Genomic DNA, 576,716 nt, shown 5'->3' with positions numbered 1-576,716 from the left:
ACTTCCTTATTGATGAGAAAAAAATTTGCAAATACGGAACTCTGGAAACTCCTAATAAATTTAAAAAAATCTTTTATTTTGTACCAGCCATTAAAAGTAGGTCGTTTGGCCTTATGTTTAGTAGATAAACAAGTCTTGTTTACCGGTAGATAAAGGAGTCTTTTATCTACAATTTATTTTGTTATTTGTTAAGATTACAAATTGAAACCAAAGTCAAACCAAGACAACACATGTATTAGCCAACACGTTTGCATTCGCCGATGCGCGACGCAGCGTATTAAAAATATTACGTACAGCACATTCGAACAGTTTTAAAGTTTTAGTTAAAATCTGGTAGAAAATAAAATAAAATATTACACTCGATGATAAAGAATGTTTATGTACTCGTGAAAAATAGTCCACTAGTGAATGATCACTTTTCTCTTGTAGATAATAAATAACATTTTTTTTTTCAAAAAAAGACTAAATGAATGGAATAATGTGGATAACTACTAGAACAATATCTTCCTAATTTTATTGGAGTGAACTAATATAAATACACGTTTTATTTCCATAAGATGTGTGATTACGATCAGGGTCATAAATTCAAAAAATTGGTCTAAAGAGTTTAGACAGTACTTCCCTCGCTCTTAGAACCGTGTCTCTATGTCTGTCATAGTTTCTTCTCATTAGAGTTCTGTGACGGGCCATTTTAATAAAATCGCTTTCAGTCTGAAAGTCGCGGCTCGTTCTTAATTTGATCAAAAAAAAATAAATTGACTAATTCATAAATTTTTTTGAGTCACCCTGTATAAGCGAATTTAAAAAATATGAATCCAACCATAAATTACAAGTATAGTCTGATCATATTTTGCATATTTTCGAAAGGATTTATTTGGCAAAATTTTGACATGACGTAATCAATTTTTTGGGGTTGATAAACAATTGATCAAAAATTTACCATGCTTAGGATAACTTTAAAACATGTCCAAGATTTCAAAGCATTCGGTTCTGTAATTCCTGATTAAATCAATAAAATAAATTCACGCATTCATTAATTTTTTTGAGTCACCCTGTATATGCAAATCCAAAAAATATGAACGGAATGATAAATCACAAGTACAGACTCATTATATTTTTAGATAAAATGTATTCACCAAATTTGGGGTGACGTCATCAATTTTTTTAGGGGGGATGAGCAAATACATTTTGATAAAAAATTTGCCATGCTTATAATAACTTTAAAACATCTCCAAGATTTCAAAGCATTCGGTTCTGTAATTCCTGATTAAATCAATAAAATAAATTCACGCATTCATTAATTTTTTTGAGTCATATTTATAAAAATGTTTTTCTTACAATTCAGGAAATTTGGCACCTTCGTTATTTATGTAGTTTTTATAGTAAAAACATTTATTTATAACACATTTTGTATTTTTTTTTTAATTTTTTGTCTACTTTGAAACAAAATTATTATTTTATTTAGATGGAATCGCAGCATTAGAAAAAAGCGAAATCTTCCTGTGTGCCAAACTTCCCTCCTGTCAAGAGATGTTCGCGTAAATGCGCAAGTTCGGGAACCTTCTGAAAATATCAAAACATAATGTATTTTCAAAAAATTAAAAGGAATATGATTAGAGTCACTGATGTATAGGTTGTGCTTTAAGACTTTTTTTTATTTTTCTAATAAAGTTAATATAAATAGTCTGGAGCCGTATATTTTTGTAACCTCATCTCAAATACATATTGTGTAAAATTGTTTTTTTTTTTTTTATTATAAATACATTTAGCATCATGTTTGCAAGATTTCGTCAGTTAGTAGAAGTTTAATGCAACTGAATAATTTAGTGTGTGCCAAATTTCTTGATTGGTAAAAAAAATTTCTATAAAGAGGCAACATTGGCAACTCCCTAATAATGAAAAATTAAAATTGAATGAAGTGGATGATTACTAGGCTTTTTTACTTTCCGAACGTAAGTGAAGGAATCCATCGGGCGGCTTACCAGTTTCATGTTTTCTTTACGTTTCATGACCCCCCAGAGTACAAAAAAAATAGTCTACCGTTTCTGTCTGTCCGTCTGTATCGATTTTGATTAGACAGATAATCTCCTAAACTACTGGATCGATTGTTGTCAAATTTTGTTTGTATATTACGAATATCATGTAAATGGTAAAACGCGAACCAAAATTTGGTTAACCATCCCCACCAACAATTTGATGATGTCTGCTCATTATGCTGCATAGTCAACATTACCAGAATTGTATGAAATGATATACTCTTGTATTTGTGGTTTACAAATCTTGAATTTGTGTATGATTAAACTTTGACTTTTTTTTTTAATTTTAATGAAGTATACTGTTATAAATAGCTTTTAGATGTTTTTGTCAATAAGTATGTAATTTCTATTAAAGTTGATATAAATAAATTTTACGAGTATATTTTTGGAACCTCAAATGGTGTGTAAAATTTCTTTTGGTTTTTTATTATGCATTTATTCTAAATAATTACATTAAGTTATTTTTTTAACATTTCGTCAATTAGCAGAAGTCTCATGGGCTTGAAAACCTTATGCGTGCCAAACTTCCTTATTGATGAGAAAAAAATTTGCAAATACGGAACTCTGGAAACTCCTAATAAATTTAAAAAAATCTTTTATTTTGTACCAGCCATTAAAAGTAGGTCGTTTGGCCTTATGTTTAGTAGATAAACAAGTCTTGTTTACCGGTAGATAAAGGAGTCTTTTATCTACAATTTATTTTGTTATTTGTTAAGATTACAAATTGAAACCAAAGTCAAACCAAGACAACACATGTATTAGCCAACACGTTTGCATTCGCCGATGCGCGACGCAGCGTATTAAAAATATTACGTACAGCACATTCGAACAGTTTTAAAGTTTTAGTTAAAATCTGGTAGAAAATAAAATAAAATATTACACTCGATGATAAAGAATGTTTATGTACTCGTGAAAAATAGTCCACTAGTGAATGATCACTTTTCTCTTGTAGATAATAAATAACATTTTTTTTTTCAAAAAAAGACTAAATGAATGGAATAATGTGGATAACTACTAGAACAATATCTTCCTAATTTTATTGGAGTGAACTAATATAAATACACGTTTTATTTCCATAAGATGTGTGATTACGATCAGGGTCATAAATTCAAAAAATTGGTCTAAAGAGTTTAGACAGTACTTCCCTCGCTCTTAGAACCGTGTCTCTATGTCTGTCATAGTTTCTTCTCATTAGAGTTCTGTGACGGGCCATTTTAATAAAATCGCTTTCAGTCTGAAAGTCGCGGCTCGTTCTTAATTTGATCAAAAAAAAATAAATTGACTAATTCATAAATTTTTTTGAGTCACCCTGTATAAGCGAATTTAAAAAATATGAATCCAACCATAAATTACAAGTATAGTCTGATCATATTTTGCATATTTTCGAAAGGATTTATTTGGCAAAATTTTGACATGACGTAATCAATTTTTTGGGGTTGATAAACAATTGATCAAAAATTTACCATGCTTAGGATAACTTTAAAACATGTCCAAGATTTCAAAGCATTCGGTTCTGTAATTCCTGATTAAATCAATAAAATAAATTCACGCATTCATTAATTTTTTTGAGTCACCCTGTATATGCAAATCCAAAAAATATGAACGGAATGATAAATCACAAGTACAGACTCATTATATTTTTAGATAAAATGTATTCACCAAATTTGGGGTGACGTCATCAATTTTTTTAGGGGGGATGAGCAAATACATTTTGATAAAAAATTTGCCATGCTTATAATAACTTTAAAACATCTCCAAGATTTCAAAGCATTCGGTTCTGTAATTCCTGATTAAATCAATAAAATAAATTCACGCATTCATTAATTTTTTTGAGTCATATTTATAAAAATGTTTTTCTTACAATTCAGGAAATTTGGCACCTTCGTTATTTATGTAGTTTTTATAGTAAAAACATTTATTTATAACACATTTTGTATTTTTTTTTTAATTTTTTGTCTACTTTGAAACAAAATTATTATTTTATTTAGATGGAATCGCAGCATTAGAAAAAAGCGAAATCTTCCTGTGTGCCAAACTTCCCTCCTGTCAAGAGATGTTCGCGTAAATGCGCAAGTTCGGGAACCTTCTGAAAATATCAAAACATAATGTATTTTCAAAAAATTAAAAGGAATATGATTAGAGTCACTGATGTATAGGTTGTGCTTTAAGACTTTTTTTTATTTTTCTAATAAAGTTAATATAAATAGTCTGGAGCCGTATATTTTTGTAACCTCATCTCAAATACATATTGTGTAAAATTGTTTTTTTTTTTTTTATTATAAATACATTTAGCATCATGTTTGCAAGATTTCGTCAGTTAGTAGAAGTTTAATGCAACTGAATAATTTAGTGTGTGCCAAATTTCTTGATTGGTAAAAAAAATTTCTATAAAGAGGCAACATTGGCAACTCCCTAATAATGAAAAATTAAAATTGAATGAAGTGGATGATTACTAGGCTTTTTTACTTTCCGAACGTAAGTGAAGGAATCCATCGGGCGGCTTACCAGTTTCATGTTTTCTTTACGTTTCATGACCCCCCAGAGTACAAAAAAAATAGTCTACCGTTTCTGTCTGTCCGTCTGTATCGATTTTGATTAGACAGATAATCTCCTAAACTACTGGATCGATTGTTGTCAAATTTTGTTTGTATATTACGAATATCATGTAAATGGTAAAACGCGAACCAAAATTTGGTTAACCATCCCCACCAACAATTTGATGATGTCTGCTCATTATGCTGCATAGTCAACATTACCAGAATTGTATGAAATGATATACTCTTGTATTTGTGGTTTACAAATCTTGAATTTGTGTATGATTAAACTTTGACTTTTTTTTTTAATTTTAATGAAGTATACTGTTATAAATAGCTTTTAGATGTTTTTGTCAATAAGTATGTAATTTCTATTAAAGTTGATATAAATAAATTTTACGAGTATATTTTTGGAACCTCAAATGGTGTGTAAAATTTCTTTTGGTTTTTTATTATGCATTTATTCTAAATAATTACATTAAGTTATTTTTTTAACATTTCGTCAATTAGCAGAAGTCTCATGGGCTTGAAAACCTTATGCGTGCCAAACTTCCTTATTGATGAGAAAAAAATTTGCAAATACGGAACTCTGGAAACTCCTAATAAATTTAAAAAAATCTTTTATTTTGTACCAGCCATTAAAAGTAGGTCGTTTGGCCTTATGTTTAGTAGATAAACAAGTCTTGTTTACCGGTAGATAAAGGAGTCTTTTATCTACAATTTATTTTGTTATTTGTTAAGATTACAAATTGAAACCAAAGTCAAACCAAGACAACACATGTATTAGCCAACACGTTTGCATTCGCCGATGCGCGACGCAGCGTATTAAAAATATTACGTACAGCACATTCGAACAGTTTTAAAGTTTTAGTTAAAATCTGGTAGAAAATAAAATAAAATATTACACTCGATGATAAAGAATGTTTATGTACTCGTGAAAAATAGTCCACTAGTGAATGATCACTTTTCTCTTGTAGATAATAAATAACCTTTTTTTTTTCAAAAAAAGACTAAATAAATGGAATAATGTGGATAACTACTAGAACAATATCTTCCTAATTTTATTGGAGTGAACTAATATAAATACACGTTTTATTTCCATAAGATGTGTGATTACGATCAGGGTCATAAATTCAAAAAATTGGTCTAAAGAGTTTAGACAGTACTTCCCTCGCTCTTAGAACCGTGTCTCTATGTCTGTCATAGTTTCTTCTCATTAGAGTTCTGTGACGGGCCATTTTAATAAAATCGCTTTCAGTCTGAAAGTCGCGGCTCGTTCTTAATTTGATCAAAAAAAAATAAATTGACTAATTCATAAATTTTTTTGAGTCACCCTGTATAAGCGAATTTAAAAAATATGAATCCAACCATAAATTACAAGTATAGTCTGATCATATTTTGCATATTTTCGAAAGGATTTATTTGGCAAAATTTTGACATGACGTAATCAATTTTTTGGGGTTGATAAACAATTGATCAAAAATTTACCATGCTTAGGATAACTTTAAAACATGTCCAAGATTTCAAAGCATTCGGTTCTGTAATTCCTGATTAAATCAATAAAATAAATTCACGCATTCATTAATTTTTTTGAGTCACCCTGTATATGCAAATCCAAAAAATATGAACGGAATGATAAATCACAAGTACAGACTCATTATATTTTGTACATTTTAGATAAAATGTATTCACCAAATTTGGGGTGACGTCATCAATTTTTTTAGGGGGGATGAGCAAATACATTTTGATAAAAAATTTGCCATGCTTATAATAACTTTAAAACATCTCCAAGATTTCAAAGCATTCGGTTCTGTAATTCCTGATTAAATCAATAAAATAAATTCACGCATTCATTAATTTTTTTGAGTCACCCTGTATATGCAAATCCAAAAAAATATGACTGGAATGATAAATCACAAGTACAGACTCATCATATTTTCTACATTTTAGATAGGATTTATTCAACAAAATTTAGAGCTGACGTCAACAATTTTTTGGAGGGAATAAGTAAATATATTTTGATTAAAAATTTTTCATGCTTATCATAACTGTAAACCATCTGCAAGATTTCAGAGCATTCGGTTTTGCAGATTCCAAATTAAATTGCAAAATGTTGTTTCAAAATTTTGTTTTTTTTTTTTTTTCAAAAATCTGGACGTTTCGGGTAAAAACTCAAGTCGGAGTCATAAACTACATGTGTAGGACTATGTTGTTTTGTACAATTTAAAACCTATTTACTATGTACAGTTTTGAAGTGACGTCATCACATTATTGGTGGGGATGATTAGACAAATTTTGGTTAGCCTTTTACCATCTACATGATATTCCTAATATAAATACAAAATTTCACAACATCGGTCCAGTACTTTCGGAGATTATTTGTCTAATAAAAATCGGAGACGGCAGACGGACAGACGGACAGACAGACGGACAGACAGACGGAAATGGGAGACCTATTTTTTCGTCCTCTAGGGGTCATGAAAGGTCGAGAAAACGTAAAAGTAGAGAGTCAGCCAACGGACTCGATTACAATACTTCCTTTGCTTACGCTCGGGAAGTAAAAAAATGAATAAATAAAGATCAAATTTTACATATTTTCCTAAGTGGACGTTATTCGTATGCTTGTGTACTAGTTTAAAGCGAATCTCAAATAATGTGTACAAAACAATTGTTTTGGCTCAGTATTATGTCTTCTAATTACTTATTTTGCGTTTATGAATTTTGTCAAATATTAGAAATATTTTTGGTCTATATGTGGTGTGAGTGCCAAACTTTCTCATTCGTAAAATACTTGTTTGTAAACGCAGAATTTCGCTAACTCCTGAATACATAAATATATAATTGTTATTCAAGAATGTCAAAAAGATTCACCACATGAGTTTATCATCAATGTACTATATTTCGGGACTAATGTTTCTGTTCTAAGAAAATTGATTTTATTGGTATACCCACCTCTCACTGTAAAAGGAGTTCTAAATGAAATTTAAAATTTAATTTTTAGTGTTTTATATTTCTCACTCTAATAGACCACAATAATTTGTGTTTATAAAAATCATTTGTCACGAAAAAATTTTCAGTATTTGAAAAAATCGAAAATCTTGGGTGTGCCAAACTTCTTCGCTGTTAGGAGAGATTCCCATAAATACGGAAGTTCGGCAACACCTCAAAACGTGATGTATGTATTTAAAAAAAATGAGAGAATGTGTACACTGGGGTAACTACTGCATAGATAATGCTTTTAGGCTTTTTTTTATAACTTCTATTAAAGCTGATATAAACAGACTTTCGTCGTATATTTTTGTAAATTCATCTCAAGTGGTATCTAAAAATATTATTTCTTTATTATTTATTCTCAAAACTTAAAATAATGTTTTTATAACATGTCGTCAATTAGCAGAAGTCTCATGCGCGTCAATAATAAATTCTAGTGGCTGCCAAACTTCCTCATGGATGAGAAAAAAATCTATAAATACAGAATTCTGGCAACTGCCTAAAACATAAGATTTTTTTCTCAAAAATTTTGGAATTTTCATTTGTTACAATTACAGTTGTAATAAAAAAAATCTACGATAACTGACGTTTATTTATTCACTCTTTTTTGTCAAATATCCTCCGTTATCCTTCTATACACCAAAATTGTTAACAAGCAACAACGGTAACTGACAAACTGCTGATCTGTTTTCCATAAGTTCTGTTCTGCTTCTGCGACGCCCTGAAGCCCAGCGAATGCACTGCACACATCACCTTTGACGCGCTTTGTAAAAATGATAGTTTCAGTAGATCAACCGATTCTAAATAACAATAACAATAACACGTGCAGCGCGCACGGGAGCCAAAACATCCGCACGGGAACAAAGAGTGGTTTCAGAGAATCAGTTGGGCTATTTTTATGTTTTCGACTATTTTCATAAAAATTGATAATTTTTGAAAACAAGTTATATATCAATATGGTAACTATTCATTTTTTTGTGTTGTTTAACTTCCGTTTTTATGAGAACATATAATATAATTGGGAAATTTAGCTGTCGCAATATTTTTGTAAATTTAAATAGTAGTAAAAGTTTTTTCTAAATGGTGATGTTTTGAAACTGTTCTCGGTATTTACATGTAGTACATATTAAATTACAATAATCCCCATACTAGTTGACAATGAGTTTAGTATACTAAAATAGATACATTCTGTTTTTTGTAAAATTACTGGTGAAAATAATCACCCGCTTCATTCCATTCATTCTGACAGTTTTTTAGATGAAATTATGTTTTTCATATTTTTAGAGTTTTTAGATTTCCAGATTTACAGAATTTTTTCTCATCAATAAGGATGTTTGGCACCATTAGATTTGTCAAGTGAATAAAACTTCTGCTAATCGACGAAATGTTGCAAATATAAATTATTGTACTATTTAGTATACTTATACAATTAAGATAAGTTTACAAAACTATAAGGGTAGAGCCTGTTTTTATCAACTTCATTGAAAATTACTTAAAAAAATTGGTCGTCACTAAGTACAGTCGAACAAGTACAGCTTCCAAAAATGATCAAATTTGACTTCGAGAACTTTGTTATCATCACTCCTATGGGCTAAAATTAATATAAGCATGCGTGGGTTGTTAAGGTATAGGTAAAGAAGAATAGTGTGTATATGTCTCTTATGAGTTTTTCTATATAAAATTTTTTTGATGACGTCAGCAACATTTTAGCAAAGACACGTATGTCAGTTTGAATAGGTGCAGTATAACACTATTTTAGTAACAGTACTGTTACCCTCAGATTTTCAAGGAAATGGGATGTGAATAAAACATGACACTTCACTGATTAATTATTTTGGGGTCACTTGATCACTTGATATTTCGACAGAACTTTCCTGGCTCCTAAAGTACAACATATCCAGCTTCTTTGAAAGATTGTAAAATTTGATTCTGCAAATTTTAGTTTTTTTACGAGAAGCCTTGTAAGTTGAAATAAACATATGTATTATGTGGTGTTACAGTAAATGTAAAGAAGCGTGCTACGCCTATGTTTTGAAATGAGTTTTTTGCAATTTCAAAGTTAAATTGCAAAATGTTGTTACGCAGTCTTGATTTTTTTCAAAAATTTGCATGTTTAAGATCACAATAACACAAGATGAATTTAAATAACATTTATTCAGCAAAGTTGTAAAATGATGTCATCAGTTTTTAGGGGGATCGTAAACCCATAAATTTTTATTAACGATTTACCTACGTGTTTCCGATAACCTTAAAACCTTTGCAGAGTTTCATATCATTCGGTTTTGAAACTTCAAAATTAAACTGTAACATGTCGTTAAACAAATTTGATTTTTACATAAGCGTAAGCTGAGGAAGTATAGTGGTCAAGTCCATCGGGCGACTTGCGACTTTCGTGTTTTTTCGACGTTTTATGGCCCCTAAAGTACGAAAAAAGTGGTCTTCCGTTTCCGTCTGTCTGTTCGTCTATCTGTCTGTCCGCCTGTCTGTCTGTGTCGATTTTTAATCTTAGACACATAATCTCTGAAACTACCGGACCGATTGTTGACAAATTTTGTACATATATATTAGGATTAGGACAATCATGTAGATGATAAAACGCTAACCAAAATTTCGTTAATAAGCCCCACCACAAATGGGGTGACGTCATCTCCAAAATTTACAATGGTAAATTTGTTTTTAATTTTATAAAATAAGATACGTCTGCACTTGTGCTGTATGAATCCGTGTTGAGTTTTCACCTTCGACATCCACATTTTTGGAAAGAAATCAAAATTGTATAGCAACAAAGTATTTAATCTTGAAACTGAAAAGCCGAATATCTTGTAAAAAGTTGATATATATATAAAATGTGCACACTACTACTAAAAGTAGGTACTTGTGGTTTATCGACGCATTCATGTTTTTTTGAATTTCTTATACAAAGTTATTAAAAAAATTAATGGATGGGACATGTTTTATTAGTTGTTAATAGTAATACACTGCATTTACTAAAATTGATGATATACATGTCTTTGCTAAGATGTTGATGACGTCATCAAAAAAAATTCGAAGTTAAATTTGATAATTTTTCGAAGCTGGATTTGTTCGACTGTACTTTAGGGCTGAAGGAAATCCTGTCGAAATATACTTTGATCAATTTACAAAGTGTATTTATATATATCAGTTTACTTCATTAAACATCGAAAAATATTGTTTTTCTTCAAACGTCAAAAAAACATGACTTTATGTACCTCAACAAATGAACTTAAAGTATGACATTTCAGCCGCTCCTCACCACCGACAGATAAAAATTTTTGCTGCCGCTACAGGCGGCATACAAATCATTCCAAAGCACACTGAAAAACCATAGTAACAGTTAACTTAATTCATTCGTTTTAAAGAATTGATATGTAATTCCATTTTTTTTAATTACTTCTATAATTGAATTGCAGACGTTTGAAGAAAAAATAGCATGTTTTATTCGGAGAAAAATGACTTTTCGTGGCTCATCTGTAATTGCCGGCCTCGCGCGCTCGGCCGTCAAACCTACAGATTCGCCACGAAAAGTCTCATTTTAGCTCCTAATAAAACAATATACTATTTAGTAATTATCCACATCATTCTATTAATTTTGTTTTTTTTGAAAAAAGAAAGTATTTTTTATATTTTAGGGAGTTTTCAGAATACCGTGTTTACAATTTTTTTTTCTCAACAACAAGGAAGTTTGGCACACATCAGATTTTCGAGTACATGAAACTTCTGCTATTGACGCAATATTATAAAAATAAATTACTGCATGTATTTAGAATAAATTCTAAAAAAAAAAAAACAAATGTACACACCATATAATCAACTTTATTAGAAATAATTAAAAATAACATCTGAAAGCTATTTAAAACAGTTTAATTTATTTAAAAAAATGGTCGAAAATTATTTCGACAGAATTTTCCTCTCTCTTGAAGGACAGTGCGAGAAATCCTGCTTCTTTAAAAAAATATAAAATTTAATATTGCGATTTTCATTTTGTGTTAACCTCTGTAAAGTAAACATCTTTGGCGTAAATAACTCCCCTGTGGCCCCTACGCCGCGAAGCCGTAATTCAAGAGGGTACACAAGTGTGGACAATATGAAATATATTTAAATAAGCAGATAACCAACTGTAAAAAATGATTGAAATTCTCAATTTCTCAATACATGCTTAACATCAACTGTTTATGTTTTTACTTCGTGTCTCCACAACACAGAGGAGAGAAGTGATTAATCAGTTTCTTTTCCCGAAAACAGTTACAAATTAGAAGATTTCATCAAAATTGTAAAATGACGGACAAATTTTGATTAACGATTTGTCATGCCTGGTGCAACCTTCAAACATTTGCAAGATTTCAGAGCCCTGCGTTTTGCAGTTTCAAATTAAAATTGTAAAATACAATTTTGAACTACATATTTCCCAAAAATTTGGATGTCTAGGGTAAAAACTCAACACGGATACCTTTTAAGATTTCATAACATTCGGTTTTGTAGTTTCAAAATTAAATTATAAAAGGTTGTTACAAAACTTTGCTTTATTATTTTTCAAAAATCTGGATGTCCATGGTAAAAGCTCAACACGGATTCATAAACCACATAAACCAATTGTGCAGGAGTATCCTATTTTATAAAATTTAAATAATAATTACTAATGTAAATTTTGGAGATGACGTCATCATATTATTGATGGGGATGATTAGCCAAATTATGGTTAGCGTTTTACCATCTACACAATATTCATTATACACATTAAAAATTTGACAGCAACCGGGACCGCAGTTTCGAAGATTATCTGTCTAATAAAAAAAACGGCCAAACGGCAGATAGACAGACAGACAGACGGAAATGGACGACCAGTGTTTTCGTACTCTAGGATTTATGAAACCTCCAGAAAACAAAGAAGTAGGCAGTCGCTCGTTGTACTCGATTGCAATACTTCCTTAACTTATACAAGCGAAGTAAAAAAGTAATCATCCACCTTATTCATTTTTATTCTTGTATTATTATTATTAGGAGTTGCCAGTGTTGCGTATTTATAAGATTTTTTTTTATCATTCAAGAAGTATGGCACCCATAAATTTTTTAGTTGCATTAAACTTGCACTAATTGATAAAACCTTCTGAACATAAATTATTGAGCATATTTACAATAAATAAAAAAAAACAATTTCACACAATAAGTATTTGAGATAAGGATAAAAAAATATCCATGTAAAGTCTATGTATCATCTTTATTACAAATTACAAGAAAAAATGTCTAAAAGCATAATCTATTCATCAGTGACTCTAATCTATACATTCTTTTTCTTTTTACTTCCCGAGCGTAAGCAAAGGAAGTATTGTAATCGAGTCCGTTGGTCGACTCTCTACTTTTACGTTTTCTCGACCTGTCATGATCCCTAGAGGACAAAGAAGTAGGTCTCCCGTTTCCGTCTGTCTGTCCGTCTGTCCGTCTGTCTGTCCGTCTGTCCGTCTGTCTGTCCGTCTGTCTGCCGTCTCCACTTTTTATTAGACAGATAATCTCCGAAAGTACTGGACCGATTGTTGTGAAATTTTGGATTTATATCAAGAATATCATGTAGATGGTAAAACGCTAACCAAAATTTGTCTAATCATCCCCACCAATAATGTGATGACGTCACGTCAAAATTGTACATAGTAAATAGATTTTAAATTGTATGAAATAACATAGTCCTAAACATGTAGTTTATGACTTCGAATTGAGTTTTTACCCGAAACGTCCAGATTTTTGAAACAACATTTTGCAGTTTAATTTGGAATCTGCAAAACCGACTACTCTGAAATCTTGCAGATGGTTTACAGTTACGATAAGCATGATAAATTTTTGAACAAAATATATTTACTTATCCCCTCCAAAAAATTGATGACGTCAGCTCAAAATTTTGCTAAATAAATCCTATCTAAAATGTCCAAAATATGATGAGTCTGTACTTGTGATTTATCATTCCATTCATATTTTTTGGATTTATATATACAGGGTGACTCAAAAAAATTAATGAATGCGTGTATTTATGTTATTGATTTAATCAGGAATTATAGAACCGAATGCTTTGAAATCTTGCAGATGGTTTACAGTTATGATAAGCATGATAAATTTTTTATCAAAATATATTTACTTATCCCCTCCAAAAAATTGATGACGTCAGCTCAAAATTTTGCTAAATAAATCCTATCTAAAATGTACAAAATATGATGAGTCTGTACTTGTGATTTATCATTCCATTCATATTTTTTGGATTTATATATACAGGGTGACTCAAAAAAATTAATGAATGCGTGTATTTATTTTATTGATTGAATCAGAAATTATAGAAGCGAATGCTTTGAAATCTTGCAGATGGTTTACAGTTATGATAAGCATGATAAATGTTTAATCAAAATATATTTACTTATCCCCTCCAAAAAATTGATGACGCCAGCTCAAAATTTTGCCAAATAAATCCTATCTAGAATGTACAAAATATGATGAGTCTGTACTTGTGATTTATCATTCCATTCATATTTTTTGGATTTATATATACAGGGTGACTCAAAAAAATTAATGAATGCGTGTATTTATTTTATTGATTTAATCAGGAATTATAGAACCGAATGCTTTGAAATCTTGCAGATGGTTTACAGTTATGATAAGCATGATAAATTTTTAATCAAAATATATTTACTTATCCCCTCCAAAAAATTGATGACGTCAGCTCAAAATTTTGCCAAATAAATCCTATCTAAAATGTACAAAATATGATGAGTCTGTACTTGTGATTTATCATTCCGTTCATATTTTTTGGATTTGCATATACAGGGTGACTCAAAAAAATTAATGAATGGCTGAATTTATTTTATTGATTTAATCAGAAATTACAGAACCGAATGCTTTGAAATCTTGGAGATGTTTTAAAGTTATCATAAGCATGGTAAATTTTTTATCAAAATGTATTTGCTCATCCCCCCTACAAAATTGACGATGTCACCTCAAAATTTTGTTGAATAAATCCTATCTTAAATGTGCAAAGTATGATGAGTCAGTACTTGTGATTTATCACTGCGTTAATATTTTTTAGATTTGCTTATACGGGGTGCCTTAAAAAATTAATGACCGAGTTAATTTATTTTATTAATTAAATCAAGAATTACAAAACTGAATACTTTTAAATCTTGTAGACGGTTTAAAGTTATTGTAAGCATGGTAACTTTTTAATCAAAATGTATTTGTTTATCAACCCCAAAAAATTGATTACGTCATCTCAAAATTTTGCCGAATAAATCCTTTTGAAAGTGTGCAAAATATGATCAGACTATACATGTAATTTATCCTTGCATTCATATTTTTTAGATTTGCTTTTACAGGGTGGGTCAAAAAAATTAATGAATCAGTCAATTTATTTTTGATCAAATAAAGAACGAGCCGTGACTTTCAGACTGAAAGCAATTTCATTAAAATGTCCCGTCACAGAACTCTAATGAGAAGAAACTATGATTGACATAGAGACACGGTTCTGAGAGCGAGGGAAGTACTGTCTAAACTCTTTAGACCAATTTTTTTGAAAATACACTAAGTTTTCGGACGGTTGCCAAACTTGCGCATTTACGAGGACATCTCTTAACAGTAAGGAAGTTTGGCACACAGGAGAACTTCGTCTTTTTCAACTGCTGCAAATTCATCTAATTTTTTTTCGAAGTGGCCAACATAATTATAAAAAGAACTTTAACAAATGTGTTATAAATTAATATTTTTACTAAAAAAACTGTATTAATAACGAGGGTGCCAAATTTCCTGAATAGTAAGAAACATTTTGAACAACACATTTAAAATGTGAACAGTTTACATAGAAAAAAGGACAGAAAATGTGTTTGTGTAGTTCTCAACAAAATTTCTATATTAACACAAATTTAAAGATGTTTTTTCAACCAATTTTTGCAAATAATTTTCACACTTTTATTTGTCACTCCACCAATTGAGAAAACTTAACGAACACTGTATAGTTTCACTGCCTCACAGAGAAGGTTGAAGACATCTCAAAAAATTTTATTTCTAGTTCACAGTTTTTGATAAAATCACCATTTACTCCAGCAGCTGACCAATACTCCTCTGGCGAATAGTCGACAGAATTTAAAGGACAAGGAATTTTTTAAAATCAAAAACTAGTGAAAAATTGAAACGTCTTCACTGCCCATTTTTCACTCAAGAGTTCTAAAGTCTTCACACAATTTCAGTTGTTGAGAGTATTCATAGTCTCAGTGGTTGATTGGCACTCCTCTGGTGAATTTTCTGCTGAAGTTGATGGATACAAAATTTTCTCCACTAATTAGAAAGTTTAATTTTAAACAAGTGAACATCAATACAGTTGTTCAACAATATCGTGTCTGAAAAACTTGTACTGGACTGGATACCAAACAATATCATTTTTGATATTGTTTCAGTCTTTACTCTCAACTCCGAAAACTCACTTAAATTTGATTATTGTAAATAAGTATTTATACGTGATTATGGCTCGATCGAGTAATATTATGGCAAAAATAATAGTTTGACTAACCACAACTTTTAAAACATGCAAATGCAATGCCTGCCATGTGAATGTGCGAAAGTTCCTTTTAATGAGTAACATGTTTCCCATGGAGGCAGCACATTGCAGATTATCGACAAGCAAGCCAGGTTCTCATATGAAATAAGAAAACGTGTGCAACGATGTCAAATTTCACGTTTATTTATGCCAAAATTCCGCTTTGATGAAAGTGGCAATTTGGCACAGGTGCGAAAGTAACCACGAAGTTACCGAATTGCCTACAATATGCATGTTTTCGATGCCAAATTGCCGCCTAGATATATATATGTATATATATATATGTAATGGGTTTCTCGAAAACGGCTCTAACGATTTCGATGAAATTTACAGGTTAGGGGTTTTTTGGGTCAAAAAATCGATTGATCATAGTTTTAACTTCTGAAAATTACAGCTTCATGCATTTTTAGCAATTTTCAGGCAGTGAATTATATTTGTTGCTAGGCAACATCAGATGACACTACACGAACACGAGATTGTTTTATATGAGAAGTTTGGGTGACAGTCTGACAGTACGTTTGACGTACCTTTTTATCTTCAATTGTACGTACCGAAACATACTCCACTGTATAGAGGACGTTGAAATTCACCTCCTGAGGTGAGAAAATTTACCAAAAACTAAACAGTGAGCGGATAAAAGGCACACGAAAGTGTGTTGAATTGAGATTATTTTGTCAAGCATTCATTTCAGAGGTTCCACGGTCAGTGTCAACATGTGATCGTTTTTGGGGATGGGACCGTGTTATTTGAGTTTTTGGGCTCAACGTTTCGCACACTTTCGTAAATGGCATCTTCGGGAGCAGGGTTGAGATTGAGAAATTAGGAATAACACAAAAGAGCACGGTAACTCAGTATGTTAACCACACCAGAGGCGAAACTCTTCTGGCAGTAAGAATGTGGTTGTGACCTTTTTCTAGAGTCGAGAGAGAGAACTAGGAAAAAAAAAACGACAGAGAGAAAACTTGGGTAACAAATGAGATGTCAAACAATAATTCCAGTTTTCTGTTCTTTAATCTCTACATGTCACTTATCAGTGTTTAAAACAAAGACTGCTTATGGAATTTCTTTTTTAATGTGTATTTTTAAGTAGCGCGTGTACTTCAAAATGCATACTATACGCATATTTATCTGTCCTAATCTGATCTAATACTACCAAACGAGCCGAGTGAAACTCGGTCAACCAGATATTCAAGACTTATATGCCAAAAACAACGGATATGCAAATTTCATAAAATCCGCTCTCTAAATGATGAGCATAAATATGTCATAGTTAAACCGACAACCGTTTTCCTAAAAACATGAAGTTATTAAAAACAATTCAATGTGTTTAAACATTGTTAAATTAATTGATCACTTCGTAATTTTACTCCTCAATATAAAATGTTATTCTTCTTAAATACTTCTTGTTTCTAGTTTGTAAAAAATCAGGTTTGTTATTTTAAGGGAGTCTCTCTATCTGTTGATGTACATATGATCAGGCACCAAATAGATCCGCTTTTTCACACCAGTAGAATTGAGATAGATGAATATGTACTATTGACGTCGAACACGAACAAAATTACGCATAATTTCACAGTAATTATCAAATTTGGTCCTTTTATCGCATAAACAAATCAATACTGATTTGTCCGACATTTTTTTAGTTTACCACAAATTTGGCCGTATGCGAATGATTGATTTATAGGTTACTTTATTTAACACCAAACCCGGCAGCAACTCGAATCCAACATGAAACAGAATAAATATTTTCGCGCGAAATTATGTAGAATTGTATGACGAACGAAGATTCCGAATCCTGTTTTCCGGGCGCATTCGCAAATTTCACGTCAATCGCTTTGCCAAGTACATGTTTGTGTTTATCTCGAATATTTTATCTAGAACGTCATGCACTAATAATTCGTAATCTGACTAGGGATGCATATGCAATAGGTCTTTTCACGATTATATAATTCATGATTCTTTAATCCAATCAGATTCTTTAATTTCGTTAGATACCAACGTATTAATAATCGATCATACCCTTGACGAGGTTATACAATCGTTTTGGTGTTTCGCTAGGTCTTTCTAGACAAAAATCTAGTATTCAACTTACCTTTTTCCACAGTAACGTAGAGAGTAAATAAACAGCAAATTTGTCATTAAATTAAATTTGTTGAATTTAAATGAAATGAATCGTTTTGGTAAAAATTCTTCGGCAGATATTGACGAAGCAATTGACAACTTAAAGCCATTGAATACAACAAAAACTGAAAATTACATTTGGAAACAATTTCAAGAGTTTTGCAAGCAACGGAACTATGGGTTAACGGCCTGGACGTCTAATGATGAATTGGGAAATATCTTGAAGGACTGGGCGTTTAATATGAAACGGAAAGATGGGTCAGACTACAAAGAAGGAGTTGTGAAGAATATATGGAACGTGAGTGCCAAGCTTCTACAAGAGGAAAACTTCAAAAACCACAATCGAAAAATCGATCCTTTCAAAGATTTGGCATTTGAAAGGGCCCGTAAAGCTCGGTCAACGAAAAGAAAGCAACTTCAGTTAATACCGGAAAAAATGAAAGCTAGTTCTGCGGCTTTAACAAGAGACGAGATTCTAAAAATCATCCAGAATTTTGACGAAAATACGCCCGACGGCTTACAGAAAAAAATTTATCAGATTGCATCTGTAGAGCTGGTCTGGAGTGGAAATGAAGCAGCATCATGTGTGGTTAATTTTTTTAAAAAGGAATTCAATAATTACGGCTTACCAACGGGTCGCTTGGAGTACAACACAATTTTTGGAAAAACAGCTCAAGGAGGCGACAAAAATCTCGTCGACAACAAGTGGCTGACACCGAACAAAGAAAATGAACATTTTTGTGTCCACTGAGGTTGTATGAAAAAATGATGTTCAAGTGCACCCCGAACATCAAGACGAACCGGTTATTTTTAACACCAAATAATAATTGGAAGGCAACAAATGTTTGGTACAAGAACTGCCCTGTTGACGTAAATTACATAAATAAATGGACACGTTTAGGTGCAGAGAATGTTGGAATAGACACAAAAAAGGCAAGAATCACCAACCATTCTAACCGTTCATCCGCAGTGAGTGTATTAGCAAATGCTGGTGCAAATTTGCAAGAGATTATCAAAGTAACTGGTCATTCTACACCAAACTCGTTGAAACCATACTTAAAACTCAACGAACAGCATCATACCAAAATCATCAATCAAATTCGGAACAATCAAAATGTTTCGTCTTCATCAGTGCCATCAACGTCCTCCCATCAACAGCAGGAACCTATTAATAAGCGATTCTTTATCAATCACAATTGTCATCGTCCGATTCTCTCAATTTCTAATTCGCACAGCCTTTGGATTAAAAGTCATGTCGTTGATAGCGCCAATTTTCGGTAAGGACTGTCCGTTCTACAGTTACCAAAAACATATGTATTTGTTGCAACAATTCGTAATAAATTCATTCCTATTGTTCCTTCCGTCATTTTATAATGTTTATTGAAGTAGTGTGTGTATTAAACATACTAGTTCGAGTTAAATAATAGCGGACAAAGTGGCAGCTGTCATACTTTACCGACTATCCGACGTAGTAATATTAGTATATAGTATTATACAGGGTGTCTCAGAAATAAGTACATTAATTTTAACCAGTAACAGAACTCGTGAAACAGAACAACTTTTTTATCTAGCATTTTTTCGAAAACTCAAGTTGAATTTCGAATTTTCCCACCCATATATTCACGAGTCGTCTATGTTCACCTTAAATAATAACTTAAATAATAACAACACTACAACAATGAAGAAGGTACCCTAGCAACCGTTTTGACACTGACAATCATTTTTATGTCAATGTTTTTACTAAACGTTGTCTCTTTAAAGTTTGTTTGGCACAGATTTCTAATTTATAGACGAAATCTGTTGAAATGACTTTCTTTTCAAATTTGGAATGTACCGATACCGTTTTAACGTACGGTGAAGCTCGGGGAAACGGCACTCGCGCCCAACGAATTTTTTCAGAAAACTTCCCAAATCGTCGTCTGCCAAATGTGCGCAGTTTTAAGAACGTTGCAGCATTTTCGAGAGTACGGTTCTTTTAAACCTGCACCTCAGGATCGAGGTAAGTTACGTAGTAATAGAATTGCTAATATTGAAGAGGCTGTTTTGAAGAGTGTCGAAGCTCGACCAGGCACTAGCACGTATCACTGTCGAGTGTGATGTATCGGAGAGTAGTATTTGGAGGATACTCAGAGAACAAGTGTACCCCTTTCAGGACCAGAAAGTTCAGTTTTTGAAACTAACAGACTTACCACGTACGCAAAACTTTTGTGAGTGGGTTAATAGAAAAATAAACGAACAAGCAAATTTTGGAGATACGTTTTCTTCCATAAAAATTGAACTTGTCCATTGTAACGTGTGATAAAAATTTGTAGTGTAACTAAAAATGTCCTTTGGCATATATCATTATCCGATAAAAGTTAATTTTTGTATGAACCTTTTGCTTATTCCGTTAAGTGAAACTAAAAAACATATTTTCAATTATTTTTAATAAACCATACAAACATTGTAGCTATTAAGATAACAAGTGTTTTATAGAGAGTTTAAAATCGAGGCCGATCATGTTAAAATTCGAGCGAACCGAGAATTTTTGATCCATCGAGATTTTAAATTCTTTATAAAACACGAGTTGGCTTCAAGATTTTTTCAAACACTAACACGTTAATAAGTTTTTTTATCAATATTTTGGCAAAATTTATTTGTGGCGTCGCAGTAAGTGAAGGTTGCCGCGAGTTGTAACTATAGTAATAATATAAATAAATTGAGACAAAGGTTTTTGGAGACAAAAAAGACCAGGATGTTATGAGCTGAATATTAATCTAGCCCAGATACCAGCAGAAATACTGGTGAAAATTTTCAGTTTATTAATTGTGTTTTTAACTTGTAATACTCGTAATTGTAGAAATAATAAATAAAAACTAGAATTATGCGCAGTCGTACTTTATAAAGCTTTAAGATACGTTGCTATTAACGACGTATTTTATAACCAATTTAAGAATCGAATTCAAATGCACCATAGAAACAGCATAAAGTGTTAGTGTTTGAAAAATATTACAATAGACACGTATAAAATAAAATGATATATAATAAAAGCCTGCATGTCGATATTACAAGTAAACAGATTTATGCATTCTATAATATTCGAGAATTTATTCAAGATAAATTTGTCAGTGAAGACTAATGTACTTGTAAATAATATATTATATGCCAAGAGACTAAAGCGCACGATCTAATCCCGAAAGTGGATAACCACTTGAGGGATTACATCGCACTTTAGTCTTGTGGTCTATAGATACTAAATTTTAAATTGGAAGAAAATATTCGAAATAACCTATCAACAATCGCGATAGTAAGCCTTGTCGGGTAAGCAAGAAAAATTTATACTAATTATTATATTATATACAGGGTTAGTCACGAGAGAATTACTTCTGAAAATTATTTTTACGCAACCCAAAATACGAATACCATGTACCATTTGATACTAACTGAATTTAAAATAAAATGCTTAATCCATGATTGCTTTGAGTTTGGCAATCTCATTTTGACAATTGTGGAAAAAGAGGTTACGCGAGTGTCCATGGTGGTACCGCAGCCAGTCGGAAATCTCCTCCGGCGCCGCTAATAAATTTGTCAGTGTGCCTCTTGATCTTTTGCAACCGATTAATCACGAGAAAATTATTTCTAAAAATTCCTTTTACGGAATTTTATTCAAAGGTTACTACACAAACTCAAACAAGTAAGTAAATAATTTAACTACTAATCTGTTGAAAATGTTGGACATTTTGGGGGGATGCTACGGCTTTTTTGTAAATGGATGGCCGAAGAAGTCCAGAGGTTGCAGATTTGCACTTCGAAGAGGCTCTAGGTGACGCAGAGATGGCGAATTAACACATGCACATTAGCGGCGAACAACATTGGTAGAGCACTTACGGCTTCAGTATAGCCCAGATTGATCTGACTGTATGTCGTCGATCGAATGGGGCTCTAGAGGCGAGTCAACGATGAAAAAAAAATGTTAAAAATTAATTAACGTCAAAGTGACACTGCCAAAGTCAAAGCAATCATGGATTAAGCATTTCATTTTAAATTCAGATAATATCAAGTGGTACAGGGTATTAGTATTTTGGGTTGCGTAAAAATAATTTTCAGAAGTAATTCTCTCGTGACTAACCCTGTATATTAATTTATATATTACTGAAACATTATTTTCGTAATCCCATAGTGTTATTTTAATTTTATGGGACTTATATGACAAATAAAAAGTCATCCATTGCGGCCGCCAGCCGTTAAGGGGTACAACGGCCGTTGGCTGTTACCCTTTTATAATAATAAGCAATTTTGAATAGAGTTCTTATAAAACTATATTTTGTTTATAAACTGATCCATGGTAACGAAGCCCAAAACAGGGGATGCTATTTTTTAGAATTAGAATGTTTTTTTCGGAACCCAAATAAAAATTTAATTTACATGGGATACATAGGGGATTACGAAAAGTATTGAGCGACACACTCGGTTGATTATAAACCTCGGCTTCGTCTCGGTTTACAAACTTCAACCGCGTCCGTTATTTGCTCGTTTTCGGCCTTGTATCGTTATGCCGGGTGTCTCTTTTATTTGATACAACCCCTGTAACTTTTTTATTTTTAAAGATAAATCTGTAGTTCTTTGAGCAAATCGTTTAACGTTTGCACAAAATACAAAAAAAAGAAAACTTCAGGACCCATATATAAAATTATAATACGTAAGCCCTATGAATTTTATGGTGATCTACGGCTTTGAGCACATGAGAAAATGAAACAATAGAATGAATTTTATTTTTTACTGTTTCCGTGAAATCTTCCAAACATTTTATAAAACTTATCGCTGCTTAGTTCTTTCATAAGGCTTTATTTAAAACAATGAATGACTTAATCATTTCAAAAATTACACTAAAAAAATCATTTTTAAACCACCGGCTATACAAAAGCTTTATTTCACTTGATGCAATTTCATCTGGCTCAGATCAGGTAAGTAAAATCGATAATATTACACGATCGAATGACGCCAATAAAATACAAATTGAGATAACAAATGAATAACTTTCACTGTCTTTTTAATATTAAAAATGGAACTGACGAATGGCGAATCCCAAAATCAGAACAATTAATACGGAAAATATAATCGAAAGTGTAGCTAGTAAATAAAAAGTACAATTTTCAATTCTCATTTTTTATATGATAAAAAAGTTAGAAAAATAAATGCAGTTCACTAAAAGTTTTGCCAATGTAGAATTCAGTGAAGCGGGGGAAAATAAAATTCATTGTACCGGAGAAGTCCCCTGTACTTAAAACCGTGGGTCATCAGTACACGTTTCGATAAAAGCATGCCACTGGCGTAAACATTTAGAGTCGGTCCCTGTTCAATGTCTCATACAACTGTCACTGATGTGTGCGTTTACCAAAAAGGACTTTATAAAAAGGTACATTTACATTGCAAGTTGCAAGTACAGTTCATGCGCCCTCCTAACATCCTTCCTCCAAGAATTAACACAATGCTGTCAAAGTAATGATTCATAGGTTGCTGATAATAATTAATAGTTGTTGTAAAACCAAAGGTTAGTCATATTAAGTCTGTACTGTCGCTTTTTCCATGGGGTTGTTATAAGTAACGACAGGGTTCTTGTAGATCGGATTTTCTTCTGAATGTTTTGATTGCTCACGAGCTCTCAGAAATTCTTGATACTCTCGCTTGTCCCGAATCCAGTTTCTTCCTTTCCACACAACGATAATGATAAATGCAAGTAATAGAAAAGCCCCTATTATTAATCCAACAAGTGTTCCTGCAGCCAGAGGTGCATTACAAATTGGTTCTGTTGCTTTTACAAGAACTGAATTATCTTTCCAGATTGTATTATATGTATAAAAAATATCGCACTTTTTGCCATCCTGTTCATATCGATGGACACAGGATCGTTTTTCTTCTGGTAGATCTTCAACTATTTCAACGCGCACAGGTTTAATTTGTTGATTCCTGTTAATTACGTGCTCGATCACTTGTGAGTTGAATCTGTTGCATAATCCCTGACAACCATCACAGTTTTCACAGTAATGTCCTGAGGAGCCCTTGTCACATTCACATGTATTACAGTTGCACGTGCCTTTTCCGTTACATATGCTATCGTTTCCATCATATCCGGGAATTTTACAGTTTTCTATAGAATTATGACATGAACATTTTTCGCCACTGTAATTTTCTTTACATTCACAGGTACCATTTGTACATATACCGTTACCTGCACACACTTGTTGGGTCGACTTGTCATATGGACATTCCCACTCGCAAAACTCTCCTTGGTAACGTTTCGATTGACAATTACATTTGCTGCAGATGCAGTTGCCACTGAAAATAAATGTTTAATGTACTGTGCAAATTGTGACATTGTTGCAACTATTAACAATTTAAAAGAAGAACTGGCTGGAGTCAAATCTGAACTGAATGAATTGAAAAAGTCTCAAGGTAAGACTCTATCACTAAATATTGATGGAAATTGAGGACAGAAATCATCGTGTAGCCAACCTCGTATTATTTAACTTACCAAAGTCTTCTGAAATGAATTCAAGTGAGCGAAAGAATGATGATATTCGTTGTCGAAAAATTGTTATTCCAGAGAACAAAAACAATGTTGTCAATATGCAAAATTGTATCCGGTTGGATAAATTCGATAATGATAAAGTACGTCTTGTGAATATAATTTTTGAAAACCCTCATCAAGCTATAGATGTTCTAAGAACATCATAAGCGTAGTGGCAATTTATACTTAAACAGAGACCTGACACCCCGCCAGCAGAACTACAAGGTGGTACCAGTGGTGGTACCATTTATGATATGGCTACCCTCCATAATTTTGTGATTAATGCCGGTGATATTTACAAAGCAGCAAGAAAGTGTAAATAAAATTTCACAATGAGTCCTGATAATATTCCAGCATTTTTAGTGAAAGATTGTATTGTTTGTTTATGTGAACCTCTTTGTTATATATTTAATTTGATTATTACTCAAGCCACTTTTCCAAATAAGTGGAAAATATCACAAGTTATTCCAGTTCAAAAATCAGGCTCTAGAAATAATATTGAATTTTATAAACCTATAGGTTTAATCTCTAACTTCGCTAAGTTGTTTGAATCCATACTAGCTAAAAATTTGCATAGTCATATATCTAGTGGATTAAGTCCTAGTCAATATGGTTTCGTTCAGTATAAATCAAAAAGTTTATGTGATTTCGTTCAATATATATCTAATGGGTTAGAATCCAAGGTGCAGGTGGATGTGATTTATCCTGATCTTTCCAAAGCATTTAATATTGTTAACCATCGTATTTTACTACACAAGGTACAATCTTTTGGGGTTTCTGATAAATTGGTTCAATTGTTTTCTTCTATTTTAGTTGATTAAAATGCCCCATCTATGTATATGCCGATGACTTAAAAATTGCTCACTATGTTTCCTCGGTTGAAGACTGTCGACTTTGGACTTTTGCAGGAGGATTTGAAGACTTTTAGCAAAGCGTGTATTGAGAATAAGCTAAAAATTAATGCAAAAAATGTAAAAATAACTTTTTCAAGATTACTTAACACCGTTCATTTTAAGTATGAATTGGATGACACTGAAATCGAAAGGGTTAATCAAATAAAAGATCTAGGTGTCACTAAGGATTCCCGCCTAACTTTTGTTCCCCACATTCAGGATATATGTGCACACGCTACAAAGATGCTTGGTTTTATGTGTAGAAATACGGTAGGCTTTACGAGTGTTGACTCTTTGTTAGTTCTATATTATACCTACGTGAGATCGAAATTGAAATATTGTTCAATAGTTTGGGACCCTTACTAAACGACTCATATTAATGTAATTGAACGCATTCAACGTAGATTCTCTAAACATTTACAATTCGTAATACATGTTTATTATCCTCCAAGATCTTATCCAAATGAGAACCTGTTGAAAGACTTTAAGTTATATTTACTTCATTAGTAAGACCGGCAGTCGTGAAGGTCATCACTAATTACACTTTCACATTCACCATGCTAATTAGCCGCGGGGCATTCATTAATTCCTCATTATCATTATCAAAAAATTCCATTAACTCTCAATCTAATTATTAATAAGATCATAATTATTTTTTTTTTGTGAGAGGAAGAGACACGAGAGACGAATTATAGACCTCTCAAGAAAGAAACCTACCAAATGAATACGAAATTCGTCTTTATGTACATATTGCATAGTAATTTTTTCAAAATTTTTGGACGTAACAATGGAATTTCAATATTGATCATAAGTAATAACGAATGCCCTGAGGCTAATTAACATGATGAAAATGAAAGTGTAATTAGACAATGATTTTCAAGATTACCAACATACTTATGAAACATAATTTTTGTTTAAATATAGGTAATTGTTAGAACCAAAATATAAAGTATATCAGTGTTTATGTATGAATTATTCTCAAATGTGAATGATTATTTAAAATATTGTATGTTGTAATATTATCAAATATAGATATTTCCAACAAGAAAAAATGCTGCCTAGTGGATACGAAATTCGTATTTCGCAATAATAAATTTTTCGCAAATGTTCTAAATATATAATATATTTAAAGAAAAATGTTTCTAAAATATGTTTTTGGTGTATTTACTAAAGGCAGAATTGTTAAATCCATAAAAGTCAGATTTATTTATTTCAAAGTTAGTACACCAAAATCACACACCGCACATCAACACATTACGAACACTGAACAAGAACTAAAGATTAAAGTTAAAAGTTTCGGTAAAGTTCCCCCTCCCCTTATTAACAATTTTCAATAAATCTAAACACGTCTCAACTCATGCTGTCAGAGTATTTAGGAAGTGAAAGCACTGGTAATTTTGTGGATTTTAAAGAAAATGATGTCTACATATTTGCAAGTAATTTGTCTGGCCAAATTGTCGCCAAGAAAAATGCATTTACAAAATTTCAACAACTACCATGAGCAATTTATAAAACAAAGATAATATATGAAACAAAAATATAGTTTAAATATAACCAACAAAAATGTGAAGTTGGTATGTATCCTATGTTCAGAAAAAATATGCATTTTAAAAATATGCCGTATTCTATGTTCTAAATATTTAATATGTGACTTTTATGGATTTAACAATTTTGAAAAGGGGACTGCTGTAATATTACATTTTGCCTTTGGTACACCAAAAATATATTTTAGATAAATTTGTGTTTAAATATATGTTTAGAAGTTTAGAAAATTTGCAAAAAATTTACTATGCAATATAAATAAGAATTTCGTATTCACTAGGCAGCCTTTTTTCTTGTTTGAAATATCTACCGTGAGGTTTTTTTCTCTCTTCCTATTTTTGGTGTACTTAATATTACAACACATAATAATTTAAATAATCATTCACATTTGAGAATAATTCATACATAAATAGTGATAAACTTTATATTTTAGTTCTAACAATTATTCCGGAAAAACGGTTGCAGTTATCAAAGGAACAAGACCGGAAGTGAGTTCTAGAGCTCGAAATCTACAAGAAAACGTATTTAGTTAAGTTTCGAAAATGTCAAAAATTGACCGAAATTTGAAGAAGGGAAGACCATTGAAAAAATTTCACTTTTAGAAAAGTCTTCTAAAAATTGCAAAAAATTCAGGGACGTAGATCTCGACATGCTGATTCAAAAAATATGGCGTGTTGATGGTCACGCAGCAACGTTTTCGAAAGAATCCGCAAGAAAGTTTACTGCCGAAAGTGGTAGTGGAAATTAAAGTAAAACCCTAAGGCTATTTTCACCGCCGTTATAAATATTCCAATTAGTTAGAGATACCTTACATACCAGGGATTTAAAAAATACCACAAATAATAAGGATTTTTTTTCTTTTGCATGACAATTTCTGGAAAAATAACTTTTCATCAGATAAACCAACATTCATTACAAATCTCAAAGATTCAGAGTTTCCAGAGGTTCTTGAGAAATGTGCGATTCTAGAGATTATGTAGATTCCAAGAATTCCAGATATTCCGTGGATTTTGGAAATTCTAGAAATCCAGAGAGACTGTACAGAAGGAGGGATTGCAGAAATTCTGCAGATTCTTGAAACCTAGAGATCAAAGATTTAGTTAGGCTAGAGATTTTAAAGTTCGTAAAAATAAAGGGGAATCCAAAAATTCTGGAAATTCAGAAATTCAAACGTTCGTTTCTAAAGATCCTAGACATATTTCTGATCACAGAGGTCCTAAAAATTCTAGATAATCTGAAATTCCTATAAATTCTCGACAATTTATCATAGCCTAAATATTATAAAATTTCTAAAGATTCTACATAGAAACGCAAGAGATTTTAACGATACCACCAATAATATTATGTCAAGTACCAAATCCAGCAGAAATCCACCATCATCTATAATTGCTGGAACCTTAATAAGTTGTGAACAACCATATCCAGAAAAAAGAATTTTTTTATCTTTGGAAATTCTGAAAAAATAACGTCTCATCTGGTAAATTCATGATCAAAATCACACATTACAAATCTCAAAGATTCGGAGTTTCCAGAGATTCTTGAGAAGTTTTGCGATTATTTAAAGATTATCTAGATTCCAAGAATTCCAGATATTTCAGAGATTCCGTAGATTTTCGAAATTCTAGAATCTACAAGTGTTGAAAATAAATATTGGAGATTCATAGACGAGAGAAAATATTTAAATTCTTGAAACCTAGAGGTCTTAAATATACTAGAGATTTTAGATACGTATTACAAAGGTTCTAGAAATTCAAACGTTTGGTTCTAGATATCTAGACATTATACATATTCCAAAGATTCTAGGTACAGACACGGTATATTCCAGTTATTTTAAAAATAGCACAAATAATACTATAAAATATCAAATCCAATAGAAACCCAGCGTCATTGGTAATTGTTGGAATGTTAGTGACTTGTCAACAACTATATCCAGAAAAAAAGGTTTTTTTCTTGTGAATAACAATTTCTGAAAAAATAATATCTCATCAAGGAAAAAACATTCATTACAAATTTTAAGATTCAGAGTTTCTAGAGGTTCTTGAGAAGTTTGCAATTCTAGAAATTATGTATAGTCCAAGAATTACAGATATTTCAGAGGTTCCGTGGATTTTAGAAATCCTAGAAACTCCAGACACTGGACAGTAGTATTAGAGATTCCGAAATGACAGAAATTCTGCAGATTCTTGAAACCTAGAGACCTTAAGGTAGACTAGGGATTAAACAAAAATTATGTTTCATAAGAATATTGGCAATCGTGAAGGTCATTTTCACTTTCACTTTCACCACGTTAATTAGTCTCAGGGCATTCGATATTATTACTCACGATCAATACTGAAATTCCATTATTACGTCACAAAAAATTTTGAAAAAATTACTATGCAATATACACATAAAGACGAATTTCGTATTCATTTGGTAGGTTTCTTTTTTGAGAGGTCTATAATCTACCTCTCTTACTCTCACAGAAAAAAATAATTATGATCTAAATAATAATTAAATCGATAATTAATGGGATTTTTTGATAATGATAATGAGTAATTAATGAATGCCCCGCGGCTAATTAGCATGGTGAAAGTGAAAGTGTAATTAGCGATGACCTTCACGACTGCCGGTCTTACTACTCACTTCATAACAGGAGAATATTTGTCAGCATTATGTTCTTGTTTAAATTGAACGATGTTAACCAAAAACGTACTAAGCCTCAAATCGCAAAAAATGAGTTAAACATCGTAACAGTCAGAATTTAATGTCAAAAACTAATTTGTAAAAATCCTTTATTTGTCTTAATTATTTTTATACCAAAATTTGAGGTAGAACTATGCGCCTTTAATAAATCTGGGCTTATGTTTTAAACAAAAAGGTACCAAGCGACACAGCACTTTTTTTAATTGGTTGTGCAGTGCTTTGTTTCCTTGTAACTATCCTACAAACTTAGTATTTTATAAGCGTCAATTTTGGCTTTATAACGAGGGTATTTACTCCGGTAAAACAAGGAAAGGACACTATTTTATTTGGAAAACAAGAAAATAGATCGTGGCGCACAAAAGGTGGAATCTTGTCTTAAAAGCTTAATACCTACTGAAAATTTTACCAAAAAGGATATAACAGAACTGCCTCTGTGGTCTGACTCTTGTGGGCGTCAAAATAGTAATATAAAAACTGTATTCATGCTAAAATCAATTTTATAGCAACATTCTACTTAACAAACGATTTATTTGAAATTTTTTGTTTCGGAACATTTTGGAGTCATTAAGTATATACGCCACAAGATTACGCCAATATTATTTTAAATAGTAGAAAGAAAAATCCACTTATTGTTTAGTTTATGCAGAAAGAACATTTTTGTAGTGAAGCCGATTTAGAGTCTAGTGTCACAAATAGAAGGCATACATAAACAAAAAATTAGATGCTTGAAAACAAGAGTGATTAAACTTACTAAAGTTAAACCGCTTTCTATTTTTATGAAAAGTAATCAGGAAAATGAGATCTACAATGAAGTTTTGATGCATAAAAGGAAAAGACTTCTAAAAATTTTGGAAAATTGTCTACATTATGGCCCAATGGAAAAGCAATATCGCGTAAAAAGTTGGCAGATCTAAAAACATTATGTCTTTTTATTCCCGAGGATGCAAAACTCTTTTGCAAAAACTTACGGGGAATAAACTGTAAATTTTATGTGGAGGGTTTTTCAAATGATATCGATTTCGAATTAGGGGAAACAAATTTAACTTAATCATTTTTGTTTTTGTTTCATGTCATATATTCCTTTTTATAGCAGGTCGTTAAATTAATATAAATACATATAATATTTTTCAAAAAATTACTTAGTGCCTTTTTACGGAATAATAAATTTAATATCATGGTTTTCTGAAAAAAGAATCAAGCGCCAAAATGCTTCTTTAAAACTGTTAAGGACTGGGTATTTTTGATCCCATTAACAAAATAGACTACATTCATAAAGTCATGTATTCTTAAGGCAAAAATTTTATTCAGACATTAATACAAATTTTTAGTTTTTAATGAAAGTTTACTCTAGTATTACTCAAATTGCAATTTTGTCGCTTAGTACGTTTTTGGTTAACGTGGTCGAATTGATACACGGATATATCCAGTGTGGTAGTATAATAATAATAATGTTTATTATTCCCAACAGACAGTTGTCCAAACTGGGACAGAAAATGTACATATAATATAAATATGATTATACATTACTAGAAATTAACATAAATTAATAAACATGATTACACAGTACTACACAATAACATTTGTTTTTGGTGTATACGTATTAAGTAATATTTGTTTTATTGACTTATTTCTAAAATTGTCACTAAAAATATCAATAGTTAAATGGTGCATTATACAGTTATATAACTTTAAGCAAGCTATAAGACAGCTGTTGAAATGATGATAAGTGCAGAGAACATAGAGAAGCGCCATAGTTTAAATTAAATGACGGTTGCGGACTCCTCAGTTTATGTTGGTAGCAGTGTTTGTTTCTAACTAGGGATAAAAGTAACTAGAAGAAATGTCATAATATTTTTAATGACGCGTTTGATTTCCGACAAATTGACACTAAATTTACCAGAATATTACAAGCTGCTTACTGTTTCCTTGACTTTCATTCAGATCACACGAATTACAATTATAGTGAAACGAGGTTTTTATGGGCGTCGACTATTTAAATTTGGCGCTTGCCTTTGGCAGTTGAGGACTCCAGTGTCAATAAGGGTGGTTTTGCAAAATCAGCCTCTATGTCGCTTCTCTATGTTCTCTGATAAGTGTTTGGTATACTGTAATAATGTGCGCGGAAATTTATCTTACGCCTGCAATCCCCCAGTTGAAGTAAGGTGTGTTTTACTGCGAATAGCGGGGACGCTTTGAACTGGTCCACAAGGTCGTAGCCAGTGCGTCTCTAGGAGTGTTTACAGCTAGTAAAAAAACTACTGCTATATTGCTATGTTACTTCAATGTTCTATTATGTTAATATAGTCCAAAAGAAAACTATATTTGTAAACAAAGTACTGACGCGACAGCACTGGTCCGAGCGTCTGAGATATTATTCCGCCCGTCGTTATTAATAAAACATAATCGGATTCCTGCAGTTGAAACTTGGAACATAAATGTGTATTTCATTAAACAAGTCATCACATTTAATGGTATTATTGATGATGTTTTGCAGAAAAAAAAAGTCGACTTACACTCCTTCTTGCTGCCAAAGGTTTTTCATTAACTAAATTTAATAGTACACTTTGTTCAATGCGTCTTTGAGGATAAACGCCAAACATTTTAAAGTAGAGGAACTTGCAAAACTTGCGTTGGACGTTTTCAAGTAGTGACATATAGGTTTGCTGGTACGGGCACCAAACGATATTGCAATACTCTAACTTTGACCGTACTAAACTGTAATACAGTAAGCGAACACTGAAGGTGTCCTTCAACCGTATTTCTGATTACACAACCCAGTACTTTCATGGCATTATTGCAAATATACCTACTTAATGTGATTGGCGAAAGACAGTGTATTATCCACAACTATACCTAACTCTGAAAACTTCATACAACGTTCAAGAATAAAACCCTTCGCTTCATGTTATAATAATGTTTGGTTAAGCTCTCTTTCCGTGTAAGTGACATAATTTTGCACTTTTTATAATTAATATCAAATGTGTTTAACTTACAGTATTCTATAAACTATCTTCACTAATTTTAAATCATCTGCATATAGGTGATAATATCATTAAAAAAGATTATAAACAATAAAAGCCCCAAGTTCGAGCCTTGAGCAACTCCAGTGTTTACATAAAATAATTTTGATCTATACCCGTTACACTCAACATACTGCCGCCTACAAGTTAACAAAGATCTTATAAGTAATACTAGACTATCACATATTCCAAATTTTTCTAATTTGCTAAATAAGATACAGTGGTTGACCTTGTCAAATGCCTTTGTAAGGTCAGTGTAGACCACATTCACCTGTAATCTCTGATCTAAAGCCGGAGATACAAAGTTTGTAAACGAACATAAATTAGTCGTTGTTGATTTTCCTCGCATAAATCCGTGTTGATCAGGAATTATGTACTTGGCAATGCACAAGTACAATCTCTCAGATAATATAGACTCAAATAATTTTGCAAAGTTATTAAGTAGTGTTATAGGCCTATAATTTTTCATATCAGATTTATCATCAGATTTAGGCACACGCATAATGCGCCATATCTTCCTTCCAGTGGTGTGGGTATACACGATTTGTCAAAATGAGATTAAAGACATGTAGTAAAGATGTCATGAAACAGCCAATACAATCCGCAACAATAAAAGCAGGTATGTTGTCAGGTCCACATACATAGTTGGCTTTCATCTTCTTAGCCGCCTTTAATAAATCACTATCACATACACAAAATGTTGCTAAAAAATCCGAAATAACACAGCCTTGATCATTCGAATTATCACAGATATTATCACAAATTATAGATGAACAGCAAACTTTATCACAAAATTTACAGGAACCCAGACCAATATCACAAGAATTATCATAGAAATGGTCATTACTATAATTAAAAACACTTGCAAACTGGTGAGCAAAAGCTTCCACTATTTCTTGAGGAGACGTTAATATTTTATCATTACTAGTTATCACTCCCGGTATATTGCTAGTGTTCTTTTTTGTGTTAATCATATTCTAAAATTTTTTAGGATTTTGTTTGAGTGAATTATTTTCCGAATCTTTGATAAAGTTTGCAAATTCTTTGCGAATTTGATACTTAATTCTACATCTCAGCTCCTTATATTTATCTAAATGGTACAATGATTTTGATTTCCTGTAATGATTCCAATGTTTCCTTTTCACTTTTATAAGATCCATAACATTTTTAGTAAACAATTTTAGATAGGTTCCTCGTGAAACTGTTCTACACAATGGCACATGTTTTAGAAAGATATTATTTATTACTTGGTAAAAATTATCGCACGCATCCTCAACCACATCACAATTTTACACACATGACCAATCTGCTGACGATAATTCATTATAGAGATTAAGTAAATTCGCTTTGCGAAAATTGTAGCCTACTTCATCTTTTTTAAAAAAATTCCTTTGAATTCTTTTTTTTTCGTAGGTTAATACTGATATCAAGGCAAGGATGGTGATGATCTTCCGAAATTAGCGGGTCTTCATGCTTTTTTATTTATTATTTCACTTGCAATGTACCAGTGCAATACTCACGTAAGTCAAAATCTCTTGTTTTCTATAACGAGTAGAAGTTTCTACTCTAAAGGCAAAAAAATTGGTCTAAAGAGTTTAGACAGTACTTCCCTCGCTGTCGGAAACTTGACGACTGCATGCCTATTGTGTTTTTTACTTCCCGAGCGTAAGCAAAGGAAGTATTGTAATCGAGTCCGTCGGCCGACTCTCTACTTTTACGTTTTCTCGATCTTTCATGACCCCTAGAAGACGAAGAAATAGGTCTCCCATTTCCGTCTGTCTGTCCGTCTGTCCGTCTGTCCGTCTGTTGTCCCGGATTTTTATTAGACAGATAATCTCCGAAAGTACTCGACCGATTGTTGTGAAATTTTGTACTTATATTAAAAATATCATGTAGATGGTAAAACGCTAACCAAAATTTGTCTAATCATCCCCACCACTAATGCGATGACGTCACTTCAAAATTGTACATAGTAAATGGGTTTTCAATTGTATAAAATAACATAGTCCTACACATGTAGTTTACAACTCTGAATCGACTTTTCACCCGAAACGTCCAGATTTTTGGAAAAAAAATCAAAATTATAAAACAACATTTTGAAATTTAATTTTTAATCTGCTAACCAGAATGCTTTGAAATGTTGCAGATGTTTTAAGGCTATAAAGAGCATCATAAATCTTTAGTCAAAAAATATTTGCTTATCCCCTCCAAAAACTTGATGACGTCAGCTCAAAAGTTTGTGGAATAAATCATATCTAAAATGTACAAAATATGATGAGTCTGTACTTGTGATCTATCACTCCATTCATATTTTTTGGATTTGCATATACAGGGTGACTCAAAAAAATTAATGAATGCGTAAATATATTTTATTGATTTAATCAGGCACTACAAAACCGAATGCTCTGAAATCTTGCAGATGTTTTAAGGTCATAAAGAGCATAATAAATGTTTAGTCAAAATATATTTGCTTATCCCCTCCAAAAACTTGATGACGTCAGCTCGAAAGTTTGTGGAATAAATCATATCTAAAATGTACAAAATATGATGAGTCTGTACTTGTGATCTATCACTCCATTCATATTTTTTGGATTTGCATATACAGGGTGACTCAAAAAAATTAATGAATGCGTAAATATATTTTATTGATTTAATCAGGAACTACAAAACCGAATGCTCTGAAATCTTGCGGATGTTTTAAGGTCATAAAGAGCATAATAAATGTTTAGTCAAAATATATTTGCTTATCCCCTCCAAAAACTTGATGACGTCAGCTCGAAAGTTTGCCGAATAAATCATATCTAAAATGTACAAAATATGATGAGCCTGTACTTGTCATTTATCACTCCATTCATATTTTTTGGATTTGCATATACAGAGTGACTCAAAAAAATTAATGAATGCGTAAATATATTTTATTGATTTAATCAGGAACTACAAAACGGAATGCTCTGACATCTTGCAGATGTTTTAAGGTTATAAAGAGCATAATAAATGTTTAGTCAAAATATATTTGCTTATCCCCTCCAAAAACTTGATGACGTCAGCTCGAAAATTTGCCGAATAAATCATATCTAAAATGTACAAAATATGATCAGTCTGTACTTGTGATCTATCACTCCATTCATATTTTTTGGATTTGCATATACAGGGTGATTCAAGAAAATAAATGAAAGCGTAAATTTATTTTACTGATTTACTCAGGAACTACAAAACCGAATGCTTCGAAATCTTGAAGATATTTTAAAATTATCATAAGCATGGTAAATGTTTGATCAAAACGTATTTGGTCGTCCCCCCTAAAAAATTTATGATGTCACCACAAAATTTTGCTGAAAAATCCTATCTAAAATGTACAAAATATGGTGAGTCTCTTCTTGTGATTTATCATTCCATTCAAATTTTTTCGATTTGCATATACAGGGTGACTCAAAAAAATTAATGAATGCGTAAATTTATTTTATTGATTTAATCAGGAACTACAAAACCGAATGCTTTGAAATCTTGCAGATGTTTTAAGGTTATAAAGAGCATAATAAATTTTTAGTCAAAATATATTTGGTTATCTTCTACAAAAAACTGATGACGTCAGCTCAAAAGTTTGCCGAATAAATCGAATCTAAAATGTACAAAATATGATGAGTCTGTACTTGTGATTTATCATTCCATTCATATTTTTGGATTTGCATATGCAGGGTGACTCAAAAAAATTAATGAATGCGTGAATTTATTTTATCGATTTAAGCAGGAATTACAAAACCGAATGCTTTGAAATCTTGGAGATATTTTAAAGTTATTATAAGCATGGTAAACTTTTGTTCAAAATGTATTTGTTCATCCCTCCTAAAAAAATTGATGACGTCACCCTTAAATTTTGCTGAATAAATCCTATCTAAAATGCAAAAAATATGATGAGTTTGTACTTGTGATTTATCATTCCATTCATATTTTTTAGATTTTCTTAAGAGGTGGTTCAAACAAATTAATGAAGTCAATTTATTTTATTGATTAAATTAAAGGCAACACTTATTATTAGTATTACACCCCAACCAACCCAATTTGGTAGACACAAAATTTGTTAAAGGAAAAACTCGGTTGAAACATAAGGGTAGCACGCTTATTTACATCGACTTTAATATTACAGACCTGCATTTGTTTTATGCGCTCACTTGGTTCCGCGAATGTGAAATAGACATGTTTATAATCAACCAATTGTGAATTTCACCGTCAAGAATTAAAATAAAACCCAATGTTTTATATAATAAGCGGAAGTCGAAGCAATAAAACCGATGGTCGTTTTGTTTACAGTTTCTCTGTTTGACTCTCACGTATGGTGTTACGCCTGTCATCTTAAATTAAGAATGTTTATACACACACGATTTTCAGTTGCCTCTGATACGTATACGTGAGTAAATTGTTTCGTTATTTTATTGATTATTACAAATCAATATTCAAAACGACCCAATTCATTTTCCCGAAAATTTGAGAATATAATAATTTTATTCTTAGTATTACACTACATCTATCCCAAATGATATACGTGTCCTTGCAAAAATGTTGATGACGTCATCGCAATTATTTTTTAAATTCCCACTACAAAAATGTAATGAGAAAAAAAAACACAATAGGCATGCAGTCGTCAAGTTTCCGACAGCGAGGGAAGTACTGTCTAAACTCTTTAGACCAATTTTTTTCTCATTACATTTTTGTAGTGGGAATTTAAAAAAAAATTGCGATGACGTCATCAACATTTTTGCAAGGACACGTATATCAGTTGGGATAGATGTAGTGTAATACTAAGAATAAAATTATTGTATTTCCAAATTTTCGGGAAAATGAATTGGGTCGTTTTGAATATTGATTTGTAATAATCAATAAAATAACGAAACAATTTACTCATGTATACGGCGCCGGCGTGTACTAGGAGAGGCAAATGAAAATCGTTTATGTATAAGCATTCTTAATTTAAGACGACAAGCGTAACATAACATACGTCATAGTCAAACAAAGAAACTGTAAACAAAACCGATCGTCGTCTAGAAATTTTTATTGCTTCGACTTCCGCTTATTAGTATAAAACGTTGGGTTTTATTTTAATTTTTGACGGTGGAATTCACAATTGGTTGATTATAAACATGTCTATACCACATTCGCGGAACCTAGTCAGCGCACAAAACAAATGCAAGTCTGTAATGTTATAGTAAATGTAAATAAGCGTGCTACCCTATGTTTCAACCGAGTTTTTACTTTACAAAATTTTGTGTCTACCAAATTGGGTTGGTCCAATGTAATACTAATAATAAGTGTTGCCTTTAATTTAATCAATAAAATAAATTGACTTCATTAATTTTTTTGAGCCACCTCTTAAGCAAATCTAAAAAATTGGTCTAAAGAGTTTAGACAGTAGGACTTCCCTCGCTTTCGGAAACGTGACGACTGCATGCCTATTATGTTTTTTTTTCGCAGTAGATTTCAAATCATTCGGTTTTATAGTTCCTGAGTAAATCAATAAAATAAATTTCCACATTCATTTTTTTTTTTGAGTCACCCGGTATATGCAAATTCATATAATATGAATGGAATGATAAATTACAAGTACAGACTCATCATATTTTGTACATTCTAGATAGGATTTATTCGGCAAACTTTTGAGCTGACGTCATCAGTTTTTTGGAGAAAATAACCAAATATATTTTGACAAAAAATTTATTATGCTCTTTATAACCTTAAAACATCTGCAAGATTTCAAAACATTCGGTTCTGTAGTTCCTGATTAAATCAATAAAATACATTTACGCATTCATTAATTTTTTTGGGTCATCCTGTATATGCAAATCCAAAAAATATGAATGGAATGATAAATAACAAGAAGAGACTCATGATATTTTGTACATTTTAGATCGGATCTATTCATCAAAATTTTGTGGTGACGTCATAAATTTTTTAGGGGGATGAGCAAATGCATTTTGATCAAAAATTACCATGCTTATGATAACTTTAAAACATCTTCAAGATTTCAAAGTATTCGGTTTTGTATTTCCTGAGTAAATCAATAAAATAAATTTACACATTCATTAATTTTTTTGAGTCACCCTGTATATGCAAATCCAAAAAATATGAATGGAGTGATAAATTACAAGTACAGACTCGCCATATTTTGTACAGGATTTATTCGGCAAACTTTCGAGCTGACGTAATCAATTTTTTGGAGGGGATAAGCAAATATATTTTGACTAAACATTTATTATGCTCTTTATAACCTTAAAACATCTGCAAGATTTCAAAACATTCGGTTTTGTAGTTCCTGATTAAATCAATAAAATACATTTTCGATCGTGGACATTAAAAACGCAATTTCAGTGAAATTATCTTTCATTATCTTCATTTATGTTTGAATTCCGACATTCTGTTTCTTTTCTAAAAACTGCAATAAAGGTATTTAATGATTAAATCAAAATAATGCTGTCAAAAATGACAAGTTAAAATGATAAGTCAAAACCGTCTATGATGTACCAAACTTTTTTTAGTCAAAATAATTTTGATTTTTTAAAGCACAAATTAATAAATTAATGTAAAAAGTGGTAGTGAAAATTAAAGTAGTAAGGTTTTCACCCTAACAAAAGTTAACATGGGGTCTACAATTTAAGATGGGAATTCCTATTGCCCCTTTTAAAAAAGATGCACTGTATACTGGTTCTTGGAATTTATTGTCAAAAAACACCAGACACAGTTTGGTGTTTTAACAACATTCGTCTCCAACTTCAGTTTTACTTTAACAGAATTCTCTACACATTTTTGCATCTTGTTCCTATGGGCGTTAAAATACCATAACCACTTAAATTTTTGGAAGTAACTGAAGGAATTTTCAGCCAGTTTAAAGCCGTTTACACACGATAAGACTGGATATAGGATGTATAACTGACTACGTAGGTACACAAATAGTTCTAGATGTACTTTTAGTGTTTTTAAAAAGGAAAGTCAAAAAAACATTCAGTTCCATTTGAGCAAATCCGGTGCTGACCCACCCGACCCATCCATCACCCTTGAATACAAGCAGAAGCTGAGACCATGGCAGAGTGGCAACACACGATAGCAGCGGAAATAGTGACGTACAATACCAAACTACACGTCAAAAATACAATGAATAAAAAAGATGGCTTTAAATATTAAGTTTCGATCTTTCAGACCACCATCAACAAGTGCAACCAGACACTCGAACCTTCTAATTCCACGTCATCAGGCGCATCGCCACACACCTTGTGTATTATTATTATTACAGTCAAAGTTAAAAAAGTCAGATACATACCGCCCAGAACACGTCAATGATGTTATATTATTATTATCCACATAACGGCACATATTTTGATTGTTAATACACTGTTCGGAGCAAGTGTCTCCTGTCCTAAAAAAGAAAACTTAGGCATTTTCCATAATCTCCGTGGCATTACATTCTCAGTTTATTGTGTTTTCAAAATTAAACAAAAAACCTACCACCCTTCTTCACACAGGCAGTCACCACAATTAAATTCCCCATGGTCACATGTTTTCTGCCCTTTTTGTTCCAGATACAGGCAAGTGCATGTTGATCCAACATAGTTTAAATTAATTTTTATTTTTTCCTGAATATTGCTTTCTTCTATATATAGTACGTCCTTAAACATGATAGAATAAAATAATCATTCATTTAAATTTAGGCAAATACATACAGATTCCTTGTTCTGATACTTTGTTAACATGAGTTGAACCTTGAAATTTATTTCCTTTCCTTCTTCTGCATTAGTACAAGTTTGTTTTTTTTTCCAAATGCCATTTCCATCGCAATCAGCAAAAAAGTCTACCTCTAACCCATCTATTTCTGTTGTAAAGAGATTTACTTTCCGTATAAAAGAATAGTAACCTTCATCTACCAAATTCAGTACATTGGTGGAATTAATTTGAAGTTCTCCAACGTAAATAGCTTCTTTCAAAACGTCTGCCATTCTTTTATAGTAGTAATACATATGAGACTTTGCAGCTACGATCAAATTGGTTTTTTTGTCTTTAAGTTGCTTATCCACTTCTTCTAATGACGGATAATCATAGTACTGCGAAAGCACATAATTTCCGTCATTATCAACCAAACATTTTCCTTTTTCATTTCTTTTTGTGTAACCTCCAAGAATACCGTCGCCCGCAAGATGCATTCCTGCTTCTGTTGCTACTAAAACTAATTTTCTCGAGTTTGTACGCCAACCCAGCTTTTTTCCACAAAATAATATTTGCATAAGAGCATCCAATCCACCTTCAAGGTCGTCTAAATTTGCAGAAACATCACTTTTAGTAACCTAAAACACTAGATGTAAGTATGTTAAAATGACAAGCAAACTTTATAACTTTTTCAATGAACATCTTTACATAATTCGTGAAATTAATTCTATGTTTGAAGACATATCCTTTTTCACATGTTCCACCGTCTATATTGCATGGATTGTCTCTATTTGTGGGATCCGTTAGATAGTATGGCACTTCTGGTTTATCTATGTAGGATCCAAAAGCAATGTGGTAATTTTTTGTCAACTTTTCGAGGTGCGTAGTTAAGCTAGATCCTAATGTTTTTAAAGTCTCCAAATCAGGCTTCATTGACCATGTAAGGTCCATCAAGTAATACAAATCTAAAGGAAAATTCTTGGCAGGTCGATAGGTTATAGTGAGATTAATCGGTTCCTCTAAAAGTTTTTAATTGTTTTTTAGAAATTATTTCGAATATTGTTTATTACCATGTCTTAGAAATATGTTAAACTCTTGGGGACTCAACTGAACTGCTCCATTTACATCTTCTTTGACGTCAGCAAACGAATTTTGTTTTGTAATAGTCACGGATGTTGCAACATTGTTTTCGGTCCCATTAGAGTTACATTTTTGATCCTGTAATGTGCCTTTTGCAAAGCAGCGCTTACCTACAAAATCCTGAAAACAAAGGTGAGTGCCTAAATACTAATGATTATAATTTATAAGATTAAGGTTTTTATGGTCACGACCGAGTGATGTGAAATGTTTAAATATCAAATGAGGAAAACTTGAAACACTTTCTCACACAAATTTATAACTAGGTATTATTTAATTTTAGTATTTAATATCGAAAGACGGAATACATCCATAGACTATGAGATAAACAACTGCTCCAAGTCTCCGGAGAAATATCGTTTGGGTTTAACAACAAACTTTCTAGAATAATCTAGAAAAATAAAGTGTTACCGATAAATATGTGCAACTTCCAATTGTCGAATTTTTATTTTGAGCTAATTAGCAGAAAAATGTCTTCTAAATGGAAAAAAAACCGAAAACCAAGTGCCTTAAACTACTTGTAAGAAGATATTCAGATTTGTAAGAAGACAAAATCTTGGCAGGGCAAGGACGTCGTCCATAGAAGGAAGTCTAAAAAACGGAGGGCAATGAATACACCAATATATGAAAATTTTGGTTTAAATTTATTTAGACAGAAATTTCCCCGCCCTGGAACAAAATCAGTACAGCTATTTCTGTATAAAATCAATACTGAGATCTGGATTTACTGAGGAAAATGATAAAAACCGTTTTTTATTTAACCAATACTATTAATTGATGTATTAAAAATATTATACTCCCATACTTGTGCTTTGTGAATAATAACATTTGTTGTTGTTTAAGCATCTTTCTTTTTTTGCCACATAATACATAGCTACGTCAGCATGCTTCATGGATGTGTAAGATGGCGATTTGTTTTGCAAATTCAAATTTCTTTTCGCATCAAATCAAAAGCGGCCCAACCCATTTTCTCGGCAATGTGAGAATATAATACTGTTATTATTAGGTAGTTTTACAATGCATTTATCCGTGTGCTTAACAATGAATTCATGGTTTACTATTATTATTAGTATGATACTTAATTGAATCCAAAAAAAATGTATCTACAGGAATCTCTATAACAATATTTACCGTTTCATTTGCTTATCGGTGAACACGAAATATACCTAAACAAACTCACACGTATGATTTCGTAAAACAAATATTTAGTCTAAGATTACTTAGCAGGAACTGGAAAACGGAATGCTTTGAAATCTTGGAAATGTTTTAAAGTTATCATAAGCATGGTAAATTTTTGGTCAAAATGCATTTGCTCATCCTCTCTAAAAAATTGATGACGTCACCTCAAAATATTGCTACATAAATCTTAAATGTGATTTATCACTGTCTTATTATTTTTTAGTTCTGCATATACCTGTCTTAGAAAAATTAATGAGTTAGTCAATTTATTTTATTGATTAAATCAAGAATTCCAAAATTGAATACTTTGAAATCTTGCAGACGTTATTGTAAGCATTTTTAATCAAAATGTGTGTATCAACCCCAAAAAATTGATGAGATCATCTAAAAATTTTGCCGAATAAATCCTATCTAAAACGTGCAAAATATGATCAGTCTGTACTTGCAATTTATCATTGCATTCATATTTTTTAGAATTGCTTATACAGGGTATCTCAAAAAAATTAATGACTGAGTTAGTTTATTTTATTGATTAAATCAAGAAAAACTGAATGCTTTGAAATCTTGCAGCCGTTTTAAAGTTATTCAAAGCATGGTAAATCGTTGATCAAGATATATCATCTGTTCGTTCCTCCCAAAAAATTGATTACTTCATTTCAAAATTTTGCCAAATAAATAAAACAGTTTTTACTTGTGATTTATCATCGCATTCATATTTTTTAAGTTTGCAGGTGACTCAAAAAAATTAATGAATGACTCAATTAATTTTATTGACCATATCAGGAGCTGCTCACTCCATTTTCCCAGAAAATTGATGTACGTGTCCTTGCAAAAATGTTGATGACGTCATCATAAAATTGTGTAAAGAAAAAACTCAACTCGAAAATGGTGGAATCGTTTCGTGGTAATTTAGGAGCGAGGGAACTTCTGTCGAAACAACTTTCGACTAATTTTCCTTGTAATGACGAATAAACGAGAAAAGAAACAATGGTTTCTAACAGAAATTTGATTTTGTGCACACCTTACGTATACGCCCAATTCGAAATAAGGACAGTGGCTCTCAAACAAAGACACATACAATAATGATTGTGGTTTAACGGTATGTTAGGATAATATGTTAATAAAGTTTTTGAATGTTGTAAATTATCATTCCTTCAAATTTGGCAACATAAACCCCTGCCATCCTATGGGTATATCTAGATTCGTAGACAATTTTACTAATAACGGTTACTAGACACTTAACTGAAACTTGCAAATATTTTTTTGTTTGTTTTTTATGTTCTTACCGTTTTGTATATATTTTTAGAGGCTTTTTACTTTTTTGTTTATTTTAAGTTTGAGTGTAATACACCATGATTTAATTCAGTTCTAACAATATACTATACCATAATAATAATATTATACCATAGATTAATATATATGCAACATACAGGATGATTTTTGCCAAATCACCCTTATTAACATTGGATTCCTCAACCGCCAAAGCCAAGCGCCACATTTAAATAGTTGATGCCAATAAACAATAAAAACCTTGTTTCACTAAAATGGTAATTCGGGTGACCTGAACTAAAGTGAAGGAAACAATAAGCAGCTTTTAATATTCTGGTAAATGTAGTGTCAATTTGTCGAAAGTAAAACGCGTCGTTAAAAATATTACTCCTATATTTTTTCTAGTTAATTTTATTCGTAGTTAGAAACAAACACTGCTGCCAACATAAATCGAGGAGTCGTCAACCGTCATTTGATTTAAGACTTCTCTATATTCTCTGATTAGTAATTATAATAATAATCACTGATTATACCTGATCGTAGCACCAAACACAACAATGATTTTTGCGTATGCAGTCTCTACAAGTCATGGAATCACTACACAGATGGTTCAGATTATCACATTCGTTATTAAAGGCGACAATAAATTTATTGTCTATTATCAATAAGATAATTATTGATAATGGATACATTTTAAAACTAAATCATGTAAGTTTGTCACTCGACGATTTAGATACATTTCATTGATTTGAATGAGTGAATATGCCTAATGTTTGTAAAATGATAAGATAACTGTTCTTCGATGCAAGCTGCTTTCCGTGTCTCCCATTTCTAACAAAAAAAAAGTCGACAATGTTTCCCCTACGATTTTTAGAGTTGTAAGTTCAAAATAATTGAGATATTAATTATTTTTAAACGTAGGTACGTGATGAAAAATTTCACCAACATTTAAAAAAAACTCATTGATAAATTGTCTTTAAAATGTATTTATATATTTAATAAAAAAGCTGCACGGGAAATTTTGTATTCGCCATTTCCTGAATTAACTGTGAACTGTTCGTTTAACAATAAATTAAGAATACAATTCCAAATGAGCTCACCATGTTTCCAGTATTCATCCGCCTGCAATATTTTTTCTGTTTTTATTGAACTATTATCATATCAATACAAAGGCCAAAATATCTACACTCGAAAATTCTAAGTAAGTTCAGTAAAGCTATAATTTCCAAAACCGATGTTAAATAACCCCCGTTCTCTTCGAAATCACGCTAGAGAACGGGGGAACGCTAGAGAACAGACAAGTTTGAATTGGGCGCCATTTGTTGCCTTAAACGCAACCAGCAATTCTTCTTTAAATCTACCTGGCGCGCTGGGATAGACGACCACCGGACGTGGGTCATAAAAACATCGTAAGCCGATAATGAAGAATAATGATAATTTATGACAGGCGGCCCACAACATACTTTCAGCACAGAATAATCATTTCCCCTATTCTTTTGAAATATTAATTTTAATATTCGAGATAATTATTATATTATTCAAACACAATTTGGACACTGTAGAGCAAACAAGGCTTAACAAGCCAACTCGTAGTTTATTTGCCTAAATGTATTATTGATACCGTTTTCTTGTTATTTAGATAAGGGAACAAATTAAATGCACAGTTCTATTTTTAAACGCTCTGTATTTTTGTTCGGTAAAAATGATAAATGCTAAGTTATATAATAAATGCTCAGTTAAAAAGTAAATTCTCAGTAAAAATAATATATGTTTGGTGCACGGAGGTAGAAGAGACCGGAGGGAGCGTACCGTATGCTAGCAATGTAACGATTCTGGCATCGTTCAAGACCCGGTCAGACACCGGTTATGATCTTATTTGAATAATGCGCCAATATTTGCCAGCCCGACGCAAACGCGCCCCTACACTCAACAGCTGACAGGGTTTGGATTTCCAGTAGCGTACTATCACGTAACACGTGCTGTTTATAAGCAATTGTTCGTTCTTGAGTTGGAGTTTAGTTGTGCTGTTTTAGTTTTGGACGTGTTGTTGGTGTTTTTAATTTGAATAGACTTTGATCATAATAACATTTAGAGACTTATATATAAGGTACTCAACATAAAATATGTTGCCGCGCCACTGGTTACGACTGCTAAACATTTAGAGGGTGGAGCTTAGCACAGCGCGCATTTCAAGTAGGGTCATAAACGGTGCCTGAGTCTGTGTCACAAAATTCACGACACCTTCCCTCCGGTCTCTTCTACCTCCGTGGTTTGGTGAAATAATAGCTGCTTAGTTAAATTAATAACTGTTCGGTTAAATAAGGAATGCTTAGTAAGAACCCTACTTGCTAAGTATAAAAATTGTAAATGTTAATTAAATAAATACATCCTCAGTATATTTTACAGATACTACTTATTTAGTAATGAAATAACAGTATCTTAAATTTGGACTGGAGTTTAATAATTTTTTTTCATAATGCTAATTATTAAACACAAATACTTACCTGCGTAATATCTAATCTGTAGGTACTGGGTTAGGCTTACCCTAGTTTTTTGGTTATACCAACTTATTTTCAAATGTCATCCTTCGTTGTGATTCAGATGGAAAAAATGTGGGTAAGGGACTTAATAAGTTCAAAACATTTTATACAAGCGACATCAAGAAGTGGTGAAACCTACTCCACCTACTTTGCAAAATGAAAAAAGACTGCGTTTATTATTTTAAACTGAGTACCGAAAATTGTGCAATAAATTAGAAAATACTGTGCAGTTTTAATTAATCGTGACTGATTTTATAACTATGCAAATTACATTTATTTATAAATCAATTTCTTTTTTAAACTGTGTGAAAATCTGTTAAATACTGATCATAATTTTTTTTTTCTGAGCAAATCTCAAATAAATACCGAGCGTTTTATTACTACCCTTTAAATAAGAAGGATTTGATACGATCGGTAATATACAGAAAGAAATGGTATTAGGGTTTTGAATTTTGATGAATAATTTTAAACTTAGATGAATATAAATTATAATTGTGCGGATTATGAAAACTGAAAACCCTAAGATAAGAGTTACCTACTAAATGTTTCTTCTAAGAATTTGCTATTAGCATTATCGGATTAGTTTACTGAAGGGTATAAATACTGTTCCAAATGAAGAGAATTTCTTAGTTTCGTTTGAACTTTTCAAGTTAGACTACCTTGTGTTTTGTGTTTGTGTTTTTGTTTGTATATTTGTGTTTCACTATGGAAAATCATAGTTTAAAAAAGAAGTCTCTTAGTGTAAGCAGAAAAAGTCGAAGAGTAATCTCAAAGAATAGTAGGTAAGTTTAATCTTTAATTAAAGCTAAAATATGCAACTTGACTTAATTTTTGCCTGAGTGAAAATAAATTATGTTTTTATTATATAGTGCCTTTTTTTCTTTTATTTTATATTCTGCCAATTTTCACGTGAAAATTTCTGGTAGGAAACTTATTAACACAACTCAAAGTTTTTATCTCGTAAATCCCTAAGGTTAGAATTAAAAAAATGCATTGTATGAATAACTAAGGTAATTACACTTATTCTTATACGTATTGTTTTATTTATATTGGTTAAAATGAAGACCGCATCTCTCCAAGAATTCAAAGAAATTTTACCTCAATCGTCGAGTGCAACAGAAGAACAATCTGAAAATAAAAGTCACAATTTGTTTGATACACCCCCTAACAAAGAAGTTGATGTTTGGAATAACGAGGCAGATGTAGATGTAGAAACAGAACAGAAGCGCACTTCATGTAGTAATACCTAATGTAAAAGATACACTTTTTATTGCCACTGGTAGAAGAATTGTTTCAATTTCATATTTATTTGAGCAAATAAAAAACCTTATGCAAATATCTTCTGAACAACGAATAGGACTAGGAAGCGTATTTTTTTTTTAAATGTGAAGTTTGCGGAATAACTGAAAAAATTTATACTGAACCGGAAAAAAAATGAATTAAATGTGCTTGCGGTTTCTGGCTGCGTTTCTACTGGCAATGGTTACACACAAACAAATGAACTTTTCTCTTCTGTGGATGTACCATTTATGGCTCCTGATACTTTCCAGAAACATCATCAAACAGTATCCCAAAGTATAGAGGAAAGCTCTTGGGGAACAATGGTAGAAGCTGCAAGAGAAGAAGCTCGATTAGCAGTAGAATGTGGTGATGTCAATGAAAATGGAATACCGATTATTGCTATAACAGCAGACGGTGCGTGGAGTAAGAGGTCCTACCTAAAAATTATAAAGGCACTTCTACCGCTATGGAAGCAGACGTTATTTTAGAAGGGTTTAGGAAATCAGTTGCTTTGTATGGCCTAATTTATGGCAAAATAATAGCCGACGGAAACATTAGTGTTTACCATAAATTACTGTCATCATCTCCGTATGGCCCACAATTTCATATTCAAAAAATTGAAAGTAAAAATTATATTATTCGCAATTACGTATCTAAATTAACGGAACTAAAAAATAATACCAAATATATGAAAAAGCAACGAGACATTCTAAGCGCGAAAATAGAAAAGTTGCGCATGGCAGTGAACTCATCTATTTCATTTTGGACAAAAAATAAAAATCATTTATTCGAAGAGAGAGTACTAATGTTACAACAAGAAATCGAAAATGGTCCCAAACATACCTTTGGAGATCACACTTTTTGTAATATTAGTGAACATTCTTTTTGTACTGAAGAATCTGTACAAAAAAAAGTGGAGGCTGGAGAACAAAACCTTATCCCACTGTGGATGGATAATGGATTTTTTGATGAAATTTTGTTTCGAAATAAAAGAGTGGCAGATAATGCGTGGAGTTTATTACACAATGTTACCAACAACTTATTGGAGTGTTATAATTCTGTAATCAGTAAGTTTGTTGGCGGCAAAAGGGTGAATGTTTCTTTAAAGGGTGGCTATACGACCAGGTGTTACGGTGCAGCCTTATCGTACAATTCCGAAAAAGGAATGTGTGGCGGTAAACTTTCAAATTCACGGGAAGTGACAACACGCAACAAGGCCCTTGGAGGGAAGAAAAGACGGCAGTCGGTTCCCGCGCGCCAAGGAAGAACATTGTGTTGTTAGTCGTTCACTAATGTACATATTGTAAATAAACGCTAATCGGGCAGATTACCTATCATTATCAACGCGCGGAATTGTGTTTCATACGCTCGATCCAGTGCTGTCGCGGCGATAGTTTGATTACAAATATATTTTTCTTTTGGACTATATCAACATAATATAACATTTCAAGATCACAAATCTGTGGTCATGTGTTTGAAAAATTAAAAAGGGCATCGAGTATTTTTATTTGAAGTAATATAGTAATATAGAAGTAGTTTTTTAACAAGCTGTAAACACTCCAAGCGACGCACTGGCTACGACCTTGTGGACCAGATCAAAGCGTCCCCGCTACTCGCCGTAAAACACACCTTGCTTCAACTGGGGAATTGCATCCGTAAGATATTTTTCCGCCCAGTGATCATTATCACCCCCACACCAAAGTATGTATCATGAAACAATCCAACAAAAGTTAACAAAAAACTGGAACGTTCCTTCAAAAGGTAATAAAATAAAAAATAATAGAAAAAAAAAACATAGAAAACCAAGATCAAGATGACCAAAAAGTGAAACGACCAACAATGAATTTCATAATAAGATCATAAAATTCCAAAATTGTAATACTGCAAAATCAAAACCAGTTTATCTATGTAAAAAGAGCATGGAATTTTTTATCTCTGGGGCTAAGTCAGTGGCTCTTTCTATCGACCTATTAAAAGATCCAAGGCCGTTTACTGTATAAAAAAGAACATCTACAAAGTTGCTATATATATAAGCGAAAATTTTATTTTCATAAATAAAACTGTAACCTCTCAACACATAAAAACATCTAAAATATTATCTAATTATAAAAAAAATCACTAAAGATTTTTTCCGCTAATTCCATCACGATTGTCTAAAGAAACTACAGAATTCTTAATTAAGTTCGATTTGGTATTAAAATCACTTTTTTCACTATTTTGGACATGAGACTGATGAGGCGGAGCTGCATCCGGCACTAGTCCTCTTAAAAACATTGAAACGCAAGCCCAAGGAAACATGCTGAAAAAGAAAAAAATAAGTCGGTACAAAGTTGCAATAAAGTCGATAAGGTGATTAGTGATTACTGATTACTATCATTATAAACTATAAACTATAGAATGTACCAATATTACAACTACAGCCGCTCTTTTGATTTACCCAACTGAAATACCGGAAATATAAAAGGTTTATTATTTTAATTTTCATTTTGTAAATTTGAGAACTTTATTACTCTAATAATAATTGGATTTATCCGTTAGGATGTAGTTAATAATAATAATAAATAAGAACACTGTTTAATTAGGTAAAATAAAACAATATTTGCAAATTTGTTCTGGTTTTAGTCGACCAAAGACACATAATTATGCTGATAATACTGAAAACTTTGTCAGCAGGTCTCTGCTTCTTCCCATACATACATACATTTTTAAAATATATGTAGTAAGTATCTGCATTATTAACGTACTTAATATAATATGGTAACAACTTTCTCTGTACAACGCAAGAGTAGTAATCTCCGAATTTTCCATAAATAATTGAGATTTTAATTTTTAAAGATAGGTGATGAAAAACTTCACCCAAATGCTAAAAAAAAAGATGACAATAAACTCATCAAAAAAAAACTCAGTTTAGTGTTTAGTTTTGAAATTATTTGTCTAATAAGTGTGTAACAAAAAGGAAGACAGAAACCTAAAAAAAAGGCATTCCCACAGTTGTGGTTTGGAGATCAACAACTATGCTTAGCAACTAACCTGACAGTTTGGCTAGTAAAACCATGGCCGACTAGTATAAAGATTATGGCCTGTTCAAAGGTACCATACGTGCTGCCATCTATTAATAATTCAAAAACGATAAAAGAATTATTAACACTTTTTGAAAGGCACAAAGGCATTCATACCGAAACAAACGACCATTACACGTTTTGAAATCTCATAATGTCAAATCAAATTAAAATTTTGCTAAATTATTAAGTGTAATTATTAATAGATGGCAACACGTATGGTACCTCTTGGACAGGCCATAATCTTTATACTAGTCGGCCATGGTAAAACAATAATTTGCGATCCGTATCGCAATCGTATGCTAAAATAAGGTTCTCTAAATTTATGAAGGAAAACACGAAACACAAGGTCTTCGGAATGAATGAATTCAGAGATTTGTTATTTTATCGAAAAAACAGTGGATGTGCAACAGTTAATAATAACAATAATCAATTAAATATTTCCTACGCATGTCCAAACTTTCTAAAATTCAGTTTTTTTTTAATGCACCGTTGAATTTTTTGGTTACATCACCGAAAATTTACGGCAAAATAACAACAAAACTAAATGTAAATTTTATAGAACAGAGTTGTGCGTTAGAGAGACCCACTTTCCCTACCTCACAGCATAGTTGTGTCAACACTCTTCGAATGAATAACATGTTTGAGTATTTTGAAATCGCGCATCGCGAAAAGCGAAAATGGGAGATGATTGAGATTTATTAATAATTGAAAGCGGTATTTAAACACATAAATTATTCAAGATTTACTTGCTGCACAAAAGTACACAAGTGTAATTCATTTTCTGCTTAATGGGTTCCGCATGTAAAGTGGCTTCTTAACCACTTTACATGTAAACACTTAATGACTTTTTGCTAGCACGTGAGTAACTTCAAACATTACATTACGTTAGACGAAACCTCTCTTGTTTCAAATAATCACCTCAACATTGCTTCATATTATTATGCAATAATCTACTTTTGTAATTACGGGAACACCACAATGCACTTTCATTTTTTTAATTTATAAAATCTAACGTTAGTATAACAGACTTACAACTTGCATATAAGTGCAGCCCTAAATATCTTGGGCATCATCACAACGACTTCTTCTTTTCTCACTGCATTCACTATCCGATCGGCTACATCGTTTGATTTGAGGGTTGGCAAGAATCTTGAATTTACGTTATCGAACATTCCTGTCGATTGAATAAAATACGGACAAATGACTGTTGTTTTAACTCCATCGATTCCCTGGGCTTCGAGTTCAACTCTGAGGGCTTCATCAAATCCTACTGCTGCATATTTGGATGAACAATAATCCACTAGTTTGTTAATACCAACAAAGCCAGCCATTGACGCTATGGTGACAATATGTCCACGATTCTTTTCAATCATATAAGGTAGGAAAGCTTTCACGGTCTGAAAAAAAGGTAGACACATTTGTGTTAAAAATAAACTGTCCATTGTTGCCTGTTTTGTTGATTTACTTTCAGTATATAAATAAATAATAAAAAGGTCACAATTAAAACGAATACCTAGTAATACACCTGACTAAAAATCATATTTCAAGGTGATAAATATCGTAAAAAGAGAATCCTGTTTGTGTTTCGTCATGTAGGTATGCGTAAATCAACCCTAAGCGTATAAAAATCTATACTCTAACTGAAGTAGTTCTTCGTTACTAACTATTACAGAAGATAATTTTCTGTTTATCGCGTGGTTAGTAGTTCGGGGCAAACATGTAAAGAAGTTAAATGGGAAATAGAAGGTTAAACAGTGAACGTAAATCTACTAGCACAAAATAACACGTAACTGCCTTGTCTGGCAGTACCATAATTATATCTAGAAGTAATTATCATGTAAGAATTACACCTTTATCATAGTCCGGTAATTATTTCAGGTGACGTAGGACGATGCAAAAAAATTCCATAATGGAGATTTTATATTTAGCACTGTGAATGTGTAGCAATCATCGTAATATTTGTAATTTATTTTTTCTTTTTTTTAGATATTTTGTCGGCAATTTGTCGAATGCTAAATGTGTTCTAATATCGACAAAAATAATAATCATATCAGAGTTCTCACCAGAGACAATTTGAGCAATTCTTTCACAAGATCTAAAATCAAACTAATTGGTCCAAAAAAAATTGCCTGGTTAAACATTAAATCATTTCATCCTACTTTTAACTACATCTGCTAAAAAATACATGCACGTTAAAAAAACTGAAGTTGTCGTTACGTCTGTAACATCGCACGGGCTACAATTAAATAATTTTAACAATTATTATATTCAAAAGACATTTTTTACTGATAATGCAAATAAATATACATTACACTATTATTATTATTTGAAGTACTTTAAATTTTTATTAATATAATATTTTCATTTATTACTCCTTTTATTTATCGCAAATATAATCAAAGAATATTTCAATGTCGGTTACCTACCTCATCTTTCAATTTTAAAGCTCATCAAAGTACACATTCATTTGCTACACTGAAATCAGTTTCTTCCAAAACCCTTATAATAACGAAACAACAAATCAAAATCAAAATACAGATCTAAGTATTACATGTTTACTAATGTTTACGTATAAGACATTGATATGCATAACACAAAAAATGTATTAACAAAGTTTTAACGAAGGAACGAAAGGCATGCATTAGAGGATTATTCAGTTATAAAGAAAAATTAGTCATAGATTCCGTCCGTCGTTTGCGAACAAGCAAGAAAATGAAACAGAAATTTATAGTACATCCATTATAAAAAAATTTTGATTCAATTCTTCAAAATTTTTGAAGTATAGAAGATTCGCTGATTTTCAATGGCGTTTTTGAAGACACGGATGTATAAACCATTAAATCAGATCTAATAATAATAATAATAATTTATAATAATCATAACCCTAATACGAGCATTTGATTCACACCCCTTTGAAGCTGTATAGTACCGGAAATGCACACGTCACAAAGATCGGACAATGCCACATGCTCGAAAAAGAAGTCGTTTAGTAGGTCATGAAACTTATTTTTAAAATAATGACGTGGCATTGCAACCACTTGACCTTTTCTTTGACAGTTATTTGACCATCAAACGGGGCAAGGAACGGGTTGGTTAGTATTTTTTTTAACATTAAATTTCCTTGGTTACTAAACCACTTTTTTTCTCAACCATATGATACAACGTGGACACAACTGATTCAGGTACCAAGAGCAGTTCTGAAATGTCTTTTATTAAAAATGTTGTCTCCTTATTACTATAAAAACCGCCCTTGGTCCTAGAGTTATTCATGGACACGCCTTACTTATTGGGTTGAAATAAAAACGAACGCACGTTGACAACAAAATGTTATTGATTTAGTTGAAGAAAACCGATGAACGTCGAGACGGCAGGTTTCTTGTTTACGATTCAACAAGTAATCCACACAAAAAATTGCTGCAAACAATGATCCAAGAGTAACACAAATTATTGGTTTCGATTTTGTTATGAAATGAATACAAAGCTCAGCATAACGTAGAAAATTAACTACAATTTAGAATTTTATCTAAAATATGGTAACCTATCCTATTATACTATTCCTTGAAACTAGATTACAAATTATAATGAAATCCACACAACATTTTTATAGTTAACAGACTGTAGGTAAGCGAAGAAAAATGTTGCTGCCCCGGTGGGAATTGAACCACACGTTACTCGCTTGCCGGGCAGGTGCCCTTACCACTAGATCACGGAGCGGCTTATCTTTCTGCGCTTACTACGACTTATTATTGTGTCGCCACAAGACCAAATATCACACTTATAAAGAAACACATCAAGGAAGCCATTCTCATCGACACTGCTATTCCTAACACAAGTCAATTGAAACAAACTTATCAAAACAAAATTTTTAAATACCTGGAGTTTCCGATGGAAATGAAGGTAGTGCTTTCAATTCTCCCTTCAGTTACTTCCAATGTAGTTGAAGTAGACAAAATTAAAAAAGTTATTCTGTTAACAATATATCATATTGTTTGTAAATAAATTTCTCGAACAATCTGTTCATGTTGATCGGGGTAAGTTAGCACAACTACGTCAGAGTAGTGAAGCTAACTTTTCAAGTAGTATGTGGATAAATAATAATCGGTGATCACGCCAGGAAATTTAAAACATATAAATAAAAAAATTAATGAAATGAGCATCAGGAATGTTTAATTATAAATTATTTTATATTCTTTTTAAAAACGAAAGTAAGTAGTTTGTGTACGACATACAGTAAAAAACAAAACAAAAATTGGATTCCGGATATCTACTCTAAACTTAAATCTTAGTAACTGCCGAAACCTATTATGTAAATTAAATAAATTAAATAATGTTTTTAACGGGAATTAGAATTTGGACCGTAACTGGACATAATTGAAGCAAACACAATTAATAACACTAGCTAACTACAAGAATCATCATCTATAAAATTTGACCTTGTAATTATACGAATCGGTCTTCTTTGAAGTTTGAATACCTACACGTTATGTGGTTGATGAGCGACTGCTCCCAACATAATAAATAAAAATTATATGGAAGTATCAAAATAAATTCACAAGTTTATTTGAAAAACAACCTAGTATTATTATTTTTATTTAATCAAATAAATCAAATATATGAAATTTTAGTTTTAGATATTGTTAACTAGACCATAACTTATTAAAAAAAGAAAGAAATAATCACGAAAAATGATTCGGCGAGTTTCGTTAGGCTTAATTTTAAATCATTGTAAATTTTTAATGTTTCGTTTTTCTTGTAATTTTCGTGATATAACCATTATTATTGAAGATTTTAAATTATTGTATCTAGTGTTTTGCGTACCGAAGCAAATAAAAACATTGTGGGCACTTGGGCAGTATTGCATTTGTTCGAATATTATCAAAATTTTGATTTGTTATTTTTATGTATGAAAAGGTGTAAAATTTGTAAATAGGTAATGGTAGCAAACCTGTAAGTAAGTAAAATTTATTCAAATTATTTTTTGAAATAAAAAAATCTAAACTGTAAAGTGCTGAACTAAGTGGTGAATTATATTTATTATCCTCAATTTTTTGTCAATTTCACTATACTAGTTTTAATTTTAATAAATCTAGTGGGCTTTTACGTTTGCACGCTAAATACGCAGTTTAAATAGTTAGTTAATTTTAACTACTAAAACAGTAATTAATGAAGTTACGAATATTCATCAAAGTATTAAATCGTGTTTGTACATTAATGCAGAACCATTATACGATCAGTTTCATTCAAACGTGCTTTAAAATTATTTTCAGACATATTACCCTAAATTGGAGTGTGGGAAAAAATGCATAAGAGTCAAACTAACTTAACTTTATTGTTCAATGTATCTCTCAGAATTTTTCTTTTAACACGGCGCGTTAAATTTGTGAAGGCCGACATTATTGTCTGCCAGATTTTCAGCAATATACACCGCTGAAGTGTACATTTCTGGAAGCTTCACACCAAATTTCATATAAATTCCTCTTTGGATTTCCCCAAAAGCGTTCAATTGGTTGCAGTTGAGGAACGTTCGGAACATTTTTCTGCTTAGAAATAAACTGAATTCATTATATGCAATGCAATTACGTTGGCTGCGTAATGATTAAGAGATATTTCATTTTTGCTTTTGTTTGTTCCAATTTTTGTCTTTCTGGATATATGAAAGCCGATTTTTACTTTGAAAGTATGAATTTATTCTCCATTAATATGTTACTAGCATACCGTTACGGCGTAAACGCAGACGTCGCCTCGCTACGACGCCTATGGGTTTTCTAGTATGTATGGCGCAGTAACTCATCATCGGTAACGGCGCCACTCGAATAAAGAAAAGCCTGGAAGGGGTCCACCGGAGTCGCGGGAAGTCTCAATGGTGGATTCCAGAACACCCTCGAAAGCGGCGTTCGCGATCTTTCCAGAAGAAATGTACGCCTGTTTAAAAAGGGACCACTGTCAGAGGCAGTTTAGTCTAGTCCAGTCAGTCAGAGAATTATTGTCTAGTCAAATCCATTACAGTGGATTACTAACGGAACGAGTTAACTTGAATCGGAATTATTCTATACATAATCCCTGTAGAGTTAGTCGTATAGTTTTGTATTATTGTGAAATACATTGTTGAGTTTTACCCACGCCGCTTTTAATTACCGATCATCGTAACAATACTTTTTGTCGATTTTAAATTTCTGTCCAAGTTTTTTTAATGAACTTCCAAATTTACAGTGGCTCTGACTGATTAAAGCTTATCTCTTCTTCCGGGTCATTTTTCTGGTTCCACTCCTTGTCTGTCTTTCTACCGAATTCCCATGTATTCTGCAGATGCAAATCGCGTCAAATTTTATAAAAACTCTTGTTGAAATCTACTGTTAAAGTTATAACTTAAAGGAATGCCTTGACTCTCATTTTAATGTCCAAAAAACATTGCAGTGACAGGTTGTTTGCTAATTCGAAACAAAGAAAGATGGCAAAGGTACCACAACCAATCATGTATTTTTACTTTGCTGTGTTTAATAAACTGGGAAAAAATTGTAGATGTCAGTTTTGTCTTGCTCACCGACATTTACGAGTTGCTGCAAATCCGTCTGAAATTCCCAATTTCTCGTTATTAAGATTGTTTCGTTTAAACAAAGATGCTCAATATTTATTAGAGAATCACTTTGGCTTGCTACTATCATGGAAAATCAGTTCAGGTTAGATAAAGGAAATTGTCCACAAATAAAAAACTGACTTGTGGAACAGTATGTTGTGACACTTACAATTTACAGCTACGAAGCCGTATGAGCCTCAATTTCCTAAACGCCCCTCCCGTAATTAAAATAAAACAGTGGATGAAAAGACTTTGTTTTCAGCAAATTGGAATAGTTAAATTATGATTAGTTTCTATAATTGTACAAATTTTACAATAGACTTTTTATTAACAAGCATAATTCTATTAAAACCAAGTAGACTCAGCAAACACTTACCCAAAAATGTGCCAATATATTGACATCAAATGTACGCTTAATCAGGTGATCCGGTGTATCCAAAAGCAAATTTCCAGAAACCACTCCTGCATTGTTTATTAGAATAGTCACCTGTAAATTTTTCAATGTGTTACTTATTATTCATCAGTAATTATTGATGATTTATTTAACCTCGTTAACAAGGAAAAATACAATTATTGACTCGATGTTACAATGTAAATTTGTCTTTGACACTATTTCCTATTTCGCACATAAATAAGTACTTACCTCACCGACCTCTTGTCGAGTTACATTTGCGATTTTATACACGTCGTCTTTGTTAGCGAGGTCACATTTGAAACCATAAGCCTTTCCTCCGATGCCCTTTACCATTTCCACCGTTTCTTCGACGGCTGAAAGAGACAAACAGGTAGGTAAATACAATATGATGACCTACAATTTTCATTGCAAGATTAATTTCATGGTTAAAAGAGGTGAATATTTGCAAATATTTACGTACTAGCGAGTATTAAACCAGAAATTCGTATTGTTTAAGTACTTAATTTATTTACGGTAGACAAATAGACTGGTAGTCGGTGCTTACCGAAGAACTGAAAATGTATTTGTTTTGTATGCTTTGTCAGCACGTTTTTCATATTATATTATATACTTTTTTAATATTATATTATTATAGATTTATAAATAAACAAAATTAAAAACATGTAAATGAGTATAGGTGAAACAAGAGTTAATGGCTTCCCTTACGTAACGTTAAAAATTTACACTAATATTTTTTTACTATTTGATATTACTATTTTAACATTTATTATTTTGAATGAATTATGTTGATATTTATTACTAATTTCAAAACAATCTTTGCTATAGAACTATACCCCTTCCTGTAAAGACACTTTAAATTTAGTGTAAATTATTTATTAAGTAAACAAGATTTCTGACGTAGATTAAAAACATCCCAGCTTATGTTCAGTTGCGATTATTCTTTTCATGAATATGTTATCCGAATAAATTTTTTTTAAGATGTGTTCTAAAGGCGTATAAATTTTGCTCAAAAATTGAGGAATATATTTTTAAACAATTTAAAAACGATAATTGGTTTTTTGAAAATTGTTAATATATTTTAAACCTATATATTTATTATTAGTAAGTACAACTTAGTGGCGTTTCCATTAAACCTCTATTACATACATATTAGACGAACGTATTAGGCAGCAATTATTGTCGAATTAATTACAGTTTTAATTAAATCAGTAATTAATAATCTGCCATGTATATTAAAACTTTCATGATTCAAACAAAAATTCCCTATTACGCAATATTTTTTAAATCAATATCAGTATTAGAAACATAATAATCTGTTTTTTCTTAATTCTTTAAAGAAACTCTAGAAAATAAGCCAACAGAAACAAATCCAAACAAGAAAAATAAACTAACAATAAACCAAACCACCTGATTTAACCAAAAATAAAAAAAAAGATAAAGGAATCATAAAAACTAAAGAAAATAAAAATTTTATCATAATTATTAAATTATTAAATAAAAATTTGAAAATAATCATTACCATGAGTACGAATTAAAGAAACTAATACAGATGAGCCTAAAACCCCCTCACAAACTCTAAAAGTGTCTATTAATAAAAAAGGATATAGCATAACCTATCAATAGGTGGATTCATGTTAAAAACAAAACTATATTCGTTTATATATGTATCTTAGTTATACTTCGTATATTATTGTAATAGTAGCAGTCTTTATATGTAAAAAATCACATGCAGTAATGAAAAAAGTGGTACAGGAAAACAAGACAAAAAAAAATGTCTAAAAGTGGAGGGAGGAATGACAAAATTAGTTGACAACGGCATAAAAATATATCTTTTATATAAATTTGAAGTATTTGGTTATGAACGCCCTGCGCTATAATAGTTATTTATGTACCAAGGGCACAAAGAAGATGTTTATATTCGAGGGCAACGTTTACAAAATCGAGGGCCTCTGGCCCGAGATTTTGTAAGTTGCCCGAGATTTATAAACATCAAGTTGTGCCCGTGGTGCATACAAACTTATATTTTTCACGAGAAAATCTAAAAAAAAGACTAATTTATATAATTAATTCGTAAAAAAAAAAAATTACGTGGCGTTGATTTTGTTGTCAAGGAGATTCTATGTTTATTGCAAACACGGCGTCTATTCACGGTGTCAACACGTATATTTTCGACCGCGGAAATGAATGAGGAAAATTGTGAAATTCCAGAAAACATTGTGAAGAAAGCGCAAAAAGCCAATGAAAATGTGTTACCTGGAACATCAGGATACATATATGAAAAAGAATACAAAATTTTCCTTAACTGGAAGATTAAGAAGTGGCTTACTTCCAAGAATTGGTGAGTTATTCTGTTTATAAAATAATTATTTAACTGTGTTCTTCATTTTTAGCCAGAAAAATATTCACCCAGTTCCTTATGGTGAAAATACTCGATGGTCAAGACAACTTTAAGAGTAAACGACAACATAGACATTTCTAATTATCATCGTTTGACATATTTCTATAAAAAACCCGAAAGGTTATGTGGCAAAAAAAACCCGAGTTTTGGCTGGCGAACAATTCATGCAATTTCTAAAAGATGCTTCCGACAACAGATATTTACTTCAGAAGGTAAACTAAGTTATTTTTTGATGATTGTAATTAATTTAAATACGAATGTTTTATGCTGTAAAGGTAGTTGGAGGATGAGTGAACACAATTCAAGATTTTTATATAATACGTTATTCGGTGCTAGCAGAATGGAAGCAGTGGCAGAAATAATTCCAATAGAGGCACCTCCGAAAAGTTTAAGTTTACCTGAATAGTTTGGTATGAATAGCAAGTTTGTAAATTGTAATTTGTATCTTCGTTATTAAATAAATTGTCAAAAAATAAATAAGTAGTTAAAAATAAACAATAAATTTTTTAAATTTTTGTTTAATTCGGTTTAGCAAAATAGGGCATAATGAGAGGGCGTAATAACTCTTTATGCCCGCTCATTGTGCCCCGGATATAAAATGCCGCTTTACGTTTATCAAATCATGGATATAAAACAAACATTATATACGAGTGAAAAATAAAAATACAAACAAATCTTTGCTAGATTCCTTTAAAACATACACAAAAACATAACACTGGTTTTAACAATGTATCATAATGTAAAACATTCTAATTGGGTCTTTAAATGCATCCTTTTGAGGTGCTGAATTTTGTTGCTGGAAGTTTAGAAATTTTCCATGCCATAAGTGGTATCAAGATGTTTATATATGTATATTTATCATTTATAAGTATGTAATTAAAAACGAATCGGTAGAAAACCTCTTTCCATATATATATGGAAAAACAAAGTTTATGAGGTCCTTTATTCGTTCGTTTACTTTACATTGTCTGGTTTTCATTACTTTTTGTTTTACATTTAAATAAATAAAAATAAAAAAAACATTAGATAGAGACAACCAAGCGGTCATTAAACTAGGAAATCAAATTTCGGAGACCTTTTCAAACAGAAAGTATTAAACAGGACTCCTTCCCTTTCCCAAGCCTGTTTAATTAATTTATCTCGCCAACGCTTTGAAACAGTGAATAAGGAAATACAACCCCATGGGAATATGGGTAGATGACACCTCATATACACAATCCTTTTTGCAGATAATCAAGTAGTTTTTCCGAAAAACCAGCAAGACATAACGTATATCTTATATATAAACAAACTTCTCTCAACCGAAATGATATAAGTGAGAAGATGCTCTGGTTTAACTTTTACTTAAAAACATTAGAAAGAGTGTATATGACAAAAAATTTAAATTTAAACAATGTCGTACAAAATTGAATACCTAAAAATGAAACCATGAATATATTGAGGACCAAAAATATTTCGCCATTACAAAACAACTAAAGACTGCGGGAAAGGAATACGTTGTATTAATTTGCCAAAACGTGGTCTGCCACGAATTTTCAATGAAAGAAGTCTAAAAAAATTAAAAAAAATGCTAAAAGACAAGATTGAAACACCAACAAGAAGATTTTTCAGAGTTTCCCATATGACAGTTTCTAGAGAAATATCCAGAATGACTTCAAACACCGCAAAAGATTTAAACGTCGAACATCGTGTTGTTGTGCTGGACAATGAAAAATATTTTACGTTTGCCAATTCAGAGATGAAAGGTAACGACGAATGGGTGCTCCCGATAAGTCTAGAAGCGGTGACGTAGAAGGACCGCATGCTGTTTAAATGAGAACCACCATCGGCAGCAGTTAGTGTAGTCCAGGCAAAGAAAGTTGAATTCAGTTAACAAGCCGAGTCCAACGAGTGTCGAGAAAACACAGCCAAGAAATAAATTGTTGAGTTTAACCCACGCCGATTTTAATCACCCGTTCGATGTAACAATACAAACAATATCGAAGAAACTCCAAACAATGTAAAATTTAAAACGAAGCCAAAGTTTGAAGATAAAATTTCGATTTGATGTACTATATCTCCGGCTGGCGTTTCAGCACCATTCATTGGCCGTCTTAGAGATGAATTGGGCAATGCAGCGTGTTTACTGAACGATGCCTACCAAAATTATTAGTTAATTTTATAAGGGAACATCATAACAACGACGGTGTAATATTTTGGCTAGATTTAGCAAGTTGCATTATGCCAGGGATTGTGGTCTGAAAGAGGTAATTTAAATTTTGTACCAAAATAACATAATCCCTCCACTGTGCCCAAAGAACGACCAATCGAAAAACTTTAGGCCGTATTGAGTAGAAAAGTTAACACTGGCTGGGAAGTCAATTCAGAAGAAATATTTACCAGAAAATTAAAGAAATCCAAAGGTTGTTAAGACCTATGAAGACAATTTTACGTCGTACTGAAGATAACGACCTTTTATCTTATTAATAATAATTAATTAAGAAATCGGCATTTTTCTGCGTTCTATATGAAATTTAAATAAAATTAGGTTGAGGCCTCTCATTATTAATTTAAACTTTTTCTCATTTTTTTTTTTTTGATACATACGTTATACCAGAAACAATGAAAATGGAAAGTACAATAATGGACTCTATAGGCAAAAAATTAAAATATTAGGTATACTTGCTTCCAAAATAAGAGAGCAAAACTACCTGGAAAACTGACTGGACTTGTAGGGTTTTCCAACCCTAAGCTGTAGGTGGACCAATAGGAATGATTGACAGCTTGTACAATCGCACGCAAATGTTTTGAGCCTATGGGAGGATCATTTTTGCCCGTCGTCACTGAAGGAGGCGGTCCAAATCGTCCACGGGCAGAATTTGTAGGTAGGCTCAAACGACAAGGAAATTTACGTGTTGACCAAATTTTTACTCTGAATTAGTTTTAATTTTATAAATACCCTATCTAAAATGTTCAGAATATGATGAGTCTATACTTGTGATTTACCATTCCATTTATATTTTTTGGATTTGTTTATACATACAAGGTGACTCAAAAAAAAAAAGACTGAGTCAATTTATTTTATTGAAGAAATCAAGAATTGCAAAACTGAATACTTTGAAATCTTGTCAATTAGTTGGAACCTGAGCCCCCTTTTTTTTGCAATATCTGTGATGTGCTATTAGTTTCCGTAGCTTATAAAATTAGAAAAAAACACCTGTTCTGCTCAAATAAAATCAAGAATATGCTCAAAATCACACTAATATTAGGTCTAATTGTGCCGACCACAGTTATAAAATTCACATTAAAATAAGTCACGGACATTTTTTGAAGAGTACTACATTTCAAATGGATGGATCAAATTTTATAATTTTTCTAAAAAGCTGGATATGTTTTAATGTACTTCAGGGGCGAGGGAATTCTGTCTATATCTTCAAAGTTTAAAATCTCCAATATGTAACAGATTCCAAGTCAATATATTTTTATTCGTGCATTTGATAACACTTGCAATGTGGTGCATCAGATTTTAAAATAAATCAGTAAAAGAAACTGAAAAATTAACGCTGCAATGCTCCACTCAAAAATGCCATTGTAATAAAAAGCTTAAATTGCAGTCAAGTTTAACATCGAGAACTCAACTGCAACCATTGGTATTAAATTGTAGAGTGTTTTTTATCTTATCGTCAGTCGGCAAACATCCATATATTTGTAAAAACCAACATTTATCAAGTTAAATAGTTGAAACGTCGGATGTTATATTTTTTCTAAGTAAAGGAACTGAGTCAGTTTAGTTACATACTACATCGCTACCAAGAATCCATTAGCAGAGCTATTTTTCATTAAGTTAATCATTTTCATTGTCAATCAAGTCTTTACAACTATAATACATTATACTTCATTTGTTTATAGATGGTAAAGCATATATTATCTCTGTACATGTAAAGACTTGTCAGAAATAATTAAAAACCTATGGTATTACTTGCAGTTATAATACTGTTCGTACAGTTCTATAATAATAATTGAACTAGACCATCACTTCGGTTGGCTATTTTGTTTTTAGTGTGTACCACTGGACATCGATCAGTTTAAATCTGAAACACGTAAACTTGGTTCACTTTGCAATAATCCTGTCAAATTGAGGATAATGTTGGATGCGTGTGCATCCTTCGTTGGGGATTTTTTATGTTGATGTTTATACGACTGAAAACAATTTAGCACGTTGTCAGTTTAAAATGGTTTAAAAAAAAAAAATGATGCCTGACAGAAGAAAGAGAAAATTATTAAAAGCAGATGTTAAAGAAATTCTTATTACTTAATTGCTTCCGTGAGCTGCAAGAGGCTTATCCCGATGACTCTCAAAAAATCCGTTTTGAAAAACTTTCCAGAATTTTTTCGGTATAAAATTTATAAAATATTCATTTCAATAGTTCTAACGTAAGTTTATTTACATTATTTAATCCTTTTCCACGTTCCAAATAAATGCTATATTTCAGGCTAACCCTAAGAAACTCAAGTAAATCGAAATTTGATAATTCTAAACGGTACACATGCATGAACAAAAAACCATAACTAACTCCAAACTAGTATTCTCACTTTTTTAAACTCCAGCTGCGTTAAATGCGAAAGACAACCATGGGTTAACTTCTTTGTTGTTGTTTTATATCTTTAAAAATTACAAGAAGTTAGCAAGACAATGCCAGTCATTTGTAGTACCTACATAGATCAATGCTTGAGCAGTGTGCACAATAAACTCAGATGAACTGGTACACAAAGAACATTTCTGACTCTACGAAGATTTCGTACTCGAAGGAGCAATATAGTCAAGTAGGTAACACCAAAATAGTATAGTATTAGCCAAGGTTGCAAAGCCAAGCATTCTAGACCGAGCTCAAATTAGAACCCGAGACGCGCAGCGTCGAGGGCTCTGAAGCGCGACGTCTAGAAGTGGCTTTGCAACCGTGGTTAATATACTATTTTTTCCAAACATGTTTTTTTTTGTTTTACTAAATTGATCCTTGTTGTTTACGTACACAGGGGAAGAAAAATTGGTCTAAAGAGTTTAGACAGTACTTCCCTCGCTGTCGGAAACTTGACGACTGCATGCCTATTGTGTTTTTTTTCTCATTACATTTTTGTAGTGGGAATTTAAAAAAAAATTGCGATGACGTCATCAACATTTTTGCAAGGACACGTATATCAGTTGGGATAGATGTAGTGTAATACTAAGAATAAAATTATTATATTTTCAAATTTTCGGGAAAATGAATTGGGTCGTTTTGAATATTGATTTGTAATAATCAATAAAATAACGAAACAATTTACTCACGTATACGTATCAGAGGCAACTAAAAATCGTGTATGTATAAACATTCTTAATTTAAGATGACAGGCGTAACAGCATACGTGAGAGTCAAACAGAGAAACTGTAAACAAAACGACCATCGGTTTTATTGCTTCGACTTCCGCTTATTATATAAAACATTGGGTTTTATTTTAATTCTTGACGGTAAAATTCACAATTGGTTGATTATAAACATGTCTATTTCACATTCGCGGAACCAAGTGAGCGCATAAAACAAATGCAGGTCTGTAATGTTAAAGTCGATGTAAATAAGCGTGCTACCCTTATGTTTCAACCGAGTTTTTCCTTTAACAAATTTTGTGTCTACCAAATTGGGTTGGTTGGGGTGTAATACTAATAATAAGTGTTGCCTTTAATTTAATCAATAAAATAAATTGACTTCATTAATTTTTTTGAACCACCTCTTAAGAAAATCTAAAAAATATGAATGGAATGATAAATCACAAGTACAAACTCATCATATTTTTTGCATTTTAGATAAGATTTATTCAGCAAAATTTAAGGGTGACGTCATCAATTTTTTTAGGAGGGATGAACAAATACATTTTGAACAAAAGTTTACCATGCTTATAATAACTTTAAAATATTCCCAAGATTTCAAAGCATTCGGTTTTGTAATTCCTGATTAAATCGATAAAATAAAATAAATTCACGCCTTCATTAATTTTTTTGAGTCACCCTGCATATGCAAATCCAAAAATATGAATGGAATGATAAATCACAAGTACAGACTCATCATATTTTGTACATTTTAGATACGATTTATTCGGCAAACTTTTGAGCTGACGTCATCAGTTTTTTGTAGAAGATAACCAAATATATTTTGACTAAAAATTTATTATGCTCTTTATAACCTTAAAACATCTGCAAGATTTCAAAGCATTCGGTTTTGTAGTTCCTGATTAAATCAATAAAATAAATTTACGCATTCATTAATTTTTTTGAGTCACCCTGTATATGCAAATCGAAAAAAATTGAATGGAATGATAAATCACAAGAAGAGACTCACCATATTTTGTACATTTTAGATAGGATTTATTCAGCAAAATTTTGTGGTGACGTCATAAATTTTTTAGGGGGGACGACCAAATACATTTTGATCAAAAATTTACCATGCTTATGATAATTTTAAAATATCTTCAAGATTTCGAAGCATTCGGTTTTGTAGTTCCTGAGTAAATCAGTAAAATAAATTTACGCTTTCATTTATTTTCTTGAATCACCCTGTATATGCAAATCCAAAAAATATGAATGGAGTGATAGATCACAAGTACAGACTGATCATATTTTGTACATTTTAGATATGATTTATTCGGCAAATTTTCGAGCTGACGTCATCAAGTTTTTGGAGGGGATAAGCAAATATATTTTGACTAAACATTTATTATGCTCTTTATAACCTTAAAACATCTGCAAGATGTCAGAGCATTCCGTTTTGTAGTTCCTGATTAAATCAATAAAATATATTTACGCATTCATTAATTTTTTTGAGTCACTCTGTATATGCAAATCCAAAAAATATGAATGGAGTGATAAATGACAAGTACAGGCTCATCATATTTTGTACATTTTAGATATGATTTATTCGGCAAACTTTCGAGCTGACGTCATCAAGTTTTTGGAGGGGATAAGCAAATATATTTTGACTAAACATTTATTATGCTCTTTAAGACCTTAAAACATCTGCAAGATTTCAGAGCATTCGGTTTTGTAGTTCCTGATTAAATCAATAAAATATATTTACGCATTCATTAATTTTTTTGAGTCACCCTGTATATGCAAATCCAAAAAATATGAATGGAGTGATAGATCACAAGTACAGACTCATCATATTTTGTACATTTTAGATATGATTTATTCCACAAACTTTTGAGCTGACGTCATCAAGTTTTTGGAGGGGATAAGCAAATATTTTTTGACTAAAGATTTATGATGCTCTTTATAGCCTTAAAACATCTGCAACATTTCAAAGCATTCTGGTTAGCAGATTAAAAATTAAATTTCAAAATGTTGTTTTATAATTTTGATTTTTTTTCCAAAAATCTGGACGTTTCGGGTGAAAAGTCGATTCAGAGTTGTAAACTACATGTGTAGGACTATGTTATTTTATACAATTGAAAACCCATTTACTATGTACAATTTTGAAGTGACGTCATCGCATTAGTGGTGGGGATGATTAGACAAATTTTGGTTAGCGTTTTACCATCTACATGATATTCTTAATATAAGTACAAAATTTCACAACAATCGGTCGAGTACTTTCGGAGATTATCTGTCTAATAAAAATCCGGGACGGCAGACGCACAGACGGACAGACGGACGGACAGACGGACGGACAGACGGGCAGACGGACAGACAGACGGAAATGGGAGACCTATTTCTTCGTCTTCTAGGGGTCATGAAAGATCGAGAAAACGTAAAAGTAGAGAGTCGGCCGACGGACTCGATTACAATACTTCCTTTGCTTACGCTCGGGAAGTAAAAAGAGAACACGGCTAAAAATATAAATGTGTGACCTTAAAAAGGTTAATGTTTCAACGTGAACCAAGTTTACATATGGCATCAATCACAACTATTATTTTCTAATTATTTGCAAACACTATAAATACATTTGCATTCTTTATTTTAAGATCTGTTAGATGAGATGCCACTTTACAGATATGTAGTTACATTAAAACAAATGAAATAGTAACATTAACTAGGTGCAGTCAGGCTCACGTAAATCCCGTCCAGATGACAAACTGAATTTGCATCCATCCTATTGATTTTGTAAAAATGAGGTTGGACGGGATTTATGTGAGCATGACTGTACAATATAGTGTATCAACGAATATTGTGGTTTTACGACATTCATTCCTTCACTGCCCTTGTCAACTTATATTTTTGTATAACATTCAACCCATTTTAAAATACAATTCATTGAAATGACGTCATTAAATTGTTGAGGGGGTGATCAGCCAAATTTTGGTTAGCTTTTAATCATCTACACGATATTTCTATATACATACAAAATTTGACAACAATCGATCCGCAGTTCCGGAGATTACGGGTCTAATAGCTTAACTTACGCTCGGGAAGTAAAAAGTGAGATGCGGAAGGTAACTGAACTGAAGACCTTAGCATTGCAAGCAGGACACGCTAACTGGTAAGCCGACCTTGTGTACCCACTTCCTCCCCCGTAACGTGTGACGTAAGTTATGGATCACCTTTTAGACAAATTTTGGTTAGCGTTTTACTATCTGCACGGTGCTTCTAACATATTCAATCATTTTAAGTGATGCTTGCAACAATCAAAATTTACAAGGAAATCATTTGTAAAACACAGAAAAAACAATTATGAAAAAGACCCTGAGGCCACAGTATTTTTGTACTTTCTTAAAATCACAACGACGATTTATCAAGTTATCAACTTTATATATCACTCTTTCCCAACGAGATCATATTGGACGTAAACGAATCCTTTCCTTTAAGAATGTATATGTGTAGTTTGATTTAGGTAGTTCTTGTTAGACTTTCAAAGATAATATCTTTAAAATTAGTAGCTACGTCTACCATGCAATAAAATTCCAAAAACTTTTTGTGAAAACATATTATTTCATAATCAAAGCAACTTTTTATTCTTATTGTAATAAACATATCATCCACTTTAGCAATAATAAGGAAATCACATTGAAACTGGTCCGGAGTTCGATGACAAATTTTTGTAATAAAAAAATTTTAACTTAAAATATTAGCGTCTACGAGACGACAAGAGAGCAATGTAATGAAAACATCGCTAAGTTCATAAAGCGAATTCTTAAGCTTTAAATTCAAGATCTCGTATACATTTTAAGTATTTAAATGTAGACCAGTAAAACTGAATGGATAAGCGTTTGTTTTACTTATTATTATTTCCTGGGCGTAAGATAAGGAAGTTTATGTAATACAGCTTCTGAATGAAAAAACATCAGTGTCCCAAAGTGACATTTTTATGTGTTATTCAGTAAAATCTCTCGGTGTTCTTGGCTAAGACATTTATGGTGTAATACGCAACAAACTGCACTATAATCTGTCACTATAATTACAAATATTATAACAAAAAGTAAAAGTGAGGCGGGCACCTGTTTTTATTGTACTTATTTGATTAAAAAACGAAATGTCACAATACTTAACTTATAATTTAATTCTTGATAAGGTATCTTCGCAGGTAGATACAATTGAAGAAAAAGAAAGTTAATGATATTATAAAAGCAAAAGTACTAACGCACAGTAAGAAAATTCGTGTCACAATGATAAAAGAAAGTTTTTTCACCATAATAATTCATAGTTATTTTAAAAATACATGTAAATATACTAATTATTAAAAAAAAGATAATCATAAACACCAAATTAAAAATTTAAATATTTTCTGTTGTAATTATTCATTTATTTGAGATTTGGGTAGAAAGTGTTACTTAAGCGATATTTCCCATTCACAGCATTGTTGTTTCATGCTCTAATAAATTCCTAAATAAATGAACGTTTGTTGTGGCTCGAATGTGAATTTCGCAGATCCGCCACTTTTTCTAAATACTTTTGAACAACAGAAAACTATCAAATTAGGATGAAGTCTGCATACTAATATCTAAGATAGACACATTCCCATCGCCGTGAAAGTAGGACTACCCTTGCGCAATAGCAAAGAAAGTGAAATTATCAGCAATTAAGATGCACTTGATATTTGAACTTCTGCTAAAGATGAATCTAGATTGGGTGTTTTGCCAGAGGTCATCAAACTCGTAGATTTTGTATTTCCGGTCGTATTGTCACAAGAAATCGTGCACTGCATGACTTGTTGCAGTTATGATGTTTATTGAACTGCGGTTTGTTGTAAAACTCGTACTGATCCTTCAGCTTTTGATTTAACACAAGCAAACAAAAAGACTTTTACTAAATTAACGGTTTTTTAAATGTTCCATCTTTTTGGAAAATACAGTCTCTGCGAAATCACGGCACCTAATAGATTCATAAGCTGCAGGTTACATAATAAGTAATTCAAATCGAATTTCTTTATTAAAACTGATTTAAAACTTGTATTGGCAGTTGGTTCTACATTTTAAATCCGAATTTTCTATTTTTACTTACCAAGCGTAAGCTAAGGAAGTATTGTAATCGAGTCTATCGAGCTACTTTTATGTTTTTTCGACGTTTCATGACCCCTAGAGTAAGGAAACATAGGCCTGTCTGCCGTCTGTCCGCGTCTGTGCCGATTTTAATTAAACAGATAATCTTCTAAATTACAGAACCGATTAGTCAAATTTTGTATGTATATTAGGAATACCGTGTAGATGGTAAAATGATCACGTCATCTCAAAATTTTGTCGAAAAAGTGCAAAATATGATTAGTCTATACTTGTGATTTATCACTGCGTTAATGTTTTTTAGATTTACTTATAAAAGAAATAAAATTCGCAAAATCAAATTTTATAATATTTCGAAAATGCTAGATATGTTTGATTGTACTTCACCGGCGAGGGAAGTTCTGTCGAAACATCCTTCGACTAATTTTTTTTTTATATGCTTCGGTAAGTCGGTCGACTTAGAAATTCTAACTGTTGTAAAAGACGTTACCCAAGAACCGAATACATTTTTATGCAATTTTACCTTTAATGTTAACGTCCCATAGAACCACAATGGCGTTCAAACGGGCTAATCGGAGAGCTAAAAGACGACCGAGTCCTCCACCACCTCCAGTGATAAGGATTACTTCTCCTTTAAGTTCTTTATAATATTGGTAGGCTTCCGGAAGAATGTATGTAACAATTGACTTCACCACAACTATGAGAGACAGCAGCAAGAAGCCAAGAACATCTACGAGGGACTTGAAAATGTTGTTATTCTTTTTGTGCGCCATTTGTTAGTCATTTGGTAATTAGAACTGAAGTAAGTTGAGAACTATCAACATTGTTGTCCCTAAGGAAGGTCACTTGGATGATGTTTCTGAAAAATAATTAACAATATAAATTAATGATTAGATCATGATTGAGGGCGTTCTACTTATGATATAACGTTATCATGGAACACCATTCATTTACTGCTGCACTTACATCGGATGTCTAAATAAATAAAGTCCGCTGCAGTTCTAGTTATGGTAAAACATGATTACGTTATTTTATTAGTAATATACAGGTGTCCCCACAGGCGTAGTGAAAGCTCAAGTGCTGAGGGAATAATCCAAACAGTTTTGCAGTGGCGACTCGTGGTGATTTTTGATGGGTGGGCAAAGCATTATAGGTAGGTTATAACATGTATGAAAAAAAAATATATACATATATATAATTAATCATTTTTGTGAGAACGTGTTTTTGTTTTGGTGCTGCATGTCAATCAATATAATATAACAAATATTTTATGTAGGTATATTACATATATATTATTTTATAAATGTTACTTACAATGTCGGTCAGCAAGAACCAACGAGAACGTCGAAGACTCTTGGTAGAAGAGGAAAGAGGAGCAAAAAAAAGGTTCAGCACATAAATAGATTTGTTAGAAGTTTATAGAACTATAAACTCAAATAATGATCGCAACATGTAAAGATTTTGAAATAACATGACGAGAAAACATTAAATTTTAAACCTTTGAGATAAGCTACACTTAGAAAAGCAGCAATTTGGAAAATTATTGTAAAAGCAAAATTATAAATGCCAAACAAACAAAACGTAAATTCTCAAAATACTAACAAAGTTAACAATAACAAATAAAATAAAAATAATTCTAAAATAATCGTTCTGAAGACCACCAAAGACTCCTCCAAAAAACTTTTTAAATTTATCATCGAATTTACTTTAAGAGAAATTTGCGATTCATCTTGTCCCCGAAATGTATGTTTTTGTGTAGCCAAGAAAATTATCATATCGAATAAACGCCGAATTTAAGAGAATTTTCTATAGTTTCACTTCGTTTTCCAAGTAATTTTCGTTTATTCAGATTGGTCATGTTTTTGTAAAGCAGTAGCGATATATTTTATATCGCTCTTCTTGTGGAATTCTAAAGTATTCGTAATTTAATTTTAAGTTAAATAGCAGATAATTCCAACAGTTTTGTTTGTTGTTTCACTACCGATCAACCAATAGGAGCCTAATATTTATTGTCCGAACTTTGATTAAAGCCTTTATTACTGCCACGAGAGTTTGTGATGACCAATTGTTTCATTTCGGGACATGATCTTAATTTATAAACAAATAATTCATAAATATCAAGTTCCATACTACTGAATTTATTTATTAAAAACAAAAACTCAATGTCTTTAATGCCTTCTTTACCACCTCTCTAATATTATTTGCACAGCTTACAGTAGGATTTGCCATTAAAAAAAATTGCTAGAAAGTACCTACTTTGGTACCCGCCTAACTATTTGGTAATTTGAATAAGCTACATTTTATAATTAAATGCACTATCCATCCACAATGCAGTTTCTGATCTGACTGAATTCAATTGAGTCGTGTCTCCGACGAGGACGAACCATGCCGAGTGCTTCCGATTTTCAGGGTGGATTTGCCCACCCATGCTAGAGCGAACGCCTAACAAACCTGTGCGGACAGTCTGAATTAAATAATAAATTAAGCGTATATTTACCTTTTGTAGACTCTGCTACAGCTAAATTTATGAAACAAAAATGCATATGTAATAATAAAAAAATACACATGTCAGATACGTACTGCAATAATAAATGTATTACTTATTCTCATCATTAGTTATTCGGATTTTTAAATTTATAATTCATTATAAAGTTTACACGGTGTCATAATACAAGAATATGGTTATTACAAATTTTCATTTGATATGAAAAAGTATTTATTAATTATTATGGTGTTGCTCTTTTCTATAACAATAGTATTCAAGAATTTTCGCATAACATTATTTTCCTTACTAAGTACCTTACCCATATTTCAATAGAGTAATAAAAATAATTACTTCTATACTTTTACAATACAGAAGAAGTAAAAAAATCGAAATTAATTTATTGAATCCTTGAATCGAATATTGAGAGATCCGATTCTGCAGCGTTTGAGATATACGTTGAAGCCAGGGCGTCCTGCCCCGCTTGCAGCAAGAAAGCACGGATACGCAAAGACGCGCGTTTCGAATTCTTTACTCTCAATTACGTACATAGAAAACCGAACGTATGTCGTTGCTTACAATCAAGAGGGTGGACCAGGGTGGACTAGCCCATCCTCACATGAACCGTATAACGCCGAGATCTGACGCACTTTTTTACACTGCAATTTCTCAGTTGCGGAAACTGCGGGATGTAATGAAGAAAATCCGTTGGCTTAAATGATGCTTACGACGATAATTATTTGTGTATACATATACAATATTTAAAAAAAAAAAAAAATCAATATTTTACTTCGTATCATAAACAATCAAATAGGGTGGGCATTGCCCACCCTGCCCACCCCGAGGAGCCGCCACTGCAGTTTTGGCAATTTTACACGAAAAATATAAATTAATAAGATAAACGTATATTTTGTAAAGATGTCTCCGATATCTAATAGGAGTATATATATAATTAATTAATTAATCGTGTGAAAATATTGAGTTGTCATAACAACTTTCGACCAACTTTTTATTTTTAGAGACGTTTTGAGTTGTTTTACGTCTAAATTGATACAAAACCTCTTAGCAGGTCGTTTCTCTGTAGTATTAATATTTACTTTCTAAAACTTTTTCCGCATCACCAATAATTTTATGTTCAATTCTGAACTTTCCAACCCTTCAGTTAACAATTACAATTTATAAATTATATTTTTCATAAAAAAAAGTACAAAAATATTTCCACATTACTGTTTTTTGGTACTAGTTGTCGACTTGTTTAGAGGTAGGAAAGTTCAACTTTTGCGCCCAATGTTCAAAAAGAAGATTGAGGTTATGTACGAAATACTTGATGTAATTATTTCTTAAAGTGAATAAATGTGCGAACTACCATTACTTGAGTACATGCATGATAGTTGGTAGATGGTGGAAGATAACATTAACAGAGATAATGGAGATACAACAGCTAGCAAAATTCTACAAACTTCAGCGACTATATTTCTCTTTCTCTGAAAATAGACTAAAAGCACATTTTCTGAGGTCCCAGCGACCTGCTTCTTTGTACACCAGTCTTTGTACTCTGCATAAACCTTCATATAAATGCTTTTGGATTATTTTTCCGACAATAGGTTTTCTTGAAAATTTTTGCAGCCTGTCTAAAAATATGATTTCAAATTTTTGAAAACTGTTTTGAGAGACATGTCTTCGAATGATGAGAATCCTCTAGATCTCTCGACCTAACTAACACCATTAGACATCTTTTTAGGAGCTTAACCTAAATAGATACAAATATTAATAAATTTAAAATTTTAAATATGAAATGAACATCGTTCAGTAATTCTTTTATGGAATTAATTCCCGGTTTTATAAATAATTTGGATTTAAACAAATACCTTCTTATCACTCCATGTTAAAAATACCTGATCCATTTCTGGTGAACCCCGAACTGATAGATTACTCACTACGTTCCAGATTTCAAGTACTGAACATATTTTTACATCGAATATCATTTTAAACAGCATAGAAGAAACCTATTTCGTGACACTGGGAAGCTTGTTACATACAATAACTTGCTGACTTGATTGATTTTTTTCTACCAAATACGTATGTACCTACTTGGCCTTCAGAACAAAGTTAAGTTATTAAGGTGATTATTATTACAAAGTTGTCATCATAAAATAGTAAAATGCAGCAGATTAATTCAGTAAAAATTATTACATTGATATAATTTATCAGCAGTGCCGAAACCAGAGAATATTTAGGTATAGGCGAACCTTGCGTTAGGCGCCCCCCTCTACACATAAAAATGCAATTTTACAGAACAATTTTATTTATATTTTTTATAAGTACCTATACAAAACAGATATTACATATGATCAAATATAAAAAAGAATGGTCGAAAGTTGTTTCGACAGAATTTCCCTCGCTCCTGAAATAAAATGATAATTTTTTTTAGTCACTGCCAAATATACGCAAATCCGAAAAATATGAATGGAATGATAAATCACAAGTACAGACTCATCATATTTTGTACATTAGGATTTATTCAGCAAAATTTTGGGGTGACGTCATCAATTTTTTAGGCTGGGATGAGCAAATACAATTTGATCAAAAATTTTCTGTTCTTATCATTACTTGAAAATATCTCCAAGATTTGAAAGTATTCGATTATGTAGTTCCTGCTTAAATGAGTAAAATAAATACACGCATGTCATTAATTGTTTTGAGTCACCCTGTATCTGCAAATCCAAAAACTTTGAACGGAATAATTAATTACAAGTACAGACTCTTCACATTTTCTACATTTTAGATTCGGCGAAATTTTGACTTGACCTCATAAATTTTTTGGAGGGGATAAGCAAAAATATTTTGATGAAACATTTTTATCATGCCTATCATAACCTTAAAATAGCTGCAAGATTTCAACGCATTCGGTTTAGCAGATTCAAAATAAAATCACAGAATGTTGTATTATGATTGATTTTTTTTTCCAAAAATTTGAACGTTTCGGGTAAAAAATACGGAGTCACACGGATATAATCAAATTCCAAGTATAACCATTAAAAAAATTGCACATTTTATTATAGATCCACTAAAGTATATAATAAATAAATCATTTGCACAAGGTCTTTTTCCAAGCAAATTAAAAATCTCAATCATTAAACCCCTTTATAACAAAGGCTGCCATTTTTCAGTGGAAAGTTATAGACCAATTAGTTTGATCAGTTCCTTTTCGAAAATTTTTGAGAAAATTATCTATGAGAGGCTTATATATTTCTTTAGTGCAAAAAATATTCTGTCAAATAGTCAGCATGGGTTTAGGACTAAGCTTTGTACTATCACAGCGATCTTTCAATTTATAACAAATGTATACGGCATTATTGACACAAGTAATATTGGTTTGGGTGTTTTTTTAGACTTATCAAAAGCTTTTGATAATGTCAACCATAAACTGTTATTAAAAAAATTGGAAAACTACGGTGTAAGAGGTAATGTACACAACTTACTTGATTCGTATTTAAGAGATAGAACACAAAAAGTTAACATTTCAAAAAACGGACATGAATATTTATCTAATGAAAAAAAGCTTGCTTGTGGTGTTCCGCAGGGAAGTATACTCGGTCCGTTATTATTTCTCATATACATCAATAACCTATCGTATAATATTGAGAAAACTGATTCACATATAATAAATTATGCAGATGACACTAGTGTACTAATATAAGGACAAAATTTAAAAGATCTATCCGAAAAACTAAATTTCATACTTGCAGAATTTCGAACTTGGTTTCACACAAATGGTCTAAAACTTAACGAAAATAAAACACATTTAATGCTGTTCCATCACATTAATAACAACAATAATTATGTAAAAAAGGTAGTACTTGACAGTACCATGCTAAATATAGAGTCACACTTAAATTTTCTAGGGGTCGAAATTGACGAAAATTTAACATTGAACTATCATTTTGAAAGTATAACTAAAAAACTTAGTACTGTGTGTTACATGCTTAGGGAACTAAAAAAAGTAGTCAACCTCGAAACCCTAATAAGTTGTTATTACCGTCATTTCTTTTCTATCCTTAAATATGGTACCACTTTCTGGATAAATTCTGATAACAATCAAGTGTTTGTTATCCAAAAAAGAGCGATGAAAATAATAACAGGTTTAAAAATGACGGATTCGTGTAGGGATGTATTCAAAAAATACAATATATTAACGAAAACCGGGTTATATATTTACGAATGTCTATGTTTTCATCAACAACATAAAAACTATTTTCAAAAAGCTTTAATCAGCGAAAGTTGCACAAGAAAAACGGACATTTCCCGATATCCACGTCATAGAACAACACTGTTTGAAAAGAGCTGTTACTACCAATCCCTCAAATTATATCTATAATTCGTTACCTCAGAACTATAGAGCAATGCAGTTAAGTGTCTTCAAAAAGCAAGTAAAATATAAATTGGTAAAAGCTGAATTATAATAATTATATACATTAAAAGAATTCTCACGAAACATATTCATTTGAAATATCAGTTTATATATATATGTGTATCATGTAGTTACCGTGTTTTATAATTTTTGTGTTTGTGACTAGTTTATATAAATTTTATCAAATTTTATTGTACATGTTTCCACTTTTCAACGACGCATATCAAACACGTTTGTGTGTCCCTGATATTAATAAATATTATTATTAATGTTATTATAAACTACATGTGTAGCGCTATGTTATTTTATAGAATTTGAAATCCATTTACTGTGTACATCACATTATTGGTGATTAGACAAATTTTGGCTAGTGTTTTAGCATCTACATGATAGTCTTAATCTAAATACAAAATGTTACAACAATCGGCGCAGTACTTTCGGAGATTATCTGTCTAAAAAAAATCCGGGACGGCAGACGGACGGACAGGCAGACAGACACCTATTTCTTCGTACTGTAGGGGTCATGAAAGATCGAGAAAACTTAAAAGTAGAGATTCCGTCGACGGAGTCGATTACAATCCTTCCTTTGATTACGCTCGGGAAGTAAAAACAATATAAACATTAAAAATCCCGTCGCACCGGTTACATGTTTCTGAGTTTCCGTTCAAAATAAAAAAAGATTAATGTGACATAATTCTTGGTTGGTACAACATAATTTTTGGACGAATTTGGCGCCCCTTGTCGTTGGCGCCCATAGGCAAGGGCCTACTCCGCCTATAGCTAGTTTCGGCACTGTTTATCAGTCTCTACTGTTATATTTGATAGTGTTTCAAATGTTAAGTATTATAGCTAAATATATGCAAAATAATATTGAAACCTTTACCTTATAATTAAGTGAAACTTTAATAACTACTATGCTCTCCCAAAAACGACAAGAAAACTTTTACGGGAAAAAACCATAATAAACTATTAATTGCAGCAACTGTTTTCTAAGAGATCAGCTTCAATAAAATAAAATGAGAGCTGAAAGTTTCCGTTCCAAATGTGCGTAGAATAATTTATACTAATCTATTAATTTTTATGAATACCGTGGTCAACAAATAATGCCAAATAACATTTTGATAGTGTTGATAATTTATTTATTTCATTCAAAAATGATGACCTTATCACAAAATACTGTTAAATAAACTTCTCTTTTTTTTCAAAATCTACTGAATTTTGCTGCATAGTTATTAAGAAAAATTGGTCGGAGATTATTTCGACAGGACTTCCCTAGCTCCTGAAGTACAGTCCAACGAATGATGTATGTGTTGTATTTCACAAACAGAATACTGTGAACATTAGAAATAATTCTAAGTAATAAGTCGTACTGTTCAAAGAAACATTTTGTTTTATTTTTATCGCTAACATAATTAGTTAATGAAATTTTAAAAAGCGTACATTTTTTGTGTTACCCTAACCTACATATTCGTAGTGGTTTCTGTGTAACTGGCCTACAAAGTGACACAGGAGAATGAAGTTCTAATTATTAGCAGACGTATTAATATTTAAAAGCAAATTTTTAGAGTCTTGTTATTAACTAATGCGTTGAGATCATTAATATTCAAAACACGTACACTAAAAAATTCATTATCTCAATTATAGCAAAATTTTCGGCAGAAAATAATGCCACTGCTAAAACATAAAGAATCAAATTCATGATATAAAATAATAAAACAATTAGCTTCTAATAAGTGTGTGTTCTCATGGAATTCTACATCTGATTTTTTAACGTTATATTGAAAAAAAAAATTCTATGTCTAAAAACTATTACAGATATAAATAAGCAAAATTATAAAACGGTACTCATCTTTTGTATATGGATAAAACAAGACTTGTTAAAGAAGCCAATTCTCTGTGCGGAACATGAACTATCTATCTATCTAGATATTACAGCCACTCTAATTGCAGAGGAATGCAGTTCATATAACTGTATTATTTCTAGTTGTTCTTTTGCTTTGCTTAAATATCGATCGAAAAACACTATTCCTTGTGGTACGAATGTTGGATATTACATGTTAGGTGCCGATTTTTTAATCCTTAGTACCTGATTTTAAATTGACCAATAACATAACTTTATAATAAAACCTATGGAAACTAAGCATATTGAAGTTTACTGCACACTAACTAAAAGGCAAGTAATAAATGTCAGGAATAATTGTTTCTTAGTCATCCCTACTTCGTTTACTGCTAGTGTTACCTATTGTACAATAAAGATTTTCATACTACACCAACAAATTTTGTACGTGCACTCGTGCAGTCTTGCAAATTTAGTTTTTCGTTTTGTTTATTAAGTTATTAGTGAATTCTTTACCATTATTTGGCTGAATTTGCTATACTGTAGTTTAGTAAAACACGTATTATTCTACTCTAACGTGTAATGAACAGAATTGAAGATTTCGGTCGTTAAAATTTTTTACTGTTGTAACAGAAATAAGCAATAAACCAAAATACAACAAAAAAAAAATACAGTCGTTGGAGGATATGACCCAGAATTTTCAGTAAAAGGGAGGATCCAGTATATGCATAAAGGGTTGATATTTCGCAAAATGTGTTGTAGTTTACCTTATTTAGCAGTTACAATTCACAAACCACAATCACGTTTGAAGATCCTATCATTTTTTACTCCTCAAGTCTTTGCCTAACTATATACTAAAAAGAGATTTTCTTAAAAAATTAAAAACGCTGCTCTACAAAATAAAACTTTTTGTAATAAGAAATGAAAATACAAGTTCCCAATTTAATTTTTTCTGCTGATACGAATCTGTTTTTAACAGATTTTTTTTCTAGGGCGTGTAGTTTTGTTCAAAATATTCATACAACGTAAATCGTCATGTTAATAATAATAATAAACTACATTTGTGTTAATACACATTTTAAATATGTCTACACACGTCGAAATATAACAAACACATTCAAAAATTCCATGAAAGAATAGTAACTTTTCCTAAGTAGTTAAACTTAAATTTCTTTTTTAAGACACTAATAATAATTAACACTAAATCGACTTTATAATTATATTCTGTGAAAATGTGTGTGTTAATTATCTCAAACTTCAATGAGTCTCTTCGCGAATGGTGAATTGCGATATATTTGATTTGATTAGATCAAAAAAATTTAAATATACAGGGTGTTATTGAAAGGTACGTACAACAAAACTGACAGTTCTTCGCGAAGTCTAAGAAGCCTGAAAAACTGAATCTGTGTTATCAAAATTATAAGGGGAAAATTAACCCCTATCCAACCTTTTTAGACGCTACTGAAGGATAACTAGGTAAAATTACTTTATATTAATAAATCCTAGCAACTGTAACAATAATAAAAAAATAGGAGACTCTCTTGTTGCTACAGAAACGACAGATGACCTTTTTATCAGAGGCGTACAACGAATTTGGACATAAATTTTAATAATTTTTATCTCTACAAGGAGAACACTTTTACCTGAACTTTTTTTTAATTTTAGCACCCATACTTCGAGACCAATTGCCGATTTTATTTTGTACGTAGCTTTCAATAACACGCTGTATACCGCCTGTCTGGAAAATGGCGGATTAACTCTTCAGTACGTTATACACAGGGGTTTCGGGAGTAACAAAAAAATAATAAAAAAATTCTTTATGATGTACATTACGAAAAAAACGTAATTTTATAAAAGCCAAATTGGCAACACTGCACACTCCTAATGAGTGAATACGTCCAGCTTACTTTCTGGTTTCTTAGCAACGATAGTGACTGAAATCCACCTTCGCTTTATATCAGGCAAACATGGTTGTCAAATGGAATTTTATCAAATTATTACAAAAACAACACAGCCACATCTTTGTGCAATCTAACTGAAATGGTAATTAAACATGGTCATGGGCGAGAAAAATATTAACTAAAAGTTTTATTACTAGTTATTGTGATAATGAATGAGCTGTTTAGTTGTTAAACGTAGCAAAAGAACCAATTTTAAAATCATTATAACTCCACCAAAATGTAAGAAGGATTTTTTTTACTATTTTTCCCAGACTCACCAGTTGATTGTTAAGAGCGTAGCGGAGAGTTAATCCGCCATTTTCCAGACACCCGGTATAATAGCTGGGAAATGTGAATGTAAACTTAGCAGACGAATAGCGACTACGTAAAAAGTAATATATAAAACAGGATCTGTGTTTTTTAATAATGTGCTTCTTATTGCGTTCTGACTCATTTACAAAATTCATCATGATAAATTTGAACTATATGGTAGTTAAAACTTTTTGATATACCTACCACATAAACGTTACAAATTAAGCAGATATAACTAAAACACCCGCATTTTACTGTCGTTCATAAACGTGTAATTAATTGTACTGTAACTTCATTTGAGATACACCTGTTAAAACTTTTATGAATTAAGCGGCTTAAGCCAAACCACCCTTATAAGTCAAACTGGTTATTGTATTACTTAACTCAGTTCACAGCTACATTATGCCAACAATGGAGAGTAATAATCTTGCGGTTCGGGTCCACAAAGCTTACAATAGCCAGTTTGACTTATAAGGGTAGTTTGGCTTAAGCCGCTTAAGTCAAAAAAGTTTTAACAGGTGTATCTCAAACGAAGTTACAGTACTTACTAAATTTTGTTTTCGTTGGATTACCAAAATTTATCACAATGTTTAATTAATTTATGTCGTTATTAAATTTATAACACTATAAAGTATCATTAAATTGAAAATATGTTAATAGACCTCTTGCTAATTTAAGTTGATATTGGAGTTTAAATAGGTGCAATAGTATTGATAAGCAGTCGTTATAGGTAGAAATTAATATCGCCTTCTCGTGAATTTATTTTTATGGTTCTTGGCAATTTATTGTCATTTGCTTTCAGTTGTAACGCATATATTTAGTATTTTCAGTGCAAAATTTTATTTCAAAAAAAAGAAAACTTCTTGGAAATAATGAAACATTTAAAAAATGTTTTAATTTTTGTCACAGTATTATCCTAGTCTTATACTATATAGGATGTTTCATTTGCGTGGGTATAAACATTTATTAGATAAAGCAGAATTTATAAAAAAGTACATATGTATTTAAAAACACGCCATTCAGTATAGAGTCAATTTTAATGATTCCATAAATAGGTAGTTACAGAAGTTGTGTGGTTATAACGTCACAAATTATTCTTTATAACAATGTCTCAAGAGTCTAGAAATAGTAGATTGTTTTATTAGGATTAAAAGTGCCATTTTTTGCGACGAGCAAATTTTGCATTTGCGAGGCGGAGCGAAGCGAAGCCGAGCGGATGCAAAATTGCGAGTCAAAAACTGACTTTTAATCCGAATGAAACATACTACTTTTTCGCCAGCCAAAAAGTAAATCTCAAAAAAATTTTAACTTTTTAAGGCTAGGATTAAAAAAAAAAATTAATGCTAGGATTAAAAAGGCAAAAATGACGTTGTTACTTTAGTAACGCAACTTTTTTTTACTCTCACAAAAACGTCAAGTTTTCCGTCCAAAATTGACGTTAAAAGTGACATCTTTTAAGACGGCTGGCGAAAAAAGAAGTTTGTACATTTACCGTGAACTTTTAAACAATTTTTTAACAGAACACACCCGAGATTATTTTTTTAGACCTAGCACCGTATGTATTTTGGGAGATTTCTTAGAAACAAAGGAAAAAATTCTTATTAAATGATCAGAGACAAGGTTTTTTACATTTATACCTACATAAAAAATGGCGATTTTTTAAAAATGTACAACTTTGCCATTTTTAAAGACGGATGTTCTAGTTTCGCAAAAAACCTTTTTGGTCACATTGGTATAAAAGTTTAAGCAAGATTAAGATTTATTTATTCAGATGTTTTAAAATGTAAAATGCAGGTTTTCTCTACTTTTCAAATAGAACGTCCTCTATTTTTAATATTTTCGAATTTGTCTAGTATGCTTTTCCTTGACACCAAGTTTGTTAAAGATTATCCTAACAAAAATTCGTCGAAGGTTTAATAGTTAAAAAACCCCTACACAAAAACAACATGAAATTGGTTAAGGTTCGCTGCGACGGTCGACGTGTATATCATCTTGAAATGGCTGAAGTAATTATCACCAAGTATGTATAACTAAGAACCATATCGATTAAACCAGCTGTCAAACAAAAAAACCTGCATTGAATTCTGGAAAGTGTAAACTTCCTCCACTAATTGTTGAAACACTCTCTCAAATTCGTGTAATAATGATACTAATATTTTTTTCTTGTTCAAAGACTTGGGTGTGTTTAAATTTTGTAACCTTCGGTATATTCCGTATTTCGATTAAGCTAAATAAGCGTTCTGCAGCATACGACTGTCCCCAAGCTTAAATATCGAATATTAATGATTGCATTTTTTTTTAAGTATTTAAAACTTTATGATGGCATTCTTGATTGTCAAAATGAAATTTAGGGCACCAGGTCATCTTCTCATCATGTTTTAAGACGCATTAGGGGCGCTCTTATCAAAATTAACATCTGTGATGTTAACATTAATTGCTGCCAATAATTCAGAATTGCCAACAGAAAAATTTCTCAAAATCATTAATAGTCACCCGGTACCATAAATTAGTTAACAGTGTACATGAGCGTAGTAGGTATATACTCAAAAGTGCTTTTGATGCGACCAGATTTCGTAAAATAAATGTTTTTACCATTGTTACTGATAACATTGTCAACATTAGACAAGTAGGTACTCTCGATTATTTATATATTGAGGAAATCCTTTAGTGACAAGTATGCAGTCTTAGAATGGTTAAGAATTAATTTCTGATCTAAAAAGCGGCAAGAAATTATATCGTTACCTAAGATTTTGTTATTTAACTGAAGTACATCATCTGATGGCTTGACAAAATGACTGTCATCCGCATACTACAGTATCAATTCACCATCAGAACTAGTGTTATATCATTTATATACATGAGAAATTGCAAACGATACAAAACAGATCCCTGGGGTGTGCCTGTATTTATTGGAAAATAGTTACTTTCTTGATTATTTAATTTTCTTTCTTTTCAGTTCAGTTTTTCTTGGCAAGGACATAAAACTCATTTAATCGGTGATTTCATTAGCTAACTATAAACATTAATAAACGGAAAGAAAATTTCATGTAATTCTTTGACAGTCACATTTTTATCACGTACTGATGTATTGATTCGAATAATTTCTAAATCATGAACGCGGATTAGCGTAGCCATATGTATTATCTCGACTATTTCCTTCAGAAAATTTCCGCCAATGGAATTGATAGAATTTTCAAATTTTGGCAAATCCATGGCGACTTACACGAACATTTTTGGGAGCCGGAAACTTATCAATCGATAAGTTCCCTGCATGAACCAATTGATAAAAAAAATAGATAATACTTTTGGGTGTGTGCATGTCCCATATTTCCCTCTAATTGGGACTCCGGCCTGTTGAGAAACATGATTGAATAAAATTAATAAAAGTGCAGTTCTTGATTCATTGAATTGAAGGTAGGATTTTATAGAAGTTAACAGCCGTGTCCACTCATTTTCGCAATTTGATGTTCTCTAGTCCCGCAGCGCGAACACATTTTCGAAAAACTCAGAATTTCTGACTTGTTTACTACGTAGTGATGGTGATGAAAATACAGAGGAGTGATTTTGCGTTTAAATTTTCTTCAGGAGATAGTCTGCCAAAAGACCCCTCGACCTCGGAGAAAATTCGCGGTAATTTCCCTTGGTCTCGCGATCTTACTACTGATAATACGACTTGCCAAAAAACAACCTTTGGTTGTCGACCAGTGCCATCGATGTAAAGACATATAGTAAGAATTCATGTAAAATTGACACACAGTCTTTATTAGCTCGATTAAAATATGAAATACTTAACAAGTCACTTAGTGTAGCAATAAATAGGTGGCTCTTATTTGTTATTTGTTAATCAAATAATCATGCTTTATTCCGTTTTTCTTATTCAGATGTGAACGTCAAGGAACTTTAAATAATAAATTAAAATAAAATAAAATTAAACAAATCCTTATTAATATACAAATTTTAAAATGTAAGTATGTTAGCAAATATTAAATACATTGTAAGTATGCTGTCGAAATTGTGGTATATTTTGTTGGAGAATTAAAAAACTGCTACTGTTTTGTTGTATATACCTATTTGTATTGTATTAGTTTTTGACTTCGATACTGTTACTAAAACCGTGGAGTACATTTGTACGAGGTCACGAAACAGTTTCCATATTTGACAAATCAATCAACCGTAGTTATTTGAGTTATATATTATACTTCGAGTAATCTGTTTGAATCCATCGCTTTTGATTCTACTGGAAATCTGTTCAACTTTTTACAATAGAATCTATTACTACACGGTAAATAATAAGTTATTTAAGGGTCGACGTCATTAAAAAGAAGTTTTTATTAAGTCACTCATCAGGTCCAAAAAGAACTGAATATTTTTTTAACTATATACCTAACGTGTTTTGTTGTTCTTCCGCTCTGATAGCCTGGTTTTCTTAATAACAACTTTTTTAAATGTATCTAACGTTTCTATATAATATTAAATATGATCATTTTAAGAAAAAGATGGCATCTATTAGATTAGAATTTATACATATTTTTTAAAAATTTGGGCCCAAAATTAAATTTAGAATAATGCAATCTCAAAATTTTGAATATCCAGCTCATTAAATTTCTAAATAATCGATATACTTATTAAGTATTTGAAATATAACACATATATTTAAATCCTGTTTATATTGAAACAACAACTAATAACAATGTATACGCTTGTCTTAAACAAAGTTTACTTAAAAAATATCGTGATGTGGATCATTCGTAAAAACAAAAACTCATTATAATGAAATATACACTTATAAATAATAAAAATAAAAAATGCCCAACATGAACTTTAGAAAAACATACAAAATATTCTTGTAAACCCAACAAGAAAACTATGAAAACACTATCGATGGAAAACTAACAAAAACCGACAAATCAAAAAAAGCAAAACCTAGTACTTTCATAAACTGACGTTTGACAATTGGTTTTTTTTTATTCTTCAGCACTCTGTAAAATCGCACTTTACACAATTTTGATGACACAGAAAATCCAGTTCTTCAGGTTGAATTCACTTTACACGTCGACTTTTAATTTACGTCAATTTTTTTACTTTAAACGTGGTTGTAATAGTTCAGTCACTTTTTATAACTTTCAAAACCGAAGTAGAAGTAGAAATCGAAATATATTTACTCTAATATTCGCTGATTCACTAAATTTCAAATTAATAAAACCAGTTTTTAATTATTCAAAAAACTTTAATTAAATATTAAAATGCCTTATCCATTGTAAATGAAGACGTGTTTTCATACAAAGTTTGACATAGAAAATAATAAACAATGGTTGCTGCGTAAAATCCACAGCCAAATACTGCACTGAAAGGTTGCGGCATTTTATTATTTTTAAATATTAAAAATAAAACGATAAAAGTATAAAAAACAATGTATTCCACCCGAAGGTAAACGAAACTCACTCATGAAATTTACCCAACTCGCTCGCTATGCTCGCTAGTTAGACAAGCTTTTTATTCGTGGATAAATTTTCTTTTTACCTTCTTGTAGAATAAATAACCATTTATACCCACCAAACTTGAACTATGGATGAATACTTTGTTGCTATGGTTTGAAATCAAGTCATAGAAATGTCAAGGTTATAACTTTTTACAAGAATTGTTTTTAATTTTTTTAACCAGTTCTACTGACCAATAAAATGATGCACGTAGCTCTGAAGTAAAAGGTTTTTTTCACTCCGCTCTCTCAAATTAAACCGCTCGCCTCGTAAAATACTATAAAAAACTAATGTAAAAAAATTAAAACAGTAGGCAAGAACAGTAGAATTCTTGTACAACTGAATTTATAAGATTTTAATATGTATAAAACCCCATTTAATTTTACAATATACCTACAGATAGCAAACTTTTATTTTAAATGGTATGTTGTATATTTAATAAAACTTATTCAGCACTCTCTTTTTATGTTTAATATATTTTACAGTTAAAACCCCTTTGGTACAAGTAGAATTTACTGCCGTCTAAGAAATAAATATCAGTTAAAACCAGAGAAAACGCCTTTCGACTGATTGCTCGAAAGACGTCACCAGACTCGACGAGTGAGGGGGAATCGACTCGCTTGAGCGGGAGATTATTATTTTTTAATTAATATTAAAGACATGAATGTGTGAGCAAGATTTATTAATAAATAAGTACATATTTTAAAAAGCAATACATAGGTATAGCATTTTTTTAAATTCAGCTTTTAACTGAATCATTTCGACAAAACGCGTTTTGTCTGGTTAGAGCTAATAATTTTAACTGAAATTGAGTAAATTCTAGTTGTAGCAAAAGCATTTAGTAAAAACTAGTTTTAACTAGAGAAAACGCGTTTTAGCTAAAAACGGGTTTCAACTGCAACCTGTAACATACAAGATCACCAGATTTCTGTTTTTCGCTCGATGTCTTTAGTTTTTATAAATCTGATGATCCATAAATTTTTGCTTTTTTTAAACTTTGAATACATTTTTCTAAGGCGAACATAGCGACTGTCTAACTTCATGTTATCCTAAACTATGTAGAAGTTGATCTTCGGTTTCCGCCTAACTGTCGTCTGTCTGTATGTTGGCGATTTTATTAGACATGTGAAAGTAATAAAATCGGCAACAGATAACAGACAGAAGGAAATATGAGAGCTAGTTTCTCATATTCTAGGAACTACGACACGTGAAGAAAACACGAAATTGACCATTTGTCAGCTAGGGTACACTCACATGATTATCTGTGGACGAATCCACAAAAGATAAATACATACCTGTATATTGCATAAAAGTGTTATTTAATTGCGGTTAAGGAATCAGAAAAAAACAAACAATAATTTAACCTCATTTCTCTGTTTTATTAATGAAATGTTAACAAATTTTAATTGGGCTAATAAAATTCTTACACACAACATTACTTTAGTGATTAATAATACCGCAACGCGTATACATATAGTAAAGGCGGAAGAACTTATTTGCGGTAAATTGCAGTTTACAGGCAGGGTTTTAATGTTGAGAAACGAGGCGAAGCGGAGTGCTTTAATAAAACCGAACACTGTAAAATGCCCAACGCACAAGTACCGTGATACATTTTTTGTCAAACGTAATTTTACTTTATATGTACTAATGTTACAAATTCGAGCCCTGTCGAGTAAACTGTTTTACATAATTTTGTAATAGGCGTTGCCTCAAAATACTTTGTAATAAAAGAAAAACGTCGCTGTCATTTTGAAAATAGTAATTTTTTTACTTCTCAAATGTTCTATTAAACAAAAACTTACCTAACTAGCATTTTCGCAAATAGTATTTGTTGAGCCGTTTTCTTTTAAGGATCTCAAAAAATAAAAAAAAATGACTAATTTTACCACACTGGTGGTGAACGTCACTCGTTTGTGAATGTATGTTGTTCATAGATCCAGGGGGCAAAAAATAATTTAAAAATATGTTGTCCAAACTTGTAAGTTGTAAGTCAGTTCACATGCTTAAACACTCTTAAATAGAGTAGCTAACGGCATAAATTTAGAGAAGCTTTCGTTGATGGACATGTTTTACATTTTTTAGGTGTATTATTGCCAACTGATCAGCCATTAAACTTTTTTGCAAATAGATGTGAACTCTACTACCACAGATTCTACTATAAAGCTCCAAACGGGATATTTGATACATTGTGCAATTTAATTTCCTTATATTGAAATCTTCAATGATTGTTTAAAAACATTCTTCATTTTTAAATTTAAAGATCTTATCTGGACTTATGGCACTGCAATAATTCTTTAAATTTGTTACTTAAAATACAGAGATAATCTGAAAAATTCGTGGCGGTACAAAGAAAAGGAGATTATTAGCTAGTAAAATTTTAACTAGTACCTAATTCTGATATTCTGTAAGTCTTTTTTCTGTTTTCCTTCCCTGTTCCTTTTTCTTAAATTTTCGGTCGTTTTGAATAAAAAACCGATTTAAAAATAAAATTCTCTAATATGAAATTTTGGTTTGTTTTCCATCGTCTTCTGAATGTAGATTTTTCAATTGTAGTTTCACTTTATTTGATGTTTCTATCCCTATTGTTGTCTGATGTCTTCATATAACCCCACTTTAAGTAATATGACTATTGTTGTAATTATTATTTACTTATTAGGGACGAACAATGAAGTTCGATTCTGGAAAAATAATTTCGAAATGACTCAAAACCTCAAAAAGAGTCAATACCATTAAATTATGATCAAACCTGTAGAAACTTATCGAAGATCACGAAAACATAAAAAATGTTAATTTAAAATGCCAAAAACTGAAGAAACATCTAAAATTTTACAACAAGTTGAAGGTATCACTGCTATGCACCCAGTTTGTTGTAAGAAGCTTTTTAAAACGTTTTATTGCAGTTTGCATATAATTAACACGTCCTACTGTCGTTAAGTTCACTCTTAAAATAAAATTAAGGTCAATGAAAACCAATCAAACGAAAAATGAGTTCATAAACTGTATGATAGTAGTTATCCAGAGTTACAGAAAATAAAGACATCACAGACAAATAAACATTTCGTTTGAATGCGAAAAACAGGTGCCGAATTTAGTAAAGCTTGTCTAGAATTATAAGAATTTTATGGACTCCCAAAGTTAATTCGTTTTACAGCCCTGTTGTCAATTTTATTGTACAGCTGAAGAGCGGGGCGAACTCAGGTACAGAAAGCATCGGCTTTCCCCTGACAGGCTCTTTACCTGTACAATAGAATTGACGCCTGGGCTGTTAAACGAATTAACGTTGGGAGTCCATAAAATTCTTATAATACTGGACAAACTTTAACAACAGATCATTAGTTCACAGAATACAAATTCGTCGGCAGTGTTGTACTCTTTTATAAAAAATACGAGCAATTTTGTCAATTCACTGATGAAATTTGTATCCACCACACACCTGATCACTCAAATAGTATTTAAATTATTGAACTTATTACTTACTTCATGTATTCTTCATATGAAAAATATAATAATAATGTGTTAATTGCCCAACAGCTCATAAGAACCAATTACAGAGCAATTGATAGAAACTAAAGTCTTATTAATACCAAAAAAAAAAAAAAACAAGAAGGAGATAATATAAAGTAAACAAGAATTTCTACATACTAACATAAATAATAATAATTAATAATAATTAATCTCTTGCGAAAATACTTGAAGCCAAATACTTGAGATCTTCCAGATATATATTAAATTATTTCCATGATCAGCAATGATTTTAGCAAATATGTATTTAGGTGAACACCAAACCCTATTTTAAATATATTTTGAGAACTGAAATTATACTACTATAGTACTTACACTGACGACGTTTCTTTTGTATACAATAAAATTTTACGATGGTTTAAACCAGCGCCAGCGGTTCATACCCACCATAAATTTCAAACTTAAAACCGGACAAGTAAAAAACCAGTAATCCGAGCTATTCTTAGCTACCCTTCTTCTGGTTGAACAATAGCGGCGCATGCCAAGCTGGTGGGACACTCAGTGGGTGAACAGCTTACCCAACTCCTCGTTATGACATTGTAAAATTTTATTATATACAAATGGAACGTTTTTAGTTATACATCCACAGAGGTGGGGTACTTAAACTGTGTTTAAATTCAAGAAAACCGTATTACTGGTTAACAATGAGCCCGTGAAAAAAACAGGCTTTTCTTCAGAAGGCAATTTTTTCAGATTATCCTCGTATAACAACATTTGTGCGCATGAACACTAGCGAGCCGGTGTTTTTCCGCGGCAAAAAAATCAAACCCGAAAGTTTTATAACGCCTTACTGAACATTTACACTTTTCTTGACGAAAGGTGCTTTGCAAGTATTATTACCCTTGACATCCTTCCAATATTATCTAACAGTTCAGACTATTACATTACAAAATACCATTCAAGTCAAAAGCGAAACGAAGTGAACGTACTCAGTCCAGTGACTTTATCGATCTTATAACACGACAAAAACAAAACAGATCTAGGAAATCGTCGCAAATTTTGCAGTAAACGGAAAATTTAGTGGTAAAATAAATAATAAGTGAAAGATAATTATTACATTATTTGATCCTCCGACAACAAAAGTGAAAATTTAGTGCACGAACCTGTGCTGTTGCTTAATTTTCCGTTTCCACCATTTCACAAAGGTACGTAAGTTCAGAACGATGTCTCTGAAGAAACTCCGCGGTCATTACACGTTCACTATAGTTTAGCAACTGGTAGTAGTCGGTTTCGGTTATAAACAAAAGTATTTGGCGTGTGTGGTCAATGGGTTAGCGTCGGGGCGCATGCCGGTCTACGGAGCGCTTGCGCTGCACAACATTAGAACGTCTGCATAAAAGTAAGGGTGTAGGGAAAAATACAAAGCCAGCATGCCAATAACAGTCATTCGAACAATCTTTTTACGCAGAAAATATGAACATAATTTTCTAGAAATTTCCACAAGATATCCTATCGGAGTCCTTCTATTCTACTTAAAAAAATGGTCGAAAGTTGTTTCGACAGTACAAAAAATTATAAAATTTTATTTTGCGGATTTTATATTTTTTGAAAACCCTTATAAGTTGAAATAAACATATGTAAATATGTAATGCTAAATTAAATGTAACGAATCATGCTGACGCGTATATTTTAAACAAGTTTTTACTTTACAAAATTTTGTGATATCGCCAATCATCATTTTTGTATGAACACGTATTTCAACTTAGGTTGGTGCAGTAACACTAATAATAGCGTACTATATTCCCCCCATTCGTTTTTGCAGTTCTTGATTTAATCGATAAAATAAATTGTCATTATTTTTTTGCCTCACCCTGTATAAGCAAATCGAAAAAATATTAATGCAAATGCAATAATTTCAAAAGTGTACGGTATACTTTTATTGAACGATAAAAAAAGCAAAATTAGAATGAGAAACGATACTGCAAACTAAACAAATCAGTAGAACGCCCGGAAGTCGCCAATGTTGCATTTTGCACGATCTCGAGATCATATGGGTCAGTCGAAGACGAAATCGTATTTTTGTAATAACCAAATTAAAAACAAATCAATTTTATTTTCAATTACATTTAGGCCAGACGGCGTCCCTTAACTTCGGGGGCCTCATGGTCCAGTATTATAAGCATATGCGTATAAACCGTCTCTGCAGAAGTACAGACATTGTAATAGTAATTTACTAACACAACTAGTTCGGGATAGCCTGCTTCTCGCACGAACGGTTGCGGGAATGCGGGAAACAGGTTTCACGAACGTGTTGTGTACAATATTTTTTGCAACCAATAAACTTTTAAACCGAAAAGATTAACTGTGAGTTATTTATAAACAACGACGTTGACAGCGCAGTAAACAGTTAGCAATTTGGCAATTCCGGACCACTTTAAGGTTATCATGGCAACAGAAAGCAAAAAACACGTGTCCGGGAAGTTCGACCTCCCGGATCCGTACGCGAAAGTCATCAAAAAAGTCATGTGTGAAAAAAATATATTTACCGCACACTACCAACGGGAATAAAGCTGAGCAATATGCGTAGTATTGAAAATGTTAATATTTATACATCGGAAGAATGTCACGTAGACATTTGTTTCATTTGAATGAGTTTATCGCATCAAAACAGATGACTAAAATTATTCATAAGCCTCAATTGAACAAAATATTCTGAATGTTATTATTATAATTATTCTTACCGACGAGCGTATTCTCACATTTTCGAGAAAATGGGGTGACTCGTTCTTAATTTGATCACTGATTCATTAATTCTTTTGAGTCACCCTATATAAGCAAATTTAAAAAATATTAATGCAATTATAAACTACAAGTATAACCTGATCATATTTTGCATATTTAGGATAGAATTTATTCAGCAAAATTTTGAGGTATCGTCATCAGTTTTTAGGGGGGGATGAGAAATACATTTTAATTAGAAATTTACTATGCTTATGATAACTTTAAAACATATCCACGATTTCAAAGCATTTGGTTTTGCAGTTCTTAATTAAATCAATAAAATAAATTCACGAATTCATTAATTTTTTGAGTCATCCTGTATAAGTAAATCGAAAAAATTTGACAAGAATCGGTCCAGTACTTTCGGAAATTATCTGTCTAATAAAAATCCGGATAAACCGCAGACAGACGGAAACGGGAGACCCATTTCTTCTTACTATAGGAGTCATGAAAGCTCGAGAAAACGTAAAAATAGAGGGTCGGCCGACGTACTTGATTGCAATATTTACAAGTAAAAATCTAAAAATCATAATGAGTGTTAGGTCTTAAGAAAAATCAACAAGATATTTGTCCTGTAGATTTGAAAATTACAAATGTTATTAGTTATTACTGAACGAAAGTACATGAACTGCAATAATGTCCATCGAAATTTCCCCAAATTACCATACGTATACAAAGTGCACTTCTTACTTTTTTAGATGTATGTATACTGTTTACACAATTTCTTAATTACTGTATGCTGCAGGTAGTCACAAAAGTTATGTCATACGGGGCATCGGTCAATTAAGGAATTACGAAACTAAGAATTACCTACACATGAAATTAAAAACAAAAAGAAATAATTGGTTTCGGTACATATTTACTCTTCTTAAAATAAAAAGCAATTAATTAAATGAGCAAATTGAGTAAATACATGAACCTGTTAATGGTGACGAAATTGGTTTATTAGCAGAAAATCCGTCATTAAAGTTATTTCACCGAATTTGTTACCGAAAACTCTAATTAAGTTTATTTCCCTGATAATTTAACTACATTTAGCACCGTTGACGTCTAATCTAAAACTTTAAAGTGATCATAATTGGTCATCTAAAATTTTACGTGTATATTGCTTACGTATTGCAGAAGTAACCTTGACTTGCACAGAAAATGCTTAAAAAATGCCGGACGAGGAATTGACCTTTGTGTTCTACCATTAATGATCACTTATTACGCAAACATTGTGAAATTTCCTTGTCAGTTAACTGATATTTTCACTAGCAGAATTTTTTAAGACGTAATCGGGACTAATTTCAATTTTTTCAGTACTTTGATATCAAAAAAAACCTTCCCGATGTTCTTGAAGCAGAATTTTTTTAACAGTTATTAAAATTGTTTTATGTAAAAAAATCAGATAAAATAAAATCTTAACTTCGTCAGTTAGATAACGCAAAGCAAAAAATTGGTAGAAATTTATTTTAACAAAACTTCCTTCGCCCTTGAACTAAAAAGTAAAAATAATAAAATCTCGCTTCTTTAAAATATTATAAAATTTAATTTTGTTCTGCGATTTTTGTTTTGTGATAACCTCAATAAAATAAAAACCAGTGGCGAATTAACACCCCTGCAATCCATGCGCCGCAAGGACGCAAATTCCAAAGGGGTGCAGTCCGCACAAGTGTAGAGAATATGAAATATATTTAAAGCAGTTAACCAATGGTAAAAAATGTAGATATTCTCAATTTCTCAAGTCTTGCTTAACTTCAACTGTTTATGTTTATGCTTCAAAACATTCGACCATTCGCACGTTCAGATTACAATCGTGGGTGGTTAAAAGCAAATGAAATTTGATTAATTTTGTATTCTCAAGAAAAGAAAATTGGAAAATGACGGACAAATTTTGATTAACGATTGACCATGCTTACATTAACCTTAAAATATGTGTAAAATTTCCCAGCATTCAGTTTTTACAATTTCAAAATTAAATGTTGATGTTTTTTCACAATAATCTGGATGTCAGGAGTAAAACTCAACACGGATTCATAAGTCACACATGCAGAATCAAGTAACTTCATGATAATAATAATATTAATAATAATAATAATAGCATTTATTGCCCAACAGTGTACATCATTTACAGGACAACACATTGTATAATACCTACATTCTGCATAGTATAATGCAATTAACAAAATATGTAAAATAAAAAAAGAATTAATTAATTAATTGTGAAACGACTTAATATGACTGAAACACATACAAAAGAATTTACAGTTAGTGTGCAATATGAAATACGAGATATCATCATAGTGGATGTTAGCAAAACATGATATTCTAGTCATTGGCGAGTTCTTCATGACATTAGTTCTTGGTGTTACCAAATGAAACGTCTCCACATAACGTGATGCATGTTTCGGGACATGAAAGTTTACATAACCCATAATATATGGACAGTCAATCTTGTTAGTGATGAGCTTTAGCATAAACTTCGAACATTGTAAGCCACGCCTGTCAGACAATGAGCTGAATCCATGTCTTTGCACTAGTGAACTATAAATCAATTCCCCTTTCCGGGTAAATACCATCAATTATGAAGGAGATGTATTTTAAGAATTTTCTTTGGACTCTTTCCAGTTGAAGCTGATGTGAGAGATACAATGGCGACCATACTATCGAGCCATATTCTATTCTGCCATTCCTCATAATGAAACCAAGCATTTTCATCGCAGCCTTAGAAACAGAATCTATATGATTAACAAATGACAGTTTGCAGTCAATAGTGACTCCAAGATCTTTAATATACTCCTTCCTTTGCAGAGGACTTCCCTTTATTATGTAATTGGTTTGAACAAGATGTTTTTTCTTTGTGTATGACACCACATAACATTTATCAAAATTCAGTTTAAGTCTATTAAAGTCACTCCAGCAAACCAAGTGATCCCAGTTGCTTTGAAGGCGAACCGAATCCTCAATATTGTAGATGGGGCAAAAAAGTTTGATATCATCTGCATAAGCGAGTGTGCTGCAGTTTACTGATTTTAGGAGGTCATTTATAAACAAATTAAAAAGCAGGGGCCCAAGATTAGACCCCTGTGGAACTCCGGATGTTGACACGTAATTATCAGATTCAAACCCATTAAAAAAGACAAAATTCGAACCATTAGACAGATAAGAAGACATCAGGTTCATAAGTTTCAACGAAAATCCAAAGCTGCTCAACTTCTGTAGGAAGATGTCATGGCCGATGCTATCGAAGGCTTTGGAAAAGTCTGCATATATGACATCCATTTGTCCTCCCTTGTCTACAACTTCACACAAAGATTGCGTTAAACAGACTAGATTAGTAACAGTTGACCTGTTAGTCATGAATCCATGTTGATGTTGTGAAATATATGACTTGACACTATTGTATATACTGTAGAGGAGCTGTTCATATACCTTAGCGAAGTTACATAAGATTGAGATAGGTCTGTATTTGCTTGCATCTGAGCGATCACCATTTTTAAATACTGGGACAACTCTTGCATTTTTCCATTTTTCAGGAAATACACAATAACGAATCGACAAGTTTATGATTTTCTGTAAAGGTTTTGCGAAAATTCCGTCCGGCTGGAAGTTTTCGTATACTCTCTAAGACTTGACACTCTGTAACTTCAGAAAAAGACATTGTTGGTAAATTAGAGGAGATGTCTTCAATTTGATACGTTGCTTTGCCAGAAAAACCTTTTGAGAATACCCCTGCAAAGACATTAACAATTTCAGAGGGATTACGATATACATTATCATCATGTTTTATCAGGCCAGGAATTCTCATTTCCTTGTTCTTAAGACGAATATATTTCCAAAAATCATTGGGGCATTTTTGCAAAGACTGCTCAGCTTTTTGGGTAAACAGTTTATAAGCATCAGAAATTTGCAGTTTGGTCAGTCGTCGCAGGCGGTTGAATTCTGCATATTGAACTTTTCCAAAGCTACATTAACATCATTATGTGCATCTAAAAACGACCAGTCAGCATTTAATAAATCAGAATAGAGTTTGATGTAATCTGCTTTACGAAAATTGTATCTTACATTAGTAGCAGAAGGAAATGGTATATGATCAGGAATTTCCATAAATGCATTTATTGATAGCGCAGGATGATGCAAATCTTCCCTAACCAGTGGGAATTGCTCATGATGAACCATCGTCTCAAATTTTGTATTTGATAAAACTAAATCCAAGATATTGTTATTGCGATTAACAACACGATTAAACTGAGTTAAGTTTAAGAGGTTACAGAAATCAACAAAACAGCGAGTTTTTGCACAAGCAATGTGACGATCGGGATCAAGAGAGAAATGTGGCAGGTTGAGATCACCTATTATAAAAACAGAATGTTCTAATAACATCGGTGTAAGTGCTTCAGTAAAAGAAAACATGCCAGCTGATGATATATCTGGTGGTACGTAAACAGTAATAAAAAATATAGTTGTGGCATTCGTGACGTATTTGCACATGATGATATCAACCAATGGTACCAGATTGCTAATATGCGTAGTGTCAATTTGCTGAAAGTTATGGTTATTTAAAGTAACAAACAGAACTCCGCCACCAGTTGAACGACCAACCGAAGAAAATTTCCTATCATTACGCATTACCGTATTACAATGAGGAAAGAGCTTGTTGTTAAAAATGGAACTACAAAGCCAAGATTCAGTTATTATAACTATATCAAATGAGATATCAGAGGTGCTAGTATAAAATTCATGAGTTTTGGTACGTAAACCACGAACATTTTGGTAGAATATTTTAAGGTTTGTTGGAGGTGTCCTGTTGGGCAATTTTAGTTTTCCGGTTGATTTTTCATGACAACTGTTGGGACGCCACGAATATATTTTATTGTTAAATTAGTCTCACCAGAATCAAGTCTTGAGGCCAGTTCAATTTTCACTTCGCGATAGAGTTCAAGTTGCATTGGAGTGCGATCGGTTGAGATTCGAATATTTTTGAAATCCTCATTATCACGAAGTTTACGACTATCGTATACAAGTTTCTTGACAACATCGGGACTCGAAAGCTTAACTTTGACGGGACGACACAGAGAAGCACCATGATCATATTTACCACATCTCATAGGACTTATCTCATCCTCACAAACTGAGACACCTACAGTGGAAAACATATTTTTTAAAAAATTTACATCTTTTTCAGTTTGTTCTTTTTTAGCTAAGTTTTCTCCTTCCTTAATACCAAAAACCATTAAATTGTTTTCTCTTTTTTGTCTTTCTTCAAATTCATAAACTGACTTTTCAATGCTCATCAATTCTGTTAAACGTGACGGAGTCACTGCCGATTGAAATGTAGAGATCTGTTCTTGCAATAATATAATAACAGCCTTAAGACTGTTGATGTCATTTCCCAACTTCCTGCAGTTATTGCACGACCAAGTCAAACCATCACCAGCGTGTATTTTCCTGGCTTCAGCTGTAGATAAACCCACGCACTCAATCTTAGAGGACTTTTTGCATACACAGCAGCATACAAGTTTGTGCTCTTCCGCTACTAATGATATTTATTCGGCAGAATTTAAAGATCACGTCATCATTTTTTGGGAAACCATAAACAAATAAATTTTGATGAATGATTTATTTGCTTTGTATAACCTTAAAACGTTTGCAAGATTTTAGAGAACATTCGGTTTTGCAATTTCAAAATTAAATTGTAAAATACAATTTTGAATTTTAGGGTAAAAACTACATTACATGCAGGAGTATGTAATTCTATAAAAATTAATTAACATTTCTTCGGAAACATTGTAAAATATGCACTTTCTTGGGACATAAACGAAAAAATTTTGATTAACAATTATATTGATAATCTTAAAGCGTTTTTTTCAAAATATTATACAGTTTTAATTTTCTTACAAAAATCTGGATGTACAGAGTAAAAAACAAACACAGATTCATTAACCGCAGACATTTCATAGTTTAAAGAATCGAAGCTTAAAGGTTAATGTCCAACTTTCGACATTTTTTAGAATCAAATAAAATCATGGAAGCCGCATATTTCATAATACTTTGAAATCTATAACTATATCTATATCTATATATAATTTATACAGATTATATTTAAAAGGTGTAAACCCGGTTTACAGTAGTTTTTAGCATGGCATTAAAGTACCACGTGACCGACTCTATGCAAATCAGACATCGCTAGATGCCACGTTAAATGCGTAATTAACAACATCTCAATTAAAATATTCTAGAAACTGGCCCGTAAACTTTGAAATCAATGCCAACATCGTGACACAACAGAATATAAATAATAAATTACTAAAAATTACAGTTTACTGTCTTTTTTATAAGTACTTATTTAAAAAGTTGAGGCTTCGAAGTTATTGACAAGGCTTCGAAATATAAAGATATTGAGCCTTTAAGTTCTACTTAAACCTTCAAGATTTAAAAAGTTAAACATTCGGAACGAATGCGATGACAAGTAAAATATAAACTTAGGAAGTACCTAAATATATGTTGAGATTATAAAGGAAACTAAAAATTTACTCTCTAAAAACAGATATCATTATTACTTAGTTAATGATGGTTTACAAACCCAAAAAATACGTTATTAAAGTTATTTCATACAAATTCCTAACAATTAGATTGTAAATTATAATATAATTGAAACATAATAAGAGAGAAACATCAAACATACGCAACAAACAGATCATTCCTCGACATCCATAGAAATAAATGTACAGAATGTCCTAGGATTGTGGACTACTGAAAAATTTTTTCAGCAGTCTATTAGAACTCACTTTGGGCTGAAATTTGCAGTTATTTGAAATACACTGAACACCCCATATACGGTGCTGAAAAGGCCCTAAGCCTCAGCAGCCTACCATTCTAATTATAATTATCTAATAAGCATCAATTGTAACCAAGACATGCTTGACTAAATGTATTAAATTCTCAAATTCTCTCACCACATAGGTATACACATATATACTTTTACAGATTTGGTCTTTTATGAAAAAATAAAAGGTAATGCAAGTTACAAAGATGTTTTAGTTAATTTTAAAGGTATTTTACATTTATATGGAAAAAAATGTTGGAATTTAAAAATCCACAATTGCATCTAGGGTAAATGCCACTTGTTGGTAATCTACATATTATTCTGCACGGTTATCCAGTAACTTTTGGAGAAGAAATATTTGTAATCTGAATGTAAGTTTCTATAGTGTCCCAGATACTACATGGTTATATGGCTACTGTAAAATTAAGGTATTGTGAAGATGACAATGGAGTAATTACGTAATAAGGCAAACCAACAGTTGTAAATTGTGTTGGTTTAATGTACCAAAAATTTTTAAGCGAATTACCCAGCAGTAGGTACTAAGGTGGCAAGATATTGAGACAAATCCTTGATTTATAACGCTAACTAGCCGCACAAAAGGAATTATAACATCCCATTATTAAGTTTAGTGGGGCCATATAACCTTGTAGTATTTCAGACACTATACATAGCAACACATGTAAAAAATTCTCTGACGCATAATGTTAGTAAATTATGATCATTTGTAAATATGGAAAGGAAAAACCAGCTGAAATAACATATGCTGATAACATCTTGTCCATTCCACAAGACATAGGAAATGCATTTGTTAGTCACTTTTCAAGGGTTTTCTGCAACAACAGCATAAGTGATACTGCCTATGATAACGGTAATGAATAATTATGTTTGCGTGTTTTGTGGCAAGAAGAGTTGTGTCTCCGGTCCTTTGAAGTTTCATGATATTATGAATGTGCTACATTTTTGTCGGATTCGACATGATATTTTTAAATCAATTAAGAAAATTAAAGGCAATCAAGTTTGTGATCCAGATTACGTTCCAGCGTTTGGTTTGGTCGATTGTATTCAGTATCTCGTCGTACCTTTCCAATATATTTATACTACTACTATTTATACAGGGTCATCAACATTGATTGAGAGAGTTGGTACCCCCTGTTTTTGCCGTGAAGTTTGTCAACCTTATGACAGATTTGTTTAAGGTTATATGGCAATGAATTCAGTGGCGTGACAAAAATTAGAAACTTCAAATCTGACAACTAATGTTTTTACCAAAAAAAAAGTCGAAAAAAGACGCCACTGAGTTTTGAAATTTGAAACTTGAAACTTCAAATCTGACAGCTAATATTTTTATACAACTTAATAAACCAAATTATTCAAGTTCAGGTTTACCAACTCTCTCAATCAATTTTGATGACTCTGTACATAAACTAGATATGGAAACATGTAATTATCCATCTATCTGGAAAGTGTCTAAAATATGTCAGATTTTTAAAAGGCAGGTCAATGGCCACTAACTTATATGAATTTAGTCAGATTGTTTCGTCAACATTAGACAAGAAATTACACGTAGATGTTGTGATGTCTTGTTTGGGGTAGGTAATATTGTTAGTTTCTCAAATTACACGAGCTCATTTTTCTAACTTATATATTCTGTCAACTGTCATTCTCTATCCCTTTTTTAAGCTAGTACATTACATTTCCTCCCTTACTGAAAATTAAAGAACACATACCAAATACAAAATAAAAGTTAAACTCAATAACTCATATGACGCACATGCCATTAGAGTTCTACAAGATAGTCCCGGAGCTTCGACGGTGGTTTTCTGTCTCGCTGGGGACGTCGTTCAGTGGGCGTCTCGACTCGTTGATTTGGGGGACTGTTTACTTTGTCTTCCGTGTTGTCTTGTCTAAGGGGTGTCGTGGCTGGAGCTGTCGACCTTGGAGGTGTTGTGGGGAACGGTGCTCGCGTTTGTTCAGATTGGGAAGATCGACTGGGTGCCAAACTTGTTGAGGGGTGATACTCTGGCCTTGGACTCTGTGCTGAGTGGTGTGGCTTGAAGAATGATGAATTTCTGACAATCACCTTTTCTCCTCGTCGAGCTTCAATTTGAGAACCGGTGATTCTAGTGATCGTGTATGGATCTGGATCAAAGAGTGGAGTCAGCGAATTCTTCTTTTGTTGTTTGCAAAGAACTTTTTGTCCAAGTTGTAAGCCATGTTCAAATGTCCTTCTTTTACGATTGGCGCGTTCGTTTTGTTTTCTTCTGTTGTCGATGTCCGTTTGGGGATTGTATTCATGAATCGTCTTGTTTTTGAGAGTGGGTAAGAAGTTGTTGATTTCTCTGTTGAACATAATTTGATATGGTGGGCAGTTTGTTGTTGAATGAGGGGTGCTTCAGTAATTGATTAAAAATTCTTGAATTTCTGCGTCTGGATTATTGCTGTTGATTGTTGCGCACAAGAGGACAAGAGGGCTTTCTTGAACGTTTTCACGAATCTCTCAGTTCTGCCATTTGCTTCTGGCCAACGTGGTGTTATCAAATGATGCTTGATGTTAAGGCTTGAAAGATATTCTTTCAACTCGTATCCATTAAAGGGTGATCCATTATCGGATTTAAGTTCTTTTGGTAGGCCAAATAGTGCAAATGTCTCGTCAAGTACGGGCTTCAGCTGTTTGAAATTGGTCGATGGTACTTTTTTGACGAATGGAAACTTTGAGAAATCATCCACCATTATGAAATAATATTTTCCATCTGGAAATGGTCCGGCGTAATCTACATCTAGACATTCAAGCGGGTGAGTGGATGTCGGGTATGTTTGAATCGGATTTCGCTGGTTGTAGGGTGTCACTGCTTGACATGCTGTACATGACTTCACTACTTCTTCTACCATTTTGTTGATGTTGGGAAACCATACCTTAGTTCTTACCAGTTGTTTGGTTTTAACGAGACCTTGATGACCTTTATGTGCCAATCTGATAATGTTTTTCTGCAGTTTGCTGGGAATTACGATTTGACTGCCTTTGAGAATAATATTACCATATACAGTGAGCTCTTGTTTGATTTGCTTGAATGTTTGCAGTTCTCGTTTCTTCCAAAACAAGGAATCATCTTCTAACAAGGCCTTTTTCAGTAGCTGCAACTGAAAATCATCTTTCATTGCATTTTCGATTTCTTCAAGTGAAATTGTGTTTGGTAGTGAATGATTGGTTACAAAAGCTACGTATTCTTCACTTTTATCATATGCTTCTGGTGGGCTGTGTGTTGGATGACGAGATAAATAATCAGACGGATTTGTTATGCCTCTTTGGTATTGAACTGTAAATTTATAAGGCTGAAGTTTCAAACAAAGTCGTTCAATGCGTGCGTTTGGAGCTGATCGAGGGTTCTGTAGGATTGAGACCAAGGGTTTGTGGTCTGTGTGTAACACAAAGTGACCTCCTAACAGGTATATTCTGAAGTGATGTATGGCCCATGTTGCTGCTAATGTTTCTTTCTCTATTTGACCGTATTTCTGTTCGGTCAAAGTTAATGTTCTGCTAGCGTACGAAATAACTTCTGTTTTGTTGTTAAGTTCTTGCGAAAGGATCGCTCCAAGTCCTATGGGACCAGCGTCTACATAGAGGTGCGTCTTTTTCTGTTGGTCAAAATAGGCGAGGTTTCGTGCTGATTCTAGTTGTTTCTTAAGATCATTAAAAGCGCTGTGATGCTTTTCAGTCCAGTCCCATTGAGCATCTTTTGTAATCAGCTTACGTAATATTGCAGTATTTGTTGCTAAGTGAGGCAGGAACTTTCCAACATAATTCAACGTTCCTAGGAAGCTTCTTAGTTCATGTACGTTTCTGGGCGGTTCTAGGTTAGAGACAGACTTGACTTTGTCTGGATCAGGGTAAATGCCTTTGCTAGAGAATACATATCCAAAGAAATCGATTTTGTTTGTGTTAAAAATGCATTTCTTTGTGTTGATTGTCAAATTATGGTTATCCAAACATTCTATTACTTGCTTGAGAGCCTTATCATGGTCTTGTTGAGTTGTTCCGAAGATTAGTATATCATCGCTGATGTTTAACACACCATCTATTTGGTTTAACAGTTGTCTTATTGTGTTTTGAAAAATCTCTGCAGCGGAATTTATCCCAAAACTCAGTCGTTTATATTGATACAAACCAATCCCATATAGCACAAATGTATCCCATGGACTAACCTGGGAGATTTGTGCCGGAATTACGGGATGTCCCTGGGTATTCCCAAATTCTCCTTGGGACATGCCTGGGACATTGGAATGAGACAACTTTAGATCTCCGTATTACATCCCACAGATATTTTCCTTGAACAAAACGAGGACAAAAATAGGATATGGGTTTATTGTTACTGTTGGGTACATGAAACGATTCAATTTTAATTTTTTCTTTAATTAGTAAGTATATATTACAAAAATATTTCATATGAATAATCTAAAAAATAAAATACCTATTTCTATAATAACTGAAATGATTATATATATATAAAAAAAAACTATTAACGAATGAATATTTTTTGGTATCACGTATTACTTAATCAAATTTTAATTCTTGATTTCGCATGGCGTAACCAACTTTTAATGGAAGCTTCCACATCCTTCTCTGAACAGTTTTTTGTGGTAACGTTTGCTTGAATTCCACCTTAAAAGACCGACACAACATTACAGATAAAAAGCAAAAACAACAGAGTATATATTACTAACTTGTTAATCCTTTTTGTATATTCAATCCTTCAAAAGCCCGCTTCTGTCGTTTGCCGTTCCATGAGAATTTTGTCGCTAATTCGTCAACCATAACTCTTCTAAGCACCCTCTTCACGCATTCATATATGGACGAACCTCCAATTTTCTGAACAAACAAAGTCTGCAATGTGAAAATTCCATCAAAGTTTAAAAAATATTGACGTTAAAAATTTAAACATACAAATTTTTTGAAATTGTCCTCAATTTGCAAATAGTCCTCAAATTCGTTTAGTGATTGCAAAGTTTGCAAGGGTAATGGTTCATAATTAAAGTCACTTTGGCCTGAGTTCACTTCTTGTGTTTTCCTTAACAGATCTATGATAGTTGTCATGTCACTTTGTATATTGTTGATTTTAAAATTCATGACAGAAAGTTGGTGTCGCAGTCGGTGCAAAAAATCTAAGAATGGATTTAATGATAGACGTAATTATACAAAACGGAAACTCACCATCTGAAGTTTTTTCAATCAGTCTTTGGGATTGTGAAGTAGACGGGGACACTGAAACAAGAACACTACAAAACAACACATTAAAATGCGTGGAACTTACCATCTGTGAGAGTTTCTTTAGAAACAGAAGAAGAAATGTCTGAAATAATCAGAATGGCATAAACAAACGTTACTTTTAAATACTTTACCGTTTTTGTTTAACTCGGAGGAACTTTGTGAGATTGCACTTCTTGGTTCTGACGATGAACAGGCTGAAGAAAACAATGCCTAAAAGGGGTATACTAACAAATGAAACTTACAAGCAAAACGCGTTGGGGCATTGGGCAAAGGTGGGAATGCAGCCTTGGAATAGACGCTAATATCATCATCTTCAGAAGAAGAATCACTATAAATTTTTTTTGGTTTCCGTTTCCTTTTCTTTTGATCTTCAGATTCTGTATTTATATCTGACGTGTTTTCTGCGGCACGAGCAGCTGCCCGTGCTTTCAAATAATTGTCTAAAAAAACAATAAGTTACAATAAGCTTAAACTTCGACAGGTTGTAAATTACCATACACTTTTCCATTGTTTAAAACTCTTACCCCAAATACATGCCAGTTACCATCCGGCTCTTTGCACTTACAGACGTAATTCGACACGTCTGGTACTGGAGGCCAGTAGCATTTATCATTGTCAAACATTAACCAACATTTTGGTATTACAGCAAGAGAGTTTTCTTTTTGAAATAATACTACCACCCACATTCTAAAAGTTATGATTGATCAAAAAGTCATCACCACGCATAACAGAAGAAAAACAAAAGAATAGCCCCAGATAATCATAAAATAGTTACGCTGACAAAGTAAATAATACATTTTTCTGTGGGGCATTATTAGGCTTCGATGCATATATTTACGGCATTTTAAATGTTAAATTTCGTTCGTGTTCTGCACAATTTAATATGATTTGATTTTATTACAAGACGTCTTTCAGGATAAAGAAAAGTCAAAATCCAGTAAACGACTACTTGTGAAATCACACACAAAAAGGGACTAATTGTTAACGCCGTGTAGAAGAGGGACAACGACAAAACTATTGTTATCTAGATTAAATTTAACATATTTTATATCTACATTGGAAATTGGCCAATATTCCAATACCCCCAAACATCGAACTTTAAAAATTCCTACTAATGAAGACTTGCAAGGTTCTAAATAGAAATCACTTACACTTAAAAATTTTCTTCCAATTATGACAACATCTTTTGATGCGTTAGTTGCGAAATTTTCAATTATAATAATATTACCGTCTTTTAAACCACAGCAGTTATCAGGAGCGATAATCTTCAGCTGAAACTTAGGAAAATGAAAGTTACTATATTGGGGAGAATAACATCCATCTATTAAAATGCCCGAAAAGTGCTCTTTCAATTGAACTTTACTTTGGTTTATCCCTGTGCGACAAAGCTGACTAAATGTTTTTATTTCTGAAATTCGGCGTACAATTTGTGAAATCGGATTGTCGTGTTTCCTTACAAGGCGTTTTATAAATTGCATGTAGTTTTCGAAACGAAAAGCGCTAAAGTTGTCTACACTTCCAAATTGCAGAACATCATCAGCTATATGTAATAAATTATGAACATTATGGGATACGTTACATTTTCCATATAAAATCATAAATGTTTCTACAAAATATTTAAGTAAAGAGTCAGCGTAATTAACTCTTTCGTGTGTTAAATTAAATGGGTTTGACAAAATGAACATAGCTGTATGAAGAGACATAAAATTTAACAACATATTTTGTGGTAATATATTTTTCAAAACAACTGGTCCGCTATATAATAAAAATTGCCTAAACTCAGTTGCTTTCCAACGTTTAACTTCAAGTATAGATCTAGGCTTTCGGCAAAAATCACGAGTAATATTTCTGGACTGTAAAATTAAAGAATTTGACAACTCTGAAATCTGACCAAAAGATAATTTATTTGGTGGTTTCCCATTACACCACAACAGCAATAATTTTTTAACAACACCTAGACAGATAAGATGCATGTAATCTAATGGGAAGCAAGAAATAAGACCAACGTTAGGAATGGTCGTTAAAATAGAAGTATTAATATGGTGTTCTTCTTGTTTCTGTGAAATGAAGTCTTCATCTGTCCGCTTAACAAAAATTATGTCAGGAAAACATAGTTTGTTGTTATCAAATAAGCCCCTTTGACAACATTTACTACATGAATAATAACCTGTATGCCCTTTGGTACATTTTATAAAGGATTTAGCAGGTGCATCACAAATAAAAGCTTTAATATTGAAGTAATATCTTTTTCCCTTAAATTCAAAACCGTGGTTCACCATCATAATGGCTTCATCTACAAAATCTTTTAGAAATAGATTCGAATCTTTGGGTTTTTCATTACCATGATATATACCGATCATTGAAATGGAGTTATTCTGAGGGAAAAGTGATATCAAAATAGGATATAGTTGAGAATTGGAACTTTTTGATAATGGCAACCCATCAATATTAACGCAAATTTCAATTGTTTGTACAGATGGTGGTGGGAGAGACATTTCAAGTAACCATTTAACACCTTCTCCTAAACCAAAGTGATAATATTTTCCTGGATTTACACATTTAAGCAAAGTTTGTCGTGGTGTTCGTAGGAATGTCCTAGAGTCTTGCGGCAAATTAGGCATAACTGGTTTTAAAATTTTTAGTAACTCTTTCAAAGTGTTATGACACACGTTATGAGAAATTGCCCATTCTCTTAAATCGTTAGTAATGTTAGAACAATTGTCCTCAGAAGTTGAATGATTGGATTGTTGATATAAATCTAAGCTAGATACCAAAAATGTATTACTGCAATCTGTAAAAGATTCATTACTACTATCATCTAAATCAGATAACTCCCAATAACTACTGTGAAAAACTGAACAAAATTCAATATTTTCATCGATGTTAGCCGATGTTGATGGTAATGGAATATTTTCAGTAATTTCCAAATTTGTTGCAACTGCTTGTGCACTTTCATACTGGTTTCTATTTAATGGATTATTGTTCTCAACGACATTATTCTCAGTGCAAGATAGAATAAATGAATTGTACTGTCTCACATGTCGATAAAACGAAGAGCGGGATTTCGGCATAATTTGAGGTTATGTATGCATGTGGGTTATCTATAAATGTACAATATTATCAAATTGCTATCATCTACAATATAAAATAGAATATATATTTACTGAAAATTCTATTACCTGAATTACCATCCACTATTAAATATAATCTCTGCCACAAAAACAGCGGCCATGTACCATCAACAAACGGAATCACACAGACACAACACACAACACACAACCACCACATAACCTCAACCTCAGCGCAATATTGCGCAAACGAGAACAGCGGCAGCGATCACAAGCAGCGATATAGTTCTGTAACACGGCGCCAGGTGACCATTTTAACGCAGTCTGTTCGCTGTGTGGGTTTCCCAGATAATAGTTTCTCACAAAAACACTTTTACATAAGAAATTAAAACTGAAAAAATGTAAGACTTTGATTATTCTAGTATCTTCCGTAAAAGTTGCACGTGAGGAATATGTTTTACAAATAGATCCCAGAATTGCCCCATTGGAATATCCCACCACCATCAAATTGCTACTTCCTTAGGATAATGGCGCTGGGATCTAACTGGGATTCCTAAGCTTGTCCTCAAAGGATCCCAATGGGATAATCCAGCATGGGCACTAACCGGGATGTCCTTCGGACGTAATGTGCTATGTGGGATATATGTGTTGAGAAAACTGTTATATACCGTGAAGATTCTTCTAATGTTAGTTGGTGGTAGCCATCTTTCAAATCAATCTTTGAGAAGACTGTTGCGCCATTTAACTGGGCAAATATTTCTTCAATAGTTGGTGTTGGATGCCTTTCTCTAAGTATGGCTTTGTTAGCCTCTCTCATGTCTACACAAATTCTGATAGAGTTAGGATCGTGATGTTTGGGAACTACAACTATTGGTGAAACCCAGGGAGTTGGTCCTGTTGCTTTTTCAATGATGTTTTGTTTCATCAGTCTTGTTATCTCTTGTTCAACTGCTCCACGAAGATTTATTGGAATTCTCCTGTGTTTATTTGCTACTGGAGGAATTGACTCATCAATATGTAGCTTGACAGTTTGGTTCTTAAGACAACCTATGCCATTACACAAATTAGGATGCTTGTTTTTGATATAGTTCATGTCCATAGGTTGATATATCATCATAGATAGTTGTATCAGCTGCAATTTGTTTGCTGTATCGTAGCTCAATAATGATTCACTGTTGCCTTTTATCACAAATACATCTGCTCGCGTTTGGTGGTTGTTATAATGGAACAAACCTTTGAATTTTCCAACTACTTCTAACTGTTGTTGACAGTTGTACGGGAGAATCGATGAGGAATCTGGTTGTAACGACTGCTGATGAAATTCTTTAAATGTGTTTGAGCTTATCAGATTAACAGATGAACCAGTATCTACAATGAAATTGATTACTTTCCCATTCAACTTAACATGTACCTGAGGGCATTTCATGGCTGTTCTGTCGTTTGGACGAATTGTTGTTTTGAAAGATGTCTCAGAATTAGTTGACTCTGGCTCCATATTAAGCTCATTAAAGCGAATTTGTGCTCTGTTCTTCCTCTCTCCATTATGTTTCTTGTTTATGCTAGTATTTGTGCCATGGTTGTTGTGCTGGGGGTTTGCTCGTGATTGTGCTTGTTGCTGTTGTGTTGATGTAGTGGACATGCAGACTCGGGCGTAGTGTCCTTTCTTGCCACAACTTCGACAAATTACATTTAGAGCAGGACAAGCTCTCCTCCCATTTGGATGCCATTTGCCTCCACAATTTTTGCAATTGTTCTTACTGGTACCATTGTTGGCTGGTGCGGTTCTGTGTTGCTTGTGTTTGTTTAGGTAGCTACATTCTTCTGTGCTTGTGTTCATGACAATCTTGTCTTCAATGACCTTCAGTTGATTAGCTGTGCACTCAATTGTACGTGCTCTGCTCAATAGATCATCGAGATTGGGTTGTTCAGTGAGTCCATATCGACGTTGTTCTGTGTACTTCGTGTTCATGATGATTTGAAGTTTGATTTCTTCATTTGGGTTCTCAAACGTGCAAGTCTTAGATAATTTCAGTAACTTTGCGTAAAACTGATCAATTGTTTCATTCTCGCTCTGTCTGGCTTGCCTAAAATTAAACATTTCAAATTCTTTGTTGACTCTAGGGGTGAAATATTGTTTGAGCTTTCGTTTAGCTGTTAAATAAGGCGATTCATTGGGTTGTACTGTGTTTACTGGTAGTTCAGGAAGTGACAAATATAAATCATGAACCTCTTCGCCTGCGTAGTGGAGAAGCATGGCTTTCTTTCGGTCTTCATTATCGATGCCTGCTGCTATGAGATAGTTGTCAAAACGGTTGAGCCACTTTTCCCACCTTGAGCCAACGTTATTGGGGTGTTCTGCTATATGAAATGGAGGTACTGGTGTTGAGTGTGTGTCCATGTTCTGTTATCTTTTCCTCGATTCGTTTGTTGCGAACCACGTGTTGTGTTGAGGTTATGTTTTTCTCCTGTTGTCTGTTCCGAGTGTTCGTTGTTTTTCGCTTCGTTGGTCTTCTTCTGAGTTCTTTTAATACTCGTCGCCAAAATGTGATGTCTTGTTTGGGGTAGGTAATATTGTCAGTTTCTCAAATTACACGAGCTCATTTTTCTAACTTATATATTCTGTCAACTGTCATTCTCTATCCCTTTTTTAAGCTAGTACATTACAGATGTGTTGTATACAAATCTCGCCAAAAGCTTTGATAGAATTAATTATTGTCTAATTCTGTTAGGTCATAAGTGGGTGACCTGACGGAAATTGTGACGATCCGGTTCGAAGGACCAAATGTTAGGTCATAAATGGGTGACCCAACGGTAAGTTTTTGTGTTTGTTCGAAGGACCAGCGGTCACAAATGGGTGACCACAAATATTGGTCACAATGGATGACCAAAAAATTAAGGGGTCACAATGGATGACCAAATGATGTTGATGAAACTATAAATATAGTTTCAGTGAGACACGAACCTTTCTGCATGACGGTTTATTCGAATCTACTACTATTTAAATCTACATATTTACAAGTGGTGGTGGTGGGTGAGAGGGTGGAGTCTGCTGCACCCCTTCTCCTTCGGTCTACCTGACTGGACCGAACAACTTCTGTGAAAATCAGAAATGTATAGTGTCTGTAATAGTCCACTCCTTTTACTCAGATCTATAATAATGTGAAGGCAACAATTTGTTGAATTTGGTGGTTCCAAGTCATTTGAATTTGAAGTAAAAGGTAATGCACAGGGCTCTTAGTTTTTATTATATTTTTTAACGAAATTACGAAATACATTGGTAGTAAAACTTTGATTTATGCTGATGATTTGAAAATTATTAATGTGATTTACTGTTACAACCTCGATCTAGAACTGCAGCACAATATGGATAAAATAAACTGATGAATTGGGATATACAAAATTTCGTTAAATTCAGTTATAAAAAATGCCGGGCAGTGTCTCTCACTAGGAAAATTGAAAAATAAGTTCTGTTTCAATATAAATGGTGTCCCTTTGGAACACTGCAGTGAGTTTAAAGATCTTGGAGTGATTATAGATTCAAAATTGTTTTGGTACATACCTCATATTGAGGTTATTATAAACTCGTTTCATAATAAAAAACACGAATGATTTTAAGAACATTCGATGCATAAAACTCTTGTTCTATTCATTCATCAGATCAAAATGGTTACCATAGCAACAGATTTACATTACTCTTGTAGAAAACGTACTCAGTAAATTTTGTAAACATGTTCCTTTATTACAAAATGTATCAGCCATATACAAATCGACACTATGACAGAAAAATTCTGTGCAATATGGTTAATGAAAATACGCTATCAAGTATTTTTGGAAAAAATAAATTTTGTATATCCAAGAGAAAGTACCTACTTAGTCGAACACCTAGAGTAACTTTTTACTACGAAATCCCGCAGGCGTATCATCATTTTAATAGTCCATTTTTAACTGCATTAAGACTAGAAAATTGTAGTAATGGAATGAGCTTTGATATATTTCGCGATAATTTATGTGTATCTAGTAATATGATTAATTTATCAAAAAGATAAGAGGCGCTATAGATTTTATATCAATATATTTATTGAGGTAGTTGTTTCACTTTGTTTTATATATATATGTGTACACATATATTGTTTTAGTTGATTAGTTATTAGTTTTTGGTTCATTTCCTAATTTTCTAATAATATTAATCAACATAATGTTTTGTGTTCCATGACTACTAGTCTGCTGGAAATTACCGCCCCGGTACGACGCCTATGAGTTTTCTAGTATGTATTGTTTGTTGAATCTTTAATTTTTTTTCTTAATTTTCCAAATGTTATTTATTATCCTATTCCCGACGAAGACAAATCAAAAAACACAAACAACACAAAAATAAAATTCTTGAGTTATAAATGGTGTAACTAACACGACTTTGTTTTATATATATAGATTTGCATCAAGCTACTGTTGTCGTGCCCAAATAGTTTTGACCCCGGCCGAGCTTTTGGACACTAACAAAATTATTTATTTGGGTGTAGGCCCATTTCCTTGGAAATGGACGAGCTAAACTGCATGTAGGGGAAGAGGTAATAATTAAACATATATAACATTTTCATACGTATATTAAAAGAAAGCATTATAAGCATGTCAAAAGAATAATCGAGTAAATGTGTAAATAATCAACAGAAAAAATAAACAGAAAATAAATTCACACACATAACACGAAAAAACAAAACAACATGCAAAACTATCTTCTAAAGCGCTACGCAATTATATTCTACTAATAAAACTCTTAAAATCTATGAACATAACCCACATTTTTAATTAATAAACTTAATCCTAGAAAAACTCAGCATGCAAAAAAACTAAAAATTAATTCGGTAAACCCTTAATTAAATGCAACACCTTCTAAACCATATTGATATTACGAGCGTGATAAATAAACAAAAAACAAAAAAACTACTAACTACGAAATCGAATAATTACTTAATTATTTAAATAAATTGCGATAGGGCATTTATATATTAATTAAATCATTAAACAACTGAAATAATAATAAAACCAATAATTCAGTGGATTCGAAGAAATCTCCACTGATTATAAGAACAACTAAAATAACGGGTTAAAATCATGCACTTAAATCTACGACAGCTTATGAATATAAACATGTAAAAAGAGAGATAAATGAGTTTTTACATACATCGATTAGCTAAATATGCCGAGCACAACAATTGTTCACGAGAAAAATTGATGGTTACAGGACAGTTAGATACATGTAAAAATAAACAGTCATAATTTATACATGCAGTTAAACATTGGGAAATTAGTATCATAAATGCGCTAAAATACAGTGAGACGATAAAAATAAAATATAATGTGAGGTTTCCAAATACTATAGCAAAATAATCAGAGAACGGAGTCATATTTAAACGGCAAAAAAATTCAATATAAAATAATCAACAGCAAGAAAATTAGATTAAAAAGGTTTCAATTCGGGAACTTCCCAAAAACGCACATGAAATATTCATATCGCAAGCAAATAATTAAATTGGCAAATTTAAAGAGATATTGGAATAATTATCATAAAGGCAAACGGTAAAAATCAGAAAAATCCTCTCCAAAAACGCACATAAAATATTTATGTCGCAAGCAAATGAGTTAAATCGGCAATTTACAGAAACATGGAATAATTATCATAAAAGCAAACGGTAATTTATCGAAAAATCCTCCCCAATAATCAAGAACCGACGCGAGGCTAAACGTGCCACCTGCAAACGGGAACATATGGAAGCACTAAAGATTACTTTCGGTGCCGGCGCTAACTGTTCACACCCAACGTAACGAAGAAAACGCATAAATTAAACGCTACACATGTACGATTCGAATTCGAGAACACATGACGAAAAAACGGAAAGCAAGATAAATCAAGAATGACTAAAAGGTAGACTTACACAGCTGCAGCATTGAGAATTTTTCTATCTTCCTCTCGGGCTCAGCGAATTCTTCTAAGTTCGGATTTCTTCAAAATTCAGCAAAAAATAATAAAAAATCTCGACGAAAAAATCGGCAGCATCTTCGACAGCAACTCAGAACTTCTACTCAAACTGAATTCCTTTCCTGCTGGAAAGTCACCCTTATATAGCTTCGTTTTGGACAGAAATAGAACCATGCCCTTATATGGTCATGAAAATGTGAAGATGCGTCGACCAATCGGTAAGTCCGCTTCCTTATATGGTAAAAATATGGGAAGCTGATGAAATCTCAGTTCCGGGGATGAAGTGGGGATCATTCTAGCGAGGACTAAAGCCTGCTACACACACGCATGCAAGTCGACCAATTTGGCTTGAACAGACTAAGTTGATAGACTTGCATGCATGTGTGTAGCGTAAGTCGGAGCTTGAGTTGAGCTTGAATCTGTGCTTGTATGAAATCGGACAAAACCGATTGCGTACAAGCATATCGTCATGCAAGTCGAGACATGTGTATGCGAAGATCACGTAGTCGGCCGAGTTTTGTTAGTTTTGTGTTAACCATGGCTGATTTAAGAAGCCTGTCTAGAGAATTTTTAAGAGAGTTTATAGAAATTTACAAAGAAAACCCTTGCCTATGGCAAACCAAAAATAAAAATTACAGCAACAAACAAAAAAAAAGTGCTGCTTATCAGAAACTTAGTAAAAAACTTGCAGAAGTAGAAAAAGATGCAACAAAAGATTCTGTTGTGAAAAAAATCAATTCCCTCAGAACGTGTTTCCGGAAGGAACACAGAAAAGTGCTAGCGTTCGAAAGAAGTGGAACCGGCACCGACCAGTTGTATACACCCACACTTTGGTACTATGAGCTACTTCTGTTCTTGATCGATCAAGATGAGCCTCGACCTTCAATAAGCAACATCCCTGATGATGAGGAAATACATCAAGATAGAGTACAGGTAATTAAAACAGTTACATTGTCTTATTATTGAAAACATGGTTTATTCAGTTTGAATACCGTAGAACGGGGTGAATCGGGACACGGGGACACAATGTGACATATGTTATAAAATTATGTCCCGTTTCGTCATCGTTATAACACTATGTCCCATTTCGCTCCGCATGTCCCGTTTCACCCCGTTCTACGGTACTCTGTGAATGAACATTATTATTCATTATTTGCTATCATACGATGTTGCCACTCAACTGCACCATCTCCAATGAAGTATTCCAAGAACTTTTGTCTACTAATTTTTGCATTCGCTGATAAATTTGCCGGTGTTCTCTGTAAGCCATCAAAAATACCATCTGACGTCAATCCATGGACAACGGTGCCATTTGAAAAGTCTTCTTGATCAGTATCGTTGGATGGCATGTAGTGACATGAGCGTTTTATGCGGGGAAAATTATGAAGAAGGCAGCAGCATAAAGTAACAATCTCTATTGTTTCCAATTTTAAGTTAATTTCAGTGTGGAAAATTCTAAAACGGGCTGCCAATATTCCGAAGACATTTTCTATAATCCTTCTAGCTCTACTAAGGCGATAGTTAAAAATTCGTCTCTCGTAATTTAATTCTTTTTGACTGAAAGGCTTTAACAGGTCTGGCCGGAGGGCAAATGCCTCATCAGCAACAAATACATATGGCAAGGAGCCATCAGGAACGTTTGGAATTTTTAATGTACCAGCTAACAGTTTTTCATAAAATCTGGTGTTTCGTATTACTCCACCATCCGAAACTCTTCCATTGGTACCAACGTCACACATAATAAACTCATAGTTGGCGTTAGCAATTGCCATTAATACAATGCTGTTCCTCTTTTTATAATTAAAGAAATACGAGCCACTTCCTTTTGGCGCTTTTGTTTTCCGTCGATTGCACCGATACACATAGGAAACTGCCACTTTGCATTAAATTCTTGTGCAATTCTTTTCCATTCATCTTCTGTACTGGGAAACTGAAATTAAGTACATACACACTGATATTAAAATTTATTTTTAGGAAGAAAACACACAATCATGTGGAGAAAACGAAGATGAAACACAGCGTTTTAGTTTCGATTATGAAGCGGAAGATGAAACGCAGCGTTCCACCGTAGATGATGAATATAACGCTTTTTCGCCACCTTCTACTAGCGTTTCATCAGCTGGATCAAAAATCTCTTCTGCTAACAAAGCAGAGGTTAGGCGTTCTGTCACTAACACGACGCCGACGTCTAGATCAGGAACTCCTTCTTCTAGAGCAGTGAAAAGAACCAAGAAAGCAGATGCCGTACTAGATATTGTAGCTCACAAACTACAAGCTCCAGTGGAAAATCCTAAAGAGTTTGATAACTTTGGTAAACACGTTGCCGAACAATTAAGACAAGTTTCGAAACCTCAAGCGATTTTTCTTACAAAAATAATTAACGATGCCATTTTTGGGGCACAGTGCGGGACATTAACGCAACATTCTCGCATTTTAGCTAATACTAGAGGAGTTCCTGTAACTGAAGCTACTTATGTTGCTCCTCATGCCCCCATAGAAACTGTGGCAAGAAATACTCTGCCAGGTGAACTCAGCAGGATGCACAATCGCCAACTGGTAACTGCGTATTGTCCAGAAACAGAAAATCCCGAAGCTACTTACCACCAATGGTAACGACCACTCGATGGTACTCTAGCAGACTATTATTCTAATGTCGCACCATAAAATTGTGTGTTTTGTTATAATTCATATATTATCCAAAAATAAATTTTCTTACCTTAATGTACTGATCTTTTAGAACCGTTATTATTGCTTGGCATGTTGTAGGAATTATCTGTGACAAGGCTTGGGGTGATATAATTACTGAAAATTTCATGTCTTCAAAAGTTCTTCCTGTTGCTAAAAATCGAAGAGTAGCAGTCAATCTTTCATGGGGCGTAATTGCCACCCTCATCACTGTGTCCTTCTTTATATGTATATATATTCTTTATGGTGCAACTTGACATAGCAATTCCTCATAAGTACCAGTATCCATTCTAAGGTAGTTCATCCAGCCACGGGGTTCCAGTCGCAGTTCTTCTAATAAATTTGTGTGTGAATATTTATTCCTTTTTTGTAACCAATCTTTTGTCCATCGTGACCGTTTTTTTGAGTTTGTCTTCACTATTAATGCAACAGCTGTAGCAAGTAGTATGTCATCAGATGCCATCGCTTTGTGCTACCGCGGCCGTGCTTACTTTACAACTGAAGTTGTTTTCTGTAAGTCGCCAAAGAAGTCGGTGCGTGTAGAGACGCAACGAACCAACAGACTTTTCTCTCAACTTTGTTTGTCAAGCCAAATCGGCCGACTGGCATGCGTGTGTGTAGCAGGCTTTTGATGAGTGTGCGTGCACAGATGCACTGCTGGGTTGATGACGTAGTAAGTTTGAAGCGATGGCGTTCTTTGATGTTTTTTTATGCGTCTGCGTTTCGTTTGCAGCTGTTTTAGTTTGGATACAATTTTAGATGAACGTAATTGCGATTGGCGATGTTTCTGGCGCATTATTTTGTACAAGTTATTTGCAATGTCTGGCAAGCGCAATATTATTCGCAATTTGCGAATACGCGAATTTTGTTCCTGCATTTGGGGATTGATAGTTGATTTTGTTTATCTATTTGAATGGTACTATATGCCGATTAGAACATGCGTGTTAATTAATTAAGATTTGCAAATTTTCTAGTTATGTTTTGAGGGTTTGTTATTAGTCGTTTTAGTTACAATTTTCTCGTGAACGAATTTAGTGACGGCTCGTCACACTGTGGTATGTTTATAAGAAATTATGTACTGTAAAACAATACCGAAACATTATAGCAAAACACTGGTAAAATTCCCGTGTTTTTATTAGAACGTTAAAAAAAAGTCACGTGCAAACTTGTTTTGGCAAGATGATCACATGAATAACAAGAAAAATAATTATAATTTAACATTTGCATAGAAGTCAACTAGATGCAAATTTTTATGAACCTTATTGCAAAAAGTTTCCAGCATGACAAAAAAAAATCCATAAATGTTGGTTTATAAAACAGACTAAATATAATAAAAACGAAAAATAAAAAAAAAACACATTTGTCCTTACTCTAAAAATATCAATAATTTGAAATTTGAACTCAAATAACCAACGGAATTCAAGAGTAAATTAATTGTAATAAATATTTTTATTTTTCACTCGTATATAATGTTTGTTTTTTATCTATGATTTGATAAACGTAAAGCGGCATCTTATATCCGGGGCACAATGAGCGGGCATAAAAAGTTATTATGCCCTCTCATTATGCCCTAGTTTGCTAAACCGAATTAAACAAAAATTTTAAAAAAATTGTTTATTTTTAACTACTTATTTTTTGACAATTTATTTAATAACTAAGATACAAATTGCAATTTATAAACTTGCTATTCATACCAAACTATTCAGGTAAACTTAAACTTTTCGGAGGTGCCTCTATTGGAATTATTTCTGCCTCTGCTTCCATTCTGCTAGCACCGAATAAAGTATTATATAAAAATCTAGAATTGTGTTCACTCATTCTCCAACTACCTTTACTGCATAAAACATTCGTATTTAAATTAATTACAATCATCAAAAAATAACTTAGTTTACCTTCTGAAGTAAATATCTGTTGTCGGAAGCATCCTTTAGAAATTGCATGACTTGTTCGCCAGTCAAAACTCGGGATTTTTTTGCCACATAACCTTTTGGGTTTTTTATAGAAATATGTCAAACGATGATAATAATTAGAATAGTCTATGTTGTCGTTTACTCTTAAAGTTGTCTTGACCATCGAGTATTTTCACCATAAGGAAACTGGGTGAATATTTTTCTGACTAAAAATGAAGAACACAGTTAAATAATTATTTTATAAAGAGAATAACTCACCAATTCTTGGAAGTAAGCCCCTTCTTAATCTTCCAATTAAGGAAAATTTTGTATTCTTTTTCAGGCAGGTGACTTCTTCAAGTGACAATTCTCCTGATGTTATGGAGGATCCGTTGGATTTTTCGCAGAAGAGTTTAGGTGACGATAGACAATCTAAAAAGTTACGGTCAAGCGATTCACTTGAAAGTCTTACACCTACACCAGAACTTTTAGCTCCTGCAAAGGAATTAATCGAGGATTCAGGTTCACCGTTCCCTTTGAATTTTGACAATATTGCTGAGATTATGCAAAATATTTTCGAAGCTACAGATCCGATAGAATATGTTCAACATTTTACAAATGATGTGGAAGGAGTCATTCAGATGTTGTATGAAATCTATCCCACGCTAACCAAGAAAAGCATAAAAAATCGATGCCTTAAGGTACAACGAAAGCTTAAAAAAGCTCACTCTCTTTATTTGGAACTGACAAATGCAACCTCACCCCCTAGTAATATATCACATTCAACAGCATAAACAATATTAACACTCCCATGTTCATGACCAACTCGATAGCTTATACAAATCTGGCGTCGTTAGTAGCAAAATATGATCATCTGGTTGTTGTTGTTCGTGATGTTCAGCCTTCATTTCTACTTGTATCTGAAACCTGGCTAGACCCAGATATCCCTGATGCATTGATCTTATTAGACGGATTTCATATCTTTAGACAAGATCGCATCGGTCGGAGAGGTGGTGGTGTCTGTGTATATGTTGCTGATCACATTTTGTCTAAGTATTCCGTAAGTATTATTAACTATAACACTGAAAATATTGAATCTCTTTTCTTACAAGTTATGGATAAAACTTTAACATTCGTTTTAGGATGTATTTATAGACCCCCCTCCTCAGTATTGAATGACGACAAATTGCTTTTTCAAACATTGTCGGAGCTAGCAAGCAATAACAATAAGGTATTTATCTTTGGTGATTTCAATCTGCCGGATGTTAAGTGGCCTTTAAAGATGTCCCATAACTATAGTGGATCTTCGCAATTATTGGTTGATTTGTTACTTTCCCATCACTTAATACAATTAGCAGATCAACCTACCAGGTATCGAGCCGGTCGGCAACCTTCAACTCTAGATCTAATTATTACATTTGACGACGATTTACTAGCTAATTTAGAATATCTTGATCCAGTTGGTAACTCTGACCATGTAGTTCTCAAGGTCAATATGCAGATTTGTACCTTTCGTAGAGAAAGAACGGTTTCATTTTTGAGAACTGTTACAGACTATAAAGCTGTTAACGAAGACCTCAAAAAATTAGATTGGTTCACTTGACTCTCTGACCAATCAATTGAACAAAACTGGCAGGCGTTTAAAAATGTACTTCGAAACACGGTTTCGAAACATTCCGCTGTTATCACGGTAAAAAGATCCTCAAACAAACCATGGATAACTGCAAAGATTTTAAAACTTGTGAGGACTAAACGAGCTTTATGGCGGAAGTTTAAACGATCGAGCAGCGACACGGACTACAAGATTCACAGAGATTTCTCAAATCGGCTCTTAACCACAATTAAGGATGCTCGCATTGCTTATGAGAGACGCATTGCTGATCACAGTGACGTCAAACGTTTTTACAAACATGTTCGGAATCAAATATCTGGCTCGGTTACCACTCCGCAACTAAAAGATGAAAATGGTCGTGTCATCGAGGATTGTGCTAGTGTGGCTGAGATTTTTGCACAAACTTTTTCTAGTGCATTCACGGTTGCGCCGAACAACATACTTCCAAGCTTGGCTGGACCTAGTCATGGTCTTTATCTTGACAGTGTTGAGTTTCCAGAAACGGTCGTTTGCGCGAAACTGAAAAAATTAAAATGTACTAAGTCGCCTGGTCCAGATGAAATTAATGCCTCGCTTTTGCTAAACTGTGCTGGCTCTCTTGCCCAACCTTTAAGTCGTCTGATGGAGCCGTCCTTCTCCCAGGGAACTCTACCGAGTGACTGGAGGATAGCCATAAAAAAAAAGACAAGTTCTGTTCAACAAATTATCGTCCTGTTAGTTTGACTTCGTTAGTTGTTAAGATAATGGAATCAATAATTTATGAATCCATCCTAAAATTTGTTACTGAACATCAACTTGTACCAATGGAGCAGCATGGTTTCCTTCCGGGAAAATCCATCATATCCAATCTTCTTTGTTGTCTTTCTGACTGGACAAAAGAACTTGACTTGGAAAACTCGGTTGATGTCATCTACTTGGATTTCTCTAAAGCTTTTGATCGTGTGCCTAAGCGTCATTTGTTGTTTAAGCTCCAGCATTTGGGTATTAGGGGAAATCTTTACCAGTGGATTGACGCTTTTTTATCGGAGCGGACATTCAGAGTGAGGGTCGGGGGTGCGTTAAGTAACTGTGTACAAGTTTTAAGTGGTGTGCCCCAGGGATCCGTTCTGGGGCCGCTACTGTTCATAGTTTATACAGCCGATTTGAAATTTAGGTTGAGGTCCCCATTTGCCATGTACGCAGATGATGTTAAATTGTATAACTTAAGTAATTGCTGGATGGCATTGACTCAAGACCTTCTGGAAATGTGCAAATGGAGCTCGGAATGGTTACTTCCACTTAATATTGCAAAATGTAGAGTTCTTTACATTGGGAACGCCAATCCCCTACATACCTATTTGATAGACGGTGTAGATATGTGTAAATCTGATTCCCATGTCGACTTAGGGGTACTTGTCACGTCCACTCTTTCTTGGTCCGAATATGTCTTGAGTACTATTAGAAAGGCGAACAAAATGGTGTATTTGTTGGGGAGAGCATTTGCGAGAAGTCATATATCTGTCATTAGCAAGCTCTATAAGAGTTATGTCAGGGCAGGTCTTGAGTTTGCCAATTACATTTGGTCTCCGATTCTTCAACGGGATATAGAGTTATTAGAATCTGTGCAAAGAAGGACCACAAGAATTCCATTTGGTAGAATTCGGCCGCAGTATGCTGACAGACTTTCAATGATGGGTCTTCCAACGCTTTCCAATCGGCGTAAGAGAGGTGACCTAATTTTAACTTTTCGGGCGCTTAAAGATCCGCAATCACCCATCAGGCATTTGTTTCCCCTGAATACACTTAGTAGAACTAGAGGGCATTGTTTTAAACTAGTGAAGGATAAATTTCGCTCCACAGCGAGGCAACATTTTATTTCCAACAGAGTTTTCGAGACGTGGAACGCCTTACCAGCCAGTATTGTTGAAGCTGATACAGTGACAAATTTCAAAATTAAATTTGATAATTATAATGGATAAAATTAATTGGATTCGTTTGTTAGTTAGGTAGCTAGGTAGCGCGGGCATAACAGGCTAGGCCTCTGCCCGAACGCAAAACTAATAATAATAATAATAATAATAATATATGGATCCTGATGTTCCAGGTAACACATTTTCATTGGCTTTTTGCGCTTTCTTCACAATGGTTTCTAAAATTTCACAATTTTCCTCATTCATTTCCGCGGTCGAAAATATACGAAAGTAAACGTTGCCCTCGAATATAAACATCTTCTTTGTGCCCTTGGTACATAAATAACTATTATAGATGTATGTATTAATAAAATTAGCAGCCAAATGAAAACTAGTTGTTATCTCTGATCAGAAAGCTATACCTACAAAATTGACCTATTATAATGCTTTATACATTTTATGGTTAAAACAATATAGTGAAAAAGTAAATATAAAAATTTGGTCCACGGTTAGATTTACAGAACTTCCCTAACCTTTGAAGTACAGTCCAGCAATAGCCGCATCTTTGAAAAATTATAAAATTAGATTTTACAATTTTTTGTGATATACCGAGTGTCTGGAAAATGGCGGATTAACTCTCCGCTACGCTCTTAACAATCAACTGGTGAGTCTGGGAAAAATAGTAAAAAAAAATCCTTCTCACATTTTGGGTGAGTTATAATGATTTTAAAATTCCTTCTTTTGCTACGTTTAACAACTAAACCACTCATTCGTTATCGGAATAACTACTAGTAAAACTTTTAGTTAATATTTTTCTCGCCCATGACCATGTTTAATTACCATTTCAGTTAGAATGCACAAAGATATGGCTGTGTTGTTTTTGTAATAATTTCATAAATTTCCATTTGACAACAATGTTTACCTGATATAAAGCGAAGGTGGATTTCAGTCAGCATCGTTACTAGGAAACCAGAAAGTAAGCTGGAGGTATTCACGCATTAGGTTTGTACAGTGTTGCCAATTTTACTTTTACAAAATCACGTTTTTTTCGTTATCTGCATTATAAAGAATTTTTTTATTATTTTTTTGGGACTCCCGAAACCCCCGTATATAACGTACTGAAGAGTTAATCCGCCATTTTCCAGACAGCCAATATATACATATATAAATAAAAAAAAATAATGCATTGATAAACCCAAAGTATACCCACTCATAGTGTTTTTTTGCATATTTTAGATGGGATGGATCGGGCAATTGGGTAATGACAACATCACTTTGGGAGGAGGGGAGAGATAAAAATTCATTAACGATTTACCATTAGGGCCAGCTTAACACGTTTGCGAAATTTCGAACCATTCGGTTTTCCGCTTCCAAAGTTAAATTGTAAAATGTTGTTATGCAATTTTAATTTTTACTTCCCAATCCATTCCACTATCAAGGTGAGTTATTATAATCTGGAAGACTAATTTTACACAAAAGTAATAATTATATTATAAAGAAGTATTAAAATTCTACATTCACAACTTGTATTGGCTGACTAATAGCTGTTTATATTTCACTTGTGTCTATTACAAGTATTTGTAAAAGTGAAATAAACAGTTTTAAAATATATTTGTGTAAAAATAAAACCAATAATGGGAGCCATTATAAGTAAAAGTTAAATGTGCGCCGCAAAATTTCAAGGTTCAATGTCAAAACATACGTAAATACGGCATTAAAATACATGTGCATTTTAAAATTATATCATTAATTAGTGTGCTAAAAAATTATGCTTAGAGCGATATACTATTTTCGGTTTAATCAGGAAACGAGATGAGATTTTTTTTGTTTCTACCTTAAAATTTCCAAGGATCATCAAACGTTAAAATAATTTCTCTTTAAAATAACTCGTCTAGTAATTCATAACTGGATCGACACTGGTGTACCTAAAAGAAATTTCCATTTACAGTTTCACAAATAATATAATACTACATAAAAAACAAATATCTTAAATTAACGTAGCTTGAACAAATGAATTTATGATTTTATATTCTAATATTATTGCGGCAGTTTCCAATCCTAACATAATTAACTAATTAACGCCTAAAATAAAATTCTCTTCTCAAAACTACTAGCGAATAATATATAAAAGAAAATGTAGTATTTATTCTGTCTTCGTTATTTCATTAAACAACTTAAAAAAAAAAAAACACTTTCACTTTAAGATCACCTTTTCTTATTTATCGAGTAAATATAAGAAAAATGTAGGTGTAATGGTTCAATTCCCTGTTTTTATGAGACTAAGTAGTTGATAGACCTGCGTATATATACTTACTCATAAGTTGTTGTATAAGTATAATAAAACATTATGTACAATGGGTCCCCGTTTCCGTCGGTCTGTCAGTCAGTCCGCCGTTCGTGACGATTTTTGTTAGACAGATAATATCCTAAACTACTGAACCGATTGTTATCAAATTTTATATGTGTATATACATATTATGAATAAAGAGCGAATTCTAGGACAAATGCATTTTCATTTTGGTTGTAGGCAAATTCATGAAAGTTATATATAAATTTGTATCTGAGAAAATCCTTCTATTTGAGCCCCGCTTGTTTTTGTCTACTTGTCTATTTTTCATCATGAGTACCTTTTTGCATTCGCTTACGCTCGGAAAGTATTGTAATCGAGTTCGTCGGCCGACTCTCTACTTTTACGTTTTCTCGACCCCTAGAGTACAAAGAAATAGGTCTCCCGTTTCCACCTGTCTGTCTGTCTGTCTGTTCGTCTGTCTGCCGTCTGTCCGGATTTTGATTAGACAGATAATCTCCAAAAGTACTGGACCGATTGTTGTCGAATTTTGTATGTATAATAGGTACCTATATCATGTAGATGGTAAAACGCTAACCAAAATTTGTCTAATCATTCCCACCAACAAGATGAGAACATCCCCGCAAAATTTTGTATAATTAATATATCTTAAATTTTATAAAATATTATACTCCCACACTTGTGTTTTATGAATCCGCCTTGTTTTTATTTATTATTATTATTATTATTTCTCAACATCACTGTTTCGCCACATAATACGTCGCTCAGTAAACGTCTGCTTTCCAAGTAGAAGACCCGGGTATGACTCCCCGCGTTTCCATTTTTTTTTTCCCTTCAAATCAAACAATAGTGCTCTACAACGCATTCATATTTTTCTATTATTGTTAGTACCATACATCAATCAATGCACTGGCTGTAATAAAAAAGCTAAATTATAATTAATTACTGAATGCACAAAAAACTCGTTCCATTAAACTCGAAAATGCGTCATTTGCTTATCTGCAGAGTGACCGTCACGCCTAGATATATAAAAAGTTCCTTCGAACACAACAACCTTCAATAAACTTGAACAACAACTTGAATATCGTTGACCAAAAGAAAGGTGGATGTTAAAGCCTAAATAAATTGTGATACATCACTGAATCTTGAACAAAAATGTGGTCTCAGGTTAAATAACCTTCACCCAACTTCCCTCGCCCTTGAAATGCAGACAAACAAATACAGAGTTTAGCTTTGTCTAGATAATGCCAACGTGGTTGGCGAAACGCGTCCATAAATATTTTGTGCGTTTTCGGTGTTGCGGGAATAAACATTACATCAAATACAAAATATTCGAAAAATTATTAAATTTCAGTTTGCGATTTTTATTTTTACTTCCTGAGCGTAAGCAAAGAAAGTATTGTAATCGAATCTTTATGTTTTATCGACGTGTCATGACCCAGACTGTATGACAAATTAGCTCTCCTGGTCCAGTCTGTCTAGATGTTATTAGGCAGATAATCTCCAAAACTACCGGACCGATTATTGTCAAATTTTATATGTATACTAGGAATATCGTGTAGATTGTAAAACGCTAACCAAAATTTGCCCAATCTCCCTATCAATGTGATGCCATCTCAAAATTTTTCATAGTAGATAGGATTTAAATTTTATAAAATAGCATACTCCTGTATTTGTTTTATTGTCAAATCTCCAAAACGGTACATATCGATGTTATTTTTGGTATTACACTGCACGTGTCGGAATTGATGTACTGCTGAAACTGTTGACCGAAATATTTTTAAATGGGAAACTCACAATGCATTCATATTTTTGGAGCAATTATTAATCCGGTTCCTGTCATGGCTTGACGACCAAATAAATATAAACAAGTACCCTTTCGTAACATAATGTGTTGGAATGATAGACATTGGTATGGGTTGTTAACTGATTATTGATTAAAGTATGAAACATTAATGTATTAAAAAAAAAGCTCCATAAGATCTCTAAAAAAATGTCTAGTGTGTTATTAAAAAATAAGTAAGTAATATGTGGTAGAGAAACTAAAAAACATTATAGGGTATCAAAACGAATGTATATGATGTCATTTACCTTCGTTGGCGGTTATTGGTATTAGTTATCTATATTTATTTTAATGTATTTATACAGGTTATCACGAATACAAATTCGCAAAATCAAGTTTTTTTAATTTTTCGAAGAAGCCGGATTTGTTGCACTGCACTTCAGGGGCGAGGAAAGTCCTGTCGAAATAACTTTTGACCTGTTTTACTTTTTTCTGCATATTTTGTTCTAAAATCTAAATTTTCTCCACCCTTATAAGCTTGCCAAGGTCACATTTAAAATATTAAATTATCTTTATTTGTAGTACCGAAAATATCCGGTACTACAAAATAAATAAATATAATCCAACCATAGTTTTGGGTAAAATTCTGTTAGCAAAATGTAAAAGTGATATATTTAATCCATAGTTACATGAACTAAAAATTATTTTTCTTTTTACTACTGTTAAAATTTTTTAACACTTATTTTTAAAATGACAGGCCAGCAACAATTGCAATTATATTTATTTTTTATCAAAATACAACATAACTTTATTAGGACTAGTCAGTGGCGTAACAATCAAACTGCGGGCCTGTGTTCTACAACACTGTGGGGCCCCTAATGAACAGCGAAATAAAAATATTTAAAAATACGAGTATAATGAGTAGATTGCAATTAGCGCTAACGTTTTATTAAAATCATTCTACCTGAAACATTGAATTAAAAAAATAAAATACAATAATTACCTGAAGACATATCGCACTGTGAGAGCAATACTCACGTAAGTCAAAATTTGCCGAATTCTTAAATTTATCATTAATGCATAAAAAAGTTAATGTAGTTTTAGTATATGTAAGTATAAATGGTTTTTAATAGTTGCGTAATGCTCAAATTCATCAAAATGTTAGTATTGCATTTCCGAACATTACGGGTGCACTTAATGCAAGACTGCCGTATCTCAAAACTAAAGTGAAATGCACGTAAGCTATGAAGCTATGAGATTTCAGTCGATGTTGATAATAATCTGATACTCCTACTAATTTAGGTACAAATTGAACACAACAAATGCACAATGTCTTCTGACATAGTAAAGAATTGACCGAAAACATGGAAATAAATTTTTCTTTGAATAGGAAAGCTAGGAAAGTTAATTAGAGCGAAATAAAAAAATTAAAATTTGTCAAAAATTCCGATGGAATTTTCTAACTTCGTATAGAAAGGAAGTATATCAGGAAATAATAGTCAATCAATTCCCGAACATCACGACAACGGCAGCATCAGATTTAAATGAAAATGATTAAACAATATTTATGAAGGTCCTTTAGCAATACGTAAAAAAATACGATGGACTGAATCAATTATGTATAAAAAACGAATTAAATACAATTATAACACATTTTATAACAATTTAGCCACAGTACACTGACCGGCAAAAAAAAAACGGCCACCCTGAAAAATTTCGCAAAACGAAGCTTTAAAAATTATTAATTTAACTAGTGATCGTTATTTTATTAAAGAACCATTCACTATTGACATATAAGGTATAAATCAGCAAAAAAAAGAAGCCAATTAAACGCAGAATTTGAAAGACGTCTGTAAGAGTTAACGGAATTATTTTCGCGTGAAAACGTTTATTAATTGCCAAACTTATAATCAAATGATGAAAAACACTATTTACAACAACAGTCTCCTTTATTGTTTTTTTTTTTTAAGAAAATATCGTACTTGGTCTGTTTCTGTTATTTCGTTAAATTAAATTTAATTCGGCGTTTAATTGTCTTCTTTTTTGTGCTAATTTGTACAACATGTGTCAATAGTGAATGATTCTTTAATAAAATAACGATCACTATTTAAATTAAGTTTTAAAGTGGTTTGCGAAATTTTTCAGGGTGGCCGGTTTTTTTTGCCCGTCAGTGTAGATGTTAAATGAATTAATACTGTGATCGTTTTGTGTTTTGTTATATTTTTTTCATTACAATGTGTTGCTAGTTTGCTCTTGTCTTAAATTTATTAACACGCAAGCCAAAATATTTGATATGATGTAGCAGTGCAATAGTCACGTAAGTCAAAATTTCTTGTTTTCTATAACGAGTAGAAGGTTCTACTCTAAAGGAATAAAAACACGATTAATAGTAGATTGACAATACGACTATAATGTATTTCGAAACCGTTGGTATTTAAGATACAAATAATATATACGAACTTGGGAATTTTAAATCACCATTACTCAAAACACGCTGGTTTTGAGTTACGTGAGTATTGCTCTCACAGTGCGATATAATTAAAATATATACAATATTAGAAACTAGCCGACCCGCCAAACGTTGTTTTGGCATTTCTAGTGAATATTTTGGTACATAGTTAAGTAAATAAAAAATTAAATTAAAATAAATACATAAAAATTTATCGTACGACAATGATTATATTCAATGGCCATCTTGCAACCCTATTGCGCATCTGTGGATGAAAGCAAAGATACTCATATCGTTATTAAAAAATGGGGGTTGGTGGTAGAAGGGTCAAAATTTAGGGTTATATATATTTTTTGATGCCAAATCTTAAAAAAATAAAAATAAAAAATGTCTAAAAAATAAAAAAAAGTTTGGTGGGTCACCCTTATCACTTAGGGGTTTAAAAAATAGTTTACTAGACCTACCGAATATACACAAAAAATTTCATAAAAATCGGTCAAGGCGTTTCGGAGGAGATTGGTTACAAACACTGTGACACCAGAATTTTATATTAGATTATTTTAGAAAAAAATTCATTACCATAAAAAAGGTTATACTGAGTCGACTTAAAAGATTGACGTATGCTGTCGCGGACTTTTTTTTAGAACTTTTAGAAGGGAACGATTCCATCATACATAATTTTTATGTAACTTTAACCGTTTAATAAGCAGCGTAAGCAACGGAAGCTGTCAAAAGACGAATAATTTTCCCGTTTTTCCGATATTTTTCATTGCTGCTCCGCTTCTATTAATCATAGGGTGATGTTATATAGCCTATAACCTTCCTCGATAAACGGACTTTCCAACACAAAAAGATTTTTTGAATTCAAACCAGTAGTTTCTGAGATTGGCGCGTTCAACCAAACAAACTCTTCAACTTTATAATATAAGTAAGTATAGAAGTATAGATAAAATGCCAATTTTTTTTTAATCTCAAAATTGTTTTCTTCTTGCTTTTCAATGGGCACAAGTTGATACAAAATTTGACACATCTAAGCTTCTAGCAATTTGATTTCCATTTGAGAGATTCAATGAAGATAATCTGCATTGGCTCATTGTTTCTTAAAAAATTTTTAGTCATTTTTAATTTCGAAAAAGATCTTTCCGCTGAAACCACCGAAAGAGGTGTTGTAAGAAAAGTGAAACATGCTGTGATAATTTCAGTGACACTAGTATAGGTAGGTCATTCTGTAATAATTTCCCAGTCCAGTTTTTTTTTCTACTTAAAAAATTGGTTGTAACATACGTCAAATATATTTTATTATTCCAAAAAAGCACCACAAGTACAAATTTAAATTAGTTTTGAAAATACGAAAATTTTCATAGAACAACTGAAACTGATTTTTTTTCACGTTTTGTTACAGCATGAAGTTTCACTGTAGAACTGAGGACAAAATTTAAGTATTTTGTTGTCTTGCATCATAAATTAGTCATACTTTTGTCGGATAAAGATTGGTAATTTACTACAGGGGGTGTTAGATTTGCCACAATGGGATTGCGACACTGCGTTTATTACAAACAGATGCTGCTGCATTTTCGACCGCCGATGCCGGTCGCTAAAACCCGAGTTTATTGAGTCTATGATATTGAGATGCCGCCCTTTGCAGCAAAAAAATTCGTAAATAGCAATCAACCATCGATCCTGGGATTACCGCACATTTTCGAATTTTTTATTTCAGGATGTAATTTGGGCAATAATATCAAAAAAAACAAATAAAAAAATGTTCTTGTGACCGGACCGGGCCCCTTGAAGCAGCGGGCCCGTGTTCCGCCGAACACGTGGAACACCGGTAGTTACGCCACTGTTACTAGTACTACACTGCACCTATCCAAATTGATGTACGCGTTGTTGTAAAAATGTTGATTACGTCATTACAAAATTTTGTAATAGAAAACTTAGTTGAAACAAACGCGTTTATCTTTGCTTGAACATTGTATACGTATCTTTATTTTAACTAAGTAATGGTTATGAAAAGATACAATTCGCAAAATCAAATCTTATAATTTTTCGGAACAGCTGGATTTAATGCGTTCTGTGATTTATGGTCGAGGGAAGTTCTGTCGAAATAATCTTCGAGCAAATTATTTGAGTTATTTGTGGATAATTGCTTCCAACTCTGTATTTACATTTCTACCTATGATTTATTTAAGATTCGAATATACTTATACAGGGTGACTATTATAATAACGAGACCCTGACCAAATTTCAATACAACACAAAATACATATCTCATATGTAACTCTTTTTATATTTTACTTTTCTAAAATGTACAAACTTATTATACCTAGTAGTTAATTTTGACTTTCGCAATAAACCTGTGTGGAAACTGTAGTGATTATTAATTGCGGAACGACGTGCACTTTTAACAACGATTTATTGATATTATGTACATGTCATTATGTATACTTAATGACATGTACATAATATCAATAAATATTAATGAAAATATTTATGTATTTTTGCGACGCGTGCCCGTTGACGGGTTGTTGGTGACTGTCCGCCACAGCTGTCCGCCACCCGTTCGTCCAGGAGGGCGGTGATGAATAATTTTGGGGGTGGTACCGAACACCCGACGAGAGCCGAGCGGCCGAGAACTCCGGGTAGTACCACACAACCTGTTTGTCAGTTTTGAGCTCCGATAAGTTTTTAGTCTTCGCGATAAGATGAGGGTTAAATACACGAACGATGAAAAGGTTCATATGATCTTGATTTTTGAGAATTGGCCGAAAGAAACAAGAAATAGAGGACTTACCGCTACTGGTGTCGAAAATGAAATTCGTGTTATTGAAGCCGTAGACAAAAATTTTGAGAGCGAATAAGTTCCACCTTTACCATGTGACATTAGTACAAGATCTAAAAAAAGACGACTTTTCCAGAAGAGTACAATTTTTCAATTTTATGCAACATCAACTAGAATTGGACAACAATTTTTTATTCAAAGTTTTGTGCAGCAATGAAGCAAGATTTCCCAATAACGGGGTTGTTAATCGACACAACTGTCACTATTACTCCCAAAATAACCCACACCGGATCAGAACACCTCATTTTCAAAATGTTTATTCCATAACTGTCTGGGCTGGTATTATTACAGATTACGTAATTGACCCATACTTCTTCGAAGGCAACTTAACAGGACACGTGTATTGACAATTTTCGGAAAATGATTTTTCGGGGTTATTAGAAAATGTTCCTCTCAACCTCCGACAAGAGCTGTGGTTTCAGTAGGATGGGGCACCACCTTATTATCACAAAGTCGTTAGGGACTATCTTGATGAGACGTTTGCAAATAAGTGGATTGGCAGAGGCAATGTGAATGCATGCCCCCTTCGTAGTCCCGACTTGACACCTTTAGATTTCTTCCTTTGGGGGTTGTAAAAGAACAAGTTCTATTCGTAATTATGAAGATTTAAAAACCAGAATTAGAAATGCATGTGCTGCAATAACTCTTGGAACATTTGCTCGCGTCCGGTTATCTTGCTTAAATCGCATCGAAATGTGTGTTGCGCAGGAAGGAAGGCATTTTGACCAGTACTTACGCTAGTTAAATTTATTTAATTGTTCAATTTATTTATTACATTTCCTGGAATTAATGTGTTGGTGTTTTTTTTTAATATTTCATTTCTGAAATTTTGATTGACGTCTTTCAGAAACTGTGACAACTAGTAAAGAGAGCACCTACGTTGATCCTAAAAACGTATGTGTTCATTTTGGAATCTAGCAATAACTGATAGAAGTATATTGTATTACATTGAAAATTGATCAGGGTCCCGTTGTTATAATACCCACCCTGTACATAAGCTGGGCCTATTTTTTGTGTTCTTTTAAATTAGACAACAAAAAATTAGAATACTAATAAAACTGTTATGCAAAATCCTAGTGACGTCACAACGTTGACATTATCAGTTATGTTTTTCATTGTTCTTAAAATATATCAATTTATTTCATAATTCACGCATACGTTGTGTAGAAATTTTAAAAACTTTTGATTTTTGTTTGTTGCCCGTTATCATGTTATCAGCAATGATAAGGAATGACATTTAATATTCGAACGATAGTAAAACAAAGGTTATAAAGTTTTTTATACGTTACCATCAACTAGTAGGTACTATATGGACGAAGTCGCATTTTTTATATTCTACAAACTGGCAAACTTCCAAAAATCTGAAATTAAACATTCGTGAATATAACCTTGTGACAATATTTTCCTTGGGTTATGCTGAGGGTAAAAACTAGCAGGTTTTTACAGTAAATTTTTGACTCTAACTGCAAAATAATGGCAACATAATAAAATGTTGCGAATTGGATATGAGTAAAGCTTTTTTTCAACTGCATATTTGCATCTCTGAATAATACATACCTGGGGTAAATTACCAGTTGTATAATAATCTTTTTATAATTCCATAACTTTAATATTCACTCAGTATAACTAATGCATTAATTACATAAAATCTGACGCAAAACGCTAAGCTAAAATTAAAAACACATTTAGGAACTGTTGAACGTACTATTAATTAATTATCCATGTTTATAAACAGAGATATAAATAGTAAAACAGTGAACTATGTATATACCACACAATTAATATTGTTTATTATTATGAAACATAACCATGAACAAAGCATTGTAAGTGATGATCTACCTTGATCGACAGACTTTGTTATGACTTATGACGAATGTGAAAGTCAAATTTCCATCTGTCTGTCGTTTGTTAGCAACATTATTTAAGTAATCCACCATTACTGGACCCACGGTTGTCAAGTTTTATGTACATTTTACATCTCACAGACAGCAAAACACTAACCAAAATATGTTTGTTCATACAAAATATTGTTAGGAAAGAAACCCATACTCCACACACCTTCGGGAACGAGGATTATTATTCAGTTAACGAATCGAGTTGAGCGAGGACAGAGCCCAGCTAAGTTGCGCCGAGTTTATTTTGTAATCAGACGTGTAAATTTGAGTTATCGAGAAATACATTGTTGAGTTTAACCAACGCCGATTTTATTCACCCGTTCAACGTAACAATATAGTATGTCTGCACTCTCTACACATATGTTTTATCACTGCATTATGTTTTTACTTCCCGAGCGTAAGCAAAGGAAGTATTGTAATCGAGTCCGTCGGCCGACTCTCTACTTTTACGTTTTCTCGATCTTTCATGACCCCTAGAATACGAAGAAATAGGTCTCCCATTTCCGTCTGTCTGTCCGTCTGTCCGTCCGTCTGTCCGTCCGTCTGTCCGTCCGTCTGTCCGTCCGTCTGTCCGTCCGTCTGTCCGTCCGTCTGTCCGTCCGTCTGTCCGTCCGTCTGTCCGTCCGTCTGTCCGTCCGTCTGTCCGTCTGCCGTCCCGGATTTTTATTAGACAGATAATCTCCGAAAGTACTGGACCGATTGTTGTGAAATTTTGTACTTATATTAGGAATATCATGTAGATGGTAAAACGCTAACCAAAATTTGTCTAAGCATCCCCACCACTAATGCGATGACGTCACTTCAAAATTGTACATAGTAAATGGGTCTTAAATTGTATAAAATAACATAGTCCTACACATGTAGTTTACGACTCCGAATTCAGTTTTTACCCGAAACGTCCAGATTTTTGGAAAAAAAATCAAAATCATAAAACAACATTTTGCAATTTAATTTTGAATCTGCTAACCCGAATGTTTTAAAATGTTGCAGATGTTTTAAGGCTCTAAAGAGCATCATAAATCTTTAGTCAAAATATATTTGGTTATCCCCTCCAAAAACTTGATGACGTCAGCTCAAAAGTTTGCCGAATAAATCCTATCTAAAATGTACAAAATATGATGCGTCTGTACTTGTGATATATCACTCCATTCATATTTTTTGGATTTGCATATACAGGGTGACTCAAAAAAATTAATGAATGCGCAAAATTTATTTTACTGATTTACTCAGGAACTACAAAACCGAATGCTCTGAAATCTTGCAGATGTTTTAAGGTCATAAAGAGCATAATAAATGTTTAGTCAAAATATATTTGCTTATTCCCTCCAAAAACTTGATGACGTCAGCTCGAAAGTTTGCCGAATAAATCTTATCTAAAATGTGCAAAATATGATGAGTCTGTACTTGTCATTTATCACTCCATTCATATTTTTTGGACTTGCATATGCAGGGTGCTTCAAAAAAATTAATGAATGCGTGAATTTATTTTATCGATTTAATCAGGAATTAACAAAACCGAATGCTTTGAAATCTTGGGAATATTTTAAAGTTATTATAAGCATGGTAAACTTTTGTTCAAAATGTATTTGTTCATCCCTCCTAAAAAAATTGATGACGTCACCCTTAAATTTTGCTGAATAAATCCTATCTAAAATGCAAAAAATATGATGAGTTTGTACTTGTGATTTTTTAGATTTTCTTAAGAGGTGGTTCAAAAAAATTCATTTTCCCGAAAATTTGGGAATACAATAATTTTATTCTTAGTATTACACTACATCTATCCCAACTGATATACGTGTCCTTGCAAAAATGTTGATGACGTCATCACAATTTTTTTTTAAATTCCCACTACAAAAATGTAATGAGAAAAAAAAACACAATAGGCATGCAGTCGTCAAGTTTCCGACAGCGAGGGAAGTACTCTCTAAACTCTTTAGACCAATTTTTTAAAATTGCTTCTATGCATAGTGACGTAGGAAAATTAATGAATGAAGCATTTTATTTTACTGAATAAATAAAAGACGACTGAGCTCATTTTTCTCCAATCTGGGAATACAGTTGCTAAACTGTAGTGCATCTATCAAAATTAATATATTTGTTCCCACCAAAAAGTTAATGACGTTATCGTAAAATTTTATTACAAAAACTTACTTGAAGCATACGCATAGCATGCTTCTTTATCACTTTATCAGTAATTTAACAGTTTACGTTTTTAGTTTTTTTACTTTCTTCATGTTGTCAATGACAGTGTGAATAAAGTGTTGCTATGAACATTTTATTCATCTTTTCGATTAAACTATTGTTTTAATAGCGAGATTTAACAGACAGAATCAGCATTTTATTAGTAGAAATTGGAAAAAAATATTAACGTAATTTCCGCAAAAATTATAAAAATCAAATATTTCCTGTATCAGTATCTATTCAAATTTTTGCATAACTACGTAAATAGTGAATTGAAATAAATTATGCTCGGAAATTAAAATAATATTTGTCAACAAAATATTGACCTACTCTTTTCTCAAGAAGCATTTTTTTCAGTCAGATATTAACTTAATAATATTCGCATGATCTGTTCAAGTTCTTTGCAAGATTTTTTTCCAGTTTAGATGAGTCTACAACATCCGAAATATTTATACATTGAGCCGATTACATAAACCAAAATTTTGTAACAGAGCTATTAAATCACTCAATAACGTCAAAGCGGAAAAGGGTTCTGAAATAGATCTGGTGTAATTTAGATCGATAAGGTTGGTAGCCATGACGAGAAATGTCAGTGGCAAATATCAAATTAAATAAAGTAAATAAATGTCAAAATAAAATTAACGAGATTTGTTTGTCAATAAATTTTGTATACTATTCTGTGCGATTTTCCGTATTGCGGGAGGCGTAAGGACTTCACTAACTTCTTCACAAGACATTTTAATTTACAAAAACCGAACTGATTCGAATTGCAATTGTTGTTGTGAAAATTCGAACTTCAAATGTTTCGTGGTTCATGTCATATCAACCCATCATCAACCACGAGAAAATTCCCCAGATTTAAAAAAAACTCAAATTTCAATTAAATTTTGCGAAAAAAGTGCGCGGTAGAAAAAATAGTATAAATAACTCGTTCAGAAGGTCATTGTGGGACTCACCTTTATATAACTCGCGGCTTCGCCGCTCGTTCTATAAACTTATGAATCTCTTTCTTTAATATACTATTATCTATTACCTTTAATAATATTAAAAGCACTTAAAACACAAGTGACCATGAAAATTCTTAGTGGCGATAGGTGATAAAAAGTTGATGAATTTTGCATGTGTCTGTGTATGAAACGACGATGTGTCCCAAAACTTGTTTACTTTAGATAATATGACTATTATATTTTTTTATGTCTTGACGTACACACAGTTTTTTAGGAACTAACGAAATAAACATTATTACTTTTTTATCATTACCCATTACTTAGTAGATTTACACTATGCGACTTTCCGTAAGATTCACCTCAAGGAGAGTCCTAAGTTCAGTCGTCTCGTAAACAAATCATGCGACCGACATCTCGAGAATAGGAAGGTACCTTTTTTTGGAAAAATTTGTCGTAAAATTTTTACTTTCAAAGCATAACCTATAAAAGTGCTGTAGTAGAATCCATCGAACGAATGGTTAATTTTACGTTTTTTTGGCGTTTCACAATTCCTAGAGTATAAAAGAGTATACTAAACTCACTTGACATACACCTAATAAAACTTTTATGACTTAACCGGCTTAAGCCAAACCACCCTTATAAGTCAAAATGGCTATTGTATAACTTAACTCAGTTGACATATACCTAGTAAAATTTTACAGCTCCATTGTGGCAACAATGGGCGGTAATGATCCTTGCGGTTCGGGTCCATAAAGCTTACAATAGCCAGTTTGACTTATCAGCATGGTTTGGCTTGAGCCGTTTAAGTCAAAAGTTTTACTAGGTGAGTTTAGTATAAAGTAGCTCTCCTGTTTATTAAGTCGTCCTTGTTTTATACCTTAAAAATTAAGATTTTTGAAAAAAATAACTTTTACATTTTACAATTTCACATACAAAATACTCACTACTACATAAAAATTTTGCAAACGTTTTAAGTTCACCGTAAATACTAGAAATCGCTGTCATCTCAAAATTTTGCTAGATAAATCTTAAAATACGCAAAATGTTATGGGCCTGGACAAATACATCTATATTTTCTTATGCCGGGTATCTCAATAAGTTAATGAATAAAAATAAAATGTTGATAAAAAAAACAATCTTGTGAGTGTTGTTATTAGTAAAACCGGAGACAAAACTTAACGACGAAGTGGATTCGCACTGATAGCTTACACTTGATTTACCAAAATTTTGAAGTTTTAGTCATTGTATTTAAGTGTCAAAACAGAGTGACACAAGTGACAAATATAATGTGAATATGAGCATTTATTTGACGTGTAAGTAACACCTTGGTGTTAACCTAAAATGACGTTTCTTTGCCGTTAAGTTTTGTCTGCGACTTTATTACACTAACTAGTGATAATTACTCTATTAAAATGATATTATCTATTCCTACCATAAAGCTGATGACATCATCAGTTATTTATCTATACCTATAGTTTAATAATTCAACCTTCTTTTTATTTTTTAACTAATAACAAAATAAAATTCGCACAATGAAGAAACTGAATTTGTCTATTTAAATAACTAAAACATTTTTTTAATCCATCCAAAATCGATATTTGGCATTACTACTTGACAGTTAAGTTATTAAATTTGCCATTCAGACACATGCAAATCATAAGCAACTCATTTCAACATTTTCAACTCACATAATGTAAACCTGTTAAAAACAAATCGTATGATTTTCGGTATGACTTTGTCGTAATATAAGTCATGCGCAAATCATATAGTATAAACCCACTTTAAATGCATGTTGTATATGTTATGTCATGGCATGGCTCATGAACGTTACATTTTTCACTTTTTACGATTACTAAATCATTGACAATTTGTTTTTTATCGTTCTTATCTGAAAGCAAACTTGTATTATATATAACAATATTTACAAGTTCAATAAACTTTCTGAAAATATTTTTTTGTAGGTGAAGGTGGCACACGACACAGGAGCCTAAAAATATGTACTTATCATAATTTAATTTATAAGTCATTCAAAACAATATACCTTATCATTTGATATCTCGTCCACGGATTTGCAGCATTAGATTAACATATAACTACACGTGATCCAGACGCTTCTTTTTTAGAAATCGTTACAATCGTGCATTTATTTCTAATATAAGTTATAAATAAAAATATAAAGAAACATTATGTGCGAAATGTTTATCACACAGAAGACTTGCATCTCACTAACAAGAAACATTATGTGGTCAATATTTTCAGAAGATTCGTATGTATATTATAAGATTTATAAACAAAACTCAGACGTGGGTTTAGCCATAGTTCAATGTAGTGAAAATTTACGTTAGAGTTCCCTCAAACATATAAGGCTTTTATGACTTCACACCAATTTGACTCCCATTATAATTCAATAGGCCGTCACAACCGGATGTCTTAAACCCGCTCACCGATCCCTACCTGAAAAGACCTTTTCTGGTAAAAGCACAGGGCAGGACTGAGTTTTGCATTTACCGACAACTGCGCCTTTCGAGTTTTTTTATTTTAAGTAAAAACAAAGTAACTTTGTATTACAGCAAATTAGTTAGAATTTTGACATACACAACTATTTACTTATTAACTACTACTGCTTATTTATTGATCGAAATAGTCACTGTCATCATCACTCGACTCTTCTAAATTAACAATTAACGGTTTTATCAACCGTGCCCTGTACTGGTCTTTTCCTGAATTTATTCTTCAAGAAGGCACTGTGTTTTGTAGCTTCTGCTACAAACCGCATTTCTATTTACAAATATATGTTTTCGAATCATCGGCAAAATTTTTTGCTACAATATTTCGAAAAGTATTTAAAAATAAATTGCTACAAAAATACTAATTAAATGGCCTATTATTATTAATTTTTATTTATTTGTCATTATTTATTGTAAGACAATAATTTTTAAACATTTTATTTATCCATGTATTTTTTATTAAAAAAATTAAGCTTGATAAACCTGTTTTTATAATTTGTAAATAAATTCAGTTGTGTTATTACACTTCTTTTCAATTTTTGGAGGATATGCAACTGCATATCTCTGCATATATTAATAAAGTTACGGCATATTTGCATAAATTTCATGCATATTACACGATCATATTTCTCAAAATTTTGCCGCATACTTTTCGCTCTCTAGTCATGTATTATTTTTAATATAACAGCAATATGAATGTACCCTCTGGATTTGAAACAAAGGACGGTGACATCGTCAAAATTATTTGATTTATCAAAAAACTTAGTGGACCAGTTTTCTATGATTGCGATCGTACTTATTAAAGATTTTATGTTTTTTGCTTTCAGTATCTTAATAATTGTTTCAAATATGCAGAATAATGATTAAATAATTAAGGTACGGAAGAAACGTTAAAAACAAAATTACTCTTAGTCCGGTCCTTCGCGTCTCGGCCGTCCCTGGCACGTGGCATGGTTTACATTTACTAAGCTTTATGAAGGGTCGGCTGTAAAGTACTTTAAACGTCAAAGCCATAAACGCCTTATAGGTTTGAGGAAACTATAACACCATAGTTTACCTATATGTCAAGTGAATGTTAAAATCCACATTATATCAATCACTTGTGTCATTCTGTTTTGACACTTTGATGTAGTGACTATGCCTTCAAAATTTTGATAAACCAAGTGTAAGCTGTTGTTGCGGATCAACTTTGTCGCTAAGTTTTATTTGTGATTTTAGTTGTGTAAACTTAACTGAACAATAAGCTTCGAAAAGTGTTGTATGGTTCTTGTATCATAATGAAATTAACTTCTTCAGTTTTTGTTAGAATCTTCTGAATGATCAGTAACCAAACTGTAACTTAGATAAGTGATTTCCAAAAGTGTTAGCATTTCTTCGACGTATTTCGGCGAAAAATGAGTAATGATGTATGAGTCGTATTGTAATAAGACGTAATTTTGTAATCTGAGAAATAAATGTGATGAAACTCTCCTTCATTTATCCTCTATCATTATCAATAATTAATAACTCAAAAACCTAATTTTACTAAAGTCAGGATCTCAACCACGATTTATAATTAAAATTTGAACAAAGAAATTTAAAAAAAATGGGGATGTGAGCGATTACTGACTTCACCTCTAGCTTGTGTTACATACCTCACTATACAAGCAATAGATGAGATGGAAAGTAACACGTAAAACGCAAAAGTTTGTTATGTTTGTCAAGTTATAACTGTCAATTTTTACATTTTTCAACTCATGTTGAGTTACTTGTATTATGTTTTAAATTAGGACATTTTTATTTTATTATGAAGGTACTTAAAACGATTGTGAATAAAATAGTACACACACCTCGTGGAAAGTTTAATTACTTTCTAGTTCATCTTGAAGCTTCAGCCCCTGGGTAAACTATCTTTTCTCTCAAAAGTAACGAAACACTTTCCATCTCCGCATTTAATAAATACTAGGGATGTACCGACTAGTGGCCGACCGGTCGGATAAGCCGACTATTCGGCCGTTTTTCATCGTCGGCCGGCAGTCGGCAACTGGTCGGCTAAACAGCCGATCGGTCGGCTTTTTTTATTAAAATTAAAAAAAGTATATAATACAATTAAATCCGGTTTACAGAACCTCAATTAAATATTTAATTGCGATTTAATTTTTAACACGGCGTTAAAGTACCATGTGACCGACTCTACGCCAATCAGACGTCGCTAATGGCCTTGTTAAATGCGTGATCAACTTAATCTCAGTTAAAATATGCTATAAACTGGCCCTAAATTGAGTTATTCTTTATTTTTGTACTGAGTTACTACAAAAAAAATTAAATGTTAAAATTATCCAAACAAATTTAATACATTTTTTGGAAAACAAAGAAACTTTAGTTATTCCTTTTATTAAAATAAAACAATTTTTTAAGGTAGTCAAAGAAATGGAAAAAAAATAGACTGCCTGTCGCATTTATAAACCGATTTTAGCAAAGCCGAACAGTCGGCCGACTAGTCGGCTTTTACTGGCCGAACAATCGGCTAGTCGGTTAGTCGGCCAGACCTACAGTCGGTACATCCCTAATAAATACATATATTAATGTTGCTGCGAGCGAGTGGATTTGCACTTTAGGTTGGCAGCGTCGAAAACCCCTAAGCAATGCATTTTATATGGAAGAATCCTCGGCGGTGTTGTCACTTATCAAAAATCTACCGCATTCCTAAGAAGTTTATACATATATATTAAATAATGTTTCATATAATTTGTGTGATTCCGCATCTATAAATTCGTATTAAAATATAATTTTTATATATTAAAATTTCATAGTAAATAGCATAATTTTTTTACTTTCCATAATTTTACAATTCCTTTTCTTGATTCTGTGTCGATAAAACAGTATACAAACCTAACAATAATTTTAATTATTATTTGTATGGTGTAATTCTAGGATCTGGAAAGTTATTCTAATAATAATTTAAGCAATGCATATCATTACTTGGACTTAATTAGTGTTCGTAATGATAAAAATCTTGCCTGAATTATTAATTCAGTGTGTATCCTACCGAAACAACAACAACTATTCTGAACTTACCCAAGAAGCCCTATTGCATTTACATTTACATTTCATCTCCATTCCTTGAAAACTCAAAACAAAAATTAGTTGGGATCGCACAGTAAGAAGTGAATTTAACGGCAAAAATAATGAATGGGTCAATTTATTTTATTGATTAAACTAGCTGACCCCGTGAACTTCGTTTCACCTACAATTTAATTTTGAATCTGCAAAATCGAATGCTTTGAAATCTTGCAGATGTTTTAAACATATGATAAGCATAATAAATTTTTTTCCACTAGTAGCATTACAATGGCTAATTGTCGACTTGTCTAGAGGTCTGTAATTTGGAAAATTGTGAACCTTGGTCAATAATGTAAACGTGAAGTTGGCCACCTAATGTGACAACTGTCCACAACTGTCAGAAAAACTGAGACATAACCTGAAAACGATCATTTTGGAAAATTTGCTTTTAAATTATGCCCTGGAATGATTTCCAAACCCTGAATTGATTATAAATTGAGGATAAATTGGTGAAACAAAGTTGATGAAGTTGATGGGAGTGAAAATGAAGTTTACGGGACTGAAACTGAATCATGGTTCCGATTTGGTTTGACTTAATTTGCCGTAGATGAGCTTTGGACGATTTCGGCGATTTTTTTTTTATTGAAGATCGAGCCGTCTTTGTATCCTTCTGCTATGCTGGAGGATTTCCATTCCCCGTGTCGCTTTAACGATAAAAGGTCCATACCTTTTTCAGCCAAATTTGTCGCGGTCGCGTAAGTACGACGGAATGAGGAGGGGTACATGATGGTTCACTTTACAACATTTTTCACACAAAAATTTATTAAAAACGGGAAATATGGAGGAAATTAAAACAAACGTTCTGGACCATTTCTGGATTGTCAAAAAATAATAAAATTCCAAAGCTTACTAAAATGACGTGAGTACACATTTTTATTGATGCACTTCAGAAAAAACATTTTGAAAATTCGCAAACCTCAAATGGGCTACTAGTGGAAAAAATAGTATATTAACCACGTTTGTGAAGCCAATTCTAGACCTCGCGCTTTAGAGCCCTCGACGCTGCGCGTCTCAGGTTCTAATTTGCGCTCGGTCTAGAATGTCTGTCTTCACAACCTTAGTTAATAATATACTATTATTCAAAATATATTTACTTATCCCCTCCAAAAAATTGATGACGTCAGCCCAAAATTTTGCCAAATGAATCCTATCTAAAATGTCCAAAATAGGATGAGACTATACTTGTGATTTATCATTCCATTCTAATTTTTTAGTTTTGCTTATAGGGGGTGTCTCAAAAAAATTAATCACTGAGTCAATTTATTTTATTGATTGAATCAAGAATTGCAAAACTGAATTTTGAAATATTGCAGACGTTTTGAAGTTACTGTTTGACATGGTAGGTTTTCAATCAAAATATATCTGTTTATCAAGGCCAAAAACTTGAAGACGTCAGCTCAAGATTTTGCCGAATAAAATCCTATCTAAAATGTGGAAAACATCATCAGTATATTTTCGTAATTTATCATTGCATTCATATTTTTTAGATTTGCTTTTACAGTGACTCAAAAAAATATATGGATCAGTTAATTTATTTTAGTGAATAACTCAAGAGTTGCAAAAATGAATACTTTGAGATCTTGCAGACGTTTTAAAGTTATTGTAAGCATGGTAAATTGTTAAGAATATTTATTTATTCCCCCCAAAAAATTGATGGAAGATTTCGCAGATAATTTTGGGAATACAATACAATTATTTTTAGTATTACACTGCACCAATCCAAGGTGGTATACGTGTTGATAGTAAATGTTGATTAGGTCATCACAAAATTGTGTGAAGAACAGACTCAACTCGAAAATGCTGAATAGGTTTCATTATAATTTTTGTGCGAAGGAAGTTCTGTCGAAACAACGTTCGATCAATTTTTTGACAATGGTTGATATAAATAAAACTCAGTAGATGCTCATACTCGAAATACGAAGTATCTACTCGAATATCAAATCAAAATATTTCTAGTTTTTCTAGATGATATTAATACTTCAGTAGGTAACAGTTGATGCTCAAGTAGCATCTCGATACAACAAAAAAGGACAACAGTGACAGTGTTCAACCATCAAGGCAAAAATCGAGTCACCAAAATATAAGTTAGCATGGGGTAGACACCTTGAGATGGGAATCTCTATGGCCAGTGTTAGAAAAAACGCACTGCATAATTTATGCATAAATAAAATGAAAAGTTTTCGATATTCCTGCTCCTAATGTGTTTTTCAAACTGAATGCACGTTTTGACGACGTTCCACGTTCATGAAAGTCACCATGTTTAGTTAAAATTCACTCTTACAACGATCCTACTGGTTTTCTAAGCTGCTTTACAGACAGCTCAGTTATTTGCCACGCCGATGCTCATTTCTAGATTAAATGCTCACAAAACGCGTAGATGTTCAGTTTGTGTCCGGGGAGATACAATGTTTCCAAGTAGGTACTCAGTACATAGAGTAGATGCTCAGGTATATAAGAGTAATAATGAAGTAGCAATCAAATCTGTAAATTTTATCTTGAGAATTTTAAAATATTGAAAACTTCAAATTAAATCCTCGAATAACGGTAAAGTTTGAGGTTTTGTCGAAACCAACAAAGTGAATATAGGTAAAAAGAATGGCAGATCAAAATGAATAAGAAACTTTCGCAATGTGTAATTAAATTCACTTTAACCAAGACTTTTCTTAAAATAAACGCCTTTTTTTTACAAAAAAACAAAGAACGATTTGAAATGCAATATACTTTTCAAAATCGCACGGAAGAATTATTTTTGTATGACACGTCAGTTATTCAAAATTTTTAGAATTTTTTTATTTTTTAACTGTTCTTTTAAGTTATCCTTATTTTTTATGTATAAACCATCCCCGTAATATAAAAAAAATCTTCAAATCGGTCAAGCCGTTTTTGAGTCTTAGCGAGACTAACAGGAACAATTGATTTTTATTTTATAGACGATTAAAAAATGGGGGTTGGTGGTAGAAAGGTGAAAATTTAGGGTTATGTGTATTTTTTGATGCCAAATCTTTAAAAAATAAAAATAAAAAAATTTGTCTAAAAAATAGACAAACATTTTTTAGGGTGGGCCACCCTTATCACTTAGGGGTTTAAAAAATAGTTTACAACTTATTGTCAGACCTACCGAATATACATAAAAAATTTCATACAAATCGGTCAACCCATTTCGGAGAAGTTTGGTTACAAACACTGTGACGCGAGAATTTTATACATAATACATTATTATTCTAGAACAAATTTCATTACCATAAAAAAGGTTATACTGAGTCGACCTTAAAAGATAGACATATGCTGTCGCGGACTTTTCTTTAGAACTTTTAGAGGGGAACAATTTCGTCATACATGATTTTTATGTAACTTTAACCGTTTAAGCAGCGTAAGCAACGGAAGCTGTCAAAGGAGGAATAATTTTCCCGTTTTTCCGAATTTTTCATTGCTACTTCGCTCCTAATGATCGTAGAGTGATGTTATATAGCCTATATGTAGATATGATACATGGACTATCCAACACAAAAAGATTTTTTGAATTTGAACCAGTAGTTTCTGAGATATGCGTGTTCAAATAAACAAAAGCTTCAGCTTTATTATATAAGTATAGATTACGAACGACGCATTCCATTTTGCCGAAAATTTGAGAATACAGTAATATTATTATTAGTAGGACACTGAACCTACCCAAATTAATAAATAATAATAAAATAATTAATTAATAATAAATTTAATAAAAAATAATAAGAAGAAATTGATATATGTGTCCTTGTAAAAATGTTAATGAAGTATCATTACAAAATTTTGTAATAGGAAACACTCACGTGAAACATATATACAGCACTCTTCTTTACCTTTACTTTGGCATTAGCTACATACCTTTATTTTAATTTATAGGAGTTATCAAAAAAAAATAAATTCCTAAAATCAAAAATACATACTTAGGTATTATAATTCACAAAAATATTCAATTAATCTATAAATCTCATACAATGTCTGTTTTTCACGCAGGGTATAGGGATTTACCTGCTAAAAACTTTGGGTCGTGTTACTCGTGTTAGTTAGTTTTCTAGCAGGGATTTTCAGTCGACATTGGGTAGAATAATAGTTGATTAATATTTTATAAATCAGTTTCAGTTCATTTTATCATACATAATAAAATAATTACAGAATTGTAATAAAACTTACCTTACGCTCGGCAAGTAAAAAACAGGTAAATTCGCTACGTATTGCTAGACCGGGAGACCATGACCCAGCGTGATAATCCTAACCACCTGACAACAACTACCATGAATTTTGTTATGTGCAATAAAATGAACTGATTTTGATTTATAAAATACTGGTCTAATATTTTGCTAAATTTTACTTGAAAATTCCTGCTATAAAAATCATTAAGGTTGCCGTCTGGAGGCAAAATATCTGCCTGGTCAAAGTCAGAACAAAACGACCCGGGAGATGCTGCCTTCTGTTAGTGAGTTGCTAAAATATGAATAAATGCAGCACCGATCCGTAGAATTCTACTTTTTACTGTACGGAAAAAAGTTTTGGCACACAAGCCCGCAAGTGCCTGTCCAGTCATAATAATTGCAAACATAAGCCGGGTAAACTTACTTCAATTTACGCTTGATCGTTCAAAACCGGAAAGATGTGAAACTCACTGATTTATTTTCCTATTTTGGCTACAGTTAATTCTTTCCAGTTATTTATTTTATTTCCGTCCTTAAATTGTTTTCGGTAAATATATTAATTATGTATGTAAATATTAAAGTACCTCCTACTATTTGGGACGTAAATCCCTATGGCCAGTATTAAAAAAAGACAATGTAGTAAAAGATTCCTAGGAAGTGCTTTCAACTGGTTTTTTGTAAATACACCTGCAGCTACAGTAAATCAGATAAATAGTACAAATTATTCTACCATAAAAACGCGGAAACTTACAAAAATATATTTCTACTACCATTTACCATTTGTTAATGAACTCGTGTCCTTAACTCTATTACTTACGAAACTGAAGACAAAGTTTTTTGGCGCGTTTACATGATCACTTTTAAAACGTAATAATATTCTGTATAAACTTTTAGTTTCAGACCTAATGGCTCCATCTTCCAGGCGGTTACCCATTTGTATGTTGATATTTTAACCTGTACAGGCAAAGAAAAATATCCAGATAATTTGTTTTAATTTATGCAAGATTTTTTTACATTATTTCGCATAAAAAACTTCTAAAAAAAGTATAATCCTATGGTGATCGAGATACTCCTTCGCAGTAGTTAAAATCATACAACAGCGATATGAAGAACGGAAATATCTGCATACGGAAACTAATAATAATAATTAGTGACTATTATAACGTGCGAATATTCGGCTTATTTCCCGTGTCCAAGTGACGTAGACACAAGAAAACGAATTTTGCCATTAGTCAAAGTATAGTCTTCCAGATTCTCTCTAAGGTTATATGCCCCCACTACAAAAAATGGGAAATAATCACCCCCTTTTTTTTTGAACCTACCGTCATTCATAAATCAATGAAACGAACTGTTTTAAAAATATGACATAAGCTTGGATATACATATAACTAATTAAAAAGGAAGATATATAAAAATGTGCACATTTTGATCAACTGAAAATTCATGTAGGTAAACACTATAGCCTCTAACGACTAAATTTTTATATTTTCATCAAAAACGGCATATAATCTCAGAAACTTCTCTGGTTTTTTTTAATTCACAGTAATGTTGTAGAAAAAATAAAAATACTTTAAAACAAAAAACTTCAAACATACTAAGAAAAATTCTTGAAATGAAAATATTATGACAAAATAATTACAAACATAGATTTGTATTTAAAATCAGAATAAAAGATACTAATTAAATTTAAAGAAAAATAGATATTTATCTCATTAGTGGTACACAAGAATTATTACACTACTATAAGGTCGGTAGACATGTAGAGGTCGTTATAGGTGCACAAAAAATTGTTGTGGCTTGTTTATTAGGGATGAAGCGTTTCGTACGTTTGTCTATTATTGAACTCGTATACAGAAGGGCTTTATATGCTTTAAAAATTATTTTAAAATGCAAACGACCAAATTTCTGAGGTTGGTATTATAGAGAATATAAATTAATTAACAAAAGAAATTACACAAATTCAAGGATAAATCTTTTGTATAAATATACCGCGTCTCTGGAAAATGGCGGATTAACTGTTCAGTACGTTTTATACGGGAGTTTCGAGAGTCTCAAAAAAATAATAATAAAATTTTTTATGATGTAGATTACGAAACAAAAGTAATTTTATAAAAGTAAAATTGGCAACACAGCACAAGCACAAACCTAATGCGTGAATACCGCCGGCTTACTTTCTGGTTTCTTAGTAACGATGGTGACTGAAATCCACCTTCGCTTTATATCAGGCATTGATTAAATACATATGTATTTAATCAATGTATCAGGCAAACATTGTTGTCAAATGGAGTTTTATCAAATTATTACAAAAACAACGCAGCCATATCTTTGTGCATTCTAATTGAAATGGTAATTAAACATGATTATGGGCGAGAAAAATATTAACTAAAAGTGTTATTATTAATTATTGTGATAATGAATGAGTTGTTGAGTTGTTAAACGTAGCAAAAGAACCAGTTTTAAAATCATTGTAAGTCCACCAAAATGTGAGAAGGATTTTTTTTACTATTTTTCCCATACTCACCAGTTGATGGTTAAAAGCGTAGCGGAGAGTTAATCCGCCATTATTCAGACACCCGGTATATAGTTCCTCCAAATTTACACATCAAGTCAATTCATTTTCAAACACAGTAAGCGACTTCAAGAATTTTTAAATAGGAAATTACTATCAACAATAATCATGGCTAATTATGCAATTTGTGTGGAAAATGTTCAAAGTGTTCTGATATTAATTATTGTAACCTTTATAAAAAATAGAGCGTGTTACCAGGCGTTCTGGTTTATCTGGTGCAGAAGTTTCCTATTTATAATCAACCAATCGCTAAATTAATTAAACAAATACAGTATTGCAAGAACAAAAAGACAATGTGCAACATGTTCTACTACACTACAAACTAGCTACAAAAAACCGAAATCAAATCTTCTGAAGTGGATGAATTTTGCTATAAGCTATAACACACTAATCAGCTCCTTGATAACTTAGAGAATCGACAACGGAGCTTCAACAATTTGTTGACCATTTGTTTACCCAGATCCTTTAACTCGTAACCAAAAAATACATTTTCTCAAAACTTAACATATATTGAGAAAATTCAATGTTTTAAAAACAAAATTTCACAGTTGAAAGTTATCTTTGATATCCCTGAATAAGAATGTAACTATGAATCTAGAAATCACTTTTCTTTGTGAATACCACAAATTACAGAGTTTATCAGAAAAGACTATGAGAGAAATATGTCATAGTACCATCTGCAATTATTTATTGATTTATCTATTAATATATTATTAATAGCCTAGTATCTTTTCTAAAATTTGTTTTAAAAATTATATGCAACGACAAACTCTGTACAATTCATTTAGTATATAAAACAGCAATATCACCACGAAATTTTGTTGGTGTAAAATATATTGTTCATGTATTTTATACGCTGCCGACTAAATATGTAGGTATCCTGAATTGATCTATCATAATTGTACATTCTAAAAAGAAGTTATCAAATATATTAGTTACACATAACATAAATTTACACAATATCAAAATCATTTCATTGTTCTAAAACTTAAAAAAAAACTTGGAAGGTTAAAAAACACACGTTTCATGAAGTAGATGATTTACTTTATTTGTCAACGTTTGAACACCAATAAATAAAATCATAAATATAACAGTCGGTCTATATAACAAAAAAAGACGCATAAATGCATTTAGGTACATGCTTTGATTACGTCAAAATTGCACCAGTCCCTTCAGAAGTCCTTACTTTAGAATATTATTTGGTAACAATAGAGACCCATGAGTAAAGTAATTGCTTCTATTTAAGTATATTCGCTAATATCAGATTTAATGCAACATTTGAAAAAATAATAACACCAAAATTTTAGTTTCGCTAATTTCTCACGTCACAGAAAAAAGGCAATCTTTCACGATACACTACACCGACACCAAAAACATTGAGGTCTTAGAGGAACCTACCTAGCATAAAAAAATTATGTCGATAATAAAGCGGTTCCACACCTCTAACAATTTGGTGTTTGCTCAATTACGTTTGAAAAAATAATTCTTTAACCTACATATCACTTTTCTTCGCTTATTTATAAGCTCCGGACCATTTTTTAATACTAAAAGTGCGTCAACATATAACTAGAAATAATTGTGCACCCAAATAAAATAGTGCCAGATACATATTTTATAATATAATATAAGAAGTACGTAATCTTAGGCACCAAGTTTTACGAAATGAAAATTATCAAATTAGGATAGCCTAGCTTTATCTATGCTAGTTATTTCGTTGGGAGTAAAGCCCAGAATGCTCTGAATAGCTTTTAGGTGACCTTGACTGTTTTCTTTATCAGTCAAAAAATAGTAAATGGCTGATTTGAGGAATTGCAGAGTAATTTCTGGATCAATTTTGCTCTTGTTTTTCGCTTCGATCAACTGCCTATACATAGCCTGAAAAAAAAAATTGGTAAATAAATTGACATGTTTTTTGGAATCTAAAACTAGTGCTACAATCTACAACATGCCACCCATGCAAGAAAGAGTGCCTAATTCTGGGGTATTGGTACAATTACCTTTCTAGCACCAAGTACCCACAACGAAAGAGCCTCTTTAGCGCTAAGTAAAGGTTGTAAGTTGTTAGAAGTTGAGGCGTACTCTAAATCCTAAAAAATTCACGGTGATTTAGCAGATATTAAAAATTAATATCTTCCCTGTTTCTCTACTTCTCGAGTAGATGACAAAATTATATTGTTAATAAACCCATATGTAATTCGAAAAATTATATATTGGTCAACACGCACTCACCTTGATATTTTCCAATTCATTTTTTGTTACTTGTAGTTCTTCTAATAGTTCTGGAACAGATATTCTACTAGGACCTTGCCTTGCTATTTCCATCACCTACAAAATCGATCCATAGGTAACTAAAACCAACACCAACACGTTTTTATACCCTGTGTTCACGCTCTAACCTCTCCGCCTCCTGACCTTTGTTATACATTTCAAGGTACGTTTGCTTTTGTTTATCTTCTTGTTGGGAAAGTTTGTGACATGCATCTTCCAACTGGTTTTCCAGTTCTTTAATTTTATCTTTAGCTACATCTAGTTCTGGAACTAGTTCCCAATACCGTTTATTAATTTCGGTAATTCTCTGCAAAAGTTCTTCAACTTTATCGTTGTGTTTTTGTTTCATTTGATAAGATTCCTCCTCATGGGTTTTCACAAGTTCTTGCAGTCTCTTCTCGTATTCTACAATTAAATTTGTATGTTCGCTGTTGTCACCCAAAGCTGCATTAATAGCCTTATCAGCTACTTCCACTTTTCGTTTTAGTGGCTACAACAGAAATAACTAAATCGAAACAGTCATGAAAATGGAACAAAACTCACGCTTCTTGTTAAAAGTTCATTGTCTTTGGAACTGATTGGTGAATTCGTATAGTCTTCAAAATGGCCGGAATCCGTATAAGAATTTGTCATCTCATTTTGTAACACACTTTTATCCACAGTATCCACATCTGGTGTCATTTGCTCATCAGTGTTTTCCCTCACAGTCACAGCATCACTAGAATTGGATTTCTCTTCCGGGGAGTTAAGAGCCGCTTTATACAGACGCAACTCTACTACTTCTTTGGTTAGTTTCAAAATTTCACTATCCTTTTCGTCAAGATCCTTCTTTGCCTGTTGCAAAAGATGCTTAAGTTTCTTTACTTGCCGATGGACTCGTTGTGTTGGTGTTAGATAATCTTCCCCGGTAGCGCCGGCGTGTTGATTACAATGGAAAACGTATCTGTAAAAAATCGATTTATGAAATAAAATATCCTTAGAGGAAAAAATATACACATATTATGGAATATTTGTACTGTTGATTTCATTGGGTTTGAGAAATAAATACATTTGTCACTTACTAACGTCCTCTATATTATACATTTATAATCTACATCAAAAAAGCACAGGGAGGTGATATAATTTTCTAAAGAGTGTACCAAGAAACCTTTTATATAGTTGTCAGTAATTTATTTTGTTGCACACTAAACAACTACACATTTACATCGAACTTTCCTTGCTTTTGAACAGTAGCAGTGTTACAGGGATGAAGGCCTTGGTATAAATAACTTCATATACTTTTACTTACCAAGCGTAAGATAAGGAAGTGTTGTAATAGAATCCATCCGGCGAATTTGCTAATTTCATATTTTCTCGACGTTTCATAATCCCTACGGTATGAAAAAATAGGTCTCCCATTTCCGTCTGTCTGTCGTCGGTTTGTCTCTCGTCTGTGTCTCGTCGGTCTGTGTCGATTTTTGTTAGACTGATAATCTCCGAAACTATAAGACTGATTGTGATCAAATTTTAGATATTTAAGTTAAGAATATCGTGTACTCGTAAATGGTAAAACGCCAACCAAAGTTTGTGTAATCATCCCCACTAACAATCTGATCACGTTACCTCAACACTTTGCCCAATAAATGTTATTTAATTTTTATAAAATAATATACTTCTGTACCTTCATTTTTTTTATTACTATTAGAATTTTTATTGTTTAATATTTCTTGCTCTTTGATACATAATATGAAATTCCAGAAACATAGTTCACGGAGAGGTGAGTTGAGCGGTCACTTTGTAGACGAAATATCAATAATCAAACCAAGAAAAATACATCATTTTTCGAAAATTTGAAAATAATATTAACAGTATTAAATTGTACCTATTCAAATTGCTGCTAAAATGTTGATCATCACAAAATTTTGTTGTGGAAAAACTCATTTGAAACATACGCAGAGCATGCATGCTTCTTTACCTGTACTTTCACATTCTACACATATCTTTATTTCAACTTTATCATAAAAAAACTAAATTCCCAAAATTAAAATTTATCATTTTTCGACTATATTCAGGAACGGGGAAAGTTATATCCAAATAACCTTAGACCAATTTTTTGGATATCTAATGCATAACAGAGAATCCTCAGTCAAGGAACACAACAGACTATTTTTGAAATAGTACCCATTTTTAAAAGTGTTTGAATAAATTGATGTAAATAGATTTTTAGAGAAAAGCATACAGTCTGTTTACTTCTTTTATTTCTGATAGTTTCATTGTGTCTTAAAAATTTCAGTCGGCAAGCAATTCGTTTTTGGCTTAAATACTAAACTAAACTGAGTATTCATTAATTGTATAAATACATTCAAAAACTGCAATATGTGGCGAAATTACAAACATAATAGAAGGATGAGCTACTTAACAAATTTTTGACGTGAATTCCTAAAACTTTTTAGGAGGAATAAACAAAAGAATCGGTTTCTTGATTTTTAAGTTGAATTGTAAAATTTTGTTGTACAATTTTTACTTTTTCCCAAAAACCTACCTAGGGGTGGATTAATAAATCACGGATAAACGAATTTTGATTAGCGATCTTCGTGGCTGTTAATCACCTTAAACCATGTTGTACATTTCTGCGCAATTAGTTTATTAATTTCTTATAACACAAGTTATAAAATGCTTTTGCAGAATTTTGAATTTTTTACAAAAATTTGATATATACGGTAAAAAATTAGGACAGATTAATTAATCACAATAATTAGTAGAGCAATATATTATTTTGTATAATTTAAATATAGTTTACTTATTTTGCAAATTTTTTGCCATGACGTTATTAACTAATTATACTTAAAGTACAGCCAAATTTCCATAACAATTGATCCAGTAGTTTCGGAAATTCCGTATCAAATAAAACCACAAACAGACTGACGACAGACAGATGATCATTGATGGAAACGGGAGACCAACCATTTCGTTTTGTGCAAACCGCAAAACTGGTCAATTGGACCCAATTACAATATTTCCGTAACTTCGTTGCGGAAAGCAAAAATAGCAGTTTATTTAGTTTAAATAAGCCATTTTAGAACATTTATTATCTGCTATTTTTGCAGGGCCGTTCTAAATCCAAAAACTGATAAATAGAAAGTGCAATTATTTTTAACCGTTCATAATTATTAATGATCATGGACAGGTGTAAACATGCAATAGCTGTAATGTAGTAATTTATTGTCTTTGAAAGTGTTTTAGTTAATTTATAACAATTATAACTTCATTATTTATAAATTCTGTTTTCATCATACCGCATTGTGATCACGTTTTGCAATTTTTTACAAAAATCAAATTAGACTCTAAAAATTAATAACAAGTTCCATTTGTCTTTCTATATTACACTTCTATGTATGTTTTCAAGTTCTCAAAAAATTGCAATTAAAATAGAACATAATATTACCTTGAGTTTGCAAGTGATAAGTATGCAAATGAAGAAAATATGCACTTCATGCCGTTACCGGCAAGTAGATATCTCCTCTTTCTAATTTTTTAAATTTAACTGACTCTGATAGCAATAATTACAGTTACCGGGAGTGGATAGAAACGGTGAGAGCACTTTCGCTAACGGTATGAAATGATTTTTGAAATAAATTGCAAATTATTGCTGTTAGAGATAAAATTTATAAAAAATATTTAACTTGCGTGGAACAACAACCTTAGAGAATTTTTTGTAAAAAAGTACACTTTACATACAAATAAATAAGTACTGATAAATACTGCATATATGTCATAACCGTTTTTGATTTTGTCCTTAATATTTCGAATACATGTATGTCTCTAACTGTCGAACCGAAACAAGATCAAACACTGCACGTTTAAAAGTAAAAGTTGAAACTTCTTGTCCTCTCGTCTAAATGTCATTAAGTCCAGTTTTTGTAGACTTCCTAATAAAATGCGTACAGTTCGGCATGACTTGTGATAACATTTCTGAAAGCAAGTCTGCAAAAAAGACGCGAATTTCAGATGCATTAATATAAACCGAAAAATTTGAGAATATTTTAATTTTTAAATAATACTCAGTGTACATTTTTATTTTCCGAAAGACACTAAGGGAAATATTATAAGTGATCTAAATTTATGTTCCTCGGAGTTTCACAGTTCGTGGACTTCGTGGACTATGCAAATGTGGATTTCCCATTTCCTTCTGTCGATTTATTGAAAGTTATTATAATGATAATCTCGGAAACTACCAAACTGAGTACTTTGACATTTTATGTGTACTTAGGACAATAAAATATTAATTAACTATACTGTTTAATTTATTTAGAAATTTATAACATAATATGGCCAGGTTAATGGTATTTTATATATGTAAATGTTTCTTTACCGGTGATTTAACGATCGACGTCTGTTTTTAATTACTTATCTATAAAATTTGATTTAAAAAATTCTGTATAATACGTAACTGCAAATGTTTTAATAGATACACGCATCTCATTCAGTTTTATTTCTTAATAAAACTTCGAATGTAGAGGACGAATCGTGGCAGTAAAGCAAGCGGAAAAAAGGTATATAAACTAGAATAAAATATGAAAATGAATATTTACGCGGCTTCGCTGTTGTTCTTCTGAATTCTCCTTCAATTAATTCTCTATTGTTTTCGTTCAGCATTTTCTCTTAAATATTGCGTTAATTTTCTTGAACATAATTAAGTTTTTATCCCATTCCAGAGTTAATTCTTTAAAACAATAAAATGTAACATATATAAAATAGGTCGATTTTGGAAATATCGTGCAGATGGAAAAAAGCCAAACAAAATTTGTCTGTTCATCCCCACCAACAATTTAAACACGTTATCTCAAAAATTTGCATAATTAATACTATTATCCTAGACACCCAGATTTTTGAAAAAAAAAATGCAAAACCGAACGCTCTGAAACATTGCAAATGTTTTAAGGTTATCGTAAGCATCGTCAATCGTTAATGAAAATTTATCTATCAACTTCCCCAAAAACCTAATGACGACATTTCAAAAAAAAATTGTTGAATAAAAAAGGATCAAAGTAAAACTTTGTGTTAAAAAATATAGGAGTAATTGACATTGATTTTTCTGGCTGCACATTGTTCAGTTGAATGGGAATGTAATTAAAATGATTGTCTAATATTTTGTTTTTACCACATAACAATGAAACATATTCGTATTTTTATTCCTGATTTTGCTCGTAAAACGAATACAATGATTTTTTTACAACAATCGTACATTTGACACAAAGCTAACCATCGGCGTAGGCTGCTTTGTAATCAATAGGGTGATTAAAATTACCATTTGGTAAACCACTAATTCAATGAAACGAGAAAAAACTTATTACTGCTTTCAAATTACACATTCATTTTGGTTTCACCAAAATGTGACTGTTAAGGTGTCTCTGGGCGTTGTCCAATTTATGCAAGTGTAGTCAGCTGTAGAAAAATTACTGAAACAATTTCTCTCAGCAAAAACCAAAAAATGTAATGTACTAATTGTAAATGTGCCAAATGAAAAGTTATCGTATCTTAAAAATGTTTTACTGATGGATTTTATTCCAACTTTCAACTAGTGTTGATGTGACTAATTATTAGATGTTCGAAATGCATATTCACTTCTTACTCGTATATGTTAAATTGTGTTAAATGCACTGGAATTCATTGATACACGAAACAAGCTGTAAACTAACATTAAAATAGTCAATTATGTTTTTTTTTTGCAATTTTATTTGAACTATAAAGGCACGGAGGTAAAAATCTATTGTATTTAGACAGAATTATAGTTTATCTTTAATGGAGGTTAATACCATTATAGCTTACGTCTGTGCAAATAAATGCTAAAATCACGAACGGATTCAGTAAGCAAAAACATAAAAATAAAATAACTTGGGTTCATGTTTAAGAAATAATGAATTTATATTGAAATCTACTAGGAGACTAACAGTCATAATTCAGAAACTAAGACAACCTAATTTATTTAAATGGGTATAAAATAACACATTTGAGTAATTAATGCAAACACCCCTCTCTTTCTCTTCTCGTCAGAAACATTTATACCTACCTGTATACAATTAAAACCGGGATTTCTTCACGCACAATAAACAACACGCATGTACAAAAATTTAGCATAAATTAAAACAGTATAAATGATACAATAGCAGTAGAAAAAATTTATTGTCAATTTAATTGTATGTCCTTTAATTTCATTAATCGTCAATTTATTTGGTTGTCGATAACAGGCGTGTCTAACTAGTGACACGCAAAACACTCAAATGCAACAAAAATAAATTAAACAATTGAAATATCTCTGTTGTTATGCCCTAGATCGCATCAGTTTTGCTTTTAATGAACTCATGTTTTATCTTTATCGTTATTGTTATCTACCCCTGTTTCCCTTTCTATATCCATGATTAAAATTCGTGAATTATTCACAACTGTTTCGTAACAGTTTATTGCCTGCCAAGGATTTAGTGATATACATCAATATTTCACATCCCAAACCAAACACTCTTATTTGAAAGTCTTTGTCATACCATAAGTTAATTTTTTTTTCACTCCCCATTGGCAAAAATTTGGTTCGATCAATTTTAGGGTTAGCCATTGAGTTACAGTGCAAAATTTTATTTTTAAAAGGTAGCGTAATTTAAAGAGTCTGTAAAATAATTAACCTAGCTTCCTCACCTTTGAAGCACAAGCAACACGCATATCAATTAATAAATTTGTTTACTAATTCTTTGAGATAACGTCAACATGTTTGACCGAAATCAATATATTGGTTAGACGTGTAGTCCAGTCCACAGACTCAAAGCTGCTGGAAAAAATGTCTAAATAAATGTATCATTAATTAATACAGACATTACGCTTTTTTGTGGAAAAGAGTAGAAAATGATAAACGTAATTTTGGTAATGTCTTATGCGGAATGTTAGTTATTTTCTAGCATGAACAATTGAACCAGATTTTTTTTTTTTTTTCAAGAAATATTTGAAATTTTTCACAAAAATGTTAGATATTAATAAAATAACTACCCAGGACTCTAAATACCATGTGTACGAAAGTCTAAAAATGAAGCCTCATCTCCGAAACACACCGAATAAATATGCTGCTTTTGATACATGTATACAGTGCCACGGAGGAAGATCACTATATTTTCCGACACACAATACTATAGTGTTTCTGAGACAATCGATAAAATAAATCGATTCTTAGATTAATTTTTTAGATAACTTGTGCGCACTATTCTGACAAACAAAATCATGCTACTGAAGTTCAAGCATAAGTGCATACGTTGAGATATATTTTTCAATAACAAATTAATTGATAACTGTTTAAAAAGATATCATAAAGTTTTGTATGCAATAAATAAATAAGTACTCACTAATGTTTTGTATTCCCTAAATCACTTCAAAATTTCGAAGAAGTTTGACATATGTGTCTTCGAACTCGTAAACGTAAAAGTGAAAAAATATTAAGGCACAGATTAATGAACATCATTTTTTATGGAGACCAACTGATCAAATATGTTAAACGTTTCACCATCTTCAGATTGACAAACAGACAAACTTACGGAAAGGAAAACGCAAAGTAAAATATCTGTTGTTTGCGCAGGCGTGCATGTGCAGTTCGAGAAACTTAGAATTACATTCGACCAGTTTGTAGGTTGTGTAGAATATTAATTCTACATATTTTAAATTCCAAAGGTAAAAAACTGTCCATTTCAACGCGTGCCACAGTGCTAAGATAACCTATGTATCGTCTGGTAAAAACATTACTACACGTATAAACATAAAAAGTACACTTCTTTAAATGTATAGATTTTGTTACTACTCTACCCTACGTGCTAAAATAACAAATTTCTTCTCAACTTACTTCATGCTTCTCCCGGAGAATGTGGTGCCATTCCGTGCCACACTCGCGTGATCACATGAACCCACACTTGTTAAACTAGTTATACTCGTAATACTCTCAGTATCCCAGTCTATATTCGCACCGGAACGGTTCTTGACATCCGGAGAAGTCGGCGGTGTCTTCGGCGAGGAGGTCAGTGCAGAGGGCGACCGAGGGGCGCTCAGCCGAGTCGTGGACAGCGACAAGGACTGCAACACTCGTAAATTATTACCCAGAGCAACACGAACCGGCAACCAATCAATACTGATTCCCTTTTTTAAAACGATATCCCAGGCACTCACCAGACTCCTTATTCGAGAGGGCGACTGAGGCGCTGCCCCTTTAAGGGCTTTGCGGTTGAGGGAGTCCGTCGTGTCGATATTTCGGGATTTCGCAGCCGCTGCAGAAACGCCATGTCGGACATGCCTCTCTCCCCTCTCCATGAAGGAGTTCCCTCGTTTCAGGAGGGCGCTTTTATTGTCCTGCTGAAGCCTGGCAGTCTGGTTCGTGGACGGACTAAGGTGGTTCGGCACTAGACTCTCGCCCCGGAGTCGCAGGCTTCCGGAGCGGCGAAGAGGTGCGGGGGAGAGGGGCACCGGAATCCGGGAATCTTTGGGCTTAGACATCATGGGAAAGAGGTTCGCGCTCATCTTTGGTTAAGTTCGGAAACTGCAAAAATTCGATAAATTCATTCGATTGTCGACATAACATCAGATAAACATTGTATTGTGATAACAATGATGAATCATCGTAATCTATCACTAACAATCAACATATAAATCTTATATGAGGTAACAAAATTACTGAACACTACAGAGCTTATCAGCTTAAACATTAATGAATTTAGTACTCACCTGACCAAGACTACATTAGTGCCGAATTTTTTTCCGAGGAACTAACTACCGACACCATATTGTTATGATTTCTTTTCGAACGTCGAAAGTTAATTGTAATTTCAACACAATATTACGGAACATTCCCGTTGGTATATTATCCCCACTTACGTTGAATAACGTAATAATAAACCATTAGAAAATGTCTTGTAGTCGCTGGCATGGAAATGACCGCGTGGCTAGAGAACGTTGTGTTGGTTGTATATCATTTATTTATTATCGTTTTATCACCGCGTTGTCATTGAATTACTGATAAGCAAAATCGCGACACAATTATACCCAGAAACAATGGCAAAACCGTAATGAAATGTCCCGCGAGCATACTAAATATTAGCTCCACTAAAACTATATTCTTAAAAAAATTCATTATACTAGTAAGATAATTTAACGTCTAACAAATTGTTGCTAAGCAAAAGTCATTCGTTTCATTTTTAATTGCCATCGTAATTACTAGAAAAAGTTTTCCGACATGTGCAACGCTACACATATTAAACATTTAACAAATATGAAGCGAGATATAACATTTTTAACAACTAAATATAACATTAAAAACGTTAATAACCACAGAAGATATACTTGCTTTCTTACCACCTCAACATATGCTAATAAATAGTAAATTATTGCAATACACTTGATGAATAGCTTAACTCATGTTTTCTCGACGTTTCATAATTTGAAGATATGTAAACTGTTTAGTGTTTACCCAAAACAATGCACCATTCCATATAAATAAAGCGTTCTTAATCTTTCAAAATTTAATAATCGTTGTGATTATGAGTATTGATTAATCTCTTTAATAATAATAATCTGTGTGAAGGCTTAGGTAATTGCTAAAATCATTGCTTTTGTCAATGAAATTCATTATTTCCAACAAATATTCTCTAAAAACTAGATACGCCACCGACTAAAGTACAAAACTTGAAAAGAAAATTTCCATATATATATCATTAGATTCATTAGTTAAATTATCAATAGAGAATTTACATCTGCTAATATTCGTGTGCTCATTTTACGTTTATTTAAGTGAAAAATATATAAACAAACAAAAAATGAAGACCGAATTTATTTAGAATTTAAAACTAAATTAGGTACACGATTTCTGATCACAAACCATGTGCAATATGTACAATTTTAGCATTGTAAATTGCTCCTAAAACGTCATTTAATGTCACAGACGTCAGTGTCGTGAAGTGCAAAGTCTGTTACAAAAATTCATACAAACTACAACTGTGCAAAAAAAAAATTAAAGCCGATCGAAAATTTTGCAACAAACAAGTTTTCTTTATAGTATTTGCCCTGAAATGACAATAAATTGATACTACGTACTTAGTGAAGTACCTCAAGTGATAAAGCAGCCTGTTTTCTTAGCCGTCCCTATTTCTTCAAATTTTCGTTTTGCTCGTTGAACAGTTTTTTGTCGAGGTTATTAATACTTTTTAATAGAGGCACGATTGCTCAGTCCCGACACTGTTTTGTCAAAAAATGACGTTGCCGTCGACGTGATAGAATAAAACCATTAGGTATATTAATTAATACACATTACATTTTTTTTAATTTTCGTAGGATGCGTTCAAAAAACTGTGTATGACTTTAAAAGGCCCACGACTGCATCTACATTTAATGAAATTGTAAGATCAAAAGTGATGGTTTACTCAACCAGTAATTTTTAGTAATGTGGTGCAGAAGTGAGGAAAAATGTCACAACCTGAACGTCTCCCACTTGATAAACGGGTATATTAACCAGCTTCAATCGTTGAGATTATGTCCCCTCACTTTTCACGTTATATTGTGGGAATTACTTTTTGTACAATGTGAAAAAAATAGCTTCTTAATATTTTCCACAATGCAACTTTTTGTTTAGAACAACTTCAAACAGATCATTATATTAAGAGAAAAATAACAAAAGGTAAAAGTGACTTTTTCTCCGTGTATAGTATACTAAAATCACTTTAAAAGCATACTAATACAATTTTATGACATAATTAGGATTATTCGGTTGACCATGCCAACATGTTTTGTCATCGATTAAATTTTAAGCTAAATTGGCGACATACCGTGAGTTTTTTTTTTCTGAACATAGGATAATAATGTTAAGTTGGTTGCATACCTACTTGTAATGGATTGACTTGGACTTTTAAAAACTGAACATAAAATCTGATCGAGATTTAAGATATTGACATTTAGCACTGTCTTCATGTTAAGGTATTGTAATAAGCACAAGTTTAAAGAACTGAAAATTTACTTTATTGGCCTTTTTAAAACAATTTCCTAAAAAATTTTAATGTAAATGTCCTCCCCTCAATTTTTACGAATCTTATTATGTTCAGTTTTTAAAAGTCCAAATCAATCCATTCGAGGATGAATATGCAACCCAACATACAGGAATTATCCTATGTTCAGAGAAAAAAAAATCCCTCACAACTTCACAATGTTCATAGAAAAGCAAGACCAGCTTGATGCCTTTTTCAACTGAACACACGATATGAAAAGAAATATCTCTTCATTGGTGTGGCTAAAAAATTTGAGAAAGCTCACGGATAAACTCGCGCGTTGGACCGTTCGTCTTCAATAATTCGATTTTCGTATAGTTCATAGGAAGGGCAAAGAACATTTCTACGGGATTTAGTAGATATTGATAATAATTGGTACACAAGTATGAAGGACAAAGCTTAGTCCAATCCCCCCAACTATCCAAACTGGCAATTTAAGGATGACAAACTGTTTAAGCGGGTGAAATCAACGTTCGTCCCCTTGGCGGCTCTAAACGATTTATGAAGGGAAGTCGTGCCCAATCCTAGACGCCACTTCGTGATACAAGCGGCTCAAAATCTACCTTTGTCGGGTCACCTTGGCACTTACAATACATACCACCATGTGACAGATCACTACTATTGCCCAAAAATGGGTTGCGACGTGGAACGATACGTTACTAAATGTCGAGAGTATGTCTGCCATAAGTCAGATGACGTCCAGCCGGTCTTATGGTAGAACAACCCAAGGTACAATAAACACCCTGGGAATTCTGGTCACGGGCATCATTGTCCCACTTCCCAGGTCCAGCGCAGGGTTTGCGTTTATGTTAATAGTGATGGATTGTTTCTCAAAATTCTCTCTCGTTTTTGCCCTTAAGAAAGCTACCGCGAAAGAGATTATCAAAAAAGTGGAGGATCCAGTTTTTCTTCTATTTGGCATCCCAAAAATTCTTATTGCCTACAACGGTACGCAATGCAAAAGTCAAGAATTTCAGAGTTTTTCTAATACGTATCGATTCGTTATTCGCTTTAGCGCCCACCACCACCGTCAAGCAAACCCCACGGCACGTGTCAAGCGTATATAATTCAGATGTTGTCCATGTATGTTACCGATAATCATAGTAGTTGTACCTACCTTTCTAAGGTAGCTTGTGCGTTACGAACGACACGGCACGATACTACTCGATTCACACCGTATTTCCTTAATTTTGGACACGAAGTGAAACTTTCGACCGCTAAAATTTCGTCGGGATGATGATGCGACAAAACAACAACGGCCAAGAGAAAGGAGTTTGGCATGCAAAAGACCTTAAACGTATGGATCATAAAGATCCCGTCGTTGTTTAAGTAGTTGTAGAAAATTAGCTGTCTAGATTGCGGCTGAAAAGTAAGTCTAGGGTACTCTACCGGTGATAAGTCTCCCAAGGACACTCTCTAGAAGAGTACGGACACCCACGCGGAATGTGGGGAGGAGGTCCGCTCTTCCGCGCTTATTAAAGCGGACGTACGATGTTTTCCTCTTTTTTGTCTCCTTTTCCTTTATTTGAAGTTCCTTAGTCGGTTAATTGTTAGTTTCGAGGAAAATTTCTTAAGACCTGGGGAAATTGTTACATTTGCGGCGGCAGTACTTAATCGACATATCGCGGTGCCGGGAACCCAGATGGAAGCGGTCTATTATCTCCTATTACATATTATCTCATAAGTTGAGTTCATTGATTCACTAGTGCACTAAAACCCTCTGGAGCAGGTATAAAAGCCATTATCTTCTTCTAGAGCATTGACCATTTTTGACACACAGGGTTTTTTTGTATAGTGTTCCAAGTGCTGCTCCGTTTTTACGACTGCATCCTATTGTGAAGGAGTTAAGTCTTCTACACTAGGCCTCTGCCGCAAGTAATCCAACGGTCATAAACCATCAAAAGACCAACTGTCTACAGCACACACGGCCGTACGCGCCCGTAGGCCCTTAAGATGATTTATGATTATTTACACTTTTAATAGAATTCCTAATGCTTGCGGTAATTGAGATTGCAAGGCCAGAAAAACGAAGTCAGATTGGGACTATACCTGCCTTCACTCACTCAAGGTTTCCGTTTCCAGGTGTGCTAAACGACCGGCACAGATCCGTTTCAGCCCATTGGACTAGGAGAAACCAACGCTGACCCTCACCTATTCGCCCTCGCCCTCCACTAGATAAGCCTTCATTGTCCTTCTCTCTTTCGCCGCTTCAACCTTCCTTCGGTCGACGATACAAGATACTTGTTAACCAGAAGTAGTTAATTGTAGTATCAGAAATTCGTGTAGATGTAATGTAAAAGTTATAGCTATAACTTCCTCGGGAATTCACTAAATTTATAATTAGCCCGTTGGAACACTTGTTAGTTTATTATTGAATTAAATTTTGACTTCGGACATATTTTTCCACTAGTTGTTTGTTCCTTGTCCAAATAAACCTAAACAATACTGGTAGCGCCTTTAACATCAACGAATGACAACGCAGAGCCCTTCCTCCTCCTGAACGAGTCGGCAACTAACGAATCCTGTTATCGCATAAAAAAAAATCGTAAAGTGCTGTGGAATACAGAAAAATTACTACAAGAATGACCGGAACTCTGCTCACCAGTTATTGTTATGGGTTCTAGTATGTACGGTGATAGAAGCGAAAGTCGCGATGGGTATTCCAGAAAGACTTCGACTGCGGAATTTCTAGAAGGGAAGTATGGCTTTAAATAGAGGCCACTTTCGGGAACGATTATTATTCAGCCAGTTCAGTCAAGACAGAGTCCAGTCAAGTTGCGCCGGAATTATTTTGTACATAATCGTTATGCAGTTAGTTGTGTAAATTTGAGTTAGTAAGAAATAAATTGTTGAGTTTACCCACGTCGATTTTAAATTACCGATCATCGTAACAATATGTCTTCCATGGGATGCGCCTTAGATCATATTTCGCTATTTTTTCGTTTCGTTTAGTTTCGCTCCAAATAGGATCTCTTCTCGGATGGATTTACCCGAATTCGAGTTAGGTTTTAATTCTAAATTTTTCGGTTTTTTCAGCTTGCATCATTCGTTTCCCCTTGTCGTCATCTCTTCGTTGCGCCAATCTGCATCATCTCTTTTAGAAAAGGCGGCGTTCCTCGTTCCGTTTATTGTTGAGATTTATATGCGTGTGGGTTTCCCCTCCTACTGGTTTAGTTTGGGTACGAATTTTAATGAAAGTAATTGAGATTGGCGATTTTTATGAATGTGCGGTTCTGCGCATGTTATTCGCAATGTCTAATAAGCGCAATGATATTTGATATTTGCTAATAAGTATGCGAATTTGTTCTTACGTTTGGAGGTTGATGGTCGATTCTGATTATTTATTTGGATGGTACTATATACAGATTTGTTTTTCGTCTTTTTCTTTCGATTTTCTCTTTATGACAGTCCGTGAACGTGGGTTAGCATAAAAACGTAACATCTTGAGTAACAAAAAGAATTCCGATCTCTATAATTACTGAAAACAGCAAGAAATTTATTTCGAAATTTTTGCTGGTTATTAAAATTTTTCAAATTATAAAAAGTGCAATTGGCATACGTTTTAAAACTCTCGCATTAATTATAATTAAGATAAGTCTACATATTTCAAATTAATTTCATGTTTAAAGCAGAAATAGTTATTCACCGAAAAAAATTTAAAAGAGCACAGTGAACTTCAACAAGCGTTCCAGAAACTTATTTATTAATAACAGAAGTAAATATAAACAAATGTAAAAAGAAACAAACATGAATATTTATTTAATTCACTGTTCATATACTTATCACATGTTGATTATAACCAGTAGGCGGAAATTTATCTTACGAATGCAACTCCCCAGTTGAAGCAAGGTGTTTTACGGCGAGTAGCGGGGACGCTTTGATCTGGTCCACAAGGTCGTAGCCAGTGCGTGGCTAGGAGTGTTTACAGCTTGTTAAAAAACTACTTCAAAAAACAATACTCGATGCCCTTTTTAATTTTTCAAACACGGGACCACAGATTTGTGATCTTGAAATGTTATATTATGTTGGTATAATCCAAAAGAAAAATATATTTGTAATCAAACTATCGCCACGACAGCACTGGATCTAGCGTATGAACCACAATTCCGCCCGTTGATTATAACTATTGTTTTAGAACATATTTGTAATTGTAGGGAAATGCCGTCTCGTGCACTAATGCAAATGGTACTAGATGATATACCTATTATGTAGAAGATTCAAAAAGTCATTAATACTGAAAATTACTCAAAGGAAAAATAGTTAACAGAGATGTTTTCAGTGGAAAGTAGTTAGTCACAAAAATTATATTGGGATTAGTCCTTTATCAAACTGCCCATATGTACATTATCTACTTCTTGGAGACTGTACTTTAATAGTCAGAGAAAAACGAAGAAACGCAGTTGTTGCCAGTAAATAAATACAAATCAATCATACAAAATTTAAATTTTCTTGTTATATAAGTATATTACAGTTGCACAATAGCAACAATAGGTTAAACTCGTTAGCGACATGTTGTTGGTGCTCTCGAATAAGTTCTATTGGTTGCCTACATACGGTATAGCATCATTTCACTTAAGTGCTATATACATAGTTCATAAATAACGATTTTATAGTCTTTCTACATCTATCATTGGTGATAATTATAAAGTTTTTAGATAGGGTCTCGCCAAAAAAACTGTCCGGTTTCAGTTATTGTCTATATACAATACCCCAAAACTCTCATCAACAGTGGTAGATCAGATGCAGCTCTTTTTTCAAGAAAACTAGAATGTTATAAATTTATAAATCCAGTTTTTTGGATTGCATGAACATCAGTACGGTGGGGTCTCTAGAAAAAAACATAATTTCAAGTTGACCAGGAAACTTCCATAAGTGACAATGTGGCAAAAACCTGTAAAATAAGTAATATTTTTTCCATATGTATTTATTTAACATGCTTTACAAAAAATTCGAGCTCTACATACTTATGACACCAGTGGAACTAATGACGAATACAATTTTTAAAAGTACTTGTAACTGGACACGCGTTATATTACACAGACTTTAATGTGCATATAAATGCAAAGCAGTTTGTCCCATTAAACGCAATACAAGGCCAAAAATCTCAGCTTACTGTTTAATATCCTAGTCAATTTTCCATATTCAAAACATCAGCTAAATGGCTTAAAATGCTTAAGAACGTTCAGAGATACCCTGCACCACAATTATATGAAACTCGACAACAAATTTTATTTTTCTAGCAGACATGCCAGAACAGCGACATTTGTATCGTCATCAGATACATATTTTAACAGGGATTGGGAAACTTTAAGCGGAAATTCTTTAGTTTGTTCCAGGCCATTTCCCTGAGTTGTGCTTCACGGACAGACATGTTGGATGTACATGATAACAAAATACAAACAAATATAACATATAATATATCTACTTATCTTTTCAAATCATGTCTAGCTGACAAACAAAATTTAATAGTTATTTATGTATTAAGGGCATAATCAGGGAGATTGTGGCACGAGGGAATGTTTAAAGCCCGACGAAGGAGGGCTTTTAATTTCCCGAGTGCCACAATCGACAATTATGCACATGGTACATACAACGTTTTATTCTATTTTAGTTTCTAAACTATTTTTAACGAAATATTGAGTATTTTCGGCAAGACTGTGAATTGTGCCGATGCGAATTTTAATACATAGCTGGCTATTATTTTGATGTTGTTATGGATACCACGTTGATTATTTGATAATTCGTTTTTCAAAATGTAAATAAAAGAAGCGGAAAACCTTTATTCAAATGAAAGTTTAGAAGAATTTGAACTCGGTCAGGTAATGATTTGATAAAGTATTATTTTTCCAACTTAAGAAAAACGTTGAATACCGAAGCGTGTTTGAATAATTAATTGATTAGTGTAAATGAACAATCAATTGTTGCTTAGCAATTTTTGACAGATTTGTGCTAAAAAGGCCAATTTAAGCCCGCATTTGGGTGCTTATAAAAAGATTATGGTCCTAAAATAGAATAAAAGGTAATTTCACAAAAATAAAAGACATCAATAAAACAATAATCATATTTTATTAAACAATAGCTTGGAATGCCAAATACACAACAACTTTTAACTAACACCTAATATAGTTCTTAAAACACGGTACTAATTATTTGCTATTTATTTAGGTAAACCCTTGGAGCTTAATTTTAAGTATCAAACTTTATACTAAGTAAAGTGAAAATTCGCAATATTAATTGAAACAAGTTTTTCTTCCTAAAATATTACAAAGGAATCATTTTATTGCCAAAGTTTGTCAGGCACAATCTTATCTATATTTATACAATAATTTCAATTTTTTTTCATAAAAGTATTAAAAAGTGACCAAATTACGATGAGATTAAAATGTCTAAAAATGTTTTTTCTTTTAAAATTTTGCCAGTACAACATCACCGAAATAACACCGGTGAAAGTCTCAAACCTGGCTGGCTAGAATTAAAGTACCTAAAATCACATTAACACTAGGTTGTGCAAACTATCACACTGTGAGTAAATGCACTTTTCCACAACAAACTACCCTACTAAAATTATTGACAAGACTTATAGCCACGTAATCAGCATTAACGCTTTTTCGCGATATGTAATCTCTTGCTCCAAAGTACCCCATTTAATTTTTCACCTAGCAGATACAACGATAAAGTTAAACCAAATAACCCAACGAAGAAAACGATTCTTAGTGGTAAATTTAACACATCCAAAATTGGATATACCCATGCTCCTGAATAGGCGTGAATTATATGAATCCAAATTAAGTATATCAACATGAACACACTTAATACACTCATGCCAAACTTCCGCGACGGATACTTTCGGTACGACGTGTACAATTCGATTAAAATGAATATCATTATGTTAGTGTGCATGGCATGATTTAACCACACCGGGAAGAACTTGTCTAAGGCCCTAGGGAAGATCAATTCTCTGTCGACGAAATATATGCACCAAAACGTGAGTCCGACGAACATTGACAACGGGAAGGCCAAGCATGTCAAAATCTGAAAAAGGAAGATGGTTATTTAAAACCGAGTATTAGTCATTATTCATTAAGCTAACATTTCAGCCAGTACAATATTTATTTCATCGAAATTATGTATTCAGATCTTACGTATGTATTTTGAAACATTTAACGTTATCTACTTAAGACGTGTCACATCCTAACATATTTTAAAAGATGAGCATACTATATACATATTTTGTTCTGCAAATTGTCTTTATTTCATTGTTTCAATGAAGATTTATGAACCTCTGAAAAATAAAAACAAATTCTATAATTAACTATAAGTGAAAATGTTTTTCATAATTTACAAAACGAACTGTAGTTTCTAATCTGTTGTAATGAAGGGTGCAAAGTCCTTGATTTAGATAATTTGTGATTTATTTTAAAACTCGTTAAAAAATGCATATACCTAGCGAAAAATCAGTCAAATAAAACTAACAAATAGAGGTCACTACTACTTGTCCCATTTACATATTTTTATCATCAAAGAAATACGCCGTGACCATTAAACATCATAAAAGCGATATGAATTTCGAAATGACAGCTTACAAGAATTATGGATATTAAACACAACCTATCTACCAGTGAATACACTATTATTTGACGTTGCTGAGCATAAGCGCACAAAAAAATCTGCATCTTTTTTCTTAGACTTACAAAAATTACTAATATTTTTTACAAGTGCCAAACAACATACAATTTTTGGGTGAGTGTTTTGTAATGTTGTGTTGCCTAATACGAGTACGTAAAAGGAGGGCTTTACTCAGGAACATTTGAGGTACGCAAATTTTGAAAAAAAATATAAATCATCCATCCACTGGGGGGTTTGATTTAAAACTAGTGATTTTAGTGATTTTTTTTCAAGAAAATCACTAATTTAAATCATTCTTGTTTTATTTTTCTAAATTTTCTTTTCAAATTACGAAAATATTAAACATATTATAACCTTTTTAAATGCAGTTTAAATCAAAATAAATCGAACATTGACTAGAATTAAACATTTCCAGCAAAACGTTTATTTTGCCGTTTTTGTCTGTTTACCTATCGGCTCTTGTCTGCTTCGATTTTATTAGACAATCTCAAAATTAGTGCAGTGGACTGATTGTGTAAAGTTTTATTTGTATTTTAGGTATATCGTATAGACGGTAAAACGATAAACAAAATTGGTCTACTTATCCCCATCAACATTTTGATGGCGTCACCTAAAAATTTTGCGTAGTAAATGCTACTTAAATTTTATAAAATTGAATCAGCCACGATTTATTTAATTTATACCAGTCATGAAAAAAATAAAATTCGTAAATCATATTTTCTAATTTTCTTCTGGGACAAGATAAATTCTATCTACGGACAATTTTTGTTTTTAATATTTTAAAAACAGTTATAACAAAATATTAACTAAAAATATTCAAGTAAACAAAAATTGTAAAAAGCGCAATTTAAAAAAAAACATTATTTTTTTTTAATACTGCTGCGCACCCATCAAACTTAGTAATTACTAAGTGCAATAAATTCTTGTCTAATGAAATCGTTGTTACTTGAATTTATTGTCCAAACAGAATTATAAAAAAAAATTCAATCTAAATTATCATTTCCCTGACAAGCACGTAACCATAATTTTATTTACAGGTTATAGGTATGCCAAAAAAACTTCTGTAACGAACAGATTGGCAATATAATGAAAATAATGAATATAAACGCAAAAGGATCTGGAATTCAAGCAAGAAATGGAATGATCAATACGCTGCGAATTGTCATTGGGTATCCTAACAAGAACCAGAATCAAATAAAATATTCTATAATAAAAATAATATCCGACATCCAGACGAACCACCACGATTTTGAAGCAATAAACGAATTCAGTGAGTCCAACCGCTTTTTCAAAAGTATGAAAAACATTTTTACGGATAATTGGGGAGGTGGGTACAGAAAATAAATCATAACCATTACAACTGAAACCTAACAAATGGTCTTAAATGTATAACATAACAAAATATTAAAAAAAAAAAAAAACTGTTTCTACGGATATCTACGGAGGCACTGCTTAAAAACAAGATAAGAAAGATACAAATTTAATATAGCAGAATATACATAAAAAAATAAAATCAAAGAAGACTACATAAAAAGTCACTGGATTTTATAAACCCGTATAGAAAACATGTAACATTTGACGAAAGGTAACGACCTGTAAAGATAATGAACGGTATAGTTTATAAATGGAAGAGATTTTTCGAAGATATTTTGTCTGTGTATCTGAATAAGATGGAACCGACTGTATACTAAACTGCAGAATGAGAGATCTGTCAAAACCTTACATATACTGAGAACGAAGATATCGTAATGTTAACAAAACGACATTTATATCTGATGATATATACTATAAACGATTACAAAAACAGGAGAGGGCAAACGAAAAAGAAAACAGAAATCTAATACATCCGTCATAGTCTTGAAAAATAAATGTCAAGGCAACTGAGAACCATATAATGCAAATGTTATATACGAATAATACTTTTCCATGTAACCCGAAAAACACTGTTCAGGGCCATTTATAATAATTCTACCCGAAAGAAATATTAAATGAGTAGTTATGAAAGATGTAGGTATGTTAAGATACAAGCTTTTGACAGTGTTAGTATGATACAGAGAAAATACTAAACAAGATATGCCAGACTAACACAAGATCCAATACAGTGGAAAGTTTAACTCTGACTATTATTGAAAAACTAGAAATTACAGGGCAGACAGATATACTAAACAAGGCGTCGATAAATTAGACCAGGAAGCACAAAAATAAGAACTTAAGATAAACTAAATGAAAATAACGTACATGAAACAAAAGAAAATACACAACGGTAATAGCGGTTTCAAGGAAATACAGCAAAACACATGGGAATATACTGTTCCTACCTTGAATGGAAAATCAATACGAACAACTCTGCGAATGCTGAGATCAAATCCTCAGCGGAAGTTTTTGATGAGATACACTGAAAAATTAATGGAATCTAGATTACTAAGTCACATGTATAACTTCCGAAGAATTATACTCATAAGATCGATAGTAATCTACAGACGTGGCTTGGAAACTGACGAGAAAAGATGAAAAAGCTTTTGAAATAATTGAAAGAGAAGTGCCGCAAAAAATAAATGGACCAAAGCACGAATAAAATTTAAACCTAACCAATTTAATACAAGGCGCCGGCACTATCAAATTTATTAAGTGCGCATGCATGCAAGATACTATCGTCCTCCCATTCAAGCGTGCAAATTGGTATGAATTTAGTTGGCTAAGGATCCTACAATTGATTCCTTTACTATTTATAATAGTAATAAAATATTAATTAGAAAAACATTAAAATACAAATAATAGCATAGCTGAGACATATCCGAAGAATAAAAGACAATCGAGTAGTAAAAAGCATGACAAAATGGTAACTTGTTGGAAAAAGAGAAAACGATGGTTGTATCCTATAACCGATAACAGGGATTATGAACATCAGGATGTGTCAGAGTAAAAAAAAAATCGATAGTGGTTAAACCCACACTCTATGTTAACGCTGATAGCCGAAGCGCAATTGTCGGCAAGTGGTATAGTTTGTCGGAGTAACGTGTAATGGTGACAGTAGTCAGAATTGTCAACATTTTGACTTTAGAATATTAAACACAAACCATTATAGAATAAACATGTATAACACGAAAACGCATTTTTAGCCTCCGCACAAATTAGCTTTTATGCTAAAATTTGACAACCTCCTTACCAATTGTGCGAAAAGGTTTATGACAAGAAGGAACAAAATCAACTAGCTTTACTAAAAGAATACTTTAAAATTAACAACCAGGAACTGCATTCACTTGCAAATTAAACCGTCACCACAAAAACTTCATACCTTATTTATATGTTTTGAATGCATAATATGTCAACGCTTACGTGAATGAACAAAACTGAATGTACTAAAATAAGAATGCAAATTCTGAATTTGGGTGAAACGTCAAATTTGACGTTCAACATATTTTGACCTTTGAGTTGCTTAAAATTTCATATCCTGAGACCCGACTTTAACAGTTAATACAAATCGTCACAAAATTTCAAAAACAACGTTAACGTTCGTGATTTTTGTCTTCTGTCCTTTCCAATATACAAGATGGAATATTTCAACAATTTAAAACTAAACTACTAAAAGTCTAAATTTAGTAGCTAAAGTAAAAAGTAACTGTACTCAAGTGATTGTAAGTAAAAATGAGCTCTTTTTTCAACTCTGAACATAATAAGCATTTTACACGTTGGTTCATTTTAAGAAAAAGAACCTTGAAAATTTTCATCTGTTAAATTAATATCATCTCTTCTTTCAACTTTTAGCTAAATTAATTAATCTGTCAATTAGATAACAAACTTCAAAGCAAATTTTAAGGTTTACTTCTTTAAATCACAAAGATATGGAAAATGTGGACTCAAGATCATATAAACTTTTATTATTTTCAAATTGTTTAATTCATTTGTTATGTCACTTCTGTGCTAGAGATGTGGATGCAAACCTTGATGAGCTAGTATTTATTATACACAAACTGAAAACAATGAAGTAGTGTAATTTGTTATTACATAAATGTCCCCAACTAAAAAGAATATTTATATTAAGCTCTTGTTTACTGCATTTGATTAGGCGAGATGTTCATACCAAAACAAATACATCATGAATGTGGAACAGGAGTAGCTTTTTTTTAATTGATTCAAGGAATGCAAATTGTTGACAATCTGTATACATGAGTTGGGAACTGAAAACACACGCTACATTAGATTGAATACTTTTTGAAAAATGCCAAGGTCGAAATTTCATTGCCAAGGTCGAAATTTCATTGTCAAGGTCAGTTTTGTCATATACATATTTATCTAACAAAATTATTAAATTAATTCTAGGCATTACCAAATCTTTGATTCTTCGAATAAACGGTGTCTTTTTTGGCGCATCTTCATTTGTTCCAATGACATCATTTATAACACAAATGGTGAAAAACACAGCCTGTAGAATCTAAAAAAAAACGGTATATTAATAATATTGACATAACCTATTTCTTGATATAAACAAACCGCATCCCAGAAGGTCAAAAACTTAAGCTTTCCACTTTTACCAAAAGAAGACCCCATTCTATGAACATCAGTAGGAATTTCAACATAATTCCAGTCATAATAACAACCAAACCAAAAATGCAATGCAGCAAAAGAATGACACAAAATTTTTACGCTCATCTTCACATCACACCAAATAACCTTTCAATCACTTTCCCAAGACAAGTTGAAGTTCTTACGAAATAAGAGGATTTCACGGTAAAAGGGAGCAAAGGTTGCGATTACATTTCACGCAAACATTTTCACAACAACCAACCAACGGACGGATGATATGTTTGCATAGATTTGACAATGACAATGACATATGTAAAGCAGTGACATCTAATATCCAATTCCACCAACAGGATGACCATTAGCCGCCAAATTTAAATCTTTCTCCGAGATGCAAAATACATGTTACGTTAAGCTAGAAAAAATGCTGTTTACTCACCAAATTCCAGATTGTCAGGAATTTTAATCTGCCTTTGAAAAATTTCATGTCTTTTTTAAACTGCATCATTGGTACGTCGACAAAATTTAGATCATACCAAAATACAAATAAATATAATGTTGCCACAACAAAGTGAAAGGCACGAAGAACTGCAGCCATATTTTCGAACTGTTTCGAATACCCGCACACACAACTTTGAAGTGTTTTGCTTACGGAAAATCGTTCTTATTTCTAGTATTATCGATTGCTAGATAAAAATTATCGCGCTGCGTCGCTCAACAGCTAACTACCAACTAACCCACAACGTGTGGTGCTAACACTGAAATGAAACACTACTATTTAATGTTAATGCAACGAATGGAAATTATTTATTAACTAGACTTCCTCGATTAATTCATTGTTGTATCTTCGTCTACCAGCACCTTGGACTAAACTTTGAACGAGATTTGCCCAAATCGAAAACGAGTTATGAAGTAGGAAGGGGAACTGGTTACTTATTACTGCACGCAATTTGAGTGAAACAATAATGATTAACTGCCTGTAAAATATGTACTGTTTGGTGAAATGAAATTATTATCTAGTTGTTCACAAGTGCAATCGATAGATTTATAATAATATAAATATAATATAAGTAATTAATAATATGTAATAACTGTAATAATGTATAAAACAGCACTCAAGATAATCAAAACTAGTTTTTAGGAAGGAATCCTGCTTTTTTTCTGAAGGCTGAATACACTATAAGTAAAATTTAAGCGGTTCAAATATTAACAGACTTGTAGATAAGTTTTAGCGTATTTTGTTCTCAGCAAAGCATTATCGGTAAGCTTAATTAAACAATAATAAAACTAATTTAAGTATTTATCATTTTTGCAACCAGTTAATATGTACAATTGGGAGCACGGAATAGTTGATGCTTCCAGTTAACTGGGTTAACGTATATTTTATGTCAAAATGATAAAACAGTGGCGTTTAAGTTTAAGATAATACGAATTAGTGACAATTGTTTTGACATCATAATCCATGTACACCTATAACTTTTCATAAAATTAAACTAAAGGTAAATTAAATTAACGCATAAACTATTCCGTGTTCTAAACTGTACTTCCTAAGTACCTATTTGCAGCTGTTTCATGTAAAATATCCCCTAGAATCTATTTCCTGACGAGATTAAGATATTGGAACTTGTTAGATACTCGTAACTGCTTTTGACCTAAAGGACGAACCCTGACTATACGTAGTAAACATACAGTATATTTTTTTAGACTACCCTACCTGATTAGTGATTATGAAGGAGTATTCAATTCTAAATACAAGCATACAAGGTAATCTTAAAGGACTAATATAGTAATAGAGGTAGTTGAAAATTTTGAAGAAAATCACGTATTACGTTGAAATAAAGTATTCCGTGGAAGAAAACTTCGGAAAAGTTTATTCCTCTTTGAAAAATCTGCTGTTGAAGTGGCAAAAAAGGATTTTTTTTAGAAAAGGGAGAATCTATATGTGTATGGAGAATATAGCCGAAGTATTCCTGATACGATTCGAGGTCTGAGGCAACGGTTTCCGGAAGAAAATCTGACAAAATTCAGAGTTAAACATGTGTTTAATTTATCTGAAGATACCGGGAGTGTTCGTGAACCAAAAAGGGTTCGTAATAAGCGGGTGACAGAAAATTTTTAGCAGATAATGATTACCAAAAAGATGCGGTACGTACCGCATGGAGGTAGGAATCGATAAGTTTTTTGCCTTACATAAGAAACGTTGGTCTATTTTAAAACAATTTTTTTTGTTCAGTTTTACTCACCTTTTAGCTCTGCAAAGTAGTTCTGAGCTTTTAAACATTTTGTTTTGTTTTGTTCTGCAAATTAATAATAAATAAGTATTAATAAGTATTTTAAAACCCCCGACTAAACAATACATTCTTAAAAAGTGTGGAATCGCTGCGACGGTCAACGCACTATCATCAAACATAGCTAAAAAAAATATGGGTTTGCATCGCGACACCGATGTCATGTATGCGTCATAATTGCAATGTACTAAATTAACCTTCCCCCTCAAGCTAGAAACAATGGCGTTTACAGAATCTCGATATCTCTATCCATTCTTAAGATATATGTATATTATTTTTATTTGAAGTATATTACATTTGAAAAATAGATTTTTTTGTTTGGGTGCGGGTTCTCCCGTCCCGCTTATGCCTCTTGAAAAGTTGCTCTCACCTTATAAAGGATAATTTCACTGAAATTGCGTTTTTGATATCCACAATTGAGAGACCTGTAAATCTGGCATACTTTTTTTTAATCATGCTCTTATCTCGCTGTCGACGATGTGCAAATGCTGCAACAAAATTTTGCGCAATTTCTGTTATTGATAAGCCTTTAATGTATCCGGCGACTATTCCCACTTTCTCTTTAATTGTGTACTACGGCATATTGAAGCATTTCGATCACTAAAAACCAGTAATCCAATGAGCAGTCAGATTTTAAAAACCTGCTCAGGTAAATGTCTGTTTTTACAAGGCTGCCTACAATGTTGCAGACAAAAATACCCGAATATTTTTTTTTTAAGAAATATGCTTTAATTTCTTTATAATAAAATCGACAAAAGATGACCCAAATTACATCCAGTAAAAATTTCAACTCTGAATCTTTACTCAAACATATTCAGATACAGCATATATATTTCAATGCGGCCTTATTTGTTTGAAAGCTGATTCGATCGGGATGGTTCTTAGCTATGTTTGATGATAATCACTTAAGCCATTTTTAACTTGAAAGCCTTTTTCTGTCTGCGGCACCCTGGCTCTTAAACGGATGAACCAAGTTCGATGCAGTGTTTTTTAGTTCAAAGCTGGTTTAAGCGAGATGGTGCTTAGCTATATTTGACGATAATCACTTGAATCATTTCAAGGTCATCAGCTGATTTCTGTTGCACTCCCAAACGGATGAACCTGTGGAAATGACTAACACCAGGTAGGGTTTCTCTATAGTTTATTTACAAACGGATATCTTACACGTGGAACAGGAGACGGTACCCATCTTCTTCGTTTCGATGTCGGCGGCAGAAGAGAGTACTTGCCGTACTCGCGCCTCCTTGTGTCCCCAGTTGGTCTCTGCGTCGGCGCCAGGCTAACCAATCACGAGTGGTGTTCGGTGAGCATATTGAGTTGCCTACTCGTAGGCGAGAGGAAGTAGTACGTGTGCGTTGTGTTGCCTACATTAACATCACAGCAACGCCACATACCCCCCCCCAAGTAACGGGTGACAGCTGTCAAAACGGCTGTCAGTTGTCATTCTCTGAAACGTGCGGGGAGCGTTGACCTGCGGCCTGACCTGGTGGTTTGAGTAACTTCCTGTGTTCGTACTGGGGATGGAGCCGGTGGTGGTTCTGGTTCTTGGAGAATAAAAGCGGGTTTTACTCTGTCGATATTCACTGTTGTTTCCCTACCGCCTACATTGACCTTTATTGTCTTAGCAGTACGAGACAGAACAAGGTGTGGACCGGTGTAGGGCTGTTGGAGCGGTCTTCGCACGGTGTCGTCTCTTAGGAAAACATGGCTACATTTACTGAGCTCTGTGTGGACGAAGGTGCTTTGCCTAATGTGGTGCGACGCTGGAGTTGGGCGAAGTTTCCTCATGTGGTCCCGTAGTTTTTCTACAAAGGTAGTGGGTTCTACGGATCTGTCGATATTGCTGAAAAAGAATTCGCCTGGGACTTTCAGTTGCGTTCCGTAGGTCAGCTCTGCTGGTGAGTGGCCGATGTCTTCTTTGATGGCTGTACGTAACCCTAATAATACTGTAGGTAGAACGTCTAGCCAACTTTCTGCTTCATGGCACATGATGGCTGCCTTCATGGTTCGATGCCATCTCTCGATAAGGCCGTTGCTCTGGGGCCTATATGGCGTCGTCCGAGAGCGCTGAATGCCCAAAATTTTCGCCCAGGCATTCATGGTGGATGCTTCAAATTGTCGCCCTTGGTCGGTTGTAATTTGTCTTGGGCAACCGAATCTTGAAATCCATGTTTCGTAGAATGTCTTGGCGACTGTCTCTGCGGTCATGTCGGTCATGGGTGCGATCTCTGGCCACCTGGTGAAACGGTCAGACATAGTGAGGCAATACCTGTAGCTTTGAGAGGGAGGTAGCGGACCTACTATATCGATGTGCACATGTTGGAACCGTTCTGTGACGTCATCGAAATGCTGTAATGGGGCTTTGGTGTGTCGGCCAACTTTGGATCGCTGGCAAGGGATGCAGCTTCGTGCCCACTTCATTATGTGACTCTCCATAAATGGCCACACAAATCGCTTCTTGATGAGCTTACTGGTCGCTCGGCCGCTGGGGTGTGAGAGGTTGTGAAATCCTTCAAAAATTACTTTTCTCGAATCTTGTGGAACGTATGGTCTAACCACCCCCGTTGACGTGTCACACCAGATAGCTTTCTGGCCGGCCTGTGGGGTGAGTTTTTCTAACCGCAGGCTTGTTGTATCAGAGTTTAAAAGTGCTTTTAGTTCGGCGTCTTTTTCTTGTTCCTTGGCTAAGTCGTCGGTGTCAATGAACGTAGGAGTTGTGATTTCATTGACCCTTGAAAGTGTGTCTGCAACTGTGTTTTGTTCTCCTGAAATGTGGGTAATGTTGGTGGAAAACTGGCCGATGAAATCTAGCTGCCTGACTTGTCTTGGGGATGCTTTGCCTGCTTTCTGCTGAAACGCGTAGATGAGGGGTTTGTGGTCGGTGAGTATGCAAAAGTCTCTGCCTTCCACCATGTGCCTGAAGAATTTTATGGTTTCGTAAACTGCAAGCAGCTCACGATCGTATGCGCTGTAGTTGCGCTGCTCCTTGCTAAGTTTTCTGGAGAAGAAACCTAAAGGTTGCCAGGTCCCATTGGAGTGCTGCTCTAGTACGCCCCCGATTGCGTAATCAGAAGCATCGGTGATAATTCTGAGCGGCAGATTTTCGGCGGGATGTGCCAGAAGCGCGGCGTTGGCTAACTCTGTCTTGCACGTTTCAAAAGCGGCTTCAGCTTCTTCTGTCCACTCGACTATTGTTTTGTCATTCTTCCGCGCGTTGTTCAGATATTGGTGAAGTGGTGTTTGGGTCTGGGCTGCGTGGGGAATGAAACGTCGGTAGAAGTTGATCATGCCAAGGAACCGTCGCAGATCTTGAACTGTCTTTGGTTTGGGGAATTCGCGGATTGCACTGACCGACGTCTCAAGTGGTTTGGTTCCACTCCCGGAAATCGTATGTCCTAAATATTTCACTTCGGCTTCACCAAACACGCACTTGGTCGGGTTAATCACTATGTGATGCTCCCGTAACCTAGAAAATAACATTTTTAGATGTTCGACGTGCTCTGCTTCATCTCGGGAGAACACTAAGATGTCGTCTATATACACGTAGCAGAAATCAAGGTCACTTATTAGAGAGTTCAGGTGTCTTTGGAAAGTCTGTGCGGCATTACGTAGTCCGAACGTCATAACTGTAAACTCGAAGAGCCCGAACGGAGTGCACACGGCTGTTTTAGGAACGTCTTCTTCAGCCACGGGAATTTGATGGTATGCGCGCACTAGGTCTATGGTGGAGAACACACTTTTACCTTCGAGTCTGTAGGTGAAGTCCTGTATATGAGGGATGGGGTAGCTGTCAGGCACTGTCACGTTGTTTAGGCGCCTATAGTCGCCACATGGACGCCATTCACCAGGGAGTTTCTTTGGGACAAGGTGAAGCGGACTAGCCCAAGGGCTCTTGGATGGTCGGCACCAGCCCTGTTCCATCATATATTGGAATTCGGCTTTCGCCACTCTCAACTTCTCGGGTGCAAGCCTGCGAGGAGCTTCTGCGACCGGGGGACCTCTGGTGATGATGTGGTGGAACACGTTGCCCCTGTGCTTCGTTCCAGGTGGCGGTGGGCGTGTAATTTCTGCGAAATCCGCTAGCAGTGCGTGATATGGCGTCGTCTTGGCCACTGTCGTGATCTGAGGCGACTTGCATATAGCCAGGGTTCCGCGAGTTGATAAGAGGGTGGCTGCGTCTACGAGGCGTCGGTTGCGGAGATCAGGTAGGAGGTTGTGATGCCTCAGGAAGTCTGCTCCGATGATGGGTTTGCCTACGTCTGCCACTATAAATACCCACTTGAACGGACGTTTCAGCTTGAGATCAAGGAACATTAGCTTTTGGCCGTATGTTCTGATCGCGCTGTCGTTGGCCGCGAAGAGCGTTGTCTCAGCTGGGCTGAGATGTTGTCTGCCTGAGAACAATCTCTTGGGTAACACGGAAACTTCTGCCCCCGTGTCGATTAAATATCGGGTACCTGATTTTGGGTCGGTGATGAAGAGGCGTTGTGTTTGCGCTGCGTCGTGGACCACCTCAATCGTCGACGGCGCCTCTAGTTTAACGGCCTTTTGTAGTCACAGGGTTTGGCGCATCTTCTGGCGTTTGCTCCGAACCGATTGTGATAATAGCAGATATTATCGTCCTGCGGATTCGACCTTGACCTAAATTTGGCGCGATTCCAGTTTTCGCCTTGCCCATGGCGCCTTCTGTCGTCTGCGAGTTGGTTTACTGTGGTCGATAAAGTTACGAACTGCTTCTGCAGTGCCGTAATGGCGGCAGCCATTCCATCTTCTTGCGCCGATGTAACGGTTTGAGAGGCGTGCGCGGAGGTACCGCGATTTAGGGCACCAATATTTGCTGTGATGGCGCTGGTATGGTGGATTTCGGTCAATTTGTCCGCTATGGTCGCCATTTTGTCCAGCGTTTCTTTATCATTTGCGGCGAGGATCATCTGTAGTTGTGGGGGTAAACGCTGCAACCACAGAGTCTTGAGGACGTCACCGCTGATCCCCTTACCCGCTAGGGCTTCCATTTCTCTTAGTAGTTGTGACGGCTGCTTGTCCTCTAACTCTATTTCGTACATGAGCTTCCGTAGTCGTTTTTCGGGGGTGTCTGCATAGGCGGCGATCAATCTGGATTTTATGCTTTCGTACTTTGTCTCTTCTGTTGGGGGGTTGGCGACCAAATCGGCAACCGGCTGGAGCGTCGCGCAGTCTAAGGCGGTTACCACGGTCCAGTACTTGGTCTGGTCGGACCTGATTCTCGCGCAATTAAATTGGGCTTCGACTTGTGCAAACCAAAGCACCGGGTCTCGCTGCCAGAATGTCGGTAGCTTCAGATTTGAACCACTTCTTACCTCATCAAGGGCTTGTTTGTTGGAGATGGTAGCCAGTTGTGTCTGGAACTGGCAAATTATTTCTTGTTGTTCCTGCAGTTTCTTTTGCATTTCTTCCATGGTGCTAGCTCTTCCTATTTTCTTTCCGGGGTCACCAATGTGGAAATGACTAACACCAGGTAGGGTTTCTCTATAGTTTATTTACAAACGGATATCTTACACGTGGAACAGGAGACGGTACCCATCTTCTTCGTTTCGATGTCGGCGGCAGAAGAGAGTACTTGCCGTACTCGCGCCTCCTTGTGTCCCCAGTTGGTCTCTGCGTCGGCGCCAGGCTAACCAATCACGAGTGGTGTTCGGTGAGCATATTGAGTTGCCTACTCGTAGGCGAGAGGAAGTAGTACGTGTGCGTTGTGTTGCCTACATTAACATCACAGCAACGCCACAAACCGATTTCAATGCGGTTTTTTTTGTTTGAAAGCCAATCGGGGAGGTTCTTAGGAGGGTGGTTTGATGAATAACTCGGTTCGCATGGTCTTGTAGGGTGAAAGAAGAAAAAACAGTAACGGCATAGACAGGCTTCAAGTAGGCTTTCCATAGATGATGTTTCTATAATGCGAAATTATTCTGTCAGTAATTCTTCGTTGAATACTAGTGTGTCGAGTGATTTTTATGTAAAAAAGAAGAAAATTGCAATTTGTAATGTGATTCTGTTCTCCCTTTTGGAAGGGAAAATTGCGAAAGAAGTCCATGAAAGGACTTTTCCTACATTGGGCGAATCATATTCTTCTTATGAAGCCATCGCCTTTGGGTTAATGAGTTCAAGCGCGGGAGAACATTCGTTGAAGACGCAATATGTTCTGGGGAACCAAAAACTGCCATCATACACTGAACGTAAACATATTGTGCGTTTATGGCTTTGACGTTTAAAGTACTTTACAGCCGATCCTTCATAAAACTTAGCAAATGCAAACCATGGCACGTGTCAGGGATGGCCGAGACAATACTACCCTGTGCTTTTCTCAAAAAACCTCTTTTCAGGTAGGTTATCAGTAAGTGGGTTTAAGACATCCGGCTGTGACGCCCTATTGAATTATAATGGGATTTAAATTGGTGTGAAGCCATAAACGCACAAAATGTTTACGTCCACTGTACCAGAAATGATAGACAAAATTCTTAATAGGGTTTTGAGCGATGGATGCAATGCAATCGTGAAGGAATCAGCTGTCTTAACCAGTTTCAGACTATTAAGGGTTGTTAATTTCTTTCTGCCTGGAACTCTGGGGTTTTTAAATTTTACACTTGTTTTCTTTCGCCCTCCGAGACTATGCGAACTAAGTTATTCGTCAAACTGCCCTTTTAAGAACTTTCACGATTAAATCGGTTCATTCGTTTGGGAGCTACGGTGCCACAGATAGACACAGTGAGAAACAAAGGAGTCGAAGTTGTTCCTCTTTTTGCGTCTGGGCTTAAAAATGAATATGCAGGCTATGACAACCCAAACATCCTGCCACGTTGAAATATAGTTCAAATTCAATAAAAATCGACAAAAATACAGTTTCTAGCTAAAATTTGATGGTTTCGTTGCACTTTCCGAGCCCGTAAGGTATCTGAGTGGCTTAAAAGTACAAGAAAACACTTCAAAAATGACGTTTCTGAAGAATTTTAACAGTTTTCTTGTATCTACGAACGCCAGAATGCATAAAATTGACCTAAACGTCTCCTTTTCCTATTCTGAGTCGATTCTGCATGCTTTAAGTGTGTTTGGTGGCTCAGAACCATCAAAAAACGTTGAAATATAGTTCAAATTCAATAAAAATCGACAAAAATACAGTTTCTAGCTAAAATTTGATGGTTTCGTTGAACTTTTCGAGCCCGTAGGGTATCTGAGTGGCTTAAAAGTACAAGAAAACACTTCAAAAGTGACGTTTCTGAAGAATTTTAACAGTTTTCTTGTATCTACGAACGCCAGAATGCATAAAATTGACCTAAACGTCTCCTTTTCCTATTCTGAGTCGATTCTGCATGCTTTAAGTGTGTTTGGTGGCTCAGAACCATCAAAAAAACGTTCAAATATAGTTCAAATTCAATAAAAATCGACAAAAATACAGTTTCTAGCTAAAATTTGATGGTTTCGTTGCACTTTTCGAGCCCGTAGGGTATCTGAGTGGCTTAAAAGTACAAGAAAACACTTCAAAACTAAGCCATGCGCACAAAAATGGCCATGAACGTGATCTTCAACAACATGGAACCCTACAGGTCTTTAACATTTAAATTTTTCATACCTGTGTAATTAATTACACTTATGGGTTATGGGGAAACTGTGGTGGCGCCTTCGACAACATTCATTTTCGTTTAAGAATTAGTAATGAATTCAGGAGAAACAGAACGAATTAAGTAAAATGTTTCACCGTTTGCAGAATGTTTCCCATTTGAGAACTAGGTGCGAATGCGTCTGTCGGTCAAATTTTTCCACTATCGTGACGACACGGCTACGTTTTACGCTTGTCGCATAGGTACTCAGACTTCATGAATGGAAAAAAAGAAACGTAACCCTAGAGTAGTGTTTGTAATCTACTTATCGATCTTATCATTATCAATTTATCACTAAACCTTTGACTTGAAATCCGTCTACTCGGTGTCTATTGCGTTATCAGTTAAAAATTATGGAGTGAAACGCCAACCTACACGTTACAAGCTGCTGCTGCATACTGTTGGGTGCGATACAGAAAAAAACAGACGCCTGTTTTAGAAGTACGTATGTAACGGGTTTTTGAGATTAATATTTGCTATTTAGAAACGTGTGTCTTTGTAAATATATAACCGCAAGTGATTGAAAATCTCTGCTTTTTCCATGTTGCCCATTTGTCCAATAGACTTGTGCTCACGCTACTCCCTTGCTCGGGTGCTCATCATGATGCCATAAGCAATCCCTCTCGCACTGACTCATGAACATGAATTTCATGATCAACTTGTGGATAACTCTAGCTAAATAATTCCTACCAATTTTCAATTTTTGTCGTTAATCCTCCGGTTAGTCCCGATCGAAAATGAAAACCACTTACGTGAAAGGATAATAGCGTCTTGCAGATCTATAACTCCCGACATGTTAGATAGAGTTCGTAGAAATTTTGAACGTAGGATAGGACTTTGTGAAGATAGTAGAGGCAGGCATTTTGAACATTTATTATAAATTCGTTTTCGTTGTAATCTGATCCATTAATAAATCGAGTATTAATTTTTTCAATTTTGTCATTATTTGGCATTGACATCTTTGTCATTTTTTTTCTGTGATTGTTATAATGGCTTATTAAAAAAAATTAAATTGAACGAAATCGTCTCTGAGGTGTATAATATGTTGCCTATGCAAAATTGTCAGGCGTGAACGAATAAAATGAACACCTGTATATCATTTCAAATGTTAGAGTCCACTCCATTCAGTTACATAAATCACAGTTTAACGAAAAGTCAAAGTTTACTTCGTCTTACAAAAATGTAAACCATATTCCCAGGAACAAACGCGTTTTACACGTTACCAAGAATCAAAACAATCGTCACAACAATTGCCATGAATCTTGTAACTGATTATAAGCTTGACCCAAATCTAATTTATTAAAATACTACCTCCCTTGCAAAGATGCCAAAAGTTCTTCAACTTTCGGAAAACGTTAATGAACATCTTCTATAAATTTATTATTTATATTTATTTCTACTCGTAGTTTATCTACTTCTTTTTTTAATAGTTCCTTAAAAGCATAAGGAACGCTCCTTAATTTGCAAAAAATATCCCTTACGTCATTTGGTATTTTAATTGAAATCTTTTCGTGTTTATAACAATCCAAATTGTCTGAAAATAGGGCCTCAAATTCATGTAATAATTGTTGTGACTTTTCCTTTTGATTAATATTGTAAATGCATCAAAGCAATTAATTCAACATTTTGCAAAATTATGATTTGCTTCACCACAAACCTACCAATTTACGATCTGCTGTTCCTGTCGATACTTCCAATAGTATCGCATCTTTTGTTGATTTTTCGACAAAACTTTCCTCAATTGTGTTCTCGGCGTCAATATTAATTTGTCTTCTTAGCATTTCTCAAAAATGATTCTCTTTTAGTATACAACAAATTTCTTTTTAATCCTTGTCATCAAATTGTAGAATACTTAATGATAATAAATAAATAAAATTGAATTGAATTTTATTTCTAATATGTCAAAATATTCTAATTAATTTTCTTCAAAACTGTTTTGTTGGAAACAGTATCCAATTATTTGATATTGTTTCACACCATCTCACACTTTCATAACAAAAAAATGACTGAAATAAAGCATTCATACTTTATTTTAGAACCAACAAGGTCCATTTCAAAAGCAGTTATTTTAGGATGTGTTCAAACTGTCGTAAAATGGTGGTAGTCCTGGGAGTTTACAAAATTTCAATATCTCTATTTGTTCTCATATATCCCGCGAAGTTTTAACTGGGATATTATCATTAATTTTTACTTTAACACTATCAAATTGTATGTCTTTATTGTGGCCATTAAATGAGGATAACTATATTATAATAAGATAAGAAAAGTACAAGAAAATGCCTAAACCCTTAAGTATTAATTGCACATAACAATAATTTATACAATGCAAGATGTTTCCTTATGACGCCAATTCTGTCAGCCGAAATTAAAGCTGAATTATAATACATATCTCAATTATTTATAAAAATTTCGCCCCATGCTTTTCACCACTCTTAAATTGAACTCGCCCGAACCAATACTGGTCATGAAATGTGCACAAGTTTATTGCTCTGCTGTTGCGAAAAGATTCGTATTCTAGTAATGAAACATTTTTTTCTCAACATAAAAAGTTTACCAAAAATTTTTGTAATTTTTCCATGAAAACAAGTACAGTCATGCTCAAATAATCGCTAATAATTAGATGACAATCTGATTTTGTATCTATGCTATTGATTTTGTATTGATTTCCACACCACACAACGTAAAAATAAGATTGTACGGAATTTATGTGAGCATAACTGTGCATACTACTACCGAACGATCATTTTCATTATTTAAATACTTGAAAAATTATTTAAGAAAGAGTATTGACCAAAACAGATTGAATGGTTAGTGGTAGGAGGATGCACACGTAACAAAAAGCTTGACAAGCATATATGTACAAACTTTTTGTACAAGCTTGATTGACTGTCTGTTGGAGAATTTTGCGGACGCATTTTAACCATTTGACCAATTTGAGACGCGACTGAATGTCAGTTATGCAGCTTGTGCAATATTTTCCAAACCAAAATGATTGAGCGTGTGTATAAAGTATGTACAGGCATGTATAGCACAGGTCTTCGCCCAGCTCAATTTTGTCCGTGCAAGTTCTCTAAGTTTAAGAACCTGAAAAATAAAATTTCGTGAATAGATTAATTAGTAAGTGTTCTTTCTTTAAATAAAAATCAAATTGAAAAAAATGTCAACAGTGATGATTTTTATAAATTTATGTAGATGACAATATTTGGAACATAGCGATAAAATAATTGCCGTATTCTCATTTGCTATATAAAATAAAATTCTTTTTATTTAGTATTTGTATAAAATTTATTTATTTTAGTAGGTAGCTTTTTGTACGGACAAGGGTAAAAGCGGTAAAAGGCAGCAAACTGACGTTAGCTTCAACATGCATACTTGAAATGTGTGGAGGCGAGGGGAAGTAACACACGCATGCTTATCCAACTTGTAACTAGTTATGTATGCACCCTTCTAATTTTAGATAAATTAAGGGCTGCTAGCTGCTACTAGAAAACTAGATGTACCAATTTGAAACATCTATATGTCTAAAAATATATTAGAAAAATATTCTGTTATTTTAGTTAACGTTGAATTTGTGAATATTTTCCTAGTTTATATTGTCCTATATTTTCTTTATGTTCATCCTCACATACTGAAATCACATTATGTGTATAAAATGTATATATGATCTAAGCTCTCCCCCCAAACTATTTCTGGGTGAGCCACTGAATAACAGTGGTAACAGAAATTCGAGGGTTCTCAAGCCTCGTACGACTTTTGGAACTGAACACTTTCTACAACTAATATTGGCCTGTTAAGTATTAAGAAGGTTGCAGTTATTATCCATCAAACAGTATATACTAGGGGATCAAATATACGAGGGTGAGGTGACAAGTACCGGGACTCACATAGATGATCCTCCATCAGCTTTCCTTAAAAATTTCATGTCAATATGTTATTTAGTATTTTGATGGCAGTCCTTCAGATTAGATACATCAAACAATTCTAACAAAATGGAAAATGTGGAAATTCGGGCAGTGGTTAAATATATTTATTTTTTTTTTAAAGGCCTAAAAGCAAGTGAGATCAAAAAAGAGTTAGGTACAACATTGGGATAGGGGTCTCCATTGCATACAACAATTAAGTGATGGGTTATTAAATTGAAAATGGGCCGAATCAGCACAAATAATGAACCAAGCAGTAGGCGCCCTGTTGAGGTGACCACGCCAGAAATTAAAGGACAAAAATCATAAAATCGTCTTGGCTGACCGCAGAGTGAAGGTGAGAGAGGTGGCAGAATGAGTAAAGATCACAACAGAGCGTATTCTAAATATTTTACATGAACAATTAATAGCGAGAAAGCTTTGCGCAACGTGGGTGCCCCGTTTGCTCGCTCCAAACCAAAAACAGCGTCGTAAGCTTAGATCATATAATAAATAGATACCACCATGCCGTGTTCTTTCCCTAGGACAGCCTGTGACGACATCCTCCTGTCACACATCTCTCTCGTGCATGGAGGGATTACAATGAAGCTATCCTTGCCTGATCACTATTTGAATTTTGCGCGCCTAAATTTTAGGAAGTATGTCTGAACTAACTTCGGAAGAAAGATGTTGACAGCTTGATTTTATAAATAATTCACAGTAGATAACGAAAGGAATAGTAAATTATTGGGCAGCAATTGTGATCCTTTATGACTACATCACTTAAAATAGGATCTTTGTTCTAAATTCTAAAATTGTTTTTTGTACAACAACTCGAAAGAGAGGTCAAAAGCTATTTGTTGCGCTGGTGCGGTACAAGGATGGAAGTGAAATAGACATATACAGATGAAATGCATATAACAAAGATGAAGATGTGGTGATCACACAAGGATAGCATTATACTACTCCCCTTGACGTAGAAAACGACAACAGATAGCTTCATGTCTAGTCACAGCTTTCAGTTTGAGTATTGGTATCTATTTATTATATGATCTAAGGTCGTAAGTATGTTTCGGCTGATTGTTTGGCACACTACAGGCGTAATCCAACTGAATTTTTGCATCGATTTATTACTGTTGATGAAACATGGGTCCATCATTACACCCCCGAGACAAAACAGTAGTCGAGATAGGGGACCAAAAAAAGAGAACCTGCTCAGAAGAATGCGAAGACAGTTGCATCGGCCCGTAAGGTTATGGCCACTATCTTTTGGGAAAACGACCACATTTAGCGAAAAAAGAACGTGCTGTTTCATCAGGACAATGCACCAATCCATACTTCAGTCATTGCGATGGCTACAATTCATGAATTAAAATTTGAATTGCTACCCTACCCTCCCTACACACCCGATTTAACCCGATGTGACTTCCACCTTTCCCAAACCTCAAAAAGTGGTTGGGTTGTAAGAGGTTTATGACAATATCGAAGCAGTAAATAGTTATTTTGAAGATCTCTATAAATCGTTGTATTATCCCCGGTGTAATCGATCTAGAAGATCGCTGGGTTAAATGTAGCGAGCTAAATGGAGTTTATGTTGAGAAATAAAAATTAACCGAAAAAAAATGCGTTCCTGTTCAGGCCCGGCATTAATCACCTCACCCTCGTAGATTAAATAAATGGGAACAAATTGATTCGAGATACGTACCGTATAACCAGAGAACATAGAGAAGCGTCATAGTTTAAATCAAATAACGGTTGAGGACTCCTCAATTTATGTTGGCAGCAGTGTTTGTTTCTAACTAGAAATAAAATTAACTAGATGAAATGTCATAATATTTTTAACGACGCGTTTTACTTTCGACAAATTGACACTAGATTTACCAGAATATTACAAGCTGCTTACTGTTTCCTTCATTTTCATTCAAGTCACACGAATTACAATTATAGTGAAACAAGGCTTTTATTGGTATCGACTATTTAAATTTGGCGCTTGCCTTTGGCGGTTGAGGATTCCAATGTCAATAAGGGTTGTTTTGCAAAATCAGCCTGTATGTCGCATCTACATTAATCTATGGTATAATCTTCTGATATTTTTGTTTACCTGTTATCACCTGGGTTCATTGTGACTGCACGACTAGGTGGTATGTACATAAACAAACACTGAATGTATATGGGAATATCTGTCTAACTATGTGACTCACTACTAAACACTAAGAAAGATGACCATAAACTAAGGAAAATTTAATTAAACCACTCAAGCGGCAGCTAGCTAAACTGATAAAGTGATAACTATCACTTATCAATTTAACAATCTGGAATTTGGGTATATGGTGTAGATTGTTTATTGTTCAGGTTAACTTGGCAGCACGAAAAAAAAATCATACTCAATCAATTTGGTAAGGAAGATTCCGTGGAGTCGTTTGTTAAGAACAGAAAAATACAATTTTAAAAAATATGACTCCTAAAATTTATATATGTTGTTACGATTTACGGGTGTCTAAAATCGACGTGGATAAAACTCAACAATTTATTTCTCAGTAATATTAATTTACAGACTAACTATACAACGATTATGTTAAAGTCATTTAATTATACTCTAATAAATAAACTTGGATTATATACAGAATAATTCCGACTCAACTGGAATGGATTTGAGTAGACTCAAATTTTCTCATTGACTGGACTGGACTACGCATTCCCGGAAGTGGTCCCCATTTAAACAACCACGCGCTTCTTTGTAAGTAGATATTTCGCGATGGAGGTCTGGAGTGTCCATCGCGAATTCCGCTTCCAGGCTTTTCTTTATTCGAGCGCCGCTGTTGGTCATGATGATTTACAAGTCGGTCACAAATATTAAAAACCCATGGGCGTCGTACCGGGGCGGCGTATGGGTTACTTCGTAGCAATATCTCAATCTAATAATAATAATAATAATAATAATAACAATATGATGATGCATTAACAAAACGTTGAAATCAATGAGTTAAATAAAATCCCTAAATAAATATACATATGTTATACCTACTATCAAATAATTCCAAAACTAAACGTTTTTATGTCATGCGGAAAATTAATTTTTACCGTTGGTAAACATACAAGGTTTGTTTCTTCAGAGAAATAGGTATGTATTTACTTAAACTTTTTGTTCAAAAATTAGCACAATTTCAGTTGACAAACGTAACGACGGAAGACAATCAAATAAAAACGAACATCAAACTAAATATTTAGGTCAGACAGTAGACGGATAATAAGTGAACAAGTCGGCAACGGCAGAATTTTATACAGCAAAAAATTTTGCAAGATTATGAAAACCGCACTTCTAGATACAGTTTTGAAAAATTATTATTATTATTATTAATATTAAGTGGTTGCACAATTGGCTAATGGTGACTTAGGGAAGTTGCACAGACTTTCACTGCTATAAATGTACTTTCAAAAAATTGTGCTAAGAGTTCAGCAGCTTTAGAGTTTCTTTTACAGTATTGACCGCTATTATTTTTCAAAATTGGCAAAGAAGCTTTAGAGCAAAGTTTACGTTTTGTGTATTTATATACAGCTTTAGTTCCTCTTTTTATTATCGAGTTTTCATAGGATTGCTTGGCATTATTTAGATCTTTACTCACAGCATTAGAGAAATCACAAATCACGCTGTGATTTCATATAAATAACTATTATATAAAATATAAATAACTATAACATTATTATGCTATAATGTATAATAAATTTTATAAATCCATGAATGCTAATATTGTTCAAATAATCAATTATTAAAATAATTTTTAAGGTACTTCGCTTCCTAATTCAAAATGAATTGAATGTTCCCGCATTAAATAAGCGTATGTAATTAGAATCATGTACGCATATATTTGCCGAACCGGAGTTAATGCCATGCCCAAGGAGCGAAGATGGCAGCGGACCGAGGTGTTGGATTAGTGAATGTCCATCCTGGACCGGAGTTCTCCGGAATACGGAAATCGTAGAAACAGTGTAGGGGACTGGAAGAACGTGACAATGTCTGAAATTTAATGATTACACAATCTATCATATTATTTATTGTGGTGTTAATTACCACAATTTTAGCAAGAGAAATGAAAAACCTCAATGGATTCATAGTCGTGCTACCATAGTGGTGTCAGGTGCAGATTGAATTACAGGTATACCTATAATATAATTTGGCAGGGTAACAAACTATGACAGATGACTGCAAAATGGTCTTTTTTCGAAAAGATCTTAGAAGGCCATGGGAAGTTCCTAGCGCCGTCTACCGATTAGGTACTACGTATTTTTAAAAAGCACAACTTTATTAACTACCGCTTCCTCATTCGACCCGAATTTAATTTTTAATTTCATTGTTTTTTTTAATTTTGAGAAAAATCAAAATTTTAGTACTTTGACGCCAATTACCCGTTAATTGTCAATCAATTTTAGACCATCAACTGTACAGGCAATCACAAAAATGGGCGCAGATATCAACATTTACTTTTCGTAAGTCGGAAGATTATTTAAAAAAAATGGTTGGCCACAATAAACAGAATACCTAAATGTTGAACCTTCTGGTAACTCAAGAGTAAGTTATTATTATATAATTATTAAAATACAGATTGTCAGTTAATGCATATTATCTTTTAGATGTGTGAATTACATTTCAGCGAAGTAGACATTGAAAAAAGTCATTTTCATGACAGGTCTGGACGGTTTTTCACATCAGCTCATCCACAACCGAAGCAGGGTAAATTTTATAATAAGGTCAGTTTATAGAAGCGAAACTACTAAGTTTTAATACCAAGTAAGCTGTCATGATTTTGTGAAAGTATAATGTCTGTAATAATACTGTTACGTTGATTGGTGAATAAAATCGGCATGGGTTAAACTCAATAATTTAGTTCTTAGTAACTCGGATTTACCGATTAATTACAGAGCGATTATGTACAAAACAATTCCAGCGTAACCTGGCTGGGTTTTCTCGACACTCGTTGGACTCGACTAGTTAACTGAATTCAGCTCTCGTTGCCTGGACTACACTAACTGCTCCCGACGGTAGTTCCCATTTAAACACCACGTTGTCCTTCTCGAAACGTCTGCGTCACCGCTTCTAGGCTTCTTTGGAACACCCACTCGCGACTTCCGCTTCCAAGCTCTTCTCCGGCCGCCGTTGCCGACAATGAGTCATCGGTGACGTACATACGAGAACCCATAGCCGTATGGGTTTATTTCGTAACATATGTAAAATAATTTTTACATCTCTGACATCTGTTATTTACTCTAATTTGTAACATTTTAATTTTAGAATGTTTCTAGTATTTAAATAAAGTTCCAAAGTTACCGTTAATAATATAAAATATAATTCTGAAGATGCTGTACCCCGTCAATTTCCTGGAATATATCCTTTCACAGCTGGCCTACCTCACATGAGACAGAAACATACTGTCAGCTCAGACCATTGTCGACGTTCGTTACAATACAATACAATTTAATACTTGATACAACGTGAAGACTTGGTTGTTTTCATGAGCATCTGATCTAATTTTCACCATGATTTTATTTTCTGGGCTGCACTTGTACTTATCATTTAATGCTTGCATTTGTTGTAGTTGTTGACGACTGGAGCTTTTTCCAGCCGTATTTTGAGATGACTCGAGAGGAATAAATGAAATAGTGTGTTTCTTTTGTTGTTTATTCCTCACTCTGCCGTTGTTACATCACTACTTACTTCATTTTAACAAATAAAAACATATTATGGGGAACATTAAGAGGGGGCTAATCCGGTTCCCCTCAGATAGTAGTAGAAGTCGCAAACGAACACTACAAAGATCGCCAATCCTTTAAAAGGAGCGAGCCGACCCAAAGAGCGCCGTTCCACCTACTTCCTTGGATCTTTTGAGGTGCGGCAGGGGCGGCATGCAAAGCAACTAAATAATTAACAGTAGCTTTTGGTTTTTATTTTACTCATTACAAAAGCATAAAACAGTTGCTTAACAATACCTAAATCACAAAATGCTTTACATGATCGTATAATGAACCCCAAAAATTAATAGGCAATGGCTGGTTTTACGGTCATTTGAGTAATTTTTTTACAAACTTCACTTTTGTGATTTCAACAAACAGAAACAGAATTTTGCTAAACATAGGTAAGGCTGCATACAACTAATTAAATAAGGACACGTTAAAAGTTTCAAAAAGGATTCAGCAAGGTTTGCAATTTTTTTTAACAATGAAAATCTTAAATTATATAAGGCAAAATTATTCTAATTTAAAAGCAGAATTTAGGTGCGAACAAGTAAAAAAATTAAACACGCAATTTGTATTACTACTTATTACGCCAGATATCACTGTTTCTGCAAATTTTCTTTAGAAATATCTTCTGTGGAAATAACATCCATGGAAACTTCTTCTTTTTCAAAATTTCTTCTTTTTCAAAATTTCTTCTTTTTCTCGAATTTCTTCTTTTTCTTCTAAATACCTCCCTCTGATAACATTAATGGACCCCCATCCTTTTCTACCTGCTTTATTTGTTGAATAATATTTATATATTTCTATTCCTCAAGTGCCAGTACGAGTACGACCTCACTGCAGAGGATCTTTAATTAAATTAAATTAAATTTGATAGTAATAATAGTGTTCAAGAATGATCAAAGATCTTATTATACACATAAAGGAGGTATAAAAAGATGGGGTGCATTAACGTTATCAGAGGGAGGTATTTAGCCTAAACTACGTACTGTGGTAAAGTATTTAAATCCAATGGGTTTCTTTGTCGTTATGTATTATAACTGTGGTCAAAGTTTCTTAAAGTGGTGAGGCGACTATATATGTGAACTGAGTTAAGTTATACAATAGCCAGTTTGACTTACAATACAAGTGTGCTTTGGCTTAAGCCGCTTAAGTCATAAAAGTTTTACAAGGTGTATGTCAAGTGAGTTTTGTATATCTATTTGACTCTAATTATACTTATTTAGTGCGAGAACGTATTGAACTAACTCATTTTGAAACGTAAAAATTATTTTAAAAATTTAAAAAATACTCATGTGACTACAAAATGTTATAAGTTCTGCAAAACTAAAGGCACCAAGACTATACCAATATCATGTTTTAATAAATTATACCATACCTAATATTGTTATAATTTATTTGAATCAAATTTTACAAAGTTGTATCCTGTTTTTATTTTTATTTATTTTTTGCAAAACGAAGTTCTGTGGTGGTCTAACTTTTTACTTACTACACGTCTGCTTTCAGTGATATTAATTTTCACATAAATATGTATCTATTTCCACAGATTATAAACGTGTAATTTAAAACTTAAAAGGGACAGATAAAATTTATATGAATTTTACTATCCCTGCTCTTGTCATTTTGGACCGGAGCTAAGGCGAGGAATTAAAGTACTCTAGGTACCAGTGTAACGAGATACGAGTTTGTGCTTGTATATATACCGGAGTTTATGATCGCCTCTACATGACACTTCAAGCTTAACCCCGAAACAAAATGCTATATTGTTGCAAAGACACCACTAAACCCACTAATTTTGTGCTACTTTGCTGACTTGTTAGAATGTCAAAATGTCATTGATTGGAATTACGAGGATAATTTCTGAATTTCAATTTTCTATGCTCGACATTTAGTACAGAGCAAAACCCCACGGATAGGTCAATTTAAAATCTCATATTAAATATGTGGAACAAAATAATCCGAAATGCGTTATAGGTTACAGTGTTACAGAACGCTGTATAACCAAAGGTCAAATATTGATTATTTGGTTATGCCACCATATAACCCGAATTTAAATTTAAATCGTTATATTAAAAAAAAAAGTGAAAATTTGAAAATATTCCATATTTTTCCATTCATTTATGACTTTTTTTTTAATATTTTGTAAATATTTTTTAATAATAATTAATTTATAAGTATCCATACATGTATTTATAAAGTTTGTTTATAAATATATTTATAATTTTTGTTTGTAAATATTTACCTTCAAAATATATAGAATACCTCTTGTTGTGCGATCATGTTATCTGCGATTAGCATGTTTATAATATTTATCTATTATCCACTCTTGATAAGGGATGTATTGAATAATATTTTTAATCGATTTTACAAATAACAGGACAAGCTATCAGGAATATGTAAAATGTTTTTTGTAAAACAATTCAATTTTGTAACTCTTCCAAGAAACTGTATTGTTCAACTGTACTTCAGGGGCGCAGTAAGTTCTGTCTAAATAAACTTAAATCATTTTTTCTTCCAGAGTGTAAGTGAGGGAAGTTCTGTAGAAACAACTTTTATCTAATTTTTTACTTCCCGAGCGTAAGCAAAGGAAGTATTGTAATCGAGTCCGTCGGCCGACTCTCTACTTTTACGTTTTCTCGATCTTTCATGACCCCTAGAAGACGAAGAAATAGGTCTCCCATTTCCGTCTGTCTGTCCGTCTGTCCGTCTGTCCGTCTGTCCGTCTGTCCGTCTGTCCGTCTGTCCGTCTGTCCGTCTGTTGTCACGGATTTTTATTAGACAGATAATCTCCGAAAGTACTCGACCGATTGTTGTGAAATTTTGTACTTATATTAAGAATATCATGTAGATGGTAAAACGCTAACCAAAATTTGTCGAATCATCCCCACCACTAAAGCGATGACGTCACTTCAAAATTGTACATAGTAAATGGGTTTTCAATTGTATAAAATAACATAGTCCTACACATGTAGTTTACAACTCTGAATCGACTTTTCACCCGAAACGTCCAGATTTTTGGAAAAAAAATCAAAATTATAAAACAACATTTTGAAATTTAATTTTTAATCTGCTAACCAGAATGCTTTGAAATGTTGCAGATGTTTTAAGGCTATAAAGAGCATCATAAATCTTTAGTCAAAAAATATTTGCTTATCCCCTCCAAAAACTTGATGACGTCAGCTCAAAAGTTTGTGGAATAAATCATATCTAAAATGTACAAAATATGATGAGTCTGTACTTGTGAACTATCACTCCATTAATATTTTTTGGATTTGCATATACAGGGTGACTCAAAAAAATTAATGAATGCGTAAATATATTTTATTGATTTAATCAGGAACTACAAAACCGAATGCTCTGAAATCTTGCAGATGTTTTAAGGTCATAAAGAGCATAATAAATGTTTAGTCAAAATATATTTGCTTATCCCCTCCAAAAACTTGATGACGTCAGCTCGAAAGTTTGCCGAATAAATCATATCTAAAATGTACAAAATATGATGAGCCTGTACTTGTCATTTATCACTCCATTCATATTTTTTGGATTTGCATATACAGAGTGACTCAAAAAAATTAATGAATGCGTAAATTTATTTTATTGATTTAATCAGGAAGTACAAAACCGAATGCTTTGAAATCTTGCAGATGTTTTAAGGTTATAAAGAGCATAATAAATTTTTAGTCAAAATATATTTGGTTATCTTCTACAAAAAACTGATGACGTCAGCTCAAAAGTTTTCCGAATAAATCGCATCTAAAATGTACAAAATATGATGAGTCTGTACTTGTGATTTATCATTCCATTCATATTTTTGGATTTGCATATGCAGGGTGACTGAAAAAAATTAATGAAGGCGTGAATTTATTTTATCGATTTAATCAGGAATTACAAAACCGAATGCTTTGAAATCTTGGGAATATTTTAAAGTTATTATAAGCATGGTAAACTTTTGTTCAAAATGTATTTGTTCATCCCTCCTAAAAAAATTGATGACGTCACCCTTAAATTTTGCTGAATAAATCCTATCTAAAATGCAAAAAATATGATGAGTTTGTACTTGTGATTTATCATTCCATTCATATTTTTTAGATTTTCTTAAGAGGTGGTTCAAAAAAATTAATGAAGTCAATTTATTTTATTGATTAAATTAAAGGCAACACTTATTATTAGTATTACACCCCAACCAACCCAATTTGGTAGACACAAAATTTGTTAAAGGAAAAACTCGGTTGAAACATAAGGGTAGCACGCTTATTTACATCGACTTTAACATTACAGACCTGCATTTGTTTTATGCGTTCACTTGATTCCGCGAATGTGAAATAGACATGTTTATAATCAACCAATTGTGAATTTCACCGTCAAGAATTAAAATAAAACCCAATGTTTTATATAATAAGCGGAAGTCGAAGCAATAAAACCGACGGTCGTTTTGTTTACAGTTTCTGTGTTTGGCTCTCACGTATGCTGTTACGCCTGTCATCTTAAATTAACAATGTTTATACATACACGATTTTCAGTTGCCTCTGATACGTAGGTATACGTGAGTAAATTGTTTCGTTATTTTATTGATTATTACAAATCAATATTCAAACGACCCAATTCATTTTCCCGAAAATTTGAGAATATAATAATTTTATTCTTAGTATTACACTACATCTATCCCAACTGATATACGTGTCCTTGCAAAAATGTTGATGACGTCATCGCAATTTTTTTTTAAATTCCCACTACAAAAATGTAATGAGAAAAAAAACACAATAGGCATGCAGTCGTCAAGTTTCCGACAGCGAGGGAAGTACTGTCTAAACTCTTTAGACCAATTTTTATTTCTTGTAACTATGTGTCTGTAATTTTTCTGACTTTAAGGTAGAAAATGTGATATATTGGCCTAAATCTATATTATATATTTTTCAGCTATAATTTAGTAGTCTGAATTATTTTAAGTTTCTTCAGATTCTGTATAAATTTTTGTTTACTTTATAATGCAATAAACCTTTAGAAAGGCAGTAAAGCGACATTTTAAATTCAACAACAATTTGTATGCGGCATAACAATTATACCGACCGAGCAATAAAAAATATGACCTTGGATTTTTGAAAATTTGTCTTCGATAAAATTTTGTCTTGTCAGATTACGGTCAATTTGAAAATTAGAGTTCAAAATGCAACGATCAAAGACAAACTTTCGGTGGAATGAAATATAGTTTATAAAATCCGATGCAAACTCTGAATACAAATTTAGTTTCATTAACAATAAGTCCATATTGATCTGTATGCCTCGGACGAACTTTTCGCAAGTTTTTGTATTTTGTTTCCACCATCACCCTTCCCCCACCGACACATGAAAAATAATTTCATTTTCAATTCGACATTTTTATATTTTTTTCAGTTTATTAAAAACTTTTTTCAAAATTGCATAAAATTAAAAAACAGAAATATTTTAAGTATCAACTGTTAACTGATATACAGACTCTCGTCAGTGAAGCCACAAAAATCGATTCAGCGTTAGATTGAAGGCGCCACAAGAATTATAACTTAGTTGCGTTAGTGATCTAGTAAAGAAGTGAACAGAAAGCAGAATGTCGTTTTCGTCAAGTTTCTAATGTTTTACAAGGTACATGAATTGTTATGATCATTTTAAACAATATATAAATACAATATACAATCAATATTACATAAAATACAATATCAAAAAACTTAAATTTAGTAATAAATAAACTGGTAACAGATTATTTGGACTTACCTTAAAACAATTTGAATTAAATAATTAATAAAAAAAAATGACAAATTACTAAAGTAGAATCTGTTTTGTTTCTATACTTTCTTCACGTTTTTTAAAATAATAAGTCTGATATATGTCTATTCCATATTTCAAAATTTTATAGAGTATTAACTATCTCACTATTTGGTTATCATCGTAATTGGAAAAAGTTTGAACTACAGCATTTTCAAATTATCCACTCGAAACTCAAAACCACGTCAAAACTAAACGATCTGCTGCTCTAATATTTTCCACCATGCCATTTCAGGAAACTAATGACTAAATAAATTGCATGAACGTGAGTTTTAAACAAAATTTTTATTTCAATAAAATAAAAATTTGTAGAAGTAAACTTAACACCGTATTTTAAAAACAAGGGTTTAATTATTTCTTTGACCAGGGTGTTATCGTAGCTTCCAATTGAAAATATAAATTGTTAATTTGATGCTACCCAGTAAATTATACAGATCACCTTTTTGTAGAACTTCTGATCAAATAAAAATTCGTGGCTCATGTTTTTTTTTTCTAAATGTTTAATGTAAATTTCCAGTTTCAATCTGAAGAACTGTGGTGCCGTTCCAGCATGAAGAGTTACTACTAAATCACATGACTTCAGAATTTTGAACCAGCTAGTTCTAAGATATTTTTTAAATGATTTTCTCAAGTCAACAACATGGCTTTTGTGTGATATATTATATGAAAAAAATTGGTCTAAAGAGTTTAGACAGTACTTCCCTCGCTGTCGGAAACTTGACGACTGCATGCCTATTGTGTTTTTTTTCTCATTACATTTTTGTAGTGGGAATTTAAAAAAAAATTGCGATGACGTCATCAACATTTTTGCAAGGACACGTATATCAGTTGGGATAGATGTAGTGTAATACTAAGAATAAAATTATTATATTCTCAAATTTTCGGGAAAATGAATTGGGTCGTTTGAATATTGATTTGTAATAATCAATAAAATAACGAAACAATTTACTCACGTATACCTACGTATCAGAGGCAACTGAAAATCGTGTATGTATAAACATTGTTAATTTAAGATGACAGGCGTAACAGCATACGTGAGAGCCAAACACAGAAACTGTAAACAAAACGACCGTCGGTTTTATTGCTTCGACTTCCGCTTATTATATAAAACATTGGGTTTTATTTTAATTCTTGACGGTGAAATTCACAATTGGTTGATTATAAACATGTCTATTTCACATTCGCGGAATCAAGTGAACGCATAAAACAAATGCAGGTCTGTAATGTTAAAGTCGATGTAAATAAGCGTGCTACCCTTATGTTTCAACCGAGTTTTTCCTTTAACAAATTTTGTGTCTACCAAATTGGGTTGGTTGGGGTGTAATACTAATAATAAGTGTTGCCTTTAATTTAATCAATAAAATAAATTGACTTCATTAATTTTTTTGAACCACCTCTTAAGAAAATCTAAAAAATATGAATGGAATGATAAATCACAAGTACAAACTCATCATATTTTTTGCATTTTAGATAGGATTTATTCAGCAAAATTTAAGGGTGACGTCATCAATTTTTTTAGGAGGGATGAACAAATACATTTTGAACAAAAGTTTACCATGCTTATAATAACTTTAAAATATTCCCAAGATTTCAAAGCATTCGGTTTTGTAATTCCTGATTAAATCGATAAAATAAATTCACGCCTTCATTAATTTTTTTCAGTCACCCTGCATATGCAAATCCAAAAATATGAATGGAATGATAAATCACAAGTACAGACTCATCATATTTTGTACATTTTAGATGCGATTTATTCGGAAAACTTTTGAGCTGACGTCATCAGTTTTTTGTAGAAGATAACCAAATATATTTTGACTAAAAATTTATTATGCTCTTTATAACCTTAAAACATCTGCAAGATTTCAAAGCATTCGGTTTTGTACTTCCTGATTAAATCAATAAAATAAATTTACGCATTCATTAATTTTTTTGAGTCACTCTGTATATGCAAATCCAAAAAATATGAATGGAGTGATAAATGACAAGTACAGGCTCATCATATTTTGTACATTTTAGATATGATTTATTCGGCAAACTTTCGAGCTGACGTCATCAAGTTTTTGGAGGGGATAAGCAAATATATTTTGACTAAACATTTATTATGCTCTTTATGACCTTAAAACATCTGCAAGATTTCAGAGCATTCGGTTTTGTAGTTCCTGATTAAATCAATAAAATATATTTACGCATTCATTAATTTTTTTGAGTCACCCTGTATATGCAAATCCAAAAAATATTAATGGAGTGATAGTTCACAAGTACAGACTCATCATATTTTGTACATTTTAGATATGATTTATTCCACAAACTTTTGAGCTGACGTCATCAAGTTTTTGGAGGGGATAAGCAAATATTTTTTGACTAAAGATTTATGATGCTCTTTATAGCCTTAAAACATCTGCAACATTTCAAAGCATTCTGGTTAGCAGATTAAAAATTAAATTTCAAAATGTTGTTTTATAATTTTGATTTTTTTTCCAAAAATCTGGACGTTTCGGGTGAAAAGTCGATTCAGAGTTGTAAACTACATGTGTAGGACTATGTTATTTTATACAATTGAAAACCCATTTACTATGTACAATTTTGAAGTGACGTCATCGCTTTAGTGGTGGGGATGATTCGACAAATTTTGGTTAGCGTTTTACCATCTACATGATATTCTTAATATAAGTACAAAATTTCACAACAATCGGTCGAGTACTTTCGGAGATTATCTGTCTAATAAAAATCCGTGACAACAGACGGACAGACGGACAGACGGACAGACGGACAGACGGACAGACGGACAGACGGACAGACGGACAGACAGACGGAAATGGGAGACCTATTTCTTCGTCTTCTAGGGGTCATGAAAGATCGAGAAAACGTAAAAGTAGAGAGTCGGCCGACGGACTCGATTACAATACTTCCTTTGCTTACGCTCGGGAAGTAAAAAGGAATATCCCGTTTTTAATTAAAGAAAAGGGCATCTAAATATACTGACCGACAAAAAAATCGGTCACCTCAAATATTTCGCAAAAATCACTTTAAAAATTATTAATTTAACTAATGGTTGTTATTTTATTAAAGAACTAATCACTTTTGACACAGGGTATACAAATTAGTTAAAAAAAAAAGACAAATAAATACAGAATTAAATTTAAGAAACTGAAACAGTGCAATATTTCGGGGTGGCCGGTTTTTCGCCGCTAGGTATATTTTTCTTTAATTAAAAATGAGATATTCCTTTTTTCATGCATTTGCCGGTTAACGTATTTATGTTTGAAAAATTTTGGATTATCGAAAATGGAATTTAAATTAATTAATTAATGTTTTTTCGTCTTTCACACTATCAGTTCAAGTTCTTTTCATAAGCTGTTTCGATGTAATGATGATGTCTTCCGTAATCTTCCACAACGCGTCGATTTTTTTTTTTTTCAATTCTTTAAAAGAATGTACTGTTAAACTCTTCACTCTTATACATATTTAAAAACATTTGAAAAAATAATACCGACCCACTGATTTATATGTATTCTTTAACAGCTACTTAAAGTAGATTAATTAATTAATTAATTAATTAATTTAGTCAGAATGGACTAAGAGTAAAGACTAATTTAATATTTTTCTCTTACTTTGGTTAACGCTACAAGTTGATCATCCGTAATTTTAATTACAGAGTTCCATCATAACTTTATGAGACTAATTTACCACTTTAGATGAGTTCCTCAGTGATTGCTTGGAATTCTCACTGATCTAAATAAATAATACCGTCACAGTCTGGTTCAAAAAGTATTTCTATGAAAAAGACGCTATTAACAAGGTAAATTAACAACAATGTAATACCTACTCATTACTCAACATGACATATTATATATACATACAACAGATTTGAATATACCATGAAGGCAGAATGAGAAAGAGAAGATAGTGTGATTGACTGATTGTTTCATTGACGTGCTGGAAAGCGTTTTCCGGGTACTGGGAATAAAACACAACAATCATAATAAAATATCAAACATTAATGAAAGTCCTGTATTACGAACTCACCGTGTATGTATCCAATGTTTTATACACAGTCTTTCTTTTTATCGGTCGGACAATTTGCTCCACAATTGTTATAAACTATTTAAATCTGTATGTGTATAGTAGGTGTTAGGCCATTTAAAAATTTACTTGTAGACCGCCGAAATTTTTAATAATGTTTGAATTAAACTTGTATGCGTACTTATTTAATACATATTTATAATCTAACAATGAAACACAAAAGAAGACGAATTACTAACTAATTAATTATACTTAACTGTTTCAAACTTTTTAACAGTGTTTAAAAAAAAAAGAGTGCGTCGACCCAGGGACGCACGGATGGAGTTTTAGCTCTGCGTTGTTAATTTATATAAATTAAACACGTATACGCGGCGAAATCATTAATTTTATCTTAAAAAATAATAAAAACCAAAAATATGTTGCAGGTATATTTTTTGACAAAATGATGATTAATGATGATAATTGGGTTAATTAAAGTAAATATCCATGTATTGTCAATTGTTGTTTATTATAAAATATTCTTTTTTTATTTATTTATCACATAGAAATATCATAATTAATTATTAGGATTAGGCAAGGTCAAACTTGGTACGGCTCGTACGGGATGGGAATTCATTGCAGATACGGACTGCACTTCGTTTATTTGAGAATAGAATAACGTTGCTTCGTTCCACTCTGCTGTTAATTCCCGTTCTCATTTACTTAGCCGTTTTACTAATTACGTTTTCGATCATTGTATTTATGAAATAAGTGACGATTAAATTTAGTGATCCGGCGCGTCATGATTACATTTGTTCAGACTAGTGTCGGTGTCGGTGTCAGTGTCGAACTCGACATCCTATTCCGGCACGCGTCGTATAAGTGTTCTATGATACGGAAAGAAAGGAGTTAAAACTCCAATAAAATACAATTGCTTGCATTATTAATTTTAAAATAATATTTTCTTTTGAGCGTGAATACATTTCTTTCGGAACCAAAAAAACATTTGTTACAACAATAAGTGTTGCTCTATCTTCTATATAAATAATTAAATATGTTGAATATGTATTTAGTTTAATGTTTTTTAAGAATTGTATAGGTTTATTTCTCAGTTATTGCCTATCGCATTTTGTATGTGCATGGATTGTAAGACAAATTTTAATGTAAAATTTCATTCTATGATTCTTAATTTAATACGATAACCTGCATGTGTGAACTTCAAAATACAGCTACACAAATACAGTCTAAGAGCTACCGACCGATTTACTTTATGCAGGGTGTTATGGAATAGAATGTAAAAATTGAACCGGTTATAGAACTCATCATTAGTGTAAACTTTTCTATATCATATTTTGTTCAAAACTCTCTTGTTGAAGAATTAAAATTGAAAATACATGGACTATGAAAATCGCCACCCGTCTATGTGTAATTATTAATTTATACTTCGATGCAACAAAAACTATCCGCGCTTCACAAAAACGCAGTTCGACAGGACTTCCCTCGCCCCGGAAGTACAATAAAACATCTCCAGCTAAGACTTCTAAAAATTATAAAATTTCATCTTGCGAATTTTATTTTTTTTATGAGAATTCCTGTAAATGAAAATAAAGATGTGTGTGGATTATTAAAGTACAGGTACAGGAGCGTGCTACGCGTATATTTCAAATAAGTTTCTCCTTTACAGAATTTTGTGATGACGTCAACAACATTTTTGCAAGGACACGTATATCAATTTGAATAGGTGCAAATAATCCATATTAATAACACTATTGCATTCCCAAAGTTTCGAGAAAATGCTCTTAGACTATATTATTAAACCGCGGATAAAGTAGGTAGGTGACATGCCAGAATATAATTAGTTGAAACTGGAACTTATCCTGAGAGAGGTGTTGTTGAGTCAAGTTTGTTAAATCGATTTGAGCTAAGTTCTTTGAAACAGAGGAGAGCTATTGCTTCTATTAAATTTGTCTATAATCTTGTTCATGACCGTATAGATTGTATAGGACTCATGCAACAACTGTGTTTCTTAGTTCCTCGATTTAATTCACGGCATCAGGAGGTTTTTAAAACTCGTCGTTGTATGACCAATCTTGGAAGAAAGTGTCCACTGTTTGTGAGTTGTAAAAATTTCAATTGTGTCTCTTATAGATGTGACATGTTTTATGACAGTTTGGCTAGCATTTGTGCTAGTGCTTCTACCATTTTGTGTTAGGTGTGCTATTCTTTTGTCTACAGTCCGTAATAATTATTATTTGTTATGTTTGGTCATTTATGTATTCCTTAATATTCTTTTAGAGAGAATAACTATTAAGACTTGTCTTCATTATAGTTAACCAATAATGGAGTGGTATATGTTTAAATAGTATCTTTGTAGTGTTAAATATTTGGTATAATAGTAGTTCTCATTGAGTAATTCAGCTGTTGGTTATATTAAATATTATAATAATTTTATTGGTTTTGTCTAACTATATCATATTTTCAGTTTTAGTTTTGTTTCTTTTTTTTTTTTTGTCTCCGTAATTGGGCTTTTGCCTGTTGGGGCTGTAGTTTAAATAAATAAATAAATAAATAAATAAATAATAATTTTCAAGTGAGATTTACGTAATAAAACTTTGAGATAACGTCGTCAAATTGTTGTGGAGATGAGTAGATTAGTTAGACTTTTGCTTTGCCATCACATACCTACTCGGTAATCTTAAAAAGCGCACAAATTTTCTATAGTCATTAGTACATTGTAATGTCTGAGATTATCTGTCTAATAAAAATGTAAACATAGAGCAGATAACGACGACATGACAGACAGACAGACGACGGACATTGTTATATTCTACACACTGTAAAATATCAACAAAGCGTAAAATTAGACATTTATCTAAATACTCTGTTACAATAGTTCCTAGCTTATGCTCACGAAATTAAAAAATATAAATTTTAATAAAACAGTTGTAATCCTAAATATTGTCAAGCGAGAAAATGTATTGTTCACTGTTCAGAATAGTACAATAAATATTTCCTTTTAAAATTATGTACAGGGTGAGTCATCTAAAATGGGACACTTCGAATAACTTTTTTATTTATTAGCCAAAAGTAATACTAATATTAAATTTGCAAATGGAGAAAAATAGTCCGCGTGCATACCTACGTAAATTCACTGCTTTAAAACAAGAAACGGAAAAAATATATTACAGAAATATCATTTAACTTTTTTTATTTTCCAGATTTTGCATTTTTTTTTTTTTTTATTATTTAAAATTAGCTTCACTACATAATATTCGCAAATTATTGCAATTTTTCTTAAAAAAAAAAATAATAATTTTCTGACTAACGTTGTTCGCTAGTGCAACTTGACGTACAATTTGGTAAATTGGGTGGATGGTTCAGAAAAGCATAATAAATTAAATCATTTCATGAGTCTCAAAAATAAATGCTTCATTAGTTCATTACTTACTTAAAAACGTGTTTAGAGAAGAAAACACAGAAAATGCTTTAAGAAAATAATATTATAGAAACGGAAATAAAACCTATCAAAAATAATAAATATTGAACTCTGCAGAGTATTTTTTTCTCATTTTTATAGTAAAATATATAGTACTAAATATTGTTTTATTAACATTACAAGTGTTTTTTTTTGGCGAGCAAAATTTTGAATTCAATCGGAATGAAACATGCTATTTTATTCTCCACCCATTAATGTAACACAAAAATAGGAATTAATTCAATAAAAAAAAATGTAATGGAAAAGGATTCAGCAGTCTGGTACCTACGTAGTCATGATTCCCTATTTTTAATTTACGTTGTCATTGATTTTCAAAAGGTATCAAAAATTGATTCATTTTTCGCCAATAATGAATGTTGAAGAAGATTTGCCTCCAGATGTGGTCGAAAACGCACAAGTGATTGCAGATTACTTCCAACAAAATCGCGTGAAATCTATGACTTTGTCTACAAGCGCTTCATGAGATGGTGTAAGGAAAAAAACATTGAAACCTATTCCGAGAATGATTTGCTGGTGTATTTTGCCGATTTGGCAAGCGGAAGGTTACAAGTCAAAGAAATCAAGAGTTTTAACAAAATGACTAATTATAAAATTTTGAAGCTATGCTCCAGATGAAAAATATTCATTTACGAAAGTAAGTTCACAACTTAAATTAATGACGTGATGCAATTTATAAGTTGTTCTTCAGGTCGTTGTAATCTGCGAAGTGAGTGGCGCATGCTGTTGTCAGGAATTGGTGGAATTAAGAAAAGACATTATTGAAAATGTTAAATCAAGTTAACTTGTAACGATTCCTCAGACGAAAACTAAAAAGCCAAAATCATTTACCGTTACGGGGGGAAAATATTTTAATATTTCCTTACCAAAAATATATAGCTCTTCGACCAAAAAATTTTCATGAACGTCGATTTTTCGTTAAATACCTAAATGGAATCAGCGACAAGTAGTCGGGATTCACAAGTTTAGCGATGTTCCAGGAGAAGTAGCTAAATTTTTAAAATTGACAATTTTAAAATTTAGAAATTATGTAATGCGTTTAATTATTAATAAAATTATAAAATATTAAAGACAACATTATTAATATTTTCAAAATTGACTAAAAAATTTAGTTTGAGATTAATTATTATTTGTTTTTAATCCTAGCATTTAAAAGATTTTTTAATCCTAGGATTAAAAGTGAATGTTGTAACGCAAGTTTTTTTTTCCTAATTACAAAAACGCCTACTTTTAGTGTTGAAATTGTCATTAAAAGTGTCATATTTTAAGACGGTTGGAGAAAAAACAATTTTTTGCTAGGTTTTTATTAATAATTATTTTGTTTCCTATCACTTATCTCATGTTAATGAAATGACGCATATTCGACTTTATTTATATATTTCCTCTGTTCAAAAATATGATATACATTTTACAAAATTATTATAATTAACGAGCAGTGGCGGCTCGTCAGGGGAGGCAGTGCCTCCCCTGGAAAAATTGACTATTAGTTTTTGTTTTAATATCTGTTAACTTCAATATATTTTAAAGATATAGCAAATAACTTTTATAGAACCCTGTGATTTATTAAAACGCATCTTGGTCACATATTTGAAGTACGCGCTTTCGACAGGAATAAGCGCTGATCATCACTGTGTAGGCCAGCTTCAGACGGAGGCATGCCTCAGCTAGACGGATATCTTCAGTATGATTAGTCAGTGGTGCTAATATGTTTTTGAGAAAGACAATAGTCATCAGTGCTTTATCAAAGCGCCAGCGGAGGCACCAACGCCTACCGTCCTTAAGCCAATCAGATCGAATTTTTTAATCTCCCGGTGAAACGGCACAATGCTGAACAGGGATGTTGAATGCATTTAGTTGTGCATTAATTAGATGCAAGGAAAGGTGTTCACCGAGGTTATGTATTAAAACTTTTAAGTTAACTTGAAAACAGTAGGACAATGAAAATCTCAGTTTTGGAATGCTGATAGGAACATAAGAATCCCTAACCTCCAGAATTTCTTATAATGTTTAAATATTTAAGCACGGTTTTCTTACCACGAACAATTATAGGTCAAAGATTTAGAACCTCTCATCCACATTTGAGCAGAACTTTATTAATTAATTGATTAATATATTTAAATCAGCCCTAGATCATATGAATTTTATTTTAATGCTAATAAAGCAAAATCTGTAGTCTTTACACCTTCTCGTTGGTTTGTGTGAAGCAATTAGGTAAATGTTTTTTATTCGAGAAGTGTACCCATATAGAGATGTTCCTGACTTAGAGTTATTTGTATTGTTTTCATAAAAACGAATAAACAATCTGTCTTTTAACAAAAGTAATTGCGAACATGTTAATTAATACCTGCCGCTTTTGAAACGAAAGTGTTGCCTCACCTAACGAAAAGACCACGAGCCGCTACTGTTAACGAGTGATGACCAGCAAATTATGATAATATAATCAAGTAATTTTGTTTGCAACTTGTATAATAATGGAACAGCATATAAATAGTGGACTGAGATCTACGTTCGTTTCTGTTAAAAAAGTGACCAAGAAAATTACTACATCAATAACAACAAAATAAATCGACACCCGCTGAATTTAAAAAATAAGAGATTTTAGAAAGAATAATTAAATTAAATTAATCAATGCATATCATTACTTGATCTTAGTACCCGTAATGATAGAAGTCTTGCCTGAATGCCGGTCATTTCCGGGTCAGTGGTGGGTCTTATAATAATAATGTATTATAATAATCTAATTTATTTATTTAATTATTTATTTAATTTTAAGTATAAAATTCTTCATCTTAATAAATCCAAACTTCGTCGTGAGGGAAGGTTACCAACGAGATTGGTATGTTCTCTAGAAGCTCTAAATAAAGTCCCATTCCATATAAATTGAAATGTATCGTCGTTATAATAGTAATCGTATTATTAAATAAAGTTACAAATGTATACCCCAATTTCGGACAAAAATAAATTTAAAAAGTATACCATATTTTCGGACGGAGGGAGTACTAAATTCCGTTAGCATAGATTTATAAATAAAAAGTTATTGGAAGTGTCCCCTTTTAGCTATATCACCCTGTACTTAACTGAAATGGTGGCCACAATTGCCCCGTTTTCTGTGACACGACTTGCAAAAATACTTGAGAACTCATTTTTCGATAGACCTACTGTTTTAATTCAAGCGTCAGTTTTAATTAATTTTGTTAATCAAACTACTTAGCACACATCGTCTAGTCAAAATACCCTCTCTCCCTATAAAGTGGTAGCACACACTCTTCCCATTTTTTTTAATTCACTTTATCTCTATTTACTTATGTATTCAATGTGAAAATATTAAAATATATCATCAATACCCCACGATCGATACATTTATCGCTTTATTATCAGTGCCATGCCTACATTGCCATGCATACCATATGCCACTGGCAATAATATTTAGCTTACGCTGCGCAACCTTTAAATGTTTACTTTAAATATTTAATTAGAACAATTTTAGTGCCCATATCTTTGACGCAATACAAATTGTAATAATACAAACCCATTACAGATTTGTACGTCGTACGTCAAAGCCCAGGTAATTGTACCAATGATTTTCGTTTCTCGTCGGTCGTCCGGTAGGTACCATTTCCCATTCCATCAAGCATCGAGCAGAATGTGGTGGTGGTACCATGGAATGAATCACCATCAGTGAAATTTTACTGTCGTGCAGCAAAATTTACGGTATTCAGCTGCTCTGTTGTTTTAGCGGTTGTGATAACGACTTTATATTCTATAAATTAACTAGTTTTGCATAAAATGTTAGTGAAGTTTCAACGTTAAATTATCTTACGTGGCGACAAATATCGGTAAAACAGAACAAGGTGAGTTTTTCAATCGCAATAGGCAAGGACGTACAAATTACGTATATGTAATTTGGCGACGAATAATTCGTGAAGCCTTTCGTAAACACCTGCTTGTTGGACACGTTTTTTAATACCTGATTCTTGCAGTACCGGCAATCATGTTTGCGAAGAAACAAAAAATAAACAAATTTAAACCGAACTAAGAGAACAAAATTTTATACGGGATCATTATTTATTACTCTTTGCTTTGCCCATAAATTCGTCAAAATATTTTGTTGTACAGTTCAAATATTTTTTGATAAACGTTGCTTCATTTTATAACGTGTGCTATAAACAGATACATTTTTCTATAATTTGAATAAAAAAACAAGTAAAAAATTTCACAATCTTTCGAAATTAATAATTTTGCCATTTTTGTCTGGTCACCAATTTTTTACCAAGTATGTATTAAATTTTTGTTTCGGAAAAAAGTAGTTCATTCTATTATTTCTACTGTTTACATTAATAGTCATTCACATACCGCACATATATCCAGGTATTGTTACGAGTTTTCATTTCCTTTAAAAGAGCTTAGGTGCATTACCATCTGACTCAACACAAAATAATTTTTACAATACCTGTAGATAAGAGCTTCCGAGAAATACCGTGTCAGTAACCTGCCCATTTTGTTACAGATCTATGGCAGAATATCTCCAATATGAATGGCGCCCTCAAAAAATCATTCCAGAACCCATGAAAAATGAACCTATTGACAAGAATACTTCAATTCAAGGACTTCGCACCATCATTCAACAATCCAGTGACGTCGAATTAAAAAACAACGTTCAGCAAGATGATAAAACTCTTCTCAAATTTCTTTATGCTAGAAAATTTAATATACCTGATACTTTCCTGCTATTACAAAATTACTACTGGTACAGGAAAAAGAATCAAATGATATTTGAGAATTTTAATGTAGAATCAGCAGATATACGAAATGCTTTAGAAAGTGGTCTTCCTGGTGTTTTGTCTTCCAAAGATCGAAAGGGGAGGTGTGTTTTAATATTGAACGCCACAAACTGGGATTGTAGTTATAGTTTGATAAGTATTTATCGTTCCATTTTACTGAGTTTAGAATTTTTATCTAATGATATTCATAATCAGGCTAGAGGATTTGTTGTGATCGTTGACTGGACTGAGTTTTCATTTAGACAAAGCACAAATTTGAAACCCTCAATTTTGAAGTTAATGATTGAAGGTTTGCAAGATTGCTTTCCAGCTAAATTTAAGGGAATACATTTTATTGGTCAACCATGGTATGTAGAGGCAGCTTTAACGATAATCAAACCATTTCTGAAAGAAAAGATTAAGGAAAGAATTTTCGTGCATGGCAACAATTTAAGCACTCTGCATGATTATGTACACAAAGATATTTTACCAGCAGAACTGGGAGGCGAACAACCCAGTTATAATCCAGAAATTTGGTTAAAAATACTAGCTGAAAGCACTTAGATTGAAAGAGTTATTTAAACTACATTGCACTTATTTATTTACTTACTAGAATCATCTCAAATAAATTTACATGACAATTGAGAAATTCAGTATTACAGTGATTAAACTGCTGTGATCTATTGAACGTCCAATATTTTGTAGTGGCAAATAAATTTTAAACTAACCATTAGCCTTTTATTTTCACATTACCAGGAGCGAGGATTTTAACATTTTGCTTTTTCGAATCTTTCTGAAACATCTTTCCAATTGACTACTTCAAAAATAGCTTTCACGTAATCCGCCCTAACGTTCTTATATTGCAAATAATAAGCGTGTTCCCACACGTCTATTCCTAAGAGCGGAATAAGCCCTGTTGTAGCTTGAAGAGGGTCTTGGTTAGCACAAGTTGCAATTTTCAAACATCCCGATTTTGGGCAATAACCTAACCAGCCCCAACCAGATCCTTGCACTCCAATCGACGAAGCAGATAATTGATCTTTCAACTGTTCAATGCTTCCAAATGATGATTCAATTGCTTTTTTAAGAGGTTCGCTTGGCTGTGTTGATTCAGGGGATAGATTTTTCCAAAAAATTGAATGATTTAGATGCCCGCCTCCGTTGAATCTCAATGCTGGTTCTAAGGACACAACAGTACTAAAATTCTTCGCTCATTAAAAAGAATACACAATCAGACAGAAATTCTACCTTATGTCACCTTTGCTGAGGGCAGTTTTTAATTTTTCTTCGGCTGCATTTAAATTAGTGACATAGGTTTGATGATGCTTAGTATGATGAAGACTCATAATATCTCGAGAAACGATAGGCTCGAGGGCTTCATAAGCATAAGGTAGTTCGGGCAAGGCATGAGCTGCCCGAGTATTTGAACTGCAAAAAGTGAGGTTAGTTTTCTAAACAGAAAATTTCCTTTTCTTACATAATAGCATTGGTAGCAAGTCTTCTTAGAGCAAACATCTTATATTTAATTTGCACACTGGTTAAATACACTTTACAATTGTAGCAACTGCTCTTACAACCTAGACGACCTCGACTTCTTTGACATTGATTTGACAATTGACAGATATTTTATAACTACACCACGGTCCTCTGGAGTAGATCTGCGCCGTAATGATAGTCCACAACAGATTTAACAATTACGTAAACAAATTGTAATGGAATGGTCAGGCCCGTTTTAATTTTTATAAGTAATGGTATTAAAATACACATAAAAATTGTTCATTATTTCAAAGATATACCTGTTAATGAAAATATGTTTTAATTTTAAATTTAAAATCAAAATGTAAGACAGAATGTTGGCGTAAAAAAGGGTATAATACTTAGAGATTACACATCAGACAGTAATAACAAAGTAGCATTATAATGTAGACAGTAAACATGTAAATTTAACTGATTTTTTTAACTTCAACATCAAACACAAGAACAGCATTTGGTGGAATAACTGGTGGGGAACCGTCTGAACCATAAGCAACCTTGGGTGGGCAAACAATGCGCCTCTTTCCTCCAACCTTCATTCCTACCAAGCCAATATCCCAGCCTTTAATCACCTCTCCTTTTCCAACTCTAAAACTAAATCCAGGGCCTTTTGTTGTTGAATCAAACATTTTATTGTTGTCTTTGAGGCGTCCTTCATAGTAGACATGAACAAATTTGCCCTCTTTCACAGGTTCACCAGCACCTTCCTTCAGGTCTTGTACAATAACTCCTCCTTTTAAAACAGTCTTTTTTAATTTCTGTTGTGGTTCTTTCTTTTCTTGTTTTTTAGGTTTTTCTTTAGGAACTTTCTCTTGCGTTTTCTGTTTTTGTTTTGCATTTGTTTTAGTAGTTACACCATTTTGTTTTGGTTTAACAACTTTTTCTTCTTCACTTTCTTCATCTTCTTCATTGCTCAAACTAGAAGCGTCCTCATCATCTTCCTAATGACAATCATTAATAAAAATGGCAATCCAATTTTTAATTAAATTACCTCCTCCTCTCCCTCTTCGTCCTCTGCTTCACCCTCTTCTTCATCCTCAGATTCTTCTTCATCACCCTCCTCCTCGTCGATTGCTTCATCAATATCAAAACTTGAATCTGATTCATCATCTTCTTCTTCTTCTACTTCTGAAGCAGTAACTGCATTATTTTTTGTTGTTTTAGACTTTTTGGTGGGAGCTGTAAACAGCAATGTTTAAACATAGTACCAACCAAAAAACTAATTTCTTACGGCCATCTACTGCTTCTTTTTTGGGACGCTTTTTTTCTGCAATTTGTGAGACTTCTTCCTCTTCAATTTCTTCATTAAAAAAGTCATCTCCCGATATTAAGTATCCACTTAAGTGCACATGGGCTTTTCCATTAGTAGCGAAAGATACTTTTGAACCAGCCTACAAATACTTGTTGATGAACAAGGCTTTTGCTTTTACAAAGTATTACCTCAAAATTAAGATCTAGGGGACACTGGACTTTATCTTTTTTGTTGAGAGTACATAAAAGATAATTTCGCCCTTCAAAAACACACATTACTTGTGCTGGATCATCACTGGAATTCGAAATGTCCAAGGCGGCCATCGACACGTGGAATGAAACTTTTACTTTTTGGGTGTAGCATCTACCCGGTTCCATAATTAAACCTATTGCAAATTATAACTGGTATTAATTGTAATTAAGAAAAAATCATAGCGTTCTTACATTAAAACACGTGGTAAAAAAGCGGCAAATTAACTACATGTAATTTCAGTGTTTTTACTCACCCCAAAACATTTTGAATGAATTTATTTTAGTCCTTATCGTAATACAACAACTTTACGTTAAAAATAAAAGAATAAAATTCTGATTACAAACGGTTAAACGGCCAACTCTGTCAATGCAGAAGAATCACATTTCACGAAACGGCGACATGGAAGAAAAATGGTTTAGGGCGCATGCGCAACAACGAACCATGGAATTTTGCGCGAAAACCGATAAAATAAAATAAGGACTTAAATTAGTAAGAAATAAAAAGAGAGGATAAAGCAACAAAAAAAGCAATCCACACTACCCATCATAGTGTAACAAGGACTAACGTTAACAAATATCCTATGTTTTCGTAGTACATATTATCAATAGTAAAATAGTATCATATTGTTATTAGTCATTATCATTAAAATTTACTCCTTGTTCTTTGCTGTAATGACGGTGATGACTGCTTTGTTGACCACTACCATTCATAGGATATCCTCACTTGCAGGATTTTCTGTTGTTTCACAAAGTTACTGGTTAAAGTTCAATTAAAATTATAATGTGAATAACTGATAATCACTATTGTAAGTCTTTATGTAGTTTAAAGCAATGTAAGTGTAAAACCAAGTAAATGTCATGGCCATCAGAGTTCCATCAGGGTAGACCGTGTGACAGTAACGGATATAAATATGTTGCGCAATTTAAAATATGAGTTTTGTAAAAAATTATTCGGATAAATAATTTTTCTAATAATTTTTTTCAGTTACTTATGTTCCAAGATGATACATATTTCAAGCGTTTTTTAAATTGTCTAAAGTGTATCTGATAAACATCATCCTCAAAGTTGGCATTACATTGTTAATTGCTTTTCGCATTCTCCGTTGTGATACAAAAGCATGCTCATGTGATGCTCATTCAACACCAATTCGAGCTTTTTATTAATCATATCCTGTCTTAAATAAAATGTTATATTCTATAAAATATGTAGGTATATATAATATGAAATTCGTAGAAATCTGCATTGTTCGCTATATGTTGTCGTTGTAAACTAAATAATGAAGTAACCGGTAAATTTTGAATGACGGAAAGTTTCGAAATACCTTATTTTCTCATTCATCAATTCAGTATATTTCAGTGGTTGTCAGCATTCGGACAGGAGCCGGATGCTGGATTCACCTGTCATCACTGGCATTACATTTTAAGTACAAATATCTCACTAATATAATATACAGGGTTTCTATAAAAGATTATAGGGTCGAAGTAGGTCATGAAAATGTACCGCCTCTCAGTTTTGAACTTTACAAAATGTCCAAGGACGCCAAATACCACACGCATCTGTATAACTGGTTGCCTAATAAGGAAATCTTGTCAAAGATATTTGAGGATTCTGCTCAAGTCGTCTCAAATTATCAACAACTTCCCCAGATACTAAAAGTCTTCCAGGAGATTTCCATTTGTTGACACTGCCAGTTCCAAAAAATCTGTTGATTACATCTCTAATGTGAGCCTCTAACGATGTTTCTTGAATTATTAACTCACGGTATTTGGCCAGATATTCTTGCTTTCAAGCGTTTACAGAATACAGCCACTCTTCGTTTACGAATGTCGCATTGCGATAACAAGACATAACAATAAAAGTGTCTTGTTTAACAGAATAAATCATTATTTTCATGGTCTTCGCTTCCTATCACCAAAACAAAATTTTCGTACGCAAGCACCAAGAGTTTTGAAAATGACTCTTTTGTTGTTGCGAGCTTATTACTGTAATTAACAACTGAAAAACGTTAAAACCACAGAACTATAGTTCTATGTAATTAGCACTGATGAAATATCCAATATCATAGTTAAGTTAATTAAATATTTAGGAATACAAATGGACGATAAATTGACATTCAGAAAGCATGCCAGATGCGTTATTAAAAAATTGGTCTAAAGAGTTTAGACAGTACTTCCCTCGCTTTCAGAACCGTGTCTTTATATCTACTATAGATTCTTCTCATTAGAGTTCTGTGAGCCTGTGACGGGATATTTCAATAATTTCGCTTTCACTCTGGAAGTCACGGCTCGTTCGTAATTTGATCAATAATAACTTGACTGATTCATTAATTTTTTTGAGTCATCCTGTATAAGCAGATCTAAAAAATATGAATGCAATGATAAATTACAAGTATAGTCTGATCATATTTTGCACATTTTCGAAAGGATTTATTCGGCAAAATTTTGAGATGACGTAATCAATGTTTTGGGGTTGATAAACAGATACACTTTGATTAAAAAGTTAAGATTCTTACAATAACTTCAAAACGTCTGCAAGATTTCAAAGTATTCAGTTTTGCAATTCTTGATTTAATCAATAAAATAAATTGACTCAGTCATTAAAATTTTGAGACACCCCGTTTAAGCAAATCCAATGTTTTTTTTTGTATAGTGATAAATCACAAGTATTGTCTCCTCATACTTTGCACATTTAAGATACGATATATCAGCGAAATTTTGAGATGACGTCAGTGGCGTAACAACCGGTGTTCCATATGTTTGCCGGAACACGGGCCCGTTTCTTCAAAGAAAAAAAAGAAATTTAAATGTACGGTGATCCCAGGATCGATCGTTCATTGCTATTTACGATTTTTTAAATATAAACTCAGGTTTTAACAACCGGCAACGGCGGCCGGAGGAAATGCAGCATCTGTTTCTAACACCCCATTCCATTTAGTAAATTACCAATCTTTAGCCGACAAAAGTAAGACTAATTCATGAAGCAGGACAACAAAATTTTCAGGGGAACTTCATGCTGTAAGACGTGAAAAAATTCAGTTTCAGTTGTGTTTTATGAAAATTTTCGTATTTTCAAAACTATTTTAATTTTGTACTTGTGGTGCTTTTTTGGAATAATAAAATATATCTGATGTATGTTGCAACTAATTTTTTAAGTAGAAAAGAAGCTTGACCGCGAAATTATTACAGAATGAGTACCTATAGTACCTGCACTAGTTTCAGTGAAATTATCACAGCAAGTTTCACTTTTCTTACAGTACCTCTTTCGGTGGCTTCAGCGGAAAGATCTTTTTCGAAATTAAAAATGACTAAATTTTTTTTAAAAAACACAATGGGCCAATGCAAATTATCTTCACTGGCTATTATCTCAATTGAAAATCAAATTACCAGAAGCTTAGATAATTATATCAAATCTTGTTGATACAATCAAGTTGATACTTGTGCCCATTGGAAAGCAAGAAGAAAAAAATTTTGTGATAAAAAAATGGGCATTTTTATTTCTAATATGTATATTTTAATTATGTGTATTCAGGTAGTTATTGTATTTTGTTTTTTTAATTTAGTGTTTCAGGTAGAATGATTTTAGTAAAACGTAAGCCCTAACTGCAATATACTCATACTTTACTCATTATACTCGTACTTTTAAATAATTTTTATTTCGCTGTTCATTAAGGGCCCCACAGTGTTGTAGAACACAGGCCCGGAGTTTGATTGTTATACGCCACTGGGTGATGTCATAAATTTTTTAGGGAAGATGAACAAATACATTTTGACTAACCATTTACCATGCCTATGACTATGATAACTTTAAAACATCTCCAAGATTTGAAAGCATTCGGTTCTGTAATCCTTTATTAAATCAATAAAATAAATTCCCGCATTTATTAATTTCTTTGAGTCACCCTGTATATGCAAATCCAAAAAATTTGAATGGAATGATAAATCACAAGAAGAGACTCATCATATTTTGTACATTTTAGATAGGATTCATTCAGCAAAATTTTGGGGTGACGTCATAATTCTTTTAGCGGGGATGAGCAAATACATTTTGATAAAAAACTTACCATGCTTATGATAACTTTAAAACATCTTCAAGATTTTAAAGGATTCGGTTTTGTAGTTCCTGAGTAAATCAGTAATAGTTATTTACATTATGAGTGCGGTAGGATGCATTTTACGGGTTGAGGCCCTGAACCGAAACCTGCAAAATGCCTAAAGCACGAAAATTGTATTCAATTTTTTCCCCGACATTGATTTTATTTTAAAAAATATTTGTTTTTAAAAATATTCTCCGAAATGGAAATAAATGAAGTGACAGTTTCGAGACTTGACGTTTACTGAAGGAATCCAGAGTGGAATACAGTAATTACCGACAGCCACGAGATGGCGCCACATGATTTTTTTTAAATAATTCATTTTTTCTAATTCAAAAATTTTGATCGAACAAAACATGATGTAAAGTAGTGTTCTAGTATGTTTTCTTTTATTATTTATCTAGAACTTTTTTTATTACAGCTTCTAGAGGCTAATGCATATTGAGTTACTTTGGTACCCAAAGGCGGTAAAGCAACGGTAAATTGATATTTGGTGCGTAAAGTCATTGTTACGCGGCTTTCAAACGTGTGTGAATGTTTTGTTTACATGTCAGGAGGGGAAAAATAAATTTACGCATCATTAATTTTTTTGAGTCACTCTGTAAATGTAAATCCAAAAAATATGAATCATATTTTGTACATTTTAGATAGGATTTATTTATTTAGATTTTATTTATTTATTTTATCGGCAAACTTTTGAGCTGACGTCATCAAGTTTTTGGAGGGGATAACTAAATATATTTTAACTAAAAATTTATGATGCTCTTTACTACTAGTAAGGCCCCTTCAAAACACTTTGTTTTTTAAGCATATTACCCTTGTTTTTAAAGTATAAGTAGTAAGTAGGCCCTAGTGAACACAGCTACTTTTTTAAGGAAAACACCCCGATTTTCAAGGGTAAACAGAAAAGCAGAAAAAATCGTGAAGACTTTTTTATTGCTCTGATTTCCGTTTTTATTTATTAAACTAGCTGACCCCGTGAACTTCGTTTCACCTACAATTTAATTTTGAATCTACAAAACCGAATGCTTTGAAATCTTGCAGATGTTTTATACATATGATAAGCATAATAAATTTTTATTCAAAATATATTTACTTATCCCCTCCAAAAAATTGATGACGTCAGCCCAAAATTTTGCCAAATGAATCCTCTCTAAAATGTCCAAGATAGGATGAGACTATACTTGTGATTTATCATTCCATTCATAATTTTTGGTTTTGCTTATAGGGGGTGTCTCAAAAAAATTAATCACTGAGTCAATTTATTTTATTGATTGAATCAAGAATTGCAAAACTGAATTTTGAAATATCGCAGACGTTTTGAAGTTACTGCACAGTAGATGTTACTGTTTGACATGGTAGGTTTTTAATCAAAATATATCTGTTTATCAAGCCCAAAAACTTGATGACGTCATCTCAAGATTTTGCCGAACAAATCCTATCTAAAATGTGCAAAACATCATCAGTATATTTTCGTAATTTATCATTGCATTCATATTTTTTAGATTTGTTTTTACAGTGACTCCAAAAAATGTATGGATCATTCAATTTATTTTAGAGAATAACTCAAGAGTTGAAGAAATGACTTCTTTGAGATCTTGCAGACGTTTTAAAGTTATTGTAAGCATGGTAAATTGTTAAGAATATTTACTTATTCCCCCTAAAAAATTGATGAAACGGCCCACTCGATTTTCGCAGATAATTTTGGGAATACAATACAGTTATTTTTAGTATTACACTGCACCAATCCAAGGTGGTATACGTGTTGACCGTAAATGTTGATTAGGTCATCACAAAATTGTGTGAAGAAAAGACTCAACTCGAAAATGCTGAATATGTTTCATCATACTTTTGGTGCGAAGGAAGTTCTGTCGAAACAACGTTCGATCAAATTTTTGACAATGGTTGATATAAATAAAACTCAGTAGATGCTCATACTCGAAATACGAAGTATCTACTCGAATATCAAATCAAAATATTTCTAGTTTTTCTAGATGATGCTAATACTTCAGTAGGTAACAGTTGATGCTCAAGTAGTATCTCGATACAACAAAAACGGAAAACAGTGACAGTGTTCAACCATCAAGGCAAAAATCGAGTCACCAAAATATAAGTTAGTATGGGGTAGACACCTTGAGTTGGGAATCTCTATGGTCAGTGTTAGAAAGAACGCACTGCACAATTTATGCATAAATAAAAGCTAATTATCTTACGACTTCAGTTTTAATTTATCGGATTCCGTGATTCCTTCACTCGACAATGTTTAAATTTTGGGAAAATTTTCGAAACGATTGAAGTCGGTTGATCAAAGCTATACATTTGCATGATATACATTATAGTAACCTGCATAGATATTGTAGCCGTCCATAGAGTCGAAATTTGCGAATAAAAATAAAATAAAACCGGTTCAAACGGAGCCGACGGTGGTTTGCAAATTCTGACGTCACTCTGGCACACGTTGCACAGAGACGTATTTAATATTAAATGTCATCTTTTCCGTTATGGTATAATCTGTTTCATTTCTTAGATCAATCTCGTCAATAAAAACGAAGCTCTGTTCACTGTACACAAGTTGTGGTATGGTATATTCATCGTTGCGAAGGTAGGTGGAACGAAAAACCCGGTCACCTTAGCAGCAAACACGGCTATAACTAGTCCACGTGGACTGTTTGTTTCCTGTCATATTTTACTTTGCTTGAACCAATTGCGTTGCACCAAACGGCTGTTACACTTGTTGAAATACATTTTCAAACTTCCATCTTTCTCTATATCGTCGGTTTCGTAGCTGTGTGACAAATCGTTTGTCGTAGATAGAAAATAGTAAGATTACAGTGACCCTAAGATTTTGTGTAATCGGCCTTAAATACACCCCTGTGTAATGCGACGCGTGCCGTAGTGACAGAACTTGCAAGCCGTCGTCGGCTCCGTTTGAACCGGTTTTATTTTATTTTTAATCGCAAATTTCGACTCTATGGACGGCTACAATATCTATGCAGGCTACTTATAATAAATTTTAAATATAATTAATATCACTTATAATGTTTAAATATGATAAGCATAAATATATATGATAATTAAACCGAAACTCGTTGTCATAAAAGCCCGAAATTATTAAAAACAAATCAATTTGTTGAAACATTGTTAAATTATCCCCGAAAATGTGCATTTTCCCGGCCAAAATATGAAAAATAATTTTTGCAATCTCATCGTGACGTACGATGACGTCACTGTCACCTGAGCTACCTGTCCGAAGGTCACGTTTCGCGGTCCTTTGTGTTCAGTATTAATTTCTGTTTGATGGCGGCAAGATCGTCGCGTCGTTTTGGCGTAAAAGTGGGGCGTTTTAGCGAATTTCTACTTTATTATTAATAAATATTGCGGAAAGTATGTTGTGTTAGTGTTGTGAACACGAACGAAAATGGATATTTTTCCGAAAAGGACCGAAAACAGGGTAAGTACGATTTCAGTTTTAATTTATTGGGTTCGGTGATTCGTTTACTCGACAATGTTGAAATTGTGGGAATATTTTCGAAACGATTGAAACTGGTTGATCAAAGCTATACATTTTCACGATATAAATAAATAAATTTTAAACATAATTAATATCATTTATAATGTTTAAATATGATGAGCATCAATATACGATAATTAAATCGAAACTCGTTTTCCTACAAACCCGAATTTATTAAAAACAAATCAATTTGTTTAAACAGTGTTAAACTATCCCCGAAAATGTGCATTTTCTCGGCAAAATATGAAAAATAAATTTTGCAGTGTCATGATGACGTACGATGACGTCAATGTCACGTGAGCTACCTGTATAAAGGTCACGTTTTGCGGTCCTTTGTGTTCAGTATTAATTTCTGTTTGATGGCGGCAAGATCGTCGCTTCATTTTGGCGTAAAAGTGGAGCGTTTTAGCGAATTTCTACTTTATTATTAATAAATATTACGGAAAATATGTTGTGTTAGTGCTGTGAACCCGAACGAAAATGGATATTTTTCCGAAAAGGACCGAAACGACGTAAGTACGACTTCAGTTTTAATTATCGGATTCCGTGATTCGTTTATTCGACAATGTTTAAGTTTTGGAAAAATTTTCGAAACGATTGAAGTTGGTGGGTCAAAGCTATACATTTTCGCGATATAATTAAATAAAATTTAAACATAATTAATATAATTCATAATGTTTAAATATGATAACTATTAATATATGATAATTAAACCGAAAACCATTTTCCTAAGAACAATAGGTTAGCAAAAACAAATTAGTTTGTTTAAACAATGTTAAATTAGCCCCGAAAATGTACAATTTCTGATCTAAAATTTGAAAAATAATTTTTGCAATCTCATCGTGAAGTACGATGACGTCACTGTCACGTGAGCTACCTGATAAAAGGTTACATTTTTCGGTCCTCTGCGTTTACTTTTGATTTTGGTTTGGTGGTAGCAACATCAGAGTCCGTTTTGGCTTAAAAGTAGAGCTCTTTTCACGAATTTCTAATTTATTATTAACAAATAATAGTGAAAATGTGTTGTATTAGTACTGTGAACACGAACGAAAATGGATATTTTTCTGAAAAGGACCGAAAACAGGGGAAGTTCGAGTTCAGTTTTAATTTATTGGATTCCGTGATTCGTTCGGTCGACTATGTTTAAATTTTGGGAAAATTTTCTAAACGATTGAAATCGGTTGATCAAAGCTATACATTTTCAAGATATAAATTAATAAATTTTAAACATAATTAATATCATTTATAATGTTTAAATATGATAAGCATCAATATACGATAATTAAGCCGAAACTCGTTGTCCTACAAGCCCGAAGTTATTAAAAACAAACCAATTTGTTTAAACAATGTTAAATTATCCCCGAAAATGTGCATTTTCCCGGCCAAAATATGAAAAATAATTTTTGCAATCTCATCGTGACGTACGATGACGTCACTGTCACCTGAGCTACCTGTATAAACGTCACGTTTTTCGGTTCTTTGTGTTCAGTATTAATTTCTGTTTGATGGCGGTAAGATCGTCGCTTCATTCTGGCGTAAAAGTGGAACGTTTTAGTGAATTTCTAGTTTATTATTAATACATATTACGGAAAATATGTTGTGTTAGTGCTGTGAACACGAACGAAAATGGATATTTTTCCGAAAAAGACGGAAAACAGGGTAAGTACGACTTCAGTTTTAATTTATCGGATTCCGTGATTCGTTCACTCGACTTTGTTTAAATTTTGGGGACATTTTCGAAACGATTGAAATCGGTTTATCAAAGCTATACATTTTCACGATATAAATAAATAAATTTTAAACATAATTAATATCACTTATAATGTTTAAATATGATAAGCATAAATATATATGATAATTAAACCGAAACTCGTTGTCCTAAAAGACTGAAATTATTACAAACAAATCAATTTGTTTAAACATTGTTAAATTATCCCCGAAAATGTGCATTTTCCCGGCCAAAATATGAAAAATAATTTTTGCAATCTCATCGTGACGTACGATGACGTCACTGTCACCTGAGCTACCTGTATAAACGTCACGTTTTTCGGTCCTTTGTGTTCAGTATTAATTTCTGTTTGATGGCGGCAAGATCGTCGCTTCATTTTGGCGTAAAAGTGGAACGTTTTGGTGAATTTCTAGTTTATTATTAATACATATTACGGAAAATATGTTGTGTTAGTGCTGTGAACACGAACGAAAATGGATATTTTTCCGAAAAAGACGGAAAACAGGGTAAGTACGACTTCAGTTTTAATTTATCGGATTCCGTGATTCGTTCACTCGACTCTGTTTAAATTTTGAGGACATTTTCGAAACGATTGAAATCGGTTTATCAAAGCTATACATTTTCACAATATAAATAAATAAATTTTAAACATAATTAATATCACTTATAATGTTTAAATATGATAAGCATAATTATATATGATAATTAAAACGAAATTCGTTGTCCTAAAAGACTGAAATTATTAAAAACAAATCAATTTGTTTAAACATTGTTAAATTATCCCCGAAAATGTGCATTTTCCCGGCCAAAATATGAAAAATAATTTTTGCAATCTCATCGTGACGTACGATGACGTCACTGTCACGTGAGCTACCTGTATAAAGGTCACGTTTTACGGTCCTTTGTGTTCAGTATTAATTTCTGTTTGATGGCGGCAAGATCGTCGCGTCATTTTGGCGTAAAAGTGGAGCGTATTAGCTAATTTCAATTTTATTATTAATACATATTAAGGAAAAGTTGTTGTGTTAGTGCTGTGAACACGGACGAAAATGAATATTTTTCCGAAAAAGACCGAAAACAGGGTCAGTACGACTTCAGTTTTAATTTATCGGATGTTTACATTTTGGATAAATTTTCGAAACGATTGAAGTTGGTGGGTCAAAGCTATACATTTTCGCGATATAATTAAATAAAATTTAAACATAATTAATAGAATTCATAATGTTCAAATATGATAACTATCAATATATGATAATTACACCAAAATCCATCTTCCTAAGAACACGAGGTTAGCAAAAACAAATTAGTTTGTTTAAACATTGTTAAATTAACCCCGAAAATGTACAATTTCTGATCTAAAATATGAAAAATAATTTTTGCAATCTCATTGTGACGTACGATGACGTCACTGTCACGTGAGCTACCTGATAAAAGGTCAATTTTTCCATCCTCTGTGTTTAGTTTTGATTCCGGTCTGGTAGCAGCAACACTGGAGCTCCGTTTTGGCTTAAAAGTAGCACGTGTTAGCGAATTTCTAATTTATTGTTAATAAACATTAGCGAAAATGTTTTGTGTTACGTGCTGTGAACACGAAGGAAAGTGGATATTTTTCCAAAAATGCCCGATTTTTTTTGAAATATATTGTTAATAACATACATTCAGGACTGATAAAGTACGGCTTTGGAATATACAAAGTGCAGCGTTCATAATTCACAAAATACCGTATGCATCATTTTTAAACTACGGCGTCCAAATTTACAAAATACGGTGTCCTTCACCCATGTTATCAAACCCTAGTCCTCTCTTTTAATGGCAAGACGCACTCCAGACCTCCTCGTATTGTTTGGTTCTTGCTGGGCAACAGTAACGAGCGAGCACAGTCATCGCTCTTTGTTGGCAAACGTGGAGAAATTTGTATATTGTAACTTTTGTAATTGAAGCATTTTGTACTGTATATTATATGTGTTACTAACTTAACTTGGGTCTTGCCAATTTAGCTCCAGTGGTGCAAATGCTTTGTTTTCACGGTGCATTTGCTTGGGTTTTAATTTTGCAACAGTGCATTCTTTGGTTCCGAGACTGAATTCTCCATGTCGTCAGACGCTCTGGCCTGGGGGGGTTCTGTTGGCCCTTAGACGCTGGGTCATCATCCTAAACGGATGAGGTTCATCATCCTAAACGGATGAGGTCAGTCGGCCCTGTATCTATGCGGCTGTGTTCTCCCTTGGGCGTGTGAGCGCTGCGACCTATAGATTTCGTTTCGAGTTCCATCGGTGTGCTTGCTTGGGTATTAATTTTGCAACAGTGCATTCTTTGGTTCCGGGTTTGAATTCTCCATGTCGTCAGACGCTTTTGCCTGGGGGGGTTCTTTTGGCCCTTAGACGCTGGGTTGCGTCGTTCTTTGAGGATGAGGTAAGACGACCTTGGATTTATGCGGCTGCGTTCTCCCTTGGGCGTGTGAGCGCTGCGACCAATAGATTTCGTCCCGAGTTCCATCGGTGTGCTTGCTTGGGTTTTCATTTTGCAACATTCTCAATTTTTGGTGCAATTTCTTCCGGTGGTGTATTTGGTACTAACTTTGCATTTGTATTGTATCTGAATTGTATCTGTATCTGTAGTGTATTCTGTATTGTAGCTAGATTGTAGGTACCTGTATTGTATTTCCGTTGTATTGTATTTCCGTTGTATTGTACTGTATAACGTTCTATCCCTCATTAACAATTCCTAGCCCTCTCCTTTCCTAGCGAGATCTGCTCCAGACCTTCCCGTGGTTCTTGCTGAGCATCAACTATCGAGGACAGAAAATTCAAATTCAAAACCAGCAAAGCTTCACAAAAATCATGAAAATCGCTCGTTGGTGGCCAACGTGGAGCAAAGAGACTTTTGTAACTCAACTAACTTTGTTAACTCTATATTCTTAAGGAAAAAAAATATATTACATTTAATTTATCATTTATAAGGACAAATAGTCATTTGCCACGCCGATGCTCATTTTTAGATTAAATGCTCACAAAATGCGTAAATGTTCAATTTGTGTCCGGGGAGATACAATGTTTGCAAGTAGATATACAGTACATCGGGTAGATGCTCAGGTATATAAGAGTAATAATGAAGTAGGTACTTCGTACTTCGAATATGAGTTTTATTCATACCGTCCAATGTCTCGCTTCAATGTTTGATTATGATGTTGATTATGAGCACAACGCTGATCAACTTCCGTATCCGAATTACCCTTGAAATAAATCATCGCGATTTGCACCTTGGGTAGTTCGTCGCACATTTGATTGACTTCGTGGACTTATGTCAGCTTGTCGTCTTCTCGGCATTGTATTGAACTTCATAAAACGACACAGAATTATTTTCACAGTCAATCAAATCTGTAAATTTTGTCTTGAGAATTTTAAAATATTGAAAACTTCAAATTAAATCCTCGAATAACGGTAAAGTTTGAAGTTTCGTCGAAACCAACAAAGTGAACATTGGTAAATAGAATGGCAGATCAAAATTAATAGGACACTTTCGCAATGTGTAACTAAATTCACTTTAACTAAGACTTTTCTTAAAATAAACGACGTTTTTTTTTTACGAAAAAACAAAGAACGATTTGAAATGCAATAATACCTTTTTCACAATCGCACGGAAGAAATAGTTTTGTATGACACGTCAGTTAGGCGACAGGTCCGTCAGGAACGCCAACTATTCAAATTCATTCGAAGTGGCGATTCCCATGCAAAATTTTTATAATTTTTTTATCTTTTAGCCGTCTTATTTTTTATAAATTTTCTTACATATAAACCTTGTCCTGACAATAAGGTACACGTAAAAAAAAAGAATCGTCCAATTCGGTGCAGTCGTTCTGAAGTTATGAGCGTACACACATTTCGGCGATTCTTTTTTATTAATATAGATAAAACATCGCATTTTATTTTGATTTTCGATATTATAATTCACCTTTGGTAATTATCACTCGTCTAAGCCTAGGGAAGGCAAAAATTTCTAGGGGACACTCAGCATCCCCTGACCTCTCCACAGCTACGGCGTTGTCTAGGGGTCATCAAACGTCGAGAAAATATGGGGTCATAAAATCGCCCGATGGACTCCATTACTAATTAATTTAATCATGATCATAGTAATTTACAATACTTCCTTTAGCTTACGTTGGATAAGTAAGACAACTTGAAAGTGTTCATGTTTGTACATTGGAGGAATGTCACGTAGAAATTAGTTTGGTTTGAATGAGTTCGTCGCCACAAAACTGAGGATTAAAATTATTAAGTAAGCTACAATCGAACAAAATGTTCTGAATATTTGTATTATAATTCTTATTAATTAATCCTTATTTAAATTAAATAAAGACGTTCGTATTTTCATATTTTCGAGAAAATGGGGTGAGTCGTACTTAATTTGGTCAATAAAAAATTAGAGAGTGATTAATTTTAATTATTTTATTTTATCTAAGAAAAAAATATGGTGTCCGCTGGTTTCGAACCGTCGACCGTGTGAAGCTCATTAGTTCTACCTACTGAAAGAATAGAATTGAATAGAACAGAAGAATATTTATTAAAATTTCAGTGATGACATTTTGTTGTTTTTATGAGTAATGTTTAAAAGATTATGATCTACATTAAATATCTGAAAATCTGTCGAAAACATATTACATAAATATTGTGTTTACTTATCAAATATTTGCTACTACTGGGTACAGAACACTCATTAACTATTGGGGATAGGTCAATTTTCAAGTGATAAATTATCGGTAGTTGCACAGGGCACAGGGCTCTTGGGGATGACATTAGATTACAGAATAGCAGACTAATTTGTAATTCTAGGATCTTGTGAGAGCCAATGACCAGGGGGTGCCTGTTTTTACCCCCTCCGCCTTCACGGGCTTGGTCGGGCCACCACCGGCCTTGAAACGGGGAGTTGATCTGTATCCTTCCGATAATAAACACCAAATATTTATCTCGCATTCCGCTGCTCTTATTTAACAATCAAACACAACATACAACTTATTCATATATCAATACAAAATCGTACATGGTCCTTCGAGCCGGATCAGCGGCCGCGAGTGTTATATAATAGTGCAGTGCGCCCTATTTCCACATAAAGTTATTCAAATCGGAAATATTGGTCAACCGTCATACACAGATTTTTCTGTGATTCGTCGTCTACAATTCTGGGGACATCAAGGTAAGCTCCAATTCTTATAATATCGTTGTGCATTTCTTGTACGTAAGATGACGAAAAGCCAGGACGAAACAATCAATAAATTCATAATTCTTCTTGATAAATTAAACACCCATGAGATTTTCGTTGATGACGAAACTAATCATTCAAAGGTTGGACAATTAAAACGTCGCCTACAGGACGTTGAACAATTAAAATCGGAAATGGAAAATATCAGTTTGCACTATGGTGCCAATTCTATAATAATAACTTCAGAAGATGAAAACGAGTCTGATGAACGGGTCGAATATAGGTTTAGGGATGTACTGAATCGAATATTTGAGGTGCTTGGCGTATATGATGATTTGGTGACAAAGGCCTCATCTCAATTATCTAGTAGTTCATCAACCACATCTCATTCAAATCAAAATCTTAACGTAAAATTGCCAACTATTGAATTACCTAAGTTCAATGGGGATTATACCGAATGGGCATCATTTTTTGATACTTTTTCTAGTTTAGTTGGCAGTAATGAGTCATTATCCAACTCTCAAAAATTACATTATTTAAAATCATGCTTGGAAGATGAACCCAAGAAAACTCTGGATTCGCTAAAAGCGGACAACACAAATTATGCAATTGCGGTTAAATTATTGAAAGACAGATACGAAAACAAGCGCTTCATCATTAACAATCATTTAAAAAATATCTTCAGTTTGCCTTTTGTTAATAAATCGGACTGTAAATCCTTGCGGGACTTTTTAGATACACTAAGTATTAATTTAAATACCCTGAAAGCGTTGGATCGCCCTGTCGATCAATGGAGCGATCTCATCATTTACATTGTAGTTTCAAAATTGGACCATTTTTCTAGTTCCACATGGGAAGAGTCACTTGAACCCAATAACATTCCGTCCCATACAGATTTAATTTCATTTTTAGAAAGGCGATGCAAAACCTTAGAATCGATAAGCATCCATAAAATTAATAAAGAAACAAAATCTCTCCCTCCCCAAAAATGTAACATTAATACGCCGCTTAGAAAACGTGTGTTCCATACTTCATATTATAAGGCTCAAAGTAACAAAAAGTTAGCTTCATGTTTTATATGCGAAAAAAATCATAATATTTTTAATTGTGCTGATTTCCTAAAGTTAACCCCCCAGGAAAGACTGCAACACATAAAATCATTGAATCGTTGCAGTAATTGTTTTAGACAAAACCATTTTACGAAAGATTGCACTATATTTGGCTGCAAACAGTGCAATAAAAAACACCACACTCTTTTACATATTGATGTAAAGGCTAGTTCCAATGCGATTACTGATCAATTAGTTAATGATATCACGGATCCTGGAGAGGGGACATCTCATTGTAATTTAGCGGTCTCAAACAACATACTTTTATCAACAGCAGTAATATTGGTTAAGGGTCCCACAGGTAAAATAAAAGAATGTCGCGCATTATTAGACATTGGGAGTCAATCTCACTTCATAACGGAAAATTTATGTAAACAGTTAAATTTGAAATTTCAAAATTCAAATGTGTCGATCCTAGGAATAAATAGCCAATCAAGATTGACTAAGTCTGCTGAAGTTGAGATCAGAAGTAGATCAACTGATTTTATTTACAATATTAAATGTTTGGTTATTCCCAAAATTACCGAAAACTTGCCTTCTTATACGTTCGATATAAATACTATCCATTTACCCAATAATTTAGAATTAGCGGATCCGACTTTTAATGTTTCATCTCCCGTGGATATATTAATTGGGGCCGAATTATTTTTAAACCTGCTTACTTCCGGAAATATAAAACTCGGTAAAAATCAGCCTGTTCTACAAAATAGTGTCTTGGGATGGATTATCTCAGGTAAAATTCCGAGTTTTAATAATAAACCCTTGCACTGCTACAAAATAAGTTTGGAATCAGCTGTTACCAGGTTTTGGGAAATAGAGAACGTTGAACCCGAGGTAATTGTCCCTTCCATCAATAAACATTCTTCCAAAGACCTTTGCGAAGCCCACTTTTATGACACTACCAGCCGATCTAAAGACGGTCGCTTTGTTGTACGACTTCCGTTTGTCGGGCAAATTCCAAAATTGGGAAATTCCCGTGATGTAGCCATGAAACGGTTGTTGTCTCTTGAACGGAAACTCTCCCGAGACCATAAATTAAGAGCGGGTTATTTGGCCTTTATGCGCGAGTACTTGGAATTAGGTCACATGGAGCCAGTACCTGCCGACGTTTCGAAACATTCTTATTACCTGCCCCATAGTGGGGTCATAAATGAAAATAGTTCTTCAACCAGACTACGCGTTGTTTTTGACGGATCGGCAAAAAGCTCAAACAATCTTAGTTTAAACGACAATTTATTAGCAGGACCCGTTTTGCAGCCTGATCTTCTTACGATCGTTATTCAATTTAGACTGCCTCAATTCGTAATAACTGCGGACATATCCAAGATGTACAGGTGCATTTGGGTGCATCCTGATGACCGTGGATTTCAACAAATCTTATGGCGAGAATCTCCCGATTTACCCGTAAATACATACCAACTTAAAACCATCACTTACGGCCTGACTTCCTCTTCTTACCAAGCCATTAAATGTGTCCAACAATTGGGCGCAGATCTAAAGGATAATTATCCATTAGCACACGACGTCATCATGAAGTGTTTTTATGTGGACGACACATTGTTTGGCGCAAATACCATACCCGAATTAGCGCGGATTAAGGACGAATTAAAGACAGTTCTCGGGAAGGGGGGATTTTCTCTAAGTAAGTGGTCATCTAATTGTGCCGATGTGTTAAAAGATGAGCTTACTTCCAATGATTGCATAATAACGGACAAACAGCTTGAAAAGAAAACTCTGGGTATTCGCTGGGACAACGAATCTGATAATCTTTCATACACACATTTTAACTTTGTTAACGTCAAGCCCACCAAACGTACTATACTTAGCGCCATTGCTCAATTATTCGACCCCCTCGGTTTAGTTAATCCTGTGATAACAATGGCAAAAATAATAATGCAACGGTTGTGGTCGTTGAAAATTAACTGGGATGACGAAATTCCCGATAATCTTAAAAAAGCATGGACTTCCTTCTTACGCGGCTTGCCTTATCTAAATAAACTTCAGTTTCCTAGAACAGTAATTTGTCGTGATGCTATCAAAATAGAAATCCATGGATTCTGCGATAGTTCTGAACAGGCTTACGGTGCAGCAATCTTTGTTAGGTCCATTGATTCCGAATTAAATATACACGTCAATTTGTTATGCGCCAAATCTCGCGTGGCGCCATTAAAAACCATCTCTTTGCCCAGACTTGAATTATGTGGTGCGCTTTTGTTAGCCCAATTGCTTGTAAAGGTCACTAAAACGATTAACATTTTACCTGAGCAGTGTTTCTGTTGGACGGATTCTCAGATCGTTTTATCGTGGTTAGCAGCTGATCCAGGTAATTGGAAAACCTTTGTCGCTAATCGCGTTTCTGAAATACAGCAGTTAACTAATAATTGTCACTGGAACCATGTGAAAAGCAGCGAGAACCCGGCCGACATAATAACTCGTGGTGCCTCTCCTAGGGAATTATCGACAAATACACTGTGGTTTAATGGTCCAGCTTGGCTGCATAAAATGGAAATTCCGATTGTTAATGCCTCTAATGTAGACAAGTGCGACTCCTCTGGCGAAGGTTTACTGTTAGAAAAACGCTTTGTTTCAACTGCAGTGCATCTACAAACCAATTCTTTTAAAAATGCTATCTTTGACCTATACTCAACCTTTGGCAAATTAAAAGTTGCAATTGCGTGTTGGCTGCGCGTTATGAAAAACCTACGGAATAGAGTCAAAAAACAACCGGAAATCAGGGGCAGTTTAACAACGCAAGAATTGAAACATTCGGAAATTACGATAATCCGATTAGTTCAAAAGGAGGCATTCTCCTCCGAAATTCATCAGTTGACTCACAGTAAAAAACTTGGTAACAGTAGTATTTTACAACTTAATCCGTTTCTAGATTCTAATGATTTGCTCAGGGTGGGGGGTAGACTAAGCAATGTCAAAACTTTACCAATTGATAAAAAATTTCCCATCTTGTTGCCCAAACATTACATAACCGAATTAATAATACAAGATATACACCAAAGCCTACTACATGCGGGGCAATTAGGTACTCTTGCGCAAATGCGCTTAAAATATTGGCCGATTTCTGGCAGGCGTCAAGTTCGCAAGGTAATTGGTAAATGCTTAAAATGTTATAGGACCAATCCAAAACCTTACAGTCAAATTATGGGAAATCTTCCCGAAGAGCGGATAATGCCCTCACGTCCCTTTTCCAAGGTAGGGGTTGATTTCGGTGGTCCTTTATTAATTAAAGAAGGCCGCGGAAAAGGGATAAGAACCACTAAGTCCTATATTTGCCTTTTTATTTGTTTAAGTACAAAGGCAGTACATTTCGAACTGGTAGGCGACCTGACATCCGACTCATTTCTTAGTGCCCTGAAACGATTAATTTCGCGCCGCGGAAATATCTCTTTCGTTCTTAGTGACAATGCCACTAACTTTGTAGGCGCGAGAAAAGAGCTTCAACAATTATTTAAAAGCGAGATTTTTAAAAATAAACTGGCAAACGAAAATATCATGTGGAAATTTATTCCTCCTCGAGCCCCAAACTTTGGTGGTATCTGGGAGGCTGGTATTAAATCAGTGAAAAATCACATTAAGCGCGTAATCGGCGAAAATCACCTTACGTATGAGGAGATGTACACGCTGTTGGTCAGAATTGAAGCGGTACTAAACTCACGCCCCTTGACGCCATTATCGAACGATCCGAATGATCTCTCGGCCCTTACGCCTGGCCATTTTTTAATCGGGCATCCACTAACCGCCCCCGTAGAAAAGGATCACACCACCATTTCGTCCAATAGGCTGTCTCGCTGGCAGCTGATTGAGGCCTGCCGCCAGCATTTCTGGAGACGTTGGTCAAAGGAGTATTTGACTACGATGCAGAGCAGGGCCAAGTGGCAGCACACATCCGCCAAAGTTCCGGAAGTTGGTACATTGGTGGTACTAAAGGACGACAATCTACCGCCGTTACAGTGGCCGCTGGGGCGTATTACTCAATTACATCCTGGAAACGACGGCCTGGTGCGTGTAGTGTCAGTGCGGCATAAAGGTGGTGTAGTTAAACGTGCAATTACGAAAGTGTGTGCGTTGCCAATTGATTAATATTAATCAATCCATGGTCTATATTCCAGAAATCTGAACATTCCTATTCATTTCTACTTGTGTCTATAATTTGCTTGCTTTCTTTGCACTTTTGTTTATGGGCCTGCCAAGTTGAGTGGGAAAATTTGAGCCGATTTATCTATACCACTTCAATACACTTATAGACCCATAAGTCTGTCTTCGTTTCTATATCTCTCTCGTGTTATCATATTGGGCGTACATAAACCTATCCTTATGCTACAACTAAATCTCAAGGCAGATGGCTCTGCAGTCGCAAAATTTCTGTCAACTTGTAACACATTTGAAAATTGAAAGAAAACAACTGCCGGACGCCATCCGCCATTACAGATACCCCTACTTCTAACGGTGTTCTGACGTATGTGTGACGCACGCACAGGTGTGACGCGCTGCGGCACATGAGCAATAACGGTAATAAATTTGCGCGATTTTGAATTTGAAAAATTTAAGTGTGTGAGTGCGAATACGTGTCGAACACCAACAAGAAGTAAATACCTACCGAAAATTATTTGAAGGAACGCCATGACGAGAAGGTAAAAAATTTTAGCTTTTTATTGCAAATTTAAATAAAACAAATAATGTATTATTGTTGCAGATATTGTATTATTTGTGGCAACAACACAGAAAATGCGAAGGCACTGCATTGTTTTCCTCGATCGCTTGCTAGGTGAGTTTACAAACATTGAAGTATATTTAATTTAAAAATTATAAGTAAGAAAAAAAAAAGAAAAATTTAAAGCAAATTCATTTTAATTTTTAGATTACGTGAATGGGGAGAAGCACTAAAAATCGAGAATATAGAAAAAAAGTGAAAGCACACTGGAGAATTTGCAGTGAATACTTTTCCGCAAATTTTTACGCTAACAATTGGTCAGCAACTTTAAATCGAAATGCAGTACCTTCGCAATACATCCAAACTTCCGAGACTGAGGTACTAATTATTAAAGAAAAGAAAATAACTATTGTGTGAAATTTGCTTCGTTTTGTTTTTTGTATTAAATATTCATGTTTTTTAGATCATTGAAGAGAATGTGCTGCAGCCACCAACTGTGACACCCCCAGTTCTTCCGGTCGAACCGTTAATGGTACAAACTTATAATGTCTTTGTATGCAATAATTATTAATTGATCTTTGTTTCAGGTTACAGATGAAGACATACATTTTTCAACACCAATTAAAGTTCCCTCCACTCATCCTGTTCCATCGACATCAAAAGGAAGTGCTTCTCTGATGTATGATACTTCTATGCTCACTTCTTTGCATGAAACGCCTACTTCTTCTTGTTCTTCTATTAATTTTCGTCAAAATGCGACGATTTTGTCTACTAACGAGTCCAAAGCACCATCGACTAGTAGATCTTTGTTTAAGAAATGTGATCTCAATTTCTCGTGGAAAAGGTGTACTCCACGCGAAAAGAAATTGAGATCCATACTTAAATAAAGATTTTGATTTCTAGTTTCTGTTTTATTATTAAATAAAAATTATTGTGATATCCTCGCAGTTTCAATAATTTTTATTTAATATAAAGCAAGAGAATTAGAAGATTCCTTATTTATAATAATTGGTATGTCATCTCATTTTAATCATATTGTTAAGCTATTGTATAATAATTATATCAACAATACCACTGCTGTTAGATACCATTATATGTCTGCTATTAAATTTACTAATGACAAAAATTACGTGTGTTTTTATTACTTTTTTTTAAGTAGTAAAAACATATTTTGTATCATCATAACTTCTTAATAAATTATTTTATTAACGTATAATAATATTGCATTATACGTTAGTAAAATAATTTAATTACGAAGTTATGATATACAAAATATGTTTTTACAATATTTTGAGAATGACTTTGAATCTCCCGCCAAAGGCGCCTACTCAACAAAATTTCAAATTTCCCACAGTTTCCCCTACTATCTTTCGTCTGGCCCTCTATATTTGTTACCTTCTACTAGTTTAAATTTTTACACGGGACTTGGCAGTCTGGAGGGGGTAGTCTGTGCTGTATGATCTGTGTAAAATATTATATGCATATATTCTGTATTTCGAAACACTTCTATTGTTTCAAGGTGGGGGGTTATGTGAGAGCCAATGACCAGGGGGTGCCTGTTTTTACCCCCTCCGCCTTCACGGGCTTGGTCGGGCCACCACCGGCCTTGAAACGGGGAGTTGATCTGTATCCTTCCGATAATAAACACCAAATATTTATCTCGCATTCCGCTGCTCTTATTTAACAATCAAACACAACATACAACTTATTCATATATCAATACAAAATCGTACAGATCTCAAATTATTTTATTAATCTAATTATTAATGCATATCATTATTTGGTCTTATTAATATCCGTAATGATGAAAGTCTTGCTTGAACGGCGATCATTTCCGGGTCAAGGGTAGGTCTAAAAATAAATACGTGTGGCCAATGTATGATGTCTGTCTTCTTGATATCTTTTTTTTCAGGTTTCCTATTTCCATTTGTCTGTTGTTTGTCAGCAGTTATATATATAATAGATAATCTCCGACAATAAAACGAACCAACGTGACTAATTTTAAATCTTCGCTGTAATTTTGTTGCACTCCTAATAAAGATTTTGACATTGTAGCCAATTTCTTTTGATTTAAACAAAGCTAGTTGTTTTCAGAATTTGCGTGGAACTCCATCATTAGAACTTATTTAAGTTTCATTAATGCATTCAAGTGTAATTAGTTAATTTGTTTGTTTATTGTTGGAGTTCTGTAGTGTGAATAGTTGATAGAGTTTAAATTCAAATTAAAACTATCTTCCTGTGGCACGTAGTAAACTACTATATACATTATTTCGTTTTGTAAGTCAGCCAACAGATGGGGCAAGTTACACAATTTAAACGAGATTGGAACAAATTCAATACATTTTTCCTATAAATAGAATCTACGTCCAACTACAAAAGAAAACTGTAGTAACCCGACATCGTGCTTAATAGATGCCAGCGTAAGTTATCACTGTTATTGATTTTTTCGTTTTGTTGAAACCAGCCTCGAGCGAGAACGTGCCCAACTCATCCAGTCGAACTAAGCGCCTCACGGTGGTGTATGGCAAGGAACGAGTAGCAATGGCGGCCATTTTCTGCAGAGTAACCTCATGTTTTTGTAAAACTACACAAAATGCAAATAGTTGAATTCTATCCATCATCAATTTATATGTCCAACAACGTTACAAAACATATTCCATTAAAATAAGCGAACGTATCGTATTTCTTTTTTCTGCATCCACTGTTTCTGACGTGCTTCACAGCCTCCATTGTGCTTTGTTCCGTTTAATTACGCGTCCGTGTTCTGGCCGATAAGAAAAAAGTAGCTCCCGGAAAACTCCTAAAAACCATTAACGCTTTTTCTCCTCGACATAATGGGCATTCGTGAATATTGCGCGAGATTTTTACACCCGAAAACAATTGAAACGCGTCAAACAATGGCCGCCAAGAATGGTGCACTTGTACCGCTCAAGTCGACTCGTGTATTATATACGTAGCGTTTATACAATGGAAATGGATGGAACCATCCAAAGAATGGTATAAAATGAAAATGCACTGGATTTGGTGTGTACCGTTGTCGGGCCGACGTACCGTCCCACCCTTTGGAAAGTCGACTCGGCCAAGCTTCAATTAAAACAGCCTACTACGCGTTCTAAAAAGGTTCCCAGCGATGCCAAGTCGGCGTGTTATTTTAGGCATTTGCGTTTATGGTTTATTTTTTGGACCGCAAACCCTACAAATAGGATCTTATAGGATGTGTTTGGATGCATCGAAGCGCCACTGCATGCCTGTAATTAAGAAAAAGGGATTTATGTGTTTTTCAGGATTTTCCACAGCATGCGGCAAACGTTTCAACAAGGAGGATTTAGGCAGTTTTGGAGGATGCGCCTAGTAACGCTGATCGGATTTTTCGCGCAAAAACAGCAAATTTCGTGAAATTTGTTGCAAAGTTCACGTAAAAATGCGTCGATTTTTACGGTTCGGATAGTACATCGTTACAGGCGACCGAAAAGTCCAGTAAACAGAGATGAAACATAAAGGAAAGCAGTACAATTTTACACGAAATCGTCTGGTTAGTTCGAGACATACGTCGCCGGTCGTCTTCGTCTGGGGCATGGCGTTTCGCTGTTCCGTGGAACGTAGGTCGGAACTCGTTCGAACGTAGAGGCGGAGCAAGTCAGCATTCGAGCCCGCGGTCTCGAGCCCAGTATGTTGTGTAGAGCGAAAATATGAGGTGAACTCGCTCGCACAGTGTTAAAGTGTAAAAAATCAGTGAAACAAATGGAAGAAATAATAAAATAGTGCATTTTAAAAGCTAGTGCTTGTGTCGCAATGATGTGAAGTGGTGCAGTGTGAAGTTTCCTCCTACCGTTCCAGTGCGACAACATGAAGTTGAAACGGCTGTGTTGTTTTTTTGTGAAATAGTGTCTGTGCGCCAAAAAACAAAAATTCCTCAATGTGGTGTTTAGGGCAAAATGGTCAGAGAGACTAGACATTTGTGGGTAGGAAATTTGCCCGATAACATACGAGAAGACCGCATACGAGAACATTTCAAACGGTAAATAACATTTTGGATTCGTTTTCGTAGGAGGCTAGGGGCCTTTTCTTTTTCATTTTTTTACGCATTGCCTACTTGACCACGCTGCCAGACAACACCCTTCTTCACGAATTATTTGCGCAGGCTGCCTTTTAGGACTCTTTAACACGAGTTTATTCTCATCTATTTACACAGAAAAGTCGATCAAACGTTTTTACATGAGCTAGTAATCGCCAGGCGTACAATGGGGTCGGGTGTTGGGGCCACCCTTCATTTCGCAGGGGTCACCAATGCGTAATGCAACCCTTGTTGAGTCCGTAAAAGTCGCTCGTAAATGTCTTCACGCGATCCAAATACGCTTCAAAAATACAACGACAGTTACAGAGAAGAGAATCGTAAAGTTTGCCGCAAAATGTTGCCATGAAGGTCATTTGCCAAACTTCCTTAGTATTTCCCATGTTCTTTTTTCTACGTTTGTTGCGGTCATATGTATATCCGGAGGCCCCAAGAATATCAAATAATTGCTTATAAGGACACAATGTAAATATAAACATGAATAGGTGGAAATTTATTACAGGTTACGAGCCCTTACTCGAGATCGTAAAAAAAATTGATTAAGCTTTTTTTATGTTTTGGTCACCAAATGTGCAGTTAATTGGTCGCTAATCTGTAATACATTCGAATTGGTTTTATAAATTTTACATGTATAAATTAAATTTATTGATAAAAATGAAAAAACTTCAGAGATCCGCAAAATTAAATTTTTTATTGAAAATAATACGCCCCAATGTAAAGAAAAAAAAGCTTCCCGTAGATGTAACCGTACGGTGCAGTATTATAACACTGAATTAATTTTGAACAAGTAAGGAACTTCTACACTTAAATCTGGATAAATAATCAAAAATATTTATGGTCGAAGTACGAAACAGGCTTCATTAACAGTATTTACACTGCAAGTGTAATTCATTTACATGTAAGCCCCCAATTTTTTCTGTGTTTAAGGTCAAATTCATTTTGGAATCAGTAGGTAAGTCCCACCCTACAAATAAATTTTACACCTTCGTAAAACCGAGTGTACATATTTCATTTCTATAATTCGTAAAACGTGTTAGTTCTTGTAATGTACCCGTTTCCAGTATTTAATTCGGTTACTGTCGGTGTTTTAATTTTTTTTCCTTAGTCGGTCTACTTATGAAAATGGTGTTATTTTAAAAGACTTTCAAACTAATGTCATTTACCTTAAATCCGATGCAAAACCACATATTTTACCGTTTTTAGACAGCTTTTTATATGTCTTTACCAAGTTTGTTGTTTAAACTGAGCTACCAGAACATAAATAGACAACATAGGTGATTCAATTCAAAAGTATATATAATTCATATACAGGCTCGTTAAAAAATATGGAACTGATTAAATATTTTTAAAACTGTAATTTAACATACATATATTTGGGATACAAGAATTGTGTATGTATCTATACATACGGTTATACCATTTTTTTACTGTCGCGTTTGTGATACAAGACTGCTTCGATTTTTTTTTATGACATTAGAAATCTAATCCAACGTCATTTAAAATGCTGATGTGATGCTAGCCTTGTGTCACGTGCATAAAATATGCAAAATACTTTTTTCAAGTGTGTGAAAAAATATGCAAACAATTTCGTTGAATTTACTGAAAAAATTGCAATTTAAATATCTGCCGTCATAGAATTATTCACCACAAGTTTTTTTTATGGTAAATATTTAATTTCTAGTTATGTATTACTAATATTTAAAAGTACTGGAAATAGTACTGAAATTGGAAAAATACAGTTTTCAGTGAATTAACTTTTTCCCAATTCAATTATGTACCTGCAAAAAAAAAAAAAAACAAAGGTTATATGAAAATTTCATCAAAACATCTATCAGTTTCACACATTTTAGTGATTAAAAAATGAAAAATTTATTTTTACCTTTATTTACTTTAAATGGTTTATTACACTATGTCGTTGGTTGTTTCGATAAATAAAAGTAACGATAGGTGACTCATTGTCATTTGACTGTTACAGCGGTTACGCAAGTATAAATTATAATGGACGTCGTTTTTTGAGTTGTTGACGATCATTAATTGCATTCCCTAGTTACTACTTTTTTAAAGCAAAATCTGAATTTTGAAATACATACATATTTGTTTTATAATGCTAAGTGCAAATTCAGTTGTCAATGTCTCCCTTTCAAATAAAAATTATATTTTCTATTTATTTTTAGATATTGCTAGTGAAGAAATTCATTTATTTTATCAGAGATATAAGTATTATTTGATCATGTCAGTGATGAAACTGCAGTGACGAATTACATTTCAAAAATTTTCTGAAATTGAATATTATGTAGGTATCGATATTTTTACGGCAAGTAACGTTAGATTCTGTATAGGTTTCATTCAAACAGAATTAGACACCGAGTTTCTTGAAAGTGTTAGTTTACGAGACTTTTTTTATCACATATTTGATAATTTTCAAAACTTTATGCTTTATTTCGTCCAATTTTTTTTTAATGGACCACATAGTAAATACATTTTTATTTTTAATTCTCTTTGAGTTGTGCTGTTGGGGACTAACATAACCAATTTTGTGCAGACTGATGGTTGTTTTTAAGTTTTAAATATTTCGATTGTTTGATAAAGGATTTCAGAAATAATCTTTTATACCTAGTAAAAAAACATCACTATCGTTTTTCCAATAAAAAATTGAAGCAGAAAAGAAGCAGTTTAATATAGCACTCAGTTTATATGAGATACAAGTTGTTGCCATGCAGTATAACTAATGGTAAAATATTGAAAGAAAAATGAAAACAGGTACTAAAAGTTTAGACATTGTATTTCCTTACGAGTTTACTGAAGAACATAAAAATACGCAACTTTTTTTTACTTAATCTACTAGCATTATTAGAAATACCGTTTACAAACGTCAGCTTCATTCAAATAAATACGATATAAAATAAGTGATTTTTTTTTTCTTAAAGTAATTATTAATTTTGATACAGTCGATTTTTTTAATAATTATCACAAAATAGATGTAATTGTGGACGTTAAGCAATAAGCTCCAAAATTACTAACAGAAAATGACATGTTTTCGTGTAGAAAAAGTTGGTTGACTTCTTATTTTTTTCTATGAAACGAATTATATATGCTAGTGAATTTTACTGTATGCACTTCATCGGCTCCTTTCTACCAAAAATGCTAACCACACTTTTAACACAAGAATATTTGGGGTGTAGTACATCGAAACAAATGATCGAGACTATATTAACTTCTGGTAAAGAATATTTATTGCTCGAGAATTTAGACCAGTTATTTATGCTGGTAAAGGTTCTTTCTACCTGATCCATCTTTCAATGCCGTTTGAAGCCGTGTGGGTTACTTTTAATTTTGTTGTGCTATACCTTTTGCAGTTACTTTCTAAAGTATAGTTCTAGCAAATAGAAGTGGCAGACCTAACTTTTAAGACCGAAATAGCATTACTACGAAAGTTTATTACCCTTCTATTTATTTATGGATAAACATCTGCACAGGAATAAGATGAAGATGAGTCAAGCCAAGCGGCATTGAAATTAGGGCCAGATCAAGTAGAAAAGAAAACAATAGAAGGGTAATGAACATTATTTGACATTGTTAATCCTATTGCGGTCTTAAAGGTTAGGTCTGTCACTTCTGTTTGCTAGGGCTAGGACTACACTACCTAATGGGATTTCGAAATTATTTTTTGACGTTAAAATTTTACGTTTTCTCGAGTAAATGATATTTTGTACAAAACGTAGAAGACAGAATGAGTAGGAAATGAAACTAAAAAAGTACAAATATTATAGCAGAGACCAGGACTTAGAATGAATATTGATTTTTTGTTTCCAGAAGTGTTTATTGGAATCCTGCAACAAACTGCTCAGAGTTGTAATAACGATGATTTCAACTGTTGCCTCCTAAAATGTGTTCATCCACGTCTGATTCATAGAATCTTCGTTCCTTTCAGGCAAGCCTTCGGAGAGAAGGCCATGACTAATATTATCATTACCATAATCCTGTGCGGTTTATTGACGGCACATTTGAAAACAGAAAGACAATCTTCACAAAATCCTGATTTCTACTTTTTTATGAGTTATTTAAAGGGTTTAGGATTTAGCGACTTTTTGTCATTATTTCAAAATTTTTAAGGCCTTTTGCACAAGTTTGTTAACTGGATGTGAGTGCATTCCGATGAAATATGTTTGAGGTAATTATTTACGAAGTATGTAATTGTACAATAAAATTAATTGTTTTTGATGCAACTGTATTAAGAAATGGCTAATTAATTGTTAGCCTAGCTTTTTGACTTTCGTAGTCGCTTTGTTATTTTTGAAATATTGAACTTTTATTATTGTAATAAACCACTAGCATTTATAAACCAAACCAAAGAAAAAAAAAGACAAGACCTGTTCATGCTATTGTAAATTACATGTATTATTACAAATTTAGTTTTTTTTTGTAATGCATTTTTGTTAAAATAGATTTTGTTTTCATTACGTCTTCCAAGTTAGCGGTACATGTTTTCGTTAGCGCATTGTGTAGAATTTTAGATCTTTTTTGGTGTTAACCACATCTTATTATTCAAAGGTAATTGACCAGTTGAGGAGTAAAATTACCAGAATTTATTTGCTCACTAACATTGCTTGGCCCTGAATAATTTAGAAACTTCTTGTTAGTCAACTACTATTGCAACTTTTGTTGTTAAAATTATTTAATACACTGCCACTTCTTCCTTCTATAATCTGAACGATGACTCGCCGGAGCGTTTGCTGATTTAATGTCGGTAGCTGATTGCTGATATTTTTTCCAAAATCAGGTTATTCCAAGTAGACTGACAGGTTGATGCAACTCTTCTTACGAAATGCCACGTACTCGCAATATAAATTATCACATTTTGTTGCCGTTGTTAATTTTTCGAGCCCACGTTATTGAATCAGTGTGCATAATTTTCGCTTTGCCGTGCGTTAAAAATGCTGGACTCTTTTATGAAAGGTGAACGCTCTGTGCGACTTTTGCAATAACAATTTCTATTTAAAAATACACAAGTGTTTCAACATATTATAGTAATTCTGTAAGCTAATATGGTTATGCCAGCGGCTATTGTGTGTAAGATAGGAAGGCGAAGCCGCGTATAATTTACTTGATTTCAGGGTGGTATACTAAAACAAGTGTATGTTGAGAAAGTGTTATAAATAGTAAGATTAATTAATAATAAACGTTTCCATTGGTTACTTAGAGAGAGATAAAAACCCGTAACGTGGCCCTATTTTTAGTCTTGAAATTTTAACATAACCTTTGGTGGGTGAAAGTTTACTTGATCATTGTGAACTTTAAGTGATCTTTGCAAGGTGAATTGCGTTGTGCGCTGTGTATTCATTCTTGTCGTTTTGCTTTTTAATAAATATTAAAATCTTTCTTGGCTTGTCACCGACTTTAAGTTAATTATTGTGTTGTGGAGTGCAAGTTGCATTTGAAAACTTAGCAAATAAATTTGTTTTAAAGGTGTGTTAGAATTCTAAATAAAACTAGAATGGTTTCAAAACGTGCGCACATTAAAGTCACTGCTACATAATACCAAGTCCAATTTTTCTCAGTCGTCTCGGAAAGCATTATAAACGATACTAGATCGATTGTGTCAATAAAAAGATTGTTTTAATTTATGCTTAATTCCACCAAAACTGTAGCAGTTTTAAGGAGTAGCTAAAAGTAGCCCCCTTATTCAAAACTTGAACAATCTTTTACATAAGAAGTGCCCAAGGAACAATGTTACTAGTAAATATATGCAAGTTAAATACGTCGAGGTATTTGTTATAGGTCGTTCTTGTAATGCTTTTAGTTCTCTCGAATGAATTGTTAACTCGACTAATGTCTCGCTAAGAAAATCTTATTCTTCCATTCTAACGTATTATTTCATGCACTAGCAACAAAATAGTATCATAAATTGCAAAATCATTTTAGGTGCAACGCAAATGTTCACAGCTGTCGAAATAAAAATAAATAAAGATGTTAACTTACCTAGATTCCTTTTTCTATATAATCCACTAGAGTCGTACCAAGAATAGAAAGTATTGATTCTATCATGAAAATTAAAGAATGTTTGAAAAATCAATCAGTTCAAAATGTTCGTATTAAAAATTTGTTTTTTGGGAAATACTCAAAAATGTAGTTTTTGTGTGTTCTGTGGTATTGTTTGTGCTATATAAATATAATTACATATTTGTAAAGTTTGATTAAGGAAGAAATTTTGCTGAAATTCTTTGCACTGCGGCAACGTTATGATTGTACTACATTGTCCACATAGTATCCTATATATTTATCCCCATCAAGAAGTCAAATTCAAGCATTTTTAAAAAACACCCGTAGTGCATGTGATCTGTTGTGCTTTTAGAGGTGAGAAGTTCACGTAAACGGATTTTTTTCAACCAATTCGAAAAATTCAACACTGACATTAAATGGTGAATTTTGAAAAGACAGAAGCTTTCCATTGTAGCTTTAGCATGCTAAAACTGGCAAATCATGCAAACAAACATCGAATTTCATCCGTCTGTTCGCTCTTCACACAATTTACGCAATTCAGCCTAAAATAAATAGCCCGAAATAAATACTCGCTTTGGGAGGGGCACGCCCGTTGTTGGTTTGGTTGTAATCGTCAGTTGATGGTTGCGTGTAAAGATTTTACCATGTCCAACCCTGCCATTAATGGTTCAAGGGTTATTTTTTAAGTGAAGCTTTACCGAGATCAGTTTTCAAACGGATTAAAGAAAGTAATGGCGGCAGGAAACCAGATGCTGTCACAGTCTGGTGCTGGTTGCATGTCAGGTCTTGACGTGGAGTTAATCTTGACAAGACGTTGAATAAAGGCGTGTATTTTTAACTTGAATAACATTGCAACACATTATTGAGGCTGCCATGAACAACCACGCATACACCACATTAATAAGAAGAACAAACAGGATTACCATTTCTGTGCGCTGCTGTATCAATTTGTCGTTGTCGTGCAGTAAAATTGATGTCAGTTTGTGCAAAAAGCAAAGAATACAGCTATAGCAATTCTTAAGTATGATGATTTGGCGTGATACTTTGTACAATTTACCGGTAGTCAAACTCCTCGGGGGTGTTGTGTATTATTTTCATTCTCAAGTATAAACTAAAGAACTATTGTTGTAATAATCTAGCGAACGGCTAGTGTCATGTTTTCTCAACGTTTCATACCCGTATCGTATCCGAAAATAGGCCTTCCATTTGTGAGTCGTGTGTGTCGATTTTTATTAGACAGGAATATCGTGTGGATGGTAAAACGCTGACTAAAATTTGTGTAGTAAATTTTATAAAATAACACACTCCTACACCTGTCGTTTATAATTGGTCGTGACCTTTTACCCTACGTTTTTGAAAAAAAAAAAAAAATTGATAACATTTTACAATTTAACCAAACCGAATATTCTAAAATCTTGCGAACGTTTTAAAGTTGTTGTAAACATGATTAATTCTTATTCACAATTTATCCATTTATCCCCCTTCCTCCAATTGGGGACGTTATCTCAAAATTTGCCGAATAAATCCTATCAAAAATGTGCAAAATATTATGACTCGCTAGATACGTGTGGTTCATGAATGCATGCATATTTTTTAGGATAGATTATTCAGGGTGACATAAATTAATGAATGAGATAATTTCTTTTATTGATCAAATCAAGAACGGCTCACCCCATTTTCCAGAAAATTTCGAAGTACAGTACTATTGTTATTAATACTATACTGCACCTATTCGAATTGATGCACCTGTCCTTACTAAAATGATGATGACGTCATCGCAAAATTTTGTAATGGAAAAATTCACTTGAAACAAGTGCATAGCATGTTTCTTTAGCTTTACTTTAACACTATACACATACTTATCTTTATTTTAAGTTATAGCGGTTATCACAAAAGATAATTAAAAGAAATAATTTTTAAAAGTGTCACTGTGATGGTATTGATGTAGCTTATTTCTTAAAACAGATATTGAACGATAAATAGTCTGCCCGGTGATCTTTTATATTTCTTTTTTTTTTTGGCCATTCATGCAGTTGAAACGGCTGACGTAAGGGTCATGGTCAACTAGAGCAGAAATGTAAAAAATCACCCGATACAAAAAAGCTATTATTACACTTGCTTTTTTTTTTGTTTTAATGGCTTGTCACTTTTAACGCTTAATTTTTGGCTCTTTGAATTTGTTTCGAAGTATGTATATGTTTTATAATGTATATTTTGCAATGTATAAAAAAAAAAAATCGCGTTTGGATATGTCTTGAGTGTAATTTGATGTTTTATCGCTCATTGGGAGGGAACCTAATTTTTAAGTTTTTATTAAGAAAATAATTTTTGAAAAAGTCTAGCAGAATTTAAGGTGTTTTAATTTAGTTTCCTTTTTGTGAATGTTTGTGATGCTGTAATACGAAAAGAAATGACTCAAAAAAATATTGGCACATGCACGTCTTCAATCTTTGAGACCATGGAATTACCGTCGAGCTTTCTAGAACCATTGAATTTTTTCCCGTTTACATTCAGGAGGTACTTTATTTCTCCAAGATATCTTATTTTACTTAGTTATAAAATTGTAGCAGGTTCATTAAATCCTTCAAAAGCGTAATAAAAGTAAAATGTGGAAAATATTTTTTTATAATTGTTATTTGACGTTTTGTTGTGCTTACAATACGGACATTATTTGTGAATTATAGTGTGTTGAAGATTCTTGTTGTGTGGTAAAATTAGAAACTAAAGTTTTATTTAGCCAAAGCCATGAACTATATTTTGAGTGGATTTAGTAGCAGAAAAAAGTTGCCACAAACACTATTGTGTCTTGGAAGAAACAGAGCTTTCTGTTTATTTTTCTCGATATTAATGACGAGTTTTTTGTGAATTTTTCGATAAGTTGTTAAATTGTTAGTTACAACGAGTCGATGAATGCAGTTTATTTTTAACCAACGTGCAATAAACAATTTATCTCATCAAGTGTCATGTCAGCAATGCTGGTTTTCTGGCCAGGTTCATGTCATTAAAAAAAATTGAATTACAAGTCCAACAAATTCCGCTTTTTAGAAACAAAAAATTAGATTTTGCGATATGTGTTTTGTGATAACCCCTATAGACTAAAAACCAGCCTGGTATGGCAAATTGCAAGGGGACGTCACACAAGCACAGACAATGTAAAATATATTTGAAGGAGATAAACCAAAGGGAAAAATGGTCTCTCAGCAATACTAACAAGCTTTCACTTTCAGTGTTTATGGAAGAATGTTGCGTAGAAATTTGTTTTAATTAAGCCACAATCGAATAGACTCAGAGTGTTCTGAATATTGTTATAATTTTGATTAAATGAAGATGTGGGTATTTTCATATTTTCGAGAAAATGGGGCGACTCGTTCTGTAACCCACTACGCTACGGATGTCGCATATCTGTAGGTGGTAAAATATTATTATACTGTGTTAACTTTGTTGTGAACGTTTGACCGTTTAAGGAAAAAACTCAAAGCGGATTCGTATAGCAGAATTTAGGACTATATTATTGTATAACATTTAAATCATTTTAAAATAGAATTCTTTTAAATGACTTCATCAAATTGCTGCTGGAGATGATCAGCCTAATTTTGGTTAGTCTATATGATACCCCTAATATACATACAAAATTTGAGAACGAACGGTTTGGTAGATTCGGTGATTGCGTGCCTAATAAAAATTGATGCAGACGACAGACAGACAAACAGAAATGTTGAAAGAATGGTGTTTTATTAATCCATCCTATTGTATAGATGTAGTTGATCTTTGACCAAATTCTTGAAGTGGGTTAATTCTATTATACGAAAAAGTGAGGTTAGGCATTTCCGCGTTGTCAGCTGTCATCCATTAAATTTTAGGTTTATTAGAGGCACTTAATAATCTTTAGAAAAATAAAGGCCAACCTGATGACTTTTTTAATTGAACACCCTATATATAGTAGGCGTAAGCCAGGAAAGTATTGAAGGATTGTAATAGGGTCCATCCCACGAACCGCAAACCTCATGTTTTCTCGTACTTTTCATAACTCCTTGACTAAAAAAGTAAGTCCTCCGTTTTCGTCTGTCTATAATATTCGAAACCACTGATCTATTTGTTCTAAAATTTAGTACGCATTTTAAGAATATCATGTAGAAGGTAAAACGCTAAACCAAAATTTTTTTCATTGGCCTCGTTAACTATTTGATGACATCAAAAAATTTTGCAGAGTAAATTTTCTGAAATCTTGCTAACGTTGTCGAGTGGCCTTTTGCATGGTACATCGCTAATCAAAATGTATCTGTTTATTTTCAACAAAAACTTTATGTCGTGGTTCAAAGTTTTACCGGATAAATTTTGCCTAAAGTGTTCAAAATATAATATAATATAATATAATTATATTGTGGTTTATCAAATATTTTAGAACTCTTGTCAGGATCTCTTATAAAAATAATGAGGCAAAATGTTTTATTGAGTAAATTGAATAGGGTTTACCTGAAATTCTAGGAATACAGTACTACATCATTTTATTAAGAAAAACTCATTTGAAACCCACGCATAGCATGCTTGTTTGTTTGACTGTAGTTTAACAATTCACACATCTTTATTGGTTTAGAGGGATTGTCATAAATAATAAAAATCGGACAACCAAATTTTATAACTTATCTGAAGAAACTGGATTTGTTATTTTATTTTGAAGCCGAGTGAACTTGTGTCTTAACAATTTTAGAGTTTTAACTAAAGATGTAAATTACTGGAGAAATAAGAGCAGGTTATGCTAAATATAATTATCGTATGAAATTATCTTGGAAATAAACTACAACTTGTCGAAGTGATCACATCCTATATTCAAGAGGGTTTGCGTGTTTTCCAATGTACGGTGATGCTTTTTTATTTGTATACTTTTGCGCACGAAAAGTGGATACTGTTCTCCGAATTGTACGCTCTAGTTTATGTATCAGAGAATTCATAATTTGTTTATTGAAAAAATAATTGTTCAACGTACAATATGTCCAACTTTGGCGACTTGTTTGTTTTTATTCAAGTTTGGTACTAGAAAGATAATTTTCGTAGGTGATGTAAAAACTCTCATTTTTTGGATAAATAAATTTAAATAAAAATACTGAGTGTTTCAAAATGCTTTACCGACACTTTTTTAACATTTTTTGACAAATGCAAACGTCGTTATCTATTCTGACCTGTTTATAAAAGCAACGTCTAAAACTAAGGATTCAATTGACTGCTTTTCGTTCCATAAAATGTGATAATTTATGTTTGATGATCCGGTACGCCGCGGTTACGTCGTAAAATTAGAGGACAGTATCGTTTTGTGAGCGATTGAATATTTTTCAACAAAAGTTGTACACAACCTGGTATCGATTGTTTGCAATATATTTCAAATCAATATTTCCATAAATAACAAGTGGAGAGTTGAGCGTTGGTAATTTGATTTCCCTAATTTATGAGAGAAACGTTTTCGCAAGGTACAATTTATAAAATAAAATTGCAAATATACCCAGGAGCGAATAGTGTGTATGCCACACTACTACATCTATTTATTTCCTTATAGTTCGATGGAGTTTTTCTAAGCTACTGTCAGACGTTAATCTTTTATTTGATGAATTCTGCATGGAAAGTTTTTATTTTATTTTAAAATAATGAATCTGTTCATACAGAAATATTGCATGTCGCATTAATTTACGGTCTCCAAATATACATGAAAAATTTATTAAGTCAGTTTAATCATGCAGCATTAACATTTTCCATAAAAAAATCAAATGTGGATATATCACGTCAGTTACATACCGTATTAGCAAAATAATAAATATAGGTACGTCTATTATTATTAACAAAGGTATTTCTAGATAGTTTCAGGTAGGTGTCCTAACGTTGGCGTGCTATATGACATTTTGCTTTCTATTATCTGTTTAGTAGTCAGTCACTGATGACAGTGCATTAGTGTTTTTTTTTTTTTCAAATAAAGAACTACCAACTTCAATGACACAAAATACAATTTCTTGAACTCAGTTCATACATTCATTTTTCTCTAATCGGAAAGGCGTGACTTGTTAAGATTACTGAGACGATTTAAACTCGTTTACAATGAATAACTGTGATAACAGTAGATAATAGAGAAGGCCACATGAGTAACTTGACGTAAAAATAGAGTGAAAAATACATCTTACAAGATAAGTCGACCAGAGCGTCGTTGTCTCGCACGTCTCTGACAAAACAATAAATAATAATCCAACATCCGTTTCTATAACGCTATTTTTCTCGTTCACCTGAAAGCCAGCTAGAGCAGCAGCAGCAGCAGCGTTCGTTTGATTCCAATCTGGCAACAGCGCAGCGATGCGTACAGGCGACAACGTAGCAGTTATGTAAGCAGCTGTGCCAGGTCGCATGACGTCACGATATATAAAATACCAACTAGACTTGCTGCCAACCTGGCCCAAGTTGCCAAGCCAACTTCAATAAAGTGTGTTCTGTTTGTTCAGTGCAGCAGAAATTCTGTGCAAAAATTGCATCCGATAATTTTTTCAAGCTTCCCTCATTTTTGTTTGTAAACAGAGATACAGCAAGCCATTTTTGTGTTGCAGCATTACCTGTGTTGTTCCTAAGTTGTAGTAGACACCTGTGCCAGCTGTTGTTTTTTCGACGATGAATTTGTATGTTGCTATTGATGGTTCACTTTGTGGAGAAATCGATCGCGGTTCGTATAAACATGATATATGACGTCCAATTTCAATTACGTTGATGGATGTAAAACCGCAAGTTCAACGGCATGACCATCATAAAAATAATTAGCGAATCACGTTGGCTAGAATAATGGCGCCGAGAGGGAGGGTAATAAAAAATGAAGCGCTACTTTTTCATTGCGCATTTCCTGAATAAATCTGAAACACTTGTGCAGAGATAAACGCAACTTTGATTTTCTTCCAACTAACTGAAGCAACGGTTAACCCGAGATATGAAACCGTGGCTATACATTTTTTGCGATTCTTGTATGGCTTCTCGTCTGTTGGGAATTGGTTTATTTTCTTGATGGGAAGCTTGTTTTCAAGGATGACCGAATCGAATGTGACAGGTGTAGAAGGTAATGGCCACCATAATGAATAAGTTAGAGTTTGTGGTCGTGAAATTCTGATATTGCACTGGGATAGTGTCGCTGAAAATGTAATTATGGCCAATTGGAATGTATCGAGTTTGGTCCGTTTGATACTACGGATTAATTTTATCTCATCACGTCTGTGAGAACGACGTGTGGTGTTGTATAATTATTGTTCTGATGCATGTAATTTTCGAATATTTTTTTTTATTATTGCGAAAGTAATGTTTCTGAGAAGTCAATGAAAAATTAACGGTAAATTGATTCAAGGAAATGTGTCTAAGAATACCTTTTGTTGCAGTTTGGGAGCCTTCATTTAACGACGAAATAACGAAAATAATATATATGTAAGATAACAGGCATTTGTTTAATTTACTTTGTTTCACTTTAAACCAACGTTTTTATTTTTGTACATGATTGATGTCGTGGTTAGTTTATAAAGATTGATCGATACAGGATACAGCCTGTTCGTTAAGTTCCACTGTAAAAAGTGCAGACCGACTGACGGATGGAAAGGCGGAGGAATCTCAACGATAAAATCAACAACATTGTATTAAATTACATACAAGAAAAACAATACAAAAGAAGTACTATTTTGTATAAAGAACCCATTATTGCGGGCAGTCATGCGTGTATATAAATTGGAGTAAGGTTATCTTGTCTTGAACAGTGTTGCCGTTTTAAACTGCATGGTAATTTTCTGTCTCTACTCAGAAAAACGTCAGATCACCGTTGGAGCCGATTATTATGTTACGGAAATATAAATTTCTGCCATACTTGTGGGCGTTTTAATTGTACAATGTCCGTGGAAATGTGTAATAGATATATTAACTTGTCAACTCAGTTTTAAAACAGTACTACACATTCACGTTTATTCATTTCCTTATTGCACAATTTCTCTTACGTGTCTGTGTGAATTTCTACCTTTTTTTAATTTCTACTCAAAAAGTACGGATGAGTTAATCATTAAGTACACTTTGTTCATCTAGTTGACAACACCAAAGTAAATTCACAAGTAATAATTAAAACATAATGGATAAAACTTTCCCTGCAATTTATTATACATTAACGTTGGGAACACGTTACCTTTGTACTAATTATGTATGTGCAGTTCTACTGGTCGTGAGGTTTAGGACTAAAAATTGTACTCAAACTTCCAAATAAAGTTGAATAGGGATATTATTAGCGGTAGTGACACACAAAATTTTCAGCCTGCATGTTTATTGACAATGTTACAGGCATAATGCAATTGCGACCAAAGTTTTTTGTATCCTCTGAGGCAAAGAATAGTTGGAGTTAACAGTAGACATCTGTTTTTATGAGCATTGTATCGCATGTATAGGAATATACTAATGTAGTTTAGTGACAAACTACTTCAATAAAAAGTTTGGCTTCTTCAAGGCTCTTTGTAGTGTTAATTTCAGTTTAAATTTTTTATACATGCCGATATCATTTCCAGTTCTTAAGCGTCATTTTTGCATGACATGCATGAATATGTAATGGAAAAATACTTCGAGTGTGTAAAGAACTTCTTCCTTCCCGAGCGTAAGTAAGCTAAAGAGTAGTAATGGGGTCCATCGGGCGACTTGGCTCTTTCATGTTTTCTCGGAATTTCATGAAAAAATGGTCTCCCATTTCTGTCTGTCTATCTCTCTGTGTCGATTTTTATTAGAGAGATAGTCTGAAAAATTAGTGCACCGATTGTTGTTAAATTTTGTATGTACATTAAGAATATGTAGATAGTGAAACACTAACCAAAAGTTGGGTAATCATCCCTGCCACCAATGGGATGACATCATCTCCAAAATTTACGATAGTAAATCTGATTTAAATTTTATGAAATAAGATACTCATGCATTGTGGTTTATGAATCCATGTCGAGTTTTCATTGTGCTCTGAAATTTTATAGACGTTTTAAGGTTAGCGTAATCAGGGTAGATCGTTAAAAAAAATCGTTTATTCCCTCCCTAAAAATTGATGATGTCATCCTAAAATTTTGCCTAATAAACCTGAAGTATGCAAAATATTATGATCATATGCTTGTGGTTTATCAATGCATTTTAATTTTATAATTACTTATACAGGATGATGGTGTGGCGGTTGTAGGCCCAAAAAATGGTGGTTTATTCTTGTGATGCAATTCAACCTGGTGAATCGCGTCGTCGGTTCGAAGGACCAGGTCACAATGGGTGACCAACTTGTAAGCCACAATGGATGGCCCTGGTTACTTGTAGGTCACAATGGGTGACACTCTGGACTGATGTGGTTCAGAGCAACTACAAAACCCGTCTGTACTTTTATCGTTTATTTACCTAGCCTAACTCGTACAGAACTAAAAACTATTTACAAATTGAAGTGGAAGAGGGTGGTTGTGTCCCCCTCCCTTCCGTCGCTGGTTGCACGGCGGGCTTCTCGATTGGCCCGAACATCCCGGCCCGCATTGAACGGCTTGTTCAATCCACCGGTAGTACCCCCAACGTCCTGACGGCTCTCTTCATTATGCGGTCCCCGACACGTACTGATACGACCCTGGTGCATCCATCAGGGCCTGGATGGAGTTCTACCACTCGTCCTCGTCGCCAATTTAGGGGTGGACTGGGATCCCTCAGGAGGACCAACATCCCCGGCTGTATTTGGGAGGTAGTTCGATGCCACTTCGCCCTTGGTTGTAAATGACCCAAATATTCCCGGGACCATCGACGCCAAAAGTGCTGACGAATTTGCTCAACATGTTGCCATCGGGATAAGCGTCCCGTCTTCCAGTCGCTCATATCAGGTTCCGGTATAGCTGTTAATGAACTGCCAATTAAAAAATGTCCTGGCGTCAGGACTTCGTCATCGTTCGGATCTTCTGTCAATGGACATAACGGCCGCGAGTTTAGACAAGCCTCTATACCTACCAGCAGGGTATACAGCTCCTCATATGTCAGCATTGCATTGCCTATAACTCTTTTAAGATGAAATTTAACTGATTTAACCCCTGATTCCCAAATACCTCCAAAGTGAGGTGCTCTGACTGGTATAAAATGCCAATTTATGTTTTTTCTGCTGACCTCAGTTAAAATTTCTTTGAACTTATCTGCCTTAAACAATTCCTTTAACTCTTTCATTGCACCTACAAAATTACTACCGTTATCAGAGTAAATGTTGTCTACCAGTCCTCGACGCGCCATAAATCTTTTTAACGCGTTCAAAAAGCTCTCCGTGGTCATATCACCGACCAGCTCTAAATGAATTGCCTTAGTGGAAAAGCATACAAAAAGTGCAATATATACCTTTACTGTACGTCTATTTCGCGTTTTTCCGTCTCTTATGAATAGCGGACCGGCATAATCTAGTCCAGTATTTTTGAACGGTCGTTCCTTTACCATTCGTGACGCTGGTAAGTCGCCCATGATTGGATTTACGCTCACTGGTTTTACACGAAAGCAATTATAACAATTGTGAATTACCTGCCTTACTTGGGCTCTACCTGCTAAGGGCCAAAATTTTAGGCGAATTGCTGTCAGTGTTGCTGTGGGCCCAGCATGTAAATTGGCCACGTGTTCTTCTTGAATTATTAATTTTGTCACGTGATGCTTGGGCAACACAATGGGATGTTTTTGTTCGTAACCTATACTGGCGTTACGCAAACGTCCCCCTACTCTTATAATGCCGTCCTTATCTAAGAAGGGATTAAGTGTTCTTAATTTACTAGATTTGCTAACGGACAAATTATTTCCAAGTTTGATTAATTCGTTTGAAAATTCTAATTTTTGTAGCATTGATATTATAGCAGTTGTGGCCCTAGCGTATTCGTTCCTTGAAAATTCATTTTCTACCTTGTTACCCTTATTTCGACAATTGTGAATGAATCGAAAACAATTGGCGATGACGCGTTGCAGTTTGAAAAATGAAGAAAATCTCTCTAGAAAGTTGAATTCAGAATGACTAACACCCACTAAACAAGATCTTTTTACTTCCAATATTTCTGTGGGTTGGACGATTTTATCTGGACAAATTTCCTCTCTTTTGCTGAGCCAGACGGGCCCGTTAAACCATTTTTGATTATTGATTAGTTCACTGGGAAGCGCCCCTCGTGAAATTATGTCCGCGGGATTTTCGTTTGAGATTACGTGGTGCCATTTTTCAACGGTAGTTAAGGTTTGAATTTGGCTGACCCTATTAGCTACATAGGTGTTTAATACGGATGGTGAAGTTGCCAACCATGCTAATACAATCATCGAATCCGTCCAATAAAATATCTCGTCCACCCTTGTTCTTAAATTTTGAATGACGCTATTTACTAACTTAGCTAACAATAGGGCTGCACATAACTCTAATCTGGGAATGGTAATTGTTTTAAGTGGTGCTACACGCGATTTACTGCACAATAAATTGGATGAGACGGAACCATTTGCACTGTGTGTGCGTATGTAGACACATGCACCATATGCTCTTTGCGAAGCATCACAAAACCCATGCATTTCAATACGGCTGTACGGATAGTGACTAATCACCTTTCGAGGTATTCGGATATTGTTCAAAATTGTAAATTCATCTAACAATTGTAACCATATTTTTACTAATTCGGCGGGTATTCTTTCATCCCAACCAAGTTTCATTTCCCATAATCTTTGTATAATCAATTTAGCCTTAACAATGACTGGACCTAACAGATTTAATGGATCAAATATTTTAGACACCGTAGACAAAATTTTACGCTTTGTAAAAGATTCCCTTGCCTTATTATCTACGTTAATTTCGTATTTTAAATAATCCTCCTGACAATTCCAGTATAATCCTAACGTTTTTGATTCCCCGTTTTTATCGAAATTAATTACCCCATTGTCAAACTCGCTCGTATCTGGCAGATTCCTTTCGCATGTCAACAGTGACAAATTATTTGCTGCCCATTTTCTCAACTCAAATTGACCCTGACTTAGTACTTTTATTAGGTCCTCGCGCAATTTTAATACATCTGCTATTGTATTGCCTCCTGTCAAAACATCGTCCATGTACATGTCGTGTATGATAACAGGATAAATGTGAGGATAAGCGACCTTATTTTCATCTGCGAGTTCTTTCAAACACCGGACTGCTAAAAATGGAGCACATGCAGTACCATAAGTTACCGTATTTAACTGATAGGTGTCCAGAGGTTTTGTGCAATCGTCTCTCCAAAATATCCGCTGATATTTACGATCATCCGCTGCGACCAAAATTTGCCGGTACATTTTGTTTATATCACCCGTGATAACGTATTGATGTGAACGGAATCTAAGAATGATGGCGCAAAGATCATCCTGAAGTTTAGGACCTATCGATAAAAAATCATTCAAACTCGTGCTTTTAGAGGTTTTTGCGCTTGCATCGAATACTACCCGTAATTTTGTCGTCGTGCTCGATTCCTTAACAACTGCATGATGTGGCAGATATACAGACGTTTCGGTACTATCGGATCCCGGTATAAGTTCCATGTGGTTCAATTCAGAGTATTCGTCCATAAACTGCTTGTAAGGAATTCTGAGTGATTCATTGCGTTTCAACTTATTTTCAAGGGTTGTAAACCGTTTTCTAGCAATTTCGTCGGACCTACCCATTGTAACCGGATTACACTTAAAAGGTAGGCGTACAATAAACCGACCCGAGGAAGGATCACGTTTATGGGTATTTAGAAAGTGGTTTTCACAATCCTTATCTTCCTGCGATGGATAATTATTCTGAGAACCTTCTTCCCCTGGCCATTGTTCTGTTTCCCAGAAAGCCCTAACTTGTTTATCTAGGTTACTTAAAGACAGATTGCACAGACCATTTTGCATGAAACTACCTGTGCTAATTGTACCACCCACTATCCATCCAAAGCAACTTTCTTGTAAATGCAAAGAATTTTTACCTAACTTAATCTGCCCCATTCGAATAGCCTTCCAGAAAATCTCTGCCCCTAATAAAATATCAACCGGTGACCGGATGTTAAATTCATTGTCCGCAAGTTTTAAATTAGAGGGTAACTGCAAGTCGTTCTTTTCAAATGATATTGACGGCAAACTTTGTGTAATATTGCTTAAAACAAAACAACTTATCTTGAAATCATGGTTGTCATATCTTGATTTAATGTGAATTTTTGTAAGCCTTTGTGCATCAAACCTTGAACCATTGATACCTATTATTTCTCCATGAAGTTGAGCTGATGACAAACCTAATTTATTGCATAATAGCTGTGTTATAAAGTTTGATTGGGATCCCGAATCTAGTAACGCTCTACACATGACCCAATTATTTGAACAGTCTCTAATGAATATTTGTACCGTTGACAGCAACACTTGTGTAGAATTTTCTGCGTTATGTCTTGCATGGGAAACAATTGTTTGACCTGAATCTGTGCTCGAATTATTTTGTTGATTGTCACCTTCTCTATGTAACAATGAATTGTGTTTTTCCTGACATTGCCTACACGTACCGCTTTTACACTGCTCCGTTGAATGATTTCGTTTAAAACAATTTAAACACAATTTTAATTTCTTGATGGTACTCGTTCGATCGGCTACTGACATACTAAGAAATTCATTACAACGGTATAATGTATGAGCTCCTTTACACAAAAAACATTGAATTGAAACCTTATCGTTTGTGACTGTGGTATTACATGAAGTGGATGGTCGTGGTTGTTTTGAAACTTGTAAATTATGCTTAAATTTACCCGAATGTTGAAATTTATTATTATTAACTGAATAATTTTCTCCTACATTTAAGGATTCTAATAGAGCCGCTTTCTTGCTCAAAAAACAAATTAATTCTGTTAAAGTCGCTACTTCTGTGTCCAATGTGGATTCCCAATCGCGTTTCGTAATAAAATCAAATTTCAAAGTAATTAACGGTACAATTAAAGCATCCCACTTATCAACTTCTATTTGTAAATTTTTTAAAGCTTCGGTATTAACTGTTATATCGTCTAGTAATTTGCGCATTGCCGTTGCCGAATTTTTTATTAAATTGGGCGAATTTATTATAGCCAGCACATGCTCTTGCACAATTAAACGTGTATTCGCGTATCTTTTTTCTAACGTTTTCCAAGCGATAGGATAATTGTCTGACGAAATCTTTACCGACTCTAATGTTTTATAGGCACCTCCTTTTAAACATGACCTTAAATAATGAAATTTTTCGATATTTGTATATAACTCATTATCGTGAATCAACGACTTGAATGTGTCCGAAAATGCTTGCCAATCTAAATACGACCCCGAAAATACAGGTAAATCCAATGTGGGCAACCGTACCGGATTTAATCTTACCTCTGAACCTTTCTGTTTACTTGAACTGGGACTACTCGTGTTACGTTCATTTGCCGAATTTTGTACATCTGTATCAATAATTTCTAGCACTGCTGATTCTAAATCGTAATACTTATTTTCAAATTCCTCGCGTTCCTTAGACTGATCGACCCTATTGTCTAAAAGTTCTATTTGCCTTTGAATGTCATCGAACTCTGTGAACGCCTTTTGAATATGCGGTAAACGCGTTTTCAGCTGGTAGACATTATTACCCGGTTGAAAATTGTCAACAAAATGTTTCATTCTGGTCAATGTCGCCTTTACCATACCCCTTTTGTTAATTAACGCCTTTAACTCTTCCTGAGTCATTTTAACTAATTAATGAATGCTGCGTATGAGAAACCACAAACCAAACTGATAAATAAAAAAGGCCTACCTTTACCCTTGGCACCACCGAACTCTTGCTCGTTCTCTTCTCCACGGGATGACCTTAATTCGGCTGGCTGATCTGCTACTTCTGGCGCTGGATTACGATCCGACTCGTAGGACCAAAAATGTTGGTGTGGCGGTTGTAGGCCCAAAAAATGGTGGTTTATTCTTGTGATGCAATTCAACCTGGTGAATCGCGTCGTCGGTTCGAAGGACCAGGTCACAATGGGTGACCAACTTGTAAGCCACAATGGATGGCCCTGGTTACTTGTAGGTCACAATGGGTGACACTCTGGACTGATGTGGTTCAGAGCAACTACAAAACCCGTCTGTACTTTTATCGTTTATTTACCTAGCCTAACTCGTACAGAACTAAAAACTATTTACAAATTGAAGTGGAAGAGGGTGGTTGTGTCCCCCTCCCTTCCGTCGCTGGTTGCACGGCGGGCTTCTCGATTGGCCCGAACACAGGATGACTAAAAAAATTAATGATTGAGGCATTTATATTATTGATTAAATCAAGAATGACTCACTCTATTTTACCCCGAAAATTTGGGAAAAGAATACTGTTATTGTTAGTATGTATTGCATTGCATCAGTCTAAATTCATATACATACGTGTCTCCTTGCAAAAATATTGATGACAGCACAAAATTCTACAATGGAAAATTCACTTGAAACAAATGTGTAGCTAGCTTGTTTATCTTTATTTTAGCATTACAAATATGTTTTTATTTTAATTTGTAAGGGTTCTCATAAAAAATAAAATTCGCAAAATCAAATGTAATAATTTTTCAAAAAAGCTGGATTTCTTGTACTGCACTTCAAGGGCGAGGGAAGTTCTGTCAAAATAACCTTCCATCAATTTTTTTTGCATAAAATTTGCTATGAAATCTAAAAAATATATTTAGGAACCATGTTGCAGTGAGTAAATATTAAATTTTAGCATAAGCTTCTTTCTTACTGTTTTATATTTGTTTAAAATAATAGATTTTGTAAACATTATGTGCGGTCATCCACCTCCGCTAGACCTTCACATAAGCGTTGCTTGGTTCTAATTTCTAGTGAATTTCTAAATTTAACACTGCCTCCACTAAATAAATGTAAATCTGAAATGTGAAGTAAGTAGCTGCATAATGTTGCTGTATATTTTGTGGCTCTTCTATACTTTTTTATACATCTCTTACATTGATAGTCAGTTTGTTGTAAAATCCATTGTTTTTCTTTATTGTCCAAGTAGATTATATTATAAAATTGCATTTGATATAAGCAGATTGCATTAACACGAAAATGCAGTTAACTAAAATTTTTTGATTTCAATTACTTAAATTCTTGAATGGTACGTACACCAACTTTTTTTTTATTATGACAACGTTTACAAATATCAAATTTGTTTTGGGATGAATAAACCTCACATATATGTATACGATGCCCTCTTATCTCATGCTATAAAATTTTTATGTATTTTGCTTTTTACAAAGAGTGTATTAAATTCGTAACTGTGTATTTGAATTCGTGTCGAGTCAAGACGATGTCAAATAAAGTTTTTTTTTCTTATGAGAACAAGCATATATATATGAACATGAAATAACATTTAAATTCTTAAATGAATGAAGCTGTACCATACGTATGATTGGAAAAAGTCAAGTTTAAAGTTTGGTGTTGTTCAAAACTGCAGTTGTCATTCCTGTTGAGTGCATGTTGTGCGATAGTGTTGACACATTTTGAGATTGAGGTAAATATTATAACTATAAATGTGAATGTCAAAGTGACAACCAGTTTTAAACTCAAAACATACAATAACCAATGACATTCACTAACCAAAAATCCAAAATGAAGTTTTAAATGTCAGCTTATTTTGATTAATTTTTATTTAACAGAACGTACATGTTGTATTGCACTTTTTTAATGTACCATTGGTTTCAAAAAGATGTGACAATATCAGAAACTCACGTTTTCATAGATGAATGAAAAGCAATGGGATGAGACGTTCATGTCACGGATTAGTCCCGTTTTTTTTGAAACCAACTGTATGATTGTATGTATATGTTACGTAAAATATTTTTTGTTTTGTACAGTGTCTGCCTAAAATACCTACTTTTAACGACCTTGTGGACATTTTTGATGTTCCATCTAGTGAATATAATGTTAATTGTTAAACACCTAGTTCTTCAGAACAAAACTTTGTATGTCAGATGTAACAAATTATCATGTGTGTACGATGGAATAATAAATATAAAAACTAGAGTGTTTTTCTTTATAATTGCGTGGATTTATGTTGATGAGGTTATTTAAGAAACATGTAATCAATAACCGTATTCGAAAAGAATGTTCAGTCATATTTCGTTTGTACTGTAATACAGTAGTCGTATACGATAAGAGCAGTTTTAGCTAATATTAACCTGATTTTTTTTTGTTTTTTGTTTTATGTAAGAACAATATTTCTATGCGATTTTTTTAAATTCATTCAAAATTGTGGAAAGTTGGATACACAGTTTTGTATGCAGGCAGTCAACGGACGGCTGGCTGCTTTATAATATGTCTGCTTTATGGTTGCATAAAATGTTAACGACCAAAGTTGTATTTCTGTCGTCTCTTCGGTTTATGTGTCGGTTTATCGATTACGTCTCCTGCCCGTCATCTGGTATCCCGTCGTGACTTTGTCGGAAACCTTTGATGGACATGCGGAAGTTCAAAATTGCTTAAAAAAAAAAAGCAAAAAAACCGCCCCTGACGTCATTGCTCTGGCTGTGATCAGAGTTTTCCTGCTTGTAATAATTTTTCACTTCATAAAAAATAGTTGAGCAGGTCCCTTATGAATATTCAATAATTGCAGCATGAAGCTAAGAAATGGGGAGACGACTAACTTGGTGTAATTAAATCTATCAAACGACGATTGAGTTTTCGATTTTTTAGGATTTTCACTATGCATATAGCTTTCATAAAACCATTTTATAATTTTACTAAATGTGGTTTTGAATTAGTTTCAAGTTATTTTTCAAAAATTCGCAAATAGTATGAGTATAGATAAAACTTAGAAAAATCAATTAATATAATAATTTACCTGCTGAAACGTTTACTTTCGAAATAGTAATCAATGCCCATTACTTTCCGTGGTTTATATGTATTTTACTTCATGATAACATCGATGGTAACAAAGTAAAAACTGTTTTTTTTTTTAATCGAACTGAAATGCAATATCAATCTTGATTAGAATGCCAGCAAAATATTCATCTTCTAAACCGTTATGTTTGTTTAAACTTAACGGTAACGTATCACATAATAAATTTGAAATTTCAATAAAGCTTGACCTGAAAATTATAATAGCAGCTATTTAAGTCAAGAACGTTACATCACTTTGTAGCTTCCACTCGTATTTTGAATGGAGGGTCAAATCAACCCCTTTTTTGTAACCTTGATCTTCATGTTATTTGCAATTCGTATGCTTTTAAGAAATCACGCAAGCGTTTAACACATTATCAGGTTTTATAAAGTGTTTATGAGACGCATATTTTTTTAGTAGAAGGAAACCTGTTGGGGGGTTTTAATAAATTAATTAATTCACTGCACGAGGAAAGGAACAAGTCATTCATGTTTCCTGATAATGCGTTTCAGACTTTTTGAACCTGTATTTTTATTTTATTTTGCATTTTAAATGATTCAAAATTTGACCAAATGCTGGTATTGAACACGTTTAAAGTTCGCGTTATTTCTGCGACTCACATTCACCGACGTTTTTAATAAGGCAATTAATAAATATTTTATTCGATACGGTCGCTCTAAATCAACTAAAAGTGTGTATGTAAATTATTTGGCCTTGGTTTTTGTGTAAAACAGACTACTGAATGTTTGGGAATAACATTTCATTTCATAATAATGTATATATTAGACATAAACACAAGTTAGGTGTAATATCATCAAAAGAGTGACATGGATGACCATGAATTTATTGCGTCAGCTAACTAAAAATTTGATTGTGCGATGTATGTATTTTCTTTCGTGAAAAATCTGTTTATGTTAAAGTTGCGTCTTCTAGTTATACATATACGTAAAAATGCGTGTACTAGTATTTCATTCAGCCTTCTTGGAAGTATGCTAAACGGAGATAATTGCAGAAGAAAGCTGTCATTTGCAAGTGCGATTTCTCCTAGCAATGGACAATAAATCCGCCTTCTCAAAAATAATATTAATAACCATACGCCTTAAGAGTGTTTATAATGGTCGAAAAATAATTTAATGTTACACTTCTGCATTTTACACCTTACATACCTGGATTTTTTTTGATGAGTCACTGTAAATACGTTTTTAGTATAGAGTTATTTCCTGGTTTTTTGTTATGAAAAGTTGATATAATTCATCAAAAAAAGCAAGAAACAGACATTTATATACCAATTCAGTGAACTGTCTTTTAATACCAGAACTGATAACAGGTGTTTAATTAAAAACAATTATCAAGTTGGCGTGTTTTTTTTTAAACATTTTTCAATCGACAATGACATGTAAACTTGACTGGTAATATGTTTATTACCAGTCAAGTTTACATGTCATTGTTTGTTGCTTGGTTTATTCAAAATTAGCCATGAAGCATGTATAAAAATATGCTGCAAGAATTGCAAAAAATACAATATAATAGCATTTTTCAAACATCAAATGACCATAACATGATATGAATTATTTTTTGCATACTTCCTTGATTTATGTGTATTTTTTGGTAGTAGTAAATGCGAAAGCGAAACTGGTTACTTGCATATTCCTGAAGTGAAAAATATTCTTAATTATGTTATTGTTCGTATCTCAGAAAGTGCATCAAAAGCTGCTTCACCTTTGAAGCAAAGCAAATCTTGGATGTATGTACACCGAATAAACATAATTTTGAGACATATGCTGTAGTGCTAATAGTAACGCAACTAAGTTCACAAAATTTTGGTTGCCGTTTTCCTACAGTATAGATACTGAAAATGTCAACGCAATCAGTACAATAGTTGGGTAGACTCAATAAATTTCAGGCAGGTAGACGAAAGCAGGAAGTTTGCAAGTTCGTATGACCTGACCTAAAACGTCAAGAAGTTTTAGTATTTGTCTAAATGGAATATAATACTACACCCACCTATCGCTAGTGAACCAAATATGTACCATGTTACAAGCCTATATTTTACTGCATTTTAAGTGCTGCTCCAACTATTGTTTCCAGTGATTTATTCGGAGGCATTTTTGATTATAAGCTGTAATTTTCAATCTGTCATATTGATAAATATCGTATATACTCTACATAATTTACATATATATTATCAAAACAGTTGCTTTTGTGAAGATTCTTCACATATTCTTAAGCATATCTACGTTCAAAAATAAATAATATTTACAAATGCTTCAAAAAATAAATGCGTAAATCAATTAGAAATAATCGGGCATGTCAAAAACAGTTCTTCTAACTTATTTGAAATTCTATTAACACAACAGGACTATCTTTATATTAGTGTTAATTGTACACATCACAATAAGACTTGTATCCAAAAAAGTTGACGTTAATTTATAAAGCTGTAGTCAGTATTCGTTGTCCATTTTTTTTCGAATAACTCGAAATTTTCCACCAAACTCGTACCTAAATACAACAGATTTGGTATCATTCTTTGTGCTTCAAAGCCAATGTTTTAAACAAATATTTTTAGTTACTATTCATTATGACAAAAGGTTTCACTTATCACCGATAATTTCTTATATAAATGTGCAATTTTTGTACATTTTTAAAACAAAAAAACTTCCGTGTAATTTTGCATCCTCCATATTGTCTTTTTTTTAACAAACATGAGAATGGTAAAATTGGTGAAAGTTGTCGTGTGCTGATTGAAAAGAATAAAGGCTAGTCATGGTAACAATCGAAGCACTTACGAATTACACAATTCGGAGCAGCCTACTTCTAGCACCAAGAAAGAAATTAGATTCCACCCATCAGCATAACAACAGCTTTAATTTGATTGTACTATGGATGTGGAGTATGTTCACTCTACCCTAAAAAACTAAGCGTTCGCAATTGCCCTAAGCAATTGGCAACTGTGTGCGTGCAGCAGGGTCAAAGCTGCTTTTAGTTCCGCCCCATTGCATTTTAAAATATGAACGATATGTTACGAAGTATTGACTGAATAAAAGCGACACAGCTGTCCTGAGTAAAAGTGAAAGTCCGGCGTGTGCCTATTGTATACTATGGCCGAAACCCCTGATAAAGACGGTCCGGTTTTCATTAGCCTAAGTAGATGCAAATTGTCTAAACCAAAACTACCGTTATTCAAAACTCGAAGCTGTTTTAATAATGCAAAGGTTTAAAATTTCATAGTTTAAAGCAAACTTGGAAACCGACCTTTTTTTTTTTTGAAAACTGATTTACAATTATGTTATGTTAAAAGAACATTGTTCAAATTTACGTTATGTTCTATTTCAAAATACCAAGTAATACGCACAAAAACCGATCACTAAATAGGGTTGTTTTTTGTAGCTAGAACTTTATAGTTTTGGTTTATACCGAGAGTACAGTGAAAAATACAGACAAAAAGAGGCATGGATTTTTGAAAGTTTGTATTCGATCTTTGCATTTTTAACTAATGATCTGACAAGACGAAAATTCTATTTTCAAAAATACATGGGTGTTTATGATTGTGTTTATTTGCTGCCTCGATATTTTACCTACACGGTGTGAAAATGAGTTGCATTATTATTATTTGACAGATTTCAATACTATTTCTAAAACTGTTCAAATATCTCTCTCTTTATCTATGTATGTATCTCTAAAACCAAGACACCACACTTTGGAGGGAGAAATCATAAAGTGACAACACAAATACATATATGTATAACCTATAATTTTTTACCCTTGTCTTAAAGTTACGACGTTACCTCATGAAATTATCAAATAAATATATGCTGAAAATGCGTCTTGCCTTGCATTTGGTCGATGGTGGGATATGATTCAAATTTTTAAACTTACTTCCCAAGTCGTTTTCATAGAATCACGTTAGTACAGCTTGATGAATTTCGTCGTTAGTAAGATCTGAAATTGCAACCTTTAAATGTGAATGCAGGTTATAGGTACGGTGTAACAATTGCTTTTTCTGAGATAATAAAAACTTAATCGCTATTCATTAGATTGACCCCAAAGTCGTATTATTGATGAATTTTTTCATTTGTTTTGATTAATTATTTATAGCAATGGTACCGTTAGAAAGGCATAATTCCAGCTGCTTGCAAATATCCTGACTGAATTCATTAATTTAATACCAGTATTCTAGTTAAATAAATAAAAAAATATGTAACACTTAATTTTAGAAAAGGATTTGTGCATTACATCGTACTTTATTAATAGGAAAAGGATGCCTTCACGAATTAACATATTACAAATTTTATTTTAGATGATTTTACTACATTTTAGGAGTAGTACTTTTGGCGATCAGTTTCTGTTAAGTTTGTATCCAATGAAGACTGCACTAACTACCCTATCAAGAAATATTTTATTTATTAAATATCTCTTTTGTGTCTACCGTCGTTTTAAGGTTCAAAATAATTGACGTTCTCGGTTTTAATCTTATATACATCACATCTCGACCTGGCTATTAACTGAGGTATTAAAGGACTGTCAACACTACATACATCTTTTTATAGTACAAAATAATAATGGTGTCATAATTCTGAAAATTAGTTTCAGAAAAGCCTGCAAAATTTAAATGTTAAAAACCTGTTCTTGTTTTAACAACTGTTTTGCATATTTGTTGTATTCTCAATTATATAGGTAATTACGTAAGGTTTATTTGGAAAAAAGGGCGAAAAACTAGAATTTAAGTCATACACTATTTTAAAGAAAAATGAGATATTAAAGTATTTTGTATAGGTATTTTTTTTACTTATTGACAAAAATACGTTTATCGACACTATTTCTTCGTTTTTGACTTGGCTCAAACATCTGACGGTCATGATTCAATTTACTTCAAATATATTATTCCATTTCAAACCGCTCAAAGCCTACTATCATATTTTTTGCAAGGCGATTACATATATATGTGGAATTTTTTGTTTTGATTTTTTTTAAACTGTACGTGATGGAATTTTTTAACTATTTTTACGGTAATTAGCATCCGAAAATGTATCCGATTCATCTGTTTATTTTGGGACAGAATTTTTAATTTAAATGTATTTATGCCCAATTTTTTGTTTCGTATTAGGTGGTAAGAACAAACTAAAATTTAAAATCGTTACAATCGTGAGGAAGTTTGTACGATTTAAGTCAGTTTAGTTTTTTTGTTGCTTTTTTATAATGTGCTTGTAATTTAGTAGTAATTTTCTAAATGTAAGAAATTTAATTGCTTTGTAATTTCTGCTGATTCTATGGCAGTTCAAAGTGATAGCGTAAGATGGTTGAGCAGGCATGCAAACGGACTAAATTAAATGGCGTCATTTTCCGGAGTTTCGCTAGAAGGACGCTCATAATTGCAAGGAATTTATTTCATTCGGCATTCCAACTTCGATCGTAGGCGAAATTTTCGGTCAAAATCTAAAAATATTTGCAGCTGTTGAATGCATTTAGCTCTGGAAAAATCCAGCAAAATGTTCATTGATTGTGGAGATTCCTGTGTTGCCGCTTATCACAAACGTGCTCCGTACTATCCTGGAGTGAAGGAGCTGCGGAATTCTCATTTCCCGGTCGTGGTGCTGGACGAAAGAACTCCCTAGCAAAGTGGCAACACTGGGCCATCTTTTGCTGTGTGTGTGTTTGTGTGCAAAACTTGAGCTAGACTTGGCAACGGTGCGTATCGATCAGCCACCCGCATTTTATGGGTGGTAGGGGAAATTCATCATTCGTCAGAAGCGAAATCGCACGATTATCCCCCTTCCTTTTTGCTTCTTCCGTCTCTGTCGGGCCCGTTTCAGTGGCTCGGCCCTGGACGGTTGAATTTTGTCCAGGGGCCGTCGTCTTACCAAGAAACTTTATAACACAAAGTTCTGTTCTGTTTGCTTTGCGGATGGATTATTGTGTCATTGTCAATATAGGCTTCGATATTTTCAGAGTCTATTTATAACTATCTAACGTTACAATGCGCGATAATGGTTGTTAATGAAATTTGGCCTAAACGATGCGTACTTTGGAGTATTAATGTGACCTATATTTGCGAACAATGCCAAAACTTCATTAGAGGAACTACGGATAAATTGATCTAACCAATCCAGAAGCCGTGGAAGTCAGCGAGATGAATGTCAAATTATTCAACTGTTCCACTTCAAAACTGCCAATAATTCGTTCCGTTTCTGACGGCTAGTTGCAATGGTTTCATTATTGTTCGATTAAATTTCGTTCAGTAATGGATGGTAATGGTGATTTCAAATGCACTTTAAACAGTGTTTGTTGGTTGTTACCGAGAAAGTTACATAAATGTATGACAAAATTTAATTTGTCTTAATAAAAAAAATTGGTCTAAAGAGTTTAGACAGTACTTCCCTCGCTGTCGGAAACTTGACGACTGCATGGCTATTGTGTTTTTTTCTCATTACATTTTTGTAGTGGGAATTTAAAAAAAATTGAGATGACGTCATCAACATTTTTGCAAGGACACGTATATCAGTTGGGATAGATGTAGTGTAATACTAAGAATAAAATTATTGTATTCCCAAATTTTCGGGAAAATGAATTGGGTAGTTTTGAATATTGATTTTTTATAATCAATAAAATAACGAAACAATTTACTCACGTATACGGCAACTGAAAATCGTTTATGTATAAACATTCTTAATTTAAGATGACAGGCGTAACGGCATACGTGAGAGTCAAACAGAGAAACTGTAAACAAAACGACCATCGGTTTTATTGCTTCGACTTCCGCTTATTATATAAAACATTGGGTTTTATTTTAATTCTTGACGGTGAAATTCACAATTGGTTGATTATAAACATGTCTATTTCACATTCGCGGAACCAAGTGAGCGCATAAAACAAATGCAGGTCTGTAATGTTAAAGTCGATGTAAATAAGCGTGCTACCCTTATGTTTCAACCGAGTTTTTCCTTTAACAAATTTTGTGTCTACCAAATTGGGTTGGTTGGGGTGTAATAGTAATAATAAGTGTTGCCTTTAATTTAATCAATAAAATAAATTGACTTCATTAATTTTTTTGAACCACCTCTTAAGAAAATCTAAAAGATATGAATGGAATGATAAATCACAAGTACAAACTCATCATATTTTTTGCATTTTAGATAGGATTTATTCAGCAAAATTTAAGGGTGACGTCATCAATTTTTTTAGGAGGGATGAACAAATACATTTTGAACAAAAGTTTACCATGCTTATAATAACTTTAAAATATTCCCAAGATTTCAAAGCATTCGGTTTTGTAATTCCTGATTAAATCGATAAAATAAATTCACGCCTTCATTAATTTTTTTGAGTCACCCTGCATATGCAAATCCAAAAATATGAATGGAATGATAAATCACAAGTACAGACTCATCATATTTTGTACATTTTAGATACGATTTATTCGGCAAACTTTTGAGCTGACGTCATCAGGTTTTTGTAGAAGATAACCAAATATATTTTGACTAAAAATTTATTATGCTCTTTATAACCTTAAAACATCTGCAAGATTTCAAAGCATTCGGTTTTGTAGTTCCTGATTAAATCAATAAAATAAATTTACGCATTCATTAATTTTTTTGAGTCACCCTGTATATGCAAATCGAAAAAATTTGAATGGAATGATAAATCACAAGAAGAGACTCACCATATTTTGTACATTTTAGATAGGATTTATTCAGCAAAATTTTGTGGTGACGTCATAAATTTTTTAGGGGGGACGACCAAATACATTTTGATCAAAAATTTACCATGCTTATGATAATTTTAAAATATCTTCAAGATTTCGAAGCATTCGGTATTTTAGTTCCTGAGTAAATCAGTAAAATAAATTTACGCTTTCATTTATTTTCTTGAATCACCCTGTATATGCAAATCCAAAAAATATGAATGGAGTGATAGATCACAAGTACAGACTGATCATATTTTGTACATTTTAGATATGATTTATTCGGCAAATTTTCGAGCTGACGTCATCAAGTTTTTGGAGGGGATAAGCAAATATATTTTGACTAAACATTTATTATGCTCTTTATAACCTTAAAACATCTGCAAGATGTCAGAGCATTTCGTTTTGTAGTTCCTGGTTAAATCAATAAAATATATTTACGCATTCATTAATTTTTTTGAGTCACTCTGTATATGCAAATCCAAAAAATATGAATGGAGTGATAAATTACAAGTACAGACTCATCATATTTTTACAGTTTGGATAGGATTTATTCAGCAAACTTTCGAGCTGACGTCATCAATTTTTTGGAGGGGATAAGCAAATATATTTTGACTAAACATTTATTATGCTCTTTATAACCTTAAAACATCTGCAAGATTTCAAAGCATTCGGTTTTGTAGTTTCTGAGTAAATCAGTAAAATAAATTTACGCATTCATTAATTTTTTTGAGTCACCCTGTATATGCAAATCCAAAAAATATGAATGGAGTGATAGATCACAAGTACAGACTCATCATATTTTGTACATTTTAGATATGATTTATTCCACAAACTTTTGAGCTGACGTCATCAAGTTTTTGGAGGGGATAAGCAAATATTTTTTGACTAAAGATTTATGATGCTCTTTATAGCCTTAAAACATCTGCAACATTTCAAAGCATTCTGGTTAGCAGATTAAAAATTAAATTTCAAAATGTTGTTTTATAATTTTGATTTTTTTTCCAAAAATCTGGACGTTTCGGGTGAAAAGTCGATTCAGAGTTGTAAACTACATGTGTAGGACTATGTTATTTTATACAATTGAAAACCCATTTACTATGTACAATTTTGAAGTGACGTCATCGCATTAGTGGAGGGGATGATTAGACAAATTTTGGTTAGCGTTTTACCATCTACATGATATGCTTAATATAAGTACAAAATTTCACAACAATCGGTCGAGTACTTTCGGAGATTATCTGTCTAATAAAAATCCGGGGGCAGACGGACAGACGGACGGACAGACGGACAGACAGACGGAAATGGGAGACCTATTTCTTCGTCTTCTAGGGGTCATGAAAGATCGAGAAAACGTAAAAGTAGAGAGTCGGCCGACGGACTCGATTACAATACTTCCTTTGCTTACGCTCGGGAAGTAAAAATATCATATACATGTCTAAAGTTCTACATTCAGGATTTTTTTGTTGTACGCTTGTGTCATGCTTGTCATGCTTGTGTACTGGTTGTCAAATTGAAATTTGGTTAACCATAGTTTCGCCTGAAGAGACAAAGTTTGTTTATGAATTGTTCCTACACTGTTCGTATAGTAGTAGTAAATTATTTTGAAGAATTTGTTAATCAAATTTTAGTACTTTGAGAATACGACTAGGGCTTGGAAGTGTCTGGATTAAAGAGGCGATCTGTTTGTAGGAGATTCAAAATGCGTGCAGGTTGAAAATGCGTTATTAGGTAAATGTCAGTTTGATAGATTGCTTAAAAATCTAATAATAATACAGATGGTGCCTTACTTTGGGTAAAGCAGTCGAAAGATGACACGACGCGACGTTTGGAATGTTTTTTGTTTTGTGGCCTTTCTATAAAAATTGGTCGAAGGTTATTTTAAGAGAACTTCCCTTGCCCCTGAAGTACAATAAAACAAATTCAGCTTTTTTGATAAATTATAAAATTTGATTAGGAGAATTTTATTTATTTTTTATGAGAATCCACATAAGCTAAAGATATGTATGTAACGTGCTGCGCGTATGTTTGAAATGAGTTTTCCCTTAACAAAATTTTGTGATGAGCAACATAATCAACATTTTTGCAAAGACACTAAATTCATAAATTTTTGTGTCACCCTGTATAAACAATTTAAAAACTTTTAATGCAATGATAAATCACAAGTATAGACTCATCGTATTTTGTACAATTTGGGTATCATTTGTGATGACGTCAGTTTAAAACGTCTCCAAGATTTCCAAAATAAATTGACTCTTTCATTATATATACAGTATATACTCATAATATTTTGCATATTTGAGAGAAGATTTATTCGGCAACATTTTGAGATGACGTCGTCAGTTTTTTGGGAGGGGATAAACGAATACATTTTGCTTAACGACTTACCATGATTACGATACCCTTAAAATATTAACAAGGTTTCATAGCATTCGGTTTTGCAGTTTCAAAGTTAAATTGCAAAATATTGTTACAGAGTTTGGATTTTTTTTCTAAAAATCTGGTTGTCAAGGGTGAAAATTCGACACGGATTCACACACCACACGTGTAGGAGTATCTTATTTTATAAAATTTAAAACAACTTATAAATTTTGGAGATAATGTCATCCCATTAGTGGTGGGGATGATTAGCCAAATTTTAGTTAGCGTTTAACCCCCTACATGATATTCCTAATATGCATACAAAATTTGACAACAATCGGTCCGGTAGTTTCGAAGATTACGTGTCTAATAAAAATGGACGACAGACAGACAGACGGAAACGGGAAACCACTTTTTTCGTACTCTAGAGGTCATGGCACGTCGAGGAAATATGAAAGTGGCAATTTGCTCGATGGATTCGATTACTGTACTTCCTTGGCTTACACTAGGGGAAGTAAAAATAAATGTTAAACAATTTTCTCAAATGACGTGAATGTGATACATGTCTTACGTTTTCGTTTTTCATTGCTTTTCTAAGCAAGTAAATAAACACTCAGCGACAAAAGTAATATAAATACAATTTTTATGTAATCTAGTACTTGAAAATTTGTTTGCGTTTAAAAGACTGATTGAGGATAATATAAGGTGATAAATTAGCCACAGATATTTTTAAATCTATTACACTGTCACATCATTAGGAGCAAGAATGACGATAGTAAATTAATGTCATCAATTTATCATGTTTCCTTCACTCGAAAGTGGTACAGCATCTTACTTAATTTAGATTTTTTAGATTCATTTTATGCGAAAACTAAGCATACTTTTATCTAATGAATAACTTAAGTGTTAAGTTTTGACGAACTTTGGCACTTTACACCTCATCGATATTTTCAAAATTGGATTGTTATAAAACTATAGCGCATAATCACTTTGAAACAATAAAGTAACTATTAGATAACATGGTGAAAAATAGCTTATGTAACAAAGCATTTTATTTTAAGTCGAGTACCATTTATGAAATTTCAAATACTTAAGGGTGGTGCAAACGAGCATAAATAATTGAAATGACAGGATACTTTAATTTTTGGTCTATCAATTATATTGATGCATAGATACCCATGTATACAAAATTATAAAATAATGAACAGTTATTAAATGACAAAAGTTTGGAAGTCAGAGATTAGGCTGCTCATCCTCAAGTCAGGTCAAAATTCAGTAGTTTTATACTGGATCGAATACATGTTGTAATTTGATTGTGAAATTGAATTGGTGGATATTTTACAATCAATCGAACGCCGTTGTTGAAGCTGTTTTATCCTTAATTAGACAAAAAAATACAATTGTTCGGTAATGGTTCGAATAAATAAAATTTAATAAGTACAGCTAAAGCAGTACTAGTGATCAATCAGAATTTCAGGACGAGTAAGAATCTACGCATTTGTAAAATTTGTTTATATTGGCGCTTACAGGTAATTGGTTAAATTGGTTAACCTTGGAAAATAAATTTTAAATCGTTTTATTTTTACTTCCACTCGTCAGGTCATCGGGTTCTATTTAGTATACATTTACCTGTTTCAAGGACCTCTGTAGGGCTAGCTTTAAATTCTTTATTAGAATTGAGTGGCCAATGTTTCGGAACTGTAAAAACATAATACATGGTTGTGTTGTTTTGAGTCAAAGACAATTTTATGGAAACAAATTATTACCCGATTCAATTCAGATCGCAGAAGTAGTGGTATGCTCAATTGAAGACAGCTTGATCGGTGTTAAAAGAAAGTTGGTTTATAGAATATTTGTATACTCAGATTCTATTGTTTTTTCATTTCTAGTACATATTTGAATATATTTTGGACCTTAAAAAGTATTAAAAAGTCTTAGTAAAACGTTAAACTCGAAATAATTTAAGGTTTCATCAAGTATGTTTTAATTTCTACAAAATCCGCTTTAAACTGCAATGAACATTAAATGTGAATCATTGGGGTTAGTAGAATTTAAAGATTTAAAGCAAGAAATTTTCGACCAAGAATTTATTCAGGTATATCTGCGTCACAATCGTGTCGTGTTCAAAAGGAAGCCAGTCCCAGAATTTGTACCTGTGATGACAGACTTTATTTTTGATTCTCTTACTGTGTTCGCTACAGAGAATTTTTGTTAGTGTAGCAACTTTCGAAACCTCTTAACTAACAAACAAAAAAAAAAAAACGATAAAGAAAGAATTATTGACGTTGAGCAAATTGAAAACGAAAATAAATTAATCGACATTGATTTTACCGAAAATAGGTGCGGTCCTGAAAATAAAATTTTATCTTTCTGATGGCACAGATTTATATTTGATTTTAATAGGATTTGTGCAAATAACGCGTACATTTTGTTACGAATAAAATGTTATATAATGTAAGGTGTATGTTTTTGTTGAAACTATGTTTTCATTCTTTAGAGTGCAAAAGGGACACTGAAGTAATTTTCTTACGGAGCATACTTATTCAATAAAATGAGGACAGAAACTACCTTTTTAAAGCCAATGCGTGCAATGTTTGGTCGTATTATGGATAGTGCGTAATTAATTTTTGGAAGGATTATACTTTTCCATTTCGACAAAACTACATAAGTTTATGTGAAATGTCAGCATGTGTTGTCCTGTTTTTCGAAAATGATTCGTTTATAAAATTTTCCAACAGACGACAGCGAGTGCAAATCTACATTTTCGAATTCATATGAATGGTTGATTATAATCCATGATTTATGTACATATGCTGTCGCTTCTTCTGCAGCAGTATAATTGTTGTTGCGCATTTAAATTTCTTACGGCAAAAAGAGAGGAAAATCAGAATATCTGAGTTTTCTGTCAAACTTGCGTTAAAGCTTTGTTGTATATTTTTATTATTACAGTATTCTGTTTCTACACTGAACACAGAAATGTTTATTGTCTTGAAAATGAAAAACAATAGAACAAATGATTTATTGTTCAATCAGATGGTGTCATCAACATCTCCTCAAAATGTTTGAAATAATTGCTGTCAATACTGTTAATTATCGTGTCTGTTAAGTTTATAATAATTATTTTTGATTACTAACGCTCTTTTATTGCTGCACTCCACACGTACTGGTAAATAAATTATACAAACGAATTACGTCAGAATTAATATAGGTATATGTATTCTATAAATACACAAGAGTATACAACATGTATTCCAAATCATCATAATGGATACAATTAAAAATAGGGAGTAATATATAATCGTAAAAATAAATCAAAGCATCGAATGAGACATTATGGCTAACTGCAATTTCGTTAAGTAGTTCTAGCCAATTTTTACTGTATTTTTCCAACACGTTATATCAAACTTCCTGAAGTCACTAGTGATTAAAGAAGTATATATTTTTGTTTTAAGCAAAATTAAATTTTCATTTTAGTATCTTATGAGTAAAAGTTAAACGTAATCGATGCAGTTATTTTCGCCTAACAAACATAAGAACTACCACTAATTTTTAAGTACAGGAAGGAAATATTGAAATGTCTTCTATCAAACATCTATTGTTTCAGTTGATTCAACAAAGAATGTGTCTTTTTTAATCTGGCATTCTTCTTTCCATCACTCAGTTGCTCTTACTTTCAGGTTTTCTTGTAAAATTCTGAGACAAAAATGTCTTTTGGGTTTATTTTCGTCGCCTAATTCTGATACATAGTTTCAAATGATTTTCACAGTAGCAATTCCAGATCACTGTACGACTAGAATAGAAGAGACTTTTTATTATCGATTTCATCAGGCTGCTTTATTATTTATTAATGTTTCAAAGGTGACCTAAAAATCGATTTTACTAATAAAATAAACTCATAGAAATGCACCAGTAACTGGTTGCATTCAATTGACATTGACGTGCATGAAACTGGGACAAAGTCTATTTTAGCGCAACCGTGCGATAGTAATAATTAAACTTACCTCGTTTCCGGATTTCAAAATTTGATAGGACAATGATCTCTCGACGGATAATTTGATGTAATTTTTTGACGGGTTTGTGGTCTAATTAGCGAAAATTATCAATGCTGTCACCAAGTGATTTACATATTACTGTTAATATTACAGATACAATAGAATGTGCCTCTAAGAACCATTTGCATACACCTGCTTTCTTGCCCCATTTTTGGAACACCAGTGCATACATTATTTTCCATACTGTTTCCGTATGGTCGGTTGCAAGTGTGACGTAAGCCGATAGTGTCTAATGAAGTCTAGGTATTATTTTCTCAAATACCATTTTGCAATGTGTTAGATAGCGTTTCGTAATATTTTAAAATTAGCTTTTGTATAATAAATGATTTGTTGTTGTGACAGGGTATGCACCGTGCATAACTACATTTAATAAAGTGTTGGCGTTCGCAAGAGATCTATTTTTGTCTGGACTAGCCGTACTTAATTTTATTAGATAATGGTTATGTAAATGGTGTAGGTTAACGCAGTAAGTGCATGTCATTTGCGATGAAATTATTAAAAAAGTAAACGAGACCACTCGGTTTAAACTGATTGTTTACAACTGACAAATACTCAATTTGTAGGTGTTTGATAGGGTTAAATGGTAAAGGTCATGTTTATCGTGGTGAGTTTCGAACAAAGGACGAAGTATTTATTATTCACTCGAGTAGTTGATATTTAATGGGTTTTTAAAAATTCTAAAATCAAAGCAAACACTTATTTAGTATTTTGAAGTAATAGGATTTTTTTCTAGGTTACGGAAAAACTGAAGAGGGGCTGTAGTTTAGGATAAAAAATCTTTATCATGATTTCAAGTTTTTCACGAATTTTGAAGAATTCGGATTTATTATTTTTTCTCGAGTTTTATTCTCATTAATCATTATGACAGAAAATCAAAAGTAACTTGCTACTTATTGTGTTTGGATGATAGTGACGTACAAATTGTTAAAACGTTAATGAAGATGAGTAACTTTTATGAAACAAAAAAAAACATTGAAGTTTTGTATTATGAATCTTTTTAATTAATGAACATTTAATTATACTAGTCAGTCAGCTTTGATCTTTTCCTTTTGAAGTAGTTTTATCAAAGTACAATTTTTGTTTTTTAGTGCAATGTGCCAACAAACTCGTAGGATTGTCAAAAAGTCTACTGCTGTTAATGGATTAGATCTACACTTCCTATTGTAGTGTAGTTATTTAATAGATGTACTGTACATTATGCACAGAAAAAATTAAAGCAAATTCAGTAATAACAATACGTTTTTATTACGAGTGACACCATTGAATTTAGAGTAAGCTAGACGAAAGACTTGAGTAGAAAAAAACTACTGAATATAAAACAAGATGTTTTCAAAACGAGTGTTTTTTTTTTTAATTTGTTACGTAATTTTAAGATAAATATTGTTCTTTGACGTTGAATTGACTGTATAGTAAGACTGTTACAAAAAAAAAATCATAACAGGTAATGTTTTCGGGCATACACACGCTACACAAATTTAGATTTCATTTATGATAAAATAAGTTTAATCTGTTTATAATAAAAAAGTCACGGTAATTAATCAATTTAAAAAACATTTCAATTCTGGGAACTGATTTTTTTTATAATTTATATTCTTGTGTATTTATTATAATCAAGTAGAATTTTGCGTCGTGTAGAAATGTGTTCACGTCTTTGATTGAATTTGTTATTTGCTTAATTATCTTATCATTGCCACAAATATTACGAATACATTTTTTTTACGTCCTGAGAGATAAATTATATTCAATAGGGTCTCTTGACGACTGTCTAATTTTCGTTATTCTTGGGATTTTGCGGATTGTGGAATGCAAAAGTCCTCGTTGTCTAGTCCCGTGAATGGAAAACTAGACACATAATAGAAGTTAATTTAAATTGTTAAATTGCACTTTGGGTGTGCTCCAGAATACGCTCTTTTTACTTGCGGGCCTAATAGTCGAAGCTTTATATGTATTTAACTTACGCAGTTAACATGTGTATTCGGGTTATCAAATGTTACAATTTACCTCGGAAAAAAAAGTAGACTTCTTAGAAATTTTGGTGAGACACCAGTGTTGATTTAAGAATTTTAGAGTATATGCTAACTCAGCTTTTTCGGAACGTTTACTTAGTAAACGCCCCTGTTACGGTATACTTACACGTCAGTAATACCCTTTTTTTGTAGAAATTTATTTTTTCATTGTTTTTTTCAGAAACGGCTTCTTTAATAATTTTCCTGAGATTCAAGGAACATCGTAACGCTATGTTTAGGTTAGTTATGTTGTACATATATATTTATAAAAAACTTAATGACGTAATTTAAAGAATACGTGTTTTTAAATATCAGCTTGCTTGGTGATTGAAGATTTTTTGTTACTTTCAATGTTACCAGCTGTCTATGTCTTGAAAAATTAACACTTCGTTGTTTACCGCACACCTTTGGATGTTATATAGTTTTAAATCATTCTATATATGTAGCCTAGTTAATTTGTAAACATTAGTAATTGTTTATGGCTTTTTTTGTCAATTTTGTACAAAAATTTAATAAGTAAATCAAATGAAACACTTCAGGTTTTTAAGGATATCAACTTTTCATGTTAAGAACCTGTTTGCATGCCTTGCTAATAAAAAATAATTTCCTTACTCTAAATTATTTAATTTTCGTTAATAGAACACAGTTGTCAGTTTTTGATATTTATTCTTTTGTTTGTGATAACGAGATAAGGTGATAGTGTGTGATGTCAACAGTTAGTTGATAATTTAAAAAAGCCGTATTATATTATATTAAAAAACAACATTGTTTTTACCACGTCAAAAAATGTACATTCTTTTTTTAAAAGCGAAATATGGTTACGTGGTTGTTTTTTTTTTTTTTAAGACGCTGTTATTGTTTCACTGATATGTACTACACATTTAAAATTGGATAGCACTATGTCGTCAGTGTTCAATTTTTTTTTTTTTTTTGGTAACTGAATGTTCAGATGCATGCAGTTCAATACATGGTTAATGGAAAAATATATTTATTCATATTAGATTCTTCGATACATTTGTTATACATATCATAAAAGCCCAGTGTATTGTAATAAAACATATTTATGTAAAAAATAAGTTCTAAATTTGTGGTTAGCTTCATGTTCCATGGTAATCCAAGTTTTAGCAGTATCAGTTTCTGATTCAAATAGATTATGATCTGCTTACGTGAACAGTTGTTTTTAAAGATAATGACATCTAGATCAAACACTCGGTTATTATATAGCATATAGCGAATCAAAAATTATTTAAAACGTTACTTAATGCATATAAATTATATTTTTAGTAATGAATTATATGTGCGCAGACAACTGTGCTGAATTACTTTTACTAATTGAGAAGGTTGTAGACAATTTTTAAAACTGACATGTGGGATCGAATTCGTAATGAATAAAAAAAAGCAGTTTTACATGCAAAAAATTGTGTAGACATAATTGTTAATTCCATTTGACTTGAACTTGTATAAAAACCAGTCATACAGTGACTTTCCAAAATTTGTGTTATCAAGAAATGAAGTGGGAACAGTTACCTACTTAATTAACGAATTGAATACATTAGGAAGAAAAGTAAAAAAAGAGCAACTTTTTGGTTACAAGAAGTAATGTATAATATTGCTAGTGCATGAGTGGTACAAGAATCCGCAGGATTCAGTGCATGTCTCAACTTTTTAGTATTTTGTTGGTACTAAGTACGTCATTTATTTCAATGAATATGCATCTTTTTTATTATATCTAGATTTTATATTTTTTAATAAAATTTCTACGACACACATTATGTTCATACATTGAGGAATTAAAGTTGTCTTATTGATAACGTTATCAACACAGAAAACGTCGACACATAGAATTATTTTACACATTGTACTTATATTGATGTAGTAACTACTAATCAAAAAACAAAGTTGGTTGCGGCCGTACGTAACTTTGCTGAAAATTTTTCAAGTAAATTCAAAATATCGGGAGAGCGATAAAAAACACGATCAAAGACGTACATCGATATTTGAAAGTTTGTCTTTAATTGTTGCATTTCCAACTCAAAATTTTAAATTGACGGTAATCTAACAAGACGAAAAAATTTTATCAAAGAGAAGTCTTCAAAAATATACAATGGGGTTTGTACAATTTTCGGAAGCGATGTTGCAGAAATATAAGCAGATTTTAAGATAATTTTCGTCGATATTTTTCGTTATAATGCGTTATGTAGAGGTAAATCAGTTTTGAGATTAACCTGTAAAGCTCTGAAGCAATACTGTATTATGACAATACAAGCAAAGCAACATGACACATTGTACACTTCGAAGTAAGTAGTTTAAAAAAATAATTTTTTTTTCGGACGAGATGAATAATAATCGACACCTGTTTGTTAACATTGTACCATCTCATGATGACCCTTGAAATTTTAAAGTACTTAATCGTAAATTTAGAGATTAGCTAGTTGTTTGAAAGAATATACAGTGCCGGCCAAAATAAAGTAGGACACTTTTCTTTCCCTAGTGTAACTTTCAAATTTGTATTGACGTTTAAATATCATTGTTATTGGATACCTATTCAATTGAGTCCAGTTTACACAACTAAATTTATTGATAATAACAAATCGTTTTCAAGAGGTGTCCTATTTTATTTTGGCCATCACTGTACAGATCACAAAAAGTCAGAAACGGGAAACCTGGCGTTTCATGTTCTGTAAGCTGTGAAACACTAAGAAGAGATGAAATATGTTCTCCTATAGAATATATCAAAGTGTTTAAAGTAAGAAAATAAAATTGGTTGGTATTTTTTTCTTCTTTTTTAAAAGTTGGGTCAGTTTCCGATTTTCCCTACTTCTAAACGATGTGAGTTATTTAAGTTTTAGTGTTATATCAGCACTAAATAACGCAACTTGGTGCAAATGTAATCAGTCCACCGGTTATCTTTTACAATATTAATACTGCGATAAAAAGTTCGAGGCACTATCGTATATGTATTTAAATTAAAATAGTCATGTATGTTACGTACAAAATGGAAAATTTGGTCTAAAGAGTTTAGACAGTACTTCCCTCGCTGTCGGAAACTTGACGACTGCATGCCTATTGTGTTTTTTTTCTCATTACATTTTTGTAGTGGGAATTTAAAAAAAAAATTGCGATGACGTCATCAACATTTTTGCAAGGACACGTATATCAGTTGGGATAGATGTAGTGTAATACTAAGAATAAAATTATTATATTCTCAAATTTTCGGGAAAATGAATTGGGTCGTTTTGAATATTGATTTGTAATAATCAATAAAATAACGAAACAATTTGCTCACGTATACGTATCAGAGGCAACTGAAAATCGTGTATGTATAAACATTCTTAGTGAGAGTCAAACAGAGAAACTGTAAACAAAACGACCATCGGTTTTATTGCTTCGACTTCCGCTTATTATATAAAACATTAGGTTTTATTTTAATTCTTGACGGTGAAATTCACAATTGGTTGATTATAAACATGTCTATTTCACATTCGCGGAACCAAGTGAGCGCATAAAACAAATGCAGGTCTGTAATGCTAAAGTCGATGTAAATAAGCGTGCTAACCTTATGTTTCAACCGAGTTTTTCCTTTAACAAATTTTGTGTCTACCAAATTGGGTTGGTTGGGGTGTAATACTAATAATAAGTGTTGCCTTTAATTTAATCAATAAAATAAATTGACTTCATTAATTTTTTTGAACCACCTCTTAAGAAAATCTAAAAAATATGAATGGAATGATAAATCACAAGTACAAACTCATCATATTTTTTGCATTTTAGATAGGATTTATTCAGCAAAATTTAAGGGTGACGTCATCAATTTTTTTAGGAGGGATGAACAAATACATTTTGAACAAAAGTTTACCATGCTTATAATAACTTTAAAATATTCCCAAGATTTCACAGCATTCGGTTTTGTAATTCCTGATTAAATTGATAAAATAAAATAAATTCACGCCTTCATTAATTTTTTTGAGTCACCCTGCATATGCAAATACAAAAATATGAATGGAATGATAAATCACAAGTACAGACTCATCATATTTTGTACATTTTGGATACGATTTATTCGGCAAACTTTTGAGCTGACGTCATCAGTTTTTTGTAGAAGATAACCAAATATATTTTGACTAAAAATTTATTATGCTCTTTATAACCTTAAAACATCTGCAAGATTTCAAAGCATTCGGTTTTGTAGTTCCTGATTAAATAAAATAAATGTTTACGCATTCATTAATTTTTTTGAGTCACCCTGTATATGCAAATCGAAAAAATTTGAATGGAATGATAAATCACAAGAAGAGACTCACCATATTTTGTACATTTTAGATAGGATTTATTCAGCAAAATTTTGTGGTGACGTCATAAATTTTTTAGGGGGGACGACCAAATACATTTTGATCAAAAATTTACCATGCTTATGATAATTTTTAAATATCTTCAAGATTTCGAAGCATTCGGTTTTGTAGTTCCTGAGTAAATCAGTAAAATAAATTTACGCTTTCATTTATTTTCTTGAATCACCCTGTATATGCAAATCCAAAAAATATGAATGGAGTGATAGATCACAAGTACAGACTGATCATATTTTGTACATTTTAGATATGATTTATTCGGCAAATTTTCGAGCTGACGTCATCAAGTTTTTGGAGGGGATAAGCAAATATTTTTTGACTAAAGATTTATGATGCTCTTTACAGCCTTAAAACATCTGCAACATTTCAAAGCATTCTGGTTAGCAGATTAAAAATTAAATTTCAAAATGTTATTTTATAATTTTGATTTTTTTTTCCAAAAATCTGGACGTTTCGGGTGAAAAGTCGATTCAGAGTTGTAAACTACATGTGTAGGACTATGTTATTTTATACAATTGAAAACCCATTTACTATGTACAATTTTGAAGTGACGTCATCGCATTAGTGGTGGGGATGATTAGACAAATTTTGGTTAGCGTTTTACCATCTACATGATATTCTTAATATAAGTACAAAATTTCACAACAATCGGTCGAGTACTTTCGGAGATTATCTGTCTAATAAAAATCCGGGACGGCAGACGGACAGACGGACGGACGGACAGACAGACGGAAATGGGAGACCTATTTCTTCTTCTTCTAGGGGTCATGAAAGATCGAGAAAACGTAAAAGTAGAGAGTCGGCCGACGGACTCGATTACAATACTTCCTTTGCTTACGCTCGGGAAGTAAAAATCAAAGATATGAATGCCAAATTTCCATGTATATAAGTGTTTCACAAGATGTTGCATTTTGAGAAAATTATTCCTTTGTAGACAAACATTTTGGATATATGTATACCTATACCGGATGACTGTTAATGATTGAAGCAAATTTTTGTATTGGCAAGTCTGAATTATTGGCATCCATGCTAGTACGTCAGTTCACAATTATCAATTTTGACATGAGTACGCACAACAAACGTATTGATTGGTTGAAACCATGGCAGCTGTCATTAATGTCACTTTGACAATGAGGTATGCCATCATAAAATTTTAAATGGATTGTCAACCTGACAAAAAATCACAAACATTAATAGTCACTTAGCTGGTACTTTCAGGTGACAGAATAAAAGAAGACTTAAAGTAATAACACAATATACTGAGGGGCGCCAAAGACGTCCATACTCTCTGTTCTCTACAAGGAGCAGTATCTCGCACGTTTTTTCAATCTTCTGATAACCTCAAAATAAAGTGAAATTATGATTTGTAAATCCCGAGTTCGGCATTTGGCAGATAACATAAGGAACTTATTATTACACATTAATCGTATTACGCTTCGTTCAAATTCTGTTATGTCGTCCAGAAACCAAATTATCATTAGGGGTCAAGGAAAAATGCAGACAATTCCACATGACATGACGTGCGCATTCAAATAGTTTCTATTGTTTTCAATTTTTTTCCGTACGGCTGAACACATCTGTTCATTGTAGTTCACTTCCTGTAGCATCGATGTCTGTCTGCTTTTGCCTGGTACGCAATGTTACCAACTTTGTTTTTTACAACCCCTTTTGGAAGCAACCGGACGGATGGTTGCCAAATTAACACATCAATGTTGCACGCTGCAATCGGGCGCTTTATAGACAGAGACGGAAAAAAAGACACAAGATTGATTGGTCTGACGCAGGGTCAACCCCAAAAACTACTTTCATCCCATACAGAGAAATTGTTCGCAACTTGTATGTGGCGTATACGCTGGAAAAAGCATCGGCCGACGTTGCCACATTTACATCGCATTACGGTTTGATTATTTTACTGCGTAGAAACTGCTATGTAGACAAGTGCATGAGTCAAGTTGTAGGCGTTTGGATGTGCTCTCAGCATATCGTGCAGTTACGTCCTCGTTTTGTGCAAATTCAGCTTTTCGAAGGAATATTTTTTTCGTATTGTTTATTTATGTCTGCTCTTCGTTTGGACCGAATTTAATTAATTGTATTGTGTTAATCGGTTGTGGTGATAAACAAGAGACATCCGTCGTGGCAGCTTGATTATATTCTATATTTATCTGGAGGAATGTTCCGTCGAAGTCGACCACTCGCATTAGATTTGATTATTGTCAAACAATACGTTTTGTAGTTATTATGTAGTCTCCAGCCAGTGAAACAACGGAATGTTTTTAGGTCGCGTAATAGCGATGAGTCAGCAGCCATATTACTGGCCGAGCGCCTTGCAAAAACAAGTGCCACAAAGATCCACGTCCATTCACCTAAGTCACGTAGGCTATGAACAATCGTGTTTCGTATATTCGGCTAGATTCAACGAGTCCAAGTTGGAATTAATACTTTTACATGTTTTATCTGTCGGCAGGGATACGTGCAAACAAATCACCGGTCCGATTTTGTTTTTTAACCTTGAATGTTGAGGACGTTCAGTGTGGAAATGTGTACAATTATCATTTTGTTTTGGTCACTTTAAATTACGGACAAATGACTGTGACAAAAGATGGCTGTGTGTGTGAACACGTTCGAACCTGTTAGTTGAGTAAAAAGGAGAGATCTGCATTGTCTACCGCATTGGTTTCTCCACAGAGAAACTTATATGAGGAATTGGATTATTATTTAAATTGCATAATGGTTTAAAGTTGTATGCTTGTAAAGAAAATCAGTATTTAATGCAAGTTTGAAGTTATCACGGTGTACTTAGGAGCTGTAGTGTGTCAATTTAAATTTATTCGTACCTAACGTTTTTTGTTGTACCAAAGGCGAAATGTGTTTGTGTAAATTCCAGGCTCATTTCTTGTTACAAGGAAATATTTTCAGTATTTCTCACATTCATAGTGTTTCTTCACATTTCTGAATTTTTTTATTGCATATATTCACCGAAGAAGGGAAAATACTCCCAGTACTCGGTGCGTTTTTAAGCCGTTGGGGAGGTTTTTAAATAATTACAGAAATGGTAGTAACTTTTTTTTTTCAAATGGAGAGAATTGTGTAAAACTTTTCATTATGTTAGTATGATTGCCACGTTGCGATAGATATGTTCATAGCTATATGTGCATCTAGATAACATAAATGAGATTTGTCATTATGGTCTTATTTTTCCGATTTTTCATGAATTTTGTCAATGTTTATTTGGATTGTGAAACGTTTATTGTTTATTTCTTTACAAAAAAAAAAAAAAAAAATAGTGATACAACTTTAGTCCATTGCTGTTTTCAAAACTTCTTTCCTACGATCATGGTATTTTTAAAATAAACAAAATTAGTTTATCGAATCAACCAAAACACTTAATCACGTAAAAAAGAAAATGGTAACTGTTCTGTGATTTTACGTGTTGTATCACTTTGCAAATATAAACTTAAGAGGGAAGCTTTTAAAATGACGAAATTGATGAAAACTATCCTGTAGTACTATACCTAACTCCAGTTATGAAACTTAACTTAATGTCTACGTTTTTCTTTAGAATCAAATGCATAACCAGACCAGCTTATGAAAAATATTCATTAATCATGTTTTAAGTATCACTATATCGAATGAATCAAAAGTAAATACAAGTCGTAAATTTGCCTCTTAATGATCTGAGATGTATAAACAATGCCGTTTTTACATAAACTATCAAAAATGTTGCACATTAAAAGATCATTGGCTGAGGTAGTTTGATGTATACCAAACTCACTTGAGATACATCTAGTAAAACTTTTATGACTTAAACGGCTTAGGCCAAACCACCCTTGTAAGTCAAACTGGCTATTGTATAACTTAACTCAGTTGACATATACGCTGTAAAACTTGGCAACTCCATTATGACAACAATGAACCGTAATAATCCTTGCGGTTCGGGTTCACAAAGCGTACCATAGCCAGTCTGACCTCTAAGGGTGATTTGGTTTAAGCCGCTTAAGTCATAAAAGTTTTACTAGGTGTATGTCAAGCGAGTTGAGTATATCCGATTATTCTCACCACAAATTTGTTGACGTCCGTTTCAAAATTTTTCCAAAGAAAAATCTATGTGCCTATGCTTCTAATTTATTAATCCATCTTTTTTTAAAGTTAATTTTCCCTAAAATTTATATATAGTGAGATGATTCTTTATATGTGCTTTAATAATGTATGTATAATATTTTTAAGGATAAATATGCGATTCTCGTAGAAAAATCAAATTTCCTGAAACAATCTTTCCAGTTTATTATAGAATCTACGAAAAGAACTACATATTTTGAAATTCTGGTGTTTTATCAACATTGATTTCATGATTACAGCGATTACAATTTATTTATTCATTACTGTAGAAAGTTTTAGTTGAATGTTTGTTAAAAATATGATTCGAGATGTAACGGTATATAACTTTGGTAATACGGTTTCATTTGATATCATTGTGTATACATTGTACTGCATCATCCTCTGCGCTATCTGGTGTGAATCAGCCTGTGTAAGGTGTATAAAATACTTTTAATAAATCCGTCTAAATAAATTTGAACCAAGTTTTTTTTATGTATTCCGGCCCGCGAATAAATAGGTCTTCGCCGAGAGTTTGCGTTTTTCAAAAATGTTTTTCCCTACAAAATTTGGAATTCCAGTATGTTTTACAAACTAATTGCATAGTATACTGTCTTTGTATCTCTAGAACTAGTTTCACATTAATGGGTCGTAATTAAGTGTGCATTATTTTTAATACTATGTGCGTTAAATTTGATGCTATGCGCAATAACATTTGCGCATTAAATTTACTATGTTGCGCCATAAGTTTTTGCATTTTGTGCATAATATTAAGTGCAAATTGAAATAATAAAATTATTGTTTTGGGCAATGATTTTCTGTACTGCGTGCATTATTGAAACTGTATAGAAAATAACAAACAAAAATGGACCTGCTGCATTAAAATGTATTTTATGAATGTATACAAAATTAACAAAAACAAAAGATATTCATAGCAAAAAAGTAGCCAAACAAATTAAAAGTTTTGAAAAAATTAACAAAGAAACTTAAAATAAACATTATTAATTTATTGAATAATAATTGATCCTTTTTTGGCTTTAGAAGGGCGGATTCATTCCCTGCCGAACTGGCGCGAAATGAAGCAGATGACACGTCTTTTAAAGAGTGGGAGTGTAATGCCCACTTTACTGCGAACTAATGCACATTTTAGTAATTTACGGAACATTTGAAATGCTCGTTTATTTTTTCTCAAATACAAATTGATTTATTAAAGAAACAGTTATTTTAACGAATGAGCAAATTTAATTAAATAATTCTAAATTGCATTATTTATTGCGCAAATAGAAAAAATAATCTGCCATTATTTTATTTATTGCCCTTTCAGTTTTACAGATGCTGAAATAGTTTCTTCTGTGCGGAAATGTTATTAATAATGCTGTGACTTATTTCACATTTCATTAAAACTAGTGCGCATTTAAATTGTTCTCCACATTAATTCGTTCCCAGTTTTATCATTTCGGTTTCGTTATCCGTAACGCTTAAAAAAAAAAACAATACATAGACGTAATTTGTTATTTACACTTCTTACCAATTTTGCCATTGTAATTTGGTCACGTTTAAGTGTCTTTCATTTTTATAGCGAATGTAACAGGGAAATATTTTTATTATTAGCAGGTACGAATATAAAGAACCCATTTCGACATAAAAAAATCTTGCCGAACTTCACGAATTAACTTGATTTGTTTTTACTTTGCAGGTTTAAGGCTACTATTTTGTCGAATTTTTATTTCTTTGTAAAAAATTCCCAAAAATTTATCTTATTAAAAATTATTATCTCGTTTTGGTGGTGTAATCCTGAATTTTAAGTCATCACAATCATTATTTTTGTCATCAAACAAATAAATTTTGGCGGCGGGCTTATTCTCAAACCGCATCCAGAGCATTCTCAACGAATATGTATTTGTGGGCATAGAAGAACCGATCTCGTGTTACAACTTTGTTATACATACATTTAAATTTTATAATACTTCTGTTTTCAAGTTATTATTCAATCACACTACATGAAATTTTCAATTTATTGTTGAAATAGTAAAAAATGGACTAATTTGATTAGCGCATAATGTATTATTGCATAGCAATAGTATTAAATGTGTCGTTATCACATTCCACAATGGATGTACTACTAGAAATGTATCTTCGTTTGTTTTTTTCACGTAGTATTTAAATTTACATAAATCATTTCAAACGTAATATATTGGATTAATTTAGAGTAGGTCCAGGTTGAGGTCGTCACTATGATAACCTCTGCAGAAAGATAGTAAACAATGTAAACTTGTTAATTTTTATTTCATAAGTACAAGTAACGAGAAATTAATATTACAAATTACCATTCTTTTTACACGGATGCATAGGGCAAACACACATTTGCATTCACAAACTGTATACACAAATTTCGTATTACTTACAATAAAAACCGGGTTCAAAAATTTAGAAATCTCCATGCGAGTAAATTGTATTTATAGTTTATTGCGCATTGTTGACAATATTACCAAAATTGTATGAAATATGAACTGATAACAGTAAAAAAACCGCTTCACCACACCGACCATGAGTTCCTGTGGTTCAGTTGATTAAGTAGTAAACTTTTATGGTTCACGTTAAATTTTGCTTGCTTTGTGGTAGTTACAAAGGTGATTCAATGAACGCGACGTGTGAAAAGATATTTTTAAACGTAGAATTGTCAAGGGAGGACCTTGACTTTGTTATTACACTGTTATCGAATGTTTTACCTCTAATTATTATGTAAATGATAACAATGCGTAAAAAAATGCTGTTTTAAAATTAGAGTGGTCATAGGCCAAAGGGATGATTATGTCATTGTATAAAACTTGTCGGTTGTGAAATGATACAGTATCATAAATTGTAAAACTTGTCTGTTGTTAAAGCTTTCATATACATGTTTTGCTCGTTAAATACAAATTATTTAGTGGTGGACCGACGAATTTTTGTAATTATTATACATATTTTATAATTTAAATAATGCGTCAATTACTTTTTTAAACTGATGTTTGTAGCTTTCTATAAAAGCGAATATTATACCGCGATAAAAGTGTTTAGAACTTTAAATCTGTTGGGATTGTAAGTTTTATATAAACGGTTACAGACATTTTTGTAATTTTAATATGAATAAATTTAGTCGACAAACAATGGAGTCCGTCCAGGCCTCCACAAAATTACACATGAGCTAAAATAAGTCAGAATAGAACAATTTTTCAATCCATTTTAAATTTTTAGCCAGGGAAATGTCCCCTTTACCTTTCATTCACTTTTGTTTTCATCGTTGATCTATTGATAATTTTTTTCAGGAAATATATTGTAAAACAGTTTTGTTGTGTATTTACTTTTGGATTTTAAGTGTAATTCGAAAAAATGAAACCTGTTAGTTCAGTCTGTTGAAAGAAATTACGTACATTGCTGAAGGAACCAAGATGTCTTCTGTGTCATAGCTTTAATTTGGGTTACCGAATGTGGTAACTTTGTGATAGTGTTTAAGAAACATCAGTTTAATGGATGATAAGAGTATATTACATGTGTTTGCAAATGAGATAAATAAATATTATTTGATTGGGAAGTAGTGCATAATTCGACGTTAGATGTAATTATGAGTTGTAAGATATAGTACACGTCTATAAAACAAACAATCTTTGTATCTATGTGTGGTTTCTACGTCGAAATGGCAAATTCCAGTTATTTCGTGCCCCCCTTAGCTGCATAATTTCGTAATTTAGCATTCGAATAGCTCGTTTCCTGACTTGTTTTTGCATGATAGCGGCCTAAACAAATCTTCTCCTTCTCATTGGTCCGCTGTTTTTATCTTTTAACTGCTTCTAAGGCCGAGATAAATAGAGGTGAGCGCGAGCCGCCTCCTCAACGACCGGAATCGTTAAAAATTCATCAAGCCCATACTGAATCGATTCAAATCCAACACGCTACCAACAGATTGATGTATTTAATGCTAATTCATGGAAATTTAGTCAAATTACAGGATTTCGTAGCCATCGGTGCGATTTCCTTCGTTTCGGTATAACGCACACATCTCTACAGCAGGTTTTGTTGTTTCTCATTATAAATCAACAAGAGTGCCGTGACGTCATCGTGACTTAGGCAACATCGCACAGTCGACCAATTGAACGGTCAGAAGGTTTGGCTCTTGGAACGTCGCTTGTACGATCGAGCGATTGCTTGGCCTGTCTAAAGTAGCATACCCAGTTATAAGATGTAGTAATATGAGTCCAGTTTTATAGAAAGCAGTTTTGATCGGATTTGATTACACCGGCGATAATTGAATTATCTCTCATCGCAAATCTTCTTGTAATTGAAGTTGGCAGGTCGGCGAAGTGCACAAAATACAGGCATTTTTTGGCGTTGCTCCAGAAAAACAATTGCACCCATTATATATATTATACTACAACGTAATCCAATTCTTGCCGAACTCTTTAAGAAATGCGAACTAAACGGCGAGGAATTTTTTTGAGCATCAACCTTTGCATCTAATATGGGAAATAATTCCAGGTGTTGTGACCGTGTCTTTGAAAAAAACAAACATTACAAAAAAATGTTAATGCTGTAGAAAAAGTTCTAAATCTTGATGAACAATGAGAGGACTTTTTTGCATGCGTTTTATACAATTGTGCTTAAGTGGTGCACCTGAACACAAATTCCAGGAGGGGCACATTATATTTCGAGTTTCGATGTTAATCGAACGTACAAAACGACTAAAACGGATCTCTTGGAGAAAAAGAAACTGAACACCTTTTCTGTCTGACTGTCCTATAATACCGTGTAGTGGACCGTTTGCGTGGTGAACGTGAGTTGATGTTTTTCACAGAGATTACCGAACTGCGCGACTAGCATGATACAATGATACCAATGGAAAGCTGGAGTGTGCGTAAACGTGGCAACAGCGCCGAGAGGGGCGAGACGCGAGGGAAATCTGGGGCTCTGGAAGCGTTATTGTCGCTTCGCACGGCCGACCTAGGTAAAATCGATCAAGCCGTAACGTGGCTCTTTTTCGAGGTACCAAGTGGTCCAGTGTGCCCAACCGTAGTTCAAAATTCGACTTTGCGTAAAGTTAGTAGCGTACCTCTTATTGTATCAATTTACCAACTTACTCGACCAAAAACTTATCCTTTAGTTGGCAGTATTCCACGTACAACACTCACATCAACATTTAGTTACACCAAAAGTAGTATTCCCTCTTGTGCAGCATATTCCTTGCAAAAATGTCGAATTTTTGTTTTGCAAGTAGACTTGCAATTTTTTACACTGATTGTACTGGTGTGACAGTGCCACACCCAGCCTACTGCGACGAGTTTCGTCAGATTGTCTTTTACTAATTTAACATGACAGTGAGTCTATCCAGCATGCTCAAAAGAAACACAAAATACACTTCACTATAATCCTGAAAAAATTTTTTGCTGCTGGTGATGGTTGCGGCTTGCTTGGGTCCCTTCGAGAAATCGAGCTAGAATGGTGGCCCAGTCGCTGCATCAAACGGTTTTGTTTTGCGGTTGGTTGGCACGCCTGCGCAGACCGTCCATAGCCTACACAGCCAACTCAGCATTGGTGGCAGGGCAAAGTTATTTGGAGCGTACCGAAAAAACACATCGTATTATTCTTATCTCTGTCGGACACACCGACCCGGTTGTTTTGGAACTTGCACCGAGCCGTTCTATCGATTGCTTCCGATGATACGTACTTCTACATTACCGAATACATCCAAATACTGCGTTACGAAACTCCACTTTTGCGTAACATTTACGTTCTTAGTTACCTTATTCGCTACCCATTTTTATTTTGCTGTGCCTCCCCTGTCGCCGCCATATTTTTTATGGTTACGTTTACTTCCGTATTTTCTAAATACCTGACTTACTGCTTACACTTGATATATTTCTGTTACGTTATAACTTTTGTTATTACAGTATATTACATTATTTATAAATAATATGATGTAAATAGTCCAGAACGTTCGATTTTTAAAAACTCCGTCGAATAATGTGGGTTATCGGTTAGTGAACATTCGTAATTCGGTTAGTCAGTTGCTCTTAAATTAAAATCAGACCTGTCTTTATATGTCACATCTTTACAGCATGACCGCAATTACTGTACTCAACATCACGATTAGTAGTTATGTAGTATACATATTTATAACATTTCTATGGTTTCAAAAGAAAATGTGTACACTGACACCAAAAAGTGCAGGTTTTAAAATTTGTAGATAATAATAAAAAATTAGCACAGTTCTTCCATTTTAGCGATGAGAAAAGCCTCTACAATTTGCTTTTTTAACAAATTATTAGTTATAGATTAAATAAATAAAAAAAAGTTCAGACCTTGTGCTAAGTTTATAATTTTAAATAAAATAATGTTCTAAAATGTAAATGATGTGAATATTATAAATTATGACATGCACTGTTCGATACATTTGACATTTGATAATGAAGCAGCGGTACAAATATAACACCTCCAGAATCACATTTTGAACGAGTTATTTACATACTCGACAACATTTACGTGGAACTAAGGATGTACGTTACAAAAAAGAATTAGAAATCTCTCGAGGGGTTGTTGTTTTAGAAATGTTTCCTTTGCCATGTTCCAAGAATTATTTGTAAAGTGAATAAATTAGTGGTAGGTTGCAAAGCTGCAAACTCACAGTTGAATGAATTGTAGGTGTTTGAATTATTTTGATATCAGAAATCAGAACTGACGCTAAACTGAGAACAATAAGGGCATATAGATTCGTTTTTATTTCTATTGTCTTATTGCGGAGTTACGGTTAAGCGAATTCAACCGACACACTCTAATGACATGCAAATATTTAATCTGCCTGGTTTTTCCTTTTTCTTTATTTGTTGTGTCACGTGTTCCTTTATGTCCTGGCCTTCGTAAAATCATTACCTGTCTAATTACATTGGAAACACATTAAGAATCGATTTCCATTCGCATTAATGGAGTCAGTTATGGCACTTTAACAGGTGACTAGGTGCAAATGAGCTATGATGACATCATAAGGGTCAATTCAGAGTGGTATAATTATCTGCGTTATTTTATAATAGCAAATGTTGCAGATCCTATATATTGGCTATTTGTGGTCGGTACTAACAATAATAATTTAGACCCTCCATTCATTTTAAAACCATATTGAATTGGTAATGTCGAATCTGCTAAGCAACGTTCACAGAAGTGTAGAACTTGTTGAAATTATTAATTGCCACTTGCGAAATTTTGTGTTAAGATTATTTGGTTATAAATTAAAGCGATAACAATAATTATTCAAGGACCATTAAATTTGGAAGAAAAAGTCTGGAAGATGTGGAGAAAAAACTGAGAAAAAATTCAGCTACTGATTTACTAGTGTCACCTACAAGTTACAGTTTGAAAATGTAATAAATAGAAAAAAATACCAGCCTTCTTAAATTATGCATATTAATGTGATTATTAATAAATTTGCATATACTTAAAAGTTATAAATTATTTTTGTGTAAGTAATTTTAATGTTCACACATCCTTCTGTCTTTATTCTTTTTTAAAAGCAAAAGAAAACCAGTTTAAGTTTACTTATATTTGTCGGTTTCTTCCTAAGTTCTTCTTCTTTGTTAAATTTGATGGAATATTAAATTTCACCCGTCTTCAACTATTTGATGTTTTCAGCGGATATTGCAGTTCCTTGTTTTATTCGTTATAACTTTTATTAGACCGCACAGTCATTTTGTAATCATCTTTTGATTGATTTTGATTACAATTACAGCTCTTCTACCATATTATGGGTGGTATCATTTGAAAAATGAATGTGCGTTAGTGATGGAGTTAAATTTTTAAATATGTATTGTAAAGTAATATACCTTTTTACTATTTAGTTTTGAAGGTGGAACTAGATCACGAAGATTTTATTTGACAAACACACGAATTAATTTTACTATCGTGTGGATAAATTTATATGTAAATCACAGCAGTGTTTGCTTGTACTCATGCTACAATAATTCTTCAATAAACGTTTTTTACGAGTGCTTCAAAAAGTAAGTACTTTTGTAGAGTAGTTACAGGTATTTCAAAAATCTAGATTGGCAAAATTGAAAGGACAGTGACCATAATACGAGGATATGAGAGAAATATGTATATGTATATTTTTATTTTTGGTTTTTATTTATCTTGGTGCTGATCGTACAAATATGAAAAAAATGTGTGAAAAACTCATTGTAAAGTAGTTCCGAGTATCGCAGTTTACGAAGAAAACTAGCTACTAAACAGTAAAACAGATATAGGTATCATGGACACCTAACTTGTAAGGAATAATTACCAATTTTCATGTAGACTGTTCTTGAGATCTGTACACAATAAGGGTTTTTATCACGCTTTTATTAGCTTGGGTTGTATGTATCTATGTATGTATGTATGTAACGGAATCTTTGAGCTTAATTTTCATCGGTTTCTAAAAGTCTGATCATCTTGAAACTTTGCACACGTCTCAAGGATCGATGACAATGCAATAATTTGATAACAGTTTCCCATTATCCTTATTAGGACCGCCAGGATCCTCGATCCTACGGAGACCACTGAGTGGTTCTTTCTAGAAAAATCTAAATAAGTAATTAATTCCCCAATTTATGAATTTGTCGCAGACTAAAAAATGAAAAATAAATAATAGTTTAAAAAACTAAAAAAACACGCTTTTATTGCTAATCGAACTAAAAACTAGAAAATAATTTTTAATGACAGAGTTTAATATTACAGTAGTAGAAGATCAAACAATCAATCATAATAAATTACCTCAAATTAAAATTATAATAAAATTTAAGTTATTAACAGAATAATTCAATTCAGAGTAAAAAGCGTGGGGTGCTTGATATTTTAAATATTACAATCATCATATTGGCAACTATCTATGAGAGGATAGTTATGAACCGCAGTAAAATGCACCCCACGCTTTTTACTCTGAATTGAAATATTCTGTTAATAACTTAAATTTTATTATAATTTTAATTTGAGGTGATTTATTATGATTGATTGTTTGATCTTCTACTACTGTAATATTAAACTCTGTCATTAAAAATTATTTTCTAGTTTTTAGTTCGATTAGCAATAAAAGCGTGTTTTTTTAGTTTTTTAAACTATTATTTATTTAAACGTACTTTTAAAGTGAGTACGTTTTTTTTTCCAGAGAACTAGAACTGATAAGTTTACAAAAACTGAGTAATTTATAATCGTTGCTCATGATAGTCAAGCCTGTAAAACAATTAATGTTTCGATATTTATGCAAGGCTTTTATAAATGATTCGTCCATTTGAGTGGGCACTGTTTTGTTTCTTATCTTTCGAAATGTTTAACTATATTGGCAACGAAAAGGCCAAATGTAATAATTATTCTGACAGATGACTTGTTAACCATGCTATTTAAAACTTTAAAAATGTATACCATTACTAAGACGTGGCAAATCTGTAGCATTTGTAAATTTCACAGATCATTAAATGTTCGAAACATGTATGAAACCCCCGTATATTATATTATGCTCTCTCAAGTATGGCCCTTTATTTCAGTGCTATATTGTATATTTTATTTTAACTATTTAACACCGTTTTGTGCGAGCAATACAATACAGGATATACAGTAACATTTTATTATACGACTATATTATATAGACTGACGCATATACATATAGAAAGATTGCAAAGAAAATGTGTCTGGAGTTTTCATGGAATTAATTAATGCCCTTCCGGTTTTATTGGAAATAAAGATGTTTTTTGTTTCTCAAACTAGACAAGTGTTTTATAAAATTTGTTTAGAAATATTATGCTCATTAACACCGTGTCACGAAAATAACAGGTTTCGAAATAAGCTTTTGGAGTAATTTCGTGTGAAATAAAACATTTGACAAGTGAATTCTAGAAACAAGGACTGAATAATCGTTTTCTTCATTCCGGAGTCCTGTTTACACGTGACACCTATATTTATTCAAAGTATTTTCTAAAGTGATGTGGATTTAATTTTTATATATACATAAAATAATTGCTTTTGAAAAAAAAAATAAATAAAAAAGAGATGTAAAAAACAAGAGTCTTTGTTATTATTCATGAAGGGCTGTGGTCAATTTTAAGTGCTTCTAAAGTTTTGTGTACATTTTAAGTAAGAAAAAAGAAATTTCATCGTTCCTTTGAAATAAACAAAGACTCTACATATATATTATTTTTAATGCTTTTCACATGTGGAGAAAATGAGTTGCTTTACAACAAATGTCATTTGAAACCTTACAATCACGTTCCTAGTATTTGTTTTATTTAAATATAATGTGATGCGACGTTTTACTTGTATTGTAATCAAAAGAAAAATTACCGTATCATCCAGGACGAACGCGATTATGCTCTTTGTAGCGAAATTTGGCCGGTCTTCTAGGTGCTTAACTCTAACCGTTTTGCTTACGAAGTAGCAGATCGGAACTTGTGGTTAAATATAAATTTTCAACACTGCATAGTAGCATACTTATTGCTTGAATCATTTACTGCTTTCGTAAGACCTGCCACATTTCCGCGAAAAGAGTTTTCTTTTTTTTTATTATTTTCATATTTTTATCATTTTGGTGTATTTGAAGGTATGGCCGCGTGCAGAGTGTCAAATTGTTGCCGAGGGGCGCCAAGGAGGAGGCGGGCGAGAGCGCGATGGCGTGTACGGTGGCGTTCATGGACATCAAAAGTGCGTCCAAAGCCCACAACGCCGAACATAAAATTGACGATAGGACTCTGACCACGGAGTACTACGAACCTGCTGCCATTCCGTCCGCTGCTTCACCGCAGAACACGCCCTCCTCGTATTCTACCTCTCCGGGTAGCACCAGATTTCCCAACGGCCACGGGTGAGTTCAGCAAATAAAAAAAAAACAGCGATAAGAGTGGGACTGCAATTAAACGCGACGGTGATAAAAAAGGTTGTATTTCTTGCTATAAAGTTCAGGAAATAGAAGAGGAAGGTTGGAGATGATTAGACTGGTGGTGGTTCATGTCATGAGGGACGTTGGGAATTTTCTAAGTAAAGAAATACACCATATGTGTCTTTTAATTTGAATTTTTTGGTTTTATGTAACAGTAATTTTGTTACTTTCCTATTTTTTAGCAGCGTATGTAGTCGTTAGTAATCAGCTGATGCAATGACATTGTTGGCAAATTGCCGGACAACGAACGGTACGTGTATTTTTTTTCCGGAAAGTAGGGCATCCATCTATGCAAATAGCAAATATCGATTTATATATCTGAATTACAGATTGTCAGACACTACATCTCAACACCTTTGTAATCCAGAAAAAACTAAAAACAACCAAATTCAACTGACATTGATTTATAATACAGCACTTTTTTTGGGGTTTTATTTAATACATACTAAAAGTCTTTACAGATTGGAGTGTGGAAATACCACTATAAACAACAAAGAAAAGCAGGCGTATTTAATTTATGATATATATTTTGATAAATGATTAAAAAATATAAAAGTGCTTTTAAAGAAAATTGCAATGTTTAATATTTTCTAAAAGAAATTCGCTTAAAAATTCCCTTGGATGTACCCTGTGTGATTTATGAAAGTTACAAACAATATTTCCTTCTATATATTTATATATCCACGATCTATATTTCTACAGGTTAATGAATATTAATCTTTAATTAGTTACCGCTTTGAATTTTGTTTGCAAATGGAACTTATAGTAATACTTTTTAAGAAGGCTATACAATACCATTAACGCTTGAACTGTCAGTGACAGGTATCAAGGTACATCATACAGGTTATTTACAACTGTGAGTTTTGCTGCACTGTGTACCTGTTGTCGATCGACTTCACACTGTACGAATTTTACAGAAGTTGTTTCTTTGACTTTGGCGCTTTGGTAGCATAAAAAGTGGTTTTATAAAAAAATTCAATAACCCTTTTATAAATGTTCTGGAGATATTGTGAAGATTTTGTTTCGAGTTACGCATTCGATGTATTTACAAAATTAAAATTACCCGTCAGTTTTGCTCCTTGTGGAAATGTTTTGACGCTCACATTTTCTCTAACTTTTGTGTGAAACGGATTGATAGTGGGATGCTAGCCTATGGTAAATCTCGAGTTTACCGTGTTGCAGATTCATTACAGACATTCCCAATTCCTGAGGGAGTCTGTGCACAAAGCTTGCGTATCATGTGGTGAATAAAGATTTTTGCAGTTTTCATATTTTTTGTAATGAGAAGTCCACTCTTAATTTTTTAACAGTTTGTCACCAGATTTTCGTAATTGTAATGTTACTTGGTGGCATTAATATTTTTAACACTTTCTCAAACAGAAAAAAGCTTTCATTGATATTCGACCAAAATATATTTTTGAGGTTTCAGCTAAAAGGAGAACTTTTATCATTGAGAATTTTCAAGTCAACTATCTACAGAGTTGTGTTGTTATGTACACGTTGCATTTGTTAAAAAAAAAAAGAAGAGTCCTTGACAGTAAATCCTTTCTTAAATTGTTAAGTTTAAGCGGTTAAACACCAATCATCATATCGAGAGTTGGAATTTAAAAAATGCTAGCCTTTTGTGTTTGTCAGCTTAATAATACGTGATTTAAGTTTACAATGTTACACTACTTCTATTTACATACATATGCTATTTTTATCTTCAAAACTGGCTTCATATACCGCCGTATGCCTGTACAGTGCACGGGTATGCATTAACGTGAATACCCGACTTAAGGAGTACACTTTCTTGTCTTTTAATAACATGCAAATAGTTAATCAAATTTCTGTCTGTGAAATTATTAATATTAAAGTTATAATATATTATAATAGTGTTAAGACTTATACAACTCTTGGAAAATTTTTCTTTTTTGTTTGCATACCTTGCAAAAATATTTTCAAGTCATTTATATTTTAGAATTTTTAGTATTTTTTTTTCAACAGGGTATTTGATTTTCGTCGCTTCAAATCGTTATATCCTACTTATTTTTCGATCACTTTGTTTGGGAAACTACACAAAACAACAATAGGATGGTACATTTGTCCCTTGTATAATAATTAGTCTGAGCACTTAGAGTACATTGTACATAAATACACGATATTTAAAATTCTTACAAAAATTTACAGTTACTGTCTTCTTAGTGTTTGTTGTGATTTTGAAGGATTGTTCATAGTTTAGCCCCCTATAGGTGTATCAGTTTTCTTTTATAGTTTGATAAGTTTTATCATTCTTATCCGTATTTTGCGATCATAATAATAACACCGTAGGCATCACCGTCTACTTTTATGGGTCGTAAAAACTAGTCACACACCATTAATTATAAATTCAAGTAACGGAAAATGCAATAATAACATGATAAGATAAAGATAAGCAAAGTGGATTGGCTTAAATTCTGTTGACTGCATTAATGTTTTACGCTATTAATTGGTTTTATGAAAGTTTAATTAAAATTGTGTTTTTAAGTTTTTATTGCTGCAACAGAATTTGCCAGGGTCTCAATTTGTATTAAATTTTAATAATATGAAAGGTTCTGCTAATTCATTAGTCATTACGTTTACTGTTAATTTGAATCTTGGACCCATTTTATTTACCATTTTTATGTTGATTTTGAAAATGCTTCTTACATCCGCGTTGACAGAAAAGATCAGAAGATCGTTACGTTATAAATATAATATGAATTTGTAAATAACTTGCTCCTATTTTAATGAAAAATATTAATTCTGATTTTCCTAATCTACCAACGTTCATTAACTTTATTCATTTTGTTTTATTACACCAATGATCAGTGATAAATATGTCGCGATGATTATTTTGACAATTCTCGATTAGTCTTACTAAAGAAGTGTCAATTTTAAAGCTTCTGGTCTAGATGACAAACCGCTTTTTCACTTTGTCCTGGCAGATTTTTTTTGGAGCAATATTAAAAACTCCATTTATAGATTAGTGTATCTCTACCACTTAGTTAGCCCCAGGAAGAATGTTACGCAAAGCTTGTAAATATATTATAAAGGAGTATGTTTTTCTTAATTTAGCCATCTGTTGATGTGTCATTTTGATATACTAAAAACTTTACCATTATTTGTTAAAAAATCTTTTAGTTTTTCAAGAATGTGGACGATTGCGATTTACTGCAGGCAAATAATATAATTGTTCTAGATAATACAGCAATAATAAAAAAAATACTATTATGTATTTTAAAAATAAGCTTTTTGGTTTAGGACATAGGTAACAATTCTAAATTTATTATAAGGTTATAGGTGTTCAGAATTTCAAAATGCAGTGTACTCATTTGTGTTGGAAAAGGTATTAATCTTCACAACTATGTCTTTTTCGAAGAAAGAGTTTGTTCATTGTATACAGCTGTTTCTAGTTTTTAATTTTTGAAAATTTATACAACAGGCCATTGCAGTATAGTATCAGATGAACTGGATTTATGTATATTTTAACTAAAATTTACTTTTGACAAAGATATTAGAAGAATAAAATAATACGTAATTACGTAATACGAAGATAAATTTACATTTCAGAACAATTTTGAGATTTTCTACCTGTGACCGAGAACCACCTGAAGGATATTTATTGTTGACCAGTCTTTCGTTCCAATGGCTTCACAAATCTCTAAAGACGAATGACTACTTTAATGTCTTCTTGTTATTTTATGACCGCCCCAGTACGAAAAAATAGGTATCCCGTTTTTGTCTCTCTCTCTCTCTGCTGTTTGTCTGTCGATTTTTATTAGACCGATCATGTCGGAAACTGCTAGATCGATAATTGTAAAATTTTATACATATGTTTAGTGTAGATGGTAAAATACCAATCGAAATTTGTCTAATCATCGCTACCAACAATTAAATGACGTAAACAAATTCCTGTACTTGTGGTTTTTGAATCCGCCTTGATCTCTGTCACAATTATTTCACAACAATTTTTGTGCAATATTTTGCCAGTGTCATACTCCTGATTTTTGGGAAACGCGCATAACCAACTCTTGCTGGACGTCTGGATTTTTCCGCACCTTACCATACTTCAATTCTGCTCACATATTGAATTTATTTTGATGTTTTGCCTCGAGATGCGAAGGAAGTCCTTTATAAGTAACTTTGGACCAATTTTTTAATGGTTTGACTTGTAAAATAGTACAGCACGACTAAGTCATTCTCGAAATGGTAATTCAGATTTACAGAAATGCTTATACACCTATGTACATAGTATGTGTTTTATTAAAATTTAGTTGAAAGCATCTTTTGAAAAATCTTTAGGAAACTAAAATACGATCCAGGGAGAATGTGAAATATACGTTTGTTTTGTAAGAGTACGGTGGCTAAAAGAAGTAATAAAATTGAAAATATTTTAAAATCTTGTGGTACGGGTAGAAGTCTCCCAAAACTTCGAAAAATTATAATTAAGTAATTTTTTGTGACAATATGCCAACAGCGTAGATAATTATGAAATCAGTTTATCGTAATTTTATAGTCGGGGTTCCGGGTACATGATTGTTACGAGAAGTAATACAATATTTATTTACTAAAATGTTTTATAATTTCTTGGTTTTATAACAAACTGATTGTAGATAATTTGGTTACATCTTGGTTAACCCTCGTGCATTAATTTTCTTGACAACTTTTCACCCGTTCTTATATTTGCTTGGTACTGCCTTCCATGTGTAATGTGGTTGATTTATTTGGATTGTTGTATAAAGAGGATTTACATCACTTTCACGGTATCTTTTATTCTATTTTTAATTTGGCTGTCATAACGTGATCTATAGTTAATTTTTTTCCAGTGGTTTAGATCGCATCCATTTTCTCACACAAAAACAACTTCAAACTTAATAAGCTTACTTAAAATTTTTGAAGGTTTTGTAACGTTAACCAACATAACCGACGTATTTCCGTTTCTTAAAATAATAGTAATAAAAAAAGAAGTATATATGTATATCTATATATTACTTGAAAAATTTCTGAAAAATAGTTGAAACCTTCAGCCATGCGCATGTTTTTAGGTTGTAAAAATTGTAACAATACGATGCCAACAATAACACGAACTTGTCAGATTATTAGCCTTAATTTCCAGACATGTACACATCAAAGATACGATACTAATTGGGTAGGTGTGGTAAAATAACCGTTCCATTTAATTATCTTCTAACCACTTCACTGATTACATGGACATGACGTGACAGTTGTGGGGGGAAAGGAGAGGTTTTCGCATTTATATCGCTTTGTCTATGCAAATAAATACGTGCAGCAGACAGTGGCAGTCGCACCTATCTGAGACACACCTTCCCTTCATCCAACCCTGAACGTAGAAACATAATTGTTATGTTTATTCATATAGCGGTTTTTAGTGTTTATAACGCACGCCTTCATCATGAAAGCTGCATCTTTTGCTTTGTCAAGGGTGACACATTATCAGTTTCTCTACGTGTAGTCATAAAATTACATATGCAAATGCACGATATAACGACATAAACTCCATTGGCAGCCATTAACGGTTGTAATGTAGGTGATTCATAATTTAAAATGTGCATTAGAAGGGGAGGTCTGCATTGAATAATTGATACGATTTCTGTGTTGTTTGCTCATTATTAAATTATTCTAACAGCATAATAGTGAATAAAGTGGTGCATTAACTTCCATTGTGATTATGATATCAAGTTTTTCAATTGACCTTGAAATTTGATATAACGTGCGATTGAGAAAAGAAAATTTCGGGTTGGCCATATTTGAAAACTGTCGTTGGTTTTTAACATAAATGACGTACGTTTATAGTGTTAACGTTCTACGACGCCCTAGCATCTTGATTTTATTTTGTTACTTTGAACGGTATAGTTTTATTATTTTTGTTTTCAAATAAAGGTACACGCCAAAATTTATAATAAATACCAACCTCAGGTAGACGCAGATTTACTTATCCATTTGAGGACAGACCCGAATTAGGGTTATATCGTACCATTCTATCGGCTGATCTCGAAAGTATTTTTCTCAAGGGATACATAGCTTTTAAAACCTGCGTACGTTTGTGGAGAATATTACGAATTTTGAATATTTTAAATTTTAACAAACTTATACACACATACACGCTTAAAAAACCCAGAATGTGGTAATATATTTTTATTAGTAATTGGCTTAAATCACTTTTATTTTGCAAAAATGCCGGTTATTATCTACCTTAAGATATAGATTTCCATGATAAACTTTCTTCTCGCTATTCCTGTAATTTGGTGAGTAACTAACCTTCATATTCATCAAAATGTCAACATTTTGACCATGAATCGGTTGTTAAACTACACATAATAGTTTTCTACATCAAACTAAAATAATTCAATGAAAAGTAAACGATCTATTTTCAGCAGAACTTTACGAAAACATCCATCTAAAGCTCTGAACATGATGGTGGTCGGATTGTCATTGTAGTTACTATGTTACTTGGCAATTGTTTCGAATAAACCCAGATTATAATAATTTGCATATAAATTTAAAATAAGCAAAAAATAAAATAAATTAATATTCGCCGAATTCAGAAGAATTTAGTTTATTTTAAAAAGATTCGCTCTTGTGCGGCATTTAAATCATTAGAAATTAAAATATTTGATCGTCATAAAACAGTGAACGGAGACTACAGCGTTTTAAGTTAACAGCATCTCAGAGTACATTATGTAATTTTGTTTTTTTATGTGAAATTATGAAGACATTTTATGCAGTTTCGAAAAGAAGGTAAAAGGTGTGTGATATATTACTGAAACCAGAAAAATCTTTTAAACTCATAAAATGTCAAGGAGTCATAATATATTGTATGCAAAATATTTAACCGGTTTCATGTTTTCTATCGTGTGCAACACGTTTGTATTGTATCTCATATGGATTAAGACACGAGATATTGTAGGTAGTAGCTACAAATCCAAAAAAATAATTGGTGTGACTGACAGATCAAAAATATGTCATGTCTTAAAAAAAAGTTTTCATTATATAGGTGAGTCAAAAGCGCACCCTCCCCAATGCCTCATAATTAGGGTTCAAAAAATTGCCGACCAAGATTGTGCGGCTTTTTGAATTGCATGATCTAAAATTATTTTGAACTGTGTACGTAATTTTACATATTCTGATTAACTTCTTTCAAGGTTTTACAAGCATATTTATGTATTTAAAAAAAAATAGCAATATAACGAGCGTTCAATTAAAAACGACGTCAAATTGGCTTTGGAAATGTAAACGAATCATTTACTAAGCCCTAAATTCAAATTTACAAAGCCAGCTTGACGTTGTTTCTATTTGAACGCTCGTTAGTTGTTTGTTAACATTTGTATTGCAAAATTTTGTGGATAAATAACGAAAGGCATACTTTTTTTATAGTGACAATAAATTTGAGTGTTCGTAAAAAATTCTAAAAAAATTCGTTTTCAAATAGTCAAATAGTCGAATTAAAAAAAAAGTAAAGCCTCAGAACAGACCGATCAGAGCAGGTAAAATATATTTAAAAACAAGTCCACTGCTCAAAGACCTGGACAACATGATCTTTGTAGAACACCTTGTTAATTAAGTGGTTAAAAATTTGACACCAAGTAAACAAACACATTTAAACTAATACGTTGTGTTTCTTTCCGAATATTAAATAGTTTTCTATTTAAAATAAATGGCAAATCTCTTCGTGGGGCAGTCAAACTGAGGAAGCCCAAAATTTGTTTCATCAGTCGTGTTCTATCCGGTTTTGATATTTAAAGAAACCAAATATTTGTGACAGAATAATCCAAGCACTTGTTTGTTATTGTAAACTTTGTAGTGAGTTGTGGAATTGGTTATCTATTATTTCTTATGTGTAGATATTAGTGCAGTGTGCGGTTTTATTTCCTACATATTACCGTCTGCCACGAATTCCATGTTTTTCGAGATAACGGAAGAAAAAGGGAGAGAAAATGCAGTGACGCTCCAGCGCGATTTATGTTCTATTTTTAAAAGAAGTTTCTGCCTTCTTGTTTCGATTAACAGTAACAAATTGAAATTATTTAAAACTAGTTTTTAAACTAGATCGTGGAGTTGAGGTTAACAGCCTTAAAATCAGCTAAGTGATCAACAACAAAACAACATTGATGGACGAGAAAGAAGAATCGTAGATACTTAGAGTAGAGAAAAAAATTAGTAGGATTATGAAGCAAAATATTAAAGAAGAATCGACGCATCTTATTTAGCATATTAAGAACGGGCGATGTAAAAATACTAGTTTAAAATGGAACTTCTGCTCTTGACCGTAGTAACGAAATTGTTTTTATATTGCGAATTGTTGGAACATTGTTCGAACAAGACTTCTTAGTGGTATACGTACAAGTAACCATTTATGTACGAACCTCAGAAATAATATTTAAATTTTATTTACCGTTTGAAGTTTGAATTGATCGACAGGTCAAGCACGGATAAGAAATAATTGCTGTTTTGAGTTCATTGACGTGAGTAACGTCGCATCTGTTATTTTTGGTCATTTGTTTAGATATTCATATGGAAGCGCATTATTGAAACTATGTTTCGTCAGCTTCATTAGCCATGCAAATTTGAATAGATTGCAAAAATGTTGTGTAAAAAAATTCAAAACTCAGCCATATGGTTAACCGTAGTTAATCTACCAGTAGGTGACACTTGGTAAATTAGTTATGACACCAGTTTTGTTTTCCAAGGTTTTCCGCAATTTCACATTTAGTTAATGCGCCTACTTAGGTCATGTTGGTAACAGTCTCCGCTACAGACGATGACGGTGACCTTACTCTCTGGATATGGCGCTGTGTGATAAATCTTAACATACAGGTCGTGTTCTTTTTATTGTTTGTTTTAATAAAACCGTTAAGTCTAACAGTTAACCAACCGATCGACTTTTAAGAAACGCTAACGTGATATGCTAATTGTCTTTGCCATTTTTGCTCAGCAGAAATACACTTGTTGTTCACGATGAATAAATTAGACATGGCACGTTGCAATGTCGCCCTTTCGTGTATATTACAAAATTTCTCTAAAACAAGCACATTCATCGTCGGTGCCCTTTCAACACCGAGGTTATCACGATTGCATTGTAATAACTTTTCCTATTGGGTTTTCATGTTTACCTGCTCCTTATTACATCACGAAACAACTTATGTAACTAAGCGAAAATTTAACGATTAAAAACAGGAAACCTTAAATTATACAAAACCGAAACTGTACTTGTTGGTGTATTTGTTCACTTTCACGAATCATTAAGCTCTGAAAAAGGAAACCATATTTCATCGATGTTCATTAAAATTGCACTTTAATGTGGACAGCATTTGGTGCATTCGCTCTTGCGTAATGAGTGTTGGTTGGTAAATGAGAAACGTCACTACCAACCATTGTATCAATTTTGGAAACTTACCTTAAATTTCAGCTCCACCTTCAGGAAATACTCATGATAATTCATTAACAATCCTTTAGAAGTGAGTAACTGATACGAGAAAAAAGAAACCAGAAAATTTAAATACACCTTTACATTATTTATGGCGGAGATACTCCTCTTACTAACCTTGCATCGTGCAATGTTTTTGGTAAAATAGTGTGACATACGTAAATAAATTATAAATTTTATGTGATTGTGGTAATATTATTATTCCTTGATCATATATGACATTTTGAAAGAAACCCCTGTTGTTTATCATGTTTGCGCTCGTGGTGTGTGGGTATGTTTAATTTTATTATACATATGAAATTTTATCAACTTTCATCAGTGTAAAGTACAAATCATTAAAACAAAGAGTTTCATTTTACATGAGTAGGAATAAACAATTGGATGATTTTATAAAATTGTATACATCATGTAAGTTCACTGTCTAGATAAATAAAAAATATTGCTCTCAGCTAATAACGGAACCGACGCAGAATTGCTTTAAATGTGTACCACTCATATGATTCTAGGAACTGTTTGCTAATAAGCGTCAGGCGATGTAAAACTGCACTTTTTTTTTGGTACTGTGTCACATGTTTAATAATTTTGAACTCGACCATAATTTAACATTGTGGTAAACATAATTAAAGATTCATTTCATGTAGTAGTTGATATGTTTTTTTTTACTCCCACCAGTTAAATGATCATAACGTCCTTTGCTTTCTCCGCAAAATGAATAGTTTGTTCGATTAAGTTTGGAATTTTTAAATTTTTGTCTTAGGAATATATTATTCTAAATGGCATTAGAAATGCAATTCCAAGAAATAACGATTTGTGTTCAACAATATTTGTTGTAAAAGTCTCATGTTCATAAAGTATGCTCTAATAAAAATTTCTGTCTTTTATCTCGAACTGTTTCAAATGTTTTGCTCTGGCACTCCAGATTTCCAGATTTAAATTCCATCGAACACATATGGAATATGATGGGCAGGAGACTATCTACATTACAAAATCCTCCCAGATATTTAGCTCCGCTACAGTGACAAATTCAAGTAGTGATGAACTACCCTAAAAGCAAGTAATGGAATCGATGGTTAGACGTTTCCTTTGTTGTGTTGTTTCTTATAGTTGAAATTTCAATTTCACTAAGTTGAGACTAATAAATGACAGTAAAATTAGCTTAATTAATTATTTCTCGGTGTTGCATTTCTAATGTCATTTAGTATATTTTTCTTATTAAAAATATTACACACAGTTGCATGTTTATACTTTGGTAGCACATTTGTTGGTTTACTAACCCTGGTTTTAGTAAGAGTCATGTAAGCTGAAAATGCTTTATTTCAATACGCACGTGTGTTTCGTAGTTACATATGTAGTTACCAAATAAACGGCGTATTAAACTTCATGTTTATTCTTAGATACTAGGAGTAATAATGAATTTGTAGATGCAATTTGTTGGCTTATTTACATCTACATTTTTTTTTTACTAGTGTCTGGAAACTAAGCACATGCGTGGCGAGTATTACAGTACCGGTAAACTTAATCAAATAGAGACTTTTTTGTATGGATCACATACACGTTTTTCGAGATTCACATTCATAAAAAAGTGGAAGTGTTATCCTGGTACAATTGTGTAAAATTTTAAATATTAAAATTTTTGCCAACTGCTTTTGTGTTTTATCAGTGTAGTGTCATACTCATTCATAACGAACTATAAAATAAAATATATTTAGGGACGCAATAAAACTGATCTAGGACTTGGTTTCACTTAAAGTGAAAACAACTTCCGTTTTGTAGTTTTAACTTTTTTTAATTAATTATCTTCTGACTACAGTGATAGTCATAATCAAGTATCAAAATTTTGTAATAAATTCAAGTTTAAAAATCATTTCCAATAAAAGCTGTAATTTTAGAAATGTTGTTAGAATAATGACTAAGATAGTTTATTAATAACTGAATAGTGAAGTGATATTGTTTCCAGCAATATTCACTTAACGTAACTGCAGACTACCGAGTTCCGAGAGTTGTTAAAGAAAAATTTTCGTATTTACATTTAAAAAAAAATATTTTTTTTTTGATCGGAAAATGTTGGAATTCTAATTTTTGCATAATAAATTTTTGAAATTAAATAATATGCCTAGCAAAAAAGTGCCTGCTTTAATAGTAACAAGTCAAATGGTCAATTACTAAATGTAAAACTATGAATTAATTTCTCTGAAAATTGTGGTCACTCAAGTTATTCAAAAACCCTTTGAACTGAAGAAAGTATGATTGAATAATGGAAGATTATAATAATTCGTACTTACTTGTAAATTGAAAAACAATTGTTTGTATTTCAAATTTACAGATTTTTGGCAATCGTCTTCAGTGAGGATATTTTTATCAACACTTGCAATAAGATAGACCAAAGTGCTTATCTTACACATTTTATTCCTGATTTATTGCCAGCCATTAATGATACAAGAAGTAGATTCTATTATCCTAGCGTTGACCGCCGCCTCCTTTAGCACCACCATCGGCACCACCAGCAGCACCACCACCAGCTTTTCCTCCGAATCCTCCGCCGAACCCTCCTCCAACGTTAAATCCACCGCCGGCGCCAAAATTACCACCCGCACCAGCTTCTCCCTGTCCTCCTCCTCCTGCCTGTCCGGTTCCGGAAGAAGATTGAGGCGTTGCATTAGTATGCGACTGAAATATAAAAAAAAATTAACAGTGCAAATTTAGGTCTAATATATTTTTTAAATATCTTACCAGGCATAGAGCTAAAAAGGTTACAGCACAAACGAGTAACGTTTTGGTCGTCATTGTGAATGGAATGCTTTATTCGAATTTTCACAGGCTTTTATAGCAATATACAATTTTTTGGTGGGATATCTAATTAAGTAATTATATCTGTAAGAACAAAATTATCCGAAAAATAAGTTGTAATTGAACTTAATTAGAATACGAATTTTTGACGGACGATGAACGCTACAAAGCTGTATAGATACGGTGGCGTTATTATTATTTTTATAATCGCAATTATCTGAAATTATTATTGTCCATATATTAATTGGGTAAAAAATTATATAATTACTACTTTGGTGCATTTATAACAATGTAGTGGTGGCAAACCGGCATGAAAAATAAATTAACGGTGTAGATTAAAAAACTTATCAGTTTAACAAATCAGAAGTTTTTTCTCACAAGGTTAATCTATCCCACAAAAAAACACGGTATTATTTACTAATATACCTTTTAATGTAAGTTATTCGTTATTCTTGTCGTCCATCATTAAAATCTTCCATTATAATCAGCGAATATCATATTTCGTAATGTGTATTCTTTGATAGATTTAACATTCGCGAACACATGTCGTTTGTTTTTGAATGATCAAAGCGTTGGTGATGTTAATGTAAGACAGGAAATATACACAGGTGAGCATTTATTGTTATTAACAAAAACTTAATTATTGTTGGAACATTTTACTTGTTAAATGCTGCATAGAATTTATCCCCGTAAAAATTAACAACGTGTTAATTGATATTCTTTGTGTCACAACACAATCCTTCGGTTAGTCTGTTTGTAAACTATAACATTTAGAAATAAAGAACACATTTCTTCATTTATTATTTAAAAACGATGCGTGATAAGAAAATCAACAGTTTCCAAACAAAAGCAAAATTTCAGAAGGCTTCGTTTTTGGATTAAGCTAATTTTGATCTGTTCATTTTATTTTTATTTTTAGTTTTTAAATTTATATTATTGCGTCTAATAAGTATAGTTTAATTTATAGAAAATTGACAAACGACAGTAACCCCTTCTTCTTAGTTGTCCTGTATTGATAAGCGATTTTATCCTTAATAACCTAATATAATCACTTTTACGTTCCATTTAGTCCAAAATATAACTGTTAGAATAAAATACTGTATAGACATAATGCAATAAGTTCTATACCATGAATACACATGTGTTATTAGTGCTTATACAATTTATTACTGACCAAAATTTAACATTCTTAGGGTACATTCATCTTTCTTAACAATCGCATGAATCCTGTTAAGTGCTTTCCTACTGAAGTTAGCACTCAGGCTTTAATCCCAAGTTGGGCAACTTAAAACTTTGCACATTTATTATTGTCACAGTGTCACTTTCTTGCGTAGCTTGAATGCTTAAATAAATGATAAAATTGATGGTAGTTCATATTATTCTGCATCAAAATTTTACTATATGTGGTTCACGCACTGATTACAAATTTTATCGTAGTGTAAGTTGAAATGATAAATATTTTATTATGTATGACGTGGGGATGTGGAAACTTGTGGGGAATGCCGCAGTTTGATAAACTGTGCCAAAAATATCAAATATTTACACTTCGACTAAATAAATATGTGTATAAATAGGGCGAAGTATTTTTTCGAGTTATTTTCATTTTGGCGTCACGCTATTCAACAATGAGAGTGAGTCCCAGGAAAAAATTGAATAATAACGTATATGCATCCGTTGGTTGAACGAAATAATATTCAATGATTCTAAATCTAAGAAGTAATCGTTCTCACCCAGCTAAATTACCGTCTTATATTGCGTTTAAAATGTTTATTGTGAAAACAGCAGTAGCGTTTGTTTTACTGATCGATCACTCACTACAAATAAGTTCATAAACTCAAGATCATACCATAGATGCACTTGCCTTTAGTTGATTGAGTTTTTTAGCATCGAAAGAGGCGTTTTTCTTGTGTAAATGTGGCTACCGACATGCAGAACGACTGCTAATTTAACATCTTGGCTCTGTTTAAAAAGTAATTATCTGATATTTTATACGTGTTTCAAGAATGTATTTTAATAAGAAAATAATACCGAGTTCTTGTCTGCATTTTTACAGATGAAAAATTATTTAGATGATTTGTCTCATTATTTCAGATTCCATTAGGGATAGTTTGGCATTTTTACGACTACCATACCAGATCACCGAAATGAACGACTTGTTTTACATTTTTTATTTATGCATAAACAAAAAAGGCAGAACTGGAAGTAATAACGAAGCGGCCCACATTGCAGTTTCATTTCGGTACTTGCAAGTCGCAGGTTTTAGAAAATGTCGTTTTCAGTGTTATTAATGTTGTTGTTTTCTCTTAGGTCGACAGAAGAACATGCGAATTTCGGCGACCGCTTCTACGAAAGACCCAACAACAGGGTAACCGAAGGTGAATTTATCCGTCGAACGAACTACCATGATAATTGTAGGGGACGTAATAGGGAACGAAGTTACAGAAATGGCCCCTACAATGCGATCATGGATCGATCTCATAGGACTCTCAATAATTCTTGGTCATACGACTCTACAAGGTACAATAGTCAAAACGAAACAGGGTATGTATCGACACCTTCGGATAGCAACGAGAGGCGGTCGTCCGACCAAAGTACAAAGAAAAAAGCGAAATCAAGATCCGGAAGTAGGTCGCCTTCGCCATCGGGCAGCACATCCAGCAGGTCACCCTCCAGGTGAGTTTTCTTAAATTGACCACAAGTTGCAGTTAGTTATGTAATAGAATCATATTTCTAAAATAATGTAGTCCTTTAGTAGACAAGTCGTTCAGGTGTTACTATAATCATATTTAAACATAATGACACCGTTTAATACGTTGGTAGACTCCGCCTCAAATAAATTTATTACATCGTCTCGAGAAATTATGAAATACTTTACTGAAAAATGAGATGCTAAACTACTTGTGCTTCACTGTTCAATCAGTCTCTTTTATTGTTTTTCTGAACACATTACACAGAATATTAAATAATACCTTAACACCAACTCAACAAGTTAAAATTACTTTTTCCTAAACCCAGTGGCGGCTCGTCAGATGAGGCAAGTGAGGTGGCGCCTCACAGCATATATCTTAAGAACAGATTGAGTTAATTTGTAATTAAAAATGAGCTTTCAATGCATTTTCAGTTACAAAAATATGTTGAAATGGCAAATCTGTAGATGATTTTTTATTTTTTACGCTTTCTGCTGACAATTTCGGTTGAATACCGTACGATTTATGCTCCTAGTTCTTTAACTGAAGCGGCCAGAACGTCGGTTCACTTGAACCAGCGAAGCCCAATCACAGACACGGATTTCCATGGCTCAGGTCCTATACTCCTATACATGCGTTCGCACGGAACTGAGGCGATATCTTCGGTGCTTCTCGGCTATTTTCGGAGTACTTATTAAACCATTTTCCCATTTATTTTACAGAACGGAAGGGTTGCGGGCATTGCGGGGTGCGTGGGTAATTAGCATGAACGTGAGTAAAAGCCCGCGTGTTGATGTTTCGTGCTTTTGTCTCTTTCATAGTTACAGGTGAGTAAAAAATGAATCCCGAGTACCAATATCGTCATGTTCCTTCGTCGTTTTCACGGCGAACCGAGCTAGAACGTCGGCAAATTTTGCTAAATATCGAGCAGTCAAAACCGTTAATTCATGTAACTTCCATTGATAAGCGACAGAATCGTCAGTACTCCAAGTCTTTTAAATCAACTTGGTACGAAACATATAAATGGCTCTGCCGTAATATTTGACGTCCCGGGATATAACGATTTAAATAATTTCATCCGAAGTGCAAAGTTACATGAAAGTTCCAAAGTACACATTAAAAATTTCATGGGCCTAAAACCTTTACAAAGGAACACAACAACTATTCCCGAATCCCTCCAAGAAAGTCCTAGTTTGAACAAAATTTTGACTTGTAAAAACATTGCTGATTAAATGTGTTATGGGTGTTATTATTATTATTATTATTATTATTAGGACCTACCACTGACCCGAAAAAAAAGACTTCTATCATTACTAATTAGTAAGACCAAGTGATATGCATTAGTCACATTAATTTAATTAATTTGATTATTAATATTATAATTAATGTTATTGTCAAATTTCTATCATCGCCTCACCACATCAGACAGTCACGAGCCGCCACTGCCTAAACCAGAACAAGATGTGGTTAAGTATGTATAATACATGTGTTGTAATTTCTTTTAATCTAAAAGTACTCTCAACAAAACACGTTCAAAATTTATTTTAGACAAGTTAATATTGCAAGTTGAGGATATAAATTTGTAATATGAGACTACCGGTTTAACAATAGGTTGTACCTTAATCAACTCAATCATTATTGTAGTTTTAATTTGATTTTTGGTGTTATTAGCATTTGCAGATGCAACTGTGTGTATAAACTTGCTACTCTGGAATTACTTGGCTTTAAAGTCACGAACCGATAATTTTTAAATATCCTTGCTACTGTTTTTGCGATAAAACACCTGCTTTGAATGATTCATTGCCTTCAACGATCGTTAATTAGTTCTGGTAAATTCGTGATTGCAGCAACAATTGTATGCTCAAGCTTGTTACAGTCCCAATTTTCGTAAGTTTTAAACCACCGTTCAAGCGTTAAGAGGAAAACAACATCATCTCATCATCGGTATTCGTAAGGCTGCTTTTTGTGAAAACGAACACTGGGGCGTGGGTAGATGGAAAAACCTGATTTCTCAGTTTAAATTTGCAATTTTTTATTCAAGTTTTGTAGTCTTTGAAAGGATGATGCATGAGATTTATTATTACCTATCCTATTTTATACATACCGGAAATTACCCACCCACAAAAATTAAGCAATCCAACTCTATAAACATTGTATTGATGTTACTTTATGTGTCTAGAAATGTAGTGGATGTTCCAATCATTGATAAGCTATCATGATTGGAACACCCATTTTGCAAATTCTTTACACTTGCTTTCTAAACTTCTAAAAGCGCATTGATTTTTTGAAAATGTTTTTCTTTTTTAAACAGAATAAAACTGTAAACCCGTAATGAAATTACGTAGTTATTTCACCGTGTGTCTTTAAAGTCAAATCAATATTTCTAACTTATTGTTCCAATAGCGTTTACAGTAGACCACATTACCAATACGCAAGTGTAATTTGACAATTCCGTTATAATTTCTTTCGATAAGGTAGCACTAAACACGACGCTTGAACTAGATCGAAAATTTGGTTAACCGTGTGGTACTTTTTTTTAACTACAAGTATTCCTGAAATAAAACAGCTATATATTCTATCTTGTTGATAAAATTTTATATAAAATACTCCAGAACTGATAATGATCATAGAACTTATGATTCAGACGATTCAAATACGTTCACTATCAGTATTCGTCGTGTTTGCAATACACGTGTATGATAATACCTTGGTATTTCGTACTACCATTTACGTTGTCACATATCTATACATAAAAAAGATAGTTTCCTTAGTGCTTTTATGTGTTACGTAAAGGAAGAGTGACCACGGGTTTAAGTATTAAATTCATGCATTGGAATGTGCAGTGTTGTTCTTCTTGGTGCAATATTGGAAATAGTAGAAGATACTAGGTAGGTTAAATGAGAAAATCTTAGTACTTTTTTTGTGTTGATTTAACACTTCATAAAGAAAATTGGGAAAATTCGTACTATTTGCTAAATATTAGAAAAAATTAGCTGTTTTCTACTTCCCGATCGTAAACGAAGGAAGTATTGGAATAGGGTCATCGGACGACTAGCTAGTTTCTAATTTTCTCTACGTTTCATGAGTCCCAGAGTACAAGAAAAGTGGCCTCTCGTTTCCATTTATCTGTCATTTGTGTTAAATTTTGTATGTATATTAGGAATATCATGTAGATGGTAAAACTAACCAAAATTTTAATAATCATCCGCATCAATAATTTGATGACGTCATATCAAATGTGTCTGTATTAAAATTATTTAAATGTTATGCAATAATATACTCCCACACTTGTGGTGTATAAATGTTTGGAGTTTTCCCCTAGTCATCTAAATTTTCGTAAAAAAAAATCACACGTTTTACGAGCCACACCCGGCCAAGGAGCTCCGTGGCGCCAAGTCAATCCCCAACATGACCCTTTTTTTTTTTATATTACACTGTGACTAGTATTATCAATATTGTTTTTTCTGTATACAAAAAAAAGAAACATTTCGCAAAATCTAATTTTATAATTTTTCGAACAAACAGGATTTGTTGGACGAAATGTACCTCAGGGGCGAGGGGAGTTGCGTCGAAATAATCTTCGACCATTTTTTTTAATGAACTATTTCATTGTTTTGGGTATGTTCAGTATGATGATCTTTGAACTTATTGAACGAGTTTGCAGTTCAATACTTAATACCTCAACTAAAATTAGTTGTGGTCGTTATATACATTGTTTGTGTATTTGAAGTAGGATATTGTCGTTTACCCCTGTTTCTACATTAGAAATGTTGAAATGGACGTATAGACTGCCGTTATCGTGAAGGAAGTGATCGCTCTGATTTTTTATGGTATAGAGAAGGATAAACTCATGCGGTTCTGGGCAAGTATAGCTGTCACTAAAGAACTACTACTAACTGGGAATGTTAGGCAGCGCAATAAAAGCTGTAGACTACAGTTACTATTTTAGACCTCCTTTGCGTTCATCAGTACAGTACATACCTTTCAGTGATTGTCTAGCATTCGGGACTATTTACCTTATATGCTTAAAGCTACGTGTCCACTTGAGATAAATATTTCCGAAATAAGTCCGTACAATTGTGGTCGGGCCACCTCTCAAGTGGATAAGCAAAACTGCATTTACCTGAGTCATGAGAGCTACTCCCACAACACGAACAAGTTTCGAAATGCGACCTCCGAAAAGTGCGTTTACATGTTTCACTGTAATATCTCATTTAATTGTAATGATAGAACTCTGGATATGGAATGTCAATTAATACATACAGAACTGTCATGAGAGTTCTTCAGTGGGGCTGTAGCTTTAGGGACGCTGACCAACATTAGTGAGATATAAAATGGTAGGTTACATTTTTGTCGCAAATATTGAACACTTATTAATTGAACGAAACCAGTGGTTGGAAACAGCTACTTCCCGGACAAAACCCCACCAAAATCTGGATTACCAACACTGGTGTCACCCCTTTCTTACAGAAAACCTTCATATAGTTGGTACCGTTAAAATGTACTGCACTAATGAGACCGAAGGAGGTCGAAACTGCAGCCTACATTGAGTTGTCTAGCTTTCGAGTTACTAATTCTTTAGCGGTATAAATCAGTAGCGTAAGCTAAGTATTGTTGCGAATCCACTTTTACGTTAAGTTTTGTCTACTTCACCTATGCTACTTCTTAATTTCATTTAAGCTGAGATCAATAGAGTGCAAATATGGTTTTCATTCTATTGTTTGACCTGTTTTCGTGATCCTGTATGTTTTGTTGTAATTTGCAAAAAATTTAAACCCTTTATCGTACAATCTTCGAGTGACACTTGACTAAAAGAAATTGTAATCCATGTCTTCTTGACGTTTCACAGCTCAAAATACGTGTTATGTACTTCGAAATTACAAAACTTCAAGTCTTAACCAAATTTGTGTTTCCATTCTTTACAAAAAAATGAACTTGCAGTTAGATACATTTCGAATAAAATGCGCAGCATGCCTTTTTCTGTATTATTATTAATCCAGACCTACATATTTTTTAAATTCTACCATGATTCCAACGTTAACTTACAAATACTCTTTGGAAAATTGGTTCTCATTTTCCAGCAAATAAAATTAAAAGTGGGTTTGTTTGGGCTGGGGTTGTATCAGATGAAAATGTTCTGAATAATAGTTAAATAACTGTCAATAGAAAACTATGAGGAAGGTAGGAAATATAGTTTGCCACAAAAATCGTTGAATTATTAAATTTTAGTTTAATTTGTAAAATCGAGTTTCAATGCGCTACGCTTGTGAAGAAAATAACAAATATGTCGGGTATTTATGGATGTGGACGCGATGATCACATAATGAGTTATAAAACTTTTTTTTTTACAGTAAATTGACTTTGATTTCAGAAAATCAATGTACTATAGTTGTTTTTTTAACCCTCAAAGTGGTAATTACATTTTTATTTGTTTTTGTATTTTAGAAATGTTCTGTTTAATATCGAGTCGTCAACCTTATCTCACAGTTACTTGAATGTGTATTATAATATTCCTCCATATAAATTGTTGGACATAATTATGACTGTTTCAGGCGAGTTTAAAAATCTACCAGAGGTTGATATTGTCATCTTCCAAAAATTTTTTTTGTACTAGAACTTATTGTAGATAAGAAGCTAATGTGGTGTGTTTATTTGGTGCCATGGATATACATAAAATCCGATCTTAAACGGCCTTTCCATTTTGTTGCGTTATAGAGTTGAAACGATCTTTTGATACTTGAATGAAGTTAGGAAATTCGTCTTTTTTATAATTTTTATCATCCTTGGGTTTTCAGTTGGGTTGAACATAATATTTCTTGCATGGTGTATTAATACAATTTAACAAAATTTTTACCTCTGTGGATTGCGTGCATATAGAACTTTGAATTTTTTGGATTTTTTACCCCACCGCCTTTTGCAATGACGATTTAATATACTTTCCGCAAAATATCGTAATTGGTTTTCCGTTATTGCAACACGAACATGGCTTTTATCTTTTTCCTAATCTATAACTGTGCCTCTTTTTAGTGCTTTATTTATATTGGGTTTCTTACTGGATGCAATGCAAATCCTACGTGTTCTTTTTATTTTTTTGATTTATTTATTACAACCAAAATTGTCGTGAATGATAACACAGAACCACAATGTTTTAACCTTTTGTATTTCCGTTACATATTCATGTATTTTATAGTCTAATTTTTGTTACAATTAAAAACAAATTCCAGCACATATTAAAAAATAAATAAATTGAAGTTAATTAACGAATAAAAGACGGTAATGTTTTTTTCATCATATGATGCCGAGTAGTAATGGGCAATCATTTCGCTATACCACTTTCCTTAGTATCTGTTTTTGGTAATGACGACAAGATCTTGGACGTCTTTATGAAACTATTCTCCGTGCTCACCACTAACGTCACCCAGATTCGATGGAGATCTAAGAAGTGTATTTTAAGGGTCCCATTACAATTTGATTTACAATAATCTCTAAAGAGTTCACCGACAATGTGTCTATACATAGTTTTCAAATTTTGTATTACATTACTGGTACATTCTAAAAGTCGCTTAGGGGTCCATTCAAATTTTATATCTTAATTTGGTTCTACAATAATGCTGCCCACTTCCTGGTCATCGTTTAAGAATATGATGATTTCTTGCATAGCTGTTCAACTCACACATCAAACAACAATGCTTCGCCTAACCAAATTGTAAATTAAGCAGAATTACCACTGAAATTAAATGAGGACCGAAGTACCGTATATGTACAATTTCTACGATTCCTTTTGCTAAGAAGACCTCATATTTTTTTAAATAGGGTCAATATTTTAGATGTTCAGAAAAAGCTTTTAAACGCATTTTCGAAGAATCGGAAAAAACGCGGTTGTTCTGGATTGTGTTCAGTCTAGTACAAGCATTAAATTGTCAATATTTTCACAAAAGAAAACATTCTCTTTAATTGGGAATCTTAACATCTTAACGACTGCGGTATGCTAAACTATGTGGATTTGCTTGGACTCTTCATGAATTCACATTTCGAACCAAGTTGTCTATTTAACCGAGCTATACCTGAGGTGTGTTTTTTTTTCGAATTGTAAACATTTATCGCACTTTTTAATATTTTTCTTGTCTCAGAATGTTGGAATATGTTACTACTGGAACAGCGGACTGGGTAATCTAGAATAACTAGACTGAAGATTTTGATGTAGCCAAGGTAGCAGTCCGTTTTATGGTCTCTTATTGACAGACGCAATCATGGAAACTGCAAACTGTAGCAGTGTTCTTACCATTCGATCAGTTTCTTGAGTAACAGCACAACGTGCACAGTTGTGTCGGATACCCAAGAATTTTCTTGATTTTTAATTTTAAAACCGAAGTAGTAGTCCGTTTTTTCTCTTGTGGACGTAATATTTTGTTTGTTCGGATTAATTGTAAACTTAAATTCAATTTGAATAATCCACCTATCCTTCATATCTACCCGTATAATCGTATATCTATGAGTCTTTTTATTGTGATTGGTTTAAACGCAAAGAAAGGCAAATGTGGCTTAGACGTTGTAAAGTAGAAACTATACCGAAACTTGTACAGACTAGTATATACAAGTTAAGATAGCACACTATTTCTGTTAGTATTTTACGTTGATGCTCTAAAATAGAAAATTCGGACAAATATAGCAAAAAATTAATATACATATTGTGGAGGAAAAGTGTTATTAACAATTTCTCAGAATACTGATGTGGGGATATTTATGGTACACATGTTAGGGTATAAGAAAAAAAAAAAAACACCTGCTGACCATTGAATCAATGGGCATAGCAGTTTAAATCATAAATCAAATTATACAACAGAATTAGGCAATTTTTTAATTGCAGGTCGAGATCCAGGAGCAGCAGCAGTTCGTCGAGTTCATCAACGTCGCGGGACACGAGTTCGAGCAGCGAGAAGCGTCCTGTGGCCATCCGCGTGAAAAACCTTCCCCCTCGGTCGTCCGACACGTCGTTGAAGGACGGCCTTTTCCACGAGTACAAAAAACACGGCAAGGTGACTTGGGTGAAGGTGGTAGGCCAGGGTTCGGAGCGCTATGCCATCGTCTGCTTCAAGAAGCCGGAGGACGTGGAGAAAGCCCTGGAGGTCAGCTACGACAAGCTGTTTTTCGGGTGCAAGATCGAGGTGGAGCCCTACCAAGGCTACGACGTCGAAGACAACGACCTACGGCCGTACGAGGCCGAAATCGACGAGTTCCACCCGAAGGCGACGCGGACTCTTTTCATCGGTAACCTGGAGAAGGACGTTACCGCATCTGATCTCAGGAAACATTTCGATCTTTTCGGCGAAATTATTGAAATTGACATTAAGAAACAAGGGGCTGTGGGTTCATACGCGTTTTGTCAGTACTCGGACATAGTGAGTGTAGTGAAAGCGATTCGTGCGATGGACGGTGAACATTTAGGTAATAATCGAATTAAATTAGGTTTCGGGAAGTCGATGCCGACGAATTGTGTGTGGGTCGACGGTGTAGTCGACGTCAATGAAAAGTACCTGAGGATACATTTCGAGCCGTTCGGTTCGATCAGCAAAGTGCATGTCGATAGGGATAAGGGACAGGCGCTCATTTTTTACGAGCAAGTGGTGGGGGCGCAATTGGCAGTGAATAAAATGAGGGGGTTTAGTGTCAAGGGGAGCAAAATTCAGGTTGATTTTGCCAGCAGGGAGTGCCAGGAATCGTTCTTCGAACATTTAGAGAAACAAGGAACCGTACTCGATAGAACAGGGTTTGAGGAGAGGAGGGATTCAGTCTCTAGAACCTTCGATGCTACCACCAACAGATTTTCCAGGTACATACGGACTTCGGTCAAATTAAAAAATTCGATATACTTAAAACTAATACTTACGGTTGAACCGTGTTTGATTGTTAAATACTAGGTTCCTCAAGAATTGCTGCAAATGTTTTTTACAAAGACAAACAAGCAAGAAATAAATATTTAAAAGACATGAAATATAATTATTTTTTCAGTGGAGTCTTTCATTATATGAATAAAATAATTTTTTGTGTAAAAATAAGAATTATTTGGTAGTTTTGCAAAAGATTAACATATTTAACCTTAAACAACAACAAAATTAAATGAAGATCACGTGTACCAAGTTACATAATGTTGGTCTATCTGTAAAAGCTTGTAGTTCCATGGCCGTCAAAACGTACATCCAAAACTTCATACTGGACCATACATTACAGTTAAATAACACGGAATTTGAATGTAACAGTTCAAGTTTTGCCACCAAAAAAGTTGTAATAAATACATTTTAAATATGCAAATAAATTTAATGTATTCGTGCTGTTGACGTCAGAAAAAAGAAGACTTGCTTTATTCAGGCAATATAACAAAAAGTAGGACACGAAAAAACATAAATAATGAATGCAAGTACATCAGATACGAAACGATACGAACATTAAAAAAATATTATTTTGTCAGTTAAATGTGGTGGAAAGCATAGCAGCTGTTTACTTCTTGTCGTCATAATCATTGTGTTTCAATCTTGGAAGGTAATATTTTGATTTCTGACTATCCATACTTTAAAAAATACGCTTCTAACTTTGAATGTCACACACGACTTTTATCACAATTGTCAAGAGTATGATTGCACTCAAATTTAGTGACACATGGCAAAATTTAGAAAGTAAAGTGGACCCCGACTGCTCGATAGTACCAGTTATTGTATTGTTGCAAAGTTTCAAATCGATACAATAATTAGAAGTAGGTTAAAATCGACTTCTACATTTGTTTACATAGTTTGTTACAAGTGTAGCTAATGTAAGCTTTTAAAAACAAGTGGTTAATTTTAAAATTGTATATCTTAATTATATTGTACTAGTAAAAGTGGTAAGTCAATTTTGATTTTGGGAAAGAAAGTTTTTTCCTTCTTTGTAGACTTTTTCGATTTACGGTTTTATAGTTAATCCAACGTTTTTTGTTATTTAGAAGTGTTAGCAACAACTTTTCGATGAAATATTTTCAGCAGGTAATAACATTTTTAATCTGTTGCCGAAATTTTATATTTTTCTCTGTACAAAATTTTCGATTTGCACTCAAATTGACCCTACAATTAGCTTCATTTTTATTTATTTATTTATTTTTTTTAATATACTAGAAAGATTACGTGGTAGCCTAATTGTGAGTTTACGCCCCACACCTTATGGAATATCGTCACATATGGCTGAAAGGACATGAAAAGATTATTCAATTATTGCGACTCAATTTGAATGAAATTTTAGTTATTTAGAAATAGTCGTGGAACGTGTACTCGATCGATGTGTTTGATGGTCGCAGTGTTCAATGAGACGATTTTTCAGCTATCACATTTAAGTATTTTGAACGTATCCTATAGTATTGCATTGCTTTTATTCAAATTCCTGCTGCAGTGACATTTCCAGAAATCATGAATTTATAAATCATCTTCTACCATATCATTTTCATGGTATACATAGTTTTTTTAATATGCTTTTTTTTTAAACAACAGAACACATGTTTGTACTAATATTTTTATTTCGTTCGTATTTAGCGGTAAATCAACTTGAAATTGGCCCTTCAATGTGTTCCTGCCGAAATAAAAACACTTAATAAATACGATTGAACTTTTTGAATAAAGTCGCAGACAAAACTTTGCGACAAAGTAGATTCGTAGCAATAACCCACACCCGATTTGTCAAAATTTTGAAGCGAAGTACCAAAACAGAATAACACAAGTGACAGATATAAAATGGAATTTTGAATATTTGCTTGATATACATATAAGAGATCTTATGGTGTTAACCTAAATTTTTACCACATTAAGATGTGGTTAAACCGCTAAACACACGTCTGTTTATATATGATATATAATATATGAATCTCCTGAAAATCTTGATGCAAATGACGTTGTTTTGTCACTAATCATTTCGCATTAAACTGAAAGAAAATTTAACATGTTTTCATCTACACCTTCTTGTAAATTCACAATAACTGTGTCATTCTGAAATAATTTACCCTTTTTGGAGATAAAACATCCTTTATGTTATTTAAAAATATGAGTAATATGTTAGTGACATAATTCGATTAGAACCTAGAAAACAGTTTCATTTGTACGCATTGCATCAAATAGCGTAGACATAAATGGGGAGCTAATTAATAATTGTTGTGGACGAAGTCTTGCATACCTACTAAATAAGGATTCCCATTCTGGCAACTGATACCGGCCGGAAAAGGCAACTCCTAATTCCCAAAGGAGGCAAAAAAAGTGTGAGGAAAAATGGTGCCAAAACACTTCCACTCCTCCAAATCGTTACTGACTTGTAATAAAAAGTTGTATATTTTTTTGATATTTGTGTTATTCCAACGATGTGAAATAAATATAGTTCAAAGTAAAGTGGTCTGATGAGGATACGTCTAAATGTCGAACAAAATTCCATCACCAAACCTCCACCAGAGGCGAAAAAATCCTTGTAAATTTGGGGTTGCTTATTCCGCCCGGTTGCCAGAATGGACATACCTTATTCTGTAAGTACAAAAGATTTTATGCACTGACTTTATGAGCACTGAAATATATAGTGTAAATCGGTCGCTAACTCTTAGACTGTAATCTTGACTCTTAACATACGTTGACGCTAGTATGTACTTTTGTTTAGGAATTTTATAGAACTCGTTAAAAAGGAGCTGACAATGTCACATTTATACAAGGTTAAAACAATACAAAATACTTTTATTTTAACTTATTTGTCCGGAGTTTGACCGTAGATATTAAGGTGGTTCCTGTTTTATTGCTTTTTAATTTGAACAATTATCAATTAGTTTACCAAAATTAAAAAATCATATTTGCACAAATACTCGTAATATAGTTTTCACGATAACAGTAATATTGTTCGATGTCTTTTTACCCATAAAACAATGTTTGCAATCACTACCATGCTGGTTTCATAAAAACGCAAGGATTTATTGTTACATTATTCAGGAAGGGAAAGTACTGAAGTGCTGTTCAATAACTGGCCAAATTAAAAAATTCATTTTATATTTAGATTACCAATGTCAACTTGATTATCATATTGTGTATCAATAATGTTTATTTTGCCATTAGATAATACAAAGGATCTGCGGCAAATAAATTGGCATGTTTATCACTAGTGAATGCGGTTTGTCATATGACAGTAGAAAAAATACTCGTGTTATTTTGAACTTTGGTTTTGTTTTAGAGTGTATCAAACTTTCAAATACTTTTATAAATCAATAAATAAAAACTGTTTTCTAGAGAATTATTTTATTCTAGTACGTTTGAAACCATGAATTGTATGTTGTAGAACATATTAGAGTCTAAAATCTTCGTCTAAAGATCAGAAGATGTGTTTGTTTCTATACGACATTTTTTTTTTTTTTATTTCCACCGGCAACGGGATATGAAACGTGTTTAATAACATGTAATTACAAGTTACGTCAAGGATATGTGGAACATCGTAATTATAATCATTTACAGGATGATGTTGTTTTAGAAAATAAACAAGAAAATGATGCTAAATGAATGTTTTGCAGTGCGGAGTTATGTTAAGGTATTTCAGATTAAAATAATCTCATTGCTTCTTAACGTCTAATTTTTTTTTAGCCTTTTGTATTTGTGATGTAATTGTAATGTATTTTTAAGTATATTTAAAAGCGAAAACAACAAGCCATTTGTTATTATGGCAACGCATAAATAATACAGAATATTGATCTTACAGAAAAACATTAAAAATTCTTAAAAATTTACAGGTAAAAACGAATACAAGATAGAACTCTATTCGCCAAAGTCTATGAATAAATTATTCATTATAAGCAACTTTGATTCTAAAATTATGAAAATAGGTTTTTCAAGAAAATGTTACACTTACTGAGAACAGTTGAAGCCAGCTAACTAACACTGCAAGCCTCATAGACCATTTCCAAGTTGGGTATTAACCACAATTTCAGTCATTGGTTGATTAAAGCTTTCTTTGATAAAATAAACCATACAAATTATTCGAACAAAGCAAATCCATCAACCGTTTGCTAAAAACAAATAATGTATTTTCGCAGTGGTGAAGTTTCTTTCTTGTGCAATCATGGACAAGCCTTGTGTGGCTTGCATTTATGAATTTTCAGATAAGACCCGGCTATTAATAGGTACCTGATGGTTGTGCTGGAGTGAGAAAAACGTAATGTAAATTAAACTGTTTAAGTAAGGTTAAGAAGTATTTGAGAACATTTGCTGCTACTTATTATGACTTTATATTAATATTGCTGCTAAACTTGAATACTTTGTGTATGTATATATGTATATTCTGAAAAATAAAACAAAAACAGTGGATCGCTAATAGATTAGCGAGTATAATGGGAGTGTCAATTGATAAACCAAATGTTGTGATGAAGAATAATTACTAGGTTATGTGATACAAGGTGACATTGTTTAAAATTTTTTTTTCAAGTAGAAACCGTTGGATTTTTAAATACTGTTAGAAAAGAATAGAAATGACCATGAAAAATTTTCGTCACGTCTAGTTACACACAGTAATGGTAAAGTGAAACAGAATTTAAAAAAAAAAATAGTACTGACAAAAAAACCAAAACTAGTCCCGTGGGAGAAACAAAAAGCGTGATTTGTCATTAATTAAAATTGCTTATATTGCCGCATTAAAAATGTTCGATGGAAATACTTTTTTTTTATGTTATAATTCGTAATTAATTGCCGAATTGCTTATTGTGTTGCGATCAGACTTCGACAACAACATTAGTTCAGGAAAAACACTAAATACAGGTATTTAGCTGCTACCAACAATTATTTGGTTGAAATTTTTATTGGAAAAATTACCTATCTAAAGTCGCGATCTTTTCTACAGAACCACTCCCTAGTGTAAATTTTCAAAATTTGTTTGGTGTAAGTGACCTTGACGGGTTTCTGGGGGAAAACATATGTGTCAAAAATTTGACAGGTTAGACGGCCCCATTGTCAATGTAGATATTTTATTTTAATAAATAGATGAACAGAACATACAGTCTGCACGGGATACAGTGCGGCATAGCTGAGGACAACCGAAACATTCGTGTTGTGCTAGTTTCGATTGCCATATCAACTACCGCTACCAACCGCGTTCGGCGTAAAGTACTAGATGACAGGGCTACCAACTTGACTTTTTATCGAGTGGTTCCGTAGAAATGACCACTACTGTATATACATATAGGATGGTATAATTTGTATAAATTGTATAAATTGTATAATTGTATACTAACTATATGGTCAAGGTTTTGAAACCCTTATACACTTAATAGCAAAGATTATAATTTCCAATAAACTTTTTCACTTACACGTCTACAAATATTGTCAACGTTCAAAATTTAGAAAAGGAGGTGATGGTGATCTACTCTGTTGGATGTGTTTTGAAAAACGTTAATGCATCAAACTTGTGCAGAATATGCAGAGAACATGCGGAATATTCTCATTGAAAAAATTCTTACAAATATTTTTGCAACTACAAAGCAGTGGTAGTTCACATGATTAACCCTTCATGGAGCACTTGTTATAGTCCTGGCAAATAGAAGTGGCAGACCTAACTTTTGAGGTCGCAATAGGATTTATAATAGAAGTATGAACTTCTGTCAAATAATGTTTATTATCCTTCTATTGTTTTGTTTTCTGCTTGATGTGGCCCTAATTTCAATGCCGCTTCGCTTGACTCATCATCTCGCTCCTGTGCAGTGGTTTATTCATAAATAGGATAATCAACTTTTGTAGTAATCCTACTACGGTCTTAAAAGTTAGGTCTGCCACTTTTATTTGCCAGGAGACTACACATGAATTCTTGTCAGGACCATTTTATTTTTTACTACATTTTTATGGTTTTTTCAAATGTTGAAAAATCATATACTCGTACAAACTAATTTTGATACTGCTAAATAGCACTGGCAAAAATTTAAGAAAAAATATTGCACCTCGTTTCAGGATCACGTTACCATATAAATATGTCACTTTTTTTTAAACGTTAGCGTACTGTTAAAAATACAGTGTTTGTCAATTAATACGTTTGTGTAAGTTATAATACATGAAATCATAACAATCAAAAATATCTGAAAAATATCTTCCATACAAAAAATACAATCCCAGTGATGAATGCAAACAAAATTTTGGTGACACAATCGACACAGCAGAGACTTATGAACTCCAGTTTTGCAATAACCTAATCTATTTGAAGCAGTATATACTTTTCCATAAATTATAAACACGAATGTGAACTCCTAATATTATATTGCTATTTACACATAAAACTAAGGTTTCAATATATCGCCGCCGCGTCGGGGATTCACAGAACAAAAAATATACGTATAAACCGTTCAGGATGTTTTTAGACAAAAGTGAGCCATGAATTTTTTTCTTCACGTTGTATAAACTGATTCATTGACTAAACGGTTTGTCTGACCGTGCGTGAGACTGACGTTCACTTGAGGCTGATTGACCACATATATTGTTATTTAGAAATCATATTATGAAGTTGCAACATTTCTAACTTCTGCCATTAAAATTTGAAATGCCGAAAATTATTTTCTTACAACAAAAAATTTCTATAGAAAGGTGCTAGATAGTCCCCCAACTCAAGCGTGACATCATTCTAGTTACAATCATTTGATTTATTATTGTTAATATTACTAAAATTTAATAAAAAGCAACCCAAAAGACGTTGTATAGTCACTTCTGCAAAAATGGGGATACACACAGCGCTTGATCAGCGTCTCGCATTCTGTTCCCGTTCGTGATGCTATAGCTCATTTTCAGCACTAAGATAAATAACGATTAAAAAGAAATGCTTTTCAATATTCAGTTATAAAATTTCTGTTGTCCGCCTGAGAATATAACTTGTGCGATTAATAAGTATTTTAAATTACTAATTATATCCACGTTGAAATCATTGTGCAATTTTAGAATCACTACTCAAATTTTATCCTTTTTTTTTGCTATCGTTTGAAGTTATCATTTTGTCTATGCGAATGTGATTTTACTTTCCGAGTAGGTAGTATTGTAATAGACCCCATCGGACGAATGGCTACTTTCATTTTTTCTTCTCTTTATGACCCCTAGACTACGAAAACATACATAAATAGGTTTCCTATTTCTCCGTTTAAAGTCTATCTTTGATAGAATTTTCGTCTTATCAGATCACCGTCAATTTGAAAGTTTGAGTTGAAACTGCAACGATCACAGACAAACTTTTAAAAATCCATGACTGTATTTGATCGTGTTTTTATTACTCTCTCGATCTCGATCTAACGAACGGCTACTCTTATGTTTTTTCGACATTTCATGACCCCTGGAGTGTGTTTTCGTCTGTCGTATGTGTCGATTTTTATTCCACAATGGTAAAACGCGAACCAGAATTTATCTAATCCCGATAAACAATTTGATGACGTCCCCTCATCATTTGGCGTAGTTAAGTTTATCGAGATTTTATGAAATTAAATAATATATACAGGGTTACAGGGTTTTTCACGAGAAGCTCCACGCCTAAATAATTCAAGACACAAGCAGAAATACAATTTCAAAACCATATTTGAAATTTCAAACTATTAAAAAAAAAACTTAGTTATCGTTTCGTGTAACAACGTTGACGCAGTGTCAGATACTGTCATAATATCCGTTCGCAAAACTCCCGCACTGTCAGAATGACATTCTGTTGGTATGAGAAATAATCCCCTAAAAGATTTTTAAGTTTATATGATTACCGCCTTAAATTTCAAATTTTCAATATTAATGAATGAAAAATCAAATGTTTATTAACTATTTTACCTTTTTGAGTTGCTGAAGTGTTCAATGTGTTTAAAGAACTTGTCAGTAATTCAAACAAATTGTAGCACCAGAAGCGTAGAAGTGGACAGTAAGGTCAAAAATATATATAATTCAAAAAAAGCTTTCGTTGTCGTTCGTGTGTCATACTCTTTCTTTACTTGAATTGATAAAAATCTTCAATTAATGTGCTTTTGACATTTTTATTTGACAAGTTATTTTAGTCACTAATTTGTCACTAGATTGCAATTTTGCAACATATTGTACAGGTTTTTCGCATCTCACCACTGAGTACACTCAGGTCATTTTTTCCAAATCTGACACTGACAGTGCGGGAGTTTTGCGAACGGATATTACTTAAAGCTGACATTTCATGAGAAATGACACAGAGTGTATTCAAACAACGAAAACACAAGATATGATTTTGATGTATGGTGAGTGTTTCATGGTTGTGTAGACAACGTGATTCGTAAAAACGCCACGACGAGGTCTTGTTTTGAATTTGTTTATGTTCAATTTTATAATACTGAATGATGATATTCAACATGTAACGGAGAAACATCAAACAGGAAACAAATTCAACCAATTTTATATTCATTAATAATAATAAACTTATGCCAGATGATTCATGTATATTGACTATTTTACAAAGTTACAAATAGTATTTTGTGAAATATGAGGTAAAAGTATGTTTATCATGTAATGCGTTGTCATCATGTGTGAAGAGAAAAGCTTACACCTGTCTCTTGTAGCATTTCTTACAAATTTTGATTATTATGAATTAAAAGTTGTTGTGATGGTGGTTTGCTGATTCGATAATCTTTTAAATTACACATAACTTATAACGACAAAGGCATATACTCATTCACGTGTAATCGAAATTGTTGTTTTTCAAGTTGCATAAATTGAAGTAAATGGAATTCATTCCCGTTCAGGATAATCTTATAAGTGATACTTAGTTCAGGAAAGACTGGATTTTTTTACAACCACTTGTTGCACAAATTGAATTTGTTGAGTAAAACGACAGCAGCGACACCTAAAACCTATAGGACAATACATAGATGTCATAGTACTGAGGATTTCTGCTTCAAACAAGTTTGTGAGATGTTGACCGTATCATTCTTTGTTGCAGATATGATACCCCAACAAGACCTCGCACATCCTCCTACAGCAGTAGGTCAAGCGCGACAGCAAGCCAAGTCACATCTGCTATACCATCCCCCGGAACACCAGGTTCCGTAACACCTAGAGGAAGCGGCTCCCGTTCCCGGATAGCCCGTTTTGCCGAATACTACGATCAAACGGGCGAATATGGACCGGAACGCCACTTTCGCAACTACGACGAATACAGTCAAGGTTCCGCTGCTTCACACGAGGACGGATACGAACACGAATATCCTTACAACAGCCCTACACATACCGAACCTGTAGAAACTAGGACTGCACCGGCTGTGGTCGCCGATCACACGAACACGTCGTTCGTTCAACCAGACATCCGAAATCTCCAGAAAGAACGCGTGCATCTCTTGGAACAGCTGGAGGAGTGCCCCAGTTCAGGCGACGAACTGATCAGCCCGAAGAAACGATTAAAGCTAGACCTGCTGGAGAATTCGACAACTAGTGATGTGATCATAGAAGCAAATAGGGATCATCGGAAAGTGATGGAGGTGAGGTTTTTGTAGGTCTCAGATCATAGTAGAGGTTCAAATGTTCTTTTTTCTTCATAGCTTGTAATGAAGGTCTCAATTGGTGAAATTGCATTCTATTATTTTTCGAGCGTAAGCTAGAGAAGTATATTATAAAAGTAGGATCCATTTGATAGTCGAAATGAATTTCATGTTTTTTAAGGTTTTGTGACTTGTACAATGCGCATATGTCGCTTTCCCATTTTCGTCGGTCTGCCTGTTAGAGATGTAATTAGACACATAGTCTCTGACACTACTGAACCAATGCTGTTGAATTTTGGATGTACTTTAAGTGTTACGATACGTGTAGTGTTTGAACACTGATCAAAATTTCCTTGTTGATCTCCATGAATAATTTGATGACGTCATTTAAAAATTTTGCTGGGTTTATCATACCTAAATTTTATAATGTATGTAATTATACTTTCATACATGTAGTTTATTAATCCAGTTAGCTTTTACTTTAAACATCTGGATATTAGAAAAAAATATAAAAATTGTTCAAAGAAAAAATGGCCCAAATTAATTCAGACAGAACTTTCTCTCAATCCAAAAGTATAATCAAACAACTCAAAATTGTGACGGCAAAATTTTGCAATTTGTCTTGGAAACTAAAAAGATCGATTGCTTTGGAATTTTGCACACAATTTAAGGTTATTGTGAACTTTTTTCGTTCATTTTGTTCATTCCTTCAACAAAATTCATGTTGTCATTTCAAAGGTTTTTAAAGCCGACCTCGTTGGTAAAGGATGTCTTAAAAAAATTATAAATTTTAGGATAAAATTCTGGAAACACAGTACTCTTATTATAACCGTCTAAATTGATACGTTTGTCTGTACTAAAAAATTATACATAGCATGCTCCTTTACATACAGCTAATCCACCCTTATTTTGATTTTAACTTACAGGTGCTATCATAAAAAAATCACAGAATTTTAAGGTAGACTTGTTTAATTAAATGTGTATCAAGAGACGTTCTATTGAACTAACAATTTTTTTTTTGTAGTATTTAGACAGTGAAATTTTACGATTCATCCATTTATCTCGAACTAATATTTCCTACTTTTTTGAAATTTTTGATATTATTAACGTCATTGCCCACAAAGTTAATGACATTATCTGAAAAGAATAAATTATTGAAATATAAAGCGTGAGGCTTGAAATTGTTTGCGCTTCAATAATGTTCTTTGAGTTGGTGAAATTGCTGACACAGGATCCTTCAAAAAATTAAATACTTATAAATTGATTTAGTTTGTCTATAGGTAACACAGTGTTACATTTTATACATATATCAGAACTAAATAGATATAACCTGATTGAAAAAAATATGAAATAAATTTCCATCAATAAAATGGAAAGTTAGATTTACATCGAGTTTCAATCCTCTTTGTCTACATTGTTGCTCTTCTTCCACTCTACCTAATATGACTAATTTTGTAAATCTTTTCTAGGTGAGGCGGCTCTCTGATCCCAACGTGAAGCATCATTCAAGGAGGCCGTCTGTCGACAACAAGCACACACGAGATGTGACGCACGACCGAGGTAATACCTACCTACCACACCCTATCTGCAAAAGACGCAAGACCGCCGGCAGCGACAGCGGCTCGAGGACCCACCACTACGACCATTCCGGATCGGAGAGCGTAGGCGGTTCCAGGCCGGGCACGCCACTGGTGGACGAGCGTCCTGAGCATTTCACCCCCAGCGAGCCTCGCAGAATCCCGCGGGAGCGGGAGGGCCCCCTGACTCTGCCGCTTCCGCGGTTCGCGGCGCAGGTCCTGAACCGCGGCAGCGTCTCGGTGGCAGGAATCAAAGGCCAGAAAGACAACGTCCTATCTAGTCCCCCGCCGGCGGTTACGAGCCCCCGCATTTCGAATCCTAAGGTAAATAACTGAAAAAATGTATAGGGTGCGGACTTTGCAAATTGTCTTTGGAACAAATAAGAAGTTTTAAGAGTAGCTTTGGGTTTAATAGCGTACGAGACATTCGGCAGAGTGGAACGGATATCTACAAAACGCGGTTAAAGTACAACACGGGTTTATTCGTTTATTAGTGGAAATGTTGGCATGGGGTAAAAAGCAAATTTAAGGATATGTTGAATAAGAATGGAGACATTTCTTTAAAGAATAAATAAATACATAAATACTCTTAATGTGATCGAAAAATAAGCCATAAAAATGTGTCGTTTGTTTACAGTTGGTCTATATATTAAATGTATATCACGATCAGTTTAAGATTTCGTATTTGCTTTTAAAATGTATCTGGTTTTCATGTTTGAACACTTATACATACATATATGGAATGTTATAAATATATTTTCGTAGCATAGCTTTGTTTACTATAAAAGTCGCTGTTGGTAAGATTAAAAGATGTTCACATATGAGTTAAAAGTGAAATGGTCCACCCAACAATGAAAAATTAGCATGTGTCCACAATTTCCTTACCTGGACTAAAATTATTTTTTGAAGATAAAAAATTACTGCAATATTATTTAGATATAACTCAAATTATTATTTTCCAAGGTATTTTTTTGAAAAGTGTTAAAATCGTGTTTTTTGGTATTTCGGATCCCAATAAAAATTAAACTAGACGTGTAGAAACGGCAAAAATCATTTTTATAGAAGTTTTAGGATACAAGGAAGTCATTTATGCCCAAAAGACGACAAGTGTATGACTTCGGTTTTTTTTTTTTTGTAGACCTGTGATAATTTAACAAAAAACTTGACAAGTTATAATGTCAACTTTGACATAGAACGCCTGCTATTATAAAATAAGTGAAGTGAATTTTTATTTCTATTTTTTTTTTTATTTATAATGATTGTGAATAAAATAGTATACATACACTCGGTGGACGTGTTTCATTCCCGTCTCACGCCTGTTGATCTCGATGCTACGCGTCTTGGTTCAACAATCTGGCGTTCGACGGTAATGAAACACTTCCCGCCTCGGTATGTAATATACTAATTCTGATGCAGAGAAAACATTACATGTTTAGAATTTGTATAAAAGACAGATAGTTGGAATCTGTCAGTCATTCACTAACATATCACAATACATAGAAATAACAGTGTTTTAATATATAAATAATTCACCAGGATCACTCAAAACTCAATTTTCAAACCTATACAAAACTTAACGTCTGTCTGTTACACTAATCTGTCTAACTGAAGAAATGTTTCTGTTCCCACCCTCATGAGTCACGATTAATAAACTGTACCGTGTTTTGGTTCTGCGTATGCGCTTACAAGTACTTCACAAACATTTTTTTCAAACATTTTTTGCAAGATATGGATTATTTTTTGATGCACTTGTCACATAAGTGTTCTTACCATACTTGAACAGAAACTAATAAAAAAGATTTAGCAAGATTTCTTTGTTAGTGGAGTTGGTAATAGTATACCTATAGAATATTTTATGACTACCAACAAATACTTTCAGCTTAAGAAAAAATAGTAACATTCTGCTTAAAAGTAAAAAGTTCTGGATAACAGCTTACTGTAACACTTTCGAGTCCACTGTTGTGTAGTTTAACTTACTTTGTCATTAAAAGCATAATTTTATTTAATACATACAAAAGAATATTTAACTTGCCTTATTTAGTCAAATTCAGTTATTTACTAAAAAATTAGTCGTCAACTTACTGACTATTTTGCGTAGACAGGAAATTCGTTCAAACGGCAGAAGTTGGTGAAAACAGTAAACGGAGCAGTGTACATAAACACGAGCTAATATTCGACTACTTCCGAATCAGCGTATAAGCTGTACTGCTTTAGTCACTGCTTTACCCGTACCATGGAGTCTTGCAAATGCCTCTATAAATTTTGCGGCACTAATAAACTAATTAAAATACAGCCACATGAAAAAAGCTGGTGCCATAACTTATCAGATATAAACAATATCAATAAATTATAACGGTCTTTTAATTAGGGCAGATCAGGTAACTATTTATGCCCATATAAGGTGTGTTTTAATAGAAAACAATTCTTTTTTGCTCTTGTTTAGTTTACGTTCCTTTGTGACATTAATGTTCGGCATTTTTGTGTGGGCTTAGGTGTCCATAGAACGAAATTAATTTATCACAATGGCTGCTATATAATTAATAAATGAAAAATACCGAAGTGCAAGAAAAAAAGTGAAAACATGAAAAAACACTAGCCTATAAAAGTAAATGGATGAGCTGTGTAGAAATTATGAAGTTATTGAACAATTTTTTTACATTAATAAAAGCAATATAGTCGTATTCTAAATATTTTCAACCCAATTTTCTTTACTGATCATTTCTATTTAACAATTGAACAAATTTGTTCCCAATGCAGAACCTGGAATAAAGACATAAAGCGAAAGCAGAGTTGGTTGAAATATAAGAATTAAAATGAAAAGAAAAATTTGAGAAAAAATCTGATAAAAAAAAAATTTTCATAATACATCACAACAAAATTCTTTCAAAAGTTTTTAAAACATGTTAAGAGTCGTTTGCCTAGTTAATCACGAAAAAAAATAGCAGTGATATAGACCTCACGACACAGTAAAACTTTGGATACGTTCTTGGCAAAAGAAAAAAGAAGAGTATTTCTTAAATGTGATGTATATGAAGTTGCTAAAATTTTAAAACCTGTAATTTTAAGATACAGTTCTATTATTAGTATTCAAAAAACAGAAAATGTACCACCACGTTGTATTAGTGGTATTAAAAAATGTTTGTACTATTAAAACATCCTATTCTACACAGGGACTTTTTTTTTTTCAAAATGCCAATAATACATTCAAAAACGTTAAATATTTAAAAAATTATTCGCACTCGTCACGAACGTCACCCACATCTTCTCGAGCGTTCCACTCGCGTAATCACATTTAAAAAAAAAACATCAAATTTTCTATAAAACACAAAACAAATCATGTCAATAGTCAGTCATATCTAAAAGTGCAATCGTTATTCTGTTTGTCCATGTTCTTATCTTTTGTGTCAAAAAGGAGAGTAGTCATTTTTAGAAATCGTCCAAAGATAATAGCAGAAATATTGACACAACTAGTTGTTCTGTTTTAATCTCTACAATAATTTAATATAGACACCGTTATTATGTTAAAGAATGAAATAATAAATTATTTATTTTTATTATTTAAGCCGCCTAGTCCAGTGCACGTCCCACCGCCGGCATCGCCGCCTCCGCGCCCACCCAGTCTCAGCTCGAACTCGAGTGATAGCGACATCACACCGCCCAGTCCGTCTCTGGACGAGCGAATACGGTCGCTAGTCGAAAAGTACGAGAAATGGTCCGGCTCCAGGGCGCTAAGTGCCGCCGGAGGCGATGCCCTCGCCAAGTCGGATGCAACGAGGGAGAAGTTCAGGTTGAGGCATAAATTGCTGGATTTAGATCTAAAGGAGGTGCAGCCTTCGGAAATTGTCAAGTCTGTGATGGCCAAGAGGTCGGTTTTCGACGAGGATTTGAAGAGGTTGGAAAACGTTGGGGAAAAATACGAACCGAAGGAATTCAGTTCGTTTCAAAGGGTCGTGAGCAATGTCCAGATTTCTATACCACCACTACCTTCATCGGCACCGCCAATTCCAACCGCTACTCAGCTACCCAAAACTCCTACGATGCTTTCCCCAAGATCTGCTGGTAAGTTTGACGTAGGTGTTTTCGTTATATAGATTTACGTATCCAGATGGAAGAAGGGTTTAGCTAAATCGTGCTCGAGAAATACGGGGTAATTATATACACTGCCTCGGAAGTAGGTAGGTTAAATTAGAAAACGTTTGTTATTTTGGGCTAATCGATCAGGAATGCGGTAATAATTTGTCCCTTTTTTATTCTTTTATTTTTGTGAGGATATTTTTAAAATTATAACTACGTAGAATCAGAAGTTACACCAAAGATCAAGTCCCAACTTAAATCTTCATAATTTTTACATAGTAAGTAAGAAAAAAGACATCCGTTTTAAAAATTACCCGAGAACTGCATATTTTTACAATTTTGCTTAGAAAATAAATTTGAATTGAAGTATCACATGGTGGGATAGAGACTATATAATAAAAAATTTTAATTTGAATTTGCGAGTATAAGGGTGGCTGAACTTCATGCTACTTTAAAAACCATAGATGGGATTTTAACTAAACTGTGAATACATTCATGTAAGAATTCTCAAAATGACCTCCAGTTTGCTATATCACATCAAAAATGTTTATAAATGAAACAGCAAATCTGTGACTTTCTATTGCCAATCTTACTACAGGTAAACAAGATATACTTTTGTATAATATATTGGTGAAATAACAGTAGAAACGAAACTAATGGTATCGCTTTAATATTTAACATTAGCAATCTGTGACATCGTTATACATTTAACGTTGAATATTTTTTAATTGTTTTTATGACTCACCTTTTTCAAATTTTTTAGTTACATGTTGTTACAGATTAGAGTTCCTTTAAAGATATTTTTTGTCTTATTAAATCTTCAGATGCAGTTGGATTCATGTCGCAGCATCGACTACTGAATAAACACTGTATCTGAAGATATACTTCCATTGCTCATTGTGGATGCCAAACGCTTACTAATACAAAACACAATTATAATTATTGTTACTTTACATCTAAAATAATAGCAAAAGTTTCAAAATGAAAATAGAATCGACCTAATATCTCAAAAATATTTGTAAAATATCCGTTGGCAAATAATTTATTATCATAAAAATAAGCAGGTTTATGTGCAATAGCATTTGTGCCATATGATGGATCAAATCCAGTAACTAATTAAAACCGTATACTTAATTATTTCACCTTCGTTACGAATTTTACAAACATGGCCAATGTTCAATGACTAATTTTAAAAGAAATAAGTGGATTTGAGGCAATCTTCTGAACACAATTGAATTGCAAATGGAAGGTAAAGAAACACTGAGGGTACGCCTAAATCTTTGACAACACAGGGTACAACATATCTACGAATGTTATATCTAACACTTCGTTTTATTTGTGATTTGTTGTTGCTGACACACTTCAAGACTTTTGTGGCTGAAAGAAATTTGAACTTGTCAGCACAACATTACTTTGGCACTCTTAACCTAATTAACGCATTGCAAATATGTATAAAGTTTTACTTTCTTTAATATAGGAACGTACACACTGTACAAAGAAAAGACATCGTCTCAATGACAATGCCTTGAATCGATGCTAACAAAATCTGAAATCGAAAATAACTTCAGAAAATCAATCTTCTGTATCTTGTCTGGCAGATTGATGAAAGTTTTTAATCACAGACTCTTTCTTTGAATGTATATATGTAGTTATAGGAAATAGTTAGTTAAATAGATAATTAAAAGTGGTTTTTTTTTCTAATTATTTCTGTGCTGCTGTTAATGGTCAATTTGTTATGTTTTTTTTTTTTTTTTTCATTTTCTACATTAAGAAGTATTAATTTACGAACATTTTCCATTTAGCTGTTGAAGGAGTAACCCCAATGCGACATAATCCCGAAGTGTGTATTCCATTTTCCAGAGTTTTAACACTGATGTGATAACATGAAGCTAATCTGGAATGATTTATTCCCAATCATTAGAATAATTAAATGGAAAGCCAGGCCATGTTGCTTTTTTAACATGCCAAAATATGCGTACAGACGCGAAACTTTTAATAAAAACTCGTTAAATATCTCAGCTTCAAAATGTATTAAAAAAGTGTAAGAGCATTATTAACTATTATTTATCTTTAGGTCCGATTGTTGGATTTAATGCAACCAATAAAAAAATATATTTTTTTTTTCACTTAACGCTCCTTTTACAAACTTTGAACGGTCTTTCAACTTGAGTATTAGAAATTTATTTTAATAACTTTGCAATCTGACCCTGCAAATAGCATAAGGAATAGAAAAAAAACTTTGGTTGATATAAGTAGTCCCAATTTTTATTGCCAACAACAAAAAAGAAAATTAAGAAAACTCACAAGTGCTCTTAATAAAATTATTTGATATGGTATTCTGGCGCTTGAAAATAATTTTTTGACAAAGCGCCAAGCGAGCTGTGCTTCTCGAAACAATTGTTGTATTTTGCCCTTTTAAATCAAAGTATCAAGATATTAACCATTTGAAAAAGATGCCTACATTAACAATGTGGTTACTATGGATCACACTACGGCCCTTGTGCGAAAATACATAGCCAATGATAATACTCCGAGTGCTTGCCAAATTGTCGAAAATTAGGAAACAACTTGATTTGCACGAGCGGATATTTTGCGGACTATTTCCTGAAAAAAAAAAAATTGTTCTATTCCGGTAAAATTAAAAGAGATTGACGTGTTTAAAGTTATGTTATAAAATAGATGTGTAAATAAATAAACTCCACTTAACCTTAAAAAATCAAAGGATCTATATGGAAGCAATTTTAATGTTTTTGTGTAGCAAGAGGGTATATTTTTGAAAGAAATACAACTGCATCGGAACTCGCCGTGACATTAACAGATTTCGCCATCAATATCAGACGATGTGATGGTACAGAATATAAGAAAAGCGTAATCAAGGTTCTGTGGAACACTGTTGCAAAAGGTATGCAGTGTGATTAAAAAAAAATGCAGGGGTCGTTGTTTTCGTGTGTACTAGACAGAGAGTTAAAATGCAAAAGTTTCTTTAAATGTACATGTAATATTTGTACCTTACAAAAATTTGAAATTTGTCTAATTATTTATTATTCAACTAGATGTTAAATCTGATAATTTGGCACTAGGGCAAAACTGAAATTCTATTTTTATTGGTCGTTATGAAATTTTTTAAAGGAAATAGTCAAATGTAAATATGCGTCAGGTTAAAAAAGAATGATAAAGTTATTAACTTTGCAAAAATTACGTAAGGTACTAATTTTGCATTCCTCTATTCAAAATCATTGTGGATCACCCGAAAGACGAGAACCGAAAAATTTACATTCACACAAAAATTAATATGTTCTGACAGGGACGACACAACATTTTAAACAAAAAATGCAGTTTACATCATGTTTTATGTTAAAACAGCAAAATGTGTCTTTAATAAACTATTTAAAATTAAAAAATTGTGACAGCCCAATTTATTTTTATTAGAAATTTGTGTTAGTGTCTACTGGTAGTTGACGCTTGTAAAATGACAGGCTCGCATTTTCGCCCTAGGGATTAAATAATATTTCAATCCTAAGGTATGTACGCTTGTTTTCACACTCCCGGTTAATTTAAATCCGAAATTGTAAAAATAAATTCGAATGTTACTTTAACGACAAAAATTAACTATAATGCTAAAGTACATTTCTAAAAGTAAATATATACTGGCCGGCAAAAAAAAATCGCTTTAGAAATTATTAATTTAACTAGTGATTTTAATTTTATGTAAAGAAGCATTCACTATTTGCACAGGGTATACAAAAAGGGACAAATAAATGCAATCACTAGTTAAAATATAATTTTTGAAGTGGTTTTCCGAAATATTTCAGGGTGGGCGGTTTTTATTTGCCGGTCAGTGACATACGCAGTTACATACAGTACATTAAAATGTGTAATTTGTTATTATGTGACTACATTTGCCTGTACCTCTTAATTATTATTTTATGAATGATAAAAACACCGCAAAACTTTTTGGAAAAGTTACAATATTGATTGTGGGGTATAACCAAAACAAGCTATTCAGGCTAGAAACCGTGAACTACGTGCGTTAAATTAGGAAAAAGTTTTAACATTATCACGAAGGTTGTGGATAAAATATTTGAAGCAAGAGTTCGCCAACTTTTTTTTAGACAATCGTAACTGACAACATCCGATCTAAAAATTATGTTTAAAAAATTGAACTCAAGGAATCAAATACCATTTCATGGACTGGTTTTTCCCCCTTAATGTAACTAGGTAATTCGGTGAGCGTACACCTCATTAATTTAACTATTTTATTAAGACCGCTGTTTTTATATAATACACCAGCTTCAACCTTTCGCACTTTTAATATCACGCATAGTGTTAGTTACAACAATCCCAAGTTTTTGTGCTAGGAAATCAAATTGCCACCGTCAGGAGCTCACTAAGGTACATGTAAATGCTACTTTTGTTGGCCATTTTTGGCTTTTTACTTCTCGATTTCATGTTTCCTTGACGTTTCATCACCCTTGAAGTACAAAAAAAGTAATCTTCCGTTTCCGTCTGTCTATCTGTCTGTGTCGATTTTTTTTTTCGCATTGCAATTTTGTAGCGGGGCATTTTAAAATAAATTGAATTATTTTTTTCAATTTTGGCATTGACATCTTTGTCTTTTTTTTTCTGTAATTGCGTATTAAAAAAAAATTAAATTGCACGAAGTCATCTCTAGGGTGTACGATAATATATTGCGTATGCAAAAATTATCAGGTGTGAACAGATAAAATGAACACCTTGTATAGTACTTGTAATTTAAGACAAATAGCCATAACACTTATCAATTTCTAGACGTGACCGTGAAATACAAACGAAACTAAAACACGGTTTCTACGAATTGCAATAACCGGATGACAATGCAACGGTCCAGACTCTTTTATTGCTCTGACTTATTATTATTTATTATTGCTTATTGAATAAAACACTACATTTTATTTGTTGGATACTGTAATTCACATTTGGTTAATTATAACTTGTCTGTATCTAGGGGAGCATGTCCTAGCCTCCCCTAGCTACGGCCTTATGAAATATTGAGAAACGAATACCAAATTGACCAATGGTCTCCATTACTGTATGACCTTAGATTATCCTCGATGAGTAAAACGACTTGAAAGTGTTTATGTTTATACATCTGAAGAATGTCACGTAGAAATGAATTTGATTTGAATACGTTCGACTCATAGAAATAATATTATATGGAAGTAACTTAGAGAGAGACGCGCGATGTCATCACAGTGGGACAGAGATAGGGCTCTCTGGGTGGCAAAACATTGACGCGAAACTGCAAAGCACTGTGCTTCTGGAGGTTTCTTTCGTGCTGTCGCATGGTGTTTGAAGGTGTATTTTTGCAAATTTACGCTTTTTAGGCTCAAGTTACCTTATTTAAATGTCTACAGTCTTCTTAAGTTGTATTTTATTGGACTATTTGTTAAACATCGTGAAATCGTGTTGTGCGTATAATTGCATAGAGCGTGCAAAGAAAGCAATCCTGTTTCATTTCATAGGTAATAATCAGATACACAGACGAAGGATTTCGTAAATAATTTAAAAAAATTGTTAGATTCCCTAAACATTCCGAGTTCGACCCCTCAAAACAGAGGAACAAAACAATTAACTAGTAAGCTACAATCGACAAAATGTTCATCATTATTATAAGTCTTATTAAATAAAGATGTTTGTATTTTCACCTTTTTGGAGAAAATGGGATGACTCGTTCTTAATTTGATCAATAAAAAATATGAATGCTATGATGAATCAGAAGTAAAAACTCATATTTTGCACATTTTGGGTAGAATTTATTCCGCAAAATTTTGAGATAACGTCAGCAATTTTTTGGGGAAATAAACAGATTTATTAGAATTAACAGTTCACCATGCTTAGAATGACTTTAAAACGTCTGCAAGATTTCAAAGTATTCAGTTTTGCAATTCTTGATTTAATCAATAAAATTAATTGACTCAGTCATTAATTTTTTTCAGACACCCCGTATAAGCAAATCTAAAAAAATATTATTAATGCAGTGATAAATCACAAGCATAGACTGATCATTCTTTACACATTTAAGATAGCATTTTTTCAGCAAAATTTTGGGGTGGCGTCATCAATTTTTTAGGGGGGATGAGCAAATACATTTTGATCAAAAATTTACCATGCTTATGATAAATTTAAAACATCTCCAAGATTTCAAATCATTCGGTTTTGTAGTTTCTGATTAAATCAATAAAATAAATTCACACATTCATTAATATTTTTGAGTCACCTGTATATGCAAATCCAAAAAATATTAATGGAAAAATAAATCACAAGTACAGACTCATCATATTTTGTGCCTTTTAGACAGGATTTATTCGGCAAATTTTTGAGCTGACGTCATCAATTTTATGGAGGGGATAAGTAAATATATTGTGATTAAAATTTTATCATGCTTATCATAACTGTAAACCATCTGCAAGATTTCAAAGTATTCGGTTTTGTATATTCCAAATCAAATGCCAAAATGTTGATTCCTAATTTTGATTTTTTTTCCAAAAATCTGGACGTTTCCGGTAAAATCTCAATTCGGAGTCATAAACTACATGTGTAAGACTATGTTATTTGATACAATTTAAAACTCAATTACTATGTACAATTTTGAAGTGACGTCATCACATTAGTGGTACAGTCGAGGCCATTAATAATGACCGCCTCCCGGTCCTAGCAATGGACTGCCGAAAGTACCCGAGCGGTTTGAGAAAGGCAAGTTGGTTTACAACTGCAAACACAAATCTGCATTTATCAAAATTCACCTTTCTCTAAGGGCTCGGGTAATTTCGGCAGTCCATGGCTAGCACCATGGCCACGGGAGGCGGTCATTATTAAAGGCCTCGACTGTACTAGTGGTACTGGTGATCCAGTACTTTCGGAGATTATCTGTCTAATAAAAATCCGGGACGGCAGACAGACGGACAGTCAGACGGAAACGGGAGACCTATTTCTTCGTCCTCTAGGGGTCATGATAGGTCGAGAAAATGCAAAAGTAGAGAGCCGGCCGACGAACTCGATTACAATACGTCTTTTGCTTACGCTCGGGAAGTAAAAAATACATAGTTTAATAACAATTTATAGAAGAAATCTTTTGAAAACAGCACGTTTGCGGAGAAAATTGATCAGTGCTGTCAAGATTTTTGTTCTTTTAAGGGTCAATGAAAAATATTGTTGGGGAGTTAAACGTTAAAAATTGTAAAAAAAAATATTCCAGTAATTATTTACTTTCAGTTGTTACCGTGAAATATTGCAGAACTTTATAAATTTAAATGAAATTTATAAATATAACCTCAGTTTTAAAATGTGAGTTTTTGACAATTTATGTTTTTTCATGTCAAATAACTGCATCGCATTCGTACCACGAGTCAGGCAATTCAAGATTTTCAGCAATAATAGTGTTTATAATATCAAAGGGATGAGTAAATGCGAAAAAATAAACATAAAACGTTAAATTGCGTTAAACATTTTATTTCCTTCCCCTAAATAATTTTATCTATGAATTAAAAAGTGTTGGTTTTTTTTTTCCAGAAAAAAGATACCTTATAACTTTGAAATCATTGAATGTTAAGGTTGTATATTTTTGTTATTAGACAAAAGTTAAAAAATAACAGCCTCGCTACAAACTTCAATTTTCATGGCACACAGATGTACCATTTTATTCCACAGATGTTTATGGAAATTTTGATGTATATGCCTTGTTGTCACTTTGACGTTTAAAAGAATTATCACGTCGCATCCAGTGTTAGCATGCCCGCAATTGATCGAAGCTTATTTCGACAAAACTTCCCACGCCCCTATAGAATAATGTGATAACCCTGTAAAGTAAAGACAAGCTGCATAAATAACACCCCCGCAGCCTCTGCGCCCTGGGGGCGCAAATTCTTGTAAGTACGGACCATGTAAAATATGTTTAAACCACACAACCAACGCGATAAAATGCCCTCTCGGCACTAGGTAATAGCAATCTGCAGTTCAAGTGTTTATTTATGTTTATGCATCGAAAGAATGTCACGTAGAAATTAGTTTGATTTGAATTGAGTTTGTTTCCCATAACAAAGGACAAAAATTATTAATTAAGCAACAATCGACCAAAATGTTCTGAATATTATAATTCTTATTTTACCATTAATAAATTGTGTATTCTCAAATTTTCGAGATAATAGGGTGACTCGTCCTTAATGATGACGTCATCAACATAGATAATACTAGTCATAGGACAAAAGAAAACTAGTCACAGCGCAGAAAAACAAAAATGAAACGACCAAGTTCGAACGCGCGGTCGCAGGTGACCGTTCTCCTAAAAACCCACTGCGCTATGAATGTTTTTTTTTTGGTAATACAACGTTATTATATACTGAAAATGTTTTCGCGAAAAAAATTGAAAGCGGTTTCGTACACCACAATATAGAGTAGTACATTTTGTATAGCATTTAAATCATTTTAAAATACAATTTATTGAAATATGTTACGGGACGTAGAAAATTCAACAGTCGAGTGAGGTTCTTGTTTAATTCTTGATTGTTGATTTTTTTTACAAAAGTGTAAACTGAGTTTATATACCAATCACAACTATTAGAAAGTAATTATAACGGACATTCTTCTTTTAAAACATTCTCTTTCATGGCGACATACGCTAATTTATAATTTATTATATTACAAATGGCGTCATCAAATTGCTGGTGGGGTTTAATCATCTACAATCTACATATTTCTAATATACATACAAAATTTGACAACAATCGGTGAAGCAGTTTCTGAGATTACGTGTCTAATAAAAGTGGATACAGACGCCAGACAGACAGACAGACGGACGGACGGACGGAAAGAAAGAGGAGATCCCTGTTTTGTTTTCGTACTTCAGGAGTCATGAAAGCTCGAGAAAATATAAAAGTGGCCATTCGTCCGGTGGACTCGATTACTGTACTTTCTTAGCTTACGCATTTTTGCATCCTGAACAATAGTTAAGATAATTTTTACGAATATCGAATTTCACAGTTTTTAAGACACGAAAATTAACGGCATCTGTTGTCAGTGATTTTATTAGGCAGTATAAACTCAAACTACAGTTTCAAATTGTTTTTCAAAGACACTGGCTAGCAACTAAATTTGTCTATCCGTCAAAAATCTGGAACATAAAATTACATGCTCCTTTAAATAATTTAACATCTCATCACTACAGTTGACTCTACAACTATAAATTGCGTAAAAAAATAACCAAGTTTTTAAAACCATATTTTAGTTTATCTCAGATATTGCGCGACAAATGTCTTCGAAATTACATCTCTCACTATATTATACTTTACATCTTTGTGTACAAAAAACCCTACCCAGGTAAAATATTTTATATTGAAACTCCAATTCCCCAGTTTTCTTGTAAGATGATTTAACTTTCAGTCGTCTTATAGTTTCCACTCTCTTGGACTAACAATTACTGCAGTCAATTTGTAATTTGGGGGCTTTACAACCAAGAAATATTTTAACCGATTTATATTATTATCTAATTTCTTTTCTTTCAAAAGCATTAAAAACCATTAAATGATTATTTTTTGAGTCGTTACTGCAAGTCACCATTGATTCTTTTAGGGGTCGAGCCGACACTATTTCTTTTCACTGTAGCGTAACAACAGCCTTAAGCAAGTAGATTTACCCAGACCCATTGTTAATCCATTTACTATTATTTGACAGAATCGTCTTTCTAAGTTGTTTTCCTTTCATTATACGAAACTTGGTCGCTTACTTCTAGTAACTTTTGTGCTTTATCTAATCAATCAAAATTTGCTAGCTGACGTCACAGTGACGTAAAGTAAGTTTTTAGTTCCTACGTTCATGCATACAATGGAAAACCACTATAAGAGCTGAAATTCCATAGAAACTTATTGTATCAATAATGGTTTCGTGAAATCGAAAATAAAACAGATTAGGGTTAACTTTAAGACCAGTTGCATAGGTCGTACTACTTCGCTGACACTTCACAAAATTTTGTCACACCTGTAACTGTACAAGTGCAGTAGAAATAGAATTGATTAAAATTCGTTCCCCCCTTTTCGTTGTTCCGGTAATCGTTGCCCAAAAGGAATGTATTGTGCTCTAATAAAATCAAATTTTCCTTAAATTCAAAACAAAAATGATTAGTTAATGATTATGTTGGCATTGATTTCAACTCGGATGTGTTTTATTTTCAATCGCACGAGAGAATAGTCCAAAAACATCAAACTTGACACGAATTGGAATATTGAAGAATATACAGAATAATGAATAACAAATCCATGCTTTTTTTCAATACTCTGATGCGACAACAAGTTACCATCGCGTTTTAATACAGAAGATGCTTATTCCATGAACGAGTTTAAAGGGACACGTGGTATCCTAATGGATACGTCTTTCGATTTTGAAGTTCAGACGAAATATGTACTTAGTTTATAATTATGACGCGTTGGTGATGTTTCGATGTTTGTCCACAGGTGCTAACGTGACAGCAGCCAAAGGTCTCCAGTACCCTTTTCCGAGTCACCCGCCAATCCAACTGACGCCCCCAGTACTCCACCCGCAAGCACCACCCGGCACGCCCACCACGCCGACGCCAACGACGTCAGCGACGCTCCCAACGCTCCCACCAGCGTCGACCACAAGTACAATAACCAGGGGCGCCAACCACGGTGACAACAGACTCAAACCGTGCACGAGTGTCTCTAGTGATAATCGAACATCTAGCAAAGTGAATGTAAATAGAAGTGGTGTAGTGTCAAATCTAGCACCGGTAAAAACTAGTGACAAAAACAGTGTCAACATTCCTAACGCAAGTGACACTAATGCGACGCAGTCTGCGCTCGGCAATGCTTGCGTGCCGACGACGGACAAACTCACCGGGAAAACAGTGAAAACCAGCGACAAAACTAGTGACAAGGTGACGTGTCGGAGGGACTCCAACAGCGGCTCGCCGCGCGGTGACGTCAAAAGTAGAAGAAATAGTGATGCGGGCGTACGGAGAGTAGAAGATAACGATAAATATAGTGATTCTAGTGGTGATAAACAAGAAGAACGAGTCAAAGCCGACGAAAAGAAAGAACATCAGAGGCTAGAGAAAGCCCGTCTGGAAAACGAGAGGTTGGAGAGAGAGAGGTTAGAGAAAGAACGTCTCGAGAAAGAAAAGCAAGAGAAAGAGAGGCTAGAAAAAGAGAAACTAGAAAGGGAAAGGTTAGAGAGGGAGAGTGAACTCGAGAAAGAAAGGTTAGAAAAGGAAAGACTCGAAAGAGAAAGGCTAGAACGGGAGAGGCGGAGGGAGCGCGAGGAACGAGAACGACGAGAAAGAGAAGAAAAAGAACGAAGAGAACGAGAAGAGCAAGAGCGTCAAGAGCGCGAACGGCGGGAGTTGGAAGAGAAACTAAAGCGCGAAGAAGAAGAACGTACCGAAAGGGAACGTCTAGAAAAAGAAAAAATCGAGAAAGAGCGATTAGAAAGAGAAAGAAAGAGAGATGAGGAGAAGAAACACAAGGAGGACAATCACGATAAGAGGAAAGAAGAACACAGGCACCGAGAGAATCACAGTGACAGTAAACATAGAGATAATAATCACTTACACGACAACAAAAACACCAAAGAACACGATAGTTTCAAAAAAGATTCTCACGAGTCTCGGAGTAGTCATGAAAAAAGTCGACATCACATAGAACGAGATGCCGAGAGGAGAAAAGAAAGCGTCAAAGAAAACAGAGATAACAACGTTCACGAGAAGCAGAAGAATTTTACGAATGACATGCGCGAAAATAAGATTGAAAGTAGGCACATGAGCATCGATTTCGACAGAACTAAATCGTACGATAGTCTAAATAAAAGCGAAGCCAACAAACGAAAAGAAAGAAACAACAGTTTACCTGCGAATGTAGGGGTCAAAAGGAGATTGAGTTCTCATGATTCCGTTGAGAATATTGATGAAATTAAGAAAATTAAGCTCAGTCAAGATCACAAAAAATTGAGCGAACGCAGAGACTCGAAAGATAGTAACAGATCCGACGAAAAAACAAAAAGCAAGCACAAAAATAACAGTAAAGTCTATGAGGACAAAATTAAACACAACAACACGAAAGAGAGTGAAGAGAAGCGTAAAGATCGTGACGATAAACATAAAAGCAAACAACAGAAAACTGAGAAACACAAAATCAAGAGTAAAAGTCGAGAGAAGGAATGTCGAGAGTCTCCTAGTACTCCAAAGAGTCCCATTAAAGAATTGACTGATAAAGATTTTTTGGCCAGATTGGATCTCCGATCTAACGAAGAAATGGAAAAACAAAAACAACGGAAAGAAAACAAGGAAAAGAAAAAACTCGACGAAGAAGACAAGAAAGAAAAAGAAGAAACCAAGAAATCTGAAAATCGAAGGGACAAACATTCGATAGATAAATGTAAATCCCGCGAAGAAAATACAACACCCAAAAGCGATGACAAAAAGTGTCAGAGAAAAGATAGATCAAGAAAACTTACTCAGAACAGTTCCGATAATTCTGATTCCGACGAACCAAAGAAACATTCGATATTTGATATCGTCGACGATGAACCTGCATATATTTCCATGTACGATAAAGTGAAGGCAAGAAGTTGCAAAAATATGCAGAAACAAGAAGAGGAAAAACGGCAAGAGAAAATTAAGGCAAAGTTCAGTCAGTTAAAGCAGAGTCGTGCTAAACGTGAAGAAAAGAAACGTTCTACTTCGTGGGACGAGGATTCAGATTCTGATCGAGAGCGGTCAGAAAATAGACTAGACCATAAAACGAAACGACCTAACAAAATGTTGATCATGAGTTCTGACGAAGAAGAACCTACTCGCAAAAGTCACAAGAAACGTGAAATCTATTCAGATTCCGATTCAGAACGACCGCGACAAATTAAGTCCGAACATAACGAAACCAGTGAAGACGACCGTTTCAGAAGCAAACTACAGAGGAAAGGTTCTAAATCTCGAATTACGAGTGACACATCCGATGATGAGATAAAAAAAATTCAGAACCCAGTTAAATTGGAAATTTTCTCAGATAATGAGGTCGATCAAGGTTTTGCAGACTCTGAAGAGAAGCCGTTTAAAGTTAAAGACGAATATAATAGAATCATTAAAAAATCGCGAGACAAACATCAAGATTCCATCGTAGATCAGATGAATGCTCAGATATTCGGTGATTCCAACTCACCTGTTCTAGATATTAAAACGGAACGATTCAATAATAGACATTCGTTTGGCGAAAATTCTTCCGGCGAAGAAAACATCGAAAAGAAGGAAAGGACAGAAATCAGAAAAAAGCACAAAAAGAAACAGAAACGCCAGAAACATTCGCTTAGTAGCGAGGAATGCAACAAACTCGAAACAGTCGTTGACAGCATTCTCACAGAATGTACGGAAAAATCTAAACATCATGATAAGAAAAAGCAACACAGTAAGAAAGACAAGAAACGAGATAAGTCAAAAGACGAAAGAGATAAATCCAAAAAATCTAAGAAAAACAAATCAGACATTAAATCAGATTTAAAACGTGATGGAAAAATGGAAAATATATTTGGTTCATTGTCCGAAGACTCCGAAAGCGGAATCAAAGAATCAGAACAGAGTGATCACAAATCTAGCTTGTTTCACGAACGATTTAACGAATCAAACGTCCAAAGTTCCATTTATGCAAGCGATTCGGATCGCGAACCAGAAAAAATATTTAAGTGTGAGGAGAAAGAACGTGAATCGAAGGAAGAACATAGAAAACGAAAAGAGAAAAAGCGCAGAGAAAAAGAAAGGCGGCTACAAGAGGAGGCTGCCGCTGCAGAACATATTAATGAGAACAGTATGGATTATGCAGATATGGGTAAACAACTTGAAGCTAACATTAAAGATGATAGCATGGAAGAATTGGTCATAAAGAGTGAAGTTGATAGTGGGCATGATGCCGCTGAAGATTCGTTTAGATTTAGTGAAACAAGTGAATTTCATGATATCAAAAAAGAGGACAGAAAAGAAGCAAGAGAGAAAAAGAAAAAGCGTAAGAAAAGTAAAGAAGAGAAACAGAAACACCACCACCATCATCATCACGACAAAAATAAAGTTAAATCTGAAGTTAAAAAAGAAACATCTGCGGAAGAAGTTAAAACTGAAGTTGAGGAAAATAAGTCTCAAAATCAAAGCTTACCGAATTTATTGGACACGACACCTAGTCCACCACAAAACAAATCATCGTCAAGTTTAGATTTCTCAATATCGCCTATACCTAGGGAAAGTCTTATAAGCCCGATACCTAAAACACCTACTACGTCGAAAGAGAAAAAACGAGAGAAATTCCTACCAGGCTTTGGTGGTACTGAGATCGATGAAAAAATTCACGAAAATGCCGTTAAATCGATTTCAGAATTTGAAACACCAGTAGAAGTAACCAAAAAGGTTGAAGAACCTAAAACAGAACCGGTTGTGGAAAGCACAGAAGACAAGCCTCGTGTTGTAATATCACAAGAAGAAACCGAGGATGCAGTCGCAGCTCTTCTAGGAGAGAGTTTTGGAGGCGGACAATTTGAAGAGTGCTACAATGAAGACGATATAAATACGACTAACGAGCAATCTTCGAATCTCGCCGACGACAACATTGTGCAAGATGATGAAGAAATGAGACAAGCTGTGCAAAGTTTGAGCGCGGCTGATATCGATGTGAAGCCTGAAACTCCACAAAGCGAACACGAATTGCAGATCGATACTGATACAGAAGAACAAGAAGAGACGACGGTACGATTTGAACAACCACCGAAGACACCCGAAATTACGGAACCAGCACCCACACCAAAGACACCCGAAATATCAAATTACTACGCTGGTGAAGAGCAGAAAGTCGTTGTTAAGGCGACACCCAATATTGGAAGTCCACCATCTCTTACGCCTATTAAACCACAGGCACCAGTTCCTAGTGAAATTAAGAAACCAGAAGAACCGAAAACTGCTTCTTTAAGCTTGCCCATTCTGCCCGATCAATCTCGGTCAGTAATTTCGCAAGCTTGGAATATAGAAAGAAAAGAACCACCGAAACCGGAATCTCCAAAAGTAACATCAACAACGCCACCTGTAACACCAACACAAACTAAAGTCACTGCCGTTTCTTTAAGAACATACGGAAGTCCTCCAGTTGTTAAAATATCTGAACCAACTTATCCTCCACTGGCCGCTTTAACAAAGCAAGAACACCCTCAGATTTCAACGGTTCCGGAACAGATTAAGTTACAAACTTATCCGGTCTTACAACCAAATCAAAAATCGATCCATAATATACAAGTTTGTACACCAATAACTCAGAAGAACTTGCCTAGTAGTTCCGCCGACTCTCCCGTTTCGATGCCGACGAAGTTGGCTACCAGTACCAACCTTTCTCTCAGTAGATTACCAATAACACCCATCATGGTCTCAAAGCCTCTGCAAGCTACCACTGTACTGTTACCGCAAGCGAAGATCGCTCACAGTTTAGAACCACCAGTTTTGGTTTCAACTTCTGACCCGAGACCACCACAAGAACGACCGAGAATGGTCTTTCAGACCGCTCCAAATGCTACATCTCATTTTACTAATATTGTACAGAGTCAGCCCAGAATGGTGGTTCAAGCTAATGTTGCTGTCAGTCGATCTTTGCCACCTCAAGGTTTACTAGTACCCGCAAGACAGCTACCACCTACTTCTTACAGTTACTTGGGTAACATACCAGCAACAAATTACGGTTTGACTCCTACAGTAACTAAAGATAATATGCTAGCACAATCCGACAAAAACGACGGTAAAATTGTGTCTACAACACAAAATAATGTTAAACAAACAATCATCATGTCGACTCATTCGCATCTGAGTCAAAGTAACACCGTAAACACTTCAAAACCGTTCATGCCGGTAATTAAAGAAACACCACCAAAATTAGTTAGTATACCCGAAGTTCGAGTGTCGCAGCCTACAATCATTCAACAAACGACCAAACCGCAATCTCACGTTCCAGAAAACGTTCCTAAAGAAGTTGAGAAAGTGGAACCAGATCAATTGAAAGTTTCAGTGGACGTTACAAGAACGTCTACTCCCAGTCCAGTAATAGTACAAACACCTCCAAAAGAACCAGAGAAGAAACCAGAAACTCTTCCACCTACACCACCACCCTCACAAAATGAAGAACCACTCAAACAACTAGCTATCGAGAAAGTTACAGAAGAATTAAATCTTACTCTAAAGAAAGAAGTGGTAGAGGTTAAAGAGGAAAAGCCTGAAATTAAAGAAGAACCTAAAACGGAAAATGTCGAACAGCCTTCTAAAGAAGTTAAAACGGAAACTGAAGAACCAAAGTTGGAGACTATTAAACAAAATCCAACTGAGTCTGGTTCTCAACCTGTCAAAGAAACCGATGAAGAAAAAGCTGATACTGAAAGCGTACTAAGCGATATTAGCAAAGAACGTTCTAGCGCCGATATTTTAACATCAAAAGATGATCCCTTGGACAACAAGGAAGATAGTGATTATTGGTCAGCTAAAGAAGTGAACATCGACTCTGTTATCAAAACTCTATGTTCCGCGGACGAATTATCCGATCACAGTAGCGAAACTGGTAAAGACGAATGGTTGGACGATAGTAAGGGTGAAGATATCAAATCCGAAGATTCTCCGAAAAAGGAAGAAGTGTGTGACGAAATGACGGAGAACTTTGATGAAACACATGAAAATGATGAGAAAGAGACAACTCCTCGTAGTGGAGGTCGTCGTGGAGGGAGAGCTCGAGGCCGTAAAACACGCACCGGATCTGATAGAAGTGGCATTCAAACTCGACGTGGCGGCAAAGTTGCTAAAGAACCAGTGACTCCATCCAAACGCGGAGGACGTGGTGGAGGCAGGCAGAAAGGAGAACGGAAATTGTCAAAATCTGAATCTGAGATCACGTCTGATGTATACGAATTCCGTGACGATTCAGATGAAAATAATGCAAATAAAGAAAGACCTAGATTAATATTGACTATTAAATCTCCAGCTGCTGTAAATCCTCAACCAGTGGTCAAAGAAGTCGTAAAAGAAGTGATTAAAGAACCGTCACCGAAACCGACCGAAACCAAAGAAGAATTCTTATCACCTGTTGCCAATACAAGAAAATCTAGGCGGCTACAGGAGCGCGACGTATTGCGCAATACTGTTGATGATACTATCGAAGACGTTGTTCGAAATACTGTGATGGTGACGAGGTCATCAACCAATCAAACCGCTAGGCGCTCAGCCAGACAAGCTGCGGCGCATAAAGTACTTCCTGAAACTCCTAGAAAGTCACCCAGAGGAAATAGAAAGAAAGATCGAAGAACGTCAGATCCATCTGAAGATTCGTCAGAGGAAAAGTCTAAGATTGAAGTTGAAACGAAAGCAGAATCCGACAGTGTTGAGGCTGAAAAACCCAAAGAAATTGAAAAGGAAGAACCCAAAGTAGAGGTGAAAGAGAAACCGCATGAAGGCTTGAAGGTGAAGATGTTGCGCAGAGTGAAAGGTGATATGGCTCAAGAAGCAACTAATTTAATTGATCCTGTTACTGGATTGTTGACACCTATGAGGGAATGTGAAGAGGGAAGGTATATTCCATTGCCCAAAACAAACGAAAATCAGCAGAAGAGCGCCATAGTTGCACCCCAGCAGCAGGCTCAATCCGTGTTTCAACAACAGCATCAAAAGCAACCGCAGCAGCCACCTGTACAGTCACCACTGCAACAACAGAAACCCAAGCCCCAAAGCCTAAAAGCGCACGTTCTGTCATCTCAAGCAGCCAAAGCTGTCGTTTCTCAACAGATGCCCTTACAACCTCAACAACAACAGCCGCAACCTCAGCAGCTGCAACAACATCCTCCACAGCAGCAACCTCAGACGTTGCCAGTGAAGAAGAGTACCATCATAGTCAGTCAACCTATTCCCATTCAACAACCGACGGTGGTTTCTAAATCCAGTACCCCTTTGAGTCAAGCGTTGAACGTCAACGTTTCGATGGCTACTTATTCAATACCGCACGCTTCACCACGGTCAGGCGTGCCAATGAGCGTCTCAAATAAGGGTATGCCGGGCACTAAGCCTCCTATGTTGTCCCCAGGGCAAATGGCCGCTCTGTCGTCTCAACAGAAACAACTGTTGCAAGTCAACAAACAGCAAACCTCGACTATTGTTACCAAGTCGCCAATGGTTAACCCGATTATGACCAATCAAACTCAGATCATCAATACTCAGGTCGCCCACTTGAAACAGCAACCACAGCCAATCAAACAGGCTGTTATTAACAAAGCGAAACCGCCACACAACATCCATCAACAGCAAATACTAACTGCATCTGTGGCAAGTCCTCCATTGAACAAAGGACCAATGCACGGTCTCGTGGCTGGAGTTAGTCAAAATCGCATCGTACAAGGACCTCCCCATCAGAAAGGTGTCATGGAACCACCCAAAATCGACGTGCCGCCCAACGTAATTTTGGGTCCTAGATCAAACCTCTCACCTCAAGGACAACCGAGACACGTTACCCAATCAGGGATGCCTGTACCTACATATGAAGCAAGTTTGGTAAGTTTAGTTCTTTAGCTTAAATAATTGTGACTAATGGACTGGTTTCTTTACTAACATGCAGCATGGAGACGGGAATTCGTATAATTTTCCTCCACCGGCTCACCAAAATTCACCATCACCTCAGGTGATTTTTTTGCAATGTTGCATTCTTGTGTGTCGCGTCGCTGTGCTTGAATTATTAGTTGAAAAAATAATTGGTTTTCTTCATGTTTTTGTTTGCATTTCAGGGCGACGCCATTGCACATTTTCCTCCGGGAGCTGTTCCATTACGTTCTCCACACGATTTGCCACCAGGTCACTATATGCATCCTCATGTAATGCCGTATCCATACATGCGACCGCAACCCTATCATCTGCCAAGGTATGATTTTGATATTACTTTGAAAACTGTAGTTGCAGACCGAGTTTATCTAACAAGCTGCGTCAAAAACAGTGTTAACAGTAATTGTGTTAGTCATTTTCGGATAACCTACGTCTTCATGTTAATCGTCTTCCTACAGTAAAATTAAAAACTTCAACCAAAAACCTGACGATTTTTTTGTATCATAAAGTCGAAACAAACTTGGTAACATTTGTTAGATTGCTGATTTAGTAGAATCAAAGTGTAACAAAAATTCGAAGGAAATACGGTGAAAGTGATGGCAATAATCTTCAGAGTACATATTATGTTTTTCCAATCAGCAAAAAAGGGGTAAATTCAATTAACGATTTCACATTTTTCAAAACGATTATAAATTACGATGAGTTTACGCCAAAAAAATAATTTTTGTCAGATAAAGGATTAGAGATTGCAAATATTTTACGTTAACATGTTTTAAAGTGATCTAATTAATTCGTAGCTATTATGAGTCATTTTCATGTGTAGAATTTTGTGTAAAAAAAATAGCGACGAGTTGTCGACTATACTGTCTTTGTATTTAGCAACGTCATGTTTTCATAATATTTTTTTAATATTATCAGTGGCGCTAATGGTAACAACTTTATTTTGTATAAAACTGTCTACAAATAATTGGCAAATGGTGTAACGTTAAAAAATAGAAACATTTTTGTACAGGCCGTTTGGTGAAACAGTCCCTTGGATTAATCAGTTTAATTTTTTATTTTTTTAATTTAGCATACAGTTTGTAACAAACTTCATTATCGCTTGCATGGTTAAAAGATTTTTATTTCGAAAATTAATTTTTATAATTCACTTGGGTCCACTTTTCGGAATATTCCAGAATCGACACTGTAAATCAAATTGTCGATTCTGGAATACTCCGAGAAGTGTACTCAGATAGGATCTACCATTGAGACATTTCTCGATAGTTCTACATTAGTTTTACTCATAGTGAACTCACATAAGACGTTACCGATTAGTACCACTACATACAAATTAGACAAATTAATACTACCAAATAGAACTGATTGACTTAATTGCACCCTAAATTATTATTTGATAGATTAATTCCTGTCGAAGGAAACGCATATATTTTTTTACAAACAGATAATTTTTGTTAAAGTTTTAATTTGTAAATATAATATATTTTGTTTTTAACATTTACTGGAGAATCGTATTCGTAAACTTCTTTTTTCTACTAATATACACTGACCGGCAAAAAAACCGGCCACCCTGAAAAATTTCGCAAAACCAAGCTTTAAAACTTATTAACTTAACTAGTGATCGTTATTTTATTAAAAAACCATTCACTATTGACACATGAGGGATAAATTAGCAGAAAAAAAGAAACCAATTATATGCAGAATTAAATTTAATTTAACAAAATAACAGAAACAGACCGACACTTTGAGAGACGTCTGTAAGAGTTAACGGAATTATTTTCGCTTGAAAACGTTTATTAATTGCCAAACTTATAATCAAATGATGAAAAACACTGTTTATAACAACAGCCTCCTTTATTTTTTTTTATTTTTTATTTATTTTTTTTTTTTTTAAGAAAATATCGTACTTGGTCTGTTTCTGTTATTTTGTTAATTTAAATTTAATTCTGCGTTTAATTGTCTTCTTTTTTTTCTAATTTGTACATCCTGTGTCAATAGTGAATGATTTTTAATAAAATAACGATCACTAGTTAAATTAATAATTTTTAAAGTCGTTTTGCGAAATTTTTCAGGGTGGCCGGTTTTTTTGCCGGTCAGTGTATATCAGTTTGTTGATATAGGAACAATTTTTTACATAACAATCGTTTCAGCTTACAAGAATTTCCAGAATTTTGCTGTTCAGTTTATGAAACTTCAAAAAAATACAGAGAGCCGTCCCTTAACATTTGAAGTCTCTTCCCTTAATTTATATCTCAAATACATCAAAAATATGGAATCTGTTGAGAAACTGTTCATTGTTTTTCAATATTTTTCTGGAGAGTTGGATTCAGTTCTTTCAGATATTGCTGTCACAGATTCTTAAAATACAATGGTATAACTTACTTTTTCTAATTTGAAAAAAAACGTCGTCTTCGTTGATTTCTTTCAAGTCTCTCCAATCCGTTAAAAATGACAGATGGTGGCGCTAGCGTCACGGAAAAATGGAAACTGTAATGCCGGCTTGAGTTTTGACATATCTATCACGAATATCAATTTTATAATACACTGACCGCCAAAAAAACCGGCCACCCTGAAAAATTTCGCAAAACCGAACTTTAAAAATTATTAATTTAACTAGTGATCGTTATTTAGTTTTTTCGTTTAAAGAACCATTCACTATTGACACATGATGTATAAATTAGTAAAAAAAAGACAAATAAACGCAGAATTAAATTTAATTTAACAAAATAACAGAAACAGAGCGACAATTTGAGAGACATCTGTAAAAGTTAATAGCATTGTTTTCGCGTGAAAACATTTATTAACTGCCAAACTTATAATCAAATGCTGAAAAACGCTGTTTACAACAACAGCCACCTTTATTGTTTTAATTAAGAAAATATCGTACTTGGTCTATTTCTCTTATTTTGTTAAATTCAATTTAATTCTGCGTTTATATTATAGTTAAATTATTAATTTTTAAAGTGGTTTTGCGAAATTTTTCAGGGTGGCTGTTTTTTTTTGTCAGTCAGTGTATAATCGGTATCGATGTTATGTTTTGGTCATAGTCAAGAGAATAAAAACGCCATAGCATTGGATGTACAAAGGGACAGATGATAGTAAAGGTTTCCTCCGAACTGTTTGCACTCTTATCGGAATGTGTGTTCCAAGAATTGGGAAGTTAAACTCAGGTTTACATTCCGTACTTGTCATTGATGTTGAAGAAACAGAAACAAGTAAAGGTGACTTGGAACCATGCAAAGATAACGCGGGAACAGATACTGATGACTTGAAACTATGCAGGAAGCAGGAACAATGTGGGAACAGAGCCGGGTTTAAGTCTTTTGTTTTTCTAAATAACAACTTGGCTCAAAATGTTTACCACAAACGACTAAATCAGTTGTCACCTATAATTATTTTAGTGGTAATAACTCGCACCTCTCAAAAGAAACTCTGGACAATGTACCTGTAACATTGACAATTTTCTTACACCACAACCTTTTGATCAAAGGATTGGTAGGGAAGACATGCATGATTGTAAGATCACAAGCATGTTTTGTTGCTCTACAAGCAGGAACAGAGCAGTACCTTTTATTGGGGTGTAAATTTTAAGCATAAACCGTCACTGATGATTACTAACTATATTTTAAACAGTATAAGTAAATGACGGTTACAAAAATTCAAAACGTGACATTTGCGTTGATCATTTGAATTGGCCGTTATAATCAATTTAAATTGTTTTAAACTTTTGAAAGTTGATTTTGCCTATTTTGCGCAAACAGTACAAATTACAGATTCCTGTAAGTAGCAAAGTAGGTGACATCTTTTGGAATTTTCCCTTTTCACAAGTCGGGCGATCTTAAAGCTAGTTTACACCAGAGATATGTAAAAGACAGATGTGGTTATAGCTTTCCCGATCTAGGGCCAACATCTATGATCTAAGAGTAGCAATACTTTGTGTCGCCTATCCTTTTCTATATCAGCACCAGTACTATGGATTGCCAAGTGTAGGCTACATCGATCACTCTCTAAAAGGTGGTTGTCTTGTTATTGGCCCGTTCTGATGGCGGCAATTATAAATAATCATAACCACCCACAGTCTAAGTGGTCTGACAGGGACCGACACAAACACAAGAACGGTATCAACGACAAACGTTGCGCCAACTGATTGGTTGCGCCGTACAGAACGAGACCTTTAGATATCGGGTTATAGTATTTCCACCGATAGATTAGCTGACAGAAAAGTCACCAAATAGACCGCTATAAAAAGTAGTGCCAAAGGCGCTTTATTTGAAATATGTTTGAAATATAAGGAAATTTGAAAATAATGTTGAACTACGTAAAATTACTTTTAATAATAACACAATTTATTTCCAACAGACAATATTATCTATACTGGAACATACACTTCGAATAACAGTATGTACTTTATATTGAAGTAACAACCTCTGTAGGGCATCTTAAATTAAAATTTTCCTTCTTGAAAGATGAATACGCATTGGCAATCATTTTCTGTGCCACGATGTTGTCAACAACAGTCATACTGCACCGGGTTGAAGAGGGCTACAAAATATAATGGTATATAATGATTGCACAGAATAAATCAACAACTCACTCTTGCGTAATTATGAATTTTATTCGTAATGTCCCCCATGGGGTCCATATGAAACGTTTTTTGACACAAACAACTTAACCTAAAATGTCCAAACTTCAGCCACTATACAAAAAACAGCACAAAGGTCTATAATATCATTAATATCATACCTAACAAATCAAAACAAGTAAAAAAACACAAACGCTAAACGCAAAAAACACACTTTTTAACTTTTTGAACCAAAATTTTAAATTAACGTCAATTAGCTGATCGACCAAAACACAGGTTAAACGAAACCGGCCGACTGGCGCAGGCATAGAGGCGTAGGAAATTCGTTGCGCGGGAAAAGGAACGTTGGTTGCCAACTTAAACTACAACTCTTTAACTGCTTTAAGCGTATAATGTTAGTATATTTTGGATTCTCCGGTTGGCGATTGTGAATTCAAAATTTTCCAATCTATCGCTGGAAATAGTATACCACTATACGTGCTAGAGAAAAAGAGGGAGATATAAACGTACAATGACATCTTGGGCCTAAACGTATGTCCACGAGAACATTAAATATCTGTATCTAGTCTTTTACATATCTCTGGTTTACACTACAGTGGCTTTATTAGAGACAGTGGCGACAATGGTGCTCTCGTTTTTGATTAGCCATTAAGAGGCAAATTTGACATTTGTAAAAACTTAAAATCTGTTATTGCTATCATTTTAATAAAGTTTTTTAAAATGTCGGGATGTGCTGCCGTTGGATGCACAAATTCGGCAAAAAAAAGGTACAAAATGAATAGAATAGGTAATTAGGAGAAATAAAAATGGAAAGAATGTATTTTAGGTTGCCCATCTACCAGTTGTCACTGCACAGATTACGGATACCAGATGGTTCACTTGTGGGCGTAACTGTCCGCAAATTTTCCGTGCGCATGACACTAAAATTGGTTCAGCACTTTTAAATCTCTTTGAAACTGGTTCGACAGATTAACACGCAAAATAATATTTACAATGAAGCAGATATAAAAATAAAAGTTTAGGTAATAATTCAGGGAATAAATAACATTACAAGGATTAATTTCTACGTTTTTTGGTTACGAAGGGATTTTTTAAAAGTTTTAAAATAATCAGAAAATTAGTTAAATAAATACCTACCTGCATTAAACTGTATTATGGTATCGTTTAGTAAATATATCTTGTCTATAATGCCTGATTTTGTAAATGAATAAGAGAATAAAACATTTTTCCTTCTTTTCCTTTAAACTCGTTTCAGTCTTAAATAACCACCAAAAATCGAAGATCACTATAAAGACGAGCAGATTAGAAAACTGTAACAACAAAATTCAGAAAGGCAAGCGCAGCAAATTTCATTAACTATGCCTTTCAATTCTTTTAACTTTCGGTAACCCTTTAAGCCGTATAGTTAAAGAGGTTACGTTTATTCACCATGCAAAAATTTTAACACCACTTTCTTGTTAGCACTATATTCGAGAATACGTGTTTTTTACGCTCTAAAATTTTTTAATGCCGATGCATGTGTCCGCAATTCTTTTCAGAGGAAATTGTGAAATGTTAAGCATTTGTAATAATCATAAATCATTTTGTGTAAGGCAAATAAGTATTTTGTTCGTTTTTTCTTCACTTAGAACCTCATCCCTTGCATCATCGCTGTAATTTTTCTCTGACCGCCGTGCTTTTAAATTCAAAGCTTGCGAACCAATTTTGGTAGAGCGTGCGTAGTAGCGTGAATACCGCTTGAAATCTCGGGACACCGATTTCAAAGTGCCGACAGCTGAGTGAACTATCTGGTATCCGTAATCTGTGGTCACTGTTTAACTTATGCAACCACCAATTCACATTAGCCTCATCATGGCGTCTATCTGGCCTATTGTCGCCACTGTCTCTAATAAAGCCACTGTAGTTTACACTATTCGATTTTCGTATTCGACTTTTTGATTCGATTTTTTCATTCGAGACCATCGAATAAGATCTCGAATTCAAAATCGTTTTGTCTTTACATATAGTCTTTGCCATTACTATTGAAACACCACTTCTGTACCTGCGAGCGCAAAGTGCGTAACTCCAAATTGTCAGTTTTCAGTGAGAGCAATTATTTGTGGCTCGTTTTACATACCAGACAAATTATTAGCTTATTCTAAATATATAATACAAAATATTGAATATAACAAATAAAAAAATGTAAATACCTGAATTAGACAAAAAAGCGTCAACATTTTTTAGCAAAAAATACCCGTTTATCCAATTTTATGTAAAAATGGAGTTATGCACTTTGCGCTCTCAGGTACAGACTTGTTTGTTAATCGTAAATTTGGCAACGTTCATATTCAGACAATTTTCTAACTAAAAGCCGTTGTCAATTAACCGAAAGCTATCACCAATTGCTAAATTTTAAGCAAAATCAACAGGTGGTGTTTCAATAGAAATGGCATTAGATTTTTAAGTTCGATGGTGCTGTCAAAAATTAGAAATCTATCAAAATGCTGTCATTCTGCTTGCATTGCATTAAGGTGATGTATTTATTATTAGATTGTTGCCTCAGTACCTCAGTTTGTTGCATTTTTCTGGTAATTGAGTTTGTGCAAGTGGAAACATTAATAAATAAGCATGCCTAGATATAATAATTCATGACGTCTCGTCAGCTGATCGTTGATGGGTTGAGCATTATTTGCGCATGCGCTGCAAAATTCTCGAAAGGAAAATCGAACGAAAATAGACACCGTTCTATCTGCAAAATATCGAATGCGAACTCGAACGAAAGATAGAACGTTGCTATGTCGAATGTAGTCGAATGCAGAATCGAGAAGTGTAAACAGACAAATTGGGAGTTGAATGAGGTCGAAATGCAAGTCGAATACGAAAATCGAATAGTGTAAACCAGCTTTTACGCAAATCACAGACGTTCATCATTAGGAATATTGGACTCCGTAGTTCACAGTGGACCGTCGACTTTCCTGGCGCTAGCGGTCCTAGAGTACCCGATAACTCTATAGGCACCCACTTATCTACCTTTCCGACAACCTTCCTATCATATCTGGTATTTCTTTGTTCCAATCGTTATTGCATAGTAAAAAAATCTTTATAAAAATATCACTGTGTCGTCCATTCAATTTGCTATAATAATTACATACGGGACTATGGGAAGTATACAAGTTGCCGAAGTGATGCGCAGAAATATGTCTTACTGATTACAGTTGATAATGAAAGAATTTTGGTTCCATTTATTTATATTTATGGAAAAATATTCAAATCTGCCATTTAAACCTGTAAAAATATCGGGTGCTTGTCATGCTGTACCCTCAGACTTGAAAGGAGAGTGAATCAACGAAAACGATGGAAAAAAAGCTTTCTTCAGGCTTCAGTGACATATTATATTTGAATATATTTTGTCATTTTTGAAAACTACAAAAAAAACTAACACTTTCTGGACACAAAAATATAAAAAACTTAACTTTTCATCGTCAACGTAGGATTTTTTTTTTGTTAATATTGCAGATTTGCTGTTCAAAAGTATGGAACTGATTAAATATTTCAGGAACTGTTGCAGAAGCTAAGTTTTTTCTTAAAGTTTTGGCAAAACACGTAAAATATACAAAAAAAATTCAAGGATCTAAAGTAAAAATCTTTCTCGGCGATTGCTTTATTTTTAAATAAGATTTAGTCTTCCATCACTCATTTGCTGGTTAATATTGTTAAAATACTTGTTTTATTATTCACAAAAAAAAATAAGTCTTAAGTTTCTCATTTTTGTCTGACAAGTGATACATATTGAAGTTGGAAAGAAATATTTATTTCTTTCTCCTGTTCAATTCGACACAAATTACCATAAAAAAATCAAGTTGAATTATTCCTGAAAAACTTCTGCAACTTGAATGTTATGTCTTTTTCAGCGTACTGCCTAAAATAAAAAAAATAATAAGTAGTTTACTACTACGTAGATCTAGTAGTAGAACTTTTCTAATTTTTTTTTTCTTTCTATGATAAGATGCTGCCAATTTACACCATAGCGGACATACCTACAATGGCTAAATCTGTAACAATTATTATAATTACATCCTTTAGGTTTCAAATTCTTGGAAACCCATGCAGTTGTAATATTTAAGAGATTTCATACTTTTGAGCGATCTTGTGTATAACATATTTTTCTAAACTGAATACCAAAAAGTACCGCTATAAATTTTGAAAATCTTTTTATTCAAAACTTATTTCAGATCTCCAATGGTGGGTGGCGGCCTCGAGAAGTCAGGAGACGGACAAGAAGGTGAAGAAGCACCCGACACGTTGCCTCCTTTTGAACTACGTCGACCAGGTTCAGTCGGTTTGGCCCTAACAGGTCGAACAGCAGTTGTTCCCCACAGTCTACACTCACCCCACGACCGGACTACAGGTAATTTCATCTCATTAACACTCATTTCGTTAGCATGCATAACTAGATCCTTTACTTCCAATAACTGATGGTTGTATTTCATTTATTCATTTGTTCTTTGTGGGAGTAAGTTGGAATTTCAAAAGCAACAGAAGGCAATCGAAAGCTAAATTTTTGGCAAATTTGTTAACCGGAATCAGTTGGTCGTAAAAATCCCGACCAAGAAGAGTACATCATTTTTTCATCATTAACTTAACCGTCTAAGTCGAAATTAATACTCCTGTTCATATATTTTTTATTTTAATTAATAGACTTAATATGAGTAATTACAAAACAGTCAATCGTTTATGCAAATTCCGCATATTGGAAATAAACTGCATTTAATACCAATTTCTATCAATTATCTTTATCAGATTCTCCCCAAGTGGGTCAAGTGTACAACATGCACACGCCTAGGATGCAGCACTACCATTCTACAGGCCCAGGCCCATTCTACGAACAGACAGCTGAACCACCTCCAGCTCATCGTTCTTTAACTAGTCATGGATCTCTGACAGCCTTGGCTAACGACAGATCCATTTCTCATATGGCTGCCTTAGGAGCACCGGAACGACCCATGAGTGGCCATACGCAGCCTGACAGGCCTTTAAGTAGTCACTCGGCCTTGTCGGCCCACATAGGCAGTTTGGGTACTTCCGAAAGACCCATATCCACCCATTTGCCAGATAGGCCTCTGTCGAATCACGGTTTGGCGATTGGAGCAGGTTTAGGAGCTGCAGGTAACCTAATGGGAGCCGTCGCGAGACATATGGGCGTTGATGCTCCAACTAGTCAAAGGGGGCTGCAAGCGGCTACGCCTCCTCACGCCAGTCAGGTTCCAGCACAAGCTGAAAGTCTTTTCACGCTTCTGAAGGTAATTCCTATGGCTTGTAATGAGAAAGGTTCTAATGGGTTTTGTTTCGTCCGTAGCAATATCCATGTATGTGGCAAGGTCTCTTAGCACTAAAGAATGATCAAGCCGCTGTGCAGATGTACTTCGTTTCTGGAAATGATTCGGTGGCTAAATGTAGCTTGCCGAAGAACACTGATGGATCGACACCGCCTCTACGAATATTTCAGCGTATGAGATTAGAACCACCTCAAGTGGAAGGAGTTGCAAGAAAAATGCAGGTGAGTTATCGTTCCTAAAAATTATTAAACAGAAGAAAATACAACAAAGCTGAAGTTTCACACAGGTTTGTGCCTGAAACTGTTTGTTTATGCATGTATTACTTTTAAATGATTATTGCTTGATTTAATGTTATGGTTTAACCATCTAAAGATTCTAAAGTACTTTAATCCAAGATTGCTATAATAATAGCTCTGTACGATGTAATAAAAAGCGTTTTTATTAGAAAAAGTTTTATTCATGCGACATTTTGAAAACATAAAAATCGCGAATGTACGTATGTACCTATCGTTTTATAGGTTTTTTATATGAAATTCGCACGTCATTTGATTCACTATGCTATGTAACGAATTTGTTAAAATGTGTACAGCGAGTCAGCTGAAAAGAGACACCTCGAATAACTTTTTTATTTATTAACCAAGAGTAATGATATTAAATTTGTAAATGGAGAATACTTGTAAATGTACTGCTTAAAAAAAAAACAACTAAAAAATGTATTGTAGAAATATCATTTAACTTTTATATTGGATTTAAAGTTTGCAGTTTATACACAAAATTTGGATTTTCGATTTGAATAAAATTTAAAAATGCGTTGATTAGATAAATATTCATAAAATATAAAATTTAATCAATCAAATTTTATTTAATAATTATTATTAGTCAACTCTCTGCTGACAAAATTTGGTTCCAAACCAGGGGAATTTTTTGCGTTACCAACTGCATTTGCTCCACTCGTACAACAATGAATGATGCTACTATGTATTTCTAGGGGCTATAGTAGTATCTATTTCTACCATAATCACTACAAAGTAATGCTAACCACATATTTTAATGATAAATCAAAGTGAAATTTAAATTATTCCTAATCCATCTTCATAGCTCTAAAATAAAAATGAACATTAAATTTACCTAATTCGCTAGAGTAACCTCTTACTGTACTTATCTTTTAAGGCCAACCTAGATGCTCTAATACTTTGAAAATTTACATTGCAATCACTTCTCATTAATAAAACTATTTTGAAATAATAAAAAATGAACACAGGAATACAAAATTCTATCAATTTTGTTATTTACAAGTTTATGAAAAAACAATGCAGCTGAAATTATTTTTCTGCTTTGTAATGATTCCGTATTGAACATAGAAGTAATAATTATCCTGGGAACAGTTTCTATTTGGCCATTTTTTCCAGACTTGTGAAGTTGAAGTTGTAGTTCTGAATAAGAATAACGAACAAGTGAGAAAAGATGAATGATGGAATGTATATGACCGTTTGGTCCAGAAATGAATGTTGAGTGAGTGATTGATTGATTGATGAATGAATGAATGAATGATGAATGTCTACGAATTTACCTGGTGGCCCTAAATACCCTGCATTCAAAGAGGAGGCCCTTGCGGGTACAGGGGACAGAACAGGTATGTCCGCCAGAAGCGCCAACAAGGACTTTTACAAATTTGCTTTGCACTTTTTTTAATACAATTTTTTGTGATTATAATGAGGAAACCACACAAGAGAGCAGTATTTGAGTATAGATTAATTGATTGAATTATAAAGTGATTTTATATCACTTATTTCTTTGCAGTTTTTCAAGACGGAACCTAATGATTTATAAGAATGTAAGATTTCTCAATTAAGTTATTAGCATGGCTATTAAAATGAAGTTTTGCATCAAATATAACTCCTAAATCTTCGAAACATGTTTTTGTAGCAATGAATTTATTGTTTATTTTATAATCATAAAGTTTATTAAAGCAACGTGCAAAATTGATGACTACACTCTTAGCATGCATCTTTGCCTTTACTTGTACTTTAACAATCCATACATAACTTTATTTCGACTTGTAACCCCTACAATGAAAAAAAAATATATTCAAAGAAGCTGTATTCTATTGTATGTACTTCAGGAGCGGGCGAAGTTCTGTTAATCCTTAAACCAATTTTTCTTCTTAATTATTAAAAACGATTTCATTGTATCTCTACGGTTTTTGTGATGTTTGGTGAAATTTTTTATTTACATATTCGGGTCCAGAAAATCTTGGACGTCAATGTCACTTCACTGTCATAAAATCTAAAAAACACCTGTAAGTATTGTACAAGTCGCATTCAATGAAAAAGCGTACAACTGTTATGTTCGTTTTCTAATAATTTTTGCTATTATAAATTGGGCTAATATAGTATTATGGAGTGTCTATATAATTTAGAGATCATAACTATAAGCAAAATTAAAGAAACTTGTAATTGCATTATTATTCCAAGACCTAAGACAAAATAAGAGTAAAATTAACACACAAATTTATTACACATACGCTTGGACAAAATTGTGATTTCAAGTAACATATGTACGTAGTGCTGACAATAATTTAGTGCTTGGTTATAAGCTCCGTTTTGGGAAATGACTTGAGCTAGTCTATTTAGCATTGAGTGTATTAAATTTCGAAAATGATTTTGATTGATTTCGTCCCAACAAGTTTGAATTCGCTCAGATAATTATCTACAGTTTGGGGTTTAAATATCTTACAGAATGAAATGGATTCGCTCTTGAATGATTTTTTAGGATACTGCTTTAGTAACTAACGTTTACATTGTTACAAACAAGTGCAGTAGCTAAAATTTACCGGCCTAGACCAGTAGTAGTTGACAACGACCGGTTCAAACTAATTTGACAATAAACATTTAACAAATTTATTATCTGAACAAACAATTCCACTTACTTACATAGATATTAAAAATACAATTACTAATATTACTGAAACAAGTATTCGCTGGTGACAAATTAATTTCTTCACTGGGTTGATCTTTTTTCGGGCTTGCATTCACATGAGATACTGAAGATAACTCGCTAAGTGCAAGAGATCCGTTTCCGTTAGATGAACCCAAAATTTTCTAAGCAATATTTCTGTTGGAATCTCCTATGTAACTGCGTGCACGGACGAGGATTTCCAGCCTCTGTGAGTCATGAGGGTGCTGAGATCTCCACCTCCTTCTACCAAAAGGGTTGCGCTGGAACGACGGAAACAATGTCCAGTAAATTTCTCACTCTCTGGAACTCCTAAATATTCTGCAATTTTTTTCGGGACGTTACCCACAGTATGGACATCGACAACTTGTGCCACACGCTTCTTATTTCTGTACGTTAGTAGGAATCGTTTATTGGTCATATTAGCAGGCCGCAAGGATATATACTTCCTAATCAACACGCAGAGTTGACATCCTTCCGCTTCTTTGGTTATCACGAAAGAGCGGCTTATTCCAGTTTTAGTCTTTGGGAGACATACTTTTATCAAATTTCCACATCGTCATCGATTGGTTAAATTAACCAATTCTTCCGCCAAAAATACCAATAATTAAAATGACATTCATCAATAAGTAGTTGCCATCGTTGGCTTCGTTCAAAAATTGTACTACTTCATCGTGAGACAATACGTTTGATTTTTTTGGTGTATGATGGACCATTTTCCTCTTGATATATTGGTATAATTCTCCATAGCGAGGTCAATCCTGGTCATTTATTATCAAAAAAACAATTATAAATATTTACCTTTTTATGGCCACCTTTTCATAAATTTGTAGCCAGTTCCTTATCATGGAAAAGTAAGACCACATTAAATTCTTATAATTATCTTCAAAATAGGCAAGCGTTCAACTCGAACAATGTGATTTTTCTCCCGCCAAGTACAAAATGTCTTATATTCTTTTAAATATCTTCCCAAAGACTTTCCTGACAGAAGATTCGATCTGGCGCTGTTTACTTTATCTACAATTTCGTCCGCAATCGCAGTTGGAGAAGAATTTTGGTACAAAACCATTTTAATGCAAAAATTAAATTTATGAAATTTTATTGTTTACTGTCTTTACCTTAGCAACAAACCAGCACACATGCGATGATTTTCACTTTATGCGCCACCTCAACCGAGGCGACATATCGGATAAAATTTTTGTTTTCATGAATTTTTGAAATTGTTGCAGTATCCTAAAAAATCGTGTACAATATGCAGGGGGGTAGAATTTTTATGGCCTTGCCAAACATACAAGTCTCGCCTACGGCTCGCCCTGTAAAGTATTGGCGCGGTCATAAAAATGTTACCGGTCTAATATCGTAAATAGCTATTATTTGTTCCTCACTTGTAAACATCAATTTATCAAGTCACTGTGTTCAACTTAAAAATGTCTCTTAACTCTTAACAGTAAAAATTTTACTGGCTATCCAGTAAAGTTTTTACACCTCTACTTAAGCTAAATTTTAATAAGATCATTGTCTCTCCCCCCAAAATTGATGAACAATTATCTAAATAACGATTATTTAATAGCGAAACATTGAACTAGGGTGATTAAAAAAAAATAATAATTTTTTTTTCGTGCAAAGAGGTTCAAAAGTTTCTTTTCAACGTAAAAAAATACCAGTTAAAATTTGAGCTCTTAATATTAATATAAAGACCGTCCGCATCGCGTTTTTCTATTTCCCATAAGAATAACATGGGAAAATTTTTGTTTGCACCTTCTGATTTTTATTGCTAGCCCGTCGTGTGTCGTGAAAAAAATTCAATCACATATTTTTATAGAGAATTGAACGCTCTACAAAAAGTGTCTCCTATGATTGTGCGAGAAACCTGATAGTTGAAGAGTTATTTTAGGCTAAAGTTAAATTTATCCAAATTTTGACGTTTTTGATGCATTACAATAAATTTGATGGTCTTATTGGAATAAATCACCACAAAAATTTATACACATTTTAAATTTAGTTTTTTAAACAGTAATTGTTTATAATTTTATGCTATAATAAGGCCAGTAAAACTCTTTCCGAACATTTTCAGCATCAGTGGGTTAAAAAAATCATAGTCAGGTTTCTCGCAAAATCATAGGAGACACTTTTTGTAGAGCGTTCAATTCTCTATAAAAATATGTGATTGAATTTTTTTCACGACACACGACGGGCTAGCAATAAAAATCAGAAGGTGCAAACAAAAATTTTCCCATGTTATTCTTATGGGAAATAGAAAAACGCGATGCGGACGGTCTTAATATTAATATTAAGAGCTCAACTTTTAACTGGTATTTTTTTACGTTGAAAAGAAACTTTTGAACCTCTTTGACACGAAAAAAAAAATTATTTTTTTTTTTTTTGAATCACCCTATTGTATACATATATCAATAGTAATATATTTATACAAAATCGGTCATCTTAGTGTACGATAAATATGTTTTGCTCGACGTTCCACAACTTAGAATACGAACAGGCAAATTTTCAGGTTTCGTCTGTCGTCTGTTCTAAATTTTTTAAACGTGGTTTGTAAAATTACATCGTTGACCATGATCGATCATTGAATAAATATTTTTAAAAATACGCCTCAAAAACACTGCTGCTGTTTCCTTAGTCATATTATTTAGAATTTATTTAGAATAGGATGTCCAAAAAATAAGAATCTATCTTTTTTTTAGAAGAAAAGCTTCTGAAATGAGTTAGAGATCTAACGTAGAAAACGCTCTGTTTAAAAACAAATTTTTATTTATTAACTCTGCACACTTATTAATATAATGCTCATACAGTAGCCTTTTTAAAAAAGACTTTGGTTCTACAGATCACTCGTCCACACTTACTACTGCTTAATTCTCGTATTTGACTAGAATTGCGTCTTTTTTTTTTGTCTGACGAGTTAAATTTGGCGAACATTTAAGAGTAATCAATTCCAAGATAATTGTAGAATAATACGTTCTTGACCATGGTCTATCCTATTCTAAGTAGTGCCAACATAATTATTACTACCTAAATTGATGCGAAAACATTCCTTGTCGATTGGATTGGGATCAACCACTTATTCATTTGATCGTTCTTTTCTTTTGTTTCTGGATTGTAATGATGGATCCCTGATTCCTGCTTAATTATCTACAAAGTATTTTTGAATTCAAATACTTTCACAAAAAAATTCATTGCTAAACAATTTATGCGTTATCAGTAAATTATTAAAAATAAAAAATAAGGTAACGGCGCTGTTTTTTTATTTTTATGTAACTATTTGGAAAGTTGTCAATAAATAGTGTAAAATAATGGAAATCCAAAAATGTTCCAATCGCAGAAACATGGTATGATTCTCATGTGTCCAGAATGTGTGGTTTAATAAGACATATTAATATAATACATATTATATGCCGAGGTGGAAAGTTTCATTCTTTCGAGAGAAAAGATAGTTTACGGAGGGGAGGGACAGCCCCAAGGTGACTATTTCTCGAAAAGGGAATGAAACTTTCCCCCAGGTTTGTATATTTTATTCACAATCTTTTCAAATAGCCTTTAAAAAATAATGCAAAAACTGACATTTATAACTCGACCACCATTACAATTTTTTACGTTTTAAGCCGGAAAGACATACGCCACTTTTCACATATTACTGACCGATTGTGAATAAATACTTAAAATTATATTGCGCCGATTCCAAACTGCATGTATTCGGTACATTTAGGAAAATATTATTTATCAGAAGAATAATCTTAAAAATGCAATAGTGTGAAAAATACACGTTGAGTTTGTAAAAGTTTTGGAGTCGGGTATGCACTCTCATCTTGGTAATTTTTCTTTAAATTGTAAAAACATTAGAAAACATTTTAGTAACTAAAATACGTACGCCTAGGTGTTTAATCACTGATAAAAATGCAACACTTAAAATTACGGGCTTAGCGCACCACTCAAAAAAATTTAATTAACGATAGTAAAAAATTATAGTTAGAATTAACTATAATTTTTTACTATCGTTAATTAAATTAAATAGAATTAAAAAATAGAATTATTTGCAAAGAAAAAGTTGATGTCATTTCCGAAAGAACCAAAGGCGATATAATGTTAATCGTAAATTCACTTAATAACATAACAAGTAAACTGGAACATCTTGTATAGAATCAATTACAATTTAGGAAAATGTTTGTTTTTTTAAAGTTGCTGTTTCGCAATTTTTAATAAGTTAAAAATAGTAATTTGTAGTAAAATTGTAAAAGTAAATAATGTGTGTGTTTGTGTTTTCAAACTTCTCCGTTTTTTTAATTGTCGCGTCAATTTCACATTTCAACTTTCGACCAATTTTTTAATTCAGAAGAGATATTATTGTAATAAATGATCGGTTACCATGGTAAAAATATCTTCCACTTGCGTGATTTTAAAGACAGGTGTACGCAACGTTGTTAATAACAACTGTACGTTTCTATTATGAACGTGAAACGTGCACTCTTTCGCTAACGACGTCGAAATTATTACAATTACAGACGTTGAAAAAGCACTAACACAAATAAAACCAAAGGTATCTTCAGGTTTGGACCAAATTCCCTGTTTTGTTGTAAAAGACTGTAAGGCGGTGTTTGCTAGTCCGCTAACGTATATTTTCAAATTATCGTTACGAACTTGTACTTTTCCAGATGAATGGAAACTTGTTAAAATAAGTCCTATTTTGAAATCTGGAGACAACACATGTATAAAAAACTATAGACCTATATCACTGATGTCTGTTTTTTCGAAGGTTTTTGAAATTGTTTTACATAATATGTTATTTCCTTTGTTAAAGTCCATAATAGTAAGCAACCAACATGGCTTTTATCCAGGACGCTCAACGTTGACCAACTTATCGTGTTTTAGTCAATATGTTGCAGATAAATTAGACACACGCCATCAAGTTGATTGTGTATACTTAGATATAAGCAAGGCCTTTGATAGGATACTTCACTCTAGACTAATTTCCAAGCTCTCTTATTATGGTTTCAGTGAAAACATCATCAAATTTTTTGAATCATATTTATTTAATAGACAACAAGTTGTATGTTACAATGGTTTCAACTCCAAGCTTTTTCATCAACCAACTGGTGTACCCCAAGGTTCGGTATTAGGTCCCTTGCTCTTCCTTCTATATGTGAATGACATAACGAATCATATCGGTAATAAAACTTTATCATACGCTGACGACATCAAAATATTTAGCACAATTGATTCTATAAACGATTGTTTAACGTTACAAAGAGATTTGTTAAATATCGCGGAACGTTGTAATGCTAATGGTCTAGAACTTAACCTGCGTAAATGTAAGATAGTGTCTTATTCCCGTAAGAAAAGTAAGTTTTTGTATGACTACTCCATATCTGATCATATTATAGAGAGAGCAGATTCGGTGAAAGACTTGGGAGTTCAGTTTGATAAATGTTTAACATTTATTGATCATATAGAAACAATCACCCAAAGCAGTTTCAAAACACTTGGATTTATAGTAAGAACGTGCGCATGTTTCAATAATGCTGATGCAATTAAAACACTATTTCAAGCCTTTATTAGAACTAAATTAGAATATTGCTCATTAATATGGTCCACGAATTACGCAAATCAAAGTATCAGTTTAGAAAAGGTTCAACGGCGGTGTCTTAAATATATGTATAATGTAAAATTTGGTAGATTCCCCAGCAGAGGATTTGATCAAGCAAAGCTATTAATTCACAAGAATATGTCAACATTGGAAAATGTCGGAAAATATCTGCTGTTAAATTCTTATTTAAAATTTTACATGGGAATGTTGACTGTCCTGAACTGTTATCTCACATTATATTTTTTGTTCCAAGAATTCAGTCAAGATATCATAATATGTTCTTATGTCCAAGAGCCAAAACCAATGTTTTAATAAACTCCCCTGCGTACAAAATGATGAAATTAGCGAATGAGTTAGACGAATCATGTGACATTGTCCAGTGTAACTACACTGAATTAATAAATTGTGCAAAATCAATATTTAAATAAGAATAAGGTCTGGTACATGATACTCTGGTATAAAATGTGAAGTAGTAAACACGGCTGAATTTATTTAATTTATTTAATTATTTAATTATTATTATTTTTTTTTATTATTTATTATTAGTTTATTCATACAGATTTGTAGTTCACCGAAGTCTTGTGCGGCGAGCAATTGAAATGTGAAATCTGAATTACGTCTAAGTTATATATTTGTATTTTTTTTTTATTTATTTTTTTTTTTTTTCTAAGTTAATTTTAAGTTTAGTTTACTTATCGTTATGCTTACATGTCATTTAATTTATTTATTTTGTCCTATAATTGGATATTATTCTGCTGGGCAAATATATCATTATCATTATTAAAAAAAGAATTAATATCATAAAATTAAAATCTTCCATTGCAAGTGATTAACTGGAAAAACCAAATTGTAGACGATTGTGTGACAGCGGCGTTTAATTATAAATTTTCAATGTTAATATAGAAAATGTAACTTACGTTTTATTGCAGATGGAAAACGAACACTGCATGCTGTTGGCATTACCGTGTGGACACGATCATGTGGATGTACTTAAACAATCAACAAACTTGACCAGCGGTTTCATCACTTACCTACAACAAAAACAAGCTGCCGGTATTGTGAACGTTGCCGCTCCTGGAACTACTCAACCTGTAAGTTTCTGAAATTTAATTGATTGATAGATTTTTATATCGTTTTCTTCCAGCCGGCTTACGTCGTGCATATTTTCCCTTCGTGCGACTTCGTTAATGAAAATCTGCGTAGGATAGCACCGAATCTGCTCGAAAGAGTGGCAGACATCGCCCATTTACTTATTGTCATAACTACGGTGTGATAGCATAATTTCATCGATGTGACTGTTGCATACCTATATTTGAATATTTCATTTTCAACTACACTTTAACACTTTAGAACATGATATTGACTGGATTTGACTAATAACCACAATGTGTGTCTTACTCTCACCAATTGTTTTGGTAAAATCTCGAAATGTGGACGTTATCCAAATGGAATTACTTAAAAATATATTTAAAAGTTTCACTGTGATTTCTTGACAAACGTTATTTACTATTATTAAAAATAAAATATAAAAAGCTAAAAATAACTTACTACCTATTTAAGAAGATCTCATATTGAACTTAGTTATGTATACATTTTTCTTGTTTAAAAGATCTTTTATTTTCGTAAATCTGTGAACTGTACTTTCGAAATATATTTACAATATTTGTAAGTATATTGCGAACGTTGACCGTTAATTTAATTTTAAACTTTGGGATTTTGGTGCTTGGAATATTTTTTTTTATTTTTGGTCTCATTAACATACTCGATTCAGTATGTTAATGAGATCCCCTTGTTTTGATACTTTCTACCTATGAACAGAGTGTTTATATTATTTCGTTTTTCTTTGTTGTTTTTTTTTTTTTTGGCTTTATTTCGTAGAAAGTATGAAAATGATTTGTTTGCAGCGCAATCTCAAAGTTTTTTGTTGCGGCTTCAGCAAAGCTGTACATTTCAAATTAAACGTTACCCGTTTGTAGTTTGAAAATATGGCTAATATAAATAATAAAAAGGTATATAGACATAATATATAAATATGTAGCATATATGATTAAATGAAAAATCAATCATTTTTTAAATTACGATGTAATATATATGTGAATATAGTTTAATTTGTTATTTTAAGCTTATTTTGAGTTATCGTTAAGATGTTCTGTACAGTGTACTTTAGGCTGTAAGTATAAGTTAGCCAGCGTTACAAAATGATAATATAGGGAACATTGTGATGTCTATATATTACTGTAAATTTTGTACATAAACTGTGTATTGTGAGTATACATTATTATAACTATTACAACAATTTCTTGGTTTTATTCAAAAACACACAGACAGATGATTGATTCATAAAAGATTGGTTCTTATTTGTACTGGTTTTTCTGGTGCGTAACCGATTCGTGAATAAATTTCTTCCTTTGACTTCGGACCACCAGACCATGGTGGTGGAGTGTCGCCAAAATTCTTCGACTGCTTTTCTTGATCTTTGCCCATTTGCTGACGTTTATATTCGTATTCACGAATATCGTCCAACTTTAATTCTACAGTAGTTGGAGGTCTGCGTAACATTGTTCCTAAATCAGCACGAAATATATACCTGTAAAATATAATACACATAACCTCAAAAAACTGAATAACATTAATATCCGTACCCTGATATTTCAAACTTGGTTTGAAAAAGTCTTCAGCAACAAATAAAATAAACAGTATGTAAGAGATTTAAATAATGTGGCGCGCTACAAAATCACAACAAATACTAACGAATAATCAAAGTTACTAGAAAAAAACACAAACCACAATTCACAACAATTGAACAAGGTATGCAACCAACAATGTGCACTTAAATCCTGGTTCTGGTCTAAAATTAATCTAGAACTGCCGAAAGGGTTTCCTTTTTGGGTTTTACATCTATCATAGTCCATCCTTTCTGATCGACGAACAATTGGGATATAAAACAATGAAATTTTGTTTCTTATTTTAATATACAGCGTAACAGCGTTATCATCTCAGCAAATACTGCAAAACTTGCAATAGAATTAACCATTTCTGAGAAAATTTACTGAACTGAACCCTACACGTACCACCCCTACACCCCTATTGCTGACCATTTTACTAGTAATATTCGGTTTTACAAACACAGGTACTCCTAAAAGTGGACGTGGAACCTCTTCCTCTGTGGATCATATTTTAGTTCATAGAAATAGAATACCCTCACTGTATGATTTTCTGATTTACTCACTGGAATTCGTGTGAGTGAAAATATGAGTCTATTTGGTTACCTTTATTTGGCACAAGTAATAAGAAAAAAAACCGCCGCACTAGCGGTTTTCTGTCTCATCTCCAAGACTCCGCTCTAGTGACTAATGGTTTACCTACTGCTAGTATTCGAAAATACTTTGTAAAAACAATCTTTAGTCAACTTAATAGCTTTCATTCTAAGGTAGGTACTAAACGATCTATATGACCCCTGATTCTCGTTTTCGTAATCCTACAAAAAAAGGCTACGGAGATAAATCTGACGAGCCTGCCGGACATTCGGCGGCACTTTCTCCTTCAGTTCATTGTTCAAATCAACTATGGAGGTGCCTCTATGTGTTTAACAGACAATATAAACTACGGAGAAGCTCCATCACATTAAAATATCAACGAAAGTTGGAGATACAATGATCATTGATCATCATTGTCTGTAATATTTCCCTAAATTTGATCGACAACGTCTTCTAAAAATTATTCTAAATACATTCTCCAAATTATTAGGTAAAAGACATGGACAAATAAATACAATCCCCAGAAATTTCAGCCCAAACGTTTTACGTTTGTGGGTGTTGAGTACTGCCACAGGTTGTATTTTTTTTAATAGTGGAATACTTTCAAATGCAAAGTTGAGAAAATGCCTTTTAATCATAATGCAAAATGTGGAGGGTAACTTGTTTATTCATCCGTTCTGGACTTATTTCTCAGCTGCAAAAAACTCCCTAGCTTTCAAAAATGAAATCAAGTGGCTCAAAACGATAAAGATTTTGCACGTAACAAATTTAAGCACAAAAAAGACGTATGCAATTTTTTTGCAATTTCACCAAAGGACAATGTTTAAACAAAATGAATCGCATTCGATACCACAGTCCTCTTTTAACGAGTATTATTGACCTATGACCAGTCAAACCAGTTATAATTAATGATTTTCTAATCTGAAATGTGTAAAACTTTGACCATTCCATCAACACGTGTAATTTTGGTTTCACTGTTTTTAAATTCATAGTTCATGTTAAGATTTTTCATGATTCTAATAGAATTGTTGTTAACAATCATTTAAATCTTCAAGCAAAACAAAAACACGTGACTGAAATTCACTTATTCAATGTATTTTGTGTTTATTTTGTATTAAGTATGTATATTATTAATATTAATGTATTAATTATTTTCATACATCCGAATTATTTTCTCACAGCTTGAATTTGAACATCTGGAATTATTATTTTGATTTTAACCGTGTTTATTTCATATGTGCTTACCTAATCTTGATGAACTAATTTTGATTTTAATCATTAATATGAATTAACGCATAATTTAACCCCACATAAATTCTTGTTTTTCAAAATTGTTAATAGAGTGTGGCATATTTTAATTTTGTTTGTTTCCTTTTTATAATTATAATATTCTTGGAGGTAGGTGATCATTCTACCTCCAAATCTCCATGTAAATACTTACATTTATTTGCTTTCACCAAAATTCAGGAGATTTTAACTCTAACCGAAATAAACACACGGAACCGTGTGATGGATGGGGGCGGAGTGATAAGACCACATACTCAAACTGAGAGCTTTTCTGTCCTTGTCGTTTTAATGTGAATGCTTATTTGCAATACTGAATTTTCAACCTACTGAATCAGGCCCTCAAGTTGGCTACATTCTTTGCGGGGATGAAAGTGAGCCTCAGAAACATTAGTAAACCCACAAAGCATGGTTAAGGCAAACATACCTTCACGAAGAGACGGCCTTCGCGCCGCTGTCGTACGCGTCCTCAAGCTGCGCAAATTGTTTACACTTAGCTTGGTCTTTTCTTGCTCGATTGCTATAATTTAAATTTACCGGCAAGCCACACCATCGAAACAATTTGTGTATTTGCATCCAGTCACTTTAATGATAATAATTTCCTTGTTTGTCTTTTTTTAAATTTGTGATGTTCCAATATTTATCAATTTGTAACATTTGATTTCATTTTTGAAAGCTGAAATAAAGGCTTTTTGCAGCTGGGAATAAGTTCTTACAGTTCTTATAGCTTATTTCAATAGTTTTTTCTTCTTAAGAATAGAGGAATAAACAATTTGCCCTACGAAATCCATTTGGTACAAGAGCTAAACGAAGATGACTTTGATCGTAGAGTTCAATTTACAAAAATTATTATGAACAGAATACAAGACGGAAATTTCAACAGGATTTTGTTTTCTAATGAATCTACGTTTTGTTTAAATTGTGTTGTGAACAAACACAATTGCAGGTATACTGGTTTGACACAAATCCATATTGGATGTAGCAAATCCACACAGCGTCCAGAAAAACTCAATGTTTGGTGCGCTATTAGGTCCTTTTTTTATTAATGGGAATTTAAATTCTAAGGGATACTTAAGGCTGTTGCGGGAACGTATAGTGGCTACACTTAGAGAATTGTTTCCCAATTACCAGAGTTACCAGCAGAAACTATTTGGTTTCAACAAGACGGTGCTCCACCCCATTTTGGACGTCAAGTGCGAAAATAGTTTAATGAAACTTTTCCTGACAGATGGATAGGCCGAAGGGGTACTATTGAGTGGCCTGCTAGGTCGCCGGATTTGACACCGCTTGACTTTTTTTTTTGTGGGGCTATTTGAAGAATCGCGTTTATATGAATAGACCGATTCACATTGAAGACTTAACACGAGCGCATACGTAACGAAATTGCTAGTATTCGCCCAGAAATTCTCATTAACTGACTACAAAATTTTATTCAGCGCCTTTTTTACTCCCAGGAAGTAAATGGAGAAAATTTTGAGCATTTTTTTGTAGAAAACAGAAGTTTAATTTTAGTTTCGGTTGTTATTGGTTAATTTATTTAATTATTGTTTAATAATTTATTTTGCCATTTCAATCAGAAATAAAGTATGATTGTGCTATATCAATAAAATAAGAAAAACAAAAAACAAGTTGGCCTCGCATCTCGACAACAAATGAAGCAAACATTTTTTTTGCGAATATACTAAGTGCAAAAAAAATCCGAACACCTTGAAAACGTCAATATTTTTAAATGAAATTTTATACACATATTGGTTGTTGTATAAGTAAGAAATGATGAACATATGAAGACAATTGAAGAACTTTTACGTCATTTTAATTTTTATTGTCCTGATTTGAGGTCTAGCAAGATGGGGCTGTTCTGTAAAATTTTGACGTTTTTCGGTATTCCATTTCGACAATTTAAATTCCTTAAAAAGCCGTTAATATGCCCCCAGTGCGAAGACGTCTTCAGTATTCACAATTAGGTGATTCTGATAAGGGTCGAATAATAGGCATGCATGAAGCAATATTGTCCTTTAGAGAAATTGCACTTCGTGTTAACAGAGTTGTGTCTACAGTGACGGAATGTTGGCAGGCGTGAAGTCAAGACACAGAGCTACAGGATCCGGGCGACGAAGAGCTACTACTGGGCGCCAAGACCATCGTCTGCGTTTGTTAGCTCTAAGAATCCGAAAGTCTACAACTCAGGCAATTGCCAACGAATGGTTTGCTGATGTTGTTAGACCTATAAACATGCGTTCCGAATACTTTGTCCTTAAAACTTACCACCCACATTTTGTTTTACCTTTAACACCTGCACATAAGCGTCAACGACTCGAATGGTGCAGGGAACGTAGTGGATGGGACAAGGAATGGAACACTGTTGCATTCAGTGACGAATCGCGCTTTTGTTTATCCATGCATGATGGCCGTATGTTAGTGAGAAGAAGACGTGGAGAAAGACGGAATCCTCAATTTGCTGTGGAAAGACATGTACACCGCACAGTAGGATTAATGGTGGGGGAGTACGACCTCTCCGCGATATGTGGAAGAAGTGGTAGAACCACATCTGCTTCACTTCTTAAGAACGCAACTTGGGCTTAGTTTTCAACAAGACAATGCGCGTCCACACATCGCTAGAAACACTTTTAACTTTTTTGAAGAATATGAAGTGGAGTTATTGCCATGGCCTCCTAGATCTCCTAACCTCTCACCCATAGAACATGTATGGGATATGATAGGACGACGTTTAACTCATCTTCAGCGGCCACCACAAACTTTAAACGACCTGAAGCGTGAAGTATAAGCTGCTCGAGATGAATTAAATCAGGATGACATTGATCGACTCATTAGTAGAGAGCGGATTTCTGTCGGGCTAGACAAGGCCAAACTCGGTACGGCTCGTACGGGATGGGAATTCATTGCAGTTACCGGTTGCACTTCGTTTATTTGAGATTAGAATAACGCTGCTTCGTTGCACTCTGCTGTTAATTCCAGTTCTCATTTACTTAGCCGTTTGATTAATAAATCGTTAATTGTATTTATGGAATCAAGTGATAATTAAATTCAGTGATTACCTATCACCCGCTACTGAGTCCCGGCGATGCAGCGCGTCCCCACCTATAATCGTGACGTAGCCCGACAGAAATCCGCTGTCTACTCATTAGGTCCATGCCAAGACGTGTAAACGAATGCCTCAATAACAGGGCTGCTCGAACCCATTACTAGCTTAGGTGTTAATATATCCATTTGAATTTTTCATCATTTACTAGTAGTAAGTAGTAGACTATAAACCCAAAAGATTTTCAAAAAATTATTATTCTATCCAAGTGTTCGGATTTTTTTTGCACTTAGTATAATTAGAGCACAACTTCTTGTATCCCTGTACCTAATTTCAGGTGATTTGTACAACTGGTTTTCAAGACATTTAACCGTTTCCATGTATATTGTTGTGACTCTGTATATTTTGTAGAGTAAACAGTGGAATAATTATTTTAAGGTAAATTGATGGAGATTAAATAACAACGTTTCGGTAATTAAATCAACTTTAATGACTTTTATTTCGTAATTAACATACATAGTGCAGCAAATAAAAAATATGTTGATTTGTTTTTTTTTTTTGACATTCGAATAAAATAACATGTAACACTCTGCTGTGGTAATATAATTGCTAAAACAGTAATATACAACTGTGGTTTCACTTTTAGACAGTTAGAAATTTCCAAGTGACTAAGTACTTAAATATTAATATCAACTTTTTTCATCCAGCAAAATTTACAAAATAATGCACTATTCTGAGGTTATTTTCATTTATAATGTACAACACTTAAGACCACCTTTTATTTACAAAATATATGCATATGCATATGCTAGCACAATTATTAAATGAATTAAAAAAACCTAAGTTGAGTTTAATTTTAATTGTATCAAAATTACATTAAATTACTAGAATTACAAGTCCTTGTGAACAATTGTTCTTCCCTTCGCGCATCGATTATATAAATTATAAGAAGTATTTCCATAGGAACAAAATTTTCAAATGCAGTCAAAAAGAACACATGTCTAAAGATAAACATACTGCAACAAGTTCACACGTACACTGAACATCGGCACAATCGTGCAGCATGAACGGAACATTACCACTCTTTGAAGAACAATACAAAACAAATCATCACGCTCTGACCCAACAGCAATTTAACTTTACAAAATCATAATCATTCAAAAGCACAAATTTACAAAAAAGAAGACAAACTGATTTAAGAATATTTTTCAAGGTTTACTTTTTTTTACAAAATGGTAAATAGACCAGTTAATCAATGCATCCAATGTAAACATTAAGTCAATATGATGTTTTTCCATTGGCATATTTTTCCTTATATAAAAATTGTCACAAAAGAAAAACTAAACACTTACGCTATTATACAACAAAATACACAATAGTTGATCAGTCTAGATATGTACAAAGTCCCGTTAATAGAACAGATTCGTTTTAATTTGTCTTCAGGTAAGTTCTCTTGAATTTAGCGTCTAGTCGTTTTGTTACTACCACATTACAAAAACCTCACAATGGAATTAACATAGGAAAGAAAATTCAACTATTCATCCAGTGAACATAACATCAATTCCATCGACTCCTATTATATAGATGGAAAACGTAAAAAAGTATCACAAGAGCTGAACAGATACTTAGTAATTCCATTGCACGTAACAGAATAATAAAAACCCAAGGTTACACGAAACTTAACAAAATCACAAGACCAATCCGTTTTAACATATCACTGTTGGTTTACATTGATTTCACTTTTTGAGTCTTGTTGGTGGATCTTTCGATGCGCTTCCTCTTCTAGGCGGGCCTGCTTGGCCCGCCGTCTGGTTGGGGGGCGCCATTGCTACTCCGGAGGCGCTTCCAAAACAAACAAACATCACACATAGGTTTCCCATCGTTCAAGGATGATCACAGATGTATGGTGATGATGGTGAAGACAACGAAAAATAAAATGAAAAAAAGAGAACAAAACAAAACACGTCAGTTAGTTGCAATGGCAATAATACAAATATGAAATGGAGTGGAACGGTTAAGACGTAATAGGAACTCACTTTGCTTGTTTTGAATTACTTAAGTCTGATGTGGAAGCATTTGGGGCTCCTTGACCAGCACGCAGTCTCATCGAAACTCTCCTTTCGTGGCTGTCATATAACCGTGGAGAATCTAAACAATAGTAAAACATTTGAAAAGATAATTAAATTATTATCATCTGTTGTAATATCAGAAAGCTTAAACATGAATTCGTAATGAGTTTTGATTTTTCCAGAATATGTTTTGTATGATTCAAAAGTAAAATAAATTGAATAGAAATCAGTGAAAATGATTGTAATATTCGGTAATTTGCGTTTGGGGTTGTAATACCCGCTAAAAATGTCCGACAAAAAAGGAATAATAGAACATCTAACGTAACACCCTATTTGTTCGGTACTTATTAATGATAACTCGATACTTTGTATGCTACCTATATGCCCTTACAAAGTAAATACTTCTTTTATTAAAAAACTACTAGGACCTACTAGTTGAAACTGTGTTATTTCCTTAATAAAATGCCCAAAAAATTACCATAAAAATCCAAAAAACGAAGACATTTCCAAGAAAAAAATTATTGCAGGGCAAAAGCCGTTAGACTCGATCAAAAACCAAATTCTTGAATGCATCGGCGGCGTCAACAAATCCATGAAAATAGAAATTTTATCTAGGCAACCAATAATCTGGGCAATAACTGAAACAACAGTCAACAGTTCCAATAATAATAATCAATGTTTCAGTGTAAATACACTTTAGTCACAAGAAATAATAAACCTTTAAAAATCAAACTGTTGCGTTTGTTCTCTCTATATTTATTGTACTGTTGTTTTACTTCCCAAGCTAAGTTAAAGAATATATTAGCAATACCTCGATGAATTTAATAATACAGGAATTTAACGAATCTAGAAAATTATATCTTCATTCAACTTTTGATTGAAAAAATCAAGAAAATAGTTTGGCCTGGAAGAGTCTAGTCTTTTAAGTAAAACTGTTTTCAAAACATTTAATTTATAACAGTGGCACTATAAAAACGGCGTTGTGTAATATTTATTTACATCAGAATATGTCCATATCTCACGGGCCACTGATCTTCTAATTTGACCGCTTTTGTCAGATATAAAAAAATTGGTTTAAGGTTATTCAGACAGAATTTCCTTCGCTCCTGAATACAGTCGAACAAATACAGTTTCTTTGAAAAGTTAAATTTTTATTTTCAGCGTCATGATCATATTTCTCGAGAGAGTACCCCAGGGTATTAAATAGCAAGAAAGCAGCGGTTTTTTTGTATAAGTCGACCACTTTTATTTGAGCTTCTTCAGGACTTATTCTTCTAACGCTAATTACACGTGTGTTGTTATCCTATTAAAATATAACACGATTTTTATATTAAAACCGTAACATGTTCGATTATTCGCCATTTGCATTCGGTTGGATTATTCAAAAAGTTGTTAAGAATGGTATCTTTTACTATCGCGGCAAATGTTTCAGCATTAATACTTGAGTAATTTTGTTGAAATTAAATAGGGTTTAGATCAGTGGTCAGACTCTGAATTCAGGATACTGTAGTCGGCAAAATGTAGTGTTCTTATGACTTAATTGTAGTTTAATTTTTATATAATTTGAAAGACCCAGCAAAGTGGGATAATAAAAATACGTATCTCTTTGACGGTGGCACGTGCAGCTGTTAGTTTTATCAGCTGTAAAACATTTAAAAAGTCAAAGCCATAAACGGACTATATTTTGGAGGCCAGTATATCTCAACATTTAACACACTCCTGTCCTTAATAATATCTATTATCTCGTCAGCGCTAACCCAAATAATACTGGTTCAAAATTGTAGGTTGTATTTTAGGAATAGTTTTGTCGTAAGAAATTTACACGTATAATGTCTACTAAATGTAGATTCATCAAGTAGGTCCAGTATATTTCTTCTTAAATTGTTTAAAAATTGGATTCCTAATTTTAGTTGTGGGTACATTAGCCGAAAGAAGTGCCTCACATACATTTTCACAAGAATTTTTAGTTACTTTCTATATTTTTTGGTTTTGATTAAATTTTGTGAAAAAAATTACGAAACTCTTTGCCCTTCAAAATAAATGCAAAAGTGTTACTAAACTCAGAAAAGAATCGATTAATTTCTACAAGGGTAGAAGTAAGGAAATAATAATAAGTATATGTAGATAAAAGAAAAACAAATTATTTAACCATACAATATAAAAACCACTTTAATAAAACTGAAATTAAAAACCCATTTACCACTTTATGAAGCAATCAAAATATGTATATTAAATTGAAGCAGCCGAAGCACCGCGCTGGCGAATGCCAAGCGTAGCCTATTGCAGTACATCGTGCCGCGTCTTCACTGTAAAGGTAAATTTTTCACTGCGCTGGAACCATAACAGTACTGCATTCTCAAATTTTGATTGATTTGGTTAATAAATCAAAGTGCCTCATGCATCAGCATTAATCGAACCAGCGAACTTCGCGGTAGTAATCCGACATCTTTCCAGCTCAACTACGCAGCTCACCGGACGGCCAGTCTCTTATATTAGTATAAAATATTATTATACAATTTGGATTTTTTTGAGAAACATTAGTTGCGGAGAGTAAAAAAATCAAGGCAGATTCATAAACCATAAGCACAGGAATATGTTATTTTATATCATTTAAACAGCTTTTTCACAACGATCAGTCCGGTAGTTTTGGAGTGTATCTGTCTAATAAAAAACGACAGAGACGGCAGACAGACAGAAACAGGCCTACTAACTATTACTCTAGAGGTCATGAAACGACTATTACAATTAATAAAATTTAAGGAATACTGAAACTAATAACCTGTTTTAAACAGGTAACAGTAGATGGCAAATGACAGATTCTATCCACTTTTTCAGAAATTGAAGTAAAAATCAGACCGCTAAGAAAAAGATTATTAACAAGTAGTTTTAAAACATACTCGTTTTTCTAATTTGACAATACGTGAACAAATACACAGGTCGCCTTGTACATCAACTAAGTTCAAGTGACTAACTTTAGAAAACATCTTATAAAGATTTAGTTTTCTATTAGAATTATTATACACTTATTGTATTTTTAAAGAAAAACAAAAATGATAGTTTAAATGGTAATTCATTTTCTGAAACATTAGTTTTAAAAGTTTAAATTACAAGTTTTCTTTCAAAATTGTTGCAGTTTATTTAAAACTATCAACATTATTTAATTTCAATAATATAATAAGGTCAGTCGTTTTCATTTCACAAATAAGCTTGTACAACTGCGTATTTTTCTAAATTTTCCTTTGAAAATAAGTCTTACTTCGGTCTTAATGTCTTTGAATTTAGAAAAATATCTCTCCGCATCACAACTTGTTACTGGAGCAAACAAAAAATTAGATATAAATTTGGATCATTTTAAAACAGTAGTATGTACTTGTAACAGTGTTTAAGGATATTGCTTTTAACATTAAGAAATCCGGATTTCTGCGTCAATTTTGGTTTTAAATTCATCTTGAAATAGCCAGTTTACATCTTCTAAATGAGATGTGTCGATTCAAATTTTTCCATTGCGATTGACACTTTCAAATTTTGTGAAACAAATAATAATAATTATTTTGATGCATTCCCATTACAAATTTTTGCAGCATTTACTGTGTCGTCGAATATTGTAGAAACCAAACATGGTTTCGACGGTTTTTGGGTTTAATATTCTTTAATTAATATTCCCATAATAATATTAGAAACACATATTCCCTTCATGTCAGTTGTTCGTGTGCACTAATCCATCCGTAATTTTCTGAAACTATTGTTTCTATTCCTAATATTGTTTGATCGTAAATTTTTGGAACATAATTTTTTCTAATCGTAGATTCGTCTGGAATATCACGTTTCATATACACTGCCATACAAAAAAACCAGGACACTTAAATTTTTTGTGATTACCTGCGATTGGTCGAATTTTTGTAAAAAATATTCCAAAAAGCAAAACATTAATACACTCTTTAACAGAAAAGATAACTTTATGCTAAAACGTATCAAAAAGAAAAAAAGTTATAACACTAAACATTAGCGTAACGTTACAAATATTCACGTGTCCTGGTTTTTATGTCTGGCAGTGTATTTATTAAAAAAATGTCTTAAGGATGGGTTGTTTAAATTTTTTAAAGGAATATTGGCAGATATAAAAGCCACTATAAAGGTCTTCATAAAATGTTTATTTTGATGTTCCACCCAAATTTTGCTTATGTCTTTCATTATTCACGTACTTTTGCAAATTGCCTTTATCTCTGATTGCAAGATTTTTTGAATAAGTATTGCAATAAACTTGTTTATCATTTACATATGAAATATTGTCAAATTCTTTTAAAAGACGTTCCATATTCTATTAAAAAAGTAAATAAAAATGTAACTCCAAATGTAATTGTATGAAAATAAAAAATAAATTCTAACTGAAAATAGAAATAACACGAAAAATTAAAAATGAAATAAAATGATTTTAAGAAATTACTGAAATTCGTAACCACAATCGCTGATTAAACGGAAATAAAACTCAAGCTGTTTTGAAAACAACATAAAAAGTGCACAAGAGCAGCGGGGAAGACACGATGTGTGCATAGCAGTCGGAATAGTGCGTGCTGCATGCAGCGCTGCGAGGGTCCTGCAGGCCCCACTCCCGATGCGCGGCTATATATGAGACCTTTCTAATCCCGAAAAATGTCCCCGCTCTGTACATTACAGATAACTCAAAATGCAAATCGAACTGACTCAAGTTAACACAAAAAACAAACTTGAATATATTTCTACTCTAGTGCAGTAGCACAATTGGGACTACGGAAATTTACAAATAAAATACCCTGTTTTTCTATGCTCATCCTCTTGAAACTGCGTCACAATTTGTGGTTGTTGACAAAATTTAAATCACGAATTACACGGTTAATACATTACGTCTTCAAATGACTGTCTGCCAAGAGACGTAGCGCCACTGGGACACTTATTTAGTACTTAATTAGAGTTTTCAGCAGATTTATAAAACATGCAGATGTATGAAATCCAGGACACGGCATAGTACTTTTTCAGTAAACAAATCATATCAAATAATCAAATGCATAATCAATATTCTAATAAGAACAAACACATTACTTATTCCAGACGTAGAGCGAGAAATTTAATTAATAAGCAAAGACAATTTTATATTACATATTAAACACGTCAAAAAGGATCAGGTTTGCGGTTTTTTCAGTTATACAATACATTAACTTACTGCTACTGATTACATCTTCTAAAGGGTTTGGAGCAGTGGTGTTCGCAGGCACGATATCCATTCTGTCGTGGGGTCTCCTTGTTCGTGTCTGAGGCGCCGTCGGGGTTGAATCACCCGGTGTGGCCGCGTGACTTCCATATCGTGTTCCTGAACGGCCAGTATTTTCCTCACAATGACTTCCTCTAGAGCCTCCTAAATGTTAATATATTTTTAATACGAAACATTTTAATGGAATAGATTTAACATAAAAATATACTTCCCCGCAAAATTAACGCAAAATTGCACATGGCGTTTCAAAAATTTAAAAACAATTCAAAGAACTATTTATCACAAAAACTAAGAATACGTAAAGGGAAAGGCAAAACATGTGCCCCTGTTTTTGTGAAAAAAAATAAAGTATCAACAAAAATAACATTTTAATATTTTGCGGGGCAGTGTATTTACAATGCAGGTCATCTAATAGAATCGGAACAATTTTTAATTTTGTAATCAGATATAAATAAGGATAACTCGATTTATCTTTAATGATACAATCAAATCATCGTCAAAAATAGTACTAACTTTACTTATATATTGCATCACACGCATTTCTAATCTTTCAGGACTGCAAAAAACAAATTCACAAGTTCATGTCGTTACATTTACTAGTACTGATAGATGTTTAATTTCTCATAATTGGCTGATATCATCCAAACACGTTTATAGGAAACTTAATTCGTCAGTATAGGGAAAAATATATCTTTTTATGTAACGAGGGTTTCATTTTATTTTTGAACCATTCAAGTTTCAGCGATCTTAAATTCGATCCACGAGTTACAATAAGGACCTAAACTTCATTGCTACTGATTATTAATAAGCCACCCGTTTACACATGACCAAAGTCATTGATATTTACTTTAACCAACTTCAAAACTACAAACTACACAAAAACTGGCTAAAATATTTTATTTATTTGAATAGTTTATGTCCCCGAAATTCGTTAAATAAATATTTTAAATCGAATATTCGTCAATAATGTCATAGGTATAACCACTTATAAAATTTTAGAATTATTTTTAAATAAAATGATTATTTTTTAAATTTTAAAAACAGAAAACAAAAAATATCCATGTAGTCATTATGTGATGATGAAAACATGTTTATCTGAACACACAACTACACGGTACTTACCAAATTTGAGCATATTCCAGTCAAATACGTAGTCATACGTAAACCCTTGGCGATGGAAGAGGGAACGGAAGAGTTGTCTTAAATAACTATAATCAGGCCGTTCTTCGAACCTCAATTGTCGACAATAATTCAAATAGGTCGGAAACTCCATTGGAAAACCCTAGACAATAAACTGTACAAACAAATATATCAAAATAAAAATACTGACTTTACACAACTCTTCTATTGGTGTCGACATTTTCTTCTCCGAGATTCTTTCATACTTTTGTCGTTTTGTTGCAGCTTTTAAACCTTGCCACGGTAAAGACCCTTTATTAAAATACATTAAAACATAACCTAATGATTCTAAATCATCTCTTCTTGATTGTTCTATTCCTAAGTGTGTGTTTATACTTGCATATCTCGCCGTCCCTGCAACAAATTTTTTAAAAATTTTCGCAATGTCAGCCTTGAACACGTGTAAAAACAAATATTAACCCAGTAACGCAAAATGTTTATTTTTAGTTGCGAAACAGTGGCAAGATGGATGTACCCTCAGGTGTACTCAAAATTTACATAACGAAATAGCACCACCTTCATCACGTATGCAATAGCACTGACCTTTACTACTTTTTCCGCGTTGATTGCGTAAAATTATCAATCCACATTCACTTTTCATTTGAGCAGAATTTTTACAAATACAATGTCAATGGCAGTTTTACTCACCTGTTAAATTTTTATTTTCCCTATATGGTATATGCTGGTGTGACCTGCCATCTCTGTACTTCTTTGCCAATCCAAAGTCAATTATATAAACTAGATTACCCTTTTTACCGAGACCCATTAAAAAATTATCAGGTTTTATATCTCTGTGAATAAAATTCCTGGAGTGGATAAAATCTGTACGAGATATTAATTGGTCAGCCAGTAAAAGAACTGTTTTTAAAGAAAAACGGCGAGAACAAAAATTAAAAAGATCTTCTAATGATGGTCCAAGCAACTCCATAACCATTACATTGTAATCACCTTCGGAACCACACCACTTTATTTGTGGAATCCCCACTGGAAAATAGAGAAATTTAAATTCTAGGAAATTGATAGCGACACGAAATATAGTTATCAAGAAATGTAATCAGTAGTAAACATAATCTATTTAGTGGGGCCAATAAAAATTTCATTTACGTTTCTGACAAGGCTCAAGGTGATGACTAAGAAAAATTTTTAGTAAATGAGGGTTGAAAATTACCTCCACCCTGCATCATTTTGTAAAACTTCGATTCTATATGTAACTGGGGGTGCCTGGTTTTGATACATTCTAACTTAATCGCAACTTCTTCACCAGTAGAAATATTGGTACCTTAAAACAAAAAAATGTGCAATGTTTTTGTGTAAAATAGCTCTTTGTTTACAACGTTTAAATGGTCGATTCTTACCTAAATATATATCTCCAAAAGATCCAGAGCCTATTTTACGGCCTAGCCTATATTTGTTACCGACTCGAAGCTCCATTCCTCAACAGACACCAAATTCACACAACAAAAGACATGAAATGCTGTCGTATTTCAGGCGGCCATATTACATTAGCCAACTATGATAGGAAATTTGACGTAACTAAAAGGCTTAGAAATTCGTTTGATACCGACTTGGGGGTAATTACAGCTACTGGTTATATTGTTTAGAATTTATCAATTATCACAGATTCGTCAGTAACCAAAAACAACTACAATTAAATTTACTGTTTCCCTTTTCATTATGTGCTTTTGGTGACACACACAACAGACAACTGAGAAATAGATGTGCCTAGTTTTACGGGTGTATGGTTATCTCACACACATGTTCTATATGTCTGTTTCTTTTTAATTCGTACAAAATGCGCGGAACGTAATTCGCAGCTTCACTGTTTCAATTAACCCGTCATTCTTTATCAATTAAGGCCTAACTTCATGGCAAAGGCGAATTTTTCTTAAAAATTCTAAATTATTCGAGTTTTTTACTTTCATTAAATTTTGTTTCTTATAAAAATTCTTATTAACGTTTCGATGTTAAAATTATAACTTGAACTTCAGGTTTTTTGTAAAAACCAAAATTAAAACGTGACCACTTTGGTTGCTGTTGCTAACTTCACCACGAAGGCACCTGTCATTGAGGGGTTACTCGTTAAAAATATTTTCTAAAAAGTAGAGCCAAATGGCCGAAGCGGAACCCCGAAATGTGGTTGAAAAATTTTTTACTTCAGTGGCTAATGTTTTAGTAACTCCAACCGTGTGGGTTAGAGGTATTGTTCCAACATAACCTAATTTTACTTTCAATTAATTTGTTATGAAAAAGTACAATTTATATGGTTATAAAATGCTTGAGACACTTTGAAATTTGTATTCGTTTTTTAGAAAAAATCGTGGAACCCAATCAACAGTCTTACCCATGGTACCATCAAAAGTTTCGCAGGGTGCCCACCATTGATGAATGTTACACAGATGATGTTGTGTGCCAGTTTGAAGCTGAAGCTCAATACAAGCGAGATAGGTTTGTTTATAAAAATTCAATGATGCATATTCTAGTGTTATGTAATCACAGGTTAGTTGATTCCAATATTCTGTCCATTCTAAGAGCGCGATTTGAGGACTGCACCTTATATGAAGCTCCTGATCACTTGGAAAAGTGCAAGCCTCTCTGGGAACAATATGAAGACGCTTCCACCAACTGGTTCATTAAATGTAAGTAATTATTCGGTTTTTATCCCTTTTAAAAACACATACTACTTCCAGATGGCGATTTGGGGGGTTATCACAATGTTAAGTCTGCTTACATGAAGCAAAAACACCGTATGATTTGGGAGCGTAGACATGGACCTGTAGGTTCAGGAAAGAAGGACACTGAATAATATTCACCAGTTGGTCTGCCTTCTATGTGTGTAGTAACTCTGTAAAGTAAGATACTGTAGAACATTTTTGAGGTATAAATTGTTGATTATTGAAAAAGTACAAATTTATTTATTTCTCAAAAATTCTACAATGGCGGTAAAACTTATAAGTACAGGGGACAACATAATAATTAAATTCACAATTAAAGTCACAAAGATTATAAAAAATATTTGTACATACATCTTTAAAAGCATTTGCTTGAGCCACAAAACCATTCAGTACATCTTTCTTGTAAATATAATTCTAGTGTTTACAGAAAAAAATAAGTAAGTTGGTAACAGTATCACATATCACCATGTTTTTGGACTGATAAACAATGATTATTGGTAGATGAGATAATGTGACCAACCTTAACAATCAAAACATAAATAGAACACGGGACATTAATTTTTACAACTAACTATAAGATACAATCACAGTATTAACTTAAATAATAATTGGTTTGGAATCCACGATACTTATTTATCGAAACTTAAATAACTGGTTAAACGATGTTTGGCGCCTGACCCTACATCACAATCATTAACTCACTTTTTTACTAAATATCAAACTTACCGCAAGCTCCTAGTTCTATTTCGTTGTCTGATGGCGAATTTTCCAATTTTGAGTTAACCCCAGAATCTGTCGAATCATCGGATGCAATTCCTTTCATCATCAGTTTATCAGGCATTGGCAACTCCGTTGGATCTGGAGCTTTGGCCCATGGATTTCTGTTCAGAGAAAAGAGATGCCTTGCTGGTGAAATGAGATCATATGGATTACCCAACAGTTGCGGGTTTTGAATAATGGGTAACTGTATAGATAAATTCTAAAAAAAAAAATAATAATTACGTTACCATGTGTGACATACGGTTTCAATTAATTACCAACTCAGTCTCTAATGAAGGATTTCTCCGAGGTGAGGCCCAAGGAGTACTAGTCTACAAATATGAAAAGATAAAATATTGACTAAAGTAAAAAAAGAATTATTAAAATTACTGGTGTGGGTGGAGTGTCTGGCTTTGGTGGTGAAATTTTTCTAGTTGAATTAGATGGTGCGACTTTATGTATAGTCGGGGGTGGAGGCCATTTCTTTGAACTATGACTTGAATTATAAATTTGAATAGGCAGTGTAACTTGATATTCTGAAATGTAAGGTTTACTATGTTTCTTTAAGGAAAAAATCCGTCCTATTACCTGCTAAATTCCTGTTAAGTGCAAGAACACTTTTTTTGTAGCCACAAACAAAAAACAAGAAGTCAAATTGTTCATAAAGTTCATCGACAGTATTTATATTGTAGTCTGATAATTTTATAGTTTTGTTGAACGCTTTAGAAAATAATCTTTCCAACTTGTTAAATAAAACGCTGCCCCCGTTAACGTACAAGACATGATATAACTGTGCTGCTAGTACGTACATATCCGTTAAAGCAATGTAGTTCGCATCGTTAACAACCGATACCGAAATAACATTACGTAACTGTTGTAATTCGTTTATCGATATATCACTGTTATATCTCGACTGGTACTCGTACCTAAACGTGGCAATATCTTTACAATATGGCGGCTTAAGAAGAAGAGCCCAAGCTCGTACTTTTATTGCCGATGGGACGTCCGAATCTATTGATATTAATAAAGCACCAGAGGCAATGTCCACGATCTGAAATGTATTAAAAAATAATTTTAATTATTACAATGCTTATAGATGCGTACCTGAACGTAATCACATATTTTATCAATAATTTCTAGAATTGTTTCACATTCGTATACTTGGGGTTTCAGAGGATAGCCACATTCCTTCAAGTAAATTCTAGGTAGTTCATCCAAAGATATGGATGATGTAGGTGAATTCTTTATTAAACTCACAATCTGGCTGCCCAAAACCTTGAGCGACTGATTCAACGTAAGGCTAACAGTACGTTCACCTTCTGAAAGTTCCTGAATCTGAAAAATTTAGTTAGTAAAACTGAGCTTGGAATCCGAAAAAAAAAAGATTAAAACGCACCAACAACAGCATGAATGAATATTTTGTAGTTAGTGTGAGTGAAATAAAAGAAGGCACTCATGGTACAGATTGATTCAAAATTAATTAGGAGGGACAGGTACACGGGCATAAAACTTGGGAGCATAAAAATACCACATTGTTTGTGGGGGTTATGTAGAGTGACGAATTTTTTAAGTCTTACCTGTTCCTGCCCCTATAATTTTTCGTTAATGTAAATAAATTGTTTAAATTCAGAACATATATATTCGATTCTGCTATGCATCCCGAGAACTGGCCAAAAGGATGTTACGTGACCCGTTATTTTCACCGGGGGAGACAGACAAAATCCCCCAGTTAGCCGCCTCTCCGCATTTTTCCTTATTCCATTTGAATATACAAAGTCTGCGGAATAAACGCCAAGAATTTGACTACTTTATTAACGAATTGGCTCCCACAGCCATTGCAGTTACCGAACACTGGCTAAACAAAGACGAAGTGTCCTTGTACGGACCAGAAAATTATCAGCTAAGTAGCGCCTCATCACGAAATAACTCCAAAGGTGGTGGCACCGCAATATTTGTAAAAACATCTACGTTCGACACTCAGCCCTTGAAGCTGGAAAAGCCCATTCAGGTAGAAGGAGACTTTGAGTACTGTTGTACCACGATTAATGTACCTAGTCAACAAAGTTTTTTAATCGTATGTATTTACTAGAGAGCGGATTTCTGTCGGGCTAGACAAGGCCAAACTCGGTACGGCTCGTACGGGATGGGAATTCATTGCATTTACCGGCTGCACTTCGTTTATTTGAGATTAGAATAACGCTGCTTCGTTGCACTCTGCTGTTAATTCCAGTTCTCATTTAGTTAGCCGTTTGATTAATAAATCGTTAATTGTATTTATGGAATCAAGTGACAATTAAATTCAGTGATTACCTATCACCCGCTACTGAGTCCCGGCGATGCAGCGCGTCCCCACTAAAATCGTGACGTAGCCCGACAGAAATCCGCTGTCTAGTATTTACCGTTCTCCCTCAGGAGACATAAATGTTTTTCTTGATAAATTATGGGACTTATTGCAGCAACTTGTTCGTAACTCATCGAGACGAGTAATAATCTGTGGCGATTTCAACACAGACTTCTTAACAAATTCAAGCAGCACTGAGGCTAAAGACGTACAGCAACTTTTTCTTAGTTTTGGACTAACACCTCATGTTAATGAGCCTACACGGGTAAGCAAAACCTCGAAATCTCTTATTGACAACTTTTTTAGTAACGTTAATGACGATCTAGTAGACTGCACTGTCATCAAATCTTACTTATCAGATCACTTCTCACAACTTTTAATATTGAAGCAAGTAAGTCAGAAAATCTACATGTCTCTATAAGAAACTTCTCAAGTTTAAAAAATAATTCTAACTTTCTCGAAGCCATTAGCAATCAATCCTGGTCCAATGTGTATAATGTACCAGACAGCAAATCTAAATTTAAGGAATTTTACGGAACACTTAAATATTACTTTGATAAAGCCTATCCCCTCTGTATGAAATCTATATCTAAAAATGGTCAAAAAAAAAAAAAAATAATCCGTACTTTAAAAGCTGGTCTACTTACATTCATGACCTACATAAATTGTATATTAATACAAAATCTCAACAAATATTGGAAAAACTAAAACTAGAACGGAAAAAATTCAAGAAATCCCTAAATGAATATAAAAAAAATCTAAACCATTCCATAATTAACAATTCAAAAAACAAAACAAAAACTACTTTTGCAATGTTTAAAAAAGTTACTAAACAGGGTAATAGTAATTCCAACTATACAAAACCGCTGAATATAAAAGATAATGATCAAATAATTACTGATCCAGCTGTACTTGCTCATAAATTCATAGAATCATTTCAACCACCGGACTTAATAAGAACTACCAAGAATCCTAACTTTCACACAGTTACCAAAAAACTATTTAATAACACTATGTACCTCAACCCAGTATCAGCCGATGAAGTCAAAAAAGTAATAAATGCCCTACCAAACAAACATGCTTGTGGGATAGATGATATTCCAATATCTGTGATAAAAAATGTTTGTGATTATATAAGCGAACCTTTGGCGCATATAATAAATCAGTGCTTCTTAGATGGATATTTTCCAAACGAGCTGAAATCAGCAAAAATCATTCCGATTCATAAAAAAGGCAGTACAGGAAACATTAACAATTATAGGCCTATTTCTATATTGCCTTCTCTCTCGAAAATTTTCGAAAAAATCATATATAATAAATTAATTCACTTTATTCGAGTTAACAACATATTATCATCAACGCATCATGGATTTGTACCAAACCGCAATACGGAATCTGCATTATTCAATTTTATGAATTCGTTATTATCCCAAATAGATAATCAGCAACAGTGTGCAGGCATTTATTTTGACTTATCAAAAGCCTTTGATACAATTAATTACGAAATATTGCTAAACAAATTGGCGAAATATCGTATTAGAGGCCAAGTAAACCAACTTATAAAGTCATATATGGGAGGACACAACAAATCTTTTTAAAAACTACAGCAAATAATATTATTACAACACAAAAATCCGGCGTCTATGAAATGAAAAAAGGGGTCCCGCAAGGTTCAATTTTGGGCCCAATCCTTTTTCTATTATATGTGAATGATCTTTATGAATACATAAGTAACAACATCTATCAATTCGCAGATGACACCTCCTGTATGGTGAGTAGCTCTAGTGTTCCCAAATTATCCCATAAAACACTCACAACTATCAATCAAATGACAAAATATTGTGAGCAGAACTGTCTCTTATTAAATGTGGAAAAAACAGCTATACTAACTTTCAAAAACACAGGACATCTACAGTTAGGGGATATTATTATTCAGCAACCTAATGAAACTAAATTCCTAGGGTTAATTTTAGACACAAAATTTCACTACAGGGAACATATACATAATCTGATAAATAAAATAAATATTGCTTCCCATGTCATTCGTGTACTCAAGGAAGAACTATCCATCGAGACAATAAAACAGTTTTACTATGCTTATGTTCAGTCTTTAGTAGCATATGGTATCATATTCTGGTATGCCTCCCCTGATTGGAATAAAGTCTTTGTGGCACAAAAGAGAGTCTTAAGAACTATTTACAACTTATCAGCCCGACAATCATGTAGGTCATTCTTTAGGAAGTTCGATATAATGACAGTTACCTCTTTGTATATGTATAAGTTGATTATGTATGTCCGACGAAATCAAAGTAATTTTACAAAGAATGGAGATCTTTACTCCAAGATGACAACACGAGGTCATACTTACCTAAGTGTACCAAAACATAGGACAACTTGCTTCGAAAAGGGACCATATTACAGAGCGATACAAATATATAACACCTTGCCCTTGTCATTAATAAATATTTATGAAAATAATAGATTCAAACGCGAAATTAAAAAATATTTCATAAATAAGGAGTACTATAGTCTCGACGAGTTATGAATTTTATGTTATTCTGCTGTCTCATTTGACTAATTTTCTGTATGTACATAATATATTGTGTAGAATGTTTATACACACATGCATAATATCTATGGTCACATATTTATGTTTATTTTTATGTTTATGTTATTGTTCCGTGTGTTTTGTTTCTATATTTGACGTGTTCAATGATCTTTATTGATCCTAATGAATAAATCACAATTATTATTATTATTATTATTATTATTACTTAATGAAGGATAGTATGATACACTTGGAGCTAAAATGATCGTAAATACATTGCTTGCTCAGTTAGTGGCTAGCAAAAATACTCGAAGTGGTCAAGTAAAATGTTGCTGGTTCACAACTATGCAGAACATTTACATTCCTTCAACTTACTCCCCGCTCTCTATCAAATACTGATGGAATTTTTGATCTAAAATGTTAATCAGTGTTTCAAAAGTGTACATTAAAAAATTTCTAAAAAAAATACCAAGTTAAAATTTTATGTTTACCTGCTTACATTTAAAATCAAAATTTATCTTCGGGTTTAAATACTAAAATTTAAACACGGCCAAAAAAATATACTTTTCTGTTGCCTCCAAGAAAAAGCAGAATTCAAAGAAACTGGATTTAATAAATATCAATAAAATTTTGGTAGTTTTCTAAAATTTTGCATGTGTAATTTCTAAAATGGGAGTGAACGTTCTCCTTGATGAATTATTCCAGAATCTATTTGGATTTAATAAATCAATTTCCAATTTTTAAGATCAAGTGCGATTTGTGACCACGATGCATTTTATTTCAAGATTAATTTCATTAAAACATTGTTCTAATAATAATAATTGTATAGGAAACAAAAGCATAAATCTAGCCTGTAGATTTTTGACACTCTTTGAAAAGAGAATCAATCCCTTCATGAATTAATCATAAGTAGGTACGGTACATTCTTCGATTCAGTAGACATATTTTTCAATAAATATATTTTATTTTATACGAGATTTATTGTATTAGTTTATTACTTTTTTTATTTTTTGTCAATATGGAATACTACACATAAATATGCTTTTGTAATAAAAGAATATTGTTTTAAAAGGTACACACATATTGATGTAATTGTCGGGTACGGTGCTTTTTTTTTAATATTTAAATTTATAATAAAATTCAGTTGCTCTTTTTGGATTTTTTCATTTTCTTTGTATTTGTTCAAAGGAATCATATTTTTAAATTTATGTGTATGCACTAGAGTTGGAATTTATCATTACACTAAATCAAATTAAAAACAATTTTGATCAGTCAAATTACCGCAAGTGAAATTACTGTTTCCATGCGCAAAAATTAATTCCATAATGTTTTTACGAATACAAAATCCAGGCAGCTTATGAGATTTCTAAATTTTTACTTTCCAAGCGTAAGTTAAGTAAGTATAGTAATCGAGTCCATCGGCCGAATTGCCACTTTCATATTTTCTTGACGTGTCATGACCTCTAGAGTACGAAAAAAGTGGTCTCCCGTTTCCGTCTGTATCTATGTATTTTAATTAGACACGTAATCTCTAACAGCAAGTATGTTATTTTATAAAATTTAAATAGCATTAATATTGTAAATTTTGAGGATGGCGACATCACATTAGTGGCAGGGATGATCAGACAAATTTTGGTCAGCGTTTTATCATCTACACGATAATCCTAATATACATACAAAATTTGACAGAAATCGGTCCAGTAGTTTAGAAGATTATCTGTCAAATAAAAATCGACAGGACATACAGAATACAGACCGAAACGATTGACCTATGTTATCGTATTCTAGGGGTCATGAAACATCGAGAAAAAATAAAAGTATCGAGTCGCCCCATGAACTTCCTTAGCTTACGTCCGGGAAGCAAAAAGCAGTTATAATTAAATTGGTGATTTCCATTATCTTCGACAAATTGAGTCGTTATTGATCAAGAAATGAAAATTTGTTAGAAAAATAAATTCCACGATAATTCATTACAATAATAATTTAAATACTTACTAATCATAATTAAAATGAGTAATTTATTACTCTTATTAGCTAATTAAATTAGAAAGATTCTTGATTGGTTTTATGCATGATAATACAATCCAGAGTTTGATACAAAACAATAAATTGGAGCCAAAGGGCAGCACTTTTGTTTATTTGACGAGTAGCGGGGTATAAATTAGAAAGAAGAAAAATATTACAACCTGCTTCTAACACTGTCGTTAAACGACAGCTGAGTTGAATGTGGACATTAATTTTGTCACGTACCATACCGTTAAATATACTAGATGTGAAAAAACTGTTTTGTTATATCTAAGTAAAATACAAATGTTGAATTGTTTGCTACTCTGGATTCTTAGCAAACATTTATACTCGTAATTTGTTATGATAAAGAAAAATATAACCTACCTTTACAACGTCTGGAATGGCTTCGAAGAGTTCAATAAGTTTGGTAAACCCATAATCCGACATCCGACACTGGTGTCCAAAATGGTGATGATATGCAGGTATAAACTTATTGAATAATATAGTGCAGTTTGGGGAATGTCTCAGGATGTCAATCACTTCCATAGCAAATTGTTTTGTCCTCATTATTTCTTTGGCTGTCTGTTCTCGCTTTGGCACGGAAATGACGACATTGGCTTCATTTTGTGTTATCACAATAATATTTTCAGGAACCTCCTCTAATAAATCTTGAAAGGTGCACAACCCATAATCCACGGCATTAAAGGGCTTGTTCATGACTTTCTCATAGGCGTTTGGAAAGTCATGCACTGTAATTTGCTTAGCTGGTTGTACTTTCAGTACCCGAAGTAAATCTGAAGTAAATCTGCGTATTTGGGCTTGGTGGGATAAAGTAATTATTTTGCGCGTACCGTCGCCCATGATCTAAAATTATATGTAATGGATTTATGTAGAGATATATAAACGGCAGAATTCCAATATGTGACAATTATTCGTTGGATTTTTTTTTGCATAATTCCTGCTGTCATTTAAAATGGGACAGCCAAAAAAATAAAAAATAAAGAAAGACCTTACCTGCACTACATGTGGAATTGATTCGAAAAGATCTACAAGTTTAGTATATCCATAATTGGCCACGTGACACTGTCGACCAAAATGATGATGGTAAGCTGGTACGAATTTGCTCATTAGCAACTGACATCTCTCTGTAGTCTTCAACAGATCCACAAGTTCTCGACATAAAAGACTTATATGTGGGGCCAAAGATGGTGGAACACTTTTTAAAACAGTTTCTTCATCAAGTTCCACAGACCTAAATTCGCGTTTAATAATTTTAATGTTTTTATTAGGTCCAGAATATTTGATTTCTACGTTTGGAACGCAAGATATTAAATGTTCGAGTGGTACACCATTGAAATCTACGGGTAACGGCTCCTGGCATTCTTGTTCGTAACACGCTTGGAAACTTAAAAGAGGCATAGATCCCAAGTGAACACTCAACAATCCGTTCAGTTTGGTAGCGAAAATTTTTAAAGGCATCATAATGTTCGGGCTTTGGACTGTGCTCAGTTCACACCAACCTAGATTTGGTAATCCGTTGGCACAGTGAATCGTGCAGTATGGAACTAACGTCTTAAATTAAGCAAAAAAAAAAAAAAAATAAATAATTCTGATTAACGTGGTATAACATTTGGCTAACCTTGCTTAAGTTTGGCGGTGGAGAGGATTTCATTTGTTGCGTAAATGAAATTATTCTTGAACCTAGGTTGTCGGTAATTTTACAGATGTCTTTTAATTTATTGACGTCGCAGACTGAAACTGTACAGTGGTAACGAGATTCGAGGAGTTCTATGAATTTGAAGAGTGGCATGTTATTGTCTGGAACTTCCTAAAATTTACAAAAAAAATTGCTGGAAATAATGTCTGTTTTTTTTTAACGTTAGTGAATATTGTGAAGATGACCCGATCGGTGAATAATATACATTTTTCCACATTAAAAATGTTTTGTTTCATTTGCAGTATTAAATTTTACAAAATAATTTTATTAAGTAATATAACTCTGATTTATTTTTCGTGGGACAATTTATCCCAAAAGAGAACGAATAGAATTTTGATCAGACCTTGATTTTCGCGCCTCGTAGTCATAGATCAACACTTTTTGAAAAGAGTTGTTCTTACGAGTCACTCAAATTTTTCAATACCTTACGTACTATTATTACTACTATCGAGAAATGCCGCACTTTAAAAGATATGTTAAAGATAAAATGATAAAAGCTAAATTGTACTAACTCCAAGGATTCTAACGCATTCTTAATATACTTCAATTTTAACATCCATGTGTTAGTGTTTCCTCATTTGACGAATACCAAACAACTGTACATATCTCTGATGTTAATAAAAACGATTAAGACGAATTGTTTCTATTGTTTGTTATTTTCGTCAATAAAATGACATTAATTTACACGGAAAGGTCAACAAGTAACTATTTTTTCAAAACTAATTTGTCATAATACTGTATTTTTATTTTCTTGGTTTATTAGATATCTTCAAGTTACTAGTTTTGTGTTTAATTTTCTGTATTTAATTTTATCTGTGATACTATTCTCGTTATTGACTTAATAAGTTCACTGCTCATTCCAAATTTACTCTGATGAATACCATTTTTTTTAAATCAGACTTCACAATGATCAAAATACGTAGGTATTAATACATATTTTCACTGTACAACTGAAACTACTTTTACAAATTCCGTTTTAAATGTTAAAAAGATTATGATATACATAAAACGTCAACGAGTTTAAAGTATACATTTCTAAATGTCCAAGAATTTAGTTAAAAAGCAGTTTTTTAAGTTACGTACTTAGTTACATACTATATTATTTGGTATTAGAATAATATTTCTTATACAAATTAATTGTTATTGCGTGATTTGTTTCTTTTTCGTTACTGGTTACATTTAAACTTTGAACTTCTTCCTTTGGACAGGTTACACTGCTATGTAAATACCTCCATGATGTAAAACCGGTTGACAAGAATTATTACATCCATAAAGGAATGATAATTATTAAATCGACAAAAACTGAATCTAAATTTTCGAAATTAGGCCAATGTCACAAAATATGATCATTTTAAAAACAGGCATGTTTTGGTGCTTTAAATATTTTATAAAGATTTTAAAATTTTTGACTCTTTCGTTCAATTTTCAAATAGTCGACATCGAACGCAATTAGTTTATAATTTACAAAATTGGTATTTTCTGTTGTATTATTTGAATTAAAATTATTAATATATTAATAATTTAACGATGTTTTCAAAATATTATAATTTTTCTTAACCTTTAAGGGACAGGTTAACACTGTTTCCGAAACTACGCGCTTAAAATAACTACGAAGTTATTATTTACGAAAGTGTATAATATAGAAGTAGTAAAGTTTTAAAATATCCTTGAATTTTTATAAAACTTCTTTCGTCTTTGAAGTAAAATGTGAGATGTCATCTCAAAAAATACTTTTTATATATGAATTAGGAGTATTTAAGTACACCATATAACTTTTAAAATGTTGTATTTTTTGTACTTACATATTTAACAATAAAGGTCCACCTTTTTTTTTGAAACGAGAACGTTTTGGGTAGAATGGATAAATAGAATTTATTTATTTAAAAAAAAAAACTTATATCCGTGATAAATTCATTAAATTAAATAAAAAATTATGGTTCGAATTTGTTTATTTTTCAGGATAATTCGTTAGTTAGTTAAGAATATTAACGCACAGATAAAGGAAGATGTTACTCTAAACATAATAAATAAATTTTAGTTAGGGCTTAACCACGTTCAAAATAATATTATGGTACAAATAAAATTTCCAAATTATCGGTTCGACTTTCAGAGATTATTTATTCCATAAAATTGAAAGGGACAGACAAGTATACCGTATTTTCCTTATTCTACACAATGTAAAACTGCTAGAAAATCCCACCGCAATACTTCCCCTATTCTCACTCGGGGAAAAACTTATTGTAGATCAATTTCTATTAACTTTGTAGGTATATATTTTATTTTATTAATTTTAAAAATGGCACCCGGTTGTTGGAAAAATCAAGTAAAACCCGGAAGCTTTAACGCGTTTTGATAATGACCGTGAAAACCTGTATTCCACTTAAGAATACAAAAAGAGCGTGATGTTAAAACAAAATATCAACACGCGAACTAAAGGGAAAAATTATGCATACAAAAAAGTTGTTTAAACATTAATTTTTATAAAACAACTTGACCTAATTAACATCGATGGGTGTGTTGTGTAGTAGGATTAGTTTTCACGACCAAAGTGAGTGACACACCCCCAGGTCCCCAACTAGTATAAAATCTCAGACGAAGTGCCGTAGAATCAGATTTGGTTTTACACAAGTCAAGAAAACAACTTCAAGATGTTCAAATTGGTAAGTGCTTTGCAATTATCATTACCTCTCAACTAAACTATAGTTTAATTTTTATGTACTTGTTTTACAATTTTCTCTCTTTACAGCTTTTGTTCTTCGCCCTTTTGGCTTTCGCCCTTGCCGCCCCCAAAGCTGCCCCTCAATTCTATGATTCTATCGGCTATGGCGGTTATGCTGGTTATGGATATGGAGGCTATTCCCCAGTTGGTTATGGTGGATACTACGGAGGCTACTACTAATGAGGCTGTTTTTTGATCTTGTGTACAACAGGGTCAGTTACATTTACAAATTTAAAAAAATATATTTTTGAAGTTTTATCGTTAACATTCTTGGGAAACTTTTTTTTGTAAAGTTTTTAGATGCCATGGTTCTAATAAATTTATGAAAAACATTAACTTGTTTCACTCATGTTACCAAATGTCCTTTTGTAACCAAATTTCAATTTTACCAGCTACACCACATATTTTGGACAGACAGACAAGCAAACGAAAACAAATGGTAAGTTAGCCCTGGCGTATTCTATCAACTGTGAAACGCCAAGAAAACATTTGAAATTTTGAAACTGCAAGATTTCAGATTTGTCATTACAACTTTGAAACCACTAAAAATATTCAAAATAAATAAATAAATTATCAGTCTTCATACAATATCAAGGCAGCATAGAATCAACGAAGACAGTATAAATCACGGCATAAACACACACGAATATCGTATTACCATATGGTCCACATGATAACACCATTAAAAGTTTAATGCTAAATGGAATTATTAACATGACCACTTCTTTGCAAGTGGAACAACAACGGTTAATCTTGAAAGTAATTTTAAGATACACTTAAGATTTGAAAGTAATCAGTTCGTTAGTTTTAGACCCGTTTTACACGTCATCAAATTATTTTGAAAATTATGTACAACTAAAATTTATGCTAGAAACTTTGCACGAAAAATATTTTATATTTGGATGGTAGAGTGCGCAAGAAAATGCGCAAACGTTGAAAATCTGACCATTTGTTTACGTTTTGAACGTGTGCGCAATTTCTTGAGCACTTTACCACCAAAATATAGAATATTTTTCTTGTAAAATTTCAAACATAAATGTTTGTAGTAATTTTCGGAATAATTCTGTAACGTGTAAAATAGCTCTTCGTTATTATTTGTACTAACACAAATGTCAACTGAGAACAACGAAAACATAATTTTTCTAGTCTACATATGATAATTTTACCAAAGACTGAGGCAGTGCCTTTTAAGTGATATATGTTTAATGCCGGTTTTAAAATATGTCCTACCTGTAATATACTAATGACCATAGCTTTCAACTGTTCTGGATCTGGTGAGTTATTTTGGGCATAAGAGATCACAATCCTTTTGTGTCCTAATTTTTGACGATGCAGTTGAGAAATGATAAACTGAGCTGCCTGCTGACTGTTAACTTTGATATTGGCTATTGGAGTTCCATCTGTTTGTACAAGTACTGTTAAACTTAAAACCTAAAATGGGAAAAACTAGTTATAATTCCAGTTTCACATATAAAAAGTACCACTGAATATTCCTTCAACAGATTCGTAAGCAATCTGCGCAATTCCTTAACACTTATAGTAGGATCCAGATTTGAAATAATCAGATCAACGGGTAAAGTGGCTTTGGTATTGTTGTCGGACTGCGTTTTACTATCATCACTATATTCTGAACTGCCACTATTCTTATGAACACGGCCTGGTAGGACTTGAAGTACCTCCTGAGGAGTTCTAGGACGGCGTGAAGATGTTCCATAATTGATGTCCATCAAAGCTGCAGCTCCAGCTATTGAACGGAGAGGAAAATCTTGACTAATATCCTGTTATATAAAAAAAAAGTGTAGTATATTAACAATGAAAGAAAATCAAAAGCTAGAAGCCGTTTATCAGAAGTGCTTCAAAATGTTATCACGAAATCCCAAAGGAACTCACGGAAGTAAACCGGAATTCGACTCCAGGGTTTCAAATTCGGCCTTAGTCATCATTTTTTTTGTTTTTAATAAAATAATTGTAAGATAAGGCAGAACTTACATAAGAGAATCTTTTGTTATCCTTGTTTGAGAAATTTTGAAGTGGATCATGAGGTAAACTCCGCGTTGAAGATAATTGATGTCCTTGAAATCCAGCATCACTTTTTACCTTTTGTCCTTTAATAAATACACATGATAATCTATAATATACAATAAAGAACAAACAACCTGCGTAATTTCGAAGTGACGGCGTAACTGCTTTAATTTTATTCCCAAAAACATCTTCTCCCTGGATTCGTTTCTGTGCCCTAGATGTGCGACAATAAATGCTTTTTTAGACAGGTATTTACACAGGAAACAGTTCATTAAGAATCAAATCACATACCTGTACTCTTTTTCATAAGGTTTAAAATGTGCCATTTTAAAAATTTAAATCAAAATTTGACTACATATAACTTTATTAATAAAATACCAGCGACATGTTGGAACTAACTGATTAACGAACTTTTTGTGACCATTTTTTATTTAAGTTTAATACTAAAAAAACTTAGTGATTTTAAATTTCCTACCAACCTGTTTGCAAAGTCTTGAGTTGAAAATCTGACATATGCTAACCCTTCTTCCTGTTGTACTTCAACCACCCGGCCACCACAATTATTGCATAAAAAATTTAATCTGTTCTTCAGGGTTGTAGCGCTGATGTTTGTTGGCAGATTTGATACAAGTAAAAACGCTGATTCGTTAGCCAGACCCTTAAAATAAAGCAACCAGTCGCTTTTAAGGACTTTTATTCGCCACGCAACTATACATTTCATGCAAAACAAGCAAACTGCAAGCACAATCACCTTTGATTTCGGCAACCCTTCCGTTATCGTGGAGTAGCAATAATGTTCATTTGCACAGAGGACTAATGCATCTGCTACATTCGCATTATGTACTAATATCACACGTATCTTCTTACGATATCTGAGATCAGAGAGATCTGCAGCAAAATTAATATCACCTGAAATTAAAACTACTGATGATGGTGCCGGATAAATCTCAGCAAAGCGCCTTAACGACTGTCTCAACTTCTCGTCCGCCGCATTTTTTGAAGTAGATGCCACATGTATTAAATTTACCTACAACCATAGTCACCTCATATCAATTTACTAATTTGATTTAATGATTTACTTGAGAATCATGCAGTTCTTGAATCACTTGTGGTCGTTCTTTCTTCACATCGCACACAACCAAAAATTCTGCCTCTCTATATTTTTCTAAAAAAAACTCCCTGATTCTTTGTACTACGGCTGAAGCGCTCTTGCTTTTGGGCACCTGGCAGTTTTCAATATCCCAAAATATACCCAACGGAGGCAGTCTGTTGGCTTTTTTGTTTTTTCGCTTAGTTTTGTAAAAATTTTGTGCGCTATTTGAACTGTCTGATTGGGACGAAACGTAGGAATTATTCACACTTTTTGAGATACGCGGCTTTGGTGGGAACTTGAATTTTGGTCTGGTACCTGTATAATCTGATAAATTTGATTTCCAGCGCGAGTCATCGCTTGAGTCTTGAGAATTTGTACCAGATGACTGCATTGTTATTCATTTAAAATATTTACAACAATAAAATTAAAACTATAACGTATGTACTTTTCTATTCACATGTTGAAAGACTTGTAACAACTATTTACACCATTTCATTTTAGTAGCAACATGATTGAAGTTAGTTACATTACACTTTGTAAGGAAATTTGTCATTAAACAATAATCCATAGTTAGAAAAGGATGCATACATACATCACTACCGTGTTAGACAAGAATAGTAAATGTATTGATTTCTTTGGATTCTAAGGTTGGCGGCATTGCTTATCTTGCCAAAGTTGTTCGAATGTGTTGAATTTTTGTTGTCAAATACGTTTGAGTTTTCTAAAAGTGGAAGTAAAAAAAACATATGCTTGAAATTAATTTACTCTTGAACTTTAGTTTTAATGCAAATGGTGTCTTTTTGGTGTTGTTGAATTATTAAATTGAAGTTAAAAAAATATTTGATGTAATGGTAGTTCGAGTTAATGACTTTGTTGACGTCAAAGTGACGTTCTTTTTGTTGTAATGTCAATTTGCTAGTTGTCAAACTTCTAAGAAAATTTCAAAAACATGGGTAATGTCGACACAAAACTGAATTTTCGCAAGGCAGTAGTACAGTTAACATCTAAATCTGAGGTAATTTCAATAGTCATAATTAAATAATCGCTGTCCAAATTTTGTCAGATAGGTGATCGATTAACTTTTTTTGCTTCTAGCCCATTGATGCAAATGACGACTCATTTTGGGAACAATTTTGGTCCGAGAACGTAACAAATGTACAGGATATATTCACGTTAGTGCCTGCTGCTGAAATACGTGCTTTAAGAGAAGATGCCCCTTCAAATTTAGCAACCTTATGTTACAAAGCTGTCGAAAAATTAGTTAAGGCTGTGGATAGTAGTTGCAGGACACAACATGAACAACAGACAGGTGAATTGATCACTAATTCCACTTTTTAGAGTATTTATAATTAATTTCAGTTCTAAATTGCGTGCGTCTATTAACAAGAATTTTACCGTACATATTTGAAGACTCAGAATGGCGAGGTTTTTTTTGGTCCTCGCTCCCAAGTCAGGGAGAGGATGAAGATGAATCAATACCTTTGGCGCAGTCTTTATTAAATGCTGTTTGTGTAAGTTAATGCATTCTTAAGTTGATAAAAATTAATAGAACATCTTTTTATAGGACTTATTGTTTTGCCCAGATTTTACAGTGGTGACAAGCCGGAAAAGTGGTCCAGTAAGTCACACAATATTTTTGTGCAAATAGAATTCTATTTCTTTATTTCATAGGATAAAGCTGAAGAATTATCAGCTATAGACAGTTGTGAATATATTTGGGAGGCAGGGGTTGGTTTTGCCCATTCTCCTCCTCGTAGTCCTGTTCTTGATTCGAATCGTACTGAATTGCTTAAACTTCTGTTAACTTGCTTTAGTGAGACTATGTATCAACCTCCAGCTGACATTTCACAGAACCCTAACAAGTGGATAGCGTAAGTTATATATTTCACAACACATTAATGGCCAGGTTTAATTGTACCTAAAAATCTACAATTGTTAATTTTAGCCACCTGACTTCATCAGAAAATCGACATGCCTTACCTATGTTTACATCCTTACTAAATACAGTCTGTGCATATGACCCAGTTGGTTTAGGGGTACCATACAACCATCTGTTATTCAATGATTCTCTTGAACCTCTGGTAGAGGCTGCTCTCCAAATTTTAATTGTAACTTTGGATCATGATACTAGCTCATCAACCCCAACAGAAGGCGAAGATGTAAGTGCAAATTCATATTTAAAAGAAAATAATAAATGTATTATAAAAATTTTAGAGCGTCATTCCGGATAATCTATTTATTAATTACCTTTCTCGGATACATCGTGATGAAGATTTTGATTTTATACTGACTGGTGTCACAAGGTTATTGAATAATCCTTTAGTACAGACATACTTACCGAATTCTACAAAAAAAGTGCACTTTCACCAGGAATTGCTAGTCTTTTTCTGGAAAATGTGCGATTATAACAAGAAATTTTTATACTTTGTTCTGAAAAGTAGTGACGTGCTGGAGGTTCTGGTGCCTATTCTGTACCATCTCAATGATTCCAGAGCTGATCAATGTGAGTTTATTGTTTAGGTTAAATTTTTTTAGTGGATAAAAATTTTTCAGTTTTTTTTGTGAAAGTGGTAAATTATTAACGCTAATAAGTGTACTTTCTTACTTACTACCCTTACTGTTGCTACATAAGATAGCTTTTTTAATTAAAAAATTAAAATATATAAAAGTCAAACTATTATATTGGTACTGATAAAACAATGAAATAATTTTTTTTTTGTGAATATTAGAATTAAGGTGCTGCATACTTCAGCGGGTTTTCATAGAGCAATAAACAACCATCAGACGTGTAAACCTGTTGTGCTAAAAATTTTCGTCTTAAATTCACCATAGAAGTGAACGAGGCCATTGTATACCAAAAATGCGGATATTTCAAATATAAATTGAATTTGAATTGAATGGATATATTGCTAATATATCAAAAGATACGTAGTTTGCTGAAACAGAACATGTTTTGGCCTGTCACATGTACTCTTTTTTTTTAAGGCGTAAAAATTCTGTTAGTAAGATTCCATGTTATCTTTTTTTATTTAACACTGTTTATCTGCGCAAATACAACTTGATCTTGTAGAATTTAAAATACTTTTTTTCATTTTTAGCGCGGGTGGGACTAATGCATATAGGAGTCTTTATACTACTTCTATTGAGCGGTGAACGTAATTTCGGCGTGCGTTTAAATAAACCATACACTGCTACAATTCCAATGGACATTCCTGTTTTCACTGGGACCCATGCGGACCTTTTGATTATTGTTTTCCATAAAATTATCACAACTGGACATCAACGCCTTCAACCACTGTTTGATTGCTTGTTAACAATTCTAGTCAACGGTAATCAACTCTTTTTTATTATTTAATAATTTTTAAATTACAATTTATAGTATCTCCATACTTAAAGACTTTGTCTATGGTCGCCAGTACGAAACTCTTACATTTATTAGAAGCGTTTAGCACCCCGTGGTTCCTCTTCTCATCTTCTACCAACCACCATCTCGTTTTCTTTCTCTTGGAAATATTCAACAACATAATACAGTATCAGTTTGATGGCAATTCAAATCTCGTCTACACCATAATTCGTAAACGCCAAGTGTTTCACAGTTTGGCCAATCTACCGAGCGATTATGGTACTATTGCAAAATCTCTGAACAAACGTTCAAGAAGTCGTATGTCGAATTCGACCAGCCACGAAAACGTAGCGGAAATAGCAATGGAAGGGTCTCATCCGGCTTTACCAGCTGAACCGGGAACTTTGAAGGCTACATTACCGGATACACCAGGAATAGGGCAAATGACTGAGAAAGAATCGGCACATCCGGCGTTCCAGCAAAGCGATCAGTTGCCTCTTACTAATGGAATGGCTACGATCAACTTGAACACCCCTACTTCAAGTAAGAGTGGGGATGAAGACACTCCTAAATCGGACGGCGAAGGAAAGAAGTTGAGTAGGAGCCCGTCGGAAGCGTCTAATTTTTCAAGACAGTCTGTGGCAACGGTAAGAATATTTCTGTTCTTAATTGTTGACTTTATCAGTGCTACTACGTTACATGTTTATAGCGAAATAGTTTACGGGTAAGTGCAACGGGAGATAAAACCTCAGGTCAGTGGACACCAACGGGTGAATGGGTGCACTCGTGGAAGTCAAAGTTACCTCTACAAACCATTATGCGTCTTTTGCAAGTTTTGGTACCTCAAGTAGAGAAAATCTGCATTGATAAGTAAGTAGCCAATTAGCTAGTGATATTTAAAACAGTCATCTGACGATGAAATATAGTTCGTAAGCTATGCATATCTATCGTTTGAGTTTTAGTTTTGCGAAAATTACTTATTATTTTTGCGTTTTTTATGTTTCTCTTCGATTCTTAGCTGCGATTTGAATGATAGACTTTTGGATTTTTATCTCTATAACTACGACGCACTGTCCGTATATTTTAATTATTCACATTTGGAATGCCTCAAAACAACAAAAATGCATAACATACAAAAAAAAAAAACAATTATTGTGAAACCCAAATATCTCATAATTGAAAATTTTTCTGAGTTGAATTAAGCTGACAATAAATATTTTTTGTGGAACGAAACATTTGCACAAGAAACCAATGAATTGACGGGGTTTTCTCGACACTGGTTGCACTCGACTCGACGGTGGCCTCTATTTAAACAGCCACGCGGTCCTTCTCGAAAAGCCTCCGTCACCGCTTCTAGACTTGTCTAGAGCACCCATTGGTGACTTCCGCTTCCAGGGTCGTCTCCGACAATTAGTCATCATCGCCGTACATGCTAGAACCCATAGGCGTCGTACCGGGGCGGCGTATGGGTTTATTTCGTAACACTACTTACATATAATTTCATTATTATTTAATTAATCATCAAAGAAACTGGAATATAGTAACAGTAATAAAACTTTATCTAAATCTTAACATTAATATGTACATATACTGCGTGAAAATAAGGTGCAGTCAGTGTGGAAATTACTTAGGAAACAAATGAAGTTATTTATACTATTAGTATGACTCGTAAAACAAGCAGGTACACAAATTTTCTTCTTTTATCTGATTTTTCAACGTTTCTTTGTGATATTTCTTAAATATCGAGTATTTTTTTAACAGTTACGTCTGTATTAACAATTTTAAATAATGTGGCAAAAATACAATAATATCAGAAATACATTTTCTGGTATGAAACCATGTGACATCTTAAAATGAGTTCGATGTTTCGCTGGCTGTCTTCAGATTAGTTGAATTTCATGTGGTTTTCTTCCGTTTCGAATTCGTCTTTTCGGAAACCCCTATTGTAATTTTCATCTCCCCTAGTTTCCTTAAAATGCCCCTTTCGAAAGTAGGCAAAAAGTTCTACTTTTTTTCTAATTTTCATTAAGTCTTTTCAACATTGACATTCAACGTGAAGATTAAGAGCAGTTTTATAGTAAGTGAATACAGTATTTATTTAATATCGAACTTGATTCGAATTAAATGTTAATGTATGGTTAACTCGTGGATCTGAAAACTAATTGATTCCATTCGGTCATGTACTTATTCAGTTAATTGCGTGATTAAGTTAATGACATGATTATAAGTGCTTCTGTAAAACGGGCATTACATAATAATATGGCTTTCAAGAACAACTTGATTTTGACAGTTTTTATTTTTATAATAATCTGTATTTTGTTATCTTCAAAGCTAGCTAGTAGCTAACAAAAAAGTATATAAACATAAATAAGGTACATTCAACAAAAACCGTCATTAAGTTATCGCTGACCGCGCAAGTTGTCTTTCCCATCGTTTGCTACTCACAACAATCTACCACAGATTCACGAGAATCTTTGCCACGGAGGCTATTTGAGTATTGTTTTTTGTATGACATTAAAAGTGTATTAAATTTTACCCTAAAAATGTACTTCAATTTATTACTAGTCATGCATGGCGGTATTTGTTCTTTGTTTGTCCATTAATAAAAACCTTAAAAAAACAAACAAAAATTATTGTATAATCCATAAAGGAAGGTTTCTTTTTCTCTCCGCATGCATTTGATTACTTGATTAGTTTCTGAGCAGCTGCTAGCTAGTTTAACGTAGTTAAAAAAAACCTGTTATTTTCACAGAGGCCTAACTGATGAGAGCGAAATTTTGAAGTTTCTGCAACATGGTACTTTGGTCGGCCTTTTACCTGTACCACATCCGATTTTGATTCGGAAGTATCAGGCTAATTCTGGGACAACCACTTGGTTTAGAACATACATGTGGGGCGTTATATACTTGAGGTGAGTTACTAATTTTTTAAACAAATGATTTAAGAAAAAAGTTGCAGAAATGTGGATCCGCCGATTTGGTATGATACTGACGTAAAATTATTCGAGATTCAGCGAATCTAAAAACGTAAAATCAAAAATTAATTTAAGATTATTTATTTATTTTTTATACATATACAAACAGCAGTATGCATCGGAAACAGTTGAAAGATTTAAGTGTAAATACTGAGTATGCTAATAGTTGTTATTTGTTATTTATTGCAGTGGATTATTTTATTCGTAACTCCTCGTAAATCTGTCATATAAATACCATTTTATTTGTGTAAATGTGCATTTAATGTTAAGACTGTCTAAAATGGCTTTTAAATGTACTTTTAATGTAGTTACCATTCCTTTATGTTGTGATTTAACTTAGCTTTAGTTTTGAAACTATACACTTTTTACTATTTAAGCTTTTCGTAACGAAGGTCTTTCGCTATTCATTTATAGATATGTTTCCTAGGAATTTATTTAAAAAAATGTATACGTTTGTTATAATGTATAACGGAGTATATAAATGAATCGAGTGTCTTTACTCGACTATTTTATGGTCACTACTATACCCTGTTTTTTTTTCCTCTAAAGAGATTGTCATTATCACGTTCAGAATTTTCCCAAACAGAAAATATCGTCTGTTGCTTCTCATAGATTAACAGTGTTTATTCTAAAAGCAAGGTAGGTACAGTATAAATACAAACTATTCTTAAATATAGGTATATATTTTATTGTTGTGAATACAATGATGTAGAGAGTATATGGACAAATAAACTGCTAATTGCATTTATTAATGTCACTGGCAAAAAACAGTTGAAGATTACTGTGACGGTAATAAATGCTTTGATAAATGCAGTTTAGCTTCTTAATGTATAACAACTTTACTTGTACATTAGATAACATGACTAGCGTAAAAATGAATAATTCACATCATCAGTTATGATATATACAGAAAGAATAGACCCACAAATTAGCAAAGATGAAATATAAACGTTAAAGAAGTTATACATTAAGTAACAAAGGAACAATGAGTAAAATTAAAATAAATAAAATCTACAAATTACAACAATATGCGTATTGAGTCGTCTTTTATCCTTTAATGACTACAGTACGTACTTTGATGGCACATAAAACTGGCCAGTATACAAAAACTTAGGTCGAGTAAAATAAGAAAAAATATAATTGTATTTGTGATGCACAAAAAGCCGTAAATATTTGTTTGATTACTCTTATCAACTAATTCCTTAATCGCGTTCTAGTAACTTCCTTGATAAGGACAATGAGATTCCTGCTCCCGATACAGAATATCAATAATTAGAAAAATATGGCAATCTATAAAAAATAACCGCAACTTGCTCTAGTATTTCGCTACAATTCAATTGAAAAGAAGTACTGATGAGTATTGAATTGTTTTCACTCTTAAGCGCAAGTTGTAAAGAATAACGCACACACAAATAGTTTCACAATGGTACAATCGACTAGTCATTTCTATGATTGAAGGTTCGAAAATAATAACAAAAATTGAGCAAATTATGAGGAAGTCAGCTCCGTTTTTTCGCGTTGCTCCGATTCGAGTAATTCTGGTGGCATATCCACGTGATATGAAATACCATAAGGACGTAGGTGGTAGATTAGATATTCTAATACATACATTTGATTTGGCGTGACGTAGTGAAAGGAAACTGCATTATCGGAACAACAATCCATACCCTAGAATAATAAATAGATTTCATATAAAAAACGAGAAAAACTCGCAAGATTATTATTAACCTAGCGTGCCATCTCTATTCAAAAACGAAACTTTTGCAACACTGCCGTGTATATTTTGGGCGCAAACAGCACTGGTGGTGGATATTTACTACGTGAACGTATAATACCTAAAATACGCATACCCTAACGTATGCTTTTAATTTAGACGGTGTCGCCAAAGAAGGTGAAAACGGGTTTTACTAGATCTTAGTTTCACTGAGAAATTTTGTAGAAACCATGAGTTGCATTCAGCTTGACCAACTAAAGGCAAAATGTTTGTTGGCTTTTAACATTTAATTGATATTTGATATACATCAGGCATCAGGGGATTAGTTTTTATCAAAACTACGTACTTAACTACATAGATTACGTTCGATTTTCTTTTTGTTGCCAAATATCAAACATAAACGAACGTTCCCAACCTACCTCTTTACTCTCATAGTAGATGTACTGCCAATACCAGAAATTCTTCTTTACATGCCCCGGAATGAGATGATGTTCGGGAACAAAAGGAAAAAAGCGTCCTCTTCCTAAAGAATCTCTGGAGTCGCCAGCTTTTACACTAACTGCTTCAAGACATTTTCCTATTTCGACGTCTTCAGCTCCAGTGTTTGATTTTGAACACTTGGTAGAGTTACCAAGACCTACTTCGATAAATTTCTTTACCGCTTCTCTGCTCAGTACATATCCAGCACCCCCGCTCATGTAACCCTGCTTAACGTAAGGCCGAAATTTACAACCAAAGTAAATAGGTTCCTTCGGGCTGTAGGGGAGTAACATATACCTTAAATTTTCTAATATCACATACCTACAAATTAAATTAAAAGTAATTACATATAAAAGGAACATTGCAACGCTTACGTGTCATCGTCTGCTTTCAAGAACCAATCAGCGTCGTTTAAATGATTTTGATAAACATACTTGAAAGCTTCTTTGGTTTTGCCCCAGAGATTGTTGCGTCCTTCACTTACAGGAAGTGCTACTGCCGGTAACGTGTCATCTAATTAATAAAAGTACTATTTTAATGAGTACCATGTGTTTAAAACTTTAAAATAAACAATTAAGAAATCTTTATGCTGCGCTAAGTTTGATTATACTTGAGCCAATCCATTAGACAAATGAGATTATGAGCGGTATGCTAGATTTTCAATAGAATAATGATCCACACCGCTCAATAATGATTTAGTGAGTCAATGAGCTTGTGGAAATGAGGAAAAATATCACAGCCCTAATAAGTGGGATTCGTCGAACCTACGTCTCCCACTTGCCGGGTAGGCTCCCTAAATCACTAAACCATCAGAGACTGTGATAATCTCTTCTCACTTCTCATGTATAGTGTGCTGCCATAAGCTAAGAAATAGTTGTAAAGTTTGGCTAAAGATATTGTGCGTTTACGAATGTGATTTCTTAAGCATTTTACACCGGATCGCTCATAACATTCAATAAATATAAGCTATTACACAGACTTAGACCATGTGCCGCATTGAATTAATTTTTATTTGTTACTCTTACAACAGGAGAGGCAAGCAGATTTACGAAACTCGTAAACATTACCGCAAGTTGAGCAGGAATTAAGCCATAACTACTATATCGTTCGTCGGACTATAATACGGTCCATGTTAATTCCATGTATTCTCGACATTTCATGAGCCCTAGAAAATGAGAAAATAGGTATCTAATTTGCGTCTTTCTGCTGTCTGTGTGGATATTCTAGATAGGTATAGTCTCCTGATGGTTGTCAATTTTTTTTGTAAACATTGTAGGAATATCGTGTAGATGGTAAAACGCTATCAAAAATTTGTCTGATCATCTCCCCCAACAATGTGATGACGTCATCTCAAAAAAATTTTGCATGATAGATGTTATTTAAACTTAATAACATCACATACTCGTCTACCATAGGCATATAACAGCAGTTTACAATTTAACTTTTAACTGCAAAACCGAATGATTTAATCTTCTTTAATCGTCAGCCTAGTAAATCGTTAATTAAAATCTTGTTGAATAAATTATAGGTAGAGTTTGGTGCAAAACGGAAAAGGACCATCGCGTGGTTTACTTATAGTGTCAATTTATTTCGGTCGGACGGGGAGAACGTCTTTGAAGTGGCGTGTACCCAAACCCAAATTATATTATTTGTACACATTTAATAAATAATGGTTATATTTTTAAGAATGTGATTATGTAATTTAGAGTTTCTTTAATCTTTAAAGTTCACAATGATTTTTGAAAGTACACAATATTTACTCTAACTACGTAACTTTCTTAAGCTACAATCGTTACGCCACTGTGGTCTAAAAGCCATGCATCATAAACCCCGCCCCTCGTCTCTTTCGTTCTGCTTTGACTTTATCTAAAAAGTGCAAAATATTATGAGTCTGTACTAGTGGTTTATCAATGCATTCGGCAAAATTAGCTTTTATCATTTTTTTTTCGATGAAGCTCAATTTGTTGAACTGTACGCAAGGTGCGAGGGAAGTTCTTTTTTGTAATATTTTTTTAACCACGTGTAGAAGTTTAGCATGATGATTTCAGGAGTGGATAAAATTTCTTTATTCACTGTGTGTGCCACAGATTTTGTTTTCTTTTACAAAAATTTCTTGGGTTATTCCGTTTAGGCCATAAGTAAAAAAAATGGTTGCCCCTGAAGTACAATAAAACATATCCAGTTTTTTCGAAAAATTAGAAAATTTCATTTTGCGAATTTTATTTTTTTTAAGAACCCATAGAAGTTAAAATAAAGGTATGTATGTAATGTGAAAGTAAATGTAACGAAGCGCGCTGCGTGATGTTTCAAATGACTTTTTCCTTTAAAAAAATTTGTGATGACGTCATCAAGTTTTTGGAGGGGATAAACAGATATGTTTTGATTACAAATTTACCGTGCTTACGATAACTTTAAAGGTTCATTCACAATGACAAAATTAGTAATTAGAATTAGTATTAGAATTAAGCTCAGAAAATCTCCAAAGACATACATTCACAAGGATAAAATTAATAAACTAATTTTTGTAACGCCCTCTATGATACAAATATCGCAGCACGCAGATTCTCTATCGCATTCTGTATTTTTGGATGTTGGCTTTACTTACCCACCATCTTCGTTGTTTTTTGCGTATAGTAAGTAATTAATCTGACAACACTGCCACAGCAAGTCGTAATGTTTTGCGTCTTGAAACCATTATTGACAATTGACTCTTTCCCGAGTTTTTTCAATTTTATTGTAGGTTAGGACACTGTAGTTAACATTCGTGCGCAGGCGCAAAAATAAAATTAATACAGAAATTAACGCAAAAGTTTGGAGCTTGCAAGCTTCTGCGTTAATTGCTAAGAGTAATTACTAATTTATGTCATTGTGAATGTTTGTATGATATTTCACCTTGCAAGGTTTTGAGCTTAATTCTAATGCTAATTCTAATTACTCATTTTGTCATTGTGAATGAACCTTAAAACGTCTCCATCACTAAGTTGAATTGACTCATTCATTAATTTTTTTGAGTCGTAAGTAATTCTAAAAAATATGAATGAAATGATAAATAAGAAGTTTAGACTCATCATCATGTTTTGCACGTTTTCAATAGATGTATTCAGCAAAATTTTGAAATGACGTCATCAATAAACAAATACTCCTACATTTTGGTTAAAAATTTACCATGTTTATGATACTGAACACGTATTTCGAGTTTTTGTTAACAGAAATAGCAAAGTCTGTTTGTTGGGTGCTGAGTGTGGCTGTTATTTGTTGGTTTTTGTGTTTATTGGACCTAGCTCCTGGCCAATGGTGTCGCGTTTGTTACGATAGTATTTAATAAATTAAAAATTAAGTGAACTTTGACCGAAAATGCCAGTGAGCTGTGCTGTATGGTAGTATGGTAATTCGAAACAAAAAAGTAGTGGTCAAAAAGGTATTTCATTTCATCGGCAACACCTTACTATTCCAAATAAACTTGTTAAGATCGTGTTTTTATAACTTTGAAATTGTTGAGATTTTAAATTTGGCGCGATCAAGTTTTAGGCCACATAGCCGGTCTATACATATTTAAAGTCTCTGATGACGACTAGTCGTAATGAAAAATATTCGTAGTTCGCGTTTTGTCCGCACCATTTACACTAAATAAAATAAATTGAATTTATTAAAAAAATTATATTACTAATTATTTAAAAGAAATTATGTACCTATAATTTTCAATGCCTTTTTCAATTTTCATTATACGCGAACTAAATGACCGTTGGGGGCGCCACTGTTAACTGCAACATGGCCGCTCTAAGGCATATTTGACGTATCCTTTATGGCAAGTCTTAAGTGTCCATCGTGTGAAAAAAGTGTGTTGTGTTAATAAATCGAGCGTTTTTGTAGTGGATTTGTTCAGTTTACAGCCTGTTTCGTTGTTTGTGTCAGTTTTTTTTGTAGTTCTCATTTTATTAACCCTTTGTTTAACTTTTTAAGTGAACACATGCTAAATCATGTGGTGTTAAAACTTCTGTGAAAACTTTATTAATTATAGCGATTGTTTTTTAAATTAAGTGTTCATTTCATACTATGCATGAGTGGAATAATGCATAATAATAAAATAATAAAGCATGAATAATATTACAGGTTATTGCTGTCACCGTTTTAAACAAAACTGCTAAAACAGCATAAGAAAATGTATTTTTCAGTTTCATAAAAGTTAACAGAACACGTTCTTTCAAGTTTAATTTATGTTTATTACAGAATTTTCCAAACATCTCACAATTTGCAACAATAGCATTAAATAACAGAAAGGATGGTATTCCAGCCATTGTATTTAGATCATTATCAGATTTAAGTGTACTTATAAAAGGTGCCACTAAATCTCCACTTGTCACTTGAATATTTTTATCCTTTTTTTGTGAATTTTGTAAATGTAACAAAGCCTGCACGGTTTCCATTTCTAATGCTAGAAAATAATCTGTATTTTTTAAATATCATCAAATGTATACATACTTGAAACAGTTTTTTGATGTAACTGACTGCTGTCGAAGCAATTTACATCAGTACTATCTGTACTTGAAATTATGTAACCTTCAGATTTTCTCATTGTTGTACTTCTGACTGCTTTAAAGTCTCGATTTTTGGGCCTTCTAGGTAGTAATTCTTTAGTAATGATACTTACATCTACAATATTTCATTTATTGTCTATTATACATTAACATTTACCCAAATCTGTACTTACCAGGTAATATTTTTATTTATTTTATCCTATGATGTCTCTAACAAGCTGGAGGCCCAATTACAGGAAACATGACATACACAACACCCAAAAGGCAAGGCGGGAATCGAACCCACGACCCAAGGTGTAGTGAGCAAGCACGAAGCTAACTAACCCACCTGGGTCCTCAAATCAAATCCTCAATATGAAATCATCCTGATTACAATGTAGTGAACACACTTTCATGTGCTTTGTTGCTGGTTTTCCCATATTTAGCTTTACCATCCAAGTCTTATATCTGTCCATTTTTTTCCCTGATTCCTAACCTAAAAATATAATATATATATATACATATTATACTGATAATCAAAAACAATTTAGTTAAATACTGATTAAACTAAATTTACTGTTGATATGAATACTTACCTGTTCATAACATTTAAACAAATGACTTGTTTTTTATGGGGAATTTATGAAAAGAGAGCCCACTGTTTCTATTGTTTTTGCTATGGCAGCGAAAAACACAACAATTTGTATTGTTAACAGTCATTTTTTCAGGAATACTGGGACCAACTTATTTAATTTTGTTGGTTTAACATAAAACAACGAAATTTCACTGTACAACCAACAGTATTTACATCATTCACTATGCTCCTGAGTAGTGCACATTTTTGACACCAGGTGTCGTATCAGATCATTTAGATCGCGTATAGTAATAATTCTTCTCCTCAGCGAAGCTCCAATCCAATATGTAGTATGTGCGCGTATGCTTTATATTTGTGTCATGGGCTAGCCCGGGCTTGGTGACTCGTGGTGCGTCCCCACTCCACGCCCGCCAGTGCAACAGGACCTGCGACAATGCAGTGTTCTCTATTTTTCAGACTAATCTGGGTACGGAACGCACGTGCAGATTAATTCAGGCGTCTCGGGCTAGCCCTTAGATCACTTTTATCCGAAAATAAGGAGTATAATGAGCATGTTGAACGTAAGAAAGTTTAAAGAACATAATTGCAAGGATTTGTTATCGGCTTCAAGTACTTTTTATAAAATTTGAGAAATTTATATTTTACTAATTTTAAAACCTCTAAAAAATTAGGTCGGACATTGCCCACCTTACGCACCCCGACCAACCGCCACTGGGTAGGAGTATGTTATTTTATACAAATCAAAACCCATTTACTATGTACAATTTGCATGTGACGTCATCATATTATTGATGGAGCTGATTATACAAATCGACACAGACGATGGACATACAGACAAAGGGAAACGGGAGACCCATGTTTTCGTATTCTAGGGATCATGACCCATCGACAAAATTTGAAAGTTACCAGTCACCCGATGGATTCAATTACAATACTTCCTTAGCTTACGCTCGGGAATTAAAAATCAAAGAAATGTGTCCTTAAAGTGTTCACACTTGTTACTTATACTCTGGCAAATTCACACTTTCAACGATGTTCTTTGTAACAATAATAATAATTATTATTATACAGTAAGCACATTTTGTTCAATTCTGTCTAGTCAGTGTAATAAATGCAGCCATTTAAATCTCGGTAAGTTTACTAATAATTGCACTATCGCCTTTTCTCCCCTTTTTCAACAAGTATTTGTGTACCTTTTTTTGTGAGTTGAAGTACCAAGTATTGTTTTAATTCGTATCTATCCGATGTGTATAGTTATATATGTTAAAGGCTTCAGTAGCCCTCTCAAGTCGTTTACTTAGTCAGCCACTCTAATAGGCACTGGGTGTGAGAAGTTTGTATTCCTACACATATACAGTTTCCGACAAAAAATTTCAAACATCACTTTTCTGTCATGTCAAAAATTTTAATGTAGTCTATGCTTTATTGTCATTATTTCGGACAGCTGGAATGTCAAACTTTCAAAATTCCAGCTTACGCTACAGCTACATTCATGTAAGTGTCAAATGTGAAAGTTAAAAATGACTGTCAAATATTTAGGTTAGAAACATCTAAAGGTTGCTTTACACTATCTGACGACTGAATGACATTGACGTCTGAAATTTTTTGGCGGCACTGTATCTATGACATCATACAACGCCTGCTAGAGATCTTTGCACAACAAATGTGTTGGCCTGTCCTAAAATGATTTTAAATGAATCGGGGCCAAATCAAAAGCTATTAAAATGGTTTGCATCAATTACAATAATAATATATCACAATTCAAGGATATCAAATAATTTATTTCTGCACTTCAACTGAATTTTCTGCCATCAGATATATAATTGGAACATATTGTGAATGAAGTGGCTGAACGACAAACCGTACATAAAATTTGAAATTTGATTGTGGTGTGCAACCATATGCCAAAATTTGTTATGCATGTATATTTTTAACAAATATTACTACGAGCACTATCTATCCAGACGATAATAAAGAAACAATAAAACCGTTGTGGTATGTTAACTGCTTGTTTTGCGTTTAAACTGCTATATTTTCATTTGACTTGTCTACGAGATTCTACCAAAAATACTACAAAATTTAACACTGCGTAAATTATGTTATCAATAACAAATGTTTGGGAGCTATTAGTGATTGATGAATAATAAAATTTGGCCACATCATAACACATATAATGGTGTAAGTCTGCAGCAAACTTAATTAGCCTAGCAGTTATCCATGTTAATTAAATATTCCATATTCCAAAAAAAAAAAACATTTACAACATTTCAAATAATATTAAGTGAGTTTTTTACGGACTGTGATTTTTGACAAGAAAATGGTAAACCGGGTAAAGTAGGGGATGCAATTTTGTATAGGAGTTTTAAGTTATACGGGTTTACGGGGGCGGGGAGGAATGAATACCTATATTAACCCTATCAGAGGATAAAAATGACCTAATTGTGAAATCCACACAAGCGAAGCTGCGGGCAACAGCTATTCTGGTGAATTATAAAAAAACACCGGAACTTAAAGTTAAAACAGCCTAAAGGGATTTGTTCTTTATTTCAAATTCCACGGTGGACAGTAGGCACTATTTACAAGTTCATTTAAATCATTGCAAGTAATATCTTAAATGACAGCGCGGTAATCACTTTTTCTCGCAATAGTCGTTTACCCCATGTAAATTTTTTAATGTCGATTGCCATATGGTCACTTGCCTTAACCCTTATTTATTTATGTTAAATAGTTCAACTTTGAGTACGAAGTGCACAATAATGACATGTCATTTCACTGTGTTGGCTGATCATCCCCACCAATAATTTGATGATGTCATTTCAATGAATTGTATTTTAAAATTATTTAAATCTTACACAACAATTTATTATCGTGTACGAATCAGCTTTCAGTTCAGTCAATTTTGTGAGTTATCGTTTTTTCCTGTTATTAGTAGCCATTTAAAAAGACGTATAATCATGTGAAAGCCACACGAACAGCTCGTGCTAGCGCGAATCTACTGAGGCTGCATGTAAGATGTTGTCTAGGCAAGGACAACGTTAGGTTTGTTGTTCACCGGCTGATCACGCACTTTTATTACTGCATCTGTTCGCCGATTCTAGTACACTGATTTATGTTACACATGTACGAGCAGGGCCGCCGCTAGAACTTTTGGCGCCCGAGTGCAAGTTTGAATTCAGCGCCCCTCTTCAATATAGACAAGATTTTTTTAAGTAAAAATTGTATTAAAATCAGTGGAAAATTAAAGGCCAGTCTTTAAAACGTTAAAATTAAAATTTATTTCGTATAAAATAAACAAATAAATACCTTTATCGAACACAAATCTATTTTGTTAATAACAAACATAAATACATATGTATCCATATAATATGACTGAATACAAAAAAAAAGAAACGAAAAAACCTAAAGCATACAAATAACATAATTAAATATTTTTTACTAAACCAAATGAATGTTTCTAGATTTCATACTGGGAAATTCTGCAACTATTTTTTTATGTCCAAATTGTCTAACAGTTCATGTTCAATTGCAACAATAGATAAGTTACTTAGCCTGCCTTGACTCATGGTTGATCTGAGATAATTTTTTATTATTTTCAATTTTGAAAAGGATCGCTGGCCCGATGCAACCGAGACTGGTGGTGTAAGCAAAGTTCTTAATGCTATTGATGTATCGGAAAAGTTGAGATTAAATTGTTTTCACACCAATACGTAAAATTTGTTGGGGATCTTCTAACGGTATAGCTGAAGAGTGCAGTTTTAAAGCTTTAATCTTATTAAATACGGCAATGTCGACCTCACCAAGGGAATCAACTGCAAGTTTTAAATGTAAATCTTTACAGTTTTTTAACATGTCTTCTTCTGAGGACTGAAGACAAAGTTTGGTTCAGAATTCGACAAAAAAAATTATTTTAAAATTAATTTTTGGATCTACAACTTCGTAATTCTGCTCGTGATCAAAATGTTTCGGTTTTCTTCTTGGACACACGGTTTGGATTGGCGGAAAAAATGGTTGAACATTAATTTCATAGGCAAGTTTGTCTGCTTCAGGTATAATATTAGCAAAACTTTCATTTGAACGATAGTTGGTAAAGTAACCTATTACATCTTTAAGTAAATTGATATATACTTTGATGTTGATATTAGGATTCTGCATCATTTTAGTTAAGATGTTGATTGATTCAGAATACTTATCAAATCAAATTATCGTTGAACAAATAACTACCATGAAGAAGTATCTTCGGATATTTCCAGCAAATCATCAAAGATTTTGCAAATGTGATACGTATAAATAAAATAAATTTATCGTCCAAACTACAAGTGCAAATAACAACTTTGTTGCATTTGCCAGCTCGGACACCAACTAATTTTTGGAGCAATGTTCTTTAATACCTTTCTGTGAATTACTAAAATAATTTAATTTATTGCTAACATCCCCCTTGACGTTCCGACAAACAACATCCGCAATTCTGGAAACTTATTCCTTTATGCTTTACCGATCTACAAGTTTGTTCACCATGTACTATAAAAAACAGATGTTTATTGATTTATCGATGACTGGATGACCTAAACAATATTTCTTTCTTTGCTTTCTCCCAAAGTCTCAATAAACCCTTTTTTCGAGTTGTACATTTTTTTATATTATTTTGGGAATTTTGAAAAGTGCTGCTTTGCGTGCCAATTTGCCGCCCCCCTTTGGCAGCGCCCGCGTGCGGTGCACGCCTTGCACCCCCGCTTACGGCGGCCCTGTGTACGAGTATGTTGTGTTGCATTCAAAGCGCGTCTATATACACAATTTCAATAAATACCGAAAAAAATCATTGTCAAATTCCGTGTATGCTGATACCGCTGTCAGTGATAATTTATAAAACATATTATTATACTGTTATTCCACATATTCACCCACTGCCACCCTATCGCATGCATACAGATTAACTATCAACTTCCGTTTCCTTTACCTTTCTCTGAGCTCATGAACAGCAGCTTATTGCATCTCTTTCCCCACGTCGCCTTCACATGCTTCGCCCTTTTCTCATGGTTACTAGGGCCTGTCATGATCCAACACAACACTCGTATTTTCTTGTGCATCAAGTCGGAAACGGTCGTATTTTCCATTTGATGAAATTCTTCGTCATGCTTGTGTACTCCCGGGTCAATTGATGGACCAGCGGCCGCCTCCATTTCTTGGCTGGTGTGGGGGTCTCCCAGGGCCACAAAAAGAATTTCTGGTGAAAGGATCACATAGGCGGTAATGAAACCGACTACGACGCCGGACAGTAGCGCCACAAAAAACTGCTTGTTCACGCTCGCCCTACGAAGCATTATTCTAAGACAGCAAAAATCAGGACAAAAGCTTGTGTAGTACTTATCATAAAGCGAATGGATAAGCAGACTTCACGTCGAAACTTAAAATTTACATTGTGTTTACAATACGCTGTTTTACATAAAAAACGATAAACAACCACAGCTACAGTAAAAAAAAACATTACATTTCCATATACCTGTCTACACGAGACAGTTCTCAGAAATCGTGTCATCAATATTTTTTATTTCTGTGCCATACATAATAACCCTGCTATTTAGTTCATTTTTAAAATAGCGAAGAAAACAAAATATATTATATGGTGCAAAATTTCATCGATAAATTGGATCGGATGGAAAAAATATATAAATATTAATAATAATTCAATACACACAAAAAATTGTAAAGTTATTGACACGCAGTTTCCATCGCATGCACGTCGGTAACAGTTATTATTTGAGGCTTGGGCACCTGTTAATAACATTTTCATAATTTTAGTAACTCCAAAGTAAATCTAACTTTTATATTTTAAGGAACAGAAGAAATTTTAGAACGCCATTTTAGATGTTACCAAATGTAAAAACGTAAAAAATAACCCACGAAAACAATTCCTCGACAACATCTAAATTAATTGTAACTATACAAACATGAACCACGTGACCAAAGTTCAAATAAATATAGTATTTACCATTTCTATTGAAACATCACTTGTTAGTGCAAAATAAAGTACGTGGTGTTTCAACAGAATTGGTAAAGACAATACGCTGTATTTAATTGAATTTTTTATGTGACCCGATGTAAATTTCGTATTGTATTTATTAAACAACCGCTTCAAAAAAACTTAAAAACGTAGTCCTATATATAAACATAAGCAGTCTTCATTTCCAATGAAGTTGGTGATAAAAAGTATCTGTTCACTTGAAAAAAAATATGTTTGGTTACACTTCCCTGTTTGGGTTTTTTATTCACTACGTTTGACAGCGACGAAATTAATTTTTTATTTTAAAATGGATAGATACCAAAAAATCCGAAAAACAAATTCGAACTCTATAATCCCGTCAAATGAAGATGGCAATAGGCCACCATGGACTAGAACATCTTTGTCCGAAGTCCGAAAAACACCTTACACCGAGCAATTTTCTAAAGTTGAGAGTGCGGAGGACAGATAAAAATGGCCCGGATTTTATATGAAAAAGTGCTTCTAACTTCCTAAGAAAGTTTTTTTATTTATTTTTTATCTACAATTTGTTTCTTACAGGTGGCCTTTTTTTTATTTGATTTGGCAATTAAATTGAAACCTCATTCAAAATGTATGTAGTAGTATATTACATACTTTCGAGACAAATGAAAGTTTACCGAGGGGCGAAGCCCCGATGTGAACTATTTTTCCAGAAAGGATGAAACTTTCCACTAGGTTTATATACTATTTTATTCACAATCGGTCGACAATACACGGCTTTCCAACTTTTAAAAAGTTGGAAAATGAACAAAGTTGGAAACGGTTGGAAAATGTCCACTTTCCAACCTATAAATTCCATGCAACTCGATTTTAAATCGGATTTAATTATTGTATTTCAAATTATTATTAATAAAAGCCTATTTTTACCTACTGACTTACGCGTATTATATTTTAAATTGGGACTTTTTTGTTTTATTTTCCAGTTTAGTTAAAACGATTGTGAATAAACATGTTTTATTTTCAAACGTCATATAACTGACACTTATATGACGCTCTTACCGGGGTTTAAATGTCATTTCTATGACACCGTGTTTGAGCGGCGTATAAGTACTACTTATACTCCGCCGGCGTATAAATAAAACATTTATACTCCGCCGGAGTATAAATATGTGAAAATCATAGTGGTTGTCAGCCATAGTAACCATGGTAAGTGAAATCAAGGCAACTCTTTAATGAAGCAAGAAGATAGGAAATAATCATTTCAAAAGAAGATTAATCGTTTGAAAATAAAATATTGTATTTCATTCGGAGTTTAAGTGACTTCATGTGACTCGTATGGACTTAATTCGCCTCGCTATCGCTCGGCGTTTAATCGTCCATACTCGACACATAAAGTATCACTTAAACTCCTAATAAAATAAATATCTATCCATGTCTATAAAAATGTAAGTTGAAAGATTTTGCATTTTTAATATTTACGCATTATTTTTCCATATTAGTAAAACTTTATAGTCGATTAGTGTCATGTTAGTCAACAAGACGCGAGAGTAGCTTACTCTAAGCTAAGCTATTTAAGAAAATTGTTGACCGTTATCATCACCGAATGGATGTTTCTCCTTAACCTATCATTTTTTAGGTAGCTAGGTACTACTTAATGTGACAAGCAGCAGTGAAAATGTGTCACTGTAAAAAAAAAATTAAACTTAAAACAAAACCTGCATTTTATATGTCGTATGTGCGCACAATTTAAATTTACGGATTTGTCAATCCCTACTAATTACATTGAAGCCATAATCTCCTAAAGTAAAATCACATTTTACTTTATTTCACATTTATGCCTCCGGAAATGTTAATAAGTAAAACAGATAAATGATAGGATAAAACAATTGCATAATGTTGTCACTGAATGTTACTCACAGACAACAATGAGTTAATTTGATACCACTACAAATGCTAATTAAGCTTAAACTGACAAGAAAGATTAACAACAAACTAGGTAAGTAGTGATGTAAAATTAATTAAGTTAGTTACTTGTATACAAATCATGTATGTACTTATGTATATCTTGTAAGCTTGTGTTTGTATGTATGTAGCACTATACACGACCCTTACAGTACCATATTAGTTCAATTAATTACAAAATAAAAAATATACGGCCTTATTCAGTGCTTGACGACGACCAAGCTTTGCCCGAGGGTTTGTAATTTATACCTTTACAACTTACGGGTTTGAACTCTTTCCCCTAACTTATAAAATTTGTTTACAATAATACTCCTATATGGTTTACACTTACAATGCTAAAATTATGGTATTTTGTTAAGTATTGTATTTAAATATTTTTTAATGTGTTGTTTAAAAAAAATACGAAATTCGCCATGCAAGTCAACATATTTATCAAATTATCACTGAAATGTATACAATTAACTGAAGAAGATGCAGTTCAATTTAGTTCCTCTTTTGGATTCCTTGATTTAACTTTAAGTATCTGAAATACCGATACCTCATGTAAAATTTAATAACACACAAACTTAAAATCAACCAATTGTACACAAAGTAATATTACCAGTAATTATATGAAATAAATCACGAAGCATAAATTAACTATGCGTCAGTAATAATTGCTGATAAGGTACTATAAAAGGTCAAAGAAAAAAATACCATTTGTGGAGCCCCAATCGCATAAAGCCCATCGCGGACTTTCACCACCGAAAAGGGGTAGAATTTATCATTTTCTTCCGTAGTAGTATGCCATAGTTTACACCAAGTGACCTATTTTACACAGAGTTTTTTTTCATAACTTTTCGAACTGCATATTTTATACTGTTTGATTCATTGCTAGTTTATTTATTTCATAGATAACACATACACAAAATTTCTTGTCTACATTACTGCGTTGAATGACATGTGTCAACTCTGTCATTACAATTAAAAGTTCAACTACATGATGACCAACCAAACAATAAAAAAGCGGCAAACACAAAAAAGATCAACAAGGATAGGTAACCATTATTAAAAAAAAAACTGTTATGCTCCGTATTATGTTACAATGACAAATTAAAATCTTAATTTAAACAGTGTATAAATTGATCATTTTTCTTTCTTCTTGGTCTATTGCTCTTGGTACATCTAAAAAGACAACACATACAGAAAATATTACGTAATATATTTAAGAATTGCACAACCACAATAAATATAACTTAACATTAATAATATACAATGAGCAAAATTAACACTGCAACTCTCAAAACTATCAGAATATGAATAATAAAAATATCTTACATTATATTTACACATAGTTGTATAAAAAAGATGCAATTCTCCGTCATGGTAATAACATCTACACATAATTACTTTAAAACACTGCCGTATGAACAGCAACTGATTGTATCCAGACAATTCTGTATGAAAAGCTTAATTACGTGTTCACTAATTCATATATGAAATTATAAAATTGAAATAAATGTTGTAAGTTAATCCTTGCTAAATAGCAAGTACTACTCACACTATTACATTATCAATTACAGCTAAACATGTTGCACTATGTAAAAATTGTACAAGTCTTTACAGAGAGGATATTTGCAAGGCAATTTTGTTTGCAGTTAGTGGCCTGAGTACCTCCCCGTTAATTTCACATATCATGTTAGATGGATATTATGTTATAAATGGTAAATGATATGTGAGTAATTTGAACATACAAAAGAACTTAAAAACTAATAAATTATACTATCTACGTATGTTGAAACCTTTTGTCCCATCTGGTCCTCGTGGCAATCGTATCACATTATCCAAGTCCGCAGAGCGAGCTTTACTGGGAACTATACTTATTCTAGAAAAGCAAAAATCATAAGTAACGTTTAATCTCAAAATCGTCACTATATATTACCTTTCTTCTTCAGTTTTTTCTGTCTCTCCTAAAATTCGTAATCGAGCTTCAGCATATTCCTGCTTCCTTTGTTGAAGGGTTTTCTTGGGCTGAAATACTTTTGAGTCATTGGTGTTCTGTGTTTCTTTTGTAGGGCGTTTAAGTATTTTAACGGTGGGTTCTGGAGGCACGTACTGAGATCTTAAGGCATCGTCTCCGGTTAAGAGAATTTTTATTGGCATTGAATTTATTCCATTGCTATAAGTTAAAAAATAATAGTACTGTAGTGTTAGGTGCCAATTCAAATTACCTTTTGGTCTCCAGAGACTTGCTCGGCGGGATAATTGACTTAAACTTCTTTTCTAATACCTAAAATCAGTCCACTTTAGTGGGGATAACCTCAATTAGAACTATTGTCAACAAAAACTACAGACTCATTTTGAACCTATTACTACTATTTGTTAAGTAACTGTGTTAAAATAAGAAGAAGTAATTACATCAGTCTCCTCGATTTCTTCCCAACTTTCTAATACTTCTACTTCTTGTTGCTTGGAAGCCATGTTTTGTCATTTGTTAGTTTTTTCTTGTTGCCGAAATTGGTACAAATGAAAAATTTGGCTCAAACTTAAAATTTCCCTAAACTTTGCACTAAAAACGTTTAAATTTTAGTTTATTTTAAAGATAAATTTTACAAATCTCACACAAATACTTATTTCTTAAATAATAAATCTATAAAATGAAACAAATTAATTGATTCAGCTGTTGCTGCAATTCCTCTGTCGGTTTCTTTTTCGGCGACGTTTCGCTTTTGACTATGTAATCCATTAATTAAAACTTTTTGTGATTCATTCTCTAAGCTAATTTGTATCATTTGCTTGTCCATAATGGGCACAACTAAATTAAACTTAGTAATTTTCTTATTGATCTGATCAGTCAATTTCTCATATTTACAAACAATATTACACCATTCTACGTTTTCATCTGAATTCAAAGGGTAAGATCCTAAATGGGACCTTTCCAATGCAATACCCTTCCGCAATTCTTGTATTTCTTCTCTAATTTCCTTTTGTAAAGTAATCCACTCAGGAGTAAACCCATTGTCAATTAAAACTTCATTTAATTTATGAGTAACAAAGTCTACATATGGATTTCTATTTTGGTGATTCGGAAGAGGTTTTCCTGAGCCAGACAAATTACTAAATTCACCTTTAGACATAGATTCTTGAATTAAATCCTCTACAAGGCGGTCCAAACCATATTTAGTTTTAATATTGTGTTTTACAGGTTGTTTTGCTAGAACAGCTCCTTCTTCCGCAGAAATTTTTGATATACGATGTTTTAAAACATTTTCAGCCGCTTGAATTGCACGCACCTTCGTATACTGCTTCTGGCGTTGAAATGGAGTCCCCATTCCAATACCATCATAACTTAAATATTGTCTGTGTTGTGGCGCTGTATGCTAAAATATTTTGTTACCTACATATAACATGTATAAAACATATTTCTATTACCTTGATGTCCTGTTCTCTGACAGTATCATGTTCTACGTCCCATCGTTCCGTGGATTTTTTATTAAGCAAAATTTTAAAGGCTTTATCAATCTGAAACAAAAATATTATTTGTTTGGCCGTATTTAATGCGAAAATATTGACTTCTGAAAATTTATCCGCGTCAGCCTCTGCTGTTCCGCTGTCAGGGTGATATTTTTTAACTAATTTCAAATAAGCTCGTCGAATCTCCTCTTGATCACTATCTTCGGGAATTCCCAAAATTCTATAACATCTCTGCAATAAAACAGTAAAAATATACATTTTTCCCACAAACAGAATGATTACCTTGTACTCCATCATTTTCGCAAAACTGGTATAATTAAGGCATTTCGTCGAAATGGGTAATCGTATTGGTTTTTCAATTTTTTTGCATAATAATGCGCTCAAAGAAGCCATTCTTCTGCATAATACTATGTACTTTGTAAAGAAAAAATCATAAAAAATAAATTTGAAGTATTTTTAACAATTTGAAAAATACGCCGAATGTCTTCCAATAGATGACATCAGCAGTCCTGAAAATCCCGTAACGCGCTGTCTGTAAAAAACTCATTTTCATTAAATTAAATTTCAAATGGTATATAATTGGTCATATCGAGCTATTTTATTGTTAAACTAGCCCATCAGTTGCTCTTAATGCTATCATTTGACAACGTAATCGCATACAAAGTCAGTTAACTGTAAAATTTTTGGGAGCACTGACGTCAACAACGTAGAACTGTCAAAATGGCGGAGAAGAAGAAAGGAAAGAAACGCAAAGAGGTAAATTTGAGTAGTTTTAGTGCTAAATACCGTGAACCGTTTAAAATCATTAATTTAGAACGTGTAACGTGAATAATTCGTTCAATTAGTGGATGGACAAAATTTATCTAAATGTGTTACTTTGACCCAGGGGACTGCTGACAAGTTTTCTTGAGTAATTAGGTGACGTTGCTTTATTTCTCCTTTTCGTTTTGTTGTATTTGTATATTTTACTAAAATATCAAGAGTGAGGTAGACGCAGTTCCCCTGTGATTGTTACGACACGAAAGTAAATTTTTCAGATTTGGTCAACAGCTGTATTGTCGGTGATTTAAAGAACAAAATACGCACCTGGTTGTGGCGGGGTTATAGCCGGTGATTTTATTTCGTATTATGTCTAAAAAACGTTGGATCGTTTTATTTGAAACGCAATTTTTGTTCTTTACGAAATGACGTTTTGTTTTGTTTTAACTGAGTTGGCAACAGTTTGATGTGAAGTTGCACTTACATGCACTTTTATTCTTTTGTAGGAGTACCAGTCTACAGATTCTGTGGATAAACCATCAAAAGAGGAATTCGTGATAGCTAAATGGATGCGAAATAACGTACCAATTAAAAAGACCAAATTTCTTAATCACAATGTGGAATATTTTACAGGTAAGAATTTAGTTGGGTACACAAGAGTACTGTAAGATCAGATTTGAGTCACATCACAAGACTAGTAGTTGGAAGCACGTGGTTTATTGATGAAGAGTTTTGCTACATGTATATATATGGGCAAATGTTATAAACTAGTTTTATTGCTGACAGAATGTTGCACTTAATAATAGTCCTAGTACTGCCTTTACATAACTACATGTATTTATTTTCGAGTATCCTACATATATTTTTTTAATATATACTGCACATGCAATGATCATTGCAAACTCAGTTTTACAGAAAAAATTAAAAAGAACAATAATTACTGACGCACTCATGAACAGTTATTTAATCTGTGAACAAACCATTACCACAAATAATGAGAGTGCAAGCCTGTGCATCGCTTGAAGGTAACTCTCTGCTGTCTGTGCTCTGGTAATGATGTAGAGTAGACGCTACAGTTGTTCTTTTTGCCATACGTTTTATAAAATGATTATTATTTGTTAAGTGTAACTTTTTTGCAATGTTAATTAAGCCAGTTTAACCTCAGAAGCATAGAGAAATAACTTATTTGAAATGAATTTTACGTAAACAAAATTAGTTTACCGTTGTAGGTCTTGCGGTTTAAAATGCATTTCTCGTAATTAATAAATGCTCCAATTGTTGTAGACATCATCTCAAAATTTATTAAATTAATATTTATTTAAAAAATATGCCCTAAAGTGCAGTGTTGTTTTTGCTGTGGTAATATGTACATAATTTTTTAAAATCGCTTATATCAAAAAAAATCATGAAATATTTTATTAGTTCAATCAAAAAAGTTTTGTTGAGGTTACACTGTTTACTATTTAATTAAAAAAAAAAAACCTGAGCAAATAACAATGACATGAACGTGAGCAGAGAGTAGCGAAGCCAGTTCCAAAAAATGTGCTAGCCAGCAAATGCCTGCACATAAACAGCGCAACACGGTATCGACCAATCTTTTCGCCTACTATATTGCATTGGGTCGATTTAGTATCGCTTGTATTTCAGTTGCAATAAACATTATACATGGGCGTCGAGTACTTAAAAATCTCGAGCGAACACTTGTTGTGTTTGCAAACTCTCGACCTTGATCAGAGTCCGAACAAACTTTTGCACGCCTATGAATTAAAACTGTCTCGCCGCTCTCTATGAGAACCTGCTCTGTTCGTCTTGCCTCCTTTTTTTTAATTATATTGTACGTATTAAAATTCGTATATTTATCCCTACCAGAAAATTACTGTTACATTGTACTCAACAAAATTTATTGATTACATGATTTCAACCGAATTGATGGTGGTGTTTCGGTGCACTTAGATTTTATTGTAAATTATAAAATAATTGAATAACTGTTAACAATAAATTGTACCAACCGCCGAAGTAACAATTGCTTTGTCTAAAAAAAATCAGCTCACTGGTTAGATGAAAGTTTAATTTTTTGTTTTATTGTTCGTTGCACTTCAACTTACCGTGTTTGTGATGCATTAATCTTAAAAACTTTGTGCAAACATTGCAGCCAAGAGAGCAGTGGACGCTCTCATGGAATCAAAATGGGCCCAGGGGGATGAACCATTCTTCAAAACTCGCGAAGACATCATTGATTATCTCCACTTAATGTTAGTACATAAATTTTATCATAGAGCTCGAAAAGTACCAGTTTCGGAATCAGAACTAAAAGGTAAAAAGAAAGAGAAAAAAATTGAACCCGAGGAAAAAGAGAAAATCAAAGAAAAAGAAAAGGTTACTGATGCTGAAAGTAGCGTCGTTGAATGGAAAGAAAAGGAACAACAGGTTTGTGTAATATTAAAAATTATAAAAAAGGTCATAATTTGTGATTTTAGCCAGAGAAAGAAAAACGTAAGAAGAAAATTAGATTAGATATGCATAATGATCAAAGATTTGTTGACGGAATGGATGCATATGTTTGGATTTATGATCCCATACCCTTCCATTACTGGATAATCGGAACTTTGTTAGTTCTTGGAGCAATAGGAGTTTGTCTCTTCCCTTTGTGGCCACCAAGCGTTCGGTAATCCACGCTGTTTAATTTTTAATTCTTTTACTAACCATTTTTTAATCATTCAGGCTAGGAGTGTATTATTTGAGTGTTGCGGCTGCTGGGTTTTTGGTAACAATTATTGTTTTGGCTGTGATTCGCCTTGTAGTTTTCTGTCTGATTTGGGTGTGCTCTATGGGTAAACATCATTTGTGGATTCTTCCAAATTTAACTGAAGACGTTGGCTTCTTTGCTTCATTTTGGCCATTGTATAATGTAAGTTGTACAAATTTTATTTGGCGACATCTCACACAGTCTTTCAGTATGAGTATAAAGGAAAAGATAAATCCCGTTCCAAGAAAGAAAAAGTGAAGAAGAAAAAGAAAGATAAAGATTCGGACGCCGAACAAGAATCTGAAGATAAAAGTAAATTAGGTACAGAAATTATCCAACAAGTGACGAATGGTTCAGAGGATAAGTAAGTTAAACTATTAAAATAAAATACTGTAATGTGATTTATTTAAATGTTTTTAGGCATAGCGAAGGTGGCATTGGCAGCCCCGAAGGAGGAAGTCAGGTGGAGGTGTTAGGAGCTTCAGAAACGGAAAGTGAGTCAAGTCAACGATCAAGCACGGGCAAAGATTTTGAAATAGTTGATCAAGATGAATTGGAAAATTAATGTGTAATTAGTTCGTTAGTTTGCAGTCGCACATTTTCGGTCTGGTGTAGATAAGATCTGAGGTCACTTGATTCAATTGTTTTCGTTGTGGGTGATTCAAGAATTTAAATTTTGTTTGCAAGTCAAGTGGACCTACGGATTTTTGTTTAGTTTCCTATTACAAGTTTATTTTACTATAAACTATTCATTTTTATTAAGAGTTCATAGTTTGAAATTTATATGAAGTGTTTGATTTTGCATTTATTTTTCCGTTACATTGGATGACTTGGGATTAAAGATCTTTGTAACTATTTGGTGCTAATACTTAAATTGCCCATTTATTTATTATTTTTATCTGAAAATGCATTTAGACAATTTATCTTACCAAGTGTTTTCATATAGTTATTATATTGATATACAGAATAAAGATATTGTATATACTGAATTTTTTGCTCTGCCATCACAGGTCTTCCATAACTTTTCGTAGCATCTGATTGCATAAAGCAGCATAGGGATTCATTTCTACTAGCTAGAAATTTGAATTTCAAAAATTATCAGAACACATCGTGAACCTACTTGGCTTTTTGCAAACTGACTTCCCATCTGTGCAGCAGTTTCAAAATCTTCCCTTGCCAAGTCGAATCGTGAAGCTCGTCTATGTAGGATGCCACGCTGACAAAGCGCTTGAGATAAAGTCCTCTTCTGGTTATTCTGAGCGAGCTCAATCGCCTTAGTCAGGTCATCAAGTGCTTCTGAATAAGTCATGTAAAAAGGGAAAATGTGACAGTAATGCTACAACGTTTATTACCTGACGACACCGAAGACAAAAATTGTTAACGCGATTCGCCAACCACGTTGGCATTATGTAGACAAAACTACATCGTAAAGTGGAATTACAACAACGCTAATTTATAACGCGAGGGAAGGACGGATAGGATAGATTTGTTTAGATAGTGCCAAGAAGGTCGGTGAAATGCCACAACAATTTTTGTCTTTTCGGTGTTGTGGAGTAATAAACGTTACAGTGTTATCGTGCATCGAGAGTTTTTTTTTTATTATTATTATTTTAGTTCATATAATTTATACTATATCAGGATGAGCTCTGCTAAGGGCATATTGTTTTATTTCGTTTTATGACACCACGAAGGTTACATAAAAAGGTGCGAAACAGATGTTTCTAGGAACTGTGGAATTTATGGTTTCAATGAGCATTTTTCAATGTCTAGAGGAACAACGATCAAGTAAAACTCACGAAAATTAAAGTATAATGTATGACATAATGAAATTGTAATTTAAGAACTTTTGCGATATTTGGAAAAGCCAATAATGTCTATTCGTTTCGTGCTGTATTAAAAATTGCCCAATAGGTGTGATCACGTGAAAGGCGCATAGCAGTAGCGTGTGCTACTGTTCAGCCCAGTTGCTGCGTTGTCTAACCAATCGCAAAGCTCCGTTTGTTGTTCATGTAGTCCTCTGGCGTTTTATTATTGCAACTGTTTAGTGTATAAGCAATTATACACTAAACAGTATGCGGGATTTTATCTCACCGCTGCAATCCCCCAGTTGAAGAAATAAGGTGTGTTTTATGGCGAGTAGCGGGGACGCTTTGATCTGGTCCACAAGGTCGTAGTCAGTGCGTCCCTAGGAGTGTTTACAGCTAGTAAAAAAAACTACTTCTGTATTACTATATTACTTCAAATAATAATACTCGATGCCCTTTTTAATTTTTCAACCACAGGACCACAGATTTGTGATCTTGAATTGTTATATTATGTTGATATTGTCCAAAAGAAAAATATAATTTGTAATCAAACTATCGCCGCGACAGCACTGGATCTAGCGTATGAGATACAATTCGGCGCGTTGATAATTGCAATAAATACATACATTCTGCGTATTCAAATTAATTACACTTAATACTGGATCTAAATATGAGGAGCTATTAAAGTGTTTGTATTATTTAAACGTATTAAAAATGTAAAGTTAAAATAATTTTATGTTATGTGTGACGGCGTGAATACTTATACGCGTGTAGTATTTTCTTCAAATAATTCAGAAAATATGTGCTCTCGTTTTATTCATAATAATTATCTTAATTTATTTACTAAATTCATAATTTGATTAATAATAATACCTACAGATAAATAAAAAATTTTAGATTTGATTCATTGATCTGAAACTTCATTCTGCTCATAATATGTGGACATTTTCTTTAAAGAAATGTAATTATTCGTTATTGGAAGATAAGGAAATAAGTTTGATAAAATTCTATTACTTTTTACCGTGACTTGACGTGTATCAAATTCTCCATACAAGTCATAGAAGATGTAACTATGTCCTCGGTAAACGTTTAAACAAATATTAATGTTATTTCCTCTAAGAACACCTGACAGTTCAGTAAATCGGCCTTCTTAGTCATTTTTTACATTAAAACCGTGTTAAGTCAGTGACAGAAGAAATTATTTATTATAACTAATTAACTAAAACTTAAATCTTTGATAAATATCTGATATTTAGTTAAATTTAGTTTCACAATTTTTTTTTTTTTCATTTTGCTTGCTTATTAAATTTCAGTAATTTCAAAGAATCGTATAATTATTTCCAATTAAACAAATTTTAACATCTACATCACATAAATTCAACAAGCATAATGAGGGCTCTGTGATTCAGAATTCTTTGGTTAGTAGGAGGTTTAACATTTGTTGCTGTTGGCATCAGTTCGCACTTTAATTATTCAGGTCTTCCGTATAAGTACTGAATTGCATAAATATAATTTTGAGATAATTCAAAGATGCCTCCGGTATCTCGGTGTTAATACACTGTATGGACTTGTTTTGCCTTCTTGGGAGTATCAAAGCCATAAAAGCAACTTTCTAATTTATGTAAATGAACTGCATCACATTAATTTCTACTACTTTGAAAAAGCACGTCCTAATATTAATTTTTTTTCTATCAAAAACCAGATTTTCCAGAGGTACATGTTCTATTATTTTTATTCTCAAAAGATCTATCAGCAAATGAAATAATTGTTAGATTCCTTGGTAGAATACCCTAACTCTTAAATTAGAATACTCTTGACACTGTTTAGTCTTTCTATTCTTTCTTCAATTTTTGTATCTATAAAGAGAAAAACGAAGCAGGTTTTGTTTTATTCTATTTATTTACCACATTTAGTTTGAGTAAACCAACTCCGAACTGATGGTGAAGTTACCTCGTGAAGAGAAACGTACACAGCACTATGTTGCAGAGGCCAAAAATTCATTATGAAATATTAATATTACAATAATTTTTTCTGTTGATTTTTCACAATGTCATTTTGTCATACAATTTGCTCAGCAGTTTTCTATAAAATGCAAACAAATTTCATGCTGCTTTATTGAATAAACAGTAACCCTCACAGAAACACTTAAAATGGGGCAGTTATACTTACAAATAAGATTTTCCGACAATTCCAATGAAACTAGAATTCTGCTAATGGTAATTTTATAACGCCCCTATAGATTGCTTTTGTCTTTTTTACTTCCCGAGCGTAAGCAAAGGAAGTATTGTAATCGAGTCCGTCGGCCGACTCTCTACTTTTACGTTTTCTCGACCTTTCATGACCCCTAGAAGACGAAGAAATAGGTCTCCCATTTCCGTCTGTCTGTCCGTCTGTCCGTCCGTCTGTCCGTCTGTCTGTCCGTCTGCCCCCGGGTTTTTATTAGACAGATAATCTCCGAAAGTACTCGACCGATTGTTGTGAAATTTTGTACTTCTTATATTAAGAATATCATGTAGATGGTAAAACGCTAACCAAAATTTGTCTAATCATCCCCACCACTAATGCGATGACGTCACTTCAAAATTGTACATAGTAAATGGGTTTTCAATTGTATAAAATAACATAGTCCTACACATGTAGTTTACAACTCTGAATCGACTTTTCACCCGAAACGTCCAGATTTTTGGAAAAAAAATCAAAATTATAAAACAACATTTTGAAATTTAATTTTTAATCTGCTAACCAGAATGCTTTGAAATGTTGCAGATGTTTTAAGGCTATAAAGAGCATCATAAATCTTTAGTCAAAAAATATTTGCTTATCCCCTCCAAAAACTTGATGACGTCAGCTCAAAAGTTTGTGGAATAAATCATATCTAAAATGTACAAAATATGATGAGTCTGTACTTGTGATCTATCAGCCCATTCATATTTTTTGGATTTGCATATACAGGGTGACTCAAAAAATTAATGAATGCGTAAATATATTTTATTGATTTAATCAGGAACTACAAAACCGAATGCTCTGAAATCTTGCAGATGTTTTAAGGTCATAAAGAGCATAATAAATGTTTAGTCAAAATATATTTGCTTATCCCCTCCAAAAACTTGATGACGTCAGCTCGAAAGTTTGCCGAATAAATCATATCTAAAATGTACAAAATATGATGAGCCTGTACTTGTCATTTATCACTCCATTCATATTTTTTGGATTTGCATATACAGGGTGATTCAAGAAAATAAATGAAAGCGTAAATTTATTTTACTGATTTACTCAGGAACTACAAAACCGAATGCTTCGAAATCTTGAAGATATTTTAAAATTATCATAAGCATGGTAAATTTTTGATCAAAACGTATTTGGTCGTCCCCCCTAAAAAATTTATGACGTCACCACAAAATTTTGCTGAATAAATCCTATCTAAAATGTACAAAATATGGTGAGTCTCTTCTTGTGATTTATCATTCCATTCAAATTTTTTCGATTTGCATATACAGGGTGACTCAAAAAAATTAATGAATGCGTAAATTTATTTTATTGATTTAATCAGGAACTACAAAACCGAATGCTTTGAAATCTTGCAGATGTTTTAAGGTTATAGAGAGCATAATAAATTTTTAGTCAAAATATATTTGGTTATCTTCTACAAAAAACTGATGACGTCAGCTCAAAAGTTTGCCGAATAAATCGTATCTAAAATGTACAAAATATGATGAGTCTGTACTTGTGATTTATCATTCCATTCATATTTTTGGATTTGCATATGCAGGGTGACTCAAAAAAATTAATGAAGGCGTGAATTTATTTTATCGATTTAATCAGGAATTACAAAACCGAATGCTTTGAAATCTTGGGAATATTTTAAGGTTATTATAAGCATGGTAAACTTTTGTTCAAAATGTATTTGTTCATCCCTCCTAAAAAAATTGATGACGTCACCCTTAAATTTTGCTGAATAAATCCTATCTAAAATGCAAAAAATATGATGAGTTTGTACTTGTGATTTATCATTCCATTCATATTTTTTAGATTTTCTTAAGAGGTGGTTCAAAAAAATTAATGAAGTCAATTTATTTTATTGATTAAATTAAAGGCAACACTTATTATTAGTATTACACCCCAACCAACCCAATTTGGTAGACACAAAATTTGTTAAAGGAAAAACTCGGTTGAAACATAAGGGTAGCACGCTTATTTACATCGACTTTAACATTACAGATCTGCATTTGTTTTATGCGCTCACTTGGTTCCGCGAATGTGAAATAGACATGTTTATAATCAACCAATTGTGAATTTCACCGTCAAGAATTAAAATAAAACCTAATGTTTTATATAATAAGCGGAAGTCGAAACAATAAAACCGATGGTCGTTTTGTTTACAGTTTCTCTGTTTGACTCTCACGTATGCTGTTACGCCTGTCATCTTAAATTAAGAATGTTTATACATACACGATTTTCAGTTGCCTCTGATACGTATACGTGAGTAAATTGTTTCGTTATTTTATTGATTATTACAAATCAATACTCAAAACGACCCAATTCATTTTCCCGAAACTTTGAGAATATAATAATTTTATTCTTAGTATTACACTACATCTATCCCAACTGATATACGTGTCCTTGCAAAAATGTTGATGACGTCATCGCAATTTTTTTTTAAATTCCCACTACAAAAATGTAATGAGAAAAAAAAACACAATAGGCATGCAGTCGTCAAGTTTCCGACAGCGAGGGAAGTACTGTCTAAACTCTTTAGACCAATTTTTTTTGTACCGTATACGGGTAGTAAATTTTAAAATAATTTGATCAATAAACCGATAATAAAACAAGTACACCCTTTAGCATATTATCTTATTGGGTAATAAATCACAGAAATTATAAACATAAACAAAAAAGTTAAGTTAGTTTTATCGTGAGGAATACCTGTATACTGTATATGTATTTACCTGAAAATCTTTTCTGGAACTGATAGACATGGGCCCTATTGTTGTAAACGGAAGCTCGTTTGGGTGCTGTATCAACAGCTTTATTTAATAACTCGAGAGCTTCCTCAAATTTACCATTTTCAGCCATTTGCACTGCTTCAGCTTCCATTTTTTTAGTTTGTTGCACTTCTGGAGTGTTGTCTTCAACATCTTCAAACCAGGTATGACTCTTTGTTGAATAATAAAAATGTACGCACCTTCAAGTTTTTGTGCCGTGTCAGGTAAGGGTAAGTTTGGATACAGCACAGAATTTAAAACTGCAGCATCATGCTCACTTAATTCAGACATTTTCACGCTGACAAAGGAACGCAATAAAGGAAAACAAATTCAGTTAAAAACACGTTATAACAAAACTAGTTTATTTGCATTTGAAATGTACATCAAGGTTAAAAATTATAGCTTCCAAACTAATTTATTATCATCGCCAATCTTTACTTTCTCTTTGGCTACCCATTCTAAAGCCCGCGGAAAAGCTTTATGTTCGGCCTGTTTAATCCTCTCCGTTAATGTTTCTTCTGTGTCATTTAATTCAATCGGCACAGTTTCTTGCGTAATAATGTGACCTCCATCTACGGCTTCTTCTACAAAATGTACAGTACATCCGCTCACTCGGACTCCCGCGTCGAGGGCTTGTTTTTGTGCATGTGTGCCTTTGAACAGTGGAAGAAGAGCTGGATGTATATTGATGAGTTTGCCCTTCCATTTGGAAGTGAACTGTCCTGTTAAAATCCGCATGAAGCCAGCCAAACAGACAATTTCGACACCCGACCTGACCAGTTCATTGTGGAGGGCTTGATCGAAATCTTCGCGGTTGGGGTAGTCTTTGTGCCTTATGATTTTTGTTGGAATGTTGGCCCGTACTGCTCTATTCAATCCTTCAACGTTGTCTTTGTTTGAGATTACGAGGACGATTTCAGCACCGGTATCTGATGTTTGAGTGCCATCAATTAAAGCTTGCAGATTAGTTCCACTGCCAGAGATTAAAACGCCAACTCGTTTTTTTGTGGTGATTTTGGACACAAGGCTAGGAACGAATGGTTTCATTTTGGCTTCTAGTACTTTTGAAAAATTCTTCACGATGACTTGTTCTGTAAAATGAATTGTGATGTAAGAATAAGTTTAAGGCTAAGTTTGGATTTTTAGTATTTTTTACTCGAAAGAACAGAGGAGTAAGAAAGGAATCTGCTCAGTGCATTAGAATATGTAACAATAAAGGTAGTAATTTTTGCATTTTACACTTACTTAAATGACAAACAAGTATAAGGTGATGATACTCGAAAACTGTAATAATGGTAATGTTATGACATCTCTATACATTTTCGGGATAGCTCAGATTCTCTATTATACAGTTATAAATAAGTGAAAAAAAAACTTAAATAATTGTTAAAAGAATTTTGTTAGCTTCGAAAGCAGAACTAACGGTTGTGCATCCAAGGGAGAAAATAACCATAAATTAATAAAGTAATAATAAAAGCAAAATAAGAATAACAATAAATCTTATTTATATGTTTAGTATTAGTAAAATCAACATTATTATATTTTACTGAGGAGTTGCTCATTAGATTGTACGTACGTTTGATGGTAACAAATTATGTAGGTATTACCACGTAATGGATCAAAATTTAAATTGTGATTGAGATAAAGAAAGGTTCGTAACTGTAACACATGAGCTTTGAAAATGAGTGATATGCACAATTCAATTATCGTTGTGTTCAATTAAGTTATATCTGTAACTGTAATAAAGGGTTTTAGCACGTGCTGTAAAAAAATAAAATGTTAAATTTGACATAAGAAAATGCGGCATCAACAGTAGCAAGCAAGGTAGAAAATCTTTTAAGTCTTGAGAATGTCGTTTACAACAATAAATTTTACGTACGTTAATTCCAATCGTATGTCTTGCTCAAACTATAATACTGCACTTACCTCATGGTAATTTAAAAGACTACTTATAAGGCATTTTTTTACAAGCCACTCCTTTTTGATCTTTATCTTCTACAGGCTATTTTGTTTTGTAAAAGTCCCAAAACTGCAACATGACGTCACTTGAAACACTATTTTTCTTAAGTTGAAAATTGGGCTTTGGTTCTGATATACATAAATAAAGAAAAAAAAACTGAGTAGCTTTAAAATAAAAAATGTTGCCATTTTGGGATATTCTAAGTAATTAATTACTGTGTTTTTTTTTATAAGTTTATTATATCCTTCAGATCTAGAATGTGGAATAGAAGACGAAAACAAAGAACTGTCAGAAGATGAATTATTGAAAAGAAAAGAAGATTACTTGAAAATAATTTCGAAAACAGCACAAGAAAGAAAAGAAATTACAGCCAACACTATTGGCCAAAGCAATAACAAGTTGTGGCGGCAAGAAAGGTCAATAAGATTAACTTCGTCTAATTTCGGTGGTATATGTAAAATGAAAAGAACCACTCACTGTGCCAATTCAGTAAAACGATTGCTATACTCTAGTTTTTCGGGAAACCAAGCGACGCGCTGGGGAAACGACCACGAAGCTGTCGCTAAAAAAGAATTTGAAGAAATATACAATCTAAGTATTGAAGAGTGTGGACTGTTTATTGATAGTCAGTACAATTTTCTAGCAGCTTCTCCTGATGGTCTTGTTGGTGAAGAAGCAATTGTAGAGATAAAATGTCCCTCAAGTGCTTGTTTTTATACCGTAACTGAAGCTATACAACAAAGAAAAATTAAATTTGCTGAAATAAAAAACGGGAAAGTTACATTGAAACGTAATGATAATTATTATTATCAAATACAAGGTCAGTTAAGAATAACGCAAAGAAACTTTTGTTATTTTATAATATGGACTCCACGGGAATTAACCGTGGAAAAAGTATTTTGGGACGAAACCTTCTGGAAGGATAAAATGGAGCGACCTTTGATTGCGTTTTTTGATTACTGTTTTCTTCCAGAAATTATAGATCCACAGTTTCCCAAAAATGGACGAATAAAGGATCTTCGAATAGAAAGATTATAATGCTTCGCATATGGATCTAATATTACCAAAAAATCGAATAATAAAGGATCTGTGGAAATGAGAATAGTGCAATGTTTCGTATATGCATTTAATATTAATTAAAGCTTGTTATTATTATTATTATTAAATATCCATTTTTAAAAGTATAGTACGTTTTTTGTGACTTTCATCCTTTATTTGAAAGATTTTTTATGTAATAGGTGTCCTGTTTTTAGACATCACCAAAGTACGACAACGTTTGTGCAACAAATCTAATGGAGTAAAAAGTTGCTAAAATGACTTAGTCGCTTTACTTGGATTGATGTGTGGTTTTTATTTTTTTTCTCTTCTTTCCCTGAACGAATATGTGTTTGAAACAGTCAGACGTGACGCAAGTTGATTGTAAAGTCCCGCTTTGTTATGGATTTTGCATTTTTACGACCAAAGTACACCGCGTTCCACAATTTGTATAATTTAACACACAATGTATAAACTATGTTTTATTATCACTGGATGCGCGGTTCGCAACTAACTAGACAAATTCGTCGGATGATATAATTGTATGATGAAAATCTATTTTAAATTTAAATGATAGTGCTGTTACCTGCAGGTTTATGAAGTTGGGCAACCACGGTACCTATTTTCGTCGCATCTTCGCACGATATTCTTTTAATTACTTCTTGTTCATGTTTCCCATCGATGATAAGAACTCCACCAATGCCACAATTGAAAGTGCGCAACAACTCGGCTTGGTTTACACCACCTAATTATCCACATTTTTTTATTTTATTAATTTATATTAAGCATACACATACCTGCTGTTGCCAACCACGGGAATATTACGGGAATATCCCACTTGGTTGCATCCAATTCCACCGCCAAATGGGCTGGTAAAATTCGGGGAATATTTTCATCTAAACCACCCCCAGTTATGTGAGCGAAAGCCTTTACTTTCCCCGTCTTAACGGCTGGTATTACATTTTTAACATAAATTTTGGTTGGTGTTAACAGTTCTTCTCCTGTTGACAAAACAGAAATGAATTATATATAATTCGCTCCACTTGATTTATAAACAAACCAAAACTTTTGCCTTCTTTGCTAAACGGAGCTTTATCGTGATAATTCACTCCTGCTAATTTCATTATTTTTCTAACTAAACTAAAACCATTACTATGGACACCTGAAGATGGAAGACCTATGACAACATCACCCGGTTGAATTGAATGAATTTGTGGCATTAACTGGTTGCGTTCTACAGCTCCAACTGCAAAGCCTGCGACGTCATATTCACCAGGTGGATACATGTCTGGCATTTCGGCAGTTTCTCCGCCTAAAAATATAGTTGTTTATGTTGATGTCTTGAAAATTATATTAGGATGAAAACTTTATTTTTGTTGTAAACCGAAATTTGTATAAATATGCATTTTCTTAGTCTTAAATGTACGAAGGATTATAAGAATAGCAAATAAATTTAAATACTAATATAGGAACCGCTCCTTTTTAATTATTAATCTAAGACACCCTAAGAAAATTCAATTCAAGTAAACCTGTCAGCAGACATGAACATTTTTTAAAAGATCAACACTTCGTCATTCACTTCAATTGTTGTTCTTAGACCAGATTAATTTAAATGTTTTAGAAAAATTTTTTACTTACCAATTAAAGAACATCCTGCTTGACGACACCCTTCCGCTACTCCACTTACAACTTCCTTCGCAACGTTAACATCTAAGTTACCACATGCAAAATAGTCCAAAAAGAAGAGAGGTTCCGCACCATGCGCCAAAACGTCATTTACGCACATAGCAACTAAATCAATGCCAATTGTATTATGAATTCCCATTTCTTGAGCAATCTAAATTAAGAAATTATATACTACTAATGAAATCTTGCTTGACAACTTACTTTTAACTTAGTACCAACCCCATCAGTACCTGAGACTAGCAAGGGATCCTTATAACCAGCCGCTTTAGTATCAAATAAACCCCCAAATCCCCCTAAGGCACCCATAACTCCAGAACGGTTTGTCGATTTTGCGGCAGGTTTTATATGAGATACTAAATCATTCCCCGCTGTAATGTCAACACCGCTGGCTTTATACGTTAGTTTTCCTGTGTGCAAAATAGCTCTGAAAATCATCAATCATAGTCAATTTATTCTTCTGCAGTAAAATGTGTATACAAAGTTATTACGGCCTTAATAATTCATACTTTCTATTCTACATTTGATACAATATAAGTATATATAGCAATAAGTCAAAAATAACAATATATTCTCAAAAGGTTTCATATTATAAGTTAAAAATTCATCAAATGCATAGATTTTTTTAACGAAAATTATAACATCTCTATTGGCAATTTTTTTATCTAGAATATTTCAACAATCTAATGGAAGATTACTCGTTTTAGTAACTCACTAAAAAATGCTAATACATTCTGATAATTAAGTCTATCTAATAAGAGTGGAGCTGTAACGCAGTATAGGACGAGCAGAGAACTCTATGTTTTTTATAACAATGAACGTTTCATATAAAAAATGAAAAATGAGTGTTCCATGTGATTTTTTATTTTAGTCATATTCACATAAAGTAAATATATACCACGTGTTTCTTTTATGTGACACAACCCCTGTAATTTTTTTTATTTTTAAAGATAAACATGGAATTCTTTGAGCAAATTTGTATCATTTTAAAAGATCACTTATGAGAATAAATGGCATGAGTGTCAATTTTTCAAGCTACTAAACGGTAACTTCACACGAAATGAGCCTGAGTGAATAAAAAATTAAATAAGTTGAGAATGTTGAAAATCAAAAGCTTAAAGTGTTAATCCTCCGAAATATTTGTTTCTAAAAAAAACTTGCTGATGTAAAATATTTAGTCTTTTTTAAACCATGCTAACACTTTTATTAGCTCTTCGTGCTTGGTTTGATTCAATTGTATTTTCTCCAGAACAAAGCACATGAAAATCTTAAATAATTTTATAAATACATTGAAGGATGAATTTTAATATGCCATATATAAAACACTTAAAATCGACTTACTATTGGTATTTTTAAGCGTTGGATATAAATCAGCTTTTATGTCACGCCCGTGACTACATTTTGATAAAAATTTATAGCGATGGTTTAAACCAATTCACCCGCAAGTTAAATATTGGTATACAAAATAAAAAACAGATTATCTAGCTATTATGTTCATCAAATTTCTCGAATGAAAAACCAGAAACTATAAAAAAATGTAACGGGTGTGACAAGTCCGAACGTACAAAAGTTAAAATTAAATAAAATTAACATTGATTCCAAATTGGTCTCGATGGTGAGTGCAATGTATATGAAATTAAAAAAATATGTATGCGGGATGTTACTGAAATGCACGTATAAAAAATTAGGAGTGACCTGTAAACTCTAAGGATTGAAACAAACCTTGGTTTTCTAATCAAAATTATACAAAGGAAAATGGACCTCTATCTTTGCCTCTTGAACACCGTTTACATATACGGAATTTCCATTCTTAGCAGTTACCACAAAGTAACAAAAAGGAGTAAATAAAATACCTCAATAATGTCTACATCGCTTCTGCAAACTTCTTCATAGGATCTTAGTTCCAATTGATAGTACTCAAAATTTGAAATACATGGATCAAGAGAGAAAAGACAAACTCTTTGTTTTTACATGTGTGTGAATAATAAATAACCCAAAAAGTACTCGTTCTCAGGTCAAAAATGTTAAAATATTAAAACGTTAATAAAATTGTTCTTATTGTGATATAATTTTATTTTATTATGCCAGTTTTACTATAATTTTTAATACTCAAGGTATGTAAGTCACACCCGTTGCAAATTTACGTCACACCCGTGACACCATTTAAAATGATGCACTGTAAAATTGCATGGGTTACCAAGTCTTCGTGTGTTTGTGTATTGTAGGAACAGCAAAAGTTCGCAGAAATAGTAAAATTTGTCTTTAAACCATTATACTCAATTTTCTACGAATCACACCCGTGACGCCACATATTGTTTTCTCTGTCTCTTACCCATTATTGTATCTTGTCAATGTTTTTATAAATAATTTTTGGCACTGTAATCTACATGCTACCGATGGTATTTGTTCTAAAATATCTCTGGTTTACAACAAAAAGTAAAAAATGTCCTCATTCTGTCACACCCGTGCACGGCCCGTGACATATGGATTTACTGTAAACTGTCATCAATAAATATGAATTTTTCGTCTATTTTATTAAATAACTTTATAACTATTGATCTTAGAATATTGGTTGCTTTTGAGTTTTTACAAAAAAATCAATCTTTCCATTTATGAAAAATATACCTAGTATTCCATAAAAAAAATAAAGTTGACGTCATTTCCGGTTCTACCGGAAGTGATAATAAAAATGGAAAGTTGCCATCATAGATCTTTTAAAATGATACAAATTTGCTCAAACAACTACAGGTTTATCTTTAAGAATAAAAAAGTTAGAGGTTGTATCAAATCAAAAGAAACAATTAAAATAATTGTAGTGCGGCGATCTTTTCTATAGAACCACTCCCTAGTGTAAATTTTCAAAATTTGTTTGGTGTAAGTGACCTTGACGGGTTTCTGGGAGAAAACATGTGTCAAAAATTTGACAGGTTAGATGGCCCCATTGTTAATGTAGATATTTTATTTTAATAAATACATGAACAGAACATACAGTCTGCACGGGATACAGTGCGGCATAGCTGAGGGCAACCGAAACATTCGTGTTGTGCTAGTTTCGATTGCCATTTCAACTACCGCTACCAACCGCGTTTGGCGTAAAGTACTAGATGACAGGGCTACCAACTTGACTTTTTATCGAGTGGTTCCGTAGAAATGACCGCTACTGTACATACCTAGCAATTCCTTTATGAGCAATGTCATGTCTAAACTGTTTTCCATCAAAATTTATTGTTTCACAGGCTTTTGTTGCTTGTGCCGCTGCTAATGTTAACTGAGGTGCCAAAGAAACAGCAATCAAAACCCTTCCACCGTTAGTAACCAAATTGTTGTCTTTTAAAGCAGTACCACAGTGAAATACTACATGCTTAGCTCTCACATTGACTTCTTCAATTCCTGTGATAACCTGACCTTTACTGGACGTTTCTGGATACCCTCTCGAAGCCATCACAACACCCACAGCAGTAAGATTATTTTTCCAAAACAAGTCAATCTTATTTAAACTTCCAGAACAACAAGTTTCCATGATCTCAAACAAATCTGACTCCAATAAAGGAAGAAGTACTTCAGTTTCTGGGTCGCCAAAACGGCAATTAAATTCAAGAACTTTTGGACCTGATGGAGTTAACATCAACCCTGCATATAATACACCTTTAACAAAATAATTAGTACAAAAATAAAAGTTACGGTTAAAATAACGAACCAACAAATTTAATGTTATCTTTTTTAAATCCTTCAACAGTTTGTTGTAAAACATTCTTCTCTACAAAATTGTACTGGTCTGAGTCAAGAAGAGGACAAGGGCAGTAAGCTCCCATTCCCCCAGTATTGGGGCCTTGATCATTGTCGAAAATACGTTTATGGTCTTGAGCTGGCAACATGGCTTTAACAACATTCCCATCACAAAATGCGAGAACAGACACTTCTTCACCCTCTAATAGTTCTTCAATGACAACAGTTTCACCTGCTGCTCCAAATTTTTGTTCTGTTAAAATGTCATCTACAGCTTCACATGCTTTTTCCTTATTTTCTGCAACGACCACTCCTTTGCCTGCTGCTAATCCACTAGCTTTAACAACCAATGCTGGAAAATCAGCACTAAAACAGTTTTTATTAATTAATTAATTACCAACAACTTCCCTAAAACATACTTATTAATAAATTTTTTCGCCTCCGTAGCGTTTTTAAAAGCTTTCCATTTAGCTGTAGGAATGTTATGCTTGTCCATAAAAGCCTTAGCCCAGTTTTTATCAGATTCAATTCGAGCTGCATTTTTTGAGGGACCAAAAACGGGAATACCATCAGCAAGTAAAACATCTGCTATACCGTTCGCCAACGGATCTTCAGGTCCAACAATCACCAACGAAACGTCGTTTTGCTTACAGAATTTAGATACTTCCTGAAATAAATCGTTTTTGTTTATTTACATTGATGCGCTTCATAACCTCACCTTGAAATTCTTGACATCAACAGCCACGTTTTTGGTTTTTGCAACCTGTTGAATGGCGTGGCTACCGGGTGCAGCGAAAATACTTTTTATGTGGGGGCTTTTCGCAATTTTCCAAGTGATAGCGTGCTCACGACCACCACTTCCGATAATGAGCACGTTTTTGGACATTTTTGTAGATGCACCCTTTTGCCACTGAAATATACGTTTAAGTGATGTAAAATGCGTCAGTAATGGCTATAATAAATGACTAAATTTAAAGAAATTATTACAAAATAGCTCGTGATTATTTCTTAATTAAAGACCAATGGCAAAGTTGTCTGTGATAACCCCAAAGATAAGAGAGTACCCCCTAGGATGGTTTTCTAGTTAATTGTTGTTGACACATTCGATTAGTAGAGGTGAAGGTCGAAACAAATAGCGACATGTTGCAACTACCCAGATTTAAAGCCGTCTGTAAGAAAGATGAAAAATAACTGTATTTCGTAATTTAATCACGTTTTCGATTTGAGTAAAGTGAACAACATCTTTGTTGGCAATAAAAACGTAATTGCCTACTAATCAGTTTGATGTGAATCCTAAATTTGATGGTCACATTTTGCCCTGTTTAGACATCCAAAACTAATTAGCACAGAACCTAATTAGGTGAGCGGCTACGCCAAAGCCATTCAACAGCTAATAAGTCTAAATAATAATCACGGATAATAACTAATTAAATTCCTTTATTCTACTGAAGTACAGTCCAACAAATCCCACTTCTTGATTTGCAATTTTTGTTTTGTATGTATGTAATAACTAATGTATCCTCAGTAACATAATTAACTTCAAGTGTTTATGTTTATACTTCGAAAGAATTCGACTTTTGGTACATTCAATTAAAAAGCATCAGCGGTCGCAAGCATTTGTATTAAAAAAAAATGAAATTTAATTGACCCTGTCTGCTTAAAAGACAGGAGAGGACTGATTAATTAATTAAGCCACAAGGGAGCAAAACGGCCAGAATATTATTTTGGATGAGGAGCCGTTATTGTGATAATTATTGTTGTAATGGTATCAAATATAGGCGGGTGCGACATTACTGTATCTTACATTTTCAAGAAAATCAGGTGAACTGTTCCTGATTTAGTTAAAAAAAAAGTTGGTCGAAAGCTATTTCGACAAAACTTCCCTCGCTGTGGGAAACGTGACGACTGCATGCCCATTATGTTTTATTTTCGCATTACATTTTTGTACCGGGACATTTTAAAATAAATTGAATTAATGGTTTCAATTTTGTCATTATTTGGTATTGACATCTTTGTAATTTTTTTTCTGTGATTGCAATGATTGCGTATAAAAAAAATTAAATTGCACGTAGTCATCTCTGGGGTGTATAATTTGTTGCCTATGCAAACATTGTCAGGTGTGAACAGATAAAGTGAACAGATAAAATGAACACCTGTATAGTACTTGTAATTTAAGACAAATAGCCATAACACTTATCAACCTGTAGACGTGACGGTGAAATACAAACGAAACATGGTTTCTACGAATTGTAATAACCGGATGACAATGTGACGGTCCAGACTTTTTTATTGCTCTGACTTCCATTTATTGAATAAAACACTACATTTTATTTGGTTTTTGGATGCTGTAATTCACATTTGGTTAATTATAAATTGTCTATATCTAGGGAAGCATCCCTTAGCCTCCCCTAGCTACGGCCTTTGACCAATGGACTCCATTACTGTACGTCCTTAGATTATCCTCGATAGGAAAAACAACTTGAAAGTGTTTATGTTTATACATCGGAAGAATGTCACGTAGAAATTAGTTTGATTTGAATACGTTCGACCTCTCAAAACAGAGGAACAAAACAATTAACTAGTAAGCTACAATCGACAAAATGTTCTGAATATCATTATTATAATTCTTATTAAATAAAGACGTTTGTATTTTCACATTTTCGAGAAAATGGGATGACTCGTTCTTAATTTGATCAATAAAAAATATTAATGCTATGAGGAATCATACGTAAAAACTAAAAACTCATATTTTGAACAGTTTGGGTAGAATTTATTCCGGAAAATTTTGAAATAACGTCATCAATTTTTTGGGGGAAATAAACAGATTTATTTGGATTAACAGTTTACCATGCTTACAATGACTTCAAAATGTCTGCAAGATTTCAAAGTCTTCGATCACCAGCACCGAGGAGAAACACACAACAAAGATCATCTCAACAAAATGTGCAAGAAAACTAAAAACAGCCAGTATTTTGAGGGATGTGCTGGCTGGTGTGAATAAGGCCCCCAAGGAAGTGAAGATAGAAAGTTTCATCAGAGGCAGTAGTCCAGTTATACCGGGGAAGATTAATGGAACTCCCACAGCAATCACGATTGATACTGGCGCTGAGGTATTAATTATACGTGGACGACTAGTGAGAGCTAAAGACCTAGCGACTTCATCCGAAACAATCAGATTGAAGACGCTGTCGTGGCTGGCATCGAAGATGACTTCATTCTGGGAATGGATTTGATTAACCGCCATGGATTGACGGTCTTGGTAATGATGAGTTTGCCCTGAATCAACGCAGTACCGAATCCAAGCCTGTAAGATTGATCGCGTGCCAGAATGTGAAAGTTAGAGGGAATGAAGAAACGATTGTTCCAATCAGAGCAGAATTCAAACCCGGATTTGCCCTAGGCATTATTGAACCACCGCACACCCCCAAAGAAGAATCTCATGATTGCGAGTGCTTTAATTAATGCCGATTGTGACATACCTACACGCGTCGCAAATGTTTTCCCCAAAACCATGAACATCGAGAGTGAGGAGGTTCTTGCCGTCTGTGAACCAGTCACGAATTTAATTCATCACAACGAAGATCTTTCTGGTAACAGTGATGCAGGAATAAAAAGAAACTTAGACATTCCTGGCCTAGAGCATGGTCATCTAACCGAACATCAGCGGAAAGTAGCAAGGGGGTTTCTACAGAAACACAGTGAAATGTTTACATCCGAACAGTCCTCTGGGCGCACAAACATAGTGCTACATCGGAGACGCGTAATCGATCCGTCAAGCTCCACGAAGACTACCTTTGGCGAAACAAGAGGAAACCGAGGAACTGGTACGAAAAATGTTGGACGAGGGCGTCATAGAGGAGTCAAACAGTCCATGGTCGTCGCCCGTAGTGCTAGTCACCAAAAAAGACGGATCGACGAGATTCTGCGTAGACTACAGGAAATTAAACGATGTAACCAAGAAGGACAGTTACCCGCTTCCAGGAATTGATGACACGCTCACAACATTATCAGGATTCGCCTGGTTTTCCACGTTAGACTCAAAAAGTGGCTACTGGCAAGTTGGTATTCATCCAGAAGATAAGGAAAAGACCGCTTTTTCTGCCGGGAGCGACTCGTATCAATTTACACTTATGCCTTTTGGACTGTGTAATGCTCCGGCTACTTTTGACAGACTAATGGAGATGGGAATGGGAAAGACATTTGAGGAGCACTTGACCAACCTTGAAGTATTTAGCAAAATGAAAGAGGCAAATTTGAAGTTGAATCCGAAGTGCCTCCTCCTCGAAAGAGAAGTAGAATTTCTGGGGCATACTGTTTCGGCACATGGGATCAAGACTACGGGAACAAAGATAAATGCGATTCGCGATTGGACAAGACCAAGAGATAAACACGAAGTCCCGACTTTCTTGGGATTGTGCACTTACTACAGAAGGTTTGTCAACGGGTTTGCTGATATTGCTGCTCCTCTGCACAGACTGACGGATTTGAAGTCTCAGTTTAATTGGACTGCTGAATGTGAAGCAGCCTTTAAGAAATTGAAGAACGCACTATGCTCTAGTCATATTCTGTCCTATCCTCAATCATCGGGAATGTTTATCTTGAACACGGACTCAAGCAACATCGGAATAGGTGCTATATTGTCACAGGTGCAGGACAAGGAAGAAAAAAAATCATCGAATACTTCAGCAGTGTACTTTCGAAACCTGATTAGAATCGATCACGCAGCCCTCACATGGCTCCTTCAGATTAAGAATCCTGAAAGACAAGTGGCTAGATGGCTTGCACGACTCCATCAGTATCACTCCAAAATTCGACACAGGGCTGGTAAGCTCCATAATAATGCGGACAATTTGTCGAGAAGACCGTGTAAGAACTGCAAACACTGCGACAAGATCGAACAGCGTGAAACGTCATTCAACTGTGGGATAACAGCAGTCACCGTAGACGAAAAATGGACTACAGCCCAGCCTAGAAAAGACCAAAACGAGGACGTGGATATCGGGCCGTTGCTCAAATGGAAAGAAGATGGGGCAGAACGGCCAGTTTGGTCGGAAATATCAGACGAGTCACCCTCTTTCAAGGCGTTATGGCCTCAGTGGGACTCCCTGCGTGTCCAGAATGAATTGCTTGGGAGAGTCCGGATGGGAAACATATCACCATGCAGTTGGTTGTTCCGGCCATTAGAACAAAGAAAGTACTCCGAGAAATGCACAACGGTGGTTCTGGTGCTCATTTCGGAATCAACAAGACCCTTTTTAAAGTTAGGAAGAGATTTTACTGGGTCCGTTGCCGAGAAGACGTTGACAGCTGGTGCAAGAGATGTACGACCTGTGCGGCGGTCAAGGGACTGAGGACTAGAGCGAGACGGCCGACGCAACAATACAACGTCGGTTCGCCTTTCGAAAGAATTGCAGTGGACTTTTCCCGGTGACCGAGGACGGTAATAAGTACATAATGGTCGTCAGTGATTACTTCAGTAAATGGCCCGAAGCTTATGCCATACGGAACCAAGAAGCCACGACGGTTGCAACAACGCTGATTGACAATTGGATCAGCAGGTTTGGGGTCCCAGTGGAACTCCATTCGGACCAAGGCAGAAACTTCGAGTCAAACCTATTTCAAAGAGTGACGGAAGTACTAGGGATACGGAAGACACGGACCACACCGTTGCACCCGCAGTCAGATGGAATGGTAGAACAGTTCAATCGTACCATGGAAGAACATCTTTTGAAGGTGGTGGCCGAACATCAGAAACATTGGGATCGACATCTTCCACTGTTCCTACTGGCTTATCAATCAGCTGTCCATGACATGACGGGTCAGACACCGGCGCGGGTAGTTTTCGGAAGAGAACTTCGTCTACCTTGTGACATCTTGTTCGGCTCTCCGAATGAAGAACCAAAGGAGGTCATAGATTACGTCGATCACTTGAAGGAGAAGCTGCTGACCTTAAGAGCAACTCGGTAGGATTCCTGGCAGAGGGTTTGGTATGGCTTTATAATCCCCGAAGAAGAAAAGGGCGTTGCCCGAAGTTGTCACCAGACTGGGAAGGTCCATATACTGTCATGACAAGAATCAACGCTGTCGTTTACAGAATTCGACGAGGGCCGAAGACGAAAATGAAAATCGTCCATTTAAACCGCTTCAGGAAGTACTTACAACAGCAGCGCCGTTGACGTTTCTGATCGGGACGATCAGAACTAAAGAGGGAGCAATGTTACGAAATACACCCTTACGCCGCCCCGGTACGACGCCTATGGCCGTCGAGAACTTTCTGGTCTTTGCGGGGTCTAGAAAAAACCTAGAAGCGGCGTTCGAGATCCGTCTAGAGGAATGCGGGGATTTAAATAGAGGCCACCGTCGTTCAGCTAGTGGAGTCAAGAGCGTCCGGTGAAATTTGCAGGAATAATTTCTGTATATAATCGTTGTCGTGTATATTCGAGTTAGTAAGGAACAAATTGTTGCGTTTTAATTCACGCCGGATTTTATTCACCCGGTTAACGTAACAATACATATTATGTACTTTTTAAATTTTATACAAATCCGTTCATAACTAACAGAGATATTGGCCATGAAAATCTTAAAAGAATCAAGTTGTTTATATCCGTGCGGTATCTTTCGAATGATGGGCCAAAAGCGTCGTCAGTTTGGATAATTAAATTTTTCTTGACACTCAGTACAGCATGCTATCACATGGTTCAAACACTCCAAACAAAGCAAAGCCTTAAAAACTTTACAAAAAAGTCGTGTTTACCGTTTTGTATGCAAAAAGTACGTGAATTTATAGATATTATAGCTCACGTGGTTTAAAAAATAATGGCTTGCAAATGCGGAGAAGTGTTTATAGAGTTCCAGATATCATCAACGGTCAGCAAAGTTAGTATTGCACAAAATAAAATATCGCGTTGCCGCCACATAAAATTACATAAAAGCACGGGTGGGGTCTTGCAGAACATTTCAGTACTTTTTTTTACTACATAAGATAATTGAATACAATTTTAAGAGCTTATTTTTGAGATGAAGTCTAGAAGCTGAAAATCTGAATCTGTGAAAAAAATTATTTACGTTTTTATTCATAGTTTCTACTTGGGACTCACAGACCCACGCATGAAAAGGAGGGTTAACTATCAAACCAAACTTATTCTAGTTACCTTACCGCGTGCTTTCATTTACACCAAACATTGATTAAATACATATGTATTTAATCAATGCACCAAATAAACGAACAATGACGCATATCATCAATTCTCTACCAAGCAAGTCTGTTTCACTACCAACCCTCTTAGCAGATTACTACCCATAAATTCGCTAAAGGAGCTCAAAACTACCAGAAAGAAACCAAAGTTACACCAGGTTACACATTGCCTATGTTTAACGATTTTTTTTTTCAAATTCAAATTATTTAAATGCGATTTCGCGCCGGTGCTTTTTTTTCAGTGCGAAATTTTAATTCAAATTTTGACACCACAATATTATACTAATATAATATAATAACAAGAAAAAAAACAGGGTTTGCGTCACGACGTCGACGTTATAAATGCGTCATATTTGCAATGTGCTTAATTCCTCCTCTAAGCTAAAACTAATTGCGTAGAGTTTTATTTGGGACACCGTATAATCGATTTTTAATGTAAATCTCTCGACCTACTAAATTTACATGTGAGCTAATTAAAAAAAAAGAAAAGAGAAGAAGGTGTTAGACGAAGTTGTAGATGTGATGAGAATATCGATAGTGGAAATAGTGAAATTGACTTCGTTTTTATTAATTTGTATTTTCTGGTTTTATGCGAACATTGCATATTGCAATTTGAATAATTTAATTTTGATAGTGGTATAATTTGTGACACACACACGCACACGTTTTACTAAAATCGAATGAAGGTTCGATAATCGTAATATATATTTTAAATGTGCCGCCATAATGGCGAAAGAATGCATTGGTCAGCATTCGTGCACCACGTTGTTTTCCAACCAACCAGGATCGTCAGTTTCGCGCTTTTTGGCTTCAGTGAAAACATGTCCGACAGTTAAAGACAGTGGTTAAAGAGCAGAACATATTTTCTGCACGTTTGTTTTATTTATGTGCCATATTTTTTATAGTTATATAACCTTTACACCTATTATTTGTTCAACGTATATTTTGTTGTTTGTGTTTTTCCAAATCAAGCGAAAGTAGTGTTGAATTACCTGTTGAATTATGGAGGACCTACCAGGAACTCAAACTCAAGAAGATTATATAGAATCCTCCCAAGAACCTGAAATTGATATCATAAAACCTTGGGGCCGTTTGTGTGGTTTTTTAAAAACGTTAGCGTCAGTTGGTAAGTACATTTTCAAACTAATAGCCTTTGGTTTTTATTGTTTGGTATACATTGAGGTTCATATTTCGAGAAGTGGTACTAATAATATCAAAAAGTGGAAAGACTGAAAAATCAACTGTTTTCACATGCTTGTAGATTTAACTGAGTCGACGTTCACATTTGGCAGAGCCCCAAATTGCACGTTGCAGATCGATAAACAAAATTTCCCTCAACTTCTTAATGTTAGCAAGGTGCATTTTCAAATTGTTAAAGAAGATGACATGGTGTATTTAATCGATTTGAGTAAAAATGGCACATTTATAAATAGTGAAAAAGTAGGAAGAAATAATAGACATATTATCAGCGATGGTGATATCATTTCTATTGGGCATCCTAGCACACGAAGTAAACCTCCATTACATGTATTAACATAATGATGTGTTTTTTTTTTTGTAGTATACTATTTTAGTTCAAATATTAATATTGAAGACTACAATTATCCTGAAGAAATGAGCAAATATTTTATTTCCAAGAGGATTGGGCGCGGTGCATTTGGAGAGGTTCATTTAGCATATGACAAGGTTCTTTATTAATATAAACCGCCACAGTAGTGTTATTTTAAAATATTTTAGCAAACTTGCGAGAAATTTGCCATTAAAAGACTAAATAAAGCAAAATCGAGTGGTAATGTTGAAGGTCATATTAGTCCCCCTGAAAAAGTCAAGACTGAAATTGAAATTTTAACCAGCTTCTCACATGTGGGTGGATGTTATTTTAAAACTTCGTAAGTTTAATAAAGTTGTCTTACAGGCTTTTATTATCCAAATGAAAGAGGTTTTTGAAAGTGATAGAGAAGTTTTTTTGGTGTTAGAATATATGTCTGGTGGGGAGCTTACAAGTAGAATTCTTTCTTCAGCCCCATTTCCAGAAGGTGAAGTCAAGTTTATATTTTATCAGATTTTACAAGCTGTGAGATACCTACATCTAAATGGAGTAACACATCGCGACTTAAAAGTAATCAAAACAGTCATTGAAAAAAATGTTGCTCATGAAGATTATTCTTTTTTTCAGCCAGAAAATGTTTTATTATGTAGTGACACACCATTTCCAATGATAAAAGTTTCTGATTTTGGTCTAAGCAAAATCTTGGATGACACAAGTATGATGGAGACAGTATGTGGAACAGTTAGCTATGCTGCCCCAGAAGTCCTTAAGTCTTCCGAAAAATACAATAAAAAGATCGACATCTGGAGTTGTGGTGTCATTTTGTTTTATATGTTAAGTAGGACGCTTCCTTTCAGGTAAGTATTTATATTTACCTCAGATTGAGTTACACAAAAAAAATACAATTTTTGTAAATTAATTTAAAATTTTTAACAGTTTAATTATTTGCAAATTTAAGTAGAACAAAAAAGTCGTTATTTCATGAGTTATCAGGGAAGTTTTGTAACAGGTCCATTTTTATAAATATCAAATTTCATGTGTTGTTGAGGTTTCATTGCCTCTCTGGAAATGAAAATATAACAAAAAAAAATTGTTTCAAAAATTTAGGCATTACATGCCTTGTCCTCTAGGATGTGACATATTTTATGTATGTTAGATTTTTAATCACTCCCACACTTTGCACTACTTTATCTTTTTTAATTAAAGTATCAGCATTTACTAAATTCTATTCTTACAACCCGGTAAATTAGCAAGATTTCAAAGTAGTTTGGACGTCAATGTTATTCCACCGTTACAAAGTGTGGAACGCCTTTGGGTATTATAATCTTTTTTTTTTTTTAATTTTTGACATTGCGGGCATGTTAACACTGGATGTGACGTTACAAATCTTTTAAGCTTTAAACGTCAAAGTGACAACAATAAGGCATATATGTACTACATCAAAAATTTTCAAAATAACAGGAAAATGACGTCCAAGATTTCTTGGCCCCGACTGTATATATCAGAATAGAAAAAAAAAAAGAAACGAAATTTACTCAGTAAAATGTTGAGATGATCCCTCTCATTTTTGCTGTAACAGACAAGTTTTAATTAATGTTATATTATCTATGGGATGATCTTAAAGTACACGTAAAATTTAATGGTATTTAAACTATGGAGATTAAATGTCAAGTAAAATTGTCAACAGATGTAGACATCAGACGTATCCATAGAATCTTGAACTTCGAGAAAATATTTTTATGGAATTTCCTTCGTCAAGTTGACTGTATTTCGTACAAAATCTTCAAGATTAACTTAATTACAGTTTTAACGATATAATGAGACTTATTACAAGATACCCTATAACACTTTCCCAGGATGTTTTTTCCAAAATAGTACCCGGTTGCTTACGAATAAACTTCGCTATAAATATTATTTTTCTTTATTTTGTAGAGGACCTGACAGAGATGCTATAGCCCGAAAAATTGTTGCTGGACAAATTGGATGGGTTAGTAAAGCTTGGAAGGGTGTTTCAGTTTCTGCCAAAGATTTAATTCGAAAAATGCTTACTATAGACCCAGAGCGGCGCATATCAACGACTGGAATTTTCAGGCATGACTGGATAGAAATTGTAATGTATGCTTTGTTCAACCGAAATTTAAATAATATAGATGTTGTTTAGGATAAGAGAATGAAACACAGCGTTGAACAGTTAATGATAGGAACATTTGAAGAGTCTGATTCTGAACGCTCCAGTGGAACACTTTACCCAGAAAAAAGGCCCAGAATGAATTGACCTGATCATGAACATGTCTAAAATGTGATTTATAGTTTTTTAACGTTGTTTAAACCTTTTACAACTCTATTACCATAAAGTATTTGTTATTTTTTTGTTTATACATGTTTTTTGTGTATAGTATTTGGTAAGTACATACTTCAAGTACTTAATATGTTCATATGTTCAAATGTCACGTTTTTGTGATAATATTTTTCTATTCAATATATCGTACGTTTACGAAAGTTTTGTTTACCTACACGCCTATGGACTATTCTATCTATAGTGTATAAGTTAGCAATTACCTACCCAATTATTACCATCGCAATTGTTTATACAAAGTGAAACTGGTAAAAATTCTTGTTTCAAATATTGGTAAAGGTAATGACAACATTTTTGATAACTTCGTATACATACAGGTAACTGAACAGACATGCCGTTGATCATCATTTATTTATCCTAATTGATTAATAATATGTAATTGAAAGCATTGTAAAAGAAAAGGTCTTTTTCTGCACATTTATCTCAGAAGTGATGTTGCATTTATAGTAAGTATTGATCATAACTGGAAAAAGCCTGTAGTTTTTTGTCCTTTATCAATTTTTTCAGATAATATCAATTTTGGATAGTATATAATTTTGATACGTGCGGTGCAATATTATCAAAAACGGATTGTCCCCACAGTTTCAAAAGTTTTTGAAAAATAAAATGTCACATCAGAAAACTGCTGCCGCCTTTGTCATTGTCTACAACGCGGAATTAAAAAGAAAGAATGAAAATGGTCTGTTTGTAGGTTGTAATATTCGTCTCGAAAATTTCAATTTTATTTGTTAATTTCGTTAAAAAAGCCAATTTTTTTACAAACTGAATGTTACTCTGTATTTTTTTTTTTGGAAATAAAAGTTTTGGTTTAAATATTTTTAACAGCGTTAAATGACTTTCCCTCGCATAGATAGCAAAATTGATAAATGAAACATTGATACTGTTTATTGAAAATCATAAGCACCAATTAATCAAAAGCGATATTTATGTTTTAGTATACTTAATACCGTTCTTTGAATGGACATGTGGTACTCTTTTTTAGTGATAACAATAAACTTAATATCAAGGATATAATGCATAGTGAATTATGAAAATGCACTAATTTTCGTTAAAAAGAACAACACATTCACGGGGCTCTAAGAAAATGACTTCTAATACCTGTTATCAGTATCTGCAGTACAAGCACTATGTGGAATATATAAATGTATTATTTGTCTACGATAAAATGAAACAGCTGCTCTTATGACTTATATAGCCCAGTTAAACACAATTTAGGTAGGATGGCAGCAGCAATAACTCCTGTCCCATGCTACTTGCCTTAAAGTGTAACATCCTGTCCGATTGTGTTTTTAAACTTAAAACTTATTTTACTACAAACAATAGTTATTAGTAGAGCTGGATGGTCGAAATTTAGTAATCCCCACTAGCCGTTCGATCAAGCAAACAGTGCAGGCCGCTGTAGCCTTGCCTTAACCGCTTCTCGCTTTTCAATTGTGTATTCTTTGATAATTTACGCAAATAGTTTTATTTTCAACGAAACCGACATTTGAAAATTATTATTTCGTGGATATGGATTTCATAATTATTAACTGACGTCCAGTTAACATTTTCTCATGTTTTTCGCGAGACGTATCATTGGCTGCGACCCAGTGGTCTGCTGTGGTACGAAGCGCTTAAAATTCGACCGCCTATTCCTAGTTATTAGCTAGTTACTTCGGTAACGACGCTTGAGGCAGACGCAAAGGATTATGCATCTAATAAAACAAGACAACTATATGGAATTTATTTATTTTCAATTTTTAGAATAACATTTTACAATAAATAAAATGTGAGATAAATGATCATTTGTTACTGATTTTTAAGAAACGTTTTTTGTCCGACTTATACGATTGTACAAATAGGGTGATCACACATAAATAATTAGTTTACCACATTATTTGGAAATGACGGAAAACATTAAATCAGTCTTTTTGCCTTACTTCAAAAATTATAAGGGAAGCCCAAAGTTCTTTCAAATAGTACAAATGATTGGAAAGTTTTTATCAATAAATTTGAATAATTAGTCTTATAAATAATTTCACTCTAGCTATTTATTTACACACAAAAGTTCTAGAATCACACATTACGCACATTCACAATTTAAAAGTACATAAATAACGCGATCACGTTATTCGACGAATTTCGCACGCTCTGACTAAATAGGCATAAACTACATAGGATAATTTTTTCAATATCCTCGGTGATTTACCTCGAACTAATATTTAATACACCAATCAGGGAGGATTTTCGGTTTCTAAGCTATCTGCTAAGAGTTGTTGGGAATTTGCTGCAATAAAAAAAATCAAATCAAACTTAACAATTCACAAACAATGCAAAAGTAGTAAAGCGTGAGAACCCTGCACCTTAGTACAAATAAAAAAAATAACGTACACTATGAGCTGTTTCAATGGATACCAGTTGCCCTCGAGCAGAACTGCCACTATCCATAACCTCTGCACAATGCATATTGCGTTAATCAAAACGGAGAGAAAAAAGACTAATCAGACACAAATAAAAACAATTCCTTTACAAAGTTATTACAATAAAAACGCTACAATTTGAAGATATTTTCTTTAATTATTTTTTTTTACAAATTATTACATTGTACGAGTCATAGAGTGAGTTAGAGTTATAGCTACTTCATAAAGGATATTACTCCTATTCTGATTAGTTACTAGGAAAAGCGCCCCGATATACAACGTCAACTTTTTTAAGGTACTCACCTTGAATAGCCTTCTCGACTTTTTGTTTATCATGTAATATGTATAAAGCATTAACTAAGAAAAATAATGCTCCTAGAATTTCAACAAAACAAGTTGTGAACAGAGCATACTGAAGGGATTTAAAATCGTTCCATTCGTTCTTTGACGATTTATTGAGCAAGTTGAGGATAGCTTCGGACATCTAGTAATATAAAATTAGATCAAGTTATCCAAACGTCAAGTACACTTACAACACCAATTAAGTAGGGACTTCCTGCATCTCCCAAGGCGTGTGAAACTAGTAACTGCAAGCCCTCAGCGGTAGACCTTCTTGTAGGTAATACAACATACTGCAAAACATAGTTATTAGATTCCAACAATTGAGAATTAAAAGTAATATATTCTTATAAAACGAAGTATGAAACAAATAACTGAAAAACTAACAAATGGTAAGTGCAAGGAACTCTAATACAAACATTTATCTAACAAAACGGCAGTACCATTAAATATTTGATGAGAAATGACTGCAATGTTTGAAATGAAAACATAAATGAGATGATAATGAAGAGTATATTTAAATAAATTGTAGTGTTGGTGCACGCTTGTTTCAGCTCGTCGTTTTCTACAAACAATATTAAAGTAGTATTATAGTGATCTACTGTTGTTAATGAGAATTTTTATTATAAATTACCTTCACAAATCTAAACTTAATTAGTGGAAGAAAACAAAAACAGACATCTTATTTAAAGAAAAGGGAATTCTAAGTTAATTATTGCAGTCGATCTCACAAATTTTTTTTTGGGGTATCATGCGTTTGGGGTACCAGTGAGTGATATTTTTACTGTTCACAGATTATTTGAACATCATGTTGTAATAGCATCATAAAAACAACTACGTACAAGAAAACAGGAGGAAATTGTTAAAATTTTGTTTATACTTACTAGGAAAACTAAAAAACATTATAAAATAATTACAAAATACAAAAAAAAAAATGTCCCAATTACAAAATCATGTGATATTTTTGTAACAACTTTTCAGTACATCTTTTATTGGATACATGCATACAACTAGTAGTTTTCAACTGAATGTTATATTCAAAATTTCATTTGTTTTATGGCGATAGAATATTGCAATCATTTTTTTAAACTTCGAAAAGTTTTTTTATTGTCAAGCGAAAAAAAAACGGAAGACTAATGGGCATTAAGTACGTGTTTCATTTCTTTTTGCAAATTATGCGGGCTACAAAATATGATCTTTCTATTAATTAATAATTTTACTTATGTTTATTATTCAGCAAGGGGACGCCTATTATTGTTTTTAATTTCACAGCTAGTACTAAAAAATATACACACACACCAGCATACAAATGAAATAATAAATTTTCGTTCCAAGGATATAAAAGACTGAATTTAAAACTATAAAAAAAGAGGTTGATATTGAAATGTTGAATTTGGCCTATAACCATCCGTTTATTAAACCTGGATTTTATCGCATGCTATAAACTATACGTGAGGTATGTACAGCCTGTAAAACAAATATGAAACATCCAATATTTTAGTAGACAGTAGGTAACTATTTTAACGCTTGTACCAACAGAAATAATGCAAAAATTAACTGGGGTTTAAGGTCTCAATGATTCATTTAGACAATATTTGCTGTAAAATGTCTCGAAACACGTAATTATCTTTCCCGTGCACTGAAATTTCTTGGTATTGCGGTAATAATAACACGTTGGGTAAGTATCACTGTACAAAGCGATCTTTCAGAAGGTTTGATTGTAAAGTGATTTCAAAATTGCCCAGTGTTCCTGAACTGAATTCGAAATGATTTTTACATTATAATATTTCCATAACGAAAAGAAACATTGTTTTCAATGTTTGCATTTGATATGCAAAATTAAAAAGTATCGACTAAATTGATCGCCTCAAGTATTTCTGGCTTACTATAGTATTACACAAAGTGCGATTTTTTTTATATATTTAAAAGATTTATTAATGAAATTTTAGATCGTCCGTTCTTTAACTTAATGTTACATAAAACTGAAATATTTTTATTATTATTAAAACTGTTACTAAAACATGGTGTTCAAATTTTTGCTAATACTTGCATTTTAAGTATTCTCTGAGGACAAAATAAACAAAATTAGCGGTGTGACATACATTCTAGAAAAAAAAAAGTTATAAAATTTGTTTACTTCTAACAAACCAAAGGACATGATGCAAACATAAAATAATATCTCAAACATCAGTGCAAGGATATTAACACAAAAGGAATCGTAAAGTCGAAAACAAAGAAAGGAAAGTTAAACTGAAAATTCCACAACCAATTATTTAGGAAAATAAAATTATACACAAGAGGATACGGTGGTAACGTAAACTGAATTGAAATTTGGATAATAATGGATTCTGTTTTTGTTTCTTACCAGCAAAATATCACTGACTATCGACCAATTGAGATTCAACGCAACCTGTCCAAGGAACAAAAGTACGTAACACAGGGCGATGTTATAGGTGGCGGCGAAGGTGGTCCCTAGTAGTAACGGTGCTGATATAAGTAGACCCACTGCGCAAATAATTGGATCAACTCTGGGATATTTAGGTTTCAATTTTTGACTTAAATAGCAGCCCAGAGTTAAACCGACCAAGCCCGCCAGGATCGTTATCGCCCCGAATATAAACGTCGAGCTGAAACATCACGTAACAACGGTCAGAGGGCGGTGAGGACGACACAAATTACATACTATATACAGGGCGAATCAAAAATGCTTTTTGTTTTTGATGCTTTCCCAAGAGGAACAAGAATCCATTACGTTATTTCGTTTCTCAGGAGTTGCCACTTTTGTTTCTTTAACCCATATGTATCAAAATTTGAAGAAAACCGATTCATGTTCATTAAAAAATTCATATACATTCTCGAAATTTGAATAATGCAGTGTTTATGTTTGGCACAAAATTTTGAACTCTATTTATTAATATAAATCTGTACTTGTTACTGGAAAAGATCAAATGACACCCGTTTTTTTAAGTAAAAATGACAACAGATTTTTTTTCAATTTTATTTTTTTTATACGTTGAGTTATTTAATAAAATTACATCGTAAAGTGTTTGAATTTAAAAATAATTAACACATATTGCATACCAAATGTTTTTCGTACAACTATCAAAAGTCGCTTATTATTCAACTTAGTTTGTGCTTTTCCTTTTTTAAAGGCTTTTTTATGTTGTTTACAGTAGTTTCGACAATGTATTTTGGCTCCAAGTAATGTGTTTAGAGTAACTGAATTACTAAAGTGCTTTTTTTCATGTTTCTTATTTCAAGTCAAAAATTGCAAAATTACTCACTTTGTTATCAAGAGCTTTATTAAAACAGTGAAAAATTTACACGATATGACACGATGAAGAACTAAAATTGTCATTGTTAGATAAACATAAATAGATTTTGCTATTTTGACTGTTAAAATACAGTTGTAAAAAAATGTGTACCACATCTGTGTAACGTTTTATCATTTGAAATCTTTTTTAACTCGACTAACGTTATCAAAGAAAGAAGACGTAATGAAGGTGAGACTAAACATATTTTGTCAACTAATATTTTTGGTACGTGGAAATTCTTGCAAAAAAAGTTAAAGCAATACTTACCCTCTCATGTACGGAATATTTTTGTTATGAATCTACATATAACCTATTACAAAAATTATTTTCAGTGTTACTGAAATGTATTGAGCACAAAAAATTAAATCAGTAAGTAGGTAAGTATTGATGTAATTGTATAATACCGTATGAATAAAAACCAAGTAAATTAGAGCTGACTATGTGTTTAATATCTTGTAAAAAGATGTTTCTACACTATGAACGTTAATGTGTATCGAAGTTAAAAATATTTGACTTTTTTTTATGTAAATGTGACATCATGTCAACACTGTAATTAATTAATATTAATCTAAAAGAAGCATGCAAATTACTATTTAAAAACTATTGTTTCTGTTATGTAAACTTTGTTTTGCATTACATAATTTGTGTCGATTTATTTTTAAACAATGGACAGAATTAAACAACTAGTAGGTATTTATAATTTGTTTCGACAAATTCGCACTGATGAATGAAAAAATATCTGCTGCTGTGGAAAACAATGATATTCCGTAAATACATAATATGAAATTCTGAGAAACTTAAAAACAAATGTCACGGGAAATGATAAAATCGACAATTTCAAATGATGGCAAAAATACTTAGGTTACTTTTTTTTTAACTACTTGTGAAAGACAACGGAACATTAAAACAGAATATGTGAAAGGCTTCAAGCACGGTGAAATTGAAACTTAAATGCTTATTTATGAATTGGACAATACAATTGATTTAAAATTATGACACGGCCCAGATAATTCTTTTCTTTTTTGATTGCACGGTATTTAAGCTTCCACTCAAGATGTAGTACGTACTTATTTTGGTCAGACTACAAGTGAAGTCGTTCCATTCGTGGTTAAAGTGGATTTTTTGTCATAATTTGATGTTTCATTCATGCTGGGTTTATACTCGTTCATTTACATTTAACGTTTATAAAATTACGTTAAATTTTTAGGCAGTTCCTGCTGCCAAGATAAATAAATGCATTTTTGCATTGGCTAAAATTTTCTTGCTTCGTGAAATTAAGGACGCTAATAACTGAGTAAACATGGACGTATTGTTCAATTTTAATATGGTATCAACACATTTAAAACTCGTATTTCACTGCAAAAGAGTCGCTTGCAATCTTATTGTATTTTTTAGTAAGTGTTAGATGTAAATATTAAAATATCGTATAGTTTAGGATATATCGTTGTACCCTATAAAATTTTATTGACAATAACGAGACGGACAGTGGTACAATAGCAAGAGATATTTACAACTTAAAGTTGTCGCGTGGCGGTAATCCGCAGATGTTAGAAAGCAGAATAATTCAGGTCCGGACAGGGACCATCGTTACTCACGGACAAATTCGGGTGGACTGGTGTGAGCCATAAATATTTCTTACCATTGTAAATAGTCCGCCTCGTTATTATCAATAAAATTTTATAGGGTACAACGATATTTCCTAAACTATACCAACTTCAATCAAACTGCAGTAAGAAAATTATGTGTTTTCTTTGAACAAACTACAGATATTTTATCGTTGAAGCAATAATTTGATTAGTACAAAATTAATTTTATGTTTTGAATTCGGATTTTGAGCATGCAATTTAGGATCTAGGCGAATTGACGTAATTAAAGGCGTTGTTATTTATTTTATAATACAATATTAATTTTTTTTTATATTTTATTTAATGTGTCGAGATTATTTTGTATACTTTTACATAAATATTTTGTCATTTTGCGGAATTTTATCACCACTTATTTTATTATTGTTTAATAAGTTTGAAAAATACATTTTCTTTAAAATTACATTTTGTGTGTACAATTTTTGATTTATAGAATATGTATTTAATGAAATGGATAATTTTGTTCAGTTATGATTAATTTAGTACAAAAAAAAAACGGTCCTCGTCTACGTTTTGGCACATATTTAATGTATACTATATAGTAGTCTACCAATAAAGCTAGTCGTTTTAGGAAAAAAAGAAGGGACAATAGTATGTGTACATAAGGCTTGATCTGCCAGTACCATCGTGGTAGCAAATTTTTTTCTGTAATTTCTTTTTTGTTAATAAAGTGACAGTAATGGATTTAAATACTCCTACGCAAAGGTCGGAGCAAATTAAAATATCTTACGACACGAAAGAGAAGGGAATCTAAAGAATGTAGAAAACAAGTGTTACAGCTGTAATTGGCAGCTTTTTGCAGTTGGTCACATCATTACAATCAGTTATGTCGGTCGTAATTTTTGGGAATCTTCTCTGTTCTTGTTTTTAAAAAATACATAAATAAGAATTTACTCAACGTAAAATCGGTATCGATATGTCAAAAAACCGGCAATAATAACGCTTATTTCAATAAATAACTATTATTTCATGACAATATAGAGTTCATGCTAAAAACAAAAACAACATATGAGAAATCAACCAAATTAGCCTTCTTCCTTTTGTTACTTTAATCAGGTAGCGATACGCCCACTACCAGCACAAATGGCATATCTTTCGAAACGAGCTCACTCTCAGGTGTCGCTTACACTAAACATAAACATATAACAATTTTTTCCCCTAATGGCCACAATAAACTAGTAAAAACACCCTGTATATCTGACGCCGCTGCCGTCGCCGCCGCCCCCGCGTGTCGATTCTTACCAGCAGGATATCGGCTACGATGGACCACGTCAGATTTAGGAAGAATTCACCGAAAAAAACGAAAGTGAAACAGAGATTCGTGCTGTACGAGGCCGAAAGGCAGGCAGCGAACACCATCGGAGTGGACAAGAGCAGGCCGATGCCGCACAAGTGGGCGTCTATACGCGGGTAGCGGTGGCGCAAATGCTGCGCCACGAAACTGCCCGCCGGGACGCCCAGGATGCCCGACACCATTGACACAGCGCCGAACTTATATGCTACGCTAAAAACAATACAAAGCGGCGTCAAAGCGTATTGAACAGGTGATCACTAAATATGGAGTACATGGTCGGATCCTCCGGCGGTTTCAGCGATTGTATGTACTTGACAATGTCTACGATGCGTACCTCCTGTGGTGAAGATAATTGTGCGGGCGTCCGCATCTGCATAACGAGATGAACCGCCGCTGGTGGTACGGCCTTCACGTGCCCACGAGACAAGATAATAAGATTATGTTTTGGAATTAGACCCATAGAATATTCTCAAGCTCAGGGTTTATTCTCAAAAGTATGCTTATTGATATTGTCTATAATACGTTTTGTTTTTGCCGGTAAAGGATGAAGAAAATCAAAATTAAATTCGAAATACCAAGAAGAATTTTGAAAGAAGTGCACCTGTAATTTTTTAAACATGTAACTGTGGTTAATATAAAGTAAAACTTTACGTATAACCGCGCTTCTGAATTACAAGGATATCCTTTCATGAAACATTCTTTTAAATTGTTAAAAAATTGGTCGAAAGCTATTCAGATAAATTTTTTTCCGTCTCGACAGCAAGTTCAGTAAAGTCTACATTTTTAATCACTATATTAGGACTTGTAGTTTACCGAGAGGTAAAAGGGGTCTGTTACGTACGTTCACAGACAATTTGCATCGACCATAGTTTATGTTTTGGAAACTAATGAAATTTTATCTGTTTCGGTCAATTTTAATAAAAGAGATCCTAAGATCGTGAATCTTGACGGTTGTGCATTTATCAATTATCAATTTTTTTTTTTAAAACACCATGCAGTTCTAATGTAGTTTAGAGCACATTTGCCAACTGTTAATTATTATCACTCTTATTTTTACTAATCGTATTTAAATCGCTGCTATTGTTTTAAACATTTCGGGTCAAATCCCACCAAGTTCAAATAATTCCGAATTCGTAGTGTGCCGCCAAGTAGTCGATTAAAAAACACTAATGTTAAAATTTTTGCAAGCAAGGATAATGCCTTAGAATCATGTATTAATAAAACCTGAAAAATATGGTGTTTCATTAATTTCCTTTTAATGTTTATATATTACGATTATTTTATTTTGTACAGGTCAACCTATTACACTTAGAATAAAATAATTTTAAATAATCGTACACGACTCTGTACTCTGTGATGCGCTTACAATCAAGGGAACTTGATTGAATGCTAATTCAGATTTGAACTTTGACCGTTACATAGTGTTTAAGAATGATTTAGGATCTCTCTCATACTTTCAGTGTTGTAAATTCAAAAGTTTGAATTCAATTAATTGCCTTCGTTAGATCCAATCATATTGGAGATAGTTGTCCTATATGGCTCAAAACTAAGTCCGCTCTTTTTTGTAACATACGAAGATGACTTTCTACAATTTTTACAATACATTAATCGCATCTTTTGCACAATATGACATATCATGACGACACAAGGCGAAAAGTTCTCAATGGAAACTACCTGAAAAATTTTCGCGGAAATTTTTTAAACATGAATTTTTTATTTTTAGTACAATTAACATAATATATCCTAAAAGACAGCACAAAACTAAGTGCACAACTTTGATAAAAATAAATAAATAAATATTATAGCGAAATGTAATTAAATTATTTTTTTGGTTTTTATTTACTTTACATTGTATTATTCGCCAACAACCAGTACCGTATCACCAAGTTCCGAGACTGACGTGCGTTGGGTTATCTATTAAGCACCAAGTTGTAAAAAGTCCATTATCATATTACAACGATTCATTACTTATCACCTCGATAAATATAATGGTTCAGCCCTTATCATTGTAGGTAGGAATAACATTATAAATGGCTACAGGCGTAAGAGAATTTTCACTGTTTTTCATTACACGAAAAGTATGTAAAACTGATTTTCATAAGATTACTTTCATGATAATATTTAGTGTTAACACAGATTTTACATAAATTGTTGAACAACAGTTAGGTAATGTTTTTGTTTAAAAATTTCACTAACAAAGACATGAGTATGTGACCTCGACAATCTAATTACGTCTAGAATAAATTTATTATTCAGTTATTTAATTATCCATGAATATGACAAAATGATTTTCTGGAAAGAACAACAATAATTCACTTATAGAAAAATTATGAACTTGCAACTTATTACTTTTTTGCACAATACATATATACATACTTTAACCGGTATATAACAACTGCTGTTTTTACAGCACGATTTGTGTTAGTTCATATGGATCATAATATAGTTACACAAGATAAGAATACAGGTCAATTAAACAAGTGTTTTCCTCTTATTTTTCATTAAAAGTGGCTTCATAAGCCCGTCTAATTGCCGACCACAATTTCATAAAATCATCGGTAAATGCATATTTGAAATTCAGATCAGTCACATTACCTCAAACTTTTCAAAGCCATAATTGTAACTACCAGGTACCAATAAAACATTTACAATCCCTTCTATCTTATGAGCACATCCCCCTAATGGCTTTTTCTTGTAGATGCACGGACAACCCATCATTAACCTTTCCACAAATATCTAGTAGTACAGTTTTATCATCTCTTCATTCAAACTCAAAAACTAATTTTAAAGTTGAAGGTAACACTTTCTTGGAGCAAACACCGGACCAACTTGCCAACTATTCTACTTTCAAGGGCGCGTCTCGTGAGACATTCTCAAGTACACACATAAAAAATAGTCTTAAATAAATGGCAAACATGTAAACGACCTACTACATCAAGATTTCTTCTTACCTGTCACTATCAACGTTGTTCTCGCCCATTTGTAACTTGAGCCCTTTCTCGATAAAGTTAGGACCCCACCATGCCAACGCACCCGCCACGAAGGTAACGCATGTGAAAGCAGCTGTAGAGAAGATAAAGCTTTTACTGCAAAAGAAATATAATAAGAAATTATGTCGATTTAAAAAGTGCGTTGCATTACTTTTTGGCTAGATCTTTTAAATCTTCTGTCCAGGGAGTGGTTTGAATGTGACTACTTCCTTCGCTTTGCCCCCGTTCAGGATCCCGAAGGATGAAAAAAATGAGGATTACTGCTATTACGCCGAGAGCTGGCGTTACTCGTAAACCCCACTGCCATTTACCTGCAGCTTTGGCCGTTTCAGAACCTACTATGTATCCCATACCACTGAAAAATACAAACATTGTTGGTTTCGGTATGTTTTTGGTGCGGTTTCCTCTGTCTCTTTGTCGGTGCGTCTTCAGGAAGCATAAAAACTTAACCGTAAAGATGGTCTCGTCAAAGAAACAAAAATACCGGAAATACAAAATATCTTATGAAAACCCGAAAAACATGATTATTTAACGACGGTAGATACAGAAGTGCTCACTGATTTTTACACTTGCTTATTTCTCTTTCGAGCGGCAGCTGAAAAATAAGTTTCTATAAGTATTAAGCAATGTTTCTGTAGAGTTACTATTATGGTAAAAAATTATGTTGTTATTATTATTATTATTATTATTTTTAACAGAGAACGTCTTATTTATTTTGCAGGTTTGTGCTTTTTCTAACTGCCTTGAAACATCACTATTCTGTTTTGTCATTTTAGTTTTAAGTTTCTTTCTTTATAAACGGCGACAAAATATATTTTTAATTTAAAGCGTATTTGGTTTACACAACTTGTTAAAGTAATACATATTTATACAAATTTACGTAAACTTATTATTATTAGCTATAAAAATAATGTTTTTGAAATTTTAGAAGCACTTTAAGATTACTGCGTACTGGGTAAAACGATAATAATCAATATAAATTATTTCTAGTGAATATTTTGGTAGTTAAAAAAAAATTAAATTAAAATAAATAAATTATAATTAAATTGAATTATTAATTATACATAAAAATTTATCGTACGACAATGACTACATTCAACAGCCATCTTGCAACCTTACTGCGCGTCTGTGGATGAAAGTAAAGATACTAATATCGTTATTAAAAAATTGGGGTTGGTGGTAGAAAATTGAAAATTTAGGGTTGTGTATTTTTTGATGCCAAATCTTAAAAAAATAAATATAAAAAATGTTGGCCAAAAAATAAAACATTTTTTGGGTGGGCCACCCTTATCACTTAGGGGCATAAAAAATACTTTACGACCTATTCTCAGACCTACCGAATAAACACAAAAAATTTCATAAAAATCGGTCAAGCCGTTTCGGAGGAGTTTGGTTACAAACACTGTGACACGAGAATTTTATATACATATTAGATATTAATTTTTGTTAAACTTTGTAGTGAAGTGCTGTTTGCAGTTTAGTAAATAGGAATATATTTTAGTTTTGGCAACTTTTTACTGAGGACGATATAAAAAAGGAAATGTGTGAGTTAATTTGTTTTCAATTTCCTCGGAAATGTCCAACAGCATGTTATGGTTAATTTTCTTTTGTACATATTGTTACGTTTTACGGATATTAAAATTTGCGTGGGTTAAACTCACCAATTTATTTCAAAGTAATACAAAACTACACGACTAACTATACAGGGATTATGTACAGAATAATTCCTACTCGACTGGAATGAATTTGACTCGACTCAAATTCTTTCATTGACCGGGGACTCAACTGCCCGTTTTCGGTGGTGGCCCCTATTTAAACAGCCAGATATATTTCTAGATATATCACGATCGAGATTGTTCTGGAGTACTCATCGCGACTTCCGCTTCCAGGCTTTTCTCTATTCGAATACCACCCTCACCGATGATGAGTCTTCACCGCCCATTGCCGTACATACTAGAAAACCCATAGGGGTCGTACCGGGGCGGCGTATGGGTTCATTTCGTAACAATACCAAAATTAATTACTTGCACCGTTGCTGCATTTATTATTATTTTTAAGTTGCTAATTATATTTATAGTTTGTAACATTAAGTTAACTACTAAATGATTATTATTACATCATTGTTTTCAGTACTAATGAAAGTAATAATAACGACAAACACTGATAACTATGCATTAACTTTATATCATAATACTTAAAAGTACGTTGTTTGGCAAGGTTGTTATACAAAAATGCTTACCATCAATTTAAAATTTTCATTGTCACTGTTTTTTGAAGATGGATATCATTGCATTTTTTTTTTTTGTTTAAATCGAACACTCAATTTTGTATATCTTGTATTTAAATAACTATATATATTACTTAAATACCTATATATACGATTTTTTCGTAGGTACTTAAATAATGTATGATTTTAGATTTTACATTAGAAAAGTTTAAGATTCGACTGCAACATTCGTATAAACGCGTTACTGTCCTGCATGATATGCAGACAGCATTTTGATCATTTTACAAACTTTACCATTTTTTTTTTTTAATAAATGTTTTCGTTCATATTTTACCAGCCCCAATTGTATCTTACCAATCAAATGTGTGGACAGCGAATTTTATCTTCTTCCGCAATAAGATAATTTGCAACAGATATTTTGAAATATCTCGTACGATAAATAAATATGTATAATAAAATACACATTTTTGGTTCGGTCTTTCGAACCGTTAATAACCATAACAATAACTATGATAATGACAGCACAGCTGTTTTTAATGAAGTAGTTAAAATGGAAAAAATGTACTACACAATTTCCAACCTAAAAAAAAAAAAATTAAATTACCTTCCAACGGGTATCGCAAAATAGAAAAGTGCCAACATTTTTGATCTTACGTCGCCAACAAAGAGATCGCTGATAATAGTTGGGGCTATGGTAGAGTAACTCGCTTCACCAATACCCACCAAGGCCCTAAACAACAGGAAGAGCCAATAATTCTAAAAGCAAGCTCCGTCTCACAATTCAAACTTTACAGCAGAACAAGATCATTACCGTCATGAAGGAACCAATTAAAGTGGTGATACTCCACAGGAAGACACCAAATGCCATTATATTTTTTCTACTGTACCTATCTCCCAAGTAACCAAAAATAGGAGCGAAAATCATGTAACTTAAGACGAATGCCGTCTGTAATAGGCCTCCTTTTCCATTGTGTACGTCGAAGTATGTCTGAATATCTTGTAGAATACCTGAAAAAAAAAAACAGAAAACTCGTTAGGACAAAATTGCCTGTTGAATAGAATTGGGGGTAATAATTCAAAATTTTAATCAAGCGGAAGCAAGAATATGGGCTTCTCTGCGTCATCTCGGTTTTGTATGCGGAGCTTATTACATCGGGGACTCCCTGTTGCCTGCGGCATGACCTCACGGTCACACGTGCCACTTCAATAGAGAACCCCTCAATCATAGTTCATTAAAACATTTAGCCAACAGCGGTGGCAATGACAAATCGAGTTGGTACAAAAATAACAAAATCTGAAAGATTTTTTTTCATCATGGAAATAAATTATAACAAGTGTTTATTTGATGACGACGTTTTTGTCATCAGGTTCAGTAAATGGGCTTCATTCATAATTAGATGATGGACAAAAAGATGTTGCTCTAACCGGAAATATCATCACTCGGCAGACTCATGTGGGTGGTCATTAAAAACTTCCTCAAAAATTTTCTGAATGCGAACTGTAGATAACCTTTTTATGGTAATACATAGAGTGATGCCCTGCTATTCCTAAAGTATTTTAAGACACTTGGATCATAAACAAATATTTGACTATTAAAAAATATCGCAAACCAGAAATAGGAATATTGAGACCCTTTCTTGCTAACTTGGTTAAAATTAACGGTTCAATTAATGTCATTTTGCCAATTAACTGTTTATTATTAATAATCCATTTTTATTCTAATTTTCATTCTTTTCATATTTTATTACAACAACAAAAGAAATACATAAAAATAAAAAGACATTATATAGGAATCCTTTCTGATGGAATAAGCACGTATTTGGAATCACTTTTGATTTTTATACCGAACTTATTAGGTATTATAAATAATGTATCGAAAACACAAACTAATTTTAAAGTTATTATTTCTGAATTGAAATAGGATATTTAATAATAAGGAATATTTAACAGATTTAAAAAATATATACATTTTTGAAACAATGTTGTTAAACAAAATTCACATGGCAGTTTTGTAGATGCCAGACATTTTTAAGTTTGAAAATTACATAAACAATATCATTTAAAAAACTTCAACGGCACACAAAAATGGAAAACATCTTTATACTTTTTTTTTTATTTCTGGACATTACGTGCTACATTTCCCAACAGATGTTAAAAATTTGTTCAGTGAATTTATTTCTTTTAAGTATGTATGTATATAACATTAATACAACAAAACATTTTGTTATTACATACTAGCATTGGAAAGAATCATAAGCATATAATTAATGCCTATTATTATCGAAAAAACTAAAGGGAAAAAAATGCAGACAAAACTTGGCGATACACAAATATCACTTACGACAAGATTTTTGGGTTTGGGCTTTACAAACTACTACAATCAGGAGTCAGGAGTATGGGTTCAACCACAATTTTGAGGTTTTAGGTTAACGAACAAGTGTAGTAATATCGCAGATTTTTCTTTTAAAGTAGTGTACAACCGATAGATGTAATAATACATTATATTGAGTGAGTCCATTTTGTCACTTTTTTAGTTTTGTCTGCGACTTTACATTTTTTTTTTTTACAAAATATTTTAAATCTGTCAGACAGATATACAGTTTCCGACAAAAAATTTCAAACATTACTTTTCTGTCATGTCAAAAATTTTAATGTAGTCATTATTTCGGACAGCTGGAATGTCAAACTTTCAAAATACCTAAACATCTAAAGGTTGCTTTACACTATCTGACGACTGAATGACATTGACGTCTGAAATTTTTTGGCGGCAACTGTATTTTTACTTTACCTACAATATAATCCTGCACTACAAAATTTAGTATGGAAGAAGAGTTTTAGTAGTCTTTTTGTCTTACAGATAGGTGGGTAGTTAATTGGTAATTGTACATCAAGGAAATTCGAAAGTTTTTGATTTAACACCTTGTTAAGTTAGAATAATTAAGCACCTAGATCGCAGAACCTTGTACAATCAAGAAACAAGAATGTACATACCCAACACAGGGGCACTTTTGAAACACGACGAAAGCAAGTTCTCTATATAACTAATTCTTAAACAAAAACTTGTCGATGTTTGTTGACTGATGCCAACATACCACTGTCTATTACCATTAAATACATACGTCAAATTTACCAAGAATGATATCAACATTCTACCCAATCATTTCTAAAATATGACATCTTGTTATATGTAGTTATTTTACTGTTTTATTTCTACTTTTTAAAAACAGATTCAGATTTGTAATCTTAAGACTCAGCATAATCTCGAAATATTTTTAGAATTTAAATGTTAGTTAACCTTAGTTGACAAAACATAATGATAATGTAGAATTACATACGTAAGTTACCGTGCTACTACAAAGGATTACGACAATGCAGTGATGTCAATACAGATATATTAATATGTTAATTTCTATATAATGAGGAATGGCAACAACCACAAATTTGCATTAATTTCGTTAAAAACTAATAAAAACCATAAATAACTGCTGAAAGCAATATGCACAGCATGAAAACTTTGTGTATTTAAAACTTTTACAGTTATTCATTTGTTTTGTACGAAGTCGATTAATAATACTCCATAAAACAGCCAATGCAATGTTTTTAGATTACTTTTGAAAAAAAAAAAAAAATCAAAATATATATTATTAAAGAATTTACGATTTTTGTATTAAAGGTCGATATTTTGTCAGTTTTGCATGCAAAAATTGTTTTATAAGCACAACATTGATTTCCAATTAATACGTTTGAATGGACGCTAAAGTTTGAACAGTTTAAAAGTCGTTTATACTTTTGTTGTTTGAAAGTAACATTACTTGAAATGACACATAGATGTAGAAAATACATAACATACCATGTACTCTAGTAGTTGATGGTATACTTAATTGTGGTTTTATTGTGTTGTGATAATGTATGTAATTATAAACATTCTTTCAATCTTTAATTATTTAGTCTTTAAATAAAACGAACATTATTTAGCGCACTTCTATTCATATAATTTCACTTGGTATAAAAATTACAGAATGTTCGATAGATTGTCAAATGATTTTTAGTGCTGTTTAAGGTACTGAACTTCATTTACTCCATCATAACAAATTACCAACGATGCTAATTTTCCAATGCTAGAAATTTACGTCATATTTTGTGGAAAAATAGCATAATTAGTGGTACTCTGTTCAAAGATCAAAGTTTTGCCAAGATAACACGGGAATTAGCATAAATTCGTAATTAAAATTTGTATAAAAATATTTGATAATTTATCATGTGTTGCGAACCACTGTAACTGAACAACTTAATTAATTTAAATCCTTTAATAATAACTTTAATTCAAATTTGAAGTTAACGAAATTCTCCAATTTCATTTGTTACTTTTTTTTTTGTAAATACATATCTCCTGTTAAACATTTAAATAAAATGTTAACATCTGCCCAACAGAATAAAATCTTACTAAAATAAAGAGGCCAATCTAAGAATCTCAGTGAATGCAACAGTCTTATGTGCAACACCAAAATCTAAGATTCCAGTCATTCTATTTTACAGGGTCTACAATTTGTAGTTGATTTGACTGATAACACGCAACTTTTCATTTGAAACAATATCGCGAAAAATGTTAAAGTCGCCTACAAACAGCCATGTGCACAAGAAATTAAGGTAATTTATTAATAAATATTTAAAATAGCTGGTTCCGTTCTGAAGGAATTAATTCATAGGTAGTTTGCAGGTCGCTCCATCAATATTTACTTCATTTTTATGCATAAAAAATGTACACAAATGGCGTGGGGTTTTATTAAATAAGACTCCTGTAATAGCTTTGAACTTTTCATGATCTTTTAAATTTTGTATTGTGAACAATGTTCTTAATGTCTGATTCATTGTTCACAATAACATTACAAGCCTGAGATGTATGTCAGTATCACTACATCAGCCGCAATGGCAAATCTTTAGGTATGTCATAATGATAACTGATAAGATAATTGATATTATCTTGCAGTTTTTTTAGGTGCTGAATTTTTACGGAGTTTGTTGGGTAGTCAGCAGCTTTGTGTACGGTTGAATTTAATTATCTTCTCCATCACTTAAACATTTATTCAATGTCGTATTAACGCGGTCTTAATTTGATACTGATTCTTCTTTCAACTTGCTGCTAGAAGTAGTAAATTGTAATACAGAGACTACCTGATAAAGACCAGTGATTTGAATAGGTCTAGCATTTTCCATTTGGCCTTGTTGATGACTAGTCATCGATCTGCCAAATTTTAAATTTGTGGCGTGACTCGAGTATATTTACGATGTCGCGCACAACTGCATGAACAAACAATTATAATCACCCTGTATATAAATATACCAGAAATGTTTCATTCGTGCATATATCTAGTGCATCACTTGGCGTGCCACATTTACATCCAAATTAAAAACACGTTTCAGTCTGTGATGTTTAACGTCACCTTTATCTAAGTGCATCAAAAACCAACTTTGAATTATTCAAACAAACCCTCCTTTTCTCAACATCCTGTACTTAAGTTACTTTACTCGTATAGAACAGAAAAGTATTTAAAGAAATTCAATCTGATTAGGTCAGTGATCGAGCGTTCCCACTATACATACCATAAATGTTACTCCTCTAATATAATTAATGAATAATTCATTGATTTTAAAGTCGTCTTTTCAAGACGCGATAAATTTCGGTAATGAAATTTTTTGTCGGTGTAAGCCCGCATACAATTAAATCATGATAGATGGCGCTTCGATCGTGCACATAAGAGGGTCTTCATCCCCCTGAAGCTATCCATTAAACTTTATCGTAAACTGATCGTTTGGATGACAGCGATTTTCCGTCAAATCCACGATGAAACGAGCTGTTTACAGAAACTTCCTCTGTCCATAACATTCGCGATGTAATTACATCGAAAACGGGGAGGGCTGTTCTTGACAACTTCCAGACGGTGTGCGCCCGACACGTGCAGTCTTCAACAATGTTGTAATTATGCGATTTCATTAAATTAACGCATTAAAAAACAATTAAATGTGAAATGGTTCCTTCACAAAGGCAAAATAAAAATACGAAACCATGTAACACAACACAATAAAGACGTTTAGGTTTTTAACCATTAACTAGGTACCTAATTACATTTCCTTGACTGCAAACGATTTATTAAAAATTGTATGTCAGCCACAAACATTGTTATTTCTAGAAATTAGTTCTGTGCAAAAAACAGCTGCTAATCCATCTTGTAAGTGAACAATTTTGTGATCGATTCCTGTGAAAATTAAGTTTGTGAAATTCTACATACGTTTTTATTGTAGTTGACTGTATTTATTATTTTGTAAATATATTTTTCATATTTTTAACTTATTGTAAAAGAAGTCTGATTAACCAACCATTAATCAAGAAAATATCGTATGATTAAATCGGAGAATAATCATATTTATACAAAGTGTCTTATGTTAAGTTTGTGAAAATATTTTAATTTGTTTTGTCGGGAAGTGTTTACTCACATACTGAATTACACTTGGCGTTGGAATAACAAAGGATGATCATTTACAAGTACAAGAAAACAGTTTATAGTTTGTGGAACGTGATCGCCACAAATCTTAACAATTTTTATTGATAGTAGAATAACGCTTAAATCTAGAATTCTTGTTCTTTATTATATTACTACCCTAGTGTAAGCGAATAAAGTATTGTAATCGACTCCATCGGACGAATGTCCGCTTTTTTTAATGGTACTACTTTATCATAGTATTTACAAATAATTTATTACGCATTTTAATACGTTAAGCGTAAATTATTCGTACGTAGAGGGTAAAATAGTCAGGTTTTAGTTGATGAAGCAAATTTATATATATGTATGTCAAGTTGAGCACGTAACACTTTACTATCATTAAATTCATCACCTGATCACTTCAATAATTCATTTATCGAATGTTTTCGATCATAAACTATATACTGACAAAGCAAATACTTTTTGTGATAAAGTTTGTAATCTAATAGTAAAAACAAATTAATTTCGCATACGTTAATGTTTTCCTTTACTTTAACATATTGTTGTTTTTAATATGTTGCTGTGATTTATTGCACCAATTAAGAATTGTGATACCGTCTTGACTAATTATATATTTTGTATCCACCACAGGCAATATTTTTTACATAATAAGTAAACATTATTATTATGATTCACATTTTGTTTGAAATATAGATCAGTTATTTAGCTACGTCAAATAAAAAATATCAATTTATTTCTAAAATAGACGTTTGTAAATTTTAAATTCCACTACTACAAAAAGTTTGCTGAATTTGAATAATAACTTAATAACACTAATAACTCTATCACAACGAAAGAGGTAAAAGTGGCATACAAGCCTGAATAAATCATTCCATGCTGTCTGTAAAAATACAGTAATAAAGAATTAACAGTCCCAAAAGAAGAAATCATTATTATACAAAACAAATTAAATATATAATGCTAAACAGATTATTTACTTATGTATATGTAAAGAAAGTAATTATCACAGTTGAAAACTAAAGTAAATATAAACATAACAGTATATTAACGATTAGCGAGTCAACTGTGGAAGATAGGAGGAGAAAAGGCGCAAGGAATCTTCAGGTACAGACTTCAACTTTGGGAGAAAATTCTAATTCATATATCAAACAAATTAAACTATTTATTTCTTGTCCAACTTCTGTTAAGCTCATCGTTAACTATCTTGGAATGATATCAAATGAATCAATTCAGCAGGATGGATTAGATTTAAATATAATATGTAATGGGAACAGTGCGTCGTACAAGAGGAATAAATCGTCAATTTCGTACTAGGAAGTTATTTCTGCTAGAACTCAAGACAGGCAATAATAATCGTGATGACAAAGACCATCTGCAACGACCTATTACTAATATTAATGAACCATTTCCAAAATCAGTTTGGAAATATTTATTAACTATAACTAATGAAAACTATCGGGTTATGTACATGGTTCCTTGGTTTTTTTTTAATTTTTAAATATTTTACGACATGTAAAACCGGTATCACATATTTCTCTAACACACAGTTGCAATTATGGCAACACTAATTTACAACCCCTACTGTTTTTATGCAACCCAAATACGCCGAAAGTGAACCTTAAGCACGCAACTTCGAAAGAACCATCTGTCTATGCGATAGAATAAATCAAAGGGGATATCTTATTTGCTTTTTATTTTCTTTCTTGGTTTGTTTCACTGCTTGTATTTGTTCAGATCATTATTAAAAAAATAAAACTTAAATCAACGGTCTTTGCCTTGCTTATAGAAAGGTAAGAAACCGAATATTTAATTTATATGCATGCAAAGAGGGTGAAAAATTCAATTTTGTAACCCCTTAAATTTGCAAGTTGTGACGTGGCGAAGTTCGATCGTGTTTACGTCCCCATAGGTTTCTGACCTTTTGAGAACTTTGATCTGTATACACATATTTGCAAGTAGTTTAAAGATAAATAAATTAGCACTCGATTTATTTACTGTTAGTTACTTTTATCCCTAGAATAGTATCTAGACACACCGTCACTTCATCAGACTAAGCTCTTTTCCACATTTGTTTTTACATTATGCTGTTTTAATTTTAATAATAAAGTTCTTTCATAAAAATGATTTATAATTTATACTTATATTTCTTGATTGTTTCCTGTGATTAATCGTATTTCACTTTTGATTTGAATAGAGTACGAAGTGTTGTTTTTAAAGCTTTTATGACACCAAAAATATTAAAATAGTAATACAATTTTGTTACTATAATCCGACTACATGCTCTTATTTTAAAAGTTCTTTTCAAACGAAGTTTTATATATGTAAAAACGCTGTTTTGTGGTGACATTCGAGTAACAGGGATCGTGTGACAAATATTTATCAATGAATGCAAACCAAGCATGGGATAAATAAATACAGTATCTTGTTATATTTATTTGGAACAACAAACTATATTGCAACAATTTAAATAATGTCTTGCATTTGCAAACACGTAACAAAGAGACGTTTCAGAAAGAACATCGTATTTTAACATCATAATTAAAGTTCAAATAATAATGTTTTGGATTGATTTAACTGCGCAAAAATAAAAAAATAAAAGTAGGAAACCCGAGTTTAAACTTTCAAACTATGTATTTAATGCAGAACAATGTGGATCCCGGATTAGGATTGAGGTCAGGACCTTACACTTGAAGACTATCTGGCTGCACTTGAAAGTCAAGGATACAGTGCCAGTGTTGATGCTCAACCCGTTCAAAACGTGTTACTTTTGGATGTTTCTTGTTGGTGAATTTTACGGAAGTAATGAAATTATCCTACTTTCAAAGGACATTGAAAAACAATAATGAAGGTTATCTTCATCCGACGCGTGTTTTACACTATCACGTTAATTTAGTTCGGTCAGAAAATAAATTGCAAACAGAAATTCACTGACATGGATTTAAAAGGATCAGAGTATATTTCTGGAAAGATTAATCACGCCGTTAAATCTTTTAGATAGTACAACAACACGTAACGTTGTATTTATATGGATTACGATGATTCAGAGCTTTATTCTAACCTTGCTAATGCTTTAAAAAATTCTAAGCTCATGTAAGAAACCGGCTTTATTCGAAGCGTCTTTCAGGCAAGTTGAACAATATCTCCATAGTGTATAAATCAATGCTGTGATTACCACCCGTCAAGACGTCGTCATAATTTTATGTTCACAGTCGAGATACTGCAAAAATATGTTTAAGAATGAGGTTATTGAACTAAAATCGCGTATGTAACGTTATTAAAATCATGTGATATTTTGAAATTCGCGACAGTCATTAATTGATCAAACTTAGGTAACTTCCATTAAGTATAAACGTAGACTAGATTATTTTTGAGTTATTCTGCAGTAAAACTAATTTTCTGGTAATTTTCATGTCTGATAGAACGAATTATAGCCGATTCTCCTCTAAAAACATCCATCAACGTGATCGTAAAACCCTTTCGATGTTCATAAAAGTCATCAATCAGCCACAAGCCCGACAGACAAAAAAAGAACAAAAAAGATATAAACACTAGCAACCATAAACGGCTGCTCCGAAGTAACATCCCCATGTCTTTCGACGAGACGACGATAACCCCAAAAAATACATGACGAGTTCTATGCTTAGCGTGGATTGTATTTATAGCTTTCTTTAATGTGGAACCGAGAAACGGTGCCGAGGCAATTAAGTAGGTTTTTATCGCTTATTTTGGGAGCAGCAATTCCTGGTGACTAGGGGGTGACGGCCATGACACATGAAACTAAGTCACTAGACACAATGATATGAACCCGATGATAAAAATAATAACTTTATGAAATTTTAAGTGAAATTGTTAGAAATTGTTAATCACAACGTTTATTTATATGCGCGCAAACACCGCTAATGGTACTGTTTGTGGACAGATTACGGAAACGCACGCTTCTCACTGCAGTCTGTTTATTAGCGATCCCTAGAAGTAGTGAACCGACTGCTTTAAAATTTTATTTTAAGGTGGTAAAACGTGAACAAAATTGTCTATTTATTCCGTGCAAATAACTAATGATGCCATACAAAACAACGTTAAAGCGCGATATGTTTTCTACCAATTACCAAATCCTATTTTTTTGTTTTACGTATGCCTTTACGGTTGTCGTTACGTTAAGACCATCAAATTTTACAGTTTGTTTAGAGAGACTGTGTCTTAAAGTGATCTATGAATCATTGAATATTTTTACTCTTTTTAATTCGTCTGTAAATTTAAAAAATATCAAATAAGTATTTACAAAAAAATATGCCGGTATCGTTGGTATTTCAGAAATATTTTTCTATTTCTGTCAAATTCATTTTTACTTTCCAAGCGTAAGCTAAGGAAGTATTGTCTCCCGTTCCCGTCAATCTGTTTGTTGTGTAGATGGTAAAGTGCCAACCGAAATTTGTTTATTCACCCCCACCAACAATTTGATGATTTCAAAACTGTCCGAGGTAAATCCTATTTGAATTTTGTAAAATAACATATTCCTGTACTTGTAGTTTATTGAGTATTTACCCTAGGGATCCAGATTTTCGCAAAAAATTAAAACCTCATTACAACATTTTATAAGAGGAACGCTCAGCGGTTAGAGTGTAGTGCTAATAACGCGAAAGACTCGAGTGCTATTGCTGCATGAGCCACTTTTTTTTTTTCTAAAAAACTGGATTTGTTTGATTGTACTTTTTGGAGTGACGTGATTAATAGCACAAAACCATTAAAAAAAGTATGGAACCGACGGTTCAAAAATGCAAAAATGAAAATATGACTAGTCAAATTATGAAAGTCACAAAGGAAAATATTACATGATTTTCATTAGGAAAGCTTTAAACGTAATTACTGGAAACATTTTTGTATGATATATGCGAACTGAGATTTTTATTATCGATTCTATTTATCACTCGGCTAAATACCTTGCGTAGAAATTTTTCGGTCATCGATCAACTATGTCCATTTATATGCATTGTAACAATAAAAATATCATTATGATAAACACAACAGGAGTCACTAAGCAATATGATTATATGATTGGATCACATCATAAGTCATAATATAAGAAGGAACTTGTAAACAAACGCCTTTTCACCGTTAAAATATATGACGGGCAATAAATGTCCTTATTTCGTGAATGAAAACAGGCACTTTTAACGGATACTGAAATCCAGCCACTGCATAAAATCAGAAATTGCCCTACTGGTACTAAGGATGGTCGAAGTCAAAATAGTTCGGTGCAACGGAATAGTTGTCATTAATGTAGTGCTGATCTTTGTTAAAGGTTCAAAATTATTTAGACAGAAATTTCCTCCCCCTGAAATCATAATCAAACAAAGTTTTGCATTTTTTTTATAATCCATATAAGTTAAAATATTGTTCTACGGTTATTTAGACAGAACTTCCCTAGTCCTTAAAGTACAATCAAACAAATCCAGTGTCTCAGATAAATAATAAAAATTGACTTCTTTTTTTATGACAACCCCTACAAGTTAAAATAAAAATATGTGTGGTATGTTCAACTACAGGTAAAGAAGCGTGCTATGTCTTGTTTGACGTGAGTTTATCATAAAAAAAAAAATGTAACGAGGTCAGCAACTTTTTTGCAAGGACACACGTATCAATTTAGATAAAGTGTAATACTAATAATAACAATAGGTATTGTGTTCCCAAATTTTCGGGAAAATAAGATGAGCCGTTCTTTATTTGCAAATGACGGCCTCAGTAATTAATTGTCACCTGTATATGCACATCTAAAAAATATAAATGTATTTTTAAACCATACTAACACTCACAATATTTGGCCCACTTTAGAGAGAATTTATCTAGTAAAATTTTGAGATGATATCATCAAATTTTTGAAGGGAATAAACATATAAAAGATAATCTTAAAACGTTTGCAGTTTCTAAGATGAAAATAAAAGATCAAGGTGAATTCATAAATCAGAAGCATGGAAGTGTTTTATTTTATGAAACCTAAATAGCATTTAATAAGCAAAATGACGTCATCAAAGCGTGATATTCAGACAAATTTTGGTTTCAGTGTTATTATATGTATAGAATTCTACATAATGTTAACAAAATACATTAAATTTTCACAACAATTAGTATAGTGGCTTCTATCCACTATCAGATCGCCAACAGACGACACACGGAAGCGAGAGACTTATTCTTTTATACTCTAGGGGTCGAGTAAACATGAAAAAACTTTACAGCCCCAGTAACGGACAATAGAGGACAATTAAGGGGGCTGTAAAGTTTTACTAAGTATAAATCAACTGAGTTTACAATAAAGAAGTATGCTATGCGTATGTTTCGAATTTTGTTTGTTACCTTCTATACGACATTCTTAGATTACACCTAAAATTTTAGAATAACCAGTTCAGTGGTTCCTGTTTTAATAAAATCATCAACACACAGATACATGAAAACGGGAGACCTACTTTTTCATACTCTAGGAAGTTATAAAACGTCGAGAAAATATGAAATAAGCTATTCACCAAATGGATTCTAAATAATATAATACATGCTTCCTTAACGTACGTCCAAGAAGTAAAACACTTGTAAGGAAAAAAATACTGATGCTATTATGCACATTCATTGGCACTTAGTCCCATGATCTACACTTTTTGACTATATATGTTGAATAAAAGTCGAAATTATTGTGTTTGTTATTTTTGAACAACTACGCTTGTATACCTACAGGTATATTATTACAATTGGCCTTCCAAGCCTTGATAACAATTTAAAAGTTAATTAACTTGTCTGTGGCGAAAACATCAATTATATCGTCGGTACTTTTAAAGTAAACACTGAATTATTAATATACAAGTTACTAATAAAAAAAAATATATATATGTGGTTCCAAATCATGATGATAGTGGTTTCCTTGCCTCATCAATAAAAAGTAAACAAATTCCTAAAGTACTTTTTTAATTACACGCTAAAAATGACCTAGTATCAAGCAAATGGAATCCTCCTATCCAAAAATGTATGGATTATGTATTTATTTTCAAACAAATAAGACATATAATTCTGGTGACAGTTATTTTTAGATATCGTAAAAATTTACGCCAACGACCAATGCTGATCGACTTTTATCAGCTACTTTGCACATTTAAACCATTTTCCTGCACTAACCCAACAAGGAAAACTATTCTCGCGTGAATTAGCGGTAAAATACTACGCTTTCCTGCTTGCAACTTTAGCCAACCAAGAGAACTCAAGGAACTGTCAAAATCATCTAAAAGAATGCGGACCGAGTTCACGGACCCGTTAAAATCATCCAACAAAATTGTTCCTCGTAGCAGGTTTCCGATTTTCTTAAAATAGCACTGCCATTGATGCGGAAAAAACCAGACAAAAATGCATATCTAACAGAATAAATAGAATGGCGTGATATAGATCGTAATCTTGTGACTAAAATATCAATTTTAGCGACCACGTGTATTTGTGGATACATATGGCGGAAGGTGCTGGGTTGGGTATCGCCTGATCCAAACACACCAATACGAACGCGCCAAGTTGGTGATTGTATACAGAACGTAGGATTCGGTGGTGTGACCGCTGAAACACCTGAGCGTTGATTATCACGTTGCAGATTAATTACAAAACAGATGATACCACATTTCATTGAAAATTTAATGTAATGGATTTGTATAGCACTCGAATTGGATTATTGCGGTTACCTGTTATCTGTACTTACATAATTTTCTAAGTTGGCTGCATTGCCAACGAATTCTAAATTCGTTAAATCTTTTTGCTACTATCGTAATGACCCAGATTTACAATAGAAAAGAAAAATGTGAGAGTTTGAGTTGCTAGTGGCTCATTTTATGGGTATAATCTCTAGCGAGGTTACAATAAGCTAAATCAAGGTTGTTCTGTGCACGAAGTAAAGTTTAACTTCAAAGATATTGAGTCAGGTCGTTAAGGTCAAAAGATTGAAGTAAAATCGATTGTGTTGTTTCCAAATATGTATTTAATATCAAATATTACTTCCGTGGCGTTGTAACAGAAATAAACAATTTAAAGGTCATAGTACGAAAATTTTCGACTGATGATAATAAACTTTATATTCAGACCAGTAGAGCATGAGCAATTTTAGGCTACCTATTTTCAATATTCGAAATTTCTACGGCTCTCCTATTCCTTCTACCGAGAAACTACATTTTTCAGTGTATTTTATTATCAAGCAGTGCCAGTCTTGTAAATTTTTAAACTGCCAACAAATTGCACGTTCAACTTGGCAACTTCAAAGGTAAAAATTACAATAGCGACGGCCAGTTTATACAATATTTTAACTGAAATTAAGTTAATCATGCATTTAACGAGGCATTTAGCGACGTCTGATTGGCGTGATACTTTAAAGCCGTGTTAAAAATTTAATCGCAGTTAAAGATTAATAGATCGATTCTGTAACTTGTTATGTTAATAACATTCTGTTATCACTATGTAAACACAGCTAACATTCTGTTGTTGCTATGTAATAACATATTTAACATAAATTGCAATTCGCTAAGCTTCTTTCTGTTATGTTAATAACATTATGTTATTAAAATACTCTGTAAAATAACAGAGACATTTGAGTCAATGTTATTTTAACATAATGCGGTTATTTTGAGGTTTATTAATTAATAATATCACAAATTTGACGACTGAGGTGGCAAAAGAAGTAAAATGACAGAAGTGGATGATTTTCTACCCGTCTTCGGTTACTTACTATTAGAAGACGAAATTCAACGGTAGGTTTTTCATATCATAGTATTACTAAAAATATTACAATACATGTATTATATGAACAGAATGAGAATTCGGCTGAGAGAGCTTCGCGACAATCAAAATTCCTTTGAAAATTTAACAGATACGGAATTTAAAGAGTCCTTTCATTTTAGCAAAAATATGACCCGTTTCTTGCTGGAGAGGTTGGAACCTCATTTGGGAAATCTACGTGCCAGTGGTATTCCGGGATACTTAAAAATTTTAGCCACATTGAACTCCTTAGGCCATAGCTCCATACCAACACTGCGTATGAATGTCTTCTTCTGTTGCCATGAGTCAACCATCGGTTAGCAGGGTCATGACTTAAATTTGTCACCTAATTAGTGAAATTTTAATGCCTGTCTGGATCTAGTTCCGAACGACAGCAGAAGCGACAATATCTACTAAGCAAAAATTTTATGAAAAAACACATTTTCGTGGTGTATTTGTTTGACAGTGACAGATGATGAAAATGGTGTCATTACTTCGAAAAATAACATTTTCGGACAAATGACACATCTGTTATTTAGGTACTAACATAACGGTTTACAGAATACGATATTTGTTGTTTTATGTTAACGTCCTGATAACATAGCAATTTTAATAACAGAAATTTAAAATAACATAATGTTAACTGATTGTTACAGAATCGACCTATTAATTGAGCTTCTGTGAACCGAGTCTGAGAACATCAGAATGATACTTTCCAAAAAAAAAAATAATTTCTTTTTCTGTATCTAATATCCGGAATAGGGTAAAATTTATTTATAGAAAATTGAGCAATTTTTTTTTAATTTAACATATTTCATTCATACATATTCTTATAGTACAAAGTATTTATTTTCCTGGAAACTTACACTAAATCAACATATTAAAAAAATAAATAAAGTTTTACATAATTTTTAGGAAGCATTCAGCTAATAAAACAAATATGTATTAAATCGAATTCGCCCTTTTATTTACACGACGCACGACACCATACGCCATTAATGGAAACAATGAAATTTGTTTGCTGAATTATTCATTCCCCTTCCGACTATAAAATTTTTATAAGATGACACCCTATGATGGGGAGGATATATTCAAAAGTGTCATCGGACTAAATAGTTAAAATTTATTTATTTTCACGAGAGGCAGATGGTCGTGGAACAAACCAACTATATTGTGTTATATTGTATGGGGGCGCAAATAAGCAATAAATCTTATCGCTGTTTCAAAACACTAAGAACGGTATTTATGATCATTTGATAGTGTACAGGTTGCACAATATTTGAATTACGTATAACCCTATACGTAAAAATATTGTTACGAAATACACCCTTACGCCGCCCCAGTACGACGCCTATGGCGGTCGAGAGCCTTCTGGACGTACGCACGGCGCTGATGGGTGAATCATCGCTGTTGACGGCCGAGAGGCGGGCGCATAAAGACAGGTCTGGAGCGTCTCGAAGCGGCGTCCAGGGGAGTCTCGAAGCGGAGTCGCGATGGATGTTCGTGAAGGATCTCGATCAGAGACTATGGGTTTAAATAGAGGCGACCGTAGGTAATGGATTCATTCATCCAGTGAAGACAGTCGAGAGCGCCGGAATAATTTCTGTACATATTCGTTGCAATAGATAGTGTTGTAATTCGACCTGAAGAAATAAATTTTTGAGTTTTACCAACGCCCGATTTATTATTCGTCCGTCAATCGTAACACTGGTGTCAGGAGTGGGATTAATTGTGAAATAAATCGGGATTCGAATTTGGTTGGTGCTACTAGGGGAGACCGGAACAAAGTGAACTTTCGAGAAAATTCTCTCCCGCGGTAAGAGTGGAATAACGGAATTAGACTTTCATCACCTGACATTGGCTTCGAGAATTGACATCTGTCAAGGCTCTAGAAGTTTCTAGAAGAAAATTTTATGCCGACTACCACAAGAGCGCAAACAGCCAACATGGAGGAACAACTGACAAAAATGATGAAAATGTTGAGCGAAAATCAAAGAATAATGGAAGAAAGTAGAAAAGAAGATCGAAGAATAATGGAAGAAAATAGAAAAGAAGATCGCAGAATAATGGAAGAAAATCAAAGAATAATGGAAGAAAATTTAAAAGCTATGCAAACTACACTTTTGAACAGCCGAAGCGAAATCCTCCAAGTCGTGCGAAATGAAGTGGACGAGGTGAGAAATGAAATGGAAAACAAGATCAAGGAGCTGGAAGAAAGGTTGCAAACACCACGACCTACAATTGCGACCCCTGCAGAATTCAGTCCGGTGAGAGTTCAACCCCCTATTTTCGATGGGCAGACGTCGTGGACTACTTATAAGAAGCAATTTGAAGCTGCGGCCTTGTCGAATAGCTGGAATGACCAACAGAAAGCGACCGCTTTGGTAGTAGCACTACGAGGTGCGGCCCTGGAGATTCTACAGACGTTATCAGAAGAGAACCAGAAGGACTATACCGCTTTGACGACCGCCCTCGAACTCAGATTTGGAGATGAACACCTCCGGCAAGTTTTCGTAGCGCAGCTTAAATCTAGGATTCAGAAGAGTAGTGAATCTCTTCAGGAGTTTGCGGCTGATGTTAAACGTTTGGTACACCTCGCCTATCCTGAAGCTCCGCAAGACTTCCAAGACAGACTGGCAGCAGAAACCTTCGTAAACGGCGTAAGAGATAGTGAGGTAAGAAGAGTCCTGCAAATCTCCGGGTTCAAGAAACCATCCGAGGCGCTGATTCGAGCGTTAGAAGTGGACGCTGCATACAACAGCTCACCTCGTTCCAACGTTAAGATACGAGGCATTGGGGTTGAGGGCGAAGTAAACCCTATTCAAGAGAGTCTCGACAAAATGAGCGAGAACTTTGAGAAACTCGCCCGCGAAATAATTGCCGAAATCAAGACGGGCAGTTCTAGACAACATGGAGGGCGCCTAGAATGTTACAGGTGTGGGCGTCAAGGGCATGTTAGGAGGGATTGCCGTGTTAGATCGCCAGCGCCGATGAGGAGATCGCAGCCGCGACCTCGTCTACATCAGGAGCAGGAAAACTAAAGGCAGTCGGTACCTCGGGGCGCGTACTGGCTGCTAAAAGAGAAGCCCCAACAACTGTAATGGTTAGAAGTATCGCGGGGAGCGTCGATAGTCCGACAATCAGCGGAAAAATCAATGGACGGGAATCGAAGATCATCATCGACACAGGAGCCGAAGTGTCCCTTGCACGCAGATCCAGGTTACAAAATTGTCAGATTAAATCAGTATGTACCGCCACGAATGTGAAGACGGTCACGGGAGAAACAACACCGGTTCTGGGTACAGCGGTGGTGAATGTAGAGCTCGGTCGACTCCGAATAAGGCATGAAGTTCTGGTGGCGGAAATCGCTGACGATTTCATTCTGGGAATGGACCTAATCAGCCGGTATGGTTTAATGATCGATCCAGAACAGAAAATTCTGCGTTTTGGAGCCGAAGAATTTGTGCTGGGACGTCCGAATGTGGAAGCTGCAACGGTCAGACTAGTGGTCTGTCAGACAACGAAGGTAGATGGTAATGCAGAAGTCATCGTTCCCGCCAGAGTAGAGACAAACCCCGGATACAGTTTGGGGATGGTGCAGCCGGCAAGTGACTCGACCCACAAGCTCCTGATCGCGAGCACCCTAGTCAAAACCGACCGTGACATACCCATACGTGTGGCAAACGTGTTTCCCAATGCAGTCAATATTAGAAAAGGGGAGATTATTGGAATGTGTGAGCCAGTCGCCCGAGTGTTGAACTGCGAGGAAGAAGACGTTGAGAATGAGTCTAAGGACGGGGATACCAAAGGCTTGGAGGTCAACTGGGACCAGCTGTCTGCTCGTGAGAGAAAACTGGCCAAAGGACTCATTCGTAGGCACCGTAATGTCTTCGCCTCAGAGGAGGAACCATTCGGGAAGACCAACATCGTAGAACACCGAATAAACACTGGTGACACGCAACCGATCCGTCAGGCTCCTCGAAGACTACCCCTAGCCAAACAAGAAGAAGCTACAAGACTCGTGGACAACATGTTGAGAGATGGGGTAATTGAAGAATCCAACAGCGCGTGGTCATCCCCAGTAGTCTTGGTTACCAAGAAGGACGGGACTACCCGATTTTGCGTCGATTACAGGAAACTGAACGACGTCACGAAGAAAGACAGTTACCCCCTTCCTCGAATAGACGATACCTTGACGACCTTATCCGGCTCGGCGTGGTTTTCGACCTTGGACTTGAAGAGTGGCTACTGGCAAGTAGGCTTGCACCCGGACGACAAAGAAAAGACTGCGTTCTCCACCGGAAGTGGCCTCTATCACTTCACCGTTATGCCCTTCGGGTTATGTAATGCGCCAGCAACATTCGAGCGGCTGATGGAGATGGTGCTAAAAGGATTGACATGGAAGACCTGTCTGGTATACCTCGACGACGTCATGATTATGGGCAAAACGTTTGACGACCATCTGAAGAATCTCGAGGAGGTGCTAGAACGAATGGAAAAGGCTCGTTTGAAACTAAATCCCAAGAAATGCTCGCTCTTCCAGAAAAGAGTCGAATTCCTGGGCCATATCGTGTCGGAGAAAGGAATAGAAACCAACCCGACGAAAGTTCTTGCTATCCGGGATTGGCCCATACCAAGAGACAAGCATGAACTACGAAGCTTCTTGGGACTCTGCACATATTACCGACGATTTGTAGAAGGGTATGCCGACATCGCAGCACCGTTACACCAACTGACGGAGCAGAAGGCGACTTTCAAGTGGAGCAGTACATGTGAGATGGCCTTTAAAAGACTGAAGACGGCTTTGTGCACCAGCCCCATTTTGGCTTACCCCAGGGACAAAGGAATGTTCGTCCTCGATACCGATGCGAGTAACTCGGGAGTTGGGGCCGTATTGTCGCAGATACAAGATGGGGAGGAAAGGGTTATCGAATATTTTAGCAAATTACATTCCAAGCCAGAAAGAAATTACTGTGCCACAAGGAAGGAACTGCTAGCCATTGTCAAAGCCGTCAACCACTTCCACAAGTATCTATACGGACAGGAGTTTCTGATCAGGACCGACCACGCTGCCCTCTCGTGGCTACTGCGGATAAAGAATCCCGAGGGCCAAGTAGCGCGTTGGCTGGAAAGACTACAGCAGTACCACTTTAGGATCAAACACCGAGCGGGTCGACTTCACAACAACGCTGACGCTTTGTCAAGGCGTCCGTGTGGAGAGTGCAAGCACTGCGACAGGATCGACGCGGAAGAAGGGAACCTGCCCGTTCGTCGGACGATTTTTGAGCAAGATGAAGAATGGACAACGGCGCGGTTAAAGCGTGAGCAAGAAGCAGACGACATAATCGGACCAATACTAAAGTGGAAGGAGGAAGGAGTCGAACGACCCGGCTGGGCAGAATTGTCCGACCAATCCCCCAGTTTGAAGGCATTATGGGCCCAATGGGATTCCTTGGTCATGGAAAATGGGCTCTTGAAGCGAAAGTGGGAGAGTCCTGATGGGCGTACCTCTAAGACGATGCTGGTCCTCCCCAAGGTAAAGGTTTCCAAGGTCTTAGAGGAAGTTCATGCCGGAACATCTGGAGCCCACTTCGGAGTGAACAAAACTTTGTCGAAAATCCGGGAGAGGTTTTATTGGGTAGGCTATCGTGACGACGTCGAAAGTTGGTGTCGCAAGTGTACGACGTGTGCGGCCAGCCAAGGTCCTCATACCAGGGCGAGGGGAAAAATGAAGAAATATAATGTTGGGGCACCTTTCGAAAGAATCGCCATCGATGTGGCCGGTCCGTTTCCTGTAACAAACGACGGCAACAAGTTTATCCTGGTGGCTAGCGACTACTTCAGCAAGTGGCCAGATGCCTATGCCATTCCAAATCAGGAAGCCGTCACGGTCGCGAAAGTACTGGTTGACAATTGGATCAGTAGGTTTGGCGTTCCCTTGGAACTTCACTCAGACCAGGGACGCAATTTCGAATCCAACGTCTTCCAAAGAGTGATGCAGCTACTGGGAATACGTAAGACAAGGACAACGCCACTACACCCACAGTCCGACGGCATGGTGGAAAGGTTCAATCGGACTATGGAGCAACACCTTTCGAAAGTGGTAGAAGAGCACCAAAGGGATTGGGACCAGCACCTTCCACTATTCCTGCTGGCCTACCACGCAGCTATCCACGACACCACGGGTCAAACACCTGCTCACGTTGTATTTGGGAAGGAACTGCGGCTGCCCTGTGACCTAGTCTTTGGATTGCCATCCGAAGAACCAATGGAAGTACGTGACTACGTGGACGAACTGAAAGAGAAGTTGGTCAACGTGCATGAACTAGTGAGGGGCCGGATCAAGATTGCCAGTGACCGAATGAAGACCCGTTATGATGTGAAGGCCAACTGTGGCGGATTCCAGGAAGATGACTTAGTGTGGCTGTATAACCCCCGACGGAAGAAGGGACGTTGCCCAAAACTGGCTCCTGACTGGGAAGGTCCATACACTATCGTCACTAGAATAAATGACGTAGTTTATCGGATCCAACGTGGACCAAAGACGAAGATGAAGATCGTTCATCTCGATCGACTAAAACGGTACGAAGGAAACAACGAAGACGCTTCCGATCGGGACGATCGGATTTGAAGAGGGGGGCAGTGTTACGAAATACACCCTTACGCCGCCCCAGTACGACGCCTATGGCGGTCGAGAGCCTTCTGGACGTACGCACGGCGCTGATGGGTGAATCATCGCTGTTGACGGCCGAGAGGCGGGCGCATAAAGACAGGTCTGGAGCGTCTCGAAGCGGCGTCCAGGGGAGTCTCGAAGCGGAGTCGCGATGGATGTTCGTGAAGGATCTCGATCAGAGACTATGGGTTTAAATAGAGGCGACCGTAGGTAATGGATTCATTCATCCAGTGAAGACAGTCGAGAGCGCCGGAATAATTTCTGTACATATTCGTTGCAATAGATAGTGTTGTAATTCGACCTGAAGAAATAAATTTTTGAGTTTTACCAACGCCCGATTTATTATTCGTCCGTCAATCGTAACAATATATTTCAAGAGTTTAATATTTCACATCTGTAATCTCAACAGGTGTGTGTAAAATAAGTTCCCTCAAAGAAAAAACGCAATGCAGTTTTTAAAAGTCTAACATAGGCAATCATTAGAAAAAGGTGAAGGTTAACTTAATTTGTAATACTGTCTGTCCTCTATTAACGGTTAATTAGAGTTAGACGTCAATGAAAACATGTATTATTAAACCATTATGATACGTCACGATCATACGATCATTGTGGAAGGGAAATTCGGTTACAGACTATTTTTAAACATATATTACTTCCTTCTGACTCCCGCCGTCTTTTACCGATAAGACGTAAAGTGTTACACTTGTTCAAAACAAAGTGAATTATGGTTGTTTTTACATAATTTACGTCAAATATGTTACGCGTATGGTTATTAGCATTAGAATGAGTGAATGTCATAATTGTCAAAAGAATAAAAGCCGCATTAAGATCAAAATACAAGGAAATTTATATTGTAAATTCTACTTGGCATTGCACAGTCACGATCATGGATGCAAAAAAAAAAAACACGTCATCTGTGTTAAAGTTAAGCTTCGCGGTGCGCGAACACGCACATTTAAGCTTTTGTTACATTAATAAAACTTCTTGGTAATCTCAGCTTGTAGAGGTAGTTCACGTTGTACGACAAAATTAAGTTGGTCTTAACCACGGTGTCTTAACTTCTTTCTTTTCTGTAAGGTAAATTTACAATCTGCTATAAAAATTCTGGTAAATAACAAAAACGAGCAGGGGGCTTGTGCATACAATACCCATAGTGTCAGTTTTTATCTAGATTTCTACATTTTATTAACACGGCCTTTTCATTACTATTTACTTACTAACATGATAACTTAAACGCTTACACAAATAATGTGTCTCGACACTTGTAAACAATTATGAGAAGGTGATAGCAATTCCGATAAGCATTCTGCAACTTAATAGAACAACAAAATAATTCAATACACTGCAAAAATGTTTAATCACAAGATTTATAATGAATCAATTACGATACTGATTACAGTTGCAGTTTTCTCTTTAGAGGTTCGATGTAAAAGGTATATTATCCTCCAAAATAACTGAAACACCTTTTTTAATCCCCATTACAACTTGTAATTATGAAACACAAATAAAGATAATCCAATATAGAAGAAACATGTATGGGGACTGGCAAGTCCCACAAAATTGTGTAATATTTGTACAATTGTATATAGCCCTTTTTACGAAAAATCTGTTCAGTGGCGTATGTGCGGTTTTTGACAACTAAAGTCGGCAAACACAACAAACAAGTATGACAGCTACCACTTTGTCAGCTGTTATTTAACTCGAACTAGTGTGTATAACAAAAAACCTATTTCAATAAACATTATAAAATGGCAGAAGCAACAATAGGAGTGAATTTATACGAAATGGTGCAACAAAAACATATGTTTTTGGTGACTGTAGAACGGACAGTCCTTACTGAAAATTGGCGCTATCGACGACATGATTCTAATCCAAAGCTTGTCTAGATTGGAAATTTAGAGAATCGCACGATAACAATTGTAATTGATAAAGAATCCCTTAGCTTAGTTTGTAAAACTTATTATTACCCACCGTTCAATTAATTCTACTTTTTTCCCTTTAACTGGAAGGACCCGACATTCAACCACCTTTTCCATTGTGTAATACTATAGACCTGAACTACTTTTTTTTTACAAACTTCTCTCCGGGAACATTAATTTCAGTTAAAACAATTCGCGTGCGTTTCCCTGAAGACGGCATGTTTGTTTTGTTTGCCATTTTGTAACCATGTCAAGAAATTGTCTGCGCAAGCGTACTGTATTCGTGAAAAGGCCTATAGTCTGTATTTATTAACTTGTAACCACTGTCCTCCTAAAACTTTGTCTTCGTCCACCTGCATGTTGTAAAATCTATTTTTTGTTCACCCTACACATAATCCTTATACTTTCAAGATTTCGAGTACCTTCCTAGAACCCTTTGACGCAAACGTTTTCACCGCTCTTTACCGACCTGTCTTTTCAAACCAAAATCACAAATTCTGTCACTCTTCCCTCATCCGCTGAACCGACAACATAAATTCTCCACAAATGCAAGTACTGTTTCAATCACCTGATCACCCCACAATTGGTGACACCGACGTGAGTTTTTTTAAAGATGGTGAGTGATCAGTGTATACACAGTGTCCACGCGTTTTCGGCGTTCCAACGTAATTCGCACCCCGCCCGCCCCGTGTAATTCCATATGTGCACTGCAAAACGAAGATTCGATTAACCCAGGCTCGACTACTAGAATGGACCAGCTGGAATCCATGCTCACAAAGGTACTTGCAGAGCTCGCGGTCATAAAAATGAATTTTGGAACCCCCGACCACCGCAAGAGTTCGAGACCACACCATCGTTCGCACTCGTCGTCACATTCGTGTTCCCGAGACCGATACCAGCGAGAAGGCGACACCTGCTGGTACCACTGGCGCTTTGGACAAAATGCCAGAAAATGCAACGCAAGCCCGTAAATCTCCAGCCGATTATTCATCGCGATCGTCACACGAAAGTTCGGTTCCTGATCGACACTGGAGCTGACTTGTGCGTTTTCCCACACTTAAAACTGCCAAAACCGCGAGTAAAGTCCAACTACGAACTCCCCGCGGCAAATGGCACTACCATCGCTACATATGGGACGATTACGCTTTCGCTGGACTTGGGGCTGCGAAGACAATTCACTCGGAGGTTCGTCGTAGCGGATGTTTCCAAGTCCATTATTGTTGCCGATTTCCTCGTCCATTACGGACTCCTGGTGGACATCAAAAATCACCGACTTTTGGACCAAGTCACTCATCTCACCTCCCGTGGAGAGGTGGTCGAGTGTCAAAGGATCAAAACCATCGCCAGATCATCACCATACCATCAGCTCCTGCAACGGTTCCCGGAAATAACGCGACTTAACGGTACGACTCAAGTCGCTAACCACGCTACGAAACATCATATCATAACCGCTCCTGGACCGCTGGTCGCGCAAAAATCGCAACAACTCGCACCCGACAAGCTTCGCGCCGCCAAGAAAGAATTTGAACTCATGGTGCACATGGATATCGCCCGCCCATCGCAGAGTCCATGGTCGTCACCCCTACACATGGTCCCAAAACATGGCGGCGAGTGGAGGCCGTGCGTTGATTACCGCGCACTAAACGCCAGAACAATCCCAGATCGCTACCCGGTAAAACACATCCAGAATTTTTCTCAGTGGCTGTTTGGAAAAACAATTTTTTCTACCATCGACTTGGTGCGCGCATTTAATTATATACCAGTCACCGAAGAAGATATTTCGAAAACAGCCATCACAACACCCTTCGGTCTATTTGAGTTTATGTATATGACTTTCGGGCTACGAAACGCGGCGCAGACCTTCCAGGGCTTCATCGATGAGGTACTACAAGGTCTCGACTTCTGCTGCACGTACATTGATGACATTCTCGTCGCATCGACGTGCCCGGAAGAACATCTCCAACACCCTGGAAATACTTTTCCAGCGAATGCAGAAATACGGAGTTGTTAATCCGGCCAAATGTATTTTTGCAAAAACCGAGGTCAAATTTCTCGGCTATCTAATCTCTTCTGCTGGAACGCGCCCGTTACCCGACAAAGTTGAAGCCATTCGCGCGTACCTGCGCCCGAACACTGTCAAGCAACTGCGCCAGTTCTTAGGGATGGTGTATTTCCTCAGGAGATTCCTGCCTAAGGCTGCCGAAAATTAAGCACCGCTCAGTAATCTCCTCCAGGGCAACACAAGAGGAAAGACACCGGTCGAGTAGACACCTGTGGCCATCTAGGTATTCGAGATCTGCAAGGAAAGTCTCGCTGAGGCGACCTTGCTCGTTGATCCCAACCCCGGCGTCACGCTAGCCATTTTTAGTGACGCTTCCGACCACGCCGTCAGAGCCGCCCTCAAGCAATTTGTCGACGGCGCCTGGCAGTCACTCGATTTCTTTTCAGAGAAATTAAGCCCGGACGAATCCAAGTATGGAGCGTACGACCGCGAACTATTCGCGATATACCTGGCAGTTAAGCACTTCCGACACATGGTGGAAGGTCGTTCGTTCACAATCTACACGGACTACAAACCCATTACCTACGCCTTCAGGAAGAAGTGCTCACCTCAACAATTCCGGCACTTGTATTTCATCAGCCAGTTTACCATCGATATTCGTCACATATCCGGAGAAGACAACATTGTCGCTGACGCACTTTACCGCATGGTCGAGCGTTTGTACCGCCAATTAAAAGCAGCGATCATGTATCAACAAAATGTACCCTGGGTGGAAGCCCTGTCCACCATATTATTGGGTATCCGTTCCGCCTGGAAAGAAGACCTCCAAGGTACAGTCACTGAGATGTTATACGACCAGTCTCTCCGTCTTCCTGGAGAATTTCTCGGGTCACACCGTCCCAACGACGACTACAACAATCCTGTCGAGTTCATGAGAGAACTTTACCAGCATATATACGCAATCTTCCCCCTAGTGATGGATCACGACACAAGAAAGGGAAAATCTGCGTATTCAAAGACCTAACCACCACGGACCAGGTGTGGATACGTCGCGATAGCCCTAAACAACTTCTCCAGCAACCCTATGATGGTCCCTATCGAGTTGTGAGCCGGAAGGATAGAACTTTCGTGGTCCACATCAATGGACGCAACGTAATCGTTTCCATCGACCGACTCAAACCAGCCTAGGTAATGACTTCCGTGACACCAGCAACGAGTAGGCACACACGCCTGCAGCCACCAGCCGTGAGGATCCACCAGCTAGTACGACACCATTACCGATGCATCACACCACTAGGACCGGTAGACGTGTTCGTTTCCCGGATCGGTTAGAAGTTGGATTTTCGTGATTCTCACTTTGCGCGAATCACTTGCAAAGGAGTACTGTGGAGACTGGTAAGTCCCACAAGATTGTGTAATATTTGTACAATTGTATATAGTCTGTATTTATTAACTTGCAACCACTGCCCTCCTAAAATTTCTCTTCGTCCACCTGCATGTTGTAAAATCTATCTTTTGTTTACCCTACACATAATCCTTATCCTTCCAAGATTTCGAGTACTTTTCTAGAACCCTCTGACACAACCGTTTTCACCGCTCTCTACCGACCTGTCTTTTCAAATCAAAATCACAAATTCTGTCACTCTTCCTTCATCCGCTAAACCGACAACATTGAAATAAATTCTCCACAAACACAAGTACTGTTTTAATCACCTGATCACTCCACAATTGGTGAGACCGACGTGGGTTTCTTTTAGCATGGTGAGTGATCAGTGTATGTTAATTTAAAACGATAGCGAGGGTAGTCCTTGTATATTCATTTGTACGACCAAGTAGATTGGTTCAAATGTTGTATGTTGTACGTCAGACTTTTATTGTTAGGTTAATGTATAGATTAATCTATCGAGTTATAGTCTGATTTAATTGTGACTGTCGCAACAGCCCTCTGGGCTAGTCTATATGATTATATATGATTATAGTGAACATAAAACAAAATATTATTTTAATCGTAACACTAAAAAACAAACTATCACCCAATTGGTTACACTGATTTTTTATCTGTAGGGAAATATAAAAACAAGTTACTGAAGTAATCTACGCCATGCACGTAACATAAGTGAGAACATCCAGCAAGGGAAAGCACACTGTTAAGTACGAGATATTAAATACTTAAAGCTATCTTGCATTCAATTTTAACTGATATACATATTCATGTTTTTTTGTTGTTGCGATAGTCAGTATAACCTATGAGCTCTGTACTATCAGGTAATGCGTAATCATTTGAATTTATTGCCTTGTTGGGCTCCAACTAAATGTCTACTGTAATCATAAACATTTTTTTTATATACAGACACCATTAGGAATTTGGTTCACTTCAATGGTTTCGGGTATGGCAAGTGTCAAGTGAATTTAGCCTTCTCACACAGACACAAATTTTCAAATTACTATAGGTACCAGAAAGAATTTGAAAAAAATTCTTTAATTATTACTAAAACAGTTGATACATCGTTTAAAAATCTACAAAAGTACATCTAGGCATACAATTTGTACTGCAGTTTTTAGCATGGTCATTATGGTATGTAATAAATTTTGTGGTACAAATTTATAGCATTAACTGTCACATGTTCCATTACATAAAATCGAGCTCAAAACGGATAACAAATCATCATACTGCTACTTTGTATGTATACATATAATTTGAACTGAGAAGTAACGTTGAAACATACCTTTCAATTTTAAAATAATTTCAAAAACTTGGTATAGTTTTCGAAATTTCATTTTACCCTATAAAATTTTATTGGCCATAACGAGACGGACAGTAGTACAATAGGAAGAGATATTTACAACCTAAGTTGTCGCGTGCCGGTAATCACCAGATGTTAGAAAGCAGAATAATCCGGGTCCGAACAGGGACCATCGTTACTCAGGAACGAAAATGACCATTATTTTATGAGTACAACTACCTGCTAAATGTTCTCCGCAAATTCGGATGAACTGGTATGAACCATAAATATTAATTACCATGGTACTACTGTCCGTCTCGTTATTGTGAATACAATTTTATAGGGTAAAGTGAAATTTCCAAAACATCAAAAGTATCCATTATGATTCATATAGACTTTAGTCAGGTTAGAATTATGACAAAGTGCTATGGTAACCGGTAGTTAGATTTTAACATTGCTCCCAATTTTTTATCACGAGTTATCAAGATCGTGTTTCATTATTCTTGTCATGATTGAATAATATTACACTGGTACATATAATATTTTAACGTATTCCTTTGATTTATTATAAAGAATTTTTAAAATTAACATTACATCACTGCGCTAAGTTCGAATTGGTAATTTATATTACTTGATGAAGTTATTGAACTTATTTTATCGAAAACATGATACTAACTTCTTGCAAAATTAAAAGATTAATAAAATAACAACGGAAAACTTTTGCAGTTAACTCAGTCATGTATGTAGGCTGGGCTACAACCTGAAATATTTTGTTTTATGTATGTTTTTCATTAACTCCCGCGATAAAGGCCAGTTAAATGAAAATTTTATTTGAACTTGAAAGCTTATCAATTTAACGGTATTCTGTTCTCGTAATTTGGCCTCAATAATTAACATTTGAAATACACTGCCACACAAAAAAAATTCGGACACTAGCATTTTTTATGATCACCTGCAATTGTCGAACTTTTGTAAAAACTGTTCCAAAGAGCAAAACATGAATGTATTCATTAACAGAAAATATAACTTTATTCTAAAATATGTGTAAACAGAAAAAGTAAAACAAGTTATAACTTTAGCATACAAGTTACAAATATTCAAGTGTCCGGATTTTTTTGTCTGGCAGTATATTTTGATCTTCACAATTATAAAATGCATTGTTGAGAGCAATGATACGCCATGTCGAAATCCAATTTAATGTTACTGTTCGCATTCATTTGTTATAAATATATAGTATATTAGTTCAAGTTGACGCAATAAACTCAGGTATAGTAAAATTCACAAGTAATTATCGACACGATAAATGTAAGAACTATATCATACATCGACTCATTTAAGTATAGTAGATTACCTTTATCTAGGTAAGAATAATCGTAAAATACTTTAGTATTACGTCATTACGCATTATGTATCATTTTTCTTTGAAAAATACAGCTGTGTAGGAGTAGCAGGCATTTTTTGCTAGTGCATCATAAAGGTGTAACACAGAAAATTAACTCATGTATTGCACTAGATTTTCACAAATATATTCTGATTCGGATTGGTACAGACGAATTTTAATTTAATAAACCTGTTTAAAAGTGAAATATACATGCACATTATGGACAAGCACAACTTATATATTTAATTATTTTAAATATTAGTTTATCTTGGAGTTGAATTGTTTTCTGAAATGGTTGATTACAAATAAATTGTTATTAAAATTTCTGTGCGTGTTAATATAAAAGTAACATCAAAATGTAAAGGAGGACAAGGTAAGACGTAAGCATATCCATCCCCCTTCGTCGTCTTAATCCATTTTTTTTAGTACCATCTGACCGAAAAAAAACTTCCACTAGTCAACCATGGAATTATTTTTTTTAAATTGTGTTGGTAAAATTTCCACTGTCACAGTTGTTCGTTTTTGAGGTTATGGGATATTATTCGTATAATTATATCTATGCATTGCATTAGAGCGTAAGATCAGTCACCCTTTTCTTGCTTGATTCCATTTCTGTAATAACTGTGAACAATAAAAATTGATGTTTTATTCCAAGCAGTTTTCTGTTACACTTAACAATACAAATGTCAAAGTGACCGGAACTTCAATGGAAAATAACAATACCGACCCAATTTTTGAAAAAGATAAGTCCACGGAGGGAATTTTTCTTGATCGTATCACATTTCAATTAATTGCGACTTTTGAATGAATTCTCAGTTTTGCCAATTATGTTCAAGTTGAGTGAATAATCCACTTTGTAACATTATGGACTGTATGGTCTCAATTTGTAAAATTTATGCAATTTAGATATGAATTAAGTTTTTTATGCTCACTTATTGTGTCTGAATTAATTGGTGTTCTTAACTTTAACTAAGTTTTAATCAATCAGTTGAACTTTTTGAACTGCACTTAAACTACTGATATTTATTGCAATAACTGTGAACAATCGGTGTCTAAAGAAATTTGTACATTGTTTTGATTGGCCGTACTAAACGGTATTTAAATGGACTCAACTTTCATAATCTAAAAATAAACGAAAAAGAAGTGTCTCTTTTAAGGCAATATAAAATTGGTCGTTGAAATTTGGTTTTAGGTTTTTTTAATTTTATATACATATGTATATGTAAATTTTCAAAATAACAGAAGTGGTATCCAAGATTTTCTGGCCGCGACTGTAGTTTTTATCAAAAATTGTACACCAATTATGTACAACAAAAATCAAATTTAGTTTTGAATACGTTATTAAGCATACGAGAAAAATAATTTGATGTCTCCACGACTAATTTTTTAAATGTGTTAAATACAAAAATAAATTCAAATTGTGTTTGAAGTGGTTCATAAAAATGTGTTTTTTTATACATATACACTCACCGGGATAAAAAACGGGCCAGCTAATATTTTTCTGAGTACAGTGCTTCGACTTTTTTACTACGCTTATGTTTGATGTTATTTCTTGATCAGCATATTAATTTAGTGTACCCGCACCCCATACTTTAGATGAGCTTCACAATATGCTTTTAAAAGGAATGAGAGAATATCCGACAATAAACAATTTATTTCATGGGATGTCCTGGAGAATAGCAGCAATCTTACCGGTTCGTGGGGGAAATACCCGTTATTGACGTCATTAAATAGTGTGTAAATGATCATTGATTTTGCTTTCATTTTTTTTCAGCTTTGTTTGATTATTGAATTTTTATCATTTTCTATTAAAGTAATATATTTTTTAGTTTTTTTTGGATAAAAATATTATAATAAACGTTGCATAACCACATCAAAGTATTGCAATTGAAATCCTACTTTATTTCGTACATTTTCGGATCTTTAAAAAAAGAAAAACACGGGTGGTCCGTTTTTCGTGCCGGTGAGCGTAGTATACCCTCAAAATGGATCCTTTTTTGTGTGATTTGAAAGGAAATTTATAAAAACTAAGAGCATGTTCGTAAGTGTTACAACTGATATTGGACCCTACAAAACTTCGTAACACTTTTTTAGGACCCATTTTTCACATAAATGGTAATTTTTGTTATTTTCTGTCGAATTCAGTTCTTGTGTACAGAAGTTACATCTTTGTAATGAGGTCTTTGTTTACCAAATACTTTCACTATTATCTTATTTTTTTATGAAAATTAACACCATTAACTCTTATTACTGCTCTCTTCTGTTGTTTTTAAAACTCATTTACGCTAAACTCTGACAAAACAGGGAAGGCCCATACATACATATTAATATCAAATTTGTCCATGCAATATTTCTTATTAATATATGCACTTTTGGCAATATAAAAAGATCCGACACCTACCTGCTAAGGTAAACCTATCCATGTAGTTAATAAGATTAACGAAACATAATATAAAAACCATAATCCATTCACGTATTTTAACATCTCTAATAGTCCTTTCACTCGGAGAAGTTTCAGTACTTTCTTCATTCGAATGAACAAGTTCTGCTCTGGAATTATTTTGTGGGATATCAGTTTCCATTTTGTTGATATGTTTTAACACCAAAACTCTTTCGAACTTTTCAGACGGCATGACAGCACGACACGTTAAATAACCTAACCTCTTCGCACACACTACCGGAATGAAAATTAAACGGAACTTGTTTGATTTCCATGTTGGCGGGAGTCGGAAGCGCATGCGCAGTCACACGATGATAAATAACTTTGGCTGAAAATTTGTGCTGGATTTGTAAAACACAAAAACCGACTTCACTGGGAGCAAGAGTCACAAAAAGTTTAAAGGCAGTGTTTTCTTCGCAAAAACTTTTATCAATCACAACTTTGGAACGAAATTTGTCACGAGCACTTGACAGCTGTTGCGGCTGCACAATGTGAATGCAGATCTCTGTTTTACCTTTGGCTCGTTTATATGCATACATGAAACTAAACCCGAATATACAGGAAACGCGATTTATACGGGGGTCTTCAAACGTGACGTCAGATGAGTTTGTTGTTAAGACAGTGATGAACGTGATAGTCCACTTGCTGTCGGTACCTTTGATCTCGGCGGGGCGTGCGCATTACAGTTCAAAAAAACGGGCCCCTAGCGCATGCCGTATTGCCGCTTAGTACCATTGTCGTAGTTGCCACATCGCCAACAAATCTCTTTAACGCATCCCGAGTCCCAAAATGACAAGTATCAATTTTACAACAGCTTTTATGGTAATAAAATGATGTAAAAACTAAAGATAGTAGATTTTTTATTACGCAAATTTTCTTTTTACTTCTGATCAAGGCCCCAGCTGTTGTTAAAATATTTGGCAATCACTATTGTATGAAGGCTTTCGAATGTAAAAACCTCAAAAAATTAACAAAATGATTTGGATGGCCATTGCTACGTACAGTCAGGGACACGGAATTTCATAAAACTGCACGTTTTCACATTAGATAAGGGAAAAAATTATATAGAACCACAAGAACAAAGTACCATGTAGTTAATCAAATTTATTTGTAAAAAATAACCACATTTCATTTATTTATTGACAAAAATAAATACGCCCTAATAATAAATATACGACACAAAACTTTTCAGATAATGTGATCGTAGAGCGTGATAGATGGATAGCTAATGCTTACTGGAAAGCAACAGGACAAGTCTACATATATTAATCAGAGCCTCCCTTTATCTGAAAACTAATATACAAATAAATACACCTACCACTAAAAATGACTTGAAGAAAGCCCAACAGTTTAACATATCACAGTCTAATATACGAAAAATATAGACGTCTAACAAAAACTTGACTTGACAACTTCTACAGATGTCGTAAACTATTATCCAATCTCGCTTTTTCTGATGTCATGTTGATTTTAAACGTTCCATATTGGCAATTTTTGTTCAATGGAATATTCTCATTCTTACAAAGACAGCAAATATTCTATTTGAAAATTATCACTTGGGAGAGCGTAATTAATAGTTGCTAGCAGCTCCTTTAACTTAAGCCTACATTTGAACCTAAAGCCACTGTCTGAAAAAGTTCGCAGCAGACGTTATCCTGTTTTTAATATACTCGTAAAATCCTAATGACAGCATTGTTAATCCTTCAAATAGATTTGGTCGATTGAAATGCCATGCAACATGGAAAACCTGTTCAGTCATTTCATTCACTTCATACTGAGTATTCCCATATTCAACACACCTGGAACAAGAATGAGGTGATAAACATTTCTAAAATAAATACCCACATATGTAGTAGAGGATATTCTACATTTGTATGTTCTGCAGTTTCTACAGTTAAAGGAGTAAAAATGTTTTTCTCTGGAAACAAATAGGTAGTCAAAATTATAAGCACTCATCGTTCCGCTGTCTAATATTATTAAAAATGTTCTCCATCGTCAACATTGTTTGTTCCTTCACAATGCTGAAAATAATCTAAACAAATTTCATAACCTAAAAATGATTAATACATTATGTTAATTCCAACAAAAATAAAGTGAAAGAGTAAATAGGTACTTATCGTTGTGGACGGCCTTAGTGGTGTTGCTTAATCAGAGTAAACACTGCCAGAAGTAAAATGTGACGATTCATAAATGTCAATATTTTTTGAGGTGGAAAGTCTTGGTTCGTTTGTCACAACTGTTTGTTTGGTAGTCCTTATTGTTTCACCTAAAATTTCCAATTATTCTACTAATTTAATTTTCAATAAGACGGCACCTGAAACATGAAGAGTTGGATAGGCTGTTGCTTTCGGTCGGTGGCACAACAGCTGATGTGGATACATTTTTAGTTCAAAGTGACGAATGCAAATCCGATACCTTCTGTAACGTTCTGTTGCAGAATTATTCATGACTGATTCTAGTTTAACTATTCTTGCCCATAAATTTGACCTGTATGTAAACAGTTTAATTTTATAATAAACAACATAGCACACACATATCACTGCGCTAATATGTAAGAAAACAAAGATAACCTTACCTAACCTAAATCATCAAAACGAAATATAAAAAAAGTGGCACTAGGCACTAATCTACAAAAGAAAAGAAAATTGTAATAGTTTTGCACGACTGCTGCAACGCCCTTAGTCACTTTTAATACGCGATATTCGTTAATTCGTTCACAAAAAGTAAATCACTAATTCAACCCATCCGATCAACATTTAACGTTGAAGTGACACAGAAATATTAATAAACGTGTTATGTTTAGGTTTTGTTAAATCAATTTAAATCAGTCAATAACAAAACCAACAATTCGCACACCTAACTTAAATGTGCAATTCCAATACTACAACATAACCTCAATCAACATAACAGCATTTTCGCATCTGACAGTTCAATAACCTAGCCTTACAACCGATGTTTAAATTTACCACGCAAAATATATTGCGCGGGATACCTGCGTAAGGCAAAATTGACTCCATGAAGGTTGCGGAGTGGGATATCACGTTCATCACTGGTTAAGACACAATTTAATCATTTCTATTTACAGATATTGTCATATGTAATATTGTATTTGTGTAAATTTCGGCAGAGACTTGAATACTGTTGAAAGGGTACGATTTCAGTTCACCTCACCGTTATTTCACAAACTGTCGTGAAATGTAGTTATGTTATGACTACTCAAGTTGGTGTTGGTGAATCACTGTAAAGTCGATAATGATGATTATAGTTATTTTTCTTTCATTATAATTTAATATTTTATTAAATAATCGAAATTATAGATGATATGTGGTCTGTAGTTTGTAAAATTTGCCACGAATTTTATTTGTATTGCGTGATATATTTGATAGTGATGTTCAGCTTTTAAACTTTTGTTCTTCACATACCACACCACTAAGGCATAATTAATTATTCCAGTATTTTTGCAAGAGTACCTAATTCTAAAAATTTCATAGAGTGGCCAACACTTGTATATACATATATACAGGATGTTATTGAAAGGTACATACAACAAAATTGACAGTTCTTCGCGAGGTCTAAGAAGTCTTAAAAACTTATTTTGTGTTATCAAAATTATAAGGGGAAAATTAACCTTTATCCAACCTTTTTAGACGCTACTGAAAGATAAATAGGTAAAATTAATTTATTTTAATAAATCCTAGCAACTGTAACAATAAAACTTTTGTCAAGACTAAATTTTGCTATAGAAACCAGAGATGATGTTTTTATTAGGGGCGTACAACGAATTTGGACATAAATTTTAATAATTTTTATCTCTAAAAGGAGAACACTTTTACTTGAACTTTTTTTAACTTTTAACACCCATACTTCGAGACCAATTGCCGATTTTATTTTGTACGTACCTTTTAATAACACGCTGTATCTAGTCATTTCTACTTCTTCCTCTGCAAGGACTCTATACAATGAAATAGAAAACACGTTATTTTGTTCGTATTGCACTTTATTTAGATGATAATACACATATGATGTATTACGAAATATATAAACAAATTAGGTAAATTCATGGATAAAACACAGAAGTGCACAGTTTAGTATTAAAAACTACTCTATAGGAGAATGTATTGCACAAATATATCAACAGACAGTAAAATCTTCATGTACTAGTTGAATAGTCAATAATAATCAATACTGTTTATACTTTTAAACAAGCTGACGTTATTAAATAAGTACATACGTGAAAGCCTTGGAAAAATATCACTGAGGTAAGTGAATTGCATGACATCTGTAAATGGTACCAGAAAACTAGAGTTATCAGAGACATCTCTAATACGTTAACATAACAGTTTCAGTTCTATTTTGAATCAAGTTGTACAGTATTGTTAAAATAATTAAGACACATATTAGGTTAGTGGATGGTTGTTAAAAACAACATAATGCAAGAAGCATCCACTATAAATGAACTCCCTGTTAAAGTAGTTGTTATAAAGATACTTGATCATAGATAAAATCTAGATACTCTTCAGTTACGTTGAAAAACTTATGGATCACAGTGCGATCGAAAAATAAGGGACTTTTACTGGGGTGAGTTTTTGAAACTTCAGTTTATAACCATACCTTGTGAATCTCACACCACGCTGTTTACGAATAACACTTTCAACATTAGTGACACTGGGATAAACGTCATGTTTACAGGTCAATATGACATATTTATAATTCAATGTGACATGTTGACGTGTAAACATCTAGAATGTATAAATATTTAAAATTGTCATGTCTACTTGTCAACATAACAATTAAACTTATTATTCCATAATCTACCACGTGCGAAATATGGCGTTAAACGTAAACAATCCAGCTTTACATTTCTCAATCGTGTCATTAGAGTGCCGTTGAAAAGAAGTAAACGAATGTAACCATTTTGGGCAGTTGAACGTTTGGATAGTTCTGAAGTATGACATTTAACAATTGCGCAGCGTTGAAATTTTTGGTGTATATAATCACATGCGTATACCCACTGCATATTTTTCGTGTAATAAGCTTTAATCTAAAAACAGGCTAATATCACGATAGACATGCTCAGAGTATCATTATCAACTGAAGTTTAAAAAATGCATCCCAATCTATACGTCACACTTGTGTTTCCACCAAATTTCAATGCACAGTGATATAACTATTATTTTTGGTTTTGTTAATTATAATAAATTTGAATGAAGTTTTAAGTCTTTATAGTTCAAAGTTTAACATACAACTAATTCATTAATTGGAATGGCTCATGGTTCCCTTTTTCGGTCGCACATTATTACAAATTACCAAATATTTGTCTCCTCGAATACAAAGATAAAAAAAGATGAATAGTTTTATCAAATCACAGTCTATAATTCTACTCCCAAAAAATGCCTCAACGAAAGTGTTCTGACTGCTTGTTTCAACATGATTATAACAACAGTTTTAAACCACTGGGAGTAAGTATTAAAATATTTGTATCTAATACAGACAGCCTTTAAGCGCTTAATAATACAAATATCCAACGCTTAAAAAATCATTTTTGATTTTCGTTTTATGATGGTTTAGTACTTTTATTCTGCCCGCCTCTATACTTTCTGCCATCTCCGTTATGGTAGTGGTTATTATTGGTCCCCCTTCGCCCTTGATACTGGGTTGAGTTACTGCCGTTACTTTGCAAATTCGGTAACCCGGCACTGTCCGCGCTTCCATTTCTTTCCTGTCTAGTTCCCTGTTGCCAAAAACTTTGCGAATGTAGAGGGGGGAACCAGTTGCCTCGATAATGGCCACTTCCATTTCCTCGATGTCGCCCGTTGCCGCGTCCCTGATTGGTTCCTGTCTTTTGAGATTCTTTGTACGTGGCTGGAGAATCACGCAACTGAAAATGCGACACGCTAGCGTTTTCACGACGCAAATCGGAATTTTCTCGACGCAATCTTCGGATTATTGTCTCAGCATCGTCGAGTTTCCGCAACAATTCTGGATCAGGTTGAAGCGCTCTCTCACGTTCTTTTTCTCTGTCACGTTCGTAACGTTCAAGTTTTCTGTGACAAAAGTCAAAACAATGTTAATAAATAATGATACAATAATACATAAATTGGTGTTAAAAACGCATCAAAAGCATTAAAATTTGTGTGGTATGACGTGAGTAATCGCTTTTTAACTTTTTTAAATTTTTACGTCTCATTTTTTAAAGGAGCCCAAAAACACATCTCGTAATTAATTTCACATTTTTTGTAAAACTTTGCATTCAAGTTTTTCGTTAAATGTTGACTACTGTTGCATGAAAATCAAGGACTACGAGAATTGTTTGGAAAAAATAAATAGGAGCAAAATTATCTGCAGTTGGTGTATGTTATGGTGCATACGTTTTTTAGCTCCTTTAAACAATGAACTATAACGAGGACCGTATGCATTTTTTTAATTACGTAGGTCAATTTTTTGAATAAATATTGTATTGTACAATTACTGCAATTCGTTTGTAATAACGCGCAATAAGACTAAACTCAACACAAATGCAAAGAATAGCCCCTGTGGCAAGCTAAAATTGAAATAACCGGACGGAATATGTTCACAGACGTATTATGGAACGAGCTATTATGAACAATTTTTTACAATTTCTTTCTTTAAGATGAGATAAAGGAAATAAGTTCGTACTTAACCTTTGCAATGTTTTAAAAAATAAAAGAATAAAAGCATAAATATAGAATTTTACGACGAATTCATGCTGGCATTGCTGCCAAAAATTCAGAATTGGCAATCATTATTAGTCACCTGGTATTTAAATTTTAATATATCTTAACTTTGCTTATAACGTAACTGAATTTTTTGTATTTCTCAGCTGATCAATAAAGTAAATCGCTTGAAATGTATTTTTCTAAACAGCATGTTAATCAACAAAACTGCTTACGATAAACTTAAAACGTTTTCAGCAGTTTCAAAGTTAAACTGTAAAATGTTGAAAAATCATTGAAATTTGGTACACAAGTAAAAGTATATATTTGAACTCTATCCTCTGAAATATTATTGAAATTTCCATCAACATTTGTTTTGGAGATACAAGGCCAACTTGATTTTTTACTTCCCGAGCGTAAGCCAAGGAACTATAGTAATTGAGTCCATTGGAGGAATTGCTACTTTTATGTTTTCTCGACGTTTCATGACCCCTACACACGAAAAAATTTGTATGTAGATTAGAAATATCATGTAAATGTTTAAACTCTAACCAAAATTTGGCTAATCATCTCCACCAACGTCATGTCAATGAATCATATTTTAAAATGTTTTGAATGTTATACAAAAATATTCTCCTATATTTGTAGTGTACGAATCCGCTTTCAGTTTTTTCGCTAAACGTTCAATTTTTACAAAAACATTTCAAGGTTTAATAACGTTATATTACCAATACGGGATACAAGTCTTCGTGACGCAGTGTCTTTACTAGGGGAACGGCGACTTGCGGTCGTGGATTCGATGCCGAACTTGGCCCTTTCTTTTTTTTGCAATGGTAATGCGCTGTAACAACTTTTATTTTGTGCTGTGACTAGTATTATCCATGTTGATGACGTCATCACAATTTTTTTATTGGTCAAATTGAGAACGAGTCTCGAAAATATGAGAATGCGTACGTCTTTATATAATAATGATAAAATAAGAATTATAATATTCAGAACATTTTGTTCGATTGTGGTTTAGTTAATAATTTTAGTCCTGTTTTCAGAAGACAAACTCACTTAAATGAAATTAATTTCTACGTGACATTCTTTTGATGTATAAACATAAATAAACACTTGAGCTTTAGATTGCCTAGTGCTGAAGGACATTGTATCCCCTTAGTTATGTATTTTAAATATATACTAGCTTTTCGCCCGCGGCTTCGCTCGCGTAGACGATTCGTTGTGTTGAAGAGCATTGTTATCAACCTTCAAATAAAAAATGTGTTGAAGGACATTAATACAATTTCCAGTAAAAATCCACATAAAAAATGTTTGCTCATAAAAACTTTGTCACCCCCTTTCAACTTCTTAGGGGTGAAATCTGGAAACAATCTGAAATACGTGTTTCATTATTTGTGTTGAAGAGTATTAATACCAAGTTCCCCGTAAAAATTTAAATTTACAGTAGAAATATTTTTCCCATATAAACTTCGGCACCACTTTTCACCCCCTTAGGGGTTGAATTTCGGAAAATGCTTAAATATGTGTTTCATTATTTGTGTTTGAGACAATTAATGCCAAGTTTCACGTAAAAATTAAATTTACAATAGAAATATTCCCACACAAATCTAGCGACCATATTTCACCCCCTTAGGGGTTGAATCTCAGAAAATGTTTAAATATGTATGTGTTTCATTATTTGTGTTGAAGAGCATTAATTTAATATCAAGTTTCACGCAAAAATTTAAATTTACAATAGAAATACTTTTCCCATACAAACTTAACCACTTAACCAGTACTTTTCACCCCCGTAGAGGTTGAATCTCGGGAAATGCTTAATTACGTGTTCCACTATGCATTAATACTAAATTCCATGTCAAAAATTTACAATAGAAATAATTTTTCGATATAAAGTTAGCCACCACTTTTCACCCCCTTTGGGGTTGAATCTCGAAAAATGTTCAAATACGTGTTACAGTACTTGTGTTGAAGAACATTATTACCAAGTTTCACGTAAAAATGTAAATAAACAATAGAAATATTGTCCCATACAAACTTAGCCTCCACATTTCACCCCCTTAGGGGTTGAATTTTAGAAAATGCTTAAACACCGGTTTCATTATTTGCGTTGAAGAACATTAATACCAAGTTTCACGTAAAAATTTCAATTTATAGTAGAAATATTGTTCCTATACAAACTTAGCTGCCCAAACTTATTAGACACCACTTTTCACCCCCTTATGGGTCGAATCTCCGAAAATGCTTAAATACGTATTTCCTTATTTGTATTGAAGAGAATTAAAATGTACCAGGTTTCACGTAAGGATGTAAATTTACAGTAGGCGTATTGGTTCTATACAAATTTTATCACCCCTTTTAAAACCCCTTAGGGGATGAATTTCGAAAAATCCATTCTTAAACGATGCCTTCAGTATAAAATGAACATTCTCTCCAAATTTCAACTTTCTAGCATTAGCGGTTTGGGCTGGGCGTTGATAGGTTAGTCGGGACATTGTCTTTTATGTATAAAGATTACACTGTCCGTACTTGGGGACGCAAATTCCAAGGACTGCGGGGGTGTTATTTATGCCGCTGATTTTTACTTTACAGAGGTTATAACAAAACGAAAATCGTAAAATCAAATTTTATACATTTTTTAAAGAGCAGGGATTTGTCGGATTATACTTCAAGAGCGAGGGAATTTCTGCCGAAATAACCTTCCACCATTTTTTTTTAAATAGCACATGTCTTTCTTTATTTGCAACAAAAGGCATAAAAAATTAAAATAATACAATTTAGAAAGACATTTTGTTTGTTTTACTTCAGTTAAATGTGTTATTTTTACAATTTTACTTCATTTTTCTACCTATCAAGCAAAAGTGGTAAACAACTAATGATAGATGAAGACAACATTTCCTAGGCTAAACAAATTTCACATTTTCCAGATTGTATTATTTTAATGTTTTTTTAAATTTTTGTTATTTTTAGTAGGTATCTAAAATGCTTTGCATCAATTTTTCCCGGCGGTTTGGCAAAAGGTAAATTGTTAATGGTGACATGTGGTATTTTTCAAAATGGGGTACGACACTGCTTGTCAGAAATTGACAGTGACACTGTTAAATTTACAAAACCTAATTTAAGCTGCGTGAATTTTTAAATTTTCAAATAGTGCGACAAAATGTAGTGTGGTGGTGTGGTACTTTTCAACGGCCGCGGCTATACGTAGAAATAACTAATATAGCTGACGCCGAATTTACACCCATTGGTAAGATGTTGGTACAAAACCTTGATTTATAACGGTAGACTTTTGCCAGTGACCAACTCCACAAAAAGGATTATTATTCCCCATTATTAAATGTAGTAGAGTTATAACCTTATAGAATTTGGAAAACAATACTACACTATAAAAAATTTCTATTGATTTCAATAGGTACTCAATTTTTTTAAGCTTCCTGATATTTAATAATGGCCAATATAGTACCAAAACCAAGTTTAGTTGTTTTTACTCGACCATCTTTATCCCCTAACCTCGTCTTCAATTTTTTCGCAAAATTTTTGAGGGATTTGTCAAATATTTTTTAAGATTAGCTGCTTCAGGTATGGCGAAAAATACGATACTGATACTGTATCCACCGTAGAATGTAAATGGCTTTTGTAATCTCAAATTGTTTAGGAAATCTCGACCACAAAAGTGACACATTCAGTGGTACATAATATACTATTTCTTATTTTCATTACTATCGTATTTGGCTGCAAATACAGCAGGAAATAAAATATTTACAGATGATCCCCTCACCGGAGGAGGTAATTTATGGACATTAGTCATTACTTCTAGAGGATTGCTAAGGAAAGTTTAACAATAGAAGTATTACAATTTTACGTTTGCTTGGATTTTAATTACCTATCTTCATCAAAAATTTAGAACATTATCTTAAAGTATTATAAATAAATTCGTACTGACAAATATGCTCTGCGATGTATGGAGTACTAGTTGTGCTCTTGTTATTGCTTAATAAATTTATTATAAGCTGATACGTCACCATATAGTCACTAGTTATTTGTAAAAGTCTAGTTTTGTTATTTTTGTAAAGCCAAAAAACGAAGAAAAAATAGAATAAATGTCCAATTTTTAAATTTGTGAGAAAATACTATGCGATCGAAAAAAAATTTAATTAAGAGTTGGCGTTGTCTATCAAACGTTGGATGGTACACCTGAATTTGAATACATGAATTTTTGTTGCACGTGTTTAATTTGTGATCCTGTTGCCACTTGACAGAATGATGTGATGTGTCAGTTAGAGCATGGCCTACTCCATTAATCTCTTGAGAGATTAATGGAGTAGGCCATGGTTAAAGTTCGACTCACAGGTAGTCTTTTCACCAAAATATTAAAACTTTATAATTTCAAATTAAATTGGCGCCTCCCGCCTTAACCCGTTTTATTTTTACGGTTTTACTGTTTAATTTCGCTAATTTCAACAAAACACGCTTTGTTAATTAAAATATAAATATGTATTAAAGAGAATCAATAGGTACCTACCCAATTTTCTATAATTTTTATTTAATTTCAAAAATTTAATAAGATTTATGATTCCACAGATAGATTGGCAACTGGTACACAACTTGGAGAAAATATCTCTTTTGAAGAATTTGGAGAAGACTGAATTCTGTCAATATGTATAAAAAGCCATAAGAAGCAGTAGTGGCCAGAGTTCACTAACCAATCTGTGTTGTGTTGTTTTGTTAAATAAGGGGTAAGTGTTAACACGCATGCATTGATAATTTAAAACGTTTATTAGATTTTGTCATGTTTATTTTTTTAATAACTTTGAATTGTTTTCGATATTTTTATAAATCGCCTTTTACATTTTTTTTGTTAATTGACGTTGACCACGTAACTATTAAACCGTTCCTTACTTTTTGCATTTTGTAGTATTTCTTGAGTTCTAATTTTTTTATAGTTCGGATTTTTTTTATAATTCGTTCATGTCTTTGGAAACTCATGAATTGTATTGCTAGGTTTCGTTTCCAAATTAAATATACATATCGCACTGTGAGAGCAATACTCACGTAAGTCAAAATTTGCCGAATTCTTAAATTTATCATTAATGCATAAAAAAGTTAATGTAGTTTTAGTAAATGTAAGTATAAACGGTTTTTAATAGTTGCGTAATGCTCAAATTCATCAAAATGTTTGTATTGCATTTCCGAACATTACTTGTGCACTTAATGCAAGACTGCCGTATCTCAAAACTAAGTGAAATGCACGTAAGCTATGAAGCTATGAGATTTCAGTCGATGTTGATAATCTGATACTCCTACTAATTTAGGTACAAATTGAACACAACAAATGCACAATGTCTTCTGATATAGTTAAGAATTGACCGAAAACATGGAAATCAATTTTTCTTTGAATAGGAAAGGTAGGAAAGTTAATTAGAGCGAAACAAAAAATTTAAAATTTGTCAAAAATTCCGATGGAATTTTGTAACTTCGTATAGAAAGGAAGTATATCAGGAAATAATAGTCAATCAATTCCCGAATATCACGACAACGGCGGCGTCAGACTTAAATGAAAATGATTAAACAATATCTATGAAGGTCCTTTAGCAATACGAAAAAAAATACGATGGACTGAATCAATTATGTATAAAAAAACGAATTAAATAAAATTATAACACATTTTATAACAATTTAGCCATAGTACACTGACCGGCAAAAAAAAACCGGCCACCCTGAAAAACTGTCCAAAACGAAGCTTTAAAAATTGTTAATTTAACTAGTAATCGTTATTTTATTAAAGAACCATTCACTATTGACATATAAGGTATAAATTAGCAAAAAAAAGAAGCCAATTAAACGCAGAATTAAATTTAATTTAACAAAATAACAGAAACAGAGCGACACTTTGAAAGACGGCTGTAAGAGTTAACGGAATTATTTTCGCGTGAAAATGTTTATTAATTGCCAAACTTATAATCAAATGATGAAAAACACTATTTACAACAACAGCCTCCTTTATTGTTTTTTTTAAGAAAATATCGTACTTGGTCTGTTTCTGTTATTTTGTTAAATTAAATTTAATTCTGCGTTTAATTGTGTTTTTTTTTTGTGCTAATTTGTACATCATGTGTCAATAGTGAATGATTCTTTAATAAAATAACGATCACTAGTTAAATTAAGTTTTAAAGTGGTTTTGCGAAATTTTTCAGGGTGGCCGGTTTTTTTTGCCGGTCAGTGTAGATGTTGAATGAATTAATACTGTGATCGTTTTGTGTTTTGTTATATTTTTTTCATTACAATGTGTTGTTAGTTTGCTCTTGTCTTAAATTTATTAACACGCAAGTCAAAATATTTGATCTGCTGTACCAGTGCAATAGTCACGTAAGTCAAAATTTCTTGTTTTCTATAACGAGTAGAAGGTTCTACTCTAAAGGAATAAAAACACGATTAATAATAGATTGACAATACGACTATAATGTACTTCGAAGCCTTTCGTATTTAATATACTAATTATATATAAAAATTTGGGAATTTGAAATCATCATTACTCAAAACACGCTGGTTTTGAGTTACGTGAGTATTGCTCTCACAGTGCGATATTTTATAATTTAACAAAGTGGATATACTTTTAATACTCCCTACGTCCAGCCACTTGAACGTGTTACCATCATCAATAACCAACCGACGAAACAAATAAATAATATTTTCACTATATGTAGGGCAAAAGGTCTACGACTTGATCATACAGTTTAAATCGTTAAATAATAACCTTTATGTGACAACTGTTGCGTGGATATTTTTGCATTTATACAGTAACGACGTCAAGGCATACATACAAAATGATACGTTTTATTTTTATACAGCAACTTTCCTCTTGATTTAATACAATTAATGGTTTTTAACACGTTTTCCGTCAACAATTATTGTAACATGTTGGTAATTTCATTTTTATACACTTAATTAAAAAAAATATGACGTGACATCATCACCACAGTATTGAATATAAGCAATTTGATTAGTAGGAAACAAGGTTTTTAATTTCTCTAGCGCCTTGCGTCTTGTCTTTAAAATATTCTGCCTTTGATGCATTTCTTTAACACCGATCTGCATACGCAGTATATCTTACTTTTTTTGTTCGTCAACTATTGCAGAAAGATAAACATTTCGACTTTCGATTTCTTGTAATTGCAACTTCAACTCCCCTAATTCTTTCTCCAAAAGTTCCACTTGTAGAGGAGTAATGTTGATTTGTTTCGGGCTGGAGTACACCTAATGAACGCATTAAACGGGTCTATACAAGTATACTACCATAAAGAGTGCTTTGATAATTTTAGAGTTGCTACTGTTGGATTTCGATTTCCACACAACACTCGTGTGAAGCGAGGACATTTTCAACATAGTAAATACGAGGTACCAGCAAGTCCAAAATTATCTTACAATTAACAGCTGCAATTCTTGATTTTTCTGTAACTGTGCTTGTCAAAATAATATAAAAATTGTATGTTTTTAAGTAGACCAGTTTAAAACAATTCTAATATTTTTATTTACCTTGTGTTTCGTGTCATCTTCCGGTGATGAAGGAGAACTAGGGAGAGTACCTTTAACGAATACTAACTGGAACTGTAATTCTGTAAAAACTGTATTTAACAAGGGAAATTCGGAAGTGGTAAAATCGTTACCTCTATTTCGATTTCGAAGACTTTCGATCTCGTTATGAAGACCTGTTAACATGAGCTGATGTTGTTCTTGCAGAAATCGAATATTTTGTTCCAGCTGAGCCACTCTTGCACTATCTGGACCTTTCGGTCGTTCGGGGCTAGTTGACGGTATATCTTGTGATCTGGAAACTGTTACCAGTTCACCATTTACTCCACCAGTTTTCGATTTATTCACCTAAACAAAAAATTAAGTAAATCCCTTGAAAAGAAATGTTTTAGTCATGTGTATTAACATATAAAGAGTAATGAAAAAGTTTTCTGATTAGAGTTGGCAAATATTTCCACGGCCAACTCTAATCTGAAAACTTTTCGATCACCCGTTATAATATTAATAGCTTTAAACCAGTGTTCGAAAGCCAAAATATGAAAGTTCTTTCAAAAACGTAATATTGTTATAATATAGACATTAATTAAGTTCTACAAGAAATTGATCTTTCTTTTTAAAATTTTCTTGGAGGTCCGTCATTGTGATCAGTAAGTCAGCAATTTCGCGTAATTCCTTTAAACTGTTTTTATAGCCTATTTGATGGTTTGTTAAATTAATTATAAAATCACTTACAACTTTGTTGATAGAACACACGTTCATTTCGTAGTTGACATCCTCACAATATATTTATTTTGACAACTTTTATTTAATTAAGTGTTGATATAAATACTGTTCGCGGAAAAAATTAAGAGACACTTTTTGCAAGGTTAATTTTTATTTCACAATTTCGGAATTTCCATTTCCTTTTTCATAACAGTTTTGTTTCCGAAATTTTGACAATTTATTTTAGCAAAAATTATTCATAACTGTTTTAACAAGCACTGAATTGTACATTTTACCAAATTCGATAAAACGTATGTAGTTCTGATAAAAAAAATAATTAGGTAACAAAAACGGCCAATTTTTCCATCATTAATGCTTTATCAAGGTTGCAGCGTACTGTTTTATGTGGAAATACATAACATTAATCAGAATAGCCTCATAAAACAATTTATATCAGTAACTGATTACTATTTTTTCCCTAGGAGCAATTGTTGTTAATAAAAAAATGGGAAAATGTTCGTAATTAAGTTTCATTTTACTTTTATTTATAAAAGTCAATTTTCCAAAGTCATTTTTACTTTCGGTAACTAAAACAAACCTGCAAAAAAACTTGATTTGTTTTCGAAAAAATCTAATGAGATGTTAATGAAACAGTCTACAGTATGTGATGAATGTCTTGTTCACTTTGAAACTGATGACGAACTTACAAATAACATTGCTTGGTAATTTTTTAATGTTCTTTTCAAAACTAGTACAAGACATGCTCTTGAGTATTAATTAGCAGTTATGCCACCGTCAATCCCGAACCATTTATTATAGGTACGTTATACAAAAATAGATATTTTTAAAACATATTTTTGTTTATTCTTTTGCATAAATACACTCAACAATTTTATTTTTGTAGTTTTTCCCAATAATACGAAGTTACTTAAGTAGGAGAAGGTGCCACATGTGTATATTCAAATTATAAAAAATTATTCCCCACTTAATTAGGACCATAATATGCAACTATATATTAAGCAATAAAATAAATTGACTAATTCATTTTTTTTTGAGTCACTCTGTAAAAGCAATTCTAAAAATATGAATGCAATGATAAATCATGAGTATAGACTCATCACATTTTGTACATTTTCGGTATGATTTATTCGGCAAACGTTTGAGAAGACATATCACTTTTTTGAGAGGAATAAACAGGTTGATTAAAAAGTGATGATCCTTGCGATAACTTTAAAACGACTGGAAGGTTTCAAAGCATTCGGTTTCATACTCCAGGGGTCATATGAGTCATGACACATCGAAAAAATATGAAAGTAGCTAGTCACCCAACGGACTCGATTACAATACCTTAGTCTTAGCTTACAAAGTAAAAAGTCTGTAACTATAACACATCCATGGATAAGTATACAAAACAAATTATTGTTTTCTTAAATTTGTACAAAAATGTGTCAGAATCTTAGCTCCCGTGTTGCAGAAGTTGAACAGTGGTTTATTTTGAAGTTACATTATGGCGAGGGCCAAATAATGAAATTATTAAATCAAAAATTAACAATGCTGAGATATTTAAAAATTATTATTTTCAACAGTCCCTTCACGATCATCACCAATAGTAGACGCTCCTCGATGTGAAGTTTTTTCTGAATGATGTACGAATTTAGAATGCATTATAGTTAGTATGAGCGTTAATTTAATGAATACTAAAAAATTTGAAATCGCCATGAAAAACTCTTCTGTCTATTTGTCACTTTTGGATCAGAAAAAATGGGAGAGTGCTTATCACAACTATCATATTTCTATGGACGCCACATTTTAACACTTTAATAAAAGTGTGGTTATTAACCGTTATTAGTAAAATAACACAAATTTGTTATAGGGATTTCTTGATTGTGTCTGAAGTAAACACCTGTCGTCGCTTCCTGTACACAAAATAATGATGTTCCTAATCTTATGTATACATATGCAACCCAACTTACACTAGGAAAATATAAAAGCGTTGATTTTAAATGTCGAATGATTCAGGATGGAAAAATGATCATGCAACAACATTCTGCCAGTTGAACGAGGCACATAAATAACAAACAATATTGAAAAACTTAAAGAGATTTCAAAGACGGCAACATATGTGCATAAGTGTGCAGCAAAAGGTCAATCAACCTATGAATTATTGATCGATCTAAAACCCTACAATAGATTAACAGTTTATGCAAAATGGTTTCAATGCAAAAAATATGTTCGCATAAAGGAAAATGGGGGGGACGTGATTATTCACAGGAAATAGTGTTATGTAAAAACTCATCATAGCGGCACCAGTAATACAAGTACTTACTTGTCCAAACGGTGTGACTGGTATTTTCACCATTATTTTCGATGCCATAGTAGCTTTCGTTTCGTTATTAATTTCGTACGTTTCGTTTCGTCTTAGAGGACAAGAGTAGTAACACCGGCGCTGTGGATCCAATGAATCACCGACCAAAATATTGTTCTCACAATAAATACGACGTCATTCCCACAATCGTACTAACAGCAAGAATATAAGTGCGACAAAAGCAGATACTTTATTAGAAGCTCAGCACGGAACTGTACTACGTCGTATGCCGTAGTATTTAACAAATGTTTAAAATTAACAAAGCGGCGTCGCGTATTTACCACAGTTGAATCACACCTTTATGAGTATTGATTATTCGTTTTGTGTCATGCTCAAAGGCTCTGTTTGACGGAGAGTAAAGAGAAATACGTGAAGAAAGTTATCAAACCAAGATCTACATGGGGGATTATTGGTAGCACATGCAAATGCATTTAAGCATTAATGTATAACAAATATGTATGCGCATAAAATTAATCTTTCAAAAACATATAATCAATGGTTTTTTAAATATTTTACAAAGTACAAAAAGAGGTATTAGGTTAGAAATGAGAACTTTAGTGTTTGGTTTTGGGGTTTCTGGTTCAGTTCTGCCGTTAAATAAAAAAGGTACTTACCAGTACTTTTCCTATAAGTTCTGTTGCCTTTTCAGGAAGAGGTGGTGAGAGTGGAGGTAAAATTATTGTGTTCAGTGGCACTCTCCGACTATTTTCCAAAATTGTATTTCTGTGGATCCCTACATGCCTCATAATTATTGTCGAAAAAACTAAAATATACGCATACATATTTCGTAAAAAGCTTTAAATGAATTATTGCGGTTACCTTGCTTTGTTTGTAATCTAAATTACTAAATTATTGATAAAAATCATCTAATTTTTGAAAGGAGCATAGTTGTCAAACTATACAAATATTTGGGGATTTTTGCTGTGTTGAAGTGCACTGGTCTCTTATCTGTATTTAATTAACCAGAACACATATATCGCTATCTTTCTTAACGGCCACCAAAATTAATATTGGCCACCCTGCGTTGTTATGGTAACAGTCAGCTGGTATGACAACAATCCCTAGTTACGAATGTGCCAGAAAATGACAAACTAATTTTTATTTTTTTATATAAGTGATTATAATCTTTTATCGATTTTATAACTTACGTTGATTTTCAGCAGATAATGAATGAAATTCCGGTAAGGAATTCTTTTTTCTTTATGTAAAATATAGCTTTGATATTTTCAGGAATTGAAGGACGATTTAGATTTTTTAAAAAAATTCGACCCTCACGGTAAGGTTTGGAAGGAATTTGATGTGCTAGCCACACAGTTGAAAGAAAAAGTACGTACTAATTTTCTCTTGCATCCTAAAAGGTTAAGCTCTGACTCCGAATGTTCAACAAATGTGAATACGCCAAGAAAATTTCTCAGCGGGACTAATTTAAATAAATTAGGATTACTCGAACTTAATAACGTAAGTTGCCTTCAAAAAATAATGTAAATAGTGATACATCAGTTTAGAATGTTCACAAACCTCTTAATGACCGCACAACTTATACGTGTAAGACAATGGATACTGAAAAGCCTGAAAAGTGTAGCAATGAAACAGAAATAGATGATAAAGTGGAGCTTAAAACATCCACAAAGGTGGTAATAGCCAAGAAATCATCTAAAACGGTGAATTTTAATCAGTTGGAGACTTTTAACAAAAAATTTAAAACTCTTGTGGAAAGATCTTTAAAATTTCTCACCAACATTCGGTTTGTACACAAACGTGAATGAATTGCTTTTGTACATTAATGCTTTTACAGGATGATGATAGAGGAAGGAATTGCACCCCCAGATGGTGAGGAGGATTATTTTCGGAGAACGAGACGTCTGCAAGAATTTTCGGCCCGGTTTTCGCGAATTTACCTTTATCCTTTATTACGTCAAGTGAGAACTTACCTATTCACATATTATTATTGAATTGCGTTAAATTTTAGATGGATGAATTGAGTTTACCAGAAAAATTAGGAGCAAGTGTTGTTAATCAAAAGTTCCTCTATGCGCAACAAATCATTTTACAAGGTTTACAAGCATATTATTCTCATCTGCCCAGTTCTGTAGGTAAATGTGGTTCAGATAAACTTAAATCGCTTTTAGACCAAATTATGTATCTGTGTCATTTATATGAATTGTTGAAGAAAGATTCGAATCCTGAAAATTGGGAATTTGTAAATGTAACTGTGTCTTATATTTATAAATACATTGCTAATATTGTTTATTTGAAGGCAATGCGTTGTCATGTTGAATTATTATTAGAAACAATAACAACATTTGATTTAAAATTAGCGGCCAAAAACACTAACGTGCAAACTGAAGTTAAGAAAAAAGGAAGTAGACTCATTCGGCCTAATAAGTCGTCACATTTTAATAAAAATAAATCAAAATTGTCTATGTATATAACAAATTCTGCTTTCAAGAAAGAATTAGAGATTAGAAAAGGTCTAGATGCTTTAAAAAACAAAAAGTAATTCCTATTCTGATTTATAATATTTCATTCAATTTTAGAATTGTAGGTGTATTGTTAAATCAAGATATAGAACGGCGGGTTTTAAACATAGACCACCACTCGAAAAACAAGTAGCTACTAATGCTCCAAACAAAATTAAGTTATTTAATAAAAGTACTTCTGGGTTATTAAAAAATTCTTCAAGGGAGATGCCGATTAGAGAAGACGATATCAAAACTATGGTTGAAATAGATTCGGACTTTGCAGCGCCACCAAATACAAGAGAGGTAAATATTAATATGTAATCTAGTACCTATACGTAGGCCTTCGTTTTTATAGACACTTAATTTCACACACTTCTGATATTTTGCACACAGTTATACTTGTAAATTAATATTATTGACCGAATTAAAAACGCAAAAGTTGCCCTTGGGAAAAGAATAGTACAATCTTTGTTTCACTATACGATCTCGCATAAAAGCAATCATATTGGCCAAACAGGTGACATCTATGACGATTGGACTACGAATGTCAGTACCTACTTTACAAGTGAAATACTTATGTTGAGATTGTAACTCACCATTAATAAATTAATATGAAAAATTGGTCGAAGGTTGTTTCGACAGAACTTCCCTCGCTCCTGAAATACAATGATATTTTTTTTGAGTCACCCTGTATACGCAAATCCAAAAAATATTAATGGAATGATAAATCACAACTACAGACGCATCATATTTTGTACATTTTAGATAGGATTTATTCAGCAAAATTTTGGGGTGACGTCATCAATTTTTTAGGGGGGATAAGCAAATATATTTTGACTAAAAATTTATTATGCACTTTAGAACCTTAAAACATCTGCAAGATTTCAAAGCGTTCGGTTTAGCAGATTCAAAATTAAATTGGAAAATGTTGTTTTATAATTTTGATTTTTTTCCAAAAATCTGGACGTTTCGGGTAAAAACTCTATTCGGAGTCATAAACTACATGTTTAGGATTATGTTATTTTACACAATTTAAAACCCATTTGATATGTACAATTTTGAAGTGACGTCATCGCATCAGTGGTGGGGATGATTAGATAAATTTTGGTTAGCGTTTTACCATCTACATGATATTCCTAATATAAATACAAAATTTTACAACAATCGGTCCAGTACTTTCGAAGATTATCTGTCTGTCTAATAAAAATCCGGGACGGCAGACAGACGGACAGACGGAAACGGAAGACCTATTTCTTCGTCTTCTAGGGGTCATGAAAGATCGAGAAAATGTAAAAGTAGAGAGTCGGCCTACGGACTCGATTATAATACTTCCTTTGCTTACGCTCGGGAAGTAATAACACAAAAAAGTATATTGGAAGTAATTGACATAATTAATATATTTCCGTGTGTTTTGTGGTTAAACATGCTGTAATGCTAAAAAAACTCTAGCATAATTGTCAAGGTGCGTTAATTTCATTAACTGAAATGTTTAAACATGTATTGATATCCATGTAAAAATACGTTTTAAAGTATCAAATTCTCATTACAACAGTGGCTGTCACATATTTTACTTTTATTAACCTCCGATGTAAAAAGAGGGGTGTTATAATTTATAATAACTTTGAAATCTTTGTCAGTGCCTTTTTTTTGTTTCAAAGTTGGTTTAATCGGGATTCATTTCAAGTTCAGCTTATAATCATAACACAGTTGGTGTAGGAACGAGCTGACTCCGCGAAGCTGGGGATAGCGTGTTGACCGTTGGAGCGAATCTTAACCAATTTCAGACTTTGTAAGGGCTCATTTTTATTGTGCCGGGGGCCGGGATTTTTTCAGTACTAATACTTTTTCCGTACAAAAGTTGATCTGTTAATAGCGAACTTGCGACTTCAGAATGTTTTGATCTTTTTGATGCAATATTTGGTGCGATAAAATATCCTTTAAAGTTCTGAAGTTCATATTGCAGTGACCCCGTGTAGTTTGGTTAATAAAGACGCCGACTTTCTGGGAATGTTAAGGCGACTCACTGAAAAAGTGTGGATTTTCTGAAGTCCATATTCTTGTGTTTTGTGACTTTATATAGCTACCAAGACGAAGGTATGTTTCATCACTGCAAAAAGTTTTTTCGCGATAGTCATCCGGATCTAGAGTATTTAGAAACATTGACAGTATTGAATTCTTTGAGGGAAATGAGTTGGACGTAATTCACATACAGATGTGAGACGATAGCTAAAAAAATGAAGATATTTTCTTAGAATCGTGTTATAGGTAGAAATAGACCAACCAAGTTGTGATAAATGACCGATAGAAGTAAGTACCCAGGGCTTCTCCCATTACTTCACTCGCTTCTTCAATAACTTCTGGAGTTCGCTTCTTTGGATGGCCGCTTCCAATTTTTGTAAAGCAGATCCATTTTCTTGGATTTTTTTTTAAATAGACTTGTAAAATTTCAAAGTCAGCGAATTGTTCTAGAAACACTTCCATGCACGATCCAATTGAAATTTGCCAAGTTCTATCTACTTTTATACCTTTTCGATAGTAAGAGATTACCATGAATACTTTGTGTTGTCCAGGAAAAGCTTTGGCGAAAATGTAAACAGCAAAACTTACACACTAGTTCTGAAAAGAACAGATTTTTATCACACAAACAAAGCAAAAGATGAATAACAATAAACTGCGAAAAATCGATATGTAAGTCTAGGAAATGCTAAGTCAAATGTCAATTATGTGAGAACCCGACTACATTTAAAATAGTAATGATGAAACCATCCACGTTGTTATAAATAAACGCAAATAATAATTTAACAATATACTTTTGATTATATAATACTTGGGTACGTATGTATTTAATAAAGAATTAGACGATTTTTGTCATGGCTAAAGGATTATACTTATTTACTGTTTTTGTTAAACAGTAGCAGCAGTGGTGACATCAATTTTGATTTTAATTTTAATTTTACACAATGGTGGAGGCGCCGGGTAACAAAATTTTTAATATCATGTTTGTGAGTATAATTTTAGTAAATAAATCGTGTTTTTTCCATTTTAATATTTTATAGCTATTGCACAGGGAAAAAAGTTGAAAGTATTCAGTATTTGTTCATGCGTTTTGCAACAATTATTTGTTATCTGTAATCAGTGACTGTATGTATATATACTTAGACATTCTTGAACTTTTGGCCCTTTGTGACTTTATTGGTGAACATCAATAATTTTTATAACCTAATCAGTGTTCATTTCGAACTAAACAGGAGTACATTTTATGTGAAAATAAGGTGTGCGAACTTAAAATCGGGTCTATAATTAATTTCCACATTTTTTCTATAAAGAAACAAGTTGCATAGTGCTATATTAAATATGACTTTTAGATTGTGATGATGATAATTTATTTTTAAGCAAAACTGTCATATTAGCAATGGCCCCACTAAAAGAACATAAAAAAACAAAATTAATAACATTAGTGTATGACAGGCATTCAAAAATTACTGCATATTTGGCGGTTAAGGGATTAAAAAATTATGTAATTGGGAAAACATTGTATAGAGTTTGGGAAACATTGGATAGAGGTGGTGGAATAGAAAGGATGTATAAGGTAAAAAATAGAAGTCGATTAATAAATCACAGGTATAGCATGTTAAATTGCACATTTTAAAAAATTACCTAGGAAAATTAAGAGATAATGGCATCTGATTTTGGTGGTGATGGGAGACAAATTTTTATCTCTGTTTTTTCATCTATACGTTATTCTTAAAGTAAGTATAAAATTTCATAATCTGCCTGATACTTTAAATATTACTTGCCTGATAAGGTCGCCAACAGACGACAGACAGGCGGAAACGGCAGATCTATGTTTTCATATTCTGGTAGCTATCTTTAGGATACTAAGAAAGTATTCGTCAAATGATAACCCTGTTACAATACTTTATTAAAATCGATGAAAAAATTATTTTGATTTGTTTTTTATTTGTTAGAAAAATTGTTAACATAGCTTCGTGCATTTTGCTACCATTGTTATTAAATTTGCCTTTGACAAGTACTATATTTTAAATTGCAGAAACTTTTTGAGGACATAACATAAGTAATATAGTTCATTCGTAAATGATTTTTAGTTAAATAACGAGAACATCCATCGATAACTAATATTTTAAATGTAGGTATTTAACGGAAATATATGCAAGAAAGATTGTTATTTCTTTTTGTTACCAACAATGAAGTGTTCATATATACGGCGGGCATTCCTCAAGGATGACATTTGAACCTTTCTCCGTCGTGTTATTTGTCACTGAAAAAGTATATATTTTCTGTTAGGCTATTTTTTGTACATAATTGTAGTTATTTGTGGAGGTTGAATTCTCATTAGATTGGAATTTGCAATCTGAGTTAATGATTAATAGTAATAATAGCTGTCGTATAGATCCTGTTGTAGATAAAACGAACATAATGTTATTTTGTAAAACAAAGTGCGTCTTGTTGAAGAAACCGATGTGTTCTCATTTTTAAATGAAATATCTGTCTATAGTAATCGGTTCTGCGGTTGAACACTTTTGTCATCATCCGCTGAGATTATTAACAGTAGAGAAAAATATATTCGTTCCATTCGTTTCAAGGGCACCAACACTTTGTTACACTTTACTACTGGACGAATTTATTACTGCTTCTTTTAGTTATAAAGTGCTTTGTGCTTCATAAATTCTGGATAATTTTAGAGCAGTTTTCACTGTTTATTTCTTTTTATACAATTCGCAACACATAATTATTACATGTTAGCTTATACAAAACTGATTTGACATACACTTTGTAAAACTTTTATGACTTAAGCGGCTTAAGCCAAACCACCCTTATATCCGAACCGCAAGGATTATTACTGTTCATTGTTGCCATAATGGAGCTGTAAAGTTTTACTAGGTATATGTGAACTGTATAAGTTATACAATAGTCAGTTTGACTTATAGCGGTGCTTTGGCTTAAACCGCTTAAGTCATAAAAGTTTTACAAGGTGTATGTCAAGTGAGTTTTATATATACGCTATGTTATATGGTTTCAATGAGTACCTTAATCTATGTAAACTTCACACTAATTCTATTAATCATTTAGTTAATATTTTTATTGATTGATCATTTATTTAACTTTTTGTAAATGTAAAGTGTTATTGCTACGTATAAAACTGTGATAGAAATAAAAGTACTAATTGATTTAAAATATTTAGGTAGGATGTAATTTTTAGCTTCTTGTGTTTGAAAATTATTTTTACCATTATTGAAATTAAAAGACTGGTTTTATGAAAAAATGTAAGCAGAAGTTACGGCGACCGGATATGACTACCAAAAGGTCCCTCCCTATATTTGTAAAGCAGTCATATATATGTACAATCCATTAACACAGACGACATTTTTGGAATCACTGACTGCAAACTATTGAAATAAGGAAATAAATACATCTGTGTTGTTTTATTGTGCTGAAATCTCGGTATGCATATGTTATTGTTAACGGCATTATCACAATTGCGTCGCTACAGCGACATAAATATTTGGATAGCGTAGTTAGCAGGAAATTACCCTTGTGGCGTTTTTTCCTTATTATGGTATATTCAGTTGTAATCGAAGTTTCTAAGTAGTTTTTCTCTTGTTATGGACTTAATGATAGGTTTTTGCTAAGCCTGCGTAGATGCATCTATGTTCTGTTTATTTATTTATTTTTAGACAATACAACAAAAACTTCTTTTTCAAAACACATTAAACTTTATTTTTGAATTTTGAATATACTCGATAAAGTGACTGTATCTAACATTTCCACAACTTGGTTATAGTTCTAATTATGTTTATCTCGACATCATGCTTTGCCATTTATTTTTGTTAAAATATCTTATTTGATTAAGTTCAACATTTGATTAAATTCATATACGCGTCAAAGTAAAACTTTAAAGAATGTCTTACTTAGTGACGTCGAAGAATTAAAGAAAAGTGAGATTTGAAAAATTGTTTTACATACTTGTTAAAGTTTTAAAAAAATTCGTGTCGTCTTGCTTAGAACAGTGTCGCTATTTTTGGTTTTGATTTGGCTCTGTTTTACATGATTTAAGTTTGATTCCTTAAAAAAATATAATATAATGTAATTAATGTATATGCAATCAATAACATCAATGACACTATGGGTAACGTGACATGGTTTTTGGTACCCTGTACTACATATTACGTAGTTTTCAATAAATTTAGCAAATATTGTTTCTGTAAACAATAATAGTAATGTTTTAATCGTAGCTGCATCGCTAAGTGACCTGCAGTTTCTGAGAGACAAAAAGAACATGCCAAAGTTTTGACCAAAGTACTTTTTACTTTACTACGGTACGTGCCGATGTGATAATATAATTGTAGATTGTTTAATACATTAGTACTTTTTAATCAATTTAATAGCAAAGCCATAACATTATTTACTAAAAGAGAACAAAAAGCCATGTATAATATGAATACAGTTGTGTAAATATCGGTGTGTTGATTGCAGAAGCGTGGTGTCTTGATATTTGTATACATATATGTATTTAACATTTAACACATTGAGGTTTGCCCCCTTCGGTGCGGAATGATTGATCCTTCATGATGGGCTTGCCACATTTCTGTAACATCATTCATTCAATATATTACTCTTCATGTGATAAATAACTTACAGAGCATTTGAAGCACAATTGGTGCCATTTAGCGTCCAAAGCGATGACAGCTTGGGTGACGATAGGCTTACCACAGGCCTTGCATTTGTCTGCGTACTTCTCAGTATAGCACTTTTGGCAATACGGAGCACTTTCAATTTCCATGAATTTGGTACCAATCAGCTTTGTCTTGCAGCCTGCACAGACGAAGTGATCCTCATGCCAGTCGGCTCCCATAGCGGTAACGACTTTCTAAAATTTTGTAAAGTTATGTATTGCACATATTTCACTCGTTAGTGATAACACTCACATCTTTGATTGGCTGGCCACAAGCTTTACATTTTTGCAAGAATTTATTAGCATAGCAGTCATTGCAATAAGGCTCATTGTCTTTTTGCTGGAATTTCGACTCTGTGATTGGCCTTTTGCATTCAAAGCAGATAAAATGGTCCGAGTGGTAGAACTTATCAAGGGCTATTAGTACCTAAATTGGGGTAAATATTTTGTTAATTTATTAGTAATTGGGTTGGACTTAGGGATTCTATATTAAGAAGCGCAATCACACTTAAAATAATTTGTTCCGCCATAGCAATAATTGTTTTTCATTGATGATTTAGGACTAAATAGAAACATTTATCGTTCGTTGATATTTCTCTGAGATCACTGCTATTTCTGACATGGATTCTTATCAGTGTTCTTAAGATTAATTTTGTTTTTAATGGTTGTATAAAACTTTATTTGAAGAACCACATTGCTATGGTATAAAGTCCTATGTCATGCACAAATAAATTTAAGATGTAACTTACCCCACCCTCGATGTTCTGCTTGCAGGTAGCACAAACTTTTGGTGGTGCCTATAAATAAAATAAAAATTATATAAATTACATGCGGATAAATTAATTGCAATAAATTTCATTAGTGACATACCGTAGCCATAACAGGCAACCTGAAAGTATCTCAACGACACACCCTCAGAAAAATATAAAAAGTAATAGAAATGACATGTGTCAGAAGACTGGCTAATGGATAATAAAATTTTCACGTCTATGGAAACGGGTCAAAACCCACTTAGTTCCTGTTTTATCGATCGTTTTCTATTTTCAGAATCACAATCACGAAAACATTGCTTCAGACACACAGCAACTGGTACAAGATAATGATCGAAAGCTCAACGATGGGTTGGAGGATGAGAACGTGGACAAAGCCTTAGATGTCTTGCGGAAGTTTTTTGGAAATTCCCCGAAAAACATTCAGGCAGACTTTTTAGAAAAAATCGCTAGCGAGGTTGATAAAAGAAAAGAGGGAAGAGGAAATAATCAGAAGCACAGCGATCAGCCTAAGAAAAAGTTAAAAGAGTACGTAGTTATCATAACTTTACGTTTTCGAAAGTATCCTAAAATACCATGTAAGTGTTAAAAGCGGGATTTTATTTATTTATCACAGGTGACATTTATGATAAACAGGCAAAAGTTTCACGTTTCTTTTGTGCAACCGCTTTGAACTTTTTTGATCGCAGGATATTATTATCTCGGCGCGATCCTAATAGCTTTCATAACGAGCAAATGGAAATTTAAAATATTGCTGGCAAGGGATTCGAATTTACAGACTCGTTGAAAAGAAGACATTAAGTTGGTGCTAAAATGCACGAAAACTTAATAAAAATGTCTGCTATGAAAAGCAGTATAAAAAAAGTTTTTTACTACCAGTGAATTTTTTTACATGAACACTCGCCAAAAATTATGTCATTCCACGAATTTAAGGCAACGAACGTTTAATGTACAAATGTATTTTTTATCGATTACGTTTCGGTTAAGTTAATTGAAATTTACTTTCATCACGCGTGCAACAAATTAAACACGCACTAGCTTAAAATTTGCAGGTTGCCAGCTCATCATTTTTTTTTTCGTTATAAGCGCCAAAATTGTTACGCTCTGTGAGTAACGTTTGTTCATTAGTGTAACTTTTTTCACAAAAATAACAAATCTCAGGCACTAAAATTGTACTTTTTAAAAATAAAACAAAATACGTGGGTGGTTCCGACTCATTGTAGTATGGACTTGTCATCAACTAATCTATAAGTTAAAAATTTTAGAAAAGGTGATAAAATGTTGACCTAGAACTTATATTCGTATGAGGAGGTTCACAATAAAAAAAAAACTGTGTTAAAAATAGCAGCACAGGGTGTATTATATGTAATTTGTAGAATTTTTATACAGGTTCATAGTTATTAAATGCATTATCTAAGAGTATACATGAGTATGTAGTCGACGTGGTATTTATTTTTTGATTAAGTAATGACACATAGTTAATATAGTACGAAATCTTAGATAACGGCAATAATATTTGCGGAATGAAGTGTTTTAATAAAACTGGTATTTGTGAAATACGCCTAACGCTTGCTCCACCTTTTAACTTTTTTATTTATAAAGATAAATTCTAGAGATATGGAACATACTCCTTATTAGAGAATAGTCCACTTTGTACCTCATGTACTTTTAAAATGTGTTTTTTTTATAAAAGTTTTTCACGAAATTGTTGTATTATTTAATTTTACTGTATGCAAGAAATTCCAGAAAAAATCGTGTAGGTTTCTTGAAACAGACCACGAAAAGTTACATCCGTTTTGATTTTTTGGAAAATGATTTATACTATGCGTGGCCGTAAAGACTGTATTCATTTTTAACACAACTAAGATTTAATTGCCACTGCAAATGAGGTGCAGAATATTATAACCAGTCAAATATTAAATTTAATTAACAAAACATGACTGGTACAATTTAGACGTGGTTTTGTGTGAGAATGTTTTGTATATCATATATGTTACTTTCGTGAATGAAGTGGGAATTAATAAATACTACCCACAATAATAAAAACACCTTTATATTTCTGCAGCAACACCAAAGCCTTAGGATTAATTTCATTTGTAAGAGTTTTAAAAATAGTCAGTCGAATAAAGCTATCTACATTTAATTTTTAACTAGTAGCCTCTTAAGTAATAAAGATTCTGTTGAATCTAAAAAGAGGTTACCACGTGTTCTAGATTTATTAGTATTATTTAACCGTTATTGGTCTGGGGGTGCAAAAAGTGTAATATGTTAATTATTTCTCATGGCCGTACGTATCTTAAAACATAAAGTAAAACATTTCGTATTGTTTTTCAATTAACCCAGGAATACTACATAATATTTTTACGTAAATAATAATTTATCATTGTTCTATACTTCTGCTCTTTATAAATAAAAAAATGTTATCGAGATGGAGGGGTGAAACACATTGCATAAGTATCTGTTTTTATTGTGGTGAATTTATACAGGAAAAATAAACTGAAACGAATTTAAATGTTTACGTCAGTTTGGAAAATATGGAGCTATAATTGTTTCTAATAAAATCTTATATGTTTAATTGTAAAAAATTTAAATGTGTCCATCTTCCTTAACTTTAGAATTACTTATAGAATTCTAGTATCAATAAATTAAGTAACTATTTAGTTTTCTATACTATGAAAGGTTAAACTTGTAAAAATAAGAATTAGTGTCACATCAACTTCAGTAGTTTCAGGTAGAATAAAAACTGAAGTTTATTAATTTTTAAAAATTTTTATCTAGTATTTTCCTACACTTCATATTTAAGATCAAAATTCATAACTAACCTCGTAACGCACCATATTTCGGCCTAATAAAACAAATGCCTTATTTCTTATCTGAACTATATTTTTTTATTATTTAATGAACCGTAGTTAGATTACTGCTCGATTATTGCAAACGCTGTCGGCGCAAAACAAATAACATTGTGGACAGTGTGGTCGTTGTTCAAAATGGGTGATAAATCACTGCAGTTAATGTTGATGTTATATTTTCTTATAACAGAAATAAGGTTTTCGGTAGTAACAGGTAAATTATGTGTGCTATTTTTAGTAGTTTTTATTGGGGAAAAGGCGCAATATTAATCTCTGTCGCATATAATTTTACATTATGAAACCTACAATTACTTAGGTACAAATTCCCACACATAGTGCGTTTACATGTAATTATTATTAAATGCACAAAATTTTTATTATGTAATATTTTATGAAGCCCATTCTGGCATTCAATACCTACTATTTTCGCATTTGACAATAATAAATAACTTCTTGTGATATTGCAGAAAAGTTTAATGGGTAGCAGAAACAATTTATTTTCTTAAAAAATAAATGTTATGACTGTCTAACTCCTGCATTGTAATATAATAAGCGGGTTTAGAAACACATTATAACAAATAAGTATTTTTTCTTCCAGAATCGACTTGATCACAACAATGGAATAACACTCTTCACACACCAAACTTGACTCAAAATAACGAGGCGTAATGCTAATTGAGTTAGCGTTATTAAGATGTTTAAAAACAGAATGAAAAAAAGTGATTTTGTTAGTAAATGCATCTAAATTTTGCACCAAGTTTGGTATTTCTTTGTCGAAATTTTTCTTCGGTGGATATGTCGTATTATAATTTTGTATCTCATGTGTGTTACAATTGTAAATCATATGAAAAGATACAACCCACTACATGTAGGGCGTGCCAACGAAAGAATCTGATGATTAATGGCTTCATAATAATGATGCAATTTTACAGTTTTTAAAAATAGTTTTGTGAATTTTCTAAAACATCGACTTTTCTCAGAGAATTTTATCACTGAATACATAGTCGTTCTTATCGTAATATAACTTCGATCAAGATTGTGGTAATATATTTTGTTAAATAATATTTGCCACCTGTTTTCAACACCCGATGTTTACATTTATGAGTCTAATTTAAGAATCTAAAAAATGTGTAACGTGTCTCCTAAAATGGTGGTAAACAAGGTGACTGTTCGCAAAATAGTTCCTCATTTTATCTTGTTGCATATTGTAACACATTAATAAGAATATTTTACGCTATGTCCAAACAACTATAATTAACCGAAAAGTGGGCGTATACTGGATCATCCCAATGCAACGCGTTCCCTATCCAGTTGCACTTTTAAATAAATTTTAGCTAATTTTCAAACAAAAAAACATTAAATCAGTTTAAATTAGCCGGCGTTGCCAAGAGTGAATTTATTACAACAACAAATTTCGGATTAAATTATTCGTAAATTTCTTTGCTTAAAAAAACATACCATTATTGCTGATTGAAGGCGCACTCAGATTTTGATTGTTGCACGTCGTAAACGCAAAGACGGACTAACACTAAATCTAATACAACGTAGGAGGATTCTGTCGTTGTTTTCCGAAATTCGCTGGACCCGATGCGTTTATTTTGGTACGGTTATAATAAAACGCCTTTAGAACAGAACCGAACCCCAGGTTTGCGTTTGGCCAGAGATTTTTCTCCAGTGAACTAAACGTATCGAGTCCGGATCTGCTGGTTTAAAATTAATACTACGATTTGTTTGGGAGAACTAATTTTAATTTTATGTTTCAGAAATTTTCCTAAAATTATGTACAGTTGTAGTGGTACTCACCGTTTCGCTCATTCTTGCGCGTTGCTAACTTAATGAAGGTTTTCAGCGCACCGATTCTCACTTATTAATACGCGATGATATCATTTTTTATCAGATTTAGAGCTGTAATAACTAATAAATAAATACTTGAGCAGGTATGCCCTACCACTAAAACCATGCTTAGAGAGTCATACGGAACAATAAAATTGTTGCGGTTAATCCGAATTTTTCTGATAAACTTTAAACGTGTTTGTTTTTGACCTTTATTCATTGTATTATTACGTGTTTATTACATTTTTTGGAAGGATTGTGTATTTTTTCAATAACAAAGTTTAACGGCAAATTACTCTTAGCGCAGTAAAACTTATTACACGCAATGCGCATATCTGCCTTGGTGTGTGGTCACACACTACTCAAACTATTGCATTCGATTGAGTCATAGTTTGCGTTTGAAATATCAACAATTGATTACCTTATTTAGAGAGGTTCATATTCGGTGTTTCTAAATATATCTCGATATGAAATTTATTCAAAGCATTTTGCACTCGAAACGCTGAAAATATTGGAAACTTGGCTCAGTGTAACGCACAGCTAAATCGAGGATGCGGCAGGAAATTATATTTTTGCTGGAACACGCAACCATCCATAAGTTTAAATGATGTGCACACATTTCATAATGCATTACGACTGTTTCTATTTAAAAGAGTAATAAGAACGAACATAGCAATGTTTTTTATTTATGATAAAAATTCCCAATTCATTTAAGTAGTTTGTTCAGCTATTATTAGGACTGAGTCATTTAAACAATTAACGCAAGTTATCCGTAAACCATTAGTATCTTAATCTGTTAACTATGTATTTCATCGTTTGTGGAAATTTTTTGTCAACGCATAAAATATTATCAGATTAAAGGTACAGGGTCACTTTGATTAGGAAAATTCGTAGCAAACTAACTTTTAGTTTTAAAGTAGTAGGATGTTGTAACGCTTTCCAGCAAAAAAGTAAAAATCGAGAGATATGTAATAAAAACCACGTGATTCCAATTCTGGATTCTAATAATATTTATCATTAATTCACAGGCATCATAAATATTAAAAGGAACTGTCTAAATAACGCGCTATAGGATACTAACCAAAAAAAAAGTAAGACCTAATATTTTTTCTAAATAATACAATCTCAAAAAAGTTGTCATAAAAAATTCTCGAAAGAATGAAATTAAGTTAGGAAAGTTAGTGAGAATAATGGAAATTATTTTAGGCATTTATATGGACAAGGAAAATTACATACATTTTTGTAAGTTAAAAATATGTATATTTCAAGGCTTTAATACAATGTAAAATAATAAAAATAGATATTAGACACAGTTAATCTTCTTTATCTAAATAAGCTTGCTTTACGTAACAAAGGTACAGATAATATCTTCAAAATTTGTAGTTAATAAAAGTTTGAAATTCTGTAATATTTTGTGAATGTTATGACTTCGAGTAATTTTTGAAAAAAAAAATGTACTTACTGATTCCTAAAAGTAAAGTTTTCACCCATCACCATGTTGAACTATTATGATTAAATAAATGAAAATTGACTAGAGTCAAATTTACAATTAAAATAATACTACAGTGTAAACTAAAAACATTATGCTGGTTCATAATGCCACATATGTTATAACGTTTTGTTTATTCTAAGAGTAGGAAGAGTAGAATTGCGTGGATATTCTTTCTTACAACTACTATTAACAATTTTTAGCTTTTAGAACATTTATGTACTAGTCAAAATAGTGTGTACTAATAAAACAGCATACCTGAAATTAGTGTTTTGAATTTATATACACTGACCGGCAAAAAAATCCGGCCACCCTGAAAAATTTCGCAAAACCACTTTAAAAATTATTAATTAAACTAGTGATCGTTATTTCATTAAAGAACTATCACTATTGACACACATGTTGTACAAATGACTAAAAAAAGTAGACATATAAACGCAGAATTAAATTTAATTTAACAAAATAAGAGAAACAGATCAAGTACGATATTTTCTTAATTAAAACAATAAAGGAGGGTGTTGTTGTAAACAGTGTTTTTCATTATTTGATTATAAGTTTAGCAGTTAATAAACGTTTTCACGCGAAAACAATGCCGTTAACTCTTACAGACGTCTTTCAAATTGTCGCTCTGTTTCTGTTATTTTGTTAAATTAAATTTAATTCTGCGTTTATTTGTCTTCTTTTTTTTGCTAATTTATACATCATGTATCAGTAGTGAATAGTTCTTTAATAAAATATTTAAGAATTTTTAAAGTTCGGTTTTGCGAAATTTTTTAGGGTGGCCGATTTTTTTTGCCGGTCAGTGTATATACAAATAATGTTTTCTATAATGGCACAAAGATAATAATGTGATATAAAAATGTAAAAGATAAAAAGTTTAAGTAAAATTTTCAAAATAAATAGAAATCTATCATCTAAAAAAATAATGTTACCTACGTTTTTTGTCAATCCAATGAGTTAAATAGAACTGGGATAGACGTTACAATAATTTTGTCCTTTTTACTTTCCCAGCGTTGCTAGAAAAGTAGTGTATTTAGCGAATGGTTAATTGATTAATTTCATTTTTCTCGACTCCTAGAGCATGAAAAAGTAGGTTTTCCGTTTGTGTTGCCGGTCTATCTGTCGTTTGTTCGTAATTTAATTAGACAGTCTACTAAACCATTGGACTGACTGTTATAAAATTTTAGAAGTATTTTGAAAGCGAGTTTCCAATTAATTTTTTTTAATATTTTTTGACATAACAGAGTCAGAGTGTCAATAAGAATCGAAAGTGGCAGTCAGTGCGGATCTTCTTTTGAATAGAGACCAATGAACTGCAAAATGTTACTGTTGTTACACTATTTTTAATTCTTTTCCAAAAATTCTTGTGCACATAGTTAGAAACAGAACTTGTGCTTAATGAAAATATTTGTTTTTTTTTAAGTTAATTGTCCACGTACTTCATTTTTAAAGATTTTTTGTGATCTACACCGTCACTAATTAATTGTGCAATTTGCTACGAAACATGGGCATTTTAAATCCTCTGTAGTATCTTCATAATTATATAGTACCGTCAGGACTAGCATCTATAACACCAATTTGCTAGTCTTAAATTTACAAACGCGAAAGATGAAAAAATTAATAGAACGAAAATAATTCGGCCATAAATTTTCTCATTTTCGCAGTGATTTTTTTATTTTTTGAAATAAACCTCTTTGTTTTTATACATATTTATTATATTATTTTGATGATCAATACAAAACTACAAGTATCCTGAGAATGATTGTGTGAATTGTGCGAGTAATAAATTAATATCTGTAACAAATCATCATGTTTGTAGATTAAAAATCGACGTCTCTCTCTTTTTTTTTGCGATTCACGATATTACAATTTGAGCAAAGTAGTGTAATAAATTGCGTACACGAATCAATTTTTAAATTTACAAATGAAGCGTTTGATACTTTTTAAATTGGGTAGCGAAATCTCGAGATACTTAGGCAACCATCATCAAAGGTGCCGACAGTGGCAGTGATTTCTATCCTGAACATTGGGATTAAGCCTATATTTATTTATATGATCACACAAAAAAAATGTCCCGTATGTGTATGTATTTTATGAATATCGAATATATTTGGCTAATCATCCCTACCAACAACGGTATGACGTAATTTCCAAATTTTCAATAGTAAAGATCTAAAGATCTTATTTAAATTTTATAAAATAATACTCCATTTGTGTTGAGTTTTTACTCTTATTAGATATCTTGATTTTTTGGAAAAAAGTCAAAATTGTATAACATTTTGTAATTTAACTTTGAAACTGTAAAACTTTGAAAACATTTTAAGGTTATCGTAATCAGTGTATTCATATTTTTTAGAATTACTTACACAGGTTGACACAAAACAATTAATAAATGAGGATATCTTTTACTGACCAAATTAAGAACGGTGCACACCAATTTTCCCGAAAATTTCAGTATACAGCACTGTTGTTATTGGTATTACACTCTATTGAAATTGATCTACATGCCCTTGCTAGAATAATGTTTGTGACGTCATTGCAAAATTTTGTTACGGTAAAACTCACTTGAAATAGGCGCATAGCATGCTTGTTTACTTACTCGAACAATTCACACCTACCGTTTTCTAACTTATCGCGGTTATAGATTTTATAATTTTTCGAAGAATCTGTACTTGGTTGCCTGTACTTCAAAAGAGAAGGAAGTTCTGTTTAAATAAATTTAGATCAATTTTGTAAACACATATAACGTAATAATAGCATTTTCAACATGTAAACACAGTAACAGTGATTTTAAAATTAAAATCATAAATTAACATTAATCACTTGTAAAGATCCATGTGAAAACAAGTAAGAAATATTAATTGAGGAATAAAACATATGTATAAGTTTAAAAATCGCAGACGAAAATTAGCTCGCCACTGAGGTAAGTTCAAAAAGTGGTGATCAATTTTCACCTTTGGACTAAAAAATGACTTTAATTTATTATTTCATTTATTGTTTAAAGATCTTTTTGGACTGTTATTTTTCATTTCGCCATTGATACTTCATGTGAAACTTAAACCTGTTTTTTTTTTGTTTTTATCCTAGATGATCTAAATCTTACTTTAACTCACGATTCTACCACATCTTTCACTATTCGTTTTACATTGGAATCTATACCAATAGGGTTGGACACAAAAATGTATTAACATTTTTTTCCCATAGGCCTGTTATGACAATTACGGGAGCCAAAAATGCCAAACTAATTTGTATTAGAGATGACAATTCATTGGTCGACAGTGACGAACTTAGTAAAATAGACAAAGAAGTCATGACAGAGAAAGAAGTGAAGCAAATATCATCTGGAACACAGACTGAATTAAAACAAGACAAACGATCAAACAAATCGACCATAAAAATTAGTCGACTTCCAAGACATACCAGAAAACCGCTGACATTGTTATCCAAGGATTATGCAATTAATATTATTCAGTACAAGTTGCGATATAATCATTTTCATAAACACAATCCCATGTATAGGAAGTCGGTGCACATCCAACCTTGGGTACTAATGGGGAAGTAAGGTGTTGCAACCATGAGTATTCTTGTATGGTTAACACGTGTGTTTTAGGATTTCCGATGACATTTTCAACTATACTCTACAGTCCGTCACAGAGGAATTAGAGGTGAATGAAATTCTTGTAAACTTATACAACGCAGAATTTCAATACTAATTTTATTTTTTTTTTTATACTTTTGTAATAAAATAAATAAAACAATTATTACCTATAACGAATTTTATTTACTACGTTCCATGAAAAGTCACAATGCAGATCTAAAATAAACTTTACTCACTATAATACTATTACTCGAACTAAATACGTTAACATGTTGCACATATTACAGCAAGACGTGAAAAGTTATAAAAAATGAAATAGTTAGACTGAAGGTGTGTATACTTCAGGAGGATATTGAATTCCTAAAATCTTATGACAAACAGCAAATGCTGCCATCTTCTTGGCGGATTTTTTATTGGGACCTGCACAATACAAATTTACATAAATAATCTGTTCATTCAACAATTGCTCAATATTACCTGTTCCTGTGAAATTCTGACCATCAATGGTGCACTTGAATGTAAAAATAACGTTTGGAGGATTACCCTGTCTCCCGAGTTCCTCAAACTGTGCATGTGGTAACATCTGATTCAACAACATCATAGGGTTCATGTGTGCAGCATTTTCAGGCATCTTTTTGGCAGGTCTATTTGTTGCTTGCGGTTGAGCAACAGCGTCCTAACGAAAAACATTTGCCTATATTAGAGTTGCTTCTTGTTATTAATGTTCTAATTTACCCCTCTTGTTTGGTTTGGATCTTCTCCCCACGCATGCAACAATTTGTACAATGCGAATGAAGCCACGTGTTGCCATGGTAACGTAGGTGCACCGTCTTCAGTTGTTTCCATTTTTTCATCGCCGTCTTCATCTTTTTTTAAAGCCGAGAACTGACGGTTCTTAACGATATATTTGAGAGCATTTTCAGCAGCCATACTTTTGGCCTCCATTTTGTTGCGTCCTGTACACGCAAAAATAATTACTGGAGGTGTTTACATTTTCAAGTCAATATAAAACCCACTTTATAACGTCTAACTGATTTTTCTTAATTACATATTTTTGAAAATTATGTATATAGGTCTATAGGCCTTGCAGACCCAAGGTTTAATTCGTGAAAAATACTCTCTCTAAAAGAAACAACTATAAAGATAAAAAATCTAAAATGATGCTTATTTGGCGATATAAAAACTTATTAACACTTCGGGTTTCAGTTGAAACAAATGCTGCTAGCCTTTTTTTGAAAATTTCAGTTTAAAAACTTGTTTTTGTAATTTGATAGCGACAATTTGCTGGCAAATGGTAATGTACGCTTCATTACTATGGACAAATTTTAAGATTATCTATCCAACTCTCAGAAGCCTGGCCAAATACGAATTTTACATAGAATGATCAAAACGACCGCTTCCACGTATCATCGTTAGCCTAATATTCCACAGGTGTAACGCTAGGCAAAGGACTGAATACCAATGCGTGGCTGACTCCATGTGGAAAGTATCTATGTAACTACATTGGGAACCAATATGTACTTACCATGTCCCACGTGACTAACACCATCAACAAGAACTGTGGCTGTATACTGATTCATTTCAGACGGTTGTGGCAGATCTGTTACAGTATATGTTGCACTTTTCACTAATTCATTCAATATCATAACGGCATTTTTAGGTTGTAACATCTTGCTCAATCGGACATTTCGACGACGTTGACGTTCTTTCCTGGTAATTTTTCCTACAAAAGGATAATATTGTGTTAACGTGTTTTTGTTCGTTAGGTAACCTATTTATTTATTTTAGATTGAAATTATTTCAGTTAACATATTTCACACTGCCATCACCGTATTAGGAGGCTTCAAATTTGCGCAGTGATTGTCATCATTTTGATGTTCAACATATAACAAAAAACTTGATACATGTTAGTACAATTCATTTGATAAACCGATATTGTTCGCTTTACTGTACATTTATTTTTCAATTTAAAGTTACAAATCCATACTTGTTCGCATGTTTATGCAATGGAATTAAAAAGATTTGCTTTAAGATTAGCTCAAAAATACAAATAAATTTAAAAAATTGATTGAAAGTTATTTCGACAGAACTTCCTTAGCCCCTAGTACAGTCGAACAAATATGGCTTAGAAAAATTCTAAAATTTAACTTTGAGAAACTTTTTTTAATTATTATGACCCCTTTGAGCTAAAATTAATATATGTGTTAAAATACAGGCAAAGAACCCTCGTATGCATGTTTTTAGTGAGTTCTTCCATATAAAAATGTTTTGATGACATCATCCACAGTTTAGCAAAGGCGCGTGTATTAATTTAAATAGGTGCCGCGTAATACTATTAATAACAGGTACTTATATACTGAAATTTTCGGGAAAATGCGATGGATGTAAAACATGTCGTCATTTTTTGAGTCACCCTGTATAAGTAATTCTAAAAAATTGGTCCGAGTCCATTTCGAGAGAACTCTCCTCACGTCTGAAGTGCAATTTTTATACAATGGTGGGCATCGTGGGTTAAAATACAGGTAAAGAAGCATCGCATGCATGCTTCCAGAAACAGGTGAGGAGACATATATACCATTTTTCGACATTCCATCTGGATGCGAGTGTTCAAAGATGATCCCACATCAACAACTGTAAGAAATAGCGTTGAGTGAAGTCATGTACGCTCTGTTCTTCAGAAGTCCGGGGCTACTCAAAACAGTTAAGTGGACGAACAGAAGACTGTTGCAGCATGTTTACACACCCGAAAATGTGTGTCAGAACTGTTGCACGAACTCACTGTTAAAGGTTTAATCCTCCCCCACGATAATTCCTCCTCACATACAACGAGAACAACGGTTTAGTTTTTATCCGGAAACCATTAAAATTATTCAACATCCACCATACTCTCTGATTTAGCAATGTGTAACTTAAGCCCATTTTTTTACTTCCCGAACATAATTTAAGGAACCATTGTTAGAATCTATCGGGCGATTGACTACTTTCATGAACCCGAAGCATGTGCCGATTATGAGTCCGTGTGAAGTTTTTACCCTAGGCATCGAGATTCTTGCGAGAAAATTTTATAACATTTTACAATTTAACTTTGAAATTGCAAAACCGAATGATGTGAAATCTTGCAAATATTTTAATGTTATTATTGGAAACAACATTTATCAAAATTTACCCGTTTATGTTCCCACCCAAAAAATACTGATATGATCCTACGAAGTGAATGAATAAATAATGTTCTTCAAATTTATGAGTGTTTACGCTAGGCATCTAGTTTTGGGGGAGAAAAAGTGAGTGTGCTTAATTAATTAATTCTCTCGTCTGCATTGAGGAGGCAAAATCAATCAAATTGCGTTTTCTTTTAACACAAATGCTGTCGCTAAACGTGTCAATAGACGAATTCTTTCGAAGTATATACATGACGTTAAGAATATACTGAGAAATTGAGAATACAGTTTTCCCTTGGAATTTGGAATAGTCCCGCGGCGCAGGTGTTGCAGGAGTGTTATTTACGCCACTAGTTTGTACTTTATAGAGGCCATCACAAAACAAAATCATAAGTGGTAAAAACTGATCAAGCAAACAATGCGCAAGACCTCGCTTAGTTACGTTATCTAACGTGCTGGCGTTCCAAAATTTACTCAAATAGGTCTTCCCCTGATTATGATGAATTAATAATGCTGTATCAGTAAATCTGACATTCGTGTTTCCATTTACGAACAATATAAATATACATGTACTTTTATTTATTAAATGAATAAAAAATAAAACCGTACCGACTTTCATAGCCCAGAAAGGTTTTTTCTTAACTTGCTCATCTACTGCCATTTGATCTTCTTTTTGAAAAGCATCATTTGGATCTTGTTTCACTATTTGTGGTGGTGGCGGTGCTTGTTGTGGTTGTGGTTGTGGCTGTGACTGAGGTTGTTGTTGTGGCTGTTGCTGCTGTTGTTGTATTTTGCCAGGTGGACTTTGGTGCTGTTGCTGTTGTATTTTGCCAGGTGGACCTTGCTGCTGTTGCTGTTGTATTTTGCCAGGTGGACCTTGCTGCTGTATTTTGCCAGGTGGACCTTGTTGCTGCATTGGGCCTGGATGCCGCTGCGGTGGTGGTCCAGACATTCTCTAAAGTAATACAACAAATTTAAACATGGTTTCATACAGGATAATGTGAAGGCCGTGTGCGTTTCGTCAGTACGGCTCAATCAATAAAGTTAAAGCCTTAATCTTTGAAACACATGATCTACCACAGGTTGTAAAGCTAACAAGATTCCATGTGCTTGCAGCGCTGCTCCCTGTGGTACACTAAATTGGACTTACATACCTGTTGTCCTTGGGGTCTGAAATTTCCATTTGATTGAGGCGGTCCTTGCGGTCTGGGGTGTTGTGCCCTATTTTGGTTCGCCAGCTATGTGAGCAGGTTTAATTTGGCGTTAAATAAAACCTTTGCGGTTGTGAGCACCGGTATAGGTGCATCTTTAACTGAGATGTGTGCACATCTTGCAGCTAAAGATTTCAGTTCTACCATACCTTGATTGTAATTGTTTTTCACAAGGTTTGTTTGATGCCTGGAGTATGCTTTATCAAACAAACATTGAAACAAAAAGGTAACCAAGGTACACGTTTACAGTTCAATCACCAAAGATTACAATAATCGTCTGGAAGCAGTTGCACATATGCATCGAATCAAGCCGAAACATATGCTGCAAAATTACATTTCCAGTGCTTGTAATTTTTGTTGGAGGAACAAAATACAAAGAGACTCCTATAACAGTACCACTACCCAGGCTCTTTGTAGCCATGGCCCGTTGACACCTACATAATTAAATCTTGTTAGATTGGACAAGTTCATATGAGGAACCAAAATTATTGAAAACTTTCCGCTAACAGTAGTGATATTGAAACAAATCAAATTTCTAATTGCATTTGGCTTAAAGAAATTCTGTACTTTTTAAGCTTTTAGTTAGTGCAACATTTCTTATGTAAGATACGCTTTTGACTATTTTGACTGATTTATTAATAAAAAGATTGCTCTTACCTGTCCGCCTGATACAAAATTATTCGTAAGTGGTGGATTGCGACGAGCGCCAATGCTGTTGATTCCTGAAAAATTCTGAGTAGAAAAACGAATTAGTACTATTCTAAATTTTACCTTCCGCACTTCTTCTTGTATTATATGCCATTTTGCTGCTTTCACTTGTGTAATCAAGTCCTTGTGTTTTAGGTTTTAATGGATACGATGATACGATAAATACACAATGCTAGACAACGCCGCTAAACACAAAATGGCCACAAATGGCCACAAAGACGAGGTTGTAACGCGGTCGTAGCTTGTAGCAGCAGGAAATAGCTGTTGCGCAGGTCCGCGCAACGCAGCACATAGAAATAGTGAGTCCGCAATAAAATAAAGCGTCAGAACCATAGATTAATATAGATGCGACATACAGGCTGATTTTGCAAAACCACCCCTATTGACATTGGAGTCCTCAACCCATGGTAGAAGGAGACATGGTATAGGCATCCGATGTACCAATTTAAAAATGGTCTGCGCATCCATTTGTGACGTTAGGTGGCATCAACGACCTTGTGACTCTTGTAAGCTTCGCTAGGGAAGTCTAGGGAATTTCAGCTTGAGTTGTCATTGCTCTGTCCAATACGTCAATTAGTTGTCGGATAACGAATTGTATTTTAAATTTCGCGCAAATTTCACCCCACTTGACGTCACACCAGATGCGTATGCCTATACCATGATACAAGTAAATATGGTATGGACATCCCATGAACCAAAACTCGTCTTCTTCTGCGCAACGTTATCTGACGTCATGTGGAATGAATGACCTTTCACTTCTGATGTCAAATATCAATTTTAAGGGTTATGAGGCAGTTATGATTTTTGTGGTTATGAGGGTTATTGTTTATTGTTACCAAACTGATGCGTAAAAACAAATTGGTGGTTTGCTAGCGACCTAGCGTTGTTAAAAAAATAGCGGGGATGATAGCAAATAAGAAAATATGTATATTTCAGCCGAAGATACTCTGCAGAATAAAAATTGTGAAACATTGCAAATTGTTTTTACACTGATTGTGAATAGTAATAATAATTGTACAAAGAATCTCGTACATTTGGTAAGTACAAACCAATAATTTAATACACAACTATTAACCAGTATGGCGATCCTGTTACTGTCATTTGGCCGTCAATTGCCTTGGTGGTAACACGTCTTCCACGACTGTTTGCTGGTTACCGGTGACACTTTCTCGTTGAATAGGGCTGGAGTTGCTTTGGGACTGGAATAGTGTTCTTTCCGGTCCGTTAACTCAATAATTCTAGTACAGTCTGTCGTAACCTCAAATCGTAAACACATCAACCTTTCGTTGACAGATAGCGAAAATTACTAGCCTCGCGCTATCTTTGTTTAACACATAGGTTAGGTTCATGTTAGGTTCCTCTCTGTCGAATTCCGACCACAGGCAGTTTGCCGTACTTTCTAAAGGTAATAGTAGATTAACTAGTGACTTTAGTTGGGCTCGGTAAATATTTCAATTTCCCGCCTGAATACAGCCAGGTGACGTCAGCAAACCTGCGTATGTCCATACCATATTTACTTGTATCATGGCCTATACCATGTCTTCTTCTACCATGCCCACGGCTGTAGAATAGATAGGTTGAGTATCTTTCATTCATTCACGTTCCGGTAGGTGGAATAATTTCTTTCCGTACCAGTTGGCCATGACGCGCGTTATCGAATGGGTCTTTGACCATTGTTTACACTAGCTACTATGCGACTTCTCTGAAACCGTTTTTGCAGAACCCTCATACAACGCCCCTGCCCTGATCGCGTTCCTACTCTTCAAATGTTATGAGAAATGTTTGTACAACATTTGAAGGTTAGGTAGGAACGTGATCAGGGGTGTTGTATGAGGTTTTTGTGGGGGCGGATTCGGCAAAATCGCGGTGGCTAATGTAATCAATTACCGAAAAGTTCTTAACCAGTACATTGTCAACTTGTTTTTCGACGGAATCTGTGTTTATCTGGTCATCGCACATGCTTGTTTAATGATTGTTTACATGAAACAATAGTGCTAGAAATATCGAACAAACCTGCGGTTGCCGAGGTTTGTTGTGTATAAAATGTACGTTTCTCTCTGAGTTGGCGATCTCGTTAAACCAATTTAAACAGTAATTTCTATCATAATACATCAACTAGAAGTAGAATGACAGTTTTGGCAGCCTGTCAGTTGTCAATTTGCCATTGCAGTAGTGGAAAATTTCATTCATAAAGATGTTAGTGTGTAATCGTAATTCACAGATGGCGAAACGATCTAAAGCGCGCCAAAGCCGCCTAGGACACCCAAATTTTATTCCACCAAATTTCCCTCAGTGTACCAACCTTATATTCTACAGCCGTGACCATGCCTCAACCGACAAAGGCAAGCGGCAAATTTAAATAGTCAATGCCAATAAAAACCTTATTTCACTACAACTGTGATCCGTGTGAGCTGAATTAAAGTGAAGGAAACAGTAAGCAGCTTGTAATATTCTGGTATACCTTATGTCATTTCAAAATTTCAGCAAACTTCATTATCGAAAAATAGATGGATAATTCCTCTTGCTCTCGTCACTGCCATACCATTTACCCTTGGCATATTTACAAATCTGTTCTTTTAGGATCTTTGCTGGGTGCTTTTAACTTGTTCTCTAACTTCTACACTCCATAAGAACATAATCTATCATAAATATTGCGATAGAACGCGCTCATAGAAACGATTCAAATTTAATGAGGTTCTGGACGCCTCAGCTGACAGATCAGTCACTATTGCATTGTATGTAGATAAAGTAAAATAAGGAGGTGTAAAAAAATACTAAACTACACAGTTAAGAGTAAATTTTTGGGTTTTGCGTGTCCTTGATTTTATTCACTTTGAAAAATAATATAAATCTAGTGTCACTTTGTCGAAGGTAAAACGCGTCGTTAAAAATATTATGAATTTATGACATTTCTTCTAGTTAATTTTATTCCTATTATCCATTCACGATCTTTATATAGTAAAGTAGGCTTTGATATTTTTGCTTTAAGTTGTATAACTGATTTGATGATTTAGTTTTTTGTCTGTCAGTGTCAGTAGTCTGATTCACATTTGCTTCAAGCTGGATTGCCACTTTTCTACTTCATTTATTAGATCAGAATTATTAGACGCAATTTTTTAATCAAGCAAACAAATGTTTTAATTTTGTCAGCATAGATAATTTGTCATTGTGACAGATTCACAGATCATTGCGACATTATTTAAAAAGAAAATGCCTAATAGATATTTATTTTATTAGGAGTTTAAGTGATACTTTATTATGTGACGGAGTATGGACGATTAAACGCCGAGCAATAGCGAGGCGAATTAAGTCCATACGAGTCACATAAAGTCACTTAAACTCCGAATGAAATACAATATTTTATTTTCAAACGATTAATCTTCTTTTGAAATGATTATTTCCCATCTTCTTGCTTCATTAAGGAATTGCCTTGATTTCACTTACCATGGTTACTATGGTTGACAACCACTATGATTTTCACATATTTATATTCCGGCGGAGTATAAATGCTTTATTTATACGCCGGCGGAGTATAAATGCTTTATTTATACGCCGGCGGAGTATAAGCAGTACTTATACGCCGCTCAAACACGGTGTCATAGAAATGACACTTAAACCCCGGTAAGACCGTCATATAAGTGTCAGTTATATGACGTTTGAAAATAATATAGTTTTACTGCAACAAAAAATCGAACATTTTTTCTGTAATGTAAAAATACGTTGGAAAATATTTTTTAATTTTTTTTCTCATAGGTGGGAACATCGACTGTGGCGAACATTTTTTCAACAGGGGACCAAAATATAAAAACATCACTATCTGGCAAGCGAAAACCAACGGATTTATTTACAAATTATATGTTTCGGAAAGACCTGCAACGACAAATTTGGCAACCAATATTTCACTGTAGATACTCTTTTGGCATATTCTAGGAAACAGTTGGACTTTAAAGGGGGGCGAACGACATTATACAAAATTCTTAAGTCAATGGGTTATAAACACAGGGAAGCAAATGGTCGCAAAATTCTAGTTAACAAAAACATGCAGCCAAAATTACTTTTTTGAGAACATATTTACAGTTTCTAAATTCTTGTGAAAATTTAACTTTCGTGTATTTGGATGAAACATGGATCTATCAAAATGGTTCGTCCATTCGTCGCTGGATGCACGATACAGATCTAAAAAGCAATCCCACCAAAATTAAAAGTGAAGGATCAAGGTTTTACTATTCTCCACGCGGGTTGTTCAACGGGGTTCTTGGATGGTTGTAACAATTTTTTAAATTCAAAAAATAACGATAGAGACTATCATAAAACAATGGACGGGACAATTTTTCAAAATTGGGTGGTTAATCAGTTCATTTCTGCTTTGGCAAAATTGAACCAAAAATGTGTGGTGGTTTTGGACAATGCACCGTATCATTCGGTTCAATTGGATAAACCACCCACTTTTTCTAGTAAAAAATGTGAAATGCAGGAATGGCTCTTTAAACATAGTATTGAACTTGCCAAAAAATTTTCGAAGAAACAGTTGTGGGATTTAATTAAACCCTTCAGAAACAATAGAAAAAAAAAGATATTTGGTAGACGAGACATTAAGAGAAAGTGGCCATGAAGTTCTTAGATTACCTCCGTACCATTGTCAATATAATCCAATTGAAATGGCGTGGGAATTTTGTAAGAATTATTACAACAAGCATATACATTCTCAATCTTCATTAAAAAATAGGGTGGAGAATTTATGGCTTGAGGCGCTTTCTAAATGTGGCAAAATTTTTGTAAACATTGTGAAAAACTTATTTTGACAGACCGGGAAAAAATATGGGAAATCTTTCGTACGAATCTATACCTCCTTTCATTATTTCGCTAGGCGAATTTGATTCAGAATCTGAATTTGAAAATGACGGTGATGATACAGATTTTCATAGCGCAATAATGAAAATGGAGTGAATTGTAGCTTGTCGGGGGGTGATATTTTTACGCATCTTTCGTTCTAAATTTACCAAGGTAGTATGTGAAAAACTACCTGACGTACAACAAAATAAGTATAATTTTAGTTAGATCATCCACGTTGTTACTTTGCACCAAATTTTAAGCATTTTCATTTTTTTTTTGTAACTCTTCATGGACCTGGAGACGGCGTATAATAATGTTCTTACTACTAAGCGTATAAGATCTTAGTAAAAGCAAATAAAGAGCACTTACGTAAGCATTAGTAAGAGCTATAGATAAATCATTCAATTTAAGGCCGGAAAAATGTTTCAGAAGAGCTTGTCTTTTACCAACCCTTTCAGTAATCTTAGAAAAGTGAAAAAAGAAGTTAGAAGATATGGAAATGGGTTGTTCACAAAGGTCGAAATTTCCATTTCTAAGAAGAGTGGGCGAGCAGAACGAACTGATGACTGAGAATTAAAAATGAGATGCTAAATGTGGCATGCGACAATAGTCGTATGTAGAACCCTTATTCATATAAAAACAATGTTTAAGTGAAATTTTAGTGTTTGTTCTTTACATATGAAATAAACACTTAAAAAAGCCGAATAACTGTTTTAAGTAGCGTAAGGTTTGTCGTGCCCAAATAGTTTTGACCGCGGCCGAGCTTTTGGACACTAACAAAATTATTTATTTGGGTGTAGGCCCATTTCCTTGGAAATGGAAGAGCTAAACTGCATGTAGGGGAAGAGGTAATAATTAAACATATATAACATTTTTATACGTATATTAAAAGAAAGCATAATAAGCATGTCAAAAGAATAATCGAGTAAATGTGTAAATAATCAACAGAAAAATAAAACATAAAATAAATTCACACACATAACACGAAAAAACAAAACAACATGCAAAACATTCTTCTAAAGCGCTACGCAATTATATTCCACTAATAAAACTCTTAAAATCTATGAACATAACCCACATTTTTAATTAATAAACTTAATCCTAGAAAAATCAGCATGCAAAAGACTAAAAATTAATTCGGTAAATCCATAATTAAATGCGATACCTTCTAAACAACATTAATATTACGAGCATGATAAATAACCAAAAAAAATAAACTACTAACTACTAAATGGTATCATTACTTAATTATTTAAATAAATTGCGATTGGGCATTTATATATATATATATTAATTAAATCATGAGAACAACTAAAATAACGGGTAAAATCATGCACTTAAATCTACGACAACTTATGAATATAAACATGTAAAAAGAGAGATAAATAAGTTTTCACATACATCGATTAGCTAAATATGCCGAGCACAACAATCGTTCACGAGAAAAATTGATGGTTACAGGACAGGTAGGTACATGTGAAAATAAACAGTCATAATTTATACATGCAGTTAAACATTGGGACGTTAGTATCATAAATGCGCTAAAACACAATGAGACGATTAAAATAAAGTATAATGTGAGAAAGATAGCAATATAATATATACTATAGCAAAATAATCAGAGAACGGAGTCATATTTAAACGGCAAAAATTCAATATAAAATAATCGACAGCAAGAAATTTAGATTAATAGGTTTCAATTCGGGAACTTCCCAAAAACGTACATAAAATATTCATGTCGCAAGCAAAGAATTAAATCGACAAATTTAAAGAGATATTGGAATAATTATTATAAAAGCAAATGGTAAAAATCAGAAAAATCCTCTCCAAAACGCATATAAAATATTTATGTCGCAAGCAAAAGAGTTAAATCGGCAATTTACAGAAATTTGGAATAATTATCATAAAAGCAAACGGTAATTTATCGAAAAATCCTCCCCAATAATCAAGAACCGACGCAAGGCTAAACGTGCCACCTGCAAACGGGAACATATGGAAGCACTAAAGATTACTTTCGGTGCCGGCGCTAACTGTTCACACCCAACGTAACGGAGAAAACGCATAAATTAAACGCTACACATGTACGATTCGAACTCGAGAATACATGACGAAAAACGGAAAGCAAGATAAACTAAGAATGACTAAAAGGTAGGCTTACACAGCTGCAGCATTGAGAATTTTTCTATCTTCCTCTCGGGCTCAGCAAATTCTTCTAAGTTCGGATTTCTTCAAAATTCAGCAAAATTAATAAAAATCTCGACCAATGATTCGGCAGAGCCTTCGGCTACAACTGGAAACTTCTACTCTAACTGAATTTCTTTCCTGCTCGAAATTCAGCCTTATATAGCTTCGTTTTGGACAGAAATAGAACCGTGCTTTTGTGTGGTACTATATGCCCTTATATGGTCATGAAAATGTGAAGATGCGTCGACCAATCGGTAAGTCCGCTTCCTTATATGGTAAAAATATGGGAAGCTGATGAAATCTCAGTTCCGGGGATGAAGTGAGGATCATTATAGCGAGGGCTAAGATGAGTGTGCGTGCACAGATGCACTGCTGGGTTGATGACGTTGTAAGTTTGAAGCGACGGCGTTCTTTGATGTTTTTTATGCGTCTGCGTTTCGTTTGCAGCTGTTTTGGTTTGGATACAATTTTTAGATGAGAGTAATTGCGATTGGCGATGTTTCTGGCGCATTATTTTGTACAATTTATTTGCAATGTCTGGCAAGCGCAATGTTATTCGCAATTTGCGAATACGCGAGTTTTGTTCCTGCATTTGGGGATTGATAGTTGATTTTTGTTTATCTATTTGAATGGTACTATATGCCGATTAGAACATGCGTGTTAATTAATTAAGATTTGCAAATTTTCGCGTTATGTTTTGAGGGTTTGTTATTAGTCTTTTTAGTTACAATTTTCTCGTGAACGAATTTAGTGACGGCTCGTCACAGGTTTTATGCTTTCTAAGAAATGGATACCGTTAACTTGGTCATTGCTACTGAAAATTGAAAGTATCGGCAACAATGTTTATATTTCTGGCATATTTTTTAACCTTTAATATAATAAAACTTAACCTAACGAAAAAAGTTCAGGGAATTTGTATTCTTCTGCATCGAATACCAACAAACTCACTAGATTTTCATGCATATTTGCATGATTTTAACTTGGAAATTATTTCCACTTTGACTCAGCATTCTCTTTCTTGTTTGTCGTAATTATTTCGAGAGATAGAAATCTTGTCTGCAGAAAATCCATCATTTTCTCGAATTCTTGCATATCGTGTGGGTTGTTTAATGACTATTCGTACATCCTGTTTGTTTCTGTGTCACGTTTTTGAGAGACTATTTTGATGAGCAAACCACGTTTTGGTCTGAATGTCTAAATTGTTTAATGCTTCTACACATTCTTTTGTTGTGTCATGTAATTGTTTCAGCTTTTCTGCTGATTCTTCTTGTATTCTTGGCTGATCCAAAATTTTGTCTAATAACTTACTTACGGTAAGCCTTGTGTTGCTAAATCTTTTTGCCAACAGTTCCCATGTAGTTTTGTAATTATTTTCCGTTATCTGAAGATGTTGGATAATTCTGCTGGGCCCATCTCATCAGTACGTCTTCAGATACTGCATCTTTCCAATCTTGGAGAGCGATGTGTTGTTGTGGATGACTTTGTTGAATAAATCGTGGAAAGTGGGCCAATCTTCAGATTTTGCGCTAAACGTTGGAAGCTTAATTTGGGGTAGTTGGATGTTCGGTTTCTCATGTTGATGGGCGGACGGTGACTGGATTTTTTCTTTCAATTTTTCAACCACAACCTCGTACTTTTCTTCAATCTTCTCGTAGATCTCGTCGGCAAAATATTTTTCATCGAAATCATTTTCATGGAGGTAGATTCCTTCATGCAGTTCTACGATGCCTCCACTGATTTTGGTTTTTTTCGGATAGAAGTTCATACCTGGCTCGGCTGTAGTCCTGAGGTAAATCGCTGTTTATCTTCGTCAGCTCGGTGGAGATTTTTTGCAGTCATAACAATTGACGTCGGATGCGGACTTCTTGCTCCGGGTCGACGTCGGATGACGTCTGAATTGATTTGAGGTATTTCTTTGCATCTTCGTGCAACGCTTTTAATTGCTCGAAATATTTCACTTCGAAATAATTGTGGGTAGTTCTGAGGGTGGGCCCCAGTATCTTCAACTCTTCATGATTTTGTTGAATTTCATTCCAATATTCTTGGAGTTGTTCTACCCTTTTGGATCGCCAATTCTGGGTTTTTCTTTTTGCGGGATCTTTTCTCGCGTTAGTTAGGAAGGCTTGAATTTTCTTCCCCAAATCCTCTTGTTCTTTGACTTTCTTGTTGAATTCTTCCATGCCGAGTTTTCTCTTGCACCCTTAATTCCGTGAAAGCGTGCTGAGTATAAAGGACACCGCTGACCGAAAATTCTCTCGGAAGTGGTGCTTATGTAAGGATGGTACCACCGAACTGCAGTCTCACAGCCCGAAATTGTAGACTTGGAAATGGTGTTCTAGTAAAAAAGGAGTGGTGCCACTGGACTGCAGCTCACAGCCCGAGTTTGTAGACTTGGAAGGTGGCACCGGGTAAAAAGGAACAGACACCACCGAACCGCAGTCTCACGGTCCCAAAAATTGTGGACTTGGAAATGGTGTCTATGTTAAGGAAGATGCCACTGGACTGCAGTCTCACAGTCCTAGTTTTTAGACTTGGAAGGTGGCATCTGGTTCAGTAATGCCTCGAAGGACCATGAACAATTCTGGGGTAGAATTGTGGGAGTGAGTAAAAGCCAATAAAGCTTAATACTGATTTATTCAGAACAACCTAATTTATTTATACAAAACTACATATTTACAATGTATGAGTGTTTCTAAACTAAAGGTAATATTGAATCTGAAAATATATGGCGTCCCAGTTTCTGATGTTTTCCATTGTTCGTAAAGCTGACGATGCTGCTGTTGCGGTGGTCAGCGCTTCGTAATGCTGGTGCTTGCAAGACCGATGTTTCCGCGTTCTGCAGTCTCGTCGTTTTCTTGAGCTCATTATTGGTTGCGTAAAGAGGAAATTGAAATTTAAAAAATTATTGTTTAAATTTAGGATTTAAATAGAGTACGATTAATTCTGAAATACATTCTACAAATGTGATCCACCATGTTGAATATACATACGTCAATAATAATATTAATATGTAATAATAATGCCCCAGTTTTATTATACCCAGAAAGTAATGTCTCATATTTATTCTTCATATATATACTCCTCACATCACAATCGTAAAATTTTTTGACATTCAAATATAGCGTGAATTTGTTCAAATTATAAGAATATTTAATGGAATTCTTTCTCACTTCGTCGCTTCAGACCTAATTCTAGTTATTTGTCATTGGGAGTTAGGTTAAATGATGTGATGCTAAGTTTTATCGGAATTTCCGTTGTTTCAACTGGAATAATTTCAAAATTTTGTATTAAATGAAAAAATAATGCTTTAATTTCAAGTAAAGCAAATCGGGAATCAATACAACTCCGAGGTCCTAATCCAAATGGTAAATAAGTAAATGGTTTGATGTTCATCTTATTTTCGTCGCTGAAACGATCTGGATCAAATTTTTCTGGATTTGGATAATAATGGGCATCTCTATGTAACCCATAAATAGGAAAAAATATAACTTCCTTTGGTTTAAGAAAAACGGGTACTTCGTAATTACTCTGAGGTTTAATTGTATACGATTTTGTGCAAACTCGATCTACTGCAAATGTAGTTGGCCATTTTCTCAGAGTTTCTGTAAAAATCAAGGGAAACGATTTTTAATAAAGGAATTACCATTTCTTACCGGAAATAACCATATCCAAGTATTTCATTCCAAGAATGTGTGGCGCCATCTATGTAGACCTGACCGCGGCGTTTCCCCCCACGAGAGGGCTAGGGAGAATTAGTACTTCTTAGAGTCTCGCTCTGACATGAACACTGCTTTGTATTTTCTCTTGCGTGAACCTTTGTGAATAAATTGTTAATTGTTGGGGATTGAGAGTTATTGAGTCCTGACCAACATCAACCCCACAAATTGGTGACCCCGACTAAAAGGCAAATCAACGCGAGGAGAGCGAAACACCCAGCCACGTGGTCAAGCAACTCCACGCCGCACCGGGACGAAAAAACAAGATGGCTGGCGACGATGATCAAAGCGAACAAACGCACGCGTCTGCCGCAACCCATTTCGTACTGCCCCCATTCTGGCCAGCCAAGCCAGACCTATGGTTCACAACGGTAGAAACAAAGTTCCAGATCAGCAAAATTACAAAAGAAGAGACACGTTTCAACCATGTGCTCACCATATTACCACCCGATGTAGCAGCCGAAGTATCCGACGTCATCTTGAAGCCACACGACACGGAGCCTTACACATGTCTCAAACAAGCCATCGTCAGTCGCACCTGCATCACCGAGACGCAGCGACTAAAGCAGTTGTTAGGTGGCCAGGAGTTGGGTTCTAGAAAGCCCTCACAGCTGCTGAGACACATGCAGTCCCTAATACAAAATACGCCCTACGTAAATGCCACAGCGTTAAGAGAATTATTTATTCAACAGATGCCGGTATCCATTCAACCGATCCTTGTGTCACTTACACAAGTCGAAATAGACAAGGTGGCAGAAGTGGCCGACAAAATACTTGAGTCCACCCCGTCGGCAGCGGTGGCGGAAACACGAGCAAGGTCTCCGCAACCAGGTCCATCACGCTCGAGCGACGTCGACATGATGCAGATGATGTCAAGAATCCTGGAAAAAATGGACAATCTGATGAAACGGCTCGAAGGGGAAAGCAAAAAGCGAACTCGAAGTCGAAGCAGAAGCAGAGAGGACCAGCAGTGCTGGTATCATCGAAAATTTGGGGAGAAAGCCAATAAGTGCACACGACCCTGCAGCTTTCAAAAAAAACGGGCACGAGGGCCGCACGTAAGGGCAGCTGCGGTGGCCCGGCAAGCGTCCCGACGCCTGTTCATCGTCGACAAAGGTTCGAAGACACACTTTCTCGTCGACACAGGCGCCGATATCAGCATTCTGCCCGCCAAATTCAAACACAAGTGCGCCCGTGAACCCACCTCGTTGCGACTACAGTCAGCCGATGGTTCGGATATCCGCGTTTTTGGTCAAATAACCGTCACACTAAATCTTGGCCTTCGCCGCGAGTTCAAGTGGACCTTTATAGTCGCCGAGGTAACGAACGCAATAATCGGCGCAGATTTTCTCGAGCATTATGGCTTGTGCGTGGACATAAAAAACAAAAAAATAAGTGACTCGCGCACATCGCTTTCGGTCGAAGGGCGTTTGAAACGCGCTCACGAACACGGGATCCACGCAGTCTTCGAAGGTGCGAGTGCAACATATAAACAGATGCTGCAAAAGTACCCAGAGGTCACCCGAACTACAACAACACCACGCGAAACGAAACACGACGTGGTTCACCACATTCCAACTCGGGGACCCCCAGCCCACTGTAGACCCCGAAGACTGCCGCCTGACAAGCTGCGAATCGCCAAAGAAGAATTTCGGCGCATGAGGGAAAATGGCATCATACAGCCGTCCTCCTCACCTTGGGCCAGCCCTTTGCATATGGTCCCCAAAAACAATGGCACATGGCGTCTATGCGGGGACTATCGCGGTCTTAACGCAGTCACAATCCCCGACCGCTATCCAGTGCCGCACATCCAAGACTTTGCCGCCAATTTAAAGGGCAAGACAATTTTCTCCTCATTGGACCTATTAACCGCATATTTTCAGATACCTGTAAATCCAAGCGATAGACCAAAGACAGCTGTCACAACACCATTCGGACTCTTCGAATTCCTGCAGATGCCATATGGGTTAAAAAATGCTGGACAAACATTCCAGAGATTTGTAGACCAAGCATTGTACGGACTCGACTTCGCCTACGCCTATATAGACGACATACTTGTTGCCAGTACGTCAGAACAAGAACATGTCCAACATGTGGAGGAAGTGCTCCGACGTCTGCACAAACATGGCATAGTCATCAACCCAGGAAAATGCAAGTTTGGCGTACCTGAGCTAGCATTCCTTGGCGTCAAGGTTTCAAACAAAGGCCTGGAACCGCTCCCAGAGAAAGTCAGCGCAATAAGAACTTTCCCAAAACCAAAAACTTCAAAAGACTTGCAGAGGTTTTTGGGAATGCTAAACTATTACCGCAGATGGATCAATGGCGCAGCAAATACCCAAGCACCCCTGAACAACCTTCTTCAAGGGTGTTCACGTAAAAACGCCGATTTACGTTGGAACCAGGAAGCTGAGAGAGCTTTCGAAAAATGTAAGTCGGATCTAGCTAACATAACAACACTAACATTCCCCGATCCCAAACTGCCACTCAGTTTAGCAGTAGATGCTTCAGCTGAGGCCATCGGAGGAGTGTTACAGCAGTTGGAAGAATCGTCTCAAAAGCCCCTCGCATTTTTCTCATCGAAATTGACAGCCGCTGAAAGGAAGTACAGCGCCTATGACAGGGAGCTCCTAGCGATCTATAAAAGCGTGATACATTTTAAACACTTTCTAGAAGGTAGACACTTTGTAATCTATACCGACCACAAACCACTCACGTACGCCTTCCAACAAAAACCTGAAAAATGCTCGCCTAGACAGTGTCGACATCTGGACTTAATCTCACAGTTCACCACCGATATCAGACACATTCACGGCTCGAACAATATTCCAGCCGACGCACTATCAAGAATCAGCGCAATTACACGTTCAGAGTTCTCTCTCGCACAACTAGCTAAAGCACAAAAGGAAGACACAGAATTGCAAGAGCTAAAAAAGCAAAGCAAGTTCGCGTTCATCACCATTACAGCACCTGTCATAGACGAACCACTCTGGTATGAATCCAACCACGGGAACAGACTCTACGTTCCAAAAACGTTCCGAAAACACATTTTCGACACCATCCACCAAGTAGCACACCCCGGAGTGAAATCCTCCACTAAACAGATTTCGAAGAAATATTTCTGGCCCTCCATGCGGAAAAACATAGCAACATGGGTAAGAGAATGCCTAAAATGTCAGAAGGCCAAAGTGCACAAACACACCCATGCACCAGTTGGCACGTTCGCAAACCCGGATGCCAGATTTTCCCATGTGCACTTGGATATTGTAGGGCCACTACCCTCAGCAAATGGGAAGGAGTACTTGCTAACCCTAATTGATAGATTCACACGATGGCCAGAGGCAACGCCGATTCAAGATATTACAGCTGAAACATGCGCTAAAGCATTTGTCAACACATGGATTTGTCGTTTCGGAACACCAGCCAAAATAACTACAGATAGAGGTACCCAATTCCAGTCATCACTGTTTTCATCCCTGACACAGATGCTAGGCACACACCACATTAAAACCACAGCCTACCACCCACCGAGTAATGGTCTAGTTGAACGTTTCCATCGGTCACTGAAGACATCACTCATGTGCCACGATAGCAAGTGGACTGACGCCCTACCTCTAGTCTTATTAGGCCTAAGAACAACGCTAAAAGAAGACATCAATACATCTGCAGCCGACTTAGTTTACGGTACGTCTCTCCGGCTTCCAGGCGACATGTTTGAGGCAGCAACGTCGAACCCACAGACACTGCCCCCGCTGACAAACCAGTTCGTGGAGCAGTTGAAAGCCCGAATGCAGTGCCTAAAATACCCAGCAGCACGGCACCACAACAAGCCCTACGTCCATATGCCAAACAACTTGCAGCAATCAGAGTTCGTGTTTGTGAGAGTGGATCTTATACGGAAGCCACTTCAGCCCCCATATGAAGGTCCTTTCAAAGTGCTGGAACGCCACGACAAGTTTTTCACCTTGCTAATTAAGGGTAGGGCTGCAAACGTATCCGTTGATAGGTTAAAACCCGCATACGTCGAAAGAATGACAGATTTCACTCCATGCACGAGTACCAACCGTACCGCCAACCCACCAGATGAAGTCTCTAGTGACGATTCCAATTCTGGCGCCGAGACAGTCGCGCCCAACCAACAAGCACGAAGCGAGCAGACCGCCCGATCAGGGAGACGCGTCAGATTTCCATCGCGCTACAAAGATTTCGTCCAATTTCACTAAAATGTAATGCTTATAACTCATTGTACGTAAATAATTGTAAAAAACTTTCTAATCGCTCGAGTGTTCGCAACCCTCTCACTGGGGAAGGCATAGATAAATAATACTACGTAAAATAGAATGCAAAGTCGGCTGTAATGCGTGTCCCAGGTTTGTGTCTAGGCTTATGTACCGGCCACATAATAAGAGATAGCACTGATAGCAGTGAAGTATTTTTTTTCCAAAAATTACTTGGCGACAACTTCCACAGCCAATTTTAAGAAACAATAAAAAAAACTAATGTCATTTATGATCAGTATAAAAGTGTCATTTGTGTGATTATACGTGATAACAAAGCGTAAAATATGAAACTGTGCAGTGTTTTGAAATGTCTAAACACTAAAATTATTAAACGCCATCGTTTTCCCAACCCCTACAAATACAACGAGCGTTTTAAAATTTGGTTGGAACGGACAGGGAATCCAAATTTATGCAAATTAGATCCCATGAAAATATATAAAAATGGATATTTTCTTTGCGATGTACATTTTAAAGAAACGGATTTTGGCCCCAATCAAAAACTTAAAAATACTGCCATTCCTACAATTCAAATTATGCATGGTAAATATTTGTGTGCAAGTGAATGCCATAGATAATTTTTACAATAATTTCAGATAATATGAACGACTCCGAAAGACACACCCATGATCCCGTAAACCCTATTTCTATACTGGATTCTCAAAAATTTCGTACTGAAGTATCTCGAAATTCCAGAGAAACCCTAAACGAAACTTTAAACCAAGAATCTTCTCGAATACTAAATTTACATTCAAATTCTAGGAATATTTCGCGTACAGCCCGTAGAAACAAAATTAAGGTAGCTTCGTATCGCCAACGATTGAAATTATGCTCCAAATTTGAAGTAAAATTAGAAAGCAAAATTTTAAGTCAGGATGCTATAAATTTTTGTTTATCACAATTAAAAAGACGAAATGTCAAACCAAAGGGTCGCAGGTTTACCACTGAAGATAAATTATTTGCATTAATGTTTTATAAACAGTCTGGGAGATGTTATAGAAAAATGAGACAGATTTTTGCACTGCCTTCACGTCAAACAATTATGTCTATGTTGAACAAAATTCCAGTAGACGTTGGTATAAACAAAATAATTTTCGACAATCTTAAAGAATCTGCTTCAAAATTAAATAACCAAGATAGAATATGTGCATTAATTTTTGATGAAATGTCCATAATGCCCCACATAGACTGTGACAAATATACGGATACATTTTTCGGATTTCAAAATTTTGGATTTGAACAAAATTTACAGATAGCAGATCATGTTCTTGTTTTTTTCATTCGCGGAGTGTTTAAAAAATGGCAACAGCCAATATACTTTGCATTTTCTTTTTCGTCTACAAAATCTTACATATTGACAACTATTATAAAAACTCTGGTTGAAAAAATACAAAATTGTGGATTCAAAATTCTGGTTACAATTTGTGATCAAGGCCAACCAAACCAAGCAGCTATAAATTCTCTGCTAAAGGAGTCGAAACAACGTTATATACATAAAGGGATGGAACCTAAAAGAAGAATTTTATTAGGGGATCAAGAAATTATTCCCTTATATGACACGCCTCATTTAATTAAATGTATTAGGAACAATCTGCTTACTAAAAATTTAGTGTGGAAAACAAGCGAGGAAATTTTGGTTGCAAATTGGAAACATATAATCGATGCGTACTACAGTGATCAAACATGTGGAGAATTACGGGCTCTACACAAAATTACGGATCTCCATGTAATTCCGGAAAAAATTCAAAAGATAAGGTGTGCTATGCGACACAAGTTTTGAGTCACTCAATGGCATCGACTATTACGCTATTGGTTAAATCTAGTAAATACAAATTTAAAAATAATTAACAGATTCATTTACAATTTAATTTTACAGCCGAATGCAGTTCAACACACGAGGCAATGGGAACAGCACGAATTATAAAATTTTTTGACAAGCTCTTCGACGGTGTAAATGGCAGTACTTTTCAACCACGGTGCGGAAAACCATTTTCTGGGGGCGTATTTAAATCTTCCGGTCATAAACATTTTTGGAAGGAAGCTATCAAAATTTTGGGTGATATGTATTTCGTCGATGAGGCCGGAAAAATGGTAGTACCTCCGTGTATAAAAAACTGGATTGCAACGTTAGAAGGTTTTGTGGATTTACATACAATTTTAGTATCAAGATGTTATTGAAAACTATTTTGGCAAAATCAGAAGTCAAAGAAATCGAGCAACTAATCTAACGGCAGCCCAATTTAAGGAAAGTTTCAAATCTCTATTATTACGCAATTTTTATAGTTCAAATTCAGTGGGCGCAAACTGTGAGAAAACGAACATACCGGATTTATTTCATATTAAAAGACTTGTGGATAAAAACATAAATCAACCTTCAGTAAATGAAACGAGTTACGAAATTTTAAACGTGAATATGTACATTTCAAAACTGTCTCCATATAATTTAGAAAAAGATCTTCATAAAAGTATTGTTGGTTATGTGTCTGGCTGGGTTGCGAAAACATTAAGAAATTTGAAGTGTGAATATTGTAAAACCCAAATTTTAAACAATTTTTCGGAAGACGAACAATGTTACAAATTAATACGTATAAGAGAATACAATTGTAATAACAGAAAATTGCAATATTGTAAGTTAGATTTTATAAAAAACATTAACAGAATTTATAATATTTCAAGAATCATTTTAAACAATTGTACATCTTTCGACAACATCAAAAACAAAATTTCGTTTATAGTATCTCATCATGTCAAATTTTCGTTTCATTGTGAACATAAGGAATTAATTGAAAGTGAAATATGTAATAAAATTATATATTTAACAATTTTTACGTTTGTAAAAGGTTTGAATTTAATTTTAAGCGGTCGCGATACAAGAGTTTCCACACATAAAAATGCATTATATCAAAACGCTTGTATAATGTACAAAAAAAAATTAAAGTCAAAAAATCGTAGACAATACTAATAAATTGTATATTATTCTACTCTGTGTTTTTAATATTATTAGTGATAATAAAAATAAAATATTAATTATAAAATATGCAGCAATGACGCATCTAGTAGTTCATGCTTTAGCACCGGCCACAAGGCACCAGGGGGCGTTTATTGAGACCAAAAATCAAGTGGGAGTTTGCATTCTATTTACGTAGTATTATTTATCTATGGGGGAAGGAGTGATGTGGCGCCATCTATGTAGACCTGACCGCGGCGTTTCCCCCCACGAGAGGGCTAGGGAGAATTAGTACTTCTTAGAGTCTCGCTCTGACATGAACACTGCTTTGTATTTTCTCTTGCGTGAACCTTTGTGAATAAATTGTTAATTGTTGGGGATTGAGAGTTATTGAGTCCTGACCAACATCAACCCCACAAATGGTTTCGTAAGAGAGCTTCCCTCTACAAGGTTTCTCGGTTTCGTTAATTTCTTGTGTAATTTTTTTTTAATATGGGGATTAAGTGCTAATTCATAAGCGACAAAACACATTTGGAAGCTACCGTTTCAAATCCAACAAAAAAAAAGACCTGCGCTGTAATATCCTGATCTGTAATAGGAGTTTTTTTTTTTCGTTTTTGCGTTTTCCGAATAGAAGATTCTTCAACTGATGCAAAACCCTCATTCTTATATTCAGGAATTTCATCATACTGCAATCCATTTTTTCTGGCTTCCATTAATAAATTTATCATATCTGGTCGTGCTATGTTATATTGTTCTCTTTTCATTATACATAGCATCTTCAATTAAGTTTTGAAAGAAATTACTCACTTGTGTTGAAAATAGTGATACTCCCGGGTACTACAAAAAGCAACATGACAAAAGTTCAAATGACAGTAGTAGACGATATTTACTTTAGATAACCTTAGAAAAAGTATATGAAAAAGTATTTGTATTTTCTTTTCCAAAATTGATTCAAATCTGTACCATCTTTTCCCATTACATAGAAAGCATTACTTCGTTCATTTAAAGAATCGCATTCAACTCCAAAGGTGACGCTCGCTATCATTAGTAAATCGACTAAAAGTATTTTTTGTATCGATAACAACAAGTTTTTCACTTTCATTTAAAAAGTAGTTCACAAACTGCTCTCCAGCTTTAGAAATCAAGGTGAGCATCGTTCTCATTTTACTGCTGGTGAAAGCTGGGCTAAGGGTGTTTGTGAAAGTGGTTGTATAGTACGTTTAAATTTTCAAACCTGTTAGAAAAAATAAATCTCTTGCCCACATAGGATCCACATCTTCACCGAAAAATACATTATGATCAACGAAGTGATCAAAATCCTTAATGGCAATTTGTTTAATTAAATCTGGATGTCGTATTACTAAAGTAGGCACGGTAAAAGTCTAGGCTCCAAAGTATGTAAAATATTGTCATTATTATAATTAAAAACCGTATGCCATTTTCTCTGCTAACCTTGCCTTTGGACACATGTTGTAGTTAATTAGGAGTACCTCGGCATTAGAACGTTTCCTTAATATTGCTTCCCCAGCATCTCCAAAAATGGGTTTCGGTCAGCACTGAGGAACGCCGCTTTTAATCCAATATTTATACGGATGAATCAGCCATAAGTAGCCCAACAGTGATATTACAATTGTAATTAACCACAGCCACATTTTTCTATATAACACGTTACGTCGTTACGTTCTTATTTGGTTATACGCTAACATAATTGTAACATAACATAAAATATGTATGTTAATGTCGATTGATGCTATTCACAAGGTTTAGACGCCATACGTTTTTCTTGTACCCACTCGCTGTATAAATGATCCTGACCTTAAATGATAAATAGTTTATTTGAACAACGAAAAAGCGGCGACAATTTTTTAAAGCAAGCGCGAAATTTATTATAAATTGAAATGATTAAAAACTGATAAAAATTGATAAAAATGAATACGAACAAATACTATGTATAGTAATTTATTAGATAATAATTATAACATACAAAAATAATTATGTTCATTAATTTAGTCATTACTTAATTTCGTCGTTTTAGGGCAACCCACAGTCCACCATCCGGAGTCATATTTAAGGATTTTTTACAAATTTTTACAGGGATCTCTGTTCTTTCAGTGACAACAATTTCGAATTTAGACAATAGGTAAAAAAACAATACTTTAATTTCAAGAAGAGCAAATCTGTAACCAATACACTTTCGTGGACCTGCTCCAAATGGTACGTAAGTATAGGGTGTTATATTGGGTTTGTTTTCTTCACTGAATCGTTCAGGATCAAAACGATCAGGATTAGGAAAATGTTTAGGATCATGATGAAGACCATAAATTGGTAAAAATACAATAGCATCTTTTTCCAAGTGAATGGGTTGTTCATTAGGGCGTTTGGGTTCGATTGTGTAAGGAATAGTACAAATCCTATTTACAAAAGGAGTTATTGGCCACTTCCTTAGAGCTTCTAAAAACAAAAACAAACGGCTAAAATTTACAGATGTTTATAAATGTTTAATTTTACTAACCTGATACCACCATGTCTAAATATTTCATGCTTTTGACAGCCTCATAATCTAATTTACGATCACACAGTTCAGACGTTTTATCAATTTCTTGTATCAGACGTTCCTGTATGTCTGGATTTGTAGCTAACTCGTATGACATAAAACACATTAAAGAGGATACGGAATCAAAACCAGCAAAGAAGAAGACAAGTGCTTGTGCGGTAATATCTTCATCGGTAATTTTAACACCGTGGATTAGTTTATGATTTTCTCTAGCTTCCATCAGTAAACTTATCATATCTGGTCTATTTATGTTCTGCTCTGTTCTGGTCTTTATGTTTTCCTTAACTATGCGGTAGAAAAAATTGGATATTTGCTCTGACAAAATTTTTATGTTGAGTGTCTATAAAAATATAAAAAATGATAAGCGTTTTTCGAAAAAAAAAAGTTTGCGTTAGGTATGTTACTTACTTTATATAGTTTTGGAAAAATAAAAAATCCTAGTAGTTTAATTCCTTGCCAAAAACCAGTAAAATCAGTAATTCTTTTTGCCATCTCATAAAATTTACTATCACGATCTTCCAATGAATCACTTTGAAAGCCAAAAACTGTGGTCGCAATAATATCGTTCGTTAATCTGGCAAAAGTGTCTTTCAATTCTATTGCATGAACTTGTTTATTTTGTTTCACAAAGTGTTCAACAAATTGTTCCGCACTTTTAGTTATTAACACAAACATATGTCTCATTTTTGATCCTGTAAAAACGGGGCTAAGCGCAGATCGCATGTCGCGCCATTTTTGGCCTTAAATTTTTGATTTAAAATTATTTTATTTTAGTTATTTTAAGTATGAAGTACCGGTTAAGAAAAATAGGTTTCTGTCCCAAATCGGATCGCTTCCCTCAGGTATGACTCTTTTATGATCTACAAAGTGGTCAAAATCTTTGACCAAAATATTTTTGATCAGATCAGGATCTTTAAGCACGAGAGCAGGGGACATGAAATCGTAAGCACCGCAATATCTACAACATACATTTTTTTAACTGAATATGCTGGTTGATGCACATTGATCGATCAGTTACGTCAAAACTACTATGTCTGTAAGAAATAAATTAGGCAACAGAAGTTACCATATCAGATCTATTTAGAGACATATAATAGGCTTGGTTTTGTCTTCTGAACTTTTCTATTTATTTATATAGCACTACATATGTTTCGGTACTTAAATTATGAGTACCATTATCAGGTCAAATAGTTGTGTATGTGTTGATAACCTCAAAAACAATAACCACAACCAAGCCATACACAACTATTTGGCCTGATGATGGTACTCATAATTTAAATATAGGAACATATGTAGCCCTACATAAATAAATAGAAAAGTTCAGAAGACAAATTCAAGCTTATCAAATTAAAGTTCACTGAACAGTACCTAATGGATCTCATTACACTATTTAGAGACATCACAAAAGTGGTTTTAACAATTATTCTAGTTTTATCGGAAATTAAAAAACAATGTTTTTCAAATGAAATTAATTCATTTTTGGGTTTAACAATAAACAATGTTTTTGTATACATTTGCTGAAAAATAATTTAGAATAAGTAGTCTCATTTAAAAAAAAAAAACAATTATTCTCTTCATTTTCGACGAACCGAAATTTTTTTATTTAAATTTATGACGTTTCTGAAAAGACTTATTTTGTGTATTTTCCACTGGATAATGTGGTTCAAGAAGTTCTGAAGTAGCTTGATCGACAGGGTTGAATCAATTTATAATGGAATACCTATCATCCTCACCAACGTTATAAATTTTTTGAACCATATCTGCCAAAGACTGATTGTGTGCAATTGCTCTCCATTTGTCCCCAAACAAAGGTACAGGCGAACCTTGTTTGACTCCTTTTCTAATCCAGTATTTGTTTTTTTGCTTGAGTCTGATAAATATGATGGTTGCAGCCACCGTCATGATTATTAGGAACCACCACATTTTGGCGAAATCTGTAAATCTAAACAACTTAGTTAAATATCAGTTTTAACTAAAAATAAAATAATTGTTTTTATTTACTTAATAATAAACGTTATGAAGCACACATGACTCACCGGAAAGCCAGTAGCTCAAGGTTGTTGTAACGTCAACGGAGCGGCAATGATTGATATCGTCCAAATAGTTTTTATCTGTAAAAAAGTTGGTTTTCCACTAGCAACAACCAATGTATGTTTATTTGATAGTATGTATTAGTTAGGTTTTAAACTCTTACTCTTTTGTCGAAAATAGGGACAGCAACACCTTAAACTTTCTCGGGTTTGTAACACATTTAAAGTTCTCCTGTTTTATTCGCTATCTGACCGATAAAGGAATTCCCAGCGCGTGAAATGTCGCACGTACATAGATATCGCAAAGACATTTAATGCAATATAATGTTGATCTTCCTTATTATTTTTTTTAAATACCTAATAAATAAGAGAGTTTGGATTTTTAACGAAACTACCTTATGTGCTTCAGCAGCTAAGATTAGCTACCATTGCTGAACTTAGAAAGGATAAAGGTTGAAGAATTTAAAAAATTATCATAACCAACCGTTGAAAAAAAAAATGAAGATCACCTTATGAAGATGAGACTTTATTGGGCACCCACTGTGTGCGCAAAGATAAATCACAAGAAAAAAACTCATCATATTTGCACATTTTATTCGGCAAAAATTTGAGATGACGTCATCAATTTTTTGGAGGAATAAACAGATATATTTTGATTAAAAATTTACCATGCTTACAATAACTTTAAAACGTTTGTAAGATTTTAAAGCATTCGGTTTTACACTTCCTGATTTATTCGATAAAATAAATTGACTCATTAATTTTTTTGTCAACCTGTATAAGCAGATCTAAAAAATTGGTGGAAGGTTATTCGACAGAAGTCCCTTCATCCCTGAAGTAAAATAAAACAAATACAGCTTTTTCGAAAAATGATAAAATTTGATTAGATGTAAATTTGTAACGGTAAAGTAAATATAAAGAAGTGTGCTGCTCGCACGTTTCATTTTTGCAAAGATACGCATATCACTTTGGATAGGTGCAGTGCACGGCTGTAGAATATAAGGTTGGTACACTAAGGGAAATTTGGTGGAATAAAATTTGGGTGTCCTAGGCGGCTTTGGCGCGCGTTAGATCGTTTCGCCATCTGTGAATTACGATTACACACTAACATCTTTATGAATGAAATTTTCCACTACTGCAATGGCAAATTGACAACTGACAGGCTGCCAAAACTGTCATTCTACTTCTAATTGATGTATTATGATAGAAATTACTGTTTAAATTGGTTTAACGAGATCGCCAACTCAGAGAGGAACGTACATTTATACATAACAAACCTCGGCAACCGCAGGTTTGTT

The 576,716-nt window shown here is 33.5% G+C and overlaps 30 protein-coding genes and 6 long non-coding RNA genes across 81 annotated transcripts; 10 read left to right on the top strand and 26 right to left on the bottom strand.

Annotated features, from left to right (window-relative positions):
- Positions 1-22,919: 22,919 nt before the first annotated feature.
- LOC135132461 (integrin beta-nu-like) lies at positions 22,920-44,952 on the bottom strand. 3 transcript variants are annotated; one of them, XM_064060568.1, is made up of 8 exons: positions 44,755-44,952; positions 41,707-41,896; positions 41,324-41,655; positions 40,657-41,274; positions 40,442-40,602; positions 40,257-40,352; positions 24,472-24,578; positions 22,920-24,390 (listed from the first exon to the last, which is right to left on the bottom strand). In XM_064060568.1, exons 1-8 carry the CDS (start codon positions 44,911-44,913, stop codon positions 23,804-23,806), a joined length of 2,250 nt encoding a protein of 749 aa, XP_063916638.1. In that variant the 5' UTR covers positions 44,914-44,952; the 3' UTR covers positions 22,920-23,803. The 3 variants fall into 3 exon arrangements, with proteins under 3 accessions (XP_063916638.1, XP_063916637.1, XP_063916639.1); XM_064060569.1 differs by having other exon boundaries at positions 24,297-24,422; XM_064060567.1 differs by having other exon boundaries at positions 22,920-24,578.
- Positions 44,953-50,060: 5,108 nt separating this feature from the next.
- On the bottom strand, positions 50,061-147,840 carry LOC135133164 (short-chain dehydrogenase/reductase family 16C member 6). Of its 3 annotated transcripts, XM_064061456.1 has the most exons (7): positions 92,016-92,189; positions 73,429-73,449; positions 71,455-71,790; positions 58,322-58,446; positions 58,055-58,165; positions 52,137-52,501; positions 50,061-50,341 (listed from the first exon to the last, which is right to left on the bottom strand). In XM_064061456.1, exons 3-7 carry the CDS (start codon positions 71,702-71,704, stop codon positions 50,161-50,163), a joined length of 1,032 nt encoding a protein of 343 aa, XP_063917526.1. In that variant the 5' UTR covers positions 71,705-71,790; positions 73,429-73,449; positions 92,016-92,189; the 3' UTR covers positions 50,061-50,160. The 3 variants fall into 3 exon arrangements, with proteins under 3 accessions (XP_063917526.1, XP_063917527.1, XP_063917525.1); XM_064061457.1 differs by lacking the exons at positions 73,429-73,449; positions 92,016-92,189 and adding an exon at positions 147,819-147,840; XM_064061455.1 differs by lacking the exon at positions 73,429-73,449.
- On the bottom strand, positions 104,834-108,971 carry LOC135133165 (uncharacterized). Of its 2 annotated transcripts, none has more exons than XM_064061458.1 (9): positions 108,743-108,971; positions 106,198-106,391; positions 105,947-106,144; positions 105,836-105,898; positions 105,748-105,786; positions 105,648-105,698; positions 105,381-105,598; positions 105,161-105,320; positions 104,834-105,098 (listed from the first exon to the last, which is right to left on the bottom strand). In XM_064061458.1, the coding sequence occupies exons 2-9, from the start codon at positions 106,388-106,390 to the stop codon at positions 104,995-104,997; spliced, it is 1,026 nt and encodes a 341-aa protein (XP_063917528.1). In that variant the 5' UTR covers position 106,391; positions 108,743-108,971; the 3' UTR covers positions 104,834-104,994. The 2 variants fall into 2 exon arrangements, with proteins under 2 accessions (XP_063917528.1, XP_063917529.1); XM_064061459.1 differs by having other exon boundaries at positions 108,884-108,936.
- A 2,752-nt stretch (positions 147,841-150,592) lies between the features above and the next one.
- On the bottom strand, positions 150,593-160,936 carry LOC135132256 (protein quick-to-court). 2 transcript variants are annotated; one of them, XM_064060283.1, is made up of 8 exons: positions 160,566-160,936; positions 160,014-160,380; positions 159,694-159,920; positions 152,382-152,781; positions 151,948-152,328; positions 151,800-151,895; positions 151,568-151,657; positions 150,593-151,445 (listed from the first exon to the last, which is right to left on the bottom strand). In XM_064060283.1, exons 2-8 carry the CDS (start codon positions 160,359-160,361, stop codon positions 151,248-151,250), a joined length of 1,740 nt encoding a protein of 579 aa, XP_063916353.1. In that variant the 5' UTR covers positions 160,362-160,380; positions 160,566-160,936; the 3' UTR covers positions 150,593-151,247. The 2 variants fall into 2 exon arrangements, with proteins under 2 accessions (XP_063916353.1, XP_063916354.1); XM_064060284.1 differs by lacking the exon at positions 151,568-151,657 and having other exon boundaries at positions 160,566-160,934.
- A 7,985-nt stretch (positions 160,937-168,921) lies between these two features.
- LOC135132308 (androgen-induced gene 1 protein-like) lies at positions 168,922-175,949 on the bottom strand. 3 transcript variants are annotated; one of them, XM_064060362.1, is made up of 4 exons: positions 175,837-175,948; positions 175,461-175,779; positions 174,828-174,932; positions 168,922-169,906 (listed from the first exon to the last, which is right to left on the bottom strand). In XM_064060362.1, the coding sequence occupies exons 2-4, from the start codon at positions 175,617-175,619 to the stop codon at positions 169,472-169,474; spliced, it is 699 nt and encodes a 232-aa protein (XP_063916432.1). In that variant the 5' UTR covers positions 175,620-175,779; positions 175,837-175,948; the 3' UTR covers positions 168,922-169,471. The 3 variants fall into 3 exon arrangements, with proteins under 3 accessions (XP_063916432.1, XP_063916431.1, XP_063916430.1); XM_064060361.1 differs by having other exon boundaries at positions 175,461-175,949; XM_064060360.1 differs by lacking the exons at positions 175,461-175,779; positions 175,837-175,948 and adding an exon at positions 174,992-175,388.
- A 9,193-nt stretch (positions 175,950-185,142) lies between these two features.
- Positions 185,143-193,762, top strand: LOC135132311 (uncharacterized). 2 transcript variants are annotated; one of them, XR_010281003.1, is made up of 4 exons: positions 185,143-185,378; positions 192,621-193,108; positions 193,265-193,403; positions 193,466-193,762. It is a non-coding gene; the product is annotated as an uncharacterized LOC135132311 (long non-coding RNA). The 2 variants fall into 2 exon arrangements; XR_010281002.1 differs by having other exon boundaries at positions 192,621-193,403.
- Positions 186,945-191,101, bottom strand: LOC135132310 (uncharacterized). Of its 5 annotated transcripts, none has more exons than XR_010280999.1 (4): positions 190,938-191,101; positions 190,692-190,895; positions 190,542-190,635; positions 186,945-188,021 (listed from the first exon to the last, which is right to left on the bottom strand). It is a non-coding gene; the product is annotated as an uncharacterized LOC135132310 (long non-coding RNA). The 5 variants fall into 5 exon arrangements; XR_010281000.1 differs by having other exon boundaries at positions 190,542-190,651; positions 190,692-190,882; XR_010280997.1 differs by having other exon boundaries at positions 190,692-190,882.
- A 6,351-nt stretch (positions 193,763-200,113) lies between the features above and the next one.
- Positions 200,114-213,345, top strand: LOC135132307 (clavesin-1-like). Of its 3 annotated transcripts, none has more exons than XM_064060358.1 (2): positions 200,114-200,182; positions 212,365-213,345. In XM_064060358.1, exon 2 carries the CDS (start codon positions 212,369-212,371, stop codon positions 213,179-213,181), a length of 813 nt encoding a protein of 270 aa, XP_063916428.1. In that variant the 5' UTR covers positions 200,114-200,182; positions 212,365-212,368; the 3' UTR covers positions 213,182-213,345. The 3 variants fall into 3 exon arrangements, with proteins under 3 accessions (XP_063916428.1, XP_063916429.1, XP_063916426.1); XM_064060359.1 differs by lacking the exon at positions 200,114-200,182 and adding an exon at positions 211,284-211,422; XM_064060356.1 differs by lacking the exon at positions 200,114-200,182 and adding an exon at positions 211,435-211,708.
- LOC135132309 (superoxide dismutase [Mn] 1, mitochondrial-like) lies at positions 213,342-214,282 on the bottom strand. The gene is made up of 3 exons (XM_064060363.1): positions 214,095-214,282; positions 213,866-214,045; positions 213,342-213,814 (listed from the first exon to the last, which is right to left on the bottom strand). Exons 1-3 carry the CDS (start codon positions 214,130-214,132, stop codon positions 213,385-213,387), a joined length of 648 nt encoding a protein of 215 aa, XP_063916433.1. The 5' UTR covers positions 214,133-214,282; the 3' UTR covers positions 213,342-213,384.
- A 134-nt stretch (positions 214,283-214,416) lies between these two features.
- Positions 214,417-216,071, bottom strand: LOC135132306 (46 kDa FK506-binding nuclear protein). The gene is made up of 5 exons (XM_064060355.1): positions 215,908-216,071; positions 215,591-215,787; positions 215,382-215,541; positions 215,142-215,329; positions 214,417-215,091 (listed from the first exon to the last, which is right to left on the bottom strand). The coding sequence occupies exons 1-5, from the start codon at positions 215,915-215,917 to the stop codon at positions 214,561-214,563; spliced, it is 1,086 nt and encodes a 361-aa protein (XP_063916425.1). The 5' UTR covers positions 215,918-216,071; the 3' UTR covers positions 214,417-214,560.
- Positions 216,072-235,078: 19,007 nt separating this feature from the next.
- On the top strand, positions 235,079-236,967 carry LOC135132769 (uncharacterized). 2 transcript variants are annotated; one of them, XM_064060965.1, is made up of 5 exons: positions 235,079-235,935; positions 235,998-236,069; positions 236,163-236,333; positions 236,419-236,487; positions 236,543-236,967. In XM_064060965.1, the coding sequence occupies exons 3-5, from the start codon at positions 236,172-236,174 to the stop codon at positions 236,840-236,842; spliced, it is 531 nt and encodes a 176-aa protein (XP_063917035.1). In that variant the 5' UTR covers positions 235,079-235,935; positions 235,998-236,069; positions 236,163-236,171; the 3' UTR covers positions 236,843-236,967. The 2 variants fall into 2 exon arrangements, with proteins under 2 accessions (XP_063917035.1, XP_063917036.1); XM_064060966.1 differs by having other exon boundaries at positions 235,079-236,069.
- A 1,366-nt stretch (positions 236,968-238,333) lies between these two features.
- LOC135131903 (protein split ends-like) lies at positions 238,334-377,760 on the top strand. Of its 5 annotated transcripts, none has more exons than XM_064059762.1 (15): positions 238,334-238,375; positions 299,020-299,280; positions 313,895-314,260; positions 322,142-323,104; positions 332,209-332,748; positions 334,218-334,644; positions 337,884-338,379; positions 348,876-356,974; positions 357,039-357,101; positions 357,205-357,338; positions 365,813-365,988; positions 366,381-366,880; positions 366,937-367,137; positions 376,394-376,555; positions 376,609-377,760. In XM_064059762.1, the coding sequence occupies exons 1-15, from the start codon at positions 238,368-238,370 to the stop codon at positions 376,735-376,737; spliced, it is 12,525 nt and encodes a 4,174-aa protein (XP_063915832.1). In that variant the 5' UTR covers positions 238,334-238,367; the 3' UTR covers positions 376,738-377,760. The 5 variants fall into 5 exon arrangements, with proteins under 5 accessions (XP_063915832.1, XP_063915830.1, XP_063915833.1 ...); XM_064059760.1 differs by lacking the exon at positions 238,334-238,375 and adding an exon at positions 239,600-239,973; XM_064059765.1 differs by lacking the exon at positions 238,334-238,375 and having other exon boundaries at positions 299,197-299,280; positions 313,895-313,952; positions 314,003-314,260.
- On the bottom strand, positions 255,405-260,873 carry LOC135131904 (uncharacterized). Of its 3 annotated transcripts, none has more exons than XM_064059766.1 (2): positions 256,110-260,873; positions 255,405-256,055 (listed from the first exon to the last, which is right to left on the bottom strand). In XM_064059766.1, the coding sequence occupies exons 1-2, from the start codon at positions 260,734-260,736 to the stop codon at positions 255,568-255,570; spliced, it is 5,115 nt and encodes a 1,704-aa protein (XP_063915836.1). In that variant the 5' UTR covers positions 260,737-260,873; the 3' UTR covers positions 255,405-255,567. The 3 variants fall into 3 exon arrangements, with proteins under 3 accessions (XP_063915836.1, XP_063915838.1, XP_063915837.1); XM_064059768.1 differs by having other exon boundaries at positions 255,797-255,902; positions 256,567-260,873; XM_064059767.1 differs by lacking the exon at positions 255,405-256,055 and having other exon boundaries at positions 256,230-256,340; positions 256,390-260,873.
- On the bottom strand, positions 311,152-327,524 carry LOC135131905 (uncharacterized). Of its 4 annotated transcripts, none has more exons than XM_064059772.1 (3): positions 327,435-327,524; positions 327,160-327,316; positions 311,152-311,467 (listed from the first exon to the last, which is right to left on the bottom strand). In XM_064059772.1, exons 2-3 carry the CDS (start codon positions 327,199-327,201, stop codon positions 311,258-311,260), a joined length of 252 nt encoding a protein of 83 aa, XP_063915842.1. In that variant the 5' UTR covers positions 327,202-327,316; positions 327,435-327,524; the 3' UTR covers positions 311,152-311,257. The 4 variants fall into 4 exon arrangements, with proteins under 4 accessions (XP_063915842.1, XP_063915841.1, XP_063915840.1 ...); XM_064059771.1 differs by lacking the exon at positions 327,435-327,524 and adding an exon at positions 311,531-311,671 and having other exon boundaries at positions 327,160-327,169; XM_064059770.1 differs by lacking the exons at positions 327,160-327,316; positions 327,435-327,524 and adding exons at positions 311,531-311,671; positions 312,762-312,837.
- Positions 361,431-362,066, bottom strand: LOC135131906 (uncharacterized). Its single transcript, XR_010280939.1, has 3 exons — positions 361,763-362,066; positions 361,614-361,692; positions 361,431-361,561 (listed from the first exon to the last, which is right to left on the bottom strand). It is a non-coding gene; the product is annotated as an uncharacterized LOC135131906 (long non-coding RNA).
- A 5,751-nt stretch (positions 377,761-383,511) lies between the features above and the next one.
- LOC135132579 (casein kinase I) lies at positions 383,512-393,377 on the bottom strand. 2 transcript variants are annotated; one of them, XM_064060705.1, is made up of 8 exons: positions 392,894-393,375; positions 392,707-392,817; positions 392,187-392,522; positions 391,690-391,892; positions 391,482-391,641; positions 390,312-390,503; positions 385,082-385,193; positions 383,512-384,887 (listed from the first exon to the last, which is right to left on the bottom strand). In XM_064060705.1, exons 1-8 carry the CDS (start codon positions 392,967-392,969, stop codon positions 384,782-384,784), a joined length of 1,296 nt encoding a protein of 431 aa, XP_063916775.1. In that variant the 5' UTR covers positions 392,970-393,375; the 3' UTR covers positions 383,512-384,781. The 2 variants fall into 2 exon arrangements, with proteins under 2 accessions (XP_063916775.1, XP_063916776.1); XM_064060706.1 differs by having other exon boundaries at positions 384,800-384,887; positions 385,078-385,193; positions 392,894-393,377.
- A 167-nt stretch (positions 393,378-393,544) lies between these two features.
- LOC135132581 (NADH dehydrogenase [ubiquinone] 1 beta subcomplex subunit 10) lies at positions 393,545-394,445 on the top strand. Its single transcript, XM_064060707.1, has 4 exons — positions 393,545-393,735; positions 393,848-393,983; positions 394,035-394,174; positions 394,226-394,445. The coding sequence occupies exons 1-4, from the start codon at positions 393,648-393,650 to the stop codon at positions 394,339-394,341; spliced, it is 480 nt and encodes a 159-aa protein (XP_063916777.1). The 5' UTR covers positions 393,545-393,647; the 3' UTR covers positions 394,342-394,445.
- A 19-nt stretch (positions 394,446-394,464) lies between these two features.
- Positions 394,465-409,931, bottom strand: LOC135132578 (meiosis regulator and mRNA stability factor 1). 2 transcript variants are annotated; one of them, XM_064060703.1, is made up of 16 exons: positions 409,403-409,931; positions 409,075-409,350; positions 408,803-408,981; positions 408,458-408,537; positions 408,291-408,406; positions 407,783-408,079; positions 407,532-407,732; positions 403,505-403,693; positions 402,880-403,437; positions 402,250-402,729; positions 396,074-396,304; positions 395,558-396,020; positions 395,360-395,505; positions 395,248-395,301; positions 394,937-395,189; positions 394,465-394,889 (listed from the first exon to the last, which is right to left on the bottom strand). In XM_064060703.1, the coding sequence occupies exons 1-16, from the start codon at positions 409,805-409,807 to the stop codon at positions 394,840-394,842; spliced, it is 3,978 nt and encodes a 1,325-aa protein (XP_063916773.1). In that variant the 5' UTR covers positions 409,808-409,931; the 3' UTR covers positions 394,465-394,839. The 2 variants fall into 2 exon arrangements, with proteins under 2 accessions (XP_063916773.1, XP_063916774.1); XM_064060704.1 differs by having other exon boundaries at positions 407,786-408,079.
- On the top strand, positions 405,568-406,633 carry LOC135132582 (uncharacterized). Its single transcript, XR_010281053.1, has 2 exons — positions 405,568-406,242; positions 406,329-406,633. It is a non-coding gene; the product is annotated as an uncharacterized LOC135132582 (long non-coding RNA).
- Positions 409,932-410,114: 183 nt separating the features above from the next.
- On the top strand, positions 410,115-416,254 carry LOC135133322 (protein HID1). 2 transcript variants are annotated; one of them, XM_064061687.1, is made up of 12 exons: positions 410,115-410,431; positions 410,512-410,725; positions 410,776-410,927; positions 410,981-411,034; positions 411,088-411,287; positions 411,362-411,575; positions 411,631-411,919; positions 412,515-412,745; positions 412,796-413,406; positions 413,469-413,629; positions 415,512-415,670; positions 415,712-416,254. In XM_064061687.1, the coding sequence occupies exons 1-12, from the start codon at positions 410,366-410,368 to the stop codon at positions 415,779-415,781; spliced, it is 2,421 nt and encodes an 806-aa protein (XP_063917757.1). In that variant the 5' UTR covers positions 410,115-410,365; the 3' UTR covers positions 415,782-416,254. The 2 variants fall into 2 exon arrangements, with proteins under 2 accessions (XP_063917757.1, XP_063917758.1); XM_064061688.1 differs by having other exon boundaries at positions 410,116-410,431; positions 415,718-416,254.
- Positions 416,255-416,397: 143 nt separating this feature from the next.
- LOC135133324 (glycoprotein-N-acetylgalactosamine 3-beta-galactosyltransferase 1) lies at positions 416,398-431,959 on the bottom strand. Of its 2 annotated transcripts, none has more exons than XM_064061692.1 (5): positions 431,672-431,959; positions 427,991-428,358; positions 418,302-418,440; positions 417,867-418,248; positions 416,398-417,401 (listed from the first exon to the last, which is right to left on the bottom strand). In XM_064061692.1, exons 2-5 carry the CDS (start codon positions 428,352-428,354, stop codon positions 417,222-417,224), a joined length of 1,065 nt encoding a protein of 354 aa, XP_063917762.1. In that variant the 5' UTR covers positions 428,355-428,358; positions 431,672-431,959; the 3' UTR covers positions 416,398-417,221. The 2 variants fall into 2 exon arrangements, with proteins under 2 accessions (XP_063917762.1, XP_063917760.1); XM_064061690.1 differs by having other exon boundaries at positions 427,991-428,343; positions 431,672-431,958.
- Positions 422,070-423,351, bottom strand: LOC135133328 (uncharacterized). The gene is made up of 4 exons (XR_010281169.1): positions 423,038-423,351; positions 422,636-422,937; positions 422,407-422,577; positions 422,070-422,359 (listed from the first exon to the last, which is right to left on the bottom strand). It is a non-coding gene; the product is annotated as an uncharacterized LOC135133328 (long non-coding RNA).
- Positions 431,960-432,159: 200 nt separating the features above from the next.
- LOC135133327 (SUZ domain-containing protein 1) lies at positions 432,160-433,489 on the bottom strand. Its single transcript, XM_064061696.1, has 4 exons — positions 433,373-433,489; positions 433,186-433,244; positions 432,897-433,133; positions 432,160-432,839 (listed from the first exon to the last, which is right to left on the bottom strand). The coding sequence occupies exons 1-4, from the start codon at positions 433,433-433,435 to the stop codon at positions 432,737-432,739; spliced, it is 462 nt and encodes a 153-aa protein (XP_063917766.1). The 5' UTR covers positions 433,436-433,489; the 3' UTR covers positions 432,160-432,736.
- On the bottom strand, positions 433,439-435,698 carry LOC135133325 (uncharacterized protein). Of its 2 annotated transcripts, XM_064061694.1 has the most exons (6): positions 435,515-435,698; positions 434,711-434,960; positions 434,528-434,659; positions 434,387-434,476; positions 433,577-434,334; positions 433,439-433,523 (listed from the first exon to the last, which is right to left on the bottom strand). In XM_064061694.1, exons 2-5 carry the CDS (start codon positions 434,819-434,821, stop codon positions 433,585-433,587), a joined length of 1,083 nt encoding a protein of 360 aa, XP_063917764.1. In that variant the 5' UTR covers positions 434,822-434,960; positions 435,515-435,698; the 3' UTR covers positions 433,439-433,523; positions 433,577-433,584. The 2 variants fall into 2 exon arrangements, with proteins under 2 accessions (XP_063917764.1, XP_063917763.1); XM_064061693.1 differs by lacking the exon at positions 433,439-433,523 and having other exon boundaries at positions 433,529-434,334.
- Positions 435,013-438,918, top strand: LOC135133323 (translocation protein SEC62). The gene is made up of 7 exons (XM_064061689.1): positions 435,013-435,184; positions 435,694-435,820; positions 437,340-437,614; positions 437,665-437,852; positions 437,909-438,095; positions 438,143-438,297; positions 438,354-438,918. Exons 1-7 carry the CDS (start codon positions 435,149-435,151, stop codon positions 438,496-438,498), a joined length of 1,113 nt encoding a protein of 370 aa, XP_063917759.1. The 5' UTR covers positions 435,013-435,148; the 3' UTR covers positions 438,499-438,918.
- On the bottom strand, positions 438,473-445,064 carry LOC135133326 (tetratricopeptide repeat protein 36 homolog). The gene is made up of 4 exons (XM_064061695.1): positions 444,921-445,064; positions 444,685-444,873; positions 439,054-439,229; positions 438,473-439,006 (listed from the first exon to the last, which is right to left on the bottom strand). Exons 1-4 carry the CDS (start codon positions 445,009-445,011, stop codon positions 438,938-438,940), a joined length of 525 nt encoding a protein of 174 aa, XP_063917765.1. The 5' UTR covers positions 445,012-445,064; the 3' UTR covers positions 438,473-438,937.
- A 1-nt stretch (position 445,065) lies between these two features.
- On the bottom strand, positions 445,066-454,249 carry LOC135133321 (trifunctional purine biosynthetic protein adenosine-3). Its single transcript, XM_064061686.1, has 10 exons — positions 453,843-454,249; positions 453,544-453,791; positions 453,096-453,490; positions 452,569-453,043; positions 449,603-449,825; positions 449,354-449,552; positions 448,776-449,027; positions 448,513-448,716; positions 448,302-448,460; positions 445,066-445,811 (listed from the first exon to the last, which is right to left on the bottom strand). The coding sequence occupies exons 1-10, from the start codon at positions 454,008-454,010 to the stop codon at positions 445,117-445,119; spliced, it is 3,018 nt and encodes a 1,005-aa protein (XP_063917756.1). The 5' UTR covers positions 454,011-454,249; the 3' UTR covers positions 445,066-445,116.
- Positions 454,250-461,107: 6,858 nt separating this feature from the next.
- LOC135132089 (ovarian-specific serine/threonine-protein kinase Lok-like) lies at positions 461,108-464,334 on the top strand. The gene is made up of 8 exons (XM_064060020.1): positions 461,108-461,445; positions 461,581-461,829; positions 461,881-462,005; positions 462,057-462,182; positions 462,235-462,438; positions 462,496-462,725; positions 463,801-463,978; positions 464,030-464,334. The coding sequence occupies exons 1-8, from the start codon at positions 461,322-461,324 to the stop codon at positions 464,141-464,143; spliced, it is 1,350 nt and encodes a 449-aa protein (XP_063916090.1). The 5' UTR covers positions 461,108-461,321; the 3' UTR covers positions 464,144-464,334.
- A 1,602-nt stretch (positions 464,335-465,936) lies between these two features.
- Positions 465,937-511,482, bottom strand: LOC135133251 (protein spinster-like). 3 transcript variants are annotated; one of them, XM_064061582.1, is made up of 10 exons: positions 510,796-511,482; positions 479,242-479,438; positions 479,035-479,186; positions 476,355-476,558; positions 476,165-476,299; positions 469,328-469,589; positions 467,157-467,255; positions 466,927-467,107; positions 466,595-466,656; positions 465,937-466,490 (listed from the first exon to the last, which is right to left on the bottom strand). In XM_064061582.1, exons 1-10 carry the CDS (start codon positions 511,130-511,132, stop codon positions 466,470-466,472), a joined length of 1,650 nt encoding a protein of 549 aa, XP_063917652.1. In that variant the 5' UTR covers positions 511,133-511,482; the 3' UTR covers positions 465,937-466,469. The 3 variants fall into 3 exon arrangements, with proteins under 3 accessions (XP_063917652.1, XP_063917651.1, XP_063917653.1); XM_064061581.1 differs by lacking the exon at positions 469,328-469,589 and adding an exon at positions 473,162-473,423 and having other exon boundaries at positions 510,796-511,481; XM_064061583.1 differs by lacking the exons at positions 466,595-466,656; positions 469,328-469,589 and adding an exon at positions 473,162-473,423 and having other exon boundaries at positions 510,796-511,480.
- A 436-nt stretch (positions 511,483-511,918) lies between these two features.
- Positions 511,919-514,059, bottom strand: LOC135133252 (uncharacterized). 3 transcript variants are annotated; one of them, XR_010281160.1, is made up of 3 exons: positions 513,410-514,032; positions 513,149-513,321; positions 511,919-513,100 (listed from the first exon to the last, which is right to left on the bottom strand). It is a non-coding gene; the product is annotated as an uncharacterized LOC135133252 (long non-coding RNA). The 3 variants fall into 3 exon arrangements; XR_010281161.1 differs by having other exon boundaries at positions 511,919-512,884; positions 512,948-513,100; positions 513,149-514,029; XR_010281159.1 differs by having other exon boundaries at positions 513,149-514,059.
- An 851-nt stretch (positions 514,060-514,910) lies between these two features.
- On the bottom strand, positions 514,911-528,851 carry LOC135132318 (uncharacterized). Of its 2 annotated transcripts, none has more exons than XM_064060371.1 (5): positions 528,720-528,851; positions 525,173-525,386; positions 525,042-525,121; positions 524,620-524,762; positions 514,911-516,878 (listed from the first exon to the last, which is right to left on the bottom strand). In XM_064060371.1, the coding sequence occupies exons 1-5, from the start codon at positions 528,849-528,851 to the stop codon at positions 516,389-516,391; spliced, it is 1,059 nt and encodes a 352-aa protein (XP_063916441.1). In that variant the 3' UTR covers positions 514,911-516,388. The 2 variants fall into 2 exon arrangements, with proteins under 2 accessions (XP_063916441.1, XP_063916442.1); XM_064060372.1 differs by lacking the exon at positions 528,720-528,851 and adding an exon at positions 528,067-528,150.
- Positions 528,852-528,957: 106 nt separating this feature from the next.
- Positions 528,958-547,973, top strand: LOC135132315 (uncharacterized). The gene is made up of 10 exons (XM_064060367.1): positions 528,958-529,286; positions 529,336-529,563; positions 529,611-529,849; positions 529,901-530,024; positions 530,075-530,311; positions 530,363-530,601; positions 530,651-530,870; positions 538,309-538,559; positions 547,407-547,760; positions 547,813-547,973. Exons 1-10 carry the CDS (start codon positions 529,272-529,274, stop codon positions 547,913-547,915), a joined length of 2,010 nt encoding a protein of 669 aa, XP_063916437.1. The 5' UTR covers positions 528,958-529,271; the 3' UTR covers positions 547,916-547,973.
- LOC135132319 (transforming growth factor beta-1-induced transcript 1 protein-like) lies at positions 536,953-542,872 on the bottom strand. 4 transcript variants are annotated; one of them, XM_064060373.1, is made up of 5 exons: positions 542,684-542,844; positions 538,011-538,058; positions 537,515-537,688; positions 537,226-537,456; positions 536,953-537,174 (listed from the first exon to the last, which is right to left on the bottom strand). In XM_064060373.1, exons 1-5 carry the CDS (start codon positions 542,693-542,695, stop codon positions 537,100-537,102), a joined length of 540 nt encoding a protein of 179 aa, XP_063916443.1. In that variant the 5' UTR covers positions 542,696-542,844; the 3' UTR covers positions 536,953-537,099. The 4 variants fall into 4 exon arrangements, with proteins under 4 accessions (XP_063916443.1, XP_063916446.1, XP_063916444.1 ...); XM_064060376.1 differs by lacking the exon at positions 542,684-542,844 and adding an exon at positions 542,339-542,561; XM_064060374.1 differs by lacking the exon at positions 542,684-542,844 and adding an exon at positions 538,132-538,233.
- Positions 547,961-553,140, bottom strand: LOC135132316 (uncharacterized). 3 transcript variants are annotated; one of them, XM_064060368.1, is made up of 8 exons: positions 552,941-553,140; positions 552,827-552,891; positions 552,113-552,196; positions 551,568-551,913; positions 549,326-549,523; positions 548,536-548,756; positions 548,278-548,476; positions 547,961-548,220 (listed from the first exon to the last, which is right to left on the bottom strand). In XM_064060368.1, the coding sequence occupies exons 1-8, from the start codon at positions 552,969-552,971 to the stop codon at positions 548,120-548,122; spliced, it is 1,245 nt and encodes a 414-aa protein (XP_063916438.1). In that variant the 5' UTR covers positions 552,972-553,140; the 3' UTR covers positions 547,961-548,119. The 3 variants fall into 3 exon arrangements, with proteins under 3 accessions (XP_063916438.1, XP_063916440.1, XP_063916439.1); XM_064060370.1 differs by having other exon boundaries at positions 552,113-552,603; positions 552,941-552,956; XM_064060369.1 differs by lacking the exon at positions 552,113-552,196.
- Positions 553,141-563,089: 9,949 nt separating this feature from the next.
- Positions 563,090-563,596, bottom strand: LOC135133253 (cytochrome P450 9e2-like). Its single transcript, XM_064061585.1, has 3 exons — positions 563,548-563,596; positions 563,236-563,496; positions 563,090-563,157 (listed from the first exon to the last, which is right to left on the bottom strand). The coding sequence occupies exons 1-3, from the start codon at positions 563,594-563,596 to the stop codon at positions 563,090-563,092; spliced, it is 378 nt and encodes a 125-aa protein (XP_063917655.1).
- A 9,181-nt stretch (positions 563,597-572,777) lies between these two features.
- LOC135133329 (cytochrome P450 9e2-like) lies at positions 572,778-575,703 on the bottom strand. 6 transcript variants are annotated; one of them, XM_064061702.1, is made up of 7 exons: positions 575,583-575,703; positions 575,425-575,521; positions 575,109-575,322; positions 574,183-574,346; positions 573,797-574,128; positions 573,347-573,728; positions 572,778-573,285 (listed from the first exon to the last, which is right to left on the bottom strand). In XM_064061702.1, exons 3-7 carry the CDS (start codon positions 575,309-575,311, stop codon positions 572,852-572,854), a joined length of 1,515 nt encoding a protein of 504 aa, XP_063917772.1. In that variant the 5' UTR covers positions 575,312-575,322; positions 575,425-575,521; positions 575,583-575,703; the 3' UTR covers positions 572,778-572,851. The 6 variants fall into 6 exon arrangements, with proteins under 6 accessions (XP_063917772.1, XP_063917770.1, XP_063917768.1 ...); XM_064061700.1 differs by having other exon boundaries at positions 575,425-575,499; XM_064061698.1 differs by having other exon boundaries at positions 575,109-575,330; positions 575,583-575,701.
- Positions 575,704-576,716: the final 1,013 nt, after the last annotated feature.

The sequence above is a fragment of the Zophobas morio genome, unplaced genomic scaffold, assembly GCF_036711695.1.
Source record: "Zophobas morio isolate AGI-343-1 ecotype UQ-CSIRO unplaced genomic scaffold, CSIRO_AGI_Zmor_V1 ptg000021l, whole genome shotgun sequence".
Classification (NCBI taxonomy): Eukaryota; Metazoa; Arthropoda; class Insecta; order Coleoptera; family Tenebrionidae; genus Zophobas; species Zophobas morio.
The sequence above is the reverse complement of the archived record's forward strand: the minus strand, read 5'-3'. Positions and strand labels throughout refer to the sequence as shown.

Bases quoted from the DNA above. Each gene is read 5' to 3' on its own strand.
- LOC135133165 (XM_064061458.1), bottom strand. From the start codon at position 106,390: ATGTGGGTGGTAGTATTATTTCAAAAAGAAAACTCTCTTGCTGTAATA. The intron at 105,699-105,747 runs GTAAGTTCCACG...TTCTTGTTTCAG, and splicing joins TAAAGAAACTCTCACAGATG to TGTCCCCGTCTACTTCACAA. The intron at 105,321-105,380 runs GTATGTTTAAAT...TTCACATTGCAG, and splicing joins AGGACAATTTCAAAAAATTT to ACTTTGTTTGTTCAGAAAAT.
- LOC135133322 (XM_064061687.1), top strand. From the start codon at position 410,366: ATGGGTAATGTCGACACAAAACTGAATTTTCGCAAGGCAGTAGTACAG. The intron at 412,746-412,795 runs GTAATCAACTCT...TACAATTTATAG, and splicing joins GTTAACAATTCTAGTCAACG to TATCTCCATACTTAAAGACT. The intron at 413,630-415,511 runs GTAAGTAGCCAA...TTATTTTCACAG, and splicing joins GAGAAAATCTGCATTGATAA to AGGCCTAACTGATGAGAGCG.
- LOC135132089 (XM_064060020.1), top strand. From the start codon at position 461,322: ATGGAGGACCTACCAGGAACTCAAACTCAAGAAGATTATATAGAATCC. The intron at 461,446-461,580 runs GTAAGTACATTT...ACATGCTTGTAG, and splicing joins AAAAACGTTAGCGTCAGTTG to ATTTAACTGAGTCGACGTTC. The intron at 462,439-462,495 runs GTAATCAAAACA...TCTTTTTTTCAG, and splicing joins TAACACATCGCGACTTAAAA to CCAGAAAATGTTTTATTATG.
- LOC135132307 (XM_064060358.1), top strand. From the start codon at position 212,369: ATGGCAGAATATCTCCAATATGAATGGCGCCCTCAAAAAATCATTCCA.
- LOC135132578 (XM_064060703.1), bottom strand. From the start codon at position 409,807: ATGCAGTCATCTGGTACAAATTCTCAAGACTCAAGCGATGACTCGCGC. The intron at 403,438-403,504 runs GTTAGCCAAATG...GCTTAATTTAAG, and splicing joins CACCGCCAAACTTAAGCAAG to ACGTTAGTTCCATACTGCAC. The intron at 395,190-395,247 runs GTAATTAATTGA...TTTTTTTTTTAG, and splicing joins CTTCATTAGAGACTGAGTTG to AATTTATCTATACAGTTACC.
- LOC135133251 (XM_064061582.1), bottom strand. From the start codon at position 511,132: ATGCGCTTCCGACTCCCGCCAACATGGAAATCAAACAAGTTCCGTTTA. The intron at 479,439-510,795 runs GTAGGTGTCGGA...TTTTTTTTTCAG, and splicing joins GGATAGGTTTACCTTAGCAG to GTATTCTACAAGATATTCAG. The intron at 476,559-479,034 runs GTAATTTAATTT...TGTATTTTTCAG, and splicing joins TTTGCGATACCCGTTGGAAG to TGGTATGGGATACATAGTAG.
- LOC135132769 (XM_064060965.1), top strand. From the start codon at position 236,172: ATGGGGAGAAGCACTAAAAATCGAGAATATAGAAAAAAAGTGAAAGCA. The intron at 236,334-236,418 runs GTACTAATTATT...CATGTTTTTTAG, and splicing joins TCCAAACTTCCGAGACTGAG to ATCATTGAAGAGAATGTGCT. The intron at 236,488-236,542 runs GTACAAACTTAT...TCTTTGTTTCAG, and splicing joins TTCCGGTCGAACCGTTAATG to GTTACAGATGAAGACATACA.
- LOC135132579 (XM_064060705.1), bottom strand. From the start codon at position 392,969: ATGGAGCTTCGAGTCGGTAACAAATATAGGCTAGGCCGTAAAATAGGC. The intron at 390,504-391,481 runs GTAAGTACCGTG...ATTAACATTTAG, and splicing joins CTGGAATATGCTCAAATTTG to GAGGCTCTAGAGGAAGTCAT. The intron at 385,194-390,311 runs GTAAGTTAATGT...ACTATTGTTTAG, and splicing joins AGAAGATGTAATCAGTAGCA to ATTCTCCACGGTTATATGAC.
- LOC135131904 (XM_064059766.1), bottom strand. From the start codon at position 260,736: ATGACTCAGGAAGAGTTAAAGGCGTTAATTAACAAAAGGGGTATGGTA. The intron at 256,056-256,109 runs GTATTTGGGAAT...AAAGAGTTATAG, and splicing joins CAGAGCACCTCACTTTGGAG to GCAATGCAATGCTGACATAT.
- LOC135132316 (XM_064060368.1), bottom strand. From the start codon at position 552,971: ATGGCATATAATACAAGAAGAAGTGCGGAAG. The intron at 548,757-549,325 runs GTAAGTACATAT...TTGCGTGTACAG, and splicing joins TGTTAGTCACGTGGGACATG to GACGCAACAAAATGGAGGCC. The intron at 548,221-548,277 runs GTAATATTGAGC...TGTATTGTGCAG, and splicing joins TCAGAATTTCACAGGAACAG to GTCCCAATAAAAAATCCGCC.
- LOC135131905 (XM_064059769.1), bottom strand. From the start codon at position 312,787: ATGTACCCTAAGAATGTTAAATTTTG. The intron at 311,468-312,761 runs GTCAGTAATAAA...TTTATATTTCAG, and splicing joins CCTAAGAATGTTAAATTTTG to TCGCATACTAATGCAACGCC.
- LOC135133321 (XM_064061686.1), bottom strand. From the start codon at position 454,010: ATGTCCAAAAACGTGCTCATTATCGGAAGTGGTGGTCGTGAGCACGCT. The intron at 453,044-453,095 runs GTTCGTTATTTT...ATTTTGTTAAAG, and splicing joins AGATAACATTAAATTTGTTG to GTGTATTATATGCAGGGTTG. The intron at 449,553-449,602 runs GTAAGTTGTCAA...TTCTTAATTTAG, and splicing joins GGGTTGGTACTAAGTTAAAA to ATTGCTCAAGAAATGGGAAT.
- LOC135132256 (XM_064060283.1), bottom strand. From the start codon at position 160,361: ATGAGCGCGAACCTCTTTCCCATGATGTCTAAGCCCAAAGATTCCCGG. The intron at 159,921-160,013 runs GTGAGTGCCTGG...CGAGTGTTGCAG, and splicing joins CCTCTCGAATAAGGAGTCTG to TCCTTGTCGCTGTCCACGAC. The intron at 151,446-151,567 runs GTAATTGTACCA...TTTTTTTTTCAG, and splicing joins GGGTACTTGGTGCTAGAAAG to GCTATGTATAGGCAGTTGAT.
- LOC135133329 (XM_064061702.1), bottom strand. From the start codon at position 575,311: ATGTGGTGGTTCCTAATAATCATGACGGTGGCTGCAACCATCATATTT. The intron at 574,347-575,108 runs GTATTCCATTAT...TGTATGTTGTAG, and splicing joins AACGTTGGTGAGGATGATAG to ATATTGCGGTGCTTACGATT. The intron at 573,286-573,346 runs GTTAGTAAAATT...TTTTGTTTTTAG, and splicing joins TTTAGACATGGTGGTATCAG to AAGCTCTAAGGAAGTGGCCA.
- LOC135131903 (XM_064059760.1), top strand. From the start codon at position 239,891: ATGGTCAGAGAGACTAGACATTTGTGGGTAGGAAATTTGCCCGATAAC. The intron at 332,749-334,217 runs GTTTTTGTAGGT...TTTCTAGGTGAG, and splicing joins CGGAAAGTGATGGAGGTGAG to GCGGCTCTCTGATCCCAACG. The intron at 357,339-365,812 runs GTATGATTTTGA...AACTTATTTCAG, and splicing joins CAACCCTATCATCTGCCAAG to ATCTCCAATGGTGGGTGGCG.
- LOC135133325 (XM_064061694.1), bottom strand. From the start codon at position 434,821: ATGGCTTCTTTGAGCGCATTATTATGCAAAAAAATTGAAAAACCAATA. The intron at 434,477-434,527 runs GTCAATATTTTC...TTTTTGTTTCAG, and splicing joins ACGCGGATAAATTTTCAGAA to ATTGATAAAGCCTTTAAAAT. The intron at 434,335-434,386 runs GTAATAGAAATA...AAAATATTTTAG, and splicing joins TCAGAGAACAGGACATCAAG to CATACAGCGCCACAACACAG.
- LOC135132309 (XM_064060363.1), bottom strand. From the start codon at position 214,132: ATGTTTGCTCTAAGAAGACTTGCTACCAATGCTATTAT. The intron at 214,046-214,094 runs GTAAGAAAAGGA...CACTTTTTGCAG, and splicing joins CTTGCTACCAATGCTATTAT to TTCAAATACTCGGGCAGCTC. The intron at 213,815-213,865 runs GTAGAATTTCTG...GAAGAATTTTAG, and splicing joins CTCAGCAAAGGTGACATAAG to TACTGTTGTGTCCTTAGAAC.
- LOC135132581 (XM_064060707.1), top strand. From the start codon at position 393,648: ATGGCCGAAGCGGAACCCCGAAATGTGGTTGAAAAATTTTTTACTTCA. The intron at 393,736-393,847 runs GTATTGTTCCAA...TTCGTTTTTTAG, and splicing joins TCCAACCGTGTGGGTTAGAG to AAAAAATCGTGGAACCCAAT. The intron at 394,175-394,225 runs GTAAGTAATTAT...TACTACTTCCAG, and splicing joins CACCAACTGGTTCATTAAAT to ATGGCGATTTGGGGGGTTAT.
- LOC135132315 (XM_064060367.1), top strand. The intron at 530,025-530,074 runs GTGAGAACTTAC...GTTAAATTTTAG, and splicing joins TTTATCCTTTATTACGTCAA to ATGGATGAATTGAGTTTACC. The intron at 538,560-547,406 runs GTACGTAGTTAT...TTTTTCCCATAG, and splicing joins CCTAAGAAAAAGTTAAAAGA to GCCTGTTATGACAATTACGG.
- LOC135133323 (XM_064061689.1), top strand. From the start codon at position 435,149: ATGGCGGAGAAGAAGAAAGGAAAGAAACGCAAAGAG. The intron at 435,821-437,339 runs GTAAGAATTTAG...CAAACATTGCAG, and splicing joins CAATGTGGAATATTTTACAG to CCAAGAGAGCAGTGGACGCT. The intron at 438,298-438,353 runs GTAAGTTAAACT...AAATGTTTTTAG, and splicing joins ACGAATGGTTCAGAGGATAA to GCATAGCGAAGGTGGCATTG.
- LOC135133327 (XM_064061696.1), bottom strand. From the start codon at position 433,435: ATGGCTTCCAAGCAACAAGAAGTAGAAGTATTAGAAAGTTGGGAAGAA. The intron at 433,245-433,372 runs GTAATTACTTCT...GACTGATTTTAG, and splicing joins AAGAAATCGAGGAGACTGAT to GTATTAGAAAAGAAGTTTAA. The intron at 433,134-433,185 runs GTAATTTGAATT...TTTAACTTATAG, and splicing joins AAGTCTCTGGAGACCAAAAG to CAATGGAATAAATTCAATGC.
- LOC135132318 (XM_064060371.1), bottom strand. From the start codon at position 528,851: ATGAGGCATGTAGGGATCCACAGAAATACAATTTTGGAAAATAGTCGG. The intron at 524,763-525,041 runs GTAAATAAAAAT...TGCGTTCATTAG, and splicing joins AAGATGACACGAAACACAAG to GTGTACTCCAGCCCGAAACA. The intron at 516,879-524,619 runs GTAAGATATACT...CTTTTGTCACAG, and splicing joins ATAGTTGACGAACAAAAAAA to AAAACTTGAACGTTACGAAC.
- LOC135132319 (XM_064060373.1), bottom strand. The intron at 537,457-537,514 runs GTGAGTGTTATC...ACAAAATTTTAG, and splicing joins GTGGCCAGCCAATCAAAGAT to AAAGTCGTTACCGCTATGGG. The intron at 537,175-537,225 runs GTAAGTTATTTA...ATGATGTTACAG, and splicing joins AATTGTGCTTCAAATGCTCT to AAATGTGGCAAGCCCATCAT.
- LOC135132461 (XM_064060567.1), bottom strand. From the start codon at position 44,913: ATGTATCCATTATCAATAATTATCTTATTGATAATAGACAATAAATTT. The intron at 41,275-41,323 runs GTTATAAAGTTT...CTAGTGTTTTAG, and splicing joins TAAAGATGTTCATTGAAAAA to GTTACTAAAAGTGATGTTTC. The intron at 24,579-40,256 runs GTATGTATCTGA...ATTTATTTTCAG, and splicing joins TCATTGACGTGTTCTGGGCG to TGGCAACTGCATCTGCAGCA.
- LOC135133253 (XM_064061585.1), bottom strand. From the start codon at position 563,596: ATGGCGCCACACATTCTTGGAATGAAATACTTGGATATGGTTATTTCC. The intron at 563,497-563,547 runs GTAAGAAATGGT...TGATTTTTACAG, and splicing joins CTTGGATATGGTTATTTCCG to AAACTCTGAGAAAATGGCCA. The intron at 563,158-563,235 runs GTATTGATTCCC...AAATTATTCCAG, and splicing joins TGGATTAGGACCTCGGAGTT to TTGAAACAACGGAAATTCCG.
- LOC135133164 (XM_064061457.1), bottom strand. From the start codon at position 71,704: ATGGCGCACAAAAAGAATAACAACATTTTCAAGTCCCTCGTAGATGTT. The intron at 58,447-71,454 runs GTAAAATTGCAT...TGTCTCTTTCAG, and splicing joins ATGGGACGTTAACATTAAAG to CCGTCGAAGAAACGGTGGAA. The intron at 50,342-52,136 runs GTAAGTCTGTTA...TTTCTTTTTCAG, and splicing joins GCTGCACTTATATGCAAGTT to CATGTTTCCTTGGGCTTGCG.
- LOC135132306 (XM_064060355.1), bottom strand. The intron at 215,542-215,590 runs GTAATACTTTGT...AAGTATTTGTAG, and splicing joins CCCTAGATCTTAATTTTGAG to GCTGGTTCAAAAGTATCTTT. The intron at 215,330-215,381 runs GTAAGAAATTAG...TGCTGTTTACAG, and splicing joins AAAAGAAGCAGTAGATGGCC to CTCCCACCAAAAAGTCTAAA.
- LOC135133324 (XM_064061690.1), bottom strand. From the start codon at position 431,703: ATGGGCTTTATGCGATTGGGGCTCCACAAATG. The intron at 418,441-427,990 runs GTAAAGGAAACG...TTTATTAATTAG, and splicing joins GTTCATGAGCTCAGAGAAAG to ATGACACGTTACCGGCAGTA. The intron at 418,249-418,301 runs GTAAGCGTTGCA...TTTAATTTGTAG, and splicing joins TTGAAAGCAGACGATGACAC to GTATGTGATATTAGAAAATT.
- LOC135133326 (XM_064061695.1), bottom strand. From the start codon at position 445,011: ATGTCTGAATTAAGTGAGCATGATGCTGCAGTTTTAAATTCTGTGCTG. The intron at 444,874-444,920 runs GTGCGTACATTT...CCTGGTTTGAAG, and splicing joins CACGGCACAAAAACTTGAAG to ATGTTGAAGACAACACTCCA. The intron at 439,230-444,684 runs GTAAATACATAT...TGACTTATTCAG, and splicing joins GTTCCAGAAAAGATTTTCAG to AAGCACTTGATGACCTGACT.
- LOC135132308 (XM_064060361.1), bottom strand. From the start codon at position 175,619: ATGGCTGCAGTTCTTCGTGCCTTTCACTTTGTTGTGGCAACATTATAT. The intron at 174,933-175,460 runs GTGAGTAAACAG...GTTTTTTTTTAG, and splicing joins TCCTGACAATCTGGAATTTG to ATTCTACAGGCTGTGTTTTT. The intron at 169,907-174,827 runs GTAATGCCTAGA...TTCCTTTTTCAG, and splicing joins TTCGAAGAATCAAAGATTTG to ATTTTGACATGCTTGGCCTT.